General features: G+C 40.7%; 12 protein-coding genes and 2 long non-coding RNA genes across 63 annotated transcripts; 4 read left to right on the forward strand and 10 right to left on the reverse strand.

Moving 5' to 3' along the window:
- The first annotated feature begins 409 nt into the window (after positions 1–409).
- Positions 410–57,688, forward strand: trpc7b (transient receptor potential cation channel, subfamily C, member 7b). The gene is made up of 12 exons (XM_003444682.5): positions 410–1,108; positions 5,502–6,264; positions 13,101–13,283; positions 19,691–19,855; positions 27,280–27,496; positions 28,797–29,030; positions 31,618–31,882; positions 48,375–48,570; positions 49,332–49,550; positions 51,744–51,824; positions 52,774–52,849; positions 54,305–57,688. Exons 1-12 carry the CDS (start codon positions 621–623, stop codon positions 54,442–54,444), a joined length of 3,027 nt encoding a protein of 1,008 aa, XP_003444730.1. The 5' UTR covers positions 410–620; the 3' UTR covers positions 54,445–57,688.
- A 16,218-nt stretch (positions 57,689–73,906) lies between these two features.
- Positions 73,907–169,374, forward strand: diaph1 (diaphanous related formin 1). Its single transcript, XM_013271015.3, is given in 29 exon segments — positions 73,907–74,696; positions 97,153–97,179; positions 98,282–98,443; positions 99,031–99,132; positions 100,485–100,615; positions 102,652–102,729; positions 102,813–102,876; positions 103,632–103,771; positions 104,059–104,164; positions 104,328–104,438; positions 104,683–104,801; positions 106,560–106,676; positions 108,768–108,883; positions 111,776–111,840; positions 113,392–113,571; positions 115,593–115,893; positions 115,896–116,143; positions 117,515–117,629; positions 117,787–117,795; positions 151,759–151,857; positions 151,957–152,051; positions 152,434–152,535; positions 152,920–153,159; positions 153,561–153,690; positions 153,913–154,037; positions 154,218–154,382; positions 154,856–154,988; positions 158,933–159,022; positions 166,924–169,374. Coding segments are annotated over 29 exon segments (3,657 nt in total). The 5' UTR covers positions 73,907–74,597; the 3' UTR covers positions 167,112–169,374.
- Positions 169,375–184,200: 14,826 nt separating this feature from the next.
- LOC112842441 (uncharacterized) lies at positions 184,201–186,854 on the forward strand. Its single transcript, XR_003214217.1, has 2 exons — positions 184,201–185,269; positions 185,343–186,854. It is a non-coding gene; the product is annotated as an uncharacterized LOC112842441 (long non-coding RNA).
- On the reverse strand, positions 186,694–472,575 carry LOC100711027 (protocadherin gamma-C5). Of its 50 annotated transcripts, none has more exons than XM_019366087.2 (5): positions 470,037–472,575; positions 194,413–194,471; positions 193,413–193,466; positions 190,471–190,568; positions 186,694–188,951 (listed from the first exon to the last, which is right to left on the reverse strand). In XM_019366087.2, the coding sequence occupies exons 1-5, from the start codon at positions 472,425–472,427 to the stop codon at positions 188,668–188,670; spliced, it is 2,886 nt and encodes a 961-aa protein (XP_019221632.1). In that variant the 5' UTR covers positions 472,428–472,575; the 3' UTR covers positions 186,694–188,667. The 50 variants fall into 50 exon arrangements, with proteins under 50 accessions (XP_019221632.1, XP_019221637.1, XP_019221649.1 ...); XM_019366092.2 differs by lacking the exon at positions 470,037–472,575 and adding an exon at positions 465,521–468,077; XM_019366104.2 differs by lacking the exon at positions 470,037–472,575 and adding an exon at positions 454,538–457,061.
- Positions 216,174–219,742, reverse strand: LOC112842395 (protocadherin gamma-C5-like). Its single transcript, XM_025898777.1, has one exon. The coding sequence runs from the start codon at positions 218,676–218,678 to the stop codon at positions 216,174–216,176; it is 2,505 nt and encodes an 834-aa protein (XP_025754562.1). The 5' UTR covers positions 218,679–219,742.
- LOC102079302 (protocadherin gamma-C5) lies at positions 223,225–225,908 on the reverse strand. Its single transcript, XM_013271020.3, has one exon. It carries the CDS (start codon positions 225,727–225,729, stop codon positions 223,240–223,242), a length of 2,490 nt encoding a protein of 829 aa, XP_013126474.3. The 5' UTR covers positions 225,730–225,908; the 3' UTR covers positions 223,225–223,239.
- On the reverse strand, positions 223,225–229,714 carry LOC102079397 (protocadherin gamma-C5). Its single transcript, XM_013271019.3, has 2 exons — positions 227,107–229,714; positions 223,225–223,254 (listed from the first exon to the last, which is right to left on the reverse strand). Exons 1-2 carry the CDS (start codon positions 229,573–229,575, stop codon positions 223,240–223,242), a joined length of 2,484 nt encoding a protein of 827 aa, XP_013126473.3. The 5' UTR covers positions 229,576–229,714; the 3' UTR covers positions 223,225–223,239.
- Positions 301,606–305,411, reverse strand: LOC112842434 (protocadherin gamma-A5-like). The gene has a single exon (XM_025899003.1). The coding sequence runs from the start codon at positions 304,411–304,413 to the stop codon at positions 302,014–302,016; it is 2,400 nt and encodes a 799-aa protein (XP_025754788.1). The 5' UTR covers positions 304,414–305,411; the 3' UTR covers positions 301,606–302,013.
- Positions 308,859–311,407, reverse strand: LOC112842431 (protocadherin gamma-A3-like). Its single transcript, XM_025898999.1, has one exon. The coding sequence runs from the start codon at positions 311,310–311,312 to the stop codon at positions 308,874–308,876; it is 2,439 nt and encodes an 812-aa protein (XP_025754784.1). The 5' UTR covers positions 311,313–311,407; the 3' UTR covers positions 308,859–308,873.
- On the reverse strand, positions 314,591–318,143 carry LOC109202951 (protocadherin gamma-A11-like). The gene has a single exon (XM_025899000.1). The coding sequence runs from the start codon at positions 317,682–317,684 to the stop codon at positions 315,255–315,257; it is 2,430 nt and encodes an 809-aa protein (XP_025754785.1). The 5' UTR covers positions 317,685–318,143; the 3' UTR covers positions 314,591–315,254.
- Positions 336,584–338,793, reverse strand: LOC112842439 (protocadherin gamma-C3-like). Its single transcript, XM_025899012.1, has one exon. It carries the CDS (start codon positions 337,706–337,708, stop codon positions 336,731–336,733), a length of 978 nt encoding a protein of 325 aa, XP_025754797.1. The 5' UTR covers positions 337,709–338,793; the 3' UTR covers positions 336,584–336,730.
- Positions 350,182–352,870, reverse strand: LOC112842423 (protocadherin beta-16-like). The gene has a single exon (XM_025898989.1). The coding sequence runs from the start codon at positions 352,690–352,692 to the stop codon at positions 350,197–350,199; it is 2,496 nt and encodes an 831-aa protein (XP_025754774.1). The 5' UTR covers positions 352,693–352,870; the 3' UTR covers positions 350,182–350,196.
- On the reverse strand, positions 353,701–356,388 carry LOC112842424 (protocadherin beta-16-like). The gene has a single exon (XM_025898992.1). The coding sequence runs from the start codon at positions 356,206–356,208 to the stop codon at positions 353,716–353,718; it is 2,493 nt and encodes an 830-aa protein (XP_025754777.1). The 5' UTR covers positions 356,209–356,388; the 3' UTR covers positions 353,701–353,715.
- LOC102078653 (uncharacterized) lies at positions 464,489–465,180 on the forward strand. The gene is made up of 4 exons (XR_002064157.2): positions 464,489–464,593; positions 464,718–464,787; positions 464,883–464,955; positions 465,093–465,180. It is a non-coding gene; the product is annotated as an uncharacterized LOC102078653 (long non-coding RNA).
- Positions 472,576–481,840: the final 9,265 nt, after the last annotated feature.

Here is a 481,840-nt window from a genome sequence, read left to right on the forward strand (position 1 = left end):
GCTCTTCATATGTAATTTCAGTGCTGTTCAGGTTTGCCAAACCCTTGAGAAAGTAACGGCTTTTTATATGAAAGTAAAGCTCCCACTGATATTACTTGTAAGCTAAGACTCGCTTGTTTGTTCTCTAAAGCAATAACAAGATGAGATTATGCCAGTGCCAGTAATTGGTCAATAACAGGTGGGCATTCTCATTAACCCCTTCACATCCTAAACAAGCTCTCTCTCTCCCTCTCTCTCTCGCCCGTCTACTCCTAAAGTTAGATTTTTTTATTTTAATAAACAGATTTAAAAAAGCAAAATTACAGCTTATTTGTACTTTCTAATTAGCAAACGCAACCCTGAGGTGTAATCGTCTGTCTTTGCCAGTGTTATGTGTAAGTTAAGCTACTTTATGGTGTTGCCTCTTTTCCTTCCATTTTGTAAAGGGTTGGCTTTTCCCTGCGCGCGCACTCGCTGCCTTCTAATTAGCGCGCGCACTCAGAGGCAAAGGTGGAGGCTTGGCTCGTCGCCACGGAGCTGCTCAGAAGAAACTTGTGCGGTGGCAACTTTGACAAACACTGTTAAATGTCTGTCACATAGCTTAAATATTTTAAAGTATATGGTGGACGGGAACTCTCCCAATGTGTGACGAGGGTGAGGAAAGCGACAGCGGCGAGAGGGGGCACCTCTCCGAGTCTCCCTCCTCGCCTCTCTCTCTCAGACTTCCCCGAGGATCTCCCTCCTCTCCGCGGCCCCTAGACCTGTTCTCCTCCGCCTCTCCGCTGCTTGGGGACACCGACCCACCTTACCTCGCCTCTCCGGAGTGTCTTCACCCGTCTCCAGAGTACCAGGAAACCGGGGGTTCCACACACTTTACACCGCCAAAGTTCCCCCAGCGCACCGGGGACACCGGCTCGCCGTTTCTCTCGCGGCCGGGTATACACATAGATGCGGTCTACGACCAGTACGATGACCCGTTTCCCAAGTGGAGGGGACGTGGAGCGGCCAACGCTGAGCGCTTTCAGCACCGCGGACAGAGACTGCACCGGGCTCCGGAGCTCTCGGACTATGGGAACCACTACACTGTTGAGCACATAGACACCGAGTTCAACTCCGAAACCCGGCAAACGTGAGTCCTCCCCCTCACCTTATATAATTAACCCAGAAAATTAATTCGCGTGTCCTGTGATCACTGGCCTTGAGCATAGTCCGTGGACTTATTTCTAAACTATAACCACAAACCTTAATCCACCTGGAATGTCAACAAGTAGAGGTCAGTTTTGAGAAACGTGGAGGCAGGCAGGATTTACACTAAACCAGGTGCACCTAGCTTGTGAGGCACAGACTGACACTACATAGACAGAAGACTAGCAGACCTTTCTAATAAATGCTTTGAGTAATGTTATTGGTGACATATCTGAACTTACTGTGCTTTTAACATCACATGCTGAGATGTGCTATTATCTGAAGTATTAGTTCACTGTAAGTCAGTAAGTGGAATTTGTAAACCATATTCTTTCTCTTCCATCTCCACCTCTATTAAGCTGTGAAGTCATGTATGTGCAAAATGCATATGTGAGGAATTGAAGCCCTTACTACCTCCTTGTGTTCAGAGATCGTTAAATAGGAAACAGGGGCAAATTAAGGCATGTGACACAGAGCTGGAGCAGGCTGCAGAGATTGATTTCCACAATGCAGTGTACAGAATTATGTTTAGCTGTTTCCTGTATAACTTCATATGTATTGAATTGTTTCAATAAAACAAAGGAACACAATTTTGGTGCATGCAGCCCACTGCATCAATTTAGAAAATGTCCAGAGAGGAAAAAGTGGGACATACGTGACAATACTTAATGGATATTAATGTTACACTGCCAGCTTAGCTATGACTATCAGATATTGAGAATAACAGGCCTCAGAGTTTGGACTTTGATCTTCCCTGGTCTGGCTTTTTGATACCAGTGTTCAGCTTAACAGGCCTAACATGGAAGAAGCTCTCACTGATGGCTCACTAGGTGAAATGTTGGACACCTGTGTGCTCAGGTTTTGTGTGAAAGAGCTGGTTAGAGAGGCTGGACATGTCTGTTTCTCATTACCATTAAATTATGTTGAGTAACTGGACTTTGATCTTAAAAAAAAATGGCAATTTACTGTTTGAACTCTGTGTGTGGTTGACAAAAGCAGAGACAGAGAGCCAAGAGTGTAACTTTTCTCAGATGTGTGTGTGTGTGTGTGTGTCTGTGTCTGTGTCTGTGTGTGTTTGTCCAATGATAAAACACTAACTCATTAGTCATTTCTATAAAATTTGATTTCAAACCTGATTAATCTTTTCTTTCCTTCCTTCTCCCTAGTTCACCGGTAAATGACCTAACCTAATTGATTGCCTGCACAGATTATAAATGACTTAGTGCCTCAACCATGGAAAGTTCAAGTATGACAAAGAGTACACGTAAAAATTAATCATGCAATTTACCTGGCTGAAAAGCTCGTAGTGACAGTTATCTTATTGTATTTTCATTCTGTGCTAAAGCTTCATTGTACATTTCCAAAACATTTTTTGCTGCTTTGTGAGGAAAAAGCATAAAAACGCTTTACATTTGACAGCTGTGAGTGGTTTTGCATATTTACTCCAGAAAGCATTTATATTACTACCCGTCCAACCATGTATTTGATTTTTTTTTTTTTTTAATTTATGTTCTAGCTATTCACTTTGAGCTTGGCTTCTTGGCTTAGTTTTCCAATAATGCTTGTATAATATACATTTTTTAGCCACATATGATCTTTTTCTTAAAAAATCTGGTCTGTCCACCTGTGCATCACACAGGTTGCACTTTTACAATCCAGTGAGCTAGACTCAAGCCAATTAAGTGTCTGAGACCTCAAAGAACTGTAGTTTGAGAAGTTTTTTGAACAAGCACCACTGCTGTGTTAGAGATACTTGCGGCAATGGTGCAAGATTGCTTTTTTCTCTTTTTCTGTCAGTTTTGTTGCTAGTACAAGATGGAGCTGCATGATTGGACAGCCGCTCTCAGGGATCTGCAGGAGGCTCATACTGGGATCCACCAGCAAATTGGGCAGACTCAGTAACAGCTGCAGTTTCAGGATTAAAAAAACAGTACTTACATTACTATAATGAATAGTCTGATCACATTAAATTAAAATAAAATAGGTGCCATCACCACTGTTCAAAGCATGAATTAAGATCCGTTTCTACCCACTGAATCTAAACTTCTCGATTTTGAAGCCCCGTCCACTTTACAAAATGCAGTGTATACTTAGTATGAAACTGAGGCGGGTAGATTTAATAAAGTAGTTTGAAATGACATTAAAGCACTCCAGTGTAAAGCAAGTCATAGATCTATAAAATGCTTCTTAACCAAAGTTATTGGGTAAATATTGTACTCTCCAAGAGGACAATTGTAGTCAGATGTTGTTTGCTTTAAAAAGTAGTTTTTCTTCCCTTCTTCTTCTTTTGTTAAATGCAGTAAGTCCTTTTTGTCTTTCTTTAGAATTACCACTCTATGACATAGGAATTTAGTCTCAGACTCTAGTTATATAAGCCAAAACACACATATATACACATGCCATGTTTTGGTAATTTCTCTTCTTGTTCTGTACCTACCATGTAGACATGGCTTCTCTCTGCCTGTTTATCTCAATTGTGTCTGCCTCTTCTTGTCTGTGTGACTCTCGTTCCGCATTAAAATGATGACGGTAAATTTTATTTCAGATCCGAATCACTAACAGCCAAAGATGGATGGAGAGGGAGCTAGAGAGGGACAGAAAATGGCGATTCATTACCTGACTATAAGGTTATCTAAATGGGCTGGCAGCCAGCCTCTTTCTTCATTTATGAGAAATCCTCCCAATGTTTACAAATATCTCTGTAAGAATATCCCCCTCTTAGGCACATTAGGCACAACTTACAGCGTAAAGCATTGAATCAACAAAACACGCTATGACCAATAGGAAAAGATGCTTTTGTGCTGGAGTTAATAGTACTTTCTTTAGAGCTACTGTATAATGTTAGCTTACATTACATTCTATAGTTAATGTAGGTTTTGTTCATATTGTGGTGCCCTAATGTGTAATGTGTGTCATGTTTCTGTATGGGGGGGATTTTGCTTACTCCCACTGATTGGCAGCCAAGGACATGCACAACTGATTGTGTCAATCGAAAATTTGAAAAAATAAGGACCTTGCCTTTAATCACATTTGACACTCTCTCTCTCCCTCTCTCTCTCTCTCTCTCCCCCTGTTAAACCCATACACACACTCACGTGTACACACAAGATTTGTCCTGGTGAGCTCTCTTCATCTTCTCAGTTCCACATCCTTTGACACCCCTGGGGAATATTTCTACCTTGAACAAGTTTCCATTTTCACCATTTCCTTCAATGTCCTGCATTCTGTCCATGCACGAGCACACACACACACACGCGCACGCACGCACGCACACACACAATTACAAATAACTCAAATTCAAAATAACCTCACATGGTATTTTTATTACTTTTTTTTTCATTTTGTTGGCAGGTCTTAATGTGAATCTGGACCCCTAGTCATTTATAAGGTCACTGTATCATTTACAGCCATTTAACTCATAATAGCAGCATTATATTGAAAATCTTTTGACAGTCTTGTACCTGGATAATACTACCCAATTATGGCTTTAAAAACGGTACCTCACCTCTGCTATCTCTCTCTCTCTCTGGGGAGTTTCAAGGTTTTTTCATTATCTGGGTTTCACCGACTGTCCAATCATACAGCAGACACAGATGCTACGGTGGATTTAATTGCAGTGGGTGGAGTACAATAGTGCTGATTTGGACAATTTGTAACAAAGTAGTTGAAGCACAATAGTCCTGATGAAAACTGTTTTACACTAATAGACATGATTAAAAGCAGTTCTATGCAATCTACTGGCACTGTGTTACTTCGGATGGTTGGACAAAGGCAGAAAAAGACACTGTAAAGAGCAGGACGTGCATTTTTAAATCTGTATCCATGCAAATTTCCAAGTGATGAACTCATATTCACCACTGTTCAAATGGTCACTTTGGATGACACAGTACAAGTTTGTCATTCTAGAGCTAGTTAAGCTGACAGCTTCATCTCTGCTTTGGCAATCACAGCTGTTGACCTGCCCAACAAAGAGATTTGACCCATTATAGTGGTGTATTGATCTGTCTGGGGGCAGATAAATCACTAGCATCTTGGTGGTGCTTTCTGTACAGTCACTGGAGAAGTCTGTGTTAAGCACAGCTGTTTGTGGCAGACTAGCTGTCCATGGAGGACTTGGTATGATACACCGTTGATGCACATTGATGTTAGCTTTTTTTCTGCTTGTCTTCAACATTTCCTTTCTTCCTCTGTATTTTTCAGTCACTTACTCTTCATCACTTTGTTGCTTCTTTCTCTGGCTCTTGAATTCCTTTGTCGTGCTCTACTTACATTGCCATCTTAATAATTCTTGTGTTTTTCAATGATGTAGTGTGTTTAATGGCCTTTACTGTCTCCAGGGTGGAAGCCATGCATCGCCGCCACACGACGTTGAGGGAGAAGGGGCGTCGCCAGGCAGTGCGGGGCCCAGCCTATATGTTCAATGAGCGTGGCTCGCCCCTCACTGCAGAGGAGGAGCGTTTTCTGGATGCTGCTGAATACGGAAACATTCCTGTGGTCCGCAAGATGCTGGAAGAGTCCAAAACCCTTAACTTTAATTGTGTGGACTACATGGGCCAGAATGCTTTGCAGCTCGCAGTGGGTAACGAACACCTAGAAGTGACCGAGCTGCTGCTAAAGAAGGATGGTTTGGCTAGGATTGGTGATGGCCTCCTTTTGGCCATCTCAAAAGGTTATGTTAGAATCGTTGAAGCCATTCTTGCCCATCCTGCTTTTGGTGGAGGTCTGCGACTGGCTTTGAGCACTTTGGAGCAAGAGATGCGGGATGATGACTTTTACGCCTACGACGAAGACGGAACACGCTTCTCGCATGACATCACACCCATCGTCCTGGCTGCTCACTGCCAGGAATACGAGATTGTCCACATCCTCCTGACAAAGGGAGCTCGCATTGAAAGGCCCCATGACTATTTCTGTAAATGTTCAGAATGTGTGGAGAAACAGAAGAAAGACTCTTTCAGCCACTCACGCTCCAGGATGAATGCATATAAGGCCCTGGCCAGCGCAGCTTACCTGTCGCTCAGCAGTGAAGACCCTGTGCTCACCGCCCTCGAGCTCAGCAACGAACTGGCAAGACTGGCCAACATTGAGACAGAATTTAAGGTGAGATGTCCTATTGGCTTTTCTTCATTCTTCTCTTTCTTCATATTTTACTAGTTTAAAAATAAAGATTTGTTTTGTAGAGATACAGATGTCATACTGCAAATGTACACTAGTGTCTATAAGTTCAACCCCCAGCTATGAACCTTATTTTACCCGCTGCTTAAATTTGAAAAATGCTAAAAAGCACATAAGTGGGTGGCAGGAAAGGGCTGAGGAGGAGGAACAGATGTGTGAGCCAGGATGTGTTCAGTGATCCTCAGGCCAGAGAAGAAAAGTGACACAGAATCACAAGGGATCTCAAAGGGCTCTTTTGAAATGAGCGACTGCTCCCCTCCAGAATCCAAAAACTGACATTAGTGCAGTGGAGCACCATGGTGATTCCATGCCATATCAGCTTGAGCAGTTGGCACCAGCCCCAGTAATGTTCCTCTCTCACTCTGTCTTTCTCTTGGTATCAAGGGATTGTCCTGCCATCTGCAGCTGTCAAGCCATATAAGGAATTAAAGGGAAAGAATGTAATCCAGTGTTTCTCCTAAAGTGCAACTACAAAAGCAAGAGTCAGAAGCACTGCACCAAAACTCTATTAATTAATTAAAGTAGATGGTGGTTTAAAACTTAACTGCTTTATGGGGCCAAGGGAGAGTGGCCACCATCTAGTCATGAAACTTGGTTTTGCAAGCTTTAGCATACTTTAAATATTAAATAAGTATTTTAGATATTTTCAACTCATTAACTGCCAGTGTTTAAAGATGAGCTAGAAATGTCAACATTAACCTATTCATGTGTCTGTTTTATCACAGAACACAGCAGTTATTTCACAGCTCAGGTTTGTTTAAGCATCCACTACCTCTTTAATCACCTCGAATATGCCCTCCAGAAGTCGATTCAGTAGCATTTATCAGCTCTAAATCAAGTGTGAGATAAGTTGACAGTTTTAAATAGTTTAGAAAATATACCTATATTTTCATTTCACTGAAGGTTTGTAAGCTCTTCATAATAAAATTTATAAACCCTGTCCTGAATTGTTTTTCTAGTTTTGCTCCAAGGGGAAGCTCCTTGTTGAATGCAACTGCATCAGTGCAGATACTTTAGTAAAAACAACACATTGAACATTATTTTCAGGGATCTATCTTTTCCTGAGCCTGGTATTTTGATTGACTAAAGCTAAAGCTATGTAGATCAGGAATATGCTGCTTTAAGAAAATATATGCATCTGACTCTTCCCCGCATTCCTACCAGTGATCACATCTTGAATGTATTTCCCTGGGCGCTGTAGATTTTTATTACCCTTCTGACCTACCTGTTAGTATTTCAATGTGCCCTCAAGTTGTTGGGAAAAAAAGAGTTTAAAATGAAGCATTTTGCATTGTGAGGTAAAAATTCCCATCTGTGCTGCAGTCACCAAAACAGACCTTGCTTCCATGATAATGAAACTAATATAAAAATACTGACATGAATGTACGATAGTATTTGTGTCGCTGTCTTGGTGAGGAATCATTTTAATTTCAAAAGCTTGTAAATATCATATCTTTGAAGGGATATTTGAGGTTTAAAGATTGGAAGTTAGGATCAGGGTTGGAGGTGAGTGGCCTCTAAATGGATTATTTTGCTTGTGTAATATTTAATATTATTTCTTAAAAATGTAAAGCCCATATCATTAATGTACTCCAACCCTGAACCTTTCTAAACATTACATGATGGAGATGCATGTGGAAACATCAATGTCTGACGCAGTTGGACTGGACAATAAACACCCTTTAAGTCCCTAGATCAAAGTCCAAACTGAGAATAGAGCAGCTCGTGCTCCTCCTGTGTACACTACACTACACTACACTGGCAGCTCTCTCATCTAAATCAAAAAGAGTATTTCCACAAGTGAGAACATATCTAAAGAGGACTATTATCTTCTGTGTTAAATGTGAGAAAGGAGAACCTCAGACAGTATGCCTAACTGATGTTCCCTTGTTTTCTGTAGCTTGTGTGAAAATGTATTTTTCATCCATTTTTAAACCAAAAAATCGAACCTGAATTTGTTTGCTGGCATCTCTGTCAAGGCAGGCTCATTGGTTTGTGCTCACTTTACACTGTGTGGTCAGGTGGGCATGCTTTGGGCAGCAGCTTGAGGTAGAGAGGAAGCTGATTTCCCCCTACTGCGCCAGCCTGTGTACAAGTCCCAAATCAGTTAGCGTTGGATATAATGGGTAAGGCATTCACTGGAAAACCAGAGACACTCGTCCATTAGACTCGAACATTATATGTATACATTTATACTTGATAATTAAATAAAATTTCGAACGATTTGCTTGTTTTTCCAAGTCAGATTCACTTATAAGTGAAAAATTGTCTTCAAAGAAAAGCTGTGAGAACTGTTTTCGCTGTGATATTGGATCTGTCTTGTCTGTAAGCTTGCTTAGACCTGTGCAAAGGAGCTAGAGGGTATGCAAGTTTCAGTCGCCTGTCTTTCTTCAGAGACTGACTGCACGAGTGGCTTGTGCAAGCTATTAGTAATGGCCTATGGGTACATCTTAAAGAAATTCTAGCAGTACTGTGAATAAGTGCATGTAAAATGTGCACTGGTGTGATTACCATTAGATGGTACTGAAGCATCTGGTGAACTAGAAAATGGGATGCTTTTGTGCACCCATGTAGTGCTTCATTCTCTTACCCTCAACACTCTTGTTAATAACTGTCATTATTTCTCTGGTCCTTCCGCTTTCTACCCTGCATTTGTGTCTGATATTCAGCCTTTCTGCTTGTCAGTCTGTTCTGTCTCCAGACAAGTTAATGAGAAGGGCTCACCTGAGGGACCACAGTTGTGTTGGAGCTCATCTGTCTCATTACCATCTCATTATCACCACTCTGTCTTTTTTCTCTTTATTTGTTTTCTTGTCCCTTCTCGCATCATCTTCTCATTAATTTAAAATATCAAATAATGTTATATGCCAATAGCCCTAAGTCAGCTATGTGTTTTTATGGAGCGTTCAAATGTGGGCGGGAAAAGTTGGGGCATTTTGATGCTAACACAAAATGTTACATATGAACTTTTCTATGCTACTAAGTGTACTTTTATGACTTCAGAGGTGTATTTATCTATTCATACAAATCTCAGTTAGTATGCCCAGTCCTCACAATCCTGAACAACTCTTTTCTCTGTATTTATATAAGATAACTTGGGCCAATGAATCAAAATGGCATTTCACCATTTCCTTGGTGAATTAATTTAGAATTTATGCCATAAGTTTTTATTTCTTTCATCTCACTCTAAAGCTAGTATCCTGAAAGGAGCTGAATAATCTAATCAGCCATCTTGAAGTGCTGTACAAGTATACATAATGCGTTTTTGAGATTAAGGCAATGACCACGTTAGTGCTTTTGTGAGCCTCTATGACATATGGGAATCTCTAACATCTTTATAAGCATAGGTCTGTGGATTTATCCATGTGTATTTTCAGAGAAGCATAATTGAAAGGTACATGTTTTTCCAAGACTTAGAAATAAGCTGCCAATCAGCAGCCTATTTATTCAAGAAGCCTCTAAATTCACACTATTCAAATCATCAGACCCTATTTTCCTTATTGTTTGTTTTCTCTGTGTGTCTGTTTTCTTTGCACTTGTCTTACTTAAACAATATTCAGCAGCTATTATTAACAGCATTTTCAGTGGCTGGCGTTTTTTTTCTCGCTCACATAAAAGAATAAAATGCATTTGGTCACCATCACAAACTGAGTTAAAGATAAAGCTGAAGTCAACTGCCCCCCCCCCCGCCTCTCTCTGCATTAGGTGTTAGGTTCAGGTATCACTTCTCCTAAAGAATAACAATTGCCTGGCTTTACAGCAACTGTCAGTGCTGTATATTGTCATTATCATTCTATTCGCCCACTACACAAGTGACAAACTGAAATTAAACTGTTTGACAGATTAAAATAAAAGCTTTTTGCTTTTATTTGACATATTGATGGTATGTACTAGCTAGTCCCCTGACTGTACACATACATTTTGAATGTAGTGTAAGACACAAGTTCATTTGTTTAAATCAAACTGGATGTTCAATGTGGGTTAGGTTAAAACTTCTCATCCACTGGAGAAGATGCACAACATGTCTCCATGCAGAAGCAATAGTGGCACCGCATATTGAATTGTTATGTGGGGACCGCTAAGGATCCATCAGAACTGTTTTACAAACCAAATATTTATATTCGAACCTTACTCCACAAGAAACCCATCAGTTTGTCATCTGAGCCTCTGTAGACACACATAGAAAAGCTCCAAAGACCTTTTAGAAAGTAAGTGAGGAGTAAGAGAGGATACAATCAGGCAGTGGAAAGTGTCAATTAACTTTTATTTGAAATATAATTTTGCGTGTTTTTTTAAAAATAATAAAATATTGAGCAAAACTGAGACAAAAGACACCAAGAAGGAGAGTGCCTCCATCTTACATTACCTCCCCTGTCCTCTCTCTTTCTCTTCACGTACCCCTCAGTTCACTCATCTGTAACCGTTCTCACTCGGTTTCACACCGCTCTGTCTCCAATTTCAATCTCACAACACTGTCCTCAGTCTCAGTTGTCAAGGTAAAAACCCACATAACTGTGATTGGATTTTCACGCATGCATACTATCTGTGTGTGTGCATTTTTGATGTCTGTTTAGCAATAAAAATACCACTGTTTAAGAAAATATTTTTGTACTTCTTATAGCCTGAAGTCCTGTCTTTGAATAGGCTTGAGATCGTAATTGATTTCTTTCATCTAGCAGCCTGAAAGAGGAAAAAAACACCTTTATTTCTTGTTGCCAAAGGGTTGGCTTCTTTTATTTTTTTTAAATAATAAATGTAAGCAACATGGACCAAATTTGAAAATGTATTGATATTTTGGAGCTGAATGGGGTTTAAGAATGTGAACACACAGATTCTATGGAAGGAAGGTCACAGTTTTATATTCAAGACTGGCACTGTCCAAGTTGTGCTAAAAAGACCAAACTGTGGAGGAATATAAATGATGTTCTTGATAAGTATGTATATTAATATAAGGCACAGACATACACATAAGTACTTTGTGCTACCTGCTTAAAAAGATGCACTAAAAGAAAGTTGAGAAAGTGGAGATGATAATTTCCTGCTGTGTTTAATGCTAATTATTTTACTGAAAAGAACAATGTAAAAGCTTTTGCCTCAACACGGTGTAATAGTTTGCTTGAACAGAGCACAAACATGGCGGTGAATGCATAATGATAATCATTCCTCAGGGACTCTAAATCTGCCAGAAGCTCCAGCCTGCTGACTGCTTCCTGTTCAACCAACTGTTGCTAAACAGAATCAAGCAAAAGTGGTTGATAGAAAGAAAGCTAAGAATGCACAGTGAGAGCCACGGGGTGAGAGATTGAAACTTGAACTTTTATTGAAAGAATCAATTGTGCTCATTTTAACGAAGCTTTTAATTAATTGTTTCAGTTTGTAATAAACTGCAACTGAAAGTTAAAAAAAATAAAACTAGCTACTTCAGAGTATTCATTTAGTGTAATTACACAGTTATTAGGGTTTAACAGCTTTAGGAAATTCATGAACGTTTCAGCTTTATCTGAGCTGAGTTCATAATTTTTGAAGTGACTTTTGAAAACACTGAAAAAAGACATCCATCCACAACTGCTATGTAAGAAAGTACAGTAATAACTTTTCTATCATTGTGCCATATCTAGAGCATTCTTTTGCTGCTTCCCAGCTGGGGTAACACAGTATGTTCACTGAAAGAACAGATTAAAGGAGTGGATTGGCCTACTTTATCCTCATTTATGCTCTTCTTCTGTTCTGTTTTTAACTTTTTAGTCTTATCTGAAATAAAATTGAAATATTGTGGATTTATGTAGAAGAATTCTGTTTTTTTGGCAGAATTGTGTGCAAGTAAAATCAGATGCGTGGGAAGATGCTGATTGAGCATTTAAAAAAATTATACTGCAAAAGGAAACATCTAGATGCCTTCATTCAGTTGTTTGAGGACCATTTCTGTTAATGTATGTACTGCAATTAAATTCAAAATTTTATATATATATATAAAAAAATTCCCCTCTCGCCCCTGCGGACGGTCTATTCTTCAAGCTCGGGTCCTCTACCAGAGGCCTGGGAGCTTGAGTGTCCTGCGCAGTATCTTAGCTGTTCCCAGGACTGTGCTCTTCTGATCTCCAATGTTGTTCCTGGGATCTGCTGGAGCCACTCATCTAGCTTGGGAGTCACTGCACCTAGTGCTCCGATTACCACTGGGACCACCGTTACTTCACCCTCCACATGTTCTCGAGCTATTCTCTGAGCCCTTCATATTTCTCGAGCTTCTCATATTCCTTCTTCCTGATGTTGCTGTCATTCGGAACTGCTACATCTATCACTACGGCCGTTTTCTTCTGTTTGTCTACCACCACTATGTCCGGTTAGTTAGCCACAACCATTTTGTCCGTCCGTATCTGGAAGTCCCACAGGATCTTAGCTTTTTTATTCATACAAAACAAACTGAAGATTTTTCAATCTTTTATAATTGTATCTATTAGTCTATTATAACAGCAAATGTTTTATGTTTTTTTGTTTTTCTGTGTGAAAAGGTAGGAAAAGCCAGTTCAAGCCAAAAGACACAATGCTAACAAGCCATTGTTAAACATCGTAAAAGATTTCTAACTACCTGAGAGAACATAAAAAGAGGCAGTGATTATTATGTAGGGACAGGGATGATTCTCAGGCTTTGAAGAATTGTACATTTTCTGCATCCATTGGTAACACATATGTGAAAATTAAAATAAAATATTTCTTTCTTTCTTCCCTTCTGAAATATATTCACATCATCCACTCTCATGCAGAATGACTACCGTAAGCTGTCCATGCAGTGTAAAGACTTTGTGGTGGGTGTGTTGGACCTTTGTCGGGACACAGAGGAAGTTGAGGCGATTTTGAATGGCGACGTGGATCAGTGCCCACCGAGTCCCTACAACCGTCCCTGCCTCAGCCGTGTCAAACTGGCTATCAAGTATGAAGTCAAGAAGGTAAGACAGAAACTGATTAGCCAGTAAAAAATTGCATTAATTTGCAACATTAAAACTTAGTGTAAAAATTATTTAAAGAATTAGTAATGTAGTATGTAATGCCTTTTTTGTGGGATTAAATTATTTTTGCAGGAACTTTGAAAACATTTTCTGTAAGTAATAACTAAACAAAATGTCAACATAATACAAAAGACTGCGAGAAAAAACAAATTGTAATTGTTTGTCTCAGCAGCTTTATAGGTTTCTAAAGGTGAAAAGGCTTGTCACACAGTGTGTTTGACTTTGACACCTAATACTGGTGTTCATGTACTATGTCAACTTCTTTTTCTTTAACCTTTTCAAAAGGGCAGTACATCTGAGATATCATTGGAGTTCATTTTTGGGTCTTTACAGTTCCAAAAATCCATACCCAACCCCCAAAACACATGGGACCACACAAGAAAACATGACCAATAATCCTCTCGTCATCTCAACTTTAAGGTCCATTTGTTGTTTGGAAGGAGACAGTTTTGTTGTATAATAACTTTGACTGCTTTGTAACTTTGACCTTTTGGACCTGTACATTTCCATTAAGGTTAATACACACACACAGGAATTCGCGTATTATCAGCCCTGCCCATGTCTTTTCGCATCGACTTGGGTATTGCAAAAGAAAATTTCAAAGCGACCTGAGACCAGAAGTAAAAAAAAATGGAATGAGACTCGCCACATACTTTTTAGGTGTTGTGTTAACATGGACACATTAATATAAGTGCAGATTTGTCAATTCGGCTAAATCGAATTTTATTTATATAGTTCCAAATCACAGCAACAGTCGCCTCAAAGCACTTTATATTTTAAGTTGCAGATTAAAGAAATAGTCAGACAACCCCCTATGAGCAAGCACTAGGAACTACAAGTAAGCCAGCAGTCTTAGAGCGAAGTGCCCTGTTGGCGTGATATGGTATTATGAGGGGCCTGAACATTTATAACCTTGAATGAGGTGCAGGATTTTAAATTCAATTCTGGATTTAACAGGGAGCCAGTGAATAGAAGCCAATAAGGGAGAAATCTGCTTTCTCTTTCTAGTTCCTGTCAGTACTCTCAAAGCAGCAATTTGGATAAATTGAAATTCAGAGAGGTTTTAGAACAGCCGATAAAAATGAATTAGAATAGTCCAGAAATAATAAATGGATGAACTAGCTTTTCAGTACCACTCTAAGACAGGATGTTTCCAATTTTAGAAATATTTGTACAAATGCAAGAAAGCAGTCCTGCATATTTGTTTAATATTGACATTTAAGAACAAATCCTGGTGAAAAGATTGATTTCAAGATTCCTCTTTCTGTTACTTGACGCCAAGAGTATCTAGTTATACACCACATTTCTAAGATTTTTAGGGCCAAGTACAATAACCTCAGTTTTGTCTGAATTTAGAAGCAGAAACTTCAGAGGTCATCAAGGTTTTCATGTCTTTAAGACATTGCTAACTAACTGGTGTGTGGCATCATATATAGATAAAGCTGGGTATCATCTGCATAGCATAAAAATGTATACTATGCCTTCTAATGATACTGCCTAAGGGACGTATGAGTAATGTAAACAGAATTAGTCCTAGCAAGGAACCATTGGAAATCCATAATAAACGTTAGTTTGTGTAGTTGTGTAAAGAAGACTCCTTATTTACATGAACAAAGTGGAGTCTATTAGACCGATATGATTCAAACCAATGCAGCACACTAACTTTAATTCCTATGGCATGGATAGAAATACATTATTTACTGCAGTTTAACACGTAACCAGACTTGTTTCTAACTAAGCTGTGATCTGTTTGTGCAGTATATTTCCAGTACAGTATGCTTGAGTGTTGTTGTGAATGTGGACTCACAGGACCCTTTTGTAAACAACTCACTGGCCTGTGTGTAAAAGTTAATCCCTGCTGTGCAGAGGTGCTCAGGAAAATGTCAAACCAAATCCCTTTTCCCCATTTGGCCCTGCCATTCTCTCTCACTCACACGTGTTCCTGTCTGATCCTAATGTGTCTCATGTTTTCTTTAATCAGGTAATTCCCTGGTGTAGTTGTGCATGCGTACAGGTGTATTTGTATGTGTGTGTGTGGGTGTGTGTGTCTGCAAGCACGTGTGTTTTGGGCATTAAACAGGCTGCTTTTTTTGTATCCTGTACAAGAGAGCATGACCAATACCAGGCAGCTAATTACACCAGGCAAGAGGAGAGGGAGGGAGTGATTGCCATGGAAACCAGGTGGAGCGTGACTGCATGTAGTGCATAGATGGACACAGGCAGATTTCATGTCACGGGTCATTGGTTTGATGGACTGATCAGTGGTAAGCTATAGTAACTGGATGGGTGGTGGTGTATGTATTACTGTTTGAGGCTTTTCACCCATATGCAAATTGTGTGTGTTTGTTTCGATCGGTGGCGGAAGCAGAAAATGTCAATTGTCAGCTCAGATAAATGCTCCTCGAATGTGACGATCAAGGGTCACTGGTGAAGTGATGGATAGGCATTGATTGACTGGGTGAACCCAATAAAGTGAACAGAAATCGAGGGAGAGCATGCATGACCAAAAGTGAGGTGTTGCTGAAATCTTAGACGTGAATACAAAAAACAATACACAAACACAGCGTTTGATTGTTCCACTAGCTGACTGCTGACTGAACATTGATTGCTTGGTTGTCCACATCCTTCCTCCAGCTGGAAGAAAAACATCCATCCTCTCCTTCGTCGTAAGACCTTTGCTGGCTTTCATTTATCACTTCCTTACTTAGAATAAACTCTGTAATTAATGTGAAAATGCACCACTTCTTATTGCCTTCTTTCTTTTGCACTTTGTATATTAAATTGATTTTCCATCCCGCTTGTTGCCATTTTTCTTTTTAAATGAATTCAACTGAAAAACCATAAATACAAATGTATTAAAGGTTGCCACTTGAGTTCATTTAGGTAGTAATATATTTAGATTTTTATGAATACAAAATACTCAAGTACTATAAATAGATATTCAGAATGGACACTAAGCTACTTGAGATACTTGGAAAAGTAAATTAGCACCAGATGCCCTTTCGCGAATACATAATATTTAATCATATCAATTTTACCCTCTTGGCATTTGTTAATTCAGTTGCATTGAAGTACCATGTATAGTATGCATACTTTTCATAATTAAAAACAGTAATTCCCCATAAAGGAAGTGCAGACCACTGCACCCGCTGAGGGGATTTTCCTGTTTGCTGTTTATGTTTCCCTGTGGGTTATAACCCAGACGTTTTTGATTAACATAATGGGACACTTGAAAAATGTTCTCCCTGAAACCACCAGCATTTAGCCTTCTCTAAAACACTTTTTGGATTTGAGACATTTGATATTTATTGTGTCCTCTTTAATTTTGTAACCTGTCTCTTTACTTTGTTTTTTACTTCTTTGTCTTTCCCACCTTCTCATTGGCTGTCCAGGCTTAAATATTTCCATCTCCCTCTGTGCATATAAAGTCCTGTCTTTCCATCTATCTTTGTTAATTCAATGTGCTAACCACCACCTGTTCCTATTTCTTTGCTGTCTTGTTTTGCATTTTCTTTCATTTACCTGTCAGTTCATGTTATATCCTGTGATATACCTTCTTGTTAAATTAAACTTTGTCTGCATCCATGTTGACCTGCATTTAGATCAATTCTAGAACTTTAATAACAAATTAAAGGCTTAAAAACCATGAAAGCACAAAAGCTGGAATGCTGGGAGAATGAAATGTGTATAGCTTAACTAGAGCATTGACTGCAGCACTGAACAATTTTGCTGATACAGTTCCATCAGATTCTGTGTGGACATTAAATAAGCACTGAACTATTTGAAAGCGCATGATAAGAAACTTGAATCTTGGACCTTCAAGCTATACTTAATAACACAATTTCTTTTGGATAATTTGAGATTGGATAATTCACTGGAGTTGTGAAAAGGTCAAAAATATGGCTCTGCTTTCCACAGCTGTGTCCACAGAGAGACACTGATCACAAAGATGACAAAGAGAATTTTAGATGAAGCTTGAGAGGAATACATTTTTGTCGTCCACAGTAGTCATGGCTGTTTAACATATTATCCACGTGAGATAGAAAATGACCACCCTGCACACTGCATACTGAAATCTGCTGGTTTTCATATTTTAAGGTGCTCTATTGATGTTTTAAACCAGGCGAGGAAGTCAGGACATTTATTGTGGACTGTTGGATCAATACTGTGGCTTTAAGTTGCTTTTTGAGTTGACATATTTGGTGACATTTTCAACTATGTAAGGAACTCAAACTGTTCTTCCAAGGAAAAGCAGCGACTATATTTTATGTCCACAGTAAGACGGAAGCCACACTATGGAAGAGACAGTGGGAGGCTTCAGAGCAGCTCTGAGTTCTTTGAAAATAGGTGTGAATTTCTCAGCAAAGAGGAGGGTTAGATCCTGAAGTCCCTGACAGATGTCATCTGAGAAACCTGCAAACCCTGAGGGGCCAACTCCAGGAGGACTTCTCTGTGCTCAGTGTGCAACCTGGCTTCATACAGAATCAATTTCCCCACCGTAATGGGCAGGTTTCCATTGTATGCAGCAGGACAGCCAGGTGGAATTGTCTTGTGGTTCTGCTTTGAAATTGATCTTTGTAACGTAAAACATACTGATCTGTCGTCAAGGCATTAATGTCTCTGTTGCCTTTTACTACCACTGGATTTTCAGCATTTGTCACTTTAAAGACAAAGTATATGAATAATCGAAATGTTGGGCCTGATCTCGCTGATGTCCATTCTGTAATATAACACAAACCCTGTAAGTGTTCAGCGTACTGAGATACACTCTCTACAGGTGGTCTCTCAGAGACTAGAATAAATCTTGTGTCAAAGGTAATTTTTGGACTTTGGACTTTAATTGCCTTGTTTTATGGTTTTAAACGTTATATATGTGTTATACAGCAATTAACCCAGCTGTAAATAGTGTATACAAATGCATGTGTCAAAAGTGCTGATTCAAATGATGTTCTCAGTTTGTTTGTTTTTTGTTTTTTTGTGGTTGATATCAGCTTACATGTTGTAAAAATCTATACACACAAACATATTTTATCCTGCCTTTGCCACAATTCAGTTTTTGTGATTATTTCTTATCTAATTGTTGCTTATCATTCATATGTTAGTGAATGGGTTATTAGTTTGGACTCTGTCATAAAGGAAACTTCTGTCACCAAGGTGTCATATATTTTGAAAAAACAACCAAACATACCATGATTGACTTGGTGACTGAACGTTAAGCACACAGAACACATGGGCTACAGCGACTTCTTTCGACTCTCATTCAGCTTTCTATTTATCATTATATCCTTTCTTTCACTAAGATAATAAGGATTAAAAACTCTTTGAAAGACACATAATTGCCATCAATTCGTGATATTGAGGCAAAAAAACCCATTTCATGTCTTACAATGTTCCCACTTCCTTTTTTTCAAGACCCATTGCTTGAAACCATCTTTTTATACCATCCATTAAAAATGTAACATACCAAGAACACACACTGGCACAGGAAATTCATTAAAAGCTTGAAAGACGTTCACACAGGAATGCTTTGCTGCTGCTTTCTTGGGACTTTAACCGTCTGCTTTTTCAGATATTTACAAACACTTTGTTCACTCTTAGATATCCCTTTTTCCCAATGCATCTAAATTTCCACTTTAACCAAAGGATCAGCGTTGGCCTCTTGTGTGTGCCTGGGTAGCATATTTGAAATAGCGTTTTTAGTTATACTCATCTTCTTTGTGTGCTAATGAAACAAACAAAACAAAACCCACATTTTATAAAATACATACAACACATCATTGATGTATCCTGCAGTCACTGAATGTTTAACGACTTTCAACATCCGACAACCTGTCCCAGGTGTGGTGAGTCAGGCCTTGGCTGAAATTATGTCCTGCAACTGTATACCTTTGTTATTATTACAGATGCACATTTTGGATGAGAGGATTTTCATGAGTGGGACTTATAACTAGATAACTAGAGCTACTGAGATTACAAGGGGTCCGTCACAGTAGAGAAAGTTGGAGAAAAACATTCAAGGTTTGTTTCTGGTTTAAATTAAAGACGACCTGCCTTAATGTAAAACTTCTATGTCACTGTATTCAGCCTCTCAGTAACAAAAATACTGTAGTATTTTCTATGCATATTCTTCAATAAAAAAGCATAACCATGTAAGCAGCTTTTTGTCATGTGAAGCTAGTGTGAGTTGTTCCTTAAAAGTCCTGGCATTACTAGCTGTTTGCTTTTAGCACCACTCGCCCTTTCCTGTTTGTCTTTCTCATCCTTTATCCTTGCCCTGTACCCAAACTGTCTCGTCTTCCTTCGTTCTCCACTGATTTAAGTTTCTTGTTTATTTTCTTCTGTTTCAGTTTGTTGCTCATCCGAACTGCCAGCAGCAACTGCTGACTATCTGGTATGAGAACCTGCCTGGCCTGAGGCAGCAGTCCATTGGTGTGAAGTGCTGGACAGTGCTGGGAGTAACTGTAGGCCTCCCATTCCTGGCTATTGCCTACTGGATAATGCCATGTAGCAAGGTATGAACAGATAACTACATGCGCAAACACAATTGCAAACTACAGTTAAAATAAAACACACACATATAATTTAGGGAACTTATTGCTCTATCTATGCACTATTGCTTCTCAGAAAAATATTATTTTCTATTCTTGTTCCACCTGTTATTTGCAGCCAACTATAGTATTTCAAACTGCACTTGAAGTCTCATCATGCAGCTTATTGGCTCATTACCCACCAGGAAACACAATTCCCACTATTGTTCTTTCTTGCTCATATGACTTTACCACAAGTTGGGAAGAATGTAAAGTTTGGAACGACAGCAAAGGCCTTGATATTAACTTAGCATTAGTTCATTTCAGGACATCTCAGACTCGCTTCTCAGCTCAAGATTTAGGCTCAGCTTTTATTATTCTAATCTTAGCTTCATCATCATCTAGTCTCAGACTGAGCTGAACTTGAAGTGTGAATATTAACGTGTCTCTCTGCACTCTTGTTAGAGCCCTATCAGTGCATAGTAACTGCGTACTGTATGATATGCCATTTCAAATGTGCAGTACCTTTTATAAGTCAGTCCATATGGAAAACAAAAATGGAAGCAGATACTGTCACGGCGGGGATTGCCGGTTTGTTTAAGGAACGGACCCAAAAACAGACACAGGAGAAACAAACTGATACAAAAACAGAAAAACGAGGCAAGGTAAAAAAGTGGAACTAAACTAAAACATAAACTGGAAAAACTATGACTGACTCTGAAAATGATGACAAAGACGAGAGCAGGAATTAAACAGGAACATGCAAACATAAACATGAAACAAGCATAAACATGAGCATGAACATGAACCTGAGCAGTAGGGACAAACTCTGTGACCTGACGTGACTTTGACATGACAATAAACAGATGACCCAACAAAGAACAGGAGACAGAGGACTTAAATACACAGAAGGGCAATGAGGGAAGTGGAAACACCTGGGGAGGCACAGCTGACACAGATGAACATGATGCCATAGGGGGAAGTAAAACAAAACACACTGAACATGGAAACACTAGACTCTTCAAAATAAAACAGGAAACATGGAGAGACATAGATATGACCTACAACATGGACACAACACGGACACGAAACACATGACAGACTGGACAGGAAACAAGACACATAACCAAAGAGACATAGATGAAACAAAAACTAGAATAAAACTCAACTAAATCCTAACTAATAATAACACAAGAACTTACTATCATCAACTTAACATAAGAAACTCAAAAATACAAAATAAACTTAAAATGCTGGGTCACAGACCCAGCCCGTGATAGAGTCACGTGAAAAGATACAGTCATGTGAAAAAGAACGTACCTCTTTTAATTCTAAATGTTTTTAGGTATCAAAACTTTTAAAATCATTTGGTGCCCAGCAAGTCTTAAAATCAAGGAAATTTTGGCAGTTTGTTTCATCTTGAGCATTGTTGTGTTTAAACAGTGCCAAGGGGTAAAGACATCACCACTGATCTTAGAGATGCAATTGTTACTATCCAAGAAGCTAAGGCCCCAAGCATGTTATAAGACATTTTAAGCTCATTCAGTATAAAAAAGGTTTTCTTAAATTGCGTATAACATTACAGACAGATTTTTTATAGTCCCGAATTATTAACTAATACCCTGTATTCTTATAATACAGGGTATCTTGAGCGATCGTGGCTCAAGAGTTGGGCGTTCGTCTTGTAATCAGAAGGTTGCCGGTTCGAGCCCCGGCTCGGACAGTCTCGGTCGTTGTGTCCTTGGGCAAGACGCTTCACCTACCGCCTACTGGTGAGGGCCAGAAGGGCCGATGGCGCGATATGGCAACCTCGCTTCTGTCAGTCTGCCCCAGAGCAGATGTGGCTACAACTGTAGCTTGCCTACACCAGTGTGTGTGAGAGTGAATGAATAGTGGAATTGTAAAGCACTTTGAGGGTCTCGAAAAGTGCTATGTAAATGCAATCCATTATTATTATTATTATTAATTACCCTGAATATAAAAATACAATCCTAGGTTATACAGAATCATCACAAATAAGCCATAAGCACTTAATATAGGTTTTTCCAATTTCTTAAGCTGTAGTCTTCTTGATTCCACCTCATCTCTGCAGTTGTAACCTTTTTACAGCCACTGTTGCTACAGACAATAATCCACTTTTTCCCCTAAATACTAAATATGGTTCTTCTGTAAATGACACAAACCTTACAACCTTGTTAGGATGATTACAGGAATATATATGCACTAGACTCTAAAGATATGGCCAAATTAAATGTCAAACCTCACAGATTTACAGTTTCAGAACACAATATAATAACTGTTTGATTATAGGGCATGTGGGACATTTTCTGACATTTTCTTCATTCTCATCAAGCAGATTGTAATTTCTAAAGTGACACAATATGACATCGGCCACACTCAGACACAGGAGCTGAGCAAGCGGTTATGCAAATCCTCTCATCAGCCTGAATAATCCTGCACCTCATCATCACCAAGTGGTGTGTGTGTGTGCGTGTGCATGTGTGTGTGTGTGTGTGTGTGTGTGTGTGTGTGTGTGTCTGCACTCAGGTTTGAGGACCTTTGAGCAGTTCATGGTAGGCGTGACTGATGAATTAGTCATTTTGTAGACTGAGAGAGAGGGAGAGCGAGAGGGAGAGCGAGAGGGAGAGAGCACCGGATGTTAACCGTGCATGAGAAGATGGAGAACCATAACACTTAGAGGTTATCCACCAATCATGAGGCGCTAGTGGCAAAAAACACTTGTGTTATGTTAATGTGTGTGTTTCTGTGTGCATATTCACATGTGTGCATATGTGTGCATGTATGATTACATCTACTTATTAATCAATCAAATCATGACACTGCATGTGACAGTCTGACGTTTCGTGTCACGTGTGAGACAGGTGAGCAAAAGAAGCAGAGCAGAGAAGCAAATATGGGATGCACAGCTTGTAGTTGTGCTGTTACTGTTTTTGTTGCTGTGCCACGTTTATTTTTTTATGTGCACGTTGATTTAAGAGACCAGGGACATGTCTGATGTTGATAAAGCAGAATTACAGAGGGTAGAATAATAAAAGCAGCCTAATCAAAAAAATGACCGAGAGACAAAACAGATGTTTATGCATGCTTTGTGACAATGTGACCGCAGCTCATCAGAAACAAAAAGTAGAATGGATTTGATAATGAAATAGATAAAGACATTGTAAATCAGAAAAAAAAATACAGTTCGACAGACAAACGCACAGCGAAAGCTTTGATGTGTTCTGGTTGATTGTGTTTAGTGTGGCCTCCTGCACCTGCAGCTAATCATCTAGTTCTTCTCTTGTCATCTCATCAATTGCTTGTCTTTTACAGCCCATAATATGCCCCATTTTACAACACTACAACACACAATCATTAAAATCCCACATCATATTACATTTCATATCAGCCTGGGGTGATAAAGACAGTGTTTTTGTTCCTGTAACAGAAGCAGTAAGTCATTGAGAGCAGGCAGAAAAAACATGGATACTGTAATTGCTTTGAAAATGCTCTTTGGGAGAAAAATAGCAGTGATATGCTTCAGAAGTGATGAAAAGCAGATGTGCGATCAGAGATAGAATGCTTCTTATTGATTGAAGAGGTTAAAATATGGTGAATGACGTGACATTTTTCAGCCTTCCACGAGTAACCGAAAATAGATAAAAAGTCAAAAAAAGAGAAATAACAAGTAATGAAGAGGAAAATTGCCTCGGAGACTTGATGAACCAAGTTTCACATGTTAGTCAAGGATTCATTTGTATCACTAACTTTGCAGATTTATAGTGAAACGGTGACAGTATGTGTAAGGAAAGCTTATGATTCTGAAACTATGGTAAACCTTGTCCTTATTTTCACAGAGTACTGCAGGCATGACGAGGCTCTTTATTGATGGTAATTATACCGATGATGACAATCAATTTGGCAATGATACGCTGACATTTCCAAATGCTACATGTTGCGCCGATATTAAGTAATTATTTTTTCATTAATTACTTTTCTGCAGTCCATCAACTATTTAATTGGCTGAAATATATTTTTGCATGCTATCTCTGACACGGCTGCCTGCGGTTTTAAAATTTTGGACACACTTTGAGATTTTTTGTTTCCTTCCTAGCTTTTCTTGGCCTCCTTTCGTCTCATGGGAGATTCAAATCAAAGCCAGTACAAGAAAAAATCCTTATCAGTATACAAAGGACAGGTTCACAGCACATTTATGGAATGGCTGAATATCAGTAAACAATGCTGCTGTGAGTTATTATGTATTGCAAATATGTTAGAAGTGATAGAGAGAAACCATTGTGCCCCCCCTTTTTTTTTCTTTTTTCTTTTTTTCTTTTTTTACAGCTAATGTAGGTCAGGGTAAAGCAAGCAACATAGCAGACTTCATTTATTTTACCTCCAAGCACTGAGCATATTCATTTAAATATTTACTTCAGTCCAATATAACATGAGGAAGTTATTTGATTAATATTGTTTGATAGAACCATGCAGGACTGTTCAATTTAAGGCCCACTAACCAGAATGCATTGTAGTCTGCATTGCTGGAAATATCTCTTTAGTTTGAATTAAAGAGAGAACTGCAAAGAGAAACAGAGTATAGATGTGAAAATGTACACATTAGTAAAGGTCCTCTATAGGATTATATATATATACATGTATATATATATGTATATTTGTATATTTTAGGAAAAAATAAGATCTTTTCATGTGGGTGTGGGTTCACTCCGGGCACTCCAGCTTCCTCCCACAGTCCAAAGACATGCAGTTAGTGAGGTTAGGTTAATTAGAGATTCTGAAGTGCCCATAGGTGTGAATGTGAGTGTGAATGGTTGTCTGTCTCTCTCTGTTAGCTCTGCGACAGGCTGATGACCTGTCCAGGGTGTAACCTTGCCTCTTTTCCTTTGGTAGCTGGGATAGGCTCTAGTCTATCTAGTGACCCTGAATTGATTAGATGGGTGTAAATTTATAAATTATTCAGAGTATTTCTTTACAAGAATTTCAAAAAGTTCCAGGAAATGTCTAGTAAAAAATCAAAAGCATTGCCATTTTTGCACCTCTAAGTCATTTTCAGTGTGGATGCCACGGTGCTGTGAAAAAGGGTGTTTTACAGAAGGTGTTTGCCCCCCCCCCCCCTTCCTGGTGTCTTTGTTTTTGTATATTACTGATATATAAATGTTTCAAATCCTCAAATAATGTTGATGTTGGATAAAGATAACCCAAATAAACACAAAATGTAGTTTGTAAATAATCATTTCATTTGTTAAGCAAAAAAATCTGTCCTTTTTAAATTATGAATTAACTGTGATTAACCATATTTTTTTGAAAGCTGAGTTCAATTTCACCAGTCCGTGCCTGATTACTGATTACTTAAGTGCTTTCTATCTAACATTCACACTCCAGTGAGTGCATCAGAGAGCAACTGTATTTTGCCTATGGATACTTTAACACACAGACTGGTGCAGCCAATCCTCTGATCATCTTCTGCTCTACCTCCTGAGCTACTGCGACCCCTGTCTGACAAAGTAAAACCGGAGCAAAGATCTCAAAAAGGAACACATCATGCCACGATCTAAAGAAACTCAAAAACTGATGAGAAGCAAAGTCATTGACATCTAGCAGTCTGGAAAGGGTTACAAAGCCACTTTTTAAGGCTTTGAGACTCCAGTGAATCACCATCTCCACAAATAGAGAGTTCGTCTGTGACTCATCCAGGAGGTCAAAAAAGAACCCAGAACAGGACTTAAAGAACTGTTGACAGTGAGTAAAGATTATGTGGCTGTGGCCAAAAATCTTGTTTGCATTTTCAGTGTGTTTTTAGTAGACGTTACAGTAAAGCTCCACATTGATGGCATCTCCCTGAGGGATCAATTCACGGTGCAGAACCATGTGAATGTTTGGGGGGGAAAAGCATCCTTCAGATCTCTTTCCTCATCTAAAGCACTGACCCTTCAGCTGAAAACTGCTCTCAGCTGCTTGTTTTTAGTAAGAGGTCCAGCTCTTAACACCAGCAGTGGACCTTCATGGGTAATACACATCAGTTTTAAAAAGAAGTTCTAGTTTGCTGTCTGTGCAGGTTTGAGATGAAACCACAAGTGATCTTTATTGCCATCTTGGGAGCTTCTGCTGCACTGGAAGCTGTCTGGGTACACCCAAAATGATTATCTTGAACAGGAAATTAGCCAAACTTAAATTGGATAATTTTTTTATGGGCAAAATTTTTGAACATTTTGATCACACTTAAGAAACATTATGTATTCTCCCAGGTAAAAAGACCTTATAATAAGAAAACGAAGATCCATCCTGGCTTTGGATGATTTTCACACCAGGCTTCTACTTATTTAATCTGCACATGCCTCCTGCTAGCAGCTGCCATTTTGTTGGAGGAGATGAGCTCTTGTCACCATCACACTAAAGAAACCCTTGGAGTTTGTAGTTGCCACACAGCAGAAGGTCTGATCTGAGATGACCATCTTATTTAACCTGAGGAGTGAAATGGATCGGCCTTATCAGCACAGATGCTGGGAGGGATGAAGGTGTCATGAGGAGGTTTAAAGGAGGTTTTGCAAGGTTAAGAATTACCAGACAACCTCTTCCCCCATGATTTAGCAGTGTGTGTGTGGCATGGGAAGAGCTACTGAATCTGATGTATTATTGTTCATGCAGAGAGTAGAGATATCCTGTGGGTAGTTAATATTGAACACAGCAGGTTCAGAGAGTAGCAAATGTTGGGATCTCAAATGCCCGTATGGGGTTAGAAGTGTGCGCGTGTCTAAATGTGTAAGTGCATTTGTGTGACTTGGCACACTTTTGTGCAATTACAAAAATGCCCCTCTGTGTGGTGGCTTGTTAAATGCTATTTGTGTTGTACCGTCTTGCATTACTTTCTCTTGATGCAGTGCATTTTCACAGGCTCTGCTAATGGTTTGGCATCTAGTTGCTCTGGCATTATGTGTGTGTGAGAGTGATCGGTGGTTAGGCAAATTCATGAATTACAACAGCTGCTGTTTGTCTGCTAAAATGGTGGTGTAGTGGTGCTTTGCAGCATTTTTTTCTCTCTCTGAGGACCAAAATCTCAGGAACTCTGCAGAAAGCATGATTCATCTCGGTAAATAAAAACAGATGTTGCGCTTGGCTGCAATTTTGTCTGTCCAAAAAGCACTCAAACATGTTTCTTTACTGTAAAAGAGAATTTGTTGGCTATTGTAATCACAGATAGATGGGGAAATTTTGCTTAATGTTTCAACACCCCACTGTTTTTGTTTTTTACAATTTGCTGTAATTTCTGATCAGTAAATGCAAGTTTAAATTGATGTTATTAATCTATATCTATATTACCATAATTGATTCTTAATATTTATAAACACATTGGAACATACATTGTGTTATGTCATGAATCTTTTCACTTCCAGCTTGGTCAGATCCTGCGAAGCCCCTTCATGAAGTTTGTGGCTCACGCTGTCTCCTTCACCATCTTCCTGGGTCTCCTGGTCGTCAATGCTTCCGACCGCTTTGAAGGAGTAAAGAACCTTCCCAACGAGACCATCACAGACCATCCTCGACAGGTGTTCAGGGTCAAAACCACCCAGTTTTCCTGGACAGAGATGTTGATCATGAAGTGGGTATTGGGTAAGTCACCCTTTCAATCAAATCATACACACACAGTGTGGCTCTGCACAGTTACAGCCAATTAAAATGCACATCAGTTGATTAGATTAGAATAGATTGTCCCTGTCAAAGCAGATTGTCCAATGTGATAAAAAATAACCTTGATGTGCCAAGTAAGCAAGGCAGAGCTAAGCGTGTTATTTTTTTAGTGCATGCAGTTTATTATGTTATTAACCATGAATATACTGTGTCCTAGGTTTGCACATTTTTCTATGCTAATCCAAAGTTTCTTTTCAAGTTTTTTTCTACATACACCTGCACCATAAATCAGTAAACAGTCTGGAAATAGTCAGAAAACTTTTTGCCCGCCTTTGATATGAGGTATAATTCAAGTTTAATACAGTACCCTACCAGCCAAGTGAATGAAAGCCAAGGTTACAGCAACACAACAAATCATGCTCTTTTATCCTCCGAAGATCAAAAAGAAATCTTCTGGTTGGAACAGCGCAAACAGTAGCCCCGCTGAGTCCTAACGATAACCTGGAGGGAAATTGGGAGGTTGACCTGGGAGGCTGTGCAGAGGAAATATTAGAGGAAGAAACAGAATGAAAGAAAAATGGAAGGAAAGTTGGGAGTAGTTGAGGGCGACAAAAGAAAGCAGAATAAGGTGTGTGCGTGGAATACAGGAAGGCAGGCGTGAGGCATTGAAGGAGATAGAAGAGGGTGACAGACAGGCAGACAAAGACAAACTTGGTGGATAAATAGCCCACAGCAGTATCTGTCAGAGCTCGGCTGCTTCCCATCTGCTTCCGCTCATGCACACACTTATAACAATATTATGTGTGTGGTCTGTGTATGTTGGTGCACATGTGCCTCTGTTTTTATTTGTTTATATGTAATGGCATCATTTTTTCCCATCTACAGTAAATCTTTAGCAGCCGCTGCACATGTGACTGTTTATCTACATGAATCTGTGAGCGTATGTGTGTGCATTGAGTGGTGGCTTAGTTAGATGTGGTAATTGTAATTCCGGTAGCATGCTTTGAAGGCCCAGTAATTGTTAGAGAGATGATACTGATCAGGGCGCCTTCTCTCTAGGCAATTTTAACTGTGTTTTGGCTCCAAATAGAGAATGGAGTGTGTATGTGTTTGCATCCACCTGATCTGTAAGTGCCACACGTCTGAGTGGTTCATTTTCAATTACAAGCTTTGTTGTCGACATCTGTTTGTACGTGCTTCATTTATGCATCCCTATATAAGTGCCGGCTAAGGCCTCCTTATTTTTGTGTTATTTTTGTCTATATGTGTCTTTTATGTTCAGGCATGATTTGGTCAGAGTGCAAGGAGATCTGGAGTGATGGACCCAGGGAGTATGTCATGCACCTTTGGAATGTTCTGGACTTTGGTATGTTATCCATCTTCGTGGCATCCTTCACGGCACGCTTCATGGCATTCCTGAAGGCATCCAAGGCCCAGCAATATGTGGACATGCATGTACCAGATGACAACCTCAGCAACGCCTCACTGCCTGATGAAGTGGCTTATTTCACTTACGGTAAGTAGTCAATAAGAAGAATCATATGAGTTAAATATAAGCTACATTTTTTTAAAGATTGCTTGATCAGACTAAGATGTCATGTTTGCAAAAAAAAAGGCCAATATTATGTAGAGGTGCTTGAATCAGTGTTTTGCTACATCAGTCACTGATAAGGAATAGCGAATTAGATGAGTGCAAAAACGCCATTAATTACAAAAACCCAGACTGCTCATGATATTTGAAACTGAAAATGTATTTCTTTAGATCTGCAACCATTTTCCAAAACATATTGGCTCATTTTGAATTTGATGGCATCATCAAAAGAAGATTTGACAGGGGGTAACAAAAAGGCTGAAAAGGGAAGTGGTTGTAAAAAGAAACAGCTTGAGGAGCATTTTGCATCTAATTAGGGTAACTGGCGACAGGTCAGCAACATGAGTGGGTATAAACAGAGCATCGTAGAAAGGCAGAGTTTCTCAGAAGATGAGCAGAGGTTCACCAATCTGCAAAAAACTGCATCTACAAATTGTAGAACAATTTCAGAATAATGCTCCTCTGTGGAAAATTGTGAAGATTTCGAATATCTAATCAAAGGAGTCAGAGAGTCTAGAAAAATGGGACACGGCTGAAAATCAATATTGGAATGCCTGTGATCTTCAGCCCCTCAGGCAGCACTGCATTCAAACAAGGTGTTGTTCTGCCATGGAAATCATGACATGCACTAGCTCAATAGCCAACTACAAGACAGGTTAAAGGTCTGTCATGCAAAGAAGAAACTATATGTGAACAAATGTGCCATCTTGTTGATGTTATGAGGTTGCTTTAGTTGTGGTACCGGCAACTTGTACATCTGGAAAGGCACCATCAGTCCTAAAAGCTATATACAGGTTTTAAATCAACATATGCTGCCATCCAGATGACATTTTTTTTCAGGGAAGGCCTTACATATTTATGAGAGAGAATAATAAACTGCATATTAAAGCTATTACAACTTCATAGTAGACGAATCCAGATGCTGAACTCTGTAGTACAGACCTCTCAGACCTTTCAGGAACTGAAAAAACTTGGCACATCGTGGAACAGAAAACTGGTCTTTTCAGTTACCAGATGTTTACTTGTTAAAAGAAGAGTGGATGCTACACAGTGGTAAATATCGCCCTGTCTCGGCTTTTTTGAGCCATGTTTGCTGGCATCAAATTCAAAATGAGCTAATATTTTTTCTAAAACACTGCATTTTCTCCCTCTAAACTTTGATACGTTTTGTTTGTTCTGTTGTGAATAAAATCTGGGTTTACGAGATGCGCAAATTATTGCACTCTGTTTTTAATTACATTTTATGCATCATCACTAGTCCTTCAGAACTGGGGTTTTAAATGTCATTGTATCATCTGTCACCTGGAGATCTTCACGGTAATATACTTAACAATCCCTGCAATGCTTGATTTGCTGCTACACACATGCTACTGCAGTCAGATGACCAGAATGAGTAAAAAAAACAGAATGACAAAAAAATCAACATTATCCTTAATCCCTGAATGATAAGCATGCATTCAGTTAAACACCAGGACAAAAACATGCCTCCACCATAGCAAACCCTGTCATAGGCTGCAGCCCACTGCACTGTGCACTTAGCGGCCCACTAATAGAACCTTCATCAGTGCTGTCATCTGGTGGTCTGACTCTGTCATGACATATCAATAAATCGATAAAGGTTTCTATTACTGCACTCTCACATGTAATCCTCATAAACCTTCCCCTAAATGTCCCAATATCTGTAAAGGCATGAAAATGTTATACTAAGAAACTATGACTTTAATAAAATAGTGAAATAAAAGCTCTTTTTCTTTTATTTGACTCATCTCTCTTGTATCTTATGTTGCCACCTAGCCACATCAGTCTCCTTTGATATCTCAGTTATTTCCTTATCTCCCTCTCTCTATGTGTCCTTACTTCTCCTTGGACACACTATCCCTTTATCCCTTCCCTTTGCCATCCACACAGCTCAGACTAATTTCTTTCCCTCCCCTTGCTCTACTCGCTCTTCTCTCCAAACTTTTAGTCTGACTTTCATTTTTCCATTCCTCACTTAATCCATCTTCTTACTGCACCGTCTCCTTCATCAAAATCCGTGCTTCTTAAAGCTGAGATTATTCTTCATAGAAACATCTCTTACAAACATTTGGATCGCACTACAACCAGAGGTTTACTCAGTGCGCTGTAGCCAGAAAGACTTTGAATAGCAAGCAATGTGACGATGAGTGACACACTGCATGTGCACAGTAGAGTTTAAGGTAACACCACTTTAACCCCTTCTTATGTAACGTTTAATATGTGGTTTATAAAATGCTAGTACATATTTAGCATCAGCAACAGTTTGGAACTGTTATTAGCAGATATTTAAATCTTGAATCCCTCCAAGCTGGCTTCTGAATTAAAATGTGAATATAATTTCAGCACTAATTACAGAGTTTGTTTAACATATCAGATTTTATTTAGTGTAGTTAATTAGGTGAAAAAAATGGCCAAAGATCCCTTTTAATGTCTGATTTGCTAATAAAATTATGATATTACAAAGCAACCATTCTGTGGCTTATTCTCCCTCCAGCCAGAAACAAGTGGCGGCCATCAGATCCTCAGATCATCTCAGAAGGCCTGTACGCCATCGCCGTCGTTCTGAGTTTCTCTCGCATCGCCTACATACTGCCAGCCAATGAGAGCTTCGGACCCCTGCAGATTTCACTGGGGCGCACAGTCAAGGACATCTTCAAGTTTATGGTCATTTTCATCATGGTGTTTGTGGCCTTCATGATCGGCATGTTCAACCTGTACTCATATTACCTCGGAGCAAAGTACAACCCTGCCTTCACCACGTGAGTTATACCTGGCTGTCAGAGTGGAGTAGTATGTGCTGGGAGAATGTTTGTGACTATGTGTGGTCTGACCATCTCTCTCCATTTCTGAAATTTTGTCACTTTCACTTCTCCAAAACTTTTCAGAAATATGGTGCAGCATTTTAAAACACAACCCCGCACTGATCATTTTACATAAGACTGCAAAAGAGAAAAAACAAATCTGTCAAAGTATTTGATTTCGACACCATGTTTTTATTACAGCAAGATGAAACCCCAAGGACAGTATAAGACATGTCCTTTTGACTGAGGTTGTTCATTAAATCTGTGGCGTCTTATCAGAAGCAGAGATCGAACTTTAATCTACCCTCAGGCAATCAGGCTATTTGGTTAAATATAATAAGGAGAAAGTGAATTGGATACGCTGTTACTAAAATCTCAAGGCACTGGTGAACTGTGATTTGATTTCATAGCTTTAACAAAATTGTGGATATGACACTAGTCATTTCCCTATCACCATTTTGTGTTTACTGAGCGAACCACTCTGCTACCGTGACCAAAAGAAAAATGAAATGAAACTGACATGACAGTAAGAGATATCAATGCCAGATTCAATCTGAGCTCTGGGAATTGCATCAATATTGATATCATTTCAAGGCCAGTACTCTCCGGAAGAAAAATGATACGGCAACTGGTTAATTATGAGGCCAAGCATTTCGACCCACTACTTTGAAAGATTTGAGCATATCAAAGCAACAAAAGCAGCAAGGAGACCCTGCTCCATATTTGTACCAGGCAATACGCAGTGGGCTCTATTAACCAGAAAGTAGACAGTGTCCTGTCTGTATCCCCATAATGTTGCATCCTTGTTCTTTACACTATATTCTTTATGCAAAGTGAAATATTTCAAGCTTTTTTTGTTTTAATTTAGATATGATTATGGCTTATAGCTTCCTGCAAATCATAAATCCAGTATCTCAGATTATTAGAGTATTTACTATGATTAATTGGAGGCGATCAGCTTGTGGCCCTGATACTGATGTCCAGGCTGCTTTGATACTGGTTTTCAGCTTCTCTGTATTTGTAATTCAGCTGTTTCTCATCTTCCTCTTAATAGTGCCCGACAGATTATTTATGTGATGTGGGTCAGGTGAGATAGCAAGCAAGCATGGTAATAACATGGTCAGGAAACCATGTTGTGATAGGTTTGGCACACTGGGCAGGTGCTAAGTCCTGCTGAAAAGGTTAACGTGCATCTCCATACAGCTTGAAGGATGAAATGTTCTAAAATCTCCTGGTAGCTGCATTGACTTTGGACTTAAAACACAGCGGACCAACCACCACTAGCACCAGCAGATGACATGGCATTGCAAATCATCACAGACTGTGGAAAATTCACTCTAAACTTAAAACACATTGGATTCTGTGCCTCTCTGATCACCAGACTTTAGGACCTTGATTTCTGAATGAAATGCAAAACTGACTTTCATCTGAATAGAGGACTTCACCAGCAATTCAGTTCTTTTCATCCTTAGCCGACAGACATTTCTGGCTCAGGCTCTCATTCAGGACTGGCTTGATATGAATGCAACAGTTGTTGCCCCTCTCCTGAAGATGTCTGTGTATGGTGGCTCTTGTTGCACTGACACCAGCCTCAATCCACCCGCATGAAGCTCTCCAGATTATAGGCTTTTTTTTTCAACATTAATATTCTTCGATTGGGCACTCTCTGAACAGCCAGCCTTTTTTCGGCAATTACCCTCATGTGGAGAGGTCGATAATGATCATCATCATCTGGACAGGTATCAAATCAGCAGTCATCCCAATGATTGTGATATGTGGCATCTACTGAACAAGACCAAGAGAAGTATATTACTTACACCATCTGAATGATTTATAAATCATCTAAAAATTTTAAAATCCTTGAATATTTCACTTTACATGTAATTCACATGTAATTATTTAGAAATGAACCTTTTTTTAAGTATGTACTGTATGTACATATCCTCTTGCACCCTCTTGCCAGCAGTCCTCATTCTGCACAGGCAAACTAACCAGGATGAACTCTGATGTTCCATAATTAAAAATCATGCAGTTGAAATTGTGCTTTTTGAATGCACTTCACTTCCTTAAGTGCTGCATTCATGGTATTATCAGGGTCATTCATTTTAAATATGGAAGTGCACCGTTTAGCAGAACAACTTGTACTAACTGCTTAGTGCCATAAACCACCCATACAATTTTTTAAATATGTTTTCACTTCACTTTTTAAGTATCAGCCACCCCTGTTAATTCACTTTCATACAAATCATTTGTTTTGCAATATAAATCTGCTTATAAAGCAACTGGATGCTTCAACAAATCAGTCTCAATCTCAGTTATTCTGCCTTTTTTTCTTCATTTTAGCTTCTCCGTGTCTCTGCTCACCCATCCTTTCCTATCAGCTGCGATCAAAGTGGCAGCGGATGTTTCACTGTCATTGTCGGATATTTGGAGGAAAGTTATCTGTCTTAGGTTGCTGACAGAATCATTCTGTTTATCATCACTCATCTGAGAAAGAAAACACTCTCTGAGGTCTCGCTCTGTCACCTATCATTACTCATTTTCTGAGAGAAAGACATCTACAGATTTAAATAGCTCACATTACAATATATCTGCTCAATCCAGTAAAGCAAATCATGTGTTACAAGTTGGTTTGTAATTACTCTGGTATATACTGTTCTCTTATTTACTGAAAATACAGGAAAATTCTTTCATTGCTTTTTTTTTGTCTTGCTTTATTCACCCTCCTAGTTGAAAGAGAGCCTGGGATATTTGTTGAGTTTTGCTAACGAGCCCAAATCTAATTTGTAGATTTAGTGCAGCATGATTTTTGCCAGCTTGTGCTGTGATCTTATTTGCTGTTGCTGGTACAGCAGTTCATCACCGCAACACAACCACAGATGAAAAATTAGACTGCATATTGTTAGAATAACCTTAGCAGAGTATTATTACCGTTTTCGTTTTGGCCAGCTGTGCAGTGATTATAATTCAGTGTCCCTGGCAGAATCAACCATGTCAGACTGTTTGATATTCATCTGCCTGCCTGCTGTCTAATCTGCTTGTACACCTGTCAGTCCACCACCGTGCTTTTAGGTCTACATGTCCATTTGGTACAAAAGTATCAGTCTACAAAATCCAGAATGAACACTGCCAAGTGCCAAAAGCAGGTAAAATATCTCTTCAGGGAGTAAATCTCAATAGGCTACCCTCCTCCCTGCCAGATAAATGTTTTTACCCAGATTGTAATGTAATAAAAGCTACGCTAAGAGCACAGTTCTGCCTTATTTTGATGTCATTTGCTGACACTGTTTTCGTCCTCATTTTTCATTTTTTCCCTGCTCTTCGTCAGATTGGCTCTGAACCTGGCAAGATTGCATACAAAACCTGGCTTTAGCCACCATAAAACCCCTCCACCGTTTTGTAAAGTCCCTTTTGAAGCTCTAAACTAAACATTTGGGTCACCGCCATTGTGTTTTTTAAACTGGACAAGATGAGCTACAGGTGATCTGACTGAGAAGTGTCATCTTATCTTAATGACGCTCATAAAACAAGTGAAATTTAAGTTGGGTTTTTTTACTTTGTTTTTTAGACATCTTTTAATGGACAGAGAACGGCTGCTAACCACTGGAAAGAAAACTATTAAATTCACACAGTGTAGATTAGTATTCACAGCTTAAAGCAACATACCATACCATTTCATCTTTATTTATAGAGAACTTTAAAACAACCACAGGTGACACAAAGTGCTGTACACTGGAACTAAATAAAAATGCATAAGCTATAGATAAAACCAAATAAAAACAGTCAAATATCTAAAAGAAAAACTAAAACTAGCTGGGGTCGAAACATAAAAACAGATGATATCAAATACCAGAAGCAGTGATAGGAATTACCTGTTATTTGTTTACACCCTGTCCTCATATGTCCCTATCAGCCGTGATGTATGTGTACCCTGGGAGTAATTACCAACTTTATGGCCCACTGAGCATTTGCCTTAAATGCCTTACCTTAGATAGAATCCCTGATCATCAAAGGTGTGTGATCAGACTTCTAGTGTGCGGGCTCTGCCTCTCCATGCTGACTCACTTTACACTTCTATGCTGTGCATAAACAGTAAGCCTTCTGCTGAGCCTCAGCATAGGGTCTCATAAGGCTGTGAGTTCTGCTTGGCTGCATGCATGGAGCCAGAGATTCAGGCAACGTGATGAGCAGGCAGACAGAGCAACGAGTTAGCTGACAGAAAGGCGATTTCACCTGTAGAACCAGAGTCTAATGGAGTTGAAATGGCGAAAGATGGCCACAACCCGACAGGCCGACATAATGAAGACTTCTCAAAAACCCAGGAACAAGTACAAAAAAAGACCCTAGGACCTGTAGATGAAAGTGCCTTATCATCACCATTACACAGTCATTTCCTTTGCGAGTGTGTGATCCAGCTCTGTCCATTGTCCTCTTATCATTTCACTCCTCTGCTTTAGAGATCAACATCAAGGCTGATTTAAAAAAAAAAAAATCTCTCAACTTCTACTCATTTTATCAACCTCTGGCTGCATTTGGGTGGGTGGAAGGGAGCAGGGGGGAGGTTGTCCATGAATTCTGGACTCTTGATTGCATACTCCGACTGGGGGAGCTGTATAAAGATGCTTTTCACATGACAAAAATCTTAAATTCTGTTGTTGTCAGTTCAGCCACCAGAGGTCAGTCTCACATTCTCACCTAGTCCAAAGAGCACTTGTCAGAGCAATGCCAGGACTGAACTGTGCAGAGAGACACTATTTGTTTTTGTTATTATTATTATTATTTATATATATATATGCCATCTATCTGTGCATTATGTATTTTCTATGCCTTTCTCTCCCTTCAAAAGACACTACCCCATCCATCTCTTTTGTTCCTTACCATCCAGCAGAGAACTTGCTGTTTGCAGCAGCTTGTGGGTAGTTTAACTAAATTCATAACCTTTTTTTGGACTTTTTTCTGTTTTTACCAACCAAAACTACAAACAATTTGGGATCATAAAATGAAAGATTTGTTTTTCCATTTCTTCTTTACCATTCTCCTTGTTCTCTCCCCTTCCTGTCATGTTTCTGACAGCTGTGAAGGCATGCCCAGGCAATGTATTTGTCAGGAAGCCACCATTGCACACTTGTGCAAAAGGGCAGGTGTTGCTTAGTGCTCACACACTAAGCATCGTCATGGATTAACAGTAGCTTGATTCTAGTATGACCACCTAAAAGTAACTCAAAACTTTGCAGGGAATAGCATATGATCAGCATACGACCAATAGGTGTGGGAAACATTTTAAGAACACAAACAAAACGAGTGTCTTGTGTCCTATACTCCCCACATGTTATCTAATATCTATAATGATCATGTCAGTGGTATGGACCCAAATGCAGGAGGTGAAATCGCTTAAACAAAAGCAACCTTCAATCGCTTATAAGCCCTAAATAAACAAAGATCCAAAAAATGCAAGGGTGTAAAAAGGGCGTTAAAAGGAACACCTCTTAGCAGCACACAAGGGAGTGCACGCAGACACTTTGACAAAGACTAAAGGGGAAGATGGGGCTATTTATACAACAAGGGCTGATTTGAAACAAGAAACATGAGTGGGGCGAGGCACGGGTGAAAACAAAGGAGGGACTAAAACTAATGCAAGGCATGAAAGAAAACCGACCTTCAAAGTAAAACAGGAAATAACTAAAAACCCCACTCTAAGCATGGTAATAGAGACAGGAAAAAGAGCCACTAACAGAGAGAGAAGACAATGGGAGCCACCAAATTTACTACTAATAAAGATCAAGACGAGAACCAAAACATGAACCAAAACAGCCATCATTAGAATAACCATACAGTAAAATCAGGAATCAAAGACTCAGTTTTATCACAAGAAATAAGCACACAATCTGACAGAATAAAGGTATCAAAATAGGAATCACAAATAAGACTATATTAATCAAAAATCCAAAACCCAAATGAACAGAACCCAAGACTCGTGACATTTTTAGAAATACAGTCACCGGCCACTTCTTATGTACAGCTTGTTTTTAGGGGTTGAGCCCTGTTTTGCTTCAGAACTGCCTTATTTCTTCATGGCACAGATTCAACAAGGTGCTGGAAACATTCCTCACAGATTTTGTAACATATTGACATGATAGCATTACATAGTTGCTGCAGATTTGGCGACTGTACTTTGAGAACGTGAATCTCTCATTAGACTGAAGTCAGGTGACACTGTCTAAAAGAGCCATTTCAGTATATTGAGCTCATTCAAGGATTCTAGGAGCTTTATTGTCATTCGCATCACATGTTTACATGAGGTAGAACGAAATTATGTACACATGGTCCCGGAGCGAAAAGAAACAGAATAACGAAAAAACAGAATTTTTAAAAAGTAATTTTTTTTTTTTAATGGATGGACATGATTAGCAACAATGCTCAGGTGGGATGTGGTATTTAAATTCTTAAACTGTACTAAGGGCCCAGAGTATGCCAAAAAAAGCCCCCGCATCGTTACCACTGCCAGCCTGAATTGTTCATAAAGCCAGATTCCATGCGTCCAGGATCCTTGCAACCAGGCAACATTTTTCCAATCTTCTGTTGTTGAATTTTATTGAGTCAGTGCAAATTGTAGCCTCAGTTTCCTGTTTTAGCTGGCAGAAGTGGCATCCAATGTGTTCTGCTTATGTACCCCATCTGCTTCAAGATTCAACATGCTGTGCACTCAATGCTCTTGTGCATATCTTGGTTGTAATAAGTAGTTATTTGAGTTATCATCTTATCAGCTCGAAGCAGTCTTTCCATCCTCCTCTGACCTCTAGCATCAACAAGGATGCCAAGAGAACTGTCACCCACTGGATATTTCTTTTTCAGACCATTCTGTAAACGATAGAAATGGTTGTGCAGGAAAAGTCCCAGTAGATCAGCAGTTTCTGAAATAGTCAGATTAAAAGTCACCTTTCTTCCCCTTTTAGATGCTTGGTTTGAACTTCAGCAGATTGTCCTGATCTTGTCTACATGCCTAAATGGATTGAGTTGCTGCCATGTGGCTGATAGACATTTGCATTAATGAGCAGCTTAGCAGGTGTACCTAAACACAGTGGCTGGTAAATGAATTTCTGAGGGCATCTGAGCATTTAGGACACACTTAATTTATGTTCATATTATTAAGAGATCTTTGGCAAAAATCTTCTCTTCTGTAACTCTACACTACTAAATGGCGAGTTGACAATCGCAGCATCTTCTCCACCACGTGATGAGTGTCAAGGATCTCAATTGCCCTCAAAGTAACAGCATTAGCTTTCTAAAAGGTAGCTGTTATACTCAATGGGCCTCTCCACTTGTGTTGTGAAGCTGTGCTTAGTTTACTGGTGCTTCTTAAAAATTAGCAATGGTTCTCTTTCAGCTCTCTCAGCTGGCAGATACTTATCACCTCGACATAATTTACATTTCACTGTAAAGTTTCCACTCAGAAACTCTAAAATGAAGCTAATACTTCAACTACATAAATGCTTTTATCTGTCCCATATCACTGGCTGAAGTACACATGTGCGCTGACACAAGAGCAAAATTGGATATCTTCTGCCTATATGGCACTGTCTGCTACAAAAGAGACAATGGGGGCAAATATTAACAGTAACAGATTTCTTATTTGAAAAAGTATAAAACTGCTCATTTAAATTGTAAAATTGTGTTAGTCATTACAACGAAAATGTAATTTAAGTACTCTGCTAGTCTCTGCGGCAAAAGGTGTACCACTCAAGCTGGGGCGCAGTGGGAGGGATGTGAAAGGAAGAAGCAGCATATGAGAGAGGAGTGAAGCTGAGGATATCGTTTTTCCTCACACATATATACTCAGTGACACTAGAGCAAAAACTGACTCGCATATACACATAAACACACAGCTTGATAAGGCTTAATGGGGACTGAGCTGTAATAGCCACACCCCGACTCGATCTCCTGAGGTGTGAAGACACTTCTGACTCACACGTTTAAAAAAAACAAAAAGCTCTTTGTTAAGTGCCCACACAGTTATTTTTTCACAAGTGCAAATACACTGTAACACACACACACACACACACACATCCTTGCTGTGTTTGTGTTTACATACTAGGTGCTTATACAGACATGCAAACATTTATGTACAAATCAGTTTACACACACACACACACTTTTGATTTGGGCAGTGGTGATGGAGCCCTGGACCTGTCTCTATTTTCCAGTCAGTCATGCATGACAACACCGCACAGAGATGGAGGAAAACAGAGGCGAGAAGGGCAGGGAAGGTAAAAGCTGAATAAAATGAGATGGATGGAGATGGGATTAAATCTTACGGGAAGACTAAAACAGAAAGACATAGCGGTATGTCAAGGACCTTGAAAATCAAAATCAAAATGTCGATTACAGTATACCGATGGTGAAGTAAAACAGTGGAATAAATGTAGCAGAATCACAGGGACGGCTAACAGCAGTGCAACAAAGTAAGTGAATGTAGAAGAGGAGGACAGAGGAAGATGGCGGGGATCAGGGATGAGAAGAGAACCATAGGGAACGATGCAGAGGAGGGTGTTTTTGGCTTGGCTCTTTGTTCAGGCAAAACGCGGGAGACCAGCCAGAATACATAGACAAAGGAGGAAGAAGAAGAAGGGAGAGAGAGAACAGGAGAGAATGAGAGAAGGTCATGCAGACTGAGCAACCACACAGGCTTAGCAGAGACTCAGCATTATCGTTTGACAAGGTGGGAAGAAATCAGAATACAAGTACTGTGAAATAAATCCTGTTACCTGATATTTTTTTTCAGCATTTGATCATTATTGCCAATTCACTTAAATTTTATATACCGTAATGACCTTTAAAAACATGTCACCATATTGAAGTTGCTTTTATAAGAGTGTGTATTTCATTTGTAATGCCATACATAAATACAAGATGAGAGGCATCTGAGACTAAACGTGTATATAAAGTGATAATGCATAAGGTATAATGCAGCGTGAACAGAGAAGAACCGGCAGTGATGAGAATCAGGCCAAAGAGGAGAGTAAAAAATAGCACTTAGATTTACATGCCCGAAGATGCAGGCAGGAGTTTGAAAACAAAGTGCAGACTGGGGGGGTTTTTGGAGAGGAAGAGGAAAAAACAAAGGAACCATGAAAGAAGGTCTGAGGTGATGTACGGGAGTGGAGGGGTAGAGAGGAGAGAGGGATCTTTGTGGAAGAAAGGGGATGTGTGTATAGAAGATAAGAGGTTGTGTGAGAGAAGTCAGAGTCAAAGTGAGAGCAAAAGGGAGAATTTATTAGCTCTGAAGGCAAGGCAGATGTGTCATGTTCAGCCTTTACCAGTCAAGCACATCTGAATGTCAAAATAAGAAGGGGAGACACAATTATAATTAAGGCGAGCCCGACAGAAAAAAGAGAGGCACAAAAGTAACAGAGAAAGAATTCATTCATGTGCTGTGACCAGTAAGGGATTTGAAATGTCAGTGGCAATGCTTTAGACTTTCTGGCAGTATTCAGTGTTTTTCAGTAACTTCTTCCATTATCATGACAAATTATGTCAAGCATTCAATTTCCCTCTGGTGAGATTTAGTCCATCTGAAATTTTGATGTCTGACAATAATTGTTTGCAATGAAATTCATTTAATTTTAGCTACGCTAAGAAGCTCTGCTCAGGCGGATCACACTGCATATGATGATGGAAACACTACATTTCATTAGGCTAACTCTCCAGTATAATTTCCAGACATTTGCTATTGATTTTTAAAGACGAAGCCCTTTTGAATGGTGATGTTTCAGGCTGATTTTTTTTAAAGTGTCCAACTGAAGTTTTTAAACAAATGTGCTGTAAATAGGATCTTAAGTTCACATATGATGGTCGCGTTTAATACATTGTGCTAAACAGCTTGAAAAAAAAGAAACTTTTCAATAAGTTTTTGTTAAGGGTTTGATGTTAACCTTTGCAGTTCTGGTAAACATCTGTAAATCCCGTAAAGAGCAGGGCAGATACACAAATGTTATCTAGTCTGTAATTCGCCTGCAGTGCATGTCTGCATGTGGGCGATGAGTTAGTTGTGGTTTTGTTTTACATTGCCTGTAAACAAAGGATGTAATGATAGCAGAAATGTAATGGCCTATATCAATACCAGCAAATACTTGATTTTTTGTTATGAATTTTAAACCCCTAATTTAAAACAACACAACCAAAAGGATTATCCCACATACTTGTACTTGTAGGGTCTATACCTTACTATATAAAGTGCTTTTAGGTGACTGATGTTGTGATTTGGTGCATTATAAAAAATATTCAATTGAATTTGAACAGAAAATTGGACGTAAACTCCTTGATTTTAAAATAATTTTAATTCAGGTTGTTTAGTTAAAATATTATCATTATATTTTATTTAGAAAACACAGACTAAAATGCTGGAATGGTTGCTGAGTAGTGTCCTAATGTTACAATAGGATTTAACATTGGTACTATTATTAGTACAATACAGATTTTTTGATCAGTGAGTTGTGTAGGTGCTATCGCGGCAGTTGTATTGGTCTCCATCTTCATTCTGTAGCTTTTGTTGTGCTGGGGGGTTCTCTTCTTCCTCAACAAGAAACATATTTTAATATATACAAATGTCCACACTGACTATGCTACTTAAACAAAAACAAAGAAAGTACTGACCAACAAAAATGGCAGGGTGTTTTTTCTTATGAAGGTAATTAATTTGCTAGAGTTGTGATCATAATAAATATAATTCTTTCTCTTAGACCTTTGTCTAATACACACTTCTCTAACATGTGGAGAAACTCAAAGCTTGCCTTGTTTGCTAAGCTATGACGAGATAATTGCAGCTCCAGGGAAAGAATTAACAAACGACCAGTTCACATTTTTACTGGTAAATGAAAAGTGCAAAGAAAGAACGTAACTGATATCACACATTTTCATAACCAAACAATGCCAATGCTTATGAAATAGTATAAACCGCACACTGACACAGAGGCAGAAAAACAGACAGACAGTGAGGGAACAGGCAAATTAAAAAAGTTGATGTTGTGCTTGATTCACTAGCAAAAGCCTCTTAATTGCTCATCTTGTGGTTTTGTATTCCCCGCTTAATAAGATTTCTCTCACAGCTTGCCTGAAGATACACACCAGCACATCCCTGTTTTGCGTTGCTCACTTTCTGCCTCATTTTGTATCTCACTGTCTGTCACACCAGTGTGAACACACTCATAAACAGACACACAAATTAGTTTTCGTTCACTTCCCCATGCATTTGTTTCCCACTGCTTTTTTGTTTGTGTATCAGAAACAACAATAAACATACGCACACACATGCGGGAATCTCTTGGGAGTGGCATTCATTCAGTCATTAAAACCCAAGGTGGAAAGTGCCCCACCCTTTTGTCACCATGGTGACAGCTCTTTTGGTATAATAGGTAGAAAGTTAAACAGAATTTTCTATTTAAAGATGTTTAATCTGTATTTGTCCGAGTATTTATATGTTTGCAGAACAAGAGAGGAGAAGAGAGGAGAACTAAGGAGAGGAAAGGAGAGGAGAACTGAGGAGAGGAGAGGAGTGGTGATTGGGAAGGAGAATTTAATATCTTACTAATGACTGAAGGGCAGACAGACGGAGAGAGAGAGTCAGACAGATTCAGAGACACAGAAAGGGGAACAGTTGGCTACATTTACATTTATTCATTTGGACAGTGAAAGTATTGCTGCAGATTAAACAACGAGGAGAAATACATGAGGAGAAAAATATTGAAAAAAGAAACATATACATCAAAAGAATAGATTGAGTGACAGAAATAGCTAAAAGCTGTAGGGATGAAAGATGGAAATAGCGAGTGGGAGGGAGAGAGGGCGATGTGGAGAAAGATATAAAAGCAATGGCAATGGCAATATAATGAGAAAATAGGGGAGAGTGATAGAGCAGCCAAACAAGAGACAAAGATGATAGCAGGAGAGGAGGAGCAAAGACAACGAGAGTTCCAAGCATAAAGCAAGAGAGACAGAGAGAGAGACTGAGAGCATGTCTCTGGGGCGGAGAGGTTGATTTGGGCCTGCTGGTGATTGGGTTTGGGGCTGCTCCTGCAGAGCCGAGGTGACTCACCAGTCTCCCACACACATACCCAGGCACACGCCAGGCTGTATGCAGCATGAGTGTGGTAAGGAGGGAGAGAGAAAGAGAGAGATTCAGTTCTTTTCTGTCAGTGTCTTACAGGGTTAACCGTGTGTGTGTGTGTGTGAGTGTGTGTGTGTGTGTACTTGCACTGCTGATGTTGTGGGGACATAAATCTGATTACACGGACACACTGCGGCGAATGAGCGTCTTTCTGGGGACAAAAACTCCCGATAACAAAGTTTTAGATTGAAGACTTAATTTAAGGTTAGAGCACCTCTCCAGGATATGAATGAGGTTAAATGTTAATGTAATGTCTTTTAAAGTGATGGATACAAGTCAGAGAAGAGTGTTGGCGTGATGGAAACACTGTTGTGTGTGAGTGTCTGTACATGTGTGGTGTAGTCGTCATGCTGCATGCAGCCTACAGGGAGCTGCCACTCTTAATAACAGATAATAACACACAATTCATAGCCGTTTCCAGATGCCGACTGTCCCTGCTGATTCACTGCCTATTGTACAACCCTGTTGTAAAACACACACGCACACACACACACATACAGGCACACTGGTTTGAAATGAAATAATCTGATTCTTAGGTTGCTAAAAAATGTTCCATTATCCAGAGCACCAAGCATCTCATCCATCTCCGTAACAGGGTATTAAATAATACACACATGACCGGAACCTTAGCTGACATTAGCGAAACACAAATTCAAATTTATCAGTCCCGTTGATCTCCAAGGATACATTAAAATTTTCCATAATTGCACTTTCTCCCTGAGAGGCATCTCACACAGATTTGAGTGAATTAAATAAGCTGAAAACAAAGCAAGCAAAACAAATGAGGATGCACAGCGACACTGGCTGCCCATGCATCAATATAATCCAGTATAAAAGAAGAAATGCCGCTCGCTTAAATACTCTACATGCGACTCCACATTCAATTCACATAAGGGTTGATAGAAGTGAGGGGCATGTATGTAGCCTTATATTTTTACATAGTTGACATGACAAGAAGGGGTTCACTTTCACTGACGCTGCCCACTTGTAAATATCACCCACATTTTTGGATGTTATATTAAACTCACAATCTGCCTAGGCGAACAGATGAACATGGAATATAAATAGTCTGCTGTGTAATGAGTGCTAGATTTTAATTGTGTGTGTTCCTGTGAATGTCTGGTATAATGGGGCCTCAATGTTAGCTGGAACAATGCCCTTCATCATTATCTGTACTTGAATTTTAGGGACATGAAAATCTAAATCGAGTGAACATTTCACAGAGCCAGAAAGGAGACCTGGAAGAATAATTGGAAGAATAATTTGATTTCAAAGATAATTGGGATACAATATGATTGAGAGAAGATAATTGTCCTCCTTTTTGTTTTGTTTCAAATTTCAAAGACAGGAAAGTTTTTGTGTGTGTGTGTGTGTTTTTTTTAATCTTGAAAGAGAGGCTTAAGGTAAGTGACAAGACATTATTGAAACAGAGAAGGATCAAAATAACAGGTTTTCAAGGGAAGTCTACCAAAATCACCTTCCTCTCTTCTCCTGATTGCACGATTGGCTTCTGGATGTGTGTGACGTGAATAGTGAGTGAGGAGATGATACTGTTGAAAAGAGCCTTCCCCTCAGAGCAATTGCCTGTCTGATGCCTGGGGCCTCTATCATGACAACACAAAGAAGAAAACCACCTAAGAACTGCTATAAATGCTTTTGAATGTGTTTCTCTTTACATACACCTTCAGTCATTGATGGCACTGCAATATGTTGATGCTTATGCCAGTAATTTGTACCCCTCTGTACAGTGCACATTTTTCCAAGTACTTATTAAGTATCCTGATGAGATGGGGGCAGGTATTTGCATGCTTCCACGTTGTTCCTGATGTGTATATTTACATTGAGTGCACAGAGGAAATTACTAACTTGATGCATAGTGATATGCTCCTGAACCTGTTAAAAGTTCCATTTGCTTGAATCATGACAACTCTAAAGTGCCTCATGCAACTTACTGAAAAGGGTATAATGTTAAATAAATGAGCCATAACAATAACACAGAAAATTGTTAGCAAACTGTAGCTTTAGGGTTTGGGATGAATCTCAGTGCTCCATGATAAACAGATGCATACATCACAAGATCGGTACATGGCTATGACATCGGCATGACAGTGAAAATGAGCATTTATAACACTGAGTCAGACTGTTGATATATAAAATAAATAGGAAGGGGTTAACCCTGGGTACACTCTTGGCCAAAATTTTTTGTTCTTAGCTGTCAAGAGTAGCAGGTGGTGTGGTCTGATTCAAGGTTTGACGTGTTGTGGGTTCAGAGACACTCTTCTGCATACCTTGGTATGCAGAGTGGTTATCTGAGTTATTGTTACCTTCCTATCAGGTCGAAGCAGTCTGGTGATTCTCCTCCAACCTCTGACATCAACAAAGCATTTTAACCCAAAGAACTACTGCTCACTGGATATTTACTCTTTTTTGGATCATTCATAGTAAAGCCTAGAGATGGTTTTGTGGAAAAATCACAGTAGATCAGCAGTTTCTGAAATACTCACAGCAGCCATTCAGACACCAATAACCATGCCACATTCAAAGTCACTTAAATCACCTTTCTTCCCATCATTCTCATGCCCAGTTTGAACCTAAATATGTCATCTTGACCATGTCTACATGTCTAAATGCGTTAAGCTGTTGCCATGCGGTTAGCTGCTCATATATACACTATTCAGCTATCATCAGAACAGCACAAAACAATAGTGACTGCATGCCAGTATTTAGAGGCCAGCATGATAAAACGATTCATTAAAAAGGAGCATTTCTGATCAGCAGCAACAATGTGCAAGGTTGATCGACGCAAAACATGATGCAACAATGAGACTGTAACAGTTTCTCGTAGTATTTAAGTAATTCCAGAATGGTTTTCAGGTTATTTTTGCGCACTGGTTAAAGTTTTCTGGAAGCTGTGTACTTTCAAGTAAGTATGGAGAGCAATGATAGAAGATATTCTTAGATATCTTATATCTGAGTTTAAGAGATAGAGCACACAGACAAATTCACTGATCTGGTGTTGAAGGTTAAAGAGTATGTTTGGCTTTCTTCTTGAAAGATTATTCCTGCGGTACCCAAAGGAGTCTGTTTTTTACGTGTGTGATAGAGAGGAGGAAAAAGTCTGTCTGTGTGTGTTTCTGTCTGCTTCTATCTCGGTATGCATGTGAGTGTCTTGTTTGCCACCAGCAGGTGCCATCACCTACCTTTCTGTGTGCCAATGAAACACTGTCTCTTTGAAAGAAGATAATTTGGATGGCACCCATAGCTCTCAACCAGGAACCTACAGATCTTCTATTCCACAGCCTCCTCCCACCACCAACCCCTCCAGCAATCCAACCAGGCGTCTCCCTCCTCCCCACTGAGCCCCCCTCTGCCATCTCAAGCCCATGCATACCACTCGTGGAATATTTAACAGCAGACATGTTCATGAATGTCAATGTTCAGAGATCTCACAGCTTTGTGCTTTTTTTTCTTTTTACCTTGTTTTCCTTTCTCACCCCTCTGGCCCTCAAACACATACTGGGTCAGTGTGAGAGAATGATCCTCCAGGCAGAACTGAGAGTTTGAGTGTGGATTTCAGTAGAAACAGCAAAGCACTGTACGCTTTAAATGAAACATTAGCCATGCTTCAGTTATCGTACTTAAATGTCAGAGGTAGAGTCAAGTGGAGTTAAGAATTATACATATACGTCAACCACAAGAGTGAGAAGTATAATTCAGTATGACATTTAATGTGCAAAACTTATTTCACTTCCATTATTCCTAAAAATGTTGAATGCATTTGAGTTTAAATGTTTTCTTTCTAGATATAACCTTGACACCCCCGAAAGGATCACATGCACATTCTTCTTAAATCAAATTTTTTTTTCTATTAAGTGCAGCAACGTTTCTATTTTGAATAAAGGTCGACGAAGGACTAGGCTGAGAATTTAATGAATAGAGATTTATAAACCGATCTCTCAAACTGTGGAGCTGAACCTTTCCCTGCTTTTTCGATGTGTTGCTTTGTGTGGTACAGTGCCATATGGGTGTATTTATAAGTAATTGTGTTTGTGTGTGTTTGTGTGTGAGAGAGATCTAAATGGGGTAGCAATGTGTTCAAATTGGACATGACTCACCAGGTATTTCATCAGTGCCACCTCATAAATCCCACAACATTAAAATGCATTTCATGTGTTTGCATGTGTGTGACTGAAACAGCAATTAGCTGGTAACGCATTGAGCTTTTGTGTGTGTAGTCACTGGCATGTGCTGATTTCCTGACTGCTACAACATCTCTCTCTGTTCCTGCAGGGTAGAGGAGAGTTTCAAGACTCTCTTCTGGTCAATCTTCGGGCTGTCTGAAGTGATTTCGGTGGTGCTGAAGTATGACCATAAGTTCATAGAGAACATCGGCTACGTGCTGTACGGAGTCTATAATGTCACTATGGTGGTAGTTCTTCTCAACATGCTCATTGCCATGATCAACAGCTCTTACCAGGAGATAGAGGTACAAAAACAGGATATTTGATCAATAGAAAAAGGGTGTGATATTGTAAACAAGTCAATAAGGTTCATTTGTATGAGTGTCTGATTGTGCCTGCAGGAGAATTGCACCATTACTTAAAAAAACAAAGAGATCAATACAGTGGCAATAAGCAAAAACATCAACCGCATAATAAAATGAGTATCCCAGATAAAACAAAAAGGTTTTAAAATAATTTTTACATTTCTGATTTTTGTCACGCTTGTTCTAAAAATGAACACTTACTTTCTTACCTGAGATATTTAAGCTAAAAAATTATTCTTCACCCTCAATAAACATTAAGCAATCATTTTGAGTGAAATGCAACTGGAATATATGAAATCAAAGCTTTATTTATCAAATAATCTTTAACAAAAATATGCTTGGTATATATTTCCATCTAAAATATTTCATTTGAACACATTACAAAAAAAGCTCTAAGCCATAATGATCAAAGTTAAAGCAAAAATACTTGAAATATTTCATTTTATGCTGAAAAATTGTATTTTTGAATTAAATTACAAAAAACCTTGATAACATTAAAAATTTTCAAGATGTACCTGTTCAGTAAACATCAAGTTTAGTGCGATAACCTGTATTTTAACAGCTTTCAGTGTGTGGACTTCATTGTCCGCATTGATTGTATTTTAAAAAGCTACAGTACAGCAAGTTCATTTATTGATTCTTCATGTAGTCTTCATCTATCACCAGATACACCCTTTGCTTCTTTCTGTCTGCCTCTGCAGGAGGATGCCGATGTGGAGTGGAAGTTTGCTCGAGCTAAGCTTTGGCTCTCCTACTTTGATGAGGGCCGCACCTTACCCGCCCCCTTTAACCTCGTTCCCAGCCCTAAGTCCTTCTACTACTTGGTGCTAAGGATCAAGTCCTGTCTGATTCGCCTCTGCAAGGCCAACGGCCATCACCATAATGAGTTGGAGATGGGCATGCTCAACTCCCAGGCCAAGGTGTTTTTACTATATTTTATTATTTTACACATGTTTGGCGAACTGCTTATGACATTTTGATTCGTGGCTAATTAATGATTTTCCAAACCTAGCTGCCAAAGCCATTTAATAATAGACTATTTCTTTTAAACTGATTGTTAGTGATACATTTTCTAAGCACCTTGTTTCAGCTTTTTTAACAAAACATTTCATTGCCAGACAACTATAGTCAAGTTTTGGTTTGGTTTGGTTTCTAGCACTAAATTTAGTTTTTACTGCTACAAATGCAGTGCTTTCTCCATCCATATTTTTTCTGCTGAGAGGATCCTTCCTGGCTAAAGCATAATTGTTATTTTCCTACATGGAAGTAGTTAAACTGCTAAAAATCAGTGAAGGGGCAATAAACACTGATTACACCCACCACAATCCTCAGTGGAGTTGCCCATATGGGTCAGTTATTTGTATAATGATCATCAAATACTGAATCTTCAGCAACTGTAATTGGAGAATGCGCACAGGCAACCCAGGAATGGCTGAGGAAATGTAGGATATTCCCACTGCAAGTCTAGAAATTAAATCTAGTTCAGTTTCACACTTTGTCCCTCATACGATTTGTGCTTCTAAATAAAAATCACTGCAATGACAAAAATGCCTCGTGTGACAAAAATATTATAGACCATTTAATGCGCAATCAGTCTTGGTGCTGGTGTTTTCTGCAGGCATTTCTGCTGCCTGATCCCTAAGCTCAAATGGCTCACCTCAGCACCTCAGCTAGGCTATTAGGCAGGCCATTAGCTTTACCCGCGTCTGCTCAAATGCTCAGGCAGGACAAGATGGGTTACGCCCTGGTGCTTCTGTGAGCGCCTAAAGTTTTCTGACAGTTTCACAGCCGAGCCAAGGAAGTGCAGCAAGCGATCGATACACAAGCTTGCACCAGTCCACAGTACAGTGTTGGAAAATGTCAGCTGAGATTAGGAAAAGGCAGCCTGCTCTTTCTGTGTCTGTATCTTCGTAGTGGATGGTGCGTGTTTCGTCTGCTGTTTAAGAAACGTGAAGCTAATCACTTTAGTTTCAAAAAGCATATGCTCATAAATAGTGTGTACTTGCGTTCATTCGGTAAGTGTTTGTTTTGTGGTGGTGTTCATGTTCGTTCTTGTGCTCTTTGGTTAACTGCCTTTCACAGCAGTAGGGATAATTAATTTCAATATGAGGTAGCTGGAGGCAGCAAAAAACCACAAAGCAGGTTACTGCATGGGGACTAGATCACAGAAAACACACCAAAGAGATTTCAGCTTTGTCAGTTGGCCTTTGGAAAACCTCTGCATAAGATATGTGTTTCTCACACTCACGGAGTCTGAAACAATAGTAGCTGTCTGGGTGTATGGTACAATAAAGAAATGATAAAAAATAGATTAAAAATATATTTATTTGCCTCACAATAGCACACAAAAATGCTGTATGTGCTGTTCCTCCAGTTCACAAGTCACTGAGAGCTCAAACTGACAACTGAAATATCAACCTTTTCATCTTGATAAATGCCCTCTCATAATGAACATTAGCTAAGGGGTTCTTCTGGTTTCATTTTAAAGGGAATCAATTTTTATTAAGTTACAGTAGTTATTTGCATGGTCTTATTTTTATTCAGACAATTTAGGTTGTCTTTTTACAGTTAAACATTTCATCTGTTCTTGGAGAAAAAAGATTATTGGAATCCACTGTGATCGGATGCTTCATAACTTGAAGCCTTGTCGGAAGTTCTAGGATAGAGGAATATTGTTTATTATTCATCTGTTTATTGCTAAACTTAGTCTCCTTTTGAGCATTTGGTCTTTTTGATGTTTCCTGCTTTTACTGTAGACCAGCTTGTTGCGTGTGTTCGCACTTCAGTTTAAACCCTTTATTTTTTTACACTGCAGTGTTGAAGTGACACACATGCTACAAAGCAAGGTCGTAGACATGAAAGGCACTTAGGAGTGAGTTAATAAAGACTCTTTCTGGCAAGGGTATGCAGTCAACTCTCTTTGCCTTCTCTTTTAAAACGTCTCAACTGCAGATATTAATAAACACTAAGCCCTAGCCTTTCTTTTATTGCTGTCTTGCCACTATGATGCCTCCGTTAACACCCTTTTCAAATGCTTCCGTCTGGCATGATCCATAGAACCTAAAATATGACATTAACACTCGACTTCTTCTATCTGTTTCTTGCTCTTGTAGGATGAACGCTTCAAGTCTTATCCACGGCCTGGAGAAGAGTTCACCCAAAGAAAAGCTAGAAAACACCCCACCAGATACCAGGTAAGATGGAGACCGAACTGGATACAGAGAGCACAGGATGTGTGGAGTGATGATGAGACAAGACTTAAAAATTTGATGGAGGCAAGAAAGGAATCAAATGGGAGACAAAGAGAGAACATAACGAATATGTAAGAGAATAGTATTAGATGGGTGTAGAACTATAGCGAGAGTGAGGTTCGCTGCAGGGTGATGACAGTGAAGGAGAAAGGAGAGGGAAGCAATGAGGAAATTCTGACACAAAAGAAAGAAGAAAGAAGGTGTGAGGGAGACACAAAGATAAGGTAGAGATGGTGGAGAGGAAGAAATCTCTCAAGTTTCAATGGAAGGGCACTGACTGAAAGGAAGAGGTAAAAAGAGAAGAGAGCAACAGGGTAAGGCTGAAAATTCCTCTAATGAGCTGTTTGAAAGAGATCGAAGGTAGGCACTCAGTAAATGAGCTCAAAGTATAACACTGAGAAGGGAAAAGATGCTTTCCACCTTAGACTGTTCTTCACCTCTCCCCTGAGGGAAATCTAGCTTCCTTGATAGGCTGACTCCACTTTTGTCTTAAGCCTCCTATTTTGTGTGTTTTTACTAGACTACACTACACACACCCACACACAAAAGTGAGATGTCAGTTGGTGTGGTGTGCATGTATGTTACATGTGGGGTGACCAGTATTGACCCATGTTCACAGTCCCTACATGCAGAAATTGACTGCTTGAAGCTTGGAAACAGTTGCAGCAGATCCCTGTTGGCCACAGATTTATTCTCAGTGTCTCACTTACTATCTCAAAGGCACAGTACTCACTCACTGTCCTTACAGCTTTGTGCTTATGTTTACACACAAGCATGGATGAGTTTCGAAATATGCAATCAGAGAAGTTTACTGGGTAAATATAGCATCCGTCGTCACATCCCCTTGACACGTCCTCTTTGTCTAATCTTCTTTTTCTTCTCTTTCTCATAGAAGATCATGAAGCGCCTGATTAAGCGGTATGTGCTTAAGGCTCAAGTGGACAGAGAGAGTGATGAAGTTAATGAAGGTAAAAATTCCCTCTTCATTAAAGCCCACTTTCATTGTGTCATTATGTGCTTAAGGAACACTGTGTTCGGAAAGTTTTCAGACACTTTAAACTTTTCTGCATATTGGTTTGTATAAAAAATAGATGGGTTCAGTTCATTTAAAAAATATAAATGGAGTTGTAACACTTTAAAATGACAGAGTAAAAATGCTTGTGTGTGTGTGTGTGTGTGTGTGTGTGTGTGTGTGTTTGTAAATTAAAAAATAAAAGGCTGAAATATGCTTTTAACATAAGTATTCGGAGTGTGGAGAGGTTTGCACAAGGTTGGCATACCATTATTTTTGGAAAATTTCCAACAAGGTTGGATGGGGGAGCCACTTTCAGGTATCTCTAAACTCCTAAGTCTTTGTTGAAGTAAAACATCCTCACAGTATGATGCTCCCCCATCATCTTTGGCTGTAGGGATGGTATTAATGAGGTAACACTCAGTGCCTGGTTTTCTATACACACTCCACTGGGAATTTCAGCCAGTAGTTTAATCATCCTGTCATTAGACCAGAGGAGTTTGCTTTGCATGGTCAGAAAGACATCCAGGTGCCTTTTGGCAAACTCCCCACGGGCTGCTGTGTACCTTTTAGTGAGGAATGGCTTCTGTCTGGCCACTCTACCACAAAAGCCTAATTGGTGGCTACTGCATTGAATATGTCTTGTAAAGTTATCCCATCTTTACAAAGGAGCTCTGGAACTCATTAATAGTGATCACCTGATTTCTGGTTACATGTTGCATCGGCATCCTTTCATCTCTGATTACTCTGTTTGGCTAAGTGGCCGGATCTAAAGAGACTGTTCATACGTTTTAAACTTTTCTCCATTAGAGAACAATGAACACTTTGAATGCTGCAGAAAATTTCTGGATCCTCCCCCAATTGTTACTTTAGACAGGCTTTTGTGATGATTGTGCAGACAGTTCTGTGAACATAGTGGGTTGGTTTTCACTTTGACTGTGAGACCTTATGTACTAATTATTTCAGGTGAATTAGGTGCGACTGTCTTCGTTTTGGTTGCAGCAACATTTTAAGGTCCTAAAAAATTCAAAATTTAATATTCACCTCTTAGTTTTATTAAATTGAAAAAATGGCTTTGTCACCATGGAGTATTGTGTGTTTACTGAAGTAATAAAAAAAGAGCTGAATAACTTTTTAGATGAAACTGAAGCTTTGAAAAGGTTTTAACATTTTCTAAATGCACTGTACGTGAGGGACAAGAGGTATGCGTTACTGCGTTTTAGACTATACTGTGTGTACTTCAGTGTAAAATGATGTCATTGCTCACATGCATCAACACTTTTTGTGTGATCCCGTAGGTAACTGCCTACCTGCATGCATGTCTTTGTTCATTCATACTAATGTGCCCTAATTGCTGTGCCATACCTCAGCTCTTCTTTTGTACCTGTGTCCGTGTGTGACTATGTTGTAGGCGAGCTGAAGGAGATCAAGCAAGACATTTCCAGCCTCCGCTATGAACTCCTGGAGGAGAAGTCCCAGGCCGCAGGCGAGCTGGCTCTGCTCATCCAGCAACTTGGCGACAAGTTTGGCAAGAACACCATGAGACACTGACAGGACTTGCAAGAAGGGATGGGGAGAATGTGAGAGAGGGTGAAATCAGGAAGAGGTCGGGGGTGGGGGGGTTTGGGGGGCAGAAAGCTGGGTCAACGCAGGTATTTTTAAGGCCTTGATAGTACAAGAAGGAGAGAAAAGAGACAGGGGAAGCAGGATGTTTATGAGATAGACAGGATGAATGGAGGACAGTGGAAGAAAAACATGACATAAAGAAACTGGGCAGAGTGAAACAGCTGATTTAGATATGCCGGGACACAATTAGGGAGGAATGTGAAAAGCAGATTGTGAACACAAGTGAACACGAGAGGGTCAGAGGTGAAGTAAAGGGAGTCAGAGGGGCTTTGTGCTGACAGTTCAATTCTAATTAAAAGCAAAGTCTTTCACGAGGCGCGAGAAAGGAGAGGAAGAAAGAGCCTCGCAGGCTGGGTGGGAGGCAGAGGGAGACGAATGAGGAGGAAAACACAACTACCATGAGATATGACGAGGCACCACGGGGCATAAGACTGAGGCAGTAAAAGCCCCCACACCCACTGCCAAGATATATCAATGTATCGCCAACTCGGAGAGGGAAACCCAGAAACGGGATGACACAGAGAGAGGGCTGGAGGGGGAGAGGAACAAGTGAGAAAAATATCTTTAAAAAAAAAAAAACTGCCACTGTTATTTACACCGGAAACGCTGGCATTGCTTCTGAGTCCTCACTTTGTTGGGACAAGCATAGATGCCTGTGAGAATACTGCACACACCTTTATACAGCAGGCTGTCTAATTAATGCATATCCATTCATAGTGCACAACCTATGATCAGGATTCTGTGGATTCAGGAAAAATGCACTTATTTGAAAGTCATTAAAGAAACCACTAAAATATTAAACATTATCGTATTATCTTAATGTCATTTAGAATTCTGTCCTCATAGCACAGACAGTGTTAGGTCCAGCAGATCCAGAAGATCCATGCTAGAACAAAATTACTGTAATTTAAGAAAAAAAACCCTCAAACAGCTTCTTCTTTACCTCATTCATGCTGCCAGAAAAGAAAATGACAATTAAGATAAACAGAAACTAATCTGAGGCTTTCACAATACCTCTCATCCATTCTTTAAAATTGAGAGGGCCTTTCTTGTTTCAACAACTTTAAACCAGCGTGTTGAAGTATGGCCGAGATAATTGCTTTAGATATTCCCCTCTCCTCTGTGTTTGGAGCACTAAGTGTCTCATGTTTTCTAAAATGGTAACAAAAAAGTGACAGGTCCTCGAGGAGTATGTTTACAGCTCTAAATCCAGAAGGTCAGCACTGAGGTTAAGCCCGTGAAGGTAGCAAAACTGAGTCTGCTCCAGGGCAGCCAGACATTTGTGAGGAGAGAAAATCTCCGAGATGCAGAGATATATTTATGTATGCAGTGATCTGGCAGTAAAACTGGAATTCAGCTGCAGAAGCTGTGCAGAGTTATTTTATGGTCTTTCTTTTATTTTATTTTGGAGACATATTTGACATACAACAGCATAAACTGAAGTGTTGTGTTAGACATTGGTTATAGCTGAACAATAGTTTAAACAAACAAAACAAAGAAGTATAAAACAGTTTAAGAAGTTATTAAATCTGGACATTATTGTCCAGAGTAATGTTGATATAAATGGGGTGCTAAAATCTATGATGACCTGTGGGATCAGATGCATCATCGTTCCCTTTTGTGACTGAGGCCCAGATTTTGATTTAAAGCAAATATGAACATACTAGGCATCCCAAAGCTGAAAGACACACCAGTAGATCTAGTTAAGAAGCTCCTGTCCTTCATTCTTTTTATTAATTAATCACTAAATTCAAAGTTCTTTTTTGAATCCTTGAAAATATATTTCATTCAAAACATCAACATCTAGTGCTGGCAGTCACACCAATCTGCATATTTTTCCACGTTTAAGTTTATAAATTAGAATATAACATTCACTTCCATCAATCCTTCTTGAAATTAATCAGATAAAATTTAAATATATTTAAGCTAAAGCAGAACTATATTACCATTCTTTTATTGTGTGGCTGGTTACAGTAGTTATTTGATCTCAGATGGTAGAGTCAAGATGGGCCTATTGCAGCCATCAGCAACAGTGTCATTAGGTGCTTTTGGACTCCCCAATTTTTTTTATATGGTCCTAGTAATTGTCCTAGGTAGTATGCACTATTTCTCCTGCAAGTACACATTGCAGGAGTTAGAGGGCTTTTTAAAGATATTTTCTAATCTCCTGCTACAGAGTAAGTGTTTTTTCTGCTTAAGAACTATAATTGGTTCAGCAGTGTTTATTCATTAGTTCAAAACATGAACGCAGCAACTGGCATTAAGAAAAAGAAAGTAACCACTGGTAAATATTAGCCTAGAAAATGTCTCTAGCCTCTATACGAGAGAGGGAATACAGCATGTTTTTAAATTGTCAAAGAAAATTTGAAAAATCTTTTGTTAGCAGGTCCTCTTAAATTTCTACTTTGCATCCACCACAGAACAAAAGCCACGTAGACAGAAAAGAGGCTGAAACAGGATTGCAGGAAAATAAAAGACCACAGCAAGAGCTGATGATAAATTACCGACTTGCTATTGCATCACTTTAGAATTCCTAATAGTGGTCCAAGTTAAACAAATGCTTGAACAAACAGCTTTGAAAGTGGGTAGTTCCCAGGCAGAGCCCAGGTAGTTCCCAAAACCATCAAGTCATCTTTGACAGTAAAACCTAAAACCTGCATATATATGTATAATTAAAATATACAGTAGTGTGTGTGTGTGTGTGTATATATATATATATATACACACACACACACTACTGTTTCTTACAGATAGGGCTTCATTCGTATAGATAGGGCTTAAACTCGCTAGTAGGCAAATACGACCAAGTATATTTCTAATTCAAATAGATAGTATTTAATCAGAAGGCTTTAAACATAATTAAAATGCCGTTTTTATGGATATGATTTTTTAATTTGTTTCAGATACATAAAGGCTTTTCAGACAGATTTTCATTTCAATTAAATGGACTCGACCTTATTTCTTTATTTATTTGTATTAGGTGTTAGGGCTGTTAATTAGTTTCCTTTTTGTAGAACCATGCAAATGATGAAAAGACCCACCACCAGAAAGAGAACATTTCCTCAAATACTGTATTTTTAACTTCTACACAAGAATTAATGATTCAATCAAAATCTTGTATGGTATATTGTCATATTTTTGATCCTTAAATTAAACAGAGTAAGCTCTATATTGACTGTTGTTTTTTTGTTTTTTTTTATTTAGCTTGTATGTTTCTGCTTCTGGAATTTAATTATTCAGCATTTGTCTTTACCTTTACCCACTAGTGGATGAGAGGTGCTGGAGCAAGAAAATAAACATGTGGCCGCTGCGTTGTTTTGTGCTCCAACAACACTGTTCACAACACATTTGAACAGCTGGGAGTTCCCCAGACAGAATGTACACTTTCACACAGTGTGACAAATGTATAATACACATAATATTTTTAATAAAACATTATATGTATAATGAAATATATCCATATACTTCGTGTTGTGTTGTACACATATATATAAGCATCTCAACATGATAGTCTGCTTTACATCCATCCATCATCCATTTTGTTGACCACTTATCCAACCAGGGTCACAATGAGGCTGGAGCCTTCCCAGCTGACACTGGGTAAAAGGCGGGGACAAGTGATGGACAGGTTGCCACTCTTTCACAGGTATAACATGGAGAGACAGACAACTACTGGCACCTGGACAGTGGCAGGAAGGGGTGACAGTGATGAGCACTAACAGTGTGCCGCCCTTCTGTTTCCACAATTTTTTGTATTTTATGCAGCTTAGCATGCAAACTCATCTAATACGTATTTAATAGTCTTTGCCCACAATTATAGTTAATGATAATGTGATGTCATGGAAACACTAATGACATAAATCAAAGTCCATCAGTCAGGTATTAGAGCTTAGCTATAGTGCCAGATTGAGGACATCTTAGCCAGATTTCCACCCTCATGGTCCTACTGCCCTCAAACCTCTGTAAACACCCAAGTTGCTGTAATGTTTCTTTTGTGATAATGAGCTGCGCCTCAGGAACAGTTTCTTAAAACCACAGCAAAGTCTTACTACTGTAAAAGCGTTACATGAAGCTAATGCTGCCTTGATATAGAATATTTTAGACTGACTTTGAAGAGGGTTTAAAAGCCAAGGAACCCCACTGTGACTGGGAAATTGGCTTTGCTCTAAGCCGCTGTGTGTGTGTGTGTGTGTGTGTGTGTGTGTGTGTGTGTGTGTGTGTGTGTGCTTGTGTTCCTGCACCTGAGTGTTGACCTCGCCAGTGCACTTGGCGTGACAGACGCATCCTGAAAGCTGCCCTCTAAAACAGCACAGCAAACACTCGGTTCCTACATAAGTGCAGATGTTTATTAGGCTCCTGTCTTTCCATGATATTCACTCACCACTTTCTCTGCACTGTTTCAGGCTGTCACTTTTTTTTTTAACTTTTACTGCCTCTACTGCGATAATAAAAACGCCAACAAACACCTTTAGTTTTCACTAAAACCTGCCTTAAATGGTTGTCTTTTAGATGACAAACAGCAGATTTTGGTGTCCTTGTTTCCACTGAAATTTATTTTTGTGACTATTGAGACACGACTGGTTTATACAGAAGATGTCATTTCAGGAGAAGAAATATTTTGATTAAAAAGTCTTCCATTCATTTTGCCTTTTTCTGCCTGTCATGATCTTTGTAAAGTTTTCTCCTAGACTTCCTTTGTTTTGGGGGATTTTTTTGTTTAGGTTTTTTTGCTTCCTTTGTGTTTTTGAAGGTTTTGCTCATTTTACGGGACGCCTGTGTTCCCTCTGTGTGTGTGTTTTACTCGGCTTTATTCTGAAGATTAGCTCCTTAAGAGACTTTCTGTGTTTTTACTTCCCTCCTTTTGTTTTTTCCATCCTCATTAGTGTCTGAGTGAGTTTTTGTGTATATGTGTTTCTTCCTTCAGTCTTATGTCAGGCTGTCATTACTAACTTTTGTTGTTAAGCGTTCCCTGTTTTAATTTTCTCCAGCTGGCTCTCTGCATTTAGATGGCTTGTACTGTTTTTACTTTGTGGAAAAAACTTGGTGTGGTAAATCTGATTGCCTGCACACTGGGTCCTTTGCTGTCTTGACTACTCTCATTGATACCTTGGACTTTTCCTCGTCTTTGGGAGTCATGATGGTGTAGGCAGTGAAGGAGGTCTGTAATGTGCTCACGCTGGCTATGCTACAGTTCAAAAGAAATTTTCTGACCCTGACAATACCCACTACTAAAATTCCACCCCATGTAATAGAATTTAATCATTTGGGCAAAATGTTTCTAGGAACAACTTTAAACTTGCAGGAAAAAAAGTAGTTACGGAGGAGAATCCATTATCTTGAATTATAACCTCCGACAACTCCTCACTTTGTTTTCTCTGGTCTTTCTCCCTCTTTCACAGTGTCTGCCTCTTTATATATGCAGACCAGTAAAGCCAAAATGGTTAAAAAAAGACTTCATTTAATCCTGCACAGAAATGCTGTAAAGCACACAAAAACACAAACAGCAGCCCAGACCCTTACTGGACTATCTCCATAGCAACAAAGTCAGTTCAGAGGGATATGTGCTTTTGGACATTCACGGGAAATTCTATTATCTGATTTCCTTCAGTGCTCTCCCTGAGACTTTTGATATGTTTTGGGCCTAAAGGGTATTACTCAATAACACACCCTGTCAGGCTAGGTGTGTGTTTGTGTGTATCCATGTTTGTGTTTAAATCTGGAGGTAACATTTTATGGAAGTGCGTATCTTGATGCTTGTTTGTGTATGATCTGTAGGCTATCACTGGCCTATCAGCTTGCGTTAATGACAATGAGGACATTTGTGTGTGTGTGTGTGTGCACATATGTGTGTCTTAGAGCAACACAGTATAACTGACATCCCCTCTGTGGTGTAATTTGTCCCGGAAGCCCAGGGCCAGGAAGTGTTTGTTGTCTGTTTCCCTCTTAACTCCTTTTCTCCCTCACCCTCCATCCTTCTCACCTCCTTCATCAGTCCTTCTCTCTCTCCCGGCAAAGCAGTGAACAATGTGACCTCCTGCCTCCGAAAGGCAGAGATTCCAGGGATTTTGGAGGAGACTCTACACTCTCTCCCATGTTCCCCATCCTACTGCCTAGAAGCCATTTTAGAAGACAGACTTAGCAGCATGCACACGCACAGAAAAAATACGTGTATAAACACAAGCTTATGTAGAAGCTTACTCTTCCTCATACGATATAATATTAGAAGCTTGAATACATACGTAGGCGGGCACTCATGCCATCTTTGCCAGAAATCTGCACACATTACACACCGAAGTGTGAATACTCTCACATGCATACACACCAGACTGTCTGTTACAAAGACTCACGTTTAAACAGTAAATGCTAGCTTGCTTGTACACAAACAAAAGCTTGCACGAATATATTAATGGGACACCGAAGCGTTCTTGAACTCAAAAGTAACTCCTGCTTTCAAAGACAAGCATGTGTTGCTCATCATTTTTGCACGATAACGCCCAAAGACAGCTCCTGTCCAAGGCACCATTCACACCCATAGGCCCTCTCACTTTCCCATCACAATCCTCATTAGAGGAAAGCCCTCTGGAGAGAAGCTCATCAAGAAAAACCTTTTAAACAAACCAAAGTTCAGCTGTACAGCATGTAACCACAGTCTTAGAATTATACTCATTTCTCAGATAAAAGACAGCATAAGAATGTTCTGTGCTTCTTCTCCTGTTTGCTGACACGAGAGTCTGTAAAAATCCACAGTTTTGTGTGTGTGTGTGTGGGGGGGGGGCTTATTACGAATTCTCATCACTGATGAAATCCAAATATGCAATTTCTAGATAAGTCGAGGGGTCTGACGGAGTAGTGAAGTACAGGCCTTTCAGGGGTGGGTGTGGTGCGGGGGGTTTCAAAAGGAAAGATTCGCCAAGTCTTTACCAATTCTCTAAAGCAATGTTGCGCTGGTTCAAGATGGATGAGGGGACTCGTACGACAACTCTGACGAGCTCTCCAGGTGGCTCAACTGGGCCTTAAGGCGCGTGAGCTGCTGCACTGAGGAATGAGAGTGTCTGCAGCCATGAGAGCACTCATAATTGCAAAGTGAGGAGCGTGAAATGCTCTCACACAAGATAAATGTGTCAGGTGTGCATCTCTGTAATAAGAAGATCTTTCCCCCAGAAAGAGCTCTTTCTGTCGACCACATTTAAGGCTCTACATGGAAATGGGTTGTGAGGGCTTTATTGGCCTGCTATTTAAAATAATCTGAAGGACAATTAAACTAATTTACTGCTCCTGCCCTGACCATCTGACAGAATTTCTCTTTAAGTGCCTACAGACAGATACTTTACTGGGATTTTAATTATTCTGCCTCTTAGTTCAACTAAAGCACTAAATACCATTTAATTGCACCATTTTCAAAGTTTTTGTAGCAGTAAAGCTAGAAATCAGTCAGTTTTCTAGGTTTATCATTAAAAATAAAAAGTCACGCTTGAGAAGAGCCATGGTTTCTGTCCTGAAAAAAGTATTGATCCTGAGAGATTAGCTTAATTCCTGAACACTAGTTACCGCCACCTGCTACCACCACCTTATAACAAATGCTCAACAATATTGTGTAGTTTCAAAATCTACAAGATTTTCCAGCAATCAGAGCATTTGTTAACTTACAGGGTAAATATTCAACTATCAGAGTCAGCAAATGGATGCAAAAATATCACTCCACAGTCCACCTGACTTGTATAAATGCTGAAAATCTGACAGCAGTCATATACAGCACTGAACAGCATGACTCGGTATTTCATTATCAACATCATCAGCATCAACAGCTTAGTAGCAGTCGGCTCTTATCATTTATCCACTTTGGAATCGTGACAGTGAACAACACCTATGGAACAACCACTAAGGAGTCTAGTGGACCCGGTGCTACATTTTCTGCATTGCAAACATTCTCCCATTCACTTTTCTATAAGACTCATTTTCCGTAAGAAAAATGAGTCTTCTGCAAGACTCATTTGTGAGTAAGAAAAGAGACGTAGAGAGGAAGTTATGTTTATAAAAATCCCAGAGCTGCTGCAGCAACATTTCCCCTCAGTTTATTTATGTACCTACAGCATAGTTTCCCTTTTATGGGCTGGTCATAGCTTTTGCTCTATCATTCATCTTCTGATTCACTTTTCCTCTCCTTCCCTTTTGTCATTTTTTGTTTGGATCCTGTTTTTTGTTCTTTTTTTCTTTACTTACTCACCCACCCTCATGTTTTTACTTGTTTGCATTTTTCGATCTGCTGTTTGTTTCGGTCTGTTTCAGCATCTCTTTCATTCTCTGTCACTTTCTGTTTGTAGCTGTCCACTTACTGTTTGCCTCATTCCCGTCACGTTTCACATGTCTGTTTAAATCTTCTATCGTCCATCTGTAGTTTTTTCTAAACCTTGGGTTGTGAACCCAAAGATGAAGACATAATTACCTTTAGGGGTTTTATCCCCTTTCCTCTCCTCATCCAGAAGCTAAACTTAACACTTCCATACTTTAAAACTTTATGGTTACAGGAATTTATTTTTTCTCCATACAGAGGCCATATTCCCAGAATGTGACTGTAAACAGAGCAATACAGCATGAGTAATACTCAGCTACACAAACACTCTTATGGTGGGATCAAAGATTATGTCCAGTAAGGAACACTGGTTCTGTTATTTTCCACTTCATCTGTTTGTTTCCTTTCCTGCTCACGGTGCCACTCTTCTCCACACCTTCATCCCTCTCCTCCGTCCAGATTATTTGTGTTTCAAGTGTGAGGAAGGTGAAACTCTGTTCTGTTGCACAGATATCGGACCAGGGAATAGCTTACCTCAGGTGCTCCTGCTCTTCTGTCCTAAAAGGATTTTTCACTGATCCTGAACACAACTTCCTGAGAATTACTCACATTTGAAATGCAGATGAAAAAGAATGAAACAGTGAGGCTATCTCCGAGTCAGCATCTTTGCATTCTTACCTTTCCTAAGATTACACTTTGAAATGACCCGTAAAGGCTGAGTCTGCTTTCTTAGTGCAGCCCACTTGACCTGGACTAGAATGTGAGTCCACATATAAAATGTTATTGTAATTTCACTGTGGACTTTCATTTTATTTCCTTCAGGAGAATACTCCTGAAGGAGTATATGTAGTTTAAAATGTTGCAATGTGAGAGCCTCTCCTCATATTTAGTATTTTTGCCCTTTTACTCTAAGACAAGTTAAAACCATCTCTTATAAATTCTCTCTTAAATGAGAAGCAGCATTTGGTGTGCTGGTGAGATAATCAAGTGACTAATTGTGCGGCGTCTGATTTCTGCCAAAGGGGGGGCATTTTATCCGCTGGCAAGGAGAAATCCTATTTTGCCAGATGATTTTTCCCTCAGAGGTTAAAGAGAAGATAGTTGGAAGAAAATGAGCGCAATTACAGCAAATAAAAGTCGGGAGATGTCTGTCTGTCATGTTTTTAGCTTGTTTTAGGTTCTTGTTGGCAATCAGTCCCACTGATAATGGAGGTGCATTGACATAAGAGAATAAAGAACCCTAACTACATGTACACCCATCAGTGATCATCTCGTCTGTGCTGTGCTTTCCTTTCTCTGTCTGTGTTTATGCAAGTGTGTAGCTGTGTGTGTATTTTCCTCCTTGTGGTTTACACATGCCAGATGTCTCCTACACGTGTGTTTCAGTGTTCTTGTAATTCGTCTCGCTCTGTCATTTCTGTCTTGTAGTCTAGAGAGTGTGTCTGGGAACATCGCCGCTGTCAGGTGTCATGTGGATCTGCCTGTGCCTGTCGTAACTCACAAACGGATGGGGTTTTATTGTTCAGAAATATTGATCATTGATGATTTGGGGGCTTTGGTAACATTGTTTTTATGTGTTAGTGTAGCAGAGATGGATGGCCTCCGCAGACAGTATGTTTGTGTGGCTGTTGGACTTCTGCCATTGCAGCAAATGACTGCACTGCACATTGGAGCTCATGCTGTGAAAGCAAGAAAACAATATTACTCTTTCATGAAGCAAAAAATAAACAAAACTCAGCGGAGTCTATTTAGCTGTTTAGCCTCAAAGGAATTAGCAGTAACAGCTGAGTAAAGCATTGCCAGGAGTACAGATTACCACCTCATTTGTTGGTGCCCTTTTCTTCACAATCGCTTGACATGGCAATAATTAATGGTGAGTGAGACTTACTGATGTAAAACAGTGGCAGAAAGCTTTGAGGAAGGACTTTATAGAAGTTCATCTTTCCCGCTGAAAATCCAGAAAATAATAACAGCCCTTGAGCAGACCCAATTCTCCAGTTAGCTGACAGCGCAGAGGAGTGTGTATCATTGCGTGTTTTATCTGTGTGTGTTAATGAGAAAGAGAGAGGGTGGTGTGGCTGGACTGTGTAGGCTACACATACATAATCCCTGTTGACTTGCTTGGCTTGCCATTTGCTTTTGGTTAGGTCCCCATCAATAGGAACATTAAGCTTCTTTTTAAGCGCCTTTCTCTCTCTCTTTTTTTCTTCTTCTTGTAAAACAACATTATTAAAGTCAGAAAAATCCCCAAACTTTTAGTTTTCTTGTTTATCTCCATTCTGAGTTCACAGTACTTCATGGATGAGTTGTCTTTCCTCTCTTTTTTGTGGATTAAAAGGATTAAGAAATAGAAAAAGATGGAGAAAGAGGGTGTAGAGAGGAAAGAAGTTGGGGAGAAATGGACCACACAACAGAGAAATGGAAAAGAGACACGGGGGAATTAGTGAGGCAAAGACAACTCAAAGTGTGGGATGTAAAAATATGATGCATAGGGGCAGTGGTGTGTTATTTAGTGTTTGCGTGTGCACATATGGCTTAAAGGGACACGTGGACAAACACAAAGAAAAAGTTTCATATGCAAAGACACTTAATGAAGTTGGTGGAGACTTACAATTCAACATTCCTAATGAAAACTCTTTGTGACTCGGAGACTGATAATTATTGTAGTAGCCACAGAGTGAGACATAATTCAACATATATATTAAAGGACGTCACAACCTTTTTCTCCCCTTGCTTATCCTCCTTTCAATTAAACCACACCACCTGATTAAGTGGTGTTAGTAGGTCACTTGTCAACCTGATGACCACTTGAAGAGACTCACACAAAATGGGTCAAATTTCCTTTGTGCTTGCAGATTCACATGTGCATTTGTGTTTGAATGTGTGATGGAGATGAGGTGGCTCATGGAGAGAAAATACAGCATGGATGCAGACTGTCATATATATTTAAAAAATGAAAAATAAACAGGAGTCTTCTGTCACAATTACTGCTGTCCCTCCACTGTGTAAACAAGACTTTAGGCTGTATTTAGATTTCCCATATGACACTAACATTCCATCAAACTGTGGTTCACTGTAATCCGCTTTATCCATGAATACAAAGTTGATGTGGGACACCAGGACACCTCTGGGTGTTTGTCTTTTATTTGTAGTTTGCCTCAAATGTATGAGTGTGGGTGTGCATGCAAGTTTGTGTCAATGCGGCATCAAAGTCATTTTCTAATTTGCTCTTTGCATACAGTGTGTATGTGCATGTGTGTGTGCCCCTCTGTCCTTGCTCTCGATGCCTGCCAGCCATTCTGTTGTGACGGAACAGGTGCAGATGAATATGAAACAGGTCGGCACAGCTTTTAGGGGACTTCCGCTTTGTATGCACACCCATTTCAGAAACATCATGTAGGAGCAAACTGTCCTCCAATCACCATCTTTAGAACACTTTTTTAGTGTCGAGTACTAATGTCAAACATATTTCATAGACACACACAGGTTTCAAAACAAATAAATCAAATTTGAATAAATAGATCTTCTTCTTTTTTTTAAAAACTGCAATAGACCAGCAGTGTTTTTTAAATGCATTTAATGTTTAACATTTTGGATAACTCAGGTGCTAAGACTGTAAGACAATTATAGAATAGGTGGACCTATCCTACGATTTAATAACCCCGTTAGTTCTTACAGGCACTCTCCAACCTCACACCTTTTCCCTGTTCTCTCATCACTCCAGTGTGAGACATTCCCCACGCCAGGCCAGAAATGGCACTGAGTCAGATTTGTCTCACCACCGACTAAAATTATACGGATGGACACTGACGACAGACAGACAGACAGACAGACAGACAGACAGATAGATAGATAGATAGATAGATAGATAGATTTTTACAACACACGTCCGTGTCCGGTGACGTGTCTCTAGCTTTGTCCCTGCCCTCTCCTTCTCTCTCTCTCTCTCTCTCACACGCACGCGTACGCACGCACACACACACTTCCACAAACACACACACTTGCAACCCAGGCAGAAGATGGGAAGCTGTGTGCTGTTGCATTTCGTCTCCCATTAATATCTCCTTTCATCTCATTTTAGTGGCACTGGATCGGAACACCCGTAAGAGCAGACAGTCTGTAGTGTGAATTCAGCAACTATCGATCCTTTACTGGATAAAAGGAGAGTCAAATAGTCCGACAGCGGGCATCCCTTCTGATTCCTCTGCGCGCTGTACAAGCACAGGCTAAGTAGTTCTAGCCGACTGCGCACAGCGACGCACAAGCACACGTGTGCGCACCAGCGATCGTCGTTGAAGTTCAGCACCTCTGACAGAACCCAGAGTCACTTGGATAGTGCTACAGTAGACAGTCTGTGCGCAACCACATGCGTAGCGAGTCGATTTGGATTTAAAAGCCAACAAGTGGAAACTCGCGCTGTGTCGCTTTGCTGTAGATGTCTGATCCGCGCTGATACGGATTTAAACAGTTCGGTTTGATGTGACAGGAGACCCTGCGCTATAATCATACCCGGCGACATATGGTCTGTGGGGGCATATCTGAAACTATCGACCCGCCGCTTTTTCACGGCGCGTCCTCGGTGGCGCTGGAGCAGACAGAGCTGGGGACGCTGAGGAATGCGGAGCCGAGATTTTGTCTTCTTCAGCTCACCTGCGGAACTCTTCGCAGCTCACACCAAAGTAAGTAACGTCGCTGTGGGATTCCGCAAAGAGCGAAATCCCAATGTCACGCAGTATTTCGAGAAATCTAGTGTCACTCCGGTCTACTTTGTAGTGCTTTCGTGATGGCATCACCATGTCCTGATCCTGTGTCCTGCGTTTTGTATCCGTGACCTTGTCAGACTAACAGAAGCGCACGTTGATATTCTTATACTAAAACACTACACTAATTGGCCGCAAAGTGACATCTGCTGATTCTTTGTATTGCTTTTTTGTATCATAAATAGAAAACTGGGCAGACTGAATAAAGAAAGGGTTAGTAGACTCCATAACCTTATCCACATGTTTTCATTCACCAGAAGACCAACGCTGTCGGTGAGCTCGCGAGGCGCCATGCTGAGGCAGATCCTCCTCAACTCCACCGACACCCCAGACTTCGACCTGGTGCTCATGGCACAATCCACCACACACGCCCCCTCCTCCCTGAATGCCTCCCACGGTGGCTCTGTAAGCGTGGCCGCACTCCTGAGACCCACCACGGGAAGAGGGGGAGGAGAACTCCGGGAGGGCGAGCTCCACAAACCGGACCTGATCACCTACATAGTCATGTGCCTGCTGCTTTTCCTGTTGGTGCTGCTTATTGTGTTCTTCATCAACTGTCAGCTCCGGAACTCTTTCTTCGCCTCCATGCCATATGACAGATCACTGAGAGAGGCTCGGACCTCCTACAAGTAGGCCAGATCCCAAAGGTCCAATTTCTTGGATTACTGGTATTTAGAGAGACTCGTGTCAAGGGGGTTAAGGACGACCCCTGAACTGCTGCTGCTGCACATACAGTATTGGACAAATGAAGTTGTTGCCTTTGTTAGCTGTCTTGGACAACCTAAGGCCTCAGTAACCTGGAATCTGTTCAGTCAACTACTTGTTTATGTTATATGATGCCACGTCTTTAGTTATAAGAATCATGATACCAAATCAAAAAGATGGCAAGGAGGAGTGCAGGTCTACGGCTGGTGGAAGGATAAGTGGCCAATCATTCCTGATCTAATTAGAGACCCACAACCTTGTATTTACTGATAAATAATTGCTGAAACCTTCTTGTACACAAAGCGCAATCAATACGTATTCCTTTACAGCTATGCTCCCAAGCTTGTGTTACCTCATTTAATTGGCTTCACATTTTGGCACTGACTGTGTGGAAGTGAACCTCTCTCTTTCTCTTTCTCTCCCCATCTCTCTCTCTCTTTATTTGATTTGTCTAATTAAAATATGTTTCACTTTGCCAACATAGAAATGATCTATACAGTAGTCTGTATGTGAAATACTTTGTAAGACTGTAACTTAACTGTCTTGTCTTGTGAAACGAAACAGTCACCAGACGATTTCCAACCTTTTGTCCATTGTAAAATTATTAAATGCCAGATCGTTGACCTATATCGTCGCATAAAGATATTCAAATGTATTCTGAAGTGGCAATATTCTCGTCTGTGCGCCTGTAAATGAATAGCAAAGCTGAAAACGATGCTGCAGCGGCCGATGTGAAGGGCCAACTGTTTATCATCCAAAGCGTCCGTAGAGGCGCTTTTACGAGTGCCACAGGGCTGCTATTCTTATCGTGCACCTTCACTTTTAATTAACCTTTCTCTCGCAATTTATAGCCCTAATATTCTGAAGAATGAAGACTCGAGGCTGAAAAGTATGGCGAGTCCTTTGCGATAAACCAAACTGTTGTCTGTTTCAGTGCCACTGGTAATGCGCAAATCCTCACCAATCCTGTTGTTGGAAAACATCTCTCACATACCAGGACAGCTAAAACGAGCCTATCTCTGTAATCCTGTGCCCGCGCGCGTGTGAGTGCGGGACTTGTGCGCGTGTAATGTGCGCACAGGTTTGTGCAAGTCCGAGTGCTGAATTTCAAGTGTTGGGCGTTATATCTCAAAATAACCCAAGCCAGGGAAACTTAAATGTTTATCTTTAGGATATTCAGTCAGTGTTTACTGAATGCTTCGTTTGAGATGTGAAACTGCACCGGAGAGCTAAACGTGGTGACTATTTTTGTCTGTGTTGCAGCCCTGAAATCACACCATGTAAGTGGGAGACAGAGGACCACATTTGCTCAGCGTCGTGCTTATTTGGAAGATGCTGTGCAAAAAAAAGAAAAGGGCAATTATTTAGCACACTCAGAAAATGGGTTATATTCCTTCCTTATGCGGTGATTCACTGCACTTGCATTGTGTATCCATTTTCTAATCATTGCCCTGTGCCAACTGCATTTGTGTATGAAAAGAAATCAAAAATAAAGAAGAGTACAGAGCAGGAAACACCACAATTGCTTTCTACTAGTCAATTAACTTTGTCTGACAAGCCGTAGCCTATTGGCTCTGGTCACACACTACAGCGCCTGAAGTTGATATGTTTTACCGCTAGGTGGACCCCTAGTCTGGTTATTTGTATGCACAATGTGGTTACGAAGCAAAAAAAAAAAAAAGCAACAAGCAGAGGACCAAGAACGACGTCATTACGTCATTAACCAAATTCTGTTTTAGATCCAGCCTGTGGGAATAAGATAACCTGCCTGCGTATTAACAAAGAGTGTGCATCAATAAAAGAGTAACAGTTTTTAGGTCAGTCCTACACCTAGATTTTCAAAGACTTAGAATTATGATATTAATATAAACCCCTAAAAGAACACTTAGCTTGTAGGCTACATGAAATTCAGAAGATTTTACTGGAGAGAAAAAAAAAGTTTTTTCATACCTCTCTTGAACCGATGTAATGCTGGACTGTAACGCTACTTACACTTACAGGACACTTCATTCGGAACACCTTGTTAGTGCTGGTTTACGTCCCCTTTTGCTTTTAGAACTGCCTGATCCGTTGATACAAGGCAGGATGAACACATGGTTTCATTTCGTGTGCACCAAACTCGGACCCGACCATCTTCTATTGTCCTGTGAAAACTATAGCCTCAGTTGCCTAAAGCTTTAGTGTGGTACCCAGTGTGGTCTTCTGCGCATGTGCTTAAAGGTCCAATGTGCTGTGCATTCAGACATGTTCTTTTGAATACTTTGTTTGTAACAAGTGATTATTTGAATTACTGTTGCCTTCCTATCAGCTTAAGCAGCATGACCATCCCCTGACCTCTAACATCAACAAAGCATTTTCACCCAGAGAACTACCGCTCTGACCATTCTGTGTAAACCATTGAAATGGTGGTGTTGGAAAGTACCAGTAGACAAGCAGTTTTTCTGAAATATCATGAAATATTCAGATCAGCCCTGTTGGCACCAACAATCATGGCACATTCAAACTTCCTTAAATTACCTTTCTTCCTAATTCTGATGCTCAGTTTGAACTTCAGCAGGTCATCTTCACTATAAATGCATTGAGTTACATTGTGTCACACACGCACACACACACACACTATATATCATTCCACATGTAATATATATAATAATTCCGTTATATATCTCTTGTTCATATTCTGAGGTAGGCTTGGGTAGCACGGGGGCCTAGTGTTAGTGCTCATACAAGAGGGCCTCAGAGTATTAACTACTCCACCACATTGAAAGGAGCCAGTTGATGTGGTTCAGGCATCAGAGTAGGCCGCCTCTTGGATACCTTCCCCAGATGAAATGATAACTGAACAAGTGGAGAAAGAAGTTGCAAAAGAAGAAGTCATCAAAATGATCTCAGTGGAAAGGTGTCATTTTTAAGTAAGCAAAACAGGTTTAAAAGGCTGAAGAATGTCAAATGTAGAAGTAGAAGAGTGAGCCCTCCTGGGTTTTAAATGCACCTTAGAACACACATACATCAACACTACATAAGAGCGGGTGGAGGGAGGTTTGGAGTCTTCCTACACCCCCGTTCTCTGCGGCCTGCTGGAGCGGGGGGGCTAGGAGGAGGAGTTGGCCGTCCGACTGGGGTCTGGAATGTGGGGCCTCCCTGCTGCTGCGGAGTCGGGGCAGTCTGCTTCTCCCCACCGCAGGGAAAAGGGTAACATCACCTGGGTCTGGGCGCAGTTTCCCCCTCCAGGGGCAAGGGTACCTAGACCCGGGGCTTAGAGTACGCTTGGGGAGTGTGATTGTGTGTACAGCGTCTCTTTATGTCCGTCTCCACGTTGGGTGAGTGTTGAGTAATTGTATATGAGAGCATGAGGGTGGGAATAGATGTTTGTATCTGTGTGTGCCTGTTTGTCTGTGTCTTTATGTCAGGTTGGGTATCAGACGCCACCTCTCTGGGGACATCTCAGGCCCTCCAAGGTTTGGAGGCCCATCTCCCCCACCACTTCCCCTGCCGGTGGCAGACGCCCTCAGACATCGGTGCGTTGGTGGTTCTTTGTGTCCGGGGGTGGGCGCCCAGGTACCCACCGGCTCACTCCTTGGCGGCTGCTTATCGGGGCCTGGAGCCTGGGGCTCGCTCGGGCCACTTCGGGGATGGGGTGCCCTCGGCCTCTCAGCCCGGGGCTCGGTCACTCAGGCACAGCTGGCTGCCGGCGGAGCTCACGGGCACGTCACTGCAACCCCCCCGGCTTCTGCTCCGCGGCTGCTGAGTGACCCCTCATCTGGGACTCTCCTCAGCTCTTTCTGGGATAGTGGCACGGCTGCCCCTCTGTTGGTCTTCCTTGGTCTCTTGTGTTCTGGGGGCCTCTGGATGTCTGGAGTTTTGATCTCCTCCATACCTGCTTCATGCCCTGGAGGACGGGGCAGTGGCCCCCCACACCCTCTAGCAGATCATTACATGAAGGAACCTTTTAAAAACAAGCGCGTTCATGCTCACAGGTGCACACACGGGTGATCACACACACAAACTACACCCTTTTTGGCTCCTACCTCAAAGCACACTGTGCGCTGTCGATCCTACGTGCTGCACAATAATGTTTAATATTTAGTATTTACTGTCATATTCCCATATATCATTGTGATGTTGTTTATTACTCTCGTTTTCTTCTGCTTGCTTTCTTTTTTTCTTTCTCAACAGGTGATCCAGGTGATCGATATATGTATTTTTTGTCTGCTTATTCTGTTGGTTTTTGGTTTTTGCCCTTCTCCCCCGTCCCTCTTCTCAGCTGTTTTTCTTTCCCTCTTTCTTTCTCCCCTTTCTTTCCACCAGTCAAGTCTGTCCCGTATTCAGCAAGTCAAAATAAAATAAACAATAAAAGGTGAATCAAATGGACCATTACGGCAAGGCTGGGATGGTCCATTTGGTAAAGTAAATCCGTTGGGCATCTTTCTTCGCCTTTAGACAATAATTCTGATGGCAAAAGAACCAAACGGGACAGGTTTAATATAAAAAAAAAAAAAAAAAAAAAAAAAAAAGGATACCTTCCCCAGATGAAATGATAACTGAACAAGTGGAGAAAGAAGTTGCAAAAGAAGAAGTCATCAAAATGATCTCAGTGGAAAGGTGTCATTTTTAAGTAAGCAAAACAGGTTTAAAAGGCTGAAGAATGTCAAATGTAGAAGTAGAAGAGTGAGTGTCCACACCCAAGTGAAGGCTGCCATGGTTTGGGGATGCATTTCTGCCAGTGGTATTGAAAATTTTGTCAAAACATTTGTAATTATAAATGCATAAAAGTACCGTCAGAGTTTGACCATGTAATACCATCTGGAAAGAATGTGATTGCTTGATCATTACTTCAACATTGTTGAAGCAGAGTGGGATCATCTTGACAGACAATTGAACAAAAGGCAGCCAATATCCAAACACAAGCTTTGGATAGCATCCTTTAAGAAGCCTGGACAGAGGCTAAATTTAATTTTAGAGAAACTACATAAAGAAAATAACTGTATAAAAGTTAAAGCTGTGTTGAAATATAAAGGTGGTCATACTAAACATTGATTGTCAAGCTTGTTAGAATTGTACACATGATCTTGATGCCTTATATATACTGTATTTCCATCTACATTTGCACATATTTTAATAGATTTCTGCACATATTTTCCATTTTCCTAGCAAAACATTAAGAACTGACGGTTGGCTACAGACTTTTGCACAACACTGTATAGAAAAGCCTGAATTTGCTTGCATTCTACAGTATACATAAAAAAGCTAATTAAAGTAATTGCTCTGTTTTAACCATTATATTGTTTCTGTATCTGTAATGGAACTTCCAGCAAGCTATTGCAACATGTAGTTTGACAACTAGATACGACATTACTTCCCTCAACATTACTACTTACCAAAAACTGTTATTCTTCCGTATTCTTACCTGACGTCTGAAGTGGTGGGGTTTTTTTGGGGGGGGGGTAGGTTCCATTTATGACACAATACACAGCTGTCTCTGTTTCTCCCGTCTTTGTCATGTAAATATTTATTAGTCTCATCTTGCACGGCATGCCTGGAAACTGTCTGGCCCATCAGCTGCATGTGGTGGAGTTAGAGCTGTCAGATAAATCCTCTCAGGTGAAGTGGCAGAACACAGGCTCCTCCCCCTCCAACTACTGCCGAGCGGACTGTCAGAACAGGAAGACGCCTTTATTGCTAAAGACGTACTCGCTTCCCCTCTGTCAACCAGGGGTTAAAAAGTTTCTAAGTTCTAACAGCCATGGAAACAAATTTGGGACACACCGTCGACCTAGGTCATTGATAACACCAACTTGCCGCTCGCGCTGTGGTCGTCGAAACAACTCGTGGAAGCGGAAAGTTTTTTTTGTTTTGTGTTTTCCTTTACCTAACCTTACTGTTACAAGCTAGCCTAGCTGAAGCTAAGGTTAGCTCAGATAGTACCGTATACATTCAGGACCTAAAATCCACATTCCTGAAAACTTCGACCTGTGTTGCATGTGGAAAATAATAGAGTGGCGTCCTTACTTTATATTTTATTAACGCAACAGGTTGTTTTCGTACTTTTCTTCTCGAGGAGTTGTGTTGGGCTGTGCTTTGAATTTCCCTCCTTCAGTGATACCGAGAGGCGGCTTAAACGGGGGCTCGTTTTGTCTGTTGGCTTTCTACCAAATTATTAGCAGCACTGCGCTAATTGTAGCTAGTTAGCCTGCGGACCAGCCTAGGCCCCTGGGAATAAGGAGTTGGCATTTTCCATTGGCGTTTAAAATCTAAAAAAAAGGGATTACTGTTCCACGTGTTTATTTTGACATCCAATTCAAGGAAACGGATTAAAAGGTAGAAATATGGATCAACAGACGGGGAGTTCTGCCTCAGCTGCTGGTCCCAAGAAGGACAAGAAATCAAAGAAGAGCTACGATGATGGAGATGGAAAAAAGAAATTTGTGAGTATCCCACTGGTTCAACTTCCTGCACTTTCATCATGTAACCATCAGTGGGGGTGGGCACCAAACTGCTGCACTAAACCACTGATTGTCTTCCTCTAAAGTTTTAAGTAAAGCTACAAAGCGGCGAGCTGCCACCGTACCTGTAATTACTTTCGCCCCCTGGAGCTGGCTTCTCACCAGCTGTCAGTGCAGCTTGAAATGGTGCTCAATAGGATTCACGACTGAGGTCAAAGTACTAGAAAGTCAGCAAATGAGGAAGTAACTGGCACTTTAACTCCGAAGACATAAACTCTCCCATAAACCTTATATTTTGCAATCCCGACGAGCTCCCAGCAGCCCAAGCACCAAACCTTTCATTTGCACATGTGCAGTTAATAATTATTGTGTTTTCTTCTGCAGAATGGGTTTTATATATGGAGTTGCTATTTAAAGCAAAAGTATTTAAATAGAACTGTGTACTCGAATGAAATAACTTTCTGTGATAAGGTGGGGCTTAAATTTTCCCAAGGTGACTTAATCTAAATTACTGTAGGTGGTTTCTACTTGACTTTGTCAGCATGTATGATTCAGCGTGGTGCGTGCCTGCCATAGTTACCAGTAGTGATGTCTGTCATCAGCAAACTGTTTTGTAATAGAACACTTGGTCATGTCTAGCAACAGGTGAAACCTGATACAGTGACAAACGGTAACCATAGAGGATGCACAGACCAAGTAAACGGTTAGTTTCAAAGAGTTTTCAGTCCATATTAGAGCCCACTTAATTAAATATTTGGTGCTTTAGAGCCAAGTGAAAGGAAAATGTTTCATAGAGCAGGTGTTTTTTTCCCCCCTATGTCTTTTCTTTAAAACTTGTGTGTGTGTGTGGGTAGAATCAGTTGGACGTGTGCCCAAAGGTACATCAAGCATTTGAACTTTGAGGCCCTGTTTTTGTGACAAAGACCAGCATATTAGGGCATTTTACGTTTCCTTGCAAAGTTGCCTGCTCAAATAGGTGGTGTAATGACAAGCTGAATATAATATAGAGCAAATGTTTGGTTTTGTGCTTATACAGCTTTGGAAAAAATATTTTTGTTTGAAATCAAATTAAGGAAACTGTTGTGACCATTAACACCTAGTATTATAGCAGTGTTGATGTACACACAGGGTTAGGTAGGCTAGGCCTACCTAAAGTAAATATGAGTCACAGACAGAAACCAATTGTGCAATCACCTGAGATAACAGTACATAACTGAGTCCATTTTTTACTGAGTATGCCTGAAAGTGTAAGTTAGCTTCTGCATGCCTAGAATAATTTATGTCCTTGACTACAATGCACTTCTGTTTCTGAAATAGGAACCCTTTGTTTTGGAGAGGGAGAGAATTTGATTACACCGCTGTGAGAGTTTAGAATTCTTTGGTCTACCTGATCTACAGTGTGACATCAGCTTTCGCAACTCTTCTGTCTTTCGCTTTGTCTTGTCTATGACTTCATCATGTTCCTGTTCTCATTTTAGACATATCAGTGATACATGATGGAGTACGTTAGACTTATGACTAGGAATGAGAATTGAAAACCGGTTGCATTTAAAAACTGGCTTCTGTTAGAATGCCGCCAAACCCATCAACTCTGTTTAGGAATGCTGGCTTGTTTTACTGGTATTTGGACTTTGAAAATTAAAATCTGACCTACAAAATAGTCAGCTGCATTTGTTTAAGTAAAATAATAGATACTTTCTGGCCACTTTGTTAGGTACACCTTGCTAGTACCTGATTGGACCCCTTTCTGGCAACCTGCTGAAGTTCAGGTTCCTCTGACTAGGAAACTGTTTTTGAATCTCCTGTTGTCCAATTTTGGTGAGCCCATGTGAATTGTAGCCTTCGTCTCCTATTCTTAGCTGACAGTCACAGGAGTGGGACCATGGTGTGTTATTCTGCTGCTGTAGCCATCTGCTTCAAGGTTTGATGTCCCATGTATTCATATCAGGTTGAATCGACTGGCCATTTTCCTTTGGCATCCAGAAGGCATTTCCACCCAGAGAACGGACACTCACTAGATGGATTTCTTTTTCTTTTTTTTAAAACCATTTTCTCTAAGCACTTGCGATGGTTGTGTGTAGTAATCTCAGTAGATCAGCAGTTTCAACAATGTCACTTGCAAAGTCATTAAAAATCACCCTTCTTTCCCATTGTGACGCTTGGGTTGAACTTCAGCAGGTCACCTTGACCATGTCCTGTCCTTTGAGCTTGTTTTTGGTATTCTTATAAATACTTATCCGTTTATGAATATTTTTTTTGTGTGTCTTCTGGGATGCGATCTCTCAGTTTAAACATGATATAGTTTGCTAGACTGTGTCATGGTTTTTGGAAGAGTCTATACTCTCCCTTGTCACTTTGCAAACAACAGTGCCTGTCAAAAGTGACATCACAACAACGGACACCCACCACACTTTGGTGTAATTTCTACTTGATGTGCGCCTCTTGATCTTTTTGTAACCCAGTGCAACTGGTTTGGAGACATGTTTGTAAAAGAAGTTATGCCTTTACCATCAAGTCAGTGATATATTATTGCAGGACCGTGCAGATTACAGAGAGGGAGAAACTTTGAAAATAACTTCATTATCATCTTAACAACAACAAGAGTAGTAGTAACATCATTTGGATTACTCGTAATGCAAAGGTTTTCTTCTGAGATTTCAGGAGACTGCAGCGTGTCTATCATGCTTCAGGTCTCAGTATGAATGGTTATGGGGTTGTGGTGATGTCACAGACATCCACAATAACCAGTGCAATGACAATAAATGAGGCATGAGATGTATATTTTTTTTCACGTAGTATGTTATTGGAATAGCTTCAGCTATATTTCACATCTATACAAAATCTGGCTATTCAAGTATACTAAAGTTGTGACAGATGGTTATTTTTTTTCATATCCTCAAAATGGAAATCTTTCTATTGTACTCATCACAATAATTTTCATTATTTAGATGTTTACTAACCTAGAGCTCAACTTGTGTAATGTTTACTACGGCTTGGCCCACAGATACATACTGTAGTGATGTAAGGCTGTGTGTGGGCATGACTGTAAGCTGAAACGTGTGTGTGTGTGTGTGTGTGTGTGTGTGTGTGAGTGATTCAGTGGATTTCACTTCACACAGACTGTGTTAGGCATATGTAGCCTGCAGTTAGGTTTATCATTAGTGTTAAAAATATGAGTCAGTGTGCCTACAGTGAACTTACCCAAGGTGATCCAAGCAGATCATTTTAGCTGTGCTCCCTGAAGAGCTATCTCTGTTCTTTAGGCCCAGCGAGACAGAAAAGAGCAGCATCTTTGCTGTTGACATAAACATGCTTACTCAACCCAGCAGGAAGGCACGGTGTGGATTAGCCAGGGATCACTGCCTTTGGATAGCTGTTTGGAATACAAGGTGATCAGAGTCTGGCTCTGGTCATTGAGTTTGGCAGTAACTTGCATGTTGTTCTGGGGCTCCAGAGATATCTCTCTGATTTTCTCATAAATTGTTTGTTGATAACTGGATGTTGGCATTTTATGTGATTATTTTAGCTAGTTTAATGTGGGTTTGCAGTTGGTAAAGTGTTAAGACAGAATAATAGGGTTTTAAGTTTCTGAAATTTGAAACTATGTGAGAGGATGTCTTATGCTAGAATTTAAATGATTGTTTCCTATTTTTACTTTAATCATCATTGCAAACTATGTAATGTTTTAGTATGTTTCTTTAGTAATTTATGGCATAAAAGAGATGTAGATTTTATATTTTTACTGAAAGTGGAAAAAGACAGACCTGTTGAATTTAAAACAAAAACGTACTATACTACCAAAATATACATTTGCACCCAATTATTATGTGTACCTCATTTAAAGTGGTTTGGGCCTTTTTTGCCTTTGGAACTGCCGTAAGTCTTTACGGTATAGCTTTAACAAGGTGCTGGAAACAATCCTTAGATATTTTTGTCCTTATTGGCATGATGCTATAATACCTTCCTGCAGGTTTGCAAGCTACAAGTCTCAAGACCCTTTTTTTTTTTCAGATCAGATAGCTTTGTTCAAGTCTTTTGTTATCCAATTTAGATAAGCCCATATGATTGGTAGCCTCAGTTTCCTGCTCTTAGCTGACAGGTTTGACACCAGCTGTGGTGGACAGAGATGTGTTCAGAGATGCTCTTCTGCCTACCTTGGTTTTAACATGTGGTTATTTGAATTACCTTCCTATCAGTTCAAAGCAGTTTTTCCCTGAACTCTGGCATAAACAAGGCCTTTTCACCTACGGCCTGTCACTGGACACTTTCACTTTTTCTGACGATTCTCTGTAAACCCTTGAGGTGGTTATGTGGGATTATCCCACATAACCACCTCAGTAGATCAGCAGTTTCTGAAATCCTTAGACCAGTCCCTCTGCTACAATCAACCATGCCATGTTCAAAGTTATTAAAACACCTTTCTTGCCTTAATGAATTGAGTTATTTCCATGCGATTAGACATCTGTGTTTATGAGCAGGTGTACCTAAGAAAGTGGCTAGTTAGATTATATTTCTCTATAGTTGAGGAAGTTGGAGTTTTCCAACCTCAATTTGCCAGCTGATTTACTTGTCATGTAAATATTTATAAATGGATGCGATTTTCTTTAAGTTTTTGATATTATTCGTCATTAAATATTTCACTTATGAGGAGAAATGTATAGCAATAATGCCCTTAGTCTCTTATTACAAAAATGTATAGTCTCATACTGATTATTCTGTCCCTTTAACTATATTAACACACTTGTTGCCCATTCTGAGGACAACTGTAATACACTCAACCACTATAACAATAAAGGACTATTCTCCTCTATTCTAGCAATAGAAAAGAATAGAACAATAGAATAGAACAACGAGGTAGTTGTTTGCCCCACTGGACATGGGTTTGAAGAGTTAAATGCAGGTTATTATGTTGTTGTTGTTTTTTTAATCATTAAAAGTCTGATTAATAGCAAAGATAAGTGGATCTTTCTTTTAAGCATAAAATCTCATGCCTGCTGGTGCCTTTGTGCACCAGTGCACCAACATCCTGGGGAAACCACCTCAGCAAATGTGTAATTTACCATAACTGCACAAATTAAGCAAGTCAGGTCATGACTCTTTAGTCACACATAAAGTCTGGCTCAGTGTCAAGTACAGTAGTTAAGACTGCTTTGGTGTACAGTGGGTCTGCTTTGTCCACACTTTCTTTCAGACATGTGTTTTTTTGTTTTTGTTTTTTATTAATCTCTCTGCATTTAAATGTGATGGATTCAGGTCTGAATGAATATCCTGGTCAATTTAATGTAAAAGTCATGACAACAATCTTAATAGGTTTATTTTACATTTGCATTATCCTGTTCACCAGAAAACAGTGTCAACTGTCTGCAGCTGATAAGCTGGCATGCACACGATTACACCTGTGAACGTCTCCTTGTAAGCAATTTAGCTTACTAAAACCTTTCTTTTATGGAAGCTGCCCTTAACAGCAATAACATGTCGGGGGGGGAGAAACCAGTTGATTGGAAAATGCTCACATTTATTCAGCACAGCGTAGGATATGTTTGACCTCATGCATGTGTCCCCATGTTCCTATTGTCTAAAATCATACTTATAGCAAATAATTGTGTGTAATATGTAGTGCTCTCATCACTGACCTTGGGCTCTTAATGATTCTCCAATTTTAAAGAATTAATTAAGCCAACAGTGTTGCTTATCCTATGTCTTAAAAGGGCTATAGGTACACCCAGACACATGGGTTCCTGTTCCATGCATCACAGGGGAAGAAGAGCCTACTGTGAGATGAAGAATAGGATGACTGAGTGCCAGCATGAAACTGGAGTGGTTAATGGACTGGTAGTGGCAGGGGCCTCTTGGCTCAGCGTGAACAGCAGTATTTTACAGAGTAAGGCTGAGCAGGGAAAGCAAGTGAGCCATCAGTGAGTGGAGACTGGGGGAGGCAGAAGGGGGGGGGAGAGAGAGAGAGACAGGAAGAAATGAATGAAGGGAGGAGTGACAAAAACCAAAAGAAAGAAGCCAGAAAGGTGAATATATAGATAAGGAGATTAAGTAGGGCAGAAAATGTGCACTGGGTGTGCAGTCAGCTATAATAAGTTACAGGTGGTGTGAAGCTTAAATGAGTCAGTTGATTCTACAAACACAGTTGCAAGGTAAATGGGTGCTGAAAAACTAGGAGCAGAAAATCTCTGTAGCCCCTCTTTATGTGGTTGTAATGTCTGATCATGTTGCACCTGTGATCACATGCTAAATTGGTGGTTTGTTTATAACTCAACTCAGCTCACCCAGACAGACACCTCGCAATACGATATTATAGAAATAATTCAATCACAGTATGATATTTTTGTGATTTTAAACAATTTTTGTGACATGCTTAGTTTTGGAGTAATATGCTGCAATTTATCGCCTGTTTCAACTGGAAATTAAGTCCTCAAAGTTGTCGATATCTGTTTTATCCAATAAGATAATTAATTTTTTTTAGTGCAGAGTGAGATTGTCAAGCATACTAACACTATCGCGAAAACTTGATATAAATGTTGCCATGAGACAGTCAGTTTGCTGTTAGTGTGATAATCAGTATGCTTTTGAATGTATTCACTTGGTCAGTCAGATGCAATAGGTTTCTGATAATACAGCAGTTTATTGTGATTGAATGATTGAAAATCGCATATCTGTTGCTGTTAAATTCACATCTGGAAGCCAGTTAATTCAAGTCCCCTCGAATTGTGCTAACTCACTAGGATTCATTAAGACTTGTGATAGGAACAGGTAATCTGTATACATTCATAAATTAGACAACAATTATTTGCAAACCTTGGACAATCTCAGAGTGATTGCAGACAGAGTCAGACTGCAACTACTTGCAGAAAGTTTACCTCCTGTCAGCAGCGATGAGCCATCTTTTTTTTAGTATTCCCAAAGTACTTTAATTAATTTGATAAAATACAGATATTTGGTGTCCCTGTATCGATACAATATCACCACACAAAATAGTGCGATACCATGCTCTAGCCATTTTTCACCTCACCCCTAGTATTTATTTCAACAAGTAACCCAGTGAAAAGTATAAAATTATGTTAGATTTTAAAAAAAGAACAAAAAAAGAAGAAGAATACAGAAAGGATAGTTTCTTCTAGACCAAGCAATCCCCCCCCCCAATAGAGAACTGTATATGTACCAAATAGAGACTAAATTGTTAGCACTTTCTCTGATGATTTGGCCAAGTGCAGAATCTTTGTTTTTAGGCCTACAACTGAGAAACGGCAATGACACTGTACCTTTTGTCAAAATGCATAGTTTTTTATGCTTAATTAAGAAGATCAATTTGACCACAGACAGGTGAGAAACTGAAAGTCTCCCTGCTGTTTACACTGTGTTGTTGACATCAGCCTGGCTATAGGAAGCTTGTTAACTAGTTTGAGCCAAACAAAACAGTGAATGAGGTAGAATCTATACAACAAACTCTGGATCAACTACAAAAGAGTGAAATTTCTGCTAACTAACAGATATCCACTCTACGCTGATGAAGAATAAATCTTGTACAACCAAAAATTCACAAATCAACTGCACACAGCACTGTTGCAGCCAGGGGAAGGTTGCGTCTGACATGTCTTTGCCAAATAAAATGTGCTGGTCCATCCCCTGGAGCAAAACCTGTGGAAATAAGGGAGCAGCCGAATGTACCTTTTATCTAGCATCCACATTAGCCACATCACTAGAATGATCCTAAAGGGGTGAACATATGTACTGTAGTCCCTGTTTGCTCTGTTGCTGTTGCACTGCACAGATCAGAAAGCAGCTGCTTTCTCTGAAGCCTGTTCCAACTGGATGTGAGAGCTGAGTTGTGTAATAAAAATTCTGGGAAACACACACTGGAATGCAGAGCAGGTACACCACTGAAATACAAATACTTAGAACATAATCTCATCTGGGTTGTTGGGTGTGTGTGTTTTGTTTTTTTTTTGTTGTTGTTGTTGTTTTTTTTTCTCAGACTTCTGCTATTATCTTTGTGAGGCTTTTTTGATTAAAGGTCACTTTTGCAAAAGAGACTTTTCCTGTTAACGTGTTTTTTGCCTTAGAAAAAAAATAGAGCATGTTAACATAAAACTGCAAAGTAGAAGTGTTACAGATGCATGCATATGGCTGAGTGAGTTTGGTTCAGCATGAAGTGTCTGTCGCGTATGCCCGTATGATAGTTACTGTCAGAATAGCATGTTTATCTGTTTTCTGTTTGCATTTTTCAAACACAATAATATAAAAACTAAACCAACTGCTAAGATAAGATAATTGTTATATTACACAAATGTATTCAAGTGTTATAAATCAAAGTGTTTGTGTTGCTACTCTGAAGACAGACAAACATTAGATTACATTATCTTATTTTCAAAGTTTTTGTGGGTATTTGTCTATTTTTATGATTTAACAGAGTTACAATCACTTCAGACAATGAATACATAATGACAGTAATCTTAAGATGCAGCTTTAAAACAACATGTAGTGGGAGACTTGATCTATATTGGCCACTCTGTCTGCAACTAAAGATTATTTTGTTAATCAACTAATCTAAAAAAAAAATGTAGCTACTCCTGTTTAATGGTTTACTTTCGCATTTTCACTCCATACCCGAAATGGTGTTTGCTTAGCAAGCATCATCAGTAAGAAGTTTTCGACATGTAAGCTAACATTTCTTTTTAAATTTTATTTATTTATTTTTTTTTTTATTGGCCACAAAACTGCAAGGAGAGAATTGTGGTTGTCATCAAGTGTTATTCTTTTGCATTCCATATAGATGTACTAGTTCAATAGATGTACTACGGTCAACTGTCAGTCACAAGAAACAGAAACTGTCATCACAACTCCATCTTGTTCTTGTCAGATGGAGTAGGTTTCATTTTTGGGTGTCAGTAGTGTGCATTGTCTGTACAGGAACACGCCTTCCGGTCTGCAGTGGCTTAGAGGTGTGTCTGCTGGTGTGCTTGTGTTTTGTAGTATGATCGAAAGAGCCAGTAGGGCAAACTGAGCATTCTGTTTCTGTGTCATTCTTTGTCATGCTCATTTTTCCTCACTTATATCACTTCACCAAATGCCCATGTGCACATGCTGCTTACATCTGTTGAATATTTACAACACTTTAATCCACTGAAACTTGAAGGCTTTTCAGTTGAAACTTATTAAACAGGCGCCACTGTTGCATGCTACTTAAATAGCCTCATCACAGTTGGTGTTCACGCTTATTTTGTCAGTTGTTACTTCTTACTTCTCCTATTTTTTTTTAATCATTTTTTTTTTTTTTCACATTGTGTGCACACGCATGCATGCTCAGTCATATACACATATGGAAACGTCAGTGTTTCCACCCTGCTGTATTATTTCTCAAATTCTAAGGGCTGTGGCAGGAAGTTGTGCAAAATAGCGAACAGGATGCTTCCTTATTCGTCCCCATTATAACTTAACCTTATCTCTCTCTTTCCTCCCTTTCCATCAGTTGTGCCAGGAGCTACCAGTGGGCTAGCAGATATGTTGATGGTCTCTCTCAAAGGCTTTACTAATTTAAAAAAAAAATGCATGAAAGGAATTTATCTATGGAACCAAATTGACATGTTTTACAGGTTTGAGATGGACGAGTAACTGTATGTCCTGAGAAAATTAGGATGCTTTTCTACTGTTGAGTTTCGAGATCTAGACATTTTTAATATTCTGGACTCTACAAATTATAATCCAGATGAATTTGTTATGATGGTGTTTTGACTGAAGTCTACCCCAAAATGTGCCACATACATAGGAAGTGGCAGTCCCTAACCTTTAACTCTAACAAAATCTTAAATAGATTACTGATAACTACTTAAAAAAGGTGTTACAGTAATACAATACATTTTCTATTAATTTTTAATGATGAAGTTCCACATTTTGTTTTGCACTTTGTATATGTGGCGTGTCTAATTAGCTGTTTCCTCTAGTGTTAGTGAAAGACAGAAGTGTGAAAATAGCATACTGTAGAGTTCTTAGATGCTACCACTTCTCATAATGCCTTTTTAAAGCTTGACACATGTTGCTTTTGGCTTTCTGATGGTGTGAACTAGAGCCTTTTCCTGACTTTCTCTCTTTTAATAAGCTTTTAAAAACTTGTTACTATATTAATGTTTAGCTGATTTTAAATCTTAAAACATTTCTGGCTGTAGTGTATAATTATAGGCCAGTCGGTCAATGAGCTGTTTAATGATTGTCGTGAATGTGTGTGTCAGTCAAAAGCTTATTGTATGATAGGGCTAGGATTGTGACTGGGAAAGATGTAGCTTCTTAAGCTGTCACTATGCTTCTTCTGAATTGCCTGTTGGATTGTTGAATAGCTTGCCAGAATTTTTAGAAGGTGTCACTAGATGGTCTTTTCTGGCATTTGTGACACCAAGAGTATGTCTCTTAGGATTTTTTTTTTCCCCTCTGTACTATAGTAGGATGCTTTTTGAGTTTGTTGAGCTGAGGATATTGGGGTTGAAAACTCAGATCTAATTAATGGGATCACTAGGACAGTTGCTGTTCTAGTGATCCCAGTGAAAATAAAGAAGATCCTCTAGAAATATAAGAAGAAATGCGTTTGCCTCATCACAGTACTATTGTCTCTTAGGCTACGTTCACACTGCAGGTCTTAATGCTCAATCCCGATTTTTTGATCAAATACGATTTTTTTTTTCGTCTGGTTGTTCACACTACAAACAAAATGTGACAGCAAACACACTTTAGTGTGAAGGGTTCACGGCCCTCAAAGCAGCCCGCATGCGCAAAAGAAGACGTCACACACAACGCTCTCTATTTACGGAAGTAAAAATGGCGGCTACAGAGCTAGTAGGTGTTGTTGCAGCAGTCTATCAATTTCTGCACAGTCGTAACTGACAGAATTTTGACAAATTAATTAGAGAAAGAAGGACACTGAGAAAAAAGAGAGCCCGTGCTTTAACAATGGCCACCATGCTTTCTCGTTTGTCTTCTCCAGCGCTGATAATTGGCGTCTGTCTTGTGTCAGTGACGTAAAAGACGGATTTAATGCGACATGACCATTCAAACAGCAGTCGCTTTCTAAAACATCAGATATGTATTGGATTCAGTACCACATACGAAAGTGACCTAGGTCGGATTTGAAAATATCGGATTTGTGCTGTTCAAACTGTCATACCATGAATGGATATGGGTCGCATAGGGTCAAAAAAGTCAGATTTGATGCACTTTCACCTGCAGTGTGAACGTAGCCTTAGTCATACAGTGGTAAACATGATCTATGGGTAATATCATACACAGATATGAATCCTCCCAACTCTTGTGTCATACCTATTGTATGTACGGGGGGCTTAGTCAGGATTACCATGTCAGTCCTCCTTGACTCTCCCCAGTCTTCACCTAGAGATTATAGCTAATCTTAGACTGCTCTGTGCATTACCATGACTGTAAACAGCATGGGCCTACATGTTGTTCTGACAAATATTTGTGGAGGACAAACACCTGCCTTACCTTTTTATAAAACCCCAGTGCATATAAAACATCAGCAGCATGGGCCAAGGAGTGAGCCACATGGGCTGCTTACTAGGGCTGCAATGATTCGTCGCCATAATCAATGACGCAAAATATTATTGTTGACGCATCATTTCTAACTGCAGTAGACTACAGGAAGCTATGGCAGCAGTATTGCTGCTTATCGTCTGCAAAGAGTGCTGAAGAATGTTGAATCGTAAAACCAGGATGACAGAAGTACATGGAAATGGAGATTTAAAAAAAAAAAAAAAGTGAAAGCATTTTCACAAAGTTGAATGCAGACTGTGCAAAGCGGCACTTTCCTTCAATGATAGCGCTACTGCAGTGCACAAGCATTTGAAAAACTGGCACCCTGGAGCTGTGATGTCAACTCTGAAAGGGTCAGTTATAAAGTTATTGCGTTGTGTTGTTTAAGTTATTGTTTGTACAGTAATGTTTATGTTAGGTTACCTGCTGGAAACTTATTATGACTGATTGTTACCAAGTAAACACTATTTGCTTTTTTTAGCTAGTGAGTGAAATGCGATAGTAAACCATTAAACAGGAGTAGGTATGTCTGTGAATGTTCTTAGTCATCCAGGTCATCGTAGTCTAAAGAGCTTGGAAAGAAAAGTGTCTGGACTTCTTTAAGTTAACTTAAAGAACTGAACTTAAAGAAGACCAGACGCTTTTCTTTCTAAGATCTTTAGATTAAACAGAAGTAGCTACTCTGTCTCCTAGTTTTTGTTTTTGTTTTCTCACATTAATGTTACCAGTTATTCAGAATAATAAACCTCTTCCACCTAATGTTAGGTAGTTAATCTGTGGGTTGGACCATCTGATATACAACCACATTTGTACTTAGTAATGGTCTCTTTTAATTGTGTTTTGTTCTGTTTTTACAGTATCAAGTAAAGGCATATAGAGGAGTTTGTCTTGAAAAGGGGTCATGCAACTCTCAAATGTCATGTCATGACAGTGAGCATCTTTAACATGGTTATCAGCAGTTGAAACATCTCAGTGATAAGCTCAGGCAAATTTTCTTGGTCAACATCCTACAGATCTTGAAGATGATGAGGTCTTGGGATCCGTTTTTAGTGGCTAAGTAAGCAAGGGAGCTAATGTATTGGGGACTGCAGTGTGTGGTTGAGAACCCACTGATTCTCACGGTGCTGAGGTTTACCAATAGAGAAGCTAAACTAACAGGAGACGAGCTAAAAATGAAAATGATCTTTTTGTCATACATGAAGAATGAAGTTTAATGAACCACAGTCTTGCAGAAATCAGAGAACGTGAACATTAAAGGAGTGACAAGTAGAATGTTTGGCTATTTAGGTAGTTATTTGTAGAATATGACCCAATTTTAAATTGTGACAATGAGCAACATGGAAGAATGTCTGATAACACAGCACCCTGGGAAGCCAGGGGAACTGGAGTCCGAAGAACTACAGATAAGGCGAACGAGAATTACCTCTTTTTAGCCTCTGTTCTCCTCATCAGAGAGCTTACAGCTACCTGCCAACTGGTGATAACAGACAAGTTAACTTTATTCATTTTGTCTCTGAGATTAATTATACTAGGGAAGAAAACGTATCACCTGTTGAGAATTCTGAATGTTTATTGGCTGTGTTTACATGTCCTGTAGTGTTGTGGTTGCCAGGTGCCCTACACACATACTTTATTAATGCAATATACAACAATATGTGCTAATTATGCTCCTGGTGACTAATTTCTTAGTGGACAAAATGAGAGGAAAAAAAAAACTACACTAGCCGACAAGTCTAAAACTAAGAAACACTCCCATTAAATTTGAGAATGTGTAATGTCAAAAGCTCATTAAACAAAAGTATTTTAAAGCATTAGTCACATTCTTCAACAATGAATCATGCTACTTAACTGTGTGGCAGCTTGCATCATCGACATGACAATTGGCAACAAAGAAGAAAAACACTTAAAATAAACCGATGTAACATGTTTTTTATACCATATTTAAACTATAAAAAAATGTTAAAGTATTATTAAAATGTGACAAATTAACATCTGAAAAATGAATAAACTGCCACTGAAAAGTGTGGCGCACCATGCCGTGCATTATGAATGATGCATGCTGTTGGAAAATTCATGACAAGCACTTCAATAAAAGTTGAACTCTAAAATAAAACGAATGATAAATCATCCAGGCATTTTCTTCCGCTTATCTGAAGTCAAGTTACAGGGGCAGGAGCAGAAGCAGGGAAGCCCAGACCTCCCTCTCGCCAGCCACCGCCTCCGGCTTATCCGGGGAAACGTTGACGCATTCCCTGGCTGGCTGAATGAAATAATCACCCCACCAGTCTGGGGCCTCCTCCCAGTAGGACATGCCCAGTTGGAACAAGTTGCACAGGTGTCTGTCCCAGCTAGCTCCTTTTGATATGGAGAAACGGTATTCTACTTTGAGCCCAACCAGAATGACTGAGCTCCTTACCCTATTGCTAGGGGGAAAAGCCCATCCACTTTTTAGACAAAGCTAATTTCTGCCGCTTGTATCTGTAATCTCTCTCTTTTTTTTTTCTTTTTTTTTTTGTCTTTAAGAGAACTAGCAATAATGGTGTTAGCAAAAAGATCAGGCTGAGAATAACAGATTTATGGCTTTTTCTCACCAATGATGTTCCATCTGGTGGCAGATAGCTGCATAACATTAGGACACCACTATTTACCAGCATTGGGTATCAATTAAAATAAAAAAATTAAAAATGGATTAAACAACTAGTATGCGTGGTACAGAGTAGTGACAGTAGCAATGATTAGTCAGTCGTGCACAACCCTATTTTATACGCTCTCATTTTTCCTAAAAAGTCCTTTATAAAACATTGGTCATAGGAGATCTTGGTTTGTTTCTGCAAGTGCCAGATGGTGGCGTTTATAAGGAACATCAAAAGTTCTAAATCAAAGCGAGGATGTTAATAAGAAGAAAAAATAGAGTTCTTGCGTGGAGCATGATTAGCCACCAGTGCGGACAATCCACCACTTAAAGAAAGTGTAAAAGGAAACTCTTAGTTGAAACTGTTGCAAAAGCTAGCTGTCTTGGGAGTTCTGCTCTAGCTGAAATGAACAGCCCTAAGCACAAATATGCCATCTGTCTGGAGAAGTTGGCTAATGCTAACATTGTCAATGTGTCAACAGTGTCTGGTGAGCTAAAGAAGCACTTGGAAATGGACGCATTTGTTCTGGGGAAGAGAAAAACACTCTGGCCTACTTCAAAAAGTGTTTTTTGTTTTTTTTGTTTTTTTGTTTTGTTTTGTTGTTTTGTTGTTGTTGTTGTTGTGTGAATTGGTCTGATAAGGCAACGAAACGAATAATATATTCATTCAGTGATGACATGCTAAATCTAAATGTTGCAAATTGTCTCTGAAATTGCCTTCTGGCAATATAGGCAAATGAAAAACTGCAACATGATGTGAAATTTGAAATATTGTCTTCTCCTTTTGTTTTTTGGGGAACAAAAACTGTAAAAACCACTCCTTGACTGAACCACAACTGCCTTCTTACAGGGACATTGTTATATACAAGCCTTTGCATACAGTGTAGTCAATTATAGGTTTGTCAGTTTGTGCATTTGACATTTGAATATAATTTGGATATCTAACATGACACAGAACAGAATTTCCAGAATATGCCCAGGCATATAAAAAAGCATTGTATTTAAAATAGGATCTCAAAGATTAAATCAGTTGTTTGGAAATCACATCCTATATCTCCATGTAAGCTAAGGGAGTACAGATAGGTTTTATAGGTTTGATAGTTGTCTCCTTGTCATAAGATGAATATTATAGCTTGAGATTTGTAAACAATATGTGAATTTGGGTTTGTGTGTTAGCGATGCTGTTGTGGGTGCCAATTGACATTCCTTTCTTGTTATGAGTTCAAATGTCCTGTGTGTCAGAGCATTACTTGAGACTTGGTCTGGATATAACTATATCTCACCAGAGGCTTTTTTTTTATTTATTTATTTATTTATTTTTTTTAAGTCTGTGTTAAAATGTGGTAAGAAGTGTGCAGTCTGCTGAGGTCTTTGAAGCGTTCAGTCATGAAACAAATCAGCTTGCAAAGGTACTGCTCATTTGGAGGCATTATAGCACCAGGCTAAGTGACTGAATTTCCAGTGAACCAGTGGAAATCTTAATTGGTACTTGAGCAGTTAATGGCTGTTACATATTGCACTTGTTCCATAAATTAAAAATAGGTTTAAAGATTAATAGCAACCAAATAATATCTTGAAAGTTTGAAATTTGGAAATGAGTAGAAGAATATAATTTTTGAAATATAAAATGTTAAACAATGGGAATATATGTATTATATATTAGAAATGGGTTGACGCTACAGTTTGGTTCTTTGAATAGTGAGGATAAAAGTGCCTCATTCAAGCTTCTTTGCTATAAGTAAGGACAGTGGGTGGGGAAGTGGGGGTTGCTGCTAATATTGCAGGGTGATCAAGATAAAGGTGGTATTTGGGGGCTGATTGTATTATGTTAGTGCTTTTGGTTTGTTTTTGTTTTGACCCATATGAATGTAGAGTACCTACCTCCACCCTCCTCCCTCTGAGGTCACAATTGAATTGTGTGCTATTAGTATCTGTGACTCAGAGTTTCTGCCTTTAAATAACTTTTTATGTGAAACACATATCTAAAATCTGTCCTTTCTAAATTATGGGCTTTCTTTTTTGTAAATGTGAGTTGTTTATTCTCCCCTCCTCCCATTATACCCTACATAGAGCTTTGTATGGCTGCTACTGTGTGTTTTTGTCTTTGTATTCCCTCATGTGCACTTGTTTGGCTTAGTTAAACTCTTTTCCAAGAGCACTCAAAGGCCAATGCTACTGCCCAGAAGTAATACTAGGGTTAATTATTGGGAATATTGACTTAAGAAGAATGGGATTATAATTTCAGTTGTAACTGTGAGTTTTATCACCAGATATAGCCCTAATTATCAATTGATGTATGGAATGTTGCAGTTGTCTGTTGGAAAACTGTTGGTTGAGTGGGTTCCTCTTCAACCATCTGATGCTGTTTCATTGTATAAGGGCCTGAAGGTCATGTCCATATGTTTAATTTTCTTACTGCAAGGCATTTTGTGACCATCAGGCCTTTGAAGTTAATAAAAATACAACAGAAAGAACTTTGATGGGGGAAAAAAGATACAACACTGTGTATTAAAATTTATTAGAGAGGTAAACTGTTAGAACCAAGGAATACTGCAACAACAAAAAAAACCCTATTCATATTTAAAAGTTGGTTAATTCTGTCTGGTGTCTATGTCAGAGTAATTGCCGTTGAAGCAAGGAATGAGATCATTGTTGGTTTGGCAAATGCATGTCTCGTTAACAGCTCCATCTCACAGGCTATTCTCTGTATTTTTCTGTGTTGCAGTGTTGACTGTATCTCATTTAGTAGATGGAATTGTCCTGGCAGTTTTAAACATTTATTAAAACTATGTTGAATAATACTCACATTCTTGTTACTTGCTTGGTGGAAAGTGGGTTGGGGTGGTTGGGTTTTGTGTCTCCATTAACACTGGTGCAGGGATGAGGAGCAGTCATGCAGTAAACATGCCCCACTTGAACTGACATACAATCATTATGTCGTCTGCGCATAGCCCATCAGTGCACTTAAATGCATCTTGAGTCTGTTGGTCAGTGAGGCGACTAGGAGCATTAAAAAAAAAAATGCGGCTTAGAGACATTCAATTTGCTGACATCCAATTTGACAAGGTGCTGTAGACATTTAACTTCACAGGTTTAGTAAAAAGATTTGGGGGCTCCTATTTGCTTTTGCAAAAAAAAACAAAAAACAAAAAAAAACTAATAAAAAACCCCCCACAAATCCACTGTATCAGTCTTAACATGCAGATTATTTCAATTTTCTCTTTCTATAAAGCCATGAGACAAAAATGATTGCTGTGCTGTTAGTGAGTGCATTGTGCATTCAAAAGGCAGACGGCAATAAACGGGTGGCGACCATGTATGTTATATTTTGGTAGAATTATGTTTTTGTGATTTATTTGGCGTATTTATGTTATTTTGCAGTTCTTTCCCCACAGTTACTTAAATATATTTATTTTTTGCCTTTTTATTAGATGGAATATAGATACAGGCACATGATAAGCCCCTGGCCTGTCCTGATTTCTTTTTTGCACAGGGCAAGATGCTTTATGCAAAGCTATTTAGTTGGACTACATAGACTCAAAGACAAGCCTGAGACACAATCAGAAAAATCAAAATGTGATCCACTAATAGGCAGGGCTTGACAGTGATCCGTAGCTGGTGACCGCTGATAAGTAAATCATGCTGACAAAACAAAAATTATGTAAATCCAGCTTAAGTTTCTGTTTAAGATCCTTAGGCTATTGATTTAAACATATTTAATTGCAAAAGCCTTCCCCCAGTGCTTCAACACTTCCAGAATACTGCACCAACCAGTGGCTATAATTCTAGTTTGATAAGAAAATATAAATGCCCCCAAATGTAACGTGCCTCACAGATTCTAATCAGTTTGCAAGAGTTCAGTTTGATCCATGCTGGCATCACGCCTGCATGTGTAGATGTGAATTAAAAATAACTTGCTGTTCAACTAATTTATTTAAATGAAACTATAACTTGCACAATGTACATATACACAGAGAATTCATACCCTGCATTTTTGCACACTTTGTGTGCTACTGGATGGAAGCCATTCCTGAGTAAAAGTGGAATGATGTTTAATTGGTAAATTGTATGTAAAGTACAACATGAGCATGACACAGTTTCATCTTACCGAGTAGAACTTGTTAGATGGTCAGATGGAAGGTACTGCTGGTCTTTTAAGTGCCACTTGGTTATTGAGCCTATGGAAAATGTCTTGACCTCTGTAAACAACATGCTGAGCTTATAGCCTCAGTCACTGAGCCAATGAGCATATGGTTTCACAGTCAGACTGAGACCTCTTGTCACATTAATTTTCAAAAACATTTTCTTTTTTTTTTTGCAACTGACATGGCGGCAGCAAAAATCTTGTAGCTTCAGGACGGTACTTTAGAAACCAGTAGGTGATGGCATGGTTGTTGCGTCCTTCTCTTATACATGCCTATGTTCAGAATTGATAATTGATTAACCCCAGTAAAGTTCTTGATGCAAATCATCAAAATGATCTGAATGACATTCACCTTTGAGTGCAACTGATTCAAAGTACCTAGCTATGAGAACATTGGTTTTGCTTCAGGACAAGTATCTGTTCTTGAACGGACCTGTCAAAGCTCACACTCAAAGAACTTCTTTTGAGAGACTTGAAAAAGGGCAAGTCCAAGGCCCTAAAATAACTTGATAAGATTACTGTATTTTTTTTTCGGTGACACGAGTACAATACAGGGTATTCCCATGCCCATAACACATTAGCAAAACCTATCAAAAAATCAATTTTTTTTTCATATGATCTTGATCTTTCAGTTAACCTACTGTCTTAATTCAAATTGGCCATCTGACAGCACTCTTGTGTTCACTTATCAGTAAAAGTGTCCAGTCTGCTTTCCTTCATTCTGCATTTGCTTGGTTTTTGTTCTTCATCTGATTTACATAATCTTTCTCACCTCTCTCAGGGTCTCCTTAAATGTGTATGTGCAGGTACACACATACACAGAAATGGCAACAGTGTGTGACTGGCTCATTATTTTGCTGTCATAAGCCAAATGCATTTGCTGATTTGATTCTCTCCAGCTGCCTGGTCTCTGAGACAGACACGCAGAAAAAGCTGTTTGCCTTTATTTTTGCCACTGGCTTTAGGACTCTATAATACGTACCCTTTACTATGTATATACTGTATGTGTAACCAGTTGTGTTGGCATTTTGTAAAGGGCATTTCATTGAGGGATCACAGAGTGTCTGTTCTGGACTTAAAATTGCAAATCAGCAATCAGTGCAGCACTCTTGACGTCTTGCGTTTGTAAATCTCTCCTCACTTATAACTGTTGAGTTTTGGTTTTTGATTGCGCATGTAATCAGAAATGTAGACACCCATACACATTAAGTCTTCAGGTTTTTCCCTCTTTCAGCCTACTCCTTATAATTTATAGTTATTTATGATCACACCAGTCACCACTTAATCAGCCGAATTTGAGAAAACTTGCTGTTTTTTGCTGCAGATTCTTGATGGGAGTTAACAACACTGGGGGAATTGGTATGGTCTACAGTTGTCAATATACTGGGAGAAGTATTACTTGACAGAATTTTACAATACAGTTCTAATAAATAATGAACACTCTAGAGATTTTAAAATCATTAAAAAATGGAACACCCCTAAGTGAAAAGTGATCATTAGGAGATCCGCTGCACGGAGTAGTTCGCTGGCAACTGTCATCACTGTTGATTAAACATAACTCACAGGATAGGTTGAATAAAGTGTCTTGAACAAAAGGACTTAATTGCCATGCTTTCTTTTTTCTTTTTTTTGTCAAAGCATGTGTCCATGTTATGAAAGTTTACAAAAACTTGCTTAGGGATGTGTTGGCAGCTTAATGCTTTACACAGACTACAAAAAGAGGAAACCGAAAATGTACTACTTTATCTAATGAGCTCACTGTAGATGGTAAGATGCTCATTTAACTAGCAGCCTGTGCTTAGGGGAGGTCTTTAAATTATAATTAAGCAATTTGAGTTGAGTTTGCTGTTTGATTTACATTAGAGGAAAAAACCTTTAGTGCCCTGTGAGAGGGAGTTCTCATTACAGATTTTTCTGCTAATTCTTGACAATCTAATAATTTTTTTTGTATATTGCAAATTTGTAGAAAATGTCTGTCAGTTTCCAACCAGATGCCTTGGTTTGGTGGTTTTGTCTGGGCAGCAGGGTAAACCCACAAGTATTACAGTAACAATACAATAAAAATAGCACGAAGTTGGTATATGAATATTTCCGTCATTTGGGTTGTTGATTTAAAATTTTGTTCATCATCACCAAACACTTTAGTCAGTGTTACTATCTTAGTGATTATGCGTTTTGCTTTAATTGAATTGCCTTTTTTCTGTTTTTGTTTGTTTTTGTTTGTTAAACAGAGCCTAAGTGGATTAATTTGGTGTTATGTTAAGGATTAGTGGGGCGGTGTAAATAATTGAATCGTTTGCTCTATATACGTTATGACTCAGATCCACTGTTACTTGTAGTAGTATGTCTTCGTCACTTAACACTTGCCTTGCTTATTAAAAGGCGTCCTATTGCTGTGGCCTAGTGTGTGATGTTACTGTTACTCTTTCATTAAACAGTTTAGTGCAGGGGTCCCCAATCCCAGTCCACGAGGGCCGGTGTCCCTGCTGGTTTTAGATATCTCCTTGATCCATCACAGCTGATTTAAATGGATAAATTACCTTCTCAACATGTCTTGAAGTTCTCCAGAGGCCTGGTAATGAACTAATCATGTGATTCAGGTGTGTTGACCCAGGGTGAGATCTAAAACCTGCAGGGACACCGGCCCTCGTGGACTGGGATTGGGGACCCCTGGTTTAGTGTTTCTAACTTAGTGATGCTTTTGTTTATTTTGGTCCAGCCCACCTCTTCATGACTCTTCCGGCTCAAAAAAATGTAGTTGGTTGTGTCTGTCATTGCATATTTCCCTAACTGTACGTGTGGTTTGTAAAGCGGAACCTTACAGTTTGTCAAATTCAAGCTTGTTTTTTGTGTGTCTCTCCCACATGTATCTGTGTTGCTTTCTTCCTGACTACTGTTCAGTTTCCCATGCAATTACCCAGAATCCACTGTGCCTCCTGTCAGCTGTATATTTCCGTTTTGTGGGCGGAGTACTGTAGCACCACAACATTTGTTTGTATGTGTACGAGCCTTCTTTTATGGCATCTGCATGGTGTGTGCCTGTGTGCATGAGCTGAGGGTCTGTTATTTAATGGCAGCTGTGAAAACGGAAGCATTTTTTTCTCAACTGTCTTCCCCATAATCAATGTGCCTTCTTATTCCCCTCCCTGCTCTTTACCTCTTATTCTTCCACTATAGAAGAAAGTCCAAGAAATTTGTCCTGCTTTGCTCTTTGTTTGTGCTTCTTCTTAAACGAATTCATAAAGGTTAAGCTTTTCTGTGTTGGTCATTGTTACTACTTTAGCTCAGAACAAAACTGAAAGTTAAGTAGGATCAGTCAGGCATAAGTAAGCGTTTGTGTTGTAGGTTAGCAACATAACACTTGGAAGTCCATAATACTTTTTGTAATTTGTAAAAGAACAAAAAACGCCCAACATATTAAATCAGAAATTTGATATTAAGAGCTGAATATTGAAATTGTGTTACTTTAATACTGATGACATTCTGGAAAGCATCAATTTTCTATATGCCTTTAGTGTTTGATATTTGGTTTATTATACTGATTTCAATTCAGTTTTACTCATACATAGAGCTTGTCAGGGCTATATAGTCCACTTGTTTTAATTCCCTACAGAAACATTAATGGGTGTAGCCTGACCTCTAGTGGCAGAGACATGATGATGCTTTCCCTTTCTTTCTAAAATACAGATGTGCTACTTTTCCTATGTACAGTTTAATAGGGGTGCAGCTTCACTGTACATAGGAAGCTGCACCCCCCCATGCTTCACCTTTGTTGATGATTGACTGCCTATGACCTGCAGGTTTCTAAATGTCCTCCTTACCTCAGCTTAGACTGTCTTTAATTTAGATGCATTGGTCTTTGAGTAGATGCGAAAAGAGCTAATGATTAAGTTTTTCTTTTTTTTCTGGGTTTTTCTTAATTACTTAATTACTTATGAAGGAAATCATCTACTTCTGTAGATGATTTCCTGGAGCTGCTTCTTCCCATCATTGATTTCTATCTAATGGGTTCTTTATTTTTTTTTCCTCCCTCCTCTTTTTCATTTCTTTTACCTGCCATCTGGTTGGTTTTTCTTCCCCCTTTTTTGCCATTTTTCTCCCTCTCATTCATTCTTCTACAGACACTCAAACGGCTGATTCCTGATGAGGTAGGTTTGTTACAGCTTGTCACTGTCAAACGTGTGCTTGACTTGTGTGTCAGATAAAACTGTTGTGCATTTAATGTCACCTCACTGTCTGTCACAAGCCTAACCCACCATAACACAATTGTTTGGTATCTGTGTTTTGTCCTGTGCTATACTGAAGTTAAATGTACATGTTCTCAAGATGTGCATTGACAGCATGAAATGCTTGGCACATAAACTAGTGATGCCTTCATGTGCCTGCAGCTAGGATGCCAGATTTTTCTTTGAGTCATTATGTAGGGTCACTGTATTATGTGCCAAGCTTACATGCATGATGAAGCTAATGTTCTTTGCTTTTTTTAATGTATTAAATACATTAAATAACACTCGATGGTAATACTGAATGTTTACCACTCAAAGTCATTAAAGCCAGAAAGTGAGATCTACCAGACTCTTGGAAAATTTGAGTATGCTCTGTCAGCATGGTGACTTTGTGCGGCAAAACCACTTTTGAGCTCTCTAATCTATAATAATCTCAAGTTTTAAAAAGGTTTCTGCTCTTGTAAACAATTTCCCTTTTCAGACATGAATACGTAAGATAGTTGGCTCCATTGACCTATTAAAGTGGCATTTTTGTGTTATATCAGCCATATGTGACTTAATTCGGCTTAATTCAGAGATGGTGGAGACACAATTAGAGAAAGAACTATGTGCTTGTAGAAAGTGGAGAAGATGAGATAAAAGGGGGAAATGTGAGTTAAAGTTAGCATTAAGATTAAGTAAGATTGCCTTCAAGTTATGTGTCCCTTGCATTCACAATTCTTCTTAGTATTTTTACTTTATTTTTGCATCTTGTGCTGCTGGCTGATATTGTTTAAGCACTGCACAGTGTCAATGTTGTGTGTTTAGATTGAAACAAAGTAAAATTACTGCCTGGTCTTTGGAAAGTGGTACATGTCTGAAAGGGGCAATGTAATATCAAACTAAGGGAGAAATGTCCCTTGAGTTTTTAACACTATGGTTTGATATCTAACATTAACATAAGAGCAGTGGTTACTCTCTGTAGTTTTCCTCTTACCACTTTTCTCTCTGTCATGTTCTTCTGTCATGTTGTTTGCTAATCCAGTTGGAGCGTTTCACCAGCATGAGGAAAAAGGACAAGGAGAAGCCTGGACCACCGCCAGGTCACCGACACTCTTCAGCTGCCAGCTATGAGATCAGTGCTCAGAGTGGCATGATGAATGATCATTCTGATGAATATGTCCTGGAACTGTTTGAACAGATGCTGGTGAGAAAGACAGTAAAAGAGTATATGCACACTTTTGTAAAAAAATTATTTGGCTTTTGAGGTGTCATATAGTATTCATAACTTTGCCTGTACAGCCACAGAAACTTGGCCTATTCCAATCAAAAGTACTGAATTTCTCACAGTTTAAACACCCTTCATGTGGAGTTACCCTTAAGCCTCAAATTTCCTTTGCTGTACTGTCAGTAGAACCGTGAAGTTGCATAAAAGTTTATTCTGTCTTGCTGACAGAATAAACATTTATGCAAAGTTTATTTTACAGACATGTAAAAAAACAAATAACTGATCTCCTGAGACAAGCAAATGGCACTGATTGAAATCCTGAAAGGAAAAGGTTTTTAAATAGTCACATCCAGTGATTGTTTTAACAAGTAAGAAATTGTGTCTTACAGCTGACTCTTAATAGATGGTTGTCTCCCCTAATGTAATTAATCAGATATATGGATTATATTTCCGCATTTTATTTTTTTATTGCTTGAGTACACAAATGGATTTTTATGCTAAATCTCTCAAAATGTTTATTTCTGTTCCACTTGATTATTTTTCTTTCCTCCTGTCTTTTACTCTAGGTGGATATGAACCTAAATGAGGAAAAGCAGCAGCCTCTGAGACAGAAAGACATTTTGATCAAACGAGAGATGGTCTCCCAGTACCTCCACACATCTAAAGCTGTCAGTACCTCAAATACCTAAAATAAATATAGCAAGTACAGGGTGCTAGAGCGAATGTGCTGGCGGTTTAAAGCAAGTCCTTTTTTTTTTTTTTTCTTTTTTTTTCTTTTTCTTCCCCCCCCCCCCTTTGGCTAGAATGAATACATTTTCCAAAGCATTTTGGCCATTATAGTCATTAATAAATAGTAAATTAATAACTAATCTAATATGTATTTACTGTTTACATACATTAAATTGATGGATGGTTATAGTTATGTTGCTGTTGATGTTTATAACATTTGTAAATGTTAGTAAGTTGTAGTGACTGATCTATTTTTTTTTAATTTTTTTTTAAAGAGCAAAAGGTAGTTTCAGGAAAAGCTATTTAACTGGGTTTAGAAAAGGATTGACTTGGATTAAATATAACAAATTAGAAGTAAAGTGCAAATTGTGTTATTAATAATGGCATGTAAACACTAATTATCCTTTTTACAGTAACTATTTGGTATTAATGATCCATTTACTGTTTATTAACAGTTATTCTCAAGTGTTATCATAAAAAAAACTGAAGCAAAACTAAAGTATAGTCATTGCTGGTCATACAGTTGAAAAGTGAGCCTTAAGAGAATTGCGTTAGTTTATGCAACATAAGTCTGCGTTATTTTCATTGTTGTCATAGGCTTAGATATAACACAAATGTATTTACTATTTCAATGCTTTTGGTTGAGCCAGTCACATTTGCAAGTGAAGCCTTCTGAAATTTCCAGATTTTCTTTTTCATCAAAATCCTAGTTAAACACAAACACAATTAAAATACTGAAACAACAGCTGTACATTTTATGCCCATCTTAAAACAAACTCAAACTCTGAAAAAATGAGTGAATTCTTCAGTAATAGTAGAACTGTATATAGAAGCAACAACCTCCATTGACCTTTAGCTGCTGATGTCACATTTACAACAAGAGCAAACAACTTCCAGAAAATGTATCAGGAAGTATGTAGTGGACTTATGAGAACCCAGACCTTTAGAAATTATTTAATAGTCTTTTCTTCCTTTTAAATCCTGGCAATTCCAAAGGGTTCACAAACTCAAAGTGCTCAAAGGCCCTACATAATCATACACAGATGACTGCTAATACAGTTCATTTAACTGTAAAATAAGCCTATTAGGAGAAAAACCCTACACACAGTACCCTTTAATTCGCATATCAAAATTTCAAATTACTCTTGACTTTTGCCCTTGATGCTCTACTGTTGTGCTTTCGTGTAGAAATAATAGCAATTATATCCTGTAACAAGAAATATGTAAATGCAGAACACTAAGTGATTTTGTGTTTACGTGCCTGCTGTGTTTGTTTGTGTTTGTCGATTAGGGTCAGAGCCAGAAGGAGAGTTCCAAGTCAGCCATGATGTACATCCAGGAGTTAAAAGCAGACTATCGAGAGTCACAGTTGCTGAGCTGTCTTGAATCTCTAAGAGTTTCACTCAATAACAACCCTGTTAGGTAAAATACACACACACACACACACACACACACACACACACACACACACACACACACACACACACACACACACACACACACACACACACACATACATACATACATACATACATACATACATATTTTAAAAAAGGATTTTGACAAGGACCCAATTTTGTTGCTCTGGCTCTGTGCTTCAGGTTAAAATAAATTATACTAACTACAATAATATAGCAAGGCTCAGTATAGAATCAGTGTAGGTTTACAGTGATATAATAAGAACTTTGTGGGTGGTGTCAGCGCCACTGTCAGCTATGCATACTCAAGCCATAACAAAATTACCACCATGCTTGCAAGGTAGTTGATGCTTGGTTGATTTTTGCTTTAGTAGTCCATAAAACTTTGTTTTGTAACGCTACATTTTTTCATGTTTTTGTGAACTCCAACTTCAGCTTTTAGGATCTGAAGCTCACTAGGGTTTAAATCTTGCAGTAAATCCTCTGGAGTTATCCTTAAGAAGTCTTATTTTGTGTTATTGACAAGCAAACATGTATGCCTACATCCAGGGGAGCATTTTTCACTCGCTGTGCAATCATAAACATTATTTCTTCACCTCACAAGCAATTTTCTGCTATCTAAAACATTTGTGTGTATTTCAATTTCCCAGTCTATCTATCTCTTGCTATTTTGGAAGCCACCCAGCTGTGGCAAAGCAAATACTTGGGTTAATTAAATTTTTTTTTTACCTTGCATGGTCAAGTCTTTAGTCTTTGTACTGATGCATAACTTCACCTGAATCTAAATGTCAACCTTTAGTTAACTCTTAGCTATGCCCAGCACCTTTTTGCATGGCCATTGAAACACATTGTTACTTACGAAACATTTTGTAACGTCTCTCTACAGTTTACCCTTGGCAATTTGGGGATTTGGTGTAAAGTATCAATATCACACTCAAACTCATATTAATTTTGACATAAATCTACTCAAATTACATCTGAGACTTTGTACTCGGTTTATCGATGCCTGTGGGTTAGCAAGGGGTTTTAAAGGTTCTTTACATTCTATTGAAACTCATTCATCATTGAGGAAAATCATCTATAGTTTAGGTTACAAACAACTACCAATTCATCCAAGACTGGCTGCTCCAGAAAACTTTGCCTGAGAGCACCATCTTTTTTTTTTCTTTTTTCTTTTTTTTCTCCCATTCAAAATTTCATCACATACAGTAAGCTCTTGCAACATATATTTAGAATGAGAGAGCGGGGAAAAGCCGTTGCTACCCCGAGAGGAGGGGGGGGGTACAGTTTGCTACCGAAAATTTAGACCAGATGTTGGATTTAATTCCGTTCTGGTTTGTGCATTTTGTGAATGGTGTACACCATTTCCCACACAAATTTTAGGATGTATATAAATCTACCTGTATGACACTCCTGGTGAAGGGGGAAACTGGCAACACTTTGCTGAGAGGGTGAAATGTTGCCAGGTTGTCAAAATGTAATGTAAAGAGAGAGTGGAGTATAATGATGCTTCAACATTCAAACAGCAGTGTTTTTTGTTTGTTTGTTTGTTTGTTTGTTTTTTTGCCTGTGCTGGGGAGCTTCTATGCACACACACACACACACACACACACACACACACACACACACACACACACACACTTACTGAAGAACGTATAAAGTTTTAGAAATGAAACCCCAGGCATTTTGTAATATATGCTCTCAATATATGCTCTCAGCTAGGATTTAAAGTGTACTGTGCTTTTTAGGGGGAAAACCTCATATTCACTATAAATCATGGTGGTAATGTTATGGCTTGGAGTTCCATCACTGTCTTAAGGACTTTAACTTTTTTTTATATCAACTATTAATTCTGCATTATATCTGATGTTTAATGCTAATCAGCCTCATTCACCTATAACTATATAGAAATGTTCCTATCTTGTTACCAAAATAAGTGTGCACATAGAACAAATCCAGAGAGTAAATCTAACCATGAATTCATGCATGCTGTGACAGACAGTTTTTCTTAATGTATGGGAAAATATCTTTCACTTTCAGTTGGGTACAGAACTTTGGAGATGAAGGGTTGGCTCTGCTTCTGAATCTGCTGAGAAAACTCCAGGAAGAGGAATACACGTAAGTTACTTAAACCCCCCCAAAAAACAACTGTATATTCTAGCAGTGTGTTTGAAATGTCTTTCTGGTCTTTCACCAACCAGGCCAATTGGAACGAAATGCCAACATGAAATCATTCGCTGTCTTAAAGCCTTTATGAACAACAAGGTAAGAAAATTTCTAACATCTAAATCCCTAATCCTTTGTTTCGTATCAGAAGTAATATAACTATAGAATAATTAATGGCCCATTTTCTTTTATCATTGTAGCAGATGGCACTCTAAATTCAATACAGTGAAGGTCGAGAATGGTGTATCTATAGAGTTTACTAATGTATGTAATCCTAGGAAAAAAGAAATTTTATAGAAACTTCTCCAGACTCTGGAATATTTTATATTTATCCACCTGCTAATAATACAAAGGTAAAGCCAAAGTCAGTTCTGGAGAAAACATAACATGTCAAATGGATATATATATTTATTTTTGAATTTGGCTTAATTTTGGTCAAGCTAATTTGCATTGTCTGGCTGAGGATCGATGAAGATTACTCAATAATAGAAGAAAGCATAATTTAGTTATAAATATGACATTATTGGTCCAAAATAATTTTTGAATGTATTAAAGGGTACTGACATAATAAATGTCATTGCCTGTGTGGTTGCTGTCCCTAATAACAGCCTGTAGTAATAATATCCAGATGGATAGCACTTCGGTAACTTGTGCTATTTTTGCATGGCTTTCAAAGTGCCAGCTTTTGTCAGATTGTTCCACCCCTTTCATCAAAACAAAACGTTGGTATACAATTTCCATAGTTGTTGCAGTGGAGTACATTTCATCTGGACTAAATTCTGATATGAAGACTATAATCTGAAAAATGGAAGTCTTTACCTCAGTCTACTTTCTCTCTTTCCTTTTCTGCTTAGCATGGTCTGAAATCCATGTTGGAGTCACCTGAGGGAATTCCTCTGCTAACCAGAGCCATCAACCCAAAGGTGCCTCATATGATGGTGGATGCTGTCAAGCTTCTTTCTGCCATCTCCATTTTGGAGCATCCTGAAAACCTGTAAGTATTAGTGAAACTGTTACAGTTTGGATATTAGGCTTGTATTAGACCAGCTGACAGTGATGAACTGCTCTGCTGACATCAGTAATTGCTTATCATCATATTTCTCTTCATCTGTTTTAATGAAGTGACATATTCTCAGTCTCCATTCTTTTTTTTCTTTTCTTTTTTTAGGGTAAATGTTGTATTCATGTATTGATTTAAAATGTAGCATGTAGTGAAGCTTTAGATAAAGTGTATGATTGTCCGTTTTTGTTTGTTTGTTTGTTTGTTTGTTTTTTTTGCAGTCACGAGCGTGTTTTAGAGGCCATTACAGAGGAGGCAGAGAAACAGGACATTGAAAGGTTTCAGCCACTTCTTACTGGAATGAGGAGCACCAGCATTGCACTTAAGGTACATATTCAAATGCATACCCATATTTCACCACTTATAGGTTCTCACATGTGCTTTTGTTTGGCATATGACCCAGCCCGGGTGTCTTTGATCGACAGCACTTCTAAGTGGGTTATGTTGTATAAAGACACTATAAAACTGACTTGTGATGTGTTTTTGGCAGGGTGGCTGCATGCAGTTAATCAACGCCTTGATCAGCCGTGCAGAAGAACTGGACTTCAGAATCCATATTCGCTCTGAACTGCTAAGACTGGGTCTTAGAGATCAGCTGAAGGTACAGAAAACCCACTTGATTTCTTTCAAAGGTGACTTTGCAATAACATACATTTTCACAGCTTTAATGTTTGTGTCTCCCTATATTGATGCCTCTGTCTCCCTGATGGGCTAACACACACTCATGCTGTAAAAACTTTTTCTACAAGCATTCAAACTAAAAATGTTTGACTGTCACTTTCCTCCTGCTATTCTCCATCGTGATTTTTCATCTCTCCGCCTGCATCCCATTCCTTTCCCCGCAGGAGGTGCGAAAGATAGAAAATGAAGAGCTGAGGGTGCAACTCACAGTGTTTGATGAGCAGGCTGAAGATGATTCTGAGGACCTCAAAGCACGTCTGGATGACATCCGAATGGAAATGGAATATCCTTCCAATGGGCAAAATTGTTCCTTTGTGCAGCTGTCATGTTTGCTTTTTGTCCTTCAAAACAAAGAGGATCAGCATGATAAAATCTGGGCCTTCTTGTAATTTTCAAGTTTAGTGTTTTATTAGTTTCATTGGAAAGTGAAAACCTTCACCTGCTTCATTTTCTTAATTACATCCGGTCCACCAGTATATGTATAAGCAATTGTATTTTTTAATTTAAAATTTTTTTTTTACACTTTTCTTTAGTCAAGCAGTTCCTCTAGTTGTCCTCACTAGGGCAGTTTGTTTTACCTATACTCAACCTGGCCATTTTCTTCAAAGACTTAAATGTAATACTGAGTATTTCTGATGTGTATGTGTATCTCGCTTTATCAGGTACATTTAGTGGAACTCTTTAGGCACATCTAATTCTGTAAGAAGGGAGAAAAAAGGCAAACCATCCTACCAACCTTGTTCTGTTGCTACTCTTTCTTTATAAATAACTAAGCACTTAGTTGGCTGCCCAAAAGGTACCTATTCATTTCTATTAATGTATCTGAACTTGATGGTTCATGTTACTGCTCATGCATTAACAATGTGGGAACATTAGACCTGGATTTAGTGCCTGAAAATTGGTATTTTATTTATTCAATTTTGGTATAATCTGAATGAACCACACTATAAAAACACAGGATGTTTATCGTCTACCTCTCACAGTGCTTCCTCTTTTCCTTTCTAAGGAGGGTAGTGTCCAGGGTGGATAGTTTGAAAAGAATTCAACCTCACAAAGTACAATGTACTTCTCCCTGCTGCTCTTGACATGCAGTTCTGAATTTCAACACCAGATGTCTCCCAGGGGTTGCCATCGCAGTGCATACAGAATGTTACAATGAAGGACGTGTGCTGGGGTATGAATTAAACACAGGAATATTGCAGTACAGACATCTGAAAACATGAACAAACATGTCAGAGAACTAAATGGGTGTTAAAATTAAATCCTATCCTATACACTAGTGTTATTAAGATTAGGGTGCTTTAGAAATGTACATTTCTGTTTTTGAAGGGGGAAAAAAAATCTTAAATAACATTAAATTGATCAGAAATTTTGGTAATGACAGTTAATGGAATCATTAAATGAATCACGTATGAATTTTAATGGAATGGCTACGTAGGCGTACAGAGACCCATTTTCAGCATCCTTAACTGCTGTGTTCCAATGGCACATTGTGTTCCCTAATGCAAGTTTATTAGAAAATTGCTTCTAATTGTCCATAAGAAAAAAAACCCCATTTGCAATTATGTTGGTGCAGCTGAAAACTGTTGTGCTGATTAAAGAATCAAAAAATGTCTAATTGAGTGTCTGCAGCGACAGCCTTTGTAGGTTTGATTATAGTCTCAAAAAGGCCAAAAAATGATTAGTAACACAATGTGCTTTTGGAATACAGCTGAAAATGGTGCTCTGTACGCTGATGTAGATATTCCATTTAAAATGATAAGTGATTAATGATTTGTTTCATTATTCATTGTTATTTACAGCATTTCTGATCAATTTGTTTTTAATTAAAATAACAAATGTGCTTTTCTTTCAAGGACATTTGTGTGCCTGAATGTTTTGCCTCAATAGTCTGGTGGAAATAAAATGCAGCTGATGTTGGTGCAGAACAGTGCACAGTTGTTGACTGTCATCTCTTTAGATGTTGTGTATGTGACTCTCATATTTGTGTTAAATTCTTCTATTGATCGTGTCTGTTGGGCCTTAACTGTTTTTGCTTCAATGATGTGAGGGATATATTTGAAATCTTGGTCAACACTGTGAAGGACTCCAAGGCCGAGGGCCACTTCCTGTCCCTGATGCAGCATCTACTACTGATCCGTAATGATTACTTGGCCAGGTAGCACGCACTCACATATACACTCACATATTCTCTTGCCCAAACTTACACAAATTAAGCTGTTGTTTTCTGGCACTTGCCTATTGATGTTATTTTGTTATGAAAAATAAGTTGCCATTATGTTTAATGAAATATAAAAGAAGGCTTTTTTTCCCCTAGAATGACTGAGAAATTGAATTTCTTAGTTTATTTTTCTTAGTTTATTTTCACTCCCAACAAAGTCCATGGACTTTTTCCCCAACATACAGGAAGCTATATAACACGTCTCAAAGTTAATAAATCAGTTTTCCCAGGTGGACAGTGAAAAGCTGCGAGCAAGAGAAACAAAGCTTCCAAAATGCCAGGAAAACAAAGAGCGAGAGGGAGCTTTCATTTCTCCTTCTCTCTCCTTTCACTAACGTCTTCCACCCTTCAGCACCTTCCTCCGTTTCTTGTTTGTTTTCAAGACCCCTCTTCTAAAGCATGAAAATTAATACAAATGCAAAGAAGAAGTCCAATTCCATTTTAATAGAAATGAGCACCATCAACTCTTATCACAAGAAATATGCTAATGCCTCTGTGTGTTTTCCAAAGCCCTTGGAGTTTTAGCTAAAGAAACGGAATGATTAAATGACAAGACTGGAGTAGAATATTGTTAGTCAGGAGTTGTGCTGCATTGTGTATGTGCACCTTAACACTTGGAACAAAAATGTGCAGAGATGCACCTATTTCAGTTGAGGTGGTGGTGGTGTTTGTCTAGTGTTTTCCTTGATGGTATCAGATAGGCAGGAAATTGTGGTTTATTTTTAACACAGTTTGGGGGATACGTTGCAAAGATGGAAAAGGTAGGCCGGTCCAAACAAATAGTCCCAGCTGGAGTCTTTTCAGCTCCCCCACCATCTCTTCCATCCTACGTTTCTCTCCTATTCAGCTTTTTCCGTCCAGGTGATCTAGAGAAACACAATAGAGGTGGTCTCTAATGGACTCCGCAGAGAGACAGGAAGTGAGGGTGGGAGGGAGAGCTGTAGAGTGCCTGAAAATACAACTTGGTAATTATAGAGATGAAAAGAGGAGGAAGGTGGAGGTTGAGACAATAATCAAGAAGAAATTGAGAGTTGAGGTAAAACGCTACATAGAGAACCTGCTGCTTTGAAAAACCACCAAGAATTTAAAATGGGCAGTCTCAAGTGTAGCTGATTCCACTGGTAGTACTGAAAATACTGTGTATGCAGACTGTAGGGCTTAATATTTATTTTTAGTTTATGCTCATTTGATTGTAATTTACCCAAATATAGGTTTGGAACAACCAAAACTGCCTTGTCTGATTAAACCCATGTCTAAATGTAATAAATTTGACCTCATGAAGAATGACAGAGTTCAGATGCAGCCAAATACAAATTTATTTCTTTTCGCTTAAACAATTTTAAAAAATGACACTAGATGTCTCTCTCGCTCCATGGATAAAGCTGAGCTTTAAAAAAAAAAAAAAACTCTTTAAAGTATAGGAGTGGAATAAGTGTTAGACAAAGGCAGAGTGACTAAGAGAGAGACCAGTGAGGGAAGGAGACAGAATAAATAAAGTATTGAGTTTTGACTCTGCCAGCATCTAATGGGGTCAGGGGATAAGACACCTCCAAAATTGAGTGTCTGTGTGAAGTTGGCTTCATCAGACATGGGGCGCTGGGCATAAACCAGCACACTCTCACGAAAACATTTGAACACAATCAATCTTTGTGACAAGAAACTCAAACTGTCATCCTCACACAGACAGCCAATCTCAGTTGCTAAGACAAAGTGACAAAGGATGTGTGTGCACACATTTGTCTGCACAGATGAACTTATTTGTTCTTTGTCAGTCCAGTCCTAAAAAAAATATGTGCTAGATTTCTTATAGAGCAGTTGGTTTGAGACTGGTATCATTAACCACATACATTTGTTGAAACTTATGAAATATGTGTATTCTGTGTGACAGTTTTGTTTTTTCCAAGTATCACACATGAGTTCTGATTTTCCCTGTCCTCTCATCAAATGTTATCCTCATATGGCTCTCTTTATTTCTTTCTCTCTCCTAATCCATTTGTCTGTAAACCCATCTCTCCCTGTTTCCCGCAGGCCTCAATACTACAAGTTGATAGATGAGTGTATTTCTCAGATCGTACTGCACAGGAATGGAACAGACCCTGACTTCAAGTGTCGTAACCTCAGCTTCAACATCGAAGGCTTGATAGGTGGGTTGTTAAACAGAAACATACATGTTCCTGCCCCCAGTGCCACAGTTGCTGTGTTGGTATCAATGGCAGTATACCTCATCCATTCATTTACATCTTAGCACGAGTCTCAGAAACACCACAGGGTGGCGCCAGAGAGTGAGTCTGCATTAGTTTGGGGTAAATTGTGTTAGAGGTTTTAGCACAATTTTTCAAGTGACTTTTTTCACTCAGTTGTTCTAAAGTTTGAATTTGCTTACATGGTAACTTTTAGGTTTGGTAGGCGTGGTTTTAAATGTATTAATACCATACATTTAACAAAAAACATTAAAATGCAGTAAAAAGTAAATTGGTGTTTGAAATGGGTATGAATTTCAGTTTAGTTCTTTTGGAAAGTTAAGTGGTGAGCACTAGTATATGTGCACTTGGATTTGCTGACTTGAGAGGTGGTTGTAAACAATGACTTTAGTAACCTAAACCACAACAAAATAAAGGTGTGGGCCATGTCTCAGGAGTTCAGTGCTCTTTATGGCAGGTTTCCTTTGCTCACCGCAGGAGGCTCTAATTGCACTGCTTCTAAATGTGTCCTGAGACACACACAAGCTGGCTGGCCTCCTTTAAGGCTGCCAGAGTTATTATTGGTGGAAAGCAGCCCAATTCTGCCCTGCATGCATTATTTAGTGTTTTTCTTTGAACTCTGAAATTCAGCACAGTTTTTTCCTACATTCTGTCACCCTTAGTGCTCTCTATTCGAAGTTTGTCCCATTTAGCCTAGCTACCATTACACCCCCCCCCCCCCCCACACACACACACACACACACACACACACACACACACACACACACACACAAAAATCCATTGCACAATAAACTTGTACACAAATGCACACTGTAATTTTTATGTGGGTAAGTATATTATTGTGAGGTTCTTTCAACTGCGAAAATCGTTCAGTTTCATTTTGCCTGCCTTGCTTGCTTGCTTATATAGATATGCAGTATCTTTCAAAGATTCAGCTGCTTTTTCTGCAGCCCAATTTTCATTGCAGCTGAAGATTCACACTAGTGCTGGGCGATGTATCGAGTTTTTTAAAAATATCGATATATTTTCATACGAGATATAAGATGTGACAATATCGTTTATATCGATATAGTCTATGTTACGTTATAACTATACTTGTGGAGCCGTAAGTTTGCCTCTCTTCCGTCCATTTTTGTCTCTACGCTGCGTTACTGGGCCTTGTCTCTCCTTCAGTGAACAACTCCCCCTCCTCCCCCAAAGCTTCACCTGCAGACAACGACAAGATGAACACGGCAAATCTCCGTGTTACCGTGGATTGCCCCATGCTTGGGGCTGGACGGCGTCAATGTGTTAGAGAGCTAACCGCGCTAATGAGCTAACCACGCTAACGAGCTAACCACGCTAACGAGCTAACCACGCTAACGCCATGCACGGCCTGAAATCCTTTCATTCTCTCAAAAGTTGACCGCGCGCATTATGTATGAATTCTGGTTGTGCTTGATGACCGCGAACAGTTTTTCATGTGCTAGACGGCGCACAGCAATCTGTCAAAAAATGTTTCAGTACGACTTTGGTGAGCTACGGAGCTGCACCGCTTGATAGATTGTCGGAGCATTACGGCTACCGTAGTGGAGCCTCGCGGAGTGATACGTACTGTGCTTCAACGTAATATTACCGTATTGTGTGTGTATAAGGACCATAAATGGCACCTGTGCAGAGACACGGTTAAGAGGATTTCAAATTGCAGGCTGTCAGTCATGCAGTAGAACTTGGGAGCAGCTGTGAAATCTGTCTCTTTGTTATTATGCTCAGAATCTTTTAGTTTACATTTTGACTGCACAATTGTGAGCTTTTTGTTATGCACAAAAACAACATTGTGTTCTTTTATTTATGGAGCATTATTATTTAATAAACGCTGATAATTTATTAGAGTAAATTCTTCATGTACATCTACGCTGTATGTTAATAAAAGTGCCTGTGTGACATCTGGGACACAGCTTTGACTAAACTCTCTTTTTGTTCTTACCTTATGGCTTAAAGAAAATAAATATCGAGATATATATCTTATATCGCCATCCAGCTAAAAAATATCGAGATATGAATTTTGGGTCATATCGCCCAGCTCTAATTCACACTTCACATTTCCAGTCTGTAGGGTTCACGTTTCAGTTCACATAATTTCTTCAATTTCTATTTTAGCTTTTCACAGCCTTCTATCTTTTCTATCTCTCTGCTTGATCCTCTCCCTCCTGGGCATCATGATTAGCTTTCTTTGATCCTGTGACATTGTGGCATTCATCTTCATGTTAATTAGCTCTTTTACTGCACATGCTTGTTAAGCCCTTCAGCACTGAACCACCTGTAGACCCTGCAATTATTCTGTAAAAGTACCCTGTTGGTCAGTCTGTGTCCTTCTCACCCTGTCCCCTGCAAAATAGTCTGGAAGTAAGACATTATCTGTCTTTTATTTTATCAGTCTTGGTAACTGTAAGAATTCTAAGTAAAGCGTTGTTTCGCGGAGAGAAATTGATGGGCTCTGACCTTTTGTCAAACAAAGGTGTATGTACTAAAGGCTTAGCAGTTAATGTTGTGTAGAAGCAGCATGCATGCAACACAAAGAATCAGATTGTAATGAGATGCCTCCACAATCGTCTCAGATCTTAACGTGGAGTAGTGTGATAAGAAGAAAAAAATAGGGAGACAGATGGGATGTGTGTGTGCGTGCGCATCTGTTTGTAAATTCATGTGAACACACAGCATGTGCCAGACTGAAAGGTACGATGTCTTCACGGTCAGACACGTGCAGGTGTGCTGTCAAGACCCTTATCTTATCTACCACCTCTCTTCCTCCTTATCTTCTCCTATCCTCTGTCCTTATCTTTTTTTTGTTCCCAGACAATATGGTGGACAAGACCAAGGTGGAAACCAGCGAAGCAAAAGCCTCTGAACTGGAAAAGAAGGTGAAATACAAACAGATTATACACATACATAGATGGGAATACCTGACACACATGTACACACGCACACACGCACACACACACACACACACACACACACACGCACACTCTAACGGATCAACCCAGAGGCCTGCAAGCGATTACAGTCATATTAGACAGAAAAGAAAATCACACATTGTCAAAGCTAACATTTCCCCTTACACATGCAAACACAATGGGATTGAAATGAAATTCTGTGCAACCACTGTTTTGTCTGACATGGGCTGGGGGGGGAGATGTTGGTGGAGGGGGGGTGCAGAATGTGACTAAGAAAATAAGCATACATATGTCTAACAGCCACCTGACAGATAAGTATTCTTACAGGCAAGCAGAAAACGTACACAGCACACATGCATTCACACAAGAGGGGTAAATGCCTTGATAGTGGTGTGCTGCTACCCTGATGTTTCTGTCTCAGTGACAGCATAATTGCAAAGAGAGAGCTCAAACTAGCCTTCATTCATGCACATATAAAGACGTGCAGTCTCACACGGGATCATATCAATTGAATGTGCCACATCCACAAAAGCATCCATTACTTCAGCAACATTGGATTCATTTTCATTGACCACACACACACACACACACACACACACACACACACACACACACACACACACACACACACACACACACACACACACACACACACACACACACACACCACAGTTCTAGTTGTGCATGATGGGGTAATTGCAGGCAGTCTCTTTGGCAGGAATTAGGAAAAAGGATGACAGCGGGAGTAACGGATCTGCTGTCTGCAAATTAAACAGCCATGTGTGTCTGTGTGTTCATGTGTTCATCTCTTTAAATACTCTTATCCTGTTTGTCAAGTGTCCTGACTGAAAAATCTGTGCAAATTTATACATGGGAGATTTTTTTTTTTTCTTAATGCAAGTAGTTTTTGGTTCTCCCCCATGGAGGTGAATGGTTTGAAATAAAAGTGAGAAGTGAGTTCATACAAATGCACTCAAGCATCCTAACTCAGTAATTGATACTAATTTGCAGTGTGAATTATACAATGAAACTGAAGGCTCTAGACTAAGAAATGGATTCAACAGGTCTTTGAAATATGGAGACTGCTGCCTGTTTCATTTGCCACAAAATCCAGGGCATAAAAACTTGTCATGTTGGATGCTTTTTGTAGGTCTGGATAAGTGTTAAGTATTCTCTTCTGTTAAGCACAACAGAGAATACTAAAGAATATTTGCATTAGAGTTTATGCTTAAGTATGCAACTATTAATTTTGTAATGTTATGTTCACGCTTTTTAAAATTAGTAGCATGTGGTTGAATATGTATTGCAAACATATTAGGCCGAGAACTTTCACAGTAATAAGACAATGCAATCCAGAAACGAGTGAGACAAGTGTCCTCAGTGAAAATTGAGAAAAAAGTGAGGATAAAGAACCTTGAAATTGACCACTACGTAAAAATTGTAAAGCCATTTATCCATCGCTTTTTAGGATAACTAAGACAGTCTGTTTCTAACTATGACCCTTTACATATGTATTAGCTGGATGCAGAATTGACGGCACGCCACGAGTTGCAGGTGGAGCTGAAGAAATTGGAGAGCGACTATGAACAGAAGTTGCAGGACCTGAGCCAAGAGAAGGAACAGCTTGCCACATCTAAGCAGGAGCGAGAAAAGGAAAACCAGGGACTACAGGAACAGCTAGGCAACTTGAAAACACAGGTACACACAAACCTATACACACAATCTGTATAGAGGTGATTTTAAGTATAAGATGTTTGCATTTTAGTGTATTAACTCCTCTCACATTTACATATGTAAAATTGATCCCAACTGCACAGTGAAGTAAAGTCATGTAGAACCCAGTGTCAAACTTCTTTGTGACAAGTTGACTGGCACAAGCACCTCATATAATATTAGCATCACTGTTTCTTGCCAGTTTTTTTTTTTTTTTTTTTTTGTAAAAGCAAACAAAACTTAAGGACAGGATAAATAAAGACTGAGTCAGATAATCGAATCAGTGCTGTTTAATGTGCTGGAAGGTCACACACACAAAATGAATGTTAAAGCTGCATGAAGTAAAATATTCAAGGCTTGGAGAAACACAGTATTGTAAGTCTAAGCACCACAAAGTTTTGCAACATCAATGCACACCTACACAAACACAGAAGCCCCTGGCCTTGAATTATTTTGCCAATTGGCATAAAAAAAAGTGAAAGAACTAACATTATATTGTAAGAGTAGGCCAAATCCTTTACAGATTAGGAATCTCAATGAAAAACATGGAAAGTAGGGGAATGAGACTATAAAGACTAACTTTTAAAAAGAAAGCAGAAGAAAGGGAAATGATGGCGATGGGCAAAACAGAATTTTTAAGTCCAAGATAAACACGCTGTGTGTCTGTGTGCACGTACACACACACACATATACAGTAGGGAGGCAAAGATGAGGATTGTTTGGCTGTCAGTGTCCTGCTGCCACACCAGCTGGACTCTGCCTCAGAGTGACACCCAAACTAACAAACACACCAAGTGACCCAGAACAGTCTGCCTCTGTGCATGTGTGCTCGTAACCACATGATGATGTTCCTGTGTTTGTGTGTGTGCCTGTGTTTATCTGTCGGTTAGAGACCAACACAACTTCCAAAATGAGCTTCATCCAGTGCGGCTGGTGCCAGCAGAGTCATCATCTCACTACACAAAAGCCCAAACATGCACACACAAACACACACATACACAGTTGTCCAAAGCATTAACAGCATCACGAGCCAGGCATCAAACAAGCTTCTCATACTAAGATGGCTCACTTTGTCTGTGTTTGAGGTACTGCCCATCGAAGATTTCTTCACATGTAGAGATCTCTCACTGTGCCTTCGTGTGATGCTGTGCCCAATTTTTCATCTGCTGCCTCACTAAGAAATCCTGCCTCAGAACCTCTTTGTCTGTTACTGTCTTCCTTTCAAAGTCCAAGGGAATGACATGGACAATTTGTTACACTGCATACAGACATTCTTTCACACACCCATACACATTATGTACACTTGATACACCTAAGAACCTATAAAGGAAATAAACTCCCCGATACTAAATCCATAGATTTCCATCAGAACCATTATCTCCTCTTATTAGCTGCCAACTTTAATGACTTGGGCAGTTTTCTCAAGAATTGTCACCTCACTGATGTAAATACTGTAGTCAGTATTTTAATGTTGAAATGAAAAATTGATTTCAGCCAATTTATAATTCAGAAGTTTGTCTTCCTTTTTAAAAGTTTTTCTTCTGAATTTTTCTGTGGACTTAATTCCTTCCTGCTATGGTTTTCTCTATGTGCCTCATTTGTCTCAATCTCTCATGAAACTTTATCAGACCCAGGCTCTGATCATGCTTCCCTATTTTTGTTTCCTTTCTTGTCTTTATATTGGAAGTAAAACTTGCAAATATGAAAATGTTCAATATTAAAATTAATGTAAATTCCAGCAACATAGGACATTTTATTGACTTGTCATCAGGGATACTAATCACATTTTGCAATGGGCTTACTTATGTAAACCGACAGGAGACTACGACACAGTTATTAACAAACAATATTCATTAGGCAAGCAAATAAACATTTCAATGACTCGTTTTATTTTTCAAAAAAACCTATGTATTAATGGCATTACTTTGGTAAAGTGTAATCACAGCATTAAATAGTTGTAAAAACCTGTATCATTATTTGTGTTAAATGTGCTTATTTCCCTTTAGATTGAAAAGCTGTCGAAGGACTTGGAAGAGGCAAAAACTAAGGTGGTCACTGTTACCGTTCCTGTGCCAACACCTGTATTTCCCCCTCCGCCACCTCCCCCTCCACTGCCAGGCCAAAATGCAGGTATGCCTCCACCTCCACCTCCACCACCTCTACCAGGGCATGCAAACTTAACTGTTCCCCAAGCCCCGCAGGCTCCTCCTTTACCGGGTCATGCTGGTATTCCACCTCCTCCACCTCCACCCCCTTTACCTGGCATGCCAGGACCCCCACCGCCTCCGCCTCTCCCTGGCATGCCAGGACCCCACCGCCTCCACCCCTCCCTGGCATGCCAGGACCACCACCGCCTCCACCATTACCTGGGATGGGACCACCACCCCCACCACCTGGAGGTCCTGGTATTCCTCCTCCACTCCCATGTCCAGGGATGGCTTCACCATTTGGCATGGGGGGCTGGGGTGCCCCTGCACCACCAGCACTGCCATTTGGGCTCAAGCCTAAGAAGGAGTACAAGCCTGAGGTTCAGTTGAAGAGAGCCAACTGGAGTAAGGTCAGTCTTACAGCAGTTCACTCTGTTTTTAATTTTCAATTGTCCATCACTTATGTTATACTGCAAATTTTGAGTAAAAGGCAATGCAGGTGGTTTCTCACACTTTTTTTCATTGTAGATTAACCAAGATTACTTAAAATACAAGTTAAAGCGTGGGTAATTCCTTCCACATATGTTTGAATATGGCCCAAAAAATAAAGCATAATAGAAGAAGTTGTCTTTGCTTTTGATCATCATCTTCTGTCTTGATGCCAAAAATCATGCCAATTTTCAAAATGTGTTGCTTGTCAGCTAACATAACACGCTGTTATTCAGCTCCTCATTATCACACAAACTGGTTGAGTAAAAATGGGCAGGCAATCTAAATAATTCAGTTTGTATGTCACAGCGTGCGAAAAATGAAAAGTGGAGCTTAAACAGCGGGATCTTGACCTAAAGTGACTTGCATTCATACGTGTATCTCATGACTATGTGCCTCATGTTCTTCTCCTCCCTCTCATCTGTGATGGTTAAAACATCAAAACGGCCCTCTGTCTTTCTTTAGCCTAAAGCTACTGTTTAATGGCTTCAACAGACTTCATCAGCATTTAGCTTCTCTCTCTCTCCCTCACTTTCTCTCTGGTGAGAGTGTTTGACGAGGATGTCACAGAAATTGCTTTTTAATAAGCCTTCTTCTTTTAACTGCACCACTGAAAGATAATTAAATTGCTGCTAGAAAGGACAGTATTCTTTTGTAATTTAAATTAACTTTTTTTTTTTCCAGGCTTGGTCTCATCCTCCTTTTTGCATGCTCTCTTGCTTTCTTTCTTGCTCCTTAAGCTCATCCCCATATCACATTTCCTTTCCTTACTCTCTTTTCTGTCCTATACCCATCCTTGAGGCTTTGTCCATAATGAAAGGCCTGATATCTGTAAATTTACTACCACTTTTTCTCACTTGCTCTCCATTTCCCTTTTTCTCTTTTTTTTAATAAGAGCGTTTAGAAAGTGAAGAAAATGTATGCAAAGTTAATTGTGAGAAAGCACCAAATGGGGGGAGGGAAAAAGTAGAAGTCTTTGCATTTTGGTGCACAAGGCTCTGAAGCTATAGATGCTTTTTGGTCAAGACAGTGTGGGACGATTAACGAAAATGAGTACTTATTTGCCCTTTGTGTCTTTCTTCCTTTCTCCTCCTCTCCCTCTATTTTCACACTACTGCCGCTTCCTTTTCTTCTAATGAGCTTCTTTATCTCCTCATTGTTCACAAGGTGCATAGATGACCAATTTTTATGAAAATTGAGTCAATTTGTTATCATTATCTAACACAACTAATTTGTTACTCATTTAGTGGCCCTCTCTTTCACACCTTAAACATGACCCCTTCCTCTTTTAGATCGGACCTGAGGACCTCTCAGAAAATAGCTTCTGGATCAAGGCGAAAGAAGACCAATTTGAAAATAACGAACTCTTTGCCAAACTTACCTTAACGTTTTCTTCGCAGACAAAAAGTAAGTGTGCAACTTGTCTTTTTAACTGCTCACTTTTATCATATTGTGTTTCATAATAATGAACAATGCCTTACTTTGCTTCTCTCCTCTCCCACGTCTGCCCCCCTCTCTAATGGGCTTCATGTCTATTTCGATCTTCCTGCTCTGCTTCCATCAGCCACTAAAGGTAAGAATAACAGATGCACACTTCCATTTTTCTTTTAGTCCTTTCTTCATACATCTTGTCCAGCGTTTCTCACCTTTTCTTTTTCTCCTTGGAGGAAACACTGCACATATATTATTCATAAATGCCATGTCAAAACAGCATCTCACATTAGTTCATGAATAAACCAATCACACCTTTATCTGTATATGTGTTCATCTCCCCAATGTGCCCGTGACTTGTTTTGTTGAGACTCACTACTGGGTGAGATGCATTGGTACTTGGGGTCATAGAGGGAGAATGAACAAAGGGAGAAATAAGGAGAAGGTCACTGATGTCCTTTGACTTGCCACCTGCTGTCCTGGCACAAAGCGCTGACACATGGGTGTACACACACCTGTCCACTCCTATCACCTTGTCCCAGTGTCACAGAGCCTTCTGGTCCAACTCCTCCATATTCAAATCATAACCAGGACACCCGGAACTCCCGGACAGTATGTGCTGTGCGTTTAAGGCCATCTGACCTTCACATTCAGTCTGAACACATGTCAAATACGCACACACGCACACATGCACGAGCGCTTGCTCATATCATATACATAAACAGGAGGGTCCTTGCACGCTTGGCTGATGCTAGCTCATGATGTGGCTTAAATGTCAGGGTTGGCAGCTGTCCCATCTGCATTCACCTGTATGGCAAGTTCTAACGCCTGCCTGTCACTCCATAATTTGACCCCTCCCCAACTCACTTTGGCCCATGCGCCCATGCCTCCTCTTTTTATTGGCCAAGACAGCCGCCTGTTCTGGATGATGTCTAATAACCTTTCCTGAGTGCTGGGTATAAAGACACCGTGGCCTTTTCATAGCCACACACCTGTCTGTATGTCTGCCTGTGTGGGTGAGGGGTGGGGAGTTGTTGATTTCCTGGGCGTGTTTTGAATCTATTTTGATAGTTACAAATAAAACATTCATTGGGACTAAATTGGGAATTTGTGCCCTTTTAATCAATTTATTCTATGCTGTCTCTTTTCCATATATGTTGCTGTATTTGTCATAGCACATGCCTATCAGTATCAAACAACCAACTTAGTGGGCATGTAAATAATAAATAAATAATTGCTTAAATACACCCCTCAAGATCGACATTCCTTTTGACCTCACCCTTCTTACCCTTTACCTCTGAGACCGCAGATTCACTCTTCCTCATCTGCCTCTTCTTCCTCCTCCTTTGCCGTCCATTCCTCGTTAGCCACTAAAAACAGACCGACACTACACTGAGCCACCGCTGACCCTCTCTGACCCTTTTCTCCATCAGCTGCCCAGCAGCTGGATTTTGCAAGCACACAGACACCCACACAGAAAAACAACACAGGGGGGCGGGTAGTGCGCTCAGGGCAGGGTCAGAGGTGTTGACCTCTGCTGCATGCTCGAAGAGCAGAGAGCTGATGGTGGGAGACACGCCCTCTGGCTGCACACAGCTCTCATGGACAAAATTCAACACTTTCACACACTCGTGCTCTTTAACACAGTTGTGTATCCATGACTTTAGAGGACATTACACAAACTAACATTTATTTTCTGGAGATTTACTCTATGCTTAAGCATTAGTGCTACTTGTCTAACCTTATCCAAAATCCTATCATACACCTAACCTCAACACGACTTCACCCTAAGATTTAATGCTTTAAAATATGGCAACTAGCTTTGTTTTTTTTTTTTGTTTTTTTTTTTTTTTTGCATCCATAAGACATGAGAACAGATTTAGCTCACCTATAAATTGTTTTGTCTGGACAGAGATATGAAAATGTATGGAAATGTAATTTAACTTTTGATGTTTTCCCTTTTTGTTCTCTATATATCTGTTTACTCGCATTGAAAACAGGGTGAAGTTCAGGAAATCGGCTTAGGCCTGTTATCAGTCTTCTTTCTCTTTAGATAGTGAATGTCAGAATTTAACTAAATATATGCCACAATGCTGCACAAATTTCAGAGATAAGCGAAAACTTTGTGGTTTAGATCAGGTGACGTGATCTTAATTGTCCACTTTAAGCTGGATTTTGCTGCAGCAATATCAGTTATGTTAAAATTTGTCTGCAGCTAAAGGTAGTTTAAGTGTTTGAGATTCTGCAGTGCCTGATATTATGATTTGAGGTACATTTAAAGTAACTGGTGTCTTTGTTTCACTAAGAATGCATTCTGTACTTTATCATGTAACTGTGGAGTTTGGCTGGTCTTGGTACGAGACACTTCACTGTTACATTGTAAAGCTTTACAGCTTGACATTGATTTTTGTAAGCTTTATTTAGAATCATCACCAAAATGTACTAATAAGTAACTACCCACATTCTACTGATGTATTAGTGGAGAACTAGTGCTATTATACTGCCAGAAAGTTATTTTTTTTTCCCTTATTGTTGTATGCAAGTGTAAAGGCTTGTACAAAGATCAGACTGTGACCTATGTTTGGCTTTAAAGTTGTTAGTGTAGTATAAAGGAGTTTTGGCAGGAGACTTTTTGGCACATTCTCCCTTAAGCATTTCAAAGTGAGAAACAATGCTTATCTTGGTTTTCTACTTATTTTTATTTCTTTTCTTAATTCATTTTTTAAACTAATACTATTGGAGGATCAAAAAAAATGTTTCCTTTTTTTTTAATGAATACTTTTTTGGAAAAGTGCAGGTGGACAGTGACAATACCAGAGTTCAGACACTGTTCATCTAGTATTAGTATATATAACCTGAACTGTCCTTTTTTTTTTCACTTTTGCAGTCAGCGTGTTTGATAGCAGGTGCCTTTTGAAGTCGGCACCTCAGATACCCCAATTAGCGGAAGAATGAGAGAGAGAGTGGGAGACAGAAAGGAGGTGGTGGGTGAAATAAAAGAAGCTTGAGCAGAGGGAAAGGCTGGACTAGGGGGAGCGGTGGTGATTAATTTGATTCGGGAGAGAAAAGGGCCAGGAGCATATATAGTTATTAATCCTCATAATGGGAGGATCATTTTCATATCCCAATTCTCCAGCCTTTACGCCCTTACCTCTTCTGTCTCAGTCTCGACTGCTGTGTTTCTGTGCTCTGTTGTGGTATGTCGTCCTCATTTGTCATTATGGTGGAGATTCTCCCACCCTAAGGAGGCCCATTGTCATGCTATCCACTGTGTATCGCTGCATAACACACCTACACATATAACTGCACCTTTATGTATCGCATTCACTTTCTATAAATTACAAAAACGTTTATCGCGGATGAATGCATGTTTGTCAGCACAAGGGTCCCTGTATGCTGGTGTGCTCGAGAGAGTGGGTGGGTGAGCTCAGCCACATTTACAGACCAATTATAATAAGCCTTTTGATCTCCCTGTGTTCTGACGAAATCAATTTCCTTCTCTGTAGGTGTGTGTATGTGTTCTCTGTAGGTGTTTGTGTGTCAATGCATGCACGTATTAGCTGAGTTTTAACTTGGGGTCTACTCTGTTCACTTTTCACTTTAATGAGCCAGAAATCAGCAAGAAAGTGCCTGCTGTGTGTGTGTGTCTGTGTGTGTGTGTGTGCACGTGTCTGTTTGCATGCATGCCTGGGGCCCTCACCAGGGTTGTAGACCAATCAGTTAAAGGGATGAGAGATGTAATATATCAGCAATAAAAGACCAAGAGCCATGGAGAATGATGATGCCGTGTTGATTAGATCATTACATCTTCTGCTAGACAGAGTTCACAACATTTGTTACTTGTTTGTGTTACAGTATACGGGCTCAAGGTCATTGCAAGTTGAAGAAATATTTCCATACTAATGAAATGACTTAAGAAGACTCCTGCCCCTACAGCACAGTTGTTTACAACAGTCTGATTGCTTGACTGGTAGAAAAAATGGCAGCTGTGTGATTACATGATTGTCAGTCTAAATTTGCCTTTTTGAACCTTTTTGAGAACACAGGCCAAAGACAGTTTGTCGGGGGGGGGCAGTTTAGTGTGTCTTCTAATTTCACATCTAATTGGCAAGTAGTCACTGCTTCAGATGTGACAGGCCTCATGACATGAAAATCATTTCAGATGAGAAGATGGAAAAACTGAATGGATACCTTCACTATGATCTCCCTATAATAGAGTATTATAATAGAACGTAGTTATGGAAGATGATTTACTTTTGCACCGCTGCCTGTTCTCTAGGTCAAGGGCAAGAAATGTTCGAGCTCTTCAGTGTATGTGTTTAATTGTATGTATGATTATTTATAATTAGGCAGAGTTTTAGATGGTGGTTTATGGGTTATTGAGCGTCAGAGCTGCAGTCTCCTGAGACTGTTTAAAAGATGTACTAACAAGCCAGTTAGATGAGTAAATGAGGGATGGGCATACTGAATGAAGACATAAAAGTGTTTGTGCATGCCTGTGTACGCCTGTGCAGTTGTGCTAAATTAGTATTGGCTTTGAAAAGCTTGTGTGCAATATGTTTTAACTTCTCATTGAGTATGGGTATATCTCTGTGTGTATGTTTTTACTTGTGTAGCCTACTACAGGTCTTGTTAATTGTGCAGTGCTCAGGTTGGGGTTACATAAAGAGAAGCGGGTTAATGCAAGGGTCACTAATGCTGTGTATGGAGCACAGAAAAAATATCACACCACACTTTCCTTCTATTCTTCCTTATCCATTTCATTTCTGGATGTAGCCATTTCTCTAATTATATCTCCTGTCTCAACCTTTTTGCTACAAATAGTTACATGATTGAATAACTGTGGCTCTTCATACAGTGGTACCTGTGAAGTGCACTAATCTAAACAGCTCCAATCTGTCCATTTTCTAGTAATTCACTAGAGTCCCACTGGATCTTCAAATTAGACAAATATTTTTTCCCGAACAGCATTTCCAGTCAGTGTAAGGATAACCCGGTCTCCTTTTAATGTGAAAGGGTATGATGGGTTTGTTTGCCCATCTCCAAGGGTGAGCCCATCCATCCTGCAGAGCATTTGGGGACCAACCACTTTAGTAGGTGAAGGTCTCTGTATATTGTTGCTGCTTGTTGATCTTATGCTCCAAACTTAAGATTTGGTACTCTCATCCCAAGTGCTTCACATTCTGTTGCAAACCTTCAAGTCCATGCTGAGGACACATTTTGATATCAGACCACATCATTTGCAGTGACTTGAATATGGTCATGCTAATCATAGACAGAATTGTCTAAACGGCGCCCATATCCCATATTTAGACCAAAATATTTTCTAGCTTTTCAATGAGCAGGTGTGATCTTCAAATGACGGATTTGATGTTTATAGGTTATGTTTGGTTTTTTTGTGTTTGTCTACCAGTGCTTAAGTTTAAATCCAAACTATACCTCTTAAGCCCTCAACAGCAGCGGTGCATCAGGTTGGCTTTGCTTGTCTCTAAGCCTCGATGTGTATTCTCAGTTCGTCAATAGCAATCGTTCCCTTATTCATACTCTTTATGGTTACGGAACAGCCGCAAAATGCGGCTTATTCATCAGGCCTTATCAGGTTCAAACACATCTGTGCGTGCTCACGTTGGTTCTCACTGCCAACTGCAACAGCTCACTTGTATGCGCAAACAGAAGCATACGCTTATGCATACACATGTAAGCATGCTCACACAAACACACACACACACACTCTCTCACAGTTTTGTCCCACTCATTCTCTTCATTTCATTCCTCCCTCCATCCCTCCCTCGTTACAGCTCTCTCCCCACTGTTTTACATGCAAATGAGCTAAGTGTACTTATGCCCTAGCATTACTGCTGTGTGTGCCTAATCTCCTTGCTGCCTTTTCTCTTTCCTGGAGATTATCCTGTTTTTAGACAGAATAGGCCTTCTACGCTTCACTCGGCTCCTCTCCCAAGCAGCCAGCCAGTTGGTCAGTTAGCCAGAAGCCAACCTGCCAGCATCCCAGTCTCGCATCCCACTACCATTAGCATTTTAAATGTTCCCAGTGATATGACAACTGTGCAGCAGTTGAAAAAATCTGTGTGTATGTGTTTCCAGCACATTTGGGGGGTGTGTGTGTGTGTGTGTGTGTGTGTGTGTGTGTGTGTGTGTGTGTGTGTGTGTTTAATTGAAGGATTGGTGATAAGCTCTAAAGCTTGTTACAGATGCTAAGTGTCCTCAGTTGTGCGATTTTTGTCTTTTTTCTTCTTCTTTTTCTTGTTTTTTTTTTTTTTTTTTTTAACTTAGGCCAAGAGGGAAATAAATATGAACAGAAATGGAAGGATGCAGGGATGAAGGCATATATGTATGCACACCTACAATCCTTCCACCCACTCTTCCCTGATGTTTTTCCTTCTCTTGGTCACAACAGCATACTCTTGCTCTTTCCTCCCCCTCCACTTCTCTTACATGTGTGTGCCTGTGCATTTGCGATTTCTAAAGCGTCAACTTGAAGTGCTTTAACTTTGGTGCTGAGGAGGGAGGAAAGTCAAAGTGAGGCTGTATCTATGATTAGAAAGCATGTTAATGAGAAATAAGACTGATAAAGAGAGGAGAAGAAAGAGGCAAAGAGCCGATTATAGTTGACTGTGGCAGCTGCTCCCTCTGTTTACTTTTTTGCGATATAAGCTACCTATTCCTAAGGGCCATGGTGCACACGTGCACACACACACACACACACACACACACACACACACACACACACACACACACACACACACACACACACACACACACACACACACACACACACACACACACACACACAGGAGAGCTAGCCCACTTTGATGTCACTGATAGCATTCATAAAAAAAATGAAGCTGTATAGAGCAGCAACTTCAAAGATAGAGTTGACAAGATAGGAGCATTAACCCCCATCTGCCTTCTACTTCTCTTTTCTCTTCTGATTTCCTCATCGCTCTTCTCTTATCTCTGCTTGGTAAAAGGGTTCTTATGAAATGAGACAATGAATGAGCGATGGAACAAGAAAAATGATGGAAGACTGGTTGGGGTGAAGATAAACCAAGCTGTAAAATGAGAAAAGGAAAGATAGATTGCAGCAACAGAGGCATTTGAAGGTATCCTTTATAGTCCAAATCTCCTAAGTCAAAATTGGTTAACAGTAGCCTTAAGCAGCTGCTGCTGCTGAAAATTCTGTGTTAGCTAGCTAGTGAGTTATTAGGGTCCTACCAGGCTATTAGACTGTTGTGCTAATAGCTCACACCATGTCCTTGGGTTTCTTATACAACCACGCATATTAAGACTATCAATTTCACCCAAACTTTGCACACTTTCTTAAAGTGCATAGTACTTGTTTTTTTTCCAGATGTAGGTGTAACTGTGTGTGTGCTTTTGCTTTGTTCCTCGGCACAGTGAATGTAAGCTCCGAGTGTGTTGCAAGCTTTTATTTCTACATTTGCTGGTGTAACATGGTGCTCTGGTCTTGAGCTCTGAAGGCTGTGTGTAATATAGATAACCCAGTGGCATTTACACCAGACAACAATGGTATTTAGAAGACTTGGTGGGCTAGGCCATGCTCCACTTTCTGACCTTAATCTGCTTTTGTGTGTGTGTGTGTGTGTGTGTGTGTGTGTGTGTGTGTGTCAAAATGTATGTTTATATGTCATGGATGTTGAGGCCAAGAAGTGCGAAACTGTATGCACAGTTTGTGTGTGTGTATGTGCTTTTTGGTCATTTCCAGTTGGTTAGGGCTTCTGTCATATTTGCCTGTTTATGTGTATTCGCATGTTGAAACCTTTACTCTATTAATCAGTATCTGCATGTGTCATGTTCTGTGCAATGTGGGTTCTGCATCGCTTAGCCAGCATCTTAATTTTTCACTATCCCATGCACTGCATGAAAGTTTAGTTCTACACCCTCACCATCTCGATCTTCCTCTCCCTTGATCTGCCTCTCCCATCTTCCCGACTCCCTGTACCACAACCAACATGCCACCCTCTCCCCCTCTTGTCACACACACATGCACGTCTAATCAAAGCTAGAAGCACTCTAGATTAGCACTTGAGAAAACTCCCTAACGACATTCCTTCATTTTGGTCGTTTTCAGGTGCTCTCTTTCCTTCTCCCCCATCACCACCTCCTTAGCTTTGAATTTTTAACCTCCCCACTGAATAAGAGATGTGGCCATCCTCATGGGGAAAGGAATGTTGAAGGCAGGGCAAAGATTGAAGGAAGGGAGGGTGCGGGGGAGGCAGAAGGGAAAACGTTGTCCCTAAACACGCTTTCACATTTATCCCCTAAAAACCCTGTACTGTGTGCTCAATAATGCATGGCAATCTCTCACACCCTGTGCCCTCCCCCTCTTCTTATTCCCTATTTCCTTCATCTCCTTCATCTTCTCTTGTTGGTTCCCCCAGCAGATTAACTCCAGGGTGAAACTGAGACTGACAAATCGGGGTGATGGTAGCAGGACGCTGGGGACTAACAGTATAAAAAAAAAAAAAAAAAAAGAAAAAAAAAAGGGGAAAAAAAAAGATCGAGAGAGAAGGAGAGCAGATGAGTCATTTGTCATTTTGTGAATAGAGTTACTAGTTAAAGTATTGATCTGAGCGAGTGGGCTTTGAAGTTGTACTATTTCAGAGAGACTGTAGAGCTTGACTGGGCCTCAAAATTGAAGTCAGGCTCCAACTGAAACCCCCCAAAATTCCCTCTTTGCTTGAACAAAGCTTGTGGAGTGTCTAAAACACGATTGAATTCTCTAATCATTTTTCAGCTTGTTTTCATTTTGATAGACAAATCCCTGACTAACCCCGAAACTGTCTGTTCCCATTCCTTTAAAACATGAAAATATCAGTGTGGACACAGCACAGCCTTGAAAAGCAGTCAAAGTGTTCTAGTTATACAAAAAAAAAAATTAAACAAAAAAACCCCCATTTCAGTTAAGATTAATGAAAGGTATGTTAAATTTCATAATAAGCTAGCAGTATGTGGTGCATACAGCTCCTATAACTAAAGCAAGTCAAATAGTTTTGCATGTGTACAGCCTTTGTCTTTTATTTTGTGTGCATTGTTCTCAGAAATGCTTTGTCTGCCTGAACTGTTATGTTCTAGATGAGTAGTGAGCAGAGTGAACCATTCAGAACTTGTTGTGCTTTCACATGGCTTCAGCAGCAACTCCTATCTGTTTGGGTGAATGGAGTGGTACGGGAGAGACTTCTAAAGATCTCTCCAAGGAGATTTCTTTTTTTACTTTTTTTACTTTTTTTTTTTTTTTAAAGCCTAGTTGTGAAAGTTTTTGAACAACCCACAAAGTGCACGCTTTCAAACTTTCATGTTGATTTTTTCCATCTTACTTTTTTCTTTGTTTTTAGCCTAAAAAAAAGAGAAGGGTTTAGCACTGTGAAAGCAATGGACCATAAGAGCAAAAATCAGTCAAGCTGCTACCAGTAATGACTTACAAATATAAAGCCACATTTGTTTCCCTTAAAAAGGATTCTGAAAAGAAAATACACATAAAGATGGATTTTATTTATCAGTTAAATTTCCTTTAACTGATAAATAAAAAATAAATATTCTGTGCTGCACAACATTCTGTGTGGAGCTTCGGAAATGCAGCTTTGCCTTTTTTCCAGACTCTGAGAACCATTGGTGGGGCTCGATGTAACAGTAGGGCTTTTAAGACAGAAAGTCGGTTAAAAAACATAGCTGTTTGTTGTCTTATAAGATAGTTGGTTCACCCATGAAAGATAAACACTTATCGTCAGTATGGAACAGTGCATATTTTGGGAGCTGGAGTAATGGAACAATGATGCTTGATTGAAGCCAGCTGAAGGAAACAACAATGTAGACGACTGCATTGTTTTTCCCAGAAAATGACATCAACACTCGGTTGAGGTTGATGGTGGAGGGTTTACACCTGCATTCTGAAAATTTGCTACTATTAAGTAGATCAATATTTGTTGTTGTAAGGTTTAGTTTTAATGCCCTATTTAAGGCCACAATTTGTTAAATTGTGTATAATGTACATGGTATTCATTTTATATTTGAAACCTGCATGTACTAATTGGGGGGGGAGTAGCAGAGATTATTTTCAAAGGTATAGGTGGATGGAGACTTATTAGTTCAGTAGATGAGAAGATGGATGGCAGTATTTGGGCGAAGAGGGGAGAGGTGCAGAATGAATGAGGCTCAGAGAAGGACGAATGGAGGCAGGAGGGATCTGTATACGATTGAAGAGAGAACTGAGGAAGGGAATGAAAGAATGACAAATGATCAAAAGGTGCAGAGACATGAAGCGACTACAGTGATTGAGGAGATGGGTATTGGGGTAAGGTAAAATGAGGAAACTTGAGTCAAGTTAGCTGCGAGAGTGTGAGAGTGAAAAAAGGTGAAATAAGAGCACTGGACGGAGGGTGTAGGTGTTCAGGTTGGTCATAATGACATATTGCTTGTTGGCTGCTGTAATAGTTGATTGTAGCTCTGACTTTTCAGCTAGGAAAGATGACACCAATGCTCCTAACAAAAGGTGACTTCATAAATGTGTGTATGTGTCCTAAATGCCCTTTTCTTTGTCAGCATACAGTATGTGAGAAAACAGATGTGATGGGCAGAGACCTTTTTCTGCCTTTTAATCTTATACTGTGTCTTTCTTTGTCTGTGCTTTTTGTCTCTGTGGGGTGGAATACATCATAGCAAGCATTTTAATGCTGCACTCCACTCCCTCTAACAGTGTTTGGCTCTCCACTGAATCTCTCCACTTTCCTTTCCTCTTTCTGTTCTCCAAATAGGTTATTTGGGGCTCTGTACTTAACTGTACACAGTTAGCGGTCAGTCAGCACACCGCACACAAACACACACACACACTTGCACACTATGCTACTGGGCCTCCTTAGAGATCGTCTGCTTAATACTGCATAGCACTTAGAGGCATCAACAAGCCCCGTGGTGCTCCACTGAGGCGTAGAAGGCATGAAAGCATGCTAATTCCCCGCAACGCACTCCATCTATCCCTCTGTGACCCCCCCACCCCCTTACCCCCCACCCCCTTACCCCCCAGCACCACCACCATCCATCCATCACACTACTTCTACGTTCTGCCCCTCCAAATCTTCTCTGTAGCCAGCATGGTTTAATGAGCACAGAGAACTCAACACTGTGCGCACACAGTGACACACAATGAAGTAAGTTTCACTGTACTAATTTATTCTCTGATCTACATGTAGCTAGTTTTTCTTTAGACTAGTAGCTAAAATCACGTTATTATATTTATGTACCGTGAGTATACTTAATGTCATATGTGCACGAAGATAAAAGGAAATGTTATTGAACCATTTGGTATGGTGTGCACTTTACATTTGCCACTCTGGTCTCATCATAATTACCTCTGGTACTGTGAAAAACCTTATATAACTACTTTACTGTACACCTGGCTCTTAAAATATGAATAACAGATTAATGAGAAATTGTTAGAGCACTACAATAGCTTGTCTACAACAGGCTAATGGTTATAAAGTGGGTCATTGTGTTATAAAAAACAATGTTGATACTTTTGCAAAAGTTAGTTCATGTTCATGACGCTAAGCACAGTACACCATAACAGAGACTTAATAGCTAAATTTAAATGCGTTTGGGGGCATTTTCTGTATTTTCTGTCATAAAAGGTTCGGGTACAGATTATATATTTTAGGATTTGTTGGAAGAAGAGAGGGGTGGCCAAAAGTTTTGCTTTATTTCATCATGCTGCAAGCAGTATTACTGACTGTTTTCTAGGAATTTCTCTTGAAAGTAACCGCAGTCTACTATGATGGCATATAATACGTCTTTCTTGAACAAAAGGAATCAGTGGTACTATTTTACTTCTCAGCACATCTACAAAGCAGATTTTATTTTATTTTAGAATAGAGCATAAAATTAATTCACTAGCATTAGTGTCTGTAGAGCGCTCTGGTTTTATTTCAGACTGCAGTGAAATGCAGAACACATCACATGGGGACAGTTTGTGTGGCAGCTTTCAAACCAAGCGTGTGTGTCAGGGGACCTGATTCTGTTATGTAGTAAGCACAAAGGCCCTTGTGAGTCCTCACTTAAAGTGTGTAAAGTAATGCTAAGAGTTCTTGCCACTCAAGCATTTCAAGACCTGTGGTCTAGGGACTCCTTGCACATTTGCGCATGTGTGTTTCCTTGTGTGTCTACAAGACTCATTGTATATGTGTGAGAGATGATGTAAGTGAATGTGTATGTGCGTTTGTGTCGTAGGGGACCGCAGACACTGTCAGCTTCATTTCCCAACATCATGTAACCGAGGACAGGCCAGCCTTATGAGACCTCAAGCTGAAAAACGGCTAAAATCTCCCTCTCTCTCTCACACACACACACACACACGCACACATCCTCACACACGCCCCCGCTCATCAGGGTGAAGGGTGGAATCCTGGCCTTGTCATGCTCTGTGCCATAATCCAGTTTAGAAGGATTAATTAGGAATTAAGGAGTGTAATGTTATCAGTGCATGATCCATTCACATGCATGCACATACACATATTTCACTCTGTTTGAGAGTGTATATGTAGGGCACAGATTATTCAGAACTAAGAAAGAAAAGTAAAGTATTTTTTTTTTTACTTTATTACTTTCTCATTCGGTTTTTCACTTTTCACTTTCTCTCTGCCCTCTCCCTCCTTCTCTGACTGCCTTACTTATTATCCTCCTTGTTACTTATTACCCTCTCTAGCTCTTCATCCATCCTTGCACTCTTTTTTTTCCTTCAACTTCCTTCATTTCATATGTTCTAGGAACATCCATAAAATAACTTTTTTTTTCCCTCTTGCCCTTGTTTTCAGCTACTCCTTTCTGCGTTCTGTGCCACCATTATGTGTAGGCTTTCATTCAGTGCTTTCATCCTTCCTGCCTAGCTTTGTCAAAGAGAGAAAGATGAGAGAGATTTCTATTGCTCTGCTACTCTTTCAAGAAGGCTACAGCATTCAGGTGTGCCTCTCCGGATGTCCATTTTGTGTCTGCCTTCCCATTTTTCATAGTTTTTCTTTATTTCTGTAGTGAAGAGTGCGACTGGGGAACCGAGCTACTTACAATTGCTTGACTCAAGTCTCAGCCTCTTTGCTGTATGAAGTAGCTCTGTTTTCAGAGAAGAGTTGAGTGGCTTACCTTTGTCCTTGAGACGATGCTTTCACTCGCTCTTTTTTTTTTTTTTTTTTTTTTTCCCCCCCTTCTCCTGCCATCTAGGTACCAATTTATGAATGTATGTGCAGTACTATGCCCCATCCTCTGTTTGTGCTTTAGCTTGAACACTGATTTTAAAGAGAGAGTGGTAGATTAAAGGAACTAAAGTAAGCCTGAGGATGAGAAGGAGGGAAATGGATATAAACTAAAAACAGGAAAAACTGTGATGAGGCTGTTTATGTCTGCATTAGTGTTTCGGTGACTGTAATTTTCTGTGTATGCCTGCCTGCCTAAATCTGTGAGGTGTGTGTTGATGCTTCCTTAAGCAGACGGTAATGATATTGTTTTTATTAATGCCTGATTAAATTTTTAGTGTGTCACTGCTGGAACTTTTAGTGGTTTTATAATGCTGTGGCTCTGTCTTTAGGCATCCCAGTGTACAAATACAAAAATAAAGCCTCTCTAATTCGCCCCTCTGTTTGTCCCATAACAGACAATCATTTGAATCACTCAAGCAATAGTAGACATGGTATTCGTCATCCTGTAACCACTGTGCTCACCATTATCCATTATACCCATATTTTCATGCTGGTGATTTATGCTACCTCTCTTTGTCTCCTTTCTCTGGCTGTCTTCTATTCCCTCTATCCCCTTTTCTTTCTCACTGCCTGCCACCTTCCATCTCACTTGTTCCCTCTGGCACTATTGGCAGCACTCTGTCTCTGTCAGGTGTGTGTGAGATAGCCTTCACGCCATTGACTTGGAGGAGATAAGCTTTTGGATGTCTCAGCTTCCATTCAACTGGTTCCTTAACTCTTCCTTTTCCGAGCAATAAGCAGATATTCTTGTTCTAGTTTTTTTTAAGCTGATTTGATTGGAGTTGAAGACTTATAGATAGTCGTTCCTATTATGTGTAAGCTTGGCTCACTGCCATAACATCAGTTACCATCATCTGTTTTTCATTTTTTTTTTGTTTTTTTTCCTATTCTAGTTGTAATAAAATAATAATAAAAAAAAAACTAGATTATAGTGTCTACTGCACATCCATTTATCCATGGCATATAAAAGGCTGTCAGCAAACTTTGAAGACAAACAATAGGATGAGTGTAATGTACAGGAAATGTAAAGTAATGGGTTAGAAGCTTATTTCAGTTCAAAAAACCCTTCACACTTGTAGTTTCATGACAGTGTCACTGATAGCCATAGTGTAACTTCCTCAGAGGGGAAAAAGCATCCGTAATGATGGCTGTGATGAAATATGTATCTCAAGCAAGATTCCAGTCTTAACAAGTTTCCTTTCATCCTGTACTGAATCAAAAAGTTTCAAAACCAACCCAGAACACCAAACCTTGCTATACTCTCTACTTCAAACTCTTTTTACTACAGTTGCTTCACACACACATAGTATATAAAGTAACATGGGTGGCTAGGACAGGACCACCTGATGCACGTATGTTAAACGTACTAACCTTAAACAGTATAAGACCATTTATTTTAGGAAAAAAGTGTTCCAGCTTGTCAGATGTTTGACTGATAATGTTTAGCCACTCGTTTACTTTGTCTCCACCGATACGTTGTGCTGACAAGATAACACATAGTTGCCTTGTCAGAGTTTGTAAGATAGCAGAGCTGCCCACAGTTTTAAGCAGACAGCTAAAAGGATATAGTGACAAAGCGGTGTACTAAAATGAACTGAAAGCAGTACATAACTGTTGAATAACCGTTTAATATCCTTAGGATACCCATTTAGTAAAATTCTTCATACACTGAACACATTATTCTGTATTTTTTTAATAAATATAGAATAAACAGTCGATATTTACCCTCTAAAACATGCAAATCCACAAATTATTGGCGAGGTTAATAAAATATTCTCTCAAAATCCTTTTTTTCCTTCTTTTTTAACAGAAAAAATATTAAAGCATGTGGATACACTTGAAATATTTTAACTCAACTGTTTCCATGTGTTAGTCATAGCATTATGATCTGAGGTTTGGTGTTTCAAATACTTAGCTTGTTACTGTGGCTGTACCTCTGTTTGGGTAAAATTTGAGATTGTGTCTGTTTTTGTGTGTTTGTGAGAAGGAGGGGGGGTGAAGAGAGTAACAAGGCCAGCTTTGCCTCCAGGCTGTTTGGCCCCAAACTCTCATCAGCCTGCTGGTGCTGAAACAGAGAACCTTCTGCCCCTTGCCACTATATAACCACAAACACACACACAAACAGGCACAAGCACATAGCCACACAAAAAGCACTGCAAATACATATGCGCACATAAAAATAAAAAATAAAAACCAACCCACATGCATTCATAACACACACAATCAAAGTTTGTGCCTAAATCATCTCCCCCATCTCTCTCTGTCATCCTCACTTGTTTTATCAGTGCATCCCATCTTCCTTTATCCACCTCCCTAATCTGTCTGTGCCTCTATCAGACACTTTCTATTCCCATATCTTGCCTCTGAGATGAGCACTCTTTTCTTGCACCCCCACTCCCTTCATGCGTATCTTGTTTCCTCACACACCCATACATCCACCAGCTTTAGATTACTTTGAGAATGTTTCTTGTCCCCCTTCTTTTCCATTTCTCTCTGTGTCTCCCTCTACCCCCTCCTCATCTTTTTCCTCTCCTGTCTTCTCAGCTGTGGTTTTAATGCATTATGAAAATGGACTGGGGCTATGAAAGCGAAACAGGACAAGTTTGGCTGTTTAATGTGACTCCTTTCACTCCTCATCTGCCTCATTGGCGGCATGCATTTGTGTGTGTGCCTTCTTACTGCCGTGTGAAGTTGTGCGTTTTGTGTGCATATTGGTATGTGTGCGAGCACACGTGAACATTCTTTGCTTGCTTTTTTTGCTTTTAACATGCACACTCAATGTGACCAACGCATCATGTAGTGGTACGTTCATGCCCTTTAACATGAACTTCCAACACTAATGCATACATGCACACTCTGCGCAAGCATTAAACTGCATGAATAATAAAACAGACAGGCAGACGGCATGGAACACATGTTTTTCTGAGACATGTGTTAATGGAAAAGTGTGTTAGGATGATGATGGAAGCTAGGAAGGCGTGTTCATGAGACGGTGGATAAGTTCTACCCTATTGGGGGGGGGGCTTGACCTGGATATGTGTCTCCACATTTCCATCTCTCTCTTTCTCACATTTATCTCAATATCTCCTCCATTTTCCCCACTTTGTTAATTTGTGTGAAGTTAAACCACCTCATCTCTGAGGAGAGAATGATCATCCTGTGGAGAGATGAAGCCAGATGAGCTGATTAGATGGATAAAGATGAATTTACGTTCAATGCCGAGTGGGAGGAATACAACCGAAAGAGAGGGGTTGATATTTGATGTTTGACTATTAGATTAAGTTGGTGAGTGTTGGGGTGTGATGAGGTCACTGAGCCAGCCTGTGCCGTAATGTCATCTTACTTTTTAAATAGATTTGATAAGGCTGATTGTATTTGAACTAGAACTTTAATGAACTTTCACTGTGCTACTTGAGAGAACAGTAGCATTGATTTAAAATAGCCTCAGTCTTTTCTTGTCATTTCTTTTTTACCCTTCCCAGCCTCCCCATTTCTGCCTCTCTGCCACCTCTTCTCTTGCTTGCACTTTCTCTCTGATGTTGTAGAGCAAGTGTATGTGTGGCTGTGTGTGTGTCTGGCGGTGGATATTCTGAGCATTGATGGTGTATGTGTGTGCATCAGGGTTTAATTGCGGTGTGCATAGAAACGAGTGTAATTAGCCAGCGCTCGCTTCCCTGCCGCCCGGCTAACAACCAGCATCCCCTCTGTGCTTGCTCTTTCTCTCTCTGCCTTTCTTCTTTGTCTCCCTCCCTCTCTCTCTTGTCTCATGCCTGTTGCCACAACGACAAGCCCCACTCCGCCATTGTTCCCCGCTGTTCTCCAAGAACAAAGGAGGAGGCTATTAGCTCCCTGAGAGAGGAGTGGTGGAAATGGAGGATAGGGATAGAGAAAAACAGAAAGGATTGCTGTAAGGGTGGGATGATGAGTGTGGGAGAGAATTGTTGAACAAGTAAGGGATGGAAAGAGATGGGCATGGAAAAAAGGGAGGAGAAGGAAGGGAAAGAAAAGCTAAAGAAAAAGTGAAAAAGACTTTCAGAGAATTAGAGGGGAAACAGATTAGAGGAGTAGAAAGGCTTGTAGGGTAGCTTGGTTGGCTTTTTTTCAGGAACGGGACTAAATAATGAAATTATTTAGTGAACCATACTTTTCCCAGCTATGCAGAGATTCATCCCATCTACCATTCTCTTCCCCTTTTCCTCTTTGCCCTTTATCAGTCCATTACAGCCAGAATTTAAGCATTTATGTGTTTGCTTGTACATGACACACATACACTTTTCACTTTTTTAAAAAAAAAAAAAAGACACTCATAGCTTTTGTGTCCTTGCTCCCCGTGTGTGTGTGTGTGTGTGTGTGTGTGTGTGTGTGTGTGTGTGTGTGTGTGTGTGTGTGTGTGTGTGTTCCCCGTGTGAGGGTTATTAGTAGCAAGTGTAGGCGGGTAATACGCTGTCTGTAATGCCGGCCATCTGAATGTTAACAGATTGTAACGCAGGACAGAAAGTGAATTTGGTTTCCCGAGGAAAATGGAGCAAATTACACTTTTATAGCTCTCTGCCACTATCCTTTGCTCTCGCCATTACTCACTGGGTGTAGCGAGAAAGAGAGAATGAGGAGAGGGAGAAAATGGGAGAACAAGTGATTGGGAAGATGTCCTTACTGTAGAAGACAGTTGAGGTGTTATGGTGAAACGCTATGGTTTATGGGGAAATGCAGGGGCAGCTTTTCACATAGTTGATAGCCTACCTCGTTGATAGGATCTGTTTTGTCCTTCTTATAGACAGTGCAACTCAGGGGGAAAAAAAAAAATTCTATTACCCCAGGAAAAGCTTAGATAATTGTCAACATATCTAATCCTAGTTGAAATTTACAATACCAGTCCCTTAATCCAAATCTACATGTACTAGGCTGTCATTTTGATTAGGATATCTACATGCGCTTCATATTCACAGCCTTTTCTTTCAAATCTAGTAAAATGTCATCACAGTTACAAGGGAAATGTGAGTGCTATGGTTAGTCAGACATTTCATTTTGTAATAGTGATGTAATGGCATGCAATCCCCACATGAATAGCTGTCATTTGAATTTATTACATGTACTATAATAGTTGACAGTGATTGACTGAGCGATGACAGCCACTAATTCTGTAGCAGTTTGAGCCTACACTCAGCAGCCACTTTTTTTTTTTTTTTAAGGTATACCTTGCTAGTACTGAGTTGGACCCACTTTAGCCTTCAGAGCTGTCCTCCTTTGTGGGCATACATTGGTGACCGTGGAGGTCATCAGAGTACAGCGATTTGAGCTTTGTGACATAGCTGCTTCTAGCAGGATAGCACACCATCAAGAGATGGGTATAACCTGGTTCTAAAAGGATGCTGATGATCATCAACAACACCACACATGTTCCAAAAACATGGCCCCCACACCACCACTATATTCTTTCCCTGTTATCTGAATGTTTCAGCAGAAACCAAGACTCAACAGGCAGAGCAATTTCTTCCAGTCTTCTGTTGTTTAATTTTGGTGAGCCTGTGCAAATTGTAGTCTGTTTCCTGTTCTTAGTGGCACCTGGTGTGGTTTCAGCTGCTGTAGCCCATCTGCTTCAAGGTTTCATGTGCTGTGCATTCAGATAAACTTTTCTACATACCTTGGTTATAAAGAATGGTTATTGGTCTTACTATTGCTTTCTCCAGGCAAAACCGTCTGGCCACTCTCCTCTGCCTTTTGGCTTCAACAAAGCATTTTCACCCAGAGAACTGCCCCTCACTGCATATATTTTATCTTTTTTGGGTCATTCTCTGTAAATCCTATACATGTTCCCAGTAGATCAGTAATTTTGGAAATATTCAAACCAGTTCGTCTGGCATCAAATATCATGCCACATCCCAAGTCACATAATTCTTCCAGTTTCGTATGCTTGATTTGAACTTGAAACAGGTTGTCTTGACCATGTCTATATGGCTAAATGCACTGAATTGCGCCATGTAATTGGCTGCTTAGATAATTGCGTTAACAAAGAGTTGAACAACTTTACCTAATGAGATGTTAGATGAATGTATGCATATAAATATTCAAAGTTATGCTTTCTGTTTGTAGTTCATATGCAGACAAAGTTCTGTTAAGCAGTCCTATTTGAGCAAGCCTTCTCTGCATGCAAGGCTGCACGGAGAGCAGTCAAGGTGCTGAATTAATGTAACCTCAAAACTGTCAGCCATCACTTTCTTTTTTTAAATTTTTCTATCCGAAAATTAAGTCTGAAAATAGATATCAGTTTTCACTATCAAGATATCTTGGCTTTACTGGAAAAATTGACCACTGGCAACAGAGGCGAAGTCAGCAGAGTAGCTTAGTGGTTCCCAGACTGATTATTATATTCAATAAGTTTTAGTCATTTGTGATCATTTTTTAACCTGACCTAGCATAACACAACAATGTAGGTGCATACAGCTACAAATTTCACAGTTAAATGCTGCACATATGTGTGAGAATATTTTTAAATGGGTTCAGCAGATATAGCCCTGCTGCATGGTGTGGCTAGCTGTGCAATATTAGGATTATAGCAACAAATGCTGAACATCTTTAAACAGTCAGACTGTTGGGGTGAATTTCACTTCTTTATAACATCTGACTGCAATGAAATCTGGAGGTTTTATTTTTCAGTAACCCTGGCTCTCCTCTATTGACCCTAGGTTGACTCAAAAGAACAGTTTAACTCATTAAATTTTGATTTCCTTTTAAGATTCACATCACTCAGTCGCCCTGACAGAATGCATATATTATCTTAATTCACTATTGGCTTTGGCCTGGCTTCTTGACACTGTTGAGTGTTTTTAAATTTTAAAGTTCATAGTAAAAGTTGAGCCACTTTGAAGTATGTATTTCCATGTTTATTGTACTGAAACACTTAATTTATTAGCTGATGGTTATTTTTAACATCAGTCAGGTCCAGCATGTTTAGAACCTTTTAAATTACATTGACATAATTTTACCTATATGGTCTAGGATGATTTCTGTTTTGATAGTGAGATTGGTTACATTGACGAGTTTCCTTCCTCTTTTTTTTTTTTTTTTTTGCTCTGCATCTGTGGAAGTAAGATATAAAAGTACTGAAGAGCTTAAGTGAAAAGCTACAAGATCATTCTTAAAGGCTCAGTGTTCTTATCAAGTCATGAAGTAACACTGAAGAGAGAAAGAAATTGCTTTTGATTTGAATTAAAGCAGAGCTTAGCTGAAACCCAATGAAACTGCAGTCAAGGTTGGCTCAAGGGCGGCGTTTTTACAGCCAGGCAATGAAAGTGTTAGTGTAGAAGCACACAAATATACGCACACATGTATACACTCTCATATGAGGATTCACCCGCCTGACCTGGCAGATCTGTTTCCCTCCAGTGGGAGAAGGGGAATATCTTTCCTGGAGATGTTAATTCTTAGCATCAAAAAAGATTGTGTTCCTTCCTTGTGGAAAGGAGAAATGATGGTGAAGTGTCTCCATCATTCACACCCCACCTGTCTTATTGTGCATATTTCTTTCCTACCTTGTTCCTACTCCCTCTTCCCTTCCTCCCGTATCTTTCTCTCTACCTCTTTCTTATTCTCCTATGCTCCTGCCATCTGCTTCCCTCCCTGAGCTGACATTTGCTGTCAGGCAGCCTTATTATTTTGTTCTTCACATTTCTGATTAGAATTCTATCGTTCTCTCTCTTTCTCTCCATCATGGTCCCTCTCCCTGTCTTTGTCTCTGTCCTCCTCTGTCCCTCCCTCTGGCCCTCCCCCACAAACATCTCACTCCAATAATGTTTCCATTCCTCCTCTTTCTCTCACTTTTTTCATTCCTTTGCCGCATTCAATTCAGCATAATCTAATTCAGTCTATCTCCCACCATCCCATCTTCCATTACACCTCTCATTTCTCACAGTTTCTCTCGTGTCTCACTCTGTTTTTAAAGGTCAGTTTCTCTCTCTCCCCCCCCCCCCCCCCCTCCCTCTCTCCTTTCTCCCCATAAAGTTCTTGCTGCAGTTGCTCCCAAGGACTCTGTCTCTAGCTTTTAATTATACTCTGTGGGCCCTCTACCCTCTCCCTGTAGAAACCTGCACACAAGCGAGTTTGTGCACCCACTGATACGCACAGAGGCAGAACGTGCTCACGCAGAGTAAACAAAAAAAAAAAAACCTTCACCATAATTTTTCCTGGTTTTAAGTCAAGAACCTTGTATATTCTCCCTTTTAAAAATACTTTTAATTTGATATTAGTTATTAAAAGCATGTTAGAAAATGTTATTTGAGAGGAGATTTATTATTGGGTTGTGAAAGTAAGCAGATATTTCGTCCATGCTGAGGTCCACTAAAGTAGCAGGAGTTCATCATACAACTGGACAGCAAAGGAGAAAGGAAAGGGTTGTCATGGTGATATGAATCCCTCGAGGGTATATTTTCCCCCCTCATTTACTCGCTCCACAAGTCTGCATCTTGTCCACTAGCTATATAATACTCTTTCCATCGTCCTTTTTCCATTTAATCTTACCATCTTTGTCTAACTACACCATTTCGTTACCTGCTTGTCATACTTTGCTCTATTTGTTTGTTGTCTTCACATCTCTCTCAGGCTTTTCCGTCTTGTTTTCTTAACGTCGTCTTTTTGTTCTCATCTTTCTTCTTGTTTCTTTTTGTCTCTCCTTTCTTCCGTCCCTGTGGTCCTCACCTCTTGTCCAGGCGTCAAGGGAGGGAGAAGCAGAGGAAGGAAAGGAATGCTAATTTTATCACCACAGTGACGGAGTGCAAAGGAGAGACAGAAAAAGAGAGAGAAAGAAAATGTCACTCGTCTGAGGAAATGAGATGGCCATTGCACTCTGTGTGTGTGTGTGTGTGTGTGTGTGTGTGTGTGTGTATGTGTCGGTGCGTGTCTCAACAGGAAAGATCAGGCTGACAGTCTGAGTGACATTTTGTGTATTTTTCCTCTGCTTTGTCTCACTCCCCTGCTGAGGAAATGATATATACGTATATTTGGATATATATGTGTGTATCTAAGTGTTCGTTTGTGTTTATGAGCGGGGGGCAAATGTAATGTAGGCATGTTATGCGTCTTATTTTTCAAACCAGCGCAAGACCTGTTTTCTACCCTTTTTGTTTTTCAACTCCATCATCTGTCTCTCTCACTTCTACTTCATTCCAGCGCTCCATCTTCACTCCTCACTCATGTCGGAAATGTAATCACGTTCAGGGGCTGCACTAAGGGAAGGAGTAGGAGCCGGGTGGGAGGGAAAGAGGGGGCCAAAAGAGAGAGTTTGAGGAGAATGTAGGGAAGAGGAAGAAAAAGCCATTGGTATGTGTACCCAATTACCACTCCAGCCAGCCCAAAGTCACCTTCGCAGACAACGGACTCACGCACTCTCAAAATAGCTACTTCCATCCCGCCTCCTCTATGTGTATGTATGTGTGTTTGTTACAGTCGTGATGAGGTAGACTGAATAATATCATGGCCTTCCTCTCATCCGTCAGCGCAAGGTTTATTACGAGTGTGTCATCCCTGTGCGTAATTGTAGGTGTGTGTGTTTGTGTGCGTGTGCGTGTGTGTAAGAATGTGGGTGAATGTGTGGGTGTGCCCTGTGTCTGATTGCACTAGCTGATTGAGTCCTAGCCCTGCAGATTTCAACCCAGGTCCTCATCGTCTGATTAGGTGGTGTGATGTGTGAGGAGTGTGTGTGTGTGTGTGAGAGAGAGAGAGAGAAACTTTAGCACAGCACTCTTTTACAGTGCCTATTGCTTTTTCTTTGAGTTTTGTAAGCTTATTCAGTTCACTTGTTTATATGTACGTGTGAATTGCTGTGCCTCGGTCTTTGTGAGGCACAAGTTGAGTTCTTGACACTTTTTGCAAAGTGCAAAGTAAAGGTTAGGATTTGGATTTATTGTTAATATCTGAACCTGGTCAAGATAAGTGTTAGAGGGTACAGGTTCAAGACATGGTTAACTTTCTCACTGAGGCCTGTAGGCAATGTGGGTTCTTACAAGCAAAGCAATGCAAAGGTCTGTGTGTGTGCCCTTGTTAACCGTGTCCTCGTTCCGCCTTGCCTCCTAATTAAGAGACCGTAGGCCTCCCAGCACTGCCTGCTATCCCACACTCCGCTGGGGCAGAAAAGGACAGGAACAGCACAAGAGAAGGAGAGCGGTAGAAAGGCTAGATGGAGAGAGAGGACAGAAAAATGAAAAAGCTATGTGTCAAAAATATTAAACTGAAAAAGAGTGATACATTTAGAAAGGAGGTGGAGGGAAACAAAAGAAGGATTTCTTGTGAGGGATTGAAAAGCCAGAGCTGATGAGGGAGCAAGTAATAGAAAGTGTAGAAATGTGGATTTGGTGAGAAGGGATAGTGTGGACTGATAGGGCGTTAGGCCTATACACATTCTCCATTTCCCTCGCTAAATTGATGCCAATCATTTCCATAACTGTCTGTGCATCACGTGTGTATGTGTGCAGTTTTCAAGTGGTAATCTATTCAATCTTATTCTTTACTTTCCATCTGTATAGGATCTTTCGCTCCATCGCTCCCCATCTTTTGCAATCACATCTGACTGACTCCTTGGAAATTAGTGTGCGTGCATTGATGTGCGCGTGTGTGTGCGCCCATATCTGTGGTTAGATACATTTTTGTATATCCTTGTATGCCTGCATGACTATCTGCCATTCTCTCTCCTCGCTCTTGTCAATATGTGGTGAGTGGTGAGATAGTGGGTTAAATTTTAATGGTGCTGCCATCTCTCAGTAGCTTCTGAAAGAGGGCCAATGCAGACTGACACACTCACTGAGCCGTGAGAAGAGACAAGATGGAGAGAGAGCGATAGCTTGCTAGACATAAACACACATGCTAGGTCACAAGTCCACTGTATAAACAACAGGTAGAAGGAAAAAGCACTACATTTTCTTTTTTCTTTTTTTTTCTTTTCTTTTCAATAATTTGCAGAGAAGTCTGCTGACTTCCTCTCCTTGGGTACTATTTTTTTTAAAGCACAACATTGCCCTTACTACTGCCATTGTAGAGACTGTGAACTCTAGAGCTCTAAATAATAAAACAAATCACCTCCAGGTGACCCTGGAGGTTGAAGCTCCCCAGTGCAGAAGATAATCTTTACATACGTTCACTTTAGAGAAGCTTTGATTCAGATTCAAAAGATGCATGATGAGTGTTAAGATTAATTCTTTTCCTGAATATGTCATCCTTGCCGTCAGTCATTTTTTTTTTTTTTTAGTTACAGAAGATCTAGAAAATTTCTCCACATGCAGTCACTCTAGGAATGTGTTGGCCGAGTAGAGAGTCCGGTCTCTGGTTATGTGTATGAATCTGTGAATTCAGTCCAGCAAACACTCATGCACATAAATACTCATAAACACTCTCTGAGCCATATTGTGTGTTATTTCTTGATTGTTTTCATTCACCCAGCCTCACATAGCTGTCTGATTGGCAACACGTCCCCTGATGGCTCACTAAGCACATAGAGGGATTAGGTGTGTACTTCTGTGAAATTTGTTTTTTGTTTGTGTCGTTGTGTGCATGCATGTGTGTCTTGCATTTCACCAGCCTCAGCTACAGCCAATTCCTGTGAGAGGCCAGCAGACAGATGTTCTAGGAGAGGATTTGCATGTCTATTTCTCTGTTTAAATATCTATTTCTCTTGTTTTGTTTATTTTGGGGGGTTGGGGATTTTTTTTCCCTCTCTTTTGGGGAGGGGTTAAAATGGATTTCACAAACTAAAAACCCTGCAGCACTCCAGTGGATCTTTGGTGAGATAGACTTTTCCCCAGGTTCCCACGCAGAAGTGGAGGTTGCCAGATCATAGTTGTCATCCCCCTCCAGCTACTTAGTTTGACTCTGATCCAGTGTTTTGATGTATTTCAAACACCTGCAGTAGTTTTCCTAAAGTGTGCGCAACAAAGAAAAAGGTTCACATACACAAATGCTAATAAGTGTTCGTTGCGTTCTTCACAGTATGAACTGCAATATATTTACCGTTATTTAAAAGGATTGAATAAAATGCACTAAATTCCAGGTCACTGCTGTTTGGGTTGTGTATTCAGAAAATATTCAGACCCCTTCACCTTTTACACACTTTGTTCTTTACAAATAATTTGCATTGGATTTTATGCAGCTTCTTCAATGGATATCACTCTACACTCAGTAATCCTTAATAGAAAAATAAAAACATGCTGCAGATGATTTAAAAATCAAACTGAAGGAAAAGAATTCAGACCCTGTTCTGCAGCAGGTAGAATAGTATTCAAGTGCACCATGCTAGTTAGGTCTCTGTTTGAGATGTTTAGACTTCTCAAACAGAGACAAACTAAACTTGTAAGACACAAGTTTAAATGTGTACGTAGGTAGGTGTGTGTGTGTGTGTGTGTGTGTGTGTGTGTGTGTGTGTCTTCACAGACTTGGCCTTCCAGACAAAGTGAGTAACAAGGAGCTGACCAAGAATATTGCAGTCTCTCTATGTAAGAAGTCTCTTACATAGAGTGGAGAACCTGCTAAAAGGACTTCCATATCTACAGTGCTAGGTCATTCAGGCCTAAAGTGGTTAGGTGAAAACCACTTGTTACTAGAAAGCTTAAAGTTAGCAAGTCCATATGCTGAGGAAAAAGGTTGTCTAATGTAAATAAAACAAAGAAAAATGACCTCTCTGAAATTGGGCAGTGCTCATCATCTGGGTTATAGTATTCCTCCAATGAAGAATTGTGGTGACATTTATATACTGTTTGGTTGCTTGTTAGTGGCATGGACAGGGAAAATAATCAGAACTGAAGGATGAATTCAGGCAAATACAAAGAGGCCTTTAATTTAAAAAACAAATCAGCTAAGATTGAAATTACATTTCACCATAACCTGTGATACTGGCCCAAAGCAAACATCCAAGATGAATGTGGAGTGGCTTCTTGAGAAGTCTCTGACTGTACTTTAGTTTGCCATTCAAACCCTAAACCAGTCCAAAATATTTATGGAGGAACCTGAAAATCTTATTTCACAGTTGCTTCTTATTTTTGCAGACTTATCTCTGAGAAGTTTTTGTTGAGGCTAAAATACTGAAGGTTTGAATGCTTTGTACATGAATGTGAGATTTAAGTTTTGAGTTTACTATAAATAAGACAAAAAATATTTTTATTTTATTTTTATTGAATGTAGATTGATGCGCTAAAAAGGGGTCTGGTTATTTTCTCAATCATGCATATGGAGATGACTATTTTTCCACTGTGTTAATCATGAGAATTGTGACAGTCTTTCTCGAACTGGGATCTTTATTCGTATTCCATTGACAATATCGCTTTCTTTCTCCCCATTCTTCCATCTCATGTTTTTCCCCACACTCTTCCCCCACAGTACTGTTTCCTTTCGCAATTGCTTGACTTTGTTACTCATCTCCTTTATCTCTCCTCAAGTACTGCTCTTCACATCTTTTCCACTTTTCATTTTCTTTACTTTTTCTCTCCTTGCCTCTCCTCTGTCATTGTTTCCTCGGCTTGATCATGTTAATATGTTGGCTGGGAAAGAAAAAATCGTGACAGACACCAAAAAATAACCCAATTTTTTTTGCCTCGAGACAGACACTCAAGTGTGTGTGTGCATATGCGCATATGTCCTGCAAGCGGTGGCTGACATTAGAAAAGGCAAAATTCCTTACTCCTTTTCAGCCCCCTCATTGTGCCTTGCTCGAGGGATAATTAGATCTAGCAGAACTGGCGCTCGTCGTCCTCTTTGCCACATTTGTGTGCCTTTTATATACATATTTGTCTGAACATGCTCCTATGTGCGTGTGCATGTGTGTGCTAGTCTTTTCACCATGTGGTCTAGTCACAATTACTAATCAGGCCTCTAGGCCTTGCCTGCAGAGACCAAGAGAAGGCGACAAGGGAGGAAGGGTGGGCCAGTGATTGAGTGCTTTCCTTTGTCCTCATCACTGAAGCAGAGATAAAGATGAGTAAAGGGATGGATGGTTGGAGACGAGAGGACAGAACTTGGGGATTAACAGGATGAGTGTGTGCACCAGCACAGTTATGCGCTTTTAACTGTCCTCCATGGCATGACACCGTGTAGACCTCCATTTTTCTCTGTCCTCCTTTCATCTGTTTTGCTTTGCATAAGTCTGAACCGCTTGTATTCATAAAGTGCCTCTCTATCACGTACTCATGCTCCTTTTTTTCCCTCCTTTTTCTTGCTCCTTCTTGCTCCCAGTCTGCTATCTTTCCATAAGGTAATAATGAATATTTGAGTTCTGACAGGAGTGCAGTACCTAATCCTTTTTGCCCGGGGCAGAATACGCCTCATGGGGTGCATGTGTGTTAGAGTTCATCTAACTTTTTAATTGAGATAGAAACCCAATTTTTAAGTTTCCATTTCTACCGCTATGCTCATATAAATGAGACTTGCACTGCATGGCCGTGCATATATGATAGTAGCGGTCTAGATGGGCAGAAATGCCAGTACATTAGGAAGGCCACTGGCACTGTACAGAGAGTAACATTAAGCTCCAAGACTTCTGTCTAAGCTTCAGTATCTACGAGCAAGAGCTTGTGAATCCTTTGTTCAGAACAGCTTAGATTTGGGCGTAAATTATTTCTGTACTGGAAATGATGTAGTATTAAATTATTAGCTCTTCTTCATTTCTGCTCCTCGACTATATTGCGAATGAGAGGCTGTCCAACCTCCACAGATAGCTGTCTCTAGAGTCACTAATCTTGCCTGTCAGCCCTATACACATGGATATGAACAGTGACTGCAAATGTCACTGCATGCCATCCACAACACTAGGAACAAGGTTGAGAGTTGATTGATACCCAGCATAGAAGCGAGCCTGCTTAATGATGTAATTCACTTTGCTCTCCGTAGAGGGAGCACTGTGCTGTGAAGGCCAGTGTAGCATCAAGGACATTCACACTGTGAATAACAAACACCAAAGCACCACACAGGCTGCCAGAGTAACACAAAAAACTACTTGCATACCCAGTGAGTTACTCAGTTAGTCAGACACACACAGGTGGTTTGTGACTTTAAACAATGAAGCTTTTGTGTTCTCCAGTTGTGTATTTGTACAACATTTGAGGCTCAGGTGTGATGGGTGGCTCAAGGTCGCATTGTCATCATCTTTGTCTTTTAAACTTCTTTCCTTCTCGCTCTCTCTCCTTCATTTGCTCTCTCATCGTCTCAGTTTTCACACCTTTATTTGCTCTCGCTCTTTTCTGATTTGATTTTCTTCTCCCCTTTACACTCTGTAGCTCCCCTACACTCCCTCTCTCTCTCCTCCTTGTAATTAGCTGGTGTAATTGCAGTAGTAAATCTTTTCTGATGTCCCAAGGAGACTGGCTGATATAGGACTGATTTAATAAGCACACCATAGCAGCTCACCTCTCTCTGTGCGTGAGTGTGTGTTTGTTGGGTGGGGGGGAGCTCTGTCTGTGTCCTCTGTTATTTGCTATGGGGATTTATTGGCTCTTTGTGTGGTTTCAGCAAGTGTGAATTCGAGTTCAAGGTAGTGCTGTGTCGGTGTGTCGAATGTAGTGCACCTTATCAGCAATGCAGGCAGCGTACTGTGTGTGTGTGTGTGTGTGTGAGAGACAGAGAGAGAGAAAGAGTGTGTCTCATTACGTGCCATGTGTGCGTCATCACCAAAGACCTTCATGGCCAGAAGAGCACAGAGAGGTCAGATTGGCCCTAAGAGAACAACATTACCACGCAAACCCACACGTACAGATCCAATGACCACACTCACAGACACGTGTTTTGTACGCTTTCCATCGTCACATACACATAAAACAAAGCAGTATGTTCTTTCTTTCAGCATTTCCTCCTTCTTTGTCCACAAACACATTCATTAACATGCACAAATACACAACTTGGACAGAGTGCGAAGGTAATAAACAGTGTAGCCAGCTGGATGCAGAGGTTTGCCAGCCTTTTGTCATCAAGCTGCAGTTCACCAAGTACACCAATGGAGGGCACTGTGACTCCATGAATAAATCCTGGCCTCACTGAAGGAATCAGACTTTTAGCCTCCATACTCTACATTGTAATTTAAAAAAATTACTTTTAATTAATCCAAGAATTAAAATGAAAAAAATACAGATGCGATTATGGTGCTTTCTGCTTCGTGCAGATATTCAAAATTAACTGTTCCAGCTGTGAACTCACCAAGTTATTCTAGTTTAAAACCTAATGAGGTATATGAAAATATCATTTTGTCCCTCTTGTCCAATTTAAAAGCAGAAAATATTTAGAATTTGTGGAGAATTTAAAAAAAAAAACAAAAAAAAACCCTGTTTTCCTGCTGTTATTCTGACAAAGACCCCTTGTTTTAAAATTGATGTCATAAATGTTTAAAAAGTTAAAGGTGTTGTAAAAAATTATCATTTGTTAAAAGCAACTAGTTAAAAGCAATAAATGAGAAAATTGTTTGAACTTAAATATACAATGTTCTTCAGCTAACAGGAAGTAAGAGGATGTTGTGAAGTGAAACGGACATTAATAAAATTGAGGCCATGCAAGTTGTCTGTTTTTGTTTAAATGTTTGTAAAGTTTGAGCCAGTGGGTCATTTCTAATGACCAAATATTAAATGGATAGTTTGGGGATTTTTATGAATTTTTTAGTCATAAAAACAGTGTTTTGTAGTGTTTCTAAAGCAAATATTGAATGATAGGAATTATTTCAAAAATCTCAGTTGTAGTTGCAGCATTCATGCACCAGGGGAGCGCAAGGGAGCACAGTCTTAGCCCCTCCCACATGCCCTCCCTCTGGATTCTGGCCCTGCCCACATCCTGCCTTGCTCCCCCCTCCTCACTGCCCCACCCTGCCATCTGGTCCTTTTCACACAATTGTGCAAGCACACACACACATACACACAGTCAGGAATTTTTTTCTCCTCATTTCCTTTCACAGTGAAAAACAGGATGAAGGGGCTCTTTCAGACCCAAGGTTACCGTGGAAACCCCCTTATTCTTCTTCTGTCAAACACTCTTACATTGTAACACACACTCTTATGTAGAAAGTGACAGAATGTGGGACATTTAAAGTTTAAAGGGACCATGGCTACAGCTGTCCATCTGTCTGCCATAGTTTTGGCTTTGTTTACTTTAGACAAAGAACTTTATGCTCCCTCCTCATGTTTTTCTTCTTTGTCTCATTTTTATTTTGACTAGTTTAGCGTTATGTAAGTAAACTTCTTAAGCTAAAAACATAATGTTCTCATTACGTTTGCCTGTAATACATTCAGTCTTTGTTGATGTTAGAGGTTGGCAGAAGATCTGTTTTTAGTTCTTTCTCTGGAGCATTTTCAGCAACTTTTTCCAGCAGAACCACTCAACTCAGATGTTGATGTTGAAACTATACTCCCTCTCTTCTGTTCCACTTTATTTGATCTCCAGCAGCCCTGGAATGCTAAATGGAAAAAAAAAAAAACACTTTTGTTTGAAGCTATATAAAGTTAATGTTTTCTATCTCACCACCAGAGGGACTATGAAAAATAGTCTTGATGCCACAAATATACAATGGAGCACATCATCTGAAAGCTTTTAGTGGGTTAAAAATAAACGCCAGCACTCCACAAACAGGGAGTGGTGATGATAGGATGAATAGACCACATGAAAAGACTGAAAAGGCGATAGTAAAGAGAAGAGGCTATGCTTTCTGAGAGTGGGCTAAAGCTATTCTTTGAGTTGAAGCTAAAGGGATCAAAGTGTACTTGATTCTTTTTCCTTTCTTTGATTCTCTCTATTCCTACTAAGCTTGATCTTTTTCCTTCATTTGATCTTTTTTGCTTTTTTAAAAAATATATATATATATATATTCTCCCTATCCTACTCTGGCTACTCGACACCATCTCCACTACAAATTTTCTCCTTTTAAGGAGTGAGGGATGAAGTAGAAGGGAATAGGAAGGGGTGGTGAAGTAGACACTCAGGTCTGCTGACTGATAACAGACTTCCCTTTGTGTAGCTCCGGTCAGACAGACACATACACAGACACTTAGTTACATATTGACAAAGACCGCAGCATGACTTGGATTCTCATGATCCTCAGTACTCTTTCTTTAGTTTCTCTCATCCCCCACCTTTCTGCTTTTTCCCCCTTCCCACTTAATTAGAAACAGAAGTCAGAAATGGAAGAATGTCTTTTCATTGCACATGTGTGTTTGTGCACGCACATGCGCACACACACACCACAGCTTTTCCTGGAACTCTCCCCCCTTGTCTCCCCAACAGCTGCTTGGCACTGACAGATGATGAGAAAAAAGCGCGTGTGTGTGTGTGTGTGTGTGTGCGTGTGCGTGCGTGCGTGCGTGCGTGCAATTGGTGGTAGTGTTTTGTTTCCAGAAAAGAGTCCTTCTGTGTATCAGGGTTTTAACAAAAAGGCAGCTGGGACAATAAAACATGTGGATGTTAAGATGTCAGTATTCCACAACTGCGTACATGTGGCTTGTGTATGTTTGTGTGCCTAGTCACACATGTGTGTTCTGCCCCAGTCATCTCCTTTCCTCCCCCACAATGACTAAGAGTAGCACGATGCAGTGCTCCATAGCAACCACTAGAGGTGCCATCTGCTCATAAATGAAAAGAGTGGGCTGTGTCTGTGGAAACCTATGAGCAGCCATTTTACAATGTGAACACCAGACCCCATTTTATGAATCAGCCATGATGTCAACATAGCCAGGAGTGATTCTATTGGCTAGAGCGCAGCTGGCACTGAAGCACTGTAGATTTCCACATGCACAAAGACACATGCTCCCTCACTGAGTCTCTGCTGCTCCCAAAGACACACACACACACACACACACACACACTGACCTCGTGACATGATGCTGCTACCAGGTCACTCATCTTTTTCCAAACCGAGCTGTTTAGGTTACTATCCAGGGATTTGATGTTGGGCTTTAAGCATTATCTTAATTTCTTCCATTTTTAGATGGCATATCTTGAATACGTGAATTATTTCCTGTCACTGTCAGTTTCCTTGTTTGTCTCTCTGATGATGTTTATTTGTATAAGCTTGCAACTTCCTTTCTTTATAACATGTCAGCTGTGACTTGCTCTTTGTGTTTGTGCAAGACAGTCATTTCCGCTCAGATGTCCTGATGGATTTTCCTATCCTGTGTGTATCTGTGATTCCTGGCTTCCTGCTTTGGTTTCCTGGCCTCAGCAGGGACTAGTAATGAAACACTGAACATGCAGTAGTACTGCTGGTGGCAGTGAAACACACAACTGAATATACTGATATAATGCAAACTATATGAAAACACACATAAACAAACTTACAAAGTCGAAGCCTAAGATACAAATGGTGGTTGACCACCAGTAGGGAGTTTCATAAAGCTGAAGCTAATACTGAAAGAAACAATGGGCCCTTTTAAGGCCGCAGTCAACTGAACTGACTGTTCTGTGTATATCTGTGCGTCCTGAATGAGTGGCTAAACTGAGAGATGAGGAGCTCATTAGGAGCCTGGCTCATTAACAGCCTGCTTGGCTGATAGGTGTCTCACATCGAGACAAAGTACTGTTTGACTGGACATATGGATGAGTGGACAGATGAAGGAAAGAACTGTGAAGCTGTTGTTGTTGTCGCCGTTGTCTGTGTGGAGAATAGATTACAGTGCTGCTGTTTAACCAAAGTCATCTTTTGCTTTTCTAATAAACTGCACTTGAAGGTAAACACTCTTGTATGATACGGTGGAATCACTGAGGAAATTAAGAAATTAGACTGCATATACAGTAGGGGTAGGGTAGGTAACGGAATGGAACTGAAAATAGATTTTACTAACACACTGCATCAGGTCATCTTTAGGCAGTTGAAGCGGGTAGTCTGCTTATGATGAAAGGTTTTTTTGTATTGTTTGCCGTAAAAGGAAGTACTCACCCTGTATGTCATGCCAGCACCATTGTTGACTTTTTGCAGTAGCTTCTTTTTGTATATGTGTGGAGTTCTTGTATCTCAGCTTTACAAAGATGAGGCAAAGATGCAGCTATGGATGGGCTGATAAGTCTCAAATTGTGATTTAATTGGAAAAGATAAACTCAGGGTTATTTAAACAATATAATGAGATACAAGTTGCTTATAAATATAAGTATTTAGCTTGGATCGTGACGTGCAGTAAATCAAGTACAAGTGGTTAGATATTGATGGAAACAACAGTTGTGACATCCGGATCTCTGCTGACCCTAATGTGCCTGGCTATGTGTACAGTGGGCTGCTATGTGGTCAAATCCGTGTTCATCATTCACTCTTCATTCTAATCTAGTTCACATCCTCCCCCACACTCTGACACATCCTTACAGTCACAATCCTGACCTTGTCAAAATAAGTTAATGAAAAATGCCTCTGCTGAGTGTGAGAGTGTGCAATAGATGGGTGTGTCTATGTGCAGCGTGGTGAATCCAAACTTCAAATGCCTTACAGCGAACAACTGTCTGACCATATTTAAAAGGCCCACACACTCCAGGGACATGTTTCCCCTGGTGCTACAGCCATTTCATGTTAGTTCATGTGTACCCCAAACCACTGATGTGATATTCCTGACACCTCCATGACACCATACAGTTTGGAGAAAATGAAAAAAGTAAAAGCTGTGCCAAGTCTGTCAGTTTTTATAGCCATCACATGTGCCCTCTGTCTGTCAATCTAATCCACTTCTTTCTGTCTTTTAACCCACTAATTTCACTACTCTTTTTTTCCGCAGTGTTATTTCTGTATAAGTGTACAAGTCATTTAAAATTATGAAAGATAACAAGAAGTTAATTTTGTTACAAAGGCTCCTCTTTTTGCTTTCTGTAAGTGAATATAAAGTTTCCCTCGTCTCTGTCCACCTCTACAGCTAAAAAGGAGCAGGATGGTGGGGATGAAAAGAAACAGGCGCAGAAGAAGAAGGTGAAAGAGCTGAAGGTTCTTGACACAAAGTCTTCACAGAATCTCTGTAAGTCCACTATCCTGATAAGACTATATTAATGACCTTGCTTTTTATGCATAAAAATGGGCCATAAGTAAGTCATGCTTCTTGTGTTTTCTCATGAAGCTATTTTCCTGGGATCGTTCCGTATCCCTTATGAGGAGATCAAGAATGCCATCCTGCAGGTTAATGAGAAGGTCCTCACAGAGTCCATGGTTCAGGTATTGACTGAGTGTTGTGTTGCATCTGTTCATTTGTATTATGAAATAAAATATAGTTATTTGATAAAAAGGATTTTCTCTTTCCTTTATTCCTGTGTGTTACCTCTCGTACTAGATTTATAGGTTTAATGTGTTTGACTGTCTGTAGAATAAGTGAAAAAATGAACTGGATGATAGTGTGTGCTTCATCTAGACTTTTATTTCATAGTGCCTGTTTTGTTGATGATTTTCAGCAAAATGACATTTTTATTTAACTTTATAAAACTTTCAGTTACCCTGAAGTCATGTTGAGATCCTTATGACATAGTAAATAAAAATCCAACATTTTCAAGCTTCTTCATGTAAGTGTCTTCCAGTATAAATTTCTCTCATTGTCACTTAGAACCTGATCAAGCAACTGCCAGGACCAGACCAGCTGGGTGTCCTGGCAGAAATGAAGGATGAATACGATGACTTGGCTGAGTCTGAACAGTTTGGAGTAGTGGTAAGGAAACTTGCATATACATGTGCAAATGAAAGCGCAGGAAAAAAATAGACACTTCTCTTTCATAAGATGGTTATTGTTGAATTGTCAGCTGACTTGAAGCTAACCAACCACAAACTTGTTGTGGTGTCAGTATGAGTTGTAAAAAGTGTTGAGATGGTTCGTTTTCTAAGATGGTTTGTCAGTAAATTAGACACACAGAATGTCCTCATGCTGTTAAACAAAGGAGCTTTGTTCAACTGTAGATTTCGGTAATAGATGAACTCACTGCACTTACCCACAACTGCATGCTCTCAGACACGTGCACGCACACACACACTGTCACACACTCACTGTAGCAACAAACAGGGAATGGTCTCGTATGCCCCTCTCTTCTTTTTCCAGATGTCCGGTGTGAAGCGGTTGATGCCACGGCTTCAGGCCATCTTGTTCAAGCTGCAGTTTGAGGAACAGCTGAACAACATCAAGCCAGATGTGGTGTCTGTGACAGCAGCTTGCGAAGAGCTTAGGAAAAGTGAGACATTCGCCAGGTTGCTGCAGATCATCCTCCTTGTTGGGAATTATATGAATTCTGGCTCTCGCAATGGAGCAGCATTCGGCTTCTCCATATCATACCTGTGCAAGGTGAAGTGAAGGGGGATCATATGACACACACACCCACAATAAAAACTGAATGAATCTACTGAAAATCCTGTATGTAACTGGAGAAATACTGACATTTTGTTTTGTTTTGTTTGGCTTTTTTTTTGTTTTGTTTTTTTTGTTTTTTTTAATATTGGTGTCAAATACAGGATATATACCGCTATTACTAGCATAAAGACTTGACATAGTAAATTCTTCATCTTTAAATATTGCTACACTAAGTGTATAAACACTATACTGTACTTATAGTAGTACTTTTATCACATTTTTAATAATAGGAACTGGGCAATAAAAGCCCAGTCAAAATGTACATTCAGGATTGGAAACTATTCACACTTATGTTGACATTGTACCCTTTTTAAATAAATCTTTCTTCTAATTAGCTTCGTGACACCAAATCAGCTGATCTGAAACAGACACTGCTCCATTTCCTTGCTGACGTGTGCCAGGAGCAGTATCCTGATGTCATGAGCTTTACAGATGAGCTCATTCATGTCGAAAAGGCCAGCAGAGGTGCGTGGGACATGTAACCCATATTATACATATTATTTTAATCTTGTAATGCAGATCTTCTTTAAATAAAGAGTGCTTATATTGTTTCAGCAAATAGCACACCGTACCCGAGATCTATTTATTGCTCTTATTCACTGTGTCAGTCACTTCAAGTCAATACCAATATGACAAGCTTCATCTGTGGGTGCTTACCAATGACAACATTTTCCTTGTCCATGGCAGTTTCTGCAGAGACAATTCAGAAGAACCTAGAAATGATGGGCCGTCAGATCAAGAGCCTGGAGAAAGATCTGGAAACCTTTCCTCCTCCACAAAATGATAAGGACCTGTTCGCGGAGAAGATGTCGATATCCTTTCTATTCAGCTATTAAATATAATTGCTCAGTTGGCCTCATTTAGTTACTGAGTTGTTTTGTTTTGTTTTTTTTAAGAAATCAATGGAAATGTCATGTCATGATGACAGTGCTTTTTGTGTGTTTTCTTGTGTTTGAATGACACTCCTGTGTGCCTTAACACAATGTATTTACAGCTTTGTGAGCCATGCCCAAGAACAGTATGAGAAACTGGATCTGATGCACAAGAATATGGAAAAGCAATACAGTGATCTGGGAGACTATTTTGTCTTTGACCCGAAAAAGATCTCTGTCGAGGAATTATTTGGGGATCTCAACAACTTCAAAAACATGTTCCAGGTGTGTATGTGTAAGTCTAAATGAGTAAGTAAGTAAAAACAAGATTGTTATGGTTTTCAGTCTTTTCTTACCAGCCTACAAAATGAATGTATGTATTACAAACAAAATTAAACACAAGTTCAGTTGCAAATAATGTAATGCATCAAAGGCAAATATCAAAAGGATTGACTGTACATCTGACTGTGTTGACAAAATAATGAGTCACTCCATTATATTATCTGTTTAAACATTAACTGTAATTTTACCATTTGGGAGGGCTCCACCTTAGATAACTTGTTTTGCCAGTTATAAAGAATAACGGCCAGTACTGGTTTTGAAGTTTTGTGTACAAAACTTCATCCATCATATCCATCATACATGGGTTGCTTTATTCACGTTTACTCTTTCAATATATGTAAGATATTCTTAAACGATTTCTGTGTTGAATTTATGTAGCTAGACCTTGTCATATTTTCTAATTCTTTACCCAACAGCAAGCAGTGAAGGAGAATCAGAAAAGGAAGGAGGCTGAAGAGAAGATCAAGAGGGCCAAGCTGGCGAGAGAGAAAGCAGAAAAGGAAAAAGAGGAGAAACTTAAGAAGAACCAGTTCCCTGACATCAACGCAGGTCACCTTTGCTGCATCCTATATATTTATGTGCATGACAATGAACTGGAGAGACACTTGCCACGTCTCTTCCTTTGCATTCCCCTCAGATTCCTGTTGGGGGCAGTCAGAGTCCACACATCTGTGGGGTGTGTGTGTGTGTGTGTGTGTGTGTGTGTGTGTGTGTGTGAAAGAGCAACCCAGCCCATTTATTGACCGAAGTTAATCTAATGTTGATGACCTGTTTTAAAGTAAGCAAGAAACAATGATGCTCCACATAAACTGAGGACAGCATGGAAGTGCCTGACCTCTTTTCACTCCTCCAGTAATCATGAAATTTTCCACCCTCAAAAGAAAACAGAAATGGCTCACAACTCTCCTTATCAGGAAAAAAACATGTTTCCACTCTTCTGATAATGCTATTACACTTTAAAAATTGCTAGTAGCATTGTTGTTCCCTTTAACAAACACATGCATTCTGACTCTCTCATCCCTGTCTACACAGTAAGCACTCAAATCCTGCCTTGGAGACGCATATTTATACACAGAGACTTTTTCCCCCTTCTCTCAGTCTGTGACCTACTTTCAGTGCATTCCTCCTCTCTCTGGCTCCACTTTGGTTCTGCAGAGCCCCTGCTTTTTCACTGTAGAAATGTGCTATAGCCTTGGTGCTCTCAAGTGTGTGTGTGTGTGTGTGTGTGTGTGTGTGTGTGTTACAAATTACTGTGTCATTTTGTTGTGAATGTTTTTGTTTTGCTTTGCCATGTGTTGAAGAAACATTGTACTGGCCAAAATATGTGTGTGTGATGGCTTTTCAAACTCTTACAAAAAGTCTTTCTGGGCTTTCTTCTAGTAGTGCATGTTCCAGCTGGCTTCTTTTCTCTTCTCCCTTTCTTGCTTTTATTTTACCACTGCCAGGTTTTCCCCTTTAGCTCCCCTTTTGTATGCAGTTCATTTAAAGGGCAGTTCAAGCCACCAAAACTCCATTTAGAAAATTCTGCCTCAGTGTTTAAAGTATGGAAGATATATAACAGAAAGTAAAGTTTCATATTCAGCCTCTCGGGACGTGCACACATGGAACATAATAGTGCTTCAAAGATTAGTGTCTGTGTGCACACATTTAGTGGACAGTGATCATTTACATACAGGTGGCATATTTGACTGTCCTGTAGCCTGGAGTCGTTCTACACCCCCTATTTGAATTTAACCACACACAAATTTGGCACACACACCCACCTGGTCTTTGTTCTGTATTTGTTTATAACCCTCATACTGGCTGCTATACAATGGCTGTTTTCAGCAGCTGTGCTTTCACACGCTGACATGTTCCTGGTTCCCTTTTTTCTGTCTCTCACGAATCTGCTTGCATACCCTTACTATCTCATGAATTCTCTGAATGTTCCTTTGACTTTCTGTCTCTGTAAACATATAATACCAGTTGTTGGTTAAACCCTGGAAGGTCAGTGTGTGTTTGCAGTTTGTGGCCTTGCCATTCCCATGTGAGTGAGACTTAGTGGAGTCTCAGTTTGCACATATTCTAAGCATGTGATGCTAGTTACTGTGTATAAATCATTTTGAGATTCTTTGGAAATCACTACATGTCGTTTTTTTAAATAATTGACTCATTAAGTGCTTGACTTGCCTTTTCTGACTCTCATAGAAAATATAAATACAGCAGTCAGTATACTAAACTGGCAGAGTTGCCACACCCAGTACTTGACATTCCAAGCTTTTTAGATTTTTGCTCTAATTTTATCTGTTAAATACAGTCTACTACTATCCCTGGGCCATCTTTGGCTATACGCCAAAGCTTGCTGCTACTATTCCTTATTTCTACAGCTAGGTGTCAGTACAGTCTGTAAAAGAATACCTGAGACTGTTTTTATCTATGTGGCAAAGGGTGTTTGCATGTCTGGTTTATCCTCACATAGATGCTTGTATGGGAACTACCACTGGGAGTGCCCGTGCTCCACACAGAGAGCAAGTGAGGAAACAGTAGTGTGGGGGAGGGTAGAGGAAGGAGGATAGTAGGGCAGCAGATGCTCTGGTGGGGATTAGACTGCTGTTGTCTCTTAGAAAAGGGGGTTAGAGGAGAAAGGTGCAAGCCACAAGAGCGGATGAGACGGGATAAGCCTGAGTTGCCTGATGTCTTCACTGCAGGTGACTGTGAAAAATGGAGAGAATCATGGCACATTAGAAAAACATTAGAAAAAAGATCTCTCCACTCACTGATTTTCTTTAACATGCTGTCATCTGCGCGTTTGTCATCATCAACAGCTAAATGTTTCCAATTCTATTTTCATTTGTTGTTGTGTGAACATCCATTAGGGGTGCTATTGATCTACACAAGATTATATGCTGTGGTGACGGAGCTGTATTTGTGTGTGCGTGTGAGAGACGTGAGACGTGTCAGAGCGTGTGCGCATTTATTGCAAATCGGATCCAAAGAGACATCTTTAAGAGCTCACGGTCTAATGCCATTGCCCTAATTAATCCATCTTATGTTCTTACATGCTTTAGTCAGTAACTTACTGTTAGTGTCAAGCACTAAATATGTGTGTATTCCTTCTGCTTCTTATGATCAGTAGCATTATTGAATCTTATATTCTTTTTAGGCCCATTTCATTGTATAATTAGTTAATTGACTTTTCAGTACCATTTAGTACCAATGACAACCAGTGTCTTGCGTTTCCCCTTTATGTCCTGTCCCTGTCCCTTATTGCTAACAAAGTAAACTTGTAAAACTGCGTTTTGATTTGATAGTGTTGCTCAATACTATTGAGAGCACAGGCCCCTAGGCCTGTAAGCTGAATGTTCATTAATTCAGTAATATGTTTTATACACAGCTAGGTCATTGTTTGGTCCTTCAGTGCCTTCAATGCAATGCATTTGTGTGTTTGTGTGCTTGCAAGCATGTTTTAAGCCAGCCATGTGATTGACGCAAGCGGAAATTTGCCAGATGTGTTTCCCTTGAAGAAGAAAACTCGGATTTTGATCCCAGTGTGCAGTTCTAAGACATGGACATTAAAGGGTGTATATGAGCCATGGTAGTCTTGGGATGTGTGTAAGAGAGACTTTCTCTGACGTGACAGGCGAGACCATAGGCCATCTGCTTCATGGCTTACTGCAGGATTAAATATTGTGCGTGTGAGCAGAGCTGTGTTTGGGTGTGGGGGTTGGGGAACAAACAGGGAGACAGCATAAACCTTTAACCCCCAACCCCGCTGGCCCTTCCCCAGACCCCTCTGTCTCCATTCAGGTTCAAACAAAAATAATTAAAGCCATCTGCGTGAGTGCTGAGACATGCCACTGAATGCTGCCCACAAAATGGTCAAAGTAGTACTCTCACATGCTGCTTTGAGATTGGGTATCCTGCTTGGTTTAGCCCACCTTCTTTTATTTATTACCACCTGACACTGAAGCTCTGTTGAAAATGTAGCTGTAAACAAAAAGAGACCACCCATGTAACCTGTACCTGTAAACTTACACAGATAAAAGGTTAATTCCAGTTGGTACCAGTTTAACTGGAAGCCACAATTATGCATTCATTCTGTTTATCTGGATTTGGTTTCAGTGGCTGTTTTTCCAATAAGTGTGGGGTTGTGTAAATCTGAAGCTGTCTCCCTGAAAATACATAGTGTAGCCCCTAGCTGTGGAAGTAGCTGATGTAGGTCACTGCTTATCTGGGTTAATGTAGCTAATTTACCAAAATAGCCACGTGGCTGGTGAAGATCCACACTGTCCATGTGTATAGTGCTATATTAGAAAAACACAGAAAATTGTGTAAAAGCACCAGTCTCTCTCTCCTGTTGTTAGAAGGCTAGTATTGATTAAAAATAATAAGGCTGTTATAATGGAACTGTATGTGTGTGCCATGCATAGAAGTTAAAGTGCTTCATTACGTATTAATACTGATCTATCGTTTCTTGATTTATTACTGATTATGCTTTTTGATGGTGTTTACAGAGGGTGATGAAACTGGTATCATGGATGGCCTGTTGGAGGCGCTGCAGTCCGGTGCTGCTTTCAGGAGAAAGAGAGGACCACGTCAAGCAGGTACTCACACACAAGCAAAACAGTAAATCTTCACAAAACATGCATATGTTTCCATGTTTCATGCGTTACTTGCTTTACAGATTTCAGTTTTCTTCCACAGGTATATAAGACTCATTTATTCTATCTCACTTTCCATTCTGTCTCCAATCTTCTCTCAACACAACAACAGATTTGTTTATGTTCCTTTGCCTTTGTTCCATCTGTTGCTCTGCTCACAGGCTGAGTTGTGGTAATATTCTTTCACCATGGTTATAGGGGCAAAGCCAATGCAATCAGAGGCTGGCACAACAACAAAAGAAGAGGGAGAGTGCCAAGGGTGGGTGTGGACAGTAGGATACTTTAGGGAGAAACAACTGCTGAGGGTGTGGTGGTGGTGGAGTAGGAAAATATGATAAATAATGAATGTAGGAGGGGAATGAAACCAGCCCGTAGGCAGAAAGTTTGTTGACGTGAGTGGGCAATACAAAAGTTGTGGTAGGTTATTGTAAGTATGAGGACATGGGTGCCTTTAGCAACTTCAAGTCAAGATATGTTTTGCTCTTCTAAAGGAGAAAATGCAAAAGTCCCCCCCATGCTGTTACAAATACAGTGGAGTATTGCTTTTGTTGCTCCCTTATTACCAGGGCATCCAGAAGTACAACAACAACCTGCACAGATTTTCAATTCAGGCTATGTTGTTCAGTAAGCTTAAAGTGACAGACCAGTAGTGTGCTAGCTCCTCACTCATCTGTCCCAGTGCCAGATGAAATTTCATTGACTTATTAGACACTAAAGTACTTTCTCCCACCTTTCTATGTTGTTTGCCATTCTGTGGCTTGTGTGAGGCAGCAGGAACTGTTAGTATAGTAACTTTGTAACATGATTCCTGGTGTTGGGCAACTCGTGTGTAACAATGTGAGTGGGAAAGTGTCCAGCTGCCCATTAGCTAAGAAAGAGAAAACTCTAGAGAGACCCTGTGTGTGTGTGTGTGTGTGTGTGTGTGTGTGTGTGTGTGTGTTTTTGTTCACACGCACTCTTGTGTGGGTTCAGTTTTCGCACATAAGCAGGGTTGTGGAAGAGTTTGCAACTCGATCCCTTGCACAATAGAAGCCAGATGTGAAGCACTGGTCCCGAATGTGACTCAGACCCAGAAGGTAGACCCTGCTCTTTTCTCTTTCTACTAATCTGTTGGGGGTTTTTTGTTTTTTGTTTTTATACAACTCTTTCAATTCTTTATTTTGGACTCAGAATTGATAATCATTGAGAACTTTTGGGTTCTTTTTGGACCCCACTTCCATCTATAAAAACTACTTGACCATCAGTGTATGTTAAACCAAAACATTCTTTAATTTCCTCCAGACACTTTGTTTGTGAAAAGTAGAATAAATAAGCATCCCTGGGGCTGAGCTGTTCCTTGTATAAATCCTCCTAAATTTTGTGACTGTTCCGTGTCACCACAGTACTAAATTGGACTGCCAGGGAAAAAAGATCTGAAGTCAGGCAGATCCAACCTCCCTGACTTTAAAGGAGTATCTCAAGTTTTACGTACAATGAGAATAGCTTTTTCAAATAAATACGGTTATAGATATTTGTCCCTTATTTTTTTTTAAGCTGTTGTTATTCTCTCTTTTTTTCCACATTTCAGTTACCTCTCAGATGTAATTTTCAGACTAAAAAGGGAAAAAAAGCAGAAAAAAAACAAATAAAGTAACAAATAGCTCAGGCTCATCACCACTAAACTGGCTGAGACAGCAGTGAAAATTAAAATGAAGGGAGAAGCAGGAGCAGAGAAGAAAGAATGGGGCCCACTTGAGGGCTCAGTCAGTCATCCATAATGCTGTTGGGCCACCTCACACTCCCAACAGGAAATACCTGAACATGTGTATGTGAAAGAAAGGGGGGGGAAAGAGCTTTCCTCCCTGCACATACTTCTGTGGTAGGAGATTGTCGGAAAATATAAGTGGCTGGATGTATCACATCTCTGCTTAGTCCCTCCTCCCTGTCTCCTCTCTTACCCTGTGGTGTCATTTCTGTTTTTGTTTTGCCAAAGTTCAGGCTTTTCCATGGAGAATGTGGAGGGTGTGAAGCAGTGCTCTTTTTTTTTTCTTTTTCTTTTTTTTGTGGCATTCTTATCCTTGTTAGGAGTTTTTCCTGACTGATATTCAAAGGTTTCTCCTTTCCACTATGCCCACTTTGCTTCTTAATGCCAGGAAGAGCCTTGAGTCTTTCACCTACACAGCAGGAAGTGTATCTGTATGTGTATATGTGTGTGCACACATGTTTGACTAGCCAGTTGAGTCATAAGTCTTAATTTAGTAAGGCTGAAGTAGGAGGCACATCCTGACTCTGGCTCGACTGATACATATCTGGCACCAGTGGAGCCACAGGCAGCCTTACAGAGCAGGGAAAAATATTGTATGCATGTATAACCCCTTCACAGATGTTATGTATAATGTGTTTAAAAAATGTTGCACACAGGGTAAATTGAAAAAACATAAATACAAATCAGAGTACAAGTACATTTTTTCTGTCTCTGTTATGTAGTAACACATCACTAAGGAAACGCAGTTCTGGGAAAAGGTCATTCATAATCTTTTTAAAAATGTGACAGTGACATTATTGCTTTGTCACAGGGAGATAATGTGAGGTAGATGCATCTAAGACTGTAAAGACTCATGAAAGTGGCATCATTGAGTTTCTCAAATCCCCCATCCTCTCTTGTTTTGACATTCATTAACAAATACCAGTAGGTGGGGCACTTGGTTGCAGGTTTTGCCTCCAAGTATTTTCTTTTCCTTGCAGTTAAAGCACAAATAGTGTTATTACAGATCGGATGTTATGAAATGGGTCCAATCATTAATGTAAAGTATTTTCTCTTAGGTTATAAAATGTAGTCACAATGAAGCCCAACATTTAAACCCTAAAAAGGAGTTCCTGCTGCAACACACCCTGATTTCATAATTTTTTTTTTTGAATGGGAAACAGGGACTGAGGCAAAGAAAACTTGATTAGCTTAACACTGAAAAGTGATAATCAAAGCCACAATAAATAAGACAGAATACATGTATGTGTCTACTCACTTTCAGTCTAAATATGCTACTAATACTGAAGTTTTTACTGTTTGTTCAAATGTAAAGCACAGTGAATTACATTATATTCTTCTTGCCAGATGTAGCCCTCATCTGCAGATAGACTTAAGATAGTGCATTGATTGCCCTTCATTAAACAAAATAAAATATGTAATGGGGCTGTAAGTCATTCAGGCTTGTTCACTGTCGTAACACAAGCCACTGTAGTCTAATGATATTTACTTTATCTATACTCATGTCTAGATTTCCATCTTTACTCTTGAATAAAAGTAACTGCTACCAGTCTAACATTATTGGTTCAGTTTCAGTCATTACTGTTGCAGGTACAGAAAGAATTTCGACATGGCTGTAGGGTTTCTACACTGCTAACTTACTGAAGTTATTTATCTGTTTTGCAGTTATTGGCAGATAATAGAGAAAAAAGTTTGGGTTTTGTGAAAAGTACATGAAAGACTGTCTCATTACAACAGAGTTGGTGTTTATAGATCATATTTGAAAATGTGGCAACAACACCACATACTCTTTGCAATGCATAACAAAGATTTATACTTATATAAAAATATTTAGTTGAAATACAACAGTGCTCAAAAATGTTATTTTTTGTTTACTGTTTTTGTCTTTGAAATACAACAGTGCTCAAAAATGTTATTTTTTGTTTACTGTTTTTGTCTATGGAGCTATTGATTGATTGCTATTGTGGAGACCTTCCTCCCTCCTCTTCTCTTTGTTTCCTACCCTTACAGCTGCTGCAACTGTAGACGTCACAAACTCAGTTTTAAAAGATTACTAAGGGGACGTATTGAGTGTGTTGTCACGCTCATTTTTTCACAGCGTGACTGAATGGGTAGCCACGAGGCTGTGGAAGCTATAAAACTCATCACCTTTGACCTGTACCTCAGCTCACTTTGTCCATGTGGGAGTGTTGGCTGCGTAGAATGAGCAGACTGTATGGGGGATCCTCAGCTGTCTGCCCTCCGTCTGTCTATCCCCTTCTTAAACAAACACACACACCAGATGCTCGCATGCCAACACAAAGGCACACATGGATGTTTGCATACCAATACATGCACTCAAACTGGCAAATTTGATTCCAGAAGACAGACTGACTTGCATGTAGCACTATCAGTGTTTTGGTTTGAGCTTTAGATTGTTAGCTCAGCGTCTGTCTGTTACTTTGCAGAAACGTAGACAGCTTGGATACATCGGGCTAATTTCGTTGTGTTCAGAGCCATTTAAGTAGAGGAATGACGTGTCTGTGGACACACAAGAAACCCATCTGCTGGGTCATGACCCCTCCTAGAGCAACCAATCACAGTAGCAACTAGCTGACAAAGCACCAATCACAACAGAGAGACAGGCATAAAGGGCTTAGCAACAATAGAGGCACACGCCAGCTCTACAGACGGTCCACTCCTACAAAAACAGAAAAATACCCCTTCACAGATGTTCACAAACACACACGCAGTCATTGTAGTGAGACAATTTAGAGCAATAGGAGGGTGCTCATCAATATCAATGTCAAGCCATAACTAGAAAACTGGTGAGGTCACATGCTTGCTTAATACCCACTGAGGCAATAAAGGTCGACCACACCAGTATGCACCAGTTGACAGTGACCTAAAATTCAAGCTTGTGCATCAATACTTAACCCACAGCCACTAGTGGTGCCAGATGACGTCACTTTTCCCACAGTACTTTATTGCAGAGCAGCGCTGTGTTACATAGTGCAACCTGAGGAGGGCGATACAAGTCCCTGCTAAGTTTGAGAAACTGATGGAGGTCTAGTCTGCATCTGCAAACACACCATCATCCTACATGTGGCACCATGTTGTATTGTGACTGTGGTTTTTCTGAAGATTCTGTACAGTCAACAAAGGGTGTGAAGATGGCTGCTCCCTTGTAATACCACCATATGGATTTCATACTCTTTATAGTCGGGTAGTTAAATCTGTGATGAGCGATAAGGGTGATATTTTTACCTTAACAAAAGAGCTAAGCTAGTTCATGTTACAGTCTCCTCTCCATCTGTCCTACACTTGCCCGTCTGCAAATCCTCTCATCACTTTCCTTCCTGTTTCTCTATTTTCCCCTCATAAAGGCAGCAGTATGCACTGTACAACAAAGCATTCTTATGTTAATCGGGTAGTCATTATTAAGACTCCTGCGGTGTAATTTGTTACAGATGATCTTTCACTATGCTTTTTGTGCCACTGACCAACCTCCTGTGTCCAAACACACAAATTCAATCTTACACCCATCAGTAAATAAACCCCAAAACAGTCTTTGTGCAAGTCCTGATATCTCATTTCCTGTTGTAACAACCAGCCCTCATAACAGTTGCATGGATCATTTAGTCAATATCAGATCTAGTATGTTTATGCAACACACATGCTGAAAACTTCCTGTTAGTTTATAATGGCATTTGGTGAAGGACTGTTGCATTTCTGAAAAGTATGAAGGCTTGTGAGAGATTTTAACTCTTTGATATGCTTCAGTATCAAAAAAATGCTGCATGTTTTCTCTCACGCTTGAAACAGCTCCTTCCAGAGATCTATGAGATATCGAACAGCTGTTTTCACAGTATTAATCTTGACACGTGAAATCAGTTGTTTGCTTTTTATTTGTTGATCTGATTGGTCATGGAGAATTGAATATCTCTTTGTGTAGTTTGGATCTGAAAGCTTTAAACAGTAAGATCTTTTCACTTACATCTTGACACAGATTTGCATATTTATCTGTTTTTACTTTGTGGCAGAAATCTTTGCATGTTATGCCATGTTGGACCATTTCATGAACAAAAACATCCATCATGGAAATCTGGTTGAGAAGAAAACTATATATAATTGTGTTGATCTTCTTTTGGCTCTGGGTAAAACCAGAGTGGCATCAGAAGTTCTTCTAAGCAGTGTTCAGTGGGAAGAAAGGAATGCCCACTAAACTCATTAGGTTTGGGTTATAATTGAAAACATTTCAATATATCATGTAGATTTCCAGCCTTTATTACTTGTGTTTATGTTATATTTAAAAATACTTTGATGTTCTTTTTAAAACTTCAGTCTGTTCATGTATTCACTCCTTACACATATTAGTTCACACATGTTAACTATGTTTAAATGTAGTTAGCTTCAGAGTTTCTTCTCCATACTTCAATCAGTAGGTTTCTGTCTACATTCACATTTTCTCATCCTGCTTCCAATATAACAACGTTCTCATCCTGACTCGTATCGCCTCTTCTCTCCTCCTCTTCTCTGTCTTCTCTCTCAGGAGGGAAGTGGAGGAGGATGAGAGAGGCAAGGAGCTAGGTCTGACAGCCTTTGAAGAGCTTTTCTCTGTAGGCTAGAATTTTTAGGACAAGCTCAGCATAGGACACACACACACACACACACACACACACACACACACACACACACACACACACACTCACTTACACTTGGTTTCTGGATCATTTGCATAATTTCTAATTAGTAAGTTTATAAGTGAGGGACAAAAATAGAGACGGAGGAAGTATGAAAGTACACTGAGGAGGAGATAAAGTGCACCCGGTGTTTATGACAGGGGAGAAATCTCATAGGAAAGGGTGTAAGGTGATAATTTGACACACTAGCTGTCTGTGTGCTGCTCAGACCAGCTGAGACTCACAAAGAAGACAAGTCAAGCCTAAATCTACAAATACTCCTTCTCCTCTTTCTCCCCAGACTCAATTGTGTCTTTGTCACAACTAGTTCTGGAGACCTGCTTGGTAACTTTGTGTGTGTGTGTGTGTGTTTTGTGGTGCTTTTTGTTCTACTCCTGTGAGAACCATGCAACAAGTCTCGATATGTTGTATGTGCTGCCATGATTAATTTGCATGTGTGTGCCTGTTGGTGTGCTGGATTAATCTGCATTTTTTTTTTTTGTCTCGTCAACATTACATTCACGTGTGGATTTATGGATGTTTTTTGAGGATTGGAGTTTCTGAATAAACATCAAGCATAAAATAACAGCAAACACAATCTCCCACTGACCTATATAATTCAAAATGGCTGCTGCTGCACAGCTGTCCTCCCACACTTGAGAGTGAGGAGTGCTAAAGGATAGAGTGAGGGAATGAGAGATAAAGCCAGGCTGCTGCTGGTGCCTGTGTGGGAGGAAAGGGAAAAAACGGTAAGCAGGTAGAAGAATAAAAACGCAAGCATCCTCAGGGCACAATCTGTCACGCTTGTTCTGTTTCTCTGTCTGTCCCTGTGTATCTAAGCTCTTCTCTTTGCTTCCAGTATTCCTCATGTATATAAATAATTTATGCATAACTTCCTATTTGTGTCACTTCAAGTCATCCCCTTGCAGCTTTTCCTCATCTGACTCAGTTCCTTCTTCTCCGTCTCATTTTCATTCATCCCTGCTCTTTAATCTTCCCACAGTATGAATCATCCTGCTTTTCATGGTGTCTTACCCCTTTTTACTCTCCCTTCCTCACATTTACACACACATACTCCATTTCTGCATTTCATCATCCTGCTTGTCCTTCCTCCATACATTTCTACACTTCTTTCTCCAGTTTTTTCACTGCTTAAGACCATGTTGTGAGTAATCTGACATTAGAAGTGAGTTGCTCCAAATATGACGCTAATCCACATACACGAGTAGTGTGTGTGTGTGTGTGTGTGTGTGGGTGTGGGTGTGTGGGTTATTATAGGTACATACTTGTGATTGCATTTGCAGAATGGTTGCTGATTTCATCATGGTATTTATCTGATATGTCACCTCATGGCATGCGCTGATATTCCTTATGGGTTTGGTATGATTAAAATGATGTCTGACTTTGTTGTGTTGTCTTTGTTTCTTTGTTCTTGTCAGCCAACCACCGACGAGCTGGAAATGCGGTGACCAACATTCTGGCCAAAGAGCTGATGCAGGAAGATAAGCCTTCATCGAGTAAACCTTCTGCAAAAAAGTTAAAGTCAGATGATAAAGTGGAGCCAAAACTAGAAGGAGCAGAGTCATTAGAGGACTTGCTTGAGGCTGCGGCTTCTCGGTCTAGTTAGGTACCCAGGTAGAAGTTTGTTTTTGTTTTCTTTATGTTTAGTTTTGATTTTTTTTTTTTTTTTTTTTTTTTTTTTTTAACCCATACCAGCCAGTCTATCTAAAGTCAGATTTATCTTTCTTAGGCATTCCAGGGGCCAATAATCATCTGCTATTAGTTTACTGAATAAAGATCTGCTTTCTTTTCCACAAATGTCTTAAAAGGACCGTCTTTTAGAATAGCATTGTCTTTTGAGACCACAGAGAGATGCAGAACTTAAGGGCGCTGCTCTCACCTCAGTTTCAACCTCTGCATGGTCATCACCAGCCTTGAGAACTCGGACACTGTCATAAAGATTGAATTGCTTTTTCCATCACATGCACATAAGGTGTTCATGTTTATTTTTTTTCTGTTTATTTCTACATCACTCGGTTCACCTGTCACTCAAAGGGCATCTTTAGCCATTCCAAAGACTTACTCAGGAGGATCCACTTTGTTTCTTTTATCTTTTTTCCCCTTCTTTTTTTGGTTATTCCCAGATTTAGACTGAGAATGTGTGGATTTTGGCACATCCTGCATCATCTTGTCAGGATGTTCCAGCCAAGACCACTTTGCGCTGTTTCTGTTTTTTGTTGATGTTTTCTGTTTTTAAAGAGATGAAACAATTTTCTTTGTAATTATTTGATATTCCATATGTTACTGCTTGTAATCATTTTACTGTATTATTCAAAGTGCCAACTGATAGAAATCCAGTCTTATCATTTCACTTCTGGGTTTAATCCGGTCACAGTTTGCACTGGTCCTGTCTGACACCTCATCAACAGCAGTTATCACCTGGGTTTATATTTCAGCATGTTCTTTAGCGAGAAAGGGCATAGCGCACGGGTGTCCATGTGATTAAAGGGAGAGATTAATTATATAAACTTGTCTGTTACCATATGTGCCCATATCATTTATATGAAACATGAACATGATTATTCACACAAAATCTAAAGGCAAGATAATCGAGAGCAAAATTGTTCTTCCACAGAGTCCAACCAAAACAAATATTGCTTTTTCAGAGGGTGTTTCCATACACACCCAGCCTGAGCAGTTTACATGCCTGTGTGTTTGTATATGAAAAAGTCTGTGTGAAGTCGCTGCCTATATTTAGTCAGCTTCCTACATGTGTGTGTTTGTGCTTGTAGGTTTGTGTGTACTGCCATCCATAATTACTGTACGGTACCGACCATGCTGTCATAAATGCTAGGTTTCATGAGCAGCGTTTTGGTCTTTCTGCTGAAGATAAAGCGCACTGGAAAACTGCCCAAAAACTGCTGAGAGGTGTGTGTGTGTGTGTGTGTGTGTGTGTGTGTGTGGGTGGGTGTGTGTGTGTGTGTTTCTCCCTCCCACTGAACTGCAGCAGTAGTTTTTGAATGTCTGGCCCCGTTTCTATTTGTATTCAGCCATCAGCATACATGTTGCCATGATGTTGTGGTGTGCTATTTGACAGGAATCTGGTGAGACGATGTAAGCTGCTCCATGCAATATTTATTACTATGCAAGCACATTATTGTAGCACGCTCCCCAGACTTGATACCTAGCCAGTCTCAGGATGTACAAACCGCTGGCACACCTCGCACGCTCTTCAATAAACCTGCTGGTTCAAGGTCAGTGCTTCATGGCAGTGATGACTGAGAAAAATCCTTTTTGCTCCAAAACTTCAGCATTTCATGACATCACTAGCATTGTTAATTCCATCTTCCTATAAGAAAGTGCTGTCTTTGGACTAAATGGTAATTAAACACAATAAAAAGAAATAAGATGAAGCACTGGAGCACCTCCACTGATGGTGCTTCATTTTTAATCAAGTAACACTGAGAATAACAAATAGTTTGTTGCGCCTCATCTCAAGCACAAATATGTCGTAGTTGTATTTAAGTGGTCGACACGGTTGCTGTTTTATGTCTGCAATATTCTGCCCATGACTTCAAGTGCATACCTGTAGGTTGATTGTGTGTAATGCACCCTGAAAAACGAATGTTTTTGAAGTGAGGAGCAAGGGAAAATTAGGAGGTAAACGATGTCACTGGAATATTTTTGCAAATTTGAGTTCTTCCTTTTCTCAACAACTTTTTTTTTTTTTTTTTTTTTTTTAAAGATGTTGTTTTCTATATGAATTTTAAACGATTGATTATTTTAATGTAATTTTTTTTTTCAGAGATTTCTGTATGGATATATAACAATGCACCCAGTTGTCCTGTTTGTTACGCTGAACTATTATTAAAAATGTCTTAAGTAATTTATCGGTGTGTCTTTTTTTTTTTTTTTTTCTTCATTATGTCACTCTTTTATGTAACAGTCTGTTGGTGTAATTTCCAGCTTGGTTCTATTCCTGTATGTTTGCCAAAGTAAACTCTCTTCGGTGCACTTTGGCCGATGCTACTTTATCTCCTCCGCTCCTTCCCTCTCCTCCTGATGTAAACACACACATTGTGCAGTAAAGCATCAGACAGGCACTGCACTCTGATACTGCAATTTTATTGCCAAAAAGCAGCAAAAGAATGAATAAACAGTGGAGTTAGTTATTTTTACAGATACGTCCCAGGATTTTCCATGGCTTCAGGGTTTCCACAGAAACTTTCCAACAGTATACTGCTAAAATTGCCAGTACACGGCAAGATCTCTGTGTGTCTTAAAGATGCAGAGGACAGTTGATGTCATGTTTTGTTTTGTTTTTGTTTTTTTGAAGGGGGTCCCTTTTTGCACCCTGTTTTTATTTGTGTTTTAAACCAGCACCATGCTGTCAGTAATGGAAGTGACGCTGCAGGAACAGAGTATTTATTTTTTTCTGTTCATTCACATGTTAAAGTTTTATTCCACCACAATGCAGCTTAAATTGAATCATTTAGTCCTAATAAAACTCCAACCAGAGAGAGATCTGTCAAGTTTACTACTTCTTCCCGTCCCTCTATCGGTTTTTATATTATTATTAAACTGTGGGATTTTTTTTATTAAATATAATGACAGAATAAACATCTCCAACTATTTCTGTTAATCCAAACATAACCTCCTCCATACCACACTTACACAGGGGTTTGCCTATAAACAGGAACCCAAATGGGAGAGAACTGTTTTGCCATTGATAGGTATATTCTGTGTTGTGTCATTAGATGTTCCATGGCCTCAGCAAGACAAGGACATGTGAAGACCTCTAAGCAGACTTTCATGTACGACATCAGTTGAGTTTCCCTCTAAGATGGCGACTCTAAAGCCTTGGGAGGAAGAACACCAGCTTGTATCTCAATCTCATTTTCTGTTGGACACCAGTACTGACTTACGGAGGTGAACTATAAGTTATGACTTCTACTGATCTTCTCCTATGAGTGGCCTGGTGTGGGGGAATGCCTTAAAAATTCATCTGTATCATACAAGTTATTCAGATGTAGGCCTGCTAAAACAGCTGAAGTAGTTTCCCGTTTGTTCTGTAACACGACTGATTGATTCCCCTTTTCTTTCCGTCCATTTCTCCTTCATATTTCACTGACAGGATATCCTCGTTGGTTACAGCCTGTTCAGGATGAATCCTGAGCATCTGCGTTTTATTTAAAACAAAGAAAAAGGCATCAATCTTATACTATAGTGTTGGGGTTTAAATCCATCTGAAAAGTGAGTTCTGTTTTATCGCTTTCTTTGTGTACAAGTCAACCTTCCAAAAAAGATGATGAACTTTATTAGTCCATAAATTTTCTAGTAAAAAGCTGAATGGAGCCTTAGTTAGTCTGTAGTATACCTCAATGTGGAGACTGGAGGAGTTTAGTTCAAAACTCTGAGGGCTTATCATTAAATACCTGGGACCACTGTACTAATATTGTGTAGATCTTCATTTTAATGCTACCAGATGTGAAAAATAACATTCATCATCTGGACAAAATTAGCTTGCTTTTCACTTTAATTGGAGCATCTGCTGAATGCTGTGTCACAGAGACTTTGAGAATATAATGAGTTCTGTTTTTGGAATTAATTTCATGTTGAAATACCTGGAGAATTCAACTCTCCTGTGCTCTGTGAATGAGAGTCTTAGCAGTTTAACAAACCAGAGCTGACACTGCCATCCTGTAGTCTCATTAACTGGCTCTGATAATGTAACCAGAAGGCCTCAACTTCCGTTCATCAGTGATAGCAGTGTTATTGATTATGTAATTATGTCATCCTCATTTCTCCCTTATGTGGTAGGTTTTGAAGTTGATATTTTTGGATATATTGTCATCTGATAAGCATTGTCCTATCTGTGTTGAGCTTACAAATGAAGTACCAGTAAGGAAAAAATAAATTTAAAGAATCATGGGGGCCAGACCAGACAAAAGATTTTCTTGATAGTCTAAATCAGAGTTTAATTAGCAATACATTAAATTAATTGGATGCAATTGAGGATATGATTGTTAATCGAGAAAAAATGGATTCACTAGTAACAAAGCTTGAAGATGTATATAAAATTGCAGAGGTTTGATTTGGTATGTTGAAAAATGCTAGTGTAACTATTATGAAGAGAAGACGAAGTAAGAATTGGTTTAACATTGAGTGTAAGAAGGAAAGAAGGAATTGCGTTAAGGCAACGACTTAGGGAAGTGTTAGAAACCTAATAAGTTCCAGACCCTGCTTTAAGACCGTTATTAGAAAGAAATTAATATGCAGCTGACTACACTCGAAATTAAGGATACTAAAGGGTATTGGAGGATAATAAATAGGAACCGTTTTGCTACAGATACCTGTGATGGAATAACCGTAGAGGGGTTCTGTGAACATATTAAACATCTAAATGAGTGTGATATTAATTTGTCTGATTTTATAGACAATATATGTTCACCTAATGAGTTTATTAATTACTTTTTCTCTAAAGAAGAGGTCAAAGTTCAGATAAAACATTTAAAGTATAATAAGGCAGGTGGTTGTGATTTGATTTTCAATTAATATATAAATACTAGTCCTGAAGACTTGATTTTATTGGTCACCAAATTGTTTAACTTGGTGTTGAGGACAGGCATTATACCAACAACTTAGACAACGGAAATAATTAAACCTTTGTATATGAATAGAGGTTTTAGGACCTGTACAGAAAGTTACAGAAGGATTAAGCTACTTAGTTGTTTTGGAAATCTGTTTACCTAAGTAATTAATGAGTGTTTGACTACTTATCAAAATGTGCAGTGGACTTACTGGGAGGTCATTAAGGTGGTTTTAGGGTGGGTTACTCAACAATTGGTCATATATTTGTTTTACATATTGTAATTGATTTATGTGGCATCTATAAGAACCGACTATATTGCACTTTTATTATTTACAACAAAGCTTGTGATTTGGTTGAAAGAAGCCTATTATGCCAAAAGTTAATTTGCATCAGATATAAATGGGAGAATTTATACAGTTTTGTATAATTTATACCAAAATGCTAAGTCATGCGTGATATTATAATGGGCTATCATTTCTGGCTGTGAAATTTATTATGGAAATAGGTGATGAGGATGTCGAGGTCTGTCTAAGACTTTTTGTCCGTCTGTATGCAGATGACACTGTAGTATTGTCAGAATCAGAAACACAGCTTCAGAAGACTTAAGATGCAGTAGAAAAATATTGTGTTGACTGGTAATAAAGTTAAAAAGTTCCTTGACTTTAAATGTGAAAATTCTGTATTACATGAATTGGATGATTATGTTTATCTTGGTGTCAATTACAATAATCACTTGAAACAGGCTTTTAAAAAAACAAGTGGGGCAGGCTTGGAAAGCTCACTGTAGTTTGTTAACTAAAACTGGAGATCTGGGATTATCTGTTGAAATTTACTGGCGGTTGTTTGACGAGTTGGTCTTAGCTGTATTGTTGTATGGGTCAGAGTGTGGGCCCATGAAGACATTTCATTTATTGAAACTTTCCATGTTAAATTTTTAAAGAAGTTGTTGTTGTTTAATTGAATTCATTTGAACATTTTAAGTTGCAAAGACAACTGATGGAGAAGTTACTTAATGCTAAGGTACTGTTATACTGCGTAAACTTGCAAAATTATGTGAATTTTGCAAGTTTTTGGACATGGGTGATTTGTTGACAGATATTTATTTATATTTCCTTTTGATAATGATGATGTGTATTGAATAACCCTCTTTGTTTGTTTGTTATATAATATAATGTTGTATGGTTTAATGAGATGAAAGGAAGTCTCATATCTAATTTAGGATTATTCTTTGTGCACGCACACATATGTAGACCAGAGATCAGTAACAATTCTGACTCAAGACAACAGAAGAAAATGAATTGAAAAAACCTGTGCATCCATTCTTTGTTTCCGCATGTGTGTGTGTGTGTGTGTGTGTGTTGGTCACACTTCCTGTCTCTTTGAACACAGAGTTAGGCTCAGCTATTCTAACACATCTGATCCTAATCAAATCGGACCAGGCCTGTAGCTCTCAGTTTTTCAGTACTATTTATCTTCATGTGTTTATAATGTTTTGGTAGTTTGTCTGTGGGGATAACTGCACTGTGGATGTTTAATCTTAACTTTAAAACAGACTTCTTTTAATGAGTTCATAAGTTCATACATCCCCACCACCACCACCACCACCTTTAAGCTCTTTACTATTTGTGGTTTATGCAATTTCTTTCATTTGCTCCCCTTTTCTCCACTGTACATTTCCCTGCATACAAGCATGAACCTACTTTAAATTCTGTCCTTATATGAACTGAACCTTTTCTCTTGATGTCCATTGTTTTTAAAAAATGAAAGCATTCAAGTCTTTTGGAATAAGATGATGGGGATAATAAGGCTTTTAAAAGCAATGAGGGGGGAAAGCTCTGTACAAACAGATGCTTTATGTAGCAAGTAGGACACAGCAGCATACCGTTTGGAAGACATGGAGAGTGCATGGGGGAGTTGGACAAGGAATAAGATGAAGAATGTATAGAAGACCATATGAAAGAAGTTGGGAAACTGAAATAAACAGTGATTAGGAGTCGAACAAAAGCAAAAGGTGGCCCGATTAAAAAGCTGCGTAAAATGACAGCATTGTGGGAGTGTCTAAGAATAGACAACCTGGCTGTGTGTTAGTGTGTGTTGTGGACTTTGGCCCCACTGTGTGCGCATGTTTGTTGACTCTAGTCTGACATATTTGCATCCTAGATAAGAGTGGATGTAGACTTTAACTGCCATCTTCTGTGGGTGTGTCTGAATGTGTGTTATGCTCTGTTGCACTCATGCTTGTGACTGTGTTTATGCATCGCACATAGTTGCATAAACATGCTACCATATTCTGTTCATTTTTAGCCATGAGGATCTGGAAGAACGTCAGCAGTGACGTAGGTTTGGCTGTAGCTTAAAGTTTCACTGCAATAGGGCAGAACATTTGTGACGCTACAGCAGCAAGTCTGCATAGTTTGGTCACTGTTTCATATTTGTCTGTTACAGGTCCACCTGTTCTGACTGATTAGGCCCCTTTATTTTTTGTTTTAATTGTGAAACTATGTTATCTTCTGTTATTAGATCATAACTTAATCAATAAAGCTTCAATTTTTCTCCAGTGTGAATCATGATCAGTTTTCACAAACAAGGTGCAGCAGGATAAAAGCTCAAATATACACTCACAGGGCACTTCTTTAGGCACACCTTGCAAGTATCAGATTGGACCCTCTTTTTCCTTCAGAACTGTGTTAATTCTACATGGTACAGATCCAAAAAGTTGTTGTAAACTAGCATCACACAGTTGCTGCACATTTGTCAGCTCCACAACCACGATGTTGCTTTACTGCTGGAAGCAGTCATCACTAGACTGATCCACCGTGGTAACAAGGGGATGGACATTGTCAGCAGCAATACTCAGGTGGTGTTTAAATGTGTTCAGTTGATATTAAGGGACCCAAAGTGTGCCAAGAAAATATCACCCACGTCATCACACCACCACCACCAGTCTGAACTGTTTATAAAAGGCAGTTTGGAGCCATGCTTTCATGTTGTTTACACTAAATTCCGACCCTACCATCCAAATGTAACAGCAGAAGTTGTGGCTCAAACTAGCAAACATTTTTCAAATCTTAGCTGACAGGAGAGACGCCCAGTGTAGTTATTTGCTTCAAGGTTAAAGGTATTCTGCATTTACAGATGCTTTTCTGCATACCTTGGTTGTAAGAAGTGGTCATTTTAGTTACTGTAGGCTTCCCATCAGCTCAAGGCAGGCTGTGCACTTGCTTCTGACCTCTGGCATCAACAAGACATTTTCACCCACAAAGCTGCTGCTCAATTATTTCTGCTGAACATTTTTACATAACTGAAATCAAATCAACAATTAAAACTGCTGCTACTGGACACCTATATGTATAAAACATATATAAACATATATGTGTTTATAAGCTGGCTGTTGTGTTATTTTTCCATTACGAAAACAACATATTCATTTACCTCACTTTAAGTGAAAATATTTGTATTATTTATTAGGTTAAGAACGTATTTTTAAAGGGTTAACTTATTCTAGTTAAGTCCAGTGTATTGATATAAGCTTATTTGTGATTTGATCTGTAGTGATGTCTAATTGTTATGAGATTCAAGTCCCCCTGATTCCCAGACTCCCTCAGGCTGTTGTTGTGACATTTTGGGGAGTCGGGGGAGATTTGCGTGTGTGTGTGTGTGTGTGTGTGTGCCTGTCTGTCTATGCCCTTATATGCGTGAAGAGGTTATGCTGGAGAAAAGAGGTCTGAACAAAGAAAGGGGGCAGTATAATTGGCTTCAGCACTGCCAGACGACACAATGACACAGCCATTGATAGTGGAATGGTTTCCCGGGAGCAGTGGACCAATTGAGGAGCGGGAGGCTGTTTTTCACAGCCTCTGATTGGCTGGACGACAGAGACTGTCGGTCTCCAGGTAGCAAAGTGAACCTCTGAGCGTATCTGCCACCCCTCTGCCTCCTGTAGGAGGAGGGAGGGAGGGAGTGTTACATAGAAGAGTAGATGTGACCTCGGCTGTGGAGAAAACAAAACAATTAATTTACATTCAGAGAGCATATTAGCTTTTATTTTCTGTATCGTCTCCCCCACTGCTTCCTCATTCCTTCTCTTCTCCTGACCTAGAAGTTTCTGCCTGTGTGTGTGTGTGTTTGCATATCTCTGGCTGCTACTAACATCACCATGCCAGGACTCTGAAATAAGTGTTTCATTTGTCTTTAACTTGGCTGTACACTCCACAGCTCCCTCTTTCTGTCTCCAGTTCTGAGAACTGTTATTTAGACTGGCCATTTCTCAATTTTCCTGCTGCTTCAGGAGAGAAATGCACACTACTGTGGCATTTAAACTCCACAGAAACAGTTTGAGTGACTGGTGAAACGCAAAAAAACAAAAAGGGCTTCTCTGGTGCTTTTGAATGATGGCATGTGAATGCGTGAGGTTATAGTACATATTTGAATATGGAGTAAAAAGTGCCTATTTGCATTATTTTGCATTTGCCTACAACCCAGTGCATAAATACACATCTGCGCATTTAGCTGCTGTCTGCTTCATTCGGCCTCCCTGCTTCGGCTATCATGTCTTAATGATATCCCCTTGATCAAATTTCTCGGCTACTTGTATAACACTCTCCATGTGACACACAATTAGCAGACAATTAACATGGGCAAAGGAGTGTCAACCGATTGGCTGTGCCATCACACCGCTGAGTGACATCGCCATCATCACACCTCCTGTAGTCACCCTGAAGCAAATGAAATCTGTGTCAAAATTGGAGTCCATTTTTTTTCTGTTGTGTCTGTTGTTTCTCTTTCCTTCAGTGTCCATGCCTTTCAAACAATGTGAATATTCAGTCGCCCCCACCCATTTAGCTTTCCACATCCCATTCCTTCGTTTCTCTCTGTCCATCTGAGGATATACCTGCCAAGTGATTTTGCTCGGGTTTTTTTTCATGTTCATCTGAAAGTGAAGTATGGTTTGTGCAAAAACAATGTGATGTTTCTGCTAGAAGAACTGTCAGCAAGTCCTCCATATCAGCATGACTGTGTTTGACTTTGGCGTTTGTGTGTGCCGCTCCGTTTCAGAGCTTAAGACATTGTCCAAATGGAGACAACCTAAGCATTAAATCCCATTATGAAGCAGATGGGGCTTCTGTAAAGAATGCTTTGTCTGAAACTGGTTTCTTTGTTGTTGTTTAGAGAAAAGTTTTGATATCTGCTCATATTTTAGGCCTCTGTCACACAGGCCTAGAGACCTTTTGGGAACCACTGGTAGTGAGAGGAAAGATGTGTATGCCTCGACTGCGAGTGATTGCTGGAGCCACATTCACGCAGGCCTAGACACTGATCAGTGACCCTCTGACAACCACTGGATGCTGGCGTGCCTGCAAACATTAGCAAACTATCTACGAAGCGGTAGAGAATATTCTCTACCGCGCCCACTTTTCCCAGTTTCAACAGCTCGGAGAGTAAAATGGTGAGTATTTTCAGAGTAGTTGGCATCACAAGAAGGGTTTTGGTGTAGAACCCTCACCAACTGGCTGGAAAATACACGTTTTCCTCAAAACTGGTGGTGTCCAGATGGTTGCTAAGCAGCCCCTAGCCTGAGGCGTTACCCAGAGAGAAGAACTGTTCTTATTGTCAGCTTTGACCTTCTTATCGTTCTTCACTTTTCTTGCTTACCATCCATTGCATCTTTCCTCTCATTATCTTTAGTAATAGCACAGAAGTAAACTGTTTCTGCTACTGCCATGATAACTAGCAGTAACATCACATGCAGTCCACAATTTTCATTTCATTTTGTGCTCAAAATCCAACGCATGGTTCATCCCACCAGATCATAATGTCTTTGTGGATGTCTTTCCACCCCAGATTTAAGGGGGACACACACACACAGAGAGAGAGAGAGAAAGAGAGAGAGAGAGAGAGAGAGAGTAGTCTGCTTTGCAGGCAGTGTGAAAAGGTGATGCAAACAGAATATTAATAAGCACCAGAGGTTATACAGCCACATGCACTGGCCATAGTGTTCACTCTACTGCCTCATTTTTTAAATTTTTCCCTCTCACATGCACATAGGCAGTGGGTATACTTTCACAAATTCCTTTTATATATTTAGTAAAAACTACTGATGGTAGGGACATTTGTTTTATTGCTGAAACTCCTTCAGCAGCACTGTTAACACCTGCTTCAAAATTATGGGGGTCAGGCAGAGATTTGTGTTCTCTCTGGGAAAATTAGGTGATAAAGAAGGCAAGAAACATTATTAATCATTGAGGCCATGTTCTTGTGTTCGGGAAGTTGCTCTCAGCTTGCTGTTACTGTGTGCCCCAGTGTAGAACAAACAGGTACTTAAACAGGTACTAAAATCCTTGATTTCCTTGACTGGGTTCATTTAAATTAATTTTTCTATGATTGTTTATTTGTAGACACTTCTGATAGTTATTCTATTTATTTTGTTGTTTATTTTTTTCCCTTGACCTCATTGTTTGTTGATTTTTGTTTTTCCAACAGTGTTTGTCATTAGTTTTTAATGTAGTCATGTATATTAATAGCACCACGAAATAGAAGATATGCAATGTTGAAATACTGGAGGTGTTCTGTGGATCCTACTGGATGTTTATGGTGGGTGAGTAGTATTTATTCTGTAGTAGATGCTACTCATGATCTGTAAATCCTAGTCTTTTTTTGGTTTTGTTGGTGTAATTCTTTGGTTGGGTTAAGATAACTATCCCAGACCTTCGCATGAGAAGTCGGTTGCAGTAAAAGATGACTGAAGTTGAAAGAATATTCGTGTCCACATGGAACCCCTCAGACTGTCTTGACCAGTAATAACTTTTTTATTCTGTGTGTGCACACATGCATGCTCACCACTCCCTCCTGCCCCCTATATGTCCATACACATTGGTGTGATGTAGGTAAGCTGTCAGTCAGCTGACCTACATTAGCTGAGCCTGCAGCCCTCTGATTTCCTCTGGGGGCAGTAAGTCTGTGGGTGTGGTACATAAGTGTGTTTGTTGCTCATGCATCTCTTTTATGTTTATATTTGTGTGCCCATGTGTGTGTCCTACAGCTCAGGGGATGACAATCCTACATCTGCAGTGACATTTACAGGTTAAACAGTCTCACAGGCACATTACTGTTCCTAGTCCAGATGATACCGATCTTTATTTACAGATAAATCTCTGGAGTGATGCTTTATATTGTATTTGAAGTTGACTGTATTTTTTGATGTTGATGGTAAAATAATTGTATGTGCTTTTATTTATAAGGTCAAACCAGATCAGACACACAAGTTATTCTTTTACTTCAGTGGTGAAAGGAGCACATTATAGACCAAATAGGTTAATGCAATAAAAGAAAAATCAGCTGTTGAAGAAGATTCATTAGGACAGATGTTTCCAGTCAGCACCTCAGCACCTTTCTTTCTTAATATGTAACAAACTGCTGAGGATGAAGACACAGAAAATCCCACCTCCATGCAAAGCACCTATTAGATACAATGACATCACTTCTTTGAGTGGTTACCGTGGTTACTTTAACCTCCTGCTGGCAAAAATCAGTACCCATACCTGATTTTCCTTAAGCCTTCTTGCGTGCCTTATATGCCATCCTGACCTCTCACTGCTATACCTCAATGTTTTCCCTTTCTTTCGCTTGTTTCAACATCCCCATATATACACTATTTCTCTTTTCTATATCCTTTGCCATGTATTTCCAACAGCTCCCCTTTCTTAAAACATGGGTTTTAAGAAGGTTTATTTTTTCAATCCCTACAAGGGATTGTTCTCATTTTAAAGTGAGAGCTGGAGTAGCATAACAAGAGTAAAGGGAGGGACAAAGAAAATAAAGACAGAAGCAACCATGGCAAACAATGACCCACATAGAGGGAGAGAACACAGATGTGGACAAATGGCTGCAGCTGGAAAGGAATGATATCTTAAACAGAGGGCAGTGAACACTGCGGATGATGCTCAGTCAGGCATAGGATAAAGACCAGAGCAGGGGAGATGAGAAGGAAAGATCAGGCCTGTAAACAGCTAAGCTGAGATTGGTGGACAGTTACAGTGCAGATGATACGAGGCACAGCTTTACTAATAATGAAGAGGATAGGGTGGATCAAGTGCTCCATTCAGCAACTACTCCAAATGTGTTCTGTAGAACAGAAAGGTCCAGACAAGCTTGATTTTGAAGTATAGGGGGCAGTGTGCTGCATTACCTTTCATTTTGCAGACAGGCGGGTAGGCAGGCAGGGTGTGGGGTAAAGGAGAAGTATTGGAAGCCTTTATGGAGCTGTATTATAGTAAGCTGCTTACAGTCTGTGTGCTGTTCTGCATCTTTATGGGTGGGAGTGCAGGGAAAGGACAAAGAGGGAACACATGAAGTGAAGGAGAACATAAAGATTTATCTTGGTCATCAGCAGACAGATGTTTGTTTTTGTCATCCAATCCACACAGGCCAGACCTTTTCTTTTTCTTTCTGGCTTCCACCTTTTAAAAATCTGCTGCTTCCATCCCTCACATCCTAGCAAGCTACTCCCTGTAATGCCCCCCCGCTTTGCTGCGTGTTTTCAGAGAGGTAATCATCCCCGCCGCCATCCCGCGCTACCACCCAACTGACTTCAGAGAGGAGGGGGATGCGGAGGGGAGGGGGAAGAGGGGAATGGATGTTGGAGGTTGCCATGGAAACTGGGAGTCTTTCGCACTCCGACATCATCTGTTGTTGCATGGCGCGGAACGGGCGCATGAATATTTGAGCTTTATGGACACCGACAGACGAGTGACACAAACTGAACTCTGTGGACTTCCACTACCCACTCAAATGGAAAGAGAGGAGTGGAGGGAAGCAGTAGATGGATGGACGTCAGGCGGAGTCACAAAGGCAGACTGACAGACCTCCATTTTTATCTAGGGCAGAGAGTCTGGTTATCTGGGTTTAGCAATAAAGAAAGAAGAAAATGGATCTAGTGACAATAATAGAGATAAAAATAATGGTGAAACATTGAAAGAATTTGACCAAATAAATTAGGTTTGTGTGTTGCCAAAAATGTGGAGAATATGATTGGGGGAGAGAACAAAGAGACTGGGGAAGGGAGGGAGAGGGATGGTAGTGACGTATCATGAGAGCAGTAAATTAGGGCACTGGAACTTGCCCCCCCTTCTCTGTCTTCTTCCTCTTCGTTTCCCAGAACATCCTGCAGTATTTTCTAATTAATCCTCTCAGAGGTTTGTTTTCTGCCTGCTGTTGATGCACACACGCCTCCATGCAAACAAGCTAGTCACAACTCCTGCAAATTTCCAAATGAGGCAGTGAACCATTTTGGGAAGTTTAATTGTGTACAGTCTGACTGCACTGCATCAGAAAGCAAAGACAAGAGAACAAATATTTTCACTGGCTTTTAGCTCTTATCTCCCTTTATGAGGTTCTCCTGGCACCTTTAATATATCTTTATAACAGATAATGCACTTTTCTTCTGTAGGAATGTGCTTGGCTTTTATTGTACATTTTTATCTGGTACAGTGATCACTTAGAACCTCTGGTATGTCTTGTATTTGAGTTGATTTCCCATGTTTCCAGAGTAAATTCAGAGGTTCCTCCTCTGCTGATGGGTTTAACACCTGTCCCAGAGGTTGTGGCATGCAGCAGAATGTCCCACCAACACTGGTGACATTTAGATGACTGTCAGAATGTGAGATATGGCTCTTAAAACATTCCCATGATCCCAGTTGATGATTTCAAGTGTTGATGCCCAGTTTGCTTTTCCCTGGGGTTTCACAAATATGCTACATTCTCATATTTTCTGTGTGTGTGTGTGTGTGTGTGTGTGTGTGTGTGTTGTAGGCTCTCTGTCTAAAGCCTGTGGCTGCATTTCTACTCATTCTGGAGATGCTTGTGGGATTTCCAGAAGGGAAAGCATTCACCCTGATAGCCGGTGCTTGATATTAGTGGGTGAATTTGACACATGGTTTGTGTCCCAGTTAGTTTTAGACAGAAACCATCTGGTTTCACACCTTGTTATTACCAACAGCAATTCAAGAACTGAGCAAGTTAGTTTTTTTTTGGTTTTTGTGCAAGCTATGTCAGCACATGTAATAAATTTGTTGATGTGTATGCTCCCTGAAGACCGTGAGATTCTCTCTTAATTGGACGTATTTTCTAAACAATACTGCATGACTCTACTGGAAAGGGGATCAGTTACAGGGGCAGTTTAGGGGACACAGCGGTGCAGTGGGGAGAGAGGGGAAAAGTAGAGACTTGCTTGATGATGCACGCTTATTAGCCCGAAATATCCATGCAGCAGCTGCACTATTTCCGCGGCAACACCTGTCGCCATGGTGCTGAGTTGTCGACATGCCTCTGTGTCAATGTCTGCATGTCTGGAGGAGCTGCGCATTCACAGCGTGTCCGACCTTTCAGACCCTCCTCTCTCCCAAACACACACTTAACCTCCTCAGTTAATGTTCTGGTATGTCTAAAATCTAATACATGCTACACAACATCCTTCACATGCAGCTGTGTCAAATGCACACACAGACATACACACACTCCCGCGAAAACAAAGAGTAAACTGGCGTTCTTTGTTGAATCCTTGAACATTTTATTTTCTGGTTTCCTCTCTGTTCCAGCCTTCATCATGGAAATCTGGAATTTTCGGTTACCATGACAACCGCAGCTGGTGGAGGCAATGGATTAGATCCTCTGCACTGTGCTGGGGGTGTGGTAGCTGCATAGGGAGCGGGGTAGAGGACTGCTCATGGGGTGTATGGTTGTTAAAAGGGATTGGGGTTATGCTAGAGTGTTGTGTGTGTGTTTTTAGTGTGTGTGTGGGTATTAGAGTGTGTAAAAAAACAAGGTGGGGGGAGAGGATGCCCTTAAACCACTTTACACCAGATGGAAGCTTTTGATCTCCTAAAAAAATAACACACACACACATTGTTCCATCCTGTTGGGGAAATTAAAAACAAACTGCACTTTCTTATTTTATGTTGTCTGTGACCTTTGACTTGATGCAGTCCTCATATTCTCCCTCTTCTCTTTCACTGGCTTACAAAGCAATTAACCCTGTGTCTGTATCAGCCTAATGTCAGCCCTCTCTTTCCCTCAGTCTGTCTTTCCCTTCTCAATTCCTGTCTCCCCGCTGTCTCATTTCCATCCTCCCAGCTGAGAAAACAGGAGCGAGAACACTTGGCAAAGAAGATGAGGGGAGAGAGAGATGAGGAGAGAGGGGGCTTTTCAGATGAAGAGAAAAAGGGTTTGTGGCTTTGAAAGGGAGCATTGTATTCTTCCTCCACATTGCTACAGCTCCATCTCTGTGATTTAGTCGAGCCAGCAGCCAGCACATTACTGCGTCTCTTTAAATCAGGATAGTGTTAGCCTTAGCAACGTTCAGGCTCCAGCGCTCCAATGCTCCTTCTCAATGACCTCCCCTTCTTCTTTCTGCCTAAGAGCAGCAGATTCCCTGTTAACACTGCCCTATGAACACATTCCTCTCTGCTGAAATAATAAATGAAAGCAGACTCTTTGAAAATTAGCAGGATATTTGTCTTTAAAATATGACTTTTAAAGAGCAATAAAGTGTATCGATATGTGTGTGTTCAAACGTGACAAATTATGTGGTGTTATCCGACGCTTTTGTTCAGGGGTTATTTTTAGAGCTGGCGGAGAGTGCCATCAGAAAACTAACTTTCCATTCCTTTCTGTCAATTAATCTTTTATAAGGAACGTTCATCCTAAAAACAGCATTCTCTCTCTTTCTCTGGCTCTGCACTGCAAGATTCCTGCTGCTGTTTCTGGGTCTCTGAAACTTTCAGATGAAATTTTCAATAAGTGTGTCATCGGGATTTAGATTCTGCTTATGATGACTGGTTGTTAATTCCCCCTCCCCCCTATCCTTTCAGTCTTCCAGTGTGCATATCCACAAAACAGACCTCTGTCCTCCAACATGTGGTGACCCTACATCTGCAGAGACAGCTGCTGGAGTGAGAAGGGGGGGGGGCAGGGAAGGAAGAAGAGAGGAAGCCAGTGAAGGAGGATGAGGGGGGAGGGGAGGGGGGGACTCCTTCCTTTGATTTCACTACTGTGAGGTTAAAAAAAAAAACAGTAAACGGGCGCGGAAACTCACTTCCTGTCCCGCCACTAGCAACCCATTACGTCACATCCTGCTCTTTCCTCACACTGATTAAGTCTTCCTTGGCCTGAAATGAGATCCTTGTTTCCTTGCGCGGGAAGTTTCTGGAAGCTCCCACACTGAGGAGGAAGAGAGAAACCTCCGTTTTCTTATCTACACGTGTGATGGGAATTATAGCTCAAATTACAATACATTTTAATTATTGTGGGTGCTTGTGGGTATGTTTTGAATGTCTGGGTGTGTAAGTGTCTCTGTGGGCTGCCACATCTCTGCTTCCATGTGCATGTGTCACACTTGAGGATATGACGAAGCCTGGTATTCTGGTTTGCGTCCAGGCTGTGTCACTAATGTTGTTATCGTACACAGGCTGCCCATTGTCAGGTTCTAGTCTGCGACTGCTATACATCACTGATTTGAAGTTTTTTGCCCGTGTGTAACTGTGTGTCACACTATTGTGCATCTCTGTGTGTGTATAATCAGTAGGAATGTGCTCAATTAAGCGAGATGGGGTGGGGGACATAAAGGGGCAACGGAAGAACAATCTCCTCATTCTGTTGGGTCTCCCCTTGGGGAAATTTGTGACACATGGGGACAGTCAGGGCAGCAGGAGTCTGTATGACTCACAGGATGACAAACATCAGCTGACAAAGAGACTATAAAGCTATTTTAAGTCCTACTTGTATATGCATTATATACCCATATGAACAGCACCTCAGTTTCCTTTCATTGTTAGAACCAGAATAGGCTCTAAAATGGAAGCTCGTATTTTATTTCTCCAAATGGGGACAAACCCACAGTGCCTTATTACCTCTGACTCATCTCCTTGTGTCTGTGTGTGTGGGATATTCTCCAATCAGCTCTGCCATGTTCTCTACATATGGCTCAGTCGGTTGCCAGGTTTGACTAATTGCTGAATATGTTTATCTTTCCGCAGGTCATTCAGCTCAGCCAGGCCCTGAGCAGAGCCAATAATGGCCACTGGATATATCTGTAATGAAGATGTGTTGAACAGAGCAAAGCATCCAGCGCTAGGGCTGATGGTTACTGTGGCAACCATATAACTCAAGAAGAAAGTGGCAAGAGGAGACGGCCATTTTGGGTATGTGAATCTACAGTGATTGATGGTGGAATGCTGTTGTGTGGAAAAACTGGCTTGTTCTTTGTCATTTCAGGTATGATTAAATAGCTCCAGTAGCCGCTGGTCTTGCATAATCTTCAGGCAGTAACCTTGACTCAGAAAACCCACAACAGCAGGCATAACGACCTGATTCATGGACGACACATCCTCTCTATCCCTCCAGTTTCTCAGTCCCTCCTTCCATCCCCCAACATCTGCAGCAGTGGGTTGCTCCTTTTGTTTTGCTTAGTGACGTCCCATGAGCTATTTATAGGGACGTGTTATTGTGTAAGATCTATTGAAAGGCCCAAAGAGCATGTGCAGGCATGTTCCCTATGGTGGCCCCAACTTCTGCAAGAGGAAAGATAGAAGAGCGTGTAGCTCTAATATCAATGAGTTGGAGAAGGAAACAGTTTATAGACCATTACGTTTGAGATCAATGGACTCTATTGAAACTTTTAAAGAGCAGTTTAATACTTATTTGTATAGGCTTGCTAATTGTTTTTCTGAAGCATATCCTTATCTAGTAAGATGCTAAATAAATTAATTTTACTGACTTACTTAATAAGCTGTGCCGTCCTTTTTCTTTTTAAACAAGGAATACTTTTTTTGGCAGCTGTAGTTGTGAGTCCTATTGAAAAAGGATCAGAATTTATATAATCAATTTAACATGTTTTTGATTAAGCCATTCTAGTTCCTGTAAATTATTTGTAGCTTCATAGTTAGCTTTTTAAAGAAACCAGAAATTAAAGAAGAAAAAAGGCTTCCGGGGTTAATTAGTAGTGCTGCAGCCACATCGTTAAAACTCCAAAAAGCATTTAAACTGTTTAGCGAGTGCCATTAATATTGTTAACAGTGTAATGATGCTCAGAGTTACCTCACTCAGTCTCTAGCCTGTGAGAGAAATGAGAAACAGCAGCATTAACACAAACCACACGATAAGTATTTTTAAAATGAATCTTTTTATTTGAAATGTCAGTGTTCAAGAGAAAATAAAACAGCAATATAAATATTAGCATAAAAATAAGAGAGTAACACAGGGGTATAGCGTGGGGTTTAAGCATTTGATAAGAAAGATAATACAGCAGGATAGAGTAGGATTAATTCAGCAGCGGACGGACTTACACATATATAATATTTATAATCATTTGTTCATATGGACAGAAAGAGAATGAGAGGCATTCTTTCACAAATGCACAAGATAAAATCACCGCAAAAGAACATTAAGAGGTTACAGAAGGATAGAAACTTTTCCATATTTTTTTTTCTTTTGTTTTGTATCTTTACAGGGTGATAAAAGATAGTAGAGAGAAAATAAACACAAAAATATGCGCAACACATACCACAAGTTAACTAGTCTACGTGTGTCACTTCTTTTACTTATCTAAAGTTATCTTTATCATTTATTTACACTTAAGTGTTAGTTGGCTTCCATGGTGCTTAGTTACTACATTGCAACACAAACTGCTGAAGAACATCTCAAATTTTTTTTATTATTGTTTTTTTTTTTAAACTGTGGTTTTCTTAATTTTTTTTTCTTAAAAACAAAATGCAACACATTCCAGTAGTAAGCCACGCCTTGTGGAGAGGGACTTTTATTTTGAAAATGTTGGACATGGTCCCTACTATACAAACACCTGGCTCATACCATCGACAGGACTCGTGTTTATTTACAGTGGGGAAGAGCCTCACAGGACTAGGGAGTAGAGGGGGAGAGGTGAGTGGTGAAGAGGTTGAGGTTTCCCATTGGTGTCAATGGAAGAGAGAGATTTCAAAGGGCTTGTGAGTGGCATCTCCTCACCAACAGGGACAACTGCGCTTGGCTCTGTTGACCTCTACTACAGTCAGTGCATTTGAGAGAGTTTCTGGGGTGGGCAGGTCAACTGTGGTTCCTCTGTACATTCAGTGGGTAGAGCCAAGGATGTTTCCCACCCCCTGATCGATACAATGGTGCCACCTCAGTCTGTTTACCTCTCACCATATCACTTCCACTCTCCCTAACCCACCCTGCAAGCTGCCTTTTTTTTTCTTCATGCTGTTGTACGTGTCCAGGAGTCTGACAGAAGGATAGACGGCAACGTAAAAACTTCATATCTTATACAAACACTTTCTCTATGCTATCGAATCGTTATCTCCCAAAGAAAAGACATGATACTGTGCCACATCAAGACGTTTCTTCAGCACTTAAGGATGATGAAGGAAAATACTCCATCGAGGCCCTAAAGGCCCGCAAGATGTCTAGAAACTCCTAAGCACTTAAGTTTACCACATCTACATGTTTCCCTAAAGACTGAAGTGATTACAACCCCTACATCATCTTAAGAATACTAACAGTGCATTTCTTTTTGTTTGGCTCTCAATATGGGGGTGGTGAATGAGGGAGGGACACGAGCTGAGTGTGAGGAGGGGAGGGCAGGGGGGTGCGGGGCAGCAAGACATGTCTGTGCCCATCTGGAGGTGTTGCAGAAGAAGCCAGTCCCTGCTGCTGTACCACTGATATGGACAGCATGGCTCGTGACTCCACGACACAGCGCCATGCAACCCCCACCCTTTGCCAGCCCTTCCTCTGGGTGCATGCTCAGGTCATAAAAATATCAGAAGATTAAAATCTTTTTTTTTTTAAACTGCGATTACAAAAGTAATTTTCATTTTGTGTCAAGTAAATGCTACATGTGCATTATATTGACCTGCGATTGGAGGGACGATAATAGATTCAAGATGTCCTCCTCCTCTGCTTTTGCAATGCATAGTTTGCAATTCTAAACTAGTATATGTGGTTTGAACCTTAATGAGCATGCAGAAGAGTTTGTAATACTTGTCAAACAACAGCCTTAAAGTCAAAGGACTTAACGCTTTAAGACCCAGCAATGCTGACCCTATTAGCAATCTAATGGATGGCAACTAACGTACTTTACAACAGGTGACTTTCCACCTCATGGAAAGTGCACAAAAAAATCCAACGTGAAACACATTAACATTTCATTTCTGAATACATCGCTGCGTATAGCCTTGTCATCCCAGCAAGGTTGCTTACACTGAATCTCTTTGTCCAAGTTTTTGTTTTGTATTTTTGCCAAAAAAAAAAAGAAAGAAATATGGGCGGGGGGCAGTAACCCCCCACACCCAGCCAAATATATCTACCAACAACGGTTATGTGAACAATAATAGACCTTAAGCACAGCACAAGTTAGAAACACTAACAGCTTTCAACACATTCAGATTCTTTGAGGCATTCAAGACACTTTCAAAGAACTTTCAAAATCGCCCATGTGGTCACAAGTGATTTGCTGTCAATATTTAAGATATCTAATGGTGGGGTGTGGAGGGTTAATTTCTCATCAGATCAGGCCCAGGTTTATCATTCCTTCACCTATTCACATCTACTTCTTCTCCTTCTTGGTGGACTTCTTCTTGGAGGCTGGAGTCTGGGCGGCCTTGGGGGGCTCTGGTTGAGCCGAGGCCTGAGGAGGGGGCAGTGCCTGTTGGGTGGCCTGCTGGGCCGTGGCCTGCTGCTGCTGGGGGTTTGAGGTGAGGGTGGCCGTGCTGCCTGGGATGTAGACGTTCTGACGATAGTCTGGCACGTGCTGCAGGGTGAACTGGGGGCTGTAGCGGGTGCTCAAGCCCATAGTGCCGGGCCCGAGGGTGGCTGTAGCCTCACTCACTTCTAGGGGGAAGAGAGACAAAGTTGGGGGACAAGGGGTGAGGAGGGAAGAGGACAGAGGGATGAAACTTGTTAGAAAAGCATTTGGAAGAATATCTAGTATAAACAGAAGTGGTGAAATTAAATGGGACATAAAAGGAAATTATACTACTTTTTTAAACCTTGTGCAGGAGAGTAAAAGGAAATTCAGTCTGAACATCAGGTTTAGTTCAATCAAAAACATAAAGAGACTGTAAGTGAACCTAAAAAGTGAAGATATGAACAAGAAGAAATATGAACAAGAGTGAAGAGGATTTTCTTTTTTGTTTAACGTGGTTGCTGAAAATGTCTTATTCCTCTGTTTATCTGCCTTTTCTTTTTCTTAAAATAAAAAAAAAAAAAAATCAGGCATGCCCTGTTTCTGTGAGTGCGCATGACGTAGCTGCTCAGCCCATAATTCTCCCACAGCCCCTGCATTGCAGAGCCAGGGACACAAACCCTCCCTCCCCCATTCTCTAGTTCATCTCAGCCTCCATAAATACACACATGCACATGACATTTGCAGTGCTAACTGTGCTGGAGCTAAAGTCATTAGAGAGAACACTTTTTTATTACCTTCTCCTCTGAAGTGGAGCGCTAATTAAATGAATTGTTCCTGCATTGTGTTTATTGGCACAGTGACATTAAGCACAAAGGAGAGATGACCTTCAGTATTTATCACACGCTCAGTTTGTTCCTTCCTCCCTGATGGCTCAAATTGTTCATTCTGTCTAACATGCAGGTTACCACCACATGACCATCTCGCCATTTCCCTGTGATGGAAAAAAATGTCACACACCAGGGCCCTGTTCCCAGTGTCCAAGAAAGGGGGGGGACGGGTTGGTGGTGAAATAACACTGGAAGTGACGACTTGAATCTGTTTGCCAATAAACCTCATCACATTCGTCTCTCCATCATCACCATCTTTGCATAATTTGTGTTTGCCTGACGCTACATTTGGTCTTGGTAATCCTGCTATTTGCTGCGTACTTTTCTATGCGATGACAAAGCCTGAAGATGAGTCACTGCGTGAATTCGCCTCAGTGCTGCCTAAGCAGTCACTGCAGGGACAGAAGGGACAGGACAGGAGGGGGAGGATGTGTGTTGTAACATATGGGAATCATATAGGCTTTAATGTTACATAAATGTAAGAGTAGCCCTTATAGCTCACTGCTTATAGTAAAACATTAAACATGTGATAAGTGTGTACAGTGGAAACGTGTCTCACTGTTGTGTTATTATATTCAACAAATCAGCTTTACTACATCAAGGAAACTGTGGGTAGTAATACTAGGTTCACGTCCACTAAATGGAAACGCCAGCGTGGACAGGCAGAGCTTTATCAATGACTGAGTCTGGCTTGTTGCTCTCCAACCAAACAGGAAGCTAAACAAACCACCACTTCCCACGCATCCTGATGAGAAGACGAGCAATAAATAGGCTTGGAAAAGAGATGGTGGAACTCATAGGAGGGAGGAAAGAGGTGACGAGGTATAGGACTCACCGTTGGCTGCAGCCATCAGGGCTTGGAGCTGCTCAGCTTCAGTAGGGGGCTGGGGCCAGGGGCCAGTTCCCATGGCAACCTCAGGTCCTCCAGTTGCCCTGTGGAAAAAAAAAACATTGGGAAAGAACACATGTAAATAAATTCTCCTCTCCAGTGGATCTATGTGTGTTTAGCTTGACAGGATGATGTAAAGCAGAGCAGCTGATGGTGAAATACACAGCCTGAGGAGAATAATACAGGATGTATAGTACGCAAAACAGGGTGTGTCTCACACACACACACACACACAGTCACACTTAATAGATTATTGTAAAGGCATGTGCAAATGCTTCTGGACACACACATGGTAGCAAGTGTGTTCACACATTAATTGTACAGCGGTCACACACTCGCCAGTATGACCCTGAGCAATGCGCCGTCTAGTAAATCTGATTAAACGTATTTAATGATCCCACCTTTAAAGGAAATAGCTGTCTGCATAGTGGCACATGCAGCGCTCAGTGAGTGCTGAACATTTCCATCTGGACGGGCTTCATGTTCAAAGGCTGGTTTATTTAAAAGCTGTAATTTGCATGTGGGGGTAACAGCGGAGAAAGCAGACTTGTATGCTTTGAGTATGCTCACCTACGTATTTCTATTCCCACGCATGTAACACGGCAACACAAGCTCTGCAACTGAGAACTAGGTCGCAATGTTTGAGTCTGTTCCCAAAGTGCTAATAAACCCCCAATTTTAGATTTTTAGTGTCAAAAAACAACAGTGTGCTATCTTCATGCTACTGGTAAACGATCATAAAATATAGATAAATGTCATTTCACTTCATTAGAAGCCCTGCACGAGACTCAAACATCATTTAAAACCATTATAGCAGTAGTATGGCTAATTCCTCACCAGCACTGCATTAAAAAAAAAAAAGAGTAATATTTAACTACTCTCAGCCGTGTAAACAGTGGGTCAGAGTGTTGAAACAAAGGCTTTTTGACTGTATGGGCTAATAAAACCCCTCAGGACACTCAGTGGAGGCCATGGGTAAAAGATTCTGTTGGTATGTGCAGCTGGAAATGACAGTGACATAGTGAAGCTAAGGTCCCAAGTGCTACTTTCCTAATACAAAAATTTTAGTAATAAAGGGGCAAGGCAAGACAGTCCATACAGTGTTACAGCACACAGAAAACATTTATAGTACTCAAGATGGTTACACTTTTAAGTTTAACTTTTTATGCTTGAAAGAACAGAGTTGTAGGCTCATCCTACAGCATAACATTAACCTCAAAGCAATAACCAGAGTCATAAAAAACTGTTTACAGTAATGCAAAGGATGCTATAGCCCCCACACAGCCATGAACACCAAATCGGTCTGGCCTATTATGGACGGGCAGAAGAAAATGAGACAGCCAAGATGTTTCTACTTAGCAGGACTGGTGTTATTTTAAAGGGTGATTATGCCAAATGATTTTTTAATGTTTGCATTCCTCTTTATGAAATGTAAATATATTTAAGGATTCGCAGCTTATCTAAAACTTCTGCACAATAGACAGTGTGTTAAATGCATAGGATGTAAACAAGAAAGCTCCTTTCTACTTAAACCCAACTAAAAAAGCCCTCAGACAAATTGGCCTGATCTGGGGAATAAAGAGAAAATAAAGGACACATTAAGAGAAAAAGTGAAAAAGGAGTTCGAACACAAAAGCTCGGCTCTGTTTAAGCGCAGGTTGCCAGACTGCACTGCCAAAGCACTGAAGTGGTTTTCAGCTCAGTGCCAGAGAGAGACCGAGGAAGAGAAACATGTATGTCTTGTGCCAAGCAGCCAATGAGAAACAGACTGGATAGGAGCACCCTTGGTAAGGCCAGAAGCAGCCATTTTGTGCCCCTTCATGCTAAATTAGCATTCATTTTCTTATCATATCCTCTAGTTGTGTTAAGTGTTTCCTGTGGTCAGGATTATCACTTCCTGTGGGCAAAGTTGTACATTGTGGTTCAGAATGATGTCCTCAGCTGGCCAGTCTGGGCTATCATTCTCCTTCAGCTTCCTTACATGACATGTTTCATCTTAATAGATGCCTTTACTTGTCGCTTTTCAGGGAACCTTGAAGAAATTAAAGCCACAGTAGGAAAAAGTAAAAAAAAAAAAACCCTCCTGCAGCTCTTTGCTTCTTTTTAATCCCCAATGAAGCACAGAATCAGTGGTTAATGTTTTGATTTCACACAGAATTCAAATGCCACTCTATTTAACCATTTATTCCACTGTGTCTTACTTTTTTACCTTCTTCCCCATCACAGGCTAGATTTTATAATTTAAACCCATTCCTCTAGTCACATGGTGTACATGCTGACATCTATTATATCTGCATGTTAACCTCCAGTGCTTAAAACAGACTCCCGATTACTCCATCCTGGAACGTCTCAACCTCTAACAGGCGTTTTAAACTATCAGTCATGACACAGATGTCGTCATTGTCCTCTGGTCAATAAGTCACATGAAAAAGCTGCATGTGGTGGTGTTAAGCTACAACCATCACAGACATACATCAAAGGCAACACTGTATGGTAGGCAAATCTCGAAGGAGAGAAAAAGAAGAGTTCTCAGACTATAACGACTATATGTATAGCACACATACAAGGCATAGCAAATCTACAAAACACTGCACACAAACTGAAAAAAAGTGTCACAATCCTTTCTACGCCACAGCAGGCATTGTGGCCTATGCACATCGATCAACAAATCCCATCAAACTTTCAGGGAGACTAACAGAAGCTATGGGTTAGGTACAGCTACACACAGCACAGCACGCGACTGCAGTGCATTAACTAAAAGATTTTAGTCACTCTTTGCCCTTATCAGCTGACCAAGTTCCTCTTTCACTGAACAGTGGCAAATGTGATCCCTGATCAGCTGCTGAGGACATAAAGTGACCGTACAGGGCCTACGTCTAAATCGGTACCTTGTCCCATTCTTCGGCGTCCATCGTATGTGTGTACCGTACGGCATGTGGGGACTAAAAACACAACAAGTTATACACCCTGAAAAGAACTACTGTGTATTTGTATATGCTTGAGATCTTGTTTGGAAAATGCTGAGTCAGCCAGATACTTTTCAAATACAGGATGTGAATGACATAGCTGTTGAGAAGTAAAATGAACTGAGTCTAATGTATCTACAAACCCAGTGGTTTCTAAAAGAGCAGTAGCCTGTGTTTGTGCCTAACATTTTCCTGAAAACAGTGCCTGTGTGTTTCAGGGACAAACCTTGACTCATAAGATCTGTTGCACAATCACAACTGCGTACACTACATGGGCAAATATCAGTGACAAAGCAATCAACACAGAATGTAAACTAAACAACACAAATGACATTTAATAAGGCAAGTAACTGACGTCAAGAAAACGTGTTTTCAAGTGAGCACTCGGTACATCCTGACGTGGCAGGAAAAAATGAAGAGAGCAAGAAAGATAAATGCACTATCCCATCCCCCCTGCTAGCTCTGGTCACCGTCCCTCATCAGTAGTACTGAGCGATGGCGCACAGGCTCAGGGAGCGCAGAGAGGAAAGGAACAGCAGGGGAGGGGGAGGGGGAGTGGAAGCTGCGGCAGCCATTTTATAAAGCAGCCTGGAAACAGGCAGAGATGCTTTTCAGGTTCAGATGCTGTAAATCACAACCTTACTGAGCAGAACCATGCAATCAGATGGAACAAGAAATTCATCACCACTGGAATCAAATTTGAAGTCACAAAACAATGTTCGCTTGTGATGCCATCTGCATTTTAAAATCAGCACACTGCAGGTAGCAAGTTATTATGGTTACAGCGTTCACTACCATCCCCCCTTTTTAAAAAAAAAAATTCTCTCACCCCTTTTACTCTTTTTCCCCTTGAAAAGCAATAAAATGATCTAGATATTATTGCGTATTTCAGCTGAATCGGTGTGTTACTCTGCTTACTCACCCGCTAGGTCCGGGTCTTTGTCCCTGTGTGAAGCGCCAGTCATTGTTGGGAGGTTTTTGCTGTGAAGAGAACAGAAGATGCAGTATGAAATATATGTTTCATCGCAAAAACAGCAAGAAGTTTCTAAGGTGCAGTTTAGTGTTTTTACGTATTTGGTTTGTAGTTGAGATGTGTGCAATGATGATGTATGTCTGTGTGTACCATTTGGCATGTCTTTACAGTTTTTCACTGAGGCTCATCAAAGCATTACAGATGGCCACGAATAACTGTACCTTCAGGCATCCATGTTGTCCCAAACACTGTGGGGCATAAACTGCTGCAGAGGAGCACGCACACATACACAAAAACTACAGGCCTGCTTAAAAAAAGGAAAAAAAGAAAACCTTTAAAACTAAAATGAAAAGACTGGTAATTTAAATGGGCAATCAGCTTTGCACCAAAGCGGCCAGAAGCTGAACTGGACGTCTAAATGTCTTGCATCTGGAAGGATTATCTCAGAGGGTGACAGTACACATAGAGATTTGTCTAAAATACTGAGCTTGCCAGCTCATGAGTGGAAAAATGAAGGCAAACCAAAACTATGACAGTGACAAGACTTTTGAGAGACACACAGACAGACTGATTAGCTTCCCACACTGCTTCTTATAAAAATCTCCTTTAAAGAGTAGGAGGACAAAGGAAGTTGGATACCAAAACTTAGAAGCAGTGATAAAAGCCTCTCCCATCTCTGCATGCTTCTGCTGTCTATTAATGTCTTCAACCCCATTGCAGTTTTGTCCATCTCTACCTCACGGGCCATGTCACCATGTCTCTCTCTAGCTCTTTCCCTCCCTCACTCTCTCTGACTCTCTTGTTGTGCAGTGATGCGGTGAATAGACCCGTGGCTTGGCTCCAGATTCTGCTGCCTAATCGACACAAGAGCTCCCTGGAGAGAGAGGCCAGCAGAATGATGTGCTGCATTATTAAAAGAGCTGTTCTACCCAAGGGAATGATGGAAAGAAGCAAGAGAGCAGCAGAGAAAAGTGAAAGACAGCTACACGCAAGGAGCAGTATTGACTGAGAATCTGTTAGAATACAGGTAAATAAAGGAATAAAGGTTAGTGACCACACAGGACCAAACAGGGAAATACAGTTTGTTGAAACAGCCTGAAGACAAAACAAGTGAATGTAACCGCAGGACCTCAAGACACTCCCAACAGAGTTAAGTGTGCATGATGAAGAAGTGATGGAAGCAGTAGTACAGTTGCTGAACAAGCCCATAATGCATGTAGCGTTGAGTGAAAATAGCTGTTGGTAGATTCAGTTTCAGTATTGTTTTCATGTTGCACACAAGTCAGCTCTCCGGAAGAGAAAAACAAGGTCAGTTACATACAGGGTTGCTTGGTTATTCCTCGTAACTCACAAGCTTTTTATTACAGTGTGAAATGTTTTTAATGGGTGAAGATGAGAGGGAGGGTGAAAAATGAACTCTCATCCTCCTTCACGGCAGAGCTCGGTTGATGGTTAAAGTCTAAAATTGGACACAGAGATGTGTATGTGTGCGTGGGCATGTAAATCTGTCTGAGTTGTAGGGAGAAAAAAAATATCAGCAGTGAGGGGAAGCAAACATCCACAGAGAGAGAGACCCAGCATTCCAGCTGCGTGAGTTGTTCTCACCACACACTTTCACAGACAAACACTGATCATTTTCAAGGTCAAATCCCACTGCAGCCATGTGGAAGGAAGGATAACAGACTGTACTGGAATATCTTCCTGTATGCTTCCTTATGGAAAGCCGGGTATAAGCAGACAGATAAAACTAGGCTATTTTATAAGTCTCCAATGCTTATCTGCTTGAGTTTTTTTTTTTAAGTAAAACTGAAGACTTTCAACAAACTGATGTGTGTTGCCAAGGTCTTAAGTTAAGGTGGTTACAACAACAACAGTTTCTAGGGAAAACAAATCCCAACAGTAAAACCTATTACCGGCTTACAGAGACAAAATCTAATTGACTTCATCTGCAATTATCTGAGGAGCTTTAGCTGTGCTTGTTTCTTTATGATTTGTTCTCTTTAATCAGTCGGTCACTAAAGAAATATGAATGAGGTTATTAAAAATTCACAAGCTGTTTTTCTTTTTTTGAGAGCGAGTTAAATGTAAGCATGGAGAGAGAGAAGGTCAGACAGACTATCCAGACATGCTGCCAATGAAGAGACAGATTACAGCTCTGTGGGCCCGGCTTCTCATCCCACAGAAAGACGATCATATTAGACCTGGAAGATTTAAAAATGGGTCAATCTACTTCCCCTTACATCTCTGAGTTGAACCAAAGAGCTCTGAAGGATCTCCAGGTGAATTAGAACCTGGCTGGATTCCTTAGCTACCTCACAGTAATGTGCATAAAAGCTCAAAAATATAAAGACAACTAGATTTAGAAACAGGAAGGTCGAAATCATGGTATTTAAACTGCCGACTTCAATACTGTTTTAATTTACTGTAGGCTTTGCACTGTCACAAGAAAGGATCACAATGCGTAGTGTTTGACTTTGATATTCCTCTCCTTTAAACAAACATCATGACTCAACTAATCATAACCTCTGAGGACAGTTTTACTGAACCGCATGAACCAGCATGTCCCATGCACAGCTCTGTCATCCATAAAAAAAGCATATTTACAAAAAACACTTGGCCTAACTTTGTGCCAACCCTTATGAACTCACACTCAGACTGAAATACTAAATGGTAATATTCAGATCTTGATGCAAATGACAAACAAAAAAAAGGGGAAAAAGTGGGTTATGACTTTGCAGTAGGTCAAAATGCTTCACATCCTTTAATATACTGTAATTTTAACCCAAGTCTTATGTGAACGCACGTTATTGAAGAGAGTGTGCCAAGAGAGCACACTGCAAATGAATAAAGGATACAAAGAGGGGCAGTGGGAAGGATCTAAGGCCCCAGGGTCCTGCTAAAATTACACACTACTGGAGGCGTCCTCGTGCCTGATGCTTTTTACACACAATCTCATGCATGCAGGCACACAAAGACCTGCAGTGGTACTCTAAAGCTTTATAGCCTGTGCCGTCTGTCACTGTGCCACACATGCATAAAGCCATCCTTCCTTTTCAGTTATCAGTCCTTCTATCTCTTTTGCTCTGCTGTCCTTGTTGCACACGTGTCACTAGAGCAGAGAGACAGATGGTACGCTGCTGACCTCAGAGACAACCTAATTCTGTGCAGAGTCTTTATAAAACAGAGTTGGTAGAAATATGAGGGTTTTTAAAATATATATTAAATAGAGTCAAGGGTAAAAATCATTATCAAAATAACAGAGCAACCTCACATAGATGTGAAATGCTAGATGAGGAATACTGAGGATAAACTGATTAAAGATGAAAAAAAAAACTTTCTATTTTTTCCACTGAATTCCCCACTAATCACTAAGAGCGACCTCATGTGATGCTGAGTCATGGAACCAATCATCAAAGGTTCAGAGGACAACAGGAAGTCAGGGTTCAGGCCACTGACCCCACGAATTCCTGTTTTTCAACTACTGCTTTATTCTTTGGCTCTCTCCCTCCACCCTTCTTACCCTTTTCTTTCCTGGCTCTTTTCCTCCGTCACCCCCATCTCTCCCTCTGTCATCCTGTTCCCCTCTATCTTCCAGCCATTCCACTGAGCCAACTCTGCAGTACCCATTTTCATCTGGTTGTCTCCTCCCCTCCATCTGTTAACAGCACTTATGTTTTACCCCTTTCCCCCTTTTTTGCTATTCCAGCTAGCTTCTTTTTCCTTTATAACTACAGCTTTATTCTTCATAAATAGCAGCATTCTGTCACTTAAAATGCTTCAAGCCAGAGATAGTAACCACATTTGCCCTCGGGTCAGATTAAATATTAAGATGTTTTTTCACTCTTCACAAACCTATCTAACAGAACAATAACACTCTCAGAGCCCTTTCACCATGTAGAGAGAGACTGGTCCTCTGGGTAAAACAAAACAAATGGAGTAAAAGATAGAATACAGCAAGTCACTGGGGAACTTTTCAGTGCATAACAAAACAGAGACATGTTTTGGGATGTTTATGCATTTCCACAAGTCTAATGTTAATAGTGAAAAGTATATGCTCACTCTCCCACTTAATCTCTCACCTCACTGGCTGAGTTCATAAGGTACTTCTTGCTGAGCGTCATGTTGAGTGTGTTGTTGTGACTCAGCATGGGTGATTTCATAAATACAAAGTCACTTCGGCTAGATATAGTGGAGTAGCAGGGCCTATAGGTCCGTGTATGTGGCTCTTGGGGACCTCCCACAACCTCCATATATCGTATGGGTCCATCAGTATTGAGCTGCAGGTGGAGGTCCTTGCTAGGCCTCTGATGGTAGCGGCTGGACCTGTGGTGACCATAGCAGCAGCATTCAGAGCCTCCCAGCCCTGGGCCACGGTGTCTCAGGCAGCGCACCATGAGAACAACAAATGTGATAAAGGACACCGCTGACACACAGGCTAGAGAGATGATAAGGTACAAAGTGATATCTGGCATCCCATTGCGTTGGTAGAAAGGTATGTGGTGAGGAATAATCGGAGCATCGTTGGCTGGTGCCTTCTCATCCACAGTTATTGTAATGTTCACAGAAGTGGACTTGGGTGGGTCTCCATTATCCTGAATGATGACCACAATGTCATAAGTTGAACCACTTTCCTCCTCGTCCCACTTTCGAGCTGTGCGGAGGTCCCCAGTGTGTGCCCCAATACGGAACATACCAGCATTTGGTCCAGGAGCAATTGAGTAAAACAACCAAGCATTGTGCCCACTGTCTGCATCCACTGCGACCAGTTTATTTATAAGGTGCCCTGGACTGGCAGATGGGGCCACAGTGAGCTCTAATCTTTTGTCTTTTGAGTAGGAGGGGTGTACAATCACTGGTGCATTGTCATTCACATCCACAACAAACACGTGCACAGTAACGTTGGATGTCCGTGGCGGCACTCCAGCATCCTCAGCCTGCACCTCAATACGGAAAGCTTTAAGCTGTTCATGATCCAGAGAGCGCATGCTGTAGATGTGACCGCTCTTCGGGTTGATGTAGACATAAGAAGATATGGGTGAGCCCTGCACCATGCTTGGAAGGATTGAATAAGAGACGTGTGCATTTTCACCAAGGTCTGGATCAGTGGCAGAAACGACAGCGATGGGGGCACTGGGAGCGTTGTTTTCTGAGATGTCCACAGAGTATGAAGGCTGAGAGAAGGTGGGGGCATTGTCATTTACATCAGACACCTTCACCACAAAGTTGATTTGTGATGAAAGGGGAGGGGAACCAGCATCAGTGGCCTTGATGACAACTGAGTACTCTGGGACAGTCTCACGGTCCAGGTTGCCAGCTGTGACCAGGCGGTAATGCATGTCAAAAGTTGACATGAGTTTGAATGGTAAACCTGGCGTGATGGTCAGCTTAACATTTCCATTCAGACCAGGGTCTGGGTCCCGTGTGTTTATGAATGCTATAGCGGTCCCTGGTGCTGAGTCCTCTCTGATAGACTCAGTCAGTGACACCAGTTTCACCTCTGGTGCGTTGTCATTCACGTCAACGACGGTCACAATGACGTTACAGGAGCCCTCCATAGCGGGAGAGCCACCATCTCTGGCCTGCACTGTTATGTGATATGCATTCATCTCCTCATAATCCACAACACCCTTTACACGGATTTCCCCGCTTTTAGAATCCACAGTGAATAGATTGAGAACGTGCTGTGGTGTGTATTTACTAAAAAGATACGATATGTCCCCGTTGCTACCCGAATCGGCGTCTGAGGCGTTTACTTTCGTTACTAAAGTGCCCAGCGCAGCATTTTCTAATAGTGTAACTTTCTTTACAGGTTCGTCAAAGACGGGCGCATTGTCATTTACGTCCAGAATGTCAATGAGCAGAAGTGTTGAGCCAGATTTCTCTGGCTGACCCCCATCCACAGCAGTGAGCAGCAGGCGAAACGAGGCCTGCCTCTCTCTGTCCAAAGCTTTATCCACCACTAGCTCTGGAAACTTGCGGCCGTCACTTTTAGTTTCCACATTCAAAGTAAAGAAGTCATTTGCTGCGAGATGATACGTGCGTAACGAGTTGGTACCCACGTCAGGGTCGTGCGCGCTCTCCAAACGAAACTGTGTGCCAGGTGCGGCCGCCTCAGATATCTCCAAAGAAATGTTAGTGGTTGAAAACTGCGGCGCATTGTCATTCACATCCAGAACGTTCACCACGACGCGATGGATCTCTAAAGGATCATCCATAAGTATTTGAAGGTGTAGTGAACACGCTGAACTTAAATCGCACAGATTCTCTCTGTCAATTTTTTGTTTAATAATCAAATCGCCGGTCGTCTGCTTAACCTCAAAGTACTGCACTGATGATTCGGAGACCACCCGCAGCCTCCTCTGAACAATCCGCTGAGCAGTGAGAGTCAAGTCTTTAGCGATATTCCCCACGACAGAGCCTGGATTTAGTTCCTCCGATACGGAATAGCTGAGCTGAGCGGACGCACAGGAGACCCATGCTAGATAAAAGTAAACCCTCCACAGCCTCCCTCCTCCCGAGTACTTTCTCTGCGCGGAGTCCATTGTACTGCGCTCCGAGGATCAGGGAACGGCAAAGTTTCAAACTTCTTTCACTGTAGCGTATCCATGATAGAATTAAAACGCGACGTCCACACTCCTAAATATTTCCATTTTAGAAAAAGGGCGATGGGATGTTTTGATGTGACCATGACGGCCGTCTTTAAAGAAAAAAAGAAAAAATAAACGAGAGCGAAAACTCAAAGTATTTTCTGCCTCCACTCTCTGCTTGTGCCTCCTCCGCCTGATTCCCCTCATGGGCGGGGAGAGGCAACTCAGGCCTTCCCTCTCATTGGAAGACAGGGTTGGATCAGTGTTGTCATCTCTCTCTCACACACATGCACCGAAAACTTTTTAGTGACTTCACTTCCACATACGAGTATCAACTCGAAAAAAAAAAATATTTGGTTTCAGAAGTTTGAAATTACACCGAAAGACAAACAACACAGCACGCCAAGTGTCTGTTAAAACGTATAACGAAGATCGAAGTCATAAATGCAAAGGATAAGACATCTTTATATAGAAAAAACCCCCACGTGGTTTTCTTAGAGAGTTCTCATTGTCAAAACAGTAGCGTATCAGCCTTATGTCATTTAACGCAATGCCGTTTGTGCCCGCATGGGGGCATGGTTTCCAAACCGGATTTTCCTCTTAGGGCAAACAATACAGTTTATCAGAAGATCAAAGGTTAAAAACAGGCTTCATTGTAAAGCTCAGTAATTCTAGACAAATAAAAATAAAATAAAATAAATACACATTTTTTTTAACTATAAAACGACACACGGAAGGCATTTTGAAGATCCTGGCAATTTGAATTAGAGGGGATTTCTATATTTGATACGCCTCATTAACATAAAGACCGAAAACTAATAATTGATTATACTTATTGAAAACGCTAACATATAATAAGAGTAAATTAAAATAATTGTTGCAACTGAATTGTAAGTTTGCCTTAATTCTATTAAAACTTGTGTCTTTTTAAAGTAAGAAAAAACATGAAACCGATAACTTATTTTGGAAAAAAAGATATGCAATAATAAATTGAAACCAATAGTAGTGGTAAAATTTTACTTTTACCATTATAGTAGTACCACACAAACACACACGCAGTGCATGGTAGAGAGAGTGAAAGCGATTATGTATATTATCACTTAATTAAATATATACCCGGATTTGTTAAAGTGATTACATTCCATAGTGATAATCAAACAAGAAAGTGTAGAAACAAAAAACTGCGAGAAGGAGAACTTGTTGAACTACACTCATCGCTAGACATAATCAAGCTAGGAACTGCAAAATGAAAATCAGGATAAAAAAAAAAATCAGGATAAGTTAATTTTAAATTCAAGGTTAGGGATATAATTTTACTGAATTCCCTTCGGATTTTGTCCTCACCTGCTGGCTCTCAAAGGTCCAGGTGCTGTCGGGTAAAGAAGCATCCAGGACACTGATCACCTCCTTAAAGTCTGTGGTGCTGCTGGGTTTAATCAGAGTGAAATCGCTGTACTCTGACATTGGAGACATACAGGACCTGAAGGACTGACTCTGAGACAGCATGTCTCCTCCCAGGACCTCCACGTACTTTATAGGTCCATCAGTGTTGAGCTGAATCTGCAGGTTTCTGTTGGGGTTCTTGTAATCATCAGAGTCAGTCCGTCTCATGCAGCACGTGTTGCTGCTCCTGCTGTTCCTGATGCATTTAACCGCTAAGATGAGGAAAGTGAGCAGAGACAGCACAGACACCGAGGCCAGAGAGAGAATCAAATACAGGGTGATTCTCCCAGTTTTCTTGTTGGGCTCGGCCACTTTATGTCGGAGGTCTAAGATGGGCTCATGGAGACCGTCCTCCAGTATGATGGACACCGTGACTGTGGAGGACTGGATCGGTTCCCCGTCGTCCTTGATCTCTATAAGGAGCCTCTGAGAGGAGTCGTCCTGCTCGGACACAGCGCGTTTAGTCCTCACCTCCCCTGTGTACAGATTGACAGTGAAGAGAGAGGCGTCTGTGGCCTCCGCCAGTCTGTAGGAGATCCAGGCGTTATGGCCCGAGTCAGCGTCCACGGCTGTCACCTTGGTAACCAGGTGACCCGCTTTCGCGGAGCGAGGCATCCTCTGATGAGATAGGGAGCCCATTGCAGCGGAGGAGGGGTAAATAACAGCGGGGGCATTGTCGTTCTGGTCCAGGATAAAAACATGGACAGTGGCGTTGCTGCTGAGAGACGGAGAGCCCTGATCCTTTGCCTGAACCTGAATCTGAAACACCTTCAGTTTCTCATAGTCAAACGAGTGCATGCTGTAGATGCTGCCGTTATCTGAGTTAATGTAAACATACGATGAGACAGAAACGTCCTGCACTTTAGAGTCCAGTATAGAGTAAGAGACCTTTGCGTTTTCACCAAAATCCAGGTCAGATGCTGATACTGAGTACAGGATAGAGCCTGGTACTCCATTCTCTTTTAAATACACATCATAGATTTTCTGAGTAAATACAGGAGCATTGTCATTCACATCAGTGATAGTGACTAGTACAGATTTCTTACTGGTCAAGGGAGGTGAGCCTGAATCAGTGGCTGTAATTTCAATATTATATTCTGAAAATCGCTCTCTGTCTAAAGTCCCACTGGTAACCAGCGCATAACTGTTAGAAAAAGAAGGTTTCAACGCAAAAGGAGGGCCCTTGGTAATTTGCAACGTTACTTTACCGTTATCAGCAGAGTCGAGGTCTCGCGCACTGATCAAAGCCACAACTGTCCCACTTGGTGCGTCTTCACGCAATGGCTTGGGCTGAGAAGTGAAAACTATTTCGGGAACATTATCATTGAAATCAGTAATATCAACCTGCACGCGGCAGTGACCCTCCATCTGAGGACTACCTTTATCTTTTGCAGTCACATCAATGTCATATGACTTGGCAGTTTCATAATCTAACTCCCCTTTCAGAATTATTTCACCGGTTGAAGGGTTAATATCAAAGACCGACAACACCGAGTCTGGCGTCCGAGAGCCAAATGAGAATGTAATTTCCCCATTTAAACCTTCATCTGCATCTGACGCTTTGGGTTGAATAACAACAGTTCCTTGTATACTTTTTTCACCCAGGGACACTTTATAAAGATTCTTTTCAAAAACCGGAAAATTGTCATTAATGTCAAGAACACTTATGGTTATTTGTGTGGTTCCTGATCTTACTGGATTTCCCCCATCTAATGCTGTTAGTAATATTTTGTGAACTGTTTTTCTCTCTCGATCTAGAGGCTTTTCTAATACAAGTTCCGGGACGGTCTTCCCACCCTCGATTTCCTTTATTCTAAGGGAACAACATTCATTTTTACTGAGTGTGTATGATTTAAGGGAATTGCTTCCAACGTCTGGGTCAGATGCGCTCTCTAAAGGGAAGCGTGTTCCCACCGCTGCTGACTCGGCTATGTTCAAAGACAATTCATTTGAAAGAAAACGTGGAGAATTGTCATTAATATCTCGTATTTCCACCTCAATTCGATGTAACTGTAACGGATCTTCAATGACCACCTGCAAAGGCAACACACAGCTGGCGCTTTGCCCACATAAAGCCTCTCTGTCTATTCTGTCATTCACCACCAGCTCGCCCTTCCCCGGATCCACACTGAAATACTGCTTTCCAGCCTCAGAAGCAACGCGCAATTTACGGTCATAAATGTCCGAAAGTCCCAAACCCAGATCTTTGGCAAGATTTCCAACCACAGAGCCCTGTTTTAGCTCCTCTTGGATGCTGTAACGAGTCTGTGCGTTTACTGTAGTCCACAAGAGGAAGAGATGATGCCACCAAAGCGCCAGCCATCGCCTGTCTCGATATTCCTTTCTCTTTGTCATCCCTGGATTAACAAAAAACACAATATCCAAAAAGAACGGAGCCCATAAAGCAAAAATCCGTATTCCAAAAGCGCGACATATCCCATTAGAATGATACGTTTTTATAGCTAAAGACAAAATTAAGATTTAACCTTATACTCCAAGTGTATGAACCATTTGGCTACTCTCTATCCTCTCTGAGCATTGTGATGGCTGCAGCTGCATGGGGGAGAGAGTAGATCTCTTTGTACAGTTCTAAATGCTATTGGTGCACAGCATCCATCGTCGACATCCAATGAGAAGGCAACGGTGCAGCATAGTTAAAGACACAATGAGGCTTTTGCACTGCCATGATAGAAGGATTGAAAACACCCGAAACTCCATATATCATCACAGTATTTTCATCATAGAACATATTAATCACAACATTCTGTTTATTGAGACAAATTTAGGATGTCTGTGGGAAGATCAATAATTCTGGAAAATGTAAAACAAAACAAAGATAAAACATCTACTAACAGATAAATATGTTATATAAAGGTTTAGGTATTATCATTTGTTACCGTCTTGAGGAAATGTCAATTTTTTTTTTTAATTTCAAAATCGATTAGCGTGGCCTATGTGGGAGTCGCTGTCCACTTGAGCGGTGCTGAAACGGTCAACTCGAAAACCTGCACACTATCAGACACACAGTGGTGAACGATAAAACCAGCCGAGGACCACAACTTATGGAAATAACTTAAAAGTTAAGTGATCGGATATTTAAAAATAAATTTAAATTTAGTGCTTTAATTTAAATATATAACAAGTTATTTATAATTGCAGTCGATTTTGAGTTCTCGTTATGATTTCACACAAAAAAGCCATAATTTTAATTCTGCTGGAGCACAATCAGTGATATTTGAAATGTATTTTTATTTGTCACATCTTTTAATACTCTATGCTCACCTGCTGGCTCTCAAAGGTCCAGGTGCTGTCGGGTAAAGAAGCATCCAGGACACTGATCACCTCCTTAAAGTCTGTGGTGCTGCTGGGTTTAATCAGAGTGAAATCGCTGTACTCTGACATTGGAGACATACAGGACCTGAAGGACTGACTCTGAGACAGCATGTCTCCTCCCAGGACCTCCACGTACTTTATAGGTCCATCAGTGTTGAGCTGAATCTGCAGGTTTCTGTTGGGGTTCTTGTAATCATCAGAGTCAGTCCGTCTCATGCAGCACGTGCTGCTGCTCCTGCTGTTCCTGATGCATTTAACCGCTAAGATGAGGAAAGTGAGCAGAGACAGCACGGACACCGAGGCCAGAGAGAGAATCAAATAAAGGGTGATTCTCCCAGTTTTCTTGCTGGGCTCGGCCGCTTTATGTCGGAGGTCTAAGATGGGCTCATGGAGGCCGTCCTCCAGTATGATGGACACCGTGACCGTGGAGGACTGGATCGGTTCCCCGTCGTCCTTGATCTCTATAAGGAGCCTCTGAGAGGAGTCGTCCTGCTCGGACACAGCGCGTTTAGTCCTCACCTCCCCTGTGTACAGATTGACAGTGAAGAGAGAGGCGTCTGTGGCCTCCGCCAGTCTGTAGGAGATCCAGGCGTTATGGCCCGAATCAGCGTCCACGGCTGTCACCTTGGTAACCAGGTGACCCGCTTTCGCGGAGCGAGGCATCCTCTGATGAGATAGGGAGCCCATTGCAGCGGAGGAGGGGTAAATAACAGCGGGGGCATTGTCGTTCTGGTCCAGGATGAAAACATGGACAGTGGCGTTGCTGCTGAGAGACGGAGAGCCCTGATCCTTTGCCTGAACCTGAATCTGAAACACCTTCAGTTTCTCATAGTCAAACGAGTGCATGCTGTATATGCTGCCGTTATCGGAGTTAATGTAAACATACGATGAGACAGAAACGTCCTGCACTTTAGAGTCCAGTATAGAGTAAGAGACCTTTGCGTTTTCACCGAAATCCAGGTCAGATGCTGATGCTGAGTACAGGATAGAGCCTGGTACTCCATTCTCTTTTAAATACACATCATAAGAGGGCTGCGAGAACACAGGGGGGTTGTCGTTTACATCAGTGACAGTGACATTAATAGTCTTCTTAGATGATAGAGAGGGTGAGCCTGAGTCAGTGGCTGTAATCTCGATATTATACTCCGAGAATGTCTCCCGGTCTAAATTACGGCCAGTAACCAGTGCGTAATTGTCAGAAAAAGAGGGTTTCAGTTTAAAAGGAGAGCCCTTTGGGAGCCCTAATGTCACTTTACCATTGTCACCGGAGTCAAGGTCTCGAGCTGTAAGCAGAGCCACTACTGTACCACTTGGTGCATCTTCTGGTACTGGGCTCGGTTGTGAAGTCAGAACAATTTCTGGAGCGTTATCATTTATATCTATTACCTCCACCTGTACGCGACAGTGACCTTCCATTTCAGGAATTCCTTTGTCTTTTGCACTAATATCTAACTCGTGAGTTGCAAAGTTTTCATAATCTAATTTTCCTTTAAGGAAAATTTCCCCTGTTGCAGAGTTGATCTGAAAAATGGAGCGCAATATCTCTGGTGTATGGTCAGCAAATGAATATTCAATTTCTCCATTCACACCCTCGTCTTGGTCAGTTGCTTCTACCTTTGCGAGCATTAAGCCACTTTGACTGCTTTCAGGCACCGTAATTTTATATAACGGTTTTTTGAAAACAGGAACATTGTCATTATTGTCTAGAACGGTCACTGTGATCTTTGATGTTCCCGTTTTGACAGGATTCCCTCCGTCTAATGCTGTTAACAGTAATTGATGAATACCTTGTTTTTCTCTGTCAAGCGTTTTTTCCAGTACAAGCTCCGGTACTTTTCTGCCATTCGCAAGTTCTTTAATCTTTAAACTAAAGCATTCATCTTTGCTAAGACTGTATGATTTTAGGGAATTACTACCCACATCGAGATCTTGTGCTGTCTCCAAAGGGTAGCGCGCACCCACCGCTGTCAACTCAGCAATTTTCAAATGTTTTTCTTTGCTAAGAAATTTCGGTGCATTGTCATTAACGTCTCTAATTTCCACTTCTATACGATATAGATGTAGTGGATTCTCTATTACTACTTGAAGAGGCAACACACAGCTGGCGCTTTGTCCACATAAAGCCTCTCTGTCTATCCTGTCATTCACCACCAGCTCGCCCTTCCCCATATCCACGCTGAAATACTGCTCACCAGCCTCAGAAGCGACGCGCAGCTTACGGTCAAACATGTCTGACAGTCCCAAACCCAGATCTTTGGCTAGATTTCCTACCACAGAGCCCTTTTTTAATTCTTCTGGTATACTGTAACGAGTCTGTCCGTCTATTGTACTCCACAAAGCGAAGAAATGATGCCACCAAAGCGCCAGCCATCTCCAGTCTCGGTGTCTGATTCTCTTTGTCATTCCCGATCCGTTAGGATGTGTTATTTCCCATCGATATATTGTTCACATAACCACCCTGACAATAATTCCAGCGCCAGAATGGATATGATGCTAGAGATTAATCCACGAATGCACGTTAATAACAAAGGTCTAAATTTTGGACATCTGTGTATACGCACATCTCCTCTCCACCTCCATCTCGGAGCATTGTGCGAATTACTGTGATGCGACTGAATGGGGGATGGAGTAGATCTCTTTGTGGAGTACTGTATGCCATTGGTTCACAGCATTCATCTATACTATCCAATGAAGGAGCACTAACATTGCTGTTAGGGTTTTGCACCGCCTCTCTCACAATACAAACAGGAGAGGGGAATTCATATTGGTGTTATACAAGCACAATAGAGTGGAAAGACATGAAAAATGCCCTGTTTCCAAAGTAACAGAAAAAAATATACTTTACATTACATTATTGTGTACTGCTGTCGCAGATAGAAGAGAACATTATCAAACGAACTAGATCGTGATAAGAAATAATTCGATTCTTTAAGTATGTTGCCATCATTAAGTTTTCAGTGTTTGTGATATTTTCTATCACAGTAGAAAGGTGTCCAAGAAAAATGAAACAATTGTGAATATTTCAAGATCCTCAGAGAGTACTCATGGAAAAAAAAATCACGACTGAGTGGAAGGAAAAAAATATACAGACGCAAAAACAAAAAACAAACCAACAAACAAAAAACCCACAACATTTTTTTTGAAAGGGCGTTATTATTTTAGGGTGATTCAGACAGAAAAGTAAATTAAGTGGTTTTCGATTGAAATGGGAACGCGCGTTTTAATGCTAATAGATCACGAGTTAAAAGGATGATAGTAATAACCCTTAACGGAAAGATAAGTTGCAATAAATTCCGATTCGATACCACAGTCTTTATAATGCTAATAGAAAAAAAAATCTATACTAAAAAAGAATATCTGCACTGTGCAAAAAAACATTTCAAGAATTTAACAAACACCGCTGATTTTTCAAAGTGACTTAAAAACGACGATTAAGAATAATAATGATCTAAAACATTTAGCTTACATCTACTGTTCTTTTTTTTTTTTTTGTTCTCACCTGCTGGCTCTCAAAGGTCCAGGTGCTGTCGGGTAAAGAAGCATCCAGGACACTGATCACCTCCTTAAAGTCTGTGGTGCTGCTGGGTTTAATCAGAGTGAAATCGCTGTACTCTGACATTGGAGACATACAGGACCTGAAGGACTGACTCTGAGACAGCATGTCTCCTCCCAGGACCTCCACGTACTTTATAGGTCCATCAGTGTTGAGCTGAATCTGCAGGTTTCTGTTGGGGTTCTTGTAATCATCAGAGTCAGTCCGTCTCATGCAGCACGTGCTGCTGCTCCTGCTGTTCCTGATGCATTTAACCGCTAAGATGAGGAAAGTGAGCAGAGACAGCACAGACACCGAGGCCAGAGAGAGAATCAAATACAGGGTGATTCTCCCAGTTTTCTTGTTGGGCTCGGCCACTTTATGTCGGAGGTCTAAGATGGGCTCATGGAGACCGTCCTCCAGTATGATGGACACCGTGACCGTGGAGGACTGGATCGGTTCCCCGTCGTCTTTGATATCTATAAGGAGCCTCTGAGAGGAGTCGTCCTGCTCGGACACAGCGCGTTTAGTCCTCACCTCCCCTGTGTACAGATTGACAGTGAAGAGAGAGGCGTCTGTGGCCTCCGCCAGTCTGTAGGAGATCCAGGCGTTATGGCCCGAGTCAGCGTCCACGGCTGTCACCTTTGTAACCAGGTGACCCGCTTTCGCGGAGCGAGGCATCCTCTGATGAGATAGGGAGCCCATGGCAGCGGAGGAGGGGTAAATAACAGCGGGGGCATTGTCGTTCTGGTCCAGGATAAAAACATGGACAGTGGCGTTGCTGCTGAGAGACGGAGAGCCCTGATCCTTTGCCTGAACCTGAATCTGAAACACCTTCAGTTTCTCATAGTCAAACGAGTGCATGCTGTAGATGCTGCCGTTATCTGAGTTAATGTAAACATACGATGAGACAGAAACGTCCTGCACTTTAGAGTCCAGTATAGAGTAAGAGACCTTTGCGTTTTCACCAAAATCCAGGTCAGATGCTGATACTGAGTATAGGATAGAGCCTGGTATTCCATTCTCTTTTAAATACACATCATAGGAAGGCTGACCAAATATTGGAGGGTTGTCATTCACATCAGTGATAGTGACGAGTACAGATTTCTTACTGGTCAAGGGAGGTGAGCCTGAATCAGTGGCTGTAATTTCAATATTATATTCTGAAAATCGCTCTCTGTCTAAAACACCACTTGTAATGAGTGCGTAGTTGTCAGAAAATGAAGGTTTCAAAGTGAATGGAGGCCCACTTTTCAATTCTAATGAAACTTTTCCATTATTACCAGAGTCGAGGTCTCGTGCACTGATTAATGCTACAACAGTGCCTTTTGGTGCATCTTCGCGTACTGGGTTTGGTTTTGAAGTCAACACTATTTCTGGAGCATTATCATTCATGTCTATGACAACTATTTGCACGCGGCAATGACCCTCCATCTCAGGAACACCTTTGTCTTTTGCAGTAATACGTATTTCATGCACTGCATTGCTTTCATAATCTAAAGTCCCTATCAAGGAAATTTCACCTGTGTCTGGATTCAATTGAAAAACAGATAACAGTGATTCTGGTGTGTGTTCAGCAAATGCGTATTGAATCTCTCCATTAACGCCTTCGTCTGCGTCTGCTGCTTCAACTTTAACGAGTACAGAACCAGAAACAATATTTTCATGTACTGATACATTATACAAAGGTTTTTTAAAAACAGGAACATTGTCGTTGATGTCAAGTACAGTAACTACGATTTTCGTTGTTCCAGTTTTTACAGGATTACCTCCATCTAACGCTGTCAGTAATAGCTGATGTACACTTTGCTTCTCTCTGTCAAGCGGTTTCTCTAGGACCAGCTCCGGAACCTGTCGGTCGCCAGACAACTCTTTCAGTTTCAAACTAAAACACTCGTTTTTACTTAATGTGTACGATTTAACGGAATTACTTCCAACGTCCTGATCCTGCGCGATGTCTAAAGGGAAGCGAATGCCTGTGGCAGTAGATTCTGCTATCTTTAAATATTTCTCCTCTGTTATAAAAACCGGAGAATTGTCATTTATGTCCCTTACTTCTATTTCTATCCGATGCAGCTGCAGGGGATTCTCTGTTACAATTTGTAAAGGTAACACACAGCGGGCGCTTTGTCCACATAAAACCTCTCTGTCTATTCTGTCATTCACCACCAGCTCGCCCTTCCCCGCATCCACGCTGAAATACTGCTTACCAGTCTCAGACGCTACACGCAGATTACGATCATAAATTTCAGATAATGCCAAACCCAGATCTTTGGCAAGATTTCCTACCACAGAGCCCTGTTTTAGTTCTTCTGGTATGCTGTAACGAGTCTGTGCGTCTATTGTACTCCACAAGAGAAAGAAATGATGCCACCAAAACGCCTGCCACCTCCAGTCTCGGTATCCTATTCTCTTTGTCATCCTTGGTCCGTTAGAATATATTATTTCCCATCGAAATATTCATCGACAGAGCCCAGCATATAAAGCCATCACCAGAATGGATACTGTATAGAAAAATCCTTAAGCTATTTGTAACAAAATATATATTCCGGACGCCATCGGATAAGCGCATGTCCTCTCCACCTTCGAGCATAGTGAGGGTTACTGTGATGCGAGTGAATGGGGGATAGAGTAGATCTCTTTGTACAGTTCTGTATGCTATTGGTTCACAGCATCCATTTTAAATATCCAATCACAGAGAGCTAAGCCTATTCATGAAGCCAGGACACACTGCCAGAAGAGAAGTTGTACAAATGAAAGTTCAAGTCCGGTCTGTGTGATAATTTTCTCTAGAAAATTAAATATAAATAAAAAATGAATATAAATATAAATACATAAGAATATTAATTTGAAAGGGCAAAAGGTTTTCTAATGATTACTGCAACGAATTAAGACCACATAAAAAACTGCATTGTCAGTTCAGCTTAGTATGAGTTCACAAATTGTACATCTGTGGTGTTATAGAAAAAAAACAATAAAATATAGTTTTGGTAGGCTTAACAAAGATAAATTTTGAATATAAAAAAAATCACTTAGAGCTCATGCTTTGGTAAAAAAAAAAAAGGTTAATAAGATATTTAGATGCAATTCCGACAATCTTATTCTAAACAATATTTTAAATAGCTTTTTTTGGAAGCCACAAAAATCGATTTGTTTTCAAAGTTGCACTTCGGTGTCATTTAAAATATATCAGGCAAAGGCAAAACAGTTCAATAGTATCAATTTATTCTCCCCCTAATCATACTAGAGTCAAAACACACGAATAACAAATTACTGCTGTCACTTGAAACCAATTTGATGTTAAATTTTCATTTAAAATTATATATTTTTTAAAAGATTAAGTCAGAAATGTATGACAGCAATAATGAAAAGTGTGTGCAGGGTATTTCTTCAATTTTCGCCTCACCTGCTGGCTCTCAAAGGTCCAGGTGCTGTCAGGCAAAGAAGCATCCAGGACACTGATCACCTCCTTAAAATCTGTGGTGCTGCTGGGTTTAATCAGAGTGAAATCGCTGTACTCTGACATTGGAGACATACAGGACCTGAAGGACTGACTCTGAGACAGCATGTCTCCTCCCAGGACCTCCACGTATTTTATAGGTCCATCAGTGTTGAGCTGAATTTGCAGGTTTCTGTTGGGGTTCTTGTAATCATCAGAGTCAGTCCGTCTCATGCAGCAAGTGCTGCTGCTCCTGCTGTTCCTGATGCATTTAACCGCTAAGATGAGGAAAGTGACCAGAGAAAGCACGGACACCGAGGCCAGAGAGAGAATCAAATAAAGGGTGATTCTCCCAGTTTTCTTGCTGGGCTCGGCCACTTTATGTCGGAGGTCTAAGATGGGCTCATGGAGGCCGTCCTCCACCATGATGGACACCGTGACCGTGGAGGACTGGACCGGTTCCCCGTCGTCCTTGATCTCTATAAGGAGCCTCTGAGAGGAGTCGTCCTGCTCGGACACAGCGCGTTTAGTCCTCACCTCCCCTGTGTACAGATTGACAGTGAAGAGAGAGGCGTCTGTGGCCTCCGCCAGTCTGTAGGAGATCCAGGCGTTATGGCCGGAGTCAGCGTCCACGGCCGTCACCTTGGTAACCAGGTGACCCGCTTTCGCGGAGCGAGGCATCCTCTGATGAGAGAGGGAGCCCATTGCAGCGGAGGAGGGGTAAATAACAGCGGGGGCATTGTCGTTCTGGTCCAGGATAAAAACATGGACAGTGGCGTTGCTGCTGAGACACGGAGAGCCCTGATCCTTTGCCTGAACCTGAATCTGAAACACCTTCAGTTTCTCATAGTCAAACGAGTGCATGCTGTAGATGCTGCCGTTATCTGAGTTAATGTAAACATACGATGAGACAGAAACGTCCTGCACTTTAGAGTCCAGTATAGAGTAAGAGACCTTTGCGTTTTCACCGAAATCCAGGTCAGATGCTGATACTGAGTACAGGATAGAGCCTGGTACTCCATTCTCCTTTAAATACACATTATAATTTCGTTGAGTGAATACGGGAGCATTGTCATTAACATCAGTGATAGTGACATTAATAGTCTTTTTTGTCGACAGAGGAGGGGACCCTAAATCAGTAGCTGTTATTTCTATACTACACTCTGAGGAACTCTCTCGGTCTAAAGCACCGCTGGTAACCAGTGCATAATTATTAGAAAAAGATGGTTTCAGTTTAAAAAGAGAGCCCTTAAGGAGCTGCAGTGTCACTTTACCATTGTCACCGGAATCCATGTCTCTTGCACTGATCAACGCTACTACAGTCCCACTTGGTGCATCCTCAGGCACAGGGTTAGGTTGGGAGGTCAGAAATATATTTGGAGCATTATCGTTAACATCTAATACTTCAATATGGAGAGAGCAATGCCCCTCCATTCTCGGAGTCCCTTTGTCTCTAGCGGAAACATCTATTTCATAATTAGCATTTGATTCGAAATCTAAACTCTCTGTCAGACTAATTTCCCCGGTTAATAAATCAATATCAAACAAAGACAAGATACTGTCTGGTGTGTGCCCCCCAAATGAATACTCAATTTCTCCATTGAGACCCTCATCAATATCCTTTGCTATCAGTTTAACGATAGGTGTACCCTGCACACTATTTTCGCTTACAGAGACTTTGTAAACATTTTTCTCAAAAACAGGGAAATTGTCATTAATGTCCAATACATTTATGGTTATCTGAGATATCCCAGATTTCACCGGGTTTCCTCCGTCTATAGCTGTTAGTTGGAGTTGATGTGTAGGCTTTTTTTCTCTGTCGAGGGATTTGGAGAGGACTAACTCTGGCACCTTCCTTCCACCTGAGACATCTTTAAGCTTTAAAGTAAAAAAATCGTCTTTATTTAAACTATACGATCTTACAGAATTCACTCCAACATCAAGATCTTGCGCGGTCTCCAAAGGAAAACGTGCCCCTGCCGCTGTCGACTCTGCTATCTGTAATGTTGTTTCTGGCGATGGGAATGTAGGGCAATTATCATTGATATCTTGTATTTCCACCTCCACTCGGTACAACTGTAAAGGTTTATCAATGACCACTTGCAACGTTAATACACAGACGGCGCTTTGTCCGCATAAAGCCTCTCTGTCTATTCTGTCATTCACCACCAGCTCGCCCTTCTCCGCATCCACTCTGAAATACTGCTCACCAGCCTCAGAAGCGACGCGCAGCTTACGGTCAAAAATCTCAGGCAGTCCCAAACCCAGATCTTTGGCAAGATTTCCTACCACAGAGCCCTGTTTTAGCTCCTCTGGGATGCTGTAACGAGTCTGTCCGTCTATAGTACTCCATAAGAGAAAGAAAAGATGCCACCAAAGCACCTGCCATCTCCAGTCTCGGTATCCTATTGTCTTTGTCATCCCCTGATCCGATATAACTATTTCCCAGAGAAGGAAACAAAAAAACGAAATTTACCATCCATGGCTATAAAATTTTAATCCAAGGTAAATATCCAAAATCTCCTCACAGAAGAACAAAATTGATTTAAATATGTTAAGAGCATCGCTTCTTCTCACCCAGCTCATTGCAATATAACTGTTTCGGGTGCTGTGTGTGTATGGGGGAGGGACTAGATCCCTTTGTATGTTTGCACGATTCATTGGTGCACACAATTCATCTATGCTACCCAGTAACAAGGGAGGTGAGGAGTGCTTTTAAAGGCACAGCCACATATGGGGAAAGAAATCTATATAAATAAGTAACAGTTTGTGAAAGGAATAACGGGATAGTAGAATATCCGCATTATCATTAATCTTAATGCGGGTAAATAAGCTCTTATTACAAAAATATAAAAGTTGTCTTCTTATTCAAACTCTGTGTTTATTTTTTATGATTTGGGTGAAAATGCTTGCAGTAAATGAAAGCAGTTTGGCTCCTTTGTAAAAAATGTAAAAGCGTCGCTGTCCGCTTCTGTGGTCCTGAAACGTCATTCTAACAACTGTGGGAAGAGTAATACACAAACGCAGTCTAAACCAAGTAAATGGATTGTTTACAAACAGTCAGTCTGAAACCCTTTCTGTTTTTATTTAAACTTGACATCGCAAACAAATATTAGACAGGAAGAAGGTCTGAATTCGCTGGCTTAAAGTATTTAAGCAGAGCAAGTGATGATGATGGTGTGTTGGTTAAGTGAAGTAAACTGACAATAGGAGATTTGAAAAACAAAACAAACAAACAAACTTGCACTATTTAATAAGGAAATTACATTTCATCGTATACCAGTATAAATATGTTGCCAAAAAAGCGAAACTATAGGCACCGATAGACATAAAAAAAATCGAACAAATCTACTGATTACTTGTACGTTAAATTAAACTAGCCAGTAAAGCACACAAGGGGTAAAAAGAACGACTGCTTTCTCCTCACCTGCTGGCTCTCAAAGGTCCAGGTGCTGTCGGGTAAAGAAGCATCCAGGACACTGATCACCTCCTTAAAGTCTGTGGTGCTGCTGGGTTTAATCAGAGTGAAATCGCTGTACTCTGACATTGGAGACATACAGGACCTGAAGGACTGACTCTGAGACAGCATGTCTCCTCCCAGGACCTCCACGTACTTTATAGGTCCATCAGTGTTGAGCTGAATCTGCAAATTTCTGTTGGGGTTCTTGTAATCATCAGAGTCGGTCCGTCTCATGCAGCACGTGCTGCTGCTGCTGCTGTTCCTGATGCATTTAACCGCTAAGATGAGGAAAGTGAGCAGAGACAGCACGGACACCGAGGCCAGAGAGAGAATCAAATAAAGGGTGATTCTTCCAGTTTTCTTGCTGGGCTCGGCCACTTTATGTCGGAGGTCTAAGATGGGCTCATGGAGGCCGTCCTCCAGAATGATGGACACCGTGACTGTGGAGGACTGGATCGGTTCCCCGTCGTCCTTGATCTCTATAAGGAGCCTCTGAGAGGAGTCGTCCTGCTCGGACACAGCGCGTTTAGTCCTCACCTCCCCTGTGTACAGATTGACAGTGAAGAGAGAGGCGTCTGTGGCCTCCGCCACTCTGTAGGAGATCCAGGCGTTATGGCCGGAGTCAGCGTCCACGGCCGTCACCTTGGTAACCAGGTGACCCGCTTTCGCGGAGCGGGGCATCCTCTGATGAGAGAGGGAGCCCATTGCAGCGGAGGAGGGGTAAATAACAGCGGGGGCATTGTCGTTCTGGTCCAGGATAAAAACATGGACAGTGGCGTTGCTGCTGAGAGACGGAGAGCCCTGATCCTTTGCCTGAACCTGAATCTGAAACACCTTCAGTTTCTCATAGTCAAACGAGTGCATGCTGTAGATGCTGCCGTTATCTGAGTTAATGTAAACATACGATGAGACAGAAACGTCCTGCACTTTAGAGTCCAGTATAGAGTAAGAGACCTTTGCGTTTTCACCAAAATCCAGGTCAGATGCTGATACTGAGTACAGGATAGAGCCTGGTACTCCATTCTCTTTTAAATACACATTATAGGTTTTCTGAGTGAATACAGGAGCATTGTCATTAACGTCAGTGATAGTGACAGGTATGACTTTCTTACTGGACAGAGGAGGAGTGCCTGAATCAGTGGCTGTGATTTCAATATTATACTCTGGGAAACTCTCTCGGTCCAAAGGACCGCTGGTAACCAGTGCGTAATTATTAGAAAATGATGGTTTCAGAGTGAAAGGAGAGCCTTTAGGTACTCTCAGTGTTACTTTACTATTATTACCCGAATCAGCATCACGTGCATTGAGCAAAGCCACAACTGTGCCACTAGCTGCATCTTCGCGAACTGGCTGCGGTTCAGAGGTGAGAACAATTTCTGGAGTGTTGTCATTTACATCCACAATATCTATCTGTAGACGACAGTGACTTTCCATTTCAGGAAAACCCTTATCTCTTGCCGTAATTTCAATTTTGTAGGACGAGGCTTTTTCATAGTCTAGATCTCCTTTCAGATGTATTTCTCCAGTTAATGGGTTGATTTCAAATACTGATAACACGGAATCTGGCGTCCGCGAACCAAAAGAGAATTCAACTTCTCCGTTTGGCCCCTCGTCAGCATCAGTCGCCGCAATTTTAACTACAAATGTATTTTTTGCAGTATTTTCCTGTAAAGAAACTTTATAGTTATTTTTCTCAAACACTGGAAAATTGTCATTATTATCAAGTACGGTGATTGTTATTTGTGAGGTACCAGACAATACTGGGTTACCCCCATCTAATGCAGTCAGTAGTAGCTGATGAACGGCCTTCTTCTCTCGATCAAGAGGTTTCTCTAATACTAACTCGGGCACTGCTTTGCCATCTTCAACTTCCTTCATTTTCAATGTAAAACACTCGTTTTTAGTCAACGTGTAGGATTTTACTGAATTACTTCCAACGTCTGCATCCTCTGCACTTTCCAAAACAAATCGAGTTCCCACTGCTGCCGACTCCGCAATTTTCAAAGACAGCTCCTTTGTCTGGAAGCTTGGAGAATTATCATTCATATCTTTTATTTCCACCTCAATTCGATGTAAATTTAAAGGCTTTTCAAGAACTATCTGTAAAGGCAACACACAGCTGGCGCTTTGTCCACATAAAGCCTCTCTGTCAATTCTGTCATTCACCACGAGCTCGCCCTTCCCCGCATCCACACTGAAATACTGCTCTCCAGTCTGAGAGGCGACACGCAGCCTGCGGTCAAAAATTTCAGATAACGCCAAACCCAGATCTTTGGCAAGGTTTCCTACCACAGAACCCTGTTTTAGTTCTTCTGGGATACTGTAACGAGTCTGTCCGTCTATTGTACTCCACAGGAGAAAGAAATGATGCCACCAAAGAGCCAGCCATCTCCAGTCTCGGTATCTCATTCTCTTTGTCATCCCCGGTCCGTTACGACATGTTATTTCCCATCAAGTAAAGCAAAGTGAATATCCAGTTCCAGTGAGTGTTAGCTATAGCTGTAAAAATAGAACACCCAATGTTTTTCATGTCTGACGCTTAATTTTCTGATTTTATTCCCAGCTTCGAAATACGAGCGCATCACACCGTCCTCCAGCTCGTTGCATTGTTAACATTTACGATGCTGAGGCTGTAGGGGGGAGGAGGTAGATCTCTTTGTACAGTTCTGTGTACTATTGGAGCAGAGCGTCTCTCAGTAACATCCAATAGGAAGAGAGCTGAGCAGTGCCGTTAAAGACACAGCAACAGCACTGAGATCAAATCCGTACACCCATATGCACTGCTGGTTGTGTGATTGATATAGCAAAATTGTCCTTCTGTATGAGAAATATTGCTGCTGACACGTAACAGTATTTATATGATGGAAGATTGCTTCTATTCACATAATCAAAGTAAACTGACGTTTACATAAAACAAAATCTAATAAGGAAAAAAAATAGATGACGGTCAAATCTCCATTCTTTCTAAGAAGACAAACATGAGAGGTTGTAATGTTCAGCCAATTAAAATGACCCCATTTGTACATCAAAATAATATCGTTTCCACTTTAACAAACCCAGTCCACACAGCTCAGTTTCTTTTGTCATTAGACCTATGCCCAGGTTTCTGGGTATTTCGATTTTCCTACCGACAGAGAAAGGGTGAGTGGCTAAATCCCTCAGCTCACCTACGGGAGCATTGAATGTACAACGAATACAGGTATGGCGACATACTTAGGCATATAGGGCTGATAAAAACAGCCTCATGAACCGTATTTAAAATTCAAACAAACTTATTAGAGGACGACCAAACATCACAGTATACCATTTTAATTTGAAATCTTAAAATAAACGACTATTGCTCACATTTGTTATTTATTTATTCTGTAGGCTATTTATTCTTTATGCTAAATTAAGACAAAATCATAATTGCAATTATACACCAATAAATATTGTCCGCAATTTACAAAGAAATTAATTATTGAACAAAAACATTTTAAAGTAAGACCTTATTCTCTTCTGCTCACCTGCTGGCTCTCAAAGGTCCAGGTGCTGTCGGGCAAAGAAGCATCCAGGACACTGATCACCTCCTTAAAGTCTGTGGTGCTGCTGGGTTTAATCAGAGTGAAATCGCTGTACTCTGACATTGGAGACATACAGGACCTGAAGGACTGACTCTGAGACAGCATGTCTCCTCCCAGGACCTCCACGTACTTTATAGGTCCATCAGTGTTGAGCTGAATTTGCAGGTTTCTGTTGGGGTTCTTGTAATCATCAGAGTCAGTCCGTCTCATGCAGCACGTGCTGCTGCTCCTGCTGTTCCTGATGCATTTAACCGCTAAGATGAGGAAAGTGAGCAGAGACAGCACGGACACCGAGGCCAGAGAGAGAATCAAATACAGGGTGATTCTCCCAGTTTTCTTGCTGGGCTCGGCCGCTTTATGTCGGAGGTCTAAGATGGGCTCATGGAGACCGTCCTCCAGTATGATGGACACCGTGACTGTGGAGGACTGGATCGGTTCCCCGTCGTCCTTGATCTCTATAAGGAGCCTCTGAGAGGAGTCGTCCTGCTCGGACACAGCGCGTTTAGTCCTCACCTCCCCTGTGTACAGATTGACAGTGAAGAGAGAGGCGTCTGTGGCCTCCGCCAGTCTGTAGGAGATCCAGGCGTTATGGCCCGAATCAGCGTCCACAGCCGTCACCTTGGTAACCAGGTGACCCGCTTTCGCGGAGCGAGGCATCCTCTGATGAGAGAGGGAGCCCATGGCAGCGGAGGAGGGGTAAATAACAGCGGGGGCATTGTCATTCTGGTCCAGGATAAAAACATGGACAGTGGCGTTGCTGCTGAGAGACGGAGAGCCCTGATCCTTTGCCTGAACCTGAATCTGAAACACCTTCAGTTTCTCATAGTCAAACGAGTGCATGCTGTAGATGCTGCCGTTATCTGAGTTAATGTAAACATACGATGAGACAGAAACGTCCTGCACTTTAGAATCCAGTATAGAGTAAGAGACCTTTGCGTTTTCACCAAAATCCAGGTCAGATGCTGATACTGAGTACAGGATAGAGCCTGGTACTCCATTCTCTTTTAAATACACATTATAGGTTTTCTGAATGAATACAGGAGCATTGTCATTTACATCAGTGATAGTGACAGGTATAGTTTTCTTACTGGACAGAGGAGGAGACCCTGAATCAGTGGCTTTGATTTCTATATTATACTCTGAATATCTCTCTCGGTCTAAAGTGCCGTTGGTAACCAGTGCGTAATTATTAGAAAACGAAGGTTTCAGAGTGAATGGAGACGTTTTGGGAAGTTGTAAGGTGACTTTGCCATTATCACCGGAATCGAGGTCACGAACGCTGAGCAAAGCCACCACAGTGCCGCTGCGAGAGTCTTCGGGCACAGAAGTTGATTTTGAAGTGAGTACAATTTCTGGCGCGTTATCATTTACGTCTAATACATCCACCTGGACAGTACAGCGACCCTCCATTTTAGGGAAGCCTTTATCTGTTGCACTAATATCTATACGATATGATGTCTGAATTTCGTGGTCCAATTGCTGTTTAAGATATATATCCCCGGTTACAGTATCAATATAAAACAACGAGACCACTGATGGCGGCGTGTGTATACCAAGCGAGTACTCAATGTCTCCATTCGGACCCTCATCTATGTCTGTTGCTTTTGTTGTAATAACAAAAGAGCCATTTGCAATGTTTTCTTTAACAGCGATTTTATAAAAACTGTTTTCGAATAATGGCACATTGTCATTGATGTCAAGCACAGTTATAATTATTTTGGAAGTTCCGGTCTTGACAGGATTACCTCCGTCTATGGCAGTAAGAAATAAATTGTGAGTAGATTTTTTCTCGCGATCTAAAGAGTTATTCAATACTAATTCGGGTATTTTCCCTCCATTTTCAATTTCTTTAACTTTTAGACTGAAGCACTCATCTTTACTTAGTGTGTATGTTTTTAGTCCATTACTCCCTACGTCGGGATCCACTGCCATCTCTAAGGGAAAACGAACACCTACAGCTGTGGATTCGGCTATTTCAATTATGTGATCACTTTTTAGAAAACTAGGGGCATTGTCATTTACGTCTCTAATTTCCACTTCGATCCGGTGTAACTGTAGCGGATTTTCTATAACAACCTGCAGAGGTAACACACAGCTGGCGCTTTGTCCACACAAAGCCTCTCTGTCTATTCTGTCATTCACTAAAAGCTCACCCTTCCCCGCATCCAAGCTGAAATACTGCTCACCAGCCTCAGAGGCGACACGCAGATTACGGTAAAAAATATCTGACAGTCCTAAACCCAAATCTTTGGCAAGATTTCCAACCAAGGAGCCTCTTTCCAGCTCTTCTGGGATACTGTAGCGAGTCTGTCCATTTACTGTACTCCATAAAAAGAACACATAATGCCACCAAAGCGCCAGCCATCTCCAGTCTCTGTATCCCATTCTCTTTGTCATCCCCGATCCGCTAGAATTCAGCGTTATTCCCCATGGAAACATCATTTAGAAAAAAAACAGTCTGGTGAGAAATCCATTAACGAGGAACTCGTGGAACGGGAAATAAATAGTCGTTCATACATCATGAGAAGTGTAGTAATGGTATATTATTTAATCCCAGTGTTTAAACGCATCCTTTTCTCATCTCGCGCTAGAAGCACTGGCTACAGTGAGGAGGATGGATGGGGGAGGGAGTAGATCTCTTTGTACAGCCTCCCATGCTATTGGCTCACAACACTGACCCCGCATCCAATACGACAGAGAAATGCATATTATCGACCCAGCACAAAGACTATAACACAGGACACACACACGGGTGATCAAAGATGAAAAATTCAATAATACTGAACAGTTAACTCAAAAATAAGCACCGTTCTTCTTTTTATTTTAACGCGTTCTTACAATAATTAATCTTATTTAATTTATATTACAGTTTCTACAATAACATTAACTTTAAATTGGCAAGTTGTTTAAAAATTAAACCTAAGAAATAACATTAAATGGAATATTCACTACAGTAAAATGTTAGATTAAATTGAAATATGTACCACTGCTGTATTCTGAAAACAAACGTACATCTTTTTACACTGTTTTTTGAAGCTGTTCAATTGCTTGTCACTGTCCTATACCGAACATCCAAACAATCGAATCGCGCCGAGTATTCAACAACTCTAATACTGAAATATGTCAAATATCCTATGAGGATCAAAAGTTATTAGCAGTTAGAATGGTTTCAATTTGTGCATAATACTCAGAAAGCTCTGTCTAAAGAATGTGCTTGTATTTCAGTCTTGTGAAGAAACAAAATATATATATATATATATATATATATATCATGACAAATAATGATATATATAATCGTGACAAATGTGTAAGCATAAGATTTTGCTTTGAACCACTTAAAACATCATATCAATTCAATTGCTTTGATGGTACAGACTTCAAATGGTGAGGTTTTGAAGATTATGAGAAAAAAAAGTATTTCATTTTCGCCTCACCTGCTGGCTCTCAAAGGTCCAGGTGCTGTCGGGTAAAGAAGCATCCAGGACACTGATCACCTCCTTAAAGTCTGTGGTGCTGCTGGGTTTAATCAGAGTGAAATCGCTGTACTCTGACATTGGAGACATACAGGACCTGAAGGACTGACTCTGAGACAGCATGTCTCCTCCCAGGACCTCCACGTACTTTATAGGTCCATCAGTGTTGAGCTGAATCTGCAGGTTTCTGTTGGGGTTCTTGTAATCATCAGAGTCAGTCCGTCTCATGCAGCACGTGCTGCTGCTCCTGCTGTTCCTGATGCATTTAACCGCTAAGATGAAGAAAGTGAGCAGAGACAGCACGGACACCGAGGCCAGAGAGAGAATCAAATAAAGGGTGATTCTTCCAGTTTTCTTGCTGGGCTCGGCCGCTTTATGTCGGAGGTCTAAGATGGGCTCATGGAGACCGTCCTCCAGTATGATGGACACCGTGACTGTGGAGGACTGGATCGGTTCCCCGTCGTCCTTGATCTCTATAAGGAGCCTCTGAGAGGAGTCGTCCTGCTCGGACACAGCGCGTTTAGTCCTCACCTCCCCTGTGTACAGATTGACAGTGAAGAGAGAGGCGTCTGTGGCCTCCGCCAGTCTGTAGGAGAGCCAGGCGTTATGGCCGGAGTCAGCGTCCACAGCCGTCACCTTGGTAACCAGGTGACCCGCTTTCGCGGAGCGAGGCATCCTCTGATGAGAGAGGGAGCCCATGGCAGCGGAGGAGGGGTAAATAACAGCGGGGGCATTGTCATTCTGGTCCAGGATAAAAACATGGACAGTGGCGTTGCTGCTGAGAGACGGAGAGCCCTGATCCTTTGCCTGAACCTGAATCTGAAACACCTTCAGTTTCTCATAGTCAAACGAGTGCATGCTGTAGATGCTGCCGTTATCTGAGTTAATGTAAACATACGATGAGACAGAAACGTCCTGCACTTTAGAATCCAGTATAGAGTAAGAGACCTTTGCGTTTTCACCAAAATCCAGGTCAGATGCTGATACTGAGTACAGGATAGCGCCTGGTACTCCATTCTCTTTTAAATACACATGATAGGTTTTCTGAGTGAATACGGGGGCGTTGTCATTAACATCAGTGATAGTGACAGGTATGATTTTCCTACTGGACAGAGGGGGAGAGCCTGAATCAGTAGCTGTTATTTCTATATTATATTCCGAGACTTTTTCTCGGTCTAAAGGACCGCTGGTAACCAGTGCGTAATTATGCGAAAAAGAAGGTTTCAGGGCAAACTGAGAGGTTTTAGGAAGCTGTAATCTTACTTTACCATTATCACCAGAGTCAAGATCTCTTGCACTGATTAATGCCACTACTGTGCCATTTGGGGAGTCTTCTCGCACCGGCTTAGGATGAGAGGTGAGTATAATTTCTGGCGCGTTGTCATTGACGTCTATAACTTCCACATGAACAGTACAATGCCCCTCCATTCTCGGAATGCCTTTATCTTTCGCACTTATGTCTAATTCATAATTTGCATTCGCTTCGAAATCTAACTTTCCTTTAAGAAATATGGTTCCAGATATATGATCGATAATGAAAGTAGACATCATTGCATCTGATGTATGTGCTCCAAACGAATATTCAATTTCACCGTTTTGGCCATCATCCATGTCTGTCGCTTTTGTTTGTACTATTAACGCACCTTCTACGGCATTTTCACTAACAGATACTTTATATGACGTTTTTTCGAAAGCGGGAACATTATCGTTGATGTCAAGGACACTAATAGTTATCTGTGCAGTCCCAGATCTTACCGGGCTTCCTCCATCCAGAGCTGTCAAAAGAAGCTTGTGAACAGCCTTCTTTTCTCTGTCTAAAACTTTTGCTAAAATCAATTCAGGGACCTTCCTTCCACCAGCAACCTCTTTCACTCTAATAGTAAAACATTCGTCTTTACTAAGAGTATATGACTTCAGGGAATTACTGCCAACATCTGGATCTATTGCGCTTTCTAGTGGAAAATGAACCCCCACAACTGTCGATTCTGCAATTTCCAATGTAATTTCATTCGACGGAAATCTCGGTGCATTATCATTAATGTCTTGAATATCGACTTCAACTCGAAAAAGTTGTAGCGGGTCTTCAATTACAACCTGCAGAGGTAACACACAGCTGGCGCTTTGTCCGCATAAAGCCTCTCTGTCTATTCTGTCATTCACCACCAGCTCGCCTTTCCCCGCATCCACGCTGAAATACTGCTCACCAGCCTCGGAGGCGACATGCAGCTTACGGTCAAAAATTTCAGATAATCCTAAACCCAGATCTTTGGCAAGGTTTCCTACCACAGAGCCCTGTTTTAGCTCCTCTGTGATGCTGTAACGAGTTTGTCCGTCTATTGTACTCCACAAAAGAAAGAAATGATGCCACCAAAGAGCCAGCCATCTCCAGTTTCGACATCCCTTTCTCTTTGTCATCCTCGGTCCGTTATAAAACATTAATTCCAATTGACATAATGCACTGAAAAATTCTGAAATCCATCATCGCAGGTATGATTCCCATAGAACCATTCCCACATATTATTGAGGACACATATAAAACCGTAACATTATAAAATATGAGCACATTGCTCCTTCGGTCTTCTGCCTCTCTTCGTTGTAAGTGTTGGAGTACCGAGAATGAATGGGGGCAGGGACTAGATTGCTTTGTACAGTTCTGAATCCTATTGGTGCGCATCATCCACCTCTGTCATCCAATAAAAAGGAAACCGATCGACACTCTTAAAGCCACAGCATCTGTTCTCTCCCTCCGTGGATTCACTTTGACCACAGGTAATAATCACGAATTACTGGACTTTACGGAATGTAAAGCAAACATGCGATATCGTCAATGAACGAATAAATGAATGAATGACTGAATGTAAGAATGAAAAAATAAAGCCCGTCTTATAAACTTAATATAAGAATAACATTTCCCCCCACAATAACATTATTAATTAATCCCATAAAATAATTTAGAGAAAGACATTTATTTGATAGACATCCGATTCAACTGCCTTCTTGTTTTTTAAACAGAGCATGCATTCCAGAAAGAGTCGCTGTCCACTTTCATGGTGCTGAACTATTTGGAAGAGCCTTTGTGCACTGTTCAAGGTTTATTGAAAGATGGGAATAAAACATCACAGTGTGCTACCTTAAAATAAAACCTTAAAATATGTTGTTCTGCTCGCTTGCGTTTTGTTATCTATATTTGTGCTCAAAAGAACTCTGAGCCTACATCTAACATTGCCAGTAGACTGAAAAAAAATCACTGTTGCTTTTCTACTATTCCATTATTAATTAATCCAGTCAACGAAATTTAGTGGAAGATGTGTAATTAATGGGCATCCCATGTAACTGCATGTCTGTACTACAGCCACGTGTAAAATGTATGTGTGTTTCAAACAGAGCATGCATTCCAATAAGCGTCGCTGTCCACCTTCACGGTGCTGAACAATTTGGAAGAGCCTTTGTGCATTGTTTTGGGTTTATTGAAAGACTTTACTCTAACCACGAATATTAGATTTGCATATTTAAAACACAGTGTGTCATTTAAATATGCAAACCTTAAAATAAATTGTTATCTGCCCGCATGCGGTTTTATTATCTATATTCTGCTCAAAAGAACTCATAGCTTACATCTAATGTTGCCAGTATACTGAAAAAAAATCACCGTTGGTGTTCTACACTACGTAGTACAGTCTATAAGTTTATAAGAAGCTCTTTACTCATTCAAAACTTGTAAGTAAAATATGACTCTTTTTTGAATTCTGCTGCGGCACAATCAGTGATCTTTCAAAATTTTATTTATCACTTCTCTTAGTATTCTATGCTCACCTGCTGGCTCTCAAAGGTCCAGGTGCTGTCGGGTAAAGAAGCATCCAGGACACTGATCACCTCCTTAAAGTCTGTGGTGCTGCTGGGTTTAATCAGAGTGAAATCGCTGTACTCTGACATCGGGGACATACAGGACCTGAAGGACTGACTCTGAGACAGCATGTCTCCTCCCAGGACCTCCACGTACTTTATAGGTCCATCAGTGTTGAGCTGAATCTGCAAATTTCTGTTGGGGTTCTTGTAATCATCAGAGTCGGTCCGTCTCATGCAGCACGTGCTGCTGCTCCTGCTGTTCCTGATGCATTTAACCGCTAAGATGAGGAAAGTGACCAGAGACAGCACGGACACCGAGGCCAGAGAGAGAATCAAATAAAGGGTGATTCTTCCAGTTTTCTTGCTGGGCTCGGCCACTTTATGTCGGAGGTCTAAGATGGGCTCATGGAGGCCGTCCTCCAGAATGATGGACACCGTGACTGTGGAGGACTGGATCGGTTCCCCGTCGTCCTTGATCTCTATAAGGAGCCTCTGGGAGGAGTCGTCCTGCTCGGACACAGCGCGTTTAGTCCTCACCTCCCCTGTGTACAGATTGACAGTAAAGAGAGAGGCGTCTGTGGCCTCCGCCAGTCTGTAGGAGATCCAGGCGTTATGGCCCGAATCAGCGTCCACGGCCGTCACCTTGGTAACCAGGTGACCCGCTTTCGCGGAGCGAGGCATCCTCTGATGAGATAGCGAGCCCATGGCAGCGGAGGAGGGGTAAATAACAGCGGGGGCATTGTCGTTCTGGTCCAGGATGAAAACATGGACAGTGGCGTTGCTGCTGAGAGACGGAGAGCCCTGATCCTTTGCCTGAACCTGAATCTGAAACACCTTCAGTTTCTCATAGTCAAACGAGTGCATGCTGTAGATGCTGCCGTTATCTGAGTTAATGTAAACATACGACGAGACAGAAACGTCCTGCACTTTAGAATCCAGTATAGAGTAAGAGACCTTTGCGTTTTCACCGGCATCAGGATCAGTTGCGGACACAGAGCACAAAATTTTCCCAGGAGGATGGTTTTCTTTTACATAAATGAGATAAGAGGGCTTGGAGAAAACTGGTGGGTTGTCATTTACATCTGACAATTCAACGAGTATTATTTTTTCACTTGTTAATGCGGGGTTTCCTGAGTCAGAAGCACTTATTTTAACTCTATATTGGGCGTTTTTTTCACGGTCAAGACGCCCATTTGTCACTAATGAATAATGGTTAGAAACGGAAGGGTTTAACTTAAAGGGGGATTTGGGGGATAAGGTCAGCATAACTTTGCCATTGTCACCAGAATCTGGGTCTTTTGCACTTATTAATGCAATAACTGTCCCGACTGCAGAGTCTTCTGGAACAGGAGATGTTAAAGATGTAACAATGATTTCAGGATTATTGTCGTTAATGTCAAGTATTTTAATTTCGATCCCACAGTGCCCATCCATTTGAGGATTTCCTTTGTCTTTGGCAGTAATATCAAATCTATGTAAAGAGTTTGTTTCATGGTCTAAATTTCCTCTAACAACTATAGTGCCAGTAGAAGATTCAATGGCAAATAACGATAAAACCAAATCCGATGTTTGCTCTGCAAAAATATATTCGATTTCTCCATTTACTCCTTCGTCTGCATCCGTGGCCTTAAGGTGCAGTATTTCAGTCCCGGGTGTTGCTTTCTCACTAACATTAGTCTCATACACTTGTTTTTCAAACTGGGGAGCATTGTCATTGATGTCAAGTACTATAACTGTAATTTCAGATGTCCCTGAACGCACCGGATCTCCACCATCTACAGCGGTGAGGATGAGATTATGTACAGGCATCTTTTCTCGATCAAGAGGTTTTTCAAGCACTAATTCAGGGATCTTCCTTCCGTCCTTGTGAGTTTTAACAGTCAGTTTGAAATGGTCGTTTTTGGTTAGCATGTAAGAACGCACAGAATTAACGCCGACATCGGGATCCTGCGCACTTTCTAAAGGAAATCGCGCACCTGGATTTACCAGCTCTGCAATTTTTACCACCTTTTCTTTTGTAAGAAAACTAGGAGCATTATCATTGGTGTCCTGTATTTCAATTTCGACTCTGTGCAGCTGTAGAGGGTTATCAATAACTAGTTCCAGAGGCAATAAACACGATGGTTTTTGCCCACACATTTCCTCCCTATCTATTCTATCGGTGACCACCAGTTCTCCCTTCCCCAAGTCCACACTAAAATATTGCTTACCAGCTTCCGAGGTCAACCGCAATTTACGCCTATGCAGTTCAGACACAACCAAACCCAAATCTTTGGCTATATTTCCTACCACAGAGCCCTGTTTCAGTTCTTCTGGTATGCTGTAGCGAGTCTGTCCGTCTATTGTAGTCCACAAAAGAAAGAAATGATGCCACCACAAAAACACCTGCCATGTCGGTAATCTGTTCCACATCATTTCACGTTCAGTATATCCCATATCTTTTCACTCCAGTCCCAACTTTTCAGCCGATTAAGTATAGAAGGTTTATAATCCAAGGTAGATGCGTCCTCAAACATAACAGTGAAAGTCATGCTTTGTGTCTGGATATGCATCCTCCCCCTCCAGTGCAGAACACTGTAACGGTTAAGAGGGTGATGCTACTCGGTGAGACGGAGTAGATCTCTTTGTACAGCTCTGGATTTCATTGGTGGGAGCAGTACAGCTATTTCCACCAATCATGGCATCACTGAACATCTTCAAAGGAGTGACGCAAAAGCAAGAGCTACAAAAAAATAATCGAATTTCCCATTATTAAACACATTATCAAACATCGTTAGTTACTATGAATGAAACCGTATATCCAGCATCTGCAGTCATCTTAAAAATGTTTTTTGGGGGCTATAAATATAATTCTACATAATCCAGTGATTATATTTATATCTTTTTTATGCTATTATTAATAGCTGACAGATGAATATGTATAGCGTCATCGGAGCTACTTAGTGAGTGATCACTTCAAAATTATTAATATAATGATTTGCATTAATCTATTGATTGTATGTATCTTATTCTTGTTAATGATCTTGCCTGTATGTACCTGCCTGCATGCACTAGCTTTTGTGGCAGACAAGGCTCTTCGTTGCCTTCCTGTGGCCAGAGCAAGCCAGTGCAGCCTGCAGACACTAACTCACGCCTCAGAGAAATAATTCTGACGGCAGCCAAAGTAAAATACCCGTATGGAGGTCGGTAGCGCAAGTGCGAGGGGAGGGGAGCGTTGATGGCGTAGGAAGCCGCTCTCTCTCTCTCTCTGTCTCTCCACATGAACACAGCCTGATCCTCTCTCTCTCACACACACTAATAGAGAGCCAGCATCATGCTACACTCATACTACACTTAAAACTATTCACAAATTATTTTAGAGATTTTTATAGACATCCCTATCTATGTGCACCATCCCTTTACTGAAAATAGCCATTATGCGCTTAAAATACAACCCTCAATATTAAATATTGTACAAAACGCCGACATTAATTAACAAAAACTGCAAACACATCAATTAAAAATACCTACAGTACGATACGAAAAACAAGAAAGAGTAAAGCTGTAGTATTTGAAGTAGTCATGTTCTCTAATAAGAAGTGGGCGACAGAGGGAGATGTAGAGAGTCAGTGTGAGAGAGAAGGAGAAGGAGGGAGAGCTCTTTGGAGCTATTTTCAGCACCAGCAGTGTGGACAGCGCCACACAGGCGGCCAACTGCTGCTGCTGCATGCTGCTGAAGAGACAGCCAGCTTACAAGGCTCCCACTGAAGACGGACCTGGAAAATAAAACCTCAGCCTACTCGATATTTTTTTCAGCTGTACACAAAAATACACAGGACTAGACTGCGTCACAAACACAACCCATGAAATTTTACTGCTGTAAACACACATGTAGATAATGTGTGTTTACAGCACACATTATCTACATAATGTGCTATATAAATAAATAAACGTAAACATAAAAGGTGATAGAACAGTAAAATAAAAAGCTTAAAAAATGTATGGTTAGACGTTTATTTAAAAAAATATTTGGCCACATATAGTATTAAATGTTATATTAATATTATCGTATTTAGTCATGGGGCAAAACCAAGGCTCGGAGACATAAGATAACTTAAAAATTCTGAAACCAGTTCTTGTTCAACAAAAGTTAAATTATTGTGGTTGGTATTTAGCTGCTAGTAAATTAAAGTTATTTAATTAAATCTGCAAGGATCAAGGAATTTATTCAAAGTGAAATTGTGATTTACACAGCTGGAAGCAAAGTTCTGCAAATGAAATCACTCTTAAAAATCCCCATATTCCATGTGTTCACTGTCCAGCACACAGTACACATCTAATGCTGATCAATGGATCAGTTTCTACATCACACACAGGATGGGAAGCTAGATACTCTCCTATATAGTCACTATATAAAATATGGAAATATTTCTGCAGGTTTCATTAAATAATGCCAGTGAAAGACTAATGACAGTAGTAGTATACCTACTACTATGAATCTACATTAACTAACTGTAGCTTAATGAAAGAACGTTCAAGTTTTCAATTCCATCTATTTTATGTTAGTTTCCAAAGTTTCTCCTTTCAGTTTACTGTTTACTGATTTAAAATGTTAGATTTAAGCTTATTTTTCAGTAGCTTCATTCTTAGTTTTAGTCTTCTGAAGTATAATAATATGGAGGGTATTTAACAGAGGTGTGATTTAAGCTATTCAGAACAACTATTACAAATAAAATACAACACTTTTTTGAAGGCAGTTGACTCACTGGCATGCAGATGTACAAAGTCTTAAAAAAGCACATGCATCTCTGACTGTAATTACAAATTAAAAAAAAAAAACTTAACAAGAAGAAAAAAAACTGACATCTGCTCAGTTGTTTGTTAAGCAATAAAGATATAAAAGTTTTATTTCAGAAGTGTAGTTTTTATTTTTATTTGATAACTTAAATGTTTTTAATGCAAAGTTTTGTTCTTTTTTTGTTTAGTTGGAGTTCACTATAATATTTCATTTTCAATAGTAGTTTCAGATGTACATATATGAACATTTCTTTACACTTTTAAAAAGTAAAAATAACCAAATGTGAATAATATACATCTGTGGAATCTTCCAAGGCATTTCTCCTTGTTGATTATGTGTCATGTTGTCAAAACATTATACTGTATGTTTTTATACTTATTGCAGAACAGACACATTCCATTAAAGCCCAGTATATTCAGATTTCTGAGACCATTTTCCATTTTTTAATAATCACTCTTAAAACACCATTTTATTTTTATTTATCCTTTGTTAATCACGATTACATTAACTAGATTTCTAATAAATGCACAAATTTGCTGCGGAATTGTTTTTATTCATTCCAGCAACTGCAGATTTGACAACAAAGAAGACTTGAACATGATTAATATTTAGAAATCATGACTAAAATCCTTTACATGTTGTATTGATCAGTGCATTGTTCTGACATTTAGACATATGTCAGAATATTATTAATTCATGCCCCTCTGATAGTTCATGTGACCCCACATGAACAAATGAATGCTTTTTAAAGCATTAAGTCATGTAAATACTGTTACTGTAAAGCAGCACCTTTAATTATTTGTAGGCAGGTGTTGTGACAACTTTATAGTGCTTTTGGCGGGAAACAGTTTGTGACCCTGTGGCATATTTCTGTTACTTTGGACCCTCTTCTATATCAGAAGAGGGGCAAGCCTGCCTTCTATAAGGTAGGCTTGATAAAAGCCATACCTATCTGTGTAATGCAACATAAACAGGACACCTCATGAAATAAAATCCAATACACCCACTCCAGGCGCTGAATTGGCAGAACAGTTTATTGATCTTTATTTTGATATCTCCTAACTAAGTTTGAGTTAATTTCCGGTAATAGAATACTGAAAACAAGCTAGTCATAATTGATCATTCTAAACAGACAGACATTGCCTAACATCATTAGTAGGTTATTGTCCTATTACTTGAGCTGTACTTCATCATTTGGATTGCAATATCTTATTTAATCACTATGATGTAATGGTTTCTTACTTATATAGTGGTCGATGGTCCAGAGTATCAATCCAGTGACTAAAGTTCTTGGTACTGGACAGCATAATCCGTGCAACTTCATTCTGGCATGAGTTCTGTAGCAGCTGGTCTTCCCTGCTAATACATTCCTTAAACCAAATGAACTTGTTTGCAGTGAGAGGTACTGCACAAATATCCTATTTAAATGTAAAACACTTTGAGGCCTTTAAAATCTATAACGGAGCTGACGGCTTACTAATCTACAGTGAGATCTTAAATTATGAGCGCATTAATGTGATTAAGTGTTTGCCCCCAGTCAACAATCAAATTATATTTTATTGATAAGCTACTTAAGCGATAAACCAGTCACACCGTCACACGTGCTCAGATGTCACAAAAGCCACATCCATGGATGCCTGATTGAATCAGTGGAGGTAAATGTTTTGTGAGGTATGCAAAGAGATGTGTTGCTTGTAAAAAACAAAAACAAACAAACAAAGAATGATTATCTGCTTATGTGGTGTTTGGACACTGCAGCAAAATAAGTTATTGTTCCATTTTGTGTTTAAAGTCTGTTGTTTTATGTGATTGAAAAGATGTGCCTGTGTGAGTGCATCAGTACTCTGTCCTGCTTGTTTAATCAGAAGAATTTGCACGGATGTAAGTCTTTGATGGCAATAGTGTACAAAAAGAATAAAAAATATTTCTTACCTTATTTGGTGAGTCATGATTTAACAGGATTGAGGTAGGAAACAGGAACAGCGCAGAGCAATGAGTGGAAAGAAAACATGAAAGAGAAAAACAAGAGAGACAAGATATCAGTTAGACTGGTGTCTTTATCCAGAGTCTGGCTGTGGGAAGAACGGTTACCAGCATACTTACCATTACAAAAAACAAACAAACAAACAAACAAACAAAAACAAAAAAAACAGGGTGAAAAGATTGTGTGGTGAGTCATAAAGTACTAATTCTATAAACTGGGGTTATAATGATGTGCAGTGAATAAGAGTGTAATAACTATTTATTCAGATAGACTGTGTTATCTGCTCTGTGTGCGCACAAACTATTAAATTTCTACATGGGAGGTAATGATATGATTAAGTGCTCATCAAAATGTATTGTACCAAACATCAAAAGACAGAAAAAAGAAAAGAAATACAAAGCATGATACAAGTTTTCCTCATACCATCTTAAAAATGTATAAAAATAAGTGCCATATTTTCAAACAGTGTTAAACATTAAGGAGGCTGCAACCTTAAATGATAAAAGACTGGAACAATTAAGTATCAATCTAGTACTCAGAGTCTGAAGTATGTATTAATAAAAAGATCCAATGTGTGTATGAGAGTGAAGGAGAGAGAAGGGATATTTACAGATACAAACTTAAAGTATATCTATATTGTTAGTTTAACAAAAATCAAAACCAAAACAGATGATACTATTGTAAAAATCAGAAAATAAATCATGTTATATAACATAAAAAATAACCTCTGTTGGATATGTAATAACAGTAAACAGACCATTGTCACAAGCAGTTTTAGCTAAAATATCCATTTTGATCAGTATTCATGAAACAATTTACAGGCAAAACAATCAGCTAACCTCTTCAAACAGAGGCACATGCATGGCACATACATGCTTTGATACTACAACAACCATTTTAGCCCAAATAGGAACACTATTGTGATCATTACTGAGGGATAATAGGTCAAAGGAATCAAATCACACCACTGCACTGGTGCAAAAACTGCCACTACCCCCATAACAACAGCAGAGGGCCTCAAGGCGATGCCGAGCTAAATCCATGGCATATTAATGAGATTCTTTGCACTGTGCCCCATGTTTGTCACATCTGACATGTGTGATGAGTGTCTTAGCGGGGGAACTCTGAGTCTCTAAGACAAAGCAAAGCATCAACTGCTTTTCATTACACTGGGATTATACATTAAACTGTACATTATATAACCTTGCCATTTAGGCATATGAACACATTTCAGGAAGTAATACATGATCAGTGTTGCTTAGAAACACAAAACAGCTTAGCAAGTGCACAAAGAAATGACAAAAGGACACCAAAATGCTGTTGTTCCTTTTAAAAATCCACAAAAAAATTTTTAAAATAGAAATCACGTCATTCAGTGGGTCATTCTCAGTTGAATTATAGTCATCAGAGACAACATGTTGCTGAAACGGGTTGTGAGAAAACACACAGGGTAGCACAGATTAGAAAAAATATCACAAACAGCCATGACAGCCCTCTCTCCCTCCCCTTTCTCCATCATTAGCCACCCAAGGTCTGAGGATGCTGCACCTATTTTCCCATAACAGGGGTGTTTCCTTTCCTCATTCTAGCCACAAATCCAAAGAGCCAATAAGTACCAGAGGGTACATCTGCTGCCGAACCCCTGTGGCATCATAAAAAATGGTACAGTCCTGCCCGTGAGTCAGCTTGTTGCTATGGTAACACATCCCACCTCCTTTGCTTGCATCCCACCCTGCTTCCTGCAACCTAACAGGGATGGCAAAAAAAGGAGCTAGAAAAAAACAATATGGAGAATGAATAGCCAGCAGAAGAGGAGATGGGAAATGATGCTCTCACACATGTGCACATTCACACTCATAACATGTTCAGCTAAAGCAGACATTTATAGACTGCTGGGTACAAACAAATCTCTTGGCAATAGACAGAAAAGTGGGACAAAAGAGATTTTTCTTCTTGTCACAAACATAGCAGCCAAATGCACAGATGAAAAGACACCCAATGGTTTGTTATTCCTTTTTATAGACTGGATAAAATGTCCTACATTGAGCAATCTTCCTCTCCCTTTCTCTGTGTGTCTTTTTTTCCTCTCTCTGCAGCAGAGTGGTGCAGCTGGAGAGGGGGAGGGGAGGGATGCAGAAAATGAGATCAGGAGGAAAATGAAAGAGTGCTGTAGACAGAATAACTGATAAAGAGTGGCGTCCAGCTACAATTTCACACCACTTTAACTTGAGTTTACTAATTAAATTTGAATGGTTAAAAGAAATATATGTACACGTTATGTGTGCTTGCTTTTTAATGTATTTTCTCAAATTTCTTAGCCATGTACTGCAAATTTTAAAGGTGTATACTTCCACAAAGCAATAAATGAACTCTCCCACAGGGACAGAGCACACTGGGTTTGAGAGAGTTATTTTTGAGAGATATGTAGCTTTTATCTTTTCCCTGTTAGTATCATGTTCAATATATTACACTGTCTGCCCAAAGGATATTATGACATACTTATAAGTCACCAATAACTCAGCTATCTGGCCAATACTGTAAAAGAAATACAACAGGGGACTTAAATATATACATCCTCATCTTCAAAGAGAACACACAATGTGTTGATAGCCCCCACAGGCATAAACATGAGCACACAGCTGCTCACCAGACAGCCTGGCAAGGAAGTCAGGACACTTAGAAACAGCTTAGATCTGTGGGAACCAAGAGCTTCTGCATGTGATTAAAGTTTTGTAGCCAGTAAGAAGTTTATCAAAGTAATAACCAAGGGTTTGTGTAGGTTTGAAGGTTCTAAAATGGCTGATGGCAGCTTCAAGGGAGGGTTCTTAAAAAGGAGAAAGATAAAAGAACATACGGATTTAGTAAATGGCATGAAACTAGTTGAATGATTTAAGTGGTTGCAAAGACATTTCTGTGAGCTTTGACCCAGACAAAAGAATTTATGGCACTCAGTAAAAAATGCCACCAGCATAAACAGGAAAGACATAATGGCGTAAAGACAGTTAAAAACAGGTAAAGCAGACACAGATGTAGGCATATAATAATGGCAGACTGCTTCCAGAGGGTATGTGGGTTAACACAATTAACCTCATGTTCTTAGAGTTTTGAACTTGGATTTTTACATGCACAAACCCTGACCTCAAGATATAAGTATACAAAATATAGAAATAACAATATATATTTAAAACAAAACAGACTATAGACACCAGACAATAACGATCCACAACTTTCATTCGAAACTGGAGAACATGGAACAAACAGAACTGCTGAAGGATTATCTTTAATTACGTCATGCCAATATTAAGTCACCACTCATGCAATAACCATAATATTTAAAAGAAGCTTTATGGACCCCACATCTAAAGTGAAGTCTAATTTTCACCAAATGTGGAAAAAAGAAAAGGCAATTATTATTTTTCTCATGGCAGGCACTGTAATAATAACAGGGTTATTTGTGCCAAAACAGCACAGAGTTTTCATATTAAAAAAAACTTACAGAGGATCATGTGGAAAGAAGAAAATCCACTCAGTTGCTATGTAATGCTCACAAGATACTGAATAATTAATTACAGATTAATTAGATTTCAATATAATTTAGTTCAGTTGTCCTGTGTAACTGCATTTGTTGTTCAGTCAGATTCAGCCTCTAGTTGTTTTTTATACAACATTTATCTCTAGCTTTATGGTTTTGCTGGTTTTCTATTTATTTTTGATCAAAACATACTTCAGTCTCACTGTCTGTGTTACTTACAGTGCACGTAGTAAATGCAGCCTAACATAATAGTTTCATTTTTCTATTTCCACCTTTTTACAGCAGACAAAGAGGGCTGCAGACCAAAATGGCTGCTGTGCTTCACAAACACAAATGCTGCACAGAGGATGATGAGACTGTGCCGGTTACCACGTGCTTCTTCCCTTCCCCCTCCTGCCTCTCTCTTTCTCTCCATCTCCTCTCAACCTCCTTAGGATAAATTGTGACCGTTCCCTTTTCACCTGCAGTACATTTTAAACAGTTAAACCCCAAAACACTGTATCATTCTTTGATCATATTTATTGAATTGAATGAACTAACTGTGTTATATTCAAGAGGAATTCCACCCTGGGTCCTTTTGTATTGCAATCACAACTGCTGCTGTAACATGTGTAGCCCAAAACCCACGGCTGTAAACTGTTATGAAGGGAACTAGGTCACTGAAAAGTAGTCCACTGCATGGTTGTGTTTTTTGCTGTGAGAGCAATCTGTAGCAAAGCTTTAGCAGGGATGAAGCCCTGAATTATTTTTATTTTATTATGGCAAGATAGTAAGAAGACTATCTCTGATAGCCATACAGCACATTATAACTCCTTTTCGCATTTTTCAGAGTAAGAGGTCTCAACATGGAAAGCACATTGTTATGTCTTTCCTCAGCACATAACATCAACTTTCACTACAAGATGAGGCAAACATTTGCCAGCACTACTATATGACAAATTTAACAAATAATTAATATGATAAAGAAACAATGAAAACAAGGTGGAAATAGTAATTCAATAAGATGACTGTAGTGTCATAAAGCAAAGACAAAAGTATACCCTTTGTATCAGCATAAGAGAATGTGCAGTAACAAAAAATATTGATTCATTTTCAAAACAACTGAAAAGTATCTGTTTAGGCTTGTAGACTATACCAGTCAAGAAAAAAAAAAGGAAAAAAATCCACTGTTATGCATGTCTAAATAGTAAGGTGTGGTGGGAACTAATGAACTATTTTTATTCAGTATAGTTTTAAATTCACATTTTCTGAACCATCCTATTGCATTGTTTACTTTTTATACCCCTGAACAACTGTCTATAATCTTAACTTAGTTAGATACCTGCTGACTACTTTTGGAACAGTAAGGACGGAAACTGAGTAGACCTGATGATATAAATACAGTATCAGAAGTGTCCAAATAATCACTGATCAGTGGCTTAACTAATATGTATGGAATATGTATATGTATGGGAATATAGATTTTCATGAATTTATGATCTCACCTCCGTGGGTATATTCTCTGACTCGGTTTTATGCCTTTGAACTGTCCTGGTAGCACTTTGGTCAATACTCATAGTGCTTTGGCTGAAGTTCTTCACATCACTCATTCGAGAGTCCGTAGTACCATAGACCTCATAACTGAACCCCTGCTTCAGCGTACCGGTGCCGCCTACGTCTGCGTAAAGGGGAGGATAATATGGAATAACAGGAAGATTCCCGCTGGATTTATAAAACAACCTCTCTCGTCTCCACCTGTAGATTCTGACTGATATAATAACCACTAAACAGGTGATGAAGAGGAAGGAAACTACAGCCAGAGCCAAGACTAAGTAAAAAGTCAGGTTGTCATTGTACTCCTTGTCGTGTGTCAACTCAGTGAACTCCGACAGCACTTCAGGGAAGCTGTCCGCCACCGCCACGTTAACAACGACTGTAGCTGAACGAGAGGGCTGCCCGTTGTCCTCCACTATAACAGTCAGTCTTTGTTTGACAGCATCTTTATCAGTGACTTGGCGGATAGTTCTGATTTCTCCATTCTGTAAACCCACTTCAAACAGCGCCCTGTCTGTGGCTTTCTGCAGTTTATAGGAGAGCCAGGCATTCTGTCCAGAGTCCACATCAACAGCCACCACTTTAGTCACCAGATAGCCCACATCCGCTGAACGAGGCACCATTTCAGCCACCAGAGAACCACCAGTCTGGACTGGGTACAGAACCTGAGGGGGGTTGTCGTTCTGGTCTTGGATCATTATTTTCACAGTCACGTTGCTGCAGAGTGGAGGAGAACCTCCATCCTGCGCTTTTACGCGAATATGGAACTCTTTTGTTTGCTCATAGTCGAAGGAGCGCACAGCAACTATCTCCCCCCGCTCTACATTCACTGAAAAATAAGCAGAAGCTGACATCCCATTCAGCTGACTATCCTCAAGAAAATACGAAATGCGCGCATTGCTTCCATAGTCCATGTCGCTGGCTTTGACGGTGAGGAGTGACATACCAGGTGAATTATTTTCATTGACGAAAGCGGTCAAAAACTGTTGCGGGAATGTTGGTGCGTGGTCATTTACGTCCGATATTCTTAAATTAATACTCTTGTTTGTGGAAAAAGGAGGGGAACCCTCATCTACTGCTGTAATAGTTATATTATATTCTGGCACTGTTTCACGATCCAAAATATCGTCAGATATCAGACTATAGAAATTAGGTGCGGAGGACTTGATTTTGAAAGGCAAATCTTGGCTAATATAACACCTAACATGACTATTTTTACCTGAGTCCAAATCTTTAATATTGATCATTGCTATGACGGTATTTAGAGGGGAATCTTCTGGTATTGCATTGGAGAGGGAAATGATGCTAATTATAGGGGCATTATCATTTAGGTCGGTCACTTCAATTAGCAGCTTGCTTGTGTCTGTAAGCCCCCCTTTGTCCGTGGCTTCGATGTTTATTTCATAATGTTTAGCTTTTTCATAATCTAAAACACCAGTTACACTTATTTCTCCGCTGTGGGGGTCTATAATAAACAGGGAAGATGCACTGCTGGTATGCTGTGAGAACGAAAATGTTATCTCTTCATTTGTTCCCTTATCATTATCAGAGGCACTGACTCTTAAAATAACGGCGCCCTTCGGTGCGTTTTCAGGAACGGTAACCCTGTAAACAGACTGGCTGAATACTGGCGCATTGTCGTTTGCATCCAGAACAATGACGTTTATTTTGACTGAACCCGATTTCTGAGGATTACCTCCATCAAATGCTGTCAGAGTTAATTTATGCTCTTCTTGTTTTTCTCTATCAAGCGATGTGTGAAGAACCATTTCAATATATTTTGTACCATCGGGAAGAGATACAACGTTCAGTTTGAAATTATCTGAAGGGTTGAGTTTGTACGTTTGAATGGTGTTCATTGCTACATCGGGGTCACTGGCACTCTCTAAGGAATAACGAGCCCCCGGTGAGGCAGATTCAATAACCTGGAAATTGTATTCCTTCTTGGAAAAATACGGAGCGTTGTCATTGATATCTAAAATCTCTACATCGATTCTGTGTAGCTCCATTGGATTTTCAAGGATTATTTGGAAATGAAGAGAGCACGGAGACACTTGCTTGCATAATTCTTCCCTGTCTATCCTTTTAGCCACTACTAAAGTCCCTTTATCTGAATTCAGACCAATGTACTCACTGTCGTCCTCGGTAAATATCCTAGCACGCCCAGATTTCAATCGCTTAATATCCAAACCTAGATCTTGAATTATATTCCCGACAACAGAGCCCGTCGCCATCTCCTCTGGTATAGAATAACGGACCTGACCGACAGCCATTTCTGCGACGCAGATGCAGACAAGCAGCGGCAACAATGAAACAATTTTCTTTTCGGCTAAATAACAAAAAACACCCATAGTGACGAAATTGTTCACAATATCTGAATGAGGCAAAGAGAAAAAAAAAAAAAACACGGTGGGAAAACGGACCAAATATTTGGTCACAAGTTAACAACTGAGTACGGGGTGTGTGGTTTGTCAGTCTAGCTCCGAATAAAGCAACAGAATGGCGAGGGAGGACCTCGATTAGAAAAAAAGCTCTGATTTTACAGATACTAACCAACAGCGGCACTTAGGGACATAAAAGGGAAATGCAGAATTAGCAGATAGAAAGATGTTGTGTCTCTGTCCAAGGTACTAGACATTAAATAAAGTATTGTAATAATAATTCTAACCTCTAGAGGAGAGTCTGGTTCATCCAGGATGCTCTTTTCACTCTGTATCCGCTGCATCGTCCCTGTAGAACTGGGGTCCATTATCAGCACGTTCTGACTACCAGCTCTGCCGAACTTACAGTCACTCTTTCTGGAGTCAGTCGTCCTGCACACCTCATAATTGTACACGTGTGGCAGAGTCCCTGTCCCCAAAGTGTCTGAGTAACGTGGTGGATAATATGGAATGACAGGCAGGTTGGAGTGATACAGGATGCGAGACTGTCTCCACCTGTAGATTTTGACTGATATAATAACCACTAAACACGTGATGAAGAGGAAGGAAACTACAGCCAGAGCCAAGACTAAGTAAAAAGTCAGGCTGTCATTGTACTCCTTGTCGTGTGTCAACTCAGTGAACTCCGACAGCACTTCAGGGAAACTGTCCGCCACCGCCACATTAACAATGACTGTAGCTGAACGAGAGGGCTGCCCGTTGTCCTCCACTATAACAGTCAGTCTTTGTTTGACAGCATCTTTATCAGTGACTTGGCGGATAGTTCTGATTTCTCCATTTTGTAAGCCCACTTCAAACAGCGCCCTGTCTGTGGCTTTCTGCAGTTTATAGGAGAGCCAGGCATTCTGTCCAGAGTCCACATCAACAGCCACCACTTTAGTCACCAGATAGCCCACATCTGCTGAACGAGGCACCATTTCAGCCACCAGAGAGCCACCAGTCTGGACTGGGTACAGAACCTGAGGGGGGTTGTCGTTCTGGTCTTGGATCACTATTTTCACGGTCACGTTGCTGCTGAGTGGAGGAGAGCCTCCATCCTGCGCTTTTACGCGGAAGTGGAAATCTTTGATCTGCTCGTAGTCAAAAGAGCGCACTGCATGGATGACTCCACTATCAGCACTAACGGACACATATGAGGATACTGGCACTCCGTTAACGGAGGAGTCCTCCAGTATGTAAGAAACACGGGCATTCTGGTTCCAGTCAGCGTCTGTGGCTTTGACCGTGAATATAGAGAGACCCGGTGTATTGTTTTCTACAATGTAGGCCTCATATGAGCTCCTCTCAAAGACAGGTGCGTTATCATTAACGTCTGAGATCTGTAAGGTGAGAGTGACGCTGCTGGAGAGGGAGGGCACTCCCTCATCAGAGCAGATCACAGTGATGTTATACTCAGAGGCGCTCTCTCTGTCTAAATCGCTTTCTGTCATCAAACTATAGAAATCACTGGTTGTAGACTTCATCACAAAAGGAATATTTTCATTCATTGTGCACTGGACCTTTCCATTTTCACCTGAATCTGCATCCTTAGCATGAATCATTGTGACCGTAGTACCGGGCTTCGCGTCTTCTGTTATTACATTCGATTTAGACATGATGTGAATATCAGGTTTATTGTCATTCATATCAATCACGTCAATCTTCACTTTACACGAGTCAACTAGTCCTCCGTCATCACTTGCACGAATGTTTATCTGAAATGTTCGAGCTTTTTCATAGTCAATATTTCCTTTAAGTCGAATTTCACCATTTTCACCATTTACTTCAAATAAACCACGGGCACTGTCTAATATACTGGAAATTGAATACGTTATTCTACCGTTAGATCCATGATCCGCATCTGTTGCTGTAACTCTCATTACAGTAGTTCCGACTGCCGAATTTTCTCTTATCGAAGCTTTATAAATTGGCTGCGTAAAGACAGGAGCATTGTCATTAGCGTCTAAAACAGTGATTAGAATCTGCATTGTTCCTGTCATCTGCGGCTCTCCCCCATCCAGCGCCGTCAGTATCAGAGAAAAGTGTTCATGTTTTTCCCTGTCAAGAGGTTTGTCTAAGATCATTTCAACGTTTTTCGTCTCATCTGCTTGATCATGCAATTTAATCACAAAATTCTCTGACGGTTCAAGTTTATAGGTTTGTAGTCCATTTAAGCCTACATCAGGGTCGACGGCACGATCTAAAATGAATTTAGCCCCACGGACGGCGGATTCGCTAATTTTAAATTTGACGTCATTCTTTTCAAAGGACGGCGGGTTATCGTTAATATCTGTTATCTCAACTGTCACACTGTAAAATTCCATTGGATTCTCTAGTATAATTTGAAAATGCAAAGCGCAAGGCGTTGTTTGCCCACAGAGCGCCTCCCTGTCGATCCTATTTTTGATGAGGAGGACTCCTCTATCGTTATTCAGCTCAATATAATCATCGGTGTCAGGGGAAAAAATACGAGCTTTACCCAATTTTAATCGTCTAACATCTAAGCCGAAATCTTTTGCCATGTTTCCAACTAGAGAGCCTTTCGACATTTCTTCAGGAATCGAGTAGCTGACCTGTCCGAGCACCAAGCTGAGAGAGAGAACTGAGAAAAACAACAGTACTTGCCCTCCCATTGTTCTCTCTGACGATATCCCGATGACAACCACGTAAGGATGGGATGGTTTTTTTTTTTTTTTTATCCCAAATGAAGAGTTTAAAGCTGTTTTTCAATCATATCCTCAAAATATAGAAGAGATACGACGTCCTCTGTTCAGTAAACTGTAGACGATGAGGGTTGCTTCTCCCTCTTTCTCTCTCTAAAATAAAGCCATGATGGGAGGTACAAGAGTCTGCGTTAAATTTGAAACGGACTGGGCAACAGCGGCACTTTGAGTTCATGAACTATCATTGCATTTTAAAAGTTCAGCATGAAATATCACATGTATATACTAAACATGAAAACTAAACATTTAGTATATGGGAAACATTCAAAGAGTTTACGTTTCAAAAATGTTACTCAAAGTAATACAGATATCTGAATTACAAGATTGTGTGAAGGGAATTCCTCGAGCTGTATTGATTGCGTGAAATAATCATTTAAATAATTTGAACTGTAAATTACTTTATGAAAAACAGATCATGTCGCTGTCCAAGGTGCTGAAAATAAGATGTCAAGCATTAATTTCTTGACATTAATTCTGAATGGTTGGAAAATTCTAACCTCCAGAGGAGAGTCTGGTTCATCCAGGATGCTCTTTTCACTCTGTATCCGCTGCATCGTTCCTGTAGAACTGGGGTCCATTATCAGCACGTTCTGACTACCAGCTCTGCCGAACTTACAGTCACTCTTTCTGGAGTCAGTCGTCCTGCACACCTCGTAATTGTACACATGTGGCAGAGTACCTGTTCCCAAAGTGTCTGAGTAACGTGGTGGATAATATGGAATGACAGGCAGGTTGGAGTGATACAGGATGCGAGACTGTCTCCACCTGTAGATTTTGACTGATATAATAACCACTAAACACGTGATGAAGAGGAAGGAAACTACAGCCAGAGCCAAGACTAAGTAAAAAGTCAGGTTGTCATTGTACTCCTTGTCGTGTGTCAACTCAGTGAACTCCGACAGCACTTCAGGGAAGCTGTCCGCCACCGCCACGTTAACAATGACTGTAGCTGAACGAGAGGGCTGCCCGTTGTCCTCCACTATAACAGTCAGTCTTTGTTTGACAGCATCTTTATCAGTGACTTGGCGGATAGTTCTGATTTCTCCATTCTGTAAGCCCACTTCAAACAGCGCCCTGTCTGTGGCTTTCTGCAGTTTATAGGAGAGCCAGGCATTCTGTCCAGAGTCCACATCAACAGCCACCACTTTCGTCACCAGATAGCCAACATCTGCTGAACGAGGCACCATTTCAGCCACCAGAGAGCCACCAGTCTGGACTGGGTACAGAACCTGAGGGGGGTTGTCGTTCTGGTCCTGGATCATTATTTTCACAGTCACGTTGCTGCTGAGTGGAGGAGAGCCTCCATCCTGCGCTTTTACGCGGAAGTGGAAATCTTTGATCTGCTCGTAGTCAAAAGAGCGCACTGCATGGATGACTCCACTATCAGCACTAACGGACACATATGAGGAGACTGGCATTCCGTTAACGGAGGAGTCCTCCAGTATGTAAGAAACACGGGCATTTTGGTTCCAATCAGCGTCTGTGGCTTTGACTGTGAATATAGAGAGACCTGGTGTATTGTTTTCTACAATGTAGGCCTCATATGAGCTCCTCTCAAAGACAGGTGCGTTATCATTAACGTCTGAGATCTGTAAGGTGAGAGTGACACTGCTGGAGAGGGAGGGCACTCCCTCATCAGAGCAGGTCACAGTGATGTTATACTCAGAGGCTCTCTCTCTGTCTAAATCACTGTCTGTTATTATGGTATGGATTTTTTCAGATGTTGACTTCAGCACAAAGTTCTTATTGTCATTAATTTCGCATTGCACTTTCCCATTTTCAGAGGAATCTGCATCTTCTACATTTATCATTGTTACAACGGTGTTAGGTTTCGCATCTTCTGACATAACATTTGTTTTCGACATAATATGAATATCGGGGTGGTTGTCATTCATGTCTATTACATCGATTATCATTTTGCATGAACCACTTAATCCTCCATCATCACTTGCGCGAATATTAATCTGAAAAGTTTTAGTCTTTTCATAATCAACCATTCCAATCAAAGTGACCTCACCACTTTTTTTATTGATTTCAAAAATCCCATGAGTATGATCAAGCATAGCTGAAATGGAATAAGTTATTCTGCCATTTGACCCGTCATCTGCATCAGTTGCAGTAACTGTCGCTATAACAGTTCCCACTGGTGCATTTTCCTTTATAGATGCTTTATAAACGGGTTGTGTAAAAATGGGAGCATTGTCATTAGCGTCTAAAACGGTGATGTGAATCTGCATCGTTCCCGTCATCTGCGGCTCGCCACCATCCACCGCCGTCAAAACCAAAGATAGGTGTTCCTTTTTCTCTCTGTCAAGCGGCGAATTCAGAACCATCTCGACATTTTTACCGCCCTCTCCATGATTATTCTTATTAAGGGAAAATATATCATTTGGTTTCAGAGCATATGCTTTTAAACTATTTTCGCCCACATCAAGATCGGTCGCCCGATCTAAAACGAACGCTGTGCCACTCAGCGCAGATTCGCTTATATTAAAATGTGCCTCGTTTGTGATGAAGGTCGGAGGATTGTCATTTATATCTGTGATTTGAACAGTGATACTGTAATATTCCATAGGATTTTCCAGTAATATCTGAAAATGTAAAGCGCAAGGCGTCATTTGCCCACACAGAGCCTCTCTGTCTATCCTTTCTTTAAGTAAGAGAATTCCCCCCTCTCTGTTTAGCTCGATGTAAGCTGTGTTGTCTCGAGTAAAAACCCGAGCCCTGCCGGATTTCAGTCTTTGGACGTCTAAACCTAAATCCTGAGCTATGTTACCAACGAAAGAGCCCTTCGACATTTCCTCGGGAATAGAGTAGCTGACCTGTCCGACAGCTGCGCCGAGAGAGAGAACCGAAATGAACAATAGTACTTGCCGTCTCGTTATTTCTGCCATCATCAATATGTCCATATGTAAACCCTTGATCCCGATTCACGTTAACTAAACAGAAATCGTTAACAGAAATATGAAATTGCAGTCCAGTGTTCAGGTATCTGAGTTCGGTTACACTCCCACAAACGTCTTTTATTGAATCTCTCCGCTCTACTTCTCGATAAAATACAAGGAGATGATGGGAGGTACTACTACACATCAGAGACGAATTTATACATCCTGGTCAACAGCGTCCCTCTGAGTTCAAAGTAGAAAATTACATAAGAATTACTCATGAAAACAGAAGAGTAATTTTTAGTTAGAAATGAAATGGCTGAATAAAGACTGATTTTAATACGATAAGCCAATCTTAGAATGAGGAACTCCATCTCCATTAAATAAGCAAAAGCAATGACCGAGCCTATTTTGAACAGATGATTAAGATAAAAATGAGAATACTTTCAAATATTGAAAGATGTCTTGAACATGGAGTGGGCAGAGGCAAGTATGATATGTTTCCATCAATAAAACTCTGCATACCTATAATTACAATGGATACCGAGAACTAGGAACAATGTAAAGGTTTGATATTAAAAACAAAAAACACATTAAATGAAAACAAAAATCTCCTCAGATTAAATCTATGAAATAGAAAAAGGCAAACTCTATCCATGGTTCTGATTGAAGACGGAAAAAAATCACAACCACGTTATATCTTAAAACGCGCCTAAAGGTAAAATAAAAGTTGCTACGGAAATGAAACTAAAATAACCAACCTCTAGAGGAGAGTCTGGTTCATCCAGGATGCTCTTTTCACTCTGTATCCGCTGCATCGTTCCTGTAGAACTGGGGTCCATTATCAGCACGTTCTGACTACCAGCTCTGCCGAACTTACAGTCACTCTTTCTGGAGTCAGTCGTCCTGCACACCTCGTAATTGTACACATGTGGCAGAGTACCTGTTCCCAAAGTGTCTGAGTAACGTGGTGGATAATATGGAATGACAGGCAGGTTGGAGTGATAAAGGATGCGAGACTGTCTCCACCTGTAGATTTTGACTGATATAATAACCACTAAACACGTGATGAAGAGGAAGGAAACTACAGCCAGAGCCAAGACTAAGTAAAAAGTCAGGTTGTCATTGTACTCCTTGTCGTGTGTCAACTCAGTGAACTCCGACAGCACTTCAGGGAAGCTGTCCGCCACCGCCACGTTAACAATGACTGTAGCTGAACGAGAGGGCTGCCCGTTGTCCTCCACTATAACAGTCAGTCTTTGTTTGACAGCATCTTTATCAGTGACTTGGCGGATAGTTCTGATTTCTCCATTCTGTAAGCCCACTTCAAACAGCGCCCTGTCTGTGGCTTTCTGCAGTTTATAGGAGAGCCAGGCATTCTGTCCAGAGTCCACATCAACAGCCACCACTTTAGTCACCAGATAGCCCACATCTGCTGAACGAGGCACCATTTCAGCCACCAGAGAGCCACCAGTCTGGACTGGGTACAGAACCTGAGGGGGGTTGTCGTTCTGGTCCTGGATCACTATTTTCACGGTCACGTTGCTGCTGAGTGGAGGAGAGCCTCCATCCTGCGCTTTTACGCGGAAGTGGAAATCTTTGATCTGCTCGTAGTCAAAAGAGCGCACTGCATGGATGACTCCACTATCAGCACTAACGGACACATACGAGGAGACTGGCATTCCGTTAACGGAGGAGTCCTCCAGTATGTATGAAACACGGGCATTCTGGTTCCAGTCAGCGTCTGTGGCTTTGACTGTGAACACAGAGAGACCCGGTGTGTTGTTTTCTACAATGTAGGCCTCATATGAGCTCCTCTCAAAGACAGGTGCGTTATCATTAACGTCTGAGATCTGTAAGGTGAGAGTGACGCTGCTGGAGAGGGAGGGCACTCCCTCATCAGAGCAGGTCACAGTGATGTTATACTCAGAGGCTCTCTCTCTGTCTAAATCATTGTCTGTTACTAAGCTATAAAAATTATTAGTTGTGGATTTCAGCACGAAAGGAATATTATCGGTTATAAAACACTGAACTTTACCATTTTCACCTGAGTCTGGGTCTTGAATGTTAATCATTGTAACAACTGTATTGGGGTTTGCATTCTCTGATATAATTGTCGATTTAGACATAATTTTAATCGTTGGTTCATTGTCATTTATATCAACGACATCGACAATAACTTTGCAAGAATCAGTGAGTCCTCCGTTATCCCTTGCCCGTACATTGATTTGAAAATGTCTTTTCTTTTCATAATCCAGCCGCCCAATCAATTTAACTTCGCCGTTTTCCTCGTTTATTTCAAACATATGTCTGACGTCATCCAACGTATTTGTGATTGAATATGTTATTTTACCATTCAATCCATGATCTGCATCTGACGCACTAACAGAAGTCACAGTAGTGCCTTTTGTAGCATTTTCGGATACAGTGCCTTTGTATACCTGCTGCGTAAAAACGGGTGCGTTGTCATTCACATCTAACACTGTAATGAGAATCTCCATTGTTCCTGACATCTGTGGCTCTCCTCCATCTACACCCGTCAACACTAAAGAAATAAATTCATCTTTTTCTCTGTCCAAGGGCTTTTGTAAGACCATCTCAATATTTTTTGTACCATCAGCTTGGTTGTGCAATTTAAGTATAAAATTATCACTTGGTTTAAGGACATAACTTTGGAGAGTATTTGTACCCACATCCAAATCCACAGCTCTTTCTAAATCAAATTTAGCCCCAACAACAGCAGACTCACTAATGATGAATTTCATTTCATTTTTTTCAAAAGTTGGCGGATTATCATTAATATCTGTTATTTCAACTGTAACACTGTAAAACTCCATAGGATTTTCTAACACAATCTGAAAATGCACAGCGCACGGCGTGGTGTCACCGCATAACGTCTCTCTGTCTATTCGCTCTCTGATTAGAAGGACTCCTCTCTCGACATTTAACTCGATGTATTCTCTGCTATCACCGGAATAAACACGAGCGTTGCCCAGCTTTAGCCTTTTAACATCTAAGCCTAAATCCTGAGATATATTTCCAACCAAGGAACCTTTCGCCATTTCCTCCGGAACAGAGTAGCTGACCTGCCCGAAGGCATCACAGACAACCAGAAGTAAAATAAATAGCTGTACTTGCCGTTTCATTTTGTATGTGTGTCAGTAAGAATAAACGAAAGACTCCTAAAAATCCCCTTCGATTGTAGACAGACAATCACAATTAATATGAAGAAAAAAAATCCAAGAACCGAAGGAAAATAATTACAATTTGCGTCTCCTTTGTGCATATCCGCCTGACAAACGAAGACAATGCGGTCAGTCCTGCCGTTTCTCTCTAATACACCGAAAAGGAGAGGCGGCGCAGCAGAAAATATACCACAACTGCAGCAAAGAAGGCAACAGCGGCTCATTGAGTTCAAAAAGCAAAATTACAGAAGAAATGTAGAAAGAAATGTAGCCCTGCGACATACTGGGGACCTGTCCAGGGTGTACCCCGCCTCCCGCCTTATGACAGCTGGGATAAGGTCCAGCACCCCCCGCAACCCCGAAAAGCAAAAGCGGAAGAGAATGGATGTATGTATGTAGAAAGATGACAAAAGTGTAAATACCCAAAAAGCCACTAAAATTTAAATGGTGTGTATAACATTTTATATAACAACTGTCTAAAATAAAAGAAGAATCTCACAAAAGTTGAAAACGATCCTCAGATCATATTAAATACGTAGCAGTCTTTTTCATAACAAACTAAACGATATACTTATACATGTTTCTCTCCAAGGTACTGAAAAAAAAGAAAGACTAACTAAAATAACAAGTTATAAAGTTATATTGTGCCATTTGTGGTGTAATAATTATTCTAACCTCAAGAGGAGAGTCTGGTTCATCCAGGATGCTCTTTTCACTCTGTATCCGCTGCATTGTTCCTGTAGAACTGGGGTCCATTATCAGCACGTTCTGACTACCAGCTCTGCCGAACTTACAGTCACTCTTTCTGGAGTCAGTCGTCCTGCACACCTCATAATTGTACACATGTGGAAGAGTCCCTGTTCCCAAAGTGTCTGAGTAACGTGGTGGATAATATGGAATGACAGGCAGGTTGGAGTGATACAGGATGCGAGACTGTCTCCACCTGTAGATTTTGACTGATATAATAACCACTAAACACGTGATGAAGAGGAAGGAAACTACAGCCAGAGCCAAGACTAAGTAAAAAGTCAGGTTGTCATTGTACTCCTTGTCGTGTGTCAACTCAGTGAACTCCGACAGCACTTCAGGGAAACTGTCCGCCACCGCCACATTAACAATGACTGTAGCTGAACGAGAGGGCTGCCCGTTGTCCTCCACTATAACAGTCAGTCTTTGTTTGACAGCATCTTTATCAGTGACTTGGCGGATAGTTCTGATTTCTCCATTCTGTAAGCCCACTTCAAACAGCGCCCTGTCTGTGGCTTTCTGTAGTTTATAGGAGAGCCAGGCATTCTGTCCAGAGTCCACATCAACAGCCACCACTTTAGTCACCAGATAGCCCACATCTGCTGAACGAGGCACCATTTCAGCCACCAGAGAGCCACCAGTCTGGACTGGGTACAGAACCTGAGGGGGGTTGTCGTTCTGGTCCCGGATCATTATTTTCACGGTCACGTTGCTGCTGAGTGGAGGCGAGCCTCCATCCTGCGCTTTTACGCGGAAGTGGAAATCTTTGATCTGCTCGTAGTCAAAAGAGCGCACTGCATGGATGACTCCACTATCAGCACTAACGGACACATACGAGGAGACTGGCACTCCGTTAAAGGAGGAGTCCTCTAGTATGTACGAAACACGGGCATTCTGATTCCAGTCAGCGTCTGTGGCTTTGACTGTGAACACAGAGAGACCCGGTGTGTTGTTTTCTACAATGTAGGCCTCATATGTGCTCCTCTCAAAGACAGGTGCGTTATCATTAACGTCTGAGATCTGTAAGGTGAGAGTGACGCTGCTGGAGAGGGAGGGCACTCCCTCATCAGTGCAGGTCAAAGTGATATTATAACCAGAGGATCTCTCTCTGTCTAAATCACTGTCTGTTATAATGCTATAAAAATTACTGGATGTAGAAGTAATTGCAAATGGTGTGTTTTTATCAATAGTACACTCGACTTTACCATTTACGTCGGAATCAGGATCATTAACACTCATTACAGCTACCACTGTGCTCGAAGGCGAATCTTCTCCTACTGAAATTGACGATGATATTATTTTTATAACTGGACTGTTGTCATTAATGTCTCCTACATCAACAATGACTTTGCTCGAATCAGAGAGACCTCCTCGGTCCACTGCCTCGACGTAAATCTCATACTTTTGGGATTTTTCATAATCAAGAGGGGCATTTAGTACAAGATGCCCGTCTTCCGTAATGACGAATACATTTGAAAGGCCCCTCATGCTATTTCCAATTACGTAGCTAACCTCCCCATTAGAGCCTTTGTCCGCATCGGAGGCGCTCACTTTAGTAATGACTGTCCCCTTAACTGAGTTCTCTTTGATTTCAGCCTTGTAAACGGTTTGTGTAAAAACAGGAGCGTTGTCATTAACGTCTAACACTGTAATATGAATCTGCATAGTCCCAGACCTTTGCGGCTCTCCTCCATCTACGGCTGTTAACAGCAATGATGCATACTCCTGCTTCTCTCTGTCCAGCGATTTCTGTAAAATCATCTCGACCTTTTTACCACCATCAGACTGACTGTTCATTTTAAGTATAAAATTGTCGTTGGGCTTCAGTGTATAGCTCTGAAGGCCATTTAATCCTATATCTGGATCTATTGCTTTTTCTAGCATGAATTTAGAGCCGACGACTGCAGACTCGCTGATTTCAAAGCGCCTCTCTTCCTTTTCAAATACGGGAGCGTTGTCATTAATGTCCGTGATTACCACAGTGACAGGAAATATTTCTATTGGATTTTCTAAAGCAATTTGAAAATGTAAAGCACAAAGCATCGTCTGTTCACAGAGAGCCTCGCGGTCAATTTTTTCTTTGATGACGAGTAGTCCCTTTTCCTTGTTAAGCTGAATATACTCTACATTGTCTCCGGTGTGCATCCGAGCTCTGCCAGCTTGTAATCGTTTAACATCTAAACCTAAATCCCGAGCTATGTTACCCACTAAAGAACCTTTCGGCATTTCTTCGTGAATAGAGTAGCTGACCTGACCGAACACAAAACGAAGAAAGAGGACCGAGAAAAACAACAGTACTTGCCGTTTCATTGTTCTGTTAAGCACATCCGTCGAACAGAACTAATGTTCTCTCTTTGTTTTGCAATCCGCGTTATCGAGCAAAAATTAAATGTACAGCGAAGCTTTGATCAATCAAAATCCAGCGATACGGTTATTCCATGACGATTATTCGTGCCTTCTACCTTATGCACTACAGTGTACGCCGTACGCACACGAGTCCTTCACTTCTTTGAGAGGACGGAAGATGTGCGTGTTTCAAATCATTTAAAACACGCTGGCGCTGGTCAACAGCGGCCCACTGAGTTCAAAACTGGAAAGTGCAATGTTCAGGATTTAAAAGTGCCTCTAACACTATACCTAAGATTCTTAGCGAAAATACCAGACAAAACACATTAATGGTTCCGTTTTAGTGATAAATGAGATAATAGTAAACTAGACAACAAGTTTCCTCATTGATAAAATATTAATTCAATATAAAGCTACACAAATGAAGTGTAAGCAAAATAGGACAACGCTTAGAAAAAAAAGAGAGAAATAACAATAAAAGCGATAATCCCTTCGCTATCCAAGGTACTGAAATGACTTGGACAGGCAGTAAAAACAGCGGGGAATAGTATTGTATAGGTTTATCAAAAATTTAAAGAGTCTAACCTCGAGAGGAGAGTCTGGTTCATCCAGGATGCTTTTTTCACTCTGTATCTGCTGCATTGTTCCTGTAGAAGTGGGATCCATTATCAGCACGTTCTGACTACCAGCTCTGCCGAACTTACAGTCACTCTTTCTGGAGTCAGTCGTCCTGCACACCTCGTAATTGTACACATGGGGGAGAGTCCCTGTCCCCAAAGTGTCTGAGTAACGTGGTGGATAATATGGAATGACAGGCAGGTTGGAGTGATACAGGATGCGAGACTGTCTCCACCTGTAGATTTTGACTGATATAATAACCACTAAACACGTGATGAAGAGGAAGGAAACTACAGCCAGAGCCAAGACTAAGTAAAAAGTCAGGTTGTCATTGTACTCCTTGTCATGTGTCAACTCAGTGAACTCCGACAGCACTTCAGGGAAGCTGTCCGCCACCGCCACGTTAACAACGACTGTAGCTGAACGGGAGGGCTGCCCGTTGTCCTCCACTATAACAGTCAGTCTTTGTTTGACAGCATCTTTATCAGTGACTTGGCGGATAGTTCTGATTTCTCCATTCTGTAAGCCCACTTCAAACAGCGCCCTGTCTGTGGCTTTCTGCAGTTTATAGGAGAGCCAGGCATTCTGTCCAGAGTCCACATCAACAGCCACCACTTTAGTCACCAGATAGCCCACATCTGCTGAACGAGGCACCATTTCAGCCACCAGAGAGCCACCAGTCTGGACTGGGTACAGAACCTGAGGGGGGTTGTCGTTCTGGTCTCGGATCATTATTTTCACAGTCACGTTGCTGCAGAGTGGAGGAGAGCCTCCATCCTGTGCTCTTACGCGGAAGTGGAAATCTTTGATCTGCTCGTAGTCAAAAGAGCGCACTGCATGGATGACTCCACTATCAGCACTAACGGACACATATGAGGAGACTGGCACTCCGTTAACGGAGGAGTCCTCCAGTATGTAAGAAACACGGGCATTCTGGTTCCAGTCAGCGTCTGTGGCTTTGACTGTGAATATAGAGAGACCCGGTGTGTTGTTTTCTACGATGTAGGCCTCACATGAGCTCCTCTCAAAGACAGGTGGGTTATCATTAACGTCTGAGATCTGTAAGGTGAGAGTGACACTGCTGGAGAGGGAGGGCACTCCCTCATCAGTGCAGATCACAGTGATGTTATACTCAGAGGCTCTCTCTCTGTCTAAATCACTGTCTGTTACTAAACTATAGAAATTATTTTCCGTTGATTGTAATATGAACGGAATATTTTCATTTATTGTGCAGCTGACTTTGCCATTCTCGCTGTCGTCTATGTCTTGAATATTAATTATTGTCACTACAGTGTTGCTTTTGATATCTTCAGATATAACATTTGTTTCAGACATTATGTTAATAATAGGGTGATTATCGTTCACATCTATAACGTCAACTATTACTTTGCATGTGTCCGTTAGTCCTCCGTCATCACTTGCACGCACATTTATCCGATAATTGTTTGACTTTTCGTAGTCAATATTTCCTGTTAATCTAACCTCGCCTGTGTGTTCATTTACCTCAAACAATTGTCTGACATCGTCTAAAGTATTTCTGATCGAATACGTTATTCGTCCATTTGATCCATAATCAGCATCTGATGCACTGACTATAGTCACAACTGTGCCTCTTGGTGAATTTTCTGCGACATTAGCTTTGTATACCGACTTCGTGAAAACGGGTGCATTATCATTAACATCTAACACCGTGATCTGAATCTGCATTGTCCCTGACAGCTGAGGTTCTCCTCCATCTACGGCCGTCAACACTAAAGATAAATGTTCAGTTTTCTCTCTGTCAAGAGGCTGTTTTAAAACCATCTCAACATTTCGGGAGCCGTCTGCCTGATTGTGTAATTTAAGAGCAAAATTATCAGTCGGTTTGAGGATGTAGTTTTGGAGACCGTTAATTCCCACATCCAAATCCACCGCCCTTTCTAAATCAAATTTCGACCCGATGACTGCAGACTCGCTTATTTTAAATTTAATATCCCCTTTTTCGAAAAGGGGGGCATTATCATTTATATCCACAATTTCAACATGTACTCTGTAAAATTCAATAGGTTTCTCTAAAATAATTTGGAATTGTAGAGCACATGGAATCATCTGACCACAGAGCGTCTCTCTGTCTATTCTTTCTTTGATAAGGAGGACTCCCCTGTCTTTATTTAGCTCAATATATTCTCTGCTATCACCAAAAAACACACGAGCCTTGCGTGACTTTAATTTCTCTACGTCCAAACCCAAATCTTGTGCTATTCTTCCAATTACGGAACCCACTGACATTTCCTCGTTAATGGAGTACCTGACATGCCCAAAAACGGAGCTGACAAAAAGGAACGAGACAAAAAACGGTACTTGCCGTTTCATTGTTCTCCTCGGTAATATGGCACAGGCAGAAACACACGTTGTTTTTCTGCTGAATAAAATGCGTCAACCTTTATTCCCAAGGAACATCAGAAAGTCAATGCATATTCCTCGACAAAGAACAAAACAATAACCGAGACATGTTTTCCCATCCACCCGAAAACGTCGTGTCCTCTATCCAGTATGTGCCTCCTGTCGCTGGGGTTATAAGATTGGGGAGGAACTGTTGACAACGTACGCTTGCAGAGTAACATGCTGGACTACAGCGTCCCTAAGAGTACAGAAGGCAAAACTACAGGAGAAAAGATAAAAAAATAAATAAAAATAACCCCATTTGGAGCCATCTCAAAAATATTAAAGTTAAACGATTTTATACTGTCAACTGGTATTCTATGTCGTTAAATGCAATTGAAAGTGCATTAAAGATATCGCAAGAAAAAAAGGTTGGTGTAGGGAATTCCCCAAGATTGAAAAAAACAAAACAAAAAACAAACAAAAAACAGAAGAAATTGACACACATGTACACAGATACAGGATAAACACGCTGTCAGCGATTGAATAAAACATGGTGAGCAAATGCAGCAGAAATGGGGCTTATGTGTTGTAACATTCTCATCTTTACAGGAAAGCCTGTTATAACTGATATCACTTTTTTAGGCAATAAAATGCCGTTTTCAATAACTATTCCAATACACTATTAAAATGTCCTAAAATATTTCCACTACTAATATGAAAAATAAGTACTAAAATATGGCTTAGCTGGGTTTGGAATACCCTGGTATATATAGATCAACACAGCAATATTGCTTAGTTTTGCACAAAAATTGCAACATATAAATTGGTTTATAATACTTTTATCAACTTATGAAATGGCTAAAATGATAAAAACAAGATAATGGGAGAAAATACAAGTGTAGTTTTATCTTTCCAACCACTTCAATGTGCAACATAACGATTATTCAGAAACGTATTATTCAGAAATGCTAACCTCTAGAGGAGAGTCTGGTTCATCCAGGATGCTCTTTTCACTCTGTATCCGCTGCACCGTTCCTGTAGAACTGGGGTCCATTATCAGCATGTTCTGACTACCAGCTCTGCCGAACTTACAGTCACTCTTTCTGGAGTCAGTTGTCCTGCACACCTCGTAATTGTACACATGTGGCAGAGTCCCTGTCCCCAAAGTGTCTGAGTAACGTGGTGGATAATATGGAATGACAGGCAGGTTGGAGTGATACAGGATGCGAGACTGTCTCCACCTGTAGATTTTGACTGATATAATAACCACTAAACACGTGATGAAGAGGAAGGAAACTACAGCCAGAGCCAAGACTAAGTAAAAAGTCAGGTTGTCATTGTACTCCTTGTCGTGTGTCAACTCAGTGAACTCCGACAGCACTTCAGGGAAACTGTCCGCCACCGCCACGTTAACAATGACTGTAGCTGAACGAGAGGGCTGCCCGTTGTCCTCCACTATAACAGTCAGTCTTTGTTTGACAGCATCTTTATCAGTGACTTGGCGGATAGTTCTGATTTCTCCATTCTGTAAGCCCACTTCAAACAGGGCCCTGTCTGTGGCTTTCTGCAGTTTATAGGAGAGCCAGGCATTCTGTCCAGAGTCCACATCAACAGCCACCACTTTAGTCACCAGATAGCCCACATCTGCTGAACGAGGCACCATTTCAGCCACCAGAGAGCCACCAGTCTGGACTGGGTACAGAACCTGAGGGGGGTTGTCGTTCTGGTCTTGGATCATTATTTTCACATTCGCATTGCTGCTGAGTGGAGGAGAGCCTCCATCCTGCGCTTTTACGCGGAAGTGGAAATCTTTGATCTGCTCGTAGTCAAAAGAGCGCACTGCATGGATGACTCCACTATCAGCACTAACGGACACATATGAGGAGACTGGCACTCCGTTAACGGAGGAGTCCTCAAGTATGTAAGAAACACGGGCATTCTGGTTCCAATCATCGTCTGTGGCTTTCACTGTGAACACAGAGAGACCCGGTGTGTTGTTTTCTACGATGTAGGCCTCATATGAGCTCCTCTCAAAGACAGGTGGGTTATCATTAACGTCTGAGATCTGTAAGGTGAGAGTGACACTGCTGGAGAGGGAGGGCACTCCCTCATCAGTGCAGATCACAGTGATGTTATACTCAGAGGCTCTCTCTCTGTCTAAATCACGGTCTGTTACTAAACTATAGAAATTGTTAGATGTAAATTTAATTTCAAATGGAATATTTTCATTTATCACGCAATTCACTTTCCCATTATTTCCAGAATCAGGGTCATTTACGCTCATTAAAGCTATTACTGTCTTGCGGGCTGAGTCCTCCGGTATTGAGCCTGAAGCTGAAATCATATTTACAACCGGTCTATTGTCATTCACGTCAATTACATCGATGATTAGTTTACTTGAGTCAGAGAGTCCACCTTGATCGATTGCTTCTATGTCTATGTTATAATTTTTTTCAATTTCGTAGTCAATCGGACTATCTAATATCACATCACCTTCACTATTAATATGAAATAACTTTGAAACTGTATCCATACTATTTCCGATTACATAGGTCACCTCTCCATTTGTGCCTTTGTCTACGTCAGAAGCCGTCACTTTAGTAACAAGTGTTCCCTTTACAGAGTTTTCCGTAATGCTTGCTTTATAAACGGGTTTACTAAAAGCAGGTGCATTGTCATTTACATCTAATACGGTAACATAGATTTTCATTGTTCCTGTCATTTGCGGTTCACCTCCATCTTCCGCAGTCAAAACTAAAGATATATGTTCTTGTTTCTCTCGGTCCAATGGCTTCTGTAAAATCATTTCTACTTTCTTGCTTCCATCACTTTGTGCGTGCAATTTAAGTACAAAATTGTCACTCGGCTTAAGAGTGTATCTCTGCAGACCATTCAGTCCGATATCTGGGTCTATTGCTTTTTCTAGCATAAACTTAGAGCCGACGATCGCTGATTCGCTGATTTCAAACACTCTCTCCTCCTTTTGGAAAACGGGAGCATTATCATTAACATCGGTAATTTCAACCGTAACTGGGAATAATTCCAGTGGGCTCTCTAACGTTATTTGAAAATGTAAAGCACAAGGCGTTGTCTGTCTGCACAGGACTTCGCGGTCTATTTTTTCTTTAATGATGAGGACTCCTCTTTCTCTATTCAGCTCGATGTACTGAGCGCTGTCTCCGGTATAGAGACGAGCTTTACCTGACCTAAGACGTTTGACATCTAAACCTAAATCTTGGGCTATATTGCCGACCAAAGATCCTTTCGCCAGTTCCTCTGGAATTGAATAGCTAACCTGCCCGACCACATAACTGAGGCAGAAAATGGAGATTATCAGTACTTGCCGTTCCATTGTTCTGTCCGACACCGCTGTCACACCACGGCTATGTTGTTTTATTCCGTTTAACGATTAAAATTCCAGCAAAATGAATAGAAAAGATAAAAAGGAATCTGTTTTAATCCAGCCCTTACAGTAGGAATCCGTTTTAAGCTGCCCTTGGATTTGATCTGATTCCCAAACCGTGCGTTCTATGTCTGAGTGTGCTTCGTCGGGATGTTGACTGGGTGGATGTGTTATTAAAGAAATTCAATAACTCGACAGATTGTGCAACAGCGGCGCGATGAGTTCACAATGTGAAAGTACACGAGACAAACAGTAGAAGACGAAGGACAAAAAAGAAGTAGAAAAAAGCCAGTGCTTGTCTATAATGAAAATGAGGAGGATGACAGAAAAAACAAACGGCGTTTTCTCATCTTGAGCGACAATGGAATGAACGTAACTATAGAAATTCATTCACACAGAATGGAAACGAGAGATTGTTGAAAAAACAAGAATTTACTCCAGGCATACAAATATATACAAGAAGCGCATAAAAAAAGGAACAATGTAGAACTGTGCTCTATTTGTCACTGTCCAAGGTGCTGAATCGGTGTCGGACTCGCGTTTTTTCACAAAATAGTACCTCATACATGCACACAGATTTTAAAAAAAAAATTTAAACCCAAATGACAAACCTGTATAGGAGAGTCTGGTTCATCCAGAAACAAAAGTCTGGTTCAGACAGTAAAAAAGTTAACATTTCAAAGTTGGCAAGATCATTATATAACTAACCTCCAGTGGAGAGTCTAGTTCATCCAGGATGCTCTTTTCACTCTGTATCCGCTGCATCGTTCCTGTAGAACTGGGATCCATTATCAGCACGTTCTGACTACCAGCTCTGCCGAACTTACAGTCACTCTTTCTGGAGTCAGTCGTCTTGCACACCTCGTAATTGTAAACGTGTGGCAGAGTCCCTGTGCCCAAAGTGTCTGAGTAACGTGGTGGATAATATGGAATGACAGGGAGGTTGGAGTGATACAGGATGCGAGACTGTCTCCACCTGTAGATTTTGACTGATATAATAACCACTAAACACGTGATGAAGAGGAAGGAAACTACAGCCAGAGCCAAGACTAAGTAAAAAGTCAGGTTGTCATTGTACTCCTTGTCGTGTGTCAACTCAGTGAACTCCGACAGCACTTCAGGGAAGCTGTCCGCCACCGCCACGTTAACAATGACTGTAGCTGAACGAGAGGGCTGCCCATTGTCCTCCACTATAACAGTCAGTCTTTGTTTGACAGCATCTTTATCAGTGACTTGGCGGATAGTTCTGATTTCTCCATTCTGTAAGCCCACTTCAAACAGCGCCCTGTCTGTGGCTTTCTGCAGTTTATAGGAGAGCCAGGCATTCTGTCCAGAGTCCACATCAACAGCTACCACTTTCGTCACCAGATAGCCCACATCTGCTGAACGAGGCACCATTTCAGCCACCAGAGAGCCACCAGTCTGGACTGGGTACAGAACCTGAGGTGGGTTGTCGTTCTGGTCTCGGATCATTATTTTCACAGTCACGTTGCTGCTGAGTGGAGGAGAGCCTCCATCCTGCGCTTTTACGCGGAAGTGGAAATCTTTGATCTGCTCGTAGTCAAAAGAGCGCACTGCATGGATGACTCCACTATCAGCACTAACGGACACATACGAGGAGACTGGCACTCCGTTAACGGAGGAGTCCTCCAGTATGTAAGAAACACGGGCATTCTGGTTCCAGTCAGCGTCTGTGGCTTTGACTGTGAATATAGAGAGACCTGGCGTGTTGTTTTCTACAATGTAGGCCTCATATGAGCTCCTCTCAAAGACAGGTGGGTTATCATTAACGTCTGAGATCTGTAAGGTGAGAGTGACACTGCTGGAAAGAGAGGGCACCCCCTCATCAGTGCAGGTCACAGTGATATTATAATGAGGCGCAACTTCTCTGTCTAAAGCAACCTCTGTCAGCAAACTGTAAAAGCCATTGATGGTGTTCAGTATTTTAAAAGGAACGTCATCATTCATATTACACTTCACCTCTCCATTCCTGTCAGAGTCAGGGTCATTTACGCTTAGCATTGCAATTACAGTACTCTCAGGTGAGTCTTCTAAAATGGCATCTGACTTAGAGAGTATTTTCAGCTGAGGGCTGTTGTCATTGACATCAGTAATATCTAAGAGAATCTTACTGGAATCAGAGAGCCCACCATTGTCCGTAGCTTCTATATCTATTTGGAAGAGCTTCGTTTTTTCATAGTCTATTTGACCGATCAGGATAACCTCTCCAGTTTTTCTATCAATCTGAAATAAATCTGATAAACGACGTTTGCTATTGGAAATTGCGTATGATATTTCCCCGTTAGAGCCTCCATCTTTGTCAGATGCTCTAACAGTTATAACGCTGGTTCCAGCCGGTGAATTCTCGGTTATTGTTGCTTTATATACTGGCTTAGTGAAAACTGGTGCATTGTCGTTTACATCCAACACGTTAACAGTGATCTGCATTGTACCTGACATACGCGGCTGCCCGCCATCCAGAGCAGTTAATAATAACAATATATGTTGTTCTTGCTCTCGATCTAGAGGCTTCTGTAGAATCATTTCCACCTTCTTACTCCCATCCGCTTGGTTCTCTAATTTCAGCGCAAAGTTGTTTGTTGGATTAAGCGAATAGCTCTGGAGACCATTTGTACCGATGTCAGCATCGATGGCTTTCTCCAGCACAAATTTAGACCCAATGATGGCTGACTCGCTGATTTCGAAGCGCTTTTCGCTCGATGCAAAGCTGGGAGCATTGTCATTAATATCTGTGATTTCTATTGTTATTCGAAACAGTTCCATCGGATTTTCCAGAATCAACTGTAAAAGTAAAGCACAGGGCGTCGTGTCGCCACACAGCGTTTCTCTGTCTATCCTTTCTTTTATAAGGAGGACACCACGGTCTCTATTCAGCTCAATATATTCGGCACTATCTCCAGAATGAACGCGCGCTCTGCCGGATTTCAGCCTTTTAATGTCTAAACCTAAATCCTGAGCCACATTACACACTAAAGACCCTTTCTCCATTTCCTCAGGAATGGAGTAACTGACCTGCCCGAACACCGAGGTGAGAGAGAAAACCAAGAACAACAGTACTTGCCGCCTCATTGCTTTGCAGGGATAATCCTGTGTCCTTTTAATACAACTGCAATCCACACGAATCATGATAATAAATCCGACCATATCTCAAAGACAGTTTCAGCGAAAAAAGAATAACAGTTTTCGATCTCCGTAAGCGGTATTCCTTATAAAAGAGAACAGGCGGTTACTGTGCGTTTCATTGTCTACCAGTGTGCAAATCTAAAGGGGAGGTACATTTTTCAGCGTTGACGAACGCTGCCATACTCGGGCCAATAGCGGCCCTTTCTGTTCAACAGACCAAACAGCAAAATCTGGAATGAGGATGATGATGCTCATGGAAAACAACAACAACAACAACGACAATTATTATTATTATTATTATTATTATTATTATTATTATTATTATTGTTATGACTAATAAACTTTAAAGCTTTTAGATAATCTAATCTGTTACAGATTAGATTAGATTACACAACTGACAATGAAACCATTTAAGTGTTTTAATAATTAAAACTAATGCTTCATACCTAATGCCAAATAGGTTCAAAGGTTAGTGACTTCATGTAAGCATATTCACTGGTGGTGTTGCGGCTCCTCCAACACCAACGGCCGCGGCGGGCTAAACATGAGGATACTGACTACGCGCAACAATAAACATATAAAATGCACTTCTGAGCTATTTGTTCCTTTTATTCCACATTGTACTGTCCAAACCCACAACTCAGTACATTGGATCAAATGTATTACAAATGCAGAGACTGCACAAACAAACAGGACTGCAACTGACAAAATATTACACCAATTGTTATGCCAAACTGCAACATCAGACTACGGCATCAACTAGTGCATTAAACTATACATCAAGCTGCGGTCAACAGAAAGTTTCCCCAAATGCCCACCCTACCTTTCTGCTCATCAAACAGCAGGTGCTCTGAACAGGTGAGTGCAACCACATTTATCATCTAATACACACCCATGAGTCACGCCCCAGAACCGTGCACCAATACAGTGTGTGCATTTAAACCAACCCTCTTAATCCAAAAAAGGAAAGACTCACATATGGCTCCTACAGGTAGTAATGCTAAAACTCCAAAGACAAGCACATGGAATATATGCAGTCTGTACTGGTTGACACTGACATGTGGTAACAAAACAAATAAGAAAGCACAAATGAACCTAGATACTGAAAAAGTCATAAGTCACTTGACAGTTCGAAAACAGTGCAAAGATTCCAAAAGTATGAAATATCAGCATGTAAGTCTAACCTCCAGAGGAGAGTCTGGTTCATCCAGGATGCTCTTTTCACTCTGTATCCGCTGTATTGTTCCTGTAGAACTCGGGTCCATTATCAGCACATTCTGACTACCAGCTCTGCCGAACTTACAGTCACTCTTTCTGGAGTCAGTCGTCCTGCACACCTCGTAATTGTACACATGTGGCAGAGTCCCTGTCCCCAAAGTGTCTGAGTAACGTGGTGGATAATATGGAATGACAGGCAGGTTGGAGTGATACAGGATGCGAGACTGTCTCCACCTGTAGATTTTGACTGATATAATAACCACTAAACACGTGATGAAGAGGAAGGAAACTACAGCCAGAGCCAAGACTAAGTAAAAAGTCAGGTTGTCATTGTACTCCTTGTCGTGTGTCAACTCAGTGAACTCCGAAAGCACTTCAGGGAAGCTGTCCGCCACCGCCACATTAACAACGACTGTAGCTGAACGGGAGGGCTGCCCGTTGTCCTCCACTATAACAGTCAGTCTTTGTTTGACAGCATCTTTATCAGTGACTTGGCGGATAGTTCTGATTTCTCCATTCTGTAAGCCCACTTCAAACAGCGCCCTGTCTGTGGCTTTCTGCAGTTTATAGGAGAGCCAGGCATTCTGTCCAGAGTCCACATCAACAGCCACCACTTTCGTCACCAGATAGCCCACATCTGCTGAACGAGGCACCATTTCAGCCACCAGAGAGCCACCAGTCTGGACTGGGTACAGAACCTGAGGGGGATTGTCATTCTGGTCCTGGATCATTATTTTCACAGTCACGTTGCTGCTGAGTGGAGGAGAGCCTCCATCCTGCGCTTTTACGCGGAAGTGGAAATCTTTGATTTGCTCGTAGTCAAAAGAGCGCACTGCATGGATGACTCCACTATCAGCACTAACGGACACATATGAGGAGACTGGCACTCCGTTAACGGAGGAGTCCTCCAGTATGTAAGAAACACGGGCATTCTGGTTCCAGTCAGCGTCTGTGGCTTTCACTGTGAATATAGAGAGACCCGGTGTGTTGTTTTCTACAATATAGGCCTCATATGAGCTCCTCTCAAAGACGGGTGCGTTGTCATTAACGTCTGAGATCTGTAAGGTGAGAGTGACGCTGCTGGAGAGGGAGGGCACTCCCTCATCAGAGCAGGTCACAATGATGTTATACTCAGAGGTTCTCTCTCTATCTAAATCACTGTCTGTTACTAAGCTGTAGAAATTATGGGATGCTGACTTAATAGACAAATGTGTATTATCATTGATAAAACAGTGGACTTTGCCGTTTTCATTTGAATCTGGGTCTTGAACATTCATCATCGCAACAACAGTGTTAGGTTTAGAGTGTTCAGATATCATATTTGATTTTGACATTATATTAATCGTTGGCTTGTTGTCGTTTATATCCACCACTTCAACGACAACTTTGCACGAATCTGTAAGTCCACCATCATCACTTGCACGTATGTTAATATGGTAATTTCGTGCATTTTCATAATCAATGTTTCCAATCAATTTTATTTCTCCGCTTTCTTCATGTATCTGAAACAAGGCATGCGCTTGATCTAAACTGTTCGTAATGGAATACTTTATTCTACCATTTGATCCGTGATCTGCATCTGACGCACTAACACTCGTGACAACTGTCCCTTCCGGGGCGTTTTCAAAAACAGTGGCTGTGTAGGTGGACTGTGTGAAGACAGGCGCATTATCATTAGCATCTAATACCGTGATGAAAATTCGAATTGTACCTGACATTTGCGGATCTCCGCCATCAAAGGCTGTTAGAACTAGTGATATCGACTCTTCCTTTTCTCTGTCAAGAGGCTTCTGTAAAATCATTTCAGCCTTTTCCGTTCCACTACCTTGACTGTCCCCTTTCAGTACAAAATTATCGGTAGGTTTAAGCTCATATTTCTGAAGACCATTTTTGCCGACATCAAGATCTATTGCTCTGTCCAGAACAAATTTTCCTCCGATTACAGCAGATTCACTGATTTTAAAGGTTACCTCGCTTTTCTCAAAGGTGGGGGGGTTGTCATTTATGTCTATAATCTCGACTGTGACACTGTAAAACTCCATAGGGTTTTCTAAAATGATCTGAAAATGTAAAGCACAAGGCGTTGTCTGCCTGCAAATCGCTTCTCTGTCGATCATCTCTTTGATTAGAAGAACTCCGCGTTCCCCGTTTAGCTCAATATATTCCACACCGTCGCCCGTATAAACGCGAGCTCTTCCAGATTTCAGTCGTTTTGTATCCAAACCCAAATCCTGGGCAATATTACCGACTAAAGAGCCACTCGGCATCTCCTCGGGAATAGAGTAGCTGATTTGGCCGATGACTGGACCGAGATAAAAGACCAAGGAAAACAACAGCGCTTGCCATTTCATTGTTCTGTTCGAACTGTTCCCCAGGAAAATTAGCAGGAAAAAATTATTATCCACAATTACCGAATGTCCCTTACAGGTGATAAAACACAGACATCACTCCGAAACCATTTGAATCGGTTAAAGAAAGGTTGAAAACGACTCTAGTTAAAATGATCTCCGACGTTTGAACACGACGTCTTTCTCTCTGTGATATCATCATGGCGAGCGAGGTTTCTCTTTAAATGTGCCCTGAAATATCAACACACTGGCCAACAGCGGCCCTACGAGTACAAAATTAGGAACTACAGAAAACGCCTGGAAAAACTAAAGCAAAACCCTGTTATGCACGAAGGCTAATTGTTTTTACAAAAACCAGGATAACGCAGCCCATAAAAGAGTTAACGTCTGCAACACTAGAGAATACTAGTTCATTTATAAAGTATTTTAGTTCAACAGATCACAGAGTCTAAATTCTTTACGTATACAACTGAACTGAACTATTAAGTCATGATGATATGTGACGGGTTACTTAAAAATATTGTAACATCACAAATTCAACAAAGCGAAATACATGAGATAGATAGACCCCCCCGCCAAGTTTATATTGAGTTACAGTCTTTCGACGTGTCTTGGCAAAAAGAGACGAAACGATTTATGTTAAAATTTTACACCATCACCAATAACTAAACGTCAAATACAAACATACCTTCACATGTTGACAAAACATCAATACGTTAAGATAGACACCCATTGTCAAAAGCGATGGAACAAGTAAAGTGCCTCTGTCCATGGTGCTGACTCTTGACTAGCGCTAGTTGGTTCTTAGTAAAAACTATGAGAAACAGAAAAAAAGTTTAGCTTCAAAATTGGCAAGATCATTATATAACTAACCTCCAGGGGAGAGTCTGGTTCATCCAGGATGCTCTTTTCACTCTGTATCCGCTGCATCGTTCCTGTAGAACTGGGGTCCATTATCAGCACGTTCTGACTACCAGCTCTGCCGAACTTACAGTCACTCTTTCTGGAGTCAGTCGTCTTGCACACCTCGTAATTGTACACATGTGGCAGAGTCCCTGTGCCCAAAGTGTCTGAGTAACGTGGTGGATAATATGGAATGACAGGCAGGTTGGAGTGATACAGGATGCGAGACTGTCTCCATCTGTAGATTTTGACTGATATAATAACCACTAAACACGTGATGAAGAGGAAGGAAACTACAGCCAGAGCCAAGACTAAGTAAAAAGTCAGGTTGTCATTGTACTCCTTGTCGTGTGTCAACTCAGTGAACTCCGACAGCACTTCAGGGAAGCTGTCCGCCACCGCCACGTTAACAATGACTGTAGCTGAACGAGAGGGCTGCCCGTTGTCCTCCACTATAACAGTCAGTCTTTGTTTGACAGCATCTTTATCAGTGACTTGGCGGATAGTTCTGATTTCTCCATTCTGTAAGCCCACTTCAAACAGGGCCCTGTCTGTAGCTTTCTGCAGTTTATAGGAGAGCCAGGCATTCTGTCCAGAGTCCACATCAACAGCCACCACTTTCGTCACCAGATAGCCCACATCTGCTGAACGAGGCACCATTTCAGCCACCAGAGAGCCACCAGTCTGGACTGGGTACAGAACCTGAGGTGGGTTGTCGTTCTGGTCTTGGATCATTATTTTCACAGTCACGTTGCTGCTGAGTGGAGGAGAGCCTCCATCCTGCGCTTTTACGCGGAAGTGGAAATCTTTGATCTGCTCGTAGTCAAAAGAGCGCACTGCATGGATGACTCCACTATCAGCACTAACGGACACATACGAGGAGACTGGCACTCCGTTAACGGAGGAGTCCTCCAGTATGTAAGAAACACGGGCATTCTGGTTCCAGTCAGCGTCTGTGGCTTTGACTGTGAATATAGAGAGGCCCGGTGTGTTGTTTTCTACAATGTAGGCCTCATATGAGCTCCTCTCAAAGACAGGTGCGTTATCATTAACGTCTGAGATCTGTAAGGTGAGAGTGACGCTGCTGGAGAGGGAGGGCACTCCCTCATCAGAGCAGGTCACAGTGATGTTATATTGCGAAGCCATTTCTCTGTCTAAATCAACCTCCATAACTAGGGTATAAAACCCATTTATAGTAGTCTGTATTTTGAAGGGAATGTTATCATTTATATCACACACAACATTCCCGTTAATCTCGGAATCTGGATCGTTTATGCTTAACATAGCAATTACAGTATTTGTTGGTGAGTTCTCTGATATGGACTCTGTTTTAGAAACAATGTTTATTTGAGGATTGTTGTCATTTACATCAATAAGATCAACTATCACTTTCGCTGAATCAGAGAGCCCACCGCTGTCTACAACTTCAATATCAATTTGATAAGAGTTTGCTTTTTCATAATCTATTTCCCCAACTAGGATAATTTCACCAGTCTTTAGATTGATATTAAACAGTTCAGATACAATACGTTTGCTTGTAGATATCAGATATGATAATTCTCCATTTGAACCGATGTCTTTATCAGATGCACTTACAGTTGTAACACTGGTGCCTTTAGGAGAATTTTCTTGCAGTTTTGCTCTATATAACGGTTTGGCAAATGTCGGTGCATTATCATTCGCATCTAATACAGTGACAAATATCTGCATTGTCCCTGACATCTGCGGCTCTCCTCCATCCATAGCAGTTAACAGCAGGGACAAATAATCCTTCTTTTCTCGGTCTAAAGGCTTCTGTAGAACCATTTCCACCTTTTTACTTCCGTCTGGCTGACTTTCTAGTTTTAATACAAAATGATCACTTGGAGCAAGTAAGTACTGTTGTAAACCATTCATCCCTATGTCGGAATCTACTGCTTTCTCTAACACGAATTTCGATCCTATCACAGCGGACTCGCTAATTTCGAAACGTTTTTCTGAATTGGTAAAAGTGGGGGTATTATCATTTATGTCTGTAACCTCCACTGTTACGCGAAACAGTTCCAATGGATTTTCCAAAATTAACTGGAAATGTAAAGCACAAGGCGTCGTCTCTCCGCATAAAGCCTCTCTGTCTATCCGCTGCTGGACAAGCAGGACCCCCCTTTCTTTATTCAGCCCTATGTATTCGACACCGCCGCCCGTGTAAACGCGAGCGTTACCTGATTTCAACCTTTTAAGATCTAAACCTAAATCATGAGCTATGTTGCCAACTACAGAGCCTTTGGCCATTTCTTCGGGAATGGAGTAGCTGACCTGCCCGAGCACGTATTTGAGACACAGGGCTGAGAGAAACAACAGTACTTGCCGTCTCATTGTTCTGCACGACCCGATTTCCGTTCCTTCTCCACTAAAAAAAGAAGCATTTGTCATGGAGAGAGTATGAAGACAGAAAAAAAAAAAATCGTTCGCATTCCAATTATAAGAATCAAACGGTGAATGCAGGTATAGAATTCTTTGAAGTGCTTCTTATAAACCCGAACAGTCTTTCTGTCTGTACGTCGAATATTTCCACGCAAAAGGGAAGACACAGAGGAATAAAAAACATCCAGCCAAATCGCAACACCCTTGCCAACAGCGACCCTTTGAGTTGAAAATACAGATTACAACATTAATTCTCAAAAACAATGAATTCAGTGTAAAGCCACGCTATTAAGGCTCATCTAAACCTCGAGTACCCTAAATTTAAATTGAAGCATATTAGTAAAAAAACTTACATTGTGCAATTACAAAATAAATATATCCTAAATTAAAGCTGACACGAATTACAGAAATTAAGTCCAGTCTTAATGAAAAGGACTCTGGAATGCTGAAGTTGAACAATTAAGGTGTCGCTGTCTGTGGTGCTGAACTGCGATGTGAGTTGATAAAAACTTTGCAACGTATCAACGCTAAAAGATACTGGTTATGTTTAAAATTGTAACTGTAACTGATGTAGTTTCCTAACATCTAATGGAATGTCTGTCTATTTACCTCCAGAATGTCATGAAGCAGAAAAAGCAGAAAAAACCATGTATCATTTCATGAGGCTAACCTCCAGAGGAGAGTCTGGTTCATCCAGGATGCTCTTTTCACTCTGTATCCGCTGCATCGTTCCTGTAGAACTGGGGTCCATTATCAGCACGTTCTGACTACCAGCTCTGCCGAACTTACAGTCACTCTTTCTGGAGTCAGTCGTCCTGCACACCTCGTAATTGTACACATGTGGCAGAGTCCCTGTCCCCAAAGTGTCTGAGTAGCGTGGTGGATAATATGGAATGACAGGGAGGTTGGAGTGATACAGGATGCGAGACTGTCTCCACCTGTAGATTTTGACTGATATAATAACCACTAAACACGTGATGAAGAGGAAGGAAACTACAGCCAGAGCCAAGACTAAGTAAAAAGTCAGGTTGTCATTATACTCCTTGTCGTGTGTCAACTCCGTGAACTCCGACAGCACTTCGGGGAAGCTGTCCGCCACCGCCACGTTAACAGTGACTGTAGCTGAACGAGAGGGCTGCCCGTTGTCCTCCACTATAACAGTCAGTCTTTGTTTGACAGCATCTTTATCAGTGACTTGGCGGATAGTTCTGATTTCTCCATTCTGTAAGCCCACTTCAAACAGGGCCCTGTCTGTGGCTTTCTGCAGTTTATAGGAGAGCCAGGCATTCTGTCCAGAGTCCACATCAACAGCCACCACTTTAGTCACCAGATAGCCCACATCTGCTGAACGAGGCACCATTTCAGCCACCAGAGAGCCACCAGTCTGGATTGGGTACAGAACCTGAGGGGGGTTATCGTTCTGGTCCTGGATCATTATTTTCACAGTCACGTTGCTGCTGAGTGGAGGAGAGCCTCCATCCTGCGCTTTTACATGGAAGTGGAAATCTTTGATCTGCTCGTAGTCAAAAGAGCGCACTGCATGGATGACTCCACTATCAGCACTAACGGACACATATGAGGAGACTGGCACTCCGTTAACGGAGGAGTCCTCCAGTATGTAAGAAACACGGGCATTCTGGTTCCAGTCAGCGTCTGTGGCTTTGACTGTGAATATAGAGAGGCCCGGTGTGTTGTTTTCTACAATGTAGGCCTCATATGAGCTCCTCTCAAAGACAGGTTCGTTATCATTAACGTCTGAGATCTGTAAGGTGAGAGTGACGCTGCTGGAGAGGGAGGGCACTCCCTCATCAGAGCAGGTCACAGTGATGTTATAGTTAGAGGCTCTCTCTCTGTCTAAATCACTGTCTGTAACTAGGCTAAAGAACTTTTTAGATGTTGATTTGATCATAAATGGCACATGTCCTTCGATATTACATGCTACTTTGCCATTTTCACCAGAGTCGGGATCTTGAACATTGAAAATTGTTACAACCGTTTCTGGTCTTGAATTTTCTGTTACGGAATTTGTTTTAGACATTATATTAATAGATGGGTGATTATCGTTTGTGTCGGTTACTTCAACAAGAATTTTAGCTGAATCTGTTAGTCCCCCATCATCACTAGCCTGTACATGTATTTCATAGAGCTGTGCCTTTTCATAATCCAGGTTTCCAGTTAGGGATACCTCACCACTTTCTTCGGCAATGTGAAACATTACAGGGACATCGTCTAATGTGTTTGTTATTGAATAAATAACCTTCCCATAAGAACCTTCATCTGCATCTGTAGCACTAACAGTACACAAAATTGCACCCTTTGCAGCATTCTCCATTATAGTGACCTTATAGACTTCCTGCGTAAATACTGGAGCATTGTCGTTGGCATCTAGCACGGAAATTTCTATTCGCACTGTTCCCGACAGCTGAGGCTCACCACCGTCAACAGCTGTGAGAATTAAAGAGAGATGCTGTTGTGCCTCTCTGTCTAGATGTTTCTGCAGCACCATCTCCACCTTTTTACTCCCGTCTTGCTGATTTTGGAGTTTTAGATTAAAACTGTCAGTAGGTTGTAGCGAATAACTCTGCAATCCGTTCACACCTACGTCTGGATCCATTGCTCGCTCTAGCACAAATTTTGCTCCAATCACAGCCGACTCACTAATCCTAAATTTTATTTCATCCTTTTTGAAGCTCGGAGCATTGTCGTTAATGTCGTTAATTTCGACAGTAACGGTATAGAATTCAATCGGGTCTTCAAGTGTAATTTGAAGATGTAAAGCACAAGGTGTCGTCTGCCCGCAGAGCGTCTCTCTGTCAATTCTTTCTCTGACAAGCAGGACGCCTCTGTCTTTATTCAGCTCGACGTATTTTCCATTGTCTTCTGTATATATACGCGCCTTACCCGATTTCAGTCTCTTTACATTTATACCTAAATCCTGCGCTATATTACCAACTACAGAGCCTTTTGACATTTCCTCGGGAATCGAGTAAGCGACCTGCCCGAAAACTGTGCCGAGGGAAGAGACCGACACAAACAACAGTACTTGCCATCTCATTGTTCTGCCCGACATTTTCTCTTCGTTAAAAGCTGGAGAAAAAAAGCCTGCTGTACTCAAAAGCGCCTGGTTTTCCCGAATAGATAGTACTCCAGAGCAAAACTGATTCTGTCCGTGTGTCTTGAACTCGAAATAAATAAACCACAGCGCGGATATCTCCGGTGCTTATCAGCTACGCTTGTGTGCTGTATGTGCCTCTCTTTCTGTGTGCAACGTATCAAATGAAGGGAAATTCTCTACATTAGTCAACAGCGGCCCTGAGAGTCCAAACATGTGCACTGCAGAAAATTACAACATCAGCTAGCAGGTTCAAAGTGAAAAAAATAAATAGGAGTTTAATTCATTACACAATAATACAATATTTGTCTAGGGTACTTATAACTCAAATACAAAATAATACAGAGGACAACCTCACCACCTGCCTTGACATCTTATTCTGAAGGGTATATTTTGATTATTGTACAACGTCAAGTCATCTTTAATAACACAATACACTTCCCCTTGTAATATGGCATGAGATTCTAAGGAACAGTAAAACAAGGTAAAGATCTAGTAACAGTATATATCTGAAGTAAAGAGAACTTTATAAAAAAAGATTACAAAAGTAATAGGGTGTATTTCTTTACCTGTTACACTTGCGCCTTTTAAAATCTTCCTGTATAGATAGTGATTTGTGATAATGATGTTAAACACAAAATTAGTTTAACCATGAAGTAAGGCTCCAAAATGATAAATACAGATAATGGAAAAAATGTAGTGATTACAAAGGACAAAAATGCCATTTTTTGCAAATAATCATTCTACTTCAAGGGTTTTCCTGATCAATCAGTGTGTATAAGTATGCAGTTCCTGCTAAAATGCACCAGGGTGGAGACAGCTTTAGAAGAAGCACAAGACATAAACTGATAATTATTTGATGAAGTTAATCTTCTCCTTTAGTAAACAATAAGAATAAGTAGTAATTTTCAAAACTGCATTGCACAGGTCCCAGATGAAAGTAATTATTTGCTTAACACAACTTGAAAAGTATAAGTTTTCTGTAAGTTTTCTGGAAGAAAAATTAAAACCAAGTGGGAGAATAGCTGACTTAAATAGTTTAAGTCTAAAAGGTATAACAGGGAAGACCACCAGTAGACATTTTGTTGCTTCTGGTATTCCAAGCTGTCTGCTTTAATTTTTTGATCATAGTGTTTTAAGTTTTGGTTCACTAGTTAACTAAAGCTTGTTGTTAAAAAGTTGCTTTCAGAGCTGAAAGTTGCACTCTACTGCAATGTAAACAGTGCTAGTAAACATTTCAGTGAAACACAATCTGCAATTACAGTGTTCCAAATACTTAAAAGGTTAACATATTATTGAATAATTGTCAATAATTAATCCTGCTTTCTTGAAAAAAAGTGCTGGACCAGGATGCTGATTATGGAGACTCTTTTCATATACATAAACTAAAACTAAATTAGGACTAAGATGACTTTGTTAGGTTTAGATAAAATAGAGAGGAAACATATATATTATGGGATGAAAGGCTGATTCTGTTAAAGTGCAGAAGTGGTTTAATGAACAGTGGACTGTTATGGAAGAAATAAAATGTGCATTGCTAGCTCTCTGATAACCTCTAGAATACTATGCATGCAAAATAACAGGCATTTAAAATCATTTGTAATTTCATGAGGCTAACCTCAAGAGGGGAATCTGGTTCATCCAGGATGCTCTTTTCACTCTGTATCCGCTGCATCGTTCCTGTAGAACTGGGGTCCATTATCAGCACGTTCTGACTACCAGCTCTGCCGAACTTACAGTCACTCTTTCTGGAGTCAGTCGTCCTGCACACCTCGTAATTGTACACATGTGGCAGAGTCCCTGTTCCCAAAGTGTCTGAGTAACGTGGTGGATAATATGGAATGACAGGCAGGTTGGAGTGATACAGGATGCGAGACTGTCTCCACCTGTAGATTTTGACTGATATAATAACCACTAAACACGTGATGAAGAGGAAGGAAACTACAGCCAGAGCCAAGACTAAGTAAAAAGTCAGGTTGTCATTGTACTCCTTGTCGAGCGTCAACTCAGTGAACTCCGACAGCACTTCAGGGAAGCTGTCCGCCACCGCCACGTTAAAAACGACTGTAGCTGAACGAGAGGGCTGCCCGTTGTCCTCCACTATAACAGTCAGTCTTTGTTTGACACCATCTTTATCAGTGACTTGGCGGATAGTTCTGATTTCTCCATTCTGTAAACCCACTTCAAACAGCGCCCTGTCTGTGGCTTTCTGCAGTTTATAGGAGAGCCAGGCATTCTGTCCAGAGTCCACATCAACAGCCACCACTTTAGTCACCAGATAGCCCACATCTGCTGAACGAGGCACCATTTCAGCCACCAGAGAGCCACCAGTCTGGACTGGGTACAGAACCTGAGGGGGGTTGTCGTTCTGGTCCTGGATCATTATTGTCACAGTCACGTTGCTGCTGAGTGGAGGAGAGCCTCCATCCTGTGCTTTTACGCGGAAGTGGAAATCTTTGATCTGCTCGTAGTCAAAAGAGCGCACTGCATGGATGACTCCACTATCAGCACTAACAGACACATACGAGGAGACTGGCACTCCGTTAACTGTGCAGTCCTCCAGTATGTAAGAAACACGGGCATTCTGCTTCCAGTCAGCGTCTGTGGCTTTGACTGTGAATATAGAGAGACCTGGCGTGTTGTTTTCTACAATATAGGCCTCATATGAGCTCCTCTCAAAGACAGGTGCGTTATCATTTACGTCTGAGATCTGTAAGGTTAGAATGACGCTGCTGGAGAGGGAGGGCACTCCCTCATCAGAGCAGGTCAAAGTGATGTTGTACTCAGAGGCTCTCTCTCTGTCTAAATCACTGTCTGTTACTAAGCTGTAGAAATCACTTGAGGCAGCTGTAATAGTAAATGGTATGTTACTATTTAATCTGCAGTTTACTTGACCATTATTACTTGAATCTGGGTCAAAGACACTGAACATAACTATAACTGTATTATGGGGAGAGTTTTCAGGAATAGAATCTGATTTCGAAAGTATACTGATTACAGGCTCATTATCATTAATGTCAATAACATCAACTATAACCTTACTGGAATCAGAAAGACCACCACTGTCTTTGGCCTCAATATCAATTTGGTAATACTTGGCTTTTTCAAAGTCAACTTCACCAACTAATATTACTTCACCATTTTGATTTACTGTAAATATGTCAGATACACTATCCATTGTAGCTGATACTAAATAAGAAACATCCCCATTTGTCCCTTTATCTGCATCAGAAGCGCTCACTGTTGTCACTGTTGTTCCTTTCTGAGAGTTTTCGGCTATAGCCGCCTTGTAAACAGACTTCGTGAAAACCGGAGCGTTGTCATTCGCATCGAGTACGGTGACATAAATCTTTACCGTACCCGACATTTGAGGATCCCCTCCGTCTACGGCGTTTAACAACAATGATATTTGTTCCTCCTTTTCTCGATCTAACGGCTTTTGTAAAACCATTTCAACCTTTTTATGTCCATCAGCCTGATTTTCGATTTTCAGAACAAAGTTATCTGTAGGTCTCAGGCTATAATTTTTCAGGCCATTTATTCCAATATCTGCATCGACCGCTCTTTCTAACACGAATTTCGATCCTGTAACTGCGGATTCGCTTATTTCAAAACGTTTCTCATCGTTTTTAAAACTTGGACTGTTGTCGTTGATATCAGTAATTTCGACCGTTATTCGAAAAAGCTCCATTGGGTTTTCTAGAATAATCTGCAAATGCAAAGCACAAGGCGTCGTCTGTCTGCAGAGTGACTCTCTGTCGATTCTCTCTTTGACGAGGAGGACTCCTCTCTCCCTACTCAGCTCGATGTATTCTGTGCTGTCGCTCGTAAATATACGAGATTTACCTGACTTTAGTCTCCTCACATCTATGCCCAAATCTCGAGCTATATTTCCGACAACAGACCCCTTTGGCATTTCCTCCGGAATAGAGAAGCTCACTTGACCGACAACATAACCTATATAGAAGATCGAGATAAAAAGCAGTACTTGCCGTCTCATTGTTCTGTTCAAAATACACGCTGCACCACAGAATATCTTTTGCAAAGGGAATCACGACAAAAAATAATGTTTCCACATGAAAAGATATAGATAAAGGAACATATATTACTCCCAAACAGTGGAATAATAGTCCATCAGATCACTGTATCCATCTAAAAGATTCCCGGTCAGTGAACAGTGCTTTGTCTCCCTTCCTTTCTCTAAAATACGGACATGAAATGGGAGGATCTGCTTCAAATCCTGTCTACAGGATTGCAACACGTTGACCAACAGCGGCCCATTGAGTCCATAGAGCAGAACTACAAGAACAATAAAATTATTTAACTTAATATACTTCATAAAAATGTTAGGAAAAAACACCTTAAAAGCTAATTATCTAGAGGCCTGCACTGACGAACTAAAAAACTCAAACAGATATATAGAAGACATGTTTTGATATGTGTAACAAACAAAGGAACAAAAGATAGAGCAAGTATTAAATCTATTTTAAAGAGAAATGCGAGGAGGGACAAATGCTGTCTCTATCCGTGGTGCTGAAATCAGTAATAAACGATCAGATTAGAATTGAAACAAGCTATTTTGAAATAGTGACGTATACTTTCAAATGTGCTGTAGTTATCTCCATCCTATAAGCAGGAAAGTTGCATGTATTACAATAACGTCACTGCATGAAAGCCGTTCACAACAGCAGTTAACCAATATAACTAACCTCTAGAGGAGAGTCTGGTTCATCCAGGATGCTCTTTTCACTCTGTATCCGCTGCATCGTTCCTGTAGAACTGGGGTCCATTATCAGCACGTTCCGACTACCAGCTCTGCCGAACTTACAGTCACTCTTTCTGGAGTCAGTCGTCCTGCACACCTCGTAATTGCACACATGTGGCAGAGTCCCTGTCCCCAAAGTGTCTGAGTAACGTGGTGGATAATATGGAATGACAGGCAGGTTGGAGTGATACAGGATGCGAGACTGTCTCCACCTGTAGATTTTGACTGATATAATAACCACTAAACACGTGATGAAGAGGAAGGAAACTACAGCCAGAGCCAAGACTAAGTAAAAAGTCAGGTTGTCATTGTACTCCTTGTCGTGTGTCAACTCAATGAACTCCGACAGCACTTCAGGGAAGCTGTCCGCCACGGCCACGTTAACAATGACTGTAGCTGAACGAGAGGGCTGCCCGTTGTCCTCCACTATAACAGTCAGTCTTTGTTTGACAGCATCTTTATCAGTGACTTGGCGGATAGTTCTGATTTCTCCATTCTGTAAGCCCACTTCAAACAGCGCCCTGTCTGTGGCTTTCTGCAGTTTATAGGAGAGCCAGGCATTCTGTCCAGAGTCCACATCAACAGCCACCACTTTAGTCACCAGATAGCCCACATCTGCTGAACGAGGCACCATTTCAGCCACCAGAGAGCCACCAGTCTGGACTGGGTACAGAACCTGAGGGGGGTTGTCGTTCTGGTCTTGGATCATTATTTTCACAGTCACGTTGCTGCTTAGTGGAGGAGAGCCTCCATCCTGCGCTTTTACGCGGAAGTAGAAATCTTTGATCTGCTCGTAGTCAAAAGAGCGCACTGCATGGATGACTCCACTATCAGCACTAACGGACACATATGAGGAGACTGGCACTCCGTTAACGGAGGAGTCCTCCAGTATGTAAGAAACACGGGCATTCTGGTTCCAGTCAGCGTCTGTGGCTTTGACTGTGAATACAGAGAGACCTGGCGTGTTGTTTTCTACAATATAGGCCTCATATGAGCTCCTCTCAAAGACAGGTGGGTTATCATTAACGTCTGAGATCTGTAAGGTGAGAGTGACGCTGCTGGAGAGGGAGGGCACTCCCTCATCAGAGCAGGTCACAATGATGTTATATTCGGATGCTCTCTCTCTGTCTAAATCACTGTCTGTTATGATGCTGTAGAAGCTATTTGATGTACTCTCAATATTAAAAGGTACATTGTCATTTAGGAAACATTTAACTACCCCATTATCGTCTGAATCAGCATCATGCACGTTCATAACTGCAACAACGGTTTTTAAGGTGGAATCTTCTGGAACCGATTGAGTAGTCGACATTAAATCTATTATTGGGCTATTATCATTTACATCAGTAATATCAAACATAATCTTACACGAGTTACTGAGTCCACCCTGATCTTTGGCTTTAATATTGAGCTGATAATGTTTCGATGTTTCATAATCTACATTTCCGATCAACCGCACTTCCCCGCTTGTCTCATGTATTTCAAATAAATCCAAAATTCCATCAATGTTATTTGATATCGAATATGTTACGAAACCATTTGTTCCGTCATCTTTATCGGTGGCTGTAACAGTAATCAGTTGAGTTCCTTTTGGAGAATTTTCCATTAAACTACTTTTGTACGTTGACTGCGTAAAAACCGGTGCGTTGTCATTGACATCTAATATAGTTACATGAATTTGCACTGTCCCCGAGAGCTGAGGTTCACCTCCGTCGACGGCTGTTAGTGTAAGTGTCAGCTGCTCCTCTTTCTCTCGATCAAGAGGTTTCTCCAAAACCATCTCTACTTCTTTCCCCCCATCAGTGTTGTCGTTGAGTTTCAAAGCAAAATTATCTGTTGGGTTAAGGGAGTAGCTTTTAAGCCCATTTATTCCAACGTCAGAATCCAGTGCTTTCTCTAATATAAATTTTGACCCCTTCACTGCCGACTCGCTTATTTCAAATACCATATCGTTCATTTTGAATATAGGGGCGTTGTCGTTTATATCTGTTATTTCTACAGTAACACGGTAGAACTCGATGGGATTTTCCAAAATCATTTGAAAGTGTAAAGCACAGGGAGTCGTTTGTTTGCATAAAGCCTCCCTGTCGATTCTCTCCTTGATAAGAAGCACCCCCCTTTCTTTATTCAGCTCAATGTATTCAGCGCTGTTTCCAACATGCAAGCGAGCTTTTCCCGTTTTCAACCGTTTTAGGTCCAAACCTAAATCTTGTGCGATCTTACCGACTAACGAGCCTTTTGACATTTCTTCTGGAACAGAATAGCTGACCTGCCCGAACACATAACAGAGAGAGAGCATTGAGAAAAACAGTATCACTTGCCATTTCATTGTTTCGGTCCAACGGCTTTGTAATATCATGACGAATCAAAGCAGTCTAGAAAAACAGCTAAATTCCACACACAGCTGGAGTAAAAATGAAAAAGCCCCACAATAATAAAGGTCGATCAAAAAACCGACTGCTACAATGTCCATGTAGGCTATATTATTCTCGGAAACCTGAAATGTCTATTGTGTCGACAATACTTCCTCCGATCTAAATTATCTGGGAGGTGCTGCTGTTATCAGCAGCGAAACTACCACAGACTAGCCAACAGCGTCTCTAGGAGTACAAAACATGACACTACACTACACTAATTTATGACAGGAAAATCAGTGCAAGGTTAAACAAATATTTGAGGTTTGAAAAACAAGCAAACAGACAAAAAATAGTACCGCTAAACCCAATTCGTCGAAGACAATTTAAAAAAAAATTTACTGAAAATATTTAAAAAAAGAAAAACAGAAGCGAAAACGCAGTACTACGTTTAAATTTTAAAAACAAACAAAAAACGCTCTGGTCTTCAAGCTATTTCTTTTTTTAGAAGTCGGATAGTAGGCAGAACGGCACCACCACGACCACAAAAGAGAAATAAAAGAAAAAAGAAAGAGAGAAAAAAAATCAAAAACGTCAACACTAAAAATAAGTACATATTAGTGCGACTGTTCCCTAAAGAAATGACATAAATTCTGCATGTTTGGGGTTCAGGCAGAAAGGTTCTTTTTTTCCGCTGTCTGTGGTGCTGAAAATGATCACTGAGACTATTGAACGTTGATACGCAAATTTGAACTACCATTTTATATTATTTTAATTTTAATTTTAATTGTAAAGCTTAAAAACAACATTTTTTTTTAATTTTAATTTAATTATTTATTTTTTTTTACAACAGAAGGACTAACCTCAAGAGGAGATTCTGGTTCATCCAGGATGCTCTTTTCACTCTGTATCCGCTGCATCGTTCCTGTAGAACTGGGGTCCATTATCAGCACGTTCTGACTACCAGCTCTGCCGAATTTACAGTCACTCTTTCTGGAGTCAGTCGTCCTGCACACCTCGTAATTGTACACATGTGGCAGAGTCCCTGTCCCCAAAGTGTCTGAGTAACGTGGTGGATAATATGGAATGACAGGCAGGCTGGAGTGATACAGGATGCGAGACTGTCTCCACCTGTAGATTTTGACTGATATAATAACCACTAAACACGTGATGAAGAGGAAGGAAACTACAGCCAGAGCCAGGACTAAGTAAAAAGTCAGGTTGTCATTGTACTCCTTGTCGTGTGTCAACTCAGTGAACTCCGACAGCACTTCAGGGAAGCTGTCCGCCACCGCCACGTTAACAATGACTGTAGCTGAACGGTAGGGCTGCCCGTTGTCCTCCACTATAACAGTCAGTCTTTGTTTGACAGCATCTTTATCAGTGACTTGGCGGATAGTTCTGATTTCTCCATTCTGTAAGCCCACTTCAAACAGCGCCCTGTCTGTGGCTTTCTGCAGTTTATAGGAGAGCCAGGCATTCTGTCCAGAGTCCACATCAACAGCCACCACTTTCGTCACCAGATAGCCCACATCTGCTGAACGAGGCACCATTTCAGCCACCAGAGAGCCACCAGTCTGGACTGGGTACAGAACCTGAGGGGGGTTATCGTTCTGGTCCTGGATCATTATTTTCACAGTCACGTTGCTGCTGAGTGGAGGAGAGCCTCCATCCTGCGCTTTTACGCGGAAGTGGAAATCTTTGATCTGCTCGTAGTCAAAAGAGCGCACTGCATGGATGACTCCACTATCAGCACTAACGGACACATATGAGGAGACTGGCACTCCGTTAACGGAGGAGTCCTCCAGTATGTAAGAAACACGGGCATTCTGGTTCCAGTCAGCGTCTGTGGCTTTGACTGTGAATATAGAGAAACTTGGTGTATTGTTTTCTACAATGTAGGCCTCATATGAGCTCCTCTCAAAGACAGGTGCGTTATCATTAACGTCTGAGATCTGTAAGGTGAGAGTGACACTGCTGGAGAGGGAGGGCACTCCCTCATCAGAGCAGGTCACAGTGATGTTATACTCAGAGGCTCTCTCTCTGTCTAAATCACTGTCTGTTACTAAGGTATAGAAATTATTTGATGATGCTCTTAATTCGAAAGGTACGTTATCGCTCATAAAACACTGCACTTTTCCGTTTTCCCCCGAGTCCTTGTCTTCAATGTTTATCATCGTAACTACTGTGTTGAGATTAGCATCCTCTGATATCACAGTTGACTTAGACATTATGTTGATTTCAGGTTTATTGTCGTTCACATCTTGCACATCGACAATTAATTTGCACGAATCCGTGAGTCCTCCCTCATCACTAGCAAGTAAATTTATTTGATAATTTCTTGACTTTTCAAAGTCAATTATTCCAATTAATACAACATTCCCGTTTTCCTCATTAATCTCAAATACTCTGGTGTCATCATCTGCTTCATTTGTAATTGAATATATTATTTTACTGTTCGAACCTTGATCAGCGTCTGACGCTGTAACAGTAGCAACAACTGTTCCTTTAGGTGAATTCTCAGTGACTGTAGCTTTGTATGTTTGCTGTGTAAAAATCGGCGCATTATCATTAACGTCTAAAACTGTAATGAGAATCTGCATAGTTCCTGACATCTGTGGCTCTCCTCCATCTACAGCTGTTAACACGAGAGAGATCTGCTCTTGTTTCTCTCTGTCTAAAGGTTTCTGCAGTACCATCTCAACATTTTTATTTCCATCAGAGTTGCTGTGCAGTTTGAGAGCAAAATTCTCACTTGGTTTTAATTCATATGACTGAACACTATTAATTTCAACATCTAGATCCACGGCCCTTTCCAGAACAAATTTTGCCCCGATGAGGGCTGTTTCGCTAATTTTGAAAGTGATTTTAGTTTTTTTAAAAGTAGGTGCATTATCATTGATATCTGCGATCTGCACTGTAACCGTATAAAATTCCATCGGATTCTCCAAAAGGATCTGAAAATGTAGAGCACACGGCGTAGTTTGTTTGCACAGCGCCTCTCTGTCGATCCTTTCTTTAACGAGGAGGACTCCTCTTTCTCTGTTCAGCTCGACGTACTGATCGGTGTCTCGAGCATAAATCCGAGCCTTACCTGAAGTCAGCCGTTTGATTTGTAAACCTAAGTCTTGAGCTATATTACCAACTAACGATCCTTTGATCATTTCCTCTGGTATAGTATAGCTGACTTGTCCGAGCACCGAGCCGACGGCGAGAAGAGAGATAAACAGGAGTACTTGCCTTGCCATTGTTTTATGCGATTTTGCCAATGGATATTCACTGTGATAATATCCTACAAATCACGCTTTAAACGTCAAACGTCAATTTCGCACGTTTATCATCCACACATGAGAAAATGTACTAAAACGGTCGATGTCCTTTGCTTCTAAATACTGTGTATATCTCGAGGCCGTCCTTTGTCGTTCTGTTCTTTCTTCGTTATGCCGACGTTACAAGGGAGTTGCTGTTATAACCCTACTCAGCTGTTGACAATTTAGTCAACAGCGGCCCTAAGAGTTCACCTTAGGAAACTGCAGACAGCCAACATGAAGGTTTTTTCTTTTTAAAATAAGTCACAAAAATACCAAGTTAAATGGTAATATTTATACTGAAAACGCGCACGGAAATCCATTACTAATTAATACGGATCACATTCACGCCCCTGGAAGGTTGGTTTAGAGACATTTTTAAAGTAATTTTAACCTTGGGCTGCTCAGTCTCTCTCTCTCTCTCTCTCTCTCTCTCTCTATATATATATATACATAATTAAGTACATATATATGTATATATATATATATATATATATATATATATATAATTAAAACTATTACGATTTGACAGCATTGAATGAAACACCTGGTGGGTTAAAGCGGTTATAATGTTCAGAAAACATTTGTTCAGTGCTAAATCACATAGAAACAAAACTCAGGACACAATGGGGAAACACTAACGGGGTCAGTAGAAGGCGATGGACTTACTGTTGCTGTCCAGCGTTCTGAAATGGACAACGCCAGATTCGTGGTGCTTACCTCTACGTCAGTGAGGCAGGCACCACGAAACAAATGCTGTCGGATGAGGGGCATTTATTTGCAACAATTAAAACAAAATCTATAAAATGAGTGGACATAAAATATTGATCTCTTCAACCAAAAAGCTAGACTGAACCACAATAAGAGATTTACTGACAATTTACAAAGTAACGGAACATATAGATGTACAGAGAAGTGAGTACTGAACTGGAAAACACGTACACGAAATATGCAAAGTCAACATGTAATAAACATGAGGTCGGTATTTGTCATTCCTCAAATATAAAATTTGAAACGAAAAAAAATCCAAACCTTTATGAATAACAGTTTGTTTTAGTGGAAATATAAATATATAATTTAAAATTTGAGATCATATGGACGATAACATTATTTTAATTGTATTATATATGATCTATAAGGCTTGAAGAAAATGTTAAATTTGTATGATGATGTAGAAAAAGGGCAGTCTAACCTCAAGAGGACAGTCTGGTTGATCCAGGATGCTCTTTTCACTCTGTATCCGCTGCATCGTTCCTGTAGAACTGGGGTCCATTATCAACACGTTCTGACTACCAGCTCTGTCGAACTTACAGTCACTCTTTCTGGAGTCAGTCGTCCTGCACACCTCGTAATTGTACACATGTGGCAGAGTCCCTGTTCCCAAAGTGTCTGAGTAACGTGGTGGATAATATGGAATGACAGGCAGGCTGGAGTGATACAGGATGCGAGACTGTCTCCACCTGTAGATTTTGACTGATATAATAACCACTAAACACGTGATGAAGAGGAAGGAAACTACAGCCAGAGCCAGGACTAAGTAAAAAGTCAGGTTGTCATTGTACTCCTTGTCGTGTGTCAACTCAGTGAACTCCGACAGCACTTCAGGGAAGCTGTCCGCCACCGCCACGTTAACAATGACTGTAGCTGAACGAGAGGGCTGCCCGTTGTCCTCCACTATAACAGTCAGTCTTTGTTTGACAGCATCTTTATCAGTGACTTGGCGGATAGTTCTGATTTCTCCATTCTGTAAGCCCACTTCAAACAGGGCCCTGTCTGTGGCTTTCTGCAGTTTATAGGAGAGCCAGGCATTCTGTCCAGAGTCCACATCAACAGCCACCACTTTCGTCACCAGATAGCCCACATCCGCTGAACGAGGCACCATTTCAGCCACCAGAGAGCCACCAGTCTGGACTGGGTACAGAACCTGAGGTGGGTTGTCGTTCTGGTCTTGGATCATTATTTTCACAGTCACGTTGCTGCTGAGTGGAGGAGAGCCTCCATCCTGCGCTTTTACGCGGAAGTAGAAATCTTTGATCTGCTCGTAGTCAAAAGAGCGCACTGCATGGATGATTCCACTATCAGCACTAACGGACACATATGAGGAGACTGGCACTCCGTTAACGGAGGAGTCCTCCAGTATGTAAGAAACACGGGCATTCTGGTTCCAGTCAGCGTCTGTGGCTTTGACTGTGAATATAGAGAGACCTGGTGTGTTGTTTTCTATAATGTAGGCCTCATATGAGCTCCTCTCAAAGACAGGTGCGTTATCATTAACGTCTGAGATCTGTAAGGTGAGAGTGACACTGCTGGAGAGGGGGGGCACTCCCTCATCAGAGCAGGTCACAGTGATGTTATAATCAGAGGCTCTCTCTCTGTCTAAATCACTGTCTGTTACTAAGGTATAGAAGTGATTGGTAGATGATTTCAAAATGAAAGGTACACTATCACTAACTGAACATTGAACATTCCCGTTTTCTCCAGTGTCTCTGTCTTCAATGTTTATCATTGTAACAACTGTATGGAGTTTAGCATCCTCTGAAATCACAGTCGACTTAGACATTATGTTGATTTCAGGTTTGTTGTCATTTAAATCCACAACATCAACAATCAGTTTACAGGAATCTGTTAGTCCTCCAACATCACTAGCACGTAAACTTAACTGAAAACTTCGTAAATCCTCGAAGTCAGTATTACCAATTAAAGTCACTTGGCCGTTTTCCTTGTTTATGTTAAAGACTTTCCTGACGTCATCCACTTTGTTTGTGATTGAATATGTTATTTTACTGTTCGAGCCTTGATCTGCGTCTGACGCTGTAACAGTAGCAACAACTGTTCCTTTAGGTGAATTCTCAGTGACTGTAGCTTTGTATGTTTGCTGTGTAAAAACCGGCGCATTATCATTAACGTCTAAAACTGTAATGAGAATCTGCATTGTTCCTGACATCTGTGGCTCCCCTCCATCTACAGCTGTTAACACGAGGGATATCTGCTCTTGTTTCTCTCTGTCTAAAGGTTTCTGCAGTACCATCTCAACGTTTTTATTTCCATCAGCATTATTATGCATTTTTAGAGCAAAATTGTCAGTTGGTTTTAGTTCGTACCTTTGAAGATCATTGGTGCCAACATCAAGATCCACGGCCCTTTCCAGAACAAATTTTGCCCCAATTACCGCCGACTCACTAATTTTAAATTCAATATCAGCTTCTTCAAAGGTTGGTGCATTATCATTGATATCTGTGATCTGGACTGTAACCGTGTAAAATTCCATCGGATTCTCCAAAATGATCTGAAAATGTAGAGCACACGGTGTCGTCCATCTGCACAGCGCCTCTCTGTCGATCCTTTCTTTAACGAGGAGGACTCCTCTTTCTCTGTTCAGCTCGACGAACTGGTCGCTGTCTCGGGTATAAATTCGAGCTTTACCTGATATCAGCCGTTTGATTTGTAAACCCAAATCCTGTGCTATATTACCGACTAGCGATCCTTTAGTCATTTCCTCTGGTATTGTATAGCTAACTTGTCCAGTTACCGAGCCAAAGGAAAGGAGAGCAAAACACAACAGCGCAGGCCCTTTCATTGTTCTACCCTACTATTTTATCAGCGAGGCTCCACAATGCGAAAATGCATCCAGGTGAGTGAAAGGAGTTCCAAAGTGAGATGTCAGCCTTGTAGCTTTACAGTCCTCTGTACATCGAATAGTCTTAAATCGTCATATTTTTTATCTGAAATTCTGCGGATCGAGAATGCCTGCTCGTTCTCGTAATACCCCGTCCTCGTTATGTGGGCGTATATGGGAGGTACTCAGCTGCTGTAACCCTGCTCCCAGCCGTCAACACTCTGGTCAACAGCGGCCCTAAGAGTTCATAACAGAAAACTGCACAACACCACCATAAATTACACTCTTCAAAAGACTTGCTGTTAGCGAAGTGTAACAAGCAAGACTCTAAGTAAATAATACAAGAAAGGAATAGAGAGAGCGAAAGAGTGAGGGAGAGACAGAGAGAGCGGGAGAGAAACAACACAATCCACGTTGTAATCGCCCTTTGCACACTACAACACAGTTTATGGTTTAAATGTATTTATATTTTGTTCTTTTTTTCTTCTTTTTAATCAAAACATCAGTCAAAGCACCCTGTCAATTATTGCAAGAAGTACATTTTCACAAAAAACTACTACAAGAATAAACGTACGTTAAAATGTATAAGTACCTCACGAAAAATATAATTGGGCATGGGAAGGAAAAAAGAAAATTTAATAATATCGCTGTTCGTGGTGCTGAAATGATGACATGCCAATTGATGGGAATGATTTATAAAATGATTTTCCGTGCATTCGTGAGGAGATAATGAATGTGCAAAATCAGGCAAAACAAATTCTGTGCTTTGGGGAAACCGTATTATCTATCCAGACATTGAAGTGATTACTTAAAAAAAAGTGAGGTGATGATTCAGCCTGCTGTCACGGAAGAACAAGAAATCGGTGCATGAAACATTGCTGCCGATGAAGGGACTAATAAAATTTCTCAGTCAGAAGTTTTTAAAGAGATAATGTAACAATATTTTATGTGAAAATCGTAACAGCTGCGTTAGAAAAACTCTTTCAGGAAAAATCAGATTGCCCACTGAAAATGTGCTCAACGTTTAAAACACTGAATCAATAAATACATAGGCAATGTACCTTTGCAGTTATTTTAAACCATCACTGATTGAAAATGTATATTATATATAATCTATGATCTTGTAAAATACCTTAACATGCCGTGAAACGAGATTTATAACTGACCTCCAGAGGAGAGTCTGGTTCATCCAGGATGCTCTTTTCACTCTGTATCCGCTGCATCGTTCCTGTAGAACTGGGGTCCATTATCAACACGTTCTGACTACCAGCTCTGCCGAACTTACAGTCACTCTTTCTGGAGTCAGTCGTCCTGCACACCTCGTAATTGTACACATGTGGCAGAGTCCCTGTTCCCAAAGTGTCTGAGTAACGTGGTGGATAATATGGAATGACAGGGAGGTTGGAGTGATACAGGATGCGAGACTGTCTCCACCTGTAGATTTTGACTGATATAATAACCACTAAACACGTGATGAAGAGGAAGGAAACTACAGCCAGAGCCAGGACTAAGTAAAAAGTCAGGTTGTCATTGTACTCCTTGTCGTGTGTCAACTCAGTGAACTCCGACAGCACTTCAGGGAAGCTGTCCGCCACCGCCACGTTAACAATGACTGTAGCTGAACGAGAGGGCTGCCCGTTGTCCTCCACTATAACAGTCAGTCTTTGTTTGACAGCATCTTTATCAGTGACTTGGCGGATAGTTCTGATTTCTCCATTCTGTAAGCCCACTTCAAACAGCGCCCTGTCTGTGGCTTTCTGCAGTTTATAGGAGAGCCAGGCATTCTGTCCAGAGTCCACATCAACAGCCACCACTTTCGTCACCAGATAGCCCACATCTGCTGAACGAGGCACCATTTCAGCCACCAGAGAGCCACCAGTCTGGACTGGGTACAGAACCTGAGGGGGGTTGTCGTTCTGGTCCTGGATCATTATTTTCACAGTCACGTTGCTGCTGAGTGGAGGAGAGCCTCCATCCTGCGCTTTTACGCGGAAATGGAAATCTTTGATCTGCTCGTAGTCAAAAGAGCGCACTGCATGGATGACTCCACTATCAGCACTAACGGACACATATGAGGAGACTGGCACTCCGTTAACGGAGGAGTCCTCCAGTATGTAAGAAACACGGGCATTCTGGTTCCAGTCAGCGTCTGTGGCTTTGACTGTGAATATAGAGAGACCTGGCGTGTTGTTTTCTACAATATAGGCCTCATATGAGCTCCTCTCAAAGACAGGTGCGTTATCATTAACGTCTGAGATCTGTAAGGTGAGAGTGACGCTGCTGGAGAGGGAGGGCACTCCCTCATCAGAGCAGGTCACAGTGATGTTAAAATTAGAGGATATCTCTCTGTCTAAATGACTGTCTGTTATTAAATTATAGAAAGTATTTGTAGATTTTTTTAGCATGAACGGTATGTTTTCGCTTACTGAACAATAAAGTTTTCCGTTTTCTCCAGAGTCCTTATCTTCGATATTTATCATCATAACGACTGTATTGAGTTTAGCATCCTCTGAAATCACGGTCGCCTTCGTCATTATGCTAATTTCAGGTTTGTTGTCATTGACATCGAACACATCAACAATAACCCTAGAAGAGTCTGTTAGTCCTCCATCATCACTAGCAAGTAAATTTATTTGAAAATTTCGTGACTCCTCAAAGTCAATATTTCCAATTAAAGTCACTTCGCCATTCTCCTGGTTTATCTTAAAGACATCCCTGATATTATCTAAAGTATTTGTGATTGAATACGTTACTTTACTGTTAAAGCCTTGATCTGCGTCTGACGCTGTAACAGTAGCAATAACTGTTCCTTTAGGTGAATTCTCAGTAACTGTAGCTTTGTAAGTTTGCTGTGTAAAAACCGGCGCATTATCATTAACGTCTAAAACTGTAATGAGAATCTGCATTGTTCCAGACATCTGTGGCTCTCCTCCATCTACAGCTGTTAACACGAGGGATATCTGCTCTTGTTTCTCTCTGTCTAAAGGTTTCTGCAGTACCATCTCAACGTTTTTATTTCCATCAGCATTATTATGCATTTTCAGAGCAAAATTGTCAGTTGGTTTTAGTTCGTACCTTTGAAGATCATTGGTGCCAACATCAACATCCACAGCCCTTTTCAGAACAAATTTTGCCCCAGTTACCGCCGACTCACTAATTTTAAACTCCATCTCTGTTTTTTCAAAGGTTGGTGCATTGTCATTGATATCGGTGATCTGCACTGTAACCGTATAAAATTCCATCGGATTCTCCAAAATGATCTGGAAATGTAGAGCACACGGTGTCGTCCGTCTGCACAGCGCCTCTCTGTCGATCCTTTCTTTAACGAGGAGGACTCCTCTTTCTCTGTTCAGCTCGACGTACTGGTCGCTGTCTCGGGTATAAATTCGAGCTTTACCTGATATTAAACGTTTGATTTGTAAACCCAAATCCTGTGCTATATTACCGACTAACGATCCTTTAGCCATTTCCTCTGGTATTGTATAGCTGACTTGTCCAGTTACCGAGCCAAAGGAAAGGAGAGCAAAACACAACAGCGCAGGCCCTTTCATTGTTCTACCCTACTATTTTATCAGCGAGGCTCCACAACGCGAAAATATATTCCATTAAGTGAAATCAATTCCTGGTAGACACAACAATCTTTTAGCGTTATACTCCTCCCAGAACAACGGAAAATTAAAAAACAATTGTCGTCTTTCTCATCAGATATTCTGCGCATCCAGAATATCCGCTCTGTCTCGTCGTACCCCGGGCTCGTTATGTCGTCGTTTATGTGAGATACGCTGCTGTTGCAACCCTACTGTCAGCCATCAACACTCTGGTCAACAGCGGCCCTAAGAGTTCAAAACACAAAACTGCAGAACACTAGCGTCAGGCAATCCGTAATAGAAGACTTACAATCAGAGATATTTATCACGGGAAACGTAAATTAAATTTAAAAAAAACAAAACACACACACACAAACAAACAACAAAAGTTTTCTTCAACGCTGTTGATTCCCCACTTCAATATAATTTAGCTCCAAATGTAGTGTGAATGGTAAATATACTGGTTTCTACAAAACACTTAAAAAACACCTGCTTTAACACTCAAACGCCTTGTCCAGCATGTTTCATTCACACATTTATTCATTTTTTTCTTGCGCTAATACATTTCTAACAGTCACACTCCAATGAACGCATCGGGAGAAGCTCAGGGTTCAATATCTTGCCCAAAGGTAATTTTCACTCAGACCGGAGAAGCTATTGATCCAACACCACACGTCCCATTGATACATGAGTTCCTCTACCTCGTGAGCTACAGCCAAACCAACTAACAGTGTTTTCTTTCTTAAAATTATCAGTCATGAAAATGATTCCGTGAAAGTAACCACCACAGCATACTCAAAGTATTAAATAAGCAAATTTTGTGAAGACAAAATCCCACAGGAATAATAAAAAGATATGTAAAATACAAGAAGAGTACAAATAAGTTCAATAGTGTCGCTGTCTGCGGTCCTGAAATCACTATCCTAGACGATCAAGATGAGTGGGGGCACCACTGTTTTACATTAAGGAAAACAAAACAAAAAAATAAATAAATGAAAAAAAAATGAATAAATAAAACGCTATGCCCTTTCTGGACAGTATAACTAAATTATGACATTGTCAGTGCTGAGTATTTAGTCAAATGTCTTTAGCAAAATCTTATGAAAGAGTGAAAAAAATGACTGAAAATTCTGGTACCGATAAGAAAAGAGGTGATGAAATAATTTTAACTAAAGTTTACTTACATCATATTTTTAGAGGAAAATTTAACGACTAAATAGAAATTGATTCACCGTTTCATATAACAATATTTGACATAGAAACAATTTAAAATAATTAGCATTAAAACCTTTTGCACGAAAACTTAGAGAAGACTTAGCGCACAATTTCACAAAGGTAAAGTAATTTCCCTTTATAGTTCTAATAGGTCATCAATGAATAAAAATTTAAATTATATATAAGATCGGTGGTTTGGTAAAATAGCAGGATAATTTCAACAGTATTACCGGATACTGAATAATTTAAAAAGACATTATGACAGAAAGTTGAAGCCACATTTATAACTGACCTCCAGAGGAGAGTCTGGTTCGTCCAGGATGCTCTTTTCACTCTGTATCCGCTGCATCGTTCCTGTAGAACTGGGGTCCATTATCAGCACGTTCTGACTACCAGTTCTGCCGAACTTAAAGTCACTCTTTCTGGAGTCAGTCGTCCTGCACACCTCGTAATTGCACACATGTGGCAGAGTGCCTGTTCCCAAAGTGTCTGAGTATCGAGGTGGATAATATGGAATAACAGGGAGGTTGGAGTGATACAGGATGCGAGACTGTCTCCACCTGTAGATTTTGACTGATATAATAACCACTAAACACGTGATGAAGAGGAAGGAAACTACAGCCAGAGCCAAGACTAAGTAAAAAGTCAGGTTGTCATTGTACTCCTTGTCGTGTGTCAATTCAGTGAACTCCGACAGCACTTCAGGGAAACTGTCCGCCACCGCCACGTTAACAATGACTGTAGCTGAACGAGAGGGCTGCCCGTTGTCCTCCACTATAACAGTCAGTCTTTGTTTGACAGCATCTTTATCAGTGACTTGGCGGATAGTTCTGATTTCTCCATTCTGTAAGCCCACTTCAAACAGCGCCCTGTCTGTGGCTTTCTGCAGTTTATAGGAGAGCCAGGCATTCTGTCCAGAGTCCACATCAACAGCCACCACTTTCGTCACCAGATAGCCCACATCTGCTGAACGAGGCACCATTTCAGCCACCAGAGAGCCACCAGTCTGGACTGGGTACAGAACCTGAGGGGGGTTGTCGTTCTGGTCCTGGATCATTATTTTCACAGTCACGTTGCTGCTGAGTGGAGGAGAGCCTCCATCCTGCGCTTTTACACGGAAGTGGAAATCTTTGATCTGCTCGTAGTCAAAAGAACGCACTGCATGGATGACTCCACTATCAGCACTAACGGACACATACGAGGAGACTGGCACTCCGTTAACGGAGGAGTCCTCCAGTATGTAAGAAACACGGGCGTTCTGGTTCCAGTCAGCGTCTGTGGCCTTGACTGTGAATATAGAGAGACCTGGCGTGTTGTTTTCTACAATATAGGCCTCATATGAGCTCCTCTCAAAGACAGGTGCGTTATCATTAACGTCTGAGATCTGTAAGGTGAGAGTGACGCTGCTGGAGAGGGAGGGCACTCCCTCATCAGAGCAGGTCACAGTGATGTTATACTCAGAGGATCTCTCTCTGTCTAATTCACTGTCTGTTACTAAGGTATAGAAATTATTTGTTGATGATTTTATAATAAATGGTGCATTTTCGCTGATAAAGCATTTCACGATCCCACTGTCTCCAGAATCTAAGTCCTCAACATTTATCATTGTAACTACTGTGTTGAGATTAGCATCCTCTGATATCACAGTTGATTTGGACATTATGTTGATTTCAGGTTTATTGTCGTTTACATCCAGAACATCAACAATCAGTTTACAAGAATCCGTGAGTCCCCCCTCATCACTAGCGCCTATATTTATTTGGAAACGTTTTGTTTTTTCAAAATCAATGGTTTCAACCAATGAAACTTGCCCGTTTTCTGTGTTTACTTCAAACATTTTCTTTACGTTACCTAACGTATTTGTGATTGAATATGTTATTTTACTGTTAGAGCCTTGATCTGCGTCTGACGCTGTAACAGTAACAACGACTGTTCCTTTAGGTGAATTCTCAGTGACTGTAGCTTTGTATGTTTGCTGTGTAAAAACCGGCGCATTATCATTAGCGTCTAAAACTGTAATGAGAATCTGCATTGTTCCTGACATCTGTGGCTCTCCTCCATCTACAGCTGTTAACACGAGGGATATCTGCTCTTGTTTCTCTCTGTCTAAAGGTTTCTGCAGTACCATCTCAACGTTTTTCTGTCCATCGGGGTTACTGTGCAGTCTCAGAGCAAAATTGTTGGTCGACTTTAAATCGTAGTTTTGAACCGCATTCATACCAACATCAAGATCCACAGCCCGTTCCAAAACAAATTTTGAGCCGGCAGTTGCAGACTCGCTAATTTTGAAATTCATTTCGCTTTTTTCAAAGGTTGGTGCATTATCATTGATGTCTGTGATCTGTACTGTAACCGTATAAAATTCCATCGGATTCTCCAAAACGATCTGAAAATGTAAAGCACAAAGCACCGTCTCTGTGCACAGCGCCTCTCTGTCTATTCTCTCCTTGATGAGGAGGACTCCTCTTTCTCTGTTCAGCTCGATGAATTGGTCGCTATTTCTGCTATAGATCTTAGCTTTTCCTGATATTAAACGTTTAATTTCTAAACCTAAATCCTGTGCTATGTTTCCAACTAAAGAGCCTCTAGACATTTCCTCCGGAATCGAGTAACTGACCTGCCCGAAGACTGGTCCGAAGGGAAGGAGAGCGACAAACAGCAGTAGTTGCCGTTTCATTGTTGTTTCAGATTTCTCATTCAACGTGGATTCACAATCTATATTCCACACAACAGAAGATATGTATTCCAAAGTCAAAACTTAACTGTATATATTCCGGTCAGCGAAAGCATATCTCTCCAAAATAAAAATATTTCTTCAGTATTTATCCTCCTTGATCAGAATCGCTCGATCTTTGTGCGTCGTGTTCCCTCTTTATAATGTTGATGTTACATGGGCGGTGCTGCTACAAACATAGTCTCAGTCCTCAACACTCTGGTCAACAGCGGCCCTAAGAGTCCGCACTACAAAACTGCAGAATATCATCTAAAATTCATCCGCAGGACAACTTACTGTCAAATGTGTGCAAATTCAGTAATATCAGCCTACAAAATCTTTAACACTGTCATTTGGACTTGTAAAAAGAACAATCGGGAATTTATTGTGTTTAATTTCTAGGCTCACAATAACAGTATATTAAGAAAAACAGGCAGTGACTGTGATGTTAAGATATCAATGGTGTAAGAGTGGTTAGCCCCGATAAAACAAGTCAGCTGAACGAACGAAAGGGAAAATGCGTCGGGAAAACACAAGTTTACTTAAAGATGGATAACTGTGAAATAAGTGAAGATTTAACAAAACAAAGAAACAAAAAACTTTGGCGCTTGAATTGTGGAAACAGCACAAAATGGACACGAGGTAACATAAATTAATATTGCTAATGCTGCTGTCCGTGGTTCTGAAGTGAATGTGGTTAACATTTGAGGTATATTAATATTGATTAGATGCCATTAAGATTCTGTTTAGAAAAAATTTATCTCTCAAGCATATTAACATTGTTTTTGTTTTGCGCATGTGTAAAATTGATGTATTAGTTATTCATTGTTGTGCTATGTTATGATAGCGCCTGTGTTTGGCTCTGCCGCTGCCGGGTGCAGTTTGTCGCGCTCTACTACTTTTGTGTTATTTTCTTCTACTCTACTGTTCTCACTTAGTTTTAAGGATGTATTGGCTGCCTTGGTGTATGCTAGCCTGGCTTTGCTATCCATCCGATCCTCACGATCTCTCTTCGTCCTCCTTCGGCATTTTCCACCTTCCTCCATTAGCTGGATCTTCGTCAGACTATTTCGGCGGTCCCTCTAGACCACGGAGAAGGAGAGGGAGAAGAGGAGGTATTCAGGTAAAGCTCAGGCTTTACTGGCGGCGGGGTTTGGCTGGTAAGCGACGTCGAGCGTGCCTTGTCTCCTGTGCTCAGAAAAGCTCCATGGAGGGGGACATGTTTTCCACGTCCCTGTTTAGATACGCTGGGCCCGGCTCTTTGAGACCGTGCTGCCTTAGGAGGGTTTATCCAGACTCTTCTGCCGGCTGACTCTTTATTCGCTCGGTGATTGGATTCTACGAGCGTGGTGGCTCAAACCCTGTGTACCTACGTCCTTTAACTTGAGCCTTTGCAAATAATGAGGCATCTACCTCGCTGAATATGGCGCTTTTAACGCGCGATCTCTGTCTAATAAATCATTCTTGTTGAATGATTTTATATTATCTAAAACACTAGACTTTTTTTTTTTCCCTGACTGAGACCTGGCAGCGGGACGTAGACTACTCGTCATTTGTTGAACTCTGCCCGGATGGCTATACTTTTATAACCCAGCCTGGGGCATCTGGCCGGGGTGGTGGGCTTGCTGCGGCTTTCCAGGACCGTTTCTCCTGCCGCTCCGTGAAAATTGGACATTTTGTTTCGTTTGAGATGCAGCTGCTTAAAATTGGAAACAAGGATCCCTTTTACCTTGCTGTGGTATATCGTCCACCTGGCTCTAATGGGCTTTTTTTATCGAGGCTCAGTGACTTCTTATCCTCTACTATAAAGCTGTCTAGGTTGCTTATAGTTGGGGACTTTAATGTACACGTTGATGATGACTCCGACCCCTTTGCCAGAGACTTTATCAACATTATGGATTCTTTTCATTTTGCTCAGCATGTGCCCGGTCCTACACATAGCAAAGGTCACACACTGGACCTTGTTCTTACTTTGGGTTTGCTCTGAGGACATTTTTATTTCTGATCACCATGTTATTGTTTTTAACGTGTCGTTTAATCTCTGTTCAAGGGATGGTTAACTCTCGCATCTTAAACTCCTCCACAGCGGAGAAATTTGCGGATGCGCTTAACTTACAGCTATCTCCTCATAATGGTGTCGACTTCTCAACCAATCTTTTTTAATAATCATTGCCTTTCTATTTTAGATGAAATTTGTCTGGTTAAAACGAGGAGAGTTTCTGCCTCCAAATCTCCTCCTTGGCTAAATGGCAGTATTCCTTGTCTAAAACGTGATTGTCGAAAAGCGGAGCGCAGGTGGAGGAAAACACATCTAAATGTTCATCTCCTCTACCTAAAGGACCTTTTAATTTCTTTTAATAATGCGATCAGAGATGCGAGGGCTGCCTATTTCTCACACTTAGTTACAAATCCTACAGTGCTATTCAACACCATTAGTGACATTGTTACTCCTGCTCTACCTGCGGCCCCTATTTCATCTAATGAGGACTGTGAAAATTTTCTTTCTTTTCTGCTTGCAAAAATTAATAACGTGAGAATGAATTTTTCACATTCAGCACCTGTTATGTCTATCTCCACCCCATCTTGGCCGTCATCTTGGATACTTTCTCTTCTGTTTCACTACCTGAGCTGGTAAAACTAGTGAATTCAGTGAAAGCATCCTCCTGTTCACTTGACGTTGTACCTGTATCATTATTCAAAAATGTCTTTCAGTCTATTGGTCTATGTGTGCTCACTTTAATCAACTCTTCACTGGCATCTGGCATAGTTCAGGTTTATTTTAAAAATGCTGCTATTCTCCTACTTTTAAAAAAACCTCAGCTAGACCTCTCTCTTTGGAACAGTTACAGACCAATCTCTAAATTACCGTTAATCGCTAAGCTTCTAGAAAAGGTTGTGGCTAAGCAACTTATAGTGGGTCTGGACAAACATAGCATTTGCGATAAGGTTCGGCTTTCATAGAGGTCACTCCACGGAAACAGCCCTTCTTAGGGTCTCTAGTGACATTTTGATGAGTAATGATGCAGGAAAATGCTGTGTTCTACTTATGCTGGACCTCACGTTGGCGTTTGACACAGTTGACCACCACATCCTCCTTGAACGGTTAAAACATTGGGTTGGTGTATCTGGAACTGCCTTAGAGTGGTTCTGCTCATATCTACATCACCGATCCTTTTCTGTGGTGGTCTCCGAGTTTAGGTCATCCTCTACATCCCTTACTTATGGTGTCCCTCAAGGTTTGGTTTTGGGGCCTTTATTGTTTTTAATATATCTTCTCTCGGCTATCAGCTCTTTTGAGGACATTTCTTATCACTGTTATGCTGATGATATTCAGCTGTACATTTCTTTTAAGCCCCATGATTTATCTAAGCTTCAGCTTCTGAATGACTGCTTAGATTTGATTAAACGTTGGATGGCTGCAAATTTCCTCCAACTCAACGAGGGGAAAACTGAAGTCCTTGTATGTGCTCCTGACAGATTTTTATCCCAGATAGTGAAACCCCTGGTCCTCTCTCAGTTTATGTTAAATCCTCTGTCAGGAATTTAGGTGTCACCTTTGACTCGACTCTCACATTGGATGGTCATGTTAAATCTCTGGTTCGGTCTTGTTTTTATCATTTAAGAAATGTGGCTAAGTTAAGCCCTATTTTATCTCGCTCTGAACTGGAGATTGCTATACATGCATTTATTTCCTCACGCTTGGACTATTGTAGCTCACTGTTTATGTGTCTAAGCAAAGGTTCTCTGGATCGTCTGCAGGTTGTGCAAAATGGTGCAGCTAGGCTTTGGACAAAATCCTCTAAGCATTCACACACGACACTGTTGCTATCTCAGCTACACTGGCTTCCTGTTGAATTTAGAGTCCGATTTAAGATCCTGGTCTTGACTTTTAGAGCTTTGTACGGATTGGCATCAGCCTACATCTCTGATCTGCTACAGCCCTATGTCCCTAGCAGGTCCCTGAGGTCATCTGATCAGGGCTTACTTGATATAAAACATACTAAAATGAGAACTAAGGGTGATAGAGCTTTTGCCATTGTGGCCCCTAGACTGTGGAACTCTCTCCCCAAAACCTTAAGAACTCTGGACTCAGTAGCTGCTTTTAAAAAACAACTCAAGATACACCTTTTTAAAACTGCTTTTGGTTAATTTCTCCCTGTTTTATATTGTCTGTTTTACCTTTTTATGATTTGTTATCTTATGTGCAGCACTTTGTGATTCTGTTTAGAAAGGTGCTATAAAAATAAAATTGTATTTATTTATTTTTATTTTATGTTAAGTAAAGATTAAGTAAACATAAGAAATTTACCAACAAATTCAATATAAGACTCTAGTCCCGTAAATGAAAAACTTCTCTGAAAACAAACAGATTTGAGCATTATTTAAAAATGTAATAAATACACTGACACCATATTAAAGTGGTCTAACCTCAAGAGGAGAGTCTGGTTCATCCAGGATGCTCTTTTCACTCTGTATCCGCTGCATCGTTCCTGTAGAACTGGGGTCCATTATCAGCACGTTCTGACTACCAGCTCTGCCGAACTTACAGTCACTCTTTCTGGAGTCAGTCGTCCTGCACACCTCGTAATTGTACACATGTGGCAGAGTCCCTGTCCCCAAAGTGTCTGAGTAACGTGGTGGATAATATGGAATGACAGGCAGGTTGGAGTGATACAGGATGCGAGACTGTCTCCACCTGTAGATTTTGACTGATATAATAACCACTAAACACGTGATGAAGAGGAAGGAAACTACAGCCAGAGCCAAGACTAAGTAAAAAGTCAAGTTGTCATTGTACTCCTTGTCGTGTGTCAACTCGGTGAACTCCGACAGAACCTCAGGGAAGCTGTCCGCCACCACCACATTAACAATGACTGTAGCTGAACGAGAGGGCTGCCCGTTGTCCTCCACTATAACAGTCAGTCTTTGTTTGACAGCATCTTTATCAGTGACTTGGCGGATAGTTCTGATTTCTCCATTCTGTAAGCCCACTTCAAACAGCACCCTGTCTGTGGCTTTCTGCAGTTTATAGGAGAGCCAGGCATTCTGTCCAGAGTCCACATCAACAGCCACCACTTTCGTCACGAGATAGCCCACATCTGCTGAACGAGGCACCATTTCAGCCACCAGAGAGCCACCAGTCTGGACTGGGTACAGAACCTGAGGGGGGTTGTCGTTCTGGTCCTGGATCATTATTTTCACGGTCACATTGCTGCTGAGTGGAGGAGAGCCTCCATCCTGCGCTTTTACGCGGAAGTGGAAATCTTTGATCTGGTCGTAGTCAAAAGAGCGCACCGCATGGATGACTCCACTATCAGCACTAACGGACACATATGAGGAGACTGGCACTCCGTTAACGGAGGAGTCCTCCAGTATGTAAGAAACACGGGCATTCTGGTTCCAGTCAGTGTCTGTGGCTTTGACTGTGAATATAGAGAGACCTGGTGTGTTGTTTTCTACAATGTAGGCCTCATATGAGCTCCTCTCAAAGACAGGTGCGTTATCATTAACGTCTGAGATCTGTAAGGTGAGAGTGACGCTGCTGGAGAGGGAGGGCACTCCCTCATCAGAGCAGGTCACAGTGATGTTGTACTCAGAGGCTCTCTCTCTGTCTAAATCACTGTCTGTTACTATACTGAAAAAGTTATTTGATGTGGAAGAAACTAAAAATGGAATATTCTTGTTAATATTACATTGAACGTTTCCATTTTCGCCTGAGTCTGGATCTTGGATATTTATGATTGTCACAACAGTGCCAGGTGTAATGTCTTCTGCTATTATGCTAGACTTTGACATGACATTTATAGCAGGTACATTATCATTTGTATCAAGTATTTCTACAACAATTTTACTGGTATCGGCCAATCCCCCTTCATCACTGGCTTGAACATGTATTTGATATTGTCGCTTCTTTTCAAAGTCGGTGTTTCCGACCAGTTTAATTTCACCAGTTTCTCGGTTCACGTCAAATGTTTCCGAAGCATCGTCCACGGAGTTTAATATTGTATATGATATCTTTCCATTGGATCCGTCGTCTAAATCAGAAGCACTAACTGTAATCAGTACAGTTCCTTCGGGCGAATTTTCTTTTAAGGTTGACTTGTATATTTTTTGAGGAAAAACTGGAGCATTATCATTACTATCAAGCACATTTACGTTTATCTGAACTGCTCCGGAGAGCTGCGGTTCACCGCCGTCTACTGCAGTCAAAACAAGCGACAAATGATCCTGTTTTTCTCGATCCAAAGGTTTCTGCAAAACCATTTCTACCAGCTTACTTCCATCCGCTTGATTCTGCACCTTCAAAACGAAGTTATCAGTGGGCTTTAACAGATAACTTTGAAGGCCGTTTACACCCACATCGAGATCTATTGCTTGTTCGAGCATAAACACAGTCCCTGTATTAACTGATTCACTTATTTTGAATTTCATCTCACCTCTTTTGAAAATTGGGGCGTTGTCATTAACATCTGTCACTTCCACGGTAATGCTATAAAATTCCATCGGATTCTCTAAAATAACCTGGAAGTGTAAAGCACAGGGCGCCGTCTGCGCACAGATCAGCTCTCTGTCTATTCTGTCTTTGACGAGGAGGACTCCTCTTTCTCTGTTCAACTCGATGTACTCTGCGCTGTCTCCGGTATAAATCCGAGCTTTCCCTGATTTCAGCCTTTTTACATCCAAACCAAAATCGTGTGCAATATCACCCACAAAAGAGCCTTTCGGCATTTCCTCTGGAATGGAGTAACTGACCTGCCCAGTCACTGAGCAGAAACAGAAAAACAAGGTGAAAAGCAGCACTTGCCGTTGCATTGTTCTAACCGCCATGTTCCAGTAAAATAAGCCGTGGAATATTGCCGTAAAAAATGGATTCCACTTGAATAGTAATCCTGTTTATATCATCATGTTGTATGTAGCCACTTTTCAAATCGAAAATTGCAACTTTAAAATAACAGCTCCAATCCAAACTGAAGCTTAATACGCTGATCTTCGTGTCCTGTACTGCTCATTGTGTCTTTCTCTCGTTCTGTATCGTAAAGGATGGGGATGGCACTGCTGATTTCTTTTCCTATATAACAAAGGATGGTCAACAGCGGCCCTAAGAGTTCATCTTCCTGAACTACAGAATATTATGAAGGATTGAAAACGAGAACAAGTGGTTTCTATTTTAAAATGATTACATTTCTTTAAATGATCAACGCTTGCTTTTTTCATAATAATAATAATAATAATAATAATAATAATAATAATTTCGTTTAAACGAAAACAAAAAAATACAGTAAGGTGATAAACTCAGCTGCTTCAAATTGTTGAACTACCTTGCGTCAACGCCTTTTTATATTCCATGAACTGCCCTGATGTGTCATTGTACTTAATGCACTGAAAAAAGGAGACAGGTTTTATGTAAGCATCTTGGGTGTTTTTAAAACAATTGCCTCGTGTTTTAAAGTGAAGTGTTAATTTAAATCAATTGTTTAAGTTGCTGCCAAACCAAAACATCTGTGTGCAACCAATGTCCACTATTGAATTAAGTAAATCCAACGTTCTTTTTTTCAGTGCGGAAAGAAGCACACAGAGACAGAATTCAGCACTATGGACAGCTCCCACCAGAAAACAGGAAAAAGAAGTTCATATTTAATACATGAATATTCATTACTATAACATTGTGGTTTATGGAAGACTAACCTCTAGAGGAGAGTCTGGTTCATCCAGGATGCTCTTTTCACTCTGTACTCGCTGCATCGTTCCTGTAGAACTGGGGTCCATTATCAGCACGTTCTGACTACCAGCTCTGCCGAACCTACAGTCACTCTTTCTGGAGTCAGTCGTCCTGCACACCTCGTAATTGTACACATGTGGAAGAGTCGCTGACCCCAAAGTGTCTGAGTAACGTGGTGGATAATATGGAATGACAGGCAGGTTGGAGTGACACAGGATGCGAGACTGTCTCCACCTGTAGATTTTGACTGATATAATAACCACTAAACACGTGATGAAAAGGAAGGAAACTACAGCCAGAGCCAAGACTAAGTAAAAAGTCAAGTTGTCATTGTACTCCTTGTCGTGTGTCAACTCAGTGAACTCCGACAGCACTTCAGGGAAGCTGTCCGCCACCGCCACGTTAACAACGACTGTAGCTGAACGAGAGGGCTGCCCGCTGTCCTCCACTATAACAGTCAGTCTTTGCTTTACAGCATCTTTATCAGTGACTTGGCGGATAGTTCTGATTTCTCCATTCTGTAAGCCCACTTCAAACAGCGCCCTGTCTGTGGCTTTCTGCAGTTTATAGGAGAGCCAGGCATTCTGTCCGGAGTCCACATCAACAGCCACCACTTTAGTCACCAGATAGCCCACATCTGCTGAACGAGGAACCATTTCAGCCACCAGAGAGCCACCAGTCTGGACTGGGTACAGAACCTGAGGGGGGTTGTCGTTCTGGTCCCGGATCATTATTTTCACGGTCACGTTGCTGCTGAGTGGAGGAGAGCCTCCATCCTGCGCTTTTACATGGAAGTGGAAATCTTTGATCTGCTCGTAATCAAAAGAGCGCACTCCATGGATGACTCCACTATCAGCACTAACAGACACATATGAGGAGACTGGCACTCCGTTAACGGAGGAGTCCTCCAGTATGTAAGAAACACGGGCGTTCTGGTTCCAGTCAGCGTCTGTGGCTTTGACTGTGAATATAGAGAGGCCAGGTGTATTGTTTTCTACAATGTAGGCCTCATATGAGCTCCTCTCAAAGACAGGTGCGTTATCATTAACGTCTGAGATCTGTAAGGTGAAAGTGACACTGCTGGAGAGGGAGGGCACTCCCTCATCAGAGCAGGTCACAGTGATGTTATACTCAGAGGATTTCTCTCTGTCTAAATCACTGTCTGTTATTAAATTATAGAAATTATTTCTTGTTAATTTTAAAATGAATGGTACATTGTCGTTGATAAAGCATTTCACGTTCCCGTTGTCTCCGGAATCTAAATCCTCAGTATTAATCATCGTGACGACCATATTGAGTTTAGCGTCCTCTGATATCACAGTTGATTTGGACATTATGTTGATTTCAGGTTTATTGTCGTTTACATCCAGAACATCAACAATCAGCTTACATGAGTCTGTTAGTCCTCCATCGTCATTAGCACGAAGATTTATTTGAAAAAGTTTTGACTTTTCAAAGTCAATGGTTTCAATTAATGAAACTTGCCCGTTTTCCTCATTTACATAAAACATTTTCCGGACATTGTCTAACGTATTTGTGATTGAATATGTTATTTTACTGTTAGAGCCTTGATCAGCGTCTGACGCTGTAACAGTAGCAACAACTGTTCCTTTAGGTGAATTCTCAGTGACTGTAGCTTTGTATGTTTTCTGTGTAAAAACCGGCGCATTATCATTAACGTCTAAAACTGTAATGAAAATCTGCATTGTTCCTGACATCTGTGGCTCTCCTCCATCTACAGCTGTTAACACGAGAGAGATCTGCTCTTGTTTTTCTCTGTCCAAAGGTTTCAGCAGTACCATCTCAACGTTTTTCTGTCCATCGGGGTTACTGTGCAGTTTTAGACCAAAATTTTCAGTTGGTTTTAGTTCGTATTTCTGGAGATCATTAATACCAACATCCAGATCCACAGCCCGTTCCAGGTCGAATTTTGCTCCTGTTGCCGCTGATTCGCTAATTTTGAAATTCATTTCGCTTTTTTCAAAGGTTGGTGCGTTATCATTGATGTCTATGATCTGGACTGTAACCGTATAAAATTCCATCGGATTCTCCAAAAGGATCTGAAAATCCAAAGCACAAAGCGCTTTCTCTGTGCACAGCGCCTCTCTGTCTATTCTCTCCTTGATGAGGAGGACTCCTCTTTCTCTGTTCAACTCGATGTATTGGTTGCTATTTCTGCTATAGATCTTGGCTTTTCCCGATATTAAACGTTTAATTTCTAAACCTAAATCCTGTGCTATATTTCCAACTAAAGAGCCTCTAGACATTTCCTCCGGAATCGAGTAACTGACCTGCCCGAAGACTGGGCCGAAGGAAAGGAGAGAGACAAATAGCAGTACTTGCCGTTTCATTGTTCTTTCAGATTTCTCACCCAACGTGGAGTCCCAATCTACTTATATTCCACACAACAGAAGATATGTATTCCAAAGTCAAAACTCAAGTGTATATATTCCAGTCAGCGAAAGCATATCTCTCCAACTAAAAATATTTCTTCAGTATTTTTCCTCCTTGATCAGAATCGCTCGATCTTTGTGCGTCGCGTTCCCTCTTTATAACATGGGCGGTGCTGCTACAAACATGGTCTCAGTCCTCAACACTCTGGTCAACAGCGGCCCTAAGAGTCCGCACTATAAAACTGCAGAATATCATCTAAAATTCATCCGCAGGACAACTTACTGTCAAATGTGTGCAAATTCAGTAATATCAGCCTACAAAATCCTTAACACTGTCATTTGGACTTGAAAAAAGAACAATCGAGAATTTATTGTGTTTAATTTCGAGGATCACAATAACAGTATATTAGGAAAAACAGGCAGTAACACAGAATATGATATTGAGTTTGTAAATCTATCAAAATAGAGTGTTGAAAAAAAAAAGTCAGCCGACGGACTGAAAGAGGAAAATGAGAGCGGAACTAATACGTTTTCTGAAATACTGATTACTGTGAACAACAAATAAAGAAATAAAAACTGAAGACGATAAAAATCCTCTGGTATTTAAAGTATGGACACCGCACCGAATTTTTAACATGTGGAAATGAGGCTATAGGAAGCAATACTACTAATGTTGCTGTCCGTTGTTCTGAAGTGAAAGAACTCGATATCTGAAGCACAATGACTTCCATTAGATGCCTTTAAAAGTGAAAAGTCATTTATAAGACCTGTTAGTGTTGTTCTTTTTTGTTGTGAAGTTAAACACGAAGGTAGTGATAACATGTGACATAAACTGAAACGTATATAAACACATACAACATAGCAGCTACCTTTGAGATCTAAAATGTCATTATCAGCAAAGAGATTTTTTTAGTGGATTTAAAACATCTTGCACACACTTAAAATATATTAAAGCCATCTAACCTCTAGAGAGTCCGATTCATCCAGGATGCTCTTTTCACTCTGTATCCGCTGCATCGTTCCTGTAGAACTGGGGTCCATTATCAGCACGTTCTGACTACCAGCTCTGCCGAACCTACAGTCACTCTTTCTGGAGTCAGTCGTCCTACACACCTCGTAATTGTACACATGCGGCAGAGTCCCTGTTCCCAAAGTGTCTGAGTAACGTGGTGGATAATATGGAATGACAGGCAGGTTGGAGTGATACAGGATGCGAGACTGTCTCCACCTGTAGATTTTGACTGATATAATAACCACTAAACACGTGATGAAGAGGAAGGAAACTACAGCCAGAGCCAAGACTAAGTAAAAGGTCAGGTTGTCATTGTACTCCTTGTCGTGTGTCAACTCAGTGAACTCCGACAGCACTTCAGGGAAGCTGTCCGCCACCGCCACGTTAACAACGACTGTAGCTGAACGAGAGGGCTGCCCGTTGTCCTCCACTATAACAGTCAGTCTTTGTTTGACAGCATCTTTATCAGTGACTTGGCGGATAGTTCTGATTTCTCCATTCTGTAAGCCCACTTCAAACAGCGCCCTGTCTGTGGCTTTCTGCAGTTTATAGGAGAGCCAGGCATTCTGTCCAGAGTCCACATCAACAGCCACCACTTTCGTCATCAGATAGCCCACATCTGCTGAACGAGGAACCATTTCAGCCACCAGAGAGCCACCAGTCTGGACTGGGTACAGAACCTGAGGGGGGTTGTCGTTCTGGTCCTGGATCATTATTGTCACAGTCACATTGCTGCTGAGTGGAGGAGAGCCTCCATCCTGCGCTTTTACGCGGAAGTGGAAATCTTTGATCTGCTCGTAGTCAAAAGAGCGCACTGCATGGATGACTCCACTATCAGCACTAACAGACACATACGAGGAGACTGGCACTCCATTAACGTAGGAGTCCTCCAGTATGTAAGAAACACGGGCATTCTGGTTCCAGTCAGCGTCTGTGGCTTTGACTGTGAATATAGAGAGGCCAGGTGTATTGTTTTCTACAATGTAGGCCTCATATGAGCTTCTCTCAAAGACAGGTGCGTTATCATTAACGTCTGAGATCTGTAAGGTGAGAGTGACACTGTTGGAGAGGGAGGGCAGTCCCTCATCAGAGCAGGTCACAGTGATGTTATAAGCAGACTTTGTCTCTCTGTCTAAATCACTGTCTGTCATTAATGTAAAGAAATTATTTGATGTTGATATAATTTTAAAGTGATCATAGTCATCCAAAAAGCATCGGACTTTGCCATTTTCATTTGAATCTGGATCTTGGACGTTCATCATCGTCAGAACAGTGCCCGGTTTAACATCCTCAGCTACAGTGGAAGACGCTGACATAATATTAATTGCTGGTGGGTTATCGTTTGTGTCCAGCACCTCAATCAGAACTTTACACACATCAGCGTTACCGCCTTCATCTGACGCTTGAACATCTATCTCAAAATGGCGAAATTTTTCATAATCTAGTTCTCCCACTAATGTAAACATCCCACTTTTTTCGTCTATATTGAATAACTCTAGTGCTCCCTTTGGAGCATTAGAAATTGAGTATCGCACCTGCCCATGTAGTCCTTCATCGGCATCAGATGCGGTCACGGTCGTGAGAATAGTCCCTTTAGACGAATCCTCCTTTACATTTGTCTTATATTCTACTTGAGAACAAACAGGCGCATTGTCGTTTGCATCCAGGACGGTCACAATAATTTCAATGGTTCCGGAAAGCTGCGGATTACCACCATCTAAAGCAGACAACACTAAAGATACACGGTCCTGCTTTTCTCGATCGAGAGCCTTCTTTAAAACCATTTCAACATTTCTACTGCTACCGATCCTATAAGGATTGAGGATGAATATGTCACTTTGACTCAGCGAATAGCCCTGAAGCCCGTTAGTGCCCACGTCATCATCAATAGCTTTTTCTAAAACAAATTTTGACCCAATTTGAGCCATCTCGCTTATATCAAATTTCATTTTGCTGTTTTTAAAAACTGGAGAATTGTCATTAATGTCAGTGATCTCAACAGTGATGCTATAAAATTGCATAGGATTCTCCAAAATTATTTGAAAATCAAGAGCGCAGGGCGTCGTCTGCCCACAGAGCGCTTCTCTGTCTATTCGCTCTTTTATTAGAAGGACTCCCTTTTCTTTATCGAGCTCGATGTGTTCTGTACCTTCTCCTGTATATATACGAGCTCTTCCTGACTTAAGTCGTTTCACATCTAAACCTAAATCTTGTGCTATGTTACCGACCAAAGATCCTTTCGCCATTTCCTCAGGAATTGAGTAGCTGACCTGGCCAAAAACCTTGCAGAGAGAAAGAACCGAGAAAAACAACATTAAACCGACTTGCCGTGTCATTGTTCAGTCAGACAGTTTCCCTTCCAAACAAAGAAATGTGGAATCCGTTATCCAAAAAAAAGAAAAAAAAGAAAAAAAGATTTTAGACACAAACTTCAGCAAATAGAAACAATAAAAACTCCAATGAATGCTTAATAGATTCCTGGTGTCTCCGACTTTGATCATATCTTCATCCAAACTGTGCCTTTCTGATATGTTCTCCTTCCTCTGTGACATAACGAGGTGGTGGGAAGGTACTGCTGTAATATGCACTAAAATCTCAGCACACTGGTCATCAGCGTCCCCGTGAGTCGGATGCACGGAACTACATAAACTATTATACACAGACATTCCTTTTTGGCTTATGTTTCATGCGATTGATTACTATATTTGGTTAGATATGTGAACACTAGAAAGAAATAACTCGGTCCATAAGACAGTGAAATGTCTTATTTGTGTTGCAGAAGAAAAATTAGGCTATTTTGATTTCCTGCTGTATATCCAGACAGAAACGAGAGCAAGCCAGCTATTAAAACAGATCAAAACAGGACGAGAGACAATAAAGCAAAGCACCAACAAAGTGCGCTGAATTTTGCTTTCTGTGGTACTTACTGGCACAAAACGGAGAGACACACAAAAAAGCATGTTTAACATTTGAAACTTAAATCCACATGAGCAATTATTAGTTTCAAACATTATTGTTTTCAAGTGTTCATTTTAAAGTCCATAGCAAAAATTATGTAAATATTAAGTAAATGGCTTATTATTGTGATTCACACAAAGTATCAACGGGAAAAAAAGAATACACAAAATCTTTAGACTGTTATAATGCAAAAAGTGCAACAAAGATTTGACTATAAAATGCAGGACTAAGTGCAGCAGGTTTCAAATCATCGCATTGCAATACATTCCATGTACATTCGAATACAATACTCATCTACCCCATAACGAATTAAGCAGTACTTCAAATGGGACGATTAACTTTTAATTAAAGGAGCTGTCAACGACTTATGTTTCTGAAAATATCTAATGAATTACCATGACGCAATTGAATCCATTAAAAGACACAGACACAGGTTATGGTCAGTGTTTCAGGACCTCACCTCTAGAGGAGAGTCTGGTTCATCCAGGATGCTCTTTTCACTCTGTATCCGCTGCATCGTTCCTGTAGAACTGGGGTCCATTATCAGCACGTTCTGACTACCAGCTCTGCCGAACTTACAGTCACTCTTTCTGGAGTCAGTCGTCCTACACACCTCGTAATTGTACACATGTGGCAGAGTCCCTGTGCCCAAAGTGTCTGAGTAACGTGGTGGATAATATGGAATAACAGGGAGGTTGGAGTGATACAGGATGCGAGACTGTCTCCACCTGTAGATTTTGACTGATATGATAACCACTAAACACGTGATGAAAAGGAAGGAAACTACAGCCAGAGCCAAGACTAAGTAAAAAGTCAGGTTGTCATTGTACTCCTTGTCGTGTGTCAACTCAGTGAACTCCGACAGCACTTCAGGGAAGCTGTCCGCCACCGCCACGTTAACAACGACTGTAGCTGAACGAGAGGGCTGCCCGTTGTCCTCCACTATAACAGTCAGTCTTTGTTTGACAGCATCTTTATCAGTGACTTGGCGGATAGTTCTGATTTCTCCATTCTGTAAGCCCACTTCAAACAGCGCCCTGTCTGTGGCTTTCTGCAGTTTATAGGAGAGCCAGGCATTCTGTCCAGAGTCCACATCAATAGCAACCACTTTCGTCACCAGATAGCCCACATCTGCTGAACGAGGCACCATTTCAGCCACCAGAGAGCCACCAGACTGGACTGGGTACAGAACCTGAGGATGGTTGTCGTTCTGGTCCTGGATAAATATTATTACAGACGCATTACTGCTGAGTGGAGGAGAGCCTCCATCCTGCGCTTTGACTTTGAATTTAAGTTGTTTAATTTGTTCATAATCAAACGAGCGTACTGCGTGTATCACTCCAGTTTCAGAATTTATTGACACAAACGAAGAAACTGAGCTGCCACTGACCTCGGCATCGTCTATAAAATATGAGATTCTCGCGTTCTGATTCCAATCATGATCTCGTGCGCTGACTGTGAATATTGACCCCCCCGGGACATTATTTTCAACGACATAGGCCGAATATTTAGGTTTGGTAAAGAGCGGCGCATTATCATTCACATCAGAAATTTTTAGATGCAAATTTGTTTGTGTAGAAAGTGGGGGTGACCCTGAATCGGTTGCAGTTATTGTTATGTTGTATTCAGGTTTTGTTTCTCGATCAAAAGCTACATCTGAGAGCAAATTGTAATAATCGGTCAAAGAAGACTGGATTTTAAATGGGAGATTAGAATCTATTGAGCACGTTATATGACCGTTTCTTTCTGAGTCTGCATCTTTAACATTAAAAACAGCTATAGTTGTACCCGGAGAAACATCCTCTGAAATGATGCTCGAAAATGACATTATACTTATAAGTGGCGCATTATCATTTATGTCCAGGACCTCAACGACAACTTTGGTTGCATCACTCAGTCCTCCCTGGTCTTTGGCGATCACTCTTATTTCATACTTCTTGTCTTTTTCAAAATCAATGTTATCAACAACAGTAATTTTTCCGGAGGAACTATCAATTTCAAATTTTTCCGCGGATTTCCCCTTTACGTTGGAAAACGTGTAGGAAACCAAGCCATTTGAACCACTGTCTGCATCTGAAGCATTCACTGTAGTTATATAGGTGCCTATTGGCGCATTTTCTGCTACAGTAGCTTTATACAGCGATTGATTAAAAACAGGAGGATTATCGTTGACATCAAGAACAGTGATCTCTATGTTCACTGTACCAGATCGCCGTGGAGTTCCTCCGTCTACTGCAATCAGCTTTAAGGAGAGGTGTGGGTTCAACTCTCTGTCTAAAGGCTTCTGTAAAATCATTACAGCGAATCTAACTCCGTCGGCGTTAGAGAGCTGCTTTAAGACAAAATGATCATCAGGGGACAAAACATAATTTTGCAAGCTGTGAATTCCTGAATCGGGGTCATATGCGCTTTCTAAATCAAAATGAGACCCCACTGTAGCAGATTCACTAATTTCTAGGTTAATCACTTTACTTTTGAACGTCGGTGCATGGTCGTTTATGTCTAATATTTCTACTGTCACTCTGTGCAGTTCAATGGGATTTTCTAAAATAATTTCAAAGCTTAAACTGCACGGCGTTACGTCTCCGCAAAGCTCTTCTCGGTCAATTCTCTCCTTCACGACTAGAATCCCTTTGTCTGCCTTCAGTTCTGTGTACTGACTGGTTTCTCCGCTCACGATCCGGGCCCGGCCAGAACGGAGCCTTCTCAGATCCAAACCGAGGTCTTGAGCTACATTACCGATAAGAGAACCTTCCTTCATCTCCTCTGGTACTGAATAACGGATTTGGCCTCTGATGGTGGAACTCATGAAGACAAAGATGAACAGTAGCCATGTTGTCGTTTCACACATCAGCCGTTTTCGGAATGGCTGCTGCTGTATCCCCATGTTGCTACGAAAAAAAATCCAAAACACGACTTGAGATCAGTCGGTCACACATAAAAAAGCAAATTGGATCCCAGTTCAATGGCGATGCGCCTTTAACTGTTAAAACGGTTGGATTGCTATTAAAAAAGCAGATTCACTGCGACTCTCTCGAACGTCTCTCTGAATAAAGACTGGTTTTAGACCTCTCCTTTTTCTCTCGGCTGTCTGTAACAACACCCCAACGTTTTCCTGATCAACAGCGTCACTTAGAGTCCAAACCAAGTAGAGAAGCGAATAAACTGCAAATGCATAAAAAAAACCAACTATGCAACATACTGCGGGAACAGAACAACTCAACTATTAATTAGTTGCAAATAATATTAACTGAAGAAATATATAGCACCACATGTAGCATAAAGACACATACTGTATACCAAACGAGACCAAAGGTGATATATAACAACTTTAGAAGAATAAGCTTTAATTAGCTCTAAACTTCTAAACGCTTTAAAGTCGAGATAGTGAAATAAATACAAAAGTTAAAGAAGAGCAGCGAATACAAGGAAAAACCGGTATATTTAGTAGGCAAACCTCCAAAGAACAAAAACATGAGGAAACTGTGAATATTGATGAATAATATTTAGTACATTTAAAATGTGGAAAAACATCGGCATAATTTGTGTATCCCACTTCGCTTGGCAGTGTAATAATTATAATGATAATACTAATAATATGTTAATGGAAAATATAACATCACGATATTGTTTGAGAATATGGATAAGATAATCATTTTTAAAGTTGTTCATGTGACTGCAAAAACTATGTCAACTGGTGGAAAGTAAGTGTGCTGTCCATGGTGCTGAAAATGAAAACTTACTGTGCCACTAAGCTAAAGCGCTGAAAAGGAAAAACTAACCTCTAGAGGAAAGTCTGGTTCATCCAGAATGCTCTTTTCACTCTGTATCCGCTGCATCGTTCCTGTAGAACTGGGGTCCATTATCAGCACGTTCTGACTACCAGCTCTGCCGAACTTACAGTCACTCTTTCTGGAGTCAGTCGTCCTGCACACCTCGTAATTGTACACATGTGGCAGAGTCCCTGTCCCCAAAGTGTCTGAGTAACGTGGTGGATAATATGGAATGACAGGGAGGTTGGAGTGATACAGGATGCGAGACTGTCTCCACCTGTAGATTTTGACTGATATGATAACCACTAAACACGTGATGAAGAGGAAGGAAACCACAGCCAGAGCCAAGACTAAGTAAAAAGTCAGGTTGTCATTGTACTCCTTGTCGTGTGTCAACTCGGTGAACTCCGAAAGCACTTCAGGGAAGCTGTCCGCCACCGCCACGTTAACAATGACTGTAGCTGAACGAGAGGGCTGCCCGTTGTCCTCCACTATAATAGTCAGTCTTTGTTTGACAGCATCTTTATCAGTGACTTGGCGGATAGTTCTGATTTCTCCATTCTGTAAGCCCACTTCAAACAGCGCCCTGTCTGTGGCTTTCTGCAGTTTATAGGAGAGCCAGGCATTCTGTCCAGAGTCCACATCAACAGCCACCACTTTCGTCACCAGATAGCCCACATCTGCTGAACGAGGCACCATTTCAGCCACCAGAGATCCACCAGTCTGGACTGGGTACAGAACCTGAGGAGGGTTGTCGTTCTGGTCCTGGATAATTATTTTCACAGTCACATTGCTACTGAGTGGAGGAGAGCCTCCATCCTGTGCTCTGACTAAAAACTTAAGCTCTTTAAGTTGTTCATAATCAAATGAGCGAACTGCGTGAACAGCTCCAGTTTCGGCATTAATGGACATATAAGAAGAAGTTGGATTGCCACTGATCTGTGTTTCTTCGAGAAAATATGATATTCTAGCGTTTTGATTCCAGTCACTGTCTCGTGCGCTGACCGAAAATATGGACATTCCCGGGGAATTGTTTTCTGTAATGTAAGCAAGGTAGCTGTTTTTATCAAATAATGGCGCATTGTCATTAACATCAGAAATTCTCAGTCGTAAAACTGTTGTGCTTGACAAGGATGGCGTTCCTGAGTCACTCGCCCTTACAGTTATGTTATACTCGGGTTCAAGTTCTCTGTCAAAAGCTGACACTGTTATTAATGCATAGTAATTAGTTATTGTGGATTTCACTTTAAATGGGAGAGCGCTGTCTGTTGCGCAGCTAATTTGACCATTTTGTTCTGAGTCTGCATCTATTACGTTTATTATTGCGACTGTGGTGCCAGAGGGAGAATCTTCCGGCACAGGACTGGAGAATGACATCACATTTATAACAGGTGCGTTATCATTGACGTCTATAATCTCAATTAGAACTTTGCTCGAATCTGTTAGACCTCCTTGGTCCATAGCTTCGATCATAATTTCGTGTTTCTTTTCTTTTTCATAATCTAGGTGCCCTGCGAGTGTTATAGTTCCCATAGCTTCGTCTAAATGAAATATGTCAGCCAGCTGTTCTTTCATGTTTGAAAATCTATATGTAACAAGACCGTTTGACCCGATGTCTGCATCGCTTGCATTCACTGTCGTGATGTAGGTACCTCTTAATGAATTTTCCAAAACGGCAGTCCTGTAGAGAGACTGGTTAAACACTGGAGGATTATCATTAGCATCCAGCACTGTAATATCTATATTTACAGTACCAGATCTATGCGGATTTCCACCGTCTATAGCGATGAGCTTCAGTGATATTTTTGGCTCACTTTCTCTATCTAACGGTTTTTGTAAAACCATCTCAGCATACTTTCGACCATCCGGACTTGAGTATTGTTTCAGATCAAACATGTCATTTGTGTTTAATATGTATTTTTGTAGACCATTACTGCCCACATCTGCGTCCTCGGCGCTGGCCAATAAAAATCGCGATCCCAGTGTCGCAGACTCGCTAATTTCAAATTTCATTTCTTCCTTCCTAAATGTCGGGGAGTTGTCGTTTATGTCAGTTATCTCTACTGTTATTCGGTGCAGCTCCATAGGATTTTCTAAAATAACCTCAAAGCTGAAGCTACATGGTGTTACATCTCCACAAAGCTGCTCTCGGTCTATCCTCTCGTTCACGACTAAAATGCCTTTGTCTGTTTTCAACTGCGTGAACTGGATGCTTTGTCTGGTCACAATACGGGCACGGCCAGAACGAAGCCTTTGCACATCCAGACCGAGATCTTGAGCTACATTTCCAATAAGAGAGCCCCTTTTTAGCTCCTCTGGGATTGTATACCTGATTTGGCCAAACACGATGTGACTGAGGCAGCCCAGAAACAGCAGAAAGGGCCATACTGACCTGAAATTCAAACGCCATTTTACACACGACCGAGGCGAGTTTTTAAACGCCATTGCACACACAAAAAACGAAAATTGCACAAAATCCTTTTGTAAACGATCCACAAAGAACAAAGGCTGTTATATCCAGTATCCTTTGATTTTGAAGTCCTTGCTCTTAACAGATTTGTGACTGCAGCTCTGAATGCGAAGCCCACCGTTTATTTTCGATCATCAGAAAACGGGAAAAAGGAAGCCTCTGCCTCCACCAAATCAACACTGAATACTAGTTTCGCTGACCAACAGCGTCCCTTACTGTCCAAATACACGAATATCACAAACACGAAAAGGAAAAAAGTGCTTTCAAAGCACTTTTCTGCTTTACATTTTTAATCAGCAATCACACATCTGTCTTTTAACTACAATGCCATAAAGTCTTATGCAGAAATACCAGTGAGACAGTTGTTTTAAAATATAACAATAACTACTTAAATTAAAACAATAGATCTTGCTCCTCTTTTCAAAGTGAATTAAGCAGCACGTTAAAAGGGGAGTGTGAACATTCAAGCAGTTGAGCTGTCCAAGAGTTGTGGTTCTGAAAACGCACCATGGGTTACCAGAAATGTGAACGATGAAATGTGGTATAACGTAGAATAAACCTCTAAAGAATGTGGGCATAAACTTAATTATGTCAAAGTCCTCACCTCAAGAGGAGAGTCTGGTTCATCCAGGATGCTCTTTTCACTCTGTATCCGCTGCATCGTTCCTGTAGAACTGGGGTCCATTATTAGCACGTTCTGACTGCCAGCTCTGCCGAACTTGCAGTCACTCTTTCTGGAGTCAGTCGTCCTGCACACCTCGTAATTGTACACATGTGGCAGAGTCCCTGTGCCCAAAGTGTCTGAGTAACGTGGTGGATAATATGGAATCACAGGCAGGTTGGAGTGATACAGGATGCGAGACTGTCTCCACCTGTAGATTTTGACTGATATAATAACCACTAAACACGTGATGAAGAGGAAGGAAACTACAGCCAGAGCCAAGACTAAGTAAAAAGTCAGGTTGTCATTGTACTCCTTGTCGTGTGTCAACTCAGTGAACTCCGATAGCACTTCAGGGAAGCTGTCCGCCACCGCCACGTTAACAATGACTGTAGCTGAACGAGAGGGCTGCCCGTTGTCCTCCACTATAACAGTCAGTCTTTGTTTGACAGCATCTTTATCAGTGACTTGGCGGATAGTTCTGATTTCACCATTCTGTAAGCCCACTTCAAACAGCGCCCTGTCTGTGGATTTCTGCAGTTTATAGGAGAGCCAGGCATTCTGTCCAGAGTCCACATCAACAGCCACCACTTTAGTCACCAGATAGCCCACATCTGCTGAACGAGGAACCATTTCAGCCACCAGAGAGCCACCAGTCTGGACTGGGTACAGAACCTGAGGGGGGTTGTCGTTCTGGTCTTCAATATTTATTCTAACTGTGGTATTGCTGCTTAAAGGAGGGGAACCCCCATCCTGTCCTTTTACAAAAATGTGTATAGTTTTAATTTGTTCATAGTCAAATGATCGTAGTGCCTGTATAACTCCGCTTTCTGCGTTTACTGATATGTAAGTAGATATAGGACTACCATTTAACTCGGTATCAATAAGCAGATAAGACACGCGTGCGTTCTGTCCTGAGTCGGAATCGCGTGCTTGAACGGAAAACACAGACAATCCCGGTGAGTTATTCTCCATAACAGAAGCCTCATAATAACTCTGTTCAAATATCGGGGCATTATCATTTACGTCTGCTATTCTAAGTGTTATTGTCTTGTTTGTTGAGAGGGGTGGGCTCCCTTCATCCACTGCCGAGAAAGTGATATTATAAACAGGATTACGCTCCCTGTCGAGCACACCGTTTGTGACCAGAGTATAATAATTTTTTAGAGATGAATGAATTGCGAACGGAATATTGCTGTTTACTGAGCAGTCTACTTTTCCATTTTTGCCTGAATCCAGATCTTTGACGTTTATGATAGCCACGGTAGTCCCACTAGGTGAATCCTCGGCAATAGCATTAGAAAACGAGGTTAGTGTTATTAAAGGAGGATTGTCATTGACGTCTATAACCTCAATTATCAGATTTGTTGATGTGCTCTGTCCACCTTGATCTTTTGCCTGTACCCCAATCTCATATAATTTATTCTCTTCATAATCAATTATACCAGTTACTGTTAAATCGCCGGTATTTTCGTCCAGATGAAATAGTTCGGCAACATTACCGGACATTCGATTAAAATGATAAGTAACATGGCCATTTATCCCTTCATCTGCATCTGTTGCGCTCAAGCTCACTACTAACGTTCCTCCTGGGACATTTTCTTTAACAGAAGCCTTGAAAATTGATTGCATGAATACGGGAGCATTGTCGTTTGTGTCTCGCACAGTTACGTGTATTTTTAAGGTGCCTGAACGCTGTGGTTCACCTCCGTCCACAGCAGTTAGCGTGAGGAGCAGCTTTCCTTCTTTCTCTCTATCTAAAGGTTCAGAAAGATAAAGCTGTGCATATTTATGACCATTTGGGCTGGACGAGACCTTTATATTAAAATGTGTTTTGGGGTGTATTGTATAGCCGTGTAAAGCGTTAATGCCAACATCGGGGTCTGTTGCACTCACTTGCAATATTTCGGTTCCTGGAAGAGCTGATTCTACAAGTTCTAAATTCATTTCCTTCTCCTGAAACGCAGGGGCATTATCATTAACATCCAGTACTTCCACAACAACGCTATGCAGTTGAATTGGATTTGTCATAATCATTTCCAAATTCAAGCTGCAGGGCGATGTATGTCCGCAAAGCTGCTCTCTATCTATTCTCTCTCCCACGACCAGATTTCCTTTGTCTACATCCAGCCTAATATACTCACTGCTGTCACTGATAACAATTCGGGCACCGCCTGATTTCAGTCTTTTAGAGTCGATACCTAAATCTTCAGCCACATTTCCGACAAACGAGCCCTTCCTCATTTCCTCTGGAACAGAGTAACGGATTTGGCAAATTGTCTCGTCGATGAGAAAAATAAGGATGAAGGCCCGTACTTGCCATTTACCCGTGCGAGCCATCCTGAAAGAATGCATATTTCTCAATCAATGAATCCAAGTCCACATAGAAGAATGTCGACAAAAGGCTTTTAAACTGTCGATATCGTCCTTCTCTCTATGCAGTTGTAATCCACAGTTGGAGACCGAATGTATCCGCCTAAAATCAGTGTCGAAAATAAGCGAATGTCTTGCTCTCCTACTGTATATTTAGAAGAGTACAGAGGGTGTAAAGCTTTAAACGTGCTGTAAAGACCAACAGCGGCCCTTAGAGTCCAAAGTAAAAATAACAAGTGATGTGAACAAGGAAAGAAAAATAAACTTATATAGGAGTAACAATTCAGGAGTGAATTAACACTAAAATGAAAACAATAGATGATGCTTAAATACTCCATGTGAGAAACAGAAAAAGAGTAGTGCAGCACAGTCATGAGTAATAGAATTTGAGTCCTCTGTAAAAGAAATAAACTCAAACATATACTCTGATTACAGAAGACATCTTGAGAGTGGTTTGCAGCCGCCGGCAAAATGAATAAAACTTAAAGAAACAAAGTACATGTTTTAAGGAAATCAACTTTTATAATTACTCATGTAACTGAAGTCAAATTGATTAGAATACAAACTAAAGAGTATTAAACTAATCCAATATAATTGACTGAACGTTAATAAAATCGCTGGATCAATAAACTAACCTCTAGAGGAGAGTCTGATTCATCCAGGATGCTCTTTTCACTCTGTATCCGCTGCATCGTTCCTGTAGAACTGGGGTCCATTATCAGCACGTTCTGACTACCAGCTCTGCCGAACTTACAGTCACTCTTTCTGGAGTCAGTCGTCCTGCACACCTCGTAATTGTACACATGTGGCAGAGTCCCTGTCCCCAAAGTGTCTGAGTAACGTGGTGGATAATATGGAATGACAGGCAGGTTGGAGTGATACAGGATGCGAGACTGTCTCCACCTGTAGATTTTGACTGATATGATAACCACTAAACACGTGATGAAGAGGAAGGAAACCACAGCCAGAGCCAAGACTAAGTAAAAAGTCAGGTTGTCATTGTACTCCTTGTCGTGGGTCAACTCAATGAACTCCGACAGCACTTCAGGGAAGCTGTCCGCCACCGCCACGTTAACAATGACTGTAGCTGAACGAGAGGGCTGCCCGTTGTCCTCCACTATAACAGTCAGTCTTTGCTTGACAGCATCTTTATCAGTGACTTGGCGGATAGTTCTGATTTCTCCATTCTGTAAGCCCACTTCAAACAGCGTCCTGTCTGTGGCTTTCTGCAGTTTATAGGAGAGCCAGGCATTCTGTCCAGAGTCCACATCAACAGCCACCACTTTAGTCACCAGATAGCCCACATCTGCTGAACGAGGCACCATTTCAGCCACCAGAGAGCCACCAGTCTGGACTGGGTACAGAACCTGGGGGGGGTTGTCGTTCTGGTCCTGAACTATTATTTTAACTGTAGCCACTGAACTCAGAGGAGGGGATCCAGCATCGCGTGCAGTTACATTAAATTCAAACCACTTGATCTGCTCGTAATCAAACGATCTCACTGCATGAATAACACCTGTATCTGAATTTACTGAAACCAGCAAAGACACAGCTAACCCATTAATGTCCCTCTCCTGCAAAAAGTAAGAAACGCGGGAGTTTTGGCCCCAGTCTGCATCATTAGCACTCACAGTAAACACAGATAGTCCAGGAGAGTTGTTCTCTGTGACAGCTTTAGTGTATTCTGAATGATCAAATTTGGGTGGACTGTCATTGACATCAGATACTTTTACGTTGATATTCTTACTGCTTGACAGAGGCGGGGAGCCCTGATCAGATACAGTTATGGTGATATTATACTCAGGGTTACTCTCTCTGTCTAAAAAGTCTTCAGTTACTATGGTGTAGTATCCCGTTAATGAAGACTCGATTTTAAAAGGTACGTCAGAGTTAATCGAGCACTTGACAGCACCGTTACCATCAAAATCTTCGTCATCCACGTTAAGAACAGCTATAGTTGTACCTGGAGGAGAATCCTCAGATATAGAGTTCGAAAATGACATGAGCTGTATTGTAGGGACGTTGTCATTTTCGTCAGTTATTTGAATGATAACTTTACATGTATCTGAAAAACCTCCGTGGTCACTAGCCTGCACGTTCAGTTGATAAGTCTTAGATTTTTCAAAGTCGAGCTTACCTGCGACTTTAATCTCTCCAGTTTTAACATTTACTTCAAAAAGCTGTTTCGCCTCTTTTGCAACAGGAGGGATAGAGTATGTTACCTCGCCGTTTACTCCTTTATCTGCGTCATTTGCACTGACAGTTGTTATCACGGTTCCTTCGGGAGAATTCTCTTTGACATCTGCTTTATAAACAGCCTGGCTGCACAGAGGTGCGTTATCGTTAGCATCTAGCACAGTAATATGAATATGAACTGTCCCTGATCTCCGTGGCTCCCCGCCATCTGAAGCAATCAGCACGAGACTGTGAGTCTCCTCTTTCTCTCGGTCTAACGGGTTTTGTAAAACCATTTCAACAAATCCGCCGCCATCCGGCTGGTTTTGGACTTCTAGTTTAAAATGATCAGAGGGTTTAAGTGTGTATGTTTGAATGTCATTAACGCCAACATCGGCGTCAGCTGCACTCAGTAGAGAAAAGCGAGTGCCTAATGCAGCATTTTCGACAATATTTAAGTTTATTTCGTCTTTTGGAAACAACGGACTGTTATCATTTATATCTGTCACCTCCACTGTCACACGATAAAGCTGGATAGGGTTTTCTAAAATCACCTCGAAGCTGAAGCTACAGGGCGTCGTCTTTCCACACAGTTCCTCGCGGTCGATTCTCTCTTTAATAACAAGGATGCCTTTGTCTTTGTTTAAATCCACATACTGTCGGCCTCCTTTTGTAATAATACGAGCTTTACCTGAAATCAGCTTCGCAACATCCAAGCCTAAATCTCTCGCAATGTTTCCGACAAACGATCCTTCGGCCTGCTCCTCCGGGATGGAATACCGAGCCTGACCAGCCACTGCGCTCAGCTCGATGAGACAAAGAACCAACACCAGCGCTTGCAGTCGGCCTCTGTCAGCCATTATCCACATGGAGGCCATCATAAATCCGACGGTGCAGATACAGTAATTGTTTTTAACTTCAAACTGATGTTATTAATCCAAAAACTCAACACATTTATGTATTTTCACCAAGTAGACTCCAGGATAGATTCTACACTTGAATCCGTGACGGAATAGAGCAGCATCTCGCTAAGTATTATATCAAATAGTGAACATAAAGGGGAGGACCGCTGCATTAAGGGTCTCGATACAAACTCAGTGACGTATCAACAGCGGCACTCAGAGCTCATTCACGGTAATGTATCTTGTACAAGCTTAAATACTTTTATATTCCAGAAACATTTGATTGACAAAGTGAAGGATAATTAGAGAAGAGTTCGAAAAAAAAGGGGGCATTTGAGACTCATACTAAGATCAGGTCCTGTTAAAACAAAGTGTCTTCAGTATGAGAGGACAATTTTACCAAATCTAACTTAGCTTTAGTTTTCTTATGATCTCAATTAATTATTTAAAAAAAACAACAACAACAACAACAACAAAAAACAAAACAAAACCATACAACACTGAATATTAACGCTTCAATAAATGACATAAAACAGGATGAACGTTAAATAGACAAAAAAGTAGTGAAGTCTAAATGATTACGGAGAGTCTGGAAGTGAGGTTAAGCTGTCTGGTTTTTTTTTAACAACTTTTCCATTTTAAGGGTCTATTTTGTTTCCTTTCTTACTGCAACAAAAACACAGAAATATATAGCTTACTGAATAAATCAGAGAAGCATAATTTAAAAAGTTGCAAAATCATTAATACACCGTTTAATGGTTAAAGTATTTTTAAAATAATATCATAATACGGATGAATATGTCTGCCCAAAAGAATACAGGGACAATGAACTGCCATTTTAATAAAATATTTATTTTATTTCGGTTGGTAATAATAAGCGAGGTTATATTAAAGAAAATATTATAATAACTCGGCCATTTAAACACGGGTGGAAATAAAATGGGTCAGTTGAGCGTTTCAGCACCACAGACAGCGACACTGAAGCGGATCTGACAGATCCAAGCTTAACGCCACACATTTACACACACACACACACACACACACACACACACACACACACACACAAGGAAAAAAAGAACAGGATCTCAACAGTTTAAAAAATGACTCACCAAAGTAGATATCTGGGAACAGTTGCCTGACAGTTGCTTGTTCATTTCGGGTACATCGTCTCCAGCTCCATCCACACTCACTAAACTTTGACACATCGGTTGCATATATTTCATGTCACTCTTTCTGGAGTCAGTCGTCCTATACACTTCGTGATTGTACACATGTGGCAGAGTCCCTGTCCCCAAAGTGTCTGAGTAACGTGGTGGATAATATGGAATGACAGGGAGGTTGGAGTGATACAGGATGCGAGACTGTCTCCACCTGTAGATTTTGACTGATATAATAACCACTAAACACGTGATGAAGAGGAAGGAAACCACAGCCAGAGCCAAGACTAAGTAAAAAGTCAGGTTGTCATTGTACTCCTTGTCGTGTGTCAACTCAGTGAACTCCGACAGCACTTCAGGGAAGCTGTCCGCCACCGCCACGTTAACGATGACTGTAGCTGAACGAGAGGGCTGCCCGTTGTCCTCCACTATAACAGTCAGTCTTTGCTTGACAGCATCTTTATCAGTGACTTGGCGGATAGTTCTGATTTCTCCATTCTGTAAGCCCACTTCAAACAGCGCCCTGTCTGTGGCTTTCTGCAGTTTATAGGAGAGCCAGGCATTCTGTCCAGAGTCCACATCAACAGCCACCACTTTAGTCACCAGATAGCCCACATCTGCTGAACGAGGCACAATTTCAGCCACCAGAGATCCACCAGTCTGGACTGGGTACAGAACCTGAGGGGGGTTGTCGTTCTGGTCCTGAACTATTATTTTAACTGTAGCCACTGAACTCAGAGGAGGGGATCCAGCATCACGTGCAGTTATATTAAATTCAAACCACTTGATCTGCTCGTAATCAAACGATCTCACTGCATGAATAACACCTGTATCTGAATTTACTGAAACCAGCAAAGACACAGCCAACCCATTAATGTCCCTCTCCTGCAAAAAGTAAGAAACTCGGGAGTTTTGGCCCCAGTCTGCATCACTAGCACTCACAGTAAACACAGAAAGTCCAGGAGAGTTGTTCTCTGCGACAGCTTTAGAGTATTCTGAATGATCAAATTTGGGTGGACTGTCATTGACATCAGATACTTTTACGTTGATGTTCTTACTGCTTGACAGAGGCGGGGAGCCCTGATCAGATACAGTTATGGTGAGATTATACTCAGGGATACTCTCTCTGTCTAAAAAGTCTTCAGTTACTATGGTGTAGTATCCTGTCAATGAAGACTCGACTTTAAAAGGTACGTCAGAGTTAATCGAGCATTTGACAGCACCGTTACCATCAAAATCTTCGTCATCCACGTTAAGAACAGCTATAGTTGTACCTGGAGGAGAATCCTCAGATATCGAGTTAGAAAATGACATGAGCTGTATTGTAGGGACGTTGTCATTTTCGTCAGTTATTTGAATGATAACTTTACATGTATCTGAAAAACCTCCGTGGTCACTAGCCTGCACGTTCAGTTGATAAGTCTTAGATTTTTCAAAGTCGAGCTTACCTGCGACTTTAATCTCTCCAGTTTTAACATTTACTTCAAAAAGCTGTTTCGTCTCTTTGGCGACATGAGCTATAGAATATGTTACCTCGCCGTTTACTCCTTTATCTGCGTCATTTGCACTGACAGTTGTTATCACGGTTCCTTCGGGAGAATTCTCTTTGACATCTGCTTTATAAACAGCCTGGCTGCACACTGGCGAATTATCATTAACATCCAGCATAGTTATATGAATACGCACTGTCCCTGATCTCCGTGGCTCCCCGCCATCTGAAGCAATCAGCACGAGACTGTGAGTCTCCTCTTTCTCTCGGTCTAACGGGTTTTGTAAAACCATTTCAACAAACCTGCCTCCACCCGGCTGGTTTTGTACTTCTAGTTTAAAATGATCAGAGGGTTTAAGTGTGTATTTTTGAATGTCATTAACGCCAACATCGGCGTCATCTGCATTCTCGAGAGAGAAGCGAGTGCCTAATGCAGCATTTTCAGCAATTTTCAAGCTAATTTCGTCTTTTGGAAACAACGGACTGTTATCATTTATATCTGTCACCTCCACTGTCACACGATAAAGCTGGATAGGGTTTTCTAAAATCACCTCGAAGCTGAAGCTACAGGGCGTCGTCTTTCCACACAGTTCCTCGCGGTCGATTCTCTCTTTAATAACAAGGATGCCTTTGTCTTTGTTTAAATCCACATACTGTCGGCCTCCTTTTGTAATAATACGAGCTTTACCTGAAATCAGCCTCGCAACATCCAAGCCTAAATCTCTCGCAATGTTTCCGACAAACGATCCTTCGGCCTGCTCCTCCGGGATGGAATACCGAGCCTGACCAGCCACTGCGCTCAGCTCGATGAGACAAAGAATCAACACCAGCGCTTGCCGTCGGCCTCTGTCAGCCATTATCCACACAGAGGCCATCATAAATCCAGTGGTACAGGCACAGTAATTGTTTTTAACTTCAAACTGATGTTATTAATCCAAAAACTCAACACATTTGTTTATTTTCAGCAAGTAGACTCCAGGACAGATTCTACACTTGAATCCGTGACGGAACAGAGAAGCTTCGCTCCAAGTATTATAACACTGAGTGAATACAAAGGGGAGGGCCGCTGTATTAAGGGTCTGAACAAATACTCAGTGACGTATCAACAGCGGCACTCAGAGCCCACACAGGGTAATGTAAGTGAAATGCAGAATTACTGAAAAAGGTTAGATCTAAACGCATTTTTTGTTACTAAATAAAATTAATGAGCTAATATAGAGGCAAAGAAAACAACATAATGCGCATACAATAACCAGAGCATGTTTACATAAATACCTTAAGTATATGATGACAGTGATATAATAATAATGGATTGCATTTTATATAGCGCTTTTCGAGACCCTCAAAGTGCTTCACAATTCATTCACTCACTGGTGGAGGCAAGCTACAGTTGTAGCCACAGGTGCTCTGGGGCAGACTGACATATCGCGCCATCGGCCCTTCTGGCCAACACCAGCAGGTGAAGTGTCTTGCCCAAGGACACAACAACCGAGACTGCCCGAGCCGGGGCTCGAACCGGCAACCTTCCGATTACAAGACGAACTGCCAACTTTTGAGCCACGATCGCCCGCATATCACATTTTATTCAAATTCCATACAAACTTAATTTCGTCATAACCACCGTAGATACCTTGTAACAAAAATATTGAAGATTATCAGTACAATTAATTCTAATAAAAAGAGTGCGAACACGAAAAAAGAGGAGAAAGTAGTTATTTCTATAAAGTTAGAGATTCTTTGGAGGAAGGGGAAAGAAGAAGGAAAAGCAGATTTCCTATATATTCCACTGATTTATCAGAATTCCCGTTCATTTTCATTTGTTTTCTTTTGCAAGCGTCTATGTTGTTCCCTTTCTTATTATAATACAAATGACCTCGTGCTAAAGAGATCCGTATGTTATTAGTTTAATCAGAAACACAATTTGAGAAAGTAAGAATGGCTAATCATTTATGAACCGTTTACTGGTGAATGCATATGTCACAAGTTGATTATAATATTAATGAATAACCCAGTCAAAGATACTACAAAAACTGTGGACAATGTCAGCTTCATTTAAAAAAAAATATCTGGCCTGTGTTAGCATAATGCCAGTTTTGTTTTGTTTTTTTATGAATACACAGAGAGCGGACCTTTGAAGTGTCAGGAATTGTACTACGGACATGGAAGTAAAAGGACTTTAAACTTAGACCAGCCTCACGTAACATGCATTACTAAATACAAATTAAATAGTGGTACAAATAAAAACAATATTCCAACATATGTCACACAGTGGAAATTTGTGTTTGTTTTATCGTTTGTGTTGTCTTGCTCTTAGTGTGTATGAGTGCGTACAGTACTGATTTTATTTGCATGGTTTTACCCTGATATTTATATTGCATGTTTTAATCCACTGTGGACTGGGCGGAAAATAGCAGGCACCTTTTGAGGTGTTGGCGTGCCCTGAGGTGGCCTATTAGCCACCAAACGGACTTGTTAAATGAGAGGGTGGGCGCAGAGACAGGAGAAAGGAACGCGTGAAAGCCAGCGTGGGAAAAGTTGGACCTGCTGCCTGATCGTGGGTTGCGACGGGTCATTCGGAGACGGACCGGCCAGTGTAACGCGGCGACCAAATCCCGACAGCAACAAGGGCGACAGTGGGAGACGACGCGTGTAATCGACAGCAGGGCAGAGGTGCACCTCTGCCTGTATATGTGAGTATCGCTTTCCCCACTGTTGTGCGCCGGGTGCAACGTTGTCAGGGGAGGGTAGCAGCGGCCGTGCCGACAACGTTGCTGGCCAGTGTCTGTCTGTTTCATGGTGGTGCTACGAGGGCGGCCACGTTTGCAGTAATCGGGAACCCAAAGTGTGGAGTGCGGCTGGACTGTGAGGCGACGCACCGGTCAGAGAGACACAGGGCCGAGATATGAGGTTGCTCCTTGGCTTTCTGGCTGGCGTGATCTCTATTTCGGAAAAGGAATTCCTCTCCTGGTTCAAAATACAAGGAACACTTGTCTGAGCGTGACCGGACAGTGGTATCACGGCACTGTGGGGGGAATTTTAGTGTATGAGAAACATCGTATTGTATTATGTCTTGAATAGTGTATATTTATTCCTGTCAGCAGGGATTTTACCACACAGAGAACGTTTTCATTGCACAAGTGTCTTTTAAAATTTTGTTTGTTAATTCAGTTTTTTCCTTCCTTCTCTGGAATAAATGGTGTGTTTAAGACCTGCTCAGTCTCGGTGCCCTGAGCGCTGATTCACTTGCTCCCATCCTCCTTGTATGCGAAAGAAATTTCTAGTGGGGCATTTAGACCTACCAGCTTTAATAGCTACACATACGGAGAATGACGACTGTAAGTCCTGGAAAATTACTTAAAATGGGTCAACCAAAAAATTCAGCACCACAGACAGCTATACTAAGCCGGTTTTTAAAAATCTTCACTAACATTTAAACGTGCGTGCTGAGCAAGAGAAAATGGTACAGGAAAGACTAGATTATCACTCACCAGAGTAGACATCTGGGAACAGTTGCCTGACAGTTGCTTATCCACTTGTGGTACATCGGCTCCAGCTCCATCCACACTCACTAAACTTTGACACATCGGCTGCATATATTTCATGTCACTCTTTCTGGAGTCAGTCGTCCTGCACACCTCGTAATTGTACACATGGGGAAGAGTCGCTGACCCCAAAGTGTCTGAGTAGCGTGGTGGATAATATGGAATGACAGGGAGGTTGGAGTGATACAGGATGCGAGACTGTCTCCACCTGTAGATTTTGACTGATATAATAACCACCAAACACGTGATGAAGAGGAAGGAAACTACAGCCAGAGCCAAGACCAAGTAAAAAGTCAGGTTGTCATTGTACTCCTTGTCGTGGGTCAACTCAGTGAACTCCGAGAGCACTTCAGGGAAGCTGTCCGCCACCGCCACGTTAACAATGACTGTAGCTGAACGAGAGGGCTGCCCGTTGTCCTCCACTATAACAGTCAGTCTTTGTTTGACAGCATCTTTATCAGTGACTTGGCGGATAGTTCTGATTTCTCCATTCTGTAAGCCCACTTCAAACAGCGCCCTGTCTGTGGCTTTCTGCAGTTTATAGGAGAGCCAGGCATTCTGTCCAGAGTCCACATCAACAGCCACCACTTTAGTCACCAGATAGCCCACATCTGCTGAACGAGGCACAATTTCAGCCACCAGAGATCCACCAGTCTGGACTGGGTACAGAACCTGAGGGGGGTTGTCGTTCTGGTCCTGAACTATTATTTTAACTGTAGCCATTGAACTCAGAGGAGGGGATCCAGCATCACGTGCAGTTACATTAAATTCAATCCACTTGATCTGCTCGTAATCAAACGATCTCACTGCATGAATAACACCTGTATCTGAATTTACTGAAACCAGCGAAGACACAGCCAACCCATTAATGTCCCTCTCCTGCAAAAAGTAAGAAACTCGGGAGTTTTGGCCCCAGTCTGCATCATTAGCACTCACAGTAAACACAGAAAGTCCAGGAGAGTTGTTCTCCGCGACAGCTTTAGTGTATTCTGAATGACAAAATTTGGGTGGACTGTCATTAATATCAGATACTTTTACGTTGATGTTCTTACTGCTTGACAGAGGCGGGGAGCCCTGATCAGACACAGTTATGGTGAGATTATACTCAGGGATACTCTCTCTGTCTAAAAAGTCTTCAGTTACTATGGTGTAGTATCCTGTTAATGAAGACTCGATTTTAAAAGGTACGTCAGAGTTAATCGAGCACTTGACAGCACCGTTACCATCAGAGTCTTCGTCATCCACGTTAAGAACAGCTATAGTTGTACCTGGAGGAGAATCCTCAGATATAGAGTTCGAAAATGACATGAGCTGTATTGTAGGGACGTTGTCATTTTCGTCAGTTATTTGAATGATAACTTTACAAGTATCAGAATAACCTCCGTGGTCACTAGCCTGCACGTTCAGTTGATAAGTCTTAGATTTTTCAAAGTCGAGCTTACCTGCGACTTTAATCTCTCCAGTTTTAACATTTACGTCAAAAAGCTGTTTCGTCTCTTTGGCGACATGAGCTATAGAATATGTTACCTCGCCGTTTACTCCTTTATCTCCGTCATTTGCACTGACAGTGGTTATCACTTTTCCTTCAGGAGAATTTTCTTTGACTTCTGCTTTATAAACAGGCTCGCTGCACAGAGGTGCGTTATCGTTAGCATCTAGCACAGTAATATGAATACGCACTGTCCCTGATCTCCGTGGCTCCCCGCCATCTGAAGCAATCAGCACGAGACTGTGAGTCTCCTCTTTCTCTCGGTCTAACGGGTTTTGTAAAACCATTTCAACAAACCTGCCTCCATCCGGCTGGTTTTGGACTTCTAGTTTAAAATGATCAGAGGGTTTGAGTATGTATTTTTGAATATCATTGTTAGCAACATCAGCGTCATCTGCACTCTCCAATGAGAAGCGGGTCCCTGATGCTACACTTTCAGCAATTTTCAAGATGATTTCGTCTTTGGGGAACAACGGACTGTTATCATTTATATCTGTCACCTCCACTGTCACACGATAAAGCTGGATAGGGTTTTCTAAAATCACCTCGAAGCTGAAGCTACAGGGCGTCGTCTTTCCACACAGTTCCTCGCGGTCGATTCTCTCTTTAATAACAAGGATGCCTTTGTCTTTGTTTAAATCCACATACTGTCGGCCTCCTTTTGTAATAATACGAGCTTTACCTGAAATCAGCTTCGCAACATCCAAGCCTAAATCTCTCGCAATGTTTCCGACAAACGATCCGTCGGCCTGCTCCTCCGGGATGGAATACCGAGCCTGACCAGCCACTGCGCTCAGCTTGATGAAACAAAGAATCAACACCAGCGCTTGCCGTCGGCCTCTGTCAGCCATTATCCACATGGAGGCCATCATAAATCCGACGGTGCAGACACAGTGAATCTTCTTAACTGGAAACAGATGTACTTAAATCCCCCCAAAATTTACATTTGCGCATTTCAGGCAATATTTTCTTTCGGGAATTTTACACTGTACCGTAACGGGTCAGAGCAGCGTAGTTCAAGCAAACAAAAACTGAGTGAATATAAAGGGGAGGACCGCTGCATCACCGATTTGGACGGCAAGTCAGTGATGTATCAACAGCGGCACTTAGAGCCCATTTACGGTAATGTCTGTGTTATAAGCATAATCAGGACACATTTAAACGTTGTATCCACCAGTGGAGGCAAGCTTTGATCCATTTGTAAATTGAAAAACAAAAACATAGCCCTGTATTATTTAACAATACCAACAAAGCATGTGCGCTTACATTAACCATGTTGTGCTAAACAGAATCATTCTGTAAATCAATTCTTTTAAAATTTCTGTTCATTTTTTAGATCACCGCTGATCCTTAATAAGAAATTTAACTGACTTAAAACGAATTGCAAACGTAACGAAAACGTGGAACAAAATAAATGTAATCACTTCGATTTAATGGTAGCTGTGTTCAGCAAGGGAAGTGAATTGTGCTATTTCTGTTTTCTGCTGTGTCAGATATTTCTTCACTTCTCAGCGAAAGTTGAAGTGTTACTCCATGTCTTATTGTACCACAGTTGATGGTAATAAAGATATGAAATATATTATTTCAGTTCATACAGTAGTAAAGTTACAAATCTTTAATTATCGCCATTGTTTATGTGTTTTAAAACATTTTACCACTGAAGCTCTTAGCCGATTGGAATTAGAATTTTGCACTTAAATCTCCCGGTGAGAAAAAAAGAGACACGGACGGTGATTATATTATTGTTATATTATTTGTATCTGTAATTCTCGTTTTGTTGTGTGTGCTTCATGTATGCTGCTTTGGATTTTTTTAAACGCTCTCCTTTTAAAAAAAATTTCAAAACTGACCACCGACCGTTTCAGCACAAGGGACAGCGACACTAAAGGCGAGTAAAAGACAGTAAAGGAATGTGATAGGAGAAAAATAGAAAAAAAGAGGAAGAAAATTAAATAAGCACAAGGAAAGAGATTTTTGTTTAAAAAAAAAATGTATTCACTTCTCAGTAGATAATCGACATTTGACCACACCCGTTATAATAAACTGCAACACAAAACCAATCAAAAACCACAATATATCAAATAATTACATTAACACCTGCCCCAAAACTAGGTGCCCCTCCACCACACTGCACGTTGCCTCTCTCTGTAGCCCCAGATCTGAGAAAAAGTATGTAGGGCTGAGGCTGCCTTTTATAAAATTCTAGCAACAACCTAGACTTCACCATGTTGACAAACACAGGGATCACCTCAACATTCAACCCTTCTGCCACCTTCCTCTTCCTACTTATATACAGTGCCATTTTTGCCTGCCCTAACAAAAAGTTAAGCAGCTGACATTTGTTCTTCCTATGAGGAGTAAATGTGAAACCAAAAATAAAGACTTTCAGTGTAAAAACCTCCTCACCGCTACTGAAGATAGTTCTCAGAAGCACAAACAGAGCTGAGAGGTGAACACATTCCGAAAAACAATGAAACAAAATGTCTATTCTGCTCACAGAATGGAAATTTGACTTCCACAGCAGTGTTAATAACAGAAAGAAAAGAATTTACAGCAACAATGCCATGAAGAATTTTCCACTGTAAGTCTGCATGTTTTTTCATGAGAGAGGCTTATAAAAGGATCTCCATGCTGGTTTCATGTCAGGCGCTAAGGAGAGATGGGTCCTCCACACTGTGTCATTGCGTCCATCCAACTTGCCTTGAATGAGAGTTTTTACAAGTAGCCTATACACCTATACAGAGGTCCAGAGGTCCCAGGGACACCCCTGCAACATCCACGGCATCCAGCAAAGGACCAGAGCAGTTCTAAAAACCAGGAAACAGTCTGATGGAAGGATAAGGGTCTAAATGATTTGGAAACAGAGTGCCTTCACAATAACCTGCCAAAAGTGAACATTCAGCTCCACCTAACTTGTGTTTCCAATGATCCAAAAGCTGACCAACAACTCGAGTAGACCGTATTCCAAGCTGGGCAGAGAGTCCATCAGGATTATCCAGCCGAGGTCCAGCCAGCTCTACCACCCTCTTCAGAGAAAAAAGCCCGTGCAGAGTGGAGCTGTCTGGATAAAGTAGTCCTCCCCCAGACAGGGCAATCCAGCAAGCTGCCAAACAGCACAGGTTCTTCCAGCAACCAGTACAGAGATTCAGCCTGCTGTTGCCTCCTTTTCCTCAGCAGAGCCCATACAGAAAAAAAAACAACATTCTTACAAAAAGGTGGAAGAAGCGAAGAGTTCAGCTTGCTCGAGTCCATCAGAAACAGAAATAAATCCAAACCCATACCACCAAGCTGCTGAAGAATACTGCACGATACCCTCCTCCACACTAGGTCTTGGGGTCCTGTAAGTAGCCTCTGAATAAACTGAAAGGGAAAAGCAGCACCTCTACTGGCCAAATGGACCAGACCATGGCCACCTTCCTCCCTAGAGAGGAAAATAACACTTTGAGGAATCCAGTCCACCAGGATCCTTTGAATGTTAGACAAAAAAGTAACTGGGGCATCAACACAAGTCAACCGGTGCCACAGAGCAGAAGAAACCAGATTATTGATGACAAGAACTTGGCCTCTGTATGACATCTTAGGTAAAATCCACCTCCACTTTGAAAGCCGACCATTCACTTTAACACATTTTCCCAATTTTTCTGCAAAAAAGTTGCATTGCCTAGAAGCACCCCTCAATATTTAAGCCCACCCTTTTTCCAGACTAAGCCTTCAGGCAGACTGACATGATCCCCCAGGTGACCTCCCACAGCTATGGCCTCACTCCTTTCCCTGTTTATTTTGGCAGAAGAAATACAACCAAAAAGAGAAACTGTGTTCACTAAAACCTCAATATCTTTCTGTGAGTTGATCACGACAATTAAATCATCAGCATAAGCTGACAACTTTAGAGATATGCTGCACCCAGGGATATAAACACCACACAAGTCCTGTCTTAATTTGTGAAGCATAGGTTCAATTGCCAGGGAATACAGCATCCCTGGCAAAGAACAGCCCTGCCTCACCCACCACTCAAGACTCCATTCATTTTCAGTACACTCGTAATGTCACGGTACAGAACCTGAATCATCGCTACAAAACCTGGGCTAAAGCCAAAAGCAGTTTACCACAAATATTGATGTTCAACCCAGTAAAAAGCTTTTTCTTGGTCTATAGAAATGAGACCAATATCTATGCCCAAAGAGCTAGAGAGGTCCAGAATATCTCTAATCAAAGTGATATTAGGGAGTGAGAACACAATCTTATAAGAGGCAGAGAACTACACACACACCACGTGTACGCTATCACTATTTATTGTGGTTTAACCTGTCAAGGACAAAAACGTACAGAAAATTCTGCATCAGGCCTTGAAATCATAGCTTTCCTACTTCCTGGTTAGTGCTGTTGCCTCACAGCAAGAAGGTCCTGGGTTCAAATCCATAATCTGGCTAGTTTGCAATGGGTTCTCTCTGGGTATTCTGGTTTCCTCCCACAGTTAAAAGTGGGATGCAGTTATTAGAGTTAGGTTAATTGGTGATTCTAAATTACCCATAAGTGTGAGTGCAAATGGTTGTTTATCTCTATGTGATAGACTGATGAGCTGCAGGGTGTACCCTGTCTTGTAACCTATCACTTTAGGGTTATTCCCCAGCCCCCCTGCCACCCGGATAAAGATAGGAGGATGGTAGTTGTTGTAAATCCATTCAATTTTTATGTTAACCAGACTCTAAACTTTGTTGAACATTATGTAATATGAAGACAACATGTAGTATTTAAGTGACCAAGTAGTATTGGGGTAAAAGTTATTGAATAGTGTTGGAATAAAATGACAAAATTGTGAAGGATCAAAATATTCCAATTGCTCACCTTACTTCATCTTAACATGTTTCAATCACGTTTTGTCAACACAAAATGCACAGGTTTATTCAATATGAATAAGTTGTATTGATTTAACTCAGTTGTTTAAGTTTCTGCCAAAGCAAAACAATTGTTTGCAACCAATGTTCACTATTGAATTAAGTAAATCCAACAAGATCTTTTTTCAGTGCAGAACATTTAAAAAACCCATTCTGTCCAGTTCTTTAGTTGGAGCATATACATTAAGAAAAACAAAATTCACATTTTCATATTTGACTTTAACTTTCAGTAAAGAGCCTTTGATTATTTCCTCTGCTATGCAAGAATGAGGCAAACAATTCTTAGAGAACACAATCCCCACACCTCCACTACAGCTGGACTTGCCTCCCCCCACAGTCATTCCTCCAGTCACTCTCATTGTCAACAGTACTGTGAGTTTCTTGAACCAACATAATATCTAACTTCTTTAAATCCATAAGCTTGAAAAAAGCAGTTCTTTTCACCTCATCTCTAGACCATTCAAATTTAATGTGCCTATTTTTTATTCACACATGAAAAAGGAGAGACAGAGAAAAGAGGACAGGGACATACAGAGTAAATTTCTAAACATCATCATCGTCATCAGCAGTAAGTGCTTGACCTCTTACTCTCAAAATCAGTTTCTTTTATCGATAAATCTCTTGGTCTGTCAACATATCATCAACAAAATTTCCATATTTTTTTGTCAAGACCCAAGACGATTCAACAAAAAGCTTCAGATCTGGAAAGTAGTCCTCCACTTTCACCATTCTGAGACCTTAAGTTTTCTGTAAGAACCTCCTGATGTCAGCAGGAGAGTACAGATTCTGATGTTCCTGGCTCAGAGACAAATCACTTTCAGACTCCATGCTGCTCTCTCCTGTTTTGTTTCTTCTTTTAGCTTTTAACGTTTTAGTACTGCAGTGGGCAGGTTCAGAGCTCTTCCTCTTCTGAGACAATTTCAACAAATTTTCATCAAACATAATGTCATCCTCAAAAAGATCCTCACACACATACTCAAGAGTTGTTTCATCTTTCTGATTTATGTCAAAAACACCTGCACACTGGTCATTAGTCATATCAGTTTCTATGCTGTCAGTGCTCCTCACATTGTCATTTTCACCAGACCGATCACTGCTGGTAAAGAGCCATTTTACTGCTAGTGCCTAGGCAGCGGAGTCCACCTCAGCAACAGTGGGGCTTCCCGCGGCCTCAGCTGGTTTCGCAGGGGCGATCGTCGTTTCCCCACCAGGAGCCCTGGCCGGCACCAGCTCTCCAACTGCATCATCCGCTGGGTGCGTGTTTCTTTGCCTTTCTGGACAGGATCGAATTAAATACCCTTCTCCACCACAACCAAAACATTTCATGCTCTCAGACGAAGCAAACACCATGTAATTGACACCCTCTATTTTGAAACTGAAAGACAGGTTTAGCTCACTAGCAGTGTCTTTGAGGATCATAAAAACCTGCCTTCTGTGAGACACAACATTAAGGAGCAAAGATTTGCGCCTCAAAGAAATCATCTCTATGGGTGAAACTAGTTGGTCATACTGAAACAGCTCCTTGGCTAAAGTTTCATTTTTTAAAAAAGGAGGTGCATTTGAGATGGTAACCTTTTTAGAAGGGCTGACATAACCCACCACCTCTCCTACAGCCTTTTCCACTGAACGGTGGAAACTCGGTATGATTTTGACAGCATGACGGCGTGCCAACTTCTCAAACTCTGCACAACCTTCAACAGTGGGCATAGTGCCAAAAAAGCCGGCAGCAAACAAACAAACAAAGCAACAATCGCGTGTTGATGAGACAATTACACTTGATAGTAAAGATAGATAGAAAACAGAAAACCACTCACTCCGACACTCCTGTACCCAGCTCCATTCACTCCACCATTCACTCAGAAAGAGAGAGGGGGGTGGGGGTGGGGGGGGGCAAAGAGAGATAAGTAAATTGGAGTAAAACTCACCAAAGTAGACATTTGGGAACAGTTTCTTAACAGTTGCTTGTCTGCTTGCTGTACATCGTCTCCATCTCCATCCACACTCGCTAAATTTTGACACATCGGCTTACAGTCACTCTTTCTGGAGTCAGTCGTCCTGCACACCTCGTAATTGTACACGTGTGGGAGAGTCCCTGTCCCCAGAGTGTCTGAGTAACGTGGTGGATAATATGGAATAACAGGGAGGTTGGAGTGATACAGGATGCGAGACTGTCTCCACCTGTAGATTTTGACTGATACAATAACCACTAAACACGTGATGAAGAGGAAGGAAACTACAGCCAGAGCCAAGACTAAGTAAAAAGTCAGGGTGTCATTGTACTCCTTGTCGTGGGTCAACTCAGTGAACTCCGAAAACACTTCAGGGAAGCTGTCCGCCACCGCCACGTTAACAATGACTGTAGCTGAACGAGAGGGCTGCCCGTTGTCCTCCACTATAACAGTCAGTCTTTGCTTGACAGCATCTTTATCAGTGACTTGGCGGATAGTTCTGATTTCTCCATTCTGTAAGCCCACTTCAAACAGCGCCCTGTCTGTGGCTTTCTGCAGTTTATAGGAGAGCCAGGCATTCTGTCCAGAATCCACATCAACAGCCACCACTTTAGTCACCAGATAGCCCACATCTGCTGAACGAGGCACCACTTCAGCCACCAGAGAGCCACCAGTCTGGACCGGATACAGAACCTGAGGGGGGTTGTCGTTCTGGTCCTGAACTATCAGTTTCACAGTCACATTGTTACTGAGAGGAGGGGAGCCTCCATCTTGCGCCTTGACAACAAAAACCAGCTGTTTGATTTGTTCATAATCAAATGAGCGCACAGCGTGCACGACTCCGCTTTCTGCATTTACTGAAACATATTCAGAAACTGGAGCTCCACCAATATTAGTGTTTTCCAGTATATAAGATATCCGGGCGTTTTGGTTTTCATCGGGATCTTTAGCCCCGAGAGTGAGAACAGAAATGCCTGGAGAGTTATTCTCTATGATAAACGTATTGTAAACACTTTGAGAAAACACTGGAGCATTATCGTTCACGTCAGAGACCTTTAAATGAAAGGTTCTTTTTGTTGAAAGAAGAGGTATTCCTGCATCTGTCGCAACAACTGTGATGTTATATTCTGAAACGCTTTCACGATCTAATACAGTATCTGTTACCAACGTATAGTAATTTCTTAAATTAGATTTAATTTTGAAAGGCGCGTTTTGTTCTATTCTACAGTTTACTTGTCCGTTATCACCCGAGTCCAGATCTTTTACATTTATGATGCCGATAGTGGTACCAGGAGGAGAGTCCTCGGACACAGGACTAGTGAATGACATAACGCTTATAATAGGGGCGTTATCATTAACATCAGTTACTTCAATTATCACTTTGCTTGAATCTGTCAGTCCGCCCTGATCTTTTTGCATCGATCCTGAGTTCATATTTTTTTATCCTTTTCGAAATCTATGAGGCCTGACACAAACAGTAAACCAGAGAACTGATCTATGGACAATAAATCAGCTATATTGCCCTTCACGTTTGAAATTGAATATGTGATGTAACCATTTGATCCACTATCTGCGTCTGTAGCATTCACCGTGACAATATTAGTACCTTTTGCTGCATTTTCTATCACCGTAGCCTTATAAACAGACTGGTTGAAAACGGGAGCGTTGTCATTTACATCTAAAACATTAATGTCTATATTTGCGGTGCCAGATCTCTGTGGATTTCCACCATCGACTGCTATAAGCTTCAAAGATAGACGTGATACCTTTTCTCGGTCCAGCTGCATCTGAAGCACCATCTCTGCATATTTACTCCCGTCTGGATTCACATGCTGTTTTAAAACAAAGTTGTCGTTCGAGGATAAAACATAATTTTGAAGTCCATTTACTCCAACGTCAGGATCGTCTGCACTATCTAAAACAAATCGGGCACCGAGATTTGCGGACTCGCTAATGTCTAGCATAACATTTGCTTTCTTGAATATCGGAGAATGATCATTAACATCTAAGACTTCTATTGTTATTGGGTGTAGTTCCATCGGATTTTCTAATATCATTTCAAAGCTGAAACTACACGGTGTTATGTCCCCACAAAGCTGCTCTCGGTCTATTCTCTCATTCACGACCAGAATCCCTTTGTCTTTCTGCAGCTCGGTGTAGTGAACGTTTTCTCCGGTCACGATACGGGCCCGCCCTGAGCGGAGCCTTTTCAGATCCAAGCCAAGATCCTGCGCCACATTACCGATAACAGAGCCTTTCTTCATCTCCTCAGGTATAGAATACCAAATCTGACAACCTACCATGTTAACCGCAAGAAGAAGCAACAGAAGCAGTCCTATGTGACGTCGCAGTTCATAAAATGATCGGCATTCTGAAGAAATGCATGTCCGAGATCTTACAGTTGCCATCACTCCAATAGAAATAACCAAAGGATGGAAGCTTTTTCCTTTGTAGATAGTAGAAAAGTATAAGTGCCGTCGTTACATTTATAACTGTCCTCAAGCTTTAAATGCTTCAAATGAAAGTCTGTGAGTCCGCACTGGACAACACACGGAGAGCCTTCCTCACGGATTGATCACTGGGGGGATGGACTGAATGACAACGTAATATAAAAAATATCTTACTGGCCAACAGCGTCGCTTAGAGTCGAACATGTGAAAAATCATATGAGGCTTGAATAAAACTAAAAATAACAATAGTTAAACTGGAAATCAATGCATTTTGTCTAGTATGGAGATTAATATGAAACGAGTTCAAAAAGACAATACTATAGACTCACTGAAATACTTTAACTTCAGCAGCAATGTTTTAACACATTTTCAAAGAAAGGGAATTGAAATCTATCCAGATCCAAAAACGTTTTTTTAATCAAACAACTGCTCAAAAAACTGTCCCACACATTATTAAAATAAAATAAAAATATTACCTGACTCATAAGAAAATGCTACTTTTAAGGGAAATATACAATTATGTACTATGAAAGGATATTAAAAGATGGTTGACTAATTCGGTTGTTGTAAGGTCTGATGAGAACTTTCGTATGCAACGGTGTTGCAATGAGATGAAGCATTTAGAAATACGTAAAATAAAAGAAAGCCAGGAAATTATTGAGATGTGAATATATGACTGGGTTCTGCTTTACGCTAATATTTTGTGTTAGCAAACTTTTGTAGCACCGTTGATTTCAGTGTCAAGAACACAGACTGGACAACAAATAACAACAGTGATAATGATAAAAGGTAAAAAAAAAAAAAGCGGACACACTCTGTTTTGGGGTATGAACGAAAAAACTGAGCATGGATTTATACATATATATGAAAAACATACGACCAGGCGAGTGATTACTTCGGAGCATGTGTTAGGGAAACTATAATCGTGAGTACATTACGAAAAAGCTTAAACGGAAAATCTTCTAAGGAAAACATAGGCGCTGTCCCTGGTGCTGGAAGTTATTTCATACTGCCATATAGGATTTTTTTTTTTTTTTTTTTTTTTTTAAACAGTCCGTTATGCGGATTAACTGACCTCTATGGGAGAGTCTGGTTCATCCAGGATGCTCTTTTCACTCTGTATCCGCTGCATCGTTCCTGTAGAACTGGGGTCCATTATCAGAACATTCTGAATACCAGCTCTGCCGAACTTGCAGTCACTCTTTCTGGAGTCAGTCGTCTTGCACACCTCGTAATTGTACACATGTGGCAGAGTCCCTGTCCCCAAAGTGTCTGAGTAACGTGGTGGATAATATGGAATGACAGGCAGGTTGGAGTGATACAGGATGCGAGACTGTCTCCACCTGTAGATTTTGACTGATATAATAACCACTAAACACGTGATGAAGAGGAAGGAAACCACAGCCAGAGCCAAGGCTAAGTAAAAAGTCAGGTTGTCATTGTACTCCTTGTCGTGGGTCAACTCAGTGAACTCCGAAAACACTTCAGGGAAGCTGTCCGCCACCGCCACGTTAACAATGACTGTAGCTGAACGAGAGGGCTGCCCGTTGTCCTCCACTATAACAGTCAGTCTTTGTTTGACAGCATCTTTATCAGTGACTTGGCGGATAGTTCTGATTTCTCCATTCTGTAAGCCCACTTCAAACAGCGCCCTGTCTGTGGCTTTCTGCAGTTTATAGGAGAGCCAGGCATTCTGTCCAGAGTCCACATCAACAGCCACCACTTTCGTCACCAGATAGCCCACATCTGCTGAACGAGGCACCATTTCAGCCACCAGAGAGCCACCAGTCTGGACCGGATACAGAACCTGAGGGGGGTTGTCGTTCTGGTCCTGAACTATCAGTTTCACAGTCACATTGTTACTGAGAGGAGGGGAGCCTCCATCTTGCGCCTTGACAACAAAAACCAGCTGTTTGATTTGTTCATAATCCAATGAGCGCACAGCGTGCACGACTCCGCTTTCTGCATTTACTGAAACATATTCAGAAACTGGAGCTCCACCAATATTAGTGTTTTCCAGTATATAAGATATCCGGGCGTTTTGGTTTTCATCGGGATCTTTAGCCCCGAGAGTGAGAACAGAAATGCCTGGAGAGTTATTCTCTATGATAAACGTATTGTAAACACTTTGAGAAAACACTGGAGCATTATCGTTCACGTCAGAGACCTTTAAATGAAAGGTTCTTTTTGTTGAAAGAGGAGGTATTCCTGCATCTGTCGCAACAACTGTGATGTTATATTCTGAAACGCTTTCACGATCTAATACAGTATCTGTTACCAACGTATAGTAATTTCTTAAATTAGATTTAATTTTGAAAGGCGCGTTTTGTTCTATTCTACAGTTTACTTGTCCGTTATCACCCGAGTCCAGATCTTTTACATTTATGATGCCAATAGTGGTACCAGGAGGAGAGTCCTCGGACACAGGACTAGTGAATGACATAACGTTTATGATAGGGGCGTTATCATTAACATCAGTTACTTCAATTATCACTTTGCTTGAATCTGTTAAACCTCCCTGATCTCTGGCGTCGATTCGAAGTTCGTATTTTTTGTCTTTTTCATAATCAATAAAGCCTGTTATTGAAATTATACCATGTTTTTCGTCAATTATAAACAAATTACTGAGACCACTGTTGAGATCTGAAAAATAATAAGTCACAATGCTATTTGACCCGAAATCTGCGTCACTGGCATTAACAGTGATAACGTAAGTATCTCTGGGAGAATTTTCCATGACTGTGGCTTTATACACAGATTGATTGAATACTGGAGCATTATCATTTGCATCGAGAACAGTTATATCGATATTTACTGTACCAGATTTCTGCGGAGTCCCACCATCTACTGCTATTAGCTTTAGAGACAGATTAGGATTTGTCTCCCTGTCCAGCGGCTTCTGAAGAACTATCTCTGCGTATTTCTTCCCGTCTGCATTCGAGTTTTGTTTAAGAACAAAATTGTCATTCTCGGCCAGAAAATATTCTCTAAGTCCGTTAACACCCACGTCTGGATCTTCTGCACTGGTTAAAGAAAATCGAGCGCCAGTACTGGCTGATTCGCTGATTTCAAAATTGATACTGTTTCGTTTGAAGGTTGGCGAATGGTCGTTTATATCCGTTATTTCAACTGTGATTTGGTGTAGCTCCATAGGATTTTCTAAAATTACCTCAAAGCTGAAACTGCACGGGGTTGTGTCTCCACAGAGCTGCTCTCGGTCTATTCTCTCTTTGACGACTAAAATCCCATTGTCTGTCTGCAGCTCGGTGTACTGGATGCTGTCGCCGGTCACGATACGGGCCCGACCCAAACGGAGCCTTTTGAGATTCAAGCCGAGGTCCTGTGCTACATTACCGATGAGCGAGCCTTTCTTCATCTCCTCTGGGATAGAGTATCGAATATGTCCAGTGACCATATGAATCAGACAAAAAATGAGCAAGAAGAAATGCCAATTGCGTCCACAGCCAAAGCGCCATTTTATGCACCGGGTGTATCCTTTTAATCCACAGTCCATAGTTAAAGGCAATTGTAAATCGCTTCACTTATTCTGGGTTCTAAAGTTAATATATCACCAATGATAAATTACTGTATTCTATCTTTTAGATATAAAGAAGGAGATGTGCGTTTTCTTCGATTGTGAGCCCATATAATGAATAATATTGGCTTTTCTTGATGAGCAACGGCGGTAAGGGAGGGGATTGTGTCATAATGTTTTAGAAAAAAATGTTATATTGACCAACAGCGTCCCTTACAGTCCACAATCAGTAACACCATGCGCTTTCTTTCTTTCTTTCTTTGGCAATATCATGAGACACTTAGTACAATCAAATAAATACAAATATGTCCAAGATGTTCTGCTACAATAGGTGTTGAGGAAAATACTACCGCTACTACTACTACTACTACTTCTAATAATAATAATTATAACAAAGGTTCCCAAAAATGTATATTAAAATACTATATGAATTAAATTTAAATATGCATTATCAAAACAGAACACACTCCATGAAAACACAAAAGTACAACAGTAAAAAGAGCCGTAAAGCTAAAAGGCACGAAATTTAAGGTTGGCAAAGCCAGGTGACGGTGAAAACTCACATAAAGACGATTTTTTAATTACACATACAAGTAATATTGGTACTAGTGTTCCAACCATCTCGAATAAGTCACTTCACATAAGTTGATTCAGGAAATACGGCACTGTGTTCAGGTATGGATGTACTGCTACAGCTACACAGTTAATTTTTCGCCAATTTCACAAAAAGTATGACAGTCGGATAAACATAAATGCGAAATAACTAAATACGAGAAACGTACACCGCCAAAACATATCACTGACTGTGGGGGTAATATTTAATTTCTCTTATTGTCACCATTCTGCTTAATGAAGACATTTTTCAAGTAAGAATATATATAGATAACAATATCAACAACTACAAAATACTAAGAGAATTTGAAACGACCGACCGAACAGAAACCGACGTTTCCACAGATTTTTAAACGCCAGAGTCCAGACGAACAATACCGGGACTCAGACAGGAAAAACAAAACAAACAAAACAAACGAAAATGAAATTAAATAGAAGTGTTGCCTTAGATGAAACTATAGATGTATAAGTCCTAATGTAATGATTATCTGTTTCTGACATAATTCAGTGAATGCAAAGTCTTACGGTGACTCAGGCAGCATCGAAAGCATAAGTACTATAAAATAAGTCGGTATGAAAGAGTCGAGTAATTGAATAGACATTGGATACGCATATGGACTCCACAAGAAAGTAGGAATGCTTTTAAGAAACACATACCTTCTTTATGCTTTTGTTAATATTTTACCTTTCCAGGGTCCCTTTGAAATATCCTCATAACTATGGCAAGCGAATGGTAAGCAAGTAAAACACTGCCAGGAAACATTGCACAAACACTTGAAGTGTGATCATCAATACTCTATAAACAAAGACAATCGGATATAAAAAAAAAAGAAAATGGAAACTATCAGTGACTTTATAAGAGGACATTCCTTTAAAAAGTAAATATATAAGACCTTTTACAGAAGCTTTGTAGGCCTACCTATATGCAGAGGAAAACTGAGACGCTGTCCTTGGTGCTGAGAAATGCATAAAGCTGCGAAGCTTTTCATCAGAGTAATTAGGTAAAGAACGAGAATAAATATAGAAATATCCTCTAACTGACCTCTAGAGGAGAGTCTGGTTCATCCAGGATGCTCTTTTCACTCTGTATCCGCTGCATCGTTCCTGTAGAACTGGGGTCCATTATCAGCACGTTCTCACTACCAGCTCTGCCGAATTTACAGTCACTCTTTCTGGAGTCAGTCGTCCGGCACACCTCGTAATTGTACACATGTGGCAGAGTGCCTGTCCCCAAAGTGTCTGAGTAACGTGGTGGATAATATGGAATGACAGGCAGGTTGGAGTGATACAAGATGCGAGACTGTCTCCACCTGTAGATTTTGACTGATATAATAACCACTAAACACGTGATGAAGAGGAAGGAAACTACAGCCAGAGCCAAGACTAAGTAAAAAGTCAGGTTGTCATTGTACTCCTTGTCGTGTGTCAACTCAGTGAACTCCGACAGAACTTCAGGGAAGCTGTCCGCCACCGCCACGTTAACAATGACTGTAGCTGAACGAGAGGGCTGCCCGTTGTCCTCCACTATAACAGTCAGTCTTTGCTTGACAGCATCTTTATCCGTGACTTGGCGGATAGTTCTGATTTCTCCATTCTGTAAGCCCACTTCAAACAGGGCCCTGTCTGTGGCTTTCTGCAGTTTATAGGAGAGCCAGGCATTCTGTCCAGAGTCCACATCAACAGCCACCACTTTAGTCACCAGATAGCCCACATCTGCTGAACGAGGCACCATTTCAGCCACCAGAGAGCCACCAGTCTGGACTGGGTACAGAACCTGAGGGGGGTTGTCGTTCTGGTCCTGAACTATCAGTTTCACAGTCACATTGTTACTGAGAGGAGGGGAGCCTCCATCTTGCGCCTTGACAATAAAAACCAGCTGTTTGATTTGTTCATAATCAAATGAGCGCACAGCGTGCACGACTCCGCTTTCTGCCTTTACTGAAACATATTCAGAAACTGGAGCTCCACCAATATTAGTGTTCTCCAGTATATAAGATATCCGGGCGTTTTGGTTTTCATCGGGATCTTTAGCCCCGAGAGTGAGAACAGAAATGCCTGGAGAGTTATTCTCTATGATAAACGTATTGTAAACACTTTGAGAAAACACTGGAGCATTATCGTTCACGTCAGAGACCTTTAAATGAAAGGTTCTTTTTGTTGAAAGAGGAGGTATTCCTGCATCTGTCGCAACAACTGTGATGTTATATTCTGAAACGCTTTCACGATCTAATACAGTATCTGTTACCAACGTATAGTAATTTCTTAAATTAGATTTAATTTTGAAAGGCGCGTTTTGTTCTATTCTACAGTTTACTTGTCCGTTATCACCCGAGTCCAGATCTTTTACATTTATGATGCCAATAGTGGTACCAGGAGGAGAGTCCTCGGACACGGGACTAGTGAATGACATAACACTTATGATAGGGACGTTATCATTAACATCAGTTACTTCAATTATCACTTTGCTTGAATCTGTTAAACCTCCCTGATCTTTTGCCTCGATTCGAAGTTCGTATTTTTTGTTTTTTTCATAATCAGTAGAGCCTGTTATTGAAATGACACCAGTTTTTTCGTTAATTATGAATACATCATTGAGACCACTGTTGAGATCTGAAAAAATATAACTTGCAATAGCGTTTGATCCGAAATCTGCGTCACTGGCATTAACAGTGATAACGTAAGTATCTCGGGGAGAATTTTCCATGACTGTGGCTTTATATACAGATTGATTGAATACTGGAGCATTATCATTTACATCGAGAACAGTTATATCGATATTTACTGTACCGGATTTCTGCGGAGTCCCACCATCTACAGCTATTAGCTTTAGAGACAGATTAGGATTTGTCTCCCTGTCCAGCGGTTTCTGAAGCACCAACTCTGCGTATTTTTTCCCGTCTGCATTCGAGTTTTGTTTAAGAACAAAATTGTCATTCTCGGCCAGAAAATATTCTCTAAGTCCGTTAACACCCACATCTGGATCTTCTGCCATCGTCAAAGGGAAACGAGCGCCAGTACTGGCTGATTCGCTGATTTCAAAATTGATACTCTTTCGTTTGAAGGTTGGCGAATGGTCGTTTATATCCGTTATTTCAACTGTGATTTGGTGTAGCTCCATAGGATTTTCTAAAATCACTTCAAAGCTGAAACTGCACGGAGTTGTGTCTCCACAGAGCTGCTCTCGGTCTATTCTCTCTTTGACGACTAAAATCCCTTTGTCTGTCTGCAGCTCGGTGTACTGGATGCTGTCGCCGGTCGCGATACGGGGCCGACCTGAATGGAGCCTTTTGAGATCCAAACCAAGGTCCTGTGCTACATTACCGATGAGCGAGCCTTTCTTCATCTCCTCTGGGATAGAGTATCGAATGTGTCCAGTGACCATATGGATCATATAAAACATGAAGAACAGAATCTGCCAATTGCCTTTGCAGGAAAAGCGCCATTTTACACACAGGGCGTAGGTTTTATATCCACAATCCATATTAAAAGAAATCGATCTTTGTATGATTCTTATTCAGGAAAAAAGAACTGAATATGCAAAGACAGCCTAATTTTTTTTTTCATTCAGTTAAAGTAAAATGAAAGACATCTATTCTATTCCACTGCCACCTATATAATGAACGTTAACACCCTTTCTTTTGGAAGCAGGGAGAAAAGGGAGAGGATCCTGACATAATAGGTTACAAAATATGTGAGTTAACCAACAGCGTCCCTTACAGTCCATAGTCAGTAACAACGAGTAATATAAAGCAAATTCTTCTGCAAATAATAATACTTTAAAAAAATGTATAATAAGATGAACTTAAAATGATGATTCTTATATTATTCTTAAATACAAAAATAACAAATGAGTAGAACTGCTACTGGTGCAATTATGTTGTTATTATATCTAATAAGTCAGATTATAAAGATGAAAGTATAATACATTCAAAACCTGGAAAAAGATGAGATTTTGAGTACGATTTAATTAAAAAAAGGTAAAAGTAAGTCTGAGCAGTCAAACAGAGATATAAATACCACAAAAATGTAGAACATCAAAGTAATACAAAGGTGCAATAAAGATGTTGCTCATGGTGGCTTAAAAGAAATATAAAAATAAGTTAGAAATCGGAGAATATTATGGGGGGAACAAAGGCAGACAGCTACACTAAGTGGCTTTTGATAAACTTTCACCAACATTTAACCTCCTAGGACCTGGCGTCTATATATGTGAACATCACATTTTGGGTTGTCTAGACCACAATACTAAATTTTGCTCTACAAGGGTCTGATATTTTTATCCATACTTTGTTACAGACATACGTCTTCCTGGAACTGTTAACAGCACTTCCAGTGAGCTATATTGCTCAAAGGGGCACAATTGTTGTTTCTCATTTTGTTTTTGTACTCAGGAAAAATACTGCTGTGGTCAGACACCAAATAACGAGTTTTGCACATTACTCAGTTGTGACTTAATAGTGTTCTATCAAAATTTAAAACGAATGTCCTCGTATGTGGATATCATTTTTCTCAGAAACTACATCATGTAAAAAGATGATTCTTTGTTTTTATATTCATCAGGTCCCAATCAGCTCAAACAGCAAAGAGAAATTAAACATGCATGCCATGAATGAGTTCGGGTCATAGAAGGTTAAAGGTGCATGCTGAGAACGGGAAAATGGAACAGAAAAGATTAGATTATCACTCACCAAAGTAGGCATTTGGGAACAGTTGCCTGACAGTTGCTTATCCACTTGTGGTACATCGTCTACAGCTGCATCCACACTCACTAAACTTTGACTCATCGGTTGCATATATTTCACGTCACTCTTTCTGGAGTCAGTCGTCCTGCACACCTCGTAATTGTACACATGTGGCAGAGTCCCTGTCCCCAAAGTGTCTGAGTAACGTGGTGGATAATATGGAATGACAGGCAGGTTGGAGTGATACAGGATGCGAGACTGTCTCCATCTGTAGATTTTGACTGATATAATAACCACTAAACACGTGATGAAGAGGAAGGAAACCACAGCCAGAGCCAAGACTAAGTAAAAAGTCAGGTTGTCATTGTACTCCTTGTCATGTGTCAACTCAGTGAACTCCGACAGAACTTCAGGGAAGCTGTCCGCCACCACCACGTTAACAATGACTGTAGCTGAACGAGAGGGCTGCCCGTTGTCCTCCACTATAACAGTCAGTCTTTGTTTGACAGCATCTTTATCAGTGACTTGGCGGATAGTTCTGATTTCTCCATTCTGTAAGCCCACTTCAAACAGGGCCCTGTCTGTGGCTTTCTGTAGTTTATAGGAGAGCCAGGCATTCTGTCCAGAGTCCACATCAACAGCCACCACTTTAGTCACCAGATAGCCCACATCTGCTGAACGTGGCACCATTTCAGCCACCAGAGAGCCACCAGTCTGGACTGGGTACAGAACCTGAGGGGGGTTGTCGTTCTGGTCTTGGATCATTATTTTCACAGTCACGTTGCTACTGAGTGGAGGAGAGCCTCCATCTTGTGCTTTAATTACTAACTCAAACTGTTTGATTTGCTCATAATCAAAGGTGCGAACCGCGTTAAGAACTCCAGTTTCAGAGTTTAAAGACACATAAGTAGAAACTGGACTCCCACTGACCTGTTTTTCCTCTAAAAGATATGAGATTCTAGCGTTTTGATTCCAATCAGAGTCCCGCGCACTCACAGTAAATATGGAAAATCCAGGAGAGTTATTCTCTGTGATATAAGCAGTATAGCTGTTTTTATCAAATAATGGTGCGTTGTCGTTGACGTCAGAGATTTTTAGATGCAATTTTGTTGAACTAGACAGAGGGGGAGACCCAAAATCGGTGGCTGTAATTGTTATGTTATATTCTGAGACGGATTCTCTGTCAAAGTGTTGATCTGAGACCAAATTGTAATAATTTGTCAGAGATGATTCGATTTTAAAGGGAAGTTTACCATCAATCGAACATTTAATTTGTCCATTTCTCTCAGAATCTGTGTCTTTTATATTCAAAATTGCAATTGTTGTACCAGGTCGGGAATCTTCTGACAGGGGACTAGAAAATGACATTACATTTATAATAGGAGCATTATCATTAACATCAATAACATCAAATATAACTTTACTTGTCCCAGTTAGTCCACCGTGATCCTTTGCCTCTACCCTCAACTCGTATTTTTTGTCTTTCTCGTAGTCAATCTGACCAGACACGTAAATTGTTCCGGTGTTTTCATCAATTCTAAATATATCCCCTGCACTTTCTTTCATTTCGGATAAACCGTATGTAATGTGTCCATATGATCCACTATCTGCGTCTGTTGCATTTACTGTAATGATACTAGTGCCTGTTTTCGTGTTTTCCAAAACAGATGCTTTGTACACCGATTGATTAAAAACTGGAATATTGTCGTTGGCGTCTAACACAGTCACATCTATATTTACTGTACCAGATCTCTGCGGTGTTCCTCCATCAACTGCGATTAATTTCAAAGAGAAATGCGGGTGTCGCTCTCTGTCTAAAGGTTTCTGGAGAACCATTTCAACATATTTTCTTCCATCTGGATTTGAATGTTGTTTCAATATAAAATTGTCGTTTGGGGACAGAATATAATTTTGCAGTGCGTTTTGGCCTACATCTAGATCCTGCGCGCTCTGCAGAGGAAAACGCACTCCAACTGCAGCTGATTCGCTTATTTCAAAACTGATGGGTTTATCTTTGTTTGGGAAGACAGGTGCGTGATCATTTATATCCAAAACCTCGACAGTTATTCTATGTAGTTCCATCGGGTTTTCCAAAATCATCTCAAAGCTGAAACTACACGGTGTTACGTCCCCACAAAGCTGCTCTCGGTCTATTCTCTCATTCACGACCAGAATCCCTTTGTCTTTCTGCAGCTCGGTGTAGTGAACGTTTTCTCCGGTCACGATACGGGCCCGCCCTGAGCGGAGCCTTTTCAGATCCAAGCCAAGATCCTGCGCCACATTACCGATAACAGAGCCTTTCTTCATCTCCTCAGGTATAGAATACCGAATCTGACCACCTACCATGTTAACCGCAAGAAGAAGCAACAGGAGCATTCCTATGTGACGTCGTACTCCAGAAAATGATTCCCATTTTGATGGGACGCGGGTTTGACGCCTTACAGTCGCCATCACTCAGACAAAAAAGAAAAAGAAAATTAAAAATAAAAAGATATATCTCCTTAGGAATTAGAAAACAAAAAAGCTCCCGGTATATCAGCGTCCAAATTACATTTAATTCAAGCCGTAAATGTAACTCTGAGAGACCTTGTTCATACGATCTATCGACAAAACACAGAGCGCCCACTTCACTGCATGATTACTGGTGGGATGAACTGAAGAGCAACGCAAGATCGAAAATATTTTACTGGCCAACAGCGTCCCTTACAGTCTAAAAGGTGGAAATCATACGAGATTTGACAAATGAATATTAAACAACTGTTATGACTGTAAGTGTGTGTGTGATGTGTGTGCGTGTTAGTGTTAGTGTGTGTGTGTGTGTGGGGGGGGGGGGGGGGGGGGGGCATGTTTAATTTCTTTTATTGTCACCATTCTGCTTAATGAAGACATTTTTATAGTAAGAATATATATAGATAACAACAACAACAAAATACTAGGAGAATTTGGAACGACGACCTAACAGAAACCGCAGTTTCAACAGAATTTTTAAACGCCACACCAACACTACCGTGACTCACACAGGAAAAAAACAAAAAAAACAAACGAAAATGAAAATAAATAGAAGTGTTGCCTTAGAGGAAACTATAGATGTATAAGTCCTAATGTAATGATTATATGATTCTGACATAAGTCAGTGAATGCAAAGTCTTACGGAGACTCAGACAGCATCGAAAGCATAAGCACTATAAAATAAGTCGGTATGAATGAGTCGAGTAATTGAATAGACATTGGATGAGCATATGGACTCCCCAAGAAAGTAAGAATGCTTTTAAGAACACATACCTTCTTTATACTTTGTGTTAATATTTTACCTTTCCAGGGTCCCCTTGAAATATCTTCATAACTATGGCAAGCGAATGGTAAGCAAGTAAAACACTGCCAGGAAACATTGCACAAACACTTGGAGTGTGATCATCAGTACTCTATAAACAAAGACTTTGGATATAAAAAAAAACTGGAAACTATTAGGGACTTTATAAGAGGACATTCCTTTAAAAAGTAACTATGTAAGACCTTTTACAGAAGCTTTATACGCCTACCTTTATGCAGAGGAAAACTGAGACGCTGTCCTTGGTGCTGAGAAATGTGTAATGCTGCCAAGCTTTTCATCAGAGTAATTAAATAAAGAACGAGAATAAATATAGAAATATCCTTTGACTGACCTCTAGAGGAGAGTCTGGTTCATCCAGGATGCTCTTTTCACTCTGTATCCGCTGCATCGTTCCTGTACAACTGGGGTCCATTATTAGCACGTTCTGACTACCAGCTCTGCCGAACTTACAGTCACTCTTTCTGGAGTCAGTCGTCCGGCACACCTCGTAATTGTACACATGTGGAAGAGTCCCTGTCCCCAGAGTGTCTGAGTAACGTGGTGGATAATATGGAATGACAGGCAGGTTGGAGTGATACAGGATGCGAGACTGTCTCCACCTGTAGATTTTGACTGATATAATAACCACTAAACACGTGATGAAGAGGAAGGAAACCACAGCCAGAGCCAAGACTAAGTAAAAAGTCAGGTTGTCATTGTACTCCTTGTCATGTGTCAACTCAGTGAACTCCGACAGCACTTCAGGGAAACTGTCCGCCACCGCCACGTTAACAACGACTGTAGCTGAACGAGAGGGCTGCCCGTTGTCCTCCACTATAACAGTCAGTCTTTGTTTGACAGCATCTTTATCAGTGACTTGGCGGATAGTTCTGATTTCTCCATTCTGTAAGCCCACTTCAAACAGAGCCCTGTCTGTGGCTTTCTGTAGTTTATAGGAGAGCCAGGCATTCTGTCCAGAGTCCACATCAACAGCCACCACTTTAGTCACCAGATAGCCCACATCTGCTGAACGTGGCACCATTTCAGCCACCAGAGAGCCACCAGTCTGGACTGGGTACAGAACCTGAGGGGGGTTGTCGTTCTGGTCCTGGATCATTATTTTCACAGTCACGTTGCTACTGAGTGGAGGAGAGCCTCCATCTTGTGCTTTAATTACTAACTCAAACTGTTTGATTTGCTCATAATCAAAGGTGCGAACCGCGTTAAGAACTCCAGTTTCAGAGTTTAAAGACACATAAGTAGAAACTGGACTCCCACTGAGCTGTGTGTCCTCTAAAAGATATGAGATTCTAGCGTTTTGATTCCAATCAGAGTCCTGTGCACTCACAGTAAATATGGAAAATCCAGGAGAGTTATTCTCTGTGATATGAGCAGTATAGCTGTTTTTATCAAATAATGGTGCGTTGTCGTTGACGTCAGAGATTTTTAGATGCAATTTTGTTGAACTAGACAGAGGGGGAGACCCAAAATCGGTGGCTGTAATTGTTATGTTATATTCTGAGACGGATTCTCTGTCAAAGTGTTGATCTGAGACCAAATTGTAATAGTTGGTCAGAGATGTTTCAATTTTAAAGGGAAGTTTACCATCAATCGAACATTTAATTTGCCCATTTCTCTCAGAATCTGTGTCTTTTATATTCAAGATTGCAATAGTTGTCCCGGGAGTTGCATCCTCTGACAGGGGACTAGAAAATGACATTACATTTATAATAGGAGCATTATCATTAACATCAATAACATCAAATATAACTTTACTTGTCCCAGTTAGTCCACCGTGATCCTTTGCCTCTACCCTCAACTCGTATTTTCGGTATTTTTCATAATCTATCTGACCAGACACGTAAATTGTTCCAGTGTTTTCATCAATCGTAAATATTTCTGCTACACTTTCTTTCATTTTGGACAAACCGTATGTAATGTGTCCATTTAATCCACTGTCTGCGTCTGTGGCATTTACTGTAATGATACTAGTCCGTGTTTTTGTGTTTTCCAAAACAGACGCTTTGTACACTGATTGATTAAAAACTGGAATATTGTCGTTGGCGTCTAACACAGTCACATCTATATTTACTGTACCAGATCTCTGCGGTGTTCCTCCATCAATTGCGATTAATTTCAAAGAGAAATGCGGGTGTCGCTCTCTGTCTAAAGGTTTCTGGAGCACCATTTCAACATATTTACCACCATCTGGATTTGAATGTTGTTTTAATATAAAATTGTCGTTTGGGGACAGAATATAATTTTGCAGAGCGCTTTGGCCTACATCTAGATCCTCCGCGCTCTGCAGAGGAAAACGTACTCCAACTGCAGCTGATTCGCTTATTTCAAAACTGATGGGTTTATCTTTGTTTGGGAAGACAGGTGCGTGATCATTTATATCCAAAACCTCGACAGTTATTCTGTGTAGTTCCATCGGGTTTTCCAAAATCATTTCGAAGCTGAAACTACACGGCGTTACGTCCCCACAAAGCTGCTCTCGGTCTATTCTCTCATTCACGACCAGAATCCCTTTGTCTTTCTGCAGCTCGGTGTAGTGAACGTTTTCTCCGGTCACGATACGGGCCCGCCCTGAGCGGAGCCTTTTCAGATCCAAGCCAAGATCCTGCGCCACATTACCGATAACAGAGCCTTTCTTCATCTCCTCAGGTATAGAATACCGAATCTGACCACCTACCATGTTAACCGCAAGAAGCAGCAACAGAAGCGATCGTATGCGACGTCGTACTCCCCAAAATGATCGCCATCCTGGTGATATGTAAGGTAGACATCTTACAGGCGCCATTACTCAGACAAAAAAGACACAAAGAAAGAAAGATTTGTCTCTTTAGGCAGTAACAAAAAGACCCTAGTATACCAGCGCTGGTTGGCCTATAAAATTGTTCTCAAGCGCTAAATGGAAATCTGTGAGACTTCGTTCACATGAACCCTCGGCAAAACAGATAGCCTTCCTCACCGTGTGATCTCTAAGAGGATGGACTGAATGACAACATAACAGAGAAAATATTTCAGCGGCCAACAGCGTCCCTTAGAGTCTAAAAGGTAGAAATCACACGAGACTTGAATCTTTGTTACAACGATCTAAGCCGTGGGGATCAATATGAAATTACTTTTATTAATAAAATAATTTTTCACTGAAGAGTGTATACAACTAATAGTGAGTGGAAAAGTTACATTGAGAACGATCTACCGCAAACAAGAGAAGTTTCAATTACATTATCTACCAGCTGAAAAACAGTGCCGAGAACCAGGGGAACAAAATCGCTCGAATAGAACTCCTACTCTCAGAAAAGAAATATAGATACACCAGTCGAAATATCATGATAACCAGAAACTAAAATAATTCCCTGGCTTTAAAATCTTAGAAAGAGTAAATAACAATATCAGCATAATTAAACAGATTAAGATGTCGAGATGAGTAATAGAAAATATAAATTTTTTTTGTTTCTTTGCAGGCTTCAGGAAAATAACGTTGCTCTTCAGAAATACGTGGCTGACTTATTTCTGCTTCTTTTTAGTATTTTACTATGACAATGTCTTCTTTATCGTCTTATGAGGATGCAATAAGCAAGCACAAAACATTGCACAAACACTTGGAGTATGATCATTAATCTTTTACCCAGCAAAGCTTCTGTTTATGAAATACTGGAAACTATTAGGGACTTTTAGGGAGAACTTTCTTTTAAAAATTAACTATGTAAGAACTTTTAGAGAAGCTTTAAAGGCCTACCTATATGCAGAGGAAAACTGAGACGCTGTCCTTGGTGCTGAGAAATATGTAATGCTGCGAAGCTTTTCATCAGAGCAATCAAACAAAGAAGGAGAATAAATACACAAATATCCTTTGACTGACCTCTAGAGGAGAGTCTGGTTCATCCAGGATGCTCTTTTCACTCTGTATCCGCTGCATCGTTCCTGTACAACTGGGGTCCATTATCAGCACGTTCTCACTACCAGCTCTGCCGAACTTACAGTCACTCTTTCTGGAGTCAGTCGTCCTGCACACTTCGTAATTGTACACATGGGGGAGAGTCCCTGTCCCCAAAGTGTCTGAGTAACGTGGTGGATAATATGGAATGACAGGCAGGTTGGAGTGATACAGGATGCGAGACTGTCTCCACCTGTAGATTTTGACTGATATAATAACCACTAAACACGTGATGAAGAGGAAGGAAACCACAGCCAGAGCCAAGACTAAGTAAAAAGTCAGGTTGTCATTGTACTCCTTGTCGTGTGTCAATTCAGTGAACTCCGATAGCACTTCAGGGAAGCTGTCCGCCACCGCCACGTTAACAATGACTGTAGCTGAACGAGAGGGCTGCCCGTTGTCCTCCACTATAACAGTCAGTCTTTGTTTGACAGCATCTTTATCAGTGACTTGGCGGATAGTTCTGATTTCTCCATTCTGTAAGCCCACTTCAAACAGGGCCCTGTCTGTGGCTTTCTGCAGTTTATAGGAGAGCCAGGCATTCTGTCCAGAGTCCACATCAACAGCCACCACTTTCGTCACCAGATAGCCCACATCTGCTGAACGAGGCACCATTTCAGCCACCAGAGAGCCACCAGTTTGGACTGGGTACAGAACCTGAGGGGGGTTGTCGTTCTGGTCTTGGATTATTATTTTCACAGTCACGTTGCTGCTAAGTGGAGGAGAGCCTCCATCTTGTGCTTTAATTACTAACGCAATGTGTTTAATTTGCTCATAATCAAAGGAGCGAACCGCACTAAGAACTCCAGTTTCAGAGTTTAAAGACACATAAGTAGAAACTGGACTCCCACTGACCTGTTGTTCCTCTAAAAGATATGAGATCCTAGCGTTTTGATTCCAATCAGAGTCCCGCGCACTCACAGTAAATATGGAAAATCCAGGAGAGTTATTCTCTGTAATATAAGCAGTATAGCTGTTTTTATCAAATAATGGTGCGTTGTCGTTGACGTCAGAGATTTTTAGATGCAATTTTGTTGAACTAGACAGAGGGGGAGACCCAAAATCGGTGGCTGTAATTGTTATGTTATATTCTGAGACGGATTCTCTGTCAAAGTGTTGATCTGAGACCAAATTGTAATAATTTGTCAGAGATGATTCGATTTTAAAGGGAAGTTTACCATCAATCGAACATTTAATTTGTCCATTTCTCTCAGAATCTGCGTCTTTTATATTTAAAACGGCTATGGTTGTACCAGGTCGGGCATCCTCTGACAGGGGACTAGAAAATGACATTACATTTATAATAGGAGCATTATCATTAACATCAATAACATCAAATATAACTTTACTTGTCCCAGTTAATCCACCATGATCCTTTGCCTCTACCCTTAACTCGTATTTTTTGTCTTTCTCGTAGTCAATCTGACCAGACACGTAAATTGTTCCGGTGTTTTCATCAATTCTAAAAATATCCGCTGCACTTTCTTTCATTTCGGACAAACTGTATGTAATGTGTCCATATGATCCACTATCTGCGTCTGTTGCATTTACTGTAATGATACTAGTCCCTGTTTTTGTATTTTCCAAAACAGATGCTTTGTACACCGATTGATTAAAAACTGGATCGTTGTCGTTGGCGTCTAACACAGTCACATCTATATTTACTGTACCAGATCTCTGCGGTGTTCCTCCATCAACTGCGATTAATTTCAAAGAGAAATGCGGGTGTCGCTCTCTGTCTAAAGGTTTCTGGAGCACCATTTCAACATATTTTCTTCCATCTGGATTTGAATGTTGTTTCAATATAAAATTGTCGTTTGGGGACAGAATATAATTTTGCAGTGCGTTTTGGCCTACATCTAGATCCTGCGCGCTCTGCAGAGGGAAACGCACTCCAACTGCAGCTGATTCGCTTATTTCAAAACTGATGGGTTTATCTTTGTTTGGGAAGACAGGTGCGTGATCATTTATATCCAAAACCTCGACAGTTATTCTGTGTAGTTCAATCGGATTTTCTAAAATCATCTCAAAGCTGAAACTACACGGTGTTACGTCCCCACAAAGCTGCTCTCGATCTATTCTCTCATTCACGACCAGAATCCCTTTGTCTTTCTGCAGCTCGGTGTAGTGAACGTTTTCTCCGGTTACGATACGGGCCCGCCCTGAGCGGAGCCTTTTCAGATCCAAGCCAAGATCCTGCGCCACATTACCGATAACAGAGCCTTTCTTCATCTCCTCAGGTATAGAATACCGAATTTGACCACCTACCATGTTAACCACAAGAAGCAGCAACAGAAGCATTCCTATGTGACGTCGTACTCCACAAAGTGATCGCCATTGGGATACACAACTCAGGCATCTTAAAGTCGCCATCACTCAGACAGAAAAAAAAAATATATGGAACGAACGATTTTTCCGTTCAGGCAGTTTAAATGTCCTAGTCTATCATCCCCGAAGCTACATTTACAATTTTCTTCAAGCTTTATATAGAAGGTTGTGAGTCCGCGTTCAAACGAAATCTTGAAAAAACACAATGAGCTTCCCTCAGTGTATGATCACTGAGGGGATGGACTGGATGACAACGAAAGACGGAAAATATTTAACTGGCCAACAGCGTCCCTTAGAGTATAAAACGTGGAAGTCATATGATTCCTGAATTTCAGAAGCAACACCCCAACCCCAATATCAACATATTTTATCTTGCGTGGAGATCAATATGAAATGATATCAAAACACCATACTACCTGCTCAATAAAATATTTTCACTTCAGCATGTATGTCGTAACGAATTTTGTGAGGAAATACAGTTAAAATGGACCCACTAGAATAATGAGAGATTATCATTCAAGTAATTTCTAAACCCAGTAAACAGAAGCAACCGTTGCAACAAAAATAGAATAAAAAATAAAAACCAAGGGAAAAAAAGAAAGAAAGTGGAAGTATTACTTTTAAGGAAAATATACATGTATAAATCTATATCAGTTGCTAAAATAATTCAGGTGTCCTCAGGATCTTATAATGACTAATTTAGAATCACTAGGAAATATTTTGGCATGCAACCATCTCGTCATCAAATGTTTTCATGGGAAAGACATAACATAAGAATGCTATTAAGATATGTGTGAATGATTGCTCCGCTTAACATTAAAATGGTTTTTACTCAACTTTTAGGGTAGTCTCGTTCTTTTGAATGTTGTGAACACCAAATAATATCATTAAACAAAATGTCAGAAGACACTGCACAGACATGTTTAGAACATTAAAACCAATCATTTATTTATACTAAAAGGAAAATATTGGCCTCTACCACTGATTATTTTGGAGGATGTGTGGAAAATGTGTCAATTCTGGTAACCTAGTATTACCTGACTACTTATGTAAACTAAGACTCTGTCCTTGTTGCTGGAAATTATGCAACACTGAGAAGCTATTTCACTGAAGCAATTAAATAAAGGATAAAGAACAAATGTCTATAGGAAATGACAAACCTCCAGGGGAGATTCTGGTTCATCCAGGATGCTCTTTTCACTCTGTATCCGCTGCATCGTTCCTGTAGAATTGGGGTCCATTATCAGCACGTTCTGACTACCAGCTCTGCCGAACTTACAGTCACTCTTTCTGGAGTCAGTCGTCCTGCACACCTCGTAATTGTACACGTGTGGCAGAGTGCCTGTCCCCAAAGTGTCTGAGTAACGTGGTGGATAATATGGAATGACAGGCAGGTTGGAGTGATACAGGATGCGAGACTGTCTCCACCTGTAGATTTTGACTGATATAATAACCACTAAACACGTGATGAAGAGGAAGGAAACTACAGCCAGAGCCAAGACTAAGTAAAAAGTCAGGTTGTCATTGTACTCCTTGTCATGTGTCAATTCAGTGAACTCCGACAGCACTTCAGGGAAGCTGTCCGCCACCACCACGTTAACAATGACTGTAGCTGAACGAGAGGGCTGTCCGTTGTCCTCCACTATAACAGTCAGTCTTTGTTTGACAGCATCTTTATCAGTGACTTGGCGGATAGTTCTGATTTCTCCATTCTGTAGGCCCACTTCAAACAGCGCCCTGTCTGTGGCTTTCTGCAGTTTATAGGAGAGCCAGGCATTCTGTCCAGAGTCCACATCAACAGCCACCACTTTAGTCACCAGATAGCCCACATCTGCTGAACGAGGCACCATTTCAGCCACCAGAGATCCACCAGTCTGGACTGGGTACAGAACCTGTGGGGGGTTGTCATTCTGGTCTTGGATCATTATTTTCACAGTCACATTGCTGCTGAGTGGAAGAGATCCTCCATCCTGCGCTTTTACAGTGAATGACAGTTGTTTGATTTGCTCATAGTCAAACGAACGCACTGCATACACCACTCCGCTTTCTGCATTAACAGAAACGTATTCAGATACTGGAGACCCATTAATCTCACATTCTTCCAATATGTAGGAAACGCGGGCGTTTTGGTTTTCATCGGGGTCTTTAGCATTAACAGTCATGACAGAAAGACCAGGAGAGTTATTTTCTTCAATCCAAGCCGTGTAAAAATTTCGAGGAAATTTTGGGGAATTGTCATTAACATCTGACACCTTTAGATTAAAAGTTTTTCTGGTTGACAGCGGAGGGGAGCCCGCGTCTGAGGCAATAACGGTGATGTTAAATTCTGACAAACTTTCACGATCTAAGGCAGCATCAGTTATCAGTGTATAATAATTTCTCACATTGGATTTAATTTTAAAAGGAACACTGCCTTCGATCGTGCACCTTACCTGTCCGTTTTCACCCGAATCAAGATCTTTCACGTTAATAATGCCAACAGTGGTACCTGGAGCTGAGTCTTCTGACACAGGACTAGTGAATGACATCACGTTAATGATCGGTGCATTATCGTTTATATCCAAGACCTCAATTTCAACTTTACTAGAATCTGTCAGCCCCCCTTGATCTTTCGCTTCAACCCTGAACTCAATCTTTTTGTCCTTTTCAAAATCGATTTCCTTTGCCACATATATTCGACCAGTAGCTTCATCTAAATCGAATAAATCAGCTATCCCTGCCTTCGATTTTGAAAAGTAATATGACACTTTTCCGTTTGAACCGGTATCAATGTCGCTCGCATTCACTGTAACAACATGCGTGCCTTTTGGGGCATTTTCAATCACTGCGGCCTTATATAAGGATTGATTAAACACCGGAGCATTGTCATTTGCATCTAATACGTTTATCTCTATATTTACTGTCCCAGATTTCTGTGGATTTCCACCATCAACGGCCAACAGTTTTAAAGATAGGCGTGGCTGTGCCTCTCTGTCTAAAGGTTTCTGAAGCACCATTTCAGCATATTTACTTCCATCCGGATTAACATATTCTTTTAACACAAAATTGTCTGTCGGAGTTAAAATGTAGTTTTGCAGACTGTTTTGCCCAACATCAGCGTCCTCCGCACTCTCCAGCACAAAACGGGAACCGAGCGCAGCAGATTCGCTTATTTCAAATTCCAAGTGACTGTTCTGAAAAGTGGGAGCGTTATCATTTACATCCAATACCTCTATCGTCACAGGGTGCAGCTCCATTGGTTTTTCCAATAAAATCTCAAAGGTAAAGCTACATGGAGTCAAATCCCCACAAAGCTGCTCTCGGTCTATTCTCTCATTCACAACTAAAGTCCCTTTGTCTGTTTCCAGCTCTGTGTACTGAATGCTTTCTCCCGTAACGATACGGGCCCGTCCAGAACGAAGCCTTTTTAGATCCAAGCCAAGATCTTGTGCCACATTTCCAACAAGGGACCCCGTTTTCAGCTCCTCTGGAATCGAATATCGGATCTGTGCCTCCGCTCGATAAAGAAAAAGGACGTGAAAAACAAACAGGCTGGCTGTAAGTCGCATTCGCCATCTTACAACTCGGTCTCGATGTTCTACTCCAAATGCCATTTTTGAAAACAGGACTTAAAAACCAAAACCGAGCAATGGATCGAGGGCTTTAACTTAGAGAGGAAGACTCACACATCCTAGGTCGATATATGACGTTAAATAAAAAAACAGGTGTGTATTCTATTTGATCCAGCTCCTATGAAAAGCAGATCATCTGCCGTTAGTGATGGGGGAGGAAACAGCCCTGTCTCGAAATGCATGGCAGAATAGATTTACCAGGCAACAGCGTCACTTAGAGGGTATAATATGAAACTAGAAAAGCCAACGTCCACGTTCATCACTCTGCACACTATCTCTGTAGAAATAACGCATTTGCACGAAGTAATGATTTCACTTTAAAGGCACGTACGTCTGTTAAGCGAATTAAAGAATGCAGAAAATACTGACTTTGACTGTTAGAAAAAGATTAATTCAACTGAAAAAAAGCAAAAAAGTGTGTGACACAAAGCAAAACGACCACTGGCACTTTCTTCTCTTTTTCTCTTTCTTTTTCTTTTTAAAACATTTTTTGATAACCGCGGATTTCAAAGTTACCGTCATATGTCCCCTTATGACATAAAAAATACACATTGCTGGTGACCTGTAAATTTTAAAGAATAACGAATGATAATAAAGCAAAACTTGCTTGCTATTAAATGAATCTGGACTGGTAATAATAGAGTTATGGGTTGTCGTTTTTTATTATTTATTTATTTGTTATTATTTATATAATTAACTGCATTATAAATAAAACATACAAGTGGATCCTAAATGAATGGCCTCTTCAAAGTCTTAGAAATCTCAACGATAATAATGACGACTGCATCTCAGAGCAAAGCACTTCAGCACCAAGGACAGTGACAGGACAGTGGAGCCGTTTCCATTTCAGAATGTAACTACTACAGTATTTAGACGTAATTATATTAACCCTGCATAAAAACAAACATTGTCATTTGATGAAAAAAAATATATATATATATTTTAGTGTTCGCACAAGCCAATATAATCAACCGGAGACGTGATGTTTGCACTGTATCCTACAAAGTTTCCAGCGTCATCCATACTAACCAAAGTCCAAAGGTTTTCAAAAATTAGGCTGTCAGTGTATTTACTTTGTCTTGAGTAGAGTCGATGAAATTGTATAACCATCTTCAAATGAGGAGCTATTGTTACACTTTGTTTTACAGACAGATACTTACTAAGGAATGATAGAAGAAATTCTCTTCATGATTGTTAAAGCAAAAGTGTAGTTTACAACTATTTATTAGCAATGCTAGATTACTGACACACAAGCGCCCAAATGTAAAACATAAACAAACCTCTATCGGAGAGTCTGGTTCATCCAGAATGCTCTTTTCACTCTGTATCCGCTGCATCGTTCCTGTAGATCTGGGGTCCATTATCAGCACGTTCTGACTACCAGCTCTGCCGAACTTACAGTCACTCTTTCTGGAGTCAGTCGTCCTGCATACCTCGTAATTGTACACATGTGGAAGAGTCCCTGTCCCCAGAGTGTCTGAGTAACGTGGTGGATAATATGGAATGACAGGCAGGTTGGAGTGATACAGGATGCGAGACTGTCTCCACCTGTAGATTTTGACTGATATAATAACCACTAAACACGTGATGAAGAGGAAGGAAACCACAGCCAGAGCCAAGACTAAGTAAAAAGTCAAGTTGTCATTGTACTCCTTGTCGTGTGTCAACTCAGTGAACTCCGACAGCACTTCAGGGAAGCTGTCCGCCACCGCCACGTTAACAACGACTGTAGCTGAACGAGAGGGCTGTCCGTTGTCCTCCACTATAACAGTCAGTCTTTGTTTGACAGCATCTTTATCAGTGACTTGGCGGATAGTTCTGATTTCTCCATTCTGTAAGCCCACTTCAAACAGCGCCCTGTCTGTGGCTTTCTGCAGTTTATAGGAGAGCCAGGCATTCTGTCCAGAGTCCACATCAACAGCCACCACTTTAGTCACCAGATAGCCCACATCTGCTGAACGAGGCACCATTTCAGCCACCAGAGATCCACCAGTCTGGACCGGATACAGAATCTGAGGGGGGTTGTCGTTCTGGTCCTGTACATGTACAATAACTGATGTGTTACTACTCTGTGGGGGTGACCCACCATCTTGTGCTTTAACTCGTATTTTATACTCTTTGACTTGTTCATAGTCCAGTGAACGCAGAGACTGAATGACTCCACTCTCTGTATTAATGGAGAAATATGCGGATACCGGATTTCCATTCAGCTCGTCTTCAAAAAGAAAATATGATATACGTGCATTCTGGCCCTGGTCCAAATCAGTAGCACGAATCTGCAACAGAGGGACACCCGGAGAATTGTTTTCCGTTACCTGAGCGCTGTAATGACTTTGACTAAAAGCTGGAGCGTTGTCATTAATATCGCTAACTTCTAAATAGACAGATTTCTTGTTCGATAATACTGGGAAGCCCTCATCAGTGGCAGTGAGAGTAATGTTGTACGTGGGAAGCTTCTCTCGGTCGAGAGTTTGCGCAGTGATTAATGTATAATAGTTTCTGAGAGAAGATTTAATTTTGAAAGGCAGATGTTCATCTATAGTTAAATGCACCTGTCCGTTTTTCCCAGAATCTTTATCTTGGACACTAATTAACGCCACAACTGTGCCAGGAGGAGAATCTTCTGAAATCTTCCCCGAATATGATGCCATTGTGATTACTGGAGTGTTATCATTTTCATCTACTATTTCGATCACTAACTTGCTGGCTCCTGTGACACCCCATGGATCTTTTGCTTGGAGGTTTATCTCGTAATTTGGAGAAGCCTCATAATCGATATCCCCGACGAGTTTAATCTCACCCGTGTTGGAATTTATTTCAAAAGGACAAGCGGAACCATCTTCTAGGTGTGTGAATGTATATGTAACGTTACCATTGTAACCTTGGTCAGCGTCTACTGCACTGACTGTGGCAATAATTGTGCCTCGTAAAGCATTTTCCAGTACAGAGGCTTTGTATATGGACTGTGTAAAAACAGGCGAGTTGTCATTTGCATCCAGCACAGATATGTGTATTTTTACCGTTCCGGACATCTGCGGCTCCCCACCATCGACAGCCGTTAATATGAGCGCATGTTTGCTTTGCTTCTCGCGGTCCAAACCACTCTGAAGCACCATTTCGGCATATTTACTCCCATCTGCTCGAGTATGTTGTTTGAGAACAAAATGTTCGTTTGCTTTTAAAGAATAACTCTGCAGTGAGTTTGTCCCTACGTCAGGATCAGCTGCACTATCAAGCAAAAACACAGTCCCAGTTGGCGTCGATTCGCTAATTTCTAAATTAATTTCTTTTTTTGGGAAAACGGGAGCATGGTCATTTATATCTTGTATTTCGATAGTAATGGAAAACAATTCGAGTGGCTCTTCAAGAACAATTTCCAGACTAAAGCTGCACGGAGATTTCTTAGCGCATAATCTTTCTCTGTCAATTCTTTCATTGACAACGATATGGCCTTTGTTCTGGTTCAGCACTACATATTGATTATCATCTTCTATTACCAGTCGAGCTCGACCAGATACCAACCGTCTGACATCCAAGCCCAGGTCTTTTGCAATGTCTCCGACAAAGAGTCCTTTCCTCATCTCTTCTGGTATAGAATAGCGGATTTGTCCATTGACCGCAGCAACCACAAAGAAAAGCAAAATGGAGACGTTCCACTGACGTAGGGTACCGTTGTGCTTCATATTATCCATTTCTTCCCAGTAATATCAGATCCAAAACAACACAGTCATCGGTACAGAAAGCTCCAGCTATTTATCATAGAGGCTTTGCAGTGTGTACAGTCTTCTTTTAAATTTACCCAAAGTGATGGCTTAATAGCCATCGCCTATTTCCTTTAAAGACGGGTGTTGACTTTGTGTCTTTAATACGCATTGCACAAGTCTGCTTAGGCAACAGCACCACCAGCAGTGATGAATTAAAACGGCATCATCGCAGGTGTCTGAGCACTGATGCTCCACTGTTTAGCCTTTCCTGACTACTACATACATTGTTTTTTAGCAACACCCAACCTTTATTCATGCAAAAGAAAGCAAAATCTCGATAAGCATAGACAAGTCAAAAAATAAACGAATAAGTTAAATAAATGAAGCATATTTTTTCCATAACAGGTGATTAATATACTGTCTGTTTTATTATCATCTCTGTTTACAAGTCATCTTATGACCACCTAAGTAGGTCCAAAATTTGCCGTGAATGGAGTGGGCTGACAGCAACGACAAAGTTTTCTGATACAATATATTCAGCAAACTAAAAAATATAAGAGATTGAGCGAATTCATTTGACAAACATTATGTTGAGACTGAAGTGTGGACAAACACACAGATTCTGTGTAAAACCATATTGAGCTGCATATCTGCAGACAGAGAGGCAGGCTGACAGATGGTTACATAGATAAATGAACAAATGTATACAAAGATACAGTAGAGAATGAGTGGATAGATAGACGGATAGATAATCTGATCTAATCTAACTGATGAGTCCAATGACCTAGATTTGAGCAGTGGAATCAACATTCAAAGTCTACACTCATCCAAAGGCATGAAAGAATAATGACACATTTCAGAGCAGTATGGGTTTTTTTTTTTTTTTGGTTTGTTTTCTTTTTTGTAGAGCTGAAAGGAATGGATAAATTTGATAGGTTTTGATACTTCCTTGCATGTTTCCCTCCTCACACATATTAGCATATCCTGCTGAAGAGCAAAATATTTTGTGCACCATGATTGAGCATTATTTAGGCAAAGACTCCACAGCAGAAGCCAGAAATATTCACATGAATATTCATGTAGCATAAAGCCTAGGGTAGAACTACACAACGCACACAAATTAGAGTAATGTTGCTGCTGTGTTTCAAGACTGCTACCTGCAGTCTCAGTCATGCACCAATATGACTTTCAATGAAACATTTCTGGGGATATTTGTTGTATAAACACTCATAACATTTCATATCTAGTGTCAATGTAGATCATGGGTTGTGGTGAAATACTATCATGTACTGTGTAAAGGAAACTGTGAATTTCATATTAATTGTGGATGTATATTGCAATGATAAGGATTACGGTGTTTGGGGTGAGATTTCAGGGAAAAGGGGAAATCAAAATAATCTTACCTATTAGATTGAAGTGGAAGATTCATCCAGGACATGCACCAAAGAAAGAAAGAAGAAAAAAAGACAGTAGTTAGTATGTATCCTGAAGAACAACAGCAATAAAATAAAATAAAATAAAATTCATGCATATTTATTGGTTTTACACACTGCAAGTGCAATACTGATACAATGGAATACCATAATTTGATCTTTTGAGTTTTTAAAGCAGCATACCCAGACCAAAATATTTTAGATTTAATAATCTAGTGTTTGAGAATTTAATTGCACTGAATGTTCCTCCTCATGTTTAGAACACTGTTGTGCAACTACTGTGCACAAAAAAAAAAAAAATCTGTGACAATTTATCACATAAAACACTAAGGATTTGGTACAAAATCTAGATATTTTAGTGACAGTATGTGATAACATTTAAGAAGGTCATGATTTAAGAACCTGGTGAAAAAAAACAAACTAAAACTAATCAACTAAAACGTTGATGTCCCCTCTGGACAAGATGATTCTGAAAGCCAAAGCAAGACAAAACAAGATTACCCTCAGTTTTTAGAATCACTGAATCTTTGTGAGACTTTCAATATTTAAAGTAAGCCCTTATGTAAACTGGAAATTCTTTCCTATCTTACAGCAGCACTGCTGAAACAGAGCTTTGAACAATGTTCTTGTGACCTAGATAGAATTAAACAAAAAAATATGTGCTGCATTTAGAATAGAATAGAATAGCTTTTTATTGTCACTGTTACAAGAACAATGAAAGGCAGTTTGGCATTTCTCCATGTGTGTGAAGTACACAACAGCGTATTTACACAATAGCAGACAAATTTACATTTACACAAGAAAGATATGTACAAGTTATACATCCACCTGCAAACATGCGGATACACCCATAAAAACATACACGCACATACATACATATATGTATATAAACATATATGCATGCTCACATACATACATACACACACACACACACACACACATTTCCACATACAACCTTACATATATATATATATATATATATATATATATATATATATATACAAATAAATACACATACATGCCATCTGAGGAGCAGGTGCATTGAGAGGTGCAGTGCGAGCAGTGGTATTGCACATTGGGGGGGGGGGGGGGGGGGGCTGTTGCAACTATACTAAATAAGGTTATAATAAATACAGTTTAAAGAGGTAGGGGTGTTGGTTGCATTGAAGTATAAATAGAAATACGGTTTATAAATAAAGTGTAATGTCCATGAGTGTTGGCAGTGCAGTTATCCTCCAATCAGGGTGGAGGTAGGGCATGTTTGACAGCCTGTGGGTAAAAACTTCTGTTGAATCTGTTTGTCTTCGACCTGATGGACCTGTAGTGTTTACCAGAGGGAAGGGGGGAAAAAAGTGAGTGTCCAGGGTGTGAGGGGTCTTTGATGATGATACTGGCTTTCTGCTGAAGTCTGCCAGTATAGATGTCTCTGAGGGGAGTTAGTGAAGTGCCTATTGCCCTCTCTGCTGCCCTCACCACCCGCTGCAGTTTCCTCTTGTCCTCCGCGGTGCAGCAGTTGAACCAGAGTGTGCAGCAGTAGGTCAGAAGGCTCTCGATGGTGGAGCGGTAGAAGTTTACTAGCAGTTTCTGGGGTAATTGGGCCTGACGTAGTTTCCTGAGGAAGTACAGCCTTTGTTGTGCTTTCCCTACCTGGTGGGAGATGTTTGTGGACCAGGTAAGGTCGGCCGAGATGTGGACTCCAAGGAACTTAAAGCTTTCTACCCTTTCTACCTCCTCCCCATCAATGTAGAGGGTAGAGTGCTCAGATCGCTTTGTTCTTCTGAAGTCGATTACCATCTCCTTGGTCTTGGCTGTGTTCAGATGCAGGTTGTTGTCGTCACACCATTGCTTCAGATGCTGAACCTCCTCTCTGTAGGCTGAATCATCGTTGTTGTGTTAAAGTGTTCCTCGATGCGCTGTTTGTATTTGCACTTGGCTTCTTTTATGCCTTTAAGCAGAGATTGGCATGCCTCTTTGTAGACTTGTTGGTCTCCTGATTTGAAGGCGCTGTCACGTGCTCTTAGTAGGGCTTTCACCTCACTGTTGAGCCATGGCTTCTGTTTCAGGAACACATTAAAAGTCTTTGTTGTTGTTACACTCTCAGTACAGAAGCGTATGTATGAGAGTACGGCAGATGTGTGGCCCTCAAAGTCTGATCCTTCCTTCTGCAAATACACTCCAATTCGTGTTATCAAAACAGTCTTGTAGGGCCGTGGTGGCTTCCGCGGTCCACACTCGTACTGCTTTTACCGATGGTTTTTTACCTTTGAATTAGAGGTCTATAAGCAGGGATCAGGGACAGAGAGAGATGGTCAGAGAGTCCGAGATGAGGTAGTCGGGTGGCTTTGTAGGCATCTGGGATGTTGGCGTTGACCTGGTCTAGTGTGGTGTTTTCCCTCGTCGGAAAGCTCACGTTTTTAAAGAATCCAGGCAGGACAGATTTCAGGTTTGCGTGGTTAAAATCTTCTGCCACGATCACAGCGCAGTCCGGGTGCTTTGTAAGCTGTTTATTAATGGAGCGCTCGAGTAGCTCCATGGCTGACTTAGCATTAGCTTGCGGCGACACATAAACTGCTATTATTGTGATCGCTGTGAGCTCTCTCGGCAAGTAGAAGGGTCTGCACTGCACCATCATGTATTCTATGTCCTGGCAGCAGTGGACGACTTTAACTGTGTTGTTGGTGCACCAGTTATTGTTTACAAACACTAGCAGACCTCCTCCGTGTTTCTTACCGGACTCTTTGCTCCTGTCCGCTGTGAATGTAGCGTGGCCCGCTAGCTCAATCGCAGTGTCTGGGGTAAAAGAGTCCAACCAAGTCTTTGTGATGATCATAACACAGTAATCCAAACAGCGTGAGGTGATCCGCAGTCGTAGCTCATCCATCTTGTTATTTAGTGACCGTGAGTTGGTGAGGAAGAGGCTCGGAATAGCCGGTCCGTGTGGGTTAGCACGTAGCCTAGCCCTCAGCCCCGCTCTCTTCCCTCTCTTCTGTTTCCTGTGCCTCCGTCGCCTACGCCATTTCAGCGGTGGTATGGTGAAATTGGAGTCAGTGACCCTCCGGATCTCAGGGGGAATTGAGTCCCAGTCATTGTCAGCGAAGGTGTGCAGGTTTTTGTGGTTTAGAACCGCAAGCAGTTCAGTTTTGCTGTATTGCACATGTGCTCCTGCATGTCGGAGGAAAAGTGAAACAAAAATAAACTAAATAAAAAGAAAACTGCTAAGTTGAGGAGAGCGCCAGCCGCTACAACTGCTCGCGCCGCCATCTTGGGTACTCCTCCACTCCTAGCACAGATGAAATTAGGAGCACAAATGGTAAATGGACTGGTTCTTATATAGCGCTCTCCTCTCACTGAGCACTCAAAGCGCTTTATACAACTTGTGCATTCACCCAATCATACCCATTCACACAAGCACTTTATCTAAGGTTTTTAGTGCTTCTATCTAACATTCACTCGCATTCACACTCCGATGGATGCATCGGAGGGCAACATGGGGTTAATATCTTGACCAGGGATATTTGGCATGTAGACTGGAGGAGCCTGGGATCGAACCGCCAACCTTCCGGTGAGTAGGTGACCCACCTGAGCTACAGCCACCCCCTTTACGGCCTCAGATAAGACGAGACAACCCGCTGAATTATTACTAAGCGGAGGGGAAAAAAAGAGCACAAATGGGCCCAGAGCTATAAGAGAAACACATATGAATTCATGGGGGTATTCTTTTCACGACAAACCCTCTTTGCTTCATCATCATGGCACTCTGCAGTATGCAGGAGTAGGCACACTCAGGCACCTTATGCGACACAGAAACACATGCACACATTTCACAGTTTAGGTGTTGTGTAAGATTTTAACTACTGACCTGAATAAAGCTTACAGCTAAACATTTAAACATATATATACTTGTTTTTTAATGTAAGAATAAAAATGATTTGCTTTTACTGTTGTGTGTTTACTGTTTTATGTTTTAAACTTAATGTTAAGTAGGCCAAGGTAGAGTCTAATAACAAAAAAAGGGGGAAAAAAGAAAGAAAAACACCACTAACACTACTTTGTTTAGCAGTGGCCATATCATGTAAGCGATCAGAGTGATAATCAAAAAACAGGTATAATATGGTCACTGATGACTACTGATGATCTTTCACACTGAGAAATAACTGTCACTAGACAATTACCAAATCATTCAAATACATCAAATTAAAGTCTAAACTATAACAGTATGTAGTTATCCACATGTATTTTATTATTAAATTTGCATTTACCTTTTAAGAATATAATAATATTATTTTGTCCAGTCTACCCTCTTGTGCCCAAATCCCCCACTTCCTTCTTTTACAAGTTCCTGCACTTGATATACAGTCTACCAAAGGCAATGAAGAACTATGAAAGGCAACTGTAAAGCTCTTACATAGACTAATGCACATCTGGTAGACAAAGGCACAGGAGGAAAAAAAAGAGTCACACAAAAAAGGCAGGCAATCTCCCATAAGCTAAATTTAAAATATGTGACTATGTTCTCATGAATTCTGAGTGTGCAAGCGGTCACCCACTTCCATTTAGAGGACTAAATTAAAAAAAATTAAAACGGGTTACCTGAAAGCAGAAGTTAAGAAGCAACAAATCAGGAACTAGTTATTCTAGTGACACACAAAGGGAATTTTCTTTTTCTTGTTATTCTGATCACCTCACTTGTGACCACTATAAGCAGGAACTGCTCTGTTATTATTATTGTTGTTGTTGTTTATGGGGGGGAAATTAGTCAAAAAGGAAAAGGGATGCTTTTCTAAAAGTTTATTTTTCATCAAATGCACAAAATCTGTTGACATATGGTTCAATAAAAGGTATGTAGTGCAAAGCTTTTATTTGATCTCTGTTACAATAATTTTGTGGTAACCCCCGCCCCATAAATAAATAAAAATACTGACAACCTCACAGGGATACTGATGTTTGACTATGTCAGCTGGGATAGGTTCAAGCCCCGAGACCCCAAGCTGGATAAGTGGTTAACATAATAGATGGGCAAATGAAGGATGAAAACAATGACAAAAGTTGGCTACAGTAGAACAAAGAGAAGAAAAAAAAACAGTCTGAATATGGAAAATTACAATTGTAAATAATGTTTTTACTCAGGCAAAAACAAAAATACCACAGACAAAGCAAAAGACTTAGACCTAAGACTACTTTTCTTCAACTATATCACTCTCAGAAGACATAGGGATGAATGAAGTCATAACGGTCTGCCCTGCATTTTGAATGCAGAAAATGAGACATTTCAACTAATGTATTTAATCAGTTATATGTTTTTCCACACTGAAAGGTATTACAAATATTATGTTGTGTCTGTTACTTGTGCAGATAAGATAAAGGGGATCAACCATAGAATATTTTTTTCTTAGATTAAAAACAGAAAATAAATGTAAAAAATTACAGAAAATTTATAAAGTTACTAAACGCTACATTTAACTGTCACAGGCAATATAGATAAATACAACAAATACTTTAGTTACACTTCTGTGATACTACGTCTAATAATATGTCAAAAACAAAACACCTATAAGTTCGAGACTGCTACCTGTGTCCAATGTGTCAATGTGGCGGTGAAGTTGAGGTTATATATAAAAGACAACATATTCGTGCACAAATACACCCATATATAAGACAAAATCTTTTAGAACCACTGGATCACGGAGAACCATTGCGTGTATATTTTAAGTAATTATATAGAAGCATTATTTATTTATTTAGTTTTTAAAGAAACCTCAGTTACAACATTTTTGTTAAAAAGGTCCATCTCAAATTCAACATGTTAAAACATGCTATGGCACACTCTCATTTGATCACATAACAGGGATGCGGTGCACCTGCCCTCACCTTCAGCGTGGCCCTGTCTGCACTGAGGCGCCTCAGTGTGTTTTTCTGATAAGCTGCACTTCTTTTCTTAAGCGTGTCGGTGTCTGTATTTGATGCGAAACGAAAATCGCCTCTCCACGACCCAGTGGTCATAAAGGAATCATATCGCTCATCATTCAGCAAGGTGCCGCAACGGCTAAAATCTGCAAAACTAGAGGGACAATAGGTCGTGGGGAAAACGGGCAGACTGGCTGTGGTTGAACGGTAAACGTAGCTACGCCGACAGAGCTTAAAATAAAACACGCCACTGATTAGAAGGATAAACATAGAAGACACGGCTGAAAGAGCGATTATCAAATAGAGCGTTAAGTTATCGCTCTCTTGTGACTCATCTGCAAACTCTAAAAGTTCGCTTAAAACGGGGAGCTCGTCACCAAGCATTATGCTGACTGTCGCAGTGGCAGAGAGAGATTCGAGCCCGTTATCCGTTACTAATACAACAATAGTATGTTTTGGTTCATCGTCTTCTATGAATGTTCGCGTTGTTCTGATTTCCCCTGTATGCAGATCTACCATAAACACGTTAGGCCGTGTTGCTTTGATTATTCTGTAAGAAAGCCATGCGTTATGACCTGAGTCAGCGTCCACAGCCACCACCTTAGTAACCAGGTAACCTCTAGGCGCTTCAGCTGGTACCATATCTTCAGCAATGTAACCGCTGCTTTGCACAGGATATAAGACCACAGGTGCGTTGTCATTTTGGTCCTTAATAAACACATTTATAATGCAGGTGGCGGAAAGTGAAGGCCCACCGCCGTCTCTAGCTGTCACTTTAATTTGGAAGTAAACTGACTGTTCGTAGTCAAACATGCGTGAGGTAAAGACCTCCCCCGTGTCTGAGTTGATGCTTAAGAAAGATGACACTTCTGAGTTTGTGTCCTTTGATATTTGGTATTGGATTTTAGCGTTAGACCCGTCGTCAACGTCTTCCGCTTTGACTTTAATGGCAAACGTGCCAACGGGTTGGTTTTCCAAGATGTTGGCATTGTACTCGCTTTGCATAAATGTCGGGGGGTTATCATTTATATCGCTAATCACGATTGGTATGACTTTTACACTAGTAAGTGGGGGAGAGCCCGCATCAGTGGCAGTTACTGTGAGGTTATACTCTGGTTGCACTTCCCTGTCCAATATTCCATCAGTCACTAGCATGTAATAGTTTTTGACCTCCGATACTAATTTAAAAGGAACATTTTTTGAGGTCGTACAGGTGACACGCCCACTGCTCCCAGTGTCCATATCATATATATTAATCAGAGCAACCATAGTCCCTGGTTTGGAGTCTTCAGCCACGTTAGAAGAGGCCGACTTTACTTCTATCACGGGCTTATTGTCGTTCACGTCAATCACATCAATTATAAGTTTACAGTGTGAGGCCTGGCCACCGCCATCTTTAGCCTGAACATCTAGCTCGTGTGAGCTAGCTTCTTCATAGTCAATGACACCTGATACACGAACTTCTCCACTTAAAGGGTCAATTTCAATAACACCTCCCAACTTGTCAGACAGATGACTGAAGAAATAAGTTATCTCCCCATACACCCCCTCATCCAGGTCCGTGGCCTGTAGCTTGGTTATGACAGTCCCTATGGCTGAGTTCTCTGGCACAGAGGCTTTGTAAACTCGCTGGCTAAAAACTGGGACATTATCATTGGCATCTAAAACACGGATAAGGATAGCAGCAGTTCCTGATCTAGCCGGAATTCCCCCGTCAATTCCATTGATTTTCAGTACATGTTCAACTTGTGCCTCCCGGTCCAATGCCTTTTTAAGAACTAGCTCAGGATAAGCATTTCCGTTCATTTGGTTACCCATTTCCAGTGCAAAATTGTCATTCTGGCTCAGTGTATATTCACGGACAGAATTCGTGCCGAGATCGGGGTCATGCGCGCTCTCTAAGGGAAAGCGCCTCCCCAGAACTGTGGATTCCACTAAATCCAATTTTATCTCCCCCGTAGGAAACACTGGGCTGTTGTCATTTATATCTGTAATGTCCAAAACTATGCTGAATGCTTGAAGGGGCTGTTCAAGTAAAAGCTGATACTGTAAAATGCAGGCAGTGGCTTGTGCGCAGAGCTCCTCTCGGTCTATCCGTTGGCTGATCAAAAGATTGCCTGACGCAGTGTCCAGTTCACACAGCTGGCTTGTTCCTTCTGCAACAACACGGGCTCGACGAGCATCAAGCTCTTTCACTTCCAGCCCCAGATCCCGCGCAACGTTTCCAATCACAGAGCTCCTCTGCATCTCTTCTGGAAGAACATAACGGACTTCTCCAAACGAAACAGAGGAAAGGAGACTAAGAAATGAAAAATGCAGCCACCACGTTAACTGAAGTCGATGCATCATCAATGAACATTCTTTCAGAAATGGATGCACTGTCGACATTATAGCTAAGTCGTTAACATACATCCAAATACCGAACTGAAAATGCAACTGCAATCCTACGATTTCCTGCTTCTCTGGCTGAGTTAATCATGCTCTATTAAGAAAGCTGTCAGCTCGGATTTCTCTCTCTCTCTCTAACCTCTTTTTTCATCTCTCTCTCTCCCTCTCTCTAACTCCCTCTCTCAGACAGCTCCACATACAGCCGCTCTCCTTTTCTCCCCTCATACACACACGATAAAAAGAGAAATGCGCATGCATACACAGCCGCCGGTCCTAACCCAATACTCTAGTTCCACTGACACAGATAGAGGTAGACATGAGCATCCATGACTCAGACTTTATAAAAGAGCGTCACCAAGAGACTGAGAGAATAACTGCAGCTGTCTGTAATATCACCTTGCACCACGTAACCAAAGTGAGCTCAAGTTGGGAGCTGAACATTAACTGCTATAACTACTAATAAGACAAATATGGTCATTGTATTTGAAACAACACGATATGGACACAGTTAAAGCAACATTTATATTATGTAACAGAGTCGAGTATGGGATCCATCTGATGTGGGCCCCGATTGATTATGTGATTGATTAGTATTTTGATAGACAAAGTAGTTCTGACCTACAACCACTCAATTTATTCTCTATTTATTAAACACATTGTCCCAAAAGGACAGGGACAGGAGTTATTTCTACACAAAATGTTATTTATGGCAAATCATTTGGGCTTAAACACACAGACAGACAGACAGACAGACACACACACACACACACACACACACACACACACACACACACACACAAAGTCATGAAATGAAATGCAGAAGAATTTATTGATGATCTCGCACGCTTGGCGTTACTTTGTTCAACTTAATCCCTCTAGTGGCTGCTACGGAGCACTCCAGAATCCAGTTTATTTCCATAAGTAATGACACTAACAGACAGATGAATCACTCTATTTCTTCTTGCTGAAACAGCAACACCATCCAGCAACATACACATAAACATATCCATGCACTGCAACTCTAGCTACAGATTAACAATAATATATCTACATAGGAAAAGAACTGTGACTAAGTGATTATCCATACATCACAGAACAGTAGCTATTACATGCTTATCTCAGATAAACAGGGAAGTCTAGTATTAAAAGGTGGCAAGTCTGAGGGAAATGCAGTGGCAAAGGGCTTTTCCTCTCTCTGCACTGTGAAAAATATGACAGCTTGATACACGAGGGTTCATAACGTGTTAAAATATTTCAAATGAGAATTTGGCTTCATGGGGCATAAAACAAAGGCATATATACAAACTAAACTAATCTCACAAAAAGTAGCTGGATAGGATGATCATGCAGCTATGAAGTCTCAAACTAAATAACACTACAACAATGCCATTTCACATTGTACTGGTTTAGTCGGTGTAAATTATATTAAATTAAATTAAATTAATATTAGTGAACAGTGTTGTGTCAGTGGGCAAGACATTTTTGTGAAGTTGTCATATTTTCATCAGTAACTAACTTGTGTTATTCTATAACACAGGTGTCAAACTCCAGGCCTCGAGGGCCGGTACCCTGCAGATTTTAGATGTGTCCTTGATCCATCACAGCTGATTTAAAAGGCTAAATGACCTCCTCAACATGTGTTGAAGTTCTCTAGAGGCCTGGTAATGAACCAATCATTTGATTCAGGTGTGTTGACCCAGGGTGATATCTAAAACCTGCAGGACACCGGCCCTCGAGGCCTGGAGTTCGACACCCCTGTTTTATAACATTTTTTTTTTTTTTGTGCAGCTGAAAGCCTAATAAATTAAAAATAAACAAAATAAAAAAATAAAGTAAAATGAAAAAATAAATACAATAACATAAAATAAAATATATAGATGAGATTAATTGAAAAATAAAGTAAAATAACAACATGATATAAAAAAAATACGAGTAAACCATAGCCAAGAAACCACGTAGCACCAAGGGGATAGAAAAAAGCAACAGTTTCCAAACATTTTCCGACACAGAGAAAAAAAAAGATTGGCCAAATGTGTGTATAGAAACCGAATACTAAATACATTTTGCACAAAATATCTTCTTTAAGTTTAAATATTGGGTAAGGAAATTATGCGAGGGTTTAAAACGATTTTTTTTAAATGTTAACTATTTATTTTCTTTTTTGTTTGTTTATTTTTATTTTTTTAAATAAAAGCTATTGACAAAATAATTGCTATATTAAGTCATACCTCTGTGCACCCTTCCAGGTCTCCAAACACATCAGCAAAATCTGATGGGCTTTTCTTCAGAGTCTGGTCAGCAGGCAGCGTGTTGTCATTGTATGATGTCACAAACTTAAAGTCACTGGTTCTAGAACCTGTGGTCAGGTACGCATCGTAATTGTAAGTGCTGCGTAAAGTTCCTGTGCCATCAACATCTGCGTAATTAGGAGGGAGATAACCGCTGGGGATGGCAACTGCTCCATCAAACAACAGTCTGGGCTTTCTCCTGCGACAAAACCTCAAACCCAGGATGATGATGATGAAGGTCAGAAAGAACGTGGACACAGACACCAGCGCGATGATCAGATAAGAAGTCAGTTTGGAATTGCTCTCATTATAAGACAGATCCTTCAGTTCTGGCACCTCAGCCAAGTTATCAGAAATAAGTAAATACATGGAACAGGTGGCAGAGAGAGAGGGCTGCCCGTTATCTTTAACAGCCACTACAAGGTTCTGTTTCATGCTGTCAGATTCAGAAATGTCCCGCTGTGTCCTGATCTCTCCACTGTGGACACCAATAGTAAAAAGTCCCGGATCAGTGGATTTGACTATTTGATAGGACAGCCAGGCGTTCTGTCCGGAGTCCGCGTCCACCGCGATCACTTTGGACACCAGAGAGCCTCCGTGTGCAGCTTTGGGGACCAGCTCGGTCATGAAGGAGTTGCCCTCTGGGGAGGGGTACAGGATCTGAGGGGAGTTGTCATTCACATCTGAGATGAACACACTCACGGTCACGTTGCTGCTGAGAGGAGGAGAACCGTTGTCTCTGGCCATCACGTGGACTTTGAAACTCCTGAACTGTTCATAATCAAACGACCTCACAGCGTGGATCACACCCGTGTCTCCGTTCACAGACAGATAGGAGGACACCGGGGAACCGTTCACCTCACCAGCTAACAGAGAATAAACCACTGTACCGTTCTGTCTCCAGTCGGGGTCTCGAGCACTAACGGAACATAAAGTGGAGCCAGGTTTGTTATTCTCACTCATATATGCGTTGTACGACTGTTCCTCAAACACAGGTGGGTTGTCGTTGATGTCAGCTACAGATAACTGAACACTTTTAGAAGAGGACAGAGGTGGAGAGCCCTCGTCAGTGGCAGTGATTGTAATGTTGTAATCAGACACTAATTCACGGTCCAGTTGTCCTGCGGTCACCAGAGAATAATAGTTTTTAATAGAAGGAACCAACTTAAAGGGGACACCCTGCTGGATGGAGCAGCGGACCTGTCGGTTATTCTCAGAGTCTCTGTCCTGCACGTTAATGATGCCCACCTCTGTACCAGATGGGGTGTTCTCTGGTATCGGATTGGTCAGCGAGTTCAGATTAACTATAGGGGCGTTGTCATTCACATCAGTGATAGAAATTATTACTTTAGCGTAGGATGACAGCCCCAGCCCATCTTTTGCTTTAACGCGTATTTCAAATGATGTAGTAGTTTCATAGTCAACAGCACCAATTACTCTTATGTCACCTACTTTACGATCAATACTAAATATCTTCTTCACTTCTTCTGTAACATGTCCAAAGTCATACGTCACATCTCCATTAACTCCCACATCTGCATCACTTGCACTCACTGTAATCACTACAGTGTCTAGAGGAGAGTTTTCTCTCAGGCTGGCTTTATAAACGGCTTGGCTGAACACTGGGGCGTTATCATTAGCATCCAACACAGTGACGTGTATCACTAATGTACCTGATCTCTGAGGAGATCCACCATCCAAAGCTGTGAGAATTAAATTCATTTCCTGTTGTTTTTCACGATCAAGTTCCTTTTCAAGAACGAGCTCTATTGTGTTTCCATTTACAGACAAAATAAAATTTTCATTCTTTTTAAGGTTGTACTGCTGCACTGAATTTTGCCCCACATCCGCATCGTGCGCTTCTTCTATCACAAAACGAGCTCCTCTGCCAGCGGATTCTCGAATTTCTATATTAATCCGTTCTTCATTGAATTGTGGTGCGTTGTCATTGATGTCTTGAATGTGAAGGCTGATACGATGAAGCTCGAGCGGATTCCCCAGCACAAGCTCGTGTTTTAGGATGCACGAAGCCTTTTCTCCACAAAGCCCCTCGCGGTCAATCCTGTCTGCAACAATCAACTCTCCGTTATTCATGTTTATGTCACAGTAACGTTTGTCGGTACCGTCGGCGTCGATGCGGGCTCTCCTGCTGGACAGCGCGCCCGTTTTCATCCCGAGGTCTTTGGCTATATTTCCAATAATGGATCCTCGTTTCATTTCCTCTGGTAAAGAATAGCTCATGTCTCCATGAGCGACATGGAACAAAAGAAGGAGGAAAGAAAACTGACGCGAATGAAACCCAAATATTTTCGAACCCATCATACGCGATTAGTTATTAAAATGCTGAAGAATAACGAAAAAAAGAAGCGGAACCCCACAACACAAATGACAACTGCAATTCTCGGGAGGTCTCTTGGGATGTCGTCCTAATTTAGTCACAAGAGCGCAAGAATGCGCGTCCACACCGATGAATACAGGAAATAAAAACTCATAGGGCTGGTGTTTAGCGCCACCGTGAGTTAGGTTATGCAGAAACACCTAAATAGTAAGTGTAAGCAAACGACAACAAATTTCAAGTGCATTATTTTTGCATGTAGTTATCCGCGACGTTCAAATTGAGAGAAAAGAGTCCTACAGTGTGCATTAGATAAAGTTTTGTTTAAAAAATAGCCTGTGAGAGTACTCTGAATGTCCTTATTTGTCTTCACAAAAAGTCTTTGAAAATGTAATCTCATGTATTGTTACTAAGAGGATTCAGACCTCTGTCGTGTGCTGTGGACTGTTCTTCACACAGCGATCATCCAGTCACACTACCTTATAATCACCAACACACACACAGCCAGGTAGTTAAGATAAATTTAGTAGCTACTGCATTCCAAGTGACACTATTATGATTGTTTTAGTTTTCATTCAGCATGTTATGCTAATCTGCTGTTCTGAATTAATATTTTCACACTGCTCAGTCTGGACCTAAATATTCAGCCTCAGGCATTTGCCAAAAGAGAGTATGGAAACGTGTTTATGTGCTTTTAGGGTGTTTAAAAAAAATTTAACCACTGTTTAAAACACTATAGAAATGATACCAGTTGACTCTTTTTCTTTTCTACTTTTTTTGCCTTTGTTGCACCAAAGTCAGTGAATTATTACAAAAAAAAATATACAGACTGAGAGACATTCAGTTTGGTGTCTCTCTTGGTTCAATTCATTTTAAATTCCTAATAAGAAAAACATTTACAGATGCCATGATGTATATCATTCTATGCATATGCATAAAGCATGACCTCAAAATAGTCTGAAAAAATAGATCATGCATACTACTCTTTCATTATAGAAGAATCCATACTGCGCCTAGAGACTGCAGGGGCCAAACTGTTTATTAAATAGACAAACTGAATGTATGTTTTCAATCAATGGCATCCTTAAAGCTTTGAGGAGACATGTGTCACATTGTATTTGCTGATGCATTTTAAAAATTGCCACAAATCCTTATGATAACATGTATTAAGGTTACTATGACACACTTGCTTATTACTGCATATCTTTTAAAAAAAAAAAAAAACTATGGCAATTAAAAGTGATTACAACAACTTGCAGTACCATATACAGTGAAGGATGCCCTGAACCACACTTTGCACTACTTTGAAAAGATGAAGCAACATCCTCTAAATTAATGGCAACTGAGATACATCATACAATGTGTCACTGAGTATGACCAAGACAGCAACTATGCTCTACATCCAGCAATTATTGTCAGAATGCAATAAGCAACCAGACAAAGCAGCAAAGCAATGACACACTGAAAAGCAATCACTTTAAATCAAGTTAATCCAAAGAAAATACACAACATCATAAACGTAAAATTAGTCTAAAATCAGTCTTTAACAGACATGTTATTTGGATGACTTGTAATAAGCGTAACAGTTTGTTAATAACACATATCTAGACTGTATTTGTGAAAAATCAGACTCAGTTATGATAAACAATATGACCAATATTCTGGTAAAATCACAAGTTAAAGAAAAAAGTTTTTCATGGACAGCAAAAGTCAAAGCATGAATCTTTTCTGTTAAAACAGCGAACTTATAATTAATGTTAAAAGTAAAACAAAGGTCATTTATAAAGTGTATCTCTCAGTGCAATCACTACAGAGATCACCATGGCACAGTCACAATGGGTGCACATTGAAAAGCTGCAATTAACGCTATATATTCTTTGTATTTTTCCTCTCAAGCAAAATCTCCTTTTTACAATCACAGAAAGCAGGTGAGACTAAAATCAGCTGTCATAAAAACTCAAATAAAGACCAACTGCACACCTGTTATAAAATATTGCTATTAATAAAGTGCGATGAAATGTGCAAAAATATAAAGACCTACATTCGGATGGTATCATCTTCCGAAGAAACACCAGTGGGAAACAATGGTATTCACATTTTCAGTCATTTAGTGGATACATCAGTGAATCTAAAAATATAATTACACAACATATTTGTAGTGCTGAAAAGTAAGATGAATTGCATTCCATCATATGACAAAAACGTCTGTCCAAATCAAAGGATGAAAAATGACATCCCAAAGATTCACAGCTTTGTGACAAAAATGTCACAAAGACTTTCAGTCTGACACCCAGTAGCACAACATTGCAGGTGCAATACATACAAATAACATGTGCAAGCAAGCTGTTACAGCTGCTTTTTAGGCATATGTTATTTTAGATGGGCTAGACTTAAAGATGGATACAGTTTGGCACACAATTCTCATGCTGAAATGACACGTTAGCAAGAATGGCCACAGACGTTCACTGCTAGTGTAATAATGTTGTGTTAAAGATCAAGATGTGGTTAATCAATAAGAGTAACTTACACTATGAAATGCAGCTCACATGTGTAATGGTTTTTAAAAGTCAGCACTTAAATTCTGCAGCATTGAACCTGTTTTGCTCCAAAACACAACTAAATTGCATAAAAACAATAATAACAACACAGCTAAAGCACACAGTGCCTTTTATGTAGTTTTTTTTTCTCCAAATAGTATTATTTAATAAACAACATTAGCTTAAAGGTTAAGATTGAGGTTTTGATTATAATATAAGAATAATCTTCCTGGAAAAAAAAGGCACTTTCACAAATTTCAAATAACAATAAATGTAGTTAAAACTGACTAACAATTGAAAAATGACATGGATGGCTAAAAAAAGAAGTCCAAGCAAGATGCAGTAATATACCATATGTGAATGAAAACATGTCAGGACAGAATGCGAAATTACACTAAACAAAACTTAAATCTAAATTATGAAAAATATGATCACACACCCAGTATAGAAGCATGACCATGGTGAAATTAAACCAGTTTTAGCCACTTTAAAGGAAGATAAAAATGGGAAAACTTTAAGACAACTTGAAATGTAAGGAACTACCTCTTGTACAAGTCAAACAAAAGGACAATTATGTAAAGATGAAGTACAAACAAAAAAATGATTTTCAGGAAGGAAGTGGGCACAAGATTAAAATATAAATGGGTTACTGCCAACAGCTCATACCTCTGTGCACCTGTCCAGGTCTCCAAAGACATCAGCAAAGTCTGATGGGCTTTTCTTCAGAGTCTGGTCAGCAGGCAGCGTGTTGTCATTGTATGATGTCACAAACTTAAAGTCACTGGTTCTAGAACCTGTGGTCAGGTACGCATCGTAATTGTAAGTGCTGCGTAAAGTTCCTGTGCCATCAACATCTGCGTAATTAGGAGGGAGATAACCGCTGGGGATGGCAACTGCTCCATCAAACAACAGTCTGGGCTTTCTCCTGCGACAAAACCTCAAACCCAGGATGATGATGATGAAGGTCAGAAAGAACGTGGACACAGACACCAGCGCGATGATCAGATAAGAAGTCAGTTTGGAATTGCTCTCATTATAAGACAGATCCTTCAGTTCTGGCACCTCAGCCAAGTTATCAGAAATAAGTAAATACATGGAACAGGTGGCAGAGAGAGAGGGCTGCCCGTTATCTTTAACAGCCACTACAAGGTTCTGTTTCATGCTGTCAGATTCAGAAATGTCCCGCTGTGTCCTGATCTCTCCACTGTGGACACCAATAGTAAAAAGTCCCGGATCAGTGGATTTGACTATTTGATAGGACAGCCAGGCGTTCTGTCCGGAGTCCGCGTCCACCGCGATCACTTTGGACACCAGAGAGCCTCCGTGTGCAGCTTTGGGGACCAGCTCGGTCATGAAGGAGTTGCCCTCTGGGGAGGGGTACAGGATCTGAGGGGAGTTGTCATTCACATCTGAGATGAACACACTCACGGTCACGTTGCTGCTGAGAGGAGGAGAACCGTTGTCTCTGGCCATCACGTGGACTTTAAAACTCCTGAACTGTTCATAATCAAACGACCTCACAGCGTGGATCACACCCGTGTCTCCGTTCACAGACAGATAGGATGACACCGGGGAACCGTTCACCTCACTAGCTAACAGAGAATAAACCACTGTACCATTCTGTCTCCAGTCGGGGTCTCGAGCACTAACGGAGCACAAGGTGGAGCCAGGTTTGTTATTCTCACTCACATATGCACTGTACGACTGCTCCTCAAACACTGGTGGGTTGTCGTTGATGTCAGCTACAGATAACTGAACACTTTTAGAAGAGGACAGAGGTGGAGAGCCCTCGTCAGTGGCAGTGATTGTAATGTTGTAATCAGACACTAGTTCGCGGTCCAGTTGTCCTGTGGTGACCAGAGAATAATAGTTTTTAATAGAAGGAACCAACTTAAAGGGGACACCCTGCTGGATGGAGCAGCGGACCTGTCGGTTATTCTCAGAGTCTCTGTCCTGCACGTTAATGATGCCCACCTCTGTACCAGGTGGGGTGTTCTCTGGTATCGGATTGGTCAGTGACTTCAGATTAACTATAGGGGCGTTGTCATTCACATCAATGATAGAAATTATTACTTTAGCGTAGGATGACAGCCCCAGCCCATCTTTTGCTTTAACGCGTATTTCAAATGATGTAGTAGTTTCATAGTCAACAGCACCAATTACTCTTATGTCACCTACTTTACGATCAATGCTAAATATCTTCTTCACTTCTTCTGTAAGATGTACAAAGTCATACGTCACATCTCCATTAACTCCCTCATCTGCATCACTTGCACTCACTGTAATCACTACAGTGTCTAGAGGAGAGTTTTCAGGCAGACTGGCTTTATAAACGGCTTGGCTGAACACTGGGGCGTTATCATTAGCATCCAGCACAGTGACGTGTATCATTAATGTACCTGATCTCTGAGGAGATCCACCATCTAAAGCTGTGAGAATTAAATTCATTTCCTGTTGCTTTTCACGATCAAGCTCTTTTTCAAGAACGAGTTCTCTGGTGTTTCCGTTTACAGACAAAATAAAATTTTCATTCTTTTTAAGGTTGTACTGCTGCACTGAATTTTGCCCCACATCCGCATCGTGCGCTTCTTCTATCACAAAGCGAGCTCCTCTCATAGCCGACTCTTGAATTTCTATATTAATCCGTTCTTCATTGAATTGTGGTGCGTTGTCATTGATATCTTGAATGTGAAGGCTGATACGATGAAGCTCGAGCGGATTCTCGAGCACAAGCTCGTGTTTTAGGATGCACGAAGCCTTTTCTCCACAAAGCCCCTCGCGGTCAATCCTGTCTGCAACAATCAACTCTCCGTTATTCATGTTTATGTCACAGTAACGTTTGTCGGTTCCGTCGGCGTCGATGCGGGCTCTCCTGCTGGACAGCGCGCCCGTTTCCATCCCGAGGTCTTTGGCTATATTTCCAATAACGGATCCTCGTTTCATTTCCTCTGGTAAAGAGTAGCTCATGTCTCCATGAGCGACATGGAACAAAAGATGGAAGAAAGAAAACTGACGCCAATAAAACACGAATATCTTCGAATCCATTATAAGAGATGAGTTATTAAGAGGCTGAAAAAAGAAAAATGAACTGAACCCCAAAACACAAATCACAACTGCAATTCTCGGGAGGTTGCCCCAACTGAGACACAAGAGCGCAAGAATGCGCGTCCACACCGATGAATACAGGAAATGAAAACTGTTAGGGCTGGTTTTTAGCGCCACCGTGAGTTAGGTTATGCGGAAACACCTTAACACTAAATCTAAGCAAACAACAACTAATGTTCAGTGCATGATTTTTATCTTCTTTTAAAAATATATATTTATGTAGAATAAACATGCAAAACTTCAGTTACTATAAAGGATACAATTGGAGAAAAGAGTTTTACAATGTGAATCAGGTAAACAGTTGTAAAATCCAAAAAGAAAAAAAAGAATAAAACCGTTCAGTCAGTAAGACAAATATAAATGTGCTTATTTGTCTTCATAAAATTATGATATCTTTAATTGTATGTTGTTGTTGTTTCTACTAAGAGGATTCAGACTTGGCTGTGTGCCAGGAACTGTTCTTCACATAGTGATCACTGCCTTGTTCGCATCACCACACACACATGCAGGTTGTTTAGTTACACTGAGTCAATTACTGTACTCCAGATGACTCTATTTTGTGCTTTTTGTCTCCATCCAGTAGATACTGCTAATCTGCTGCTCTGCATAACTGTTTTCATACTAGACCCTCTCAACCCAAAGGTTCAAATGTAGCTACGTTTATAATAAAGAATTGCATTTATATTGCACTTTTCTAGACACTCAAAGCGCTTTACAATTCCACTATTCATTCACTCTCACATTTACACACTGGTGGAGGCAAACGACAGTCGTATCCACAGCTGCCCTGGGACAGACTGACAGAAGCAAGGTTGCCATATTGCGCCATTGGTCCCTCTGGTCAACACCAGTAGGCAGTAGGGTGAAGTGTCTTGCCCAAGAACACAACAACCAGGACAGACAGAGCTGGGGATTGAACCGGCAACCTTCCAGTTACAACATGAGCTTCCCAACCCCCTGAACCATGGTTGTGTTTACAAGACTGGTGCAGGAAAATGTTTATGTGCTTTCGGTATGTTTTTACTCTTATGTCTACTACTGCTATGTTGATATTTTGGGGATTAAATCCTGTTATCCAGTAAGCAGGAGTCACATTTGGATTTCAGAATTACACCTAAATTTACAGTCTAATGATTTATCTAGTTTGATTTGTTGCTTTTTTAAAAATTAACAAGTGTGCCATGCGGTCACCAGAGTCGCTAAAGAAATCTCAGTTGAGACAGTGCAAACTCAAGAGCTCCAGTTAAAGCACACAGTGCCTCATTTTACAACTCATCAGGCACATGAATTAGAAATCAACTTTCACATATTTTAAAATTAAGATCAAAGACAAAGCTGTTAAAGAAACAGTCCTACTAGTCAGGTGTGATGGAATGTGTTTAAATATAAATACCTACAAACAGATAATAATAAATGTTTGCACTCCTTTAGTGTGAAAAAATGTAATTATAATCTAAATTGCTATTGCTTGCAATTAAGATGAATTGCATTCCATCATTTGACAGCTACTTCTGTCCAGCGCTAAGAATATATAATGACAGCCATCAGATTACAAAATTTCGCAAAATTACTCAGTCTGACATATGATAGGAAAACATCACAGGTATGAGAAGTATGAAATAAATGTACAAGTGAGCTTTTATACATGCTTTTTGTGCATCTCCTATTTTAGATAAAGTAGACATAGGAACAAATAAAGGTTTGGACGTAAGTCTCATACTTAAAATGTGACATGATAGCAAGAATGGGCAAAGATCTTTATTACTACACTGATAATATTGTGTTAAAGATAAATATGTGCTTTAGCACTGAGATAAACTTACAGTATGAAATGTACCTGACAAATATACACTACTTAAAAAGACCAGCTGTAAAATTCTGCAGCATCTGACCTTCTGTGTATCAACTAACCAGAGGTGTAGAACTACTGACAAAATATCAGTAACAACACGGCTAAAACACTGGGCATATATTCACAAAGTGTTATTTAATAAATGGTAGTACCGGAAAAAATAAGATGAAATTTTCATTACATTATGCAACTATATCTTCCTAAGAGTAAAAGTTGCTCTCACAGCTTCAGATAGAGGATAAAAGTAATCAATTAGTTAAAAAACAAAACAAACAACAAATAACATGTACAGACAAATAACGACCGCAAGCACGATGCAGAAATACCTATTGTGTTGATGAACATACATCATATGAGCTTGCAAAACTACACTAAACTGAACACACACAAATAACATATCACACTAAATCTATAAGTATGAAAGTATGAAATTTATCATGTTGAAATTAAACATATTTTAGCCACTACCAGAGAAAGAGAGCTACACCTCTAGGAAACACTTTAGAGGAAAGAAGAAAATGTTAGAATTAATAAACCAACTTTTACTCCAAGCATTTAAAAAAACAATTTTGTGACAATAAAGTAGAGGAAAACTGAACTGTTGATATTCATCTGGCACAAGATTAAAACATGACTTGCTTATTGCCAAGGGGCCATACCTCTGAGCACCCGTCCAGGTCTCCAAAGACATCAGCAAAGTCTGATGGACTTTTCTTCAGAGTCTGGTCAGCAGGCAGCGTGTTGTCATTGTATGATGTCACAAACTTAAAGTCACTGGTTCTAGAACCTGTGGTCAGGTACGCGTCGTAATTATAAGTGCTGCGTAAAGTTCCTGTGCCATCAACATCTGTGTAATTAGGAGGAAGATAACCGCTGGGGATTGCAACTGCTCCGTCAAACAACAGTCTGGGCTTTCTCCTGCGACAAAACCTCAAACCCAGGATGATGATGATAAAAGTCAGGAAAAAGGTGGACACAGACACCAGCGCGATGATCAAATAAGAAGTCAGTTTGGAATTGCTCTCATTATAAGACAGATCCTTCAGTTCTGGTACCTCAGCCAAGTTATCAGAAATAAGTAAATACATGGAACAGGTGGCAGACAGAGAGGGCTGCCCGTTATCTTTCACTGTCACTACAAGGTTCTGTTTCATGCTGTCAGATTCAGAAATGTCCCGCTGTGTCCTGATCTCTCCACTGTGGACACCAATAGTAAAAAGTCCCGGATCAGTGGATTTGACTATATGATAGGACAGCCAGGCGTTCTGTCCGGAGTCCGCGTCCACTGCGATCACTTTGGACACCAGAGAGCCTCCGTGTGCAGCTTTGGGGACCAGCTCGGTCATGAAGGAGTTGCCCTCCGGGGAGGGGTACAGGATCTGAGGAGAGTTGTCATTCACATCTAAGATGAACACACTCATGGTCACGTTGCTGCTGAGAGGAGGAGAACCGTTGTCTCTGGCCATCACGTGGACTTTGAAGGTCCTGAACTGTTCATAATCAAATGACCTCACAGTGTGGATCACACCCGTGTCTCTGTTCACAGACAGATAGGAGGACACCGGGGAACCGTTCACCTCACCAGCTAACAGAGAATAAACCACTGTACCGTTCTGTCTCCAGTCGGGGTCTCGAGCACTAACGGAACATAAAGTGGAGCCAGGTTTGTTATTCTCACTCACATATGCGCTGTACGACTGTTCCTCAAACACTGGTGGGTTGTCGTTGATGTCAGCTACAGATAACTGAACACTTTTAGAAGAGGATAGAGGTGGAGAGCCCTCGTCAGTGGCAGTGATTGTAATGTTGTAATCAGATACTAGTTCGCGGTCCAGTTGTCGTGTGGTGACCAGAGAATAATAGTTTTTAATAGAAGGAACCAACTTAAAGGGGACACCCTGCTGGATGGAGCAGCGGACCTGTCGGTTATTCTCAGAGTCTCTGTCCTGCACGTTAATGATGCCCACCTCTGTACCAGGTGGGGTGTTCTCTGGTATCGGATTGGTCAGTGACTTCAGATTAACTACAGGGGCGTTGTCATTCACATCAATGATAGAAATTATTACTTTAGCGTAGGATGACAGCCCCAGCCCATCTTTTGCTTTAACGCGTATTTCAAATGATGTAGTAGTTTCATAGTCAACAACACCAATTACTCTTATGTCACCTACTTTACGATCAATACTAAATATCTTCTTCACTTCTTCAGTAACATGTCCAAAGTCATACGTCACATCTCCATTAACTCCCTCATCTGCATCACTTGCACTCACTGTAATCACTACAGTGTCTAGAGGAGAGTTTTCAGGCAGACTGGCTTTATAAACGGCTTGGCTGAACACTGGGGCGTTATCATTAGTATCCAACACAGTGACGTGTATCATTAATGTACCTGATCTCTGAGGAGATCCACCATCCAAAGCTGTGAGAATTAAATTCATTTCCTGTTGCTTTTCACGATCAAGCTCTTTTTCAAGAACGAGCTCTATTGTGTTTCCATTTACAGACAAAATAAAATTTTCATTCTTTTTAAGGTTGTACTGCTGCACTGAATTTTGCCCTACATCCGCATCGTGCGCTTCTTCTATCACGAAACGAGCTCCTCTCACAGCTGACTCTTGAATTTCTATATTAATCCGTTCTCCATTGAATTGTGGTGCGTTGTCATTGATATCTTGAATGTGAAGGCTGATACGATGAAGCTCGAGCGGATTCTCTAGCATAAGCTCGTGTTTTAGGATACACGAAGCCTTTTCTCCACAAAGCCCCTCGCGGTCAATCCTGTCTGCAACAATGAGCTCTCCGTTATTCATGTTTATGTCACAGTAACGTTTGTCGGTTCCGTCGGCGTCGATGCGGGCTCTCCTGCTGGACAGCGCGCCCGTTTCCATCCCGAGGTCTTTGGCTATATTTCCAATAATGGATCCTCGTTTCATTTCCTCTGGGAAAGAGTAGCTCATGTCTCCATGAGCGACATGGAACAAAAGAAGGAAGAAAGAAAACTGACGCCAATGAAACACGAATATTTTCGAATCCATCATAAGAGATGAGTTATTAAGAGGCTGAAGAATAACAAAAAAATGACCTGTACCCCAAAACACGAATCAGAACTGCAATTCTCGGGAGGTTGCCCTAACTGAGACACAAGAGCGCAAGAATGCGCGTCCACACCGATGAATACAGGAAATGAAAACTGTTAGGGCTGGTGTCTAGCGCCACCGTGAGTTAGGTTTTGCGGAAACACCTAAACACTAAATCTAAGAAAACTACAACTAATGTTCAGTGCATGATTTTTATCTTCTTTTAAAAAAAATTAAGTATTTCTATCTAGAATAAATATGCAAAACTTCAGTTACTATAAAAGAGACAATTGGAGAAAAGAGTTTTACAATGTGAATCAAGTAAACCGTTGTAAAATCAAAAAAAGAAAAAAAAGAAGAAGAAAAACGTTCAGTCAGTAAGACAAATATAAATGTGCTTATTTGTCTTCATAAAATTATAATATCTTTAGTTGTATGTTGTTGTTTCTACTAGGAGGATTCAGACTTGGCTGTGTGCTGTGGACTGTTCTTCACATAATAATAATAATAATAATAATAATAATAATAATAATAATAATAAATTTTATTTATGAGCGCCTTTCAAGTCACCCAAGGACACTTTACAATAGGATAGTGATAGTGATCACTGCCTTGTTCTCATCACCACACACACACATGCAGGTTGTTTAGTTGCACTGAGTCCGTTACTGTACTCCAGATGACTCTATTTTGTGCTTTTTGTCTCCATCCAGTAGATACTGCTAATCTGCTGCTCTGCATAACTGTTTTCATACTAGACCCTCTCAACCTAAAGGTTCAAATGTAGCTACCTGTATGCAGGAAAATGTTTATGTACTTTCAGTATGTTTTTACTCTTATGTCTACTATTGCTATGTTGATATTTTTGGGATTAAATCCTGTTATCCAGTAAGCAGGAGTCACATTTGGATTTCAGAATTGCACATAAATTTACAGTCTAATGATTTATCTAGTTTGATTTGTTGCTTTTTTAAAAATTAGCAAGTGCGCCATGCGGTCACCAGAGTCGCTAAAGAAATCTCAGTTGAGACAGTGCAAACTCAAGAGCTCCAGTTAAAGCACACAGTGCCTCATTTTACAACTCATCAGGCACATGAATTAGAAATCAAATTTCACATATTTTAAAATTAAGATCAAAGACAAAGCTGTTAAAGAAACACTTCTACTAGTCAAGTGTGATGGAATGTGTTTAAATACATTTAACCCCCCCCTACTGGGTAATAATGGTATACATGTTTTCACTCCTTTAGTGTGAAAAACTGTAATTATAATCTAAATTGCTATTGCTTGCAATTAAGATGAATTGCATTTCATCATTTGACAGCTACTTCTGTCCAGTGCTAAGAATATATAATGACAGCCATCAGATTACAAAATTTCACAAAATTACTGTCTGACATGTGATAGGAAAACATCACAGGTATGAGAAGTATGAAATAAATGTACAAGCGAGCTTTTATAGATGCTTTTTGTGCATCTCCTATTTTAGATAAGGCAGACATAGGAACAAATACAGGTTGGGACATGAGTCTCATACTGAAAATGTGACATGATAGTAAGAATGGGCAACGATCTTTATTCAGTGTTGGGCAAGTTACTTTGAAAAAGTAATTAATTATAGTTACTAGTTACTTCTTCAAAAAGCAACTGAGTTAGTAACTGAGTTACAAGATTCTAAAAGTAATTAATTAATTGAAAAGTAACTATTGCGTTACTTGAAAAAAAAAATGTTTAACCCTCTGGGGTCCAGGGTAAATTAGCCATTTTTAACTACTTTTGATATTCCATCTACATTTCACCTTTAAAAACTATTTACTTTGCCATGTTTGGTATCATTCTTTTCAGCACAACCTCACGTGTCTGAATTTACAGTTATGTTTTCATTTTGACATACTGTATTAACACAATTGATCTAAAATCAGACAAAAACATAAAATCCAAGTAGAAAAAGTTATATTTTTTACTGTAACAACCACAAACATGTTTAATGAATCAAGCACAAGTTTTGCAAACAACAAAGTTATTTGCAGCCATTTACCTTTTATCCTTTATTATAACCATTTCAAACTATTTACAGAACAATCAGGTGTTCTGCATTCAGTAAGACGCCACACAAATTATTTGTGCCACTCCAATGATTTCTGTCCACTATAAAGGAGAACATCACAGCCTGATACCTGCAGGTCTGACAGCAGGAGGTGTATCACTCCTGTTTTCTACCTGGAGACAGCAGTCGCCTCATTGTTCTGACACACAACACAAAACTATCCACAACACTACACACAAACTACACAAGACAACACATACTTCAAACACGCTAAACGTCACAAATCTCTCACATCTCAAAACTCGCTCTCTCTCTTTTTCTGCTGTCTTTCTTTTTCTCTCTCTCTGTCTCGCCATCACTCCTAAAACTTCCCCCTCTTCCTAAACAACCCAATGCCATGTTGCCATATCATTTTTGATTGGTCGACATGGTGCATTTTTCCACCAACAGCAACGGGCTGTTTTTTTTTTTGTTTTGTTTTGTTTTGTTTTTTAATTTTTTTGGTCATAAGCAGAGAGTGCTTGCTAGCGCCATCCTTAGACAGTAAGCTTGACCAAACTATACAGGAAAAAACACTGCGTATATATTGTTTATCATGACTCCGGTTTTACATGGCCTATCAACACAATTTAAAAACTGGTATATATCACCTTGTTGCTTTGTCATCTTTAAGTGGTCATGTGATTGGCTTACCACAACTACTTTATTCTTCCTCAGTCAAACAGCAATACTCATGCGATTGTTTTGCCCCCTTAGCTCCAGGTGTTGTGCCAGAAAGTGATTGCCACCAGCGGGAGCGCACAGGGCTGCTGAAAGCTGTAGCACCCAGATTACATATGTAGACAGCTACTTCCGTGCAACTGATATAAGGCTGAAGACAGCTTCAACCGTGTTTGTTGAAAAATAGCAACGCGACCGCACCGCATTTTCTTGTTAGTACCGGTAACGGCGTTGTAACGATAGAAATAGTAATTAATTAGACTCGTTACTGGAAAAAAAGTAAAGCCGGTAATAACGCTGTTACTTGCCCATCACTGTCTTTATTACTACACTGATAATATTGTGCTAAAGATAAATATGTGCTTTAGCATTGAGATAAACTTACAGTATGACATGTAGCTGACAAATATACACTACTTGAACAGACCAACTGTAAAATTCTGCAGCATCTGACCTTCTGTGTATCAACAAACCAGAGGAGTAGAACTACTGATAAAATATCAGTAACAACACGGCTAAAGCACTGGGCATATACACCGTGTTCCAAATTATTATGCAAATGATATTTTTCTCTGATTTTCCTAAATAGTCGATTCAAATGACAGTCAGCGTAATTTTCGAGTCATCAGTCATTAGAGTATAATTCAAATGTTACTCAACAAAATTGCCAATGAAAACAGTATGTTTTTCAAAAATAAAAAACTTAAAATGGACTGTTCCAAATTATTACGCACACAGAGTTTCAAAACATTTTATAGGTTTTAGAGAATTAAAAATGGTAATTTGTTGAATTTGCAGCATTAGTAGATCAATTTTACTGAAATCAAAAGCTATTTCAATCAAAAACATCTTAACAGGTCAAGTTACATATTAACATAGGACCCCTTATTTGATAGCAGTTTTACAATTCTTGCATCCATGGAACTTGTGAGTTTTTGGAAAGCTTCTACTTGAATGTCTTTGCAGGATGTCAGAATAGCCTCACAGAGCTGCTGTTTGGATGTGAACTGCCTCCCACCCTCATATTTTTTTGTTTGAGCAGCCAATTATGCAGAGGTGTTCCTTGTAGCATAATATGGTGCATTGTCTTGCATGAAGATTGTTTTGTTGCAGAAGGCACAGTTCTTCTCTTTCTACCATGGAAGAGTCAGTCAGAAACTCCACCACATCCTTGCTGACGTTGCTGCCCTGTTGAGACATGGTGGCTGTCCACCAACCATCCACCACTGCATCCATCTGGACCATCCAGGGTTGCAATGCACTCATCAGTGAACAGGACTGTTTGAAAATTAGTCTTTTTGTAGTTCTGGGCTCACTGCAGCCGTTTCTGCTTGTGAGCATTGGTTAGCGGTGGCCAAATATAAGATTTATGCACAATTGCAAGTCTCTGGAGAATACTACACCTTGATGTTTGCAGGGCTCCAGAGGCACCAGCAGCTTCAAATATGTGTTTGCTGCTTTGTAATGGCCTTTTAGCAGCTGCTCTCTTAATCTGATGTATTTGTCTGGCAGAAACCTTCCTCATTGTGCCTTTATCTGCACGAACCCATGTGTGCTCTGACTCAGCCAAAAATCTCTTACATTATGGTGATCATGCTTAAGTTTTTGTGAAAGATCTAAGGTTTTCATTACGTGTCCAAGGCATTCAACTATTTCACACTTTTCAGCAACAGAGAGATAATTTTTTCCTTCCTATATTGCTTGAAAATGGTGGTCTGCTTAATAATGTGGAACATCCTTCTTTAGTAGTTTTTCCTTCATTTGGGCTCACCTGGCAAACTAATGATCATAGGTGTCCGAGATTGATTTCAGTCATCCAAAGAGCCCTGAGACAGAATTCCATCCATGGGTTTAACTGAAAATCAACTTATTTAATCTTCATGACACTTAAACACAATTTGCATAATAATTTGGAAAGTGGTATATTCACTATGTGTTATTTAATAAAAGGTAGTAGGGGAAAAAATAAGATGAAACTTTGATTACATTATGCAACTATATCTTCCTAAGAGTAAAAGTTGCTCTCACAGCTTCAGATAGAGGATAAAAGTAATCAATTAGGTAAAAAACAAAACAAACAAACAAATAAAGTGTACAGACAAATACCACCGCAAGCACAATGCAGAAATATCTATTGTGTTGATGAACATACATCATATGAGCTTGCAAAACTACACTAAACTGAACACACAAAAATAACATATCACACTAAATCTGTAAGTAAGAAAGTATGAAATTTATCATGTTGAAATTAAACATATTTTAGCCACTACCAGAGAAAGAGAGCTACACCTCTAGGAAACACTTTAGAGGAAAGAAGAAAATGTTAGAATTAATAAACCAATTTTTGCTCCAAGCATTTAAAGAAACAATTTTGTGATGATAAAGTAGAGGAAAACTGAATTGTTGATGTTAATCTGGCACAAGATTAAAACATGACTTGCTTATTGCGAAGGGGCCATACCTCTGAGCACCCGTCCAGGTCTCCAAAAACATCAGCAAAGTCTGATGGACTTTTCTTCAGAGTCTGGTCAGCAGGCAGCGTGTTGTCATTGTATGATGTCACAAACTTAAAGTCACTGGTTCTAGAACCTGTGGTTAGGTACGCGTCATAGTTGTAAGTGCTGCGTAAAGTTCCTGTGCCATCAACATCTGCGTAATTAGGAGGAAGATAACCGCTGGGGATAGCAACTGCTCCGTCAAACAACAGTCTGGGCTTTCTCCTGCGACAAAACCTCAAACCCAGGATGATGATGATAAAAGTCAGGAAAAAGGTGGACACAGACACCAGCGCGATGATCAGATAAGAGGTCAGTTTGGAATTGCTCTCATTATAAGACAGATCCTTCAGTTCTGGTACCTCAGCCAAGTTATCAGAAATAAGTAAATACATGGAACAGGTGGCAGACAGAGATGGCTGTCCGTTATCTTTCACAGCCACTATAAGGTTCTGTTTCATGCTGTCAGATTCAGAAATGTCCCGCTGTGTCCTGATCTCTCCGCTGTGGACACCAATAGTAAAAAGTCCCGGATCAGTGGATTTGACTATTTGATAGGACAGCCAGGCGTTCTGTCCGGAGTCTGCGTCCACCGCGATCACTTTGGACACCAGAGAGCCTCCGTGTGCAGCTTTGGGGACCAGCTCGGTCATGAAGGAGTTGCCCTCCGGGGATGGGTACAGGATCTGAGGAGAGTTGTCATTCACATCTGAGATGAACACACTCACGGTCACATTGCTGCTGAGAGGAGGAGAACCGTTGTCTCTGGCCATCACGTGGACTTTGAAGGTCCTAAACTGTTCATAATCAAACGACCTCACAGCGTGGATCACACCCGTGTCTCCGTTCACAGACAGATAGGAGGACACCGGGGAACCGTTCACCTCACCAGCTAACAGAGAATAAACCACTGTACCGTTCTGTCTCCAGTCGGGGTCTCGAGCACTAACGGAGCATAAAGTGGAGCCAGGTTTGTTATTCTCACTCACATATGCGCTGTACGACTGTTCCTCAAACACTGGTGGGTTGTCGTTGATGTCAGCTACAGATAACTGAACACTTTTAGAAGAGGATAGAGGTGGAGAGCCCTCGTCAGTGGCAGTGATTGTAATGTTGTAATCAAACACTAGTTCGCGGTCCAGCTGTCCTGTGGTGACCAGAGAATAATAGTTTTTAATAGAAGGAACCAACTTAAAGGGGACACCCTGCTGGATAGAACAGTGGACCTGTCCATTAGTTTCGGAGTCTCTGTCCTGCACGTTAATGATGCCCACCTCTGTACCAGGTGGGGTGTTCTCTGGTATCGGATTCGTCAGTGACTTCAGATTAACTACAGGGGCGTTATCATTTTCATCAGTGATAGAAATTATTACTTTAGCGTAGGATAACAGCCCCAGCCCATCTTTTGCTTTAACGCGTATTTCAAATGATGTAGTAGTTTCATAGTCAACAACACCAATTACTCTTATGTCACCTACTTTACGATCAATGCTAAATATCTTCTTCACTTCTTCAGGAACATGTCCAAAGTCATACGTCACATCTCCATTAACTCCCTCATCTGCATCACTTGCGCTTACTGTAATCACTACAGTGTCTAGAGGAGAGTTTTCAGGCAGACTGGCTTTATAAACGTCTTGGCTGAACACTGGGGAGTTATCATTAGCATCCAGCACAGTGACATGTATCACTAATGTACCTGATCTCTGAGGAGATCCACCATCCAAAGCTGTGAGAATTAAATTCATTTCCTGTTGCTTTTCACGATCAAGCTCTTTTTCAAGAACGAGTTCTCTGGTGTTTCCGTTTACAGACAAAATAAAATTTTCATTCTTTTTAAGGTTGTACTGCTGCACTGAATTTTGCCCCACATCCGCATCGTGCGCTTCTTCTATCACAAAACGAGCTCCTCTGTCAGCGGATTCTCGAATTTCTATATTAATCCGTTCTTCATTGAATTGCGGTGCGTTGTCATTGATATCTTGAATGTGAAGGCTGATACGATGAAGCTCGAGCGGATTCTCCAGCATAAGCTCGTGTTTTAGGATGCACGAAGCCTTTTCTCCACAAAGCCCCTCGCGGTCAATCCTGTCTGCAATAATCAGCTCTCCGTTACTCATGTTTATGTCACAGTAACGTTTGTCGGTTCCGTCGGCGTCGATGCGGGCTCTCCTGCTGGACAGCGCGCCCGTTTTCATCCCGAGGTCTTTGGCTATATTTCCAATAATGGATCCTCGTTTCATTTCCTCTGGTAAAGAATAGCTCATGTCTCCATGAGCAACATGCTGCAGAAGGAGGAAACAAATGTTCCAAGCCTGAAACGCGATAATATTCAATTCCATCTTCAATGATAGGCCTCTAATATGTTAAAGCAATAACGCAGCAAAGATAGCACACAACCATGACAGAAATAGGAACTGCAATTCAGCGCGTCTCGGGCTAAACCTAGAGCAGGCAACGGGTGTGCAAGGCAGAAAGTCCACAAAGAAAAGAGTAATTCAGTCTTTTAGGGCTGGTGTATAGCGACACCGTGAGTTCAAAAATGACACTGACCCATGCTTATCCAAGTTAAATGCCTAAATGCACTCAGTAGATACTGCAAGATCGGAGTGTTTTATTTTAATACACGTTTAGTGACTATATTATTACTTAATGGCATATGGCATAAATCTATGTCTGTAGGGTCTAGAAATACTGATATCACTATATGTTTACGACTGAACAACAAACTGTGGGTTCCCCCTCTTTGTAGCCTTTCGGAAATCAGCCTAATTGTGTATTAACAAAAATTTCATTTTGCTGGTTCCAACGTAATCACACGCATTGAGTTTATCTATTTAAATTATGACCAAGGTTAACGTTGTTAATGTTCCATAGGACACAAAGCACAGGAAAAAAATAAATAAAATTGGAAATTACATGAAAAATTAAGACAGAAAGATTAAAAAACCCATATTATCCAAGTTCAGTATATTAACATCAAACTGAATTTTTAAGACTGCTTAAAAAAAAACGTCTTTTTTTAAAGTACACTGAAAAGGAAACTGGTCGATTCACCTGTTTTGTTTTTTTCTTCTCAGACAGAAGAAAATTAATCTTTGTTTGTTTGTTTTTTTTAAAATAACTGAATCAAGATAGAGGATGCAGTCTGAAATTTAGTATCCTTTCATAAAAAACTAGTTTTGTGTTAGCAACTAAGCAATTATTCAGTAAATGTTTCTGTTGGAAGTCAGATTTCTTTCAGTTATATCCCAGCTACTATTGCATGCATTAAGGTGAAATTTATGTGGATTTTACTGAGTCATCTGGACTTTTTAAAATAAACTAACAAAGTCCCTGCAGCCTTTGCTAATCTCATAAATGTGATGGTACCTCAAATTTACATTAGGCCAGAATTTACTTGTTAGTACTGTGATTTTGAGGTAATATCAGAACTGAGTAAAAGTGTCACAAGTCAGACTGAAATTCTAAAACAAAGTGGGGATTTAACTGCACTGAATTGTTGCTAGGCTAGGCTGAATGTTTTTCTAGAACAGTTAACCACACTCAAAAACACTTTGAACTAGATGTTAACAAGTTGCATATGAAGCCTGATCACTAAACTGACCGTATCACCAGACGCTTATTACACTCAGCTGAGAGACAGAAAAGAAACTTCATCAGACGCAGAATTGCTAAGTAAAACACAAGCATACAGTCAGAGAGAGAGAAAGAGCAAGTGCAAGACAAGGATACACAGTTTGGGTCTGTTTCAAACATAAATACATTTTGTATTGGACAACTGGCAAGTCCTATTTTTAAGTTAATTTAAGTGTGATATTTCTTTCAGGAAAAGAAGAGTGTGCAAGTATCACAATAGGAGAGAAAATGATAATGCAGTATATCATATTTGCAGTACAATATGAGTGAGAATATTATAAACTCTGTGGGAGTGCCTACTCTGGGGTTGGACACCTGTGATGAACCAACTTCACTCTGACAAAGGAAAAATATTAAGCCACTCTCAAGAGAAATGTCAATAACTATTTTTGTCAACAGCAAAGCTTTGAAAGACCACTAAAAGACCAACTTTTCCTAACAAAAAAGAAGGTGTATGCATCCATCTTTTGGACCATGCTGTATATAACAATGTGCTACACAACAAAAAACAAAACAAAACATAATTCTCAGGATTATGGTTATATAAAATAAGTAAATAGAATGATTATTAACTGTGTCATCTATGAGAAATAATATACTTTTGTAAACATGGCCAGTGATAATCTTTTCTATTCAATAATGATCAAGGACTATTTAGGAGAATGTATTAACAATTTTAGCAGTATAGTGAAGCTGATTACTTACACTGAGTTACATTGTATGGTGTTACTAAGCCTATTAATCACTAGTTTATATTGTTATTAGAGAAGGCTTTCTTTCTGTCAAGTCTTCAGACCTGTTGCATTTGTTTTTTTCCTAAACATGTGACTCCAATCGTTATTCTTCTAAGTGATTGAGCAGTAAAATGATAAAGACAAACTGAAAAAAATATGAAAATATATTAAACTTTAAAAAGTGACTGTCAACTTGTCAACTTTTATGTAGGCCAAAGGAATTAAAATAATAAATTCCATCATCTATATGAGAAAAAAAATAGCTTATATAGAACTTAATGTTTCAACCACATAACCTTAAAGTCTCTAATTAGATAAAAAAATAATACCTGTAGAAGTTCAAACACACTTGATCAGTAAAAGAACTGCTGGACTAACAGGAAAATGAATACCAAGACAAAAGTCAAGCCTATAGATATAATGCAATATGATGAAACTTTCTCTCAAGGTAGATTTTGTGGGAGGCAGGAGTTGGACCAAAAATGCTAAAAACCAGCTTTATGGCTGTGCTTCGACCAAAACACCAAAATAAAGAAAAACATGAAAATGTTAACTGAGAATGTTACTCTTCTAGAAAATTGTACCACAGGGAAGGACACATGTGTGAGGGAGAATGCAACAAAGAGAGACAGAGACAATATGAAACATACAGGCTAAATAACAATGAAAGTAGAACCAAAATAAAAGGATTGTAGTTTTTTGTACATTAACACCGTTATTGTTAGGAAAGAAAGTTGACTTATTTAAATATCTATCAACAAAAATGTAATACAAGTGAGAGAAAAAAATGAAAATAGGACAAAGGGCATCCTCCTACCTCAGGAGTCCTATCACTATCTCCAAAAACATCAGCAAAGTCTGATGGACTTTTCTTCAGAGTCTGGTCAGCAGGCAGCGTGTTGTCATTGTATGATGTCACATACTTAAAGTCACTGGTTCTAGAACCTGTGGTCAGGTACGCGTCGTAATTATAAGTGCTGCGTAAAGTTCCTGTGCCATCAACATCTGCGTAATTAGGAGGAAGATAACCGCTGGGGATGGCAACTGCTCCATCAAACAACAGTCTGGGCTTTCTCCTGCGACAAAACCTCAAACCCAGGATGATGATGATAAAAGTCAGGAAAAAGGTGGACACAGACACCAGCGCGATGATCAGATAAGAGGTCAGTTTGGAATTGCTCTCATTATAAGACAGATCCTTCAGTTCTGGCACCTCAGCCAAGTTATCAGAAATAAGTAAATACATGGAACAGGTGGCAGACAGAGATGGCTGTCCGTTATCTTTAACAGCCACTACAAGGTTCTGTTTCATGCTGTCAGATTCAGAAATGTCCCGCTGTGTCCTGATCTCTCCGCTGTGGACACCAATAGTAAAAAGTCCCGGATCTGTGGATTTGACTATATGATAGGACAGCCAGGCATTCTGTCCGGAGTCCGCGTCCACCGCGATCACTTTGGACACCAGAGAGCCTCCGTGTGCAGCTTTGGGGACCAGCTCGGTCATGAAGGAGTTGCCCTCCGGGGATGGGTACAGGATCTGAGGAGAGTTGTCATTCACATCTGAGATGAACACACTCACGGTCACGTTGCTGCTGAGAGGAGGAGAACCGTTGTCTCTGGCCATCACATGGACTTTGAAGCTCCTAAACTGTTCATAATCAAACGACCTCACAGCGTGGATCACACCCGTGTCTCCGTTCACAGACAGATAGGAGGACACCGGGGAACCGTTCACCTCACCAGCTAACAGAGAATAAACCACTGTACCGTTCTGTCTCCAGTCGGGGTCTCTAGCACTAACGGAGCATAAAGTGGAGCCCGGTTTGTTATTCTCACTCACGTATGCACTGTACGACTGTTCCTCAAACACTGGTGGGTTGTCGTTGATGTCAGCTACAGATAACGGAACACTTTTAGAAGAGGATAGAGGTGGAGAGCCCTCGTCAGTGGCAGTGATTGTAATGTTGTAATCAGACACTAGTTCGCGGTCCAGTTGTCCTGTGGTGACCAGAGAATAATAGTTTTTAATAGAAGGAACCAACTTAAAGGGGACACCCTGCTGGATGGAGCAGCGGACCTGTCGGTTATTCTCAGAGTCTCTGTCCTGCACGTTAATGATGCCCACCTCTGTACCAGGTGGGGCGTTCTCTGGTATCGGGTTAGATAGTGATTTGAGATTTATAACTGGTGCATTATCATTTACATCCGTAATCTCAATTAATAGAGTAGCATATGATGCTAATCCCAAACCATCTTTCGCAGTAATCTGGATTTCATACGACGATTCCTTTTCATAATCAATAGCTCCAGCCACTCTCACTGCTCCTGTTTTAGGGTCCAAAGAAAAATCTTGTCTTTCCTCAGAGACGTGGTCAAACCCATAATTAACTTCACCATTTACACCTTCATCTGCATCTGTGGCGCTAACTGTGAGAACAACAGTATCCAGAGGGGAGTTTTCGGGCAGACTACCCTTATAGACGTTCTGACTAAACACCGGGACATTATCATTAGCATCCAGTACAGCGACGTGTATGACCACAGTGCCTGATCTCTGTGGAGAGCCTCCATCGAAGGCGGTAAGTAACAGCACAATCTCTTTTTTGTATTCCCTGTCTAGTTCTTTCTCTAAGACTAGTTCGCCATATTTTCTCCCACCACCTTTAGATTTAACGTTTAATCTGAAGTGATCATTTTGCTGAAGTGAATAACCCTGAACAGCATTTTCTCCGATGTCTCCGTCGTGAGCTTCATCTAGGGGAAAGCCTGTACCTTTGACTGCCAGTTCGTTTATTTCAAAGTTGAGTGACTCCTCCTTAAACTGAGGTGAGTTATCGTTGATGTCTTGAACGCGAATATGAATGCGGTGCAGTTCTAAAGGATTTTCCAGCACTAGCTCCTGTTTCAGAACACACGACGCCTTTTTCGCACAAAGCCCCTCTCGGTCGATCCTTTCTTGTACAATTAACTCGCCAGTATTGAGATTTACGCTGCAGTACTTGACACCACTATCCTCTGTATCTATGCGAGCTTTTCGGGCGGGCAGTCCGCCCAAATCGAGTCCCAGATCCTTAGCGATATTTCCAATTATAGATCCACGTGTCATCTCCTCCGGGATAGAGTAGCTCATGTCTCCGATGACAAAGCGGAGAGAAAGAAAAATAAAAGCAAGGCCGCAGTGCAGCGCAAATATGCTGTATCCCATTGTTACCATCAGAAATGGCACATGAGAGGTAAACATAAAATCAAGACAGTAACAATTTCCACAGAATCTTTAAAGTCACTGTGAAACTGGAGTCATACGCGAGGAGATTTTTTCCAACTGCGTTACAAAAGGAGAACCGGGCTTTGAATTCGCTGAGACAGAAGGGTGGAGAATGATCAAGTCTTCACGTTTACTGGCGCACACTGACACCATGAGTATTTACTGAGGTATGGCAACGCGAAGTTTTTTTTTTTATTTAATATGTAATAAATTTAGATATTCTGTAGAGCCATTCACTGTGAACGGACGAGTAAAAAATATATAGATAGTTGCTTTGCTATTTTATTATTACTTTCAATGGCTGAAAACATAAGTAGTTATAAAATATAATGCAATTAGGTAATGATCCAGCTGCGATGGAAACTAAAATAAAAGGTAAAATTAACCGTTTCTCTGTTTCGAGACAGCTTTGACGAGTCAAAGACACAGACTCTGCACTATGATTTAACTTGAAAGGGGAGAGAGCTTTTCCTCTCTCGTTTTTTTTTTTTTTTGTTGTTATTCCTGTTAGTTTCTCTTTTATCAAAATTCTACGTTCTTCGTGTTGTTTTATGTGCAAAAACGTAGCGTTACTTTTTGATGACATGCTTTGAAATCGTTTTTGTATTTCTGAAGAGTCTTGGGATTCTCATTGTAATAGATAGAGAGGGTCAAACAAGGCTCAAATGTATTCGTCCAATTAACTGAGGGTGAACAAACAGTGATCCACACAATGCCCTTTCAGAAGTATTAGTAACCATTTTAAAATTGATACAACGAATAGAAAACGAAACAAAAACGACAAAGTGACTATGAACACTGCTGCAAGAATTTTGAAAGGCCATTGAAGGGTCCGATTTCTATCAACGCTGAGGATTCATAAGTAAGGAACAATCATGACTGAAAGAAGATTTCTTTAAATAAAATATGTAAAAAGTTAAAATGTAAGACAGAACAAAGAGTAATAGAATGTGCGCTCTTTATCACGTTCATTTAGAACATGAGCAATAGAGACATGTCCATACCGTCTTCTTTTCAGTAACAATTTTTAAAAAAAAAGTGAAAAAAGAATAATATTTTTAATGGCCAACACAAACGTAAAAGGAACAGCTTTATTATCAATTAGAAATCCTTATTTATACGAAAATTATAGATCACTAAAAATATTGTACTTAGGTGTGATATAACGGTGACTGTGTTTCTAAAACAAAGAAACAAAGAAAGGTAAAGAGAAGAAGAAAGCACAAAACAAAATATATCTTTAAAAGAGCATCAAAATGTCAACCCGACTTCAGGACCACGGACAGACAAGAATGATGTAAATAAGAAGGTGTTTATACTACTACACAAACCAGAAACAACGCAACTTTGGACAAACCACATCGGTGGTCACTCAAATTTGTAACTGTATTAAAAAAAATGCATCAGGAAAAAAAAGAAAAACGGACTTAAAACTCACATAAAACAATTCTAGGAACAGCGCAAAAACGCAGTTCAGAACCAAGGACAGAGAAAAACAATAATTAAATTGCAAGATGCTTACATCACTAATGAACAAAAGCAACAAGGTGAATCAAATGAGGTTGCAGAATCATTCAAATGTATTTTTGGGACGAGGAAAATATTTTTTGGTGACAATGAAATGATCCTACCTCAGGAGAACCATCGCTGTCCCCAAACACATCAACAAAGTCTGATGGACTTTTCTTCAGAGTCTGATCAGCAGGCAGCGTGCTGTCATTGTATGATGTCACAAACTTAAAGTCACTGGTTCTTGAACCTGTGGTCAGGTACGCGTCATAATTGTAAGCACTGCGTAAAGTTCCTGTGCCATCAACATCTGCGTAATTAGGAGGAAGATAACCGCTGGGGATGGCAACTGCTCCATCAAACAACAGTCTGGGCTTTCTCCTGCGACAAAACCTCAAACCCAGGATGATGATGATGAAAGTCAGGAAAAAGGTGGACACAGACACCAGCGCGATGATCAGATAAGAGGTCAGTTTGGAATTGCTCTCATTATAAGACAGATCCTTCAGTTCCGGCACCTCAGCCAAGTTATCAGAAATAAGTAAATACATGGAACAGGTGGCAGACAGAGAGGGCTGTCCGTTATCTTTCACTGCCACTACAAGGTTCTGTTTCATGCTGTCAGATTCAGAAATGTCCCGCTGTGTCCTGATCTCTCCACTGTGGACACCAATAGTAAAAAGTCCCGGATCTGTGGATTTGACTATTTGATAGGACAGCCAGGCATTCTGTCCGGAGTCCGCGTCCACCGCGATCACTTTGGACACCAGAGAGCCTCCGTGTGCAGCTTTGGGGACCAGCTCGGTCATGAAGGAGTTGCCCTCCGGGGAGGGGTACAGGATCTGAGGAGAGTTGTCATTCACATCTGAGATGAACACACTCACGGTCACGTTGCTGCTGAGAGGAGGAGAACCGTTGTCTCTGGCCATCACGTGGACTTTGAAGCTCCTGAACTGTTCATAATCAAACGACCTCACAGCGTGGATCACACCCGTGTCTCCGTTCACAGACAGATAGGAGGACACCGGGGAACCGTTCACCTCACCAGCTAATAGAGAATAAACTACTGTACCGTTCTGTCTCCAGTCGGGGTCTCGAGCACTAACGGAGCATAAAGTGGAGCCAGGTTTGTTATTCTCACTCACATATGCGCTGTACGACTGTTCCTCAAACACTGGTGGGTTGTCGTTGATGTCAGCTACAGATAACGGAACACTTTTAGAAGAGGACAGAGGTGGAGAGCCCTCGTCAGTGGCAGTGATTGTAATGTTGTAATCAGACACTAATTCACGGTCCAGTTGTCCTGTGGTGACCAGAGAGTAATAGTTTTTAATAGAAGGAACCAACTTAAAGGGGACACCCTGCTGGATGGAGCAGCGGACTTGTCGGTTATTCTCAGAGTCTCTGTCCTGCACGTTAATGATGCCCACCTCTGTACCAGATGGGGCGTTCTCTGGTATCGGATTAAACATTGATTTAAGATATATTACTGGTGCATTGTCGTTCACGTCAGTGACTTCAATACTTAATGTTGAATATGAAACTAACCCTAATCCATCTTTAGCGCTTATCTGCATTTCATATGATGATACTTTCTCGTAATCAATTGCTCCAGCCACTCTCACTTCTCCAGTTTTGGGGTTTAATGAAAACACATCGCTGTTTTCATCTGAGACATGATCAAATCCATAAGTAATTTCGCTATTTAAACCTTCATCTGGATCAGTGGCACTAACTGTGATTACTAATGCTTCCAGTGGAGAGTTTTCAAGCAGACTTGCTTCATAGACATTCTGACCAAACACTGGTACATTATCATTAGCATCCAGTACAGTGACGTGTATGACCACAGTGCCCGATCTCTGTGGAGAGCCTCCATCGAAGGCGGTAAGTAACAGCACAATCTCTTTTTTGTCTTCCCTGTCCAGTTCTTTGTCTAAGACTAGTTCACAGTATTTGCGACCACTCGCCTTTGTGTTCACATTTAGTTTGAAATGATCATTCTGCTGAAGTGAATAGCCCTGAACAGCATTTTCTCCGATGTCCGCGTCGTGAGCTTCTCCGACAAGAAAACGTTCGCCTTTATCCGCTGACTCCCGTATTTCAATCTTAAGTGATTCCTCTTTAAACTGAGGTGAGTTATCGTTGATGTCTTGAACGCGGATATGAATGCGGTGCAGTTCTAAAGGATTTTCCAGCACTAGCTCCTGTTTCAGAACACACGACGCCTTTTTCGCACAAAGCCCCTCTCGGTCGATCCTTTCTTGTACAATTAACTCGCCAGTATTGAGATTTACGCTGCAATAATTTACACCGCTATCCTCTGTATCTATACGAGCCTTTCGAGCGGACAGTCTGCCCAAATCGAGTCCCAGATCCTTAGCGATATTTCCAATTATAGATCCACGTTTTATCTCCTCTGACATAGAATAGCTCATGTCTCCACTAACGGTCCCGAAGGCAATAGACAGAAAAGCAAGGCCGCAGTGCAGCGCAAATACGCTGTATCCCATTGTTACTGCGAAAAACACAAAACAAATTCTGCTAGCAGTTTTGTAAAGTAAGATCTACAATGACCAATATCCTTCCATACGCGAAACAATCACCAAACCTTTTCCGAAAAATAACTGCAACTACAGATCCGAGGTTGAAAGTCATAGATAGTGAAGGGTGGGGTATTATTGCAGTCTCTCATTTGCTGGTACACACTGACACCATGAGTATTTCTCTAGGTATAACAACACAACAATATGATTTAATTTCAAACAGAGACACATTCAGAGAAATTTGCCAGTCGAATCTACAAAAACTTTGTGAGAACAAAAAGATAAATTAAGTTTGCCAGATAATTATATACAACTGCTACAGGGTAGGTCAACACCAAACTCAACCATGTTTCCTTCAAGAGCTTCATGTTTTCAGATTATTTTTATATGTCGGGTCATTCCACAAAAAACTATAAGATGGAGCATTTAAATTATAGATATTATATCAAGTGCCAAACCTATATTCCATGATGTCATCTCTCTCTCTCTCTCACTAATGAAACTGCGTTCGTTATTTTCATTCTTAATGCACTTTCCTGTTTTACATTTCCACCTTCCTGTTTAAAAAAATATATTAAGTAAAACTGAGAAAAAACTGTATTGAATAAATTCATATGTAGCCTGTAACAGTTACATTATTTAAAACAACAACACCTACAAAGGTGTTGTTGTTTTAAACCTTTAGAGGTGAAAAATGTCAAAAATAAAACGTAAGGATTTTCCTTTTAAAGTAAACTTGCTGTATTATTCTGTTTTTTTAGACTGTAAATCCTGACTTTACATTTTCCCCACTGCAGTTTTTACTCTTCTAAAACACTGCAGTTAAAGACAAATTTCTTTTAAATAATTATTGTTCAGCGAACATTTTAACAGCGTGGAAGCTGTAGAAACATCAGTCATACATTTGTGCAGAGAAAAAACTATTTTCTCTGATTGCTTAAATCTGTCCTGATGAATAAAATGTTTAAGCTGTTGCGGTTTTCTGACAGCGGACTGTGTTTTTCAGATGAAGGTTTACATGTGGTGAAACTACGAACCGATTTAATGCTGATGCTAGACATAATTAAAGACAGACTGATCAATAATCTTTATCAAGTTTAAGCAAAGAGACCATATCATTTCACTAACCACGTGGATACAGCAAATGCATCACATAAGATGTTTAGTTTAACCAAAAATTACAGTGCATTTGTGAAATTCATATGCTGGCTGGAGGTTTCTTCATTTAATGTACCGGCTGGCTGTCGGTGAAATTTGAGGTCATAACATGTTATTTAACACCATCAAAAAAATTTCAAGTTCTGTAAGACAAAACTTTTGGTTGAAACGTTAATTTATACAGCGCAAAGAGCATGATGTATGTGGGGAGGGTCTTTCTGGTATTTCAAATATCGCGTAACATACAAAAGAACGACACGCGCGAAGAAAACAAATAATTAGGAAATCATCATGAAATGTACAACTGGCACCTTTTTTAAAGAAACACTCTCACTGGAGGGAGGCAATTTCTTTAACAAAATCACAGATAAACGAAGCGATACTACACCGAAGCAAACAAAGACATTCAGTCTTCTTGTTGAAGGTGCACAAGGACTTATGTATAAAAATCAGCTATGCTAAATGTCTGCTAATATCAAACAAACAAACCAAAAACTTCAGCACCATGGATAGAGTTAGAGAGACACAAAAGACTTTCTCTATTCAAACTTAACCTGTATGGCAGCAGAAATTATTTTTAAAATAATATAAACACCAAAATAAAACTTGAATTGCAAATAACAAGATTGAGAGAAGCGTGGCTGTCTCATTGGGACTACTTTGAAGGGAATAATTATGCATCATACCTCAGTGGCAGTATGGCAGTCCCCGAATACATCAGCAAAATCTGATGGACTTTTCTTCAGAGTCTGGTCAGCAGGCAGCGTGTTGTCATTGTATGATGTCACAAACTTAAAGTCACTGGTTCTAGAACCTGTGGTCAGGTACGCGTCATAATTGTAAGTGCTGCGTAAAGTTCCTGTGCCATCAACATCTGCGTAATTAGGAGGGAGATAACCGCTGGGGATGGCCACTGCTCCGTCAAACAACAGTCTGGGCTTTCTCCTGCGACAAAACCTCAAACCCAGGATGATGATAATGAAAGTCAGGAAAAAGGTGGACACAGACACCAGAGCAATGATCAGATAAGAGGTCAGTTTGGAATTGCTCTCATTATAAGACAGATCCTTCAGTTCTGGCACCTCAGCCAAGTTATCAGAAATAAGTAAATACATGGAACAGGTGGTAGACAGAGGGGGCTGTCCGTTATCTTTCACTGCCACTACAAGGTTCTGTTTCATGCTGTCAGATTCAGAAATGTCCCGCTGTGTCCTGATCTCTCCGCTGTGGACATCAATAGTAAAAAGTCCCGGATCAGTGGATTTGACTATTTGATAGGACAGCCAGGCATTCTGTCCAGAGTCTGCGTCCACCGCGATCACTTTGGACACCAGAGAGCCTCCGTGTGCAGCTTTGGGGACCAGCTCGGTCATGAAGGAGTTGCCCTCCGGGGATGGGTACAGGATCTGAGGAGAGTTGTCATTCACATCTGAGATGAACACACTCACGGTCACATTGCTGCTGAGAGGAGGAGAACCGTTGTCTCTGGCCATCACGTGGACTTTGAAGCTCCTGAACTGTTCATAATCAAACGACCTCACAGCGTGGATCACACCCGTGTCTCCGTTCACAGACAGATAGGAGGACACCGGGGCACCGTTCACCTCACCAGCTAACAGAGAATAAACCACTGTACCGTTCTGTCTCCAGTCGGGGTCTCGAGCACTAACGGAACATAAAGTGGAGCCAGGTTTGTTATTCTCACTAACATATGCACTGTATGACTGCTCCTCAAACACTGGTGGGTTGTCGTTGATGTCAGCTACAGATAACTGAACACTTTTAGAAGAGGACAGAGGTGGAGAGCCCTCGTCAGTGGCAGTGATTGTAATGTTGTAATCAGACACTAGTTCGCGGTCCAGTTGTCCTGTGGTGACCAGAGAATAATAGTTTTTAATAGACGGAACCAACTTAAAGGGGACACCCTGCTTGATGGAGCAGCGGACCTGTCGGTTATTCTCAGAATCTCTGTCCTGCACGTTAATGATGCCCACCTCAGTACCAGGTGACGCGTTCTCAGGTATGGGATTAGACAATGATTTGAGATTTATAACTGGTGCATTGTCGTTCACATCAGTTATATCAATAACAACTTTTGCTTCTGAAGACAGGCCATAACCATCTTTTGCTTCAACAATTACTTCGTATTTCGACCCCTCTTCATAGTCAATATCACCTGTAACATGAATTTCTCCAGTTTTCGGATCAAGTGAAAAAAGCTTTTGTAATTTATCAGAAAGTCGACTAAATTCATAAGTAACCTCTCCATTAACGCCCTCATCTGCATCTGATGCGTTTACTCTGATAACTGGAGTTTTCAGTGGTGAGTTTTCCGGTATACTGGCTGTATATACCGCCTCTGTGAACACGGGGGCGTTGTCATTAGCATCAAGAACAATTACGTGTATGACCACTGTCCCTGATCTCTGAGGGGAGCCACCATCCACGGCTTTGAGCAGTAATTTCATTTCCTGCTGCTCCTCTCGGTCTAACTCCTTATCTAAAACCAGCTCACCATATTTACTGCCAGAACTTGTCGTCTGAATGCTGAACACAAAGTGAGCGTTTTGTTGTAAAATGTAGCTCTGAACGCAATTTTGACCTATATCTGCATCTTGTGCTGCATTAATGCGATACCTGGCTCCTTTGGCCGCTGATTCTCTAATTTCCAGCTTTATAATATCTTTCGGAAAGATTGGCGAATTGTCGTTTATATCCTGGACCTGCAGGGACAACCGGTGCAGCTCCAGTGGATTCTCTAACAGCAAATCGAATTTGAGAACACACGAAGGCCTTTCTCCACAGTGCTCCTCTCGGTCTATCCTCTCCGCAACGAATAACTCTCCGCTTCTCTGGTTTATTCCACAATACTGTCTTTCGCTTCCTTCCAAGTCAACACGAGGTTTTCGAGCAGATAGCCGACCCAGATCCAGCCCGAGATCTTTAGCGATATTCCCAATAACAGATCCGCGTTTCAGCTCCTCCTGTACAGAATAGCTCAGATCTCCGTGTGCGTATTGGACCATATCGAAGAGAAAAACAAAGCAAAGGCTTTGACAAAGACGCTGTCTGTGCGCCATCCTATGACAGCGCTACAGAAGTAAGTTAAAAAAAACAAAACGTTATTTTAAATCTTTAAAAACAAGTCACTTCATCAATTTATTTCTATTTTTTGTCGCTGGTATTGTACACTGCAGAGAATAGAATGGTCGAACCCACTGATGGGTGGTGTGCAAAGTAGGTTGAAATTCTCCTGCTTTGCTGGTCTATAGTGACACCCTGAGCATAAATAGCATATAACAGTTTTGCAGAAAACTTTTTTGCTTGATCCGTGAAGATATCATTTCTCTCTCATACTTTAACAAAAATATTTCAACGCGGGTTTTCATACACCGCTGTATGAAGGCAGGATTGTGTAATTTTTTCTTCACTACTCTTTATGTGACTTTTTTTTTCATTGATGTTTAAAGGCTCCATTAAATGGCATTATCTCTCATCCGAATCAAAACTTTGAAAACATACAAATGCTTCGTATATTTTTCCACGCATCATTTACATTAGGGCAGCATTTTTAACATTTTGCCGTTGCTTAAAAGTCAGTCTTGGTTTTCCTGTTTAACTCTCCCTAAATAGTCTGGATAACTTTTAGAATTTTGTCTTGAGACGCACAAAAAACCCTGCAATTAACTTATACAAAGACCATTAAAGAAACATCAGTTCACTAAAAATATGCAATGAATAATAACAGAAAATAAAAAAGAACCAAACCAGTGCTTTCAGTGTTTCAGTAAAATATGACAATACAAGCATTACCTCAGTTACCATGAGATTTAAAAAAGGAGGGATATTAATACTTCTTTCATGAAGAAACAACTTCTATAAATATGTACAATTCGCTACCGAGAGTCATGTATAACGTGAATTGTCACTCTGTGACCCCAAACAATTTTATGCGGTTACACTTGTGATTCTACTTTTCCTTATTTTTAATCGTAGCTAAGAATAGATGTGATGTCAAAGCAAAATCTTGTTAGGAAAATGGAGCGCATGTGTTCATAAAAACAAATAAAACTGTCAAATTGTAACCTAAAAATTAAAAAAAAAAAAAAATATATATATACATAAAACATAGCAGCATAGCAGCGTATTCCCCATGAAAATACGTCACAAGAGGAAACAAAAAGTTCAGCACCAAGGCTAGCAGGGACTAGGCCTGCTCAGCACCAAGGACAGAGACACAGAGCACCAGCTGCATGCCGGCTCCAAAGACACAGACAGGGGCAACTGATAAACTCATTGCAAAGTGGAAAAAAAGCAGTTCGAAACGCCTCTCTGCCTCTCTAGTAGAAGAACAAGAAAAGTATTACAAGTTTGACCCACGCTGGCTAACTTCAATTGAAACACAGATACATTTGGCCAATTAAATAAATAAATAAACAATTAAACAAGTCAACATAGACTGTGTTTCAAAGCTGTTGAGTCAACATGTACCAACAGTATAAGTTCAACGAAACCTGCCATTCATTAGACAGGTTTGTAGAATTGTCCTGGTGTCAGAAAGCACAAATCTTCCAAAAGTTATTCTTTTATTTATTGTTGTGATGGAACTGTCTAAAATATACTAAATGTCCTGCAGGAGATCTAAGCTGATATCTGATGACAACAGAGGAGATGGCCATGTGCCATAATCTGTTTAATACTGAAGGTGATAAGTAAGAACATTAGAGCATTTTTTGTGATCTTTCCTCTAGGAAACACTTACCAGCTTAACAACCCAAGATAATACTTTGTCTGGGCTTTGAGCAAAATGATGAAAGAATGCCTAACCAAAGTTTCATTTAATACTATTTATTTAATACTATCATACACATACTCAGAAACCTCTCAAGTAAAGAGTTCACTTTTTAACTCTTCTGTTCAATACGTTATGATTGACAGACCGTAACTCTCAAGAACATAACACCACACAAAGTAAGTGTTAAGAAAATCAAGGTACAAATACAAGAATAAAAACTAAAAAGAAAAAACACGATCATATCCAGAAACACAGGATTAACATCAAATGAATGTATCTAATTTTTTACTTGTACAGCGGTCTGTTTCTTATTTAGAAGCAAAGTTTAAGAAACACGTGTGGAAAAAAACTGCTCAGTATAAGTGTTTTATCAAAAAGAAAAAAGAAAATGTTCAAGTTCCTTACTTGGCAAAAGTATCACAGTCTCCAACGCTTCGAAATTAACCAATATTTACAAGTTGTACAGTTATTGAAAATAGGACATGCGATATCTTCCTACCTTAGGAGACATATCGCCATCTCCAAACGCATCTGTAAAGTCTGATGGACTTTTCTTCAGAGTCTGGTCAGCAGGCAGCGTGTTGTCATTGTATGATGTCACAAACTTAAAGTCACTGGTTCTTGAACCTGTGGTTAGGTACGTGTCATAATTGTAAGTGCTGCGTAAAGTTCCTGTGCCATCAACATCTGTGTAATTAGGAGGAAGATAACCGCTGGGGATTGCAACTGCTCCATCAAACAACAGTCTGGGCTTTCTCCTACGACAAAACCGCAAACCCAGGATGATGATGATGAAAATCAGGAAAAACGTGGACACAGACACCAGCGCGATGATCAGAAAAGAGGTCAGTTTGGAATTGCTCTCATTATAAGACAGATCCTTCAGTTCTGGCACCTCAGCCAAGTTATCAGAAATAAGTAAATACATGGAACAGGTGGCAGACAGAGAGGGCTGTCCGTTATCTTTCACTGCCACTACAAGGTTCTGTTTCATGCTGTCAGATTCAGAAATGTCCCGCTGTGTCTTGATCTCTCCGCTGTGGACACCAATAGTAAAAAGTCCCGGATCAGTGGATTTGACTATATGATAGGACAGCCAGGCGTTCTGTCCGGAGTCCGCGTCCACTGCGATCACTTTGGACACCAGAGAGCCTCCGTGTGCAGTTTTGGGGACCAGCTCAGTCATGAAGGAGTTGCCCCCCGGGGATGGGTACAGGATCTGAGGAGAGTTGTCATTCACATCTGAGATGAACACACTCACGGTCACGTTGCTGCTGAGAGGAGGAGAACCGTTGTCTCTGGCCATCACGTGGACTTTGAAGCTCCTGAACTGTTCATAATCAAACGACCTCACAGCGTGGATCACACCCGTGTCTCCGTTCACAGACAGATAGGAGGACACCGGGGAACCGTTCACCTCACCAGCTAATAGAGAATAAACCACCGTACCGTTCTGTCTCCAGTCGGGGTCTCGAGCACTAACGGAGCATAAAGTGGAGCCAGGTTTGTTATTCTCACTCACATATGCGCTGTACGACTGCTCATTAAACACAGGTGGGTTGTCGTTGATGTCAGCTACAGATAACTGAACACTTTTAGAAGAGGACAGAGGTGGAGAGCCCTCGTCAGTGGCAGTGATTGTAATGTTGTAATCAGACACTAATTCACGGTCCAGTTGTCCTGTGGTGACCAGAGAATAATAGTTTTTAATAGACGGAACCAACTTAAAGGGGACACCCTGCTGGATGGAGCAGCGGACTTGTCGGTTATTCTCAGAGTCTCTGTCCTGCACGTTAATGATGCCCACCTCTGTACCAGGTGACGCGTTCTCTAGTATCGGGTTAAACATTGATTTAAGATATATTACTGGTGCATTGTCGTTCACGTCAGTGACTTCAATACTTAATGTTGAATATGAAAGTAAGCCTAATCCATCTTTAGCGCTTATCTGCATTTCATATGATGATACTTTCTCGTAATCAATTGCTCCAGCCACTCTCACTTCTCCAGTTTTGGGGTTTAATGAAAACACATCGCTGTTTTCATCTGAGACATGATCAAATCTATAAGTAATTTCGCTATTTAAACCTTCATCTGGATCAGTGGCACTAACTGTGATTACTAATGCTTCCAGTGGAGAGTTTTCAGGCAGACTTGCTTTATAGACATTCTGACCAAACACTGGTACATTATCATTAGCATCCAGTACAGTGACGTGTATGACCACAGTGCCCGATTTCTGTGGAGAGCCTCCATCGAAGGCGGTAAGTAACAGCACAATCTCTTTTTTGTCTTCCCTGTCCAGTTCTTTGTCTAAGACTAGTTCACAGTATTTGCGACCACTCGCCTTTGTGTTCACATTTAGTTTGAAATGATCATTCTGCTGAAGTGAATAGCCCTGAACAGCATTTTCTCCGATGTCCGCGTCGTGAGCTTCTCCGACAAGAAAACGTTCGCCTTTATCCGCTGACTCCTGTATTTCAATTTTAAGTGATTCCTCTTTAAACTGTGGTGAGTTATCGTTGATGTCTTGAACGCGGATATGAATGCGGTGCAGTTCTAAAGGATTTTCCAGCACTAGCTCCTGTTTCAGAACACACGACGCCTTTTTCGCACAAAGCCCCTCTCGGTCGATCCTTTCTTGTACAATTAACTCGCCAGTATTGAGATTTACGCTGCAATACTTTACACCACTATCCTCCGTATCTATACGAGCCTTTCGAGCGGACAGTCTGCCCAAATCGAGTCCCAGATCCTTAGCGATATTTCCAATTATAGATCCACGTTTTATCTCCTCTGACATAGAATAGCTCATGTCTCCACTAACGGTCCCGAAGGCAATAGACAGAAAAGCAAGGCCGCAGTGCAGCGCAAATACGCTGTATCCCATTGTTACTGCGAAAAAAACAAATTCTGCTAGCAGTTTTGTAAAGTAAGATCTACAATGACCAATATCCTTCCATACGCGAAAAAAATCACCGAACGTTTTGCGAAAAATAACTGCAACTACAGATCCGAGGTTGAAAGTCGTAGATAGTGAGGGGTGGGGTATTATTGCAGTCTCTCATTTGCTGGTACACACTGACACCATGAGTATTTCTCTAGGTATAACAACACAACAGTATGATTTAATTTCAAACAGAGACACATTCAGAGAAATTTGCCAGTCGAATCTACAAAAACTTCGTAAGAACAAAGAGATAAGTTTGCCAGATAATTATATACAACTGCTACCAGGGTAGGTCATCACCAAACTAAACTATGTTTCCTTCAAGAGCTTCATGTTTTCAGATTATTTTTATATGTCGGGTCATTCCACAAAAAACTATAAGATGGAGCATTTAAATTATAGATATTATATCAAGTGCCAAACCTATATTCCATGATGTCATCTCTCTCTCTCACTAATGAAACTGCGTTCGTTATTTTCATTCTTAATGCACTTTCCTGTTTTACATTTCCACCTTCCTGTTTAAAAAAATATATTAAGTAAAACTGAGAAAAAACTGTATTGAATAAATTCATATGTAGCCTGTAACAGTTACATTATTTAAAACAACAACACCTACAAAGGTGTTGTTGTTTTAAACCTTTAGAGGTGAAAAATGTCAAAAATAAAACGTAAGGATTTTCCTTTTAAAGTAAACTTGCTGTATTATTCTGTTTTTTTAGACTGTAAATCCTGACTTTACATTTTCACCACTGCAGTTTTTACTCTTCTAAAACACTGCAGTTAGAGACAAATTTCTTTTAAATAATTATTGTTCAGCGAACATTTTAACAGCGTGGAAGCTGTAGAAACATCAGTCATACATTTGTGCAAAGAAAAAACTATTTTCTCTGATTGCTTAAATCTGTCCTGATGAATAAAATGTTTAAGCTGTTGCGGTTTTCTGACAGCGGACTGTGTTTTTCAGATGAAGGTTTACATGTGGTGAAACTACGAACCGATTTAATGCTGATGCTAGACATAATTAAAGACAGACTGATCAATAATCTTTATCAAGTTTAAGCAAAGAGACCATATCATTTCACTAACCACGTGGATACAGCAAATGCATCACATAAGATGTTTAGTTTAACCAAAAATTACAGTGCATTTGTGAAATTCATATGCTGGCTGGAGGTTTCTTCATTTAATGTACCGGCTGGCTGTCGGTGAAATTTGAGGTCATAACATGTTATTTAACACCATCAAAAAAATTTCAAGTTCTGTAAGACAAAACTTTTGGTTGAAACGTTAATTTATACAGCGCAAAGAGCATGATGTATGTGGGGAGGGTCTTTCTGGTATTTCAAATATCGCGTAACATACAAAAGAACGACACGCGCGAAGAAAACAAATAATTAGGAAATCATCATGAAATGTACAACTGGCACCTTTTTTAAAGAAACACTCTCACTGGAGGGAGGCAATTTCTTTAACAAAATCACAACTACACGAAGGCATACTACACCGAAGCAAACAAAGACATTCAGTCTTCTTGTTGAAGGTGTACAAGGACTTATGTATAAAAATCAGCTATGCTCAATGTCTACTAATATCAACAAAAAACAAAACAAAAAACTTCAGCACCATGGATAGAGTTAGAGAGACACAAAATACTTTCTCTAATCAAACTTAACCTGTATGGCAGCAGAAATTAATTTTAAAATAGTGTAAACCCCATCAATTTCTTCCGTGTGAAAACTATCAAATAAGTGAATAAAACAAGTTGAAATGTGAAAAAAACAACGGTAACCTTGAGTCAGCAATGCGAATTTTCAATGAACATTCCTCGACCGTCTAAAAGTAAACACCAAAATAAAACTTGAATGGCAAATAAGATTGAGAGAAGCGTGGCTGTCTCATTGGGACTACTTTGAAGGGAATAATTATGCATCATACCTCAGTGGCAGTATCGCAGTCCCCGAATACATCAGCAAAGTCTGATGGACTTTTCTTCAGAGTCTGGTCAGCAGGCAGCGTGTTGTCATTGTATGATGTCACATACTTAAAGTCACTGGTTCTAGAACCTGTGGTCAGGTACGCGTCATAATTGTAAGTGCTGCGTAAAGTTCCTGTGCCATCAACATCTGCGTAATTAGGAGGAAGATAACCGCTGGGGATGGCAACTGCTCCATCAAACAACAGTCTGGGCTTTCTCCTGCGACAAAACCTCAAACCCAGGATGATGATGATAAAAGTCAGAAAAAACGTGGACACAGACACCAGCGCGATGATCAGATAAGAGGTCAGTGTGGAATTGCTCTCATTATAAGACAGATCCTTCAGTTCTGGCACCTCAGCCAAGTTATCAGAAATAAGTAAATACATGGAACAGGTGGCAGACAGAGAGGGCTGTCCGTTATCTTTCACTGCCACTACAAGGTTCTGTTTCATGCTGTCAGATTCAGAAATGTCCCGCTGTGTCCTGATCTCTCCGCTGTGGACACCAATAGTAAAAAGTCCCGGATCAGTGGATTTTACTATTTGATAGGACAGCCAGGCGTTCTGTCCGGAGTCCGCGTCCACCGCAATCACTTTGGACACCAGAGAGCCTCCGTGTGCAGCTTTGGGGACCAGCTCGGTCATGAAGGAGTTGGCCTCCGGTGAGGGGTACAGGATCTGAGGAGAGTTGTCATTCACATCTGAGATGAACACACTCACGGTCACGTTGCTGCTGAGAGGAGGAGAACCGTTGTCTCTGGCCATCACGTGGACTTTGAAGCTCCTGAACTGTTCATAATCAAACGACCTCACAGTGTGGATCACACCCGTGTCTCCGTTCACAGACAGATAGGAGGACACCGGGGCACCGTTCACCTCACCAGCTAACAGAGAATAAACCACTGTACCGTTCTGTCTCCAGTCGGGGTCTCGAGCACTAACGGAACATAAAGTGGAGCCAGGTTTGTTATTCTCACTCACATATGCGCTGTACGACTGTTCCTCAAACACTGGTGGGTTGTCGTTGATGTCAGCTACAGATAACTGAACACTTTCAGAAGAGGACAGAGGTGGAGAGCCCTCGTCAGTGGCAGTGATTGTAATGTTGTAATCAGACACTAGTTCGCGGTCCAGTTGTCCTGTGGTGACCAGAGAATAATAGTTTTTAATAGACGGAACCAACTTAAAGGGGACACCCTGCTTGATGGAGCAGCGGACCTGTCGGTTATTCTCAGAATCTCTGTCCTGCACGTTAATGATGCCCACCTCTGTACCAGGTGACGCGTTCTCTGGTATGGGGTTAGTTAGTGATTTCAGATTTATAACTGGTGCATTGTCGTTCACATCAGTTATATCAATAACGACTTTTGCTTCTGAAGAAAGGCCATAACCGTCTTTTGCTTCAACAAGCAATTCGTATTTCGAGCCTTGTTCATAATCGATATCACCTGTCACAAGGATTTCTCCCGTTTTGTGATCAAGCAAAAAAAGCTTTTCTAATTTATCAGAAAGTCGACTAAATTCATATGTAACCTCTCCATTAACGCCCTCATCTGCATCTGATGCGTTTATTCTGATAACTGGAGTTTTCAAAGGTGAGTTTTCCGGTATACTGGCTGTATATACCGCCTCTGTGAACACGGGGGCGTTGTCATTAGCATCAAGAACAATTACGTGTATGACTACTGTCCCTAATCTCTGAGGGGAGCCACCATCCACGGCTGTGAGCAGTAATTTCATTTCCTGCTGCTCCTCTCGGTCTAACTCCTTATCTAAAACCAGCTCACCATATTTACTGCCAGAACTTGTCGTCTGAATGCTGAACACAAAGTGAGCGTTTTGTTGTAAAATGTAGTTTTGAACGGAATTTTGACCTACATCTGCGTCATGTGCTCTATTAATGCGATACCTGGCTCCTTTGGCCGCTGATTCTGTAATTTCCAGCTTTATAATATCTTTCGGAAAGATTGGCGCATTGTCGTTTATGTCCTGGACCTGCAGGGACAACCGGTGCAGCTCCAGTGGATTCTCTAATAGCAAATCGAATTTGAGAACACACGAAGGCCTTTCTCCACAGTGCTCCTCTCGGTCTATCCTCTCCGCAACGAATAACTCTCCGCTTCTCTGGTTTATTCCACAATACTGTCTTTCGCTTCCTTCCAAGTCAACACGAGGTTTTCGAGCAGATAGCTCACCCAGATCCAGCCCGAGATCTTTAGCGAAATTTCCAATAACAGATCCGCGTTTCAGCTCCTCCTGTACAGAATAGCTCAGATCTCCGTGTGCGTATTGCACCATATAAAAGAGAAAAACAAAATAAAGGCTTTGACAAAGACGCTGTCTGTGCGCCATCCTATGACAGCACTACAGAAGTTAAAACACGTTATTTTAAATCTTTAAAAACAAGTCACTTCATCAATTTATTTCTATTTTTTGTCGCTGGTATTGTACACTGCAGAGAATAGAATGGTCGAACCCACTGATGGGTGGTGTGCAAAGTAGGTTGAAATTCTCCTGCTTTGCTGGTCTATAGTGACACCCTGAGCATAAATAGCATATAACAGTTTTGCAGAAAACTTTTTTGCTTGATCCGTGAAGATATCATTTCTCTCTCATACTTTAACAAAAATATTTCAACGCGGGTTTTCATACACCGCTGTATGAAGGCAGGATTGTGTAATTTTTTCTTCACTACTCTTTATGTGACATCTTTCTTTCATTGATGTTTAAAGGCTCCATTAAATGGCATTATCTCGCATCCGAAAAAAACTTTGAAAACATACAAATGCTTCGTATATTTTTCCACGCATCAGTTACATTAGGGCAGCATTTTTAACATTTTGCCGTTGCTTAAAAGTCAGTCTTGGTTTTCCTGTTTAACTCTCCCTAAATAGTCTGGATAACTTTTAGAATTTTATCTTGAGACGCACAAAAACCCATTCCCCTAACTTATATAAATACCTGTAAAGAAACATTAATTCATTAAAATATGCAATGAGTAATAACAGTAAACACAAAAGAACCAAACCAGTGCTTTCAGTGTTTCAGTAAAATATGACAATACAAGCATTACCTCAGTTACCATGAGATTTAAAAAAAGGAGGGATATTAATACTTCTTTCATGAAGAAACAACTTCTATAAATATGTACAATTCGCTACCAAGAGTCATGTATAATGTGAATTGTCACTCTGTGACCACAAACAATTTTATGCAGTTACACTTGTGATTCTACTTTTCCTTATTTTTAATTGTAGCTAAGAATAGATGTGACGTCAAAGCAAAATCTTGTTAGGAAAATGGAGCGTACGTCTCCATAAGAACAAAAGAAAGTGTCAAAGTGTAACCTAAAAATTTTAAAAAGTTATACATAAAACATAGCGGCATAGCAGCGCATTCCCCATGAAAATACGTCACAAGAGGAGACAAAAGGTTCAGCACCAACGACAGCATAGACTAAGCCTGCTCAGCACCAAGGACAGAGACACAGAGCACCAGCTTCATGTCGGCTCCAAAGCTACAGACAGGGGCAACTGATAAACTCATTGCAAGGTGGAAAAAAAGCAGTTCCAAACGCCTCTCTGCCTCTCTAGCAGAAGAACAAGAAAAGTATTACAAGTTTGAACCACGCTGGCTAACTTTAATTGAAACACAGAGACTTTTGGCCAGTTAAATAAATAAATAAACAATAAAGCAAGACAACATAGACTGTGTTTCAAAGCTGTTGAGCAAACATGTACCAACAGTACAGGTTCAACGCACCCTGCCATTCATTTGACAGGTTTGTAGAATTGTCCTGGTGTCAGAAAACACAAATCTTCCGAAAGTTATTCTTTTATTTATTGTTGTGATGGAACTGTCTAAAATATACTAAATGTCCTGCAGGAGGTCTAAGTTGATATCTGATGACAACAGAGGAGATGGGCATGTGTCATAATCTGATTCATACTGAAGGTGATAAGTAAGAACATTAGAGCATTTTTTGTGAACTTTTCTCCAAGAACCCTTAACATCTTAACAGCCCAAGGTAATATTTTGTCTGGGCTTTGAGCATAATGATGAAAGAATGCCTAACCAAACGTTTCATTTAATACTATTTATTTAATACTATCATACACATACTCAGAAACCTGTTAAATAAAGAGTTTACTTTTTAACTCTTCTGTTCAAAACGTTATGCTTGACAGACCGTAACTCTCAAGAACATAACACCACACAAAGTAAGTGTTAAGAAAATCAAGGTACAAATACAAGAATAAAAACTAACAAGACTAAAAACCACTATCATATCATGAAACACAGGATTAACATCAAGTGAATGTATCTAAGTATTTTTTTTTTACTTGTACAGCGGTCTGTTTCTTTTGTAAAAGTAAAGTTTAAGAAACATTTGTGAAAAAAAAAACTGCTCAGTATTATCGAAAAGAAAAAAAGAAATTATTCAAGTTCCTTCCTTGGCAAAAGTATCACAGTCTCCAACGCTTCCAAACCAATGACACCAATATTTACAAGCTTTACAATTATTGAAAATAGGGCATGAGATATATTCCTACCTTAGGAGACCTATCGCCATCTCCAAACACATCAGCAAAATCTGATGGACTTTTCGTCAGAGTCTGGTCAGCAGGCAGCGTGTTGTCATTGTATGATGTCACAAACTTAAAGTCACTGGTTCTTGAACCTGTGGTTAGGTACGTGTCATAATTGTAAGTGCTGCGTAAAGTTCCTGTGCCATCAACATCTGCGTAATTAGGAGGGAGATAACCGCTGGGGATGGCAACTGCTCCGTCAAACAACAGTCTGGGCTTTCTCCTGCGACAAAACCTCAATCCCAGGATGATGATGATGAAAGTCAGGAAAAACGTGGACACAGACACCAGAGCGATGATCAGATAAGAAGTCAGTTTGGAATTGCTCTCATTGTGAGAGATATCCTTCAGTTCTGGCGCCTCAGCCAAGTTATCAGAAATAAGTAAATACATGGAACAGGTGGCAGACAGAGAGGGCTGTCCGTTATCTTTCACTGCCACTACAAGGTTCTGTTTCATGCTGTCAGATTCAGAAATGTCCCGCTGTGTCCTGATCTCTCCACTGTGGACACCAATAGTAAAAAGTCCCGGATCAGTAGATTTGACTATATGATAGGACAGCCAGGCATTCTGTCCGGAGTCCGCGTCCACTGCAATCACTTTGGACACCAGAGAGCCTCCGTGTGCAGCTTTGGGGACCAGCTCAGTCATGAAGGAGTTGCCCCCCGGGGATGGGTACAGGATCTGAGGAGAGTTGTCATTCACATCTGAGATGAACACACTCACGGTCACGTTGCTGCTGAGAGGAGGAGAACCGTTGTCTCTGGCCATCACGTGGACTTTGAAGCTCCTGAACTGTTCATAATCAAACGACCTCACAGCGTGGATCACACCCGTGTCTCCGTTCACAGACAGATAGGAGGACACCGGGGCACCGTTCACCTCACCAGCTAACAGAGAATAAACCACTGTACCGTTCTGTCTCCAGTCGGGGTCTCGAGCACTAACGGAACATAAAGTGGAGCCAGGTTTGTTATTCTCACTCACATATGCGCTGTACGACTGTTCCTCAAACACTGGTGGGTTGTCGTTGATGTCAGCTACAGATAACTGAACACTTTTAGAAGAGGACAGAGGTGGAGAGCCCTCGTCAGTGGCAGTGATTGTAATGTTGTAATCAGGCACTAGTTCACGGTCCAGTTGTCCCGTGGTCACCAGAGAATAATAGTTTTTAATAGAAGGAACCAACTTAAAGGGGACACCCTGCTGGATGGAGCAGCGGACCTGTCTGTTATTCTCAGAGTCTCTGTCCTGCACGTTAATGATGCCCACCTCTGTACCAGGTTGCACGTTTTCGGGTATGGGGTTCGACTGTGACTTTAGATATATTACAGGTGGGTTGTCATTCACATCAGTAACATCTATTATGACTTTAGCATAGGATGTTAATCCTAAACCATCTTTCGCAGTTATGCGAAGCTCAAACGATCTCACTGTTTCATAATCAACTGTGGCGGACAATTTTATATCTCCTGTTTTATAGTTTATGGCAAATATTGACTTTACGTCTTCTGCAACGTGTCCAAAATCATATGTAACTTCTCCATTTAGTCCCTCATCTGCATCAACTGCATTTACTGTCAGCACAACAGTACCCATGGGAGAGTTTTCTGACAGACTGGCTTTATAAACGGCCTGGCTAAACATTGGCACGTTATCATTAGCGTCCAGCACAGTAATGTGAATGACCACGGTACCTGATCTTTGAGGGGAACCACCATCTAAAGCCGTCAGAAGTAGATTGATTTCTTTTAATGTTTCACGATCGAGCTCTTTGTTAAGGAGAAGTTCCACAGAATTGGTTCCAACTCCAAGGACAAAATTTTCATTCGTCTGTAGGTTGTATGATTGAACTGAATTTTTACCTATGTCGGCATCGTGCGCTTCTTCTATTGGAAAACGAGCACTTTTTGACGCAGATTCACTAATATCTATGTGGATCAAATCCTTATTAAACTGTGGGGAGTTGTCATTAATATCCTGGACATGTAGGCTGATTCGCTGCAATTCTAATGGATTTTCCAGCATGAGTTCTTGTTTTAAAACGCAGGATGCTTTGTCTCCACACAGGCCCTCTCTGTCAATCCTTTCGGCAACAATCAGATCTCCGTTACGGAGGTTTATTTCACAAAGTCGTTTGTCGCTTCCTTCTGTATCAATGCGAGCCTTTCGGGCAGACAGTGTATTTGCGTCGATGCCGAGGTCTTTGGCGATATTTCCGATCACAGATCCGTGTCGCATTTCCTCTGCAAAAGAGTAGCTTATATCGCCGCTGACAAAATGCAAACAAAAGAAGAGTAAAGCAACGACAAGGGTGTGTATTCCAAATATTGCGTTAACCATCATGACGTGTAAATCTGTCCTCTGTAATGCGCAGGAATACAGCCAACACACAAAAATTATTTGAACCAAAATCAGCACAATCTAAAACCACGTCTCCGTCCTTCGATGACCAACTGCATGACATTAAAACACATTCTGCCTCGACAAATAGGTGTGGGTAGGAAGACAAGCATATTCAGCTGGTACACAGCGACATCGTGAGTCTAATTTAAAAATTACAATGAGCAGCAGTGCTCTATAAGGCACATGGACGCGTTTATGGACGAAAATTGAACGTTAATTTAAAACTAAAAGTGTATATTGAAGTGTGCTGACAGATAAAAAAAAATTGCATTAATCCGAAAGGTCGCTGTATACTGAGCAATGTTTCCGATGGAAACTCATATCTGAGAACGTTTAAATCATTATTTTATAGAAAAAGTGATACAAATTAAAGTTTAAATATCTGTGTTCACTGAAAATGTGAGGCCACGATTCACAAGATAACTTTTGAAAAACAATTCAATGTTTGTAGACGGTGGAAAAGCTTTAAAAAATGCTTCAAACTACTGAAATAGTTATATTTTTACTTGGTGTTTTTTAATCTACTAAAAAATACTTGAGTAGTTTTCGAAATATTTAAATTAAACATTAATCTCAATTGACATTTCTGCATCAGACCAGAGACTCAAGAAGGAAAAGCAAGAAGATTATAATGGCCACAACGTTTTATAATATTCAAGAAATTTATCGCTGTGATCAGTTCCAATAAAAATGTGAGTCAATAATTGCAAGATTTGAAAAAAGAAAAGAAAAGGAAGAGGAGAAAGTTAAACAAAGACCTGCACTTCCACTATTGGTGAAAGATCAGCAACTTGATAAAGGTGTGACAGGTGTGACCTGAGTCTGGGAACCGACCCTGGGAGGCGGGGCTGAGTTTTTTCCTTTTATAAGCACAGGTGCAGGTAATTAGTCAATTTCTTGTGTGAACCCAGAGCTGACTGCCTGGTCTAAGCCGTGCTGTTTCGCTCTTTTAACTTTTCTATGACAGCTATATGTGGGTTCCATAGCCTTGTATAGTAGTGGTAGGTCACAGAAAATGTTCCGCTTAAGTTTTGGTAGTTTGGTAGAGGTTTAAAGTTACTGGTACCCCTATAGGAGGAAAACATTATTTTGCATTAGCATTAAAAACCTTGTGAACTGACTGTATGCCTACTGCTCATTTCTACTGAAATAGGTACCTCCCTCGGGTCATAAACGGTTTGCTAAAATATGGGTGACATATTATGTAGCTCATATATATGTAGGGTTTACACTCCAAAGAACAACTTCAAAAGAAACTTGGAGAATATGATACACACGAAGACCCAAATCTGAAGAGCATATATACATTAGATGAAGCAACTGTAGCTAGCATGTGAGCGACAGCACTTTTAAAATGAGCTCATGGGAAGATCTGCGTAATATACAATGATAAAAGAAGCAGTACAGCTGAAACAAAAAGGGGGAGCGTGTCTAAACACAATAGTACTATCAGTACTTATTTTTGTACATCTAATGCTTACTTTTGTAAGACATACTAATTTTCCCCCCATGTCAAAATGTAAACGTTTCATTGATGTAGAGGACCGTAAATACAGCAGCCCAAATAATGTCAACAACATCAAGAAACTTTCCTTTCAAAAGTAGCAGTAAAAATAATGTCAGAGGCAATAGGCAAAGTGTGATAAATACTATAACGGCATTTAAGGAAAATCGTTTTGTGTAAGTTTTAAATAGTTACATTTATAAGCGAAAAAAATAAAGACTGGATGAAAGAGTGAACGTTTTATCTGTTAAGATATCGTATCGAACATTTGACACCCTTACCTCAGGAGAACCACCACAATCTCCAAACACATCAGCAAACTCTGATGGACTTTTCTTCAGAGTCTGATCAGCAGGCAGCGTGTTGTCATTGTATGATGCCACAAACTTAAAGTCACTGGTTCTAGAACCCGTGGTCAGGTACGCATCGTAATTGTAAGCACTGCGTAAAGTTCCTGTGCCATCAACATCTGCGTAATTAGGAGGGAGATAACCGCTGGGGATGGCGACTGCTCCATCAAACAACAGTCTGGGCTTTCTCCTGCGACAAAACCTCAAACCCAGGATGATGATGATGAAAGTCAGAAAAAACGTGGACACAGACACCAGCGCGATGATCAGATAAGATGTCAGTTTGGAATTGCTGTCACTATAAGAGAGATCCTTCAGTTCTGGCGCCTCAGCCAAGTTATCAGAAATAAGTAAATACATGGAACAGCTGGCAGACAGAGATGGCTGCCCGTTATCTTTCACTGCTACTACAAGGTTCTGTTTCATGCTGTCAGATTCAGAAATGTCCCGCTGTGTCCTGATCTCTCCGCTGTGGACACCAATAGTAAAAAGTCCCGGATCAGTGGATTTGACTATATGATAGGACAGCCAGGCGTTCTGTCCGGAGTCCGCGTCCACTGCAATCACTTTGGACACCAGAGAGCCTCCGTGTGCAGCTTTGGGGACCAGCTCGGTCATGAAGGAGTTGCCCTCCGGGGAGGGGTACAGGATCTGAGGAGAGTTGTCATTCACATCTGAGATGAAAACACTCACGGTCACGTTGCTGCTGAGAGGAGGAGAGCCGTTGTCTCTGGCCATCACGTGGACTTTGAAACTCCTGAACTGTTCGTAATCAAACGACCTCACAGCGTGGATCAAACCCGTGTCTCCGTTCACAGACAGATAGGAGGACACCGGGGCGCCGTTCACCTCACCAGCTAACAGAGAATAAACCACTGTACCATTCTGTCTCCAGTCGGGGTCTCGAGCACTAACGGAGCACAAAGTGGAGCCAGGCTTGTTATTCTCACTCACATATGCGCTGTACGACTGCTCCTCAAACACAGGTGGGTTGTCGTTGATGTCAGCTACAGATAACTGAACAGTTTTAGAGGAGGACAGTGGTGGAGAGCCCTCGTCAGTGGCAGTGATTGTAATGTTGTAATCAGGCACTAGTTCACGGTCTAGTTGTCCTGTGGTGACCAGAGAATAATAGTTTTTAATAGACGGAACCAACTTAAAGGGGACACCCTGCTGGATGGAGCAGCGGACTTGTCGGTTATTCTCAGAATCTCTGTCCTGCACGTTAATGATGCCCACCTCTGTACCAGGTGGGGCGTTCTCGGGTATGGGGTTAGTTAGTGATTTCATATTGATGGCGGGTGGGTTGTCATTGACATCAGTTATATCTATAATTACTGTACAATAAGAGGTAAGACCCGGTCCGTCCTTTGCTCTTACTCGCAACTCTATTGAAGTCTCCGTTTCGTAATCAAGTGACCCGATAACTTTTATCTCTCCCGTCTTATGATTAAGTGAAAACAAAGATACATGCTCATCAGAGACATGATCGAAGTTATATGTAATGTCACCATTTGGGCCAGTGTCTGCATCGGTTGCGCTCACTGTAACCACTACGGTATCTAAAAGAGAGTTTTCAGGCACACTGGCTTCATAAACGGCCTGGCTGAACACTGGGGCGTTATCATTAGCATCCAGCACAGTGATGTGAATAATTGCAGTACCTGATCTCTGAGGAGACCCACCATCTACAGCTGTAAGCACTAATTTCAGCTCTTTCGCTTTTTCTCGGTCTAGTTCTTTTAACAAAACCAATTCGGAATGTTTCCTTCCACTAACATCTGTATTTACATTAATGGTGAAATGCTCATTGTTTTGTAAATTGTAACGTTGCACAGCATTTGTGCCTATGTCGGCATCGCGGGCTTCAGTAAGTAAAAATCTCGCTCCTTTGACTGCCGATTCTGTTATTTCAAATGAAATCAGATCCTCACTAAACTCTGGCGCGTTATCATTTATATCTTGCACATGAATACTGATGCGATGAAGCTCTAAAGGGTTTTCCAGCACAAGCTCCTCTTTTAAAACGCAGCTGGCTTTTTTACCACAAAGACTTTCCCTGTCGATCCTGTCACTGACAGTCAAATCTCCGGTGCTCAGATTAATATCACAATACCTTTTATCGTCCCTGTCTGTGTCAATGCGGGCTTTACGCGAGGAAAGAGTCGCAATCCCAAGACTCAGATCTTTGGCGATATTCCCTATCACAAATCCGCCTTTCATCTCCTCGGCGATAGTGTAGCTCACGTCTCCATGGGCAAAATGCAAGGCCACGAAAAGGAAAACCACACAATAGCAATTCATAGCCGATCTTCCGTATACTGCACTTCCCATGATCAATCACGCTTTAATCCTTTCCTGAAATTCCTTGAAAGTGATCAAAAGTAGTGCTCTTTGTGAATATTCTAAATAATCCCAGCGTTTGCCTTTTGTAACGTCCTTAACCTAGAAACGCTACACCAAAATAAGGCTTCGCAATGGCAGAAAAGAATGGATGAAGAATAGAGACCTCCTGTCTTTGTTGGTGCACAGTGACACCAAGAGTTTCGTTAAATTATAGCACTGCAAACCCAAACAAGAGGCCAGCTTCGCCTTATATCGCCGTTATTAATCATTATAAATAATGACACTCTAGGGACTTCGCTGTTATTTGGTCATTTATACTGATTTCTTTTTTTTTTCTTTTCCACATGTGGTGCGCTTTTCAATGAAATAATAAACCATATGTAAAACAAATCCATATGTAATCCTGCAAAAGACAAGTAAAAGCTATAGTTGCTTACGGATTCGAAAAGATCATAATCCATCTGCAAGGGCTGTTACGAAATCTATAGAAAGCAACTTCTGTGCACATGAGCCAAAATCAAAGACCTTAAGGGATAAAAGCAATATACTATATTCATTATCAACCATCTCTCAAGCACACTTCAAGGAAGACCTCTAGAATCCATTTCTACATCAGACATAAAATAAGTTCCTGAGAAATTAATAAAAGGGAACCACAAATATTGCCCTAAGGTAAACTGCTTTACTTATTCAATGAATGCTACATTTTTCTTTTCTTTTTTCATCTTTTTTTTGCATAGAAAAATAAGACATTTGATTCAAAAATGCCAAAAACAAATATTACAAGTGATACCCTTGGATAATATACAGCAGAATCAAATTTAGTAGCTAAAGGATGTTCTATATAACTTGTTTCATTGAATTTCTTTAACAAACAACCTAAAATATCTGAAAAAAGAACAATGACTTTCCAGTATCACCATCAAAATAAGGTAATACCTCGGAGAAACAAATATCTCGCATAAAGTTCATGATTTGTGAGGGTATTAACTCTTAAGTCCACTTCTAAATTCAAGCAGGTAGGAATGAACCAATGCTGTTGCCATGTGTATTCAAAAAAAAAGAAAAGACCAACAACTTAGAGAAATGCATCCTTGTTCTTTTGTACATCTTAAATTACCAAGAGAGATTAGATCCTGTACCATTTAATAACTAAAGTATCTTCTTTTCTTAGTAAACAAAGATTGTCTCACTGAATGTCTGGTAATAACCTAATGTAAAAACACCAAGCATTAAATAGTAAAATAATGTCTGCAGCTCTGGAATGAGTTAAGACTTTTGTTAGTTTGTTTTTTCCTTTGCTGTTAATGATGAAAACCTTCCTATGCAAGATTTTGGTGTAACATCATAACTTACCAGTTTATATTAAAAAAAACAAAATGTTTCACAACATCAAAGTATTATTAACAGCACTATTCAGTGGTCTGAATGTTAGGGTTGGTCACTGAGTAGAAAGGAAAAGCTGCTACTGAGAATTCAAACAGGGATTAACTTGCAGCATGTGATTTGAAATTATATTATTTAGCAGTTTGCATTGTCTTATAGTTCTCCAACTCCATACAAGACTGTGCATTCTCAAAGTATGGCATGCTGATAGTGGAATTATGCATCTGTTGTTTTTAATTTGTTCTCTTAGTTAGAGGTTACAGAATAGAGAAAAGTATAGAGGAATACAATTGTTGCACTTTATTTGTAGTATAAAACTATGAAAAGGCGGCACTGATAGTTCAGCTTCATCTGCATTGCAGTGATTAGTCATTTGGGTGAAAACTGAGACTTTACACAAAGTCAGGTAACACCACTGATAATGGCATAATTTTGACCCAACTCATTGTACCCTCAGAGGTCAGAACTGTTATGCACCTGCTGTGACAAAAGCTAATACTGAATGTCTGAGTAATCATCAAAAGCCAAATTTGGCATGTAAAGATTTTAAATTGGCAAGGCATAAAAACTACCCCTAAACATTTATTATGAGCATTTATGCAGCTAATAGCAATAATATACTTTTATAGCATGGCGGCCAGTGGCCTGGAAACAAAAGACTTTGTAAGCCATTTTGAAGATACTACAATATTCGATTGTATAGACTAAGTTCAATTATATGACCACTGCGTGGTGAGTGAGGTTATACGACTAAATCAATGAGGACAATAGCACTATTTTGAAATGGCTGTTGCTGTATGTACATGTCATATATAAACAAGAAATTAAAAACTAGCTCAACACCTACCATACTTTGTGGATCAGGAGCTATTTTTTTCTTCAGGGATGATCAAAGCATAAACAAATAGCTTTTAACTGGGTGGATATCAAATAAATAAATACAGGGATAGCCTATTTAAAACAACAGAGACCTTGTATTTGTGAAATTTTAACAAAACTTAACCCTTGAAAATAGATTTAGTATAGTGAAGAATAGGAATAATGCCTCAGTACTAGGAATCTACTTAGGAACATTATGCTATTAAAAAAAACATATTACAACATCAAATATTCAGTAATTTAAGAATGATTTCTCTCATATGTATTTCAAAGCTGCTCTTGCAAATAAGACTCTAGTGTAGATGCATATTAAAAACTTGTCTCATAACCTCTTAACTTTCTGAGCAGAGAGGATAAACAAAACATCAAATTAATAAACACCATGAAATGATACCAGAACACTGTTCTAGAGGAACATCTAAAATTTTGTATAAAGTCAAAGAGTTCAGATCAATAGAGAAGCATAAAGATATGCCATCAATGACAAAAACATAACAGGGTCTTACTTTTAGGGAATCTCGTTGTTAACCAAATAATTTACAAACTCTGATGAACTTTTCCTCAGAGTCTGGTCAGCAGACTGCAGTTGTAACACATGAAAAATCCAAACTCTAAAGTCAACCAAATCTCATGTCTCAGGTGCATATGAAGCAATTCTGAATCAAATTTACATTCAGTAGTAACTTCAACAGACAACTTAACAAGCAGTGTGATGTTCATAGCCAGCACTGAAAAGTCAGTTACGCGTTTAGATAAGTGTGCATAACATTTAATCGATGATGCATTATAAACCTCTATAGAAACAATATCCTATACTCTTAAACTAAAATTTAATTGTTCTTATGCATAAAACAATCCACACAGCGTAGGAGCCACACAGCGTAGGAAAATATAACTGCATATCCCAGAAAAGTTTATAGTCCTGTTAACATTTTTCTTTTCCTTTTAAGGAACACAAACACCTCAGTTTAGGGATTTTAATTTGTCGATTTAGAATTAAAAGCCAAATTTCAGGAGCATAGCCTGCCTTGTTTTCAGTATCAGCCTACCCCATTAAACTGGTTATTTAAAGTGATATTTGATGGTGAAAAAAAGTTGATATGACTTAGTAAGGCTGGAAGACATGCACACAAGAGCCTGGTTCAAAATATGTCCTCCTACCTCCAGAGTCTCCAAAGAATCTCCAAAAGCTTCAGCAAAGCCTGATGGACTTTTCTTCAGAGTCAGGTCAGCAGGCAGCGTGTTGTCATTGTATGATGTCACAAACTTAAAGTCACTGGTTTTAGAACCTGTGGTCAGGTACGCGTCATAATTGTAAGCACTGCGTAAAGTTCCTGTGCCATCAACATCTGCGTAATTAGGAGGGAGATAACCGCTGGGAATGGCAACTGCTCCATCAAACAACAGTCTGGGCTTTCTCCTGCGACAAAACCTCAAACCCAGGATGATGATGATGAAAGTCAGAAAAAACGTGGACACAGACACCAGCGCGATGATCAGATAAGATGTCAGTTTGGAATTGCTCTCATTATAAGACAGATCCTTCAGTTCCGGCACCTCAGCCAAGTTATCAGAAATAAGTAAATACATGGAACAGCTGGCAGACAAGGAGGGCTGTCCGTTATCTTTCACTGCTACTACAAGGTTCTGTTTCATGCTGTCAGAGTCAGAAATGTCCCGCTGTGTTCTGATCTCTCCGCTGTGGACACCAATGGTAAAAAGTCCTGGATCAGTAGATTTGACTATATAAAAGGACAGCCAGGCGTTCTGTCCGGAGTCCGCGTCCACTGCAATCACTTTGGACACCAGAGAGCCTCCGTGTGCAGCTTTGGGGACCAGCTCGGTCATGAAGGAGTTGCTCTCCTGGGAGGGGTACAGGATCTGAGGAGAGTTGTCATTCACATCTGAGATGAACACACTCACGGTCACGTTGCTGCTGAGAGGAGGAGAGCCGTTGTCTCTGGCCATGACGTAGACTTTAAAACTCCTGAACTGTTCATAATCAAACGACCTCACAGTGTGGATCACACCCGTGTCTCCGTTCACAGACAGATAGGAGGACACCGGGGCACCGTTCACCTCACCAGCTAACAGAGAATAAACCACTGTACCATTCTGTCTCCAGTCTGGGTCTCGAGCACTAACGGAACATAAAGTGGAGCCAGGTTTGTTATTCTCACTCACATATGCGTTGTACGACTGCTCCTCAAACACAGGTGGGTTGTCGTTGATGTCAGCTACAGATAACTGAACACATTTAGAGGAGGACAGAGGTGGAGAGCCCTCGTCAATGGCAGTGATTGTAATGTTGTAATCAGACACTAGTTCGCGGTCCAGTTGTCCTGTGGTCACCAGAGAATAATAGTTTTTAATAGATGGAACCAGCTTAAAGGGGACACCCTGCTGAATGAAGAAGCGGACTTGCCCGTTACTCTCAGAATCTCTGTCCTGCACGTTAACGATTCCTACCTCTGTACCAAGTGGTGAATTTTCTGGTACTGGGTTTTTCAGGGACTTAATAGTCGTTATGGGGGCGTTGTCATTGACATCTGTAATGTCAATAATTAAGGTACAGGATGAGACCAACCCAAGACCGTCTTTGGCAGTAATTTGCATTTCATATGACGACAAGTGTTCGTAATCTATCGGTCCACTTACTCGGACTTCACCACTTTTCTGATCAATAGAAAACACGTTATGACTTTCATCTGAAATGTGATCAAATTCGTACGTCACTTCTCCGTTGACTCCTTCGTCTGCGTCAGTCGCGCTTACTGTGATCACAACTATGTCTAACGGGGAGTTTTCAGGTAGACTGGCTTCATAAACGGCCTGACTAAATACTGGTGCGTTATCATTGGCATCCAGCACGCTAACATGAATAACGGCAGTACCCGATCGCTGAGGCGTGCCCCCATCTGTTGCAACAAGCACAATCGCTAGCTCTTGTTTTTGTTCTCTGTCCAACTCTTTTTGTAGAATTAACTCGCTGTATTTTCCTCCTCCACCTTTTTCAATAACATTCAATCGGAAATATTCATTTGTTTCAATACTATATCCCTGGATTGCGTTTTGTCCGATATCAGCATCATGGGCTTCATCTAAACGATAGCGACTTCCTTTCGCTGCAGATTCACTTATTTCAAATTTGATTGTATCCTTCTTAAACTGCGGTGAATTGTCGTTGATGTCTTGAATGTGGAAGCTAATGCGATGCAGCTCTAAAGGCTCCTCCAACACAAGCTCTTGTTTTAAAATGCAAGTAGATTTTTTGCCACAAAGACCCTCTCTGTCAATCCTCTCGGTAACAATCACATCTCCAGTACTCGTATTAATATCAAAATACCCTTTGTTCTTCCTGTCAACATCAATACGAGCCTTTCGAGTAGCCAGTTTTCCCACCTCAATTCCTATATCCTTTGCGATATTTTCGATAACAGAGCCTCGTTTAACTTCTTCCGGAAAAGAATAAGCAACATCTCCACAAACCGTTTGCAGCGCCAGTAGAAATACTCCCGAGAAGACGACGAGCCAGAACCCCGGAGATGCTTTGTTTTCCATTTTCCTTTTAAATCGATAAGGAATCCGCCAAGGGCAAGCCTTTTGGAATAAAAATGAGGAGTCACCAGAATCCTCTTCGAACTATGTATGCAATTCCAACTAGAAACGTTGCTACCTCGCTGCTTTTGTCTTTGAAAAATCGGTCAAGATCTAGAAACGTTTACACTGTGCAGAATAACAAATATGACCCTACTATGTATGTTGGTGGACAGCGACGCTATGAGAGAAATATTAGTATTGCAAACGCATTAAATCATGAGAGTCCTCTCAGGATAAAGAAGAAATGTATCCCGCCCTACAAACACATTTATTTTATTTTATTTTATTTTATTTTATTTTATTTTATTTTATTTTATTTTATTTTATTTTATTTTATGAGCACATAACCTTCAGGTAGGAGATTTCTGCTGTACATATTAATGTTGGCATGTTTGGAAAGCACGTAGTTAAAACAAAAGAGGAGAAGGTGAATCTAAGTTAGCTTCACCAACATGGAGAGGTACACATCAATGCCTGCGTGGCAGCAGGGCCATGCTTGAAGAAACTGTCATACGAAGTTGAATACTGACAAATTAACGTAAGGATAAAAAAAAAATAAAATAGCGGTCTTATTTGCGACGATGGTGAAATCAGAATAATAAAAACAACAGCAGTAGCATTCCAAATGCTCATTGGGAGATAATATGGGCATTGGTGACAGCACTGAAGAATTACACGAGGGAGGGGAATATAACGGTTCAACCAAAATTAAAAACGAACAAAAATTGAACTGTACACTTTACAAGGCCTACATCAATACGCTGATTGCAATTTATTTGGACTAAAGCTGCATATATTCAGCTGTAGATGAATTTGATGTCAATCAAATCTCATACTTCTTAAGTGATTAGAAAGAAATTCAAATATACACTATGTTTACTGCTAGATTTAAGTGACAACTCAACAAGAAATGTGGCATTCAAACACAGTACTGAGAAGAAAAAACAGCGCTTGAATGAGCGGATATCAGGTGTCTTTAATTATTCTAAACCAAAAAGCCACAAGAGAAACTATATGGATATGTTATCTCATATCTCCAAAAGTTTATAAAGCTTTTCATTTTAATTTTTTTCTTAATTTTTTCCCTATTTTAAAAACCACAAAAGAATAACTGAAAGTTTGAGACTGGCCGTTAAGTTTCAAGGCCAGTTCAAAGTTAAGACATTTTTTAGTTTTTGTTTCTGTATCAGCCCTATTTAAAAAAAAAAAAAAAAAAAAAAAAATTAAATTAGCATATTAACAGTGGAATATTATAGACTTTCAACACTATTTATATCAATTTGCTGAACACTGAGGAACATGAACAAGTGACTTAATTCGGATTCAAAAGCAAAAAGCCTACCTCCAGGGGGTCCAAAGAATCTTCAATAGTTTTAAAAAAGTCTGATGGACTTTTCTTCAGAGTCTGGTCAGCAGGCAGCGTGTTGTCATTGTATGATGTCACAAACTTAAAGTCACTGGTTCTAGAACCTGTGGTCAGGTACGCGTCATAATTGTAAGCGCTGCGTAAAGTTCCTGTGTCATCAACATCTGCGTAATTAGGAGGGAGATAACCGCTGGGGATGGCAACTGCTCCGTCAAACAACAATCTGGGCTTTCTCCTGCGACAAAACCTCAAACCCAGGATGATGATGATGAAAGTCAGAAAAAACGTGGACACAGACACCAACGCGATGATCAGATAAGAGGTCAGTTTGGAATTGCTCTCATTATAAGACAGATCCTTCAGTTCTGGCACCTCAGCCAAATTATCAGAAATGAGTAAATACATGGAACAGGTGGCAGACAGAGAGGGCTGTCCGTTATCTTTCACTGCCACTACAAGGTTCTGTTTCATGCTGTCAGATTCAGAAATGTCCCGCTGTGTCCTGATCTCTCCACTGTGGACACCAATGGTAAAAAGTCCCGGATCTGTGGATTTGACTATATGATAGGACAGCCAGGCATTCTGTCCGGAGTCCGCGTCCACCGCGATCACTTTGGACACCAGAGAGCCTCCGTGTGCAGCTTTGGGGACCAGCTCGGTCATGAAGGAGTTGCCCTCCGGGGATGGGTACAGGACCTGAGGAGCGTTGTCGTTCACATCTGAGATGAACACACTCACGGTCACGTTGCTGCTGAGAGGAGGAGAACCGTTGTCTCTGGCCATCACGTGGATTTTGAAGCTCCTGAACTGTTCATAATCAAACGACCTCACAGCGTGGATCACACCCGTGTCTCCGTTCACAGACAGATAGGATGACACCGGGGCACCGTTCACCTCACCAGCTAACAGAGAATAAACCACTGTACCGTTCTGTCTCCAGTCGGGGTCTCGAGCACTAACGGAGCATAAAGTGGAGCCTGGTTTGTTATTCTCACTGACGTATGCGCTGTACGACTGTTCCTCAAACACAGGTGGGTTGTCGTTGATGTCAGCTACAGATAACTGAACACATTTAGAGGAGGACAGAGGTGGAGAGCCCTCGTCAGTGGCAGTGATTGTAATGTTGTAATCAGACACTAGTTCACGGTCCAGCTGTCCTGTGGTGACCAGAGAATAATAGTTTTTAATAGACGGAACCAACTTAAAGGGGACACCCTGCTGGATGGAGCAGCGGACCTGTTGATTTTCCCCCGAGTCTGCATCCTGCACATGAATGATGCCCACCTCTGCACCCGATGATATGCTCTCGGGTATGCGGTTTGATAAAGAACTGATATGGATGACTGGGGCGTTATCATTGACGTCAGTTATATCTATTACAACTTTTGTTTCTGTAGAAAGGCCATAACCATCTTTCCCTTCAATTAGCATTTCAAACTTCGACTCTTCTTCGTAATCAACATTTCTTGCAAGTATAATTTCTCCTGTATTTTCATTTAAAGAAAATATTTCCTTTGCTGTATTACTTATTCCGCTGAACTCATATGTTACTTCACCATTAACTCCTTCATCTGCATCTGTAGCACTCACTGTTGCAACTACTGTATCTATAGGGGAGTTTTCAGGAAGAGAAGCCTCATAGATTGTATGAGTGAAAACTGGGGCGTTATCATTAGCATCCAGTACTGTGATTTTAATGACTGCTGTGCCTGATTTAGGAGGATTACCACCATCGACGGCTGTCAGCAATAAAACCACATCTTGCTGCTCTTCACGATCTAATTCCCTGTCTAAAACTAACTCGCTGTATTTTGTGCCGACGGCATTCGTTAGTACGTTCAGAGCAAAATAATTATTCCTTTGCAAAATGTAATTCTGAACAGCATTTTGTCCGATGTCTGCATCGCGTGCCGCATTTATTCTGTAGCGAGAACCTTTCGGAGCTAATTCACCAATATCCAATTTAACGACATCTTTAACAAAAACTGGTGGATTGTCATTTACATCCTGAATTTGCAAAGATATCCGGTGCGATTCGAGTGGATCTTCGAGTACAAGTTCACATTTTAAATTGCAAGAAACCTTAGCTCCGCATAGCTCCTCTCGATCAATCCGATCACCAACGACCAGTTCTCCAGCATCAACGTTTATCTCGCAGTAACGTCTACGGTTTCCTTCAAGAGCAATCCGAGCCTTCCTAGCAGAAAGACTGCTTACTTGAAGCCCAAGGTCCTTGGCTATGTTTCCAATCACCGATCCGTGTTTCATTTCCTCGGGGAAAGAATAGCTCACATCGCCATAACACAGCTCTACTGCCAGAAGAAAACACACGAAAGTCCAGACAAGGTTCACCGAAAACACGAAATATGCCATCACTCAAAAAATAAACTGAATGAAAAAGGAGGTGGTCAGCATTCCTCAGAAACACAAAAAAAATGTGTTTTCATGTGCGAGTAATTCAAGGAGTACAGTGCAGTGGCAAACAATAAGCTTTAACACTGTGGGTGGAGACGCTTGATTGTCTCATCTGTAGCCTGTTTTACAATTTTCGATTGGTAGACAGCGACACTCGCTGCATCCTACAAGCATTACAAAATAGCCTCAAGTTGATGAAAAGCAAGAAACTCAGCTAATCGAAAGAGACTTTATCCCAAGAAGAATGACAGACGACAAAAGGCACTTTCTATTGATTAATTTGGTTCTGTTTTATCTGTTCAGAGCCATCAACCCCACGGTACGTTAGCAATATAATGTACTACTGGATTGTATGATACTGTTGCTACAAACATGTATTTCTTGTTTATAAATGTAATTGAGCAAAAACCTGTAGAAACTCATAACAAAAATCGTCAACCTGAAACAACATCCAAGCTAAAATTAGGCCTAAAATAAAGAGTTGCTGAATACACAATTCTGCTCTGTAACAAAAGACGAAACTATTATGAAGGAAAAAATATTTTTTTCTCATTATTATATTATTCTGCAAAGTTTTTTGTTTTGCTTTGTTTTTGTTTTTTGTTTTTTGTTTTTTTAATGAATTGGTAAATCCAACTGCAGAATTTCGTTGAATAATTAACACAACATATTTGACTGTGAGCATATTCAAGAAAACATTGCAATAATAATCACAACAAACAAAACGGAGTTTTATGATGTATGACGGCAAACGTTTACAGTATGCGCTCTACCAAACTAAGAGTTGAACCTTAGAAACATTCACAGTGAAAAATCCAGTATTGTGTCGTTTATTTGTGTAATTTTTGTTTCTTTTTTCTTCATTAATTAATTCATTAATTTATATATTCATTCAGTTGAAATCAGGCCAATGACATGAACTGATATTAAAACAAAAATGACAAGTTAGTAGTGAAATTCTCGGTTAATGATGTTATTGGGAGCTTTACTAACTCAAGTTCATGCATTTTGTAATATACAGTATTTTCATCTATGAAAAGAAAAAAGTTTTATGAAAATAGTTAATTTGATTAAAAGAAAATAATACCGAAGATGTGTTTCCGAAGTAAGTTGAAATTTTGTTGCATAACATAGGTGTAACGGCGTCAACGTGGTATTCTTACCTGGGGAGGGTCGTCAGACTCCCCAAAAGCCTCGAGAAAATCTGATGGACTTTTCTTCAGAGTCTGATCAGCGGGCAGCGTGTTGTCATTGTATGATGTCACAAACTTAAAGTCACTGGTTCTTGAACCTGTGGTCAGGTACGCGTCATAATTGTAAGTGCTGCGTAAAGTTCCTGTGCCATCAACATCTGCGTAATTAGGAGGGAGATAACCGCTGGGAATGGCCACTGCTCCGTCAAACAACAGTCTGGGCTTTCTCCTGCGACAAAACCTCAAACCCAGGATGATGATGATGAAGGTCAGAAAAAACGTGGACACAGACACCAGCGCGATGATCAGATAAGAGGTCAGTTTGGAATTGCTCTCATTAAAAGACAGATCCTTCAGTTCTGGCACCTCAGCCAAGTTATCAGAAATAAGTAAATACATGGAACAGGTGGCAGACAGAGAGGGCTGTCCGTTGTCTTTCACTGCTACTACAAGGTTCTGTTTCATGCTGTCAGATTCAGAAATGTCCCGCTGTGTCCTGATCTCTCCGCTGTGGACACCAATAGTAAAAAGTCCCGGATCAGTAGATTTGACTATATGATAGGACAGCCAGGCATTCTGTCCGGAGTCCGCGTCCACCGCGATCACTTTGGACACCAGAGAGCCTCCGTGTGCAGCTTTGGGGACCAGCTCGGTCATGAAGGAGTTGCCCTCCGGTGAGGGATACAGGATCTGAGGAGAGTTGTCATTCACATCTGAGATGAACACACTCACGGTCACGTTGCTGCTAAGAGGAGGAGAACCGTTGTCTCTGGCCATCACGTGGACTTTAAAACTCCTGAACTGTTCATAATCAAACGACCTCACAGCGTGGATCACACCCGTGTCTCCGTTCACAGACAGATAGGAGGACACCGGGGCACCGTTCACCTCACCAGCTAATAGAGAATAAACCACTGTACCGTTCTGTCTCCAGTCGGGGTCTCGAGCACTAACAGAACATAAAGTGGAGCCAGGCTTGTTATTCTCACTCACATATGCGCTGTACGACTGTTCCTCAAACACAGGTGGGTTGTCGTTGATGTCAGCTACAGATAACTGAACACATTTAGAAGAGGACAGAGATGGAGAGCCCTCGTCAGTGGCAGTGATTGTAATGTTGTAATCAGACACTAGTTCACGGTCCAGTTGTCCTGTGGTCACCAGAGAATAATAGTTTTTAATAGAAGGAACCAACTTAAAGGGGACACCCTGCTGGATGGAGCAGCGGACCTGTCGGTTATTCTCAGAGTCTCTGTCCTGCACGTTAATGATGCCCACCTCTGTACCAGTTGGCGCGTTCTCGGGTATGGGATTAGACAGTGATTTTAAATAAACTACAGGGGCGTTATCATTTTCATCAGTTAGCTCTATGTAAACTTTTGCAGACGAACTTAATCCCAGACCGTCATTGGCTATGACTGGCAGTTCAAATGCATTCTTTTTCTCAAAATCAGTTGTACCAATTACTCTGATTTCGCCAGTTTTAAAATCAATAGAAAACACCCTTTCATCGATATCTGACACATGGCCAAAGTCATAGGACACCTCGCCATTCACCCCCTCATCAGCATCTGTAGCGCTGACTCTAACCACTACAGTATTAAGAGGAGAGTTTTCGGGTATGCTGGCTTTATAGACGGCTTGGCTGAATACTGGAGCATTATCATTAGCATCCAGTACGGTGACATGTATCATAACAGTACTTGATCTCTGTGGTGAACCACCATCAACAGCTGTGAGAGGTAAATTAATCTCTCGCTGTGTTTCTCTGTCGAGTTTGTGATCAAGAACAAGCTCGACTTTGTTTGCATCAACCATTAAAATAAAGTTATCATTTTTTTGTAAACTGTACCTCTGAACAGAATTTTTGCCTATATCCGCATCGTGCGCGCCCTCTATTCGGAAACGAGTCCCCTTTTCTGCTGACTCCCTTATTTCCATTTTAATGGAATTTCTTTTGAATTGTGGAGAGTTGTCGTTTATATCTTGAACGTGTAGATTTATACGATGTAGTTCTAAAGGATTCTCCAGTACAAGTTCCTGGATTAAAATGCATGACGGTTTCGTGTCACAAAGACTCTCTCTGTCAAGCCGCTCGGCAACGCTCAAATCTCCCGTCTGTAAACTAACGGCACAAAATCGTTCGTTATCTCCTTCTGCGTCCACACGGGCCTTGCGAGATGACAATGTAGTAATATCCAGACCGAGATCCTTAGCTATATTTCCAAAGACAGTTCCTGGTTTCAGCTCCTCTTGGATAGAATAGCTTACTTCAGTACACACGGATTGCAGCGCAAGTATACAGACGACAAAGAGGGTAATCAGGCCAGGCTCTAAAAATCCACTGTATTCCATAATTACAAAAACAGAAACATCCGCCAGCAAAGAAAAGCTTTAACGGAGTTAGTTCACCTCTCGAACGCGTTTGCGATGGAGTGAATTAAACAAATCCAAATACAGAAATCAGCAATGCATTCCAATGGTTCCTTCCAACACAAAGCGTAGGAACAATGGGTGGAGACGATGGCGTTGGCGTTACAATGTTTCAAAGTAATCTGGTAGACAGCGACACAATGTGTTCATTTCAGACAGAACATCTGGTAAAATACCAGATTGACAGGTTAATGACGTGATGCAACTATTTCACATATAAACACGATTAAGCACCTTAATATATTAAATTGTATTAATTTCATTAAAGCAAGTAACTACAGCCACAGTTTCTGCTAGGATCAAAGAATCTGTTGAGTACTGTGATGGAAGTAAGTAAAACCATGTTGCAGTGCACACTTATAACGTTGTTTTAACGCCAATGACCGCAGGATTTAGCATTTACCTACAAAATTGCAATATTGTGTTATTTAGTTTAAATTGCGATTAAACTTTACATTTTCTCTGCAAGTAAATTTTAATGAAAATAGCAGCATGTAAAATTTGTCTCCAAACTACTTTCCATATGGTCGACTTCTATGTGTTCAGCACCATGGACAGAGTCTACTCAACTGAGTCCTCACACTCAGCTTGTATAAAAGAAAAATACAGTCTTTGTCAGTAAGTTACAACATTTTAAAAGAAGAAAAGTCAAAGTAGCAAATCACTAGTCATATGGCAGGACCTCTAGTCCAAAGAGCATGCCCATTACTGTTGGTCGCAGTTAATAAATAACTTTAATAAACTTGTAATACTGTACTAACTTGGAATCAAACTATTCAAGGGATGCATGTAGCTATAGGGCCATTTTAGCAGACTTGCCAAAAAAGAAACACAATATACTTGTATTTACCAATGACCCTCCTCTGAAAGCACAATACCTATTATTTTAAACATTTCTCCATAAACAGATGAGCTAAAGCTTTCTGGGAGAATCCTGTTGGCTCGTGTTATGTCTGTTTATAGCCTTACGGTATCTGTTCAAAGTGAGTTATTGCTCAAATAATTCTCTACTGAGAGTGCAATAATAATCAATCTGAAGATGATCCATTGCTGAAAGGAAAACAAGTAACATCATAAAGAAGGGATGGGGTTCTAAAAAGTAAGTAGACAGTTAAACTTTTTCATCTTCCAATGAGAAAAATATTTGGAAGACAAAACAATATAATTCCACTATTTCTAATTGACATATAACATACTAAGTTATTAGATAAATCAGTAACTTGATGCCAGTGGAGCAACAACACCTAAAAGCAAACGGATCTGATAGACAAGAAATAAGGGTTGATGGCAGAAAAACGTATTTATGCTCATAAGACAGTACTGTGCATCTTTAAGCTCTGCATTCTATTGTTGTAAAACGTGATAAGTTGAAACATAAAATATACAGAAAGCAAATACAAAACAAATTCTAATAAGTAGTAATTAGTAATTTCTGACTGGAACATGGGGTCCATAAGTTTTTAAAACAGGGCTAACTGTGAAACTTCAGCTATAAAAGACAAATCAAGTGTCACTATCGGCAATTTCATTTACAACCTCCGCCATGTAACTTGAGACTTAATTAAAAGTTTAAAATATACTGCAGAAGAAGAATAAACATAATAATAATGGTTGAATATTTTCTGACAATATGTTCTGGCAAGTTAATTTTGAATGGGATGTGAACTAAATGTTTTCATATGATGAATGTTAGTTAAGAACATTTGATATAATAGTATTTAAAAAAAAAAACTAACTGCAATAGAACGTTGCTCGAAATTGGCAAGTACCATGTAGAAATTGACATGACACGTTTGTCAAAAAAATCCTTATTTCAGTCTTTTCTTACCTGGGGAGGGTCGTCAGACTCCCCAAACGCCTCGAGAAAATCTGATGGACTTTTCTTCAGAGTCTGATCAGCAGGCAGCGTGTTGTCATTGTATGATGTCACAAACTTAAAGTCACTGGTTCTTGAACCTGTGGTCAGGTACGCGTCATAATTGTAAGTGCTGCGTAAAGTTCCTGTGCCATCAACATCTGCGTAATTAGGAGGGAGATAACCGCTGGGGATGGCCACTGCTCCGTCAAACAACAGTCTAGGCTTTCTCCTGCGACAAAACCTGAATCCCAGGAAGATGATGATGAAAGTCAGAAAAAACGTGGACACAGACACCAGTGCAATGATCAGATAAGAGGTCAGTTTGGAATTGCTCTCATTATAAGACAGATCCTTCAGTTCTGGCACCTCAGCCAAGTTATCAGAAATAAGTAAATACATGGAACAGGTGGCAGACAGAGAGGGCTGTCCGTTATCTTTCACTGCCACTACAAGGTTCTGTTTCATGCTGTCAGATTCAGAAATGTCCCGCAGTGTCCTGATCTCTCCGCTGTGGACACCAATAGTAAAAAGTCCCGGATCAGTGGATTTGACTATTTGATAGGACAGCCAGGCGTTCTGTCCGGAGTCCGCATCCACCGCGATCACTTTGGACACCAGAGAGCCTCCGTGTGCAGCTTTGGGGACCAGCTCGGTCATGAAGGAGTTGCTCTCTGGGGATGGGTACAGGATCTGAGGAGCGTTGTCATTCACATCTGAGATGAACACACTCACGGTCACGTTGCTGGTGAGAGGAGGAGAACCGTTGTCTCTGGCCATCACGTGGACTTTAAAACTCCTGAACTGTTCATAATCAAACGATCTCACAGCGTGCATCACACCCGTGTCTCCGTTCACAGACAGATAGGAGGACACCGGGGCACCGTTCACCTCACCAGCTAACAGAGAATAAACCACTGTACCGTTCTGTCTCCAGTCGGGGTCTCGAGCACTAACGGAACATAAAGTGGAGCCCGGTTTGTTATTTTCACTCACATATGCGTTGTACGACTGTTCCTCAAACACAGGTGGGTTGTCGTTGATGTCAGCTACAGATAACTGAACACATTTTGAAGAGGACAGAGATGGAGAGCCCTCGTCAGTGGCAGTGATTGTAATGTTGTAATCAGACACTAGTTCACGGTCCAGTTGTCCTGTGGTCACCAGAGAATAATAGTTTTTAATAGAAGGAACCAGCTTAAAGGGGACACCCTGCTGGATGGAGCAACGGACCTGTCCGTTATTCTCAGAGTCTCTGTCCTGCACGTTAATGATGCCCACCTCGGTACCAGTTGGCACGTTCTCTGCAGTGGGGTTCATCATTGACTTTATATATATTACTGGTGCATTGTCATTAACATCGGTGATATCGATCATTACTTTAGCGTCAGATGAAAGCCCATAACCATCTTTGGCCTCTATACGCATCTCATATTTTGAATTTGTCTCAAAATCAACCATTCCTATGACTTTTATCTCTCCTGTTTTACTGTCCAGAGAAAAAACCTTTTTAGCTCTTTCTGTAATGCGATTAAATTCGTACGACACCTCCCCGTTCACTCCCTCATCTGCATCACTTGCGCTTACAATTACAACTAAAGTGTTCAGATTAGAATTTTCAGGTAGATTGGCTTTGTAAACGGCCTGGTCAAACACTGGCGCGTTATCGTTAGCATCCAACACAGTAACGTGTATAACGGCACTTCCTGACCTCTGTGGATTCCCACCATCGACTGCAGTCAGGATGAAATTTAAATCGTGCTCCTTTTCGCGGTCTAGCTCTTTATCGAGCACCAGCTCGATGCTCTTAGTCCCATCAACATCTTCTCGAACAGATAAAACAAAATGGTCATTCTTTTGTAAACTGTATTGTTTGACTGCGTTCTGCCCAATATCTGCATCATGTGCTTCATTGACGCGGTATCGAGCTCCTTTAACTGCTGATTCTCTTATTTCCAACTTAACTGTATCTTTAGGGAAAACAGGTGAATTGTCGTTTACATCCAGAATAAGCAGTGAAATACGGTGCAGCTCCAAAGGGCTCTCCACGACTAATTCAAATTTAAGCATGCACGAAACCCTCTCCCCGCACAGCTCCTCCCTGTCAATCTTCTCCCTGATGACAAAATTTCCAGTCTTGAGGTCAATGTCGCAGTAATGCTGGTAGTTTTCCTCTGTATCAATCCGGGCTTTACGAGTGAACAATTTTGCTACTTCCAGGCCGAGATCCTTGGCAATATTCCCAACAATGGATCCCGGTCTCATCTCCTCCGGTGCAGAATAGCTGAGGTCTGCAGCGGTTATCTCGAAAAACAGAGCAAAGCCGAACACAAAACAGAGTGAGGCTTGTCTTTTTAGGGCCATTTTTTCACGCAAGAAAGACACGAATACAAAACTGCCCCGTCCGCTGGGAATATTACACAAAGTGATAACAAAACAACGTATACCGCGACTACAACAATGGCAGCTCTAGTTTTAGACTAATATCTTCGTTGGTAGTGGGTGGGGAATTGAGCCTCTTCGTATCTGCTAGTGAGCAGCGACGCTGTGAGTTAATTTGAGATATTACAAATAAACGTGTTATAAGCTAGTATAAAATGCCACAGTTACAGCCACAACGACCACCGTAATCGTTTTGTTGCCCATTTTAATTCACAAAAGAAACCGCTTTTTCCTGCAAGTTTGGACTTGGATTTTGTGTTAAAGTACAAAAAAGCACAACGTTTCATTCAGCACCACAGACAGCGCTTCAAGGGTGAGGAAAAGACATACATACATCCCTCATTTAAATTTTCTGAAAGTGACAACATGATGGACTTTTCTAAAAACACATCAAAATAACACTAGTCCTATATTTTTATAAAACTAATATTTATTGGAGAATCTAAAGTCCCGCAAAAGAAAAAAACAAGAGGGTGTTTAATCATAAGGCACAGAAAATGAGTGAAAGACATTTTTAACGAAGAATAAAAGAATAATAATTTTATTTAGTCTATTGTTTGATGATTAAAAAGCGCCTGGAACTAAAACATCTAATAGGCGTTTGCAGTAGACACACAATTTCCACGGACAAAACTAATCAGTATTCTAAGTGTTCTTGAAATTTGAGAGAGAATTTGCTTATTTTTCCATTAAGTAAATGTGACGTGTGTTAAACGTAGTTAGTGAACACCACTTAAAACCAGTTGCTATAAATGTACTAAAATTATTTTTAAAACATTTCATCAGTAGCACAAGTACAAGTTTAACGAGCTCGTGATTACACGAATTGTATCATTCAAAATATTAAATTGACTAGTGGAACTTCACATCTAACAGCAAGCAATGGACTCATTAGGCACACTGAACTCCCGGATGTCCTACAGAGAATTAACTGATAATTAAATTGATAAATGTTATTGACCACTCAGTATTTCAGAATGTCAATTTTCACTTAAACATGACTAAAGTTATAATTCAACAAGGTGCAGACAAGTAATAATCGTAAAATATTTTTTTTAATATTTTAATCTTTTTTAAAATGGCAAAAGCCAGTAAAATAACTGCATAACTAGTGACATTTCGAAAAAAAAGGTACACATCAGTCACTTCAAGAGGGCTGTGCCAAAAAAAGGAATATTAAGAAAATGCGTGCCAGTGAATACATTCCTATGAATCAACACCTCTACCAGATTTAAAAACTGAGAAGAAAGTAGCTGAAGTGCATAACATTACACTGCAACGTTAAATTAGATTTTTAAAAAAAAAGTGTCCTACCTCTACAGACTCATCTGGATTATCAAACATTTCAGCAAAGTCTGATGGACTTTTCTTCAGAGTCTGATCAGCAGGCAGCGTGTTGTCATTGTATGATGTCACAAACTTAAAGTCACTGGTTCTTGAACCTGTGGTCAGGTACGCGTCATAATTGTAAGTGCTGCGTAAAGTTCCTGTGCCATCAACATCTGCGTAATTAGGAGGGAGATAACCGCTGGGAATGGCCACTGCTCCGTCAAACAACAGTCTGGGCTTTCTCCTGCGACAAAACCTCAAACCCAGGATGATGATGATGAAGGTCAGAAAAAACGTAGACACAGACACCAGTGCGATGATCAGATAAGAGGTCAGTTTGGAATTGCTCTCATTATAAGACAGATCCTTCAGTTCTGGTATCTCAGCCAAGTTATCAGAAATGAGTAAATACATGGAACAGGTGGCAGACAGAGATGGCTGTCCGTTATCTTTCACTGCCACTACAAGGTTCTGTTTCATGCTGTCAGATTCAGAAATGTCCCGCTGTGTCCTGATCTCTCCGCTGTGGACACCAATAGTAAAAAGTCCCGGATCAGTAGATTTGACTATATGATAGGACAGCCAGGCGTTCTGTCCGGAGTCCGCGTCCACCGCGATCACTTTGGACACCAGAGAGCCTCCGTGTGCAGCTTTGGGGACCAGCTCGGTCATGAAGGAGTTGCTCTCCTGGGAGGGGTACAGGATCTGAGGAGAGTTGTCATTCACATCTGAGATGAAAACACTCACGGTCACGTTGCTGGTGAGAGGAGGAGAACCGTTGTCTCTGGCCATCACGTGGACTTTAAAACTCCTGAACTGTTCATAATCAAACGGCCTCACAGCGTGCATCACACCCGTGTCTCCGTTCACAGATAGGTAGGATGACACCGGGGCACCGTTCACCTCACCAGCTAACAGAGAATAAACCACTGTACCGTTCTGTCTCCAGTCGGGGTCTCGAGCACTAACGGAACATAAAGTGGACCCAGGTTTGTTATTCTCACTCAGATATGCGCTGTACGACTGTTCCTCAAACACAGGTGGGTTGTCGTTGATGTCAGCTACAGATAACTGAACACTTTCAGAGGAGGACAGAGGTGGAGAGCCCTCGTCAGTGGCAGTGATTGTAATGTTGTAATCAGACACTAGTTCGCGGTCCAGTTGTCCTGCGGTCACCAGAGAATAATAGTTTTTAATAGAAGGAACCAACTTAAAGGGGACACCCTGCTGGATGGAGCAGCGGACCTTTCCGTTATTCTCAGAGTCTCTGTCCTGCACGTTAATGATGCCCACCTCGGTACCAGGTGGTGCGTTCTCAGGTATGAAGTTAGATAGTGATTTTAAACTAATCCCAGGTGGGTTGTCATTTACATCTGACAGCTCGATTATTACTTTAGAGTCTGAGGTAAGACCATATCCGTCTTTAGCACCTACACGCATTTCATAAACGGACTCTTCTTCAAAATCCAAAAGTCCGATTACTTTTATTTCTCCTGTGATGTGATTTAAATCAAATGCTCTTCTACCAGTCTCTGACATACGACTCAGCTCATAAGTTACCTTACCATTTAGACCTTCATCTGCATCAGTTGCAGCCACTTTAACCACTACAGTATATAAAGGAGAATTTTCAGGAAGACTGGCTTTATACACAGCTTGACTAAAAACCGGAGCGTTATCGTTAGCGTCTAAGACAATTACATGCACGGTAGTCGTGCCACTTCTTTTAGGATTGCCCCCATCCAATGCAGTAAGCAGTAATCGGAATTCCCGCTGTTCCTCGCGATCTAATTCCTTTTGCAACACTAGTTCAGCAAATTTGCCTCCATCTAATTTAGTCTGCAATTTCAGCACTAGATAACTGTTAGTCTGCAACACATATCTTTGAACAGCGTTTTGTCCAATATCGAGATCGTGTGCTTCCAAAATACGGAAACGGGATCCCTTTACAGCCAATTCATTGATTTCTATCTTTATTTCATTTTTCGCAAAAACAGGTTGATTGTCATTGATATCTTGTATTTGTAATGAAATTCGATGCAACTCAAGTGGCGCCTCTAAGACCAATTCAGATTTGAGGATGCAAGATGCCTTTTCGCCACAAAGAGCCTCTCTATCAATCCTCTCAGCTACAATTAAATCGCCTGTGCTTGGATTTATGTCACAATACCGTACACGGTTCAGATCGCTGTCAATGCGGGCCTTTCGAACAGATAATTCCCCCACGTTCAGTCCGAGGTCCCTTGCTATATTTCCTATGACAGATCCGGTCTTCATTTCCTCGGGAAAAGAATAGCTCACATCTCCATAGCCGAAGTGAAGGGATTGAAGAAAGAAAGCAAAGCTGTATAGCGGGCCCGCCACCGAATTTCTACTGTGTGCCATCTTTGGACAAAAAATACAAACAAAAACACTCGAAAACGTTTAACAGTCCAAACTGTATCACTGCGAAAACAAGTGCGCTCTTTACACATCAGTTATAATCGAAAAATATTTCCAGAGAATGGTGGACAAAAGCACACCCAAAGGGACAGTTTGACAATGACAAGACTGCATTAACACTAACAAACCAAGAGCTATGGGTGGAGGTATGTTTCCACTGCTGGTAAACAGCGACTCTCTGAGTTCAAATGCGTTGTCTGCACGTGAAATATTTAATTTGCAGGCAACGAATTTGTTTCCGTTATGACCACAGCACACTACTTAAAAAGGGTGGGGTGGGGGGGTTTACAGCTAAACATATTGTCAATTTATATTTTAATACCCATCTGGGTATGCAACATTTTTCGACTGGTCAAAACAATTATTACTAAAGAAAATTAGTAGTCCCAGTAACGTCCACGTTCAATTATCATTTCACTGGTACGCATTCTCCCTAAAAAATGGAAAATGCATAAGTAGAGTAAATACAAATATAAGCACTCATCTTCAGGTAGAGTAAGAAGTATAAAAACATGAAAAATCAAATTAAGAAGCTTTGAATATGATCCACAAACTCAATTTTTCAATAAGAAAAATCACAAGCCAGTGCAAATATTCATCAGAGAAATAAAATGAATGACAATATTGAACTTAATCAAGTGCTTTCCTTATTCATGAGGGTCCATTTATCTGTACGGGCAAATGTAACCTCCTTGAAAAGGAAATAACCCATGATTACTATTGAGAATTACAGTCTGAATAATACCGTAGATTTTAAAGACAGCAAGCATTCTTGTACTGTAAGTGAATCTCTAAAGGACAGGGTGATGGCAGTTTTTCAATCAGGTGGAAGGTTATGAAGTCCATGGCCAAGTGAGTGTTTGTTACTTTGTTGTTTTTTTATTTATTAAGTTAAGAACCTCAGAATACCAAACAAACAGCAATTTGAACTTTAACATGTCAACCTGAGTTATGATAGTTCATATATCAGCAATATCTTCCGCATAGAATATTGTGCTTTTCATATCTATTACTAACTTGCATTAACCATATAATGCCAGAGAAAGACTCCTTCACGAGTCTCTATAAGTCTCTATGGTTAATTATATTAACCATATAATTATGGTTAATACATCATTTCAAATGGAAAAAGTTCATTTCTCATTCTGGACTTGGAAAAAGGAAAACCTGACAAATAAAGTCAATTCTTTTTCCATTTTTATAGCCAAATTGTTTTTTTTCTTAATTATCATTCCCCTAAATCTTTCTTTTATGCAGTGAATTGCACCTTTGAATACACGTGCTGAAGTTCATAGTTCAGAAGAGAAAATTAAAATGCATGATAGTGACATAAAAATATATTTAAAGACACTGTTTCTACTAAGGCAGTATCTGACTATGATATGACTGTTTTCATTAATATTAAATGAAATAAAATATATGGAATTAATAACCTAAAAAAGATTCTGAATATCTATACAATAAAGTTTGATTACTTAAGGTGCAAATTGATCCAGAAAAAACCCCCAACAGATTTATGAATTTAACGCCAGTAAAGAAGTCATACCTCTAGAGACCCATCTGATTCTTCAAATGCATCAGCAAAGTCTGATGGACTTTTCTTCAGAGTCTGGTCAGCAGGCAGCGTGTTGTCATTGTATGATGTCACAAACTTAAAGTCACTGGTCCTAGAACCTGTGGTCAGGTACGCATCATAATTGTAAGTGCTGCGTAAAGTTCCTGTGCCATCAACATCTGCGTAATTAGGGGGGAGATAACCGCTGGGGATGGCCACTGCTCCGTCAAACATCAGTCTGGGTTTTCTCCTGCGACAAAACCTCAAACCCAGGATGATGATGATGAAAGTCAGAAAAAACGTGGACACAGACACCAGTGCGATGATCAGATAAGAGGTCAGTTTGGAATTGCTCTCATTGTAAGACAGATCCTTCAGTTCTGGCACCTCAGCCAAGTTATCAGAAATGAGTAAATACATGGAACAGGTGGCAGACAGAGAGGGCTGTCCGTTATCTTTCACTGCCACTACAAGGTTCTGTTTCATGCTGTCGAGTTCAGAAATGTCCCGCTGTGTCCTGATCTCTCCGCTGTGGACACCAATAGTAAAAAGTCCCGGATCAGTGGATTTGATTATTTGATAGGACAGCCAGGCGTTCTGTCCGGAGTCCGCGTCCACCGCGATCACTTTGGACACCAGAGAGCCTCCGTGTGCAGCTTTGGGGACCAGCTCGGTCATGAAGGAGTTGCCCTCTGGGGAGGGGTACAGGATCTGAGGAGAGTTGTCATTCACATCTGAGATGAAAACACTCACGGTCACGTTGCTGCTGAGAGGAGGAGAACCGTTGTCTCTGGCCATCACGTGGACTTTAAAACTCCTGAACTGTTCATAATCAAACGACCTCACAGCGTGGATCACACCCGTGTCTCCGTTCACAGACAGATAGGAGGACACCGGGGCACCGTTCACCTCACCAGCTAACAGAGAATACACCACTGTACCATTCTGTCTCCAGTCGGGGTCTCGAGCACTAACGGAACATAAAGTGGAGCCAGGTTTGTTATTCTCACTCACATATGCACTGTATGACTGTTCCTCAAACACAGGTGGGTTGTCATTGATATCAGCTACAGATAACTGAACACTTTTAGAAGAGGACAGAGGTGGAGAGCCCTCGTCAGTGGCAGTGATTGTAATGTTGTAATCAGACACTAGTTCGCGGTCCAGTTGTCCTGTGGTCACCAGAGAATAATAGTTTTTAATAGAAGGAACCAGTTTAAAGGGGACACCCTGCTGGATCGAACAGCGGACCTGTCCATTATATTCAGAGTCTCTGTCCTGCACGTTAATGATTCCCACCTCGGTACCAGCTTGCAGATTCTCAGGAATGGGATTTGACAGTGACTTCAGGTATATAAATGGTGTATTATCATTTACATCAGTCACATCTATTAACACTTTAGCATAAGATGTTAGTCCTAAACCATCTTTAGCTTTTACCCTCATTTCAAAAAAACTTATTTCTTCATAGTCAGTTACACCAGTTACTTTAATTTCTCCCGTTTTGGAGTCAATGGAAAATACATTTATGTCGTTGTCAGACACATGGCCAAACTGATATGTTACATCTCCATTCACTCCTTCATCTGCATCTGTGGCACTGACTTTAATCACTGTTGTATCTAAAGGACAGTTTTCAGGCAGACTGGCTTTATAAACGGCCTGGCTGAACACTGGGGCGTTATCATTAGCATCCAGTACAGTGACGTGTATGACTACGGTACCTGATCTCTGAGGAGATCCACCGTCCAAAGCTGTGAGGAGTAAATTCATCTCCCTTTGTTTCTCTCGATCAAGTTTATTCTGTAGAACGAGTTCAACTCTGTTGCTATCAACAGCCAGAATAAAGTTGTCGTTCTTATGTAGGCTGTATCTTTGCACAGCATTTTGACCAATATCTGCGTCATGGGCCTCTTCAATTGAGAAGCGGTTACCCTTCTCTGCTGACTCGCTTATTTCCATTCTTATCAAATTTTCGTTAAATTGCGGTGCATTGTCGTTCACATCTTGAATATGCAGACTTACATGGTGAAGCTCCAAAGGATTTTCTAACACCAGATCTACTTTTAAAACACAAGAAGGTTTCTTCCCGCAAAGGCTTTCCCTGTCAATTCTCTCCGATGTTATCAAATCTCCGGTTCTCATATTAATATCACAGTACCTTTTCCGAGATCCTTCAAAATCAACACGGGCTTGTCGTGAAGCCAAGGTTCCAAAATTAACACTGAGGTCCTTCGCAACGTTTCCAATGACATAGTCTCGTTTCATTTCTTCTGGAATAGAGTAACTCAGGTCCCCATAAACCAGGCGCAGCGTTACAACAAACAAAGCAGAGCGGAGAATCAGTCCTAACCCTGAAAATCCTTTGTCTTCCATCCTGATACAAAAACGTGACCGCAGTGCTTCTGATGCACTTTCCAGAGCAAAAACAACAACGTGATTCGTAAACGATTCAACAATCCAAAGTGTAATATTACGATGAAACACGGTGAAACATGTCTGCAAACGTAACTGGTTCTCAGGGAATTACAGTCGACATCTGTGTAGTAGCAGTGGGTGGAGTGGTGTGTGTCAGTGTGCTATCAGCCAACAGCGACACCACGAGTTGCCTTTTATCCTCACACTAGGTGATTAAATATGTTTGTCGATGTCTGAAAACACAAGTCATGTTCACTTATCGTTAAATAAACTTTGAATTGGCGTTTCAAAACACGAGCTTATTGAAAACACCAAAACTACGAGAAATCGTCGAACACTAACTAAAAGAAAAAAAAATAGTGTTTCACGATTTGCTGATGACAAGGAACATCATTCCACTTGTGCATGAAGAACGGTCACAAGTACCTCCCCAGTAACCATTTTATAATCAGTTTGTAACGACAAACAACTAACGAGTGTATATACTGGCAAACAAGAAATCTCTACACACATGCGCTGTATGTGATAAAATGTCATTCATTTACCTCAGGTACATAAACTATAAACAGGCTCATCATATAACACATCTTGTGTTCTTCGTTCACAGAATACAACTGAACTGAAGAACATTTGATTTGCGGGACGAATGTTCTAGATACAATTAAGCTAATGTTTCTTCACCGTTGTCAAAGAAAGAAGAAATGAAAAACAAACTGTTGTATGTAGATATTGCTATTATTTTGAAGGTCACATAGATAAACATGACAGAAAATTCTGTTGAGACTGTTTTACGTACGCTAATACCAGGTTAAAAATCAAACTCAAATGTAAAATGGTATACCTGACTACTTCATATTCTGAGCTGAGCTCAGCAAAATAACAAGAATTCAGTATAATCCGTAAGTAACAACACTAATGACTTTTATAATTATTATCATTATTATTAATATTATCCATGGTCGCAGACAATTACTAGAAATGACGTCGATTTAAATGAAAGAGCACAACTACAGAGAGAGGGCGCGCGCGCGAGAGGGAAAGACAGGTAGAGAGAGAGGGGGGGGAGAGAAAGAACAATTACAGTGAGTGGGTCTCTGAGGCCCTGAGGAATATTTCAGCACCAAGGACAGTTAATTTGAGATTTGGCAGGACCAACCACGCAAAGATACAAAATGTGTTTCTGCTATACGCGCAGCCACGTGCTCTTCAATAGTGTGAATAAATTATTTTGATAAAAGCAAACAATTACAATAAGTTAACCATGGCATAAGTCTGCATTGTTTTATATGGTATAGTTTGCTAAAGAGTGAGTTATTTCATTAACTCTTTTTGACACAAGAACCCAGAAAAACATAACAACAGTATACAAAATCACGTAAAATAGCACCCGCAAATAACAAACTAAGATGTAAGTTACACAATAAGTAAAGAAAAACAGTAAAATAGTCGAGATCAACATGCCATACGGTGTTTCTGAATGAAAGTTTTCATCATCCATCCATCCATCCATCCATCCATCCATCCATTCGCTTCCGCTTATCTTTTTCAGGGTCGCGGGGGGCGCTGGAGCCTATCCCAGCTTTCATAGGGCGAGAGGCGGGGTACGCCCTGGACAGGTCGCCAGTCTGTCGCAGTTTTCATCATGTGATAAGCAATTCATAGTAAACGACAATACTACATGTGCAAGATAAAGACATGAACAACGGTCTTACAAATAAATTTTAAAAAAAGAAAAAGAAACACAACAAAAAGTGTAGGAAACAGATGAAAGATTTGTGAGTGTCTTACCTCTATAGATTGACCCAGAGTGTCAAATGGATCAGCAAAGTCTGATGGACTTTTCTTCAGAGTCTGGTCAGCAGGCAGCGTGTTGTCATTGTATGATGTCACAAACTTAAAGTCACTGGTTCTAGACCCTGTGGTCAGGTACGCATCATAATTGTAAGTGCTGCGTAAAGTTCCTGTGCCATCAACATCTGCGTAATTAGGAGGGAGATAACCGCTGGGAATGGCCACTGCTCCGTCAAACAATAGTCTGGGCTTTCTCCTGCGACAAAACCTCAAACCCAGGATGATGATGATGAAAGTCAGAAAAAAGGTGGACACAGACACCAGCGCGATGATCAGATAAGAGGTCAGTTTGGAATTGCTCTCATTATAAGACAGATCCTTCAGTTCTGGCACCTCAGCCAAGTTATCAGAAATAAGTAAATACATGGAACAGGTGGCAGACAGAGAGGGCTGTCCGTTATCTTTCACTGCCACTACAAGGTTCTGTTTCATGCTGTCAGATTCAGAAATGTCCCGCTGTGTCCTGATCTCTCCGCTGTGGACACCAATAGTAAAAAGTCCCGGATCAGTGGATTTGACTATTTGATAGGACAGCCAGGCGTTCTGTCCAGAGTCTGCGTCCACCGCGATCACCTTGGAAACCAAAGAGCCTCCGTGTGCAGCTTTGGGGACCAGCTCGGTCATGAAGGAGTTGCCCTCCGGTGAGGGGTATAGAATCTGAGGAGAGTTGTCATTCACATCTGAGATGAAAACACTCACGGTCACGTTGCTGCTGAGAGGAGGAGAACCGTTGTCTCTGGCCATCACGTGAACTTTAAATTTCCTGAATTGTTCATAATCAAACGACCTCACAGCGTGGATCACACCCGTGTCTCCGTTCACAGATAGATAGGATGACACCGGGGCACCGTTCACCTCACCAGCTAACAGAGAATAAACCACTGTACCGTTTTGTCTCCAGTCGGGGTCTCGAGCACTAACGGAACATAAAGTGGAGCCAGGTTTGTTATTCTCACTCACATATGCACTGTATGACTGCTCCTCAAACACAGGTGGGTTGTCATTGATATCAGCTACAGATAACTGAACACTTTTAGAGGAGGACAGAGGTGGAGAGCCCTCGTCAGTGGCAGTGATTGTAATGTTGTAATCAGACACTAGTTCGCGGTCCAGTTGTCCTGTGGTCACCAGAGAATAATAGTTTTTAATAGAAGGAACCAACTTAAAGGGGACACCCTGCTGAATGGAGCAGCGGACCTGTCTGTTATTCTCAGAGTCTTTGTCCTGCACGTTAATGATGCCCACCTCTGTACCAGGTGGCACATTCTCAGGAATGGGATTTGACAGTGACTTCAGGTATATAACTGGCGAGTTGTCATTATTATCAATAACATCTATTAACACTTTAGCATAAGATGTTAACCCTAAACCGTCTTTAGCCTGCACTTTCATTTCAAAATAATTTTTTTCTTCATAGTCAATCAAACCACACACTTTAATTTCTCCAGTTTTAGGATTAATACAGAAAACTTTATCATCGTTGTCAGATATATGACCGAAGTCATACGTTACATCTCCATTCACTCCTTCATCTGCGTCTGTGGCACTGACTTTAATCACTGTTGTATCTAAAGGACAATTTTCAGGCAGACTGGCTTTATAAACGGCCTGGCTGAACACTGGGGCGTTATCATTAGCATCCAGTACAGTGACGTGTATGACTACGGTACCTGATCTCTGAGGAGATCCACCGTCCAAAGCTGTGATGAGTAAATTCATCTCCTTTTGCTTTTCTCGATCAAGTTTATTTTCCAGTACAAGATCGACGTTGTTGTTGTCAACTGATAAAATGAAATGGTTGTTCTTTTGTAAGATGTACCTTTGAACAGCATTTTGACCTATATCTGCGTCATGGGCCTGCTCTATTGGAAATCGTGTTCCCCTATCTGCTAACTCGCTTATTTCCATTTCAATTAAATGATCTTTGAATTGTGGAGAGTTGTCATTTATGTCTTGAATATGAAGACTTACACGATGAAGCTCCAACGGATTTTCCAAAACTAGATCTGCTTTTAACACACAGGAAGGCTTCTTGCCACAAAGGCTTTCTCTGTCAATTCTGTCCATCGTAGTAAAATCCCCAGTACTAATGTTAATGTCACAATACATTTTACGAGATCCTTCAAAATCAACACGGGCCTGTCGTGAAGAAAAGCCTCCACGGTCAATACCGAGATCCTTAGCTATATTTCCAATAACGAAGTCGCGTTTCATCTCTTCGGCAAAAGAATAACTCAGATCCCCGCTTACGAGGCGCATCGTTACAATAAACGTAGCAAGGCAATAGATCGGGCCTGAAAATCCTTTGTCTCTCATCCTGAAATGAAACAACGTCTTCCGCTTGTTTATCTGGCTATTCAGAGAGAAACAACATATGTATCCCAAATCAGTCAGAAATCCAATAGTCCACACCAGTTTTTACAGAACTATGTCCCAGGATTTAGCGCTTCTGATAAATGAAAAAAAAAAAAAAAAACTGAATTCACGATGGGTGGAGTGCTGCATGTTCTTTTTCTTCCAGCCAACAGTGACACCATGTGTCTTTTTAACTTCACATCCGCGTTTGAATAAAACGTCTTCATGTCCAAAAAAAAGAAAGAAAAAAAATCACATGAAGGTAGTTTTTACTCCCGTCGATACACTAAATTGGAATATCGAATTATGTTCTCGGTATATTATAATGAAAATAAACTAGACAGTACATGAAATATCAGTAATTATAGCTACAGAATGTAAATGACAAGGCTCAGAACCATGGACAGCGGCAGAGGAAATACTGAGACCGTTTTTATACAGAAAAGAAGACAAATGCCGCAACACTCACACAGACACAGAAAAAAAAAGGTAATTGAAATGGCAATTTCAATTATTTATTTCCGATTTATAGCAACTACTTCTTTAAAATATAGATAAGCAACAAATCAGAAGTAGACATAGTCTTTTTACGAAAAGTCAGCCTTTATACTAGAGTAGACATTATTAGAATGATGCATCGATGTACGTGTCATCTTACTGCTGATGGACGTGATTATAATTAAACACATTACATGCATTTTTGTACATTGACTCACAGCTTCATAACATATGCTCAACACAGTTCAGGAGGTCACGAGATAAACCTGAGGTCGTGTAACTTAAAACGGAAACGCACGCACGCGGTCGGACATACACACATACACATTTATATGTGAACTTGGTGTTATGTTTCAGTTTTTAAATACTGAAGTGATGACACCACTTTTAGCACAAACAACATGAAGCGTTGAAAGGGAAATCTCTTAATGGCTAAACTCCAGCTATTCATAACCATGAAGACAAGACAGTCCCTTTATGAAATCTGCAATAATACACTGTGTTGTACAAGCTTCATATGGCATTTCTTTATCTGAGACAAAAAGCAAACAAAGTACTACTTGTCCAAGTATGGAACGCCAGGACGGACATAATAAAGTAATTATACCATTAAATAATGAATTAAATGTGACAATAATTAATTAAAATTGGAAATAATTAATTAAATAAATATTTTTGACACGTTTAATTAATTAAATAATTATTGCCACATTTAATTATTTATTTATTTATTTCACATTTTAATTAATTTTTGCCACATTTAATTCATTATTTAATGGTGTATTTAATTAATTCATTATGTCAGTCCTGGCGTTCCATATCCAAGCAGCAGCAAAGGAAATATCAAAGTAAAGTACACGTCAGTCAACACTGCACTTCTTTGAATTTGAAACTGAACTTCTTTCTTAATGTCATCCATGAGTTGTGGACTACAACAGTCCCACCGGGAACACACGACACCTATTCATTTTTACTTAGTCAGTGCTGCAAATGTTAGTAGCTAACCAGTATTAATGAGCTCACGGGCATTTGACAACCACCTAACAAATCAGTGTCTTTGTTGGCTTGAAGTTTCATGTTAGTCTAGTGGGTTAGATTTTGTAGAAGATGTTTTGTTCCCACATGGTGTCTGTGAACGCAGCGTGAACATTTAATGGTCCCCCAGCGATCTAATCAGAGGTTAGTTATGAGGAGCAGCTGTGGTCTATTCACTGATTTAGCGTTTGGTATTAATTCCTCTCATATATGGTGACGATCACAGCTTGATCTTAATGTTGCAGATCAGATTCAGTCGAGTGGTGAGTAGGATCCTCGTATGAAGTCTGCAGTTTGGTTTATAATAGCGTGGACCAAGGATAACTGTTCTTTTCTCTTGTTATAGGTACCCTCCTGCCATCTTGTTGAGTCTTGTTGTTTCTCGTTGTTGTTTTCAGTGTCCTCTAGTGTCTTGTTTTGTTTTAATTTTGCTTTATCATGTTTAATCTTGTCCTGTGCCGTTTGTGCCACCTCGCACTTTGTTGGAATCCAGCGTGGGCGCGCCTCATGGTGCATTTATGTGGTATCTTAAAGGTTTTATATGTAGATACATACACTCCTCTTCTGTTTATTTTTCACTGAGTTGTTCCCTATTTCTTGCTTGATTTATAGGTTTATTTCACTTTAGTTTTAGACACGGACGCTTGCTAAGGGGCTAGGCACGTTTGGTCAGGTTCCTTCTTATGCATGCGAGTGTTAACGCCGGGATACGATTATAAAGCGCCATTTAAGTTGCAGTGACAACTGCAATGCGAGGTGACGAGTGAGGAACTGGTGGCAGTCCTTGGGCACTCCCAAAGTGACCTGTATTTAACCATATTAATTGGCTATTTTGTTGAGCTGCTATTTTACTTGGAACAACACAGTGGCAGTGAGTCTTGTAGTTTTAAACAATGTCTGGTAGTGGTGTTTTAGTTAAAGGTACGGTGGTATTGGAAGTCCTGCCACTAAATGTGCTGTTTTCTTTGTATCTCCACATTATTCAGCTAATTCGTTAAATAAACCTATTGAAAATGACTTGCCACGCCTCTTCTTTGTCAATAATCAGCCCGCGTGTCTTTGTAACTGGTAAAACATTTGCACTGGTTAATGTGAAATTTCCTGGGGTGCAACTCCAACCCCAGGTGGCGTTATCAGTTGAGTTACATTTTCAGTCTCCTTCTCTGGCGCCACAACGGAATAGAAATAAACATGTAGCGCTCACCATCCACCAGACTGTCAACACACCTTTGAGAACAACATTGTAACATGCGGTAACACTAATGTATACCGAAGTGCAATGTGGATGTACATGAGATGACAATGAGTCGAGCACAAGAAATGAGATTATCAATATTGACAGCAGGAAGTGATTAATATGTGATGGTTATTGTTTCGGTAGTTTAAAAGGTGATTTAGTCATTTTAATACTACACTGATAATAATGCCCATTAACTATAATTGTGATTTTTTTTTTTTTTTTTTTTTTTTTTTTTTTTTTTTTTTTTTTTTAACGCACAGAACGTCCCTTCGACTGGTCACTTACTTCCCCGACTATCGCTAACGCGGATAGCTGAAGGTTTTGATTTGACGGATTTGACGTCGGATGCACTTCCTGACGCAAGCCGGGGATTTCCCCGCTGTGCCTCTTTAAAAATGGAAGGTTTCCGTTCCTTAAACAACGAATGCGTTAATCACTACAACACGAACTAAACACGGGGACTTCCGAATTTACATGAACTAATAAGTAAATCTTGAATATAGGACCTTTATTCGTCTTTTATGTGAAAGATCATTAACAGTGCAGATTGACTTTGTTTGTATATGATGAAAGGCGTTATTTTGAAAAACATTAAAATTCATACACGAACACACTAAATAAATGCAAGAAAGGTGAGGTACTGTAGGAAAGACCCTGTAAATAACAAGAAGCCTCAGGTTCTACTTATCAAAGACGGTGCTATAAATGTAAAAACTTAAAGAAATAACAAAACACTGCAAATTTGATATTTCAGAATCCTACCTCCAATGAAGTATCGAAATCTTCAAATGGATCAGCAAAGCCTGATGGACTTTTCTTCAGAGTCTGGTCAGCAGGCAGCGTGTTATCGTTATATGATGTCACAAACTTAAAGTCACTGGTTCTAGAACCTGTGGTCAGGTACGCATCATAATTGTAAGTGCTGCGTAAAGTTCCTGTGCCATCAACATCTGCGTAATTAGGGGGGAGATAACCGCTGGGGATGGCCACTGCTCCGTCAAACATCAGTCTGGGTTTTCTCCTGCGACAAAACCTCAAACCCAGGATGATGATGATGAAAGTCAGAAAAAAGGTGGACACAGACACCAGCGCGATGATCAGATAAGAGGTCAGTTTGGAATTGCTGTCACTATAAGAGAGATCCTTCAGTTCTGGCACCTCAGCCAAGTTATCAGAAATTAGTAAATACATGGAACAAGTGGCAGACAGAGAGGGCTGTCCGTTATCTTTCACTGCCACTACAAGGTTCTGTTTCATGCTGTCAGATTCAGAAATGTCCCGCTGTGTCCTGATCTCTCCGCTGTGGACACCAATAGTAAAAAGTCCCGGATCAGTGGATTTGACTATTTGATAGGACAGCCAGGCGTTCTGTCCGGAGTCCGCGTCCACCGCGATCACTTTGGACACCAGAGAGCCTCCGTGTGCAGCTTTGGGGACCAGCTCGGTCATGAAGGAGTTGCCCTCTGGGGAGGGGTACAGGATCTGAGGAGAGTTGTCATTCACATCTGAGATGAACACACTCACGGTCACGTTGCTGCTGAGAGGAGGAGAACCGTTGTCTCTGGCCATTACGTAGACTTTAAAACTCCTGAACTGTTCGTAATCAAACGACCTCACAGCGTGGATCACACCCGTGTCTCCGTTCACAGACAGATAGGAGGACACCGGGGCGCCGTTCACCTCACCAGCTAACAGAGAATAAACCACTGTACCGTTCTGTCTCCAGTCGGGGTCTCGAGCACTAACGGAACATAAAGTGGAGCCAGGCTTGTTATTCTCACTCACATATGCGCTGTACGACTGTTCATCAAACACAGGTGGGTTGTCGTTGATGTCAGCTACAGATAACTGAACAGTTTTAGAGGAGGACAGAGGTGGAGAGCCCTCATCAGTGGCAGTGATTGTAATGTTGTAATCAGACACTAGTTCGCGGTCCAGCTGTCCTGTGGTCACCAGAGAATAATAGTTTTTAATAGAAGGAACCAGTTTAAAGGGGACACCATGTTGGATCGAACAGCGGACCTGTCCGTTATTCTCAGAGTCTCTGTCCTGCACGTTAATGATGCCCACCTCTGTACCAGGCGAGACGTTCTCAGGAATGGAGTTAGACAGCGATTCCAGAGAAACCGCTGGTGCATTGTCGTTTATGTCAGTAATCTCTATTGTAACTTTGGCATATGATTTTAGTCCTAAACCATCCTTGGCTTGCACTGGGATTTCAAAAGAGCTTCTGTCTTCAAAGTCAATTACACCAGTTACTCTAATTTCTCCCGTTTTGTGTTCAATAGTAAACACATTCATATTATCATCAGATATGTGCCCTAAGTCATACGTTACATCTCCGTTCACTCCTTCGTCTGCGTCTGTCGCACTGACTTTAATCACTGGTGTATCTAAAGGAGAATTTTCAGGCAGACTGGCTTTATAAACGGCCCGGCTGAACACTGGGGCGTTATCATTGGCATCCACCACAGTGACGTGTATGACTACGGTACCGGATCTCTGAGGAGATCCACCGTCCAAAGCTGTGAGGAGTAAATTCATCTTTTTTTGTCTCTCTCGATCAAGTTTATTTTCTAACACAAGTTCAACCTTGTTGCTGTCAGCAGCCAGAATAAAGATGTCGTTCTTTTGAAGCTCGTACCTTTGCACAGCATTTTGACCTATATCTGCGTCATGGGCCTGCTCTATTGAGAAGCGGCTACCCTTCTCGGTTGACTCGCTTATTTCCATCTCAATCAAATTTTCTCTGAATTTTGGCGAGTTGTCATTCACGTCTTGAATATGAACACTTACACGATGAAGGTCCAAAGGATTTTGTAAAACCATATCCACTTGCACAACACATGAAGGTTTCTTGCCACAAAGGCTTTCTCTGTCGATTCTCTCCGATGTGATCAAATCTCCCGTTCTCATATTAATGTCACAGTAACGCTTACGAGATCCATCAAAATCAATGCGAGCCTTCCGGGAAGATAAAGTCCTCAGATCAAGCCCAAGATCCTTAGCTATATTTCCAATCACGGAGTCTCGTTTCATCTCCTCTTGAATATTATAACTTAGATCTCCATGAGCGATGCGCAGCGTTACAATAAAGGAGGCAAAGAAGAAGATCGGCCCTGCTATTGAAAATCCTTTGTCTCCCATCCTGACTCGAAAAGAGCCCATCTTGCAGCAATTATACTGTCCACAGTGGCAAAGTGAAATCTATTCCAAAATACACAGCAATCCTTAGAACTTTACAGCAAGGTATGGGGTTCGGAAGGTTCGGATATATGCGTTTTTCCAGCAGTCTGCATTTGATATCTAATCAGTAAGTAGAGTGGGTGGAGTGGCGAGTGCTTATTTTCCGTTAGTCAACAGCGACACCACGAGTCACCTATTATTCATAAAAAAGTAAATCACTCCAAGACCGCTCTCGGCCATATTTAACAGTTGCGAATATTATTTTAAAAAAACATTAGGCACAGTTAGCAAAGAATGCTTGAGTAAGATGCCGATGTCATGCCACAACAGTCATTTAAAATGATATTTGGTTTGTTACCCTCAAATGTATACTGTTTGAGCTTCAACAAACCCTTACATTCTTGAATTTATTTTACATTTTTGTAATACACAAAAGTTCTAAGGTTCTCCTTTTTGAGACAATAAGCTGAGGTAACTGAATTACACAAACGTACAGTTTTGATTACTGAAATTCACATGGAATGTCGGAGATACCAAACAAGTCTCCAGATCCAGTTACTCCAAGAAACCCTGAATCGTTTCAGCACCATGGACGGGCACTGTAAGATTTGGCATGGTTATTGCGCAATGTGTTGTCTCCTAAAATCAATGAGAGATAACTATACAACTGTAAAGACTAATTTATTTTTAAAACTCTACCCAAAGCTAACTACTGCAAGGCTGCATCCGAAACTGAAGCTTTGTTTCCATCATATTGCCTAAAAAGTGAATCAGTTGACCCTGCCGAGACCTGGAAACGACATCATAAAAGAATGAGCAGGCTACTGCTGCAATTTAAATACACTTTTCTTTAAACAAAATGTCATTGGCGCTCAATGCCACTGCTCAAAAGTTTCAGTGTCATGTTGAAATGTCGTTTTGCTTGAATGAAAAGCAAATTATTTTCATTTAATATAATTTTAAATTAGAAATGTTACAAATTTTATTTTATTTAAAAAAAAAATGAATTATTGGAAATAATTAGATGTTTTTGTTCTTGGAATTTCTGTGTAGCTATACAAAGGTCCATTTCCTGCAAGTAAAATATCTGTTTCAATTGCATGTGTTCACCTGTTACTCTTAAATCACAGTTCAAATTCATCCCAAATTCAGTTATGTTAGCAAAGCCAAAAACTGTTACATTACTTGGAAAATAAATTGAGTTATTTGTCTGTGGGTTTAATTAATGCTAAAATGGCCCCAATTTTTTCTTAAACGCTGAGTTGTTGTTTTTAATGACTGTTGCATAATGACTGAAACTAGCACCACTGAAGGAACAATGGGCTGGGAGTTTACTTTTGAAGTCCAGATGTAGTCTCCCAGGTCTTAGCTGGTATGGTTCTCTACGCCACCAAATTTAGGGGAATGGTGGATGTGGAGGGGGTCACCGAGGACGTTGACTCGTAGCAGGGGACTGTGAGCACCGGCAGGACTGTCGTAAAACTGTGAGGTAACAGCCTGTTTGTAGAGTTGTCATGGTGATGACTAGACCTTGCGTTTTGGGGGTACACTGTCCCTTTAAGAGCCACCTTAAGCCAAAGCATGCATGTACTCAGGTTTGCGTCACGCACTGCGCACTGCAAGTCGGAGCACTGGAGAGTTAGCAACGCAAACTTTTGCAACCTCTATCTACACGTGAGGTAAATGTGCTAGAAAAGTGTAAAATATTGCAAAATTTTGTCGTCGGTTTTGTCGGAGACGGTAATTAGCATAAGAAGCTAAGTTTATTATGCGATGACTCCGTGTTTGTGATGATTTTTGTAGAGTTCTGAACGTGCCACGGGTGTATGTTCAAGGGTCACGTGCTGTGAGCAGGACTGAAGAGCGGGTTGGCGTGGGTAATGACAGAGTGTCCTAAGAGATTTCAAAGTTTTTAAGTTTACACTGTTACTCACTTTGCACAACTTTTTATGTTTCTGTTTGATTCAGAGGGGAGATCACTTGCTGTGTGATTCCTGCGCGTGTACTTATCCTGGCACAACGGCTGTGTAGAGAAATCAAAGTGAGTTCATGATGTTCCCTCTTAAAAATGTACAAGTTAAAAAGAGAGTTTACAGTGCACTTCTTTGTCAGCTGAACTGTGAATTATGGGTTCCAAAGAACAATTTGTTTTCTTTTTGTATATTTGTTTCTTGACAGGTCACTACTATTGTCTATACTGATTGAGCTCTGATATGGACTTTGATGTTGCTGTTGTCTCAGACACTGAAAGGCAGTTTTGTGTTGAGCCAGTGGAATAGTTAAATGTGACTGTTTTCACTCAAAAATATAAACTTAAAACTGTGCTTTCCTGAATACAGTTGGTGGAAAAAATGTCATATATATACACACATATGTACATATATACACACACACACACACACACACACACACACATACATATATATATGTATATATATATATATATATATATATATATATATATATATATATATATGTATTTGTATACATATATACATATGTAAGATGTATATGTACAATATGTACAATTGTCATTGTATATGTACAATGACAATAAAAGTTCTAAGTCTAATTGTATATGTGGGAAAGAAGTTACGTTTTTCTACCTCAGAAGATGTGGTGATATCGTCAAACGGATCAGCAAAATCTGATGAACTTTTCTTCAGAGTCTGGTCAGCAGGCAGCGTGTTGTCATTGTATGATGTCACAAACTTAAAGTCACTGGTTCTAGAACCTGTGGTCAGGTAGGCATCATAATTGTAAGTGCTGCGTAAAGTTCCTGTGCCATCAACATCTGCATAATTAGGAGGGAGATAACCGCTGGGAATGGCCACTGCTCCATCAAGTAACAGTCTGGGCTTTCTCCTGCGACAAAACCTCAAACCCAGGATGATGATAATGAAAGTCAGAAAAAACGTGGACACAGACACCAGCGCGATGATCAGATAAGAGGTCAGTTTGGAATTGCTCTCATTATAAGACAGATCCTTCAGTTCTGGCACCTCAGCCAAGTTATCAGAAATTAGTAAATACATGGAACAGGTGGCAGACAGAGAGGGCTGTCCGTTATCTTTCACTGCCACTACAAGGTTCTGTTTCATGCTGTCAGATTCAGAAATGTCCCGCTGTGTCCTGATCTCTCCGCTGTGGACACCAATAGTAAAAAGTCCCGGATCTGTGGATTTGACTATATGATAGGACAGCCAGGCGTTCTGTCCGGAGTCCGCATCCACCGCGATCACTTTGGACACCAGAGAGCCTCCGTGTGCAGCTTTGGGGACCAGCTCGGTCATGAAGGAGTTGCCCTCCGGGGATGGGTACAGGATCTGAGGAGAGTTGTCATTCACATCTGAGATGAACACACTCACGGTCACGTTGCTGCTGAGAGGAGGAGAACCGTTGTCTCTGGCCATCACATGGACTTTAAAACTCCTGAACTGTTCATAATCAAACGACCTCACAGCGTGGATCACACCCGTGTCTCCGTTCACAGACAGATAGGAGGACACCGGGGCACCGTTCACCTCACCAGCTAGCAGAGAATAAACCACTGTACCATTCTGTCTCCAGTCGGGGTCTCGAGCACTAATGGAGCACAAGGTGGAGCCAGGTTTGTTATTCTCACTCACAAATGCGCTGTACGACTGCTCATCAAACACAGGTGGGTTGTCGTTGATGTCAGCTACAGATAACTGAACAGTTTTAGAGGAGGACAGAGGTGGAGAGCCCTCGTCAGTGGCAGTGATTGTAATGTTGTAATCAGATACTAGTTCGCGGTCCAGTTGTCCTGTGGTCACCAGAGAATAATAGTTTTTAATAGAAGGAACCAACTTAAAGGGGACACCCTGCTGGATGGAGCAGCGGACCTGTCCGTTATTCTCAGAGTCTCTGTCCTGAACATTAATGATGCCCACCTCTGTACCAGTTGGCACGTTCTCGGGTGTGGGGTTAGACATTGAATTTAGATTTATAACTGGTGCATTATCATTTACATCAGTCACATCTATTAACACTTTAGCATAAGATGTTAGTCCTAAACCATCTTTCGCTTCTGCTCTCATTTCAAAAGAATTTCTTTCTTCAAAGTCAATCACAGCAGTTACTTTAATTTTTCCCGTTTTACGATCAATGGAAAATACATTTATGTCGTCGTCAGACACTGGACTTAAGTCATACGTTACATCTCCATTCACTCCTTCGTCTCCGTCTGTGGCACTGACTTTAATCACTATTGTATCTAAAGGACAGTTTTCAGGCAGACTGGCTTTATAAACGGCCTGGCTGAACACTGGGGCGTTATCATTAGCATCCAGCACAGTGACGCGTATTACTACGGAACCGGATCTCTGAGGAGATCCACCGTCCAAAGCTGTGAGAAGTAAATTCATCACGCTTTGTTTCTCTCTATCAAGAGTATTTTCTAGTACGAGTTCAACCTTGTTGCTGTCAACAGCCAGAATAAAGTTGTCGTTCTTTTGAAGCTCGTACCTTTGCACAGCATTTTGACCTATATCTGCGTCACGGGCCTGCTCTATTGAGAAGCGGTTACCTCTGTCTGCCGACTCGCGTATTTCCATCTCAATCAAATTCTTTTTGAATTTTGGCGAGTTGTCGTTCACGTCTTGTATATGAAGACTTACACGATGAAGCTCTAAAGGATTTTCTAACACCAGATCCACTTGCACAACACATGAAGGTTTCTTGGCACAGAGGCTTTCTCTGTCGATTCTCTCCAATGTGATCAGATCCCCCGTTCTCATATTAATATCACAGTAACGCTTATGAGTGCCCTCAAAATTAACACGAGCCTTCCGGGAAGATAAAGTCCTCAAATCAAAACCGAGATCCTTGGCTATATTTCCAATTGCTGAGTCTCGTTTAATCTCCTCGGGAAAGGAATAGCTCAGATCTCCATAAACGAGGTGCAGTGTTACAAAAATGGAAGAAATGCAGAAGATCGGGCCTTGCGCCGAAAATCCTTTGTCCCGCATTCTGACAAAGATCGACCGTCAATTTCAAACAAAATGTACTGTGCAGCACAAAAAAAGAAGGTCGGACCAAAACAACTAAATGTTCGGTTATTTGGTAAGAATTTGCGCCATCTCTATCCGGGATTTTACCAGATTATCCAGACACTTTACAACTGATTTCGATGCAATAGTGGGTGGAGTGGCGAGAGATTATTTTCTGTTAGACAAGGGCGACACCACGAGTTACTTTATCATCTTCACACCAGAACGCATTGAAATATTTTCACAATTTAAATCCGGATTGTGGCAGCAATTCATCATATTTAAATTACCTGTGCTTATCAGCTTAAAACGTCCGTGTGATTTCTGCAATATAATAGACTAAGCACGGGATGAAGGTCTTCACTTCACAGGTATACCGTATGCCTGTCCGTGTAAACGAGATGTGGATTGTAATTTATACATATATTGCCTTTGCTTTTGCTAGGTAAAAGTTTGTATAAACCGTATTCCTAAACATTATTATTGCAAAATGTTTAAATCTCCAAAAGAGAGGGCCAACTTAACTTTGAGTATATAAACACTGTACATTTTTAACAGTAAAAGAACATGTTATCCTAAAGTGCGTCAGGGCATTTGGATGAGTTACAATACATTATACATTTTGTTACATATGAAAATAACTAATATGACAGAAATGCATTCTGAATAGCCGAGACACAAAAATACATTTTCCTACGGGGCTGCGCGAGAACACCAGAAGAGCCTTTCAGTGCCACACAGAGCTGTTTTTACATTTTATGTTGTTAGGGCCCACTGTTCCAAGAGTATGTAGTAGTAATAATAATAATAATAATTCGTCCATTCATAGTCATGAAGCGAAAACCATGCCTGGGCTGACACAGAGACAATAGCCCGTTTTTAATTACACTTCCTAAGACCTTACCATCGATTAAACATGGCGAGGTCTTGTAAAAATGTTCCATCAGTCCAGAAGCCTCTTACTTGTGGCGTCTCCTTTTTGTGCTAGGGTGTGAAGTTAACCACAGTTAACCATCCCACCCCCCAGGCGAGCATGATACAACAGAAGAGGTATGTATCGCGCTCTTCTCAATATTGGTAGTTTAGGACACAAACTATTGTCTGCCTCGAGCTGTTTGCAAGGTAGAAATTGCTGGCATGTTGTGTTATCTGTTGCTGCTGGGTCGGGAAGCACTCCTCTCCTGTCTAGGTGGAGTAGTTCAGTGGGCCTGGTATGTATTAGCTGCCCTTTCCTCTGCGTTCGGCTTTGAATTTAAATTGCCGATTTATTAAATGTAATATGTCACTTTTCATATATTAAAGCTGCTGCCTCTCTTCGGGATGCCTCGCTGTTGCGTTTCTCCGTTTTGTACTTCTCTTTGGTTCTCGTTTATGCTGCTTTATTTCTTTTTTGTTATGTTATGATTTGTTCACTGGTATTGTTTGCGTCAGCGGCATTCAGCGGTGCTTTGCTCATCGCTCTGCCACTTCAGCTGGGACCGTGTTCGACATCCTAATTGAGGCCTTATTTTAATTTATGTAAGTTTGTGTACATATCTGAGGTAAGGTTAATGTTGTAATTATATTTATTTCACCAAGAATCGTTTAATTTGTTTCGCTAGAACTGTTGTTACGTTAATGTAGCCTATTATAGGATTTCCTTGGTGTAAAGTTACATTAAAGCATTCACCCCACCCCCCATGGTTGAATGTATAGAAATTTAAAACCTAGTTTTGTTTTGTTTTGGGGTTTTTTGTTTTTTGGGGGGGTGGGGGCGTTGTATTGCTTTGTTTTAGAATACTAAAATTGCATTTCCGAATTTCGGAACCTTGTCTCCTGCCACATCTTTAGTGGAATGAACCTGTGCGCCTTACTGGTGCTTTTAGTTATTTCGTTGGGTGAAATTCCCGAGCTGGCGATGGTGGCAACTTTTTGCTGCCATAACTATTGTGGGAATAGTGAATTTAAGGGATAAACATTAAATACACTGTTTCATACTCTCGTGTTGCAAAAAACAATTTCGATTGACAGTGTAACGATGCCTCTTCGATTGTAATTCGTGAAAGAACAATGTAGCCAGAGAAATATTAAAGACCTTTAAGTAAAATGGAAAAGTTCTGAGCATCCCTACCTCTTCAAATGCCTCCACAACTTCAAACGGATCAGCAAAGTCTGATGGACTTTTCTTCAGAGTCTGGTCAGCAGGCAGCGTGTTGTCATTGTATGATGTCACAAACTTAAAGTCACTGGTTCTAGAACCTGTGGTCAGGTAGGCATCATAATTGTAAGTGCTGCGTAAAGTTCCTGTGCCATCAACATCTGCATAATTAGGAGGAAGATAACCGCTGGGGATGGCCACTGCTCCGTCAAACAACAGTCTGGGCTTTCTCCTGCGACAAAATCTTAATCCCAGGATGATGATGATGAAAGTCAGAAAAAACGTGGACACAGACACCAGCGCGATGATCAGATAAGAGGTCAGTTTGGAATTGCTCTCATTAAAAGACAGATCCTTCAGTTCTGGCACCTCAGCCAAGTTATCAGAAATAAGTAAATACATGGAACAGGTGGCAGACAGAGAGGGCTGTCCGTTATCTTTCACTGCCACTACAAGGTTCTGTTTCATGCTGTCAGATTCAGAAATGTCCCGCTGTGTCCTGATCTCTCCACTGTGGACACCAATGGTAAAAAGTCCCGGATCTGTGGATTTGACTATATGATAGGACAGCCAGGCGTTCTGTCCGGAGTCCGCGTCCACCGCGATCACTTTGGACACCAGAGAGCCTCCGTGTGCAGCTTTGGGGACCAACTCGGTCATGAAGGAGTTGCCCTCCGGGGATGGGTACAGGATCTGAGGAGAGTTGTCATTCACATCTGAGATGAACACACTCACGGTCACGTTGCTGCTGAGAGGAGGAGAACCGTTGTCTCTGGCCATCACATGGACTTTGAAACTCCTGAACTGTTCATAATCAAACGACCTCACAGCGTGGATCACACCCGTGTCTCCGTTCACAGATAGGTAGGATGACACCGGGGCACCGTTCACCTCACCAGCTAACAGAGAATACACCACTGTACCGTTCTGTCTCCAGTCGGGGTCTCGAGCACTAACGGAACATAAAGTGGAGCCCGGTTTGTTATTCTCACTCACATATGCGCTGTACGACTGCTCATCAAACACAGGTGAGTTGTCGTTGATGTCAGCTACAGATAATTGAACACTTTTAGAGGAGGACAGAGGTGGAGAGCCCTCATCAGTGGCAGTGATTGTAATGTTGTAATCAGACACTAGTTCACGGTCCAGCTGTCCTGTGGTCACCAGAGAATAATAGTTTTTAATAGAAGGAACCAACTTAAAGGGGACACCCTGTTGGATCGAACAGCGGACCTGTCCGTTATTCCCAGAGTCTCTGTCCTGAACATTAATGATGCCCACCTCTGTACCAGTTGGCACGTTCTCCGCTGTGGGGTTAGTGAGTGATTTTACATATATCCCTGGTGCATTATCATTTACATCAGTGACATCTATTAACACTTTGGCGTAAGAAGTTAGACCTAAACCATCTTTCGCTTCTGCTCTCATTTCAAAAGAATTTCTTTCTTCAAAGTCAATCATGGCAGTTACTTTAATTTCTCCCGTTTTGGGATCAATAGAAAATACATTTATATCATCCTCAGACACGTGACTTAAGTCATATGTTACATCTCCGTTCAGTCTTTCGTCTGCGTCTGTGGCACTGACTTTAATCACTATTGTATCTAAAGGACAGTTTTCAGGCAGACTGGCTTTATAAACGGCCTGGCTGAACACTGGGGCGTTATCATTGGCATCCAGCACAGTGACGCGTATTACTACGGAACCGGATCTCTGAGGAGATCCACCGTCCAAAGCTGTGAGAAGTAAATTCATCACGCTTTGTTTCTCTCTATCAAGAGTATTTTCTAGTACGAGTTCAACCTTGTTGCTGTCAACAGCCAGAATAAAGTTGTCGTTCTTTTGAAGCTCGTACCTTTGCACAGCATTTTGACCAATATCTGCGTCATGGGCCTGCTCTATTGAGAAGCGGTTACCTCTGTCTGCCGACTCGTGTATTTCCATCTCAATCAAATTCTTTTTGAATTTTGGCGAGTTATCGTTCACGTCTTGTATATGAAGACTTACACGATGAAGCTCTAACGGATTTTCTAACACCAGATCCACTTGCACAACACATGAAGGTTTCTTGGCACAAAGGCTTTCTCTGTCGATTCTCTCCGATGTGATCAGATCCCCCGTTCTCAGATTAATATTACAGTAGCTTTTACGAGTTCCCTCAAAATCAACACGAGCTTTCCGGGAAAATAAAGTCATCAGATCAAAACCGAGATCCTTAGCTATATTTCCAATCACGGAGTCTCGTTTCATCTCCTCGGGAAAAGAATAGCTCAGATCTCCGTAAGCGAGCTGCAGTGTTACAATAAAGCAAGCAAAGCAGAAGATCGGGTCTACCGCCGGAAATCTTTTGCCGTCTGCCATCATGGGACAAAAGACCCGCAAGAAGAAGAAGAAATTGCAGTCCACAAAAACAAAGTATTATTCCAACAAATTAAAGATTTCTTAAAGGATGGAAACAAAACAGAATTCGTGTAACGAGCGGATTCCTCTGAACAACTATAACTGATATTTATGCAGTAATAGTGGGTGGAGATGAATGTGCTGCTTTTGTGCTAGCCCACAGCGGCACCAAGAGTTGTTTCTATCTAGTTACACTTACATGTCACCATATGAAGAGTCTCTAAACCCATATTTTTTTTATCATACGTAAAACAAATCTTTCTCGGAATGCTTTTTCATCATTGATGAGCATCGCATACATTATGGTGTCAAATATTAAGGCTTAATTATGGCACAAAACTAAACGTTTCAGCACCACGGTTACAGCTGTCTCTTTTCCGTAGGTTTGACTCATTACAGATCCCGAGACAATCATGTGCAAAATGTGCTCACTTTGAATCATTTTGTTACAAGTGTTAACTCTTGAGAAATCTATGAAATCATATTGTGTTCCTGAAATGTAATCTAGGTAATATATTTATAATAAAATTCTTCTGATAAAAGATATGCATGATGTGCTTAAGGAATTCTACTTCTCCATTTCCATTTTTAATAAAGTGTTTGCAGGACTTGATTGAATGAACATTTAAAATATTACACGATTATTACTACAAGCAGGAACAGCAAAGGACTTGTGTAGTAGAACTGAGTGGAAGTAGTAATATCAGAGATAAAAACAAATTTAGAAAAGAACAAATTGTGCCTAGTTGTTTCAGGACCATGGACAGAGACAGCAGAGTGCCAAGTGGCCAGTAGCACTGGGAGCCACTTCCACTATAAAATTATCAATACTGCTTTTTCTGAATTCACACTTTGTCCCAGTTGGGGCCCTTAGCTGTTACAGAATCCCAGGTTCCATAATGAGAAATGAGATTTGCTCTCTCTCTCTCTCTCTCTCTCTCTCTCTCTCTCTCCCTCTCTCTCTCTCTCTCTCTCTTTCTCTCTCTCTACAGAAAACAGTGTGTGAAACAATTCTCTGAGCTTCTATGCCATGTCATCTTCACCACGCCAAAACATTTCTTCTTCCTCCTTCCCCTAAATACTAGTTGTCATCTAGTAAATTTAAAAACAGAAAACAAAACTCTGACAGCACTGAAATTGCCTTTGGAGAGTCTGAAGATTCTTTTGAATACTAGATAGCACTATGGACTCAATTAAAGGGTGATGGTAACTATTTTGTCTTTAGTATTTAGGTTAACCTTTCAATCTACCCCTCTCTTATTTCTTACTTTTTGCATTCTCGATTGCTCTTGTCCCTCTTCTCCTCTTCTCTAGGTACCTTGCACCAGAAATGTGAGCAGAAGGAGCCACAAAGTCAGACAATGAAAAAGGAGTAGAGACAACAACCATTAAACAAAATGCAACATCATTACCTTATGTGTGTGTGTGTGTGTGTGTGTGTGTGTGTGTGTGTATACACATACATACCATACATACATACATACCATACATACATTTATTTATGGATGGATAGATGGATAGATAGAATAGAATAGAATAATCCTTTAATTGTCTCACAAGGGGAAATTTGGTTGTAACAGCAGCCAAAAAGACACATACAAACAAACAGTACACAGTACACAGAACAGAAACATACACAATTTTTCTTACATATTTACATTAAGGACAATGGTTACTATATACAGAGAGTACTGTACAGTTATTAAATTAAATATAAATAACTACAGATAAGAGGCAAACCAGGTTGTAGTGCGAATCGGTTAATTAACTTATTGCAGTCACAGCACAGATGTAAACATCTGTTTGTTGGGAGCAGTTCTGATTGTACAGTCTGACAGCTGCGGGGAGGAAGGACCTGTGGAAACGCTCCTTCATGCATCTAGGATGCAGCAGTCTGTCACTGAAGGAGCTCTGCAGTTCAGCAACATTTCCATGCATGGGGTGGGAGACTCTGTCCATCAGAGATGTTATTTTGGCCAGAGTCCTTCTGTCTCCCACCACCTGCACTGGGTCCAGGGTGCATCCCAGAACAGAGCTGGCCTTCCTGATGAGTTTATCCAACCTCTTCCTCTCAGCTGTCGATAAACGGCTGCTCCAACATACCACACTGTAAAAAATGACAGATGCCACCACAGAGTCATAGAAGGTCTTTAAAAGCGCTCCCTGTACTCCAAATGACCTCAGCCGCCTCAGCAGGTAGTGTCTGCTCTGACCCTTCCTGTAAAGAGCATCAGTGTTGTGGCTCCAGTCCAGTTTATTATTCAGGTGAACACCCAGGTACCTATAAGAGTCCACTATCTCAATGTCCACTCCCTGGATGTTCACCGGTGTCAGTGTGGTGGGTCTGCGTCTCCGGAAGTCCACCACCAACTCCTTGGTTTTCCCGGCGTTGATCAGCAGGTGGTTCTGCTGACACCAGTCAACAAAGTCTAGAGTCCACTGTCTGTACTCTGAGTCGTCCTCACCTGTGATGAGACCGACTATGGCAGAGTCGTCAGAGAACTTCTGTAGGTGGCAGCGTGGGGAGTTGATGGAGAAGTCTGCAGTGTAGAGGGTGAAGAGGAACGGTGCCAGCACAGTTCCCTGTGGGGCCCCCGTACTGCAGACCAGCGTGTCAGAGACACAGCCCTGTGACCTCACATACTGTGGACATTCTGTGAGGTAGTCCAGTATCCACTGGGACATATGGTGGTCCACTCCCGATAGCTCCAGCTTGTCTCTCAGAAGTCGTGGCTGGATGGTGTTGAAAGCACTGGAGAAATCAAAGAACATGATCTTCACAGTGCTTCCAGGCTTCTCCAGGTGAGTCAGAGCTCGGTGCAGGAGGTAGATGATGGCGTCCTCCACCCGATGCCAGGCTGGTAAGCAAACTGCAGCGGATCCAATGAAGACCTCACCAGGGGGCGCAGATGGTTTAGAACCAACCTCTCGAGGGTCTTCATCAGATGGGATGTCAGGGCTACCGGCCTGTAGCTGCTGAGGTCCTTGGGATGGGAGGTCTTTGGTACCGGTACCACACAGGAGGTCTTCCACAGCTGTGGTACATTCCCCAGTGACAGGCTCAGGTTGAACAGAAAACCTAGGATGCTACACAGTTCATCTGCGCAGCATCTCAGGAGCCTGGAGCTGACGCCATCTGGACCTGCAGCCTTCCGCACCTTGATCTTGCGAAGCTCATTCCTCACTTTAAGTGCTGAGATAGAAAGAGTGGATTTTGGGGGAGGGGTGTGTATGTTGGAGTCCACAGAAGCCGGGGGTGGGTGTAATGACTGGGAGCTGGGAGGTGTGAAGCTGAGAGGTGTGAAGTCCTGAGATGAAGGACAGGCAGTCCCTGAAGATGAAGGAGATTGCAGCAGGGGGGATGATGCTGTGGGAGGGGTGGGTGGTTGATCAAACCTATTAAAATATTTATTTAGGTCATTCACCCACCCCAAGTCTCCTGCAGCATGGGGGGTTGGTTTTTGTCCTGAGATTGTCTTCAGGCTGTTCCAAACCCCTCTGATGTTGTCCTGTTGCAGCTGCTCTTCCATCTTCCTCCTGTAGTTTTCCTTTCCCTGCCTTATCTTCCATTTCAGCTTCTTCTGGACAACTCTCAGCTCCTGTTTGTCTCCAGATCTAAAGACTCTCTTCTTCTCCTTGAGGAGAGCCTTAATTTCAGGATTTATCCATGGCTTGTTGTTAGAAAAACAACGTACCTTTTTGATGGGTACGGTGTTGTCCACACAGAAGTTCATGTAATCTGTAATGCAGTCTGTGATGCTGTTGAGGTCATCCTCCAGGGGGCTGCAGAGGTTGTCCCACACAGTAGAACGGAAACAGTCCCTCAGGGCCTCTTCAGTCTCTGCTGACCATTTCCTTACTGTGCGTTTCACTACTGGTTCTCTGTGTACTAGAGGTTTATACACAGGCTGGAGATGAACCAGATTGTGATCTGAGCCCCCCAGGGGAGGAAGAGGTGATGAGCTGTATGCCTCCTTGGTGTTGGCATACAATAAGTCCAATGTTTTATTGTATATGGTGTGGCAGGTAACATACTGGGTGAAGGTGGGGAGAGTGGAGGACAGGGAGATGTGATTAAAGTCCCCAGAGATCAGGAAAAGGGCCTGAGGGTGTTGTGTTTGGAGTCTGCTGGTTACAGTGTGCAGGACCTCACAGGCTGCTGCAGCGCTAGCAGAGGGTGGGACATACACAGCTATCATAATCACGTGTGTAAACTCTCGCGGTAGATAGTACGGTCTTATGCTAACCGCTAGCAGCTCAATGTCCTTACAGCATAGCGTCTCTTTGATAGATAAATGCCCAGAGTTACACCATCTATCGTTCACAAACACAGCCAGACCCCCTCCTCTCTTCTTACCACTCTCTGTTGTTCTGTCGGCCCGGATCAGATGAAAACCATCCATGTTTATGTGTGAGTCCGGAGTTAGCGCAGTTAGCCACGACTCTGTGAAGCACATCAGACTGCACTCCCTGTAGCTCCTCTGATGTCGGGTAAGGGCTGCCAGTTCGTCTACTTTATTGGGGAGAGATCTCACATTCCCCACAATAATAGATGGAATCGCTGGCCGGTACCTCCTAACTTTATTGCGACGCCCGATCCCGGCCCGAGTACCGCGTCTCTTCCTCCTCACCTCGCGGGGGATGTTAGCTTGCTCGGCGGTAGGCATGGCAGCGGAGGCTCCGAGGGCTGCTGTAAACAATGGGAGGTCGGACCTCCACGCGCTCTCCGGACAAAGACGCTGTAAAAAAATGTAATAAAGAACACCATTGTCCATAGAATTCTGAGCTCCATCGTGGGGGACAGCAGTCCACAATAGAAAAACAAAAACAATAAACACAAAACAACAGAGAAACATATATTAAAGAGAAAAAAGGACTCGGTCAGGTCTGAGCTGCTGGATAGATAGATAGATAGATAGATAGATTTAAAAAAAAAACACCCAGCACGCCCCTACGGGCGGTTTATCCTTCAGGCTCGGGTCCTCTACCAGAGGCCTGGGAGCTTGAGGGTCCTGCGCACTATCTTAGCTGTTCTCAGGACTGCGCTCTTCTGGACAGAGATCTCCGATGTTGTTCCCGGGATCTGCTGGAGCCACTCGCCTAGCTTGGGAGTCACCGCACCTAGTGCTCCGATTACCACGGGGACCACCGTTACCTTCACCCTCCACATCCTCTCGAGCTCTTCTCTGAGCCCTTGGTATTTCTCCAGCTTCTCGTGTTCCTTCTTCCTGATATTGCTGTCATTCGGAACTGCTACATCGATCACTACGGCCGTCTTCTCCTGTTTGTCTACCACCACTATGTCCGGTTGGTTAGCCACCACCATTTTGTCCGTCTGTATCTGGAAGTCCCACAGGATCTTAGCTCGGTCATTCTCCACCACCCTTGGGGGCATCTCCCATTTTGACCTCGGGACTTCCAGGTTATACTCGGCACAGATGTTCCTGTACACTATGCCGGCCACTTGGTTATGGCGTTCCATGTATGCCTTGCCTGCTAGCATCTTGCACCCTGCTGTTATGTGCTGGATTGTCTCAGGGGCATCTTTACACAGCCTGCACCTGGGGTCTTGCCTGGTGTGATAGACCCCAGCCTCTATGGATCTTGTACTCAGAGCTTGTTCTTGTGCTGCCATGATTAGTGCCTCTGTGCTGTCTTTCAGTCCAGCTTTGTCCAGCCACTGGTAGGATTTCTGGATATCAGCCACCTCCTCTATCTGCCGGTGGTACATACCGTGCAGGGGCCTGTCCTTCCATGATGGTTCCTCGTCTCCCTCCTCTTTCTTGGGTTTCTGCTGCCTGAGGTATTCACTGAGCACTCGGTCAGTTGGGGCCATCTTCCCAATGTATTCTTGGATGTTCATTGTCTCATCCTGGACTGTGGTGCTGACACTCACCAGTCCCCGGCCCCCGTCCTTCCGCTTAACGTACAGCCTCAGGGTGCTGGACTTGGGGTGAAACCCTCCATGCATGGTAAGGAGCTTTCTTGTCTTTATGTCAGTGGCTTCTATCTCCTCCTTTGGCCAGCCCATACATATATATATATATATATATATATATATATATGTGTATATATATACATATATATATATATATATATATATATGTGTATATATATACATATATATATATATATATATATATATGTATAGCGAGAGAGAGAGAGAGATTACAGCTTTAACAGAGACACAGATACAGACAAATATTGAAGGGGAAAACTTTGATCTGAGGTCAAATAACTGAAACTACTTTTGAATACAAAGAAGCAGTAGTATGAAGACTATTTCAGCTGTGTGTCATTGTTTGTCAGGGTGTACTAAGAATAATTTGGGGGTGACAGGATGGAGGAAAGAGGTAATGAGGAGGCAAAAATAAATTCAATAAATATGAGATGTTTTAGCTCATTTTACTTCCTGCCGCTGTCTTTGTCCAACTGTTCTCTTTTTGGATTTGCATTGTTCTTCTGTTTGAATCACCTTCGTTGGACTCTTGTTTGGACTCATTCTTCTCCCCCTCTGTGACTTTTTTCTGTCATCCATAAGTTCAATGAAATAACCTTTTGTTACAACCTTTTTGTTTGTCTCCTTTCTATGCTCACTTTTGTATCCTCCTTTGAACGGATTCAAAATCATAAAAATAATTCATTTAAATAAATAAAGAAGATATATATTTAGTTAAAACAAAAGTGTACTAAAATCTACATTATGACTGCATTATTTACACAAGTACAATGCAAAATGTTAAATTTAATGGAATCTGATCAAATAACATTTATTTGATTGATATAAATTTAGCTTATACCAGACACATTTCCCCCAAAGATTAAGTGTTTGGATAAATAAACCCTTGATTTTAAATATTTTACTGCATTTTATTCAAAATTATTGCTTCATGTTGCTTATTGAGGGTAAAAAAAAATTTTTTTTGAATCTTAAATTCTGGTGTTAGCAGCTACATAAGTTTTAAGCAGAGATGAGTCTGGCAACCTTACTCACTTTCTAAGTCCACCCACAGACAGATTTGTTTTTTTCAGATTTATAGTCTTCTACAAGCCAACAATGACTCATTTTTTGTAGCTTTTTATGAAAATAGAACTCCCCAAGACTTCCCAAGTTCCCCTTTAACAGTATTTAAGGTTATAACAAAGGACAGCAGACAGTAAGCCTCTCTGGTATCATATGGCAGTTTCAGTTTGTGCAGTATATGACCAATTCACCTGTTGTGTTTTTTTTTTTTTTCTGTTCTTGTTTCTGGATGTCACAAGTATGCCCTGTGACTGTCTTTCATATTGCTTACTAGAGTTAAACTCAGTGTACCAGTTTTTCTACCATATCCACTCTTCATTACTTGATATTTTAGCTTCAGTACAAACAAAAAGAAAGCAGCTCATTCACTTTCTCATAGTTATGTTTTTATTACATTTCTCTATCAATCCCTCAGGCTGTGCAAAATTTCCTGAATAGCACTGTTGTATAATGACCTTTGAATGCTGTAGAATTACAGGGATTATTTTACATAACCATCATCTTATCATTGCAGGAATTATCATTTCATCAAAGTGTTTATTGAAGCTGCTGGCATTATGTTATAATTTATATTATAGGGGTTATCATAATCAAATATTAACATGTTTATTACAGGTGCAGTTATAACTACTTTAAAATGATTGAGTTAAATATATGTATCATAACTCATAGGCTGAGTACATGGTTACAGTAAAATAGTAGCTGAGCAAAGGCCTGAATGTATTCAGCTTCTTGTGGTATTGGAGTTTGCTTAGTTACAGGTGACGGAAGGATGTCCAGTCCATGGTGACCTCAAAGGCCTTAGATCATCACCATATTTGGAAGAGTATGCCACAAGGAGGAACTTCTGTGTTTGCATTTAATTCTTAAAATACATGAATGTTCTGTACATGCAAATTATGTGCTTGTAAACGCAAGAAGGGGCGTTACAATACCCTGATGTTATAAAAGCAATCTAGAGTGTATTTTGGGCAGAGATGTACAACTGTTTTGCAGTTTGCACCTCTCCACGCTGCGTGTATTCATTAAAATCAATTGTTTGATTGACCTCTTCTGGACCATCATTGTTTTACTCTCATCCTCAATTTCGAACCCGTAACAATGCCAAAATAAGAAATTTCACCACATGGTTGCTTCAAATGTAAACAGTATTTCTAAGTCTATATATCCACTATAAAATCCTAAATATAAATCAAAAACAGTCCTATACTCATGAGTCATTTGAAAACTTTTAACAATAACTCTATCAAGGCATTTCAATTTTTTTGTATTATGGAAATTATCACAATTCAGCAAATTAGCCCATGTTGCCTCAAAACAATGTGGTCATTAAATTACACTGTATTCGAACCAATTACGCAGTTATTTGTCGGGGTCTTTCAGGCTGAGATTGAGACAGAAAAAGACTGAACAGGGTGATCCAGAGGGTCAGCTCTGATGCCCTCTGGACCCAGTGGAGAGAGAAAGAAAGGAGATCCTTTAAACACAAATCAGCGTGATGAGAACTACTGATAATGAAAGTAAGCATCTTTGGAGAAAAAAAACTATCTGAGGAGAACTTTTTTTATCTTAGTTTGTCCCCGGTCCCATCCGAGGAGAGGTTTATGACCTATACTGCAGCCAGACACCAGTGGGCGATAGAGACATTTTATGATTATAATTGCATCACTGTATATTGTGCTATGTATATAATGTCAGTTATATGGCTGAAAGTTAGTATTGTTAAAAATGTTATATCACGATTGAAAGTGAAAAAGAGAGTTACAGATCTGGGGCTGGCCAAAGTACCACTGTCACTATAGCAGAATTATGAAATGTGCATGCTTCTTGGCAGTAGAAGGAAGTATATGGGTCAGAAGTGAGAGGCAGATGCATGCACAAAACAAAAACAAAAAAACAAAAAACAAAATAAAAACCACTTGCTCTGGGATGACTGAAGCAACAGATAACCTTTCAGCACAACATTTACCAAAAACCTTTCTAACACTCCTGGAACATAAATGTGAATTAGTGTCTTAAATATCTACAAAGCCTTCTTAAACCCTCCTTACAAATTATAGCCCTTGATTAATCTTACTGATTAATCTTACTGATTAGATATTATTTCAAAAACCCAGAGAGAGCTGGTCTATGCATGATAATGTAAGCCAAATATTATTGCATGTAAAATGTGGAAATTGGAATGGAATTATATGGAAAGGAGTAAATGGAACATGCATGTCTATTCCTAAAATTAATTATATTATCTATATTAGTAGACATTGTGCTTGATTTTACACTAAATATGTGCATTTTGACCCAACCTTTTTCTTAAAACATTTTCTCTTTTCTTTCTTTTGTTTATTTGCTTATC

Source organism: Oreochromis niloticus, linkage group LG2 (assembly GCF_001858045.2).
Source record: "Oreochromis niloticus isolate F11D_XX linkage group LG2, O_niloticus_UMD_NMBU, whole genome shotgun sequence".
Lineage (NCBI taxonomy): Eukaryota > Metazoa > Chordata > Actinopteri > Cichliformes > Cichlidae > Oreochromis > Oreochromis niloticus.

What these genes read in the sequence shown, in the direction of transcription:
- trpc7b (XM_003444682.5), top strand. Translation starts at nt 621, where the DNA reads ATGTGTGACGAGGGTGAGGAAAGCGACAGCGGCGAGAGGGGGCACCTC. An exon ending in AGTGGCTTATTTCACTTACG is followed by an intron (nt 29,031 to 31,617) that starts GTAAGTAGTCAA and finishes TTCTCCCTCCAG; the next exon opens with CCAGAAACAAGTGGCGGCCA. An exon ending in TACAACCCTGCCTTCACCAC is followed by an intron (nt 31,883 to 48,374) that starts GTGAGTTATACC and finishes CTGTTCCTGCAG; the next exon opens with GGTAGAGGAGAGTTTCAAGA.
- LOC112842395 (XM_025898777.1), bottom strand. Translation starts at nt 218,678, where the DNA reads ATGACAAAGAGAATGAGATACCGAGACTGGAGATGGCTGGCTCTTTGG.
- LOC100711027 (XM_019366007.2), bottom strand. Translation starts at nt 222,262, where the DNA reads ATGATGTTTCCATGGGGAATAACGCTGAATTCTAGCGGATCGGGGATG. An exon ending in ACGCCGAAGAATGGGACAAG is followed by an intron (nt 190,569 to 193,412) that starts GTACCGATTTAG and finishes TTTTTTCCACAG; the next exon opens with GGCAACTGGAGGACCTGAGG. An exon ending in CCTGATGGCTGCAGCCAACG is followed by an intron (nt 188,952 to 190,470) that starts GTGAGTCCTATA and finishes TCTTCCCCCTAG; the next exon opens with AAGTGAGTGAGGCTACAGCC.
- LOC102079302 (XM_013271020.3), bottom strand. Translation starts at nt 225,729, where the DNA reads ATGTTTTATAACGGACCGAGGATGACAAAGAGAAAGGGATGTCGAAAC.
- LOC102079397 (XM_013271019.3), bottom strand. Translation starts at nt 229,575, where the DNA reads ATGGGATATACTGAACGTGAAATGATGTGGAACAGATTACCGACATGG.
- LOC112842434 (XM_025899003.1), bottom strand. Translation starts at nt 304,413, where the DNA reads ATGAAACGGCAAGTACTGCTATTTGTCTCTCTCCTTTCCTTCGGCCCA.
- LOC112842431 (XM_025898999.1), bottom strand. Translation starts at nt 311,312, where the DNA reads ATGGGGATACAGCAGCAGCCATTCCGAAAACGGCTGATGTGTGAAACG.
- LOC109202951 (XM_025899000.1), bottom strand. Translation starts at nt 317,684, where the DNA reads ATGCATTCTTTCAGGATGGCTCGCACGGGTAAATGGCAAGTACGGGCC.
- LOC112842439 (XM_025899012.1), bottom strand. Translation starts at nt 337,708, where the DNA reads ATGGCAACTGTAAGATCTCGGACATGCATTTCTTCAGAATGCCGATCA.
- LOC112842423 (XM_025898989.1), bottom strand. Translation starts at nt 352,692, where the DNA reads ATGGCGCCTGTAAGATGTCTACCTTACATATCACCAGGATGGCGATCA.
- LOC112842424 (XM_025898992.1), bottom strand. Translation starts at nt 356,208, where the DNA reads ATGGCGACTTTAAGATGCCTGAGTTGTGTATCCCAATGGCGATCACTT.